Source organism: Passer domesticus, chromosome 8 (assembly GCF_036417665.1).
Source record: "Passer domesticus isolate bPasDom1 chromosome 8, bPasDom1.hap1, whole genome shotgun sequence".
NCBI lineage: Eukaryota > Metazoa > Chordata > Aves > Passeriformes > Passeridae > Passer > Passer domesticus.
In genome coordinates this window covers 7,265,930-7,829,877 of record NC_087481.1, presented here as the reverse complement: position 1 = coordinate 7,829,877, position 563,948 = coordinate 7,265,930, and the positions used below count along the sequence as shown (strand labels likewise).

At 52.8% G+C, this 563,948-nt stretch overlaps 16 protein-coding genes, 8 long non-coding RNA genes and 3 pseudogenes across 25 annotated transcripts; 11 read left to right on the top strand and 16 right to left on the bottom strand.

Moving 5' to 3' along the window:
- The first annotated feature begins 39,592 nt into the window (after window positions 1-39,592).
- LOC135305660 (olfactory receptor 14J1-like) lies at window positions 39,593-40,522 on the top strand. Its single transcript, XM_064429406.1, has one exon. The coding sequence runs from the start codon at window positions 39,758-39,760 to the stop codon at window positions 40,520-40,522; it is 765 nt and encodes a 254-aa protein (XP_064285476.1). The 5' UTR covers window positions 39,593-39,757.
- A 29,522-nt stretch (window positions 40,523-70,044) lies between these two features.
- Window positions 70,045-198,797, bottom strand: LOC135305566 (zinc finger protein OZF-like; annotated as a pseudogene).
- Window positions 86,015-87,377, top strand: LOC135305615 (olfactory receptor 14C36-like). Its single transcript, XM_064429351.1, has one exon. It carries the CDS (start codon window positions 86,015-86,017, stop codon window positions 87,107-87,109), a length of 1,095 nt encoding a protein of 364 aa, XP_064285421.1. The 3' UTR covers window positions 87,110-87,377.
- LOC135305989 (olfactory receptor 14J1-like) lies at window positions 103,590-104,522 on the top strand. The gene has a single exon (XM_064429562.1). The coding sequence runs from the start codon at window positions 103,590-103,592 to the stop codon at window positions 104,520-104,522; it is 933 nt and encodes a 310-aa protein (XP_064285632.1).
- LOC135305988 (zinc finger protein 397-like) lies at window positions 113,896-118,954 on the top strand. Its single transcript, XM_064429561.1, has 4 exons — window positions 113,896-114,135; window positions 114,249-114,327; window positions 114,507-115,139; window positions 118,920-118,954. The coding sequence occupies exons 2-4, from the start codon at window positions 114,276-114,278 to the stop codon at window positions 118,952-118,954; spliced, it is 720 nt and encodes a 239-aa protein (XP_064285631.1). The 5' UTR covers window positions 113,896-114,135; window positions 114,249-114,275.
- On the bottom strand, window positions 119,571-125,355 carry LOC135305744 (uncharacterized). Its single transcript, XR_010366728.1, has 3 exons — window positions 125,257-125,355; window positions 125,095-125,170; window positions 119,571-119,682 (listed from the first exon to the last, which is right to left on the bottom strand). It is a non-coding gene; the product is annotated as an uncharacterized LOC135305744 (long non-coding RNA).
- LOC135305634 (olfactory receptor 14J1-like) lies at window positions 130,694-131,901 on the top strand. Its single transcript, XM_064429372.1, has one exon. The coding sequence runs from the start codon at window positions 130,694-130,696 to the stop codon at window positions 131,624-131,626; it is 933 nt and encodes a 310-aa protein (XP_064285442.1). The 3' UTR covers window positions 131,627-131,901.
- A 38,795-nt stretch (window positions 198,798-237,592) lies between the features above and the next one.
- On the bottom strand, window positions 237,593-238,357 carry LOC135305565 (olfactory receptor 14J1-like; the record flags this gene model as incomplete). Its single annotated transcript, XM_064429300.1, has 1 exon — window positions 237,593-238,357. A coding segment is annotated over one exon (765 nt), but the record flags the coding sequence as incomplete, so codon positions are not given.
- Window positions 238,358-250,334: 11,977 nt separating this feature from the next.
- LOC135305564 (zinc finger protein 586-like) lies at window positions 250,335-263,405 on the bottom strand. The gene is given in 3 exon segments (XM_064429299.1): window positions 250,335-250,612; window positions 262,529-262,916; window positions 263,358-263,405. Coding segments are annotated over 3 exon segments (714 nt in total).
- Window positions 263,406-299,575: 36,170 nt separating this feature from the next.
- LOC135306086 (uncharacterized) lies at window positions 299,576-303,882 on the bottom strand. The gene is made up of 2 exons (XR_010366953.1): window positions 303,319-303,882; window positions 299,576-299,802 (listed from the first exon to the last, which is right to left on the bottom strand). It is a non-coding gene; the product is annotated as an uncharacterized LOC135306086 (long non-coding RNA).
- Window positions 303,883-305,984: 2,102 nt separating this feature from the next.
- Window positions 305,985-306,797, bottom strand: LOC135305563 (olfactory receptor 14J1-like). The gene has a single exon (XM_064429298.1). The coding sequence runs from the start codon at window positions 306,795-306,797 to the stop codon at window positions 305,985-305,987; it is 813 nt and encodes a 270-aa protein (XP_064285368.1).
- A 4,050-nt stretch (window positions 306,798-310,847) lies between these two features.
- On the top strand, window positions 310,848-318,501 carry LOC135305711 (uncharacterized). Of its 2 annotated transcripts, none has more exons than XR_010366693.1 (3): window positions 310,848-312,523; window positions 314,435-314,503; window positions 318,175-318,501. It is a non-coding gene; the product is annotated as an uncharacterized LOC135305711 (long non-coding RNA). The 2 variants fall into 2 exon arrangements; XR_010366692.1 differs by having other exon boundaries at window positions 318,122-318,501.
- A 44-nt stretch (window positions 318,502-318,545) lies between these two features.
- On the top strand, window positions 318,546-562,512 carry LOC135305562 (zinc finger protein 850-like). Its single transcript, XM_064429296.1, has 8 exons — window positions 318,546-318,608; window positions 319,047-319,551; window positions 378,253-378,260; window positions 431,493-432,052; window positions 438,223-438,229; window positions 508,267-508,924; window positions 559,340-559,963; window positions 562,034-562,512. Exons 1-8 carry the CDS (start codon window positions 318,546-318,548, stop codon window positions 562,510-562,512), a joined length of 2,904 nt encoding a protein of 967 aa, XP_064285366.1.
- On the top strand, window positions 328,998-336,065 carry LOC135305987 (olfactory receptor 14J1-like; annotated as a pseudogene).
- LOC135305760 (uncharacterized) lies at window positions 338,955-339,859 on the bottom strand. Its single transcript, XR_010366744.1, has 3 exons — window positions 339,719-339,859; window positions 339,429-339,606; window positions 338,955-339,111 (listed from the first exon to the last, which is right to left on the bottom strand). It is a non-coding gene; the product is annotated as an uncharacterized LOC135305760 (long non-coding RNA).
- Window positions 343,802-347,201, top strand: LOC135305780 (uncharacterized). Its single transcript, XR_010366765.1, has 2 exons — window positions 343,802-344,461; window positions 346,885-347,201. It is a non-coding gene; the product is annotated as an uncharacterized LOC135305780 (long non-coding RNA).
- On the bottom strand, window positions 345,258-346,216 carry LOC135305707 (uncharacterized). Its single transcript, XR_010366688.1, has 3 exons — window positions 346,066-346,216; window positions 345,809-345,953; window positions 345,258-345,491 (listed from the first exon to the last, which is right to left on the bottom strand). It is a non-coding gene; the product is annotated as an uncharacterized LOC135305707 (long non-coding RNA).
- Window positions 363,693-364,242, bottom strand: LOC135305986 (olfactory receptor 14J1-like; annotated as a pseudogene).
- On the bottom strand, window positions 380,054-382,160 carry LOC135305985 (serine/threonine-protein kinase pim-1-like). The gene is made up of 4 exons (XM_064429560.1): window positions 382,143-382,160; window positions 381,232-381,598; window positions 380,409-380,585; window positions 380,054-380,160 (listed from the first exon to the last, which is right to left on the bottom strand). The coding sequence occupies exons 1-4, from the start codon at window positions 382,158-382,160 to the stop codon at window positions 380,054-380,056; spliced, it is 669 nt and encodes a 222-aa protein (XP_064285630.1).
- LOC135305667 (probable inactive protein kinase DDB_G0270444) lies at window positions 402,235-402,783 on the bottom strand. The gene is made up of 2 exons (XM_064429414.1): window positions 402,637-402,783; window positions 402,235-402,524 (listed from the first exon to the last, which is right to left on the bottom strand). Exons 1-2 carry the CDS (start codon window positions 402,658-402,660, stop codon window positions 402,315-402,317), a joined length of 234 nt encoding a protein of 77 aa, XP_064285484.1. The 5' UTR covers window positions 402,661-402,783; the 3' UTR covers window positions 402,235-402,314.
- LOC135305639 (olfactory receptor 14J1-like) lies at window positions 416,917-417,902 on the bottom strand. Its single transcript, XM_064429378.1, has one exon. It carries the CDS (start codon window positions 417,900-417,902, stop codon window positions 416,970-416,972), a length of 933 nt encoding a protein of 310 aa, XP_064285448.1. The 3' UTR covers window positions 416,917-416,969.
- LOC135305792 (uncharacterized) lies at window positions 448,186-449,699 on the bottom strand. Its single transcript, XR_010366776.1, has 3 exons — window positions 448,942-449,699; window positions 448,754-448,832; window positions 448,186-448,569 (listed from the first exon to the last, which is right to left on the bottom strand). It is a non-coding gene; the product is annotated as an uncharacterized LOC135305792 (long non-coding RNA).
- Window positions 458,199-459,131, bottom strand: LOC135305984 (olfactory receptor 14A16-like). The gene has a single exon (XM_064429559.1). The coding sequence runs from the start codon at window positions 459,129-459,131 to the stop codon at window positions 458,199-458,201; it is 933 nt and encodes a 310-aa protein (XP_064285629.1).
- Window positions 477,289-477,903, top strand: LOC135305983 (olfactory receptor 14J1-like; the record flags this gene model as incomplete). Its single annotated transcript, XM_064429558.1, has 1 exon — window positions 477,289-477,903. A coding segment is annotated over one exon (615 nt), but the record flags the coding sequence as incomplete, so codon positions are not given.
- Window positions 489,811-494,838, bottom strand: LOC135305982 (serine/threonine-protein kinase pim-1-like). The gene is made up of 6 exons (XM_064429557.1): window positions 494,728-494,838; window positions 491,818-491,910; window positions 491,653-491,703; window positions 491,082-491,448; window positions 490,258-490,434; window positions 489,811-490,009 (listed from the first exon to the last, which is right to left on the bottom strand). Exons 1-6 carry the CDS (start codon window positions 494,836-494,838, stop codon window positions 489,903-489,905), a joined length of 906 nt encoding a protein of 301 aa, XP_064285627.1. The 3' UTR covers window positions 489,811-489,902.
- Window positions 548,705-551,055, bottom strand: LOC135305652 (zinc finger protein 239-like). The gene is made up of 2 exons (XM_064429395.1): window positions 550,846-551,055; window positions 548,705-550,738 (listed from the first exon to the last, which is right to left on the bottom strand). Exons 1-2 carry the CDS (start codon window positions 550,852-550,854, stop codon window positions 549,905-549,907), a joined length of 843 nt encoding a protein of 280 aa, XP_064285465.1. The 5' UTR covers window positions 550,855-551,055; the 3' UTR covers window positions 548,705-549,904.
- LOC135305751 (uncharacterized) lies at window positions 558,002-559,249 on the top strand. The gene is made up of 3 exons (XR_010366735.1): window positions 558,002-558,233; window positions 558,888-558,947; window positions 559,100-559,249. It is a non-coding gene; the product is annotated as an uncharacterized LOC135305751 (long non-coding RNA).
- Window positions 562,513-563,948: the final 1,436 nt, after the last annotated feature.

The following is a 563,948-nucleotide window of genomic DNA, read 5'->3' as shown; positions in this document are numbered from 1 at the left end:
ATGTCATACAGCCATGCCATGATGTCACAGCCTACTCTGTGATGTCACACAGCCTCCTCTATGATGCTGTAGCTGCTCAGTGACCTCACACAACAAACTCTGTGATGTCACAGCCCAACCTGTGACCTCACACAGCCCACTCTGTGCTGTCACACAGCCCCTTGGTGACATCACAGCTGCTCTGTGCCTCTAGGACACAGCCACAGAGGTGCCGCTGTGACACAGCCCCCTCTGGGACATCCCCCAGCCCCTGCCAGTGCTGAGCCCCTGTCAGCTCTGGCTGTGCCCTGCTGGTGTCCCTGAGCTGCCCTGGCAGTGCCCCAGCCCTGCTGGGCTGTGCCCAGGAGCTGCTCCTGGCCAGAGCTGTCTCTCTGCAGCGCGGCCCTTGCCAGGAGCTGCCTCTGGGCCAGGAGCCCGGCCCAGCTCAGCAGCACAGACACAGCACCAGGACTTTAATGACCCTCTGGGGCTTTGGTGCTCCTTGCATCAGACTCTATCCCTCAGAGTGTGCTCAAAAACCTTCTCAAGAACTTAAAATCAGATTCAAAGTCCCAACTTTATTTAACTTTAAATGGGTCCCAGTGAGGGACATAACTCATGTGAGTGTCTCCAGGTTCCAGATAGAGCCGAACACTGGAGGCAGTGATGACAGCTGGGGACAAACAAGGCAAAGGTGTCTCTGGTGCTGAGCAAACCTGGATGTGTTTCAGGAATGCAAAGGGCCAAGGCCTGAGCCCCAGCCCCTGGCCAGGCAGATCCTGTCCCTCCCTCCTTGCTCAGGACTCTTCCCGGGATGGGCACTGGCATGTGGGGATGTGCAATGCCAAGGGCAGCACCATGGGGCGGCCCCTGCCAGGCTGCTGAGCAGGGACAAGGAGGCAATGAGGCCCCAGGCCTGCAAGGGTCACTTGTCTCCTGCTCCTGGCTCAGGCCCAGGCCCAGCAGCCATGGCCAAAGTGCTGCCCAAGTTGGCTCTGTCAGGGCCTTGCAGCTGCTGCCCATCCCTGTGCCCTGTGCAGCCCAGGCTGTCCTACGGTGTCCCTGCCCTGCGCCTCTGTCCCTGCAGGCTGTCGTCATCCCCCGGCTGCCCCACTTGGCTGGCCCCTTCCTTTGCTGACAGCTCTGCCTCCTGCCTGCCTCTGCCTGCCCACACAAAGCCTTGGGCTGCTCCAGGCTCCTTCTGCACCACAGCCTTGCCCTGGGGGAGGAAATTCCTTTCTCTTCATGTCTGGTCCTCCCCAGCTGCCCTTGTGTTGTGTTCCACTGCAGTAAGCAGCAAAACCACTCCCCCAGACCCCAGAGTCTCAGACCTCAGGCAGGCATCGATGACCAACAGGGAAAGGAAAGCAACAGGATGGGTCCTGGTTTAGCAAAGCCCAGGATCCTTTATTGTGCCAGGTACCAAGACAAGAAACAAATCGGGAGAGGGGGTGGTGGTTTGTCATGGGTTTTATATGACAGGGTAGGGGTGAAGTTTAGGGTCAGGGTCCAATAGCAGAAGGAGCCGAGGACTGCAAAGGAGTGAATCGAGGAGGACAACCAATGGAAAAATCTATGGCAGGGACTTTGCAGTAGAATTTGAACCAATGAGAGTACAGAAAAGGAAAAATGTTCTGTGGCCACTCCTTATTTGACCAGATGTGGTGGAGTGTCTTTTCCTGGGCTTGCAGGGGCATGCCCCACAGGATGGAGGGGCGGAATCCTCTTTAAATCACGCTCCTCACCCGATGCTGTCTGTCTGGGTAGAATGCCTGCTTCCTGGGGCAAGGGAACTCCACACCCTTGGTGCCATTATTTCTTTCTCTGGGTGTTTTATACAATGAAGAAAAACTCCAGCCTCTCTGAAACCACCCTTCAATCCCTCTTGGGCTGCTCCTGTTCTGTCCTCAGTCTCCACACCACTGAGCCGAGAGCCACCACCTTCTACCTGCTGGTTATGTGGTGAGGCATCCAAACCCCATCTTGGGAGATTTTTGGTTACTTTCCAAGGTCTGTGAAAATGGAAAAATACTGGTCAACATTATTTTGTTCCACATCTTGCAGTAATAGAACAAGAGTCAATAACTCTCAACTGAATGAGGGCAGATTTACATTTGTTAGAAGGAGAAATATTTTACAGTGATGACAGTGGCACAAAACTGCAACTGTTTTTCCAGAGAACTGGATTCCCCATCACAGGAATCACAGGAATTGTCCAAGAGCAGGAGCTTTATACAACCTGACCTAGTGAAACAATCTCATCCCCAAGCACAGAATTCCTGTTGTGTGGGTTCTCTGATGTGCTGGGTGCCCTCAACGCTTCTGGCCAGAATGTCTGCTGAAGGCAGCCAGGCTGCTGCAGGGGCAGGGACCTCACAGCCATCACCATGGCAGCCCTGTCCCCTGGGCCTGCCTCTCCCCTTTCCTCTGCCCTTCCCTTGTCTCTGCTGGCATGAAGACTTTTGTCATTCATATCTTGTCCCCAAGGTGCTGGGGCCAATGGCTTCCCAGGCAGGCTCCTGGAGCAGAAGTGGCTTTTCAGAGCCCAGGCAGAAATGAGCCCTGAGGCAGCAGCTCTGCAGTGCTGGCCACCAGGCCGGGCTGCCAAGGGAGGATTCTGGCCATGGCCTGCAAGCAGCTGCTGCTGCCAAGGTGCCTTTGGTGCCTCAGGCTCTGCCTGGCACAGCTCCCAGCACGGCACTCTGCCCTTGTGCCCGAGCCCTTCCCTGTGCTGGGGCTGGCCTGGGGCTTTTCCTGCAGCGGGACCTGCCCTGCTCCTGGCACAGGAAAGGCAGTTCCTGCTGGAGCAGGAGGCTCTGCCTGCAATGGACTCCAACAACTCCAGCAAGGCCCTGTTTGCAAAGCCCCCAGTGGGAAATGAAGGAGGGGGTCATGCTGCTTTTGGGGTGAATAAAGTTGAAACCAGCCTGACTCCTCCATCTCAAAGTTCCACATTCTCAGAGGGAGCTGGAGCTGTGGCAGAGCTGGAAAAATCCCCAGAGAAAGGAACAACCAAGGGACAGCACTGAGAGCTTCTGCAGAGCTGCTGAGCTGGCCCATCCTGGGCACATCTGACTGACAGGGCAGCACTTCAGACTAGAAAAGCCCCGTCCCAAATTTTAACAGCAGCATCTCCTGACATTTCCCTTCTTGCGGAGTGTGGAGATTCCTCCCTGCAGTGGGGACACTGCTCAAGGTCACAGCTCCAGGCTGAGCCAAAGGACTCAGTCCCACCATCCTTGTTCTGCTTAATTACTAGTTTTGCTTTAATAAAATTGCTTTGAAATCACTGCCTAGTGCTCTATACAATATAATATGTTACAGCTCTTATACCTTACAATAAATATTTCTGATTATTTTGAAGATAATTGTTTCTAATCATTACCATTATAGAATATATATATATAAAAATATAAATACCTCCAGCTTGCCAGCCTTAATTCTGTGTGACAAATTCTATAAAGGTCTAATTCCACCTTTATAATTCTTTACATAAAAATTCTTGAAAGGTCTAGGGCTGGGGTTGGAACCAGCTGTTCTAAGGCTCCTCTCACACCAGGGATTTACAAATCCTGGAGGTCCTTGGGGGTATTTGGGAAACTGTGGGGCCTATTAGGGCTCCTTTCTGCACCTCGAGACCCAACAGGAGCCTCTGTAATAAACTTTGCCTGAAGCTCCCACTCTGCCAGGAACCTCTGTGAATGTGACATCCCAGCTCTTTGGCAGCCTGGGGAATCCTGGGATTTCACCATGGAATGGCTGTGACTGCCTCTGAGCACAGGGCTCCTTACCATCCCCAGAAATCCCTGAGAGGTGTCCATGGAGCCCCTGTCTCTGCCTATGACATTCCAGCTCTTGAACAGCCTGGAGATTTGGAAAGTCCCCATGGAACCCCTCTGAGGGCCTGTGACAAATCTGATCCTTAGCAGGCAACCATCACCAGGACCCTGTTGCTATGGGTCATGGGATCCCAGATCCACAGAACTGGCTGAGCTGGGAGGGACCCATCAGGATCCTGGAGTCCAACTGCTGGCCCTGCACAGGACACCCCAACAATGCCAGCCAGAGCCTGGCAGCGCTGTCCAAACGCTGCTGGAGCTCAGAGAGCCCTGGAGCTGGGAGCCTTCCCTGGGGAGCCTGGGCACTACCCCAGCAGCCTCTGGGGAAAAACCTTTTCCTGAGATCCAACCTGAGCCTGCCCCGACTCAGCTGCAGCCGTTCCCTCCAGTCCTGTCCCTGGGCACCAGAGGGAAGACCAGGGGTCACACCAGGGCTGAGAGGGACAGAGACCCCCACGGCCTCCCCAGGGATGAGAAGGTTGGAGAGTCCCCCCAACCCCGAGCACCCTCAGTGGTGAGAGGGACGCAGAGCCCCTGGTCCCCAGCCCTGCACAAGCATTCTCTGAGGCCAGTGGGATGGAGACCCCTGAGCATCCCCCAGGGCGAGGGGACAGAGAATGCCCTGAGCACCCCATTGGCATGGGGCTGAGAGGGACGGAGAGCCCCCAGGCATTCCCTAGGGTGAGAATGATGGAGACGCCCTGGGGAATGGCCTGGGGTGACAGGGACAGGGACACCCCCTGGGGGACAGGGACACCCCCTCAAGAACGGCCTGGGGTGAGAGGGACAACCCCCCCCAAGCCCTTCCCAAGCATCCCCCAGGGTGAGAGGCACAGAGACCCTTCCAGCATCCCCTGAGCACTGGACAAAATAAACTTGGCAGAAATCAAACTTCAATCTGCATAAATCACTTGGATGAAGATTTGATTTTCTCACAAGTCACATGTGAGGAAAATACAAATAAATCCCAAACATTAATAAACCAACAACAGAAGCAATTCTGTGTCAATTCCAAATTTCATCGGTTCCTGCACAGCTCCAGCTCAGCTGCTGGAAGATTCTGATTAAAAAAAAAAAAAAGAAAAAAAAAGAAAAAGAAAAAGTGAAAATTTGACCCAATACAGATTATTGAAAGGAAGGAAAAAATCTGTGTGGCTGTGACAAAGGTGACAGGAACACAGAAAATAATGATTCTCACATTTGGCAAAGTCCCCAAGCCTCAGAATTCTGGAGTTATTCGGGAATTTAGCTACTTGAGCTGGGCTTCTTCTGGGACGTTTAGTAGCCTTGTGTTCCTCAACCTGAATGAACCTTGTCAGCCTCAATGGTAACATTTGCTCACTTTCCTCCAGTGATTTAACAAACATTTCATGGAAAGACAACAAAATATTTTCTTTACACTGGCCACCCACAACAGCCATTCTCCTCATCAGTTCTCCCACAAGTCGCTCAGAGGAATTTGCATCCAAGTTTCCAAGAGGTTCTCTGGAAAGAAAGAGCCCTCCTCCCACAGAGGAGGGAACCATGCTGCTGACAAAGGCACTTGGGGTCAGACAACACTGCCTAAACGCACTGTGTCAAAATATTATACACAATCTGGTTAAGAAAATTGTTAGAGAGATGCCTCTGCCCCAATTAAGGTGCTAACGAGACCAAATGCAAAGTGGATTTTATTGAACAGTAAATGTGAGGTAGAGAGAGATGGAATACAAGATAAAAAAGGGGGGAGGGCAGGAGAGTGACAGGGACAGAGACCTCCCCTGGGGTGGGGCAAGTGTGACATTGTCCCCTGTGTGTGAGGCCTTCTCAGGGAGAGGGCTTTACACCTGAGCCAGTTTGGGTAAGGGGGGTGGTGTTCACCCCCCTAGCAGGGATTACCCCACTGTTTCAGGTTGCAGTGCAAGATGTAACCAAATGCATGTTTTCCATCACCACCTTTAGAAACTGTTGTAAACATGCGGGGCAGTGTTCTTTATCTCTTCCATGACTCAGCCCTGATAATCCCTCCAGGGGCTCTCTTCTGTGAATGGGCCATTGAGTGTCCCTGCAGGACTGGTAAAATGACATCATCCCATTGTGGGATGCTCCACCCAGGGGGAGGAGCCAACCATTCCTACCTGGATATAAGCTGAGGCTTACAGCACCAGGAGCACCTTGGTTACAGATTCCCAGAGGACAAGAGCTCCATCACCACCACTGGACCTTCAGAGGAAGACCAGACCCTTCTACAGATCTGCTTTGACAGAATTATGATCATCACTGCAACAGGACTGCAGCCACCATTTAATGGGACTCCTACCAGCACCCTGACCAACAGGGTGCCAGGTGATATCCTGACTCTGTCAGTTTAAGGCAGTGTTTCTGTATCATTGCCTTGATCTTAATTTTCTTGTTAAATTGTAATTCTGGCTTAAAATCTCCCCCTGGTTTGACCTCAAACCAGTACAAAACTTAATGCACTCATCTCTTGTTTTCCTCCCAAAACAGAATTTCACATCCCAAACCCAATGCCAGATGGAGGAGATGGCTGTGAGGAAGTGGAAGATGCCTCGAGACACTCAGGCAGGTGAGGAGGAAGTCAGGACCCTTTTCCCCCTCTCTCCTGCTCCATCTCCCTGCCCAGCACAGCCCAAGTCTGCAGGACAGCCCCACTGCCAATGCCATCCTGCCAGGGATGCACTGGGAGGATTTCCTTCCCCTCCCCTCTGGCATGGAGGCAAATCCCATCCTCTCCTTGCCCTGCCTTCCTCAGACAAGCTGAGAATAGAGACCAGGGAGGACAAATCCCCATGGCAGAACCTCATGGAAAAGGCAGATTTGAGCCGCTCCATGGCACAGGAATCTAACAAGGAGGAAAATTCCCTGAGATCCCGCAGGAGGAGGGGCTTCAATCCCAGCCCAGGGTGCTCTGAGGAGGAAAGACCCACCCTGTGCCAGGAAGGTGGACAGAGCTTCAGCCAGGGCTTGGAGCTGGTGGTCCATGAGCAGCTTCGTGATGGGGAGAAGCCCTACAAGTGCTTGGACTGTGGGAAGAGCTTCAGGCAGAGCAGCACCCTGATCCGCCACCAGATGATCCACACTGGGAAATGGGTCTGTGAGTGTGGGGAGTGTGGGAAGGGCTTCAGCTGCAGCTCAGAACTTGTCAGGCATCAACGCATCCACACTGGGGAGAGGCCCTACGAGTGTCCTGACTGTGGGAAGAGGTTTCACACCAGCTCCAACCTCCTCCAGCACCAGCGGATTCACACAGATGAGAGGCCCTTCCGCTGCTCTGACTGCGGGAAGGGCTTCAACCGCAACTCCCACCTTGTCACCCACCAGCGTATCCATACCAGGGAGAGGCCCTACGAGTGTCCCCAGGGTGGGAAGAGCTTCAGACAGAGCTCTCATTTGAGCAGACACCAACAGAGTCACCAGTAAGGGAAGACATGCAAATGCTGCAACTGCAGGAAGAGCTTTGTGCACTGCTCCAACTTCATCCCCCATGGGAGAACCATGTTTGGAAGAGCCCTGGTGATACGTGTTCACTGTGATCCATGCTGGGAAGACACCTGTTCGTTTTCCTGCCCCTGCCAATGACATGATGTGAGCCTGAAGAACATGAGGGTCTGGCCAGGGCTGTGTCATTACATTCACTCTGACCTCAGGTCATTGCCAGGGGCAGGAAAGGGACTCTCTCTCTCTCTATCTCCCCCTGAGGAGAAGGGTGTCCTTCCCAGGCAGGAGAAAATTAAGGCCAGGAAGATACTGTTGTGTTGTAGTTTTCCCTTTTTTAAAACCCTTCTGTTGTCAATATTGTTTCTGTTCCTGTTTGTTCTTTATCTCGTTGCTGTTCCAAATAAATTGTTCTTATCCCAGGCCAGGATCTTTGCCTTTTGTTATTTCCATGGGAGGTGGGAGGGCAGCGAGCGGCAGTGCGGTTTTAGCGGAGCAGGACATTGGGGAATCCCATTCCTAAACCCCAGCTTGTGGAAACCGAGCATCCCAGCTTGTCCCAGCTGTGGTGGCCATGGCAACAGCCTTGGGAGCAGGTCCCTGGCTGGGGCTGTGGGAACCTCTTCCCTCTGGTGCCCAGGGACAGGACTGGAGGGAACAGCTGCAGCTGAGTCGGGGCAGGCTCAGCTTGGATCTCAGGAAAAGGTTTTTCCCCAGAGGTTGCTGGGGCACTGCCCAGGCTCTCCAGGGAAGGCTCCCAGCTCCAGGGCTCTCTGAGCTCCAGCAGCGTTTGGACAGCGCTGCCAGGCCCAGGCTGGCATTGTTGGGGTGTCCTGTGCAGGGCCAGCAGTTGGACTCCAGGATCCTGATGGGTCCCTCCCAGCTCAGCCAGTTCTGTGGATCTGGGATCCCATGACCCATTCCAACAGGGTCCTGGTGATGGTTGCCTGCTAAGGATCAGATTTGTCACAGGCCCTCAGAAGGGTTCCATGGGGACTTTCCAAAAGTCTCAGAATCACAGAATCACAGAATAATGAGGTTGGAAGAGACCTTTAAGATCATCAAGTCCAACCTATGCCCTAACATCTCAACTAGACTATAGCACCAAGTGCCATGTCCAGTCTTTTTTTAAACACATCCAGAGATGGTGATTCCACCACCTCCCTGGGAAGACATTCCAGTGCTTTATTATTCTTTCAGTGAAATTTTTTTTCCTAATATCTAACCTATACCTTCCCTGACGTAGCTTGAGACTGTGTCCCCTTGTTCTGTCAGTTGCTGCCCGGTGGAAGAGACCGACCCCCACCTGTCTACAACCTCCCTTCAGGAAGTTGTAGAGAGCAATAAGGTCACCTCTAAGCCTCCTCTTGTCCAGGCTAAACAACCCCCGTTCCTTCAAACGTTCCTCGTAGGGCTTGTTTTCCAAGCCCCTCACCAGCCTCGTTGCTCTCCTCTGGACACGCTCAAGCATCTCAATATCCTTCCTAAATTGAGGGGCCCAGAACTGGACACAGTTCTCAAGATGTGGCCTCACCAGTGCCGAGTACAGGGGGAGAATGACCTCCCTGCTCCTGCTGGTCACACAATTCCTAATGCAGGCCAGGATGCTGTTGGCCTTCTTGGCCAACAAGGCACATTGCTGGCTCATATCCAGTCGGCTGTCAACCAGCACCCCCAGGTCCCTTTCTGCCTGAACACTGTCCAGCCACACCGTCCCCAGCCTGTAACGCTGTAGGGGATTTTTGTGGCCAAAATGCAGAACTCAGCACTTAGACTTATTAAACTTCATACTGTTGGACTCTGCCCATCCATCCAACCGATCTAAGTCTCCCTGCAGAGCCCTCCTTCCTTCCAATAGATCAACACAAGCTCCCAGCTTAGTGTCGTCTGCAAATTTACTAATGAAGGACTCGATGCCCTCATCCATGTTATCAATAAAAATATTAAATAGAACTGGTGCCAGTACAGACCCCTGAGGGACACCACTGGTAACTGGTCGCCATCTGGATGCAGCACCATTCACAACCACTCTCTGGGCCGGCCATCCAGCCAGTTCCTAACCCAGCCAAGAGTGCTCCTATCCAAGCCACGGGCTGCCAGCTTTTCCAGGAGTGTGCTGTGGGAGACAGTATCAAAGGCCTTGCTGAAGTCTAAATAGACAACATCCACAGCCTTTCCTGCATCCATCAGACGAGTTACCTGGTCATAGAAGGAGACCAGGTTGGTCAGACATGACCTACCCTTCATAAACCCATGCTGACTCGGTCTGATACCCCGGCCATCTTGTAAGTGCTGTGTGATAGCACTTAGTATGAACCGTTCCATTATCTTACCTGGTACTGAGGTCAGGCTAACTGGCCTGTAATTACCAGGATCCTCCTTCCCACCTTTTTTGTAAACAGGTGTCACATTGGCCAGTTTCCAATCATCTGGAACCTCACCAGTGAGCCACGACTCCTGGTAAATGATGGAGAGCGGCTTGGCAACCTCATCTGCCAGCTCCCTCATCATCCTAGGGTGGATCCCATATGGTCCCGTTGATTTATAAATATCCAAGTGTCCCAGCAGTTCTCTGACTGCCTCCTCTTGGATAATAAGAGGACCATTCTGATCCCTGGCACCACCTACCAACCCTTGAGGACAGTTGTCATGAGGATAAGCTGTCTTACCACTAAAGACTGAGGTGAAAAAAACATTAAGCACTTCCGCCTTTTCCGCATCTTTAGTAACTAGCTTGCCTGCTCCATCCAATAAGGAACCGAGGTTGGTTATACCCTTCCTTTTACCATTAATATATTTGTAAAAACTTTTTTTATTATTTTTAACAGAAGTTGCCAAGTTGAGTTCAAACTGAGCTTTGGCCTCCCTAATTTTTTTTCTACATGCCCTGGCAGCACCCTTAAATAATTCCTCAGAAATCACTCCCTCCTTAAAAAGATGATACATCTTTTTCCTATTTCTAAGTTCCTTCAAAACCTCATTCCTCATCCAGACTGGACGTTTGCCTCGTCTACTCATCTTTCAGCACACAGGGACAGTCTGTTCTTGTGCCCTCAAGATCTCTGCTTTGAAGCACACCCATCCCTCCTGGACTCCTTTGTTTTTAAAGGCTGTTTCCCAAGGAATTCTCTGGAGAAGTCTTTTAAATAGGCCAAAGTCTGCCCTCCGGAAGTCCAGTGTAGAGATCTTATTGATATTCCTCCTTATTTCACCAATTATTGAGAATTCTATAGAGCGGCTGGATCGAATCCCAGCCCCAGACTTTGTCAAAGGTGTAAAAGATTGGACAGGTAGAATTGAACCTTAATTCAATTTGTCCCACAGGATTAACAATGGAATACCAGATATATTTATATAAATACAGCTCTGACTGATTCTGATCATGATTTGATAACATGCCTTATTTACTCCACAGAGTAAATTTTAAAAAAACCCAGTTATTTACTCCACAATACAGGAACTATAACAATTATTTGAATATTCTGCTCTAGGAAGCAATTTTGAAGTCAACAATGCCTTGCTTGAGTTGATGGAGCCCATTGCAGGCAGAGCCTCCTGCTCCAGCAGGAGCTGCCTTTCCTGTGCCAGGAGCAGGGCAGGTCCCGCTGCAGGAAAAGCCCCAGGCCAGCCCCAGCACAGGGAAGGGCTCAGGCACAAGGGCAGAGTGCCGTGCTGGGAGCTGTGCCAGGCAGAGCCTGAGGCACCAAAGGCTCCTTGGCAGCAGCAGCTGCTTGCAGGCCATGGCCAGAAGCCTCCCTTGGCAGCCCGGCCTGGTGGCCAGCACTGCAGAGCTGCTGCCTCAGGGCTCATTTCTGCCTGGGCTCTGAAAAGCCACTTCTGCTCCAGGAGCCTGCCTGGGAAGCCATTGGCCCCAGCACCTTGGGGACAAGATGTGAATGAGAAAACTCTTCATGCCAGCAGAGACAAGGCAGGGGCAGAGGAAAGGAGAGAGCCAGGCCCAGGGGACAGGGCTGCCATGGTGATGGCTGTGAGGTCACTGCCCCTGCAGCAGCCTGGCTGCCCTCAGCAGACATTCTGGGCAGAAGCGTTGTGAGGGCACCCAGCACATCAGAGAACCCCCATGACAGCAATTCTGTCCTTGGCGATGAGAGGGTTTCACTGGGTCAGGTTGTACAAAGCTGCTGATCTTGGATAATTCCTGAGATGGGGAATCCACTTCTCTGGAAGAACAGTTGCAGTTTTGTGCCATTGTCATAAAGGTAAAATATTTTTGCCTTTAAACAATTGTAAATCTACCCTCATTCAGTTCAAAGATATTGAGCCTTGTTCTGTCAGTGCAAGATTTGGGAGAAAATAACTTTGACCGCTGTTCTCATTTTCACAGACCTTGGAGAGAATGCAAAAACCTCTCAAGATGAGGTTTGGAGGCCTCAAACCATAACCAGCAGTGAGAGGTGGCAGACTCTGGGCTCAGTGGTGTGGAGACTGAGGACAGAATAAGAGTAGCTGGGGAGGGATTGAAGGGTGGTTTCACACATCATGGAGTTTTTCTTTATTGTATAAAACAGCCAGAGAAAGAGATAATGGCACCAAGGGCAGCTTGGGAAGCCCAAGCTGGACATGAGGAGAAAGGAATTTTCCTCCCAGGGCAAGGCTGTGATGCAAAACATCCCCCAGAAGGAGTCTGGAGTAGCCCAAGGCTTTGTGTGGAAGGCAGAGGCAGGCAGGAGGCAGAGCTGTCAGCAAAGGAAGGGGCCAGCCAGGTGGGGCAGCCGGGGGATGACGACAGCCTGCAGGGACAGAGGCGCAGGGCAGGGACACCGTAGGACAGCCTGGGCTGCACAGGGCACAGGGATGGGCAGCAGCTGCAAGGCCCTGACAGAGCCAACTTGGGCAGCACTTTGGCCATGGCTGCTGGCCCTGGGCCTGAGCCAGGAGCAGGAGACAAGTGACCCTGGCAGGCCTGGGGCCTCATTGCCTCCTTGTCCCTGCTCAGCAGCCTGGCAGGGGCTTCCCCATGGTGCTGCCCTTGGCATTGCACATCCCCACATCCCAGTGCCCATCCCGGGAAGAGCCCTGAGCAAGGAGGGAGGGACAGGATGTGCCTTGCCAGAGGCTGGGGCTCAGGCCTTGGCGCTTTGCATTCCTGAAACACATCCAGGTTTACTCAGCACCAGAGACACCTTTGCCTTGCTTGTCACCAGCTGTCAGCAGTTCATCATTGCCTCCAGTGTTCTGCTCTGACTGGAACCTGGGGACACTTTGAAGTGAGTTGTGTCCTTAAGTGGGATCATTAGTAGTTAAAGGAAGTTTGGAGTTTGAATCTGATTTTGAGTTCCTGAGAAGTTTTTTGAGCACACCCTGAGGGACTGAGTCTGATGCAAAGAGCACCAAAGCCCCAGAAGGTCATTAAAGTCCTGCTGCTGTGTCTGTGCTGCTGAGCTGGGCCGGGCTCCTGGCCCAGAGGCAGCTCCTGGCAAGGGCAGCGCTGCAGAGAGACAGCTCTGGCCAGGAGCAGCTCCTGTGCACAGCCCAGCAGGGCTGGGGCACTGCCAGGGCAGCTCAGGGACACCAGCAGGGCACAGCCAGAGCTGACAGGGGCTCAGCACTGGCAGGGGCTGGGGGATGTCCCAGAGGGGGCTGTGTCACAGCGGCACCTCTGTGGCTGTGTCCTAGAGGCACAGAGCAGCTGTGATGTCAGCAAGGGGCTGTGTGACAGCACAGAGTGGGCTGGGTGAGGTCACAGGTTGGGTTATGACATCACAGAGTTTGTTGTGTGAGGTCACTGAGCAGCTACAGCACCATAGAGAAGACTGTGTGACAACACAGAACAGGCTGTGACATCATGGCATGGCTGTATGACATCATAGAGGAGACTGAGGTAAAAGTGTGTGCTGTGACATTACAGAGTGGCAGTATGACATAACAGAGAGGGTTTTGTGACATCACTGAGGGGGTTGTGACATCACAGAGCTGTCTGTGACATCATGGAGTAGGGTATGAGGCCTTAGAGCAGATCCGGACGTAACAGCTGGTGGCTCTGTGACATCAGCGAGTGGGTTGTGACATCACTAGGTGTCTGTGTAACATCATAGAGAAGACTGTGACATCACAGAACAGACTGTGACATCCCAAAGCAACTTTCTGACATCACAGAGTCTTCTGGGACATCACAATGCAGCTGCATGACATTCCAGGGTGACATCCCAGAATTGGCTCTGTGACAAAACAAGGGTGCTGTATGACATCCCAGAGTGGGCTGTGACATCACAGGTGGCTGTGTTACATCATAGGGTGCTCTGTGACATCACAGGACGCTGTATGAGATCACAGGTGGCTGTGTGACATCCGAGGGGCTGTGTGACATCACAGGGTGGCTGCTTGTCCCTGATCAGCAGCCTGGCAGGGGCCGCCCCATGGTTCTGCCTTTGGCATTGCACATCCCCACATGCCAGAGCCCATCCCGGGAAGAGCCCTGAGCAAGGAGGGAGGGACAGGATGTGCCTGGCCAGGGGCTGGGGCTCAGGCCTTGGCCCTTTGCATTCCTGAAACACATCCAGGTTTGCTCAGAACCAGAGACACCTTTGCCTTGTTTGTCCCCAGCTGTCATCACTGCCTCCAGTCTTCTGCTCTGACTGGAACCTGGGGAGACTTTCTCAGTTGTGTCTCTCAGTGGGACCCATTAAAACTTCAAGAAAGTTCAGTGCTTAAATTTAACTTCGAGTTTTAGAGAAGTTCTTTGAAGACTCTCTCAGGGACTAAGTCTGATGTAAACAACACCAAAGCCCTGAGAGAGTCATTAAAGTTTTCCAAGTCCAATTATGGAGAAATATTTCAAAGAGCTTGTAAGACATACACATGCCTATTTTAAAGGGTTTATTTTATTACATTTCTCTTTAGATCAGAGGTGATTGCAGCATTCTGTGATTGATATTGACCCAGGGTCTCTCCTCAGGCGCTCTGGCCTGCTCAGAGAAGCTGTGCCTTGAGCTCTGACCCAGTGTGGACAGCCTTGCTCCACATTCCCCAGCCCCATCCTGTCTGTCCTCACTCACCTGGGACCTGCTGGGCTTGCAGAGCTGGCTGCACTCAGCCTAAGAGGGGTTTTCCCTTTTTGTATTTTTTGAAGCAATCTAAAACTCCTGACTTTCCCCACTGAACACAGACACACTGCTCAGGTGTGTGCCAGCCCAAGGTGCCACCAAAACCACTGCAGAGCTGCCCTGGGCCAGCTGTGAGGGTGGATCATCAGCCCAAGCTGCACTGGGCCACTGCAAGGGGCTGCGGCCATGGACACTGCCCTGACCCCACTGCTGGGTTTGGCTGCCATGGCAACCCTGAGAAATTAAACTGTGCTTGGAAACACTGGGGAGGACTGGGACATACTGGGAAACACTGGGAACACTGTAGGAGACACTGGGATATACTGGGATTCACACTGCGGAGGACTGAGACAACCTGAGAACACAAGGAATGCTGAGGGAGAATCTGGATGGACTGGGATTGACTGTGGGGGTACACTGAGACACAGTGGGACATGCTGGAACATACTGGGATATACTGGGAGTGACACTGGGAGTGACACTGGGGCATGGGACATTGCAGGGAAGACTGGGAGACACTGGGGCATACTGTGGATGGCATTGGGAGGAACTGAGAGGGACTGGGAATGAACTTATGTGTATTGGGACAAATGGTCTCTACTGGGAGGGCCTGGAGGGGCATAGTGGATGTGCTTGGTTGTACTGGGGATGAACTGGGCAACACTGAGAGGGACTGGAGGGATTGAATGGGCTGTTCCCACCTCTGCCGTCTCCCATTTGCCAGAGCTCCCATCCATCACCGCTCACAACCAAACAGCCCAAGGGATCGGGGCCTCAAGGGCAGAGCCTGATGTCAGTGCCATCTTTTCGTTTTTTCCTACAACTCCTGTCATGCTCCAGTCGCAATTGAGCCCCACTGGAGCCGGGACTGCAACGCTCGTCATGCCCCGCGCTCCACAGAGCCCACCCCGGCATCCGCCCCCCATCTGTCCCATAAGTGTCCCCCTGACCCTCCAGGATCCCTCAGTGCCCCTCAGAGCCCATTCGGGACCCCGCAAAAGAGTCCCCGGATCCCCTGAGTGCTCCCAGCCCCACAGATGCCCGGTACAGCCACTTCTGGGAATTCATCTCCTCTCATCCCCCGCGGCCCCAGAGCCCCCATAGCACAGCCCCGCACCTAAAAATCGTGCCGTGCTCCATGCCTTAAAGAGCCCAGTTGGAGCTCCCCAAGCGCCCCCCAGGTATTCCCGAACCATTTACGTTCCCCCCGAGGACCTCAAGTCGCGGCTCGGGGCCTCAAGTGTCACCCCAAGTGCCTTCCTGAACCCCCAAACGCTGCGGTCCAGCCACTTCCGGGACTACAGCTCCCATCATGCTCCGCGGCGCAGGTACAGCGCTCTTCGAGCCGGGACTTCATCTCCCGTCATGCCCCGCCATCACCAAAAGCCATTGCAGCTGCGCCTACAACTCCCGTGATGCTCTGCGGCCCCGTTTAACCGTATTATACCCGTGCCTACAACTCCCATCACCCCCCGCGCCCCAGAGAGCCTCGTTCGAGCTCCCCAAGGGCTCGACCAGACCCCGAAGGGCCCCAAATTCCCCTCCCTGACCTCCAAGGGCCGCCCTGGACCCCCAAGTGCTCCCCCGGACCCAGAAATGTCCCTCAGAATCCCTGAGTGCCCCTCCAAGTGCCTACCTGGCTCCCCTAAGTGTCATCTATACCCTCAAGTTCTTTCTAAATTCCCTCCCCAGACCCACAACTGCCTCAAATGTGCCCCAGAAATGTCTCTCTGGACACCAAAAGGCTCTCCCATGCCCCTGTCTGAGAAAAAGATGATAAAAACGATGACAAAATGACTGGACATATTACTAATTACCATAAAGAGGAAGAAATAACTAGCCAATAGATCTTCATTAGTTAAGGAAGGGGAATGTGCTACATAGAACCAAAGAACATTAATGTTCTTGGCTACTAAAAATGTATAGATTTTTTATGCAAATATAAAAACTAGGTAAGAAAAACCACTCTTAATATTATAAATGAAAAGAAATATATACATAATTTAACAATCACACAAAATAATGTGTTACAGAATAAAACAAAAGAATAAATTACAGAAACATTTTTGGATATTTTGGGATGTCAGTCCCAGGTGGGTTATGACAGACATGGTGAGGTAGGGGGTGAAGAGCAGGTTGTCCAAAAAGGGTCAGCCCAAAAGGGCTCATTCGTCTCCATGCCCAGACCTCCTAAAAAGACATTCAGCATCAAGATCACTTGAGGAATGCTTCTATCACCTCTTCTCTGCAATGAAAAATAAAAACCAAACTCACATATGTGATTAAAAAACCAAAAATCATGAGGTGCACTTTGTAATCTCCCTCCTTAACTCAAATCACTGCAGAAGCCCTGGAGACTTGAAGACAATTGAAGGGAGACAAAGAGCTCCTGAGGGCTTTCTGTGTTTTAATCAGCCCCACGGTGGATTTGGGGCTGGGTCCAGGAGCCTCAGGCACTGAGAGAAGGATGAAGAAGCTGCTCAAGGAGTCAGCAGCAAAACTCCAAGTGCCTTGGAGCACGGCTGGGCCCCAGTGAGGGCAGGGAGTGCCAAAGGCTCCCCGGGACTGGTGAGAGCAGATCCTTGAGGCCAGGAGTGCAGGGAGCCCAAGGCTCTGGGCAGGGAACTGCAATGCTGAGCAAGGCCTGGGCTGGCTGGGGGAAGCAGAAAGGCCAAGCCCTGAGCCCAGCCTGGGCCAGCAGGGCCTGTCCCTCACGGGTGGCTCGGGGCTCTCTGTGGGGCAGGGTGATGTGCAGGGCAGCAAGGACAAATGCCATCAACCTGCAGCCCCTGCCAGCCTGGCCAGGGAGGCCGAGGGAGAGCCAAAGTGCAGCCCCTGCCAGGAAAGTTCCTGCTGTGGGGCCTCCAGAGGCGCTGCCCGAGCCCAGGGCACAAAGGCCTGGGTGCCTGTGGCCCTGCCAGCCCTGCCCAGCCCTTGGCCATCTGTCCTGCAGGCTGTGCCCCCTGTGCGTGCTGCTCCTGTGCCCTGGCCGGGGGCACTCGCCCCTCTCGCTGTGCCCCAGCATTTCTCAGCCAGCGTTTCTGTGCCCTCCCTGGGCTCCCTGCACCCAGCGCTGCCGGCTCCTGGCACACAGAGCCGGCCATGGCCCAGCCTCACGCTGCTACACCTCGAGCACCACAATTCCACCCTGGCAGGGACTTTGCTTTCTCCTCAGCTCCAGCCTGAACCTTCCAAGCTGCACTTTGGGGAGGTTTCCTGCAATTCCCACTCCCAAGGAAAGCTCTGTCTCCTGCTGCTGTTCATGAACAGAGAAGGGCAGGTGGGAGAAGTGCTGGTCAGAGGCTGTTTAGGGCACAGTCACAATGAAATTATTGACTTTTTAAATATTCTGTAAAAGAAGGAGAGGCATCAATAAATCTTCTACACTGGACTTTTAAGGGCAGCGTTTGGCCTGTTGAGGATGCAGATTTGGGGAGTACCAAATCAGGTATTGATTTTTTTAAAAAAACAGCCCTTAAAAACTAGTTCCAGGAAGGATGGAAACACTTCAAAAAAGAAATCTTGAAGGGGCAAGAGTAGGCTGCCCCCTTTGTGCAGAAAGATGACCCAGAGGGGGAAATGACTGGCCTGGCTGGGCATGGAGCTTTTCAAGGAAAAGGGGGATTAAAAAGGGATTAAAAAGGATATTTCTAGGGATTAAAAAGAGGGTGCAGCACCTTTGGACATAGAGGCAGGTAAATCAAGAAATGTTTAAGGATGTTGTTAGGTCATGCAGAAAGAAAATTAGAGAGGTGAAAGCTCAGTTAGGATTTAACTTGGATACTTCTGTGAAGGTTAATTATTATGTTTTTATAGGTACGTTAATGTCAAAAGGAGGGGTAAGGACAACCTGCATTTCTTACTGTGAGGGATATGATTACCAAAGATGAAGAATGGGCTGAGGTACTTCACCCCTTCTTTGCCTCAGTTTTCAACAATAAGACAGGCCATCCTCAGGACAAGTGTTCTCCTGAGCTGGTAGATGGGCACAGGGAGCAGAACAGCCCCCTGGAATCCAGGAGGAAGCAGCTGGAGACCTGCTGAGCCACTCAGGTGCTCACAGGTGTCTCTGGCATCAGAGGGGATCCATCCTAGAGGGCTGATGGAGCTGGTGGATGATCTCCCCAAGCTGCTCTCCATCATTTATTTACCATCAGTCCTGGCTCAGCAGGGAGGTCCCAGAGGACTGGAGGTGCCAGTGTGAGCCCATCCCCAAGAAGGGCTGGAAGGAGGATCTGGGGAACTCCAGGCCTGTCAGCCTGGCCTGGGTGCCCAGCAAGGTTATGGAACAGATCACCTTGAGTGCCATCACAGGGCACCCACAGGATGGCCAAGGGATCAGAGCCAGCCCGCGTGGATTTCAGTATCTGCACTGATGATCTGGATGAGAGGATTGAGTCCAGCAGCAGCAAATTTGCAGATGACACCATGCTGGGTGTGAGTGTGGATGTGCTGGAGGGTAGGAGGGCTCTGCACAGGGACCTGGACAGGCTGGATCCAGCGCCCAAATCCAGCAAGGTGAGGTTTAACAAGTCCCACTGCCGGGTCCTGCACTTTGGTCACAACAACCCCTGCAGTGCTACAGGCTGGGGACAGAGTGGCTGGACAGCAGCCAGGCAGAAAGGGACCTGCAGGGACTGATGGACAGCAGGCTGGACATGAGGCAGCAGTGTGCCCAGGTGGACAAGAAGGCCAATGGCTCCTGGCCTGGATCAGGAATGGTGTGGCCAGCAAGAGCAGGGCAGTGATTCTTCTCCAGTGCTGGGCACTGGTGAGGCCACACCTCGAGTGCTATGTCCAGTTCTGGGTCCCCAATTTAGGAAGGACATGGAGGGGCTGGAGCGTGTCCAGAGAAGGGCAACAAGGCTGGTGAGGGGTCTGGAAGAGAAGTTTGGTTGAAAGCACATGAGGGAGCGGTGGTTAACTGGACGATGCTCTGGGTAGACAAGGAAGTGTTAGGGTGCAGGTTGGACTTGGTGATCTCAAATGTTTGTCACAATAAACCCGAGTGGTTTCCCTGGTGTCCCCCAGCTCTTCCTGGCCCCAGGGGCTGATGGCATTTGTGCTCCCTCAGGTTCATGTCCCCACAGCAACAGCATGGGGGTGCTCCCACCTGCTCTGTGCAATGCAAACAGGGGCTCCTGAGCCAGTGCTGCCGTGGCTGTGCCTGCAAGGATGCGGCACCTGTGTGAGCTGGGGGAGAGGCCAGGGCTGCAGAGGGGGGATGTTGTTGGCAGCTCCATGAGGATGCTCTGGGACGCTGCCCTGGGCTGTGCAGCGCACTGGGGATGGATCAGCCCCTGCTCTGCTGCTCCTTCCCTTCTCCCCCAGGGCCCTTGCAGAGCACCAGCCATGCTGTTTGCCCCCAGCCTGCCCACGGCCAGCCTGGGGCTGCTCACCCTGGGGCTTTTCTGTGCTGAGCATTGGCCTGGCCGTGTTCTTGAGAGAGCCTGGGCAAGGAGCCTGGAGCCCCCAGGGCCTGGCCTGAGGCGTCAGCGCTGCCCCAGCAGTGCCCATGGCCTGTCCCTGCTGCAGCCCCGGCACTGCCACCCCCAGGACTGTGCCCGGCCCCGAGAGCACTCAGGCCCTGCAGCAACACCAGGGCCACCAGGGCAGCGGGGCAGGGCCACGGCAGCACCACTGGCAACACCAAGTGCTGCTGCTGCTGCTGGGCACAGCTGCTGGGCCAGCACTGATCTGCCCCAGCTCTGCACACAGACATTGCTGCTGCAGCTCCAGAGATGGCAAGAATAGAGGGATCTCTGGAGAAAACTCTGCTGGGAGATCCTTTAGTTCTTTTAAAGTCACTGAGAACACGGCTCCTCATTGTCACAGTCTGTGGCCACGGTGAATGTGTAGAGTGACAAAGTCAGAAATGGCAGAAACAATCATCTAGCTTTAGGGAGAATATTAAAAAAAAAAAGACAGGGAAATCAAAGAACCAAACCAACAGAACTATCAAAAATTAATTTTGTTACAAGTGATTTGCAGAAATTGGCAATCAGTTTAATGCTTCCTAAGATGTCCAGTCATCAGTCTCCACACTGCAGCCTTGAGCTCCTGGTTCCTCAGGCTGTAGATGAGGGGATTCAGGGCTGGAGGCACCACCGAATACAGAACTGACACCAACAGATCCAGGGATGGGGCGGAAATGGAGGAGGGTTTCAGGCAGGCAAATACTGCAGTGCTGAGAAATGCATTTCTCCTGCATTTTTCCTTTACAAATTCTTTCAGTCATCTCCTGAGAGGTCCAGTTTGTTCTGGTGCTTTTCATGAATTGATTATACTCTTGATTTAGATGCAGATTTTAGAATTGATTTCAGATGTAGAAGAATCTGAAGTGAGCTCAGAAACAAACTCCCTCTGTCAGCCCATTTTCATCTTCTAGATCACTTTCCAGATGTCCTTGGGGGTGTTGGAATGATGATCACACAGCTCTCCACTTCTGGCTGCAGGCTCTGCAGATTGTTTCTCTGCATTCAGTCAGGCTTGCATTCCCCAGGAGTTCTTGGTAGCCTGTCATGTTTTCTTAGGGTAGAACAGTAACAATGAAAACCCTACCAATGGCACAACTGCCCAGCCCACAAGGAAAAGAAAAGAACAAGCTGCAAAATTCTTCAAATATTTGTCCTGCTTTGCTGCAAGTGTTGTGCTGCACACACAGTGTGGAAAGCTGCAGTTGGTGGCACACCTTGTGACAGAAGCTGCACCTCGTTCACCAGGAAAGGGTCTTGGAAAAAGCAAACAGGACTGAGGAGAAGATTCTGGAAAAACTGAAAGTGCTTTTAAGAAATTAAATGAAAATTGAAACAATTCAAGACGTTTTTCTCGATTTATTTTTATGCTCCCCTTTTCCATCTTGCACTAGTTGTGCATCCCATTAATTCCAACCAGATCTCACCTCTAAGATCCATGAGTTTGCAAGTTTTAGACATTTTAAGATACCATGACCTACACACAGTTTGGCTTCCCCTTTTTTTCTTGGAAAGCAATGTTGGAGAGGTAAGTGCAGTGCTTGGGTCAGGTATAAATTCTGCATTCAGGGATTGCGCTCTGAGAGTGTTTGACCCTCAGCAGGGACAATGCACAGCAGGGACCGAGGGGATTCCTGAGCCACTGTGCAGGAGTCCAGACTCTGGCTCTTGGCTGAACTCGGCAAAGTTCCCGTGTTTGCAGAGGCTCAGGGGCTGCCCTCGGGGAACGTGGGGCTCGGGGCGGGCGCGAGCGGGCAACGGACAAACTGACACGGGGACAAACGGCCCCGGAGCTTCAGTTGCAGCAGCGGTGGCAGCAGCGGCAGCAGCAGCGGCAGCAGCGGCAGCGAGACAAGAAACTTCAGATTCCCTTCTCCTCTCCCTCTCCCGCTGTCCCGTACCTCTCCCGCTCTCCCTTTCCCGGTCTCCCCTCCTCTCCCCGCCTCCCTCTCCCCGTGCCCGGCCGGGCCATGCCCCCGGCCCGCCCCCGGCCCCGGGCGGGGCTGCCCCGTGCCCGCCCCCGGGCGTCCCACCGAGGTCTGGCCTCAGCCCGGCTCTGGCCGTGCTGGCGGTGGCGCTGCTGGGCGGGGATCAGTGCCTGGGGCTGGGGTGGCAACGCCGGCTTTTGGCTCCGCCTGGCCCGAGCCCGAGCCCGAGCCCGGGCCCGACCCCGGCCCCGGCCCCGGCCCCGGCTCCTCCCGGGGCCCGCGGAGGACACACGCGGCCCCGCCTCTCCCGCCGCCTCCGCTGCGGCTTGCCCGGCCCGAGCTCCGCCGCTCGGCAGCGCAGCCCCCGGCCCCGCGGCTCCCGGGTCGCGTTGCAAAGAGCGAACGCCGGGGGATGGCCGGGCCGGGGCGGGTGAGGGGCGCTCGGGGGCCGTTGCTGGCCCCGGGCCGAGCGCTGACAGCCGCGTCCCGCCCGCAGGGAAGGCGCGGCAGCGCCTGAAGGAGCGGTACCGGCTGGGCTCGCTGCTGGGCCGGGGCGGATTCGGCAGCGTCTTCGCAGCAACGCGGCTCTCGGACGGCGCCCCGGTGAGCGGCGGGGCCGGCGGCGGGCGCAGGAGGAGGGGGTGGAGGAGGAGGAGTAGGGGGGAGGAGGCGGGCAGAGGATGGCACTGGGCAGGGTGGACAGCGAGCTGAGCCCTGTTCTGCACTTGCCTTGCAGGTGGCCATCAAAAGGGTGCCACGGTACTGCGTCCATCACTGGGGTGAGCTGGTGAGTGAGCGAGGTGCTGTGCTGGGCAGGGATGAGCTGAGGCCCGGCAGGGTAGGGGCTGCCAGGACGCCTCGAGGGAGAGCGGGCATGGGGCCAGCGCAGGGTGCAGAGCATCCCGGGCTGGCTGAGGGCTTCCTGACCCCCAGTACGGCATCAGCCCCACTGACGGCATCGTGCTCCTCCCGCAGCCCGACGGCACCAGCGCACCCCTGGAGATTGTGCTGCTGGACAAGGTGTCCAGTGGCTTCTCCGGCGTGGTCCAACTGCTGGAGTGGGTTGAGCTCCCCAACGATATCTTGATGGTGCTGGAGCGCCCGGAGCACTGTCAGGACCTGCACCATTTCATTCGGGCACGGGGATTCCTGTCCGAGGGGGTGGCGCGGCAGCTGTTCCGGCAGGTGCTGGAGGCCGTGCGGCACTGCACCAGCTGCGGGGTCCTGCACAGGGATATCAAGCCAGCGAACATCCTTGTTGACCTGGCCACCGGGCAAGCCAAACTGATTGATTTCGGCTGTGGCACCTACCTGCAAGAGACAGCCTACATTCGCTTTGCAGGCGAGCCTACACAGGGCTGTGCTCCTGGTTCTGGTATCTCATGGCCCAGCATCTCAGGGCCCAAGCTGGGTGTGGCAGCGGGGATTCTCCCTTTTGCTGCCCTTCATGGCCCTGAGATTTCAGCTGAGTTGGGTTTGAGCAGGGCTGGGTGGGGAGCCAGCTTCCAGTCCTGCTGGCAGCCTTTGCCCACCACTCTGCCCAGGATTGGGGCTGGGGCAGCCAGCCCAACAAAAACACCCGTAGGTGAGGGTAGCAGAGATGGGGGGGCCTGGAACCTGTGCCCCAGCCAGTTTGGTGTGCAGGTGAGAAGGGCTTAGGCTCCTCCACTCACCTGGTTTGTTCTGGGTTTGTTTTTTGGGGCAATGCAGGCAGCGAGGTTGAAGGCATGGTTTTCCCTCAGCACTAAGTGTGTTTCTGTCATGGTTGGGCCTTGCCAGGGCTTCTGCTGCCCTCTTCCAACACCGATGGCTTCTTTTCCAACCCCATGTGTTGGAAAGAGGGGCAGTGGGTCAACCTGCGTACCACTGGGGCAGCCCCTGCACGCCCAGGGATGCTGGGGCCAGCCTCTGGGAGCAGCAGCATCCCCCTGATGAACTCCATCTGTATTCCATAGGAACACCATCATACAGCCCCCCGGAATGGACCCATTTTGGCTGGTACTATGGCAAGCCAGCTACCATCTGGTCCCTGGGTATCGTGCTGCACCAGATGGTCTGCGGGGAGCACCCTTTCAGGAGGGACCAGAACATCAGCTGGGACCATCAGCTCTCGCTGCCACAACGGCTTTCTTCAGGTGGATCCTCATCTCTGGGCATGGGTGCAATACCAGTGCTGGGAGACAGCAGCGGGCTCGAGAGCATCCTGCTCTGGCAGCTGCTGAGGAGGTGGCACATGTCCTGCTCTCCTGCTCGCCTTCAAAACAGGGAACTGATGGGAAAGTTTAGGCCCAGCTCTGAGCACATCCAGCATGGAGTGGGCAGGGAATGGTTGGGCAAAGCCAACAGGAGCCTTCTCCAACTGACCAGCGGTTTCTGGTTTCTCTGCCCAGAATGCCAAGATCTGATCAGGCGGTGTTTATCCATGCTGGACTGGGACAGACCCTCATTAGAAGAGGTGTTCTGTCATCCTTGGATGCAGGATATTCATCTGCCATAGAAGAAGGGAGAGAGCCACAGGCACACTGTGCTGCAGGGCCCCGGTAAGTTACATCTGCACACATGCCTTGGCAATGAGAAGCAAAGGAACCCCAGACATTTTTGTCCTGCCTGTGTCACTGCCCAGGGCTCATCAGATGGGAGCACACAGCCCTTGTGCTGGAGCTGAGCTGCTCTGCCCAGCACTGGTGGCCACCATCCAAGCTGGTTTTGCTTGTCCTGGTTCCCTGACAGCTGGGGCCCTGGACAGAACCCTGACAGCCTGGTCGGAGCCCAGGGAAGTAGAAGGAGCCCCCACAGAAGCTGTACCAGGTGGGGCTGCTGCTGCTGGGGACAGCAAGGATCACATCAAGGATGACAGCCTCTTCCTGGACCTGGCCACTGGTAAGCTTAAGATGATGGACTTCAATTCTGGCACCTTCTTCAAAGCCTGGCTGCACAGCAAATTTACAGATGAGTCCACATGCAGGGGGATGCTCCCAGATTTGGGCATTGCACAGCCTGGCCTCAACCCAAAAGTTCCCACCCCACTCATTGCTGGGATGGATGCAACTAATTCTTCAGTCAGCTGCCCAGCTGCTTTTGGCAGGGCTGGGGGCATGGGCTGGGGTGGGTACGAAATGGGAGTGGGCTCCTGGTCCTGCCAACAGCCCCCAGCACCCACCGTGCCCCGGGCTGGGGCTGGGGCAGCCAGCCCAACACAAACAAACCCCTGCGGTGGGAGCAGAGGTGGGACTCCAGAACCTGTGCAGGGGCTGCTTTGCTGTGCAGGCAAGGAAGGGCTTGGGCAGCTCCACTGCCCTTGTTTGCTTAGGGATCATGGTTATTGTGGGGAACAGTGCAGGAGGAAGGGAGAAAACCTGGGCTTTGCTCACACATGGCTGGGTTTTTCCCTGGCATGCCTTGGGCCTTCCTCAATCCCCTCACAGAGATATGATTTTTCCCTTTGTTCTTTTTTTCCCTTTTTGTCTGTAATCTATTTTCAACAATTTGTTGTTTGTTTTTCTAGAGGAAGCATTCTGGTTGGTCCAGTCTGGATCGGGAAGTTCTTGAGAGCAGCTGCGGCGTGGATGGGCCGTGCCCTTGGAGCAGGCTGAGGACATCGTTTGGGACCAGCTTTTCTTCCAGCCATGGATGGCATGAGGTGGGTCCCCGTCTGCTTGGCAGGGTGGGATCAGAGCTTTTGGGAGATGGCAGCGAGCACAGGAGCATCCTGCTCTGGGCAGCTGCTGAGCAGGTGGATGTGCCATGGCTGGCTGCAGGCTGGGCACATGTCCTGCCCTCCTGCCCTGCTCCCAAAGGCAGCACTGATGGGCAGCTCTGGGCACTGCTCTGGGCACAGCCAGCATGGCCTGGGCACCGCGGGCAGCTGGGACAAGGGGACAGGAGCCATCAGCTGACGGGCAGTTTCTGCTTTCTCTCCTTGCAGCCGGGCTCTGCGGATGCTGAGGCTGCTCTGGGCTCTGCCAGGGCTCTGCTGGAGCTCAGCCCCGGGCCGGAATCAGCCAAAGAAGAAATGGTGTCACCTGCAGCACAGACTTGCTTGAGCATTTTGGCAACACAGCTCAAGTTTGCAGAGTGACACCTCCCAAAAATTAAACTTGTTCAATACCTTCTGAAATCAAATCAATCTGGGATGACTCCAAATGACATTTTTCAGCTTGCTCAAGCTGTAGCTCAGCCCTTCTCTGAACAGTTCACTCCCCCATCTGCCTTTTAGTTTTCAACTGCTCCCTTTTTTCCCCCAGTGAATTCCCAGCCCGTTGCTGTCTCCATCACTTGCTGGCCTTCCTTGTTGCCCCTGACCACAAGGAGGGCTGAGCCCCAGGTTTAGGGACTCATGCTGTCACTGGCTGAGGAGCAGCAATGTCTCAGATGTCCAGTGGCATTTTAGTGTCATTCAGAGCCACTCTCCAGCCCTCAGCTCTCCTCACTGCTGAGTTCCCACTCCCTTCATCCTTGCAGCAGGATGAGCTTTGTGAATCCCCTTGAGCCTCCCCACTCTTCCCAGCCAATGCACCCACCTCAGTGAGGCTGAAGCTGAAGCTTCTCTGTCTCCTCTGGCACTCCAGTCCCCTGTGTGGGGAGCCCCAGCCCCAGAGCACAGCACACAGCAGTGCAGTCCGGGCTGGAGCAGCTGCCCTGCAGCCCTGGCTTGGCTGTTTGTGGCAGCTGAATGCTCCCTGTTTCCAGCTGTCCCTGCAGGATGACCCCAGGGCAGAGCCCAGCCGGGCTCCCACTGCAGCCCCTGGAGCTTGGGGCAGACAGTGCTCCCAGAGCTGAGGTTCATGGGGAGCACCCGGAGCTGTGCCTCGCACTCAGTGCTGGCAAGTGTTGTGTTCTCATCTCCTGCAGCCTGAGGGGAAAACAACCTGTGCTGCCAGGCCAGCACTGCCCCTCTGGGCAGAGACAAGGCTGAAAGGCTGTCCCATTCCAGAGGAGCTGGCACTGAGCCTTGGCAGGGCCTGGCAGGGCTGGAGCCGGGTCTGGCCTGCTGTCCGGGACTCACTGCCCACCAACTGCCCCCACCCACCACACTCCATCCTCCAGAGACAGAAGGGTCTGTGTGTGCCAGGGCTCTTGGATGTCTCTGTATCCAGGGACAGAAGGGTCTGTGTGTGCCAGGGGCTCTTGGATGTCTCTGTATCCAGGGACAGAAGGCTCTGTGTGTGCCAGGGGCTCTTGGATGTCTCTGTATCCAGGGACAGAAAGGTCTGTGTGTGCCAGGGGCTCTTGGATGTTTCTGTATCCATGGAGAGAATGCTCTGTGTGTGCCAGGGTTTCCATAATGTCTCTGTACCCATGGGTATGGGATGAACACGGACAGTGAAAGTGTCAATCACGTTGCTTGCACACTCCTTCCTTTGTGTACAAGACACATCCATGCACACCCCCACATATTGGTATATTAATAGGATAGGGATGGATAGAGACTTCGCACAGAGCTCTAACTTTGGCATAACCCACCCTTTAGCCAGAGACCAGGGGATTTTTTCCCCAGCTCTGTGTGAGATGTCCAAGAGCTGAAGGAGCAGCATTCAGAAGCAGTTTCGGGATTTTTACGCCAGAAATAGAGCTCACAACCATCCATATAACTTTCCATATTCATTGGGATGGGCTGCTGGTTCTTTAGGAATATGGCCCAATGCAGACATGAGACTTGGAAAAATCCCAGCTCTCTGTGGGTTTGTGCAAAAGGGGGAGCAGCACAAACACTTTGTGCCTGCCTGGGGGCACAAGGTCCAAGGAGCTTTGGTGGCAGAGGGTGACCTGGGCTGGTGGCAGGTGAAGTTCCATTCCATGACATCTCAGAGTGGCACAGGACAAAGATCCAAGTACACCCAACCCCACTGATGAAGTCCTTGGATTGCTGCACATCCTCTAGGAAAAGCTGCTGTCACACAATCCATTGGAATTTATAACTTTCATTTCCAACACTTTAAATCCAAATTTCAAACTGCAATATTTTTACACTCAAGACACAGTAATGCATAAATGCATAATAAATCTTTCAATTTCCTATTGATTCAATCACAATTTAAAATAACATAATATTGCAAACAAAACCAAGAATCTTTTAAAAAAGTGATGCTGAGGTCAGTAATATGGATCCATGCCATCAGAACATTTACAGAGTAACTGTGTTCTCTTTTTAAAAAGATCAGTTACCTCTTAATCCAAAGTTAGAGAAGATTTTCACTACACATTTGTTTTTTGTTTTTATCTTTCATGTTTTTTTATTTTCTTTTTTGTCCAGTGTTTTTAACAGAGAACTCATCCTACAAAAGGAATGTACAGCAAAAAGAGTAACATTTCTGATAAACAATGAAAATGTCGGCTCCTCCTCTGTTTACTTTTCTCTGGATACCCTGAAGAAAAAAATCTAGCAGATAGGAGCAGAGGTCTGAAGTGTTTCATTTGGACTGAGCTGGAGTTCAGCACTGCTGACATCCTGATCCAGTCAAGAGCTGCAGAATTCTTTTGCAGATCTCGAACTCTGTGTTAGCAGGCACAGCACCTGCAGTGCTGACGCACCAATGCACATGAATAACTCTGTTATTCCCTCTCAGAATTCGGGCTCTGCCCCAGCAGGAGGTGCTGCAGCCCTTTTCTCCTGGTTCCCATGTGGAGCAGCTCCCTTCCTGCTGGCTGAGCTGCTCAGGCAGAGCCCGGCAGCTCCTGGCCCTGCAGGGCTGAGGCTTTTCCCCATTGCTGGGCACAGACTGATGGAGCAGCACTGCTGAACACGGGGACACAGAGGGACCAGGAGCAGCTGCCTTTGGCCACCTGAGGCTCCAAGGCCAAACTCTGAGCAGCCAGGGCTGGCAGAGACTCGCAGGCTCCCTGATGGTTCTGCTGCCCCACTTGTGCCCGGCCCAGATTTGCCTGGGGCAGAGGGAGAACAAGGGGCAGCTCCCTCCCAGCCCAGCCCAGGGACCCCTCCAGCCCCGGGGCTTGGGGCACTGTCAGCACCTGCTGCTCCAGCCACCGCTCCTGCTGGCCCTGACAGCAACACCAAAACTGGGGCTGATCCCGAGGGAGCAGCAGCAGGGCCTGGATCTGATCCCTGATTCTGGGGCAGGCCTGGACAAATGACCCCACAGCAGCAGCAGCAGCAGCACATGGAGCTGACTTTCAGCACAGCCCCTGCCACTCTTCCCTCCCGTGTGCAGCGGTGTCACAGCAGCCTGAGTCACCTGGGAGCCCCAGTGCCAGCAGGGACTTGAGATGGCAGCCCTGGGCTCCTGGAGGTTGTGCAAGGAATGGAGCTGGGGACTCCCTGTCCATGGGGAGCTTCCAGATGGAAAAGGCTGCTGTGCCCAGGCAGCTCCAAGGCCACAGCAAGGAGGGTCTCGACCACTGGATCTGTGCCAGTTCCACAGTCCTGGGCAGCAGCCACTGAGCCCTGGGGGAACAGAGGGCACAGCAAGAGGGACAAAGCCAGGCAAGGTCAGAGACTGGAGAGAGCCAGACCTGGGAGAGGAACAGCTGCTCCATTGCACCCTTGGAGAAAGCTCCTGGCTGGTTCAAAGTGCTGAAAGGCGTGAAGGACAGAGAGGAGGCCACAGCAAACCATGCTCCTGTTTTCACAGCCTTCCCTCCCCGTATCCCAGATGGAATTGGATGGACTGTGTTCTTCTCTCCGAGTCGTCTCGTTCAGCATGAGCAGCTTAGCACCAGGAGCTGATGGTGCTGAAGCCTCAGGCCACAGGAGCTGAGCAAGAGATTTTCTGAGCAAATGTGTGCTGCTAACCTGGACCTAACTGAATTCAGCAGATGGAATCCTGGAATCACAGCATCCTTTCTGTTGGAAAAGACCTCTGAGCTCATCCAGTCCAGCTGGTCACCCAGCAGTGCCAAGCCCAGCACTAAATCCTGTCCCTGAAGTGCCAAGGCCTGGACAACAGCCCTGAGTGAGGCCTGAACAGCAGGCCCTGAGCCAAAGGTGGCCTCTGGATGAACCTTCCAAGCAAAGGTTATCTTTGTATCTGCTCACTGATGAAATATGCATGGTCATTAGCACTGTGATAGATGTAGCCACTCATTAGTGAAACATGTATTGATCTTTTTGTATTTGCAAGCCAGACAGGGCCATGAAATCTGACATCTGGCCTTGTTTGGGGCTGAAGGATCAAAGTCAGCTCCCTTGGTTCCTCCTGGGGCCCTGGCCAGGCTTTGGGAGGAACCCAAGAGGAGGATGAAACCAGATGTTCCCGCACTAGAAGTGCTGTCAGTTTGTTCATTCAGCACTGTCAGAGCTGGGCCCTCTCACAGCGAGGTTGGAGCCTCACCTGTGGCTGGAGGCACCTGCAGGAATTCCCAGTGTCCAGGAGTGGCTCTGCATCCCTTGGCTGGGACAGCTTCCCCCAGCTGCTGTGTGGATCTGGGGGATGGTGAAGTCTGAGGGTAAATGATGCTGGATCTTTCTTAATCACTGCAGGCAATCTTTGGTGGTGATGATTGGGTGCATTGCTGAGCTGCTCCTTTTGTGATTCTTTGCTGCTTTGAGCTGCAGTAAATGACACCGATTCCTTCAGTTGGGAGTCTGTGTCTTTGGTGCTGACCCTGCCCACTGGTAAAACAAAACTGGCACAGTCTGGCCAGATCACAGCAAAATGTCTCTTGTTAAATGTAAATGTGAGGAATCAGTGCCATCAGAAATTCCCAGATGGGAAGCCCTTCCCTGGAGTTGGCTGGCTCTGGAGTGGGCTGAGGTCGCAGCACTGTGTGAGCAGTGGGGCAGTTGGTTAAAAGAAGCTGAACCCCTGGATGTCTTAAAATGCATCCAAAAATTGCATACGGAAAAGGAAAAGAACTTGTGGGTTTGGGCAGACAAAGATTAATTTGTTAACAATACATTGAAAACAGCACTTTTAGAAGGAAGAATTATTGTTGGAATGCTCCCACATGGAGCAACAGAAGAAGGTTTTAATCTTGAGCTCCAATACATTTGTGCAAGTGAAATATTAATATCATAAATAACTATATATATTTATAGTACAGTAAGACCTTAATATAGATGTTGATATATATACTTTATATAAAGGTCTATACCTCTCTAGCTGCATCTATATCAATATCTATATCTACGTATAAAATAGTAATAATGTGAAATAGTACTGACAATACTAATTTGGCAGCTTTGACTGCTCAGGGATATAACACTAAATACTCTACAGAAAAGATTGGCCAGGACCCTAATGTCAGAGGTAAACTTTGTGAGATTGTATACAATGAAAAAAGAAGGAGGGGATGAAATTGGCTATTGTTACAGTGTTTGCTGATACTGTGATGCAGAGTGCTTTGTCTGTTACTGTGAAAAATACCATGATTAAGACTGCAGGGTTTTTCATGTACCAGACTATCCTCAAGCTGCAGGATTGGTGGAATGGGTGAAGGGGTTGTTAAAAGAGCAGTTGAACAAATGAGGAGATGGGAACCTATCCCCATGGAGAACCCATCTCCCAGATGTGCTCCATGCCCTTAACAATGGCCCACTGGGGAAATGGAAACCCTGTGGCTGTGCACAGCTGCACCCAATTTGCAACTACAACCATGGGCAGTTAGACTTGGACTGCCTGGGAGATTGTTGTGGGTGTGATGGCTCCTGGCAGGGCCAGCCCATAGGCTGCAGGGCTGGACCTTCATGCATTGGAATTAATTAGGATAAATCCAAAGCAAATGAAAGCTATCAATAGTGAGACAGGAATTCAGATTCCTCCAGGACACTTTGGTTTGGTAACTGCTCGCTTGGAGCTTGGCCTTGCCAAATGTTCATGTCATGGCAGGAGGAAAGGAGGAATTCATGCTGAATATAAAGGAGAAATTACAGTAATTCTGTTAAACAATTGTCAATAAGATTGGATTATTCAACCTCATGACAGGGTGGCACAATTATTGATATTGCAATTTTAAGCACAATTGTGAAAAAAGGAGATCCACCTCCAGTCATTACCATTTGTGGAGATAAAGGGTTGGGATCCAGCAGTCCTAATAATGGAGCCAGAGTGTGGCTCCAGAGGCCAAAAGGCCCTCCCGAGGCAGCTGAAGGAGCAGCTCTGGGGAAAGACAACACTGAATCCTGAAACCTGGGCAGGAACAATGGGAATATGTCCCTGCAGCCAAGTATTCTGTGTGAGAACAAGGAGATATTACAGGATACTGTTTTACACATCCTGCCAGACCAAATCTCCCTGTTTTCCCCAATGGCCCCTTTGGAAAATGCTCTGACCCACAGGGCTCCCTGTGAAGGCTGCTGTGGCACCGAGGGACTTGCACACAAATTCCGTCCAGGAGCCTGGGTGCCCTCAGGGACTGGGACCCGGCCCCCTTCCAGCCAAATGGGAAAGGGCCCACCAAGCCTTGTTAGCCACAGACAACATGGTAAAGCTGAACAGCAAAGTACCTTGGAGGCATTCTTCTGGAATTAAAAAGGCTCCATCTCCGTGGACAACAGAATTATTGTTCCTATCTCGAATGAGATTGAGAAAAAATTAAAACAGTGTCACTAAAGTACTGTTGATGTCTGTAAGTTGTACCTTGATAGTCAGCCAGAATCTTTGTTTGCCACAAACACCTCCAGTGTTTCACCAAGGGATTAATAATCAAAATGTAATGATCAGTTCTTGCAATTTCAAGATCAGGGTAGCTAAAGTACTCCATGTCACTAATTGCTGGGTATGTTCTCAGCTGAAGTTGGGAGGAATGGGGTTCCCTTGGAGGGCCCACCCTGTGGGGTGGCCGGAACTCTGTCCATGGGCTCTGACTTGTAACTGTCAGTGAAGGGACAGTTCAAGAAAACACAGGAATACAATGATCCCTTTGACAGGACTCACTAAGATTTCCCTTCAGGAGAACCGAAGCCTGTTCTAGTTACAGAGGCCACAGTGTGAGGGGATTTCTGTGTTTTACCATCACTCCCAACGTCAGTAGAGCTTGGGCTGCTGGAGCTGGTTCAGTGTAGGTGTTACACCACTCCTGCCTGCAGGGCCACCATTTAGCCTTCAGCTAAATGTCCTTCAGCAACAACCACAAGGAAGACCTGGAGCCCAGAGAACATTTTCCTCCCAAGGAGTGCCTTGGGTTTCAGAAAGCAAAAGATTCTGGTTCATCCTGTGCCCCATGTGTGCTGCCCCGTCCTGTGGAGTTGACATGAATAAGCTGAAAGGATTATTGGAAGTAGCAAATGATGTTGTTAAAACGTCCAGTAGCACATCCTATGGGCTCCAACAAACACAAATGGGGACTCCACAGAACCACATGGCCTTGGAGTATCTGCTTGCTGGCCAAGGAGGAGCCTGGGCTTTCATGGCACAGGAATGTTGCACTGCTGTCAGTGATGGGTTTGAAGGCCAACAGTCAGCAATCACCTTGAGAGAAGGAGCAGAAGAAGAGTGGCAGAAAGAAGAAAATTCTTCTTGGTGGGATTGGCTTCATGGCTGCCAAACTGGAGGCTGCTGTGAAATGCATTTGTGTTAGTGTCTGTCATCATTGCAGTGTGTGCACTTGGTGTGCACTCGAACATTCCATGTTCGAGTTGTTGTGACACTTTGTGCTGGAAAGTGGAATATTGAGACTTGTCTTAAAAGAGACAGTCTCAAGAAAAGAGAGGCATTTGATAAAGAAGAGAGAATAGTAGCAACTCTTTAGGCATGTTTGAAAAGGAATGTGAATAGCTTTGAGTAATGAAATTTAACAGCACTTAATTGAAGCACAAGGGGAGATGCCTTTATGCCTAATATGTAAATCTAAACAGTGTTATTGAAAGAATGGTTATGAAGCTTGTAGTTCATTGTAGGTCTCAGGGCCCATCCAAGTAGCAAGGCCTGAACAGGCCCTGAGGCAAAGTTCATCTCTAGATGAACCTTCCAACCAAATGTTATATTTGTATCCACTCACTAGCAAAGCATTATTAACAACATGATCAGTGGATGTGTTCCTTGATAAAACATGGATTTCTATTTCTGTATTCAGAAACCAGACAAGGCCCCATCTGGCCTTGTTTGGGGCTGAAGGATCAAAGTCAACTCCCTTGATTCCTCCTTGAGTCCTGGCCAGGCTTTGGGAGAAACCAAACAGGAGAATGAAACCAGATGTTCCCACCCTAGCAGTGCTGTCAGTTTGTTTATTTGACAGTGTAAAAGCTGTGTCCTTTCACAGAAGGCTTGGAGGCTCCTTGCCTGCAAAGGTGGAGGCACTTGCAGGAATTCCCAGTGTCTGGGAGTGGCTCTGTAGTCCTTGTCTGCCCCAGCTGATGTGTGGATCTGGGTGATGGTAAAGCCTGAGGATAACTGGTGATGGATCTTTCTTTAATCACTGCAGGCAATCTTTGTTAGTAATGACTGGATGGATTGTTGAGCTTCTTTTGTAATTCTTTGCTCACGATTATGTGCTTTGCTGAGCTTATCCTTTTGTAATTCTTTGCAGCTGTGCATTATATAAATTACAGGATTCCTTAAGTTGGTGTCTGTGTCTTTGGTATTGACCCTGCCCACTGCTGAAACAGTGCCCCTTGTTGCCTAAGAGTTATCTGGGAAGGCAAAAACCCTCACTCCAACATTCCCCCCTTCCTCCTTGTTCCCTGCACTTCATACACTGAGCATGATGTCCTGTGGTCTGGGGTATCCCCGGGGTCAGTTGGGGTCACCTGTCCTGGCTGTGTCCCCTGCCAAGCTCCCCACAGCCCCAGCCCCTGCCCAGGGTGGCTGGAGGAGGGGCAGGACAGGCCTTGGCTCTGTTGCAGCTCAGCAAGAACAAAACCATCTCTGCGTGCTCAGCCCTGTGCTCAGCACCCGGCCCAGCCGTGTCTCAGTGCCAGTGTCTGTGCCCTCAGTCCCTGCCAGGGCTTTCCATGGCAGCTGCCAGGACAGGTGACCCAGGTGTCACCCCCAGTGAGGGCTGCCATGGAAACAGTGCCAGCACTGCCCCTTTCTGTCTGGCTGACCTGGCCTTTGGCCCTGGCAGTGCCCTTTGCTGCTGGTTCCTGGTGCCTGAGCGGCCAGCGCGGCACAGGGCAGGTGGCCGTGGCACAAGCCCCCAGCAAGGGATCCCCTCTGGCTCTGGGCAGTGACAGCAGCCCTGAGCAAGGGGCCCAGGGCAGGATTCCATGGCCACCAACCATCCCAACGGGTCCAGGCCTTGGTTGCCTCAGCCCCAAACTAAGGAACAGGTCCCTGTGGCCGTTGCCATGGCACCTGGTGGCACCAACGATTGTCACTGCAATTGTCCCTGGAACAGCCCTTGCACTGCTTTGTCCTGAGGGTTGCCGTGGCAGCTGAAGACAGCAACAGCTCTGCAGGCAAGTGGCCATGGAACCTGGCTGCAGAAATGGCTCCTTGGGGTGGTTTCCAAGGAAACCTGAACTGATGAGGGTTGCCATGGCAGCCAAACCCAGCAGTGGGGTCAGTGCAGTGTCCATGGCAACAGCCCCTTGCCATGGCCCAGGGCAGGTTGGGATGATGATCCACCCTCACAGCTGGCCCAGGGCAGGTCTGCAGTGCCCTTGGTGGCAGGTTGGTCCTGGCACACATTTGAGGAGGGTGTCTGTTTTCAATAGGGAAACTCAGGAGTTTTAGATTGCCTCAAAAAACTAAAAAGGTAAAATCCCTCTATGCCTGAGTGCAGTTCTCAGAGCAAAGCAGGTCCCAGGTGAGTGAGGAGAGACAGGATGGGGTTGGGCAATGTGGAGCAAGGATGTCCACACAGGGTCAGACCTCAAGGCAAAGCTTCTGTGAGCAGGCCAGGCCTCCTTAGGAGAGACCCCGGATTGATATCAACCACAGAATACTGCAGTCACCCTACTTGAAAGAGAAGAGTAATAAAAGATACTCTTTAAAACAGGACTATGTATTTCCTAATAGCTCTTTTAAATATTTCTCCATAATGCAGCAGGAAACCTTTCTGAAGAACTACCCAAGAGCAGAGGGAAATCAAGGCAGAGCCATGGTTTGTCAGGACTACCTGGATCCTAATGAGCCCTGTGGTGCATTTGGAGCTCTTGAACGTCAGGGCCTGAGAGGAGATTGCACAAACCTTTCCAGGAGTCAAAGTCAGAGGAAACACCCAAAGTGTCTCAAGGCATGAATGGGTCCCACTGAGGTCCCTCTCCAACACAGGCTCCTCATGGACTCCTTGGAGGAGAGAATCGCAGACCAGGATGGCACAAAAACTTCTCAAAGACTCGGTGTGAAAAGGAAAATCCAAAGTACCTTAAACAACGTTGAGTAACTCGAAGTATTAATGAGCCGCACTGAGTGTCAGTACATAGTTCTCAAGGGACTCGTTAAAGCAGATAGTTGGGGCCATGATGGCACAGACCTCTCACAGAGTCTGTAATCAAAAGGGAAACACCAAGGACCTTAAAATAACTGAAGTACCCTGAAGCATTAATGAGCCCCACTGAATGTTGTTACTGACAAAGCCTCTCCAGGGACTAATTACAGCAGATAATTGGAGGCCATGATTGCACAAACCTCTCAGAGAGTCCAAGGCAAAAGCAAAACCCAAAGTCCTTTGAAAAACCTGCAGTCCCTGGGAGCATTCAGGAGCCGCCAGGGCCATTGCTGAGCAAGGCTCCCCAGGGACTCCTTCCAGCAGATCCTGGAGGCCACTGGGATGTGGGCTAGGGGGGGATGCTGAGGGCAGGACAAGGGGCTGACAGTGCCCAGCCTGGCTGGGGCTGTGCCAGGAGGCCCCAGAGCCTCAGGACAAGGTGTCTCCTCACAGCCCTTGGTGGCACAGACCCTGCTGCTGTGCCCCAGGCCACCAAGACTTGGCTTCTCTTTGTCCCCACCTGTCATCAGTGCCTCCAGTTCTCTGCTCTGCCTGGGGCCTGGGGACACTTTCTCAGTTGTGTCCCTCAGTGGGACCCATTAAAAGTCCAAGAAACTTTGGAGTTGGATTCTGACTTGGAGTTCTGGAGAGATTTCTTCAGCTGCCTCTCGGGGACTGATGTTCAGAGCCTGATCACAAAGCCCCAGAGGGTCATTAAAGTCTTTGTGCTGTGTCTGTGCTGCTGAGCTGGGCTGGGCTCCTGGCACAGAGGCAGCTCCTGGCAACCAAGAAGAGCTTCAAAAGCACATTTCTCTTGATGAGCAGCTCTTCTGCCAGCCCAGCAGGGCTGGGGCACTGCCTGCAGCCAGCCCGGGCACAGCCCAGAGGCACAGAGAGCTTCAATCAGTCAGGGCTGGGAAGGTGCTGAGAAGTGCCTGGGGCAGAATCCCTGCCAGCCCTTGGCACAGGAACCTCTGGCTGCAGGACAATGCAGCTGCAGCTCCTGGAGTGATCTCCTAAAGCTGGAACATCCCAATGCCTGCAGACTCTGTGAGTGCATTCTCTGATTCTCTCTTGTGCAGAGCAGCCAGGGGTGCCCAGGGCTGTCCTGCAGAGCAGGCTCCTGCCGCCCAGGGTGCTGTGCTGGGGCAGGGACTCTGCTGCCTGCCAGGGACAGCTCTCAGCCAGCCCGGGGAGCTGCTCCCAGCACTGGGGAGAAGCTGTGGGGGGAAGGAGCCACCCTGAGCAGGGCAGGTGCTGCTGCTGAGAGGGGCTGGGTGGGGCAGGGCTGCTCCCAGCTCCAGAGCAGCCTGGGCACAGCTCCGGGGGACACTGCCCAAGGAAGGTAAGCCTGGCATTGCTGGAAAGCTCAGGAGCTTTCCTTTTCCTGCTTGGAGAAGGATGGGAAAGTTGGGGTAAGGACAAAAAGATTTTTTATTTTGATACATTTTCATATATTCATAGCTCTGAAAATTACTATTATATAGTTTTAAAATTATAATCCTTACATCACTCTATTGAACTCTTTATTAAGTCAATTAAACAATTATTACATACTTCTTTAACTATAATCCATAATTATCTCTAGTACATTTCCTTACCTTTCTCCTTGAATTTAGAACAATTGGATGAATGTATAAATACATTCCTGATACTGTATAGTCTTATTATCAGGAAGAGGCCCTACTAGAAGAACATTTTGTTTTTTGACCAGAATGTGAGCAGTCACAACAAAAAGTGATGGCAATGAAGCCCTTGGACCTACTCCTATGAGTTGAGCAGCTATGTGTAACTGGGGAAACAGAATCTCCTATTGGATGTTTCTGTTAAATATCCTAATTAATCCACCTTAATGAATTGTTGAAATCAGTTGTGCCCAATTCCCACTTGGACACCTGGAATCTTCCAATAAATGTCTTTTCTTTTTACTTTACTGTTCTAACACCTTTGCAAGAGTTTTATTCTTTTTTTATTAGAGACAACAGAGGGATGAGAGAAGCAGAACAGGAACTGTAATCCCAGAATCACAAAACATTCTGAGTTGAAAGAGACACACAGAATCATGAAAGTAATGTTTGAACATTTACAGAGACTCCAGAACTGTAACTTTGGGTGGTCAGTCTCTCTGCTGGGAGCCTCCCAAAGGGCCCTCAGCCCTGGACAGCAGCAGCATCACCTCTGCAGGGCCCAGCAGGGCTCTCCTGAGCTGCCCTTGCCCACCTGCACACACAGCCTGCCCCAGCCAGGGCCCTGCACACAGGCAAGTTTCTGTAGGGCCGGGGCCAGGGCACACAGGGTGGGATGGGCTCTGTGAGCGCTGGCAGGGACAAGGCTCCTCTCAGGAGGGAATGTCCAGGCCCAGGGAGATGCTCAGGCAAGGAGAGGGGGCTGAAGAGAGCAGTGCTGGGGCAGGAGGGCACTGTTGGTGTGTGGGAAGTGCCGGGCACAGCTGGGCACAGGGAGCACTGTCCTGAGTGCCCGCCTGTCTCAGCCCTGCCCTCTCAGGCACAGCACCACAACATCTTCTCTTGTTTCTGCCTTGCCCTGATATTGTCACTGTTATCTGCTGCTCTCAGGGAGGCTCTGGCATTTGCAGCAGCTGAGTCAGGCACTGCCCTTGGCATTCCTGCCAGGCAGGGGTGTCCATGGGAATGGGGTGTCCAAGCTTCCCTGGGACATGTGGGGCTGTGGGCAGAGCAGTCCATGGGAAAGGGGAATGAGCTGAGCCCCCTCCCTGAGATCCCATCATGGGCACAACCGGGGATCTCCTTGCTGTGCCCTTCCAAGCTCTGAGCTGCCCTCCTGGGTGCAAATCTGTGCCAGAGCCTCTGGCAGTTCCCTGAATGTCCCATGGGGAAGGGCAGAGCTGCCACATCTGAGGAAATGCTGCTGGGTTTGCCAAGGGAGCCGTGAGTGTCCTTGGCACAAGGGAGTGCTGAGACCTTGCCCAGAGCCCTTTAGAGAGGGTGAGACATTCAGGGATCCCTCTGCTCTGGGCAGGCTTTGGTTTATGCCAGGGTGACCCAGGAGTGTGACTGTGCTCTCATTGCAGCCAAAGGTGCAAAGCCAGGGCAGTTGGGAACAAACCCATCCAGCTCCTCACCTTCCATCTGCCACAGGGAATCCTTTGCCTCTCCCATCTCTCAGTGGCAAACTCTGAGTGCAGAAGGAATGCTGGGGATTTCTGACCTCAGAGAGCCAGCAATGAAGTTCTAAAACAATTCCAAAAAACAACTCCTGACATTCTTTAGAAGTGTGAGTGCAGATGGTACCAATTCTTTCTCCATTAAGTGATTCCCCTGACAAATCCTGAATATCCAGCCTTGTCCCTCTGCCCCATTGCCACAAACCCAGGGCAGCAGGGCAGGGATGGCTCCTCAAGAGCCCCCATGCACAGGCCTGGCTGCTCCTGGCACACTCAGCCAGCACAACTGGAGCTCAGGCAGGGACCTGGGTGAAGGTTTTCCCAGAGCAGGAACAAGGGTGAGCGAGTACCACTGGAACAGTCTGCAGGGAATGGCCCAGGTTTGGCTCAAAGCAGCCTCTCCTGACTTGTCACTGTCCTTTCTCCATGAACAGGTTCCCATGTGCAGCCCCTGCAAATTTCCAACAGCAGCTCCATCAGCCACTTCCTCCTGCTGGCATTGGCAGACACGCGGCAGCTGCAGCTCCTGCACTTCTGCCTCTTGCTGGGCATCTCCCTGGCTGCCCTCCTGGGCAACGGCCTCATCATCAGCGCCGTAGCCTGCGGCCAGCACCTGCACACGCCCATGTTCTTCTTCCTGCTCAACCTGGCCCTCAGCAACCTGGGCTCCATCTGCACCACTGTCCCCAAAGCCATGCACAATTCCCTCTGGGACACCAGGAACATCTCCTACACAGGATGTGCTGCTCAGCTCTTTTTTTTGTATTTCTTCCTGTCAGCAGAGTATTCCCTCCTGACCATCATGTGCTACGACCGCTACGTGTCCATCTGCAAACCCCTGCACTACGGGACCCTCCTGGGCAGCAGAGCTTGTGCCCACATGGCAGCAGCTGCCTGGGCCAGTGCCTTTCTCTATTCACTGCTGCACACAGCCAATACATTTTCCCTGCCCCTGTGCCATGGCAATGCTCTGGGCCAGTTCTTCTGTGAAATCCCCCAGATCCTCAAGCTCTCCTGCTCCAAATCCTACTTCAGGGAACTTGGGCTCATTGCAATTAGTGCCTGTTTGGTATTTGGCTGTTTTGTGTTCATTGTTTTCTCCTATGTGCAGATCTTCAGGGCTGTGCTGAGGATCCCCTCTGAGCAGGGACGGCACAAAGCCTTTTCCACCTGCCTCCCTCACCTGGCTGTGGTCTCTCTGTTTGTCAGCACTGTTATCTTTGCTCACCTGAAGCCCCCCTCCATCTCGTCCCCATCCCTGGATCTCTCAGTCTCTGTTCTGTACTTGGTGGTGTCTCCAGCCCTCAACCCCCTCATTTACAGCCTGAGGAACCAGGAGATCAAGGATGCCCTGAGGAAAATGATGACTGTATCTTTTCAGAAACATTAAACTTTTCTTCTCCAGAACCTTCAGAATGTAATTCTTGACAATCTTGGCCTTTTTTTCCTATTTGTCCATTTTGTCACTGGGAATTTTTCCTATTATTTTTCTGGTGTTATAATGTTTTTATAAGATACTGCAGTACTACTCTGAGTATTTCTACATGATATTCTCTTTTTTAACACAAAGGCTTTTAGGTGGCTTGTTCCTTGTGCATGTGAATAAAAAGAAGTGGCTATCCTGAGCTGTGTGTCCAAGGCATTTCCTCAGCCCTTCTCTGGCTCTGCAGGCGCAGTGCCTGTGAGCAGAGGTGGAGGGAAGGGGCTCCCAGCACAGCAGCACGGCCAGGGACAATGGCCTTGCCTCTCCCCACATCTGCTCCTCCCAGCTCCACACTCCCCTTCCCAGCCCTGCTGTGGGGGCAAGGCCGGAGTGCTCTGGCAGCTTGGTCACTGTCCTGCTGCGTGTCTGTGCTGTGCCCTCAGGCAGGGACAGGCCATGGGCACTGCTGGGACACAGCTGGGCTCCAGCACAGCAGCTCCACCAGCAAAGGGCAACTCCTGAGGGCAGGGCAGGAAGGCTTTGCTCCCCTCCAGAGTCACTCTCAGGACTCTCAAGAGGCTCCTTGTGTTCCTTGTTCTCCCAGGGCTCAGTGGGATGAGATCAGGGTCTCACTGGGGCCTTCAGGGGACTCAGGTCTGGGTCAGGTTTGCTTGTTGATGGCCAGTGCCCATCAGATGCTGAATGGTCTGTACTGAACCTTCCTGGGGCCCTGCAGCTTGTGCCAGGGCTGATGGCAGGGCAAGGTTTGTCTGGAGGGCCTTGGGAGCTGCCAGGAGAACACAGGGGACCTGCAGGGACAGTGTGTGCCAGGGAGCAGCAGGGAGTGGAGCTCACTGGGCACAGGCCTGGCCAGGCTGGGCTCACCCCGAGATCAAGGACTGAATGTCTGCTGTGAGCCAGGAGAGCTCTGCAGCCCAGGGACACAGCAGGCCCAGGGAAAGGAGTCTGGGCACTGCCTCCTCTGATCCTCAGGGAACTCCCCCAGGAGGATCCAGGGCAGCCCCAAGCCCCTCTGGCAGTCCCGGCACAAGGCAGGCACCTCTGAGCCCCCTCCATGCCCCGCAGAGCCTGTGTGGGAGGGGGTGAGTGCAGGGAGCACCATCAGCTGCCTCTGTGTGCCAGGCTGAGCAGCAGAGCCCAGCAGATGCAGCCCAGGGCCCCGGGCAGCACAGCCCCCGTGCTCTGCAGAGCAGCAGCCCCAGCTCAGGGCTCTGGGCAGCAGGGCAGGGGCTGCAGCAATGGCTGCTGGGGCCAGCACAGACGTGTTCCCCTGGGAAAGGCTCTGGGGGCAGCTGGCATGGGCCAGGAGCAGAGCAGGGGCCCGTGCATGTGCAGAGGAGCCCTGGCAAGAGGCTGCCCTGTCCCTGGGGCTGCAGGAGCTGCCTGAGGAGCCCCGGGGCCAACTCTGCTGCTGGGCTGGGCAGCGGGGCTGGCCCTGGGGCTGCAGGAGCTGCCCGAGCTGAGCATCTGCTGAGCATTCCAGACCCAGAGTGGCTGTCCCTGACCTCCAGTGCCTGCAGTTCCTGCTGCAGGGCCAGACAGGGCTAGGCTGGGGAAGGGAGAGGAAAACAGTGGGCCCTGCAGTGTCAGAATGATCTCCATGGTTCCATGAGGCCCAAAGTGTCACTCTGCTCCCCTTGGTCACAGGAGGCCTGCAGTGTCACAAGGCACCTTTGGTTCTGTGGGCCTGCAGTGTCTGTTTTGCTGGTGGGCAGGGTCAGAACCAAAGACACAGACACCAAGTTCAGGAATTGTGTGATTTATTGTAATGCAAACTGCAAAGAATCACAAAAGGAGCAGCTCAGCAATGCACCCAACCATCAGCACCAAAGATTGCCTGCAGTGATTAAGAAAGATCCAGCACCAGTTCCCCTCACGCTTCACCATCCCCCAGATCCACACAGCAGCTGGGGGAAGCTGTCACAGCCAAGGGCTGCAGAGCCACTCCTGGACACTGGGAATTCCTGCAGCTGCCTCCAGCCACAGGTGAGGCTCCAACCTCGCTGTGAGAGGGCCCAGCTCTGACAGTGCTGAATGAACAAACTGACAGCACTTCTAGTGCAGGAACATCTGGTTTCATCCTCCTCTTGGGTCCCTCCAAAAGTTTGGCCAGGGCTCAAGGAGGAACCAAGGGAGGTGACTTTGATCCTTCAGCCCCAAACAAGGCCAGATGTCAGATTTCATGGCCCTGTCTGGCTTCTAAATACAGAAAGGTCAATACATGTTTCACTAATGAGTGGCTACATCTATCACAGTGCTAATGACCATGCATATTTTATTGATGAGCAAATACAAAGATAACCTTTGGTTGGAAGGTTCATCCAGAGGCCACCTTTGGCTCAGGGCCTGCTGTTCAGGCCTCACTCAGGGCTGTTGTCCAGGCCTTGGCACTTCAGGGACGTGGTTTAGTGCTGGGCTTGGCACTGCTGTGTGACCAGCTCGACTGGGTGAGCTCAGAGGTCTTTACCAACAGAAAGGATGCTGTGATTCCATTATTATATCCACTGCATTCAGCTAGGTCTATTTGAGCAGCATTACTTCGCTCCACAAGTTCCCTCTTGCTCAACTCCTATGGCCTATGGCTGCAGCTCCTTCAGCTCCTGGTGCTAAGCTGCTCATGCTGAACGAGGCGACTCAGAGAGATGAATACAGTCCATGCAATTCCTTCTGGGACAGAGAGAGGAGAGGGTGTGGAAACAGGAGCATTGTTGGCTGTGGCCTCCTCTTTGCCCTTCATGCCTTTCAGTGCTTTGAACCAGCCAGGAGCTTTCTCCAAGAGTGCAATGGAGCAGCTGTTCCTGGTCTCATGTCTTGACTCACTCCAGTCTCTGACCTTGCCTGGTTTTGTCCCTCTTGCTGTGCCCTCTGCTCCCCCAGGGCTCAGTGGCTGCTGCCCAGGACTGTGGGACTGGCACAGATCCAGTGGTCGAGACCCTCCTTGCTGTGGCCTTGGAGCTGCCTGGGCACAGCAGCCTCTTCCATCTGGAAGCTCCTCATGGACAGGGAGTCCCCAGCTCTGTTCCTTGCATAATCTCCAGGAGCCCAGGTCTGCCATCTCAAGTCCCTGCTGGCACTGGGGGCTCCCAGGTGCCTCAGGCTGCTGTGACACCGCTGCACACGGGAGGGAAGAGTGGCAGGGGCTGTGCTGAAAGTCAGCTCCATGTGCTGCTGCTGCTGCTGCTGCTGCTGTGGGGTCATTTGTCCAGCCCTGGCCCAGAGTCAGGGATCAGATCCAGGCCCCACTGCTGCTCCCTCGGGATCAGCCCCGGTTTGGGTGTTGCTGTCAGGGCCAGCAGGAGCGGTGGCTGGAGCAGCAGGTGCTGACAGTGCCCCAAGCCCCGGGGCTGGAGGGGTCCCTGGGCTGGGCTGGGAGGGAGCTGCCCCTTGTTCTCCCTCTGCCCCAAGCAAAGCTGGGCCGGGCACAAGTGGGGCAGCACAGCCACCAGGGAGCCTGCGAGTCTCTTCCAGCCCTGGCTGCTCAGAGTTTGGGCCTTGGAGCCTCAGGTGGCCAAAGGCAGCTGCTCCGGGTCCCTCTGTGTGCCCCCATGTTCAGCAGTGCTGCTCCATCAGTCTGTGCCCAGCAATGGGGAAAAGCCTCAGCCCTGCAGGGCCAGGAGCTGCCGGGCTCTGCCTGAGCAGCTCAGCCAGCAGGAATGGAGCTGCTCCACATGGGAACCAGGAGCAAAAGGCTGCAGCACCTCGTGCTGGGGCAGAGCCTGAATTCTGAGAGGGAATAACAGAGTTATTCATGTGCATTGCTGCATCAGCACTGCAGGTGCTGTGCCTACAAACACAGAGTTCAAAATGTGCAAAAGAATTCTGCAGCTCTTGACTGGATCAGGATGTCAGCAGTGCTGAACTCCAGCTTAGTCCAAAGGAAACACTTCACACCTCTGCTCATATCTGCTAGATTTTTTTCTTCAGGGTATCCAGAGAAAAGTAAACAGAGGAGGAGCCTACATTTTCATTGTTTATCAGAAATGTTACTCTTTTTGCTGTACATTCCTTTTTAGGGTGATTTTTCTGTTAAAAAAAAAGGAAAAAAGAAAAAAATATGAAATATAAAAACAAAAAACAAACGTGTAGTGAAAATCTTCTCTAACTTTGGATTAAGAGGTAACTGGTATTTTTAAAAAGAGAACTCAGTTACTTTGGCATGGATCTATCTTACTGACATCAACATCACTTTTTTAAAAGATTCTGGGTTTTGTTTGCAATATTAAGTTATTTTAAATTGTGGTTAAATCAATAAGAAATTGAAAGATGGATTGTGTATGACTGTGTCTTGAGTGTAAAAATATTGCAGTTTGGAATTTGGATTTAAAGTGTTGGAAATGAAAGTTATAAATCCCAATGGATTGTGTGACAGCAGCTTTTCCTAGAGGATGTGCAGCACTCCAAGGACTTCATCAGTGGGGTTGGGGGTACTTGGACCTTTGTCCTGTGCCACTCTGAGATGTCATGGAATGGAACTTCACCTGCCACCAGCCCAGGTCACCCTCTGCCACCAAAGCTCCTTGGACCTTGTGCCCCCAGGCAGGCACAAAGTGTTTGTGCTGCTCCCCCTTTTGCACAAACCCACAGAGAGCTGGGATTTTTCCAAGTCTCATGTCTGCATTGGGCCATATTCCTAGAGAAGCAGCAGCCCATCCCAATGAATATGGTGAGTTATATGGATGGTTGTGAGCTCCACTTCCTACCCAGAAATCCTGAAACTGCTTCTGAATGCTGCTCCTTCAGCTCTTGGACACCTTCTCACACAGAGCTGGGAAAAAAATCTCCTGGCCACCAGTTAAATGGCGAGTTATGCCAAAGTTAGAGCTCTGTGGGAAATCTCTATCCATCCCTATCCTATTAATATACCAATATGTGGGGGTGTGCATGGATTTGTCTTGTGTACAAAGGAAGGAGTGTGCAAGCAACGTGATTGACACTTTCACTGTCCGTGTTCATCCCATACCCATGGGTACAGAGACGTTATGGAAACCCTGGCACAAACAGAGTCTTCTGTCCCTGGATACAGAGACATCCAAGAGCCCTGGCACACACAGACCCTTCTGCCCATGGATACAGAGACATCCAAGAGCCCCTGGCACACACAGAGCCTTCTGTCCCTGGATACAGAGACATCCAAGAGCCCCTGGCACACACAGACCCTTCTGTCTCTGGAGGACGGAGCGTGGTGGGTGGGGGTGGTTGGTGGGCAGTGAGTCCCGGACAGCAGGCCAGACCCGGCTCCAGCCCTGCCAGGCCCTGCCAAGGCTCAGTGCAGGATCCTCTGGAATGGGAAAGCCATTCAGCCTTCTCCCTGCCCAGAGGGGCAGTGCTGGCCTGGCAGCACAGGTTGTTTTCCCCTCAGGCTGCAGGAGATGAGAACACAACACTTGCCAGCACTGAGTGCGAGGCACAGCTCCGGGTGCTCCCCATGAACCTCAGCTCTGGGAGCACTGTCTGCCCCAAGCTCCAGGGGCTGCAGTGGGAGCCCGGCTGGGCTCTGCCCTGGGGCCATCCTGCAGGGACAGCTGGAAACAGGGAGCATTCAGCTGCCACAAACAGCCAAGCCAGGGCTGCAGGGCAGCTGCTCCAGCCCGGACTGCACTGCTGTGTGTTGTGCTCTGGGGCTGGGGCTCCCCACACAGGGGACTGGACTGGAGTGCCAGAGGACACAGAGAAGCTTCAGCTTCAGCCTCACTGAGGTGGGTGCATTGGCTGGGAAGAGTGGGGAGGCTCAAGGGGATTCACAGAGCTCATCCTGCTGCAAGGATGAAGGGAGTGGGAACTCAGCAGTGAGGAGAGCTGAGGGCTGGAGAGTGGCTCTGAATGACACTAAAATGCCACTGGACCTCTGAGACATTACTGCTCCTCAGCCAGTGACAGCATGAGTCCCTAAACCTGGGGCTCGGCCTTCCTTGTGGTCAGGGGCATCAAGATAGGCAACAGAGTGATGGAGACAGCAATGGGCTGGGAATTCACTGGGGGGAAAAAAAGGGAGCAGTTGAGAAGTAAAAGGCAGGTGGGGGAGAGAACTGTTCAGAGAAGGGCTGAGCTACAGCTTGAGCAAGCTGAAAAATGTCATTTGGAGTCATCCCAGATTGATTTGATTTCAGAAGGTATTGAACAAGTTTAATTTTTGGGAGGTGTCATGTTTTCCCTTGGAGGTGTACACTCTGCAAACTCGAGCTGTGTTGCCAAAATGCTCAAGCAAGTCTGCTGCAGGTGACACCATTTCTTCTTTGGCTGATTCCAGCCCGGTGCTGAGCTCCAGCAGAGCCCTGGCAGAGCCCAGAGCAGCCTCAGCATCCGCAGAGCCCGGCTGCAAGGAGAGAAAGCAGAAACTGCCCGTCAGCTGAGGGCTCCTGTCCCCTTGTCCCAGCTGCCCATGGTGCCCAGGCCATGCTGGCTGTGCCCAGAGCTGTGCCCAGAGCTGCCCATCAGTGCTGCCTTTGGGAGCAGGGCAGGAGGGCAGGACATGTGCCCAGCCTGCAGCCAGCCATGGCACATCCACCTGCTCAGCAGCTGCCCAGAGCAGGATGCTCCTGTGCTCGCTGCCATCTCCCAAAAGCTCTGATCCCACCCTGCCAAGCAGACGGGGACCCACCTCATGCCATCCATGGCTGGAAGAAAAGCTGGTCCCAAACGATGTCCTCAGCCTGCTCCAAGGGCACGGCCCATCCACGCCGCAGCTGCTCTCAAGAACTTCCCGATCCAGACTGGACCAACCAGAATGCTTCCTCTAGAAAAACAAACAACAAATTGTTGAAAATAGATTACAGACAAAAAGGGAAAAAAAGAACAAAAGTAAAAATCATATCTCTGTGAGGGGATTGAGGAAGGCCCAAGGCATGCCAGGGAAAAACCCAGCCATGTGTGAGCAAAGCCCAGGTTTTCTCCCTTCCCCCTGCACTGTCCCCCACAATAACCGTGATCCCCAAGCAAACAAGGGCAGTGGAGCAGCCCAAGCCCTTCCTTGCCTGCACAGCAAAGCAGCCCCTGCACAGGTTCTGGAGTCCCACCTCTGCTCCCACCACAGGGGTTTGTTTGTGTTGGGCTGGCTGCCCCAGCCCCAGCCTGGGGCACGGTGGGTGCTGGGGGCTGTTGGCAGGGCCAGGAGCCCACTCCCATTTCGTACCCACCCCAGCCCATGCCCCCAGCCCTGCCAAAAGCAGCTGGGCAGCTGACTGAAGAATTAGTTGCATCCATCCCAGCAATGAGTGGGGTGGGAACTTTTGGGATGAGGCCAGGCTGTGCAATGCCCAAATCTGGGAGCATCCCCCTGCATGTGGACTCATCTGTAAATTTGCTGTGCAGCCAGGCTTTGAAGAAGGTGCCAGAATTGAAGTCCATCAACTTAAGCTTACCAGTGGCCAGGTCCAGGGAGAGGCTGTCATCCTTGATGTCATCCTCGCTGTCTCCTGCAGCAGCAGCCCCACCTGATACAGATTTTCCAGGGGCTCCTTCTCCTTCCCTGGGCTCAGACCAGGCTGTCAGGGCTCTGCCCAGGGCCCCAGCTGTCAGGGAACCAGGACAAGCAAAACCAGCTTGGATGGTGGTCACCAGTGCTAGGCAGAGCAGCTCAGCTCCAGCACAAGGGCTGTGTGCTCCCTATCTGATGAGCCCTGGGCAGTGACACAGGCAGGACAAAAAAGTCTGGGGCTCCTTTGCTTCTGATGGCCAAGGCAGGTGTGGAGCTGTAACTTACTGGGGCTCTGCAGCACAGTGTGCCTGTGGCTCTCTCCCTTCTTCTAGGGCAGATCAATATCCTGCATCCAAGGATGACAGAACACCTCTTCTAATGAGGGTCTGTCCCAGTCCAGCATGGATAAACACCGCCTGATCAGATCTTGGCATTCTGGGCAGAGAAACCAGAAACCACTGGTCAGTTGGAGAAAGCTCCTGTTGGCTTTGCCCAACCATTCCCTGCCCACTCCATGCTGGATGTGCTCAGAGCTGGGCCTAAACTTTCCCATCAGTTCCCTGTTTTGAAGGCGAGCAGGAGAGCAGGACATGTGCCAACTCCTCAGCAGCTGCCAGAGCGGGATGCTCCTGAGCCCGCTGCTGTCTCCCAGCACTGGTATTGCACCCATGCCCAGAGATGAGGATCCACCTGAAGAAAGCCGTTGTGGCAGCGAGAGCTGATGGTCCCAGCTGATGTTCTGGTCCCTCCTGAAAGGGTGCTCCCCGCAGACCATCTGGTGCAGCACGATACCCAGGGACCAGATGGTAGCTGGCTTGCCATAGTACCAGCCAAAATGGGTCCATTCCGGGGGGCTGTATGATGGTGTTCCTATGGAATACAGATGGAGTTCATCAGGGGGATGCTGCTGCTCCCAGAGGCTGGCCCCAGCATCCCTGGGCGTGCAGGGGCTGCCCCAGTGGTACGCAGGTTGACCCACTGCCCCTCTTTCCAACACATGGGGTTGGAAAAGAAGCCATCGGTGTTGGAAGAGGGCAGCAGAAGCCCTGGCAAGGCCCAACCATGACAGAAACACACTTAGTGCTGAGGGAAAACCATGCCTTCAACCTCGCTGCCTGCATTGCCCCAAAAAACAAACCCAGAACAAACCAGGTGAGTGGAGGAGCCTAAGCCCTTCTCACCTGCACACCAAACTGGCTGGGGCACAGGTTCCAGGCCCCCCCATCTCTGCTACCCTCACCTACGGGTGTTTTTGTTGGGCTGGCTGCCCCAGCCCCAATCCTGGGCAGAGTGGTGGGCAAAGGCTGCCATCAGGACTGGAAGCTGGCTCCCCACCCAGCCCTGCTCAAACCCAACTCAGCTGAAATCTCAGGGCCATGAAGGGCAGCAAAAGGGAGAATCCCCGCTGCCACACCCAGCTTGGGCCCTGAGATGCTGGGCCATGAGATACCAGAACCAGGAGCACAGCCCTGTGTAGGCTCACCTGCAAAGCGAATGTAGGCTGTCTCTTGCAGGTAGGTGCCACAGCCGAAATCAATCAGTTTGGCTTGCCCGGTGGCCAGGTCAACGAGGATGTTCGCTGGCTTGATATCCCTGTGCAGGACCCCGCAGCTGGTGCAGTGCCGCACGGCCTCCAGCACCTGCCGGAACAGCTGCCGCGCCACCCCCTCGGACAGGAAGCCCCGTGCTTGAATGAAATGGTGCAGGTCCTGACAGTGCTCCGGCCGCTCCAGCACCATCAAGATGTCGTTGGGGAGCTCAACCCACTCCAGCAGTTGGACCACGCCGGAGAAGCCGCTGGACACCTTGTCCAGCAGCACAATCTCCAGGGGAGCGCTGGTGCCGTCGGGCTGCGGGAGGAGCACGATGCTGTCAGTGGGGCTGATGCCGTGCTGGGGGTCAGGAAGCCCTCAGCCAGCCCGGGATGCTCTGCGCCCTGCGCTGGCCCCATGCCCGCTCTCCCTCGAGGCGTCCTGGCAGGCCCTACCCTGCCGGGCCTCGGCTCATCCCTGCCCAGCACAGCACCTCGCTCACTCACCAGCTCACCCCAGTGATGGACGCAGTACCGTGGCACCCTTTTGATGGCCACCTGCAAGGCAAGTGCAGAACAGGGCTCAGCTCGCTGTCCACCCTGCCCAGTGCCATCCTCTGCCCGCCTCCTCCCCCCTGCTCCTCCTCCTCCACCCCCTCCTCCTGCGCCCGCCGCCAGCCCCGCCGCTCACCGGGGCGCCGTCCGAGAGCCGCCTTGCTGCGAAGACGTTGCCGAATCCGCCCCGGCCCAGCAGCGAGCCCAGCCGGTACCGCTCCTTCAGGCGCTGCTGCGCCTTCCCTGCGGGCGGGACGCGGCTGTCAGCGCTCGGCCCGGGGCCAGCAACGGCCCCCGAGCGCCCCTCACCCGCCCCGGCCCGGCCATGCCCCGGCGTTCGCTCCCTGCAACGGGACAGCGGCGCCTCGGGGCCGGGGGCCGCGCTGCCGAGCGGCGGAGCTCGGGCCGGGCAAGCCGCAGCGGAGGCGGCGGGAGCGGCGGGGCCGCCTGTGTCCTCCGCGGGCCCCGGGAGGAGCCGGGGCCGGGGCCGGGGCCGGGGTCGGGGCCGGGGCCGGGGCCGGGGCCGGGGCCGGGGCCGGGGTCGGGGCCGGGCTCGGGCTCGGGCTCGGCCGAGGCGGAGCCAAAAGCCGGCGATGCCACCCCAGCCCCAGGCACTGATCCCCGCCCAGCAGCGCCACCGCCAGCACGGCCAGAGCCGGGCTGAGGCCAGGAGGCGGCGGGACGGCCGGGGGCGGGCACGGGGCAGCCCCGCCCGGGGCCGGGGGCGGGCCGGGGGCATGGCCCGGCCCGGCACGGGGAGAGGGAGGCGGGGAGAGGAGGGGAGACCGGGAAAGGGAGAGCGGGAGAGGTACGGGACAGCGGGAGAGGGAGAGGGAGAGGAGAAGGGAATCTGAAGTTTCTTGTCTCGCTGTCGCTGCTGCTGCCGCTGCCGCTGCTGCCGCTGCTGCTGCCGCTGCCGCTGTTGCAACTGAAGCTCCGGGGCCGTTTGTCCCCGTGTCCGTTTGTCCGTTGCCCGCTCGCGCCCGCCCCGAGCCCCACGTTCCCCGAGGGCAGCCCCTGAGCCTCTGCAAACACGGGAACTTTGCCGAGTTCAGCCAAGAGCCAGAGTCTGGACTCCTGCACAGTGCCTCAGGAATCCCCTCGGTCCCTGCTGTGCATTGTCCCTGCTGAGGGTCAAACACTCTCAGAGCGCAATCCCTGAATGCAGAATTTGTACCTGACCCAAGCACTGCACTTACCTCTCCAACATTGCTTTCCAAGAAAAACAGGGGAAGCCAAACTGTGTGTAGGTCATGGTATCTTAAAATGTCTAAAACTTGCCAACTCATGGATCTTAGAGGTGAGATCTGGTTGGAATTAATGGGATGGACAACTAGTGCAAGATGGAAAAGGGGAGCATAAAAATAAATTGAGAAAAACATCTTGAATTGTTTCAATTTTCATTTAATTTCTTAAAAGCACTTTCAGTTTTTCCAGAAACTTCTCCTCAGTCCTGTATGCTTTTTCCAAGAACCTTTCCTGAAGAATGAGGTGCAGCTTCTATCACAAGATGTGCCACCAACTGCAGCTTCTCTTGGCTTTCCACACTGTGTGTGCAGCACAACACTTGCAGCAAAGCAGGACAAATATTTGAAGAATTTGGCAGCTTGTTCTTTTCTTTTCCTTGTGGGCTGGGCAGTTGTGCCATTGGTAAGGTTTTCATTGTTACTGTTCTACCCTAAGAAAACATGACAGGCTACCAAGAACTCCTGGGGAATGCAAGCCTGACTGAATGCAGAGAAACAATCTGCAGAGCCTGCAGCCAGAAGTGGAGAGCTGTGTGATAATCATTCCAACACCCCCAAGGACATCTTGAAAGTGATCTAGAAGATGAAAATGGGCTGACAGAGGGAGTTTGTTTCTGTGCTCACTTCAGAGTCTTCTACATCTGAAATCAATTCTAAAATCTCCATCTAAATCACGAGTACAATCAGTTCATGAAAAGCACCAGAAAAAACTGTACCTCTCAGGAGATGACTGAAAGAATCTGTAAAGGAAAAATGCAGGAGAAATGCATTTCTCAGCACTGCAGTATTTGCCTGCCTGAAACCCTCCTCCATTTCCACCCCATCCCTGGATCTGTTGGTGTCAGTTCTGTATTTGCTGGTGCCTCCAGCCCTGAATCCCCTGATCTACAGCCTGAGGAACCAGGAGCTCAAGGCTGCAGTGTGGAGACTGATGACTGGACATCTTAGGAAGCATTAAACTGATTGCCAATTTCTGCAAATCACTTGTAATAAAATTAATTTTTGATAGTTCTTTTGGTTTGGTTCTTTGATTTCCCTTTTTTTTTTTTTTTTTTTTTTTTAATATTCTTCCTAAATCTAGATCATTGTTTCTGCTATTTCTGACTTTGTTTCTCTCCACATTCACCGTGGCCGCAGACTGTGACAATGAGGAGCTGTGCACTCAGTGGCTTTAGATGAATTAAGAATTTCCCATCAGAGTTGTCTTCAGGGATGCCCTTTTGTTGCCTTCTCTGGAGCTGCAGCAGCAATGTCTGTGTGCAGAGCTGGGGGCAGAGCAGTGCTGGCACAGCAGCTGTGCCCAGCAGCAGCAGCAGCACTTGGTGTTGGCAGTGCTGCTGCCGTGGCCCTGCCCCGCTGCCCTGGTGGCCCTGGTGTTGCTGCAGGGCCTGAGTGCTCTCGGGGCCGGGCACAGTCCTGGGGGTGGCAGTGCCGGGGCTGCAGCAGGGACAGGCCATGGGCACTGCTGGGGCAGCGCTGACGCCTCAGGCCAGGCCCTGGGGGCTGCAGGCTCCTTACCCAGGCTCTCTCAAGAACACGGCCAGGCCAATGCTCAGCACAGAAAAGCCCCAGGGTGAGCAGCCCCAGGCTGGCCGTGGGCAGGCTGGGGGCAAACAGCATGGCTGGGGCTCTGCAAGGGCCCTGGGGGAGACGGGAAGGAGCAGCAGAGCAGGTGCTGATCCCTCAAGTCCTTTTCTGCCTGGCTGCTCTCCAGCCACTCTGTCACCAGCCTGTAGTGCTGCAGGGGATGTTGTGGCCAAAGTGCAGGACCCGGCGCTTGGTCTTGTTTAACCTCACCTTGTTGGATTTGGGCCCTGGATCCAGCCTGCCCAGGGCCCTGTGCAGAGCCCTCCTCTCCTCCAGCACATCCACACTCACACCCAGCTTGGTGTTATCTGCAAATTTGCTGATGCTGGACTCAATCCCCTCAGCCAGACCAACAATGCAGATACTGAAATCCACGCTGGCTGGCTCTGATCCCTCGGCCATCCTGTGGGTGCCCTGTGATGGCTCTCAAGGTGATCTGTTCCATAACCTTGCCAGGCACCCAAATCAGGCTGACAGGCCTGGAGTTCCCCAGATCCTCCTTCCAGCCCTTCTTGGGGATGGGCTCACACTGGCACCTCCACTCCTCTGGGACCTCCCTGCTGATCCAGGACTGATGGTAAATGATGGAGAGCAACTTGGGGAGATCATCCACCAGCTCTCTCATCCCCCTACGATGGAACCCATCTGCTCCCAGAGACACCTGTGAGCACCTGCGTGGCTCAGCAGCTCCCCAGCTGCTTCCTCCTGGATTCCAGGGGCTGTTCTGCTCCCTGTGCCCATCTACCAGCTCAGGAGAACACTTGTCCTGAGGATGGCCTGTTTTATTGTTGAAAACTGAGGCAAAGAAGGGGTGAAGTACCTCACCCTTTTCCTCATCTTTTTTAACCATATCCCCCACAATAAGAAATACAGATTGTCCTTAGCCCTCTTTTTTCCATTAATGTACTTATAAAAACATTTTTATTATCCTTCACAGAAGTATCCAAGTCGTAACTGAGCTTTCACCTCTCTAATTTTCTATCTGCAGAACCTAACAACATCCTTAAAAATTTCTTGATTTACCTGCCTCTATGTCCAAAGGTGATGCACCCTCTTTTTAACCCCTAAATTCATGCAAAAGCTCCATGCCCCGCCAAGCCAGTCATTTCTTCCTCTGGGTCATCTTTCTGCAAAAAGGAACAGCCTACTCTTGCTCCATCAAGGTTTCTTTACTGAAGTGTGTCCATCCTTCCTGGAACCCTTTGTTTTTAAGGGCTGTTTCCCTTAAAAGAATCAGTACATGATTTAGTACTCCCCAAATCTGCATCCTCAATAGGCCAAAGTCTGCCCTTAAAAGTCCAGTGTAGAAGATTTATTGATGCCCTTCCTCCTTTCATGGAATATTTTAAAACTCAATATTTTCACGGTTCACTGTGCCCTAAACAGCCTCTGACCAGCACTTCTCCCACCAGCCCTTCTCTGTTCATGAACAGCAGGAGACAGAGCTTTCCTTGGGAGTGGGAATTGCAGGAAACATCCCCAAAGTGCAGCTTGGAAGGTTCAGCCTGCAGCTGAGGAGAAAGCAAAGTCCCAGCCAGGGTAGAATTGTGGTGCTCGAGGTGTGGCAGCGTGAGGCTGGGCCATGGCCGGCTCTGTGTGCCAGGAGCCGGCAGCGCTGGGTGCAGGGAGCCCAGGGAGGGCACAGAAACGCTGGCTGAGAAATGCTGGGGCACAGCGAGAGGGGCGAGTGCAGCCAGCCAGGGCACAGGAGCAGCACGCACAGGGGGCACAGCCTGCAGGACAGATGGCCAAGGGCTGGGCAGGGCTGGCAGGGCCACAGGCACCCAGGCCTTTGTGCCCTGGGCTCGGGCAGCGCCTCTGGAGGCCCCACAGCAGGAACTTTCCTGGCAGGGGCTGCACTTTGGCTCTCCCTCGGCCTCCCTGGCCAGGCTGGCAGGGGCTGCAGGTTGATGGCATTTGTCCTTGCTGCCCCTCACATCCCCCTGCCCCACAGAGAGCCCCGAGCCACCCGTGAGGGACAGGCCCTGCTGGCCCAGGCTGGGCTCAGGGCCTGGCCTTTCTGCTTCCCCCAGCCAGCCCAGGCCTTGCTCAGCATTGCAGTTCCCTGCCCAGAGCCTTGGGCTCCCTGCACTCCTGGCCTCAAGGATCTGCTCTCACCAGTCCCTGGGGAGCCTTTGGCACTCCCTGCCCTCACTGGGGCCCAGCCATGCTCCAAGGCACTTGGAGTTTTGCTGCTGACTCCTTGAGCAGCTTCTTCATCCTTCTTTCAGTGCCTGAGGCTCCTGGACCCAGCCCCAAATCCACCGTGGGGCTGATTAAAACACAGAAAGCCCTCAGGAGCTCTTTGTCTTCCTTCAATTGTCTTCAAGTCTCCAGGGCTTCTGCAGTGATTTGAGTTAAGGAGGGAGATTACAAAGTGCACCTCATGATTTTTGTTTTTTTAATCACATATGTGAGTTTGGTTTTTATTTTTCATTGCAGAGAAGAGGTGATAGAAGCATTCCTCAAGTGATCTTGATGCTGAATGTCTTTTTAGGAGGTCTGGGCATGGAGACGAATGAGCCCTTTTTGGGCTGACCCTTTTTGGACAACCTGCTCTTCACCCACTACCTCACCATGTCTGTCATAACCCACCTGGGACTGACATCCCAAAATATCCAAAAATGTTAATGTAATTTATTCTTTTGTTTTATTCTGTAACACATTATTTTGTGTGATTATTTAATTATGTATATATTTGTTTTCATTTATAATATTAAGAGTGGTTTTTCTTACCTAGTTTTTATATTTGCATAAAAAATCTATACATTTTTAGTAGCCAAGAACATTAATGTTCTTTGGTTCTATGTAGCACATTCCCCTTCCTTAATTAATGAAGATCTATTGACTATTTATTTCTTCCTCTTTATGGTAATTAGTAATATGTCCAGTCATTTTGTCATTGTCATTGTTTTTATCATCTTTTTCTCAGACAGGAGCATGGGACAGCCTTTTGGTGTCCAGAGAGACATTTCTGGGGCACATTTGAGGCAGTTGTGGGTCTGGGGAGGGAATTTAGAAAGAACTTGAGGATATGGACGACACTTAGGGGAGCCAGGTGGGCACTTGGAGGGGCACTCAGGAATTCTGAGAGACATTTCTGGGTCCGGGGGAGCACTTGGGGGTCCAGGGCGGCCCTTGGAGGTCAAGGAGGGGAATTTGGGGCCCTTCGGGGTCTGGTCGAGCCCTTCGGAAGCTCGAACGGGGCTCTCTGGGGCGCGGGGGGTGATGGGAGTTGTAGGCGCGGGTATAATAGGGTTTAATCGCGCCGCGGAGCATCACGGGAATTGTAGGCGCAGCTGCAATGGCTTTTGGTGATGGCGGGGCATGACGGGAGATGAAGTCCCGGCTCGAAGAGCGCTGTACCTGCGCCGCGGAGCATGATGGGAGCTGTAGACCCAGAAGTGGCTGGACCGCGGCGTTTGGGGCTTCAGGAAGGCACTTGGGGTGACACTTGAGGGCCCGAGCCGTGACTTGAGTCCTCGGGGGGAACGTAAATGGTTCGGGAATACCTGGGGGGCGCTTGGGGAGCTCCAACTGGGCTCTTTAGGGCGCGGGGCACGGCACGAGTTTTAGGTGCGGGGCTGTGCTATGAGGGGCTCTGGGGCCGCGGGGGATGAGAGGAGATGAATTCCCAGAAGCGGCTGTACCGGGCATCTGTGGGGCTGGGAGCACTCAGGGGATCCGGGGACTCTTTTTGCGGGGTCCCGAATGGGCTCTGAGGGGCACTGAGGGATCCTGGAGGGTCAGGGGGACACTTATGGGACAGATGGGGGCGGATGCCGGGGTGGGCTCTGTGGAGCGCGGGGCATGACGAGCGTTGCAGTCCCGGCTCCAGTGGGGCTCAATTGCGACTGGAGCATGACAGGACTTGTAGGAAAAACGAAAAGATGGCACTGACATCAGGCTCTGCCCTTGAGGCCCCGATCCCTTGGGCTGTTTGGTTGTGAGCGGTGATGGACGGGAGCTTTGGCAAATGGGAGACGGCAGAGGTGGGAACAGCCCATTCAATCCCTCCAGTCCCTCTCAGTATTGCCCAGTTCATCCCCAGTACAACCAAGCACATCCACTATGCCCCTCCAGGCCCTCTCAGTAGAGACCATTTGTCCCAATACACATAAGTTCATTCCCAGTCCCTCTCAGTTCCTCCCAATGCCATCCACAGTATGCCCCAGTGTCTCCCAGTCTTCCCTGCAATGTCCCATGCCCCAGTGTCACTCCCAGTGTCACTCCCAGTATATCCCAGTATGTTCCAGCATGTCCCACTGTGTCTCAGTGTACCCCCACAGTCCATCCCAGTCCATCCAGATTCTCCCTCAGCATTCCTTGTGTTCTCAGGTTGTCCCAGTCCTCCACAGTGTGAATCCCAGTATATCCCAGTGTCTCCTACAGTGTTCCCAGTGTTTCCCAGTATGTCCCAGTCCTCCCCAGTGTTTCCAAGCACAGTTTAATTTCTCAGGGTTGCTGTGGCAGCCAAACCCAGCAGTGGGGTCAGGGCAGTGTCCATGGCCACAGCCCCTTGCAGTGGCTCAGTGCAGCTTGGGCTGATGATCCACCCTCACAGCTGGCCCAGGGCAGCTCTGCAGTGGTTTTGGTGGCACCTCGGGCTGGCACACACCTGAGGAGTGTGTCTGTGTTCAGTGGGGAAACTCAGGAGTCTGAGATTACTTCAAAAAAGCCCAAAAAGGGAAAACCCCTCTTAGGCTGAGTGCAGCCAGCTCTACAAGCACAGCAGGTCCCAGGTGAGTGAGGACAGACAGGATGGGGCTGGGGAATGTGGAGCAAGGCTGTCCACACTGGGTCAGAGCTCAAGGCACAGCTTCTCTGAGCAGGCCAGAGCTCCTGAGGAGAGACCCTAGGTCAATATCAATCACAGAATGCTGCAAATGCCTCTGGTCTGAAGAGAAATGTAATAAAATAAACCCTTTAAAATAGGCATGTGTATGTCTTACAAGCTCTTTGAAATATTTCTCCATAATTGGACTTGGAAAACTTTAATGACTCTCTCAGGGCTTTGGTGTTGTTTACATCAGACTTAGTCCCTGAGAGAGTCTTCAAAGAACTTCTCTAAAACTCAAAGTTAAATTTAAACTCCGAAGTTTCTTGAAGTTTTAATGGGTCCCACTGAGGGACATGACTGAAAAAGTGTCCCCAGGTTGCAGCCAGAGCAGAACACTGGAGGCAGTGATGACAGCTGGGGACAAACAAGGCAAAGGTGTCTCTGGTGCTGAATAAACCTGGATGTGTTTCAGGAATGCAAAGGGCCAAGGCCTGAGCTCCAGCCCCTGACAAGGCAGATCCTGTCCCTCCGTCCTTGCTCAGGGCTCTTCCCGGGATGGGCACTGGGATGTGGGGATGTGCAATGCCAAGGGCAGCACCATGGGGCGGCCCCGGCCAGGCTGCTGAGCAGGGACAAGCAGCCACCCTGTGATGTCACACAGCCCCTAGGATGTCACACAGCCACCTGTGATCTCATACAGCATCCTGTGATGTCACAGAGCACCCTATGATGTCACACAGCCACCTGTGATGTCACAGCCCACTCTGCAATGTCAAACAGCACCCTTGTTTTGTCACAGAGCCAGTTCTGGGATGTCACCCTGGAATGTCATGCAGCTGCATTGTGATGTCCCAGAAGACTCTGTGATGTCAGAAAGTTGCTTTGGGATGTCACAGTCTGTTCTGTGATGTCACAGTCTTCTCTATGATGTTACTCCGTCACGCGGTAATGTCACAACCCACTCGCTGATGTCACAGAGCCACCAGCTGTTACGTCCGGATCTGCTCTATGGCCTCATGCCCTACTCCATGATGTCACAGACAGCTCTGTGATGTCACAACCCCCTCAGTGATGTCACAAAACCCTCTCTGTGATGTCATACTGCCACTCTGTAATGTCACAGCACACACTTTGACCTCAGTCTCCTCTATGATGTCATACAGCCATGCCATGATGTCACAGCCTGCTCTGTGATGTCACACAGTCTCCTCTATGATGCTGTAGCTGCTCAGTGACCTCACACAACAAACTCTGTGATGTCATAGCCCAACCTGTGACCTCACACAGCCCACTCTGTGCTGTCACACAGCCCCTTGCTGCTCTGTGCCTCTAGGACACAGCCACAGAGGTGCCGCTGTGACACAGCCCCCTCTGGGACATCCCCCAGCCCCTGCCAGTGCTGAGCCCCTGTCAGCTCTGGCTGTGCCCTGCTGGTGTTCCTGAGCTGCCCTGGCAGTGCCCCAGCCCTGCTGGGCTGTGCACAGGAGCTGCTCCTGGCCAGAGCTGTCTCTCTGCAGCGCTGCCCTTGCCAGGAGCTGCCTCTGGGCCAGGAGCCCGGCCCAGCTCAGCAGCACAGACACAGCACAAGGACTTTAATGACCCTCAGGGCCTTTGTGCTCTTTGCATCAGACTCAGTCCCTCAGAGTGTGCTCAAAAACCTGTCAACATCTCAAAGTCAGATTGAAAAACAGAAGTTTTCTTGAAGGGTTAATGGTGCCCATTGAAGGACACAACTGAGAAACTGTCCCCAGCTTGCAGCCAGAGCAGAACACTGGAGGCAGTGATGACAGCTGGGGACAAACAAGGCAAAGGTGCCTCTGGTGCTGAGCAAACCTGGATATGTTTCAGGAATGCAAAGGGCCAAGGCCTGAGCCCCAGCCCCTGGCAAGGCAGATCCTGTTCCTCCCTCCTTGCTCAGGGCTCTTCCCGGGATGGGCACTGGCATGTGGGGATGTGCGATGCCAAGGGCAGCACCATGGGGCAGCCCCTGCCAGGCTGCTGAGCAGGGACAAGGAGGCAATGAGGCCCCAGGCCTGCAAGGGTCACTTGTCTCCTGCTCCTGGCTCAGGCCCAGGGCCAGCAGCCATGGCCAAAGTGCTGCCCAAGTTGGCTCTGTCAGGGCCTTGCAGCTGCTGCCCATCCCTGTGCCCTGTGCAGCCCAGGCTGTCCTACGGTGTCCCTGCCCTGTGCCTCTGTCCCTGCAGGCTGTCGTCATCCCCCGGCTGCCCCACCTGGCTGGCCCCTTCCTTTGCTGACAGCTCTGCCTCCTGCCTGCCTCTGCCTGCCCACACAAAGCCTTGGGCTGCTCCAGGCTCCTTCTGCACCACAGCCCTGCCCTGGGGGAGGAAACTCCTTTCTCTTCATGTCCAGTCTGGGCCTCCCCAGCTGCCCTTGTGTTGTGTTCCACTGCAGTAAGCAGCAAAACAACTCCCCCAGACCCCAGAGTCTCAGACCTCAGGCAGGCATCGATGACCAACAGGGAAAGGAAGGCAACAGGATGGGTCTTGGTTTAGCAAAGCCCAGGATCCTTTTTTGTGCCAGGGACCAAGACAAGAAATGAAGGGGGAGAGGGAGTGGAGGCTTGTCATGGGTTTTATATGACAGGGTAGGGGTGGAGTTTAGGGTCGGGGTCCAATAGCAGAAGGAGCAGGGCACTGCAAAGGAGTGGATAGAGGAGGACAACCAATGGAAAAATCTATGGCGGGGACTTTGCAGTAGAATTTGAACCAATGAGAATACAGAAAAGGAAAAATGTTCTGTGGCCACTCCTTTTTTGACCAGGTGGGGTGGAGTGTCATTTCCTGGGCTTCCAGGGGCACATCCCACAGGGTGGAGGGGCAGAATCCTCTTTAAATCACGCTCCTCACTTGATGCTCTCTGGTTGGGGAGAATGCCTGCTTCCTGGGGCGGGGGACCTTCAAACCCTTGGTGCCATTATTTCTTTCTCTGGGTGTTTTATACAATGAAGAAAAACTCCAGCCTCTCTGAAACCACCCTTCAATCCCTCTCGGGCTGCTCCTGTTCTGTCCTCATTCTCCACACCACTGAGCCCAGAGCCACCACCTTCTACCTGCTGGTTATGTGATGAGGCATCCAAACCCCATCTTGGGGGATTTTTGGTTACTTTCCAAGGTCTGTGAAAATGGAAAAAATAGTGATCATCATTATTTTGTCCCACATCTTGCAGTAAAAGAACAAGAGTCAATATCTCTCAACTGAATGAGGGTGGATTTACATTTGTTAGAAGGAGAAATATTTTACAATGATGACAGTGGCACAAAACTGCAACTGTTTTTCCAGAGAACTGGATTCCCAATCACAGGAATCACAGGAATTGTCCAAGAGCAGGAGCTTTGTGCAGCCTGACCCAGTGAAACAACCTCATCCCCAAGGACAGAATTCCTGTTGTGTGGGTTCTCTGATGTGCTGGGTGCCCTCACAACGCTTCTGGCCAGAATGTCTGCTGAGGGCAGCCAGGCTGCTGCAGGGGCAGTGACCTCACAGCCATCACCATGGCAGCCCTGTGCCCTGGGCCTGGCTCTCCCCTTTCCTCTGCCCCTGCCTTGTCTCTGCTGGCATGAAGAGTTTTGTCATTCATATCTTGTGCCCAAGGTGCTGGGGCCAATGGCTTCCCAGGCAGGCTCCTGGAGCAGAAGTGGCTTTTCAGAGCCCAGGCAGAAATGAGCCCTGAGGCAGCAGCTCTGCAGTGCTGGCCACCAGGCCGGGCTGCCAAGGGAGGCTTCTGGCCATGGCCTGCAAGCAGCTGCTGCTGCCAAGGTGCCTTTGGTGCCTCAGGCTCTGCCTGGCACAGCTCCCAGCACGGCACTCTGCCCTTGTGCCCGAGCCCTTCCCTGTGCTGGGGCTGGCCTGGGGCTTTTCCTGCAGCGGGACCTGCCCTGCTCCTGGCACAGGAAAGGCAGTTCCTGCTGGAGCAGGAGGCTCTGCCTGCAATGGGCTCCAACAACTCCAGCAAGGCCCTGTTGACTTCAAAATTGCTTCCTAGAGCACTATATTCTAATAATTGTTATAGCTCCTATACTGTGGAGTAAATAACTCTTTTTTTTTTTTTTAATTTAATCTGTGGTGCAAACAAACCATTCTGTCAAATCATGATCAGAATCAATCAGAGCTATATTTATGTAAATTTATCTAGAATTCCATCGATAATCCTGGGGGACAAATTACATTAAGGTTCAATTTCACCTGTCCAATCTTTTACACCTTTGACAAAGTCTGGGGCTGGGATTGGATCCAGCTACCCCCACTCTCCTGTAATAAAATAAATTTTGGAAGTCTAGGGGCCCTGCAGGAGTTTGAGGATCCATGGTGGCTGTTGCGGGTCATTTCTCCATCTCATGACTCAGCAGCAGTTTCTCCAATAAAGAAATAAAGCTTTTGCCTGAAGCTCCCACTCTGCCCATGACAGGAACCCCTGTGAGTGTCTGGGACATCCCAGCTCTTTGGTCGCCTGGGGACTCCTGGGATGTCACCATGGAGCCCCCGTGACTGCCTGTGACAGATGGGTGCCTTTGCAGCCCAAGATGCCCTGGGATGTCACCATGGAATGGCTGTGACTGCCTCTGACCACAGGGCTCTTTATCATCCCCAGAAAACCCTGGGAGTGTCCATGGAGCCCCTGTCTCTGGCTGTGACATTCCAGCACTTGAACAGCCTGGAGACTCTTGGAATGTCCCCATGGAATCCTTCTGAGAGCCTGTGACAAATCTGATCCTTAGTGGGCAACCACCACCAGGACCCTGTTGCTATGGTCATGGGATCCCAGATCCACAGAACTGGCTGAGCTGGGAGGGACCCATCAGGATCCTGGAGTCCAACTGCTGGCCCTGCACACGACACCCCAACAATGCCAGCCTGGGCTTGGCAGTGCTGTCCAAACGCTGCTGGAGCTCAGAGCCTTCCCTGGGGAGCCTGGGCAGTGCCCCAGCAGCCTCTGGGCAAAAACCTTTTCCTGAGATCCAAGCTGAGCCTGCCCCGACTCAGCTGCAGCCGTTCCCTCCAGTCCTGTCCCTGGGCACCAGAGGGAAGAGGTTCCCACAGCCCCAGCCAGGGACCTGCTCCCAAGGCTGCTGCCATGGCCACCAGGGCTGGGACCAGCTGGGATGTTTGGTTTTCATGGGCCAGAGTTTAGGAATGGGATTCCCCAATTTCCTGCTCCTGCTACAACCACGCTGCCACTTGCTGCCCTCCCACCTCCCATGGAAATAACAAAAGGCAAAGATCCCAGGCTGCGATAAGAACAATTTATTGGAACAGCAATGAACTGGTTTAGGACAAATTAGGGAAAATATCTCCAAAGGAGCCCCTTATAGGAAACAAAACCCTCCGCACCTTCCCCCCTCCCCACCACTGGGTTCGGGAAGAATTTCTTCAGAGGGGAAGTGGAAAAAGCTTGTTTATTAAAGAACAACAAAAAAACACTCCCAGCACAAGAGAAATAGCCCGAGATGGCAACAGATGTTTCACCAGTCCAAGGGGTCGAGCCGTTTCTCTCTTCGCTGCGGAGGGTACGAAGCTTCTCTTGCAGACCCCGGACAGAGCCCCTTGCCCGGTGCCGGTCCGATATCTTCGGGGGGGAAAGGGGGGGGGGGGGGAAGGGGAAGGAAGGGAACAACAGAAACTGGGGAAAGGAGGGAAAAAAAAAAATGGCGAAAAAACAAGCGAGCTAAAAAAGCAAGAAAAAAAGAAAGAGAAGCAAAGCTAGAAGAGCAAGCAAGCAGCCAGCCGGCCAAGCAAGCATGCAAAAAGCCCAGCCCCAAGGCAGGGGGGGGGGGAAGGACAAAAACGATAGACACAACAAACGGAGCAGGGGACAGAAACCACGATTTGGGATAATAAGCATGAAAATGTCCTGTCCCCACGACATTCCACCCCTTATCCCACATCGTGAACATGTTATTGAACAACGTAAACTTTCTTCTCACTTGCTCCAACCTTCCACACTTACACGTTTTCTTTCATTCTTACTTGCTCAGACCTTCGACACTTTCATATTTCCTTCTGTTTCATGTCTGTATGATCTAATGTACAGACAATGGTGGTCACGCTTAACAAACAATGATATCATCCCACAATCAGATCTCCCTGAGGTACGCAATGGGTTGTCCCATCTTTCTGCATTATCCACCAGGTATAACCTGGTCCTTGAGCAAAGACAATCCCACGAATGGGTTTGCCTGTACTCGAGGCAGGATTAATCCATACTGTCTTCCCCAACAAATCTCTGACATGGGCCACTGGGACTTTATCTCCATCTACTATATTGAGGGACTCAGACTGGGCAGGACCTGCTCGGTTGGTGGAACCTCGAGTGTTAACTAACCAGGTGGCCCTGGCTAAATGCTGCTCCCAGTTCTTGAGAGACCCCCCACCCAATGCCTTCAAGGTGGTCTTTAACAATCCATTGCATCTCTCCACTTTACCTGCAGCTGGTGCATGGTAGGGGATGTGGTATACCCACTCAATGCCATGTTCCCTAGCCCAGGTGTTAATAAGATTATTTTTAAAATGAGTCCCATTGTCTGACTCAATCCTCTCAGGGGTACCATGCCTCCAAAGGACCTGCTTTTCAAGGCCCAGGATGGTGTTACGGGCGGTAGCATGAGACACAGGGTAGGTTTCCAACCATCCTGTGGTGGCTTCTACCATTGTGAGCACGTAGCGCTTGCCTTGGTGGGTTTGAGGCAGTGTGATGTAATCAATCTGCCAGGCCTCCCCATACTTGTATTTGGACCACCGCCCACCGTACCATAGGGGCTTCACTCGCTTGGCCTGTTTGATGGCAGCACACGTCTCACAGTCATGGATAACCTGAGAAACACTGTCCATGGTTAAATCCACCCCTCGGTCTCGTGCCCACTTGTAGGTGGCATCTCTACCCTGATGGCCTGAGGCATCATGGGCCCATCGAGCTAGGAATAACTCTCCCTTGTGTTCCCAATCTAGGTCTATCTTTGACACCCCTATCCTTGCAGCCTGATCTACCTGATGATTGTTTTGCTGCTCTTCATTAGCTCTGCTTCTGGGGACATGGGCATCTACGTGGCGAACCTTCACAGGTAGTTTCTCTAACCTGGTGGCAATATCTTTCCATTCTCCAGCAGCCCAAATTGGCTTTCCTCTACGCTGCCAGTTAGCCCCTTTCCATCTCTCCAGCCAGCCCCACAGTGCATTGGCTACCATCCACGAATCAGTGTAGAGGTAGAGCTTTGGCCACTTCTCTCTTTCAGCAATGTCCAGAGCCAGCTGAACGGCCTTAAGTTCAGCGAGTTGGCTTGATCCACCCTCTCCTTCAGTGGCTTCTGCGACCTGTCGTGTGGGGCTCCATACAGCTGCTTTCCACTTCCGTTTCATTCCCACAATGCGGCAAGAACCATCAGTAAAAAGAGCATACCGTGTTTCTTCTGCCGGCAGTTGGTTGTATGGTGGTGCTTCTTCCGCTCGTGTCACTTCTTGTTCTTCTTCATCAGCGAGACCAAAATTCTCACCTTCAGGCCAGTTTGTAATTACTTCCAGAATCGCAGGTTGATTCAGGTTTCCAATACGGGCGCGCTGTGTGATGAGAGCAATCCACTTGCTCCATGTTGCACTGGTGGCATGGTGGGTAGAGGGAGTCTTTCCTCTGAACATCCACCCCAGCACTGGTAGTCGGGGTGCCAGGAGGAGTTGTGCCTCCGTGCCAATCACCTCCGAGGCGGCTTGGACTCCTTCATAGGCTGCCAAAATTTCCTTCTCTGTAGGAGTGTAGCTGGCTTCAGACCCTCTATAGCTTTGACTCCAGAATCCTAATGGTCGGCCTCGAGTTTCACCAGGCACCTTCTGCCAAAGGCTCCAGGACAGGCCATGGTTCCCGGCTGCAGTGTAGAGCACGTTCTTCACATCTGGTCCTGTCCTGACTGGGCCAAGGGCTACAGCATGAGCAATCTCCTGCTTGATCTGGGCAAAGGCTTGCTGCTGTTCAGGGCCCCAGTGGAAATCGTTCTTCTTGCGGGTGACCAGGTAGAGAGGGCTCACAATCTGGCTATACTCCGGAATGTGCATTCTCCAAAACCCTATGGCGCCTAGGAAAGCTTGTGTTTCCTTTTTGCTGGTTGGTGGGACATAGCTGTGATCTTATTGATGACATCGGTGGGAATCTGACGCCGTCCATCTTGCCACTTCACTCCAAGGAACTGGATCTCTCGAGCAGGTCCCTTGACTTTGCTCTTCTTGATGGCAAAGCCGGCTTTCAGGAGAATCTGGATTATTTTCTCTCCTTTCTCAAACACTTCTGTTGCCGTTTTCCCCCACACAATGATATCATCGATGTATTGCAGATGTTCTGGAGCCTCACCCTCCTCTAATGCAGTTTGGATCAGTCCATGGCAGATAGTGGGACTGTGTTTCCACCCCTGGGGCAGTCGGTTCCAGGTGTACTGCACGCCCCTCCAGGTGAAAGCAAACTGAGGCCTGCATTCTGCTGCCAGAGGAATGGAGAAAAATGCATTAGCAATATCAATAGTGGCATACCACTTCGCTGCCTTGGACTCCAGCTCGTACTGGAGTTCCAGCATGTCCGGCACAGCAGCGCTCAGTGGTGGTGTCACTTCATTCAAGGCACGATAGTCCACCGTCAATCTCCATTCCCCTTCAGATTTACGCACAGGCCAGATGGGGCTGTTGAAGGGTGAGTGGGTTTTGCTAACCACCCCTTGGCTCTCCAGCTCACGAATCATTTTGTGGATGGGGATCACGGCATCTCGATTCGTTCTATACTGCCGGCGATGCACTGTCGAGGTCGCAATTGGCACGAGCTGCTCTTCTACCCTCAGGAGTCCTACTGCAGATGGGTTTTCTGTCAGTCCAGGCAAGGTGTTCAATTGCTTAACATTCTCTGCCTCTACAGCAGCTATGCCAAAAGCCCATCTGAGTCCCTTTGGGTCTTTGTAATAACCGTTCCGGAGGAAGTCTATGCCCAGAATACACGGAGCCCCTGGGCCAGTCACAATGGGATGTTTCTTCCACTCCTTCCCAGTCAGGCTCACCTCAGCTTCCACCAGGGTCAGTTGTTGTGATCCCCCTGTCACACCAGCAATGGAAACAGGTTCGGCCCCCACATGTCCCGATGGTATTAGAGTACACTGTGCACCAGTATCCACTAAAGCGTCATATTTTTGTGGTTCTGATGTGCCAGGCCATCGGATCCACACCGTCCAAAAGATACGGTTTTCCCATGCCTCTACCTGGCTAGAGGCAGGGCCCCTCTACGCCTGTTTATCCTTCTTTCCTGGGGCATATGTCTTGGAGGTTCCCTCAAGGGGATCAGACATGTCATCATCATCATCATACCTGGCTGTTCGGCTACGGGCAACTGGGGCTGCTTTCCTTTTCTTACCTTCCTTCAATTCACGCACTCGTTGTGCCAGAGCAGCAGTAGGCTTCCCATCCCATTTCCTCACGTTTTCTCCAGACTCACGTAAGAAGAACCACAACTCAGCTCGTGGGGTGTACCTTCTTTCCCCAACAAGGGAACGTCTGCGTTGGGTACCAGGGCCTCTAATTTGTACAGCTGAAATTTGGAGGAGGTCTTCCTTAATCTCTTCCCTGAGTTTCTTGCTGCTTTTCTCTATTTTGTCTTCTAGTTCCTGCAGTCGTGTTTCCACAGCTGCAATTCTGGCATGAGTCGGGCCATGTACAGCATCCGCATATGCCCGAAGTTTCTTCGCCATATCGAGTACAGTCTCATATACCTCCTCCCGCTTCATTATTGCTAGCGCAGAAGCATATTCAGGTGGCCCAAGTCGCACCAGTTTCCTCCACATTACAGGTGTGCATGGTACAAAGTCTGGATTCCTAGTTGTTACATCGTCTGAAAAAATGATCTCCACCACTGCCATCTCCCTCAGGCGTTGGATCCCCTGTTCTATGGTCTTCCATCGTGTCTGCTGAACATAGAGGTCATCGGCACACAGATATCTCTGTGCCACGCTGTCCAGGACCCGTTCCCAGAGGCTGTGAGGGCTAGCCCCCCTCATCATGCCTTGGTCGATGACGGGATCATGTGACAGGGATCCCAAATGCCTTGCTTCAGTGCCATCCAGAATGGTAGCCTCCCCTGCCGCATCCCAAAGGCGGACCAGCCAACTAATTATAGATTCGTCGGGCTGTCGCCGATAATCCTTCCTTAGGCCTCGAAGGTCCTTCAGGGAGAAGGAATCAATAGTGGCCTCTGATCTTGTGCCAGTTGCTCTGACTCCTGATTTTATGTCAGGAGGTGTTGAGGGTCCTTCTCCTGCATCGTAATCATCATCATCCTCCACTGGTCGGTCAGTCTTATCTGTACACTTTCCACTTCTTGTACTAGTAGCAACAGCCCTTGGCTGAGGCTCACTGTCTGATTTAACTGCTGGCTTCGAGCCTGGGGTGTTAGCTGCAGCCTGAGTAACTGGGATAGCTGCTGATTTATCTCCCTGCCCCCCTGCCTCTGTCTGCTGCCCTACAGTATCTAGCAGGGTACGATAAGCATATGCCAGGGCCCAGCTCACTGCAAGGATCCTTTTCTCCTTAGGGTTATCCTGGCATTTCCCTTTCAGGTACTTCGCCACCTCAGCCGGGTTCTGAATTTGTTCAGATGGAAAGTCCCAGTCTACCGGATCAGAAAACTCCTTTAAAATTTGGCCCATATCCTCCCATTTCCCACACCACTCAGGACTTTTTACCCTTGGTTGTACCCCTAAATCAGGGGTCTCACCAGCCCCTCTAGAAATTTCAGCCTTCATCTTATATAAACTGTAGACAGTATAGAGCAAGGTTGTTAAATTAAATAACAGAAAGATGGTGTCCTTGGCAGTCAGGGAGAAGTGATCATTTTCTAATAGAAATGTAAACAATTCGGAGGAGGAAAAGGAAAACAAAGGCTGAATAACCTCCTCCCCCATAACAAATTTAACACACAGCCGCAACCACGAATTATACATTCCTGGAACCGATAACAACATTTTTATAAGCCCCTTGCAAAATATCACACCCAAGCCCAGCCCGATGAATATTCTGGTTAGTGCCCCTCTGCTACAAAAGCTACGTATTAGGGACAATACCGGAGCTATTTCTGGATAAGAAAATAACCCCAGTGACCATAAAGCTATGAAAACTTCAAAGAACCCTAACGACCAGAGATAGAGGCAGGCTTTCACTCTAAATGACATTACAACTTTAAAAGGAGACATACCAATATTCCCACAAACAGTTAAAGCCAAAAAATATTATTAGAGTAAAGCTTTTTCCACTTTGTCCTTTTCCCCGTACGGGCCACCAAATTATTTGAACTGGTTTAGGACAAATTAGGGAAAATATCTCCAAAGGAGCCCCTTATAGGAAACAAAACCCTCCGCACCTTCCCCCCTCCCCACCACTGGGTTCGGGAAGAATTTCTTCAGAGGGGAAGTGGAAAAAGCTTGTTTATTAAAGAACAACAAAAAAACACTCCCAGCACAAGAGAAATAGCCCGAGATGGCAACAGATGTTTCACCAGTCCAAGGGGTCGAGCCGTTTCTCTCTTCGCTGCGGAGGGTACGAAGCTTCTCTTGCAGACCCCGGACAGAGCCCCTTGCCCGGTGCCGGTCCGATATCTTCGGGGGGGAAAGGGGGGGGGGGGGGAAGGGGAAGGAAGGGAACAACAGAAACCGGGGAAAGGAGGGGAAAAAAAAAATGGCGAAAAAACAAGCGAGCTAAAAAAGCAAGAAAAAAAGAAAGAGAAGCAAAGCTAGAAGAGCAAGCAAGCAGCCAGCCGGCCAAGCAAGCATGCAAAAAGCCCAGCCCCAAGGTGGGGGGGGGGGGGAAGGACAAAAAAGATAGACACAACAAACGGAGCAGGGGACAGAAACCACGATTTGGGATAATAAGCATGAAAATGTCCTGTCCCCACGACAAGCAACGAGATAAAGAACAAACAGGAACAGAAACAATATTGACAACAGAAGGGTTTTTAAAAAGGGAAAACTACAACACAACGGTATCTTCCTGGCCATAATTTTCTCCTGCCTGGTAAGGACACCCTTCTCCTCAGGGAGAGATAGAGAGAGAGAGTTCCTTTCCTGCCCCTGGCAATGACCTGAGGTCGGAGTGAATGTAATGACACAGCCCTGGCCAGACCCTCATGTTCTTCAGGCTCACATCATGTCATTGGCAGGGGCAGGAAAACAAACAGGTGTCTTCCCAGCATGGATCACAGTGAACACATATCACCAGGGCCCTTCCAAACATGGTTCTCCCATGGGGGATGAAGTTGGAGCAGTGCACAAAGCTCTTCCTGCAGTTGCAGCATTTGCATGTCTTCCCTTACTGGTGACTCTGTTGGTGTCTGCTCAAATGAGAGCTCTGTCTGAAGCTCTTCCCACCCTGGGGACACTCGTAGGGCCTCTCCCCAGTGTGGATGCGCCGGTGTCTGATGAGATTGGAGTTGCGGTTGAAGCCCTTCCCGCAGTCAGAGCAGCGGAAGGGCCTCTCATCTGTGTGAATCCGCTCATGCAGGAGGAGATTGGAGCTGGTCTGAAACCTCTTCTGACACTGGGGACACTCATAGGGCCTCTCCCCAGTGTGGATGCGTTGGTGCCTGACGAGTTCTGAGCTGTAGCTGAAGCCCTTCCCACACTCCCCACACTCATAGGGTCATTCCCCAGTGTGGATCATCTGGTGGCTGATCAGGGTGCTGCTCTGCCTGAAGCTCTTCCCACACTCCAAGCACTTGTGTGGTTTCTCCCCATCATGAAGCTGCTCCTGGACCACCAGCTCCGATCCCTGGCTGAAGCTCTGTCCACCTTCCTGGCACAGGGTGGGTCTTTCCTCCTCAGAGCACCCTGGGCTGGGTTTGGAGGCCCTCATCCTGTGGGATCTCTTGGGCTTTACCTCCCTGTTCAATTCCTGTGCCATGGAGTCCTTCAAAACTGCTTCTTCCACGAGGTTCTGCTGTGGAGATTTGTCCTCTCCGGTCTCCGTCCTCAGCTTCTTGTCTGGGGGATGAAGGAGAAGGAGTGGATGGGCTTTGCCTCCATGCCAGAGAGAAAGGGAACGAGATACCTCCAGTGCATCCGCAGCAGGATGGCCAAGGCAGAGGGGTTGTCCTGCAGCTACAGGCCATGCAGAGCTGGGAGATGGAGCCAGAGAGAGAGAGAAAGAGGCACTGACTTCCTCCTCACCTACCTGGTGGTCCTGGGACATCTTCCTCTTCCTCGCAGCCTTCTTCTCCATCTGGCAGTGGTTTGGGGATGTAAAATTCTGTTTTGGGAGGAAAACAAGAGATTAATGCATTGAGTTTTATACAGGTTTGAGGGCAAACCAGGAGGGGAGTCTAAGCCAGAATTACAATTTAAGAAGAAAATTAAGATCAAGGCAATGATACAGAAACACTGCCTTAAACTGACACAGTCAGGATATAACCTGCCACCCTGTTGGTCAGGGTGGTGGGAGTAGTCCCATTAAATGGTGGCTGCAGTCCTGTTGCAGTGATGATCGTGATTCTGTCAAAGCAGTGATCCTTAGAAGGGTCTGGTCTTCCTCTGAAGGTCCACTAGTGGTGATGGAGCTCTTGTCCTCTGGGAATCCAGTAGCCAAGGTGCTCCTGGTGCTGTAAGTCTCAGCTTATATCCAGGTAGGAATGCTCGGCTCCTCCCCCTGGGCGGAGCATCCCACAATGGGATTATGTCATTTTACCAGTCCTGCAGGGACACTCAATGGTCCATTCACAGAAGAGAGCCCCTGGAGGGCGTTATCAGGGCTGAGTCCTGGAAGAGATAAAGAACACTGCTTATAACAGTTTCTGAAGGTGGTGATTGAAAACATGCATTTGGTTACATCTTGCACTGCAACCTGAAACAGTGGGGTAATCCCTGCTGGGGGTGTGAACACCACCCCCCCTACCCAAACTGGCTCAGGTGTAAAACCCCCACCCCGGGAAGGCCTCACACACAGGGGACAATGTCACACTTGCCCCAGCCCAGGGGAGGTCTCTGTCCCTGTCACTCTCTTGCCCTCCCCCTTTTTTCTCTTTTATTCCATCTCTCCCTACCTCACATTGACTGTTCAATAAAATCTATTTTGCATTTGGTCTCCTTAGCACCTAAACTGGGGCAGAGGAATCGCTAACAATTTTCTTAACCAGATTGTGTACAATATTTTGGCACAGTGAGTTCAGGCACTGTTCTCTGACCTTGACAACAGCATGGTTCCCTCCTCTGTGGGAGGAGGGCTCTTTCTTTCCAGAGAACCTCTTGGAAACTTGGATGCAAATTCCTCTGAGCAACTTGTGGGAGAACTGATGAGGAAAATGGCTGTTGTGGGTGGCCAGTGTAAAGAAAATATATTGTTGTCCATCTTTGAAACGTTTGTTCAAATCACTGGAGGAATGTGAGCAAATGATACCAGTGAGGCTGACAAGGTTCATTCACCTCAAGATGTGGAACACGATGCTGCTAGAAGTGCCCAGCTCAAGGAGCTAAATTCCCAAATAACTCCCAAATTCAGAGGCTTGGGGACTTTGCCAAATGTGAGAATCATTATTCTCTTTGTCCCTGTCACACTCATGACAGCTCCACAGTGCTTTCCCTTCCTTTTAATAATCTGTATTGGGCCAGATTTCCACTTTTCTTTTTTGGGAAACTGCCAGCAGCTGAGCTGGGGTTGTACAGGAACTGATGAGACTTGGAATTGCCACAGAATTCCTTCTATTGTTGGTTTATTAATCTTTGGGATTTATTTGGTTTTTCCTCTCATGTGACTTGTGAGAAAATCAAATCTTCATCCAAGTGGTTTATGCAGCGTTAAATTTAATTGATGCCAAGTTTATTTTGTCCAGTGCCCAGGGGATGCTGAAGGGGTCTCTGCGCCTCTCGCCCTGGGCCATGCTTGGGAGGGGCATGGGAGGGTTGTCCCTGTCCCTGTCACCCCAGGCCATTCCCCAGTGGGTCTCCATTATTCTCACCCCAGGAAGTGGGGTGCTCACCCCCATGCCAAGGGGGTGCTTGGGGCAGTCTCTGTCCCTCTCAGCCCAGGGGATGCTCAGGTGTTTCTGTCCCCTTGCCCTGGGGGTTGCTCGGGGGTCTCTCCATCCTGCTGGCCTCAGGGAATGCTTGTGCAGGGTTAGGGACCAGGGGCTCTGTGTCCCACTCACCGCTGAGGGTGCTTAAGGCTGGGGGAACTCTGACCTTCTCATCCCTGGGGAGGCCGGGGATCCTCAGCAGCCATGACAGGAGGCACCACCAGAGACCCAGAGGGATGAGACTGGAAATGGGACACTCCTGGTGCCTTTTTTTTTTTATTCACTTCCTCTTTTTGAAGGTTTTTATGGACACCAGGCGACTTCTAGAGATGAACTTGGGCAGAGGACCTTCAGACTCACTGTGCTCATCCCTTGTTTTTCGCCAAAGCAGGATTTCCCATTACCAAACCTTGGCCCAGTGGAGGAGAAGGCTGCAGGGAAGAGAAAGATGCCCCGAGACACTCAGGCAGGTGAGGAGGAAGTCAGTGCCCCTTTCCCCCTCTCTCCTGCTCCATCTCCCAGCCCAGCATGGCCCCTGGCTGCAGGACAACCCCAGTGCCAATGCCGTCCTGCTGGGGATGCACTGGGGGATCTCCTGCCCCTTCCCTCTGGCACGGAGGCACATTCACAGGCTCTGGGGCAGGAGGAGGTACCATGGGTGGTTTGGGGTGCGTGGCTCGGCTGCTCCCGGCGCGGTTCCCCCGAGCCCCCGGCACGGCTCCGCCAGGCCCCCCCACCACGGCACTGGCTGGAGGTTCTTTAACAGAAATGCTGGTAAATTGACCATCTGGAATGACACTAAATACAATTTCAAGAAGCTGCTGGTTTGCTGGGCAGATTGCCGAATTCCACATTGTTGTTTCTTTCAGTAAAACTGCACTTTAAAAGGTCTTAGTAAATTTATGCTTGCATAAAATTTGTGGCTGCCATGGGCTTCTCTCAAAACTAAATTACATGAAATCATGACACACTCATTACATCCTTTTAATCCCTCCAGTAAATGCATCCTGCTGTTATTTCAATCCCAGATTGTTCAACTTTTTCAGTGCCTTATTTCCATTAAGAGCATCAGAATAAGTTAAATTTTGTTGTATGTATAACTTCTAATGATATTAATTTTTGATTCTGTGATGTTTAATTTAATGTAAATTCAGGGTTGATAAGATTAAGCAAAGTTGAACTTCATTATTGTTAGGTTTGAGCCATGTTAAGTTACATTCTATTAATTTGAAATCCTGTTGTTCTGGATTGAAAGACAATGCGTGTATTGTATTTGCCATCTGTCAGAGGTAGGGCAGTTATCTTCTGCTAATTGGGCAGTTTTCTTTATCTCTTCAACAAATCAATCCTCCCTCCAGGGAGATATCTTTTGTTAATGGGCCATTGAGTGTCACTGCAGGACTGATAAAAATTACATCATCCCACTGTGAGGTGCTCTGCCCAGAGGGAGGAGCCATGCATCCCAGACATGGTGAGGCTGGGGATGAGGAGCGGCTTGTGCAAACAGGGTCAGTCCTCAAGGGGCTCATTCTTCTACATGCCCAGACCTCCCAAGGAGACATTCAGGAGCTGGGCTGGGGGCTCCAGAGGTGGCTGTGGAGCATTGCCTGTGCTGTGCCAGGGACTGGCAGCCACTGCTGGGCTGGGATAGAGGCTCTCGGGGGATTGGGGTTGCAGAGCAGGGCAGTGCTGAGGTTCCAGGGCAGGGCAAGGCTGGACCTGCCCCTTCCTCTGCTTCAAATGAAATGTTTTGAGCCAATAATCTCCTTCAGTCTGTCACAGTAGGGAATGTTGGAGGTGAAATCCTGACTCTGGCCATGGGCACCTGGACAAGAAGGACAGTTCTTTTCCATAGGAAGGAAAGCACAGAGCCCCAGTGTTTAGAAGGCAGGTGAGAGCCTCACTAGTCCAAGGCCATCCAGACTTGTCAGGAATGGCAGATTTTGTCTGGGAGCAGTCTTTGAATTTTAGGAATTTTGGAGGTGGAAGCCTCTCAGCCATTGGGGCTGGAGAAGCAGGAGAGTTCTTTCCCATCGGAAGAAGAGCACAGATCCTTCCCCAGTGTTTTGTGGACAGATGAGAAATCACTGCCCGCAAGATTTGTCCTGGCAATATTCCAATAGGAACAATCCCTGGATATAAGGAAATTTGGAGGTGAAATCCCAATTCTGGGCATGGGTGCCTGGAGAAGAAGGACAGTTCTTTTCCATAGGAAGGAAAGCCCAGAGCCCCAGTATTTGAAAAGCACTTGAGAAGAGACCCTTAACCTGCCAAGATCAGCTGTCTGGCAGCCCCTGTGAGGCCAAACCAGCCAAACCTGTTCCATGTTCCCTTGGTTCCATGAGCCCTGCAATGTCATAATGGACCTCTGGATCCTGGGGGTTTGAAGTGTCACAATAGTCTCCATTAGCTCCACAGTGTGACAATGGACCTCTGATGACATGAGGCTCCAGTGTCACCCTGGAGCTTTGGTTCCATGCAGCCCTGCAGTGTCACAAAGGCCTCTTGGTTTCACAAAGCCTCACGGTATCACAATGGTCCTCTTGGTTCTGTGGGGACCCCCAGGGTCACAATGGTCTCACTGGTTCCATGAGGCCTAACAGTGTCACAATGCTTTGCTTATTCCATGGGACCTCACAGTGTCTCAATGGTCTCCATAATCCCATGAGTCCCCTCAATGTCACAATAGCCCCTTGGTTCCATGAGCCTGTGAAGTCTCTTAATGGTCTCTCCATTGTTCCATGAGGCCTTGCAATGTCACAATGGACCTTTGGCTATACAGGGTCTCACAGTGTCACAATGGTCCTTTGGTCTCACAGGGTCTCACAGTGTCACAATGGTCCCTTGGTCTCACAGGGCCCCACAGTGTCACCATGGTCCCTTGGTTCCATGGGCCCTGTGCTGCTGCATTCCCCCCTCCCCTTCTCAGGCCGCCCTGCCAGCTCAGAAATGCTCCTTGGGCCTTGGCCATGGCCAACAGCCCCTGGGCTCAGCTCCTCTGCAGCTCAGCACAAACACTGTCTGCTCCAGGCTCTGCTGTGCCCAACCAGCTCCTGGTTGCTGTAGGAGCAGCCCTGGGAACTGGTTTTGTTCCCTCAGTGGCACAACATCCCTGTTCTCACACTGCCAAAGAAAGCTGTTGATACCAAGTGCGGCCAGGATGAACCATTGCTGTGACTGCAGCCCCTCTCTTGGGGCCCTACAAACAGCGCTGCAAAAGGAGCCCCTTGGAGCTCTCCTGGGCCAGCGACTCCCTCTGAGTGGGGCCTCTCCCAGCTGGGAACTCTCCCGTTTGCTGCACTCGGGGATCCTGAACAATGAGGGAGCCTGGGCCAATCCCCCCACTCCTCCAGGCTCAACCCTTCACCCACTGGGGAGATGCCAAAGCATCCACAGGGAGCATTTCCTGGCCTCAGGGGAATTTCTCACAGGTGCCTTGCACTGACTCTTTGTGTCTGTGTGCACACAGGAGTGCCTGTGCTGGGGAAATGTGGCAGAAATGCTGCTGTCGGAGGGGTTGGAGTGCCTTGGATAGCTGAGTCAGTCAGGCCTGTAAGTGAGGTCAAGTCACAAGGTCTAAGCTAAATTAATTGCTTCTAAGAGTTGCTCTTTTGCTAATTTGTTAGGTTTAATTTAAGTTATTAGCTGAGTATTGTTAAGTGTTATTCCGCTATTAAATTATTTATTCATAGGCTATAAATGAGGTTAAATAGTGTTAAGTGCTGTTCTTTTGCTAAATTCTGAAGTTTATGGTAGAAGTTAAGGTTAAGGTATAAGTGAAGTCCTTAAGTTTGAGCTCTGTTCAGCTTTTAGATCATATTCCTTTTATCCTTGTCCTCACTGTCCTTGTGTCTCACACACACATACACAGGGATAGTTCTTGGTTCATTTCTGCTTTATTTGCCTGGATTTGGTTTGGTTTTGTTGTTGCTTTGTTCCCCCGGTGTGCTTGAAGTGTCCAGTCAGGAGCAGAGTGACTCTTGCCAAGGAACTTTGTGGTGCTGTCCCTTAATATTAAATCTGGTTTTTGCTGATCCCTTGCTGGGGATTTTTTCAACACTCTCAAGCCCTCATTCGTAGCAGGGTGAAGGAATCCTGGCCCAGGCTCTGGCATTCGGCGACATACGTACACTGTCAGGGAGTCTCTGTCCCCCTGTCCCACCCCCCAGGGCCCTGGCACCCCGTCCCCGTGTCAGGCTCTGGGGTCAATCTTGTGGAACATCCTCTGGGGGAGGCTGCGGCACCGGGGGCAGGGGGACCCAGGGGGACAGGGGACCCCACTGTGCACGAGCAGGGTTGGACTGCTCTGGGGGAACTGTGAGGGGGGCTGGGGCAAAGTGACCTCCCCAGTGCCCTCACACAGACCCTGTGATGTCACACAGCACTCTGTGATGTCACACAGCACCTTTGTGATGCCACAGCCCTCATTATGATGTCACAGTTAATCTTGTGATATTACACATCCTACCCTGGGATGTCACACAGCCATTCTATGATGTCACAACCCCTCTGTGATGTCACACAGATACCCTGTGATGGAAGAATCCATTCTATGATGTCCAGACTATGATGTCACAGAGCCTACTTTATGATGTCACAGGCAACTCAGTGATGACACACACAACTGCTCTGTGATACCACAGCCTGCTCTGGGATGTCACAAAGCCCCTTCATGATATCACAGGGCCAGTGCTGGAATATCAGTCTGTGATATCATAAAGCTGCACCGTGATGTCACAGAAGATTCTGTGATGTCACAATGTCACCATGTGATGTCACAGTCTGTTCTATGACATCACAGCTGGCTCTATGATGTTACTCAGCCACCCAGGGATGTCACAACCCACTCTCTGATGTCACAGAGACACCTTCCATGATGGCAGAGGATACTCCATGGCCTCACAGCCTACTCTATGACATTACAGACAGCTCTGTGATGTCACAACCCCCTCAGTGATGTCACAAAACCCTCTCTGTGATACCATACTGCCACTCTGTAATGCCACAGCACATACTTTGACCTCACAGCCTGCTCTATGATGTCATACAGCCATACCATGAAGTCACAGCCTGCTCTGTGATGTCACAGAACCCCCTCTATGATGCTGTAGCTGCTCAATGACCTCACACAACAAACTCTGTGATGTCATAGCCCAACCTGTGACCTCACACAGCCCACTCTGTGCTGTCACACAGCCTCTTTCTGACATCACAGCTGCTCTGTGCCTCTAGGACACAGCCACAGAGGTGCCACTGTCACACAGCCCCCTCTGGGACATCCTCCAGCACCTGCCAGTGCTGAGCCCCTGTCAGCTCTGTCTGTGCCCTGCTGGTGTCCCTGAGCTGCCCTGGCAGTGCCCCAGCCCTGCTGGGCTGTGCACAGGAGCTGCTCCTGGCCAGAGCTGTCTCTCTGCAGCGCTGCCCTTGCCAGGAGCTGCCTCTGGGCCAGGAGCCCGGCCCAGCTCAGCAGCACAGACACAGCACAGGGACTTTAATGACCCTCTGGGGCTTTGGTGCTCTTTGGATCACACTCAGTCCCTCAGAGTGCGCTCAAAAACCTGTCAACATCTCAAAGTCAGATTGAAACACAGATTTCTTGAAGAGTTAATGGTTCCCATTGAAGGACACAACTGAGAAACTGTCCCCAGCTTGCAGCCAGAGCAGAACACTGGAGGCAGTGATGACAGCTGGGGACAAACAAGGCAAAGGTGCCTCTGGTGCTGAGCAAACCTGGATGTGTTTCAGGAATGCAAAGGCCCAAGGCCTGAGCCCCAGCCCCTGGCCAGGCAGATCCTGTCCCTCCCTCCTTGCTCAGGGCTCTTCCCGGGATGGGCACTGGCATGTGGGGATGTGCAATGCCAAGGGCAGCACCATGGGGCGGCCCCTGCCAGGCTGCTGAGCAGGGACAAGGAGGCAATGAGGCCCCAGGCCTGCAAGGGTCACTTGTCTCCTGCTCCTGGCTCAGGCTCAGGGCCAGCAGCCATGGCCAAAGTGCTGCCCAAGTTGGCTCTGTCAGGGCCTTGCAGCTGCTGCCCATCCCTGTGCCCTGTGCAGCCCAGGCTGTCCTACGGTGTCCCTGCCCTGCGCCTCTGTCCCTGCAGGCTGTCATCGTCCCCTGGCTGCCCCACCTGGGTGGCCCCTTCCTTTGCTGACAGCTCTGCCTCCTGCCTACCTCTGCCTGCCCACACAAAGCCTTGGGCTGCTCCAGGCTCCTTCTGGGGGATGTGTTGCACCACAGCCCTGCCCTGGCAGGGAAATTCCTTTCTCCTGGTGTTCAGTCTGGGCCTCCCAAGCTGCCCTTGCTGCCATTATTGCCTTCTCATGCTTATATCTTCTTTGAAGAAAAGCTCCAGCCAGAGCTTCCTCTCTGAAACCACCCTAAAATCCCTCCCAGGCTACTCCTGTTCTGTCTTCAGTCTCCACACCGCTGGACCCAGAGCTATCAGACTCTACATCCTGGTTATGTGATGAGGCCTCCAAACCCCATCTTGGGAGATTTTTGGGTCCTCTTCAAGGTCTGCGAAAATAGAAGAATAGTGAGCAAAGTTATTCTCTCCCAAATCTTGCAGTGACAGAAAAAGGGTCAATGTCTTTAAACTGAATGAGAGTGGATTTACATTTGTTAAAATGAGGAAATATTTTACAATTATGAGAGCGGCACAAAACTGCAACTGTTTTCCCAGAAAAGTGGATTCCCAACCCCAGGACTTCTCCAAGAGCAGGAACTTTGTGCAGCCTGACCCAGTGAAACCCTCATCCCCAAGAACAGAATTCCTGTTGTGTGGGTTCTCTGATGTGCTGGGTGCCCTCACATTCTGGCCAGACATTCTGCCCAGACATTCTGGCCAGAATGTCTGCTGAGGGCAGCCAGGCTGCTGCAGGGGCAGGGACCTCACAGCCATCACCATGGCAGCCCTGTGCCCTGGGCCTGGCTCTCCCCTTTCCTCTGCCCCTGCCTTGTCCCTGCTGGCATGAAGAGTTCTGTCATCAATATCTTGTCCCCAAGGTGCTGGGGCCAATGGCTTCCCAGGCAGGCTCCTGGAGCAGAAGTGGCTTTTCAGAGCCCAGGCAGAAATGAGCCCTGAGGCAGCAGCTCTGCAGTGCTGGCCACCAGGCCGGGCTGCCAAGGGAGGCTTCTGGCCATGGCCTGCAAGCAGCTGCTGCTGCCAAGGTGCCTTTGGTGCCTCAGGCTCTGCCTGGCACAGCTCCCAGCATGGCACTCTGCCCTTGTGCCCGAGCCCTTCCCTGTGCTGGGGCTGGCCTGGGGCTTTTCCTGCAGCGGGACCTGCCCTGCTCCTGGCACAGGAAAGGCAGTTCCTGCTGGAGCAGGAGGCTCTGCCTGCAATGGGCTCCAACAACTCCTGCAAGGCCCTGTTGACTTCAAAATTGCTTCCTAGAACAGCATATTCTAATAATTGTTATAATTCCAGTACTGTGGTTAAGATCTTTCTGACTAATCATGATCACAATCCATCAGGGCTGTATTTATAGAAATTTATCTGGTATTCCATCATTAATCGTGTGGGACAAATTGCATTAAGGTTCAATTCCACCTCTCCAATCTTTTATACATAAACCTTTGACAAAGTCTGGGGCTGGGATTGGATCCAGCCTCTCCCAGTCTCCTCTCTTAGAAGGAATTTTACAAGTCTAGGGGGTCCTGCAGGGGTTTGAGGTTCCATGGTGGCTGTTGGAAGTAATTTCTCCACATCATGTCTCAACAGGAGTTTCTCCAATAAAGAAATGAAGCTTTTGCCTGAAGCTCCCACTGTGCCCATGACAGGACCCCCTGTGAGTGTCTGGGACATCCTGGCTCTGTGGCAGCCTGGGGACTCCTGGGATATCACCATGGAATGGCTGTGATTGCCTCTGAGCACAGGGCTCTTTACTATCCCCAGAAACCCCTGGGAGGTGTCCATGGCTCTGATTGATTCTGATCATGATTAGATAACATGCCTTATTTACACTACAGAGTAAATTTTTAAAAAAAGAGTTATTTACTCCACAATACAGGAACTATAACAATTATTTGAATATTCTGCTCCAGGAAGCAATTTTGAAGTCAACAGGGCTTGGCTGGAGTTGTTGGAGGCCATGGCAGGCAGACCCTCCTGCTCCAGCAGGAACTGCCTTTCCTGTGCCAGGAGCAGGGCAGGTCCCGCTGCAGGAAAAGCCCCAGGCCAGCCCCAGCACAGGGAAGGGCTCGGGCACAAGGGCAGAGTGCCATGCTGGGAGCTGTGCCAGGCAGAGCCTGAGGCACCAAAGGCACCTTGGCAGCAGCAGCTGCTTGCAGGCCATGGCCAGAAGCCTCCCTTGGCAGCCCGGCCTGGTGGCCAGCACTGCAGAGCTGCTGCCTCAGGGCTCATTTCTGCCTGGGCTCTGAAAAGCCACTTCTGCTCCAGGAGCCTGCCTGGGAAGCCATTGGCCCCAGCACCTTGGGGACAAGATATGAATGACAAAACTCTTCATGCCAGCAGGGACAAGGCAGGGGCAGAGGAAAGGGGAGAGCCAGGCCCAGGGCACAGGGCTGCCATGGTGATGGCTGTGAGGTCACTGCCCCTGCAGCAGCCTGGCTGCCCTCAGCAGACATTCTGGCCAGAAGCGTTGTGAGGGCACCCAGCACATCAGAGAACCCACACAACAGGAATTCTGTTCTTGGGGATAAGAGGGTTTCACTGGGTCGGGTTGCACAAAGCTCCTGCTCATGGGCAATTCCTGGGATGGGGCATTCACTTATCTGGAAAAGCAGTTGCAGTTTCCTGCCTCTCTCATAACTGTAAAATATTTCCTCTTTCTAACAAATGTAAATCCACCCTCATTCGGTTTAGAGATATTGAGCCTTGTTCTGTCACTTCAAGATTTGGGAGAACGTAACTTTGACCACTATTTTTCCATTTTCACACATCTTGGAGAGGACCCAAACATCTCCCAAGATGGGGTTTGGAGGCCTCATCACAAAACCAGCAGGGAGGGGCTTAGGGCTCTGGGCTCAGTGGTGTGGAGACTGAGGACAGAACAGGAATAGCCTGTGAGGGATTGAAGGGTGGTTTCAGAGAGGCTGGAGCTTCATATTTAAATGATCCTGAGAAAGATAATGGCAGCAAGGGCAGCTGAGGAGGCCCGAAGTGGACACCAGGAGAAAGGAATTTCCCTGCCAGGGCAGGGCTGTGGTGCAACACATCCCCCAGAAAAAGCCTGGAGCAGCCCAAGGCTTTGTGTGGGCAGGCAGAGGCAGGCAGGAGGCAGAGCTGTCAGCAAAGGAAGGGGCCAGCCAGGTGGGGCAGCCGGGGGATGACGACAGCCTGCAGGGACAGAGGCGCAGGGCAGGGACACCGTAGGACAGCCTGGGCTGCACAGGGCACAGGGATGGGCAGCAGCTGCAAGGCCCTGACAGAGCCAACTTGGGTAGCACTTGGGCCATGGCTGCTGGCCCTCGGCCTGAGCCAGGAGCAGGAGACAAGTGACCCTTGCAGGCCTGGAGCCTCATTGCCTCCTTGTCCCTGCCCAGCAGCCTGGCAGGGGCCGCCCCATGGTTCTGCCCTTGGCATTGCACATCCCTACATGCCACTGCCCATCCCAGGAAGAGCCCTGAGCAATGAGGGAGGGACAGGATCTGCCTTGCCAGGGGCTGGGGCTCAGGCCTTGGCCCTTTGCATTCCTGAAACATATCCAGGTTTGCTCAGCACCAGAGGCACCTTTGCCTTGTTTGTCCCCAGCTGTCATCACTGCCTCCAGTGTTCTGCTCTGGCTGCAAGCTGGGGACAGTTTCTCAGTTGTGTCCTTCAATGGGAACCATTAACCCTTCAAGAAATCTTCTGTGTTTCAATCTGACTTTGAGATGTTGACAGGTTTTTGAGCACACTCTGAGGGACTGAGTCTGATGCAAAGAGCACCAAAGCCCCAGAGGGTCATTAAAGTCCTTGTGCTGTGTCTGTGCTGCTGAGCTGGGCCGGGCTCCTGGCCCAGAGGCAGCTCCTGGCAAGGGCAGAGCTGCAGAGAGACAGCTCTGGCCAGGAGCAGCTCCTGTGCACAGCCCAGCAGGGCTGGGGCACTGCCAGGGCAGCTCAGGGACACCAGCAGGGCACAGCCAGAGCTGCCAGGGGCTCAGCACTGGCAGGGGCTGGGGGATGTCCCAGAGGGGGCTGTGTGACAGTGGCACCTCTGTGGCTGTGTCCTAGAGGCACAGAGCAGCTGTGATGTCAGCAAGGGGCTGTGTGACAGCACAGAGTGGGCTGTGTGAGGTCACAGGTTGCGCTATGACATCACAAAGTTTGTTGTGTGAGGTCATTGAATAGCTACAGCATCATAGAGGAGACTGTGTGACAACACAGATCAGGCTGTGACATCATGGCATGGCTGTATGACATCATAGAGGAGACTGAGGTCAAAGTGTGTGCTGTGACATTAGAGAGTGGCAGCATGACATAACAGAGAGGGTTTTGTGACATCACTGAGGGGGTTGTGACATCACAGAGCTGTCTGTGACATCATGGAGTAGGGTATGAGGCCATAGAGCAGATCCGGACGTAACAGCTGGTGGCTCTGTGACATCAGCGAGTGGATTGTGACATCACTAGGTGGCTGTGTAACATCATAGAGAAGACTGTGACATCACAGAACAGACTGTGACATCCCAAAGCAACTTTCTGACATCACAGAGTCTTCTGGGACATCACAATGCAGCTGCATGACATTCCAGGGTGACATCCCAGAACTGGCTCTGTGACAAAACAAGGGTGCTGTATGACATCCCAGAGGGGGCTGTGACATCACAGGTGGCTGTGTTACATCATAGGGTGCTCTGTGACATCACAGGATGCTGTATGAGATCACAGATGGCTGTGTGACATCCAAGGGGCTGTGTGACATCACAGGGTGGCTGCTTGTCCCTGCTCAGCAGCCTGGCAGGGGCCGCCCCATGGTCCTGCCCTTGGCATTGCACATCCCCACATCCCAGTGTCCATCCCGGGAAGAGCCCTGAGCAATGAGGGAGGGACAGGATCTGCCTGGCCAGGGGCCGGGGCTCCGGCCTTGGGCCTTTGCATTCCTGAAACACATCCAGGTTTGCTCAGCACCAGAGACACCTTTGCCTTGTTTGTCCCCAGCTGTCATCACTGCCTCCAGTGTTCTGCTCTGACTGGAACCTGGGGACACTTTCTCAGTCATGTCCCTCAGTGGGACCCATTAAAACTTCAAGAAACTTTGGAGTTTAAATTTAACTTTGAGTTCTGGAGAAGTCTTTGGAATGCTCTCTCAGGGACTGAGTCTGATGTAAACAACACCCAAGTCCCAAGAGGGTCATTAAAGTCCTTGTGCTGTGTCTGTGCTGCTGAGCTTTAAAAGAACAGCTCTTCCCAGGACCAGCTCCTCTCCCAGCCCAGCAGGGCTGAGGGCTCTGCCTGCAGGCACTGAGGGGACAGGAGCCTGGCAGAGACAGGCTGAGGAAGTCATTGAGCTGAAACTTCACTGGGGGAAAGATCTTCACAGCCCTCCACATGGTGAGTCAGTGGATGCAGGGCAATGTCCCCTGTGCTCCTGGAGGGATCTCCTGAAGCCAGCACACCCCACAGCCTGGGGGATGTGCCAGGAGGACTCTCCCAATTTCTCTGTGGCAGGGGAGCAGGAGGAGGAGGATGTGCTGCAGAGCAGGGCTTCCGTGGGCACCATCAGAGGGACAGGGCAGGACGGCTCCTGCTGCCAGGGACGGCTGCAGGGGGTGAAGCTGGGGCTGCAGCCAGGGCTGCCAGGGCTGTCCTGCAGAGCAGGTCCTGCAGTCCTGAGGGCTCTTGGCCAGCCCAGGGGATGTGCCACCTGCCAGGGGCAGCTCTCAGCCTGCCTGGCAGCTCCCCATGGACAGGTCAGGGGAGCTGTGGGGGCAAGGAGTGACTCCTGCCAGGGCAGGTCCTGCTGCTGTGGAGAGGGTGCTGTGTGGGCCAGGGCTGCTCAGAGCTCCAGCTCACGCCCAGCTCATTCCTGAGGGGACTTTTCATGAGCTCATTCAGGGCAGGGCTTTCCTGCTTAGGTCTCTGCTTTCCTGAATCTGTGCTCCCACTTTTCCCTGGCTCAGCTTGGTGGCAATGGAAACTCAGCTGTGCAGGGCAGAGCTGGGGCTGAGGCTCTTAAACCAGTACCCTGAGTTTTCCTGGGAACCTCAGCAAGTGCCACCCCCCCCTCCCCAGCCTCCAGGCCCCTCCAGCACCACCTTTCCATGGTGCCCAGGCTGGGGGAGCTGTTCTTTAATCCCTGCAGCCCTGAGCAGCTGCAGGGCAGAGCTGGCCCAGGGGCTGGGCTGGGCTCTGGCAGCTCTGGCAGGGAAGGAGCCCGGGGCCACAGGAGCAGCTCAGGCTGGCACAGCTCCAGCAGCAGAGCCGTGGGCAGGGAGGGAGGGAGGCAGTGCTGAGGGAAGCCCTGCTGCAGGGCAGATGTGGCACTGCCAGCCCTGCCCTGCAGGGCAGACACTGCCCTGAGCAGCACAGCTCTTGTGTCCCCTCCCAGCCAGCACAGCCCTCAGCCCAGGGGCTCGGGGCCCTCAGTCCCTCGTGGGCTGGCAGAGCAGCAGCAGAGATGAAGGGCATCTCTCCTGCCATGTGCCCATTCCTGCTGACAGGGCCTGAGGGCCACTGCCCTGCCCTGGTGCTGCCTGGCAGGGGCTGTGCAGCACAGGAGTGTCCTTGGCCAGAGTGGGCCTGAGACTGAAAAAGGCTGAGCCAGTTTGCTCTGCTGTGGGTCCCTCTGCTCTCAGCTGTGTCAGGCTGATTTCCAGGGGAACACAGGGACTGCCCTGGATCTCAAAAGGGCAGCTGGGGACATGTGGGGTGGCAGAGCAGCTCCCGTCACCCTTCACTGAGTTACAGCCACTGTTTGTGCATTGCTCAGTTCTCTCTGACCTCCCTGGGCACAGCAGGAAACCCTCTCAAACTGCCTTTGGCCGTCACCATTCCTTAGCCCTGGGACAGGAGATGCTGCCGAGCTCCTCTGCCTCAGGAGCAGTTTGGGCTGATGAAGTACAAGCCCAGGACTGGCCCCTGTCCCTGTTCCCATAACCCCACTGCTGCAGTGCAGAGCTGACCCCTCGGTGTCCATGGGCAGAGCCCCCACTCATCATAGGAACGGGGCCAGATCCCAGCAGAGCTCCAGGCACAGGGCTGAAGGAAGGGCTCTGAGAAAAGGAAAATTGGGTGGCACAGAGCAGCAGGGGCAGGGATGGAAGAAATGGCTTGGATACTGATCAGCAAAATCTCCCTTGACTTTTCACTGTCTCGTCCTTGAACAGGACAGCATGGCCAGAGTGAAGAAATGTCCAACAGCAGCTCCATCAGCCACTTCCTCCTGCTGGCATTGGCAGACATGCGGCAGCTGCAGCTCCTGCACTTCTGCCTCTTGCTGGGCATCTCCCTGGCTGCCCTCCTGGGCAACGGCCTCATCATCAGCGCCGTAGCCTGCAGCCACCACCTGCACAAGCCCATGTTCTTCTTCCTGCTCAACCTGGCCCTCACTGACCTGGGCCTCATCTATACCATTGTCCCCAAAGCCATGCACAATTCCCTCTGGGACACCAGCAACATCTCCTACTCAGGATGTGCTGCACAGGTATTTTTCTTTGCCTTTTTCATTGCATCAGAATTTGCATTTCTCACCATCATGTGCTACGACCGCTACGTGTCCATCTGCAAACCCCTGCACTACGGGAGCCTCCTGGGCAGCAGAGCTTGTGCCCACATGGCAGCAGCTGCCTGGGCCTGTGGCTTTCTCAATGCTCTGCTGCACACGGCCAATACATTTTCCCTGCCCCTTTGCCATGGCAATGCCCTGGGCCAGTTCTTCTGTGAAGTCTCACACATCCTCAAACTCTCCTGCACACACTCCAGCTACAGGGAAGTTGGGCTTCTTGTGGTCACTTTCTGTTTAGGCTTTGGTTGTTTTGTGTTCATTGTTTTCTCCTATGTGCAGATCTTCAGGGCCGTGCTGAGGATCCCCTCTGAGCAGGGCCGGCACAAAGCCTTTTCCACCTGCCTCCCTCACCTGGCCGTGCTCTCCCTGTTCCTCAGCACTGACACGTTTGTCTACCTGAAGCCCTCTTCCATCTCCTCCCCATCCCTGGATCTGGCCCTGTCAGTTCTGTACTCGGTGGTGCCTCCAGCCCTGAACCCCCTCATCTACAGCCTGAGGAACCAGGAGCTCAAGGAATCTCTCAGGAAAGCCATGTCTGTGTGCTCTTCAGCCTTTTCATTGTCCCATAACAACCCTCACAGCTTTGCACTGAGAGCCACACAACAGCTGGAAACACACCCCTGGTTTGGCTCCTGCTGCCTCTCAGCATTCTCCCTCCATCAAGGGGCTGCGAGTGGGTCAGACCCTGGGAAGGGACAGCAGGCCAGAGTCCCAAATTAACCAAAGGGATATTCCAGACTGTATGGGACTAGTTGTGGTATAAATGCTAAGGAAGGAGGAATAATAGAGGGCATTTCCTATGTACAGCGTTTGCCTTTCTGATCAATCACTCTGCCTGCTCAAGTTCTGCTTCCTGGGAAGTGGCTGAACATCACTCGCTGGTGGGAAGTAGAGAATAAAATTATTGGGATTTTTTTTTTCTGGTTGCTGCTGCATGTAAAAACTTCTTATTTTGCTATAGAAAACTACCTTATCTCAATCTATGATTTGTCTCCCATATTATTTTCTCTCCCCTGTCCAGCCATGGAGGGGAGTGCTAGAGCAGCTTGGTAGGCACATGGACTCCAGAAGAGGTAACCCACCAGAAGAAGACACAGAAGGCCAGCTTTCCTCTGTCAGCAACTCACAGTGCATGTCAGAAGAGGCCAAGTCTACCCTTAAGTAGATTTTAATGTTTTTCTGATTCTGTTACATTAAAAGAAATGCTAATATTCACCCTATTTATCTTAATTATCCCTCCTTCATGTGTGACCCAGAGACATTGTGTAATCAGGGAATCTCACATTTTATTTAGGTGAAATAAATGAATCTGCAACCACTTTTTAAAACTTTTTGTACTATCCTTATCAGAGCAGCAATGAACAGCAATGGGCACAGCTTTGTGGCTGCCCCAGCTTTGGGATGGGCCCTGGGCCTGGAGCAGGAGCAGCTCTTGAGGGCCCCAAGGCCGGGGCTCTTGTGCTGCCCTGGGCACATGGGATGGCAGCAGGGGCTGCAGAGCTCTCAGCACCTGAGCCAGAGGGGAGCAGGGCAGGCAGGGAGCCTCCTTTGGCCTTGCCCAGCACCTTCCCCCATAGCTGGGCTGAGTCCTGTGTGAGCTGCAGCTGCTGCTGTGCCCTTGGCAGGGGCTGAGGCCGTGGGGCCAGTGGCCAGAGCAGCCTGGGCTCAGCAGAGCTGTGGGGCCAGAGCCAGCTGGGCTGGGCTGGGGAGAGGCCCTTGGTGCTGCCCAGAGCTCAGGGCAGCTGGCAGAGCTTCCAGGGAGCTGGGCTGGGCTCAGAGAGCCTGCCCCAGCAACCATCAGTGTCCATCTCAGCCTGGCTGAGCGTGCAGGGGCAGGACTCAGGCCAGGCCTTGTGGGGCAGGGCCAGCGCCTGTGCAAGGCATTGAAAAGAGGCAAGTGCCCCAGAGAGGAGGCTGCTCAGTGCCCTTGGTGGCACGGACAGAGCAGGGAGGGGGCCCAGGACATTTGTCAGTGCCAGCCTCTGTGCCCAGCCCTTGGCAGCCCTGGCTGCTGAGCCCAGCTTTGGCCTGGGCTGAGTTTGGCTGTGGCCCAGCTCCATCCTCCTGCGGGGCTCAGGGCCTGTTCCCGGCCATGGCCAGCCCTGGCCAGCCTCTCTGCTGGCCCAGAGGCCGGCAGAGCCCGGGCCAGGGCTGTCTGTGCAGGCCCACAGGTGCCAGGGGCTGTGCAGGAGCTGGCAGAGGCTGCCCAGCAGGGAGGCCATGGGGCACAGAGCCCCAAGGCTGCCGTGGGCATCACGGCACAGGGGCCGTTCCCAGCCGCAATGCTCCTGGCCTGGGCTGGGCCTGCACAGGGGCTGGGCCACCATGGCTGGGCCAGCACAGGGCCACCAAGGGGCCACGCAGCCGCTGCTGGGGCTGACAGCAAGGCCAGGCACACACAAGCAATTGCTGAGCATGGCCTGCGCTGGCCAGGCCTGACTGTGCCACAGGCAGAGCTCAGCTGCCCTTGGGGGCTGCAGGAACAGTCAGGAGCCCAAAGAGCCTCCATGGCTGTGCTGGAGACCAAGGCTGGAGCAGGGAAATGCAGGGCTGCTGCGGGATGGGGAGGGCATGGAATTCCAGCACAGACCTCAGCTCTCTGATGATCCTGGCACCATGCTGGGCCCTGTTTCAGACTGGAGCAGAGCAGATGTTGATGGGACAGGAGCCCTGCGGGGCTGGCAGGGACCTGCAGCTTGCAAGGTGCTCTGCTGTTCCTCAGGTGCTCTCGGAGAGATCCAATCCCAGCTGGGCACCTCAGGGCACAAGTGGCACTGCCTGTTCATGGGCACACAGCTGATGGCTGCCTGGAAAGGGGCACAGGTTTCAGTATCTGTTAGTTTCATAATATTCAAGCTAATCTTTATCTGCGTCATTTGAGAACTTTTAAGGAATGGCAAAATTTTCCTAGAAGGAACAGTAATTTCCTGCATGTTCACTGATGCCAGGAGAAGAAATTCTGATCTTGCCTTCTACTGGTGTCACCAATATTCTTTTTGTTATTTTCTCTCCCTCTTCCTTCAGGTGTTTGCAACTCTCTTGTTGAAATGGCCATGTCTAAGAACATCTCTTCATTTAGAGCAGCTGGATCTATATACTTCCTAGTGCTCCCAGATTTTCTCCTCCAGGTGCTCTCTAGTCATTCAAGTGCCTCTCCACTGACTGGTTTCATTCTTTGAGCTCCAGGAAGTTGCCCGATATTTCTGATGTTCAAATAAATAAATAAGTAATCATAATCTTAATTGTGTTTCTATCACAGAATTACCTTTTCTTATATCTCTGTCTGAGGCGTTTCCTGTATGGGAACCCCTGGGGGTTGGTGGACATGCCAGATACTGCTGACACATCTCAGAGAGCAGAGGGAAGAGCTGTGAGGGTTATTAAACTGCTCAAATGTTCAACTTGTGTTTGTTGGCAAGAAACCTTTCTGTGCCTCTGAGTGTCACCAGTCCCTGAGCCCAAAGGATCAGTTGTGGTTCCCACTGCAGGAGCACTTGGACCTTGGCTCTGCGCAGGAGAGCTCTTCATCTCCTTTCTCTCTTTTCCTCCCTCTGGGCATGGAGGGACCTTCGGAATTCAGTGTGTGCCTCGTGTGTATAGAGCAAATCTGGGCAGGAAGGGTTTGGGGGGACCTTGGGATCTGTGCTGGGCACAGAAGGTATTTTCCATTGCTCTGAGAGTGTGTGCTGTGGAAAGCGAATTTAATACCCAGCAGAGGAATGACTTTTGCATTTGTTGAAGCTGTGGTTTTCCTTGGCTTTTTTGGCTGACAAGAAATGAACATCCCTCTGTGTCTCGGGCAGCTCCTTCTCCAAGGAAAGCAGGTGGGAGTTGGAGCCGAGGAGCTGAAAGCTGCAGGTGCAGCCTGGGCTGGAGGGAGCTGAGATTTTCACAAGGCTGCTCTGAGTGCCAGGGCTTGGATGGGGGAAATGGTGGGGAGGGGGTAGGGACAGAGTGTGATTGATTGTCAGCCATGAAGGGTCTTGATTTTCATATCTATTCAAACTGCATTAGGAGGTACGTAGATTCAATATCAAGTGGAGATTGCACATATCAATTTATTAGAAGTTAAAAAAAGCTAAACAAGATCTAAAAAATGTCTTCTCACTGTCTTTTAAAATAGAACGTATTCAGTTTGAATACACTCCTGAAATCAGTCTAATTAACCACAAATTATTTGAAAGATATATTTGAAAAAAGTGATTTGAAATCAAATTATTCCCAGAACCTTGGCTTGTTAAGGTGCTCTGAATGTCAATGAGCCCTGGGGCACTGAATTCCTGAACTGAAGAGCTGAAGGCTGAACAAGCCCCTGGAGCAGTGAAATCCAGCAGCAGCCTCCAAGTTGCTGAGGATGTCAGCAGCCCCCACTGAGGCCATCCCTGCCCAGAGACCGTGGGGGAATGGGCAGACAAGGAGAGCGTCCCTGGGGCTGGGCCAGCACAACTCAGAGGCAGCAGCGGCTCCAGCCAGGCAATGGAGTGTGGAATGTGGCTGGGAAAGCCCTGCCTGGACTGTGCCAAGCAGGACAGACAAGCCCTGACTCCCATCCACTAAAAACTCTCTCAAGGAGACATTTAAAAGGAATTACAGTTGTTTGTGTACTCTGAGTTGGATGCACGGGAAAAATACCAACAAGAGATTCTCAGGAGCTGAAAACAGCCAAACAGCCTTTACTGGCAACTTTAGAAAATCAGAGAAATTTTGTCACAATGTTTAATGCATCATTCAATCACCAAAAATCACTTCTGAAAGCAATACCTTGCCCTGTTCAACTTCACAAACTCTAAGCCTGTTCAATTTAAAGCTAGTCAGAATTTACAAGAGGACAAAAATAGAAGAAGTATACACAGAAAGAGAGAAAGAAAAATAAGATTTATAGATGCACAGACAGAGCTACCAACTCCTGGACTCCAGCAGTTCAGATGGAAATTCCAAGAGGAGGCAGGGTCAAGATGTGACCTTGCCTCATGGTCAGCCTTCAATACCCCTTGGTCTTCCTGGGCCCTTCCCCCAGGTGGGACTTGGGGTCATTTGGTCACTCAGGAGCTGGGTGGGGGCTGCAGAGGTGGCTGTGGAGCATTGCCTGTGCTGTGCCAGGGACTGGCAGCCACTGCTGGGCTGAGATAGAGGCTCTGGGAGGATTGGGGTTGCAGGGCAGGGCCAGTGCTGGGGTTCCAGGGCAGGGCAAGGTTGGACCTGCCTCTTCCTCTCTCACACATGAAATGTTTCCAGCCAACAACCTCCTCCAGTCAGTCATACTAAGGCAATGTTGGAGGTGAAATCCCAATTCTGGCTGTGGGCACCTGGATGTCAAGGACAGTTATTTTCCATAGGAAAGAAAGCACAGAGCCCCAGTGTTTAGAAGGCAGGTGAGAGCCTCACTAGGCCAAGGCCAGCCAGACTTGTCAGGAATGGCAGATTTTGTCTGGGAGCTATCTTTGCATGTATGGAATTTTGGAGTTGGAAAACCAGTCTTGGCCATGGGTGCCTGGAGAAGCAGGACATTTCGTTCCAACAGGAAGGAAAGCATGGAGCCTTCCCCAGGCTTTTTGGGATCAAATGAGAGCTGACCCTTGTGAAACCACTGCCAGCCAGAGTTGTCCTGGCAATATTCCTGTAGGAACAATCCCTGGATATATGGAAATTTGGAGGTGAAATCCCAATTCTGCCCATGGGTGCCTGGAGAAGAAGGACAGATCTTTTTCCACTGGGAAGGAAAGCACAGAGCACCAGTGTTTCAGCAGCACATGAGAAGAGATCCTCAACATGCCAAGGTCAGCTGGAGCAGTGAGGCAGCCCATAAGAGGCCAAACCAGCCAGACATGTTCTGTGTTCCCTTAGTTTTATGGTGCCTCATAGTGTCACAACGATGCCTGGGTTCCATGAAGCCTTTAATTTCCCCAATGTTCTCTGTGGTTCCACAGGCCCCACAATGACACGTGACTCCTCTGTTCCATGAGCACTGAAATGTCACAATGGACCTTTGGACCCTGGGGGTTTGCAGTGTCACAATGGTCTCCTTTGGCTCCATGGTGTCACAATGGACCATTGATGACAGGAGGCCCCTCTGTGTCGCCCTGGAGCTTTGGTTCCATGCAGCCCTGCGGTGTCACAAAGGCCTCTTGGTTTCACGAGGCCCCACAGTATCACAATGTTCCTCTTGGTTCTGTGGAGACCCCCAGGGTCACAATGGTCTCACTGGTTCCATGAGGCCTCAGAGTGTCACAATGCTTTGCTTATTCCATGGGACCTCACAGTGTCTCAATGGTCTCCATAATCCCATGAGTCCCCTCAATGTCACAATAGCCCCTTGGTTCCATGAGCCTGTGAAGTCTCTTAATGGTCTCTCCATTGTTCCATGAGGCCTTGCAATGTCACAATGGACCTTTGGCTATACAGGGTCTCACAGTGTCACAATGGTCCCTTGGTCTCACAGGACCCCACAGTGTCACAATGGTCCCTTGGTCTCACAGGGCCCCACAGTGTCACCATGGTCCCTTGGCTCCATGGGCCCTGTGCTGCTGCATTCCCCCCTCCCCTTCTCAGGCCGCCCTGCCAGCTCAGAAATGCTCCTTGGGCCTCGGCCTTGGCCAACAGCCCCTGGGCTCAGCTCCTCTGCAGCTCAGCACAAACACTGTCTGCTCCAGGCACTGCTGTGCCCAGCCAGCTCCTGGTTGCTGGAGGAGCAGCCCTGGGAACTGGTTTTGTTCCCTCAGTGGCACAACATCCCTGTTCTCACACTGCCAAAGAAAGCTGTTGATGCCAAGTGCGGCCAGGATGAACCATTGCTGTGACTGCAGCCCCTCTCTTGGGGCCCTAAAAACAGCGCTGCAAAAGGAGCCCCTTGGAGCTCTCCTGGGCCAGCGACTCCCTCTGAGTGGGGCCTCTCCCAGCTGGGAACTCTCCTGTTTGCTGCACTCGGGGATCCTGAACAATGAGGGAGCCTGGGCCAATCCCCCCACTCCTCCAGGCTCAACCCTTCACCCACTGGGGAGATGCCAAAGCATCCACAGGGAGCATTTCCTGCCCTCAGGGGAATTTCTCACAGGTGCCTTGCACTGACTCTTTGTGTCTGCGTGCCCACAGGAGTGCCTGTGCTGGGGAAATGTGGCAGAAATGCTGCTCTTGGAGGGGTTGGAGTGCCTTGGATAGCTGAGTCAGTCAGGCCTGTAAGTGAGGTCAAGTCACAAGGTCTAAGCTAAATTAATTGCATCTAAGAGTTGCTCTTTTGCTAATTTGTTAGGTTTAATTTAAGTTATTAGCTAAGATGAGTATTGTTAAGTGTTATTCCGCTATTAAATTATTTATTCATAGGCTATAAATGAGGTTAAATAGTGTTAAGTGCTGTTCTTTTGCTAAATTCTGAAGTTTACGGTAGAAGTTAAGGTTAAGGTATAAGTGAAGTCCTTAAGTTTGAGCTCTGTTCAGCTTTTAGATCATATTCCTTTTATCCTTGTCCTCACTGTCCTTGTGTCTCACACACACATACACAGGGATAGTTCTTGGTTCATTTCTGCTTTATTTGCCTGGATTTGGTTTGGTTTTGTTGTTGCTTTGTTTCCCCGGTGTGCTTGAAGTGTCCAGTCAGGAGCAGAGTGACCCTTCCCAAGGAATTTTGTGGTGCTGTCCCTTAATATTAAATCTGGTTTTTGCTGATCCCTTGCTGGGGATTTTTTCAACACTCTCAAGCCCTCATTCGTAGCAGGGTGAAGGAATCCTGGCCCAGGCTCTGGCATTCGGCGACATACGTACACTGTCAGGGAGTCTCTGTCCCCCTGTCCCACCCCCCAGGGCCCTGGCACCCCGTCCCCGTGTCAGGCTCTGGGGTCAATCTTGTGGAACATCCTCTGGGGGAGGCTGCGGCACCGGGGGCAGGGGGACCCGGGGGGACAGGGAACCCCGCTGTGCACGAGCAGGGTTGGACTGCTCTGGGGGAACTGTGAGGGGGGCTGGGGCAGAGTGACCTCCCCAGTGCCCTCACACAGCCCCTGTGATGTCACACAGCACCTTTGTGATGCCACAGCCCTCATTATGATGTCACAGTTAATCTTGTGATATTACACATCCTACCCTGGGATGTCACACAGCCATTCTATGATGTCACAACCCCTCTGTGATGTCACACAGATACCCTGTGATGGAAGAATCCATTCTATGATATCCAGACTATGATGTCACAGAGCCTACTTTATGATGTCACAGGCAACTCAGTGATGACACACACAACTGCTCTGTGATATCACAGCCTGCTCTGTGACGTCACAAAGCCCCTTCATGATATCACAGGGCCAGTGCTGGAATATCAGTCTGTGATATAATAAAGCTGCACCGTGATGTCACAGAAGATTCGGTGATGTCACAATGTCACCATGTGATGTCACAGTCTGTTCTATGACATCACAGTTGGCTCTATGATGTTACTCAGCCACCCAGGGATGTCACAACCCACTCTCTGATGTCACAGAGCCACCTTCCATGATGGCAGAGGCTACTCCATGGCCTCACAGCCTACTCTATGACATTACAGACAGCTCAGTGATGTCACAACCCCCTCAGTGATGTCACAAAACCCTCTCTGTGATACCATACTGCCACTCTGTAATGCCACAGCACATACTTTGACCTCACAGCCTGCTCTATGATGTCATACAGCCATACCATGAAGTCACAGCCTGCTCTGTGATGTCACAGAATCCCCTCTATGATGCTGTAGCTGCTCAATGACCTCACACAACAAACTCTGTGATGTCATAGCCCAACCTGTGACCTCACACAGCCCACTCTGTGCTGTCACACAGCCCCTTGCTGACATCACAGCTGCTCTGTGCCTCTAGGACACAGCCACAGAGGTGCCACTGTCACACAGCCCCCTCTGGGACATCCCCCAGCCCCTGCCAGTGCTGAGCCCCTGTCAGCTCTGGCTGTGCCCTGCTGGTGTCCCTGAGCTGCCCTGGCAGTGCCCCAGCCCTGCTGGGCTGTGCACAGGAGCTGCTCCTGGCCAGAGCTGTCTCTCTGCAGCGCTGCCCTTGCCAGGAGCTGCCTCTGGGCCAGGAGCCCGGCCCAGCTCAGCAGCACAGACACAGCACAAGGCCTTTAATGACCCTCTGGGGCTTTGTGCTCTTTGCATCAGACTCAGTCCCTCAGAGTGTGCTCAAAAACCTGTCAACATCTCAAAGTCAGATTGAAACACAGATTTCTTGAAGAGTTAATGGTTCCCATTGAAGGACACAACTGAGAAACTGTCCCCAGGTTCCAGTCAGAGCAGAACACTGGAGGCAGTGATGACAACTGGGGACAAACAAGGCAAAGGTGTCTCTGGTGCTGAGCAAACCTGGATGTGTTTCAGGAATGCAAAGGGCCAAGGCCTGAGCCCCAGCCCCTGGCCAGGCAGATCCTGTCCCTCCCTCCTTGCTCAGGGCTCTTCCTGGGATGGGCACTGGCATGTGGGGATGTGCAGTGCCAAGGGCAGCACCATGGGGCGGCCCCTGCCAGGCTGCTGGGCAGGGACGAGGAGGCAATGAGGCCCCAGGGCTGCAAGGGTCACTTGTCTCCTGCTCCTGGCTCAGGCCCAGGGCCAGCAGCCATGGCCAAAGTGCTGCCCAAGTTGGCTCTGTCAGGGCCTTGCAGCTGCTGCCCATCCCTGTGCCCTGTGCAGCCCAGGCTGTCCTACGGTGTCCCTGCCCTGCGCCTCTGTCCCTGCAGGCTGTCGTCATCCCCCGGCTGCCCCACCTGGCTGGCCCCTTCCTTTGCTGACAGCTCTGCCTCCTGCCTGCCTCTTCCTGCCCACACAAAGCCTTGGGCTGCTCCAGGCTCCTTCTGGGGGATGTGTTGAACCACAGCCCTGCCCTGGCAGGGAAATTCCTTTCTGCTGGTGTCCAGTCTGGGCCTCCCCAGCTGCCCTTGGTGCCATTATTGCCTTCTCATGCTTATAACTTCTTTGAAGAAAAGCTCCAGCCAGAGCTTCCTCTCTGAAACCTCCCTAAAATCCCTCCCAGGCTACTCCTGTTCTGTCTTCAGTCTCCACACCGCTGGACCCAGAGCTATCAGACTCTACATCCTGGTTATGTGATGAGGCCTCCAAACCCCATCTTGGGAGATGTTTGGGTCCTCTCCAAGGTCTGTGAAAATAGAAGAATAGTGAGCAAAGTTATTTTCTCCCAAATCTTGCAGTGACAGAAAAAGGGTCAATGTCTTTAAACTGAATGAGAGTGGATTTACATTTGTTAAAATGAGGAAATATTTTACAATTATGAGAGAGGCAGGAAACTGCAACTGTTTTCCCAGAAAAGTGGATTCCCAACCCCAGGACTTCTCCAAGAGCAGGAGCTTTGTGCAGCCTGACCCAGTGAAACCCTCCCATCCCCAAGCACAGAATTCCTGTTGTGTGGGTTCTCTGATGTGCTGGGTGCCCTCACAACGCTTCTGGCCAGAATGTCTGCTGAGGGCAGCCAGGCTGCTGCAGGGGCAGTGACCTCACAGCCATCACCATGGCAGCCCTGTGCCCTGGGCCTGGCTCTCCCCTTTCCTCTGCCCCTGCTGTGTCTCTGCTGGCATGAAGAGATTTGTCATTCATATCTTGTGCCCAGTGTGCAGGGGCCAATGGCTTCCCAGGCAGGCTCCTGGAGCAGAAGTGGCTTTTCAGAGCCCAGGCAGAAATGAGCCCTGAGGCAGCAGCTCTGCAGTGCTGGCCACCAGGCCGGGCTGCCAAGGGAGGCTTCTGGCCATGGCCTGCAAGCAGCTGCTGCTGCCAAGGTGCCTTTGGTGCCTCAGGCTCTGCCTGGCACAGCTCCCAGCATGGCACTCTGCCCTTGTGCCCGAGCCCTTCCCTGTGCTGGGGCTGGCCTGGGGCTTTTCCTGCAGCGGGACCTGCCCTGCTCCTGGCACAGGAAAGGCAGTTCCTGCTGGAGCAGGAGGCTCTGCCTGCAATGGGCTCCAACAACTCCAGCCAGGCCCTGTTGACTTCAAAATTGCTTCCTGGAGCACTATATTCAAATAATTGTTATAATTCCAGTACTGTGGTTAAGATCTTTCTGACTAATAATGATCACAATCCATCAGGGCTGTATTTATATAAATTTATCTGGTATTCCATCATTCATCGTGTGGGTCAAATTGCATTAAGGTTCAATTCCACCTCTCCAATCTTTTATACATAAACCTTTGACAAAGTCTGGGGCTGGGATTGGATCCAGCCTCTCCCAGTCTCCTCTCTTAGAAGGAATTTTACAAGTCTAGGGGGTCCTGCAGGGGTTTGAGCTTCTATGGTGGCTGTTGGAAGTAATTTCTCCACCTCATGTCTCAACAGGAGTTTCTGTAATAAAGAAATGAAGCTTTTGCCTGAAGCTCCCACTGTGCTCATGACAGGAACCCCTGTGAGTGTCTGGGACATCCTGGCTCTGTGGCAGCCTGGGGTCCCCTGGGATGTCACCATGGAATGGCTGTGACTGCCTCTGAGCACAGGGCTCTTTACCATCCCCAGAAAACCCTGGGAGGTGTCCATGGCTCTGATTGATTCTGATCGTGATTAGATAACATGCCTTATTTACACCACAGAGTAAATTTTTAAAAAAAGAGTTATTTACTCCACAATACAGGAACTATAACAATTATTTGAATATTCTGCTCCAGGAAGCAATTTTGAAGTCAACAGGGCTTGGCTGGAGTTGTTGGAGCCCATTGCAGGCAGAGCCTCCTGCTCCAGCAGGAACTGCCTTTCCTGTGCCATCAGCAGGGCAGGTCCCGCTGCAGGAAAAGCCCCAGGCCAGCCCCAGCACAGGGAAGGGCTCGGGCACAAGGGCAGAGTGCCGTGCTGGGAGCTGTGCCAGGCAGAGCCTGAGGCACCAAAGGCACCTTGGCAGCAGCAGCTGCTTGCAGGCCATGGCCAGAAGCCTCCCTTGGCAGCCCGGCCTGGTGGCCAGCACTGCAGAGCTGCTGCCTCAGGGCTCATTTCTGCCTGGGCTCTGAAAAGCCACTTCTGCTCCAGGAGCCTGCCTGGGAAGCCATTGGCCCCTGCACACTGGGGACAAGATATGAGTGACAAATCTCTTCATGCCAGCAGAGACAAGGCAGGGGCAGAGGAAAGGGGAGAGCCAGGCCCAGGGCACAGGGCTGCCATGGTGATGGCTGTGAGGTCACTGCCCCTGCAGCAGCCTGGCTGCCCTCAGCAGACATTCTGGCCAGAAGCGTTGTGAGGGCACCCAGCACATCAGAGAACCCACACAACAGGAATTCTGTGCTTGGGGATGAGAGGGTTTCACTGGGTCGGGTTGCACAGAGCTCCTGCTCATGGGCAGTTCCTGGGATGGGGCATTCACTTATCTGGAAAAGCAGTTGCAGTTTCCTGCCTCTCTCATAACTGTAAAATATTTCCTCTTTCTAACAAATGTAAATCCACCCTCATTCGGTTTAGAGATATTGAGCCTTGTTCTGTCACTGCAAGATTTGGGAGAACGTAACTTTGACCACTATTTTTCCATTTTCACACATCTTGGAGAGGACCCAAACATCTCCCAAGATGGGGTTTGGAGGCCTCATCACAAAACCAGCAGGGAGGGGCTTAGGGCTCTGGGCTCAGTGGTGTGGAGACTGAGGACAGAACAGGAATAGCCTGTGAGGGATTGAAGGGTGGTTTCAGAGAGGCTGGAGCTTCATATTTAAATGATCCTGAGAAAGATAATGGCACCAAGGGCAGCTGGGGAAGCCCAGACTGGATACCAGGAGAAAGGAATTTCCTTGCCAGGGCAGGGCTGTGGTGCAACACATCCCCCAGAAGGAGCCTGGAGCAGCCCAAGGCTTTGTGTGGGCAGGCAGAGGCAGGCAGGAGGCAGAGCTGTCAGCAAAGGAAGGGGCCAGCCAGGTGGGGCAGCCGGGGGATGACGACAGCCTGCAGGGACAGAGGCGCAGGGCAGGGACACCGTAGGACAGCCTGGGCTGCACAGGGCACAGGGATGGGCAGCAGCTGCAAGGCCCTGACAGAGCCAACTTGGGCAGCACTTGGGCCATGGCTGCTGGCCCTGGGCCTGAGCCAGGAGCAGGAGACAAGTGACCTTTGCAGGCCTGGGGCCTCATTGCCTCCTTGTCCCTGCTCAGCAGCCTGGCAGGGGCCGCCCCATGGTGCTGCCCTTGGCATTGCACATCCCCACATGCCAGTGCCCATCCTGGGAAGAGTCCTGAGCAATGAGGGAGGGACAGGATCTGCCTTGCCAGAGGCTGGGGCTCAGGCCTTGGCCCTTTGCATTCCTGAAACACATCCAGGTTTACTCAGCACCAGAGGCACCTTTCCCTTCCTTGTCTGAAGCTGTCAACACTGCCTGCAGTGTTCTGCTCTAACTGGAACCTGGGGACACTTTCACATGAGTTATGTCCCTCAGTGGACCCCATTTAAACTACAAGAAATGTCTATGTTTCAGCTTAACTTGGAGTTCTTGAGAAGCTTTTTGAGCACACTCCAAGGGACTGAGTCTGATGCAAAGAGCACCAAAGCCCCAGAGGGTCATTAAAGGCCCTGTGCTGTGTCTGTGCTGCTGAGCTGGGCCGGGCTCCTGGCCCAGAGGCAGATCCTGGCAAGGGCAGCGCTGCAGAGAGACAGCTCTGGCCAGGAGCAGCTCCTGTGCACAGCCCAGCAGGGCTGGGGCACTGCCAGGGCAGCTCAGGAACACCAGCAGGGCACAGCCAGAGCTGACAGGGGCTCAGCACTGGCAGGGGCTGGGGGATGTCCCAGAGGGGGCTGTGTCACAGCGGCACCTCTGTGGCTGTGTCCTAGAGGCACAGAGCAGCTGTGATGTCAGCAAGGGGCTGTGTGACAGCACAGAGTGGGCTGTGTGAGGTCACAGATTGGGCTATGACATCACAGAGTTTGTTGTGTGAGGTCACTGAGCAGCAACAGCATCATAGAGCGGACTGTGTGACATCACAGAGCAGGCTGTGACATCATGACATGGCTGTGTGACATCATAGAGCAGGCTGTGAGGTCAAAGTGTGTGCTGTGGCATTACAGAGTGGCAGCATGACATAACAGAGAGGGTTTTGTGACATCACTGAGGGGGTTGTGACATCACAGAGCTGTCTGTGACATCATGGAGTAGGGTATGAGGCCATAGAGCAGATCCGGACGTAACAGCTGGTGGCTCTGTGACATCAGCGAGTGGGTTGTGACATCACTAGGTGGCTGTGTAACATCATAGAGAACACAGTGACATCACAGAACAGACTGTGACATCACAAAGCAACTTTCTGACATCACAGAGTCTTCTGTGGCATCACAATGCAGCTGCATGACATTCCAGGGTGACATCCCAGAATTGGCTCTGTGACAAAACAAGGGTGCTGTATGACATCCCAGAGTGGGCTGTGACATCACAGGTGGCTGTGTTACATCATAGGGTGCTCTGTGATATCACAGGATGCTGTATGAGATCACAGGTGGCTGTGTGACATCCAAGGGGCTGTGTGACATCACAGGGTGGCTGCTTGTCCCTGCTCAGCAGCCTGGCAGGGGCCGCCCCATGGTGCTGCCCTTGGCATTGCACATCCCCACATGCCAGAGCCCATCCCGGGAAGAGCCCTGAGCAATGAGGGAGGGACAGGACGTGCCTGGCCAGGGGCTGGGGCTCAGGCCTTGGCGCTTTGCATTCCTGAAACACATCCAGGTTTATTCAGCACCAGAGACACCTTTGCCTTGTTTGTCCCCAGCTGTCACCACTGCCTCCAGTGTTCTGCTCTGACTGGAACCTGGGGACACTTTCTCAGTCATGTCCCTCGGTGGGACCCATTAAAACTTCAAGAAACTTTGGAGTTTCAATTTAACTTTGAGTTCTGGAGAAGTCTTTTGAAGTCTCTCTCAGGGACTGAGTCTGATGTAAACAACACCCAAGTCCCAAGAGGGTCATTAAAGTCTTTGTTCTGTGTCTGTGCTGCTGAGCTTTAAAGGAACAGCTCTTCCCAGGACCAGCTCCTCTCCCAGCCCAGCAGGGCTGAGGGCTCTGCCTGCAGGCACTGAGGGGACAGGAGCCTGGCAGAGACAGGCTGAGGAAGTCATTGAGCTGAAACGTCACTTGGGGAAAGATCTTCACAGCCCTCCACATGGTGAGTCAGTGGATGCAGGGCAATGTCCCCTGTGCTCCTGGAGGGATCTCCTGAAGCCAGCACACCCCACAGCCTGGGGGATGTGCCAGGAGGACTCTCCCAATTTCTCTGTGGCAGGGGAGCAGGAGGAGGAGGAGGATGTGCTGCAGAGCAGGGCTGCCCTGGGCACCATCAGAGGGACAGGGCAGGACGGCTCCTGCTGCCAGGGATGGCTGCAGGGGCTGAAGCTGGGGCTGCAGCCAGGGCTGCCCAGGGCTGTCCTGCAGAGCAGGTCCTGCAGCCCTCAGGGCTCTTGGCCAGCCCAGGGGATGTGCCACCTGCCAGGGGCAGCTCTCAGCCTGCCTGGCAGCTCCCCATGGACAGGTCAGGGGAGCTGTGGGGGCAAGGAGTGACTCCTGCCAGGGCAGGTCCTGCTGGTGTGGAGAGGGTGCTGTGTGGGCCAGGGCTGCTCAGAGCTCCAGCTCACGCCCAGCTCATTCCTGAGGGGACTTTTCATGAGCTCATTCAGGGCAGGGCTTTCCTGCTTGGGTCTCTGCTTTCCTGAATCTGTGCTCCCACTTTTCCCTGGCTCAGCTTGGTGGCAATGGAAACTCAGCTGTGCAGGGCAGAACAGGAGCTGAGGCTCTTAAACCATTACCCTGAGTTTTTCTGGGAACCTCAGCAAGTGCCCCTCACCCCTCCCCAGCCTCCAGGCCCATCCAGCATCACCTTTCCACAATGCCAAGTCTGGGGAACCTGTTCTTTAATCCCTGCAGCCCTGAGCAGCTGCAGGGCAGAGCTGGCCCAGGGGCTGGGCTGGGCTCTGGCAGCTCTGGCAGGGAAGGAGCCCGGGGCCACAGGAGCAGCTCGGGCTGGCACAGCTCCAGCAGCAGAGCCGTGGGCAGGGAGGGAGGGAGGCAGTGCTGAGGGAAGCCCTGCTGCAGGGCAGATGTGGCACTGCCAGCCCTGCCCTGCAGGGCAGACACTGCCCTGAGCAGCACAGCTCTCGTGTCCCCTCCCAGCCAGCACAGCCCTCAGCCTGGGGGCTCGGGGCCCTCAGTCCCTCGTGGGCTGGCAGAGCAGCAGCAGAGATGAAGGGCATCTCTCCTGCCATGTGCCCATTCCTGCTGACAGGGCCTGAGGGCCACTGCCCTGCCCTGGTGCTGCCTGGCAGGGGCTGTGCAGGGCTGGGCAGGGAAAGGCTTTTCCTCAGGCCTGGCTCTCTCTGTCCTTGCCTTGCCCAGGTTCTCCTGACATTGCTGAGGGGCTCTCTGGGATGGCAGTTCCAGCTGCAGGGTCAGGCCCAGCCCTTGGGTTCCTCCTGTGCAGGCTGAGCTCAGCAATGGGGTGTCCCAGCTCCCCGTGCCTGGGGAGCTCTGGGCAGGGCAGGCTGGCAATGAGCCAACTCTCTTCAAGCAATGCCATGGACAGGACCCTTGGTGTGTGCTTGGGATGCCATCCAAGCTGTGAGCTGCCTCCAGGGGACACTGGGGGACAGGAGTGTCCTTGGCCAGAGTGGGGCTGAGACTCTGAGAAAGGCTGAGCCAGTTTGCTCTGCTGTGGGTCCCTCTGCTCCCAGCTGTGTCAGGCTGATTTCCAGGGGAACACAGGGACTGCCCTGGATCTCAGAAATGGCAACTGGGGACAGATGGGGTGACAGAGCAGCTCCCCTCACTCTTCACTGAGTCACAGCCACTGCTCTTGCATTGCTCATTTCTCTCTGATCTCCCTGGGCACAGCAGGAAACCCTCTCAAACTGCCTTTGGCTGTCACCATTCCTTAGCCCTTGGACAGGAGATGCAGCAGAGCTCCTCTGCCTCAGGACCAGTTTGGGCTGATGAAATCCAAGCCCAGGACTGGCCCCTGTCCCTGTTCCCATGACCTCACTGCTGCAGAGCAGAGCTGACCCCTCGGTGTCCATGGGCAGAGCCCCCACTCATCATAGAAACAGGGCCAGATCCCAGCAGAGCTCCAGGCACAGGGCTGAAGGAAGGGCTCTGAGAAAAGGAAAATTGGATGGCACAGAGCAGCAGGGGGAGGGCTGGGAGAAAGGGCTTGGACATCACACATCGAAGTCTGCCCTGACTTACTACTGTCTCCTCCTTGGACAGGACTCCATGGGCAGAGTGAACAAATGTCCAACAGCAGCTCCATCAGCCACTTCCTCCTGCTGGCATTGGCAGACACGCGGCAGCTGCAGCTCCTGCACTTCTGCCTCTTGCTGGGCATCTCCCTGGCTGCCCTCCTGGCCAACGGCCTCATCATCAGCGCCGTAGCCTGTGGCCACCACCTGAACACACCCATGTTCTTCTTCCTGCTCAACCTGGCCCTCAGCGACCTGGGCTCCATCTGCACCACTGTCCCCAAAGCCATGCACAATTCCCTCTGGAACAACACCACCATCTCCTACACAGCATGTGCTGCACAGCTCTTTTTCTTTCTGTTCTTTATGTCAGCAGAGTATTTCCTCCTGACCATCATGTGCTACGACCGCTACGTGTCCATCTGCAAACCCCTGCACTACGGGACCCTCCTGGGCAGCAGAGCTTGTGCCCACATGGCAGCAGCTGCCTGGGCCAGTGCCTTTATCCATGCTCTCATGCACACAGCCAATACATTTTCCCTGCCCCTGTGCCGTGGTAATGCCCTGGGCCAGTTCTTCTGTGACATCCCACAAATCCTCAAGCTCTCTTGTTCCAAATCCTACCTCAGGGAACTGGGGTTTCTTGTGTTTTCCATCTGTTTAGGACTTGGTTGTTTTGTGTTCATTGTTTTCTCCTATGTGCAGATCTTCAGGGCTGTGTTGAGGATCCCCTCTGAGCAGGGACGGCACAAAGCCTTTTCCACCTGCCTCCCTCACCTGGCTGTGGTCTCTCTGTTCTTGAGCACTGTTATCTTTGCTCACCTGAAGCCATCCTCCATCTCCTCCCCATCCCTGGATCTGGTGGTGTCAGTTCTGTACTCGGTGGTGCCTCCATCCCTGAACCCTCTCATCTACAGCCTGAGGAACCAGGAGCTGAAGGCTGCAGTGGAGAGATGGATGAATGGCTGGTGTCAGCAACATTAAACTGCTGTCGAATATTTGAAAATCTCTTGTAATAAAAGTAATCTTTGTACTTCTTGTTGGTTTCATTTTTGAGTTTCTTTTCCTTGGTTTTAATTTTTCATATTGACCATAAAGAAAATCCTTTCTTTCTGCCATTTCTCGTTTTGTTTCTCTCCACCTTCCCTGTGGCCACAGACTGTGACAACGAGGGGCTTCACACTTGGTGGCTTTAAAGGAACTAAAGCATCTCCCAGCAGAGTTTTTTGCAGGAATGCCCTTTTGCTGCCTTCTCTGGAGCTGCAGCAGCAATGTCTGTGTGCAGAGCTGGGGGCAGATCAGTGCTGGCCCAGCAGCTGTGCCCAGCAGCAGCAGCAGCAGCACTTGGTGTTGGCAGTGCTGCTGCCGTGGCCCTGCCCCGCTGCCCTGGTGGCCCTGGTGTTGCTGCAGGGCCTGAGTGCTCTCCGGGCCGGGCACAGTCCTGGGGGTGGCAGTGCCGGGGCTGCAGCAGGGACAGGCCATGGGCACTGCTGGGGCAGTGCTGACACCTCAGGCCAGGCCCTGGGGGCTCCAGGCTCCTTGCCCAAGCTCTCTCAAGAACACGGCCAGGCCAATGCTCAGCACAGAAAAGCCCCAGGCTGAGCAGCCCCAGGCTGGCCGTGGGCAGGCTGGGGACAAACAGCATGGCTGGGGCTCTGCAAGGGCCCTGGGGAGACGGGAAGGAGCAGCAGAGCAGGGGCTGATCCATCCCCAGTGCGCTGCACAGCCCAGGGCAGCGTCCCAGAGCGTCCTCATGGAGCTGCCAACAACATCCCCCCTCTGCAGCCCTGGCCTCTCCCCCAGCTCACACAGGTGCTGCATCCTTGCAGGCACAGCCACGGCAGCACTGGCTCAGGAGCCCCTGTTTGCATTGCACAGAGCAGGCGGGAGCACCCCCATGCTGTTGCTGTGGGGACATGAACCTGAGGGAGCACAAATGCCATCAGCCCCTGGGGCCAGCAAGGGCTGGGGGACACCAGGGAAACCACTCAGCTTTGTCCTGGCCTCTGCAGTCAGCCAGAAAGTTTGTTCCCATCAGCTGGGAGTTTCCTGTGCCACTGCAGACACTGTTACTCAGAGCCAGATCTGCCTGGCAGCCACCCCCAAACTGCCCTCAGCATTTCCTTGGCTTCACCTCTGCTTTCTTTACTCTTCCTGTTACAAATTTCTTCATCTTGCCTACTCCTGTTCCCTCCCCTGCAAACAGCCCATCCCTGTTTGCCCTTTCCTCTCTGGCCCCACTCCCCATTCCAGTTCCTGACTTGGCACCATGGGAACGTCCCTTGGGCAGCAGGATCATCCTCCAAGTGCTGCAGGAATTGTCTGCAGGCTCCTGCAGTGCCTCAAGCTGCTCCCTTGCCAGAGGCACCCCAGGCCAGGGGGGCACATCTGGGCTGCTGTGTCTGCCTGTGGGGCTCCCTGTTCTGGGCAATGAGGAGGAGCTGCAGAGGCTCTGCAGGACTGACAGGATGGGCTTTGGGGCTGGCAGGAGAAGCTGAGGCACCTGGGCTGCTGGAGCTTCTGAAGAGGAGGCCCAGGGCTCATCGTGCACCTGCTGCAAGGGTGGTTTCAGAGAATCCCAGAATCATCAAGACTGGAAAAGACCTTGGAGATCATCAAGTCCAACCTGTGCCCTGACACCACCTTGTCTCCCCCGGGCCTCCTCTTCTCCTGGATAAAATATCTCAGCAGATCCCTCTGGCACTCCTCAGAGGACTTGTGTTCAAGACCCCTCCCCAGCCTTGTTGCCCTTCTCTGGACATGCTCCAGCCCCTCCATGTCCTTCCTAAATTGGGGGGCCCAGAACTGGACACAGCACTTGAGGTGCTGCCTCACCAGTGCTGAGCACAGGGGAAGAATCACTGCCCTGCTCCTGCTGGCCACACCATTCCTGATCCAGGGCAGGAGCCACTGGCCTTCTTGGCCACCTGGGCACACTGCTGGCTCATGTCCAGCCTGCTGTCCATCAGTGCCCCCAGGTCCCTTTCTGCCTGGCTGCTGTCCAGCCACTCTGTCCCCAGCCTGTAGTGCTGCAGGGGTTGTTGTGGCCAAAGTGCAGGACCCGGCACTTGGACTTGTTAAATCTCACCTTGTTGGATTTGTTCCCTGGATCCAGCCTGTCCAGGGCCCTGTGCAGAGCCCTCCTACCCTCCAGGTGATCAGCACTCCGAGCCAGCTTTGTGTCACCATGGTTCCATAAGGCCCCAGAGTGTCTCACTGGTCTCCATGATTAAATGCGTGTCACAATATCCCTTTGGTTCCAGGGAACCCCTTGGTTTCACAGAGTCCCTTGGCTCCTTGGGCCCCACAGTGTCACAATGGTGCCATGGTCCCCCAAGGCCCTGCAGTGTCACAATGAATCCTTGGTTCCATGAGATCTGGCAGTGCAGCAGTGCTCTCCTTGTTTCGCACAGTCTTTTATACCTCTTACTCTCAGACAATAGAAGGACACCTGGTAGATGAAGGGGAGTGGGAGTAGATATCTACTTGAGTAGGTAATAATAAAAATTCCTCCTGACCCCCACTCCCAAGCCAGGTGCCACTTCAGCACAGGTATGAGCCCCTGGATCTGGAGAGTCAGCCACATGATTTAGAAGAAAATTTTCTGCCCAGTGAGCCTCCCAATTATGATTCATGTCTGAGAAGGATTACCACCTGTAACATCAAAAGGAAGGATAATCATGGTGGGTGACTCCCTCCTGAGGGGAACAGAGGGCCCCATATGTCAACCAGACCCACCCCACAGAGAAGTCTGCTGCCTCCCTGGGGCCTGGGTACAGGATATCACTGAGAGACTGCCTGGGCTGATTCAGCTCTCTGATTATTGCCCACTGCTGATACTCCAGGCTGGCAGTGATGAGATTGAAATGAGGAGTGTCAGGGCAATTAAAAGCGACTTTAGGGCACTGGGACAAGGGGTTGATAGGACAGGGGCACAGGTAGTCTTTTCCTCAGTCCCTTTGGTGGCTGAGAAAATGGTGAAAGGAATAGGAAAGCTCACATTATCAATAAGTGGCTCAAGGGTTGGCGTCATTGGCAGAATTTTGGATTTTTGATCACGGGGCAACTTTTACTGCACCTGGCATGCTGGAACCTGATGGGCTCCATCTCTCTGTTAAGGGCAGAAGAATTTTAGCTCGTGAACTGGTAGAACTTGTGGAGAGAGCTTTAAACTAAGTCTGAAGGGGGAAGGGGATGCTGTTGGGCTCTCTGGAAGCAGGCCCAAGGGTGGTAAGCCTGAGTTAGGGGTGAAATCAGCAGCCCAGCTGAGGTGCATGGATGCCAGTGCACGCAGCATGGGTAACAAACAGGAAGAGCTGGAGGCCATGGTCCAGCAGCAGAGCTGTGGTGTAATTGCCATCACAGAAACGTGGTGGGATGATTCACATGGCTGGAGCGCTGCACTGGATGGCTACAAGCTCTTCAGGAGAGACGGGAAAGGGAGAAGAGGTGGAGGGGTGGCCCTTTATATTAGGGAGGGCTTTGGACACCATAGGTATTGAAACTAATGATGATGGAGTTGAATGCTATGGGTGAGAATTAGGGGGAAGGCCAACAAGGCTGACATGCTACTGGGAGTCTGTTATCATCCAACCAACCAGGAAAAAGTGGTGGAAAAATTATTCTATAAGCAGCTAGAGAATGTTTCTGGATCATCAGCCCTTGTTCTTGTAAGCAATTTCAACTTGCTGGACATTGATTTAGAACTAAATAGAGCTGACAAAAGGCAGTCCAGGAAATTTTTAGAGTGTGTGGAGGACAACTTTTTGTTTCCGCTGATGGGTAAGCCCACCAGGGGAGGTTCTATGTTAAATCTTGTTGTTTGCAAATAGAGATGGGCGAGGCCACTTGGGGCAGAGTGATCACGAGATCATGAAATTCATGATATTTGGTGAAGTCAGGAGGAACATTAATAAGACATTTGTACTAGACTTTCAGAGGGCAGACTTTGGCCTACTTAGGAGGCTTAGTCAAAGAGTTCCTTGGGAAGCAGCCCTTAAATGCAAGGGGGTTCAGGAAAAGTGGATGTGTTTCAAAACAGAGATCTTGAGGCCACAGGAACAGACTGTCCCTGTGGGCTGAAAGATGAGGCGACGAGGCAATCGCCCAGCCGGGATGGGGAGGGAGGTTTTGGAGGACCTTAAGAATAAAAAGAGGATGAATCATCTTTGGAAGGAGGGTCAGGTCTCTCAGGAAATATATAAGAGGGCTTCTAGAGCATATAGGAAAAAAATCAGGGAGGCCAAAGCTCATTTTGAATTTAAAATAGCGACTTCTGTAAAGGATAATAAAAAATGTTTTTACAAGTATATTAATGATAAAAGGAAGGGTAAGACCAACCTCTGTTCTATACTGGATGAGGAAGAGAACTTAGTAACTGCAGATGAGGAGAGGGCAGAAGTGCTTAACGCCTTCTTTGCCTCAGTCTTTGGTGGAAGACGGCTTGTCCCCAGGACAACTGTCCTCCTGTGTTGGTAGATGGTGCCAGGGAACAGAATGGTCCCCCCATTATCCGAGAGAAGGCAGTCAGAGAACTGCTGAGGTGCTTGGATGTTCATAATCCATGGAACCAGATGGGATCCACCCCTGGGTGATGAGGGAGCTGGCAGATGAGCTTGGCAAGCCACTCTCCATCATTTACCAGCAGTCCTGGCTCACTGGGGAGGTTCCAGATGACTGGAAGCTGCCCAGTGTGATCCCCATTCACAACAAGGGTGGGAAGGAGGATCCTGGTAATTACAGGCCAGTCAGCCTGACCTCAGTACCCAGTAAAGAAATGGAACAGTTTATACTGAGTGTCATCACCCAGCACTTACAGCATGGCCAGGGTATCAGACCCAGCCAGCAGTGGTTTAGGAGGGGTAGGTCATGTTTGACCAACCTGGTCTCCTTTTATGACCAGGTGACCCTCCTGGTGGATGCAGGAAAGGCTGTGGATGTGTCTGTTTGGACTCCAGCAAGGCCTTTGGCACTGTCTGCCACAGCACACTCCTGGAAAAGCTGCAGCCCAGGGCTGGGACAGGAGCACTCTGTGCTGGGTTCAGAACTGGCTGCATGGCCGGCCCAGAGAGTGCTGGTGAGCGCTGCTGCATCCAGCTGGCAGCCAGGCACCAGTGCTGTCCCTCAGGGCTCTGTGCTGGGGCCAGCTCTGTTTGATATTTTTACTGATGACATGGATGAGGGGATTGAGTCTTTCATTAGTAAATCTGCAGATGACACTGAGCTGGGAGCGTGTGTCCATCTGGTGGAAGGTAGGAGGGCTCTGCAGGGAGACCTGGAATGGTTAGAGGGATGGGCAGAGTCAAATCAGATGAAGTTTAATAACTTGACGTCCCAAGTCCTGCATTTTGGCCACAATAACCCCCTGCAATGCTAGAGGCTGGAGATGGTGTGGCTGGACAGTGGCCAGGCAGAAAGGGACCTGGGGGTCCTGCTCGACAGCCGGCTGCACATGAGCCAGCAGTGTGCCCAGGTGGGCAAGAAGGCCAATGGCTGCTGGCCTGGATCAGGAATGGTGTGGCCAGCAGCAGCAGGGAGGTCATTCTTCCCCTGTACTTGACATTGGTGTACTTGGCATTCTTCCCCTCTTCTGGCACCATACCTCGAGTGCTGTGTCCAGTTCTGGGCCCCCCAGTTTAGGAGGGACATGGAGGGCCTGGAGTGTGTCCAGAGAAGGGCAACAAGCCTGGTGAGGGGCTTGGAACACAAATCCTGTGAGGAGCGGCTGAGGGAGCTGGGGTTGTTTATCCTGGAGGAAAGGAGATGCAGAGGTGACCTTATCACTCTCCACAGCTTCCTCAAGTGGTAGTCAGGTGGGGGTCAGGTGGGGGTCAGTCTCCTTCTCTAGGCACCAACTGACAGAACCAGAGAACAGAGTCTTAAGCTGCACCAAGGGAAATAGAGTTTGGATATTAGGAAAAAGTTTTTTAGATAAAGGGTAATAAAGTATTGGATTGGTTTTCCCTGGGAGGTGGTGGAGTCACCACCCCTGAATGTTTCTTAAAAAAAAGATTGGATGTGGCACTTGGTGCCAGGGTTTACCTGAGGTGGGTGTTAGGGCATGGATTGGATTCAATGTTCCTGAAGGTCCCTTCCAACCCAGTAATTCTGTGATTCTGTGACTCAGTGATCCCAGTGGGCCCCTGCCAGCTCAGCCCCTTCTGCAATTGTCACTCTTTGGCTCAGCCTTTGTGTCCCCTCCAGGCGTTGGCAGAGCTGTTGGGGACAGGGCAGGAGGGGGGCAGCCCCAGCGTTCCCCTGTGTGTGACACCCCAGCGGTGACAGCCCCAGCGTTCCCCTGTGTGTGACACCCCAGCGGTGACAGCCCCAGCGTTCCCCTGTGTGTGACACCCCAGCGGTGACAGCCCCAGCGTTCCCCTGTGTGTGACACCCCAGCGGTGACAGCCCCAGCGTTCCCCTGTGTGTGACACCCCAGCGGTGACAGCCCCAGCGTTCCCCTGTGTGTGACACCCCAGCGGTGACAGCCCCAGCGTTCCCCTGTGTGTGACACCCCAGCGGTGACAGCCCCAGCGTTCCCTCCCTGCAGATGCTCCAAGGGAAGCGTCCAGAGCCGCGTCCAGTCCATGGAACTGAGCGGCCTCTGCCCAGCCCGGCCTGGGCTGATGTGGATTCCTCTGCACACAGCTCGGGGAGGGTCCCCCTGGCCACTTGCACAGTGCTACAGACAAGTGTCAGACACAGCTACAGAGCTCTGCCCAGAGCTAAAAGGGAGAGTTCATTGAAAAGAAGAGAAAAGAAGAAAAGAAAAGAAAAGAAAAGAAAAGAAAAGAAAAGAAAAGAAAAGAAAAGAAAAGAAAAGAAAAGAAAAGAAAAGAAAAGAAAAGAAAAGAAAAGAAAAGAAAAGACCAAAAAACCACCCTACCACCCAAACAAAAAAAACACAAAAACCCAAAAAAGAAAGTAATCCAAAACAAAACAAAACCAAAACCCCAGTAGAAACAAACAACCCCAAAAAACCCCAAAGAAGAAACCACACCAAATGTAACCAAAAAAAAAAAAAAAAAAAAAAAAAAAAAAAAAGAGTACTTTTCCAAGTAGAGGTCTTCCATCCTTCAGCAGTCACACCTGCCCACACACAAGACCTGAGGCTGCAAAAAAATGAGGCTTCCTTTGAACACATTTGCAGGAAAAGCAGGTTTAGGACAGGCTCTCAGCAGAACTGTTCTCAGCTGAGCCCCTCTGGCAGCTGCAGGGCCATTGGAAATGCAGAACCTCAGCCCACAGGGCAGAAAAGGGCTCTGAGCTCCCCTCCCCTGACACTAAACCCTGTTCCCAGGCTGCTTCACACACAGGATTCTTCTGGAGGGCTGCACAAAGCTGAGAGTGGGCTCTGGCTTCTCCATGGTGTGTGTCCTAAAGCTGCCTGGGAGAAGAAATTTCGGGTCAGCTAGGCTGGCACAATCCCTCCTGGCACAGGGCACAGCGCCGGGAAGGGCTTTGGGTGCCGAGGCTTTGCTGCAGCCAAGGAAAGCTCCTGGCTCAGGGTCACCTTTGCTGCTCAGCCAGAGCCCTGAGTGCCCCAGCAGCAGCAGCAGCAGCAGAGAATGGCAGCATTGCCACGGGATGGCACAGGAGAGGGAGATTTCCCCCTGGAGAGAGAGGCTCCTCTTCCAGTTTTTGCATTCAGGCAACTGCAGATGCCTCAGCTTTGGCTGCACAGCAGCTGGAAATGCAAGTCCAGGAGCTCTGTGCATGGCCAGCCCCAGCAGGTGACAGCAAGGACAGGGCCCTGGCACAGTGACATTTGCAGGGAGTGCCTTCAGCAAGCGCTGGGGGCTGGGACTGTGTGCAGAAAACGCCCTGGGGGTCTCTGCAGCCAGGCGAAAGGAACAAAGTTTCAGTTGTGGCCTGGCCAGGGAGCACCAAAATCGAATGTTTTGCACTGCTGGGTGTTGTAGGAGCCCCAGAGGAGAGCCCAGGGGGCCAAGGAATGGAGAGCGGGGACTGTGCAGGAGCCGGAGCAGCGAGAGAGGCCGGGCTGAAGGTGCGGGGCGGGCACGGGCTGGGAGGGGGCCCAGCCTGGGGGTCCCGCAGAGCCTCCCTGCTCCAGAGCCGCAGCTGCCACAGCGGGGCAGCTGCCGGGATCGCTGTGCCAGGGACGGGCCGCAGCTGGGGCTTCCGAGGGGCTGGGCTGGAGCAGCTTTTTGTCCCGATGCACCGGGGGCATTGCCGCGGGGTTGGGGTCCCTGGGAAGGCGCAGCAGGAGAGGGAGGCAGGGGCTGGTTTGTGGATTTGTTGCTGGGATGTTTTGTTGGCGGCCCCGGGCGGGCTGTGGGAGCCGGGAGCGGCCGGGCGGGCCCGGAGCCGCCCCTCGGGCCGGGAGCCCCGGGCAGAGCTCTGTGCTCGGGGGCCGGGCCGGGCAAAGGCTGAGGGAGAGCGGGGGAAACGCTGGCACAGAGGCCCCGGGCTCGCCGTGCCCCCCTGGCCACGCAGCCGGGCTCGGGGCCGCCTCGCTCAGAGCCGGCCCCGGCTGCGGGGGTCCCCGGGGCTCCCTGGGCAGGGGGCGGCGGGGGCTGCCCGAGCTCTGTGCCCGGCGCTGGGCGCGGCTGCCGAGGCAGCGGAGGATGCAGGGTCCCCCCGTGCTGGGGCTGGCTCTGCCCGGCCCAGGGGCTGCACTGTCAGCCCAGAGCCACCTGGGGATCGCCCGGGACCGGCAGGGCTGGCAGGGAAACCGGCCCTGGGGGGAGCAGAAACGGGCAATGCGAGAGCTGGGGGTGCTCCAGAAGCCTGGACATGTTGGCAGCAAGGACAGGGGGACCCATGGATACCCCAGGACTCTGAAACAGGGACCCCGGACAGTGCTGACCCCTGGGACGCCTGTGATGCCAAAGTGGTGAGCCCAGAGAAGGGGAACCTGTGGGATTGCCAGGAGGCCCAGCAGCCCGGAGAGGGGAACACCAATACAAACCTGACCCGTAGCAACCCAGACAGGGGAGTGGCCTCCAGGAGCCAAAAGTGGAGATACCAGAGAGGAGAAACCAAGGTTGGGTGTTTTTGCTGAATCTTGGTCATGTGTGCATTTTGGGGGACTGAATCTCGGTGTTTTGGGGTTTACTTGGGCACCAGATTCCAGTGACTTCTAGAGTGTGCAGGCAGAGGGGCCCAACACTGGGAACTGCAATACCTCAGGGCAAAGGTGACCAGGGTCAGAGAGAGACACCCCTCTGAGGACAATGCTCTCACCATCAGCATTTGCAGGCTCATGTGAATGCAGCAGCCTTCATTGGTATCACCCAATCCAGCTGCCCTTTTTTCCTTATATGTACTCTCCTAGAATGTTCTCCCCTCTCTTGTCCCCCATTGGTCCCGGTTTACTGCAATGCTCCGCCCCTGTTACCTCATTGGTTCCCCAGTTGGCTGCCCCTCCTCTGCACCACCTGTGCTCAGTTCCCATTGGCCCTTGGCCCTCAGACCCGCCCCTTTCCCCCCTTATCAAACCCTGTGTCCTCAGCCCCATTTTGTTTCTGTGCGTGGACCCTCTGCATTGCAATAAACTGTGTTTGGAGCTGTGCACACAGACCTGCCTCTGGCCTTGTCCATCAGCAGGTTAAGCAAGCGTGCTCCGGGCTCTGGGAGTGTAGGTTGCTCACAGGGGCTCGTTGTGGATGTGCCACAACAGTGGAGATGGACTTGGGCAGGAGGATCCCCCTAACCCAATGTGCTCATACATTATGTTTCTCCCCAAACCAGGATTTCCCATTCCCAAACCCTGGCCGAATGGAGGGGCTGGCTGTAAGGAAGAGGAAGAAGCCCCGTGACACCGAGACAGGTGAGGCAGAAGTCAATGCCCCTTTCCCTCTCTCTCCTGCTCCATCTCCCAGCCCAGCATGGCTGTAAGACAACCTCGCTGCTAACGCCATCCTGCTGGGGATGCACTGGGGAGATCTCCTTCCCCTTCCCTATTGCACAGAGTCAAATCCCATCCTCTCCTTGTCCTTCCTCCCCCAGAGAAGGAGCTGAGGATGGAGACCAGGGAGGACAAATCCCCACAGCAGAACCTCATGGCAGAGGCTGTTCTGAATGATGCCACAGGGCAGAAACCCAAGGGGGAGGAAAAGCCTCGGAGATCCCACAGGAGGAGGGCCTGCAAATCCAGCCCAGGGTGCTCTGAGGGGGAAAGACCCACCCTGTTCCAGGAAGGTGGACAGAGCTTCAGGCAGAGCTCAAAGCTGTTCTCCCGTGAGCAGCTTCATGATGGGGAGAAGCCCTATAAATGCTTGGAGTGTGGGAAGAGCTTCAGGCAGAGCTCCCACCTCCTCTGCCACCAGATGATCCACACTGGGGAATGGGCCTACGAGTGTGGGGAATGTGGGAAGGGCTTCAGGTGCAGCTCAGAACTCGTGAGGCACGAACGCATCCACACTGGGGAGAAGCCCCATGAGTGTCCCGAGTGCCAGAAGAGGTTTGCCACCAGCTCCAATCTCCTCCTGCATGAGCAGATTCACACCAAGGAGAAGCCCTTCCGCTGCCCTGACTGCAGGAAGGGCTTCAAGAACAGCTCCAACCTCATCAGACACCGGCGCATCCACACCAGGGAGAGGCCCTACAAGTGTCCCCAGTGTGGGAAGAAGTTTCAGACCAGCTCCAATCTCCTCCTGCATGAGCGGATTCACACCGAGGAGAGGCCCTTCTGCTGCCCTGATTGCGGGAAGGGCTTCAAGCACAACTCGACCCTCATCACCCACCGGCGCATCCACACTGGGGAGAGGCCCTACGAGTGTCCCCAGTGTGGGAAGAGCTTCACCCAGAGCTCTCACTTGACCCAACACCGACGGAGGCACCAGTAAGGGAAGCTCTGCAAATGCCGTAGTTGCAGGAAGAGCTTCATGCCCAGTTGCAGCTTCATCCCCCGTTGTAAGACCCATGTTGGGAAGAGCCCTGGTGATCGATGGTCCCTGTGATCCATGCTGGGAAGACACCTGTACCTTTTCCTACCCTTGCCAACGACATGATGTGGGATCAGATAACATGAGGGTCAGGCCATGGCCCTGTCATTACATTCACTCCCATCTCTAGTCAGTGCTAGGAGCACGAAAGAGACTCCCTGTCTCCCTGAAGAGAAGGGTGTCCTTTCCAGGAGCGAGGATAAACATGGTTGGGTAGAGGCAGTCAGTGGTAATGTAGCTTTTCCTGCAAATCCTTTCTCTTATTCCTTGCTGTTATCGATATTGTTTCTGTTGCTGTTCTTTGTCTTGTTGCTATTCCCGATAAATTATTCTTATCCCAGCCCGGGACCTTTGCCTTTTGTGCTTTCGATGGGAGGTGGGAGGGCAGTGAGGGCAGCGCGGTTTTAGCGGGAGCAGGAAATTGGGGACCAGAAGTCCTAAACCTCAGCCGGTGGAAACCAAGCCCTGGTGGCCATGGCAACAGCCTTGGGAGCGGGTCCCTGGCTGGGGCTGTGGGAACCTCTTCCCTCTGGTGCCCAGGGACAGCACTGGAGGGAACGGCTGCAGCTGAGTTGGGGCAGGATCAGGTTGGATCTCAGGAAAAGGTTTTTCCCCAGAGGCTGCTGGGGCAGTGCCCAGGCTCCCCAGGGAAGGCTCCCAGCTCCAGCAGCGTTTGGACAGCGCTGCCAAGCCCAGGCTGGCATTGTTGGGGTGTCCTGTGCAGGGCCAGCAGTTGGACTCCAGGATCCTGATGGGTCGGACTCCAGGATCCTGATGGGTCCCTCCCAGCTCAGCCAGTTCTGTGGATCTGGGATCCCATGACCCATAGCAACAGGGTCCTGGTGATGGTTGCCTGCTAAGGATCAGATTTGTCACAGAAGGCTCTCAGAAGGATTCCATGGGGACTTTCCAAGAGTCTTCAGGCTGTTCAAGAGCTGGAATGTCACAGGCAGAGACAGGGGCTCCATGGACACCTCCCAGGTGTTCCTGGGGATGGTAAAGAGCTGTGTGCTCAGAGGCAGTCACAGCCATTCCATGGTGACATCCCAGGGGACCTTGGGCTTCAAAGGCACCAATCTGTCACAGGCACTCACAGGGGGTCCACGGTGACATTCCAGGAGTCCCCAGGCTGCCAAAGAGCCGGGATGTCCCAGACACTGACAGGGGTTCCTGTCATGGGCAAAGTGGGAGCTTCAGGCAAAAGCTTTATTTCTTTTTTGGAGAAACTCCTGCTGCGTCATGAGGTGGAGAAATGCCACCCAAAATCGCACCATGGATCCTCAAACCCCTGCAGAGCCCCTAGACTTCCAAAATTCTTTCTACGAGAGGAGACTGGGAGCAGCTGGATCCAATCCCAGCCCCAGACTTTGTCAAGGGTGTAAAAGATTGGAGAGGTAGAATTGAACCTTAATGCAATTTGTCCCACAGGATTAACGATGGAATACCAGATAAATTTACATAAATACAGCTCTGATTGGTTGTGATCATGATTAGACAGAATGGCTTATTTACACCACAGAGTAAATTTTTTAAAAAAGAGTTATTTATTCCACAGTATGGAAGTAATAACAATTATTAGAATATAGTGCTCTAGGAAGCAGTTTTGATGTCCACAGAGCCTTGCTGGAGTTGTTGGAGCCCATTGCAGGCAGAGCCTCCTGCTCCAGCAGGAACTGCCTTTCCTGTGCCAGGAGCAGGGCAGGTCCCGCTGCAGGAAAAGCCCCAGGCCAGCCCCAGCACAGGGAAGGGCTCGGGCACAAGGGCAGAGTGCGGTGCTGGGAGCTGTGCCAGGCAGAGCCTGAGGCACCAAAGGCACCTTGGCAGCAGCAGCTGCTTGCAGGCCATGGCCAGAAGCCTCCCTTGGCAGCCCGGCCTGGTGGCCAGCACTGCAGAGCTGCTGCCTCAGGGCTCATTTCTGCCTGGGCTCTGAAAAGCCACATCTGCTCCAGGAGCCTGCCTGGGAAGCCATTGGCCCCAGCACCTTGGGGACAAGATATGAATGACAAAACTCTTCATGCCAGCAGAGACAAGGCAGGGGCAGAGGAAAGGGCAGAGCCAGGCCCAGGGGACAGGGCTGCCATGGTGATGGCTGTGAGGTCACTGCCCCTGCAGCAGCCTGGCTGCCCTCAGCAGACATTCTGGCCAGAAGCGTTGTGAGGGCACCCAGCACATCAGAGAACCCACACAACAGGAATTCTGTTCTTGGGGATGAGAGGGTTTCACTGGATCAGGTTGAACAAAGCTCTTGCTCTTGGATAATTCCTGAGATGGGGAATCCACTTCTCTGGAAGAACAGTTGCAGTTTTGTGCCATTCTCATAAATGTAAAATATTTTCGCCTTTAAACAATTGTAAATATACTCTCATTCAGTTCAAAGATATTGAGCCTTGTTCTGTCACTGCAAGATTTGGGAAAAAATAATTTTGACCACTGTTTTCGTTTTCACAGACCTTGGAGAGAATCCAAAAACCTCTCAAGATGAGGTTTGGAGGCTTCATCCCATAACCAGCAGTGAGAGGTGGCAGACTCTGGGCTCAGTGGTGTGGAGACTGAGGACAGAATAAGAGTAGCTGGGGAGGGATTAAAGGGTGGTTTCACACATCTCGGAGTTTTTCTTTATTGTATAAATCAGCCAGAGAAAGAGATAATGGTACTAAGGGCAGCTTGGGAAGCCCAGACTGGACACCAGGAGAAAGGAATTTCCCTCCCGTCCCGGGCGAAGGCTGTGGTGCAAAATATCCCCTAGAAGGAGCCTGGAGCAGCCCAAGGCTTTGTGTGGGCAGGCAGAGGCTGTCAAGAAGCAGAGCTGTCAGCAAAGGAAGGGGCCAGCCAGGTGGGGCAGCCGGGGGATGACGACAGCCTGCAGGGACAGAGGCGCAGGGCAGGGACACCGTAGGACAGCCTGGGCTGCACAGGGCACAGGGATGGGCAGCAGCTGCAAGGCCCTGACAGAGCCAACTTGGGCAGCACTTTGGCCATGGCAGACACAAAGAGCACCAAAGTGCCAGAGGGTCATTGAAGTCCTTGTCCTGTGTCTGTGCTGCTGAGCTGGGCCGGGCTCCTGGCCCAGAGGCAGCTCCTGGCAAGGGCAGCGCTGCAGAGAGACAGCTCTGGCCAGGAGCAGCTCCTGTGCACAGCCCAACAGGGCTGGGGCACTGCCAGGGCAGCTCAGGGACACGAGCAGGGCACAGCCAGAGCTGACAGGGGCTCAGCACTGGCAGGGGCTGGGGGATGTCCCAGAGGGGGCTGTGTCACAGTGGCACCTCTGTGGCTGTGTCCTAGAGGCACAGGGCAGCTGTGATGTCAGCAAGGGGCTGTGTGACAGCACAGAGTGGGCTGTGTGTGGTCACAGGTTGGACTATGACATCACAGAGTTTGTTGTGTGAGGTCATTGAATAGCAACAGCATCACAGGGGATTCTGTGTGAAATCATAGAGCAGGCTGTGATGTGAAAGTGTGTGCTGTGACATTACAGAGTGGCAGTCTGGCATCACAGAGAGGATTGTGTAACATCACGGAGGGGGTTGTGACATCACAGAGCTGTCTGTTACATCATAGAGTAGGGAGCTCCTGGCTGGACACTTCAGGCACACGGAGGGAACAAAGACACAACAAAACCAAACCAAATCCAGACAATCAAACCAGAAATGAACCAAGAAATATGTGTGTGTGTGACACAAGGACAGTGATGGCAAGGATAAAAGGAATATGGCCTAAAAGCTGAACAGAGCTCAAAGTTAACATTTCTTAACTTACACCTTAACCTTTACTTCTACTGTAAACGTACATTTTGGCAAAAGAACAGCACTTAACAGTGTTTAACCTAATTTATAACATATGATACAGCAATATAAGAGATTAATAACGCTTAACAATATTTAATTTAGCTAATAACTTATATTAAGCATAACAACTTAGGATTTCATTTATACCTTAACCCGAACTGATGCCTTCAATTTCATAATTTAGCAAAAGAACAGAGCTTAAGAGTATTTAACCTCACTTATAAGCTATGACTTTGCAATTTAAAAGAGAAGTAACACTTAACAATGTTTAACTTAGCTTATAACTTATATTAAGCTAAACGACTGAGCAAAAGAACAACTCTTACCAGCATTTAACTTAGCTTAGACCTTGTGACTTAACCTTACTTACAGGCCTGACTGAGTCAGCTATCCAAGGCACTCCAACCCCTCCAAGAGCAGCATTTCTGCCACATTTCCCCAGCACAGGCACTCCTGTGTGCACACAGACACAAAGAGGCAGTGCAAGGCACATGTTAATGTCTTACCACCAATGTCTTAAACCACTAAGATACTGAACACACCTCTGTGAAACATGTATGTTAAAGATGACAAAACCCAGGAACCTCCTCTTTCTTTTCCACTCAACAAAGAAGCAGCAGGCCCAGCCCTGGCCCCATCTGAACCAAACCAAACCAAGCAGCCCTGCCCCGGGCTGAGCCCCTTCCCCCCTCCCCAGGCCGCCCCCCATGGGCCCCATTCTGACCAAACCAAACCCAACAATGACCAAACAGGAAAACAAAAGAGGCTACAACACCCTAACCAGAACAAAGCCAGCCACAGCCGTTAAAATATTATCATCAAGTCCCCTCCCCCAAAACAACTAAAACCAAAACACCTACAACCTAGAACCCATACAAAATAACTCAACAACTGAAATTAAACACAAAAAACCCCAAAAACCAACCATAAAAACAATCCTAACACATCCCAACCACAACTCCCACCACAAGTTACTGGCAGGTCAGGTGTTAACCCTTTCAATACTTCAATCCTCCCTTGAGTAAAAGAAAAAAGCAAAATACAAGCATGTAAAAGAACGACGTGAAGCCATTAAACTCAGTAAAGAAGAAATTAAATCCCAATTTAAAAAGGAAAAAAAACCTTAATCTGAAAACTGAAATACTCTTATAAATTATAAAGAAAAACTTTTTTTTAAATTACATAAAACGATTTAAAAAAAATTAAAATTAATATCAAAAACTACCACACTAAAATAAAAAATTGAAATAACTGTAATTTCATCAAATGTTTAAACAGAAAAAGAAAGTAATCCATTACCCAAAAGAGAAGATCTTTATTCCCAGAGATAAAAATAATTTTAGAAGTAAGTAATAAAAACTTTTACCTTTAAAGAACTCAGCTTTAAAACAATACCCTATAAGTTGACATGGCCCATCAACAAACTGTAAAAAACTTGTAGTAATAAAAACAACTTCACAATAACAAAGTTCCCCAGACAACTGTTATCCACGACAAAATTAAGAGCCACAAAATAATTTTTCCTGTTGTAAAAAAAATCTCCATAACCATAACAGGAAAAACTTTATTCCCTTAGTGAACTAAAAAAAGACTTTTCTAAAAAGAGCAAACTAACTAGAAATTTTAAGTTTACTTTCTTTACATTGTCAGTAAAAAAAAAAAGTTGTAAAGAAAAAGTGTTCTAAAGAGTGTATTTTAATTCATACTACTCTTTTTCTTTTAGTTACTTATAATAACATTTTATTTATACCCTATAAAATTTTAAGCCTACTTTACCTTTCTCCAAATCCTATCTCACAATAAAACAAATACATAAATAATTAATGGACACTAAATCCACCACACTCATCAACATATTAATTAAGAAATATCAAAATGAGAAAAATCTTAAATTAACAAAACAAAATCACTACAATGTCATAATAAACATTTTGCCAAAGTTTCAATGATTTTCTAAAATTGCCAGCAAAGGCTGTCTTGTTGTTTTGAGCTCCAGAGGACCTCTTGTTTGTATTCCTCCAGTGCGTCCAAACAATTGTAATTTCTTTTAAATGTCTCCAGAGGCTTGTTCAGCCTTTTAGCTCTTCAGTGCAGGAATTCAGTGTCCCAGGGCTCATTAACATTCAGAACACCTTAACAAGCCAATCCTCTAGGAATAATTTGATTTCAGTTTTCAAATAATTTGTGGTTAATGAGGCAGATTTCAGAAGTGTATTCAAACTGAATATATTCTATTTAAAAATACAGTGAGAAAAGATATTTTAGGTCCTGTTTAGGTTTATTTTTCCTATTAATACATTGATATGTGCAATCTCCAACTGATATTGAATCCAAGTACCTCCTCATGCAGTTTGAATAGATATGAAAATCAAGATCCTTCATGGCTGTAAATCAATCACACTCTGTCCCTATCCCCACCCCACCATTTCCCCATCCAAGCCCTGGCACTCACAGCAGCCTTGTGCAAATCTCAGCTCCCTCCAGCCCAGGCTGCACCTGCAGCTTTCAGCTCCTTGGCTCCAACTCCCACCTGCTTTCCTTGGAGAAGGAGCTTCCCGAGACACAGAGAGATGTTCATTTCTTGTCAGCCAACAAAGCCAAGGGAAGGCACAGCTCCATCAAATGCAAAAGTCATTCTTCTCCCTGGCTCTGCCCTGGCCCTGATCCCCACAGCCTGTCCTGTTTCCTTCATCCCTCCTTTGCCAGGCACTTTCTGGGACAAGGGAGCTCTGCTCTGGCTATGGAGGGAGGTCCAAGTGCAGCCACTGCAGTGGGAACCACAACTCATCAGGTTTGTGTCCTTTGAGGGACCAGGAACTGGTGAGACTCAAGAGGCACAGAATGGTTTCCCTTCATGGCCAATATAATAAATGTGAACATGATAAAATTTAATAAATTTTATAAACATTAAAACCCTTCCCCGAGCTCCTTGTGACAGCAACATCTGACATGTCCACCATCCACAAGGCATTTCCATACTGGAAGGATTTTAGACAAAGACATAGGAAGAGGTGATAGAAAAGATAAAAACACAACTAAGATGCTGACTAAGAAGGTATTTAAAGTTTTGAAAATTTGGGCAACTCCCTGATGCTCAAATCATGAAACCAGTCAAAGGAGACACACTGGAATAACTAGAGAACAGCTGCAGGAGGAAATCTGGGAGCAAGGGGAAGGGCATAGATCCAGCTGCTCTAAATGGAGAGATGTCCTTAGACACGGCTGTTTAACCAGGAGAGCTGGAAACACCTAAAGGAAGATGGCCATGAAGTACTAGACTGAATGTTGCTGGCAAAGGTAGAGGGGAAGATCAGTATTTTTTCTCCTGCCATCAGTAGAAGAATCCATGAGATTCAGGAAACTCCTGTTCCTGCTGGGAAAACTTTGCCATTTCTTATAAGTACTCAAGTAATCCAGATTAGAAATATTTTCTGGTATATTATGAAACTAACAGGTATTAAAACCTGTGCCCCTTCCCAGGCAGACATCAGCTGTGTGCCCATGAACAGGCAGTGCCACTTGTGCCCTGAGGTGCCCAGCTGGGATTGGATCTCTCCGAGAGCACCCGAGGGAGAGCAGAGCACCTTGCAAGCTGCAGGTCCCTGACAGCCCTGCAGGGCTCCTGTCCCATCAACATCTGCTCTGCTACCAATCACAGCTGGGATAGCACTGCCCCTGCTGTGTGATTGACAGCTCTGCCAGGGCTGGGGGCGGGGCTCTGTCCCACCACAACCCAAGGCCTGACCCAGCCCTGGCCCCACACGGGCATTCCGAGCATCCCGAGGTGTCTCGGGACATCGATCTCATCCAGCCTCTGGCAGCGGCCACGGTGACACTCTGGAACCTCATGGAGCCATGGGTCACTTGTGACAATGCGGGTCCAAGGAAACTATGGTGGGACTGTGGAACTTCATGGAATCAAGGAAACCATTGTGCAGTTCAGGGGCCCTGCGGAAGCTCATAGAAACGAGGAACCATTGTGACACAGCAGGGCCGCATGGTGCCAAGGGACCACTGTGACTCTGTTGGGGCTCATGAAACCAAGAAGCCATTGCGACATTGCCAGACTTCATGGAATCAAGGAGACCATTGTGATGGTGTGGGGACCCATGATATCAGCGGAACATGGAACAGGTCTGCCTGGTTTGGCCTCCTGGGGCCTGTCTGACAGGTCCCCCTGAATTTGAGATGTCAAGGGCCACTTCCCATCTGACTGTGAAGCACTGGGCTCCATGCTTTCCTTCCTATGGAAAAGAACTATCTTTCTTGTCTAGGCTCCCATGGCTTAAATTAGGATTCCACCTCTAAAATTCCCTATATCCAAGGCTTTCTCCCAGACAAAATCTGCCAATACAGTAAAGTCTATCTAGCCTTGGCCTCTGGTGACTGCCTCTCATCTGCCCCTGGGGCTCGCTCTTGTTTAGACTGAGATCCCTGGTGCGAGGATACGAGGTTTGACTCCATTTTCATCAGAAGGCTGATTTATTATGTTATATATTATATTAAAATACTACATTACAACTACACTAAAAAGAACAGAGAGAAGAAGATCAGAAGGCTACAAAGACAAGAATAGAATAGGAATGAATAACAAAAATCCTGTGACTGCTCACAGCCTTGGCACAGGTGGCTGTGATTGGTCACTGATTGAAAACAATCCACATGGACTAACGGAAGATGCATCTGTGGCACTCCACAGCAGCAGATAGTTATTGTTTACATTTCTTTTCTGAGGCTCTCAGCTCCTCAGGACAGGAAAAATCCTAGCAGAGGCTTTTTCACTAAAATATCATAACAACAGCTCGCCTGTTTTCTTCCTGTGGAGACCACTGAGGCACTGTGGGGCATTGTGGAGCCAAAGGGCATTGTTACACTGTAGGAACTTGAGGAACCATGGGGTCATTGTGATACTGTGGGGTCTTGAGGAACCGTGGAGACCATTGTGACACTTTGCGGTTTTGTGAAATGCAGGGGCATTGTGACACTGCAGAGCACTATGGATCCAAGAGACCATTGTGGCACTGTTGAGCCTCACAGAACCAAGGACAACGCTGTGGTTCTGTTGAGCCACATGGTCCCAAGGGGCCAGTGTGAAGCAGCAGGGCTTTGTGGAACCAAGAGGCCATTGCTGCATTTCAGGGCCTCATGGAGCCAAAGGGCCGTTGTGATCCTGTGGGGCACCATGGATCCATGGAGACCACTGTGGCACTGCAAGGACCCATGGAATCATTGTGATACTCTGGGGCCCCAGGGAACCAAAGAGCCATTGTGACCCTGCAGGGCCTCATGGTGGGAAGGGGTCATTGTGACACTGTGGGAAGCTGTGGAACCATTGTTGCACTAGTGGGCCCCAATGGAACCAAGGGGCCATGGTGACACAGCAGGGCTTCATGGAACACAAAGACCATTATGACACTCTGGGGCCTTTTGGAACCATGGAGACCATTAAGATCCTTAAGCACTTGTGTAACCAAGGGGCCATTATGATGCCACAGGACATCATGGAAGCAAGAGAACCACTGTGATGTTGCAAGACTTCATGGAAGCATAGAGCCGTTGTGACACTGCAGGGCCCTATGGAACCAAGAGAACACAAAATAGGTCTGGCTGCCTTGGCCTCCCAGGAGTCACCTGACAGGTCTGGCTGACCTTGGAATGTGGAAGGCCACTCCCATCTGCCCCTGAAATACTGGGGCTCTGGGCTTTCCTTTGTATGGAGAAGAACTGTCCATCTTTTCCAGGTATCCATGGCCAAAATTAGGATTCCACCTCCAAGTTTATGTATATCCAAGGATTGCTGCCAGAGAAAAGCTGCCAGGACAGACAGGTCTGGATGGTCTTTAACTTCTGAGAGCCAGCACTGACCTGTTTTCCAAACACTGGAAAGGGCTCTATGCTTCTCTTTTTGTGGAAAAAATCCTCCTTCTCCAGGCACAAATGTCTGAAATTAGGATTCTGCATTCAAAATTTTGAATATCTAAGGGTTGTTCCCAGACAAACCTGCCAGGACAGGCAGGTCAGGCTTGCCTTGGCCTCTGGCGGCTGCTGTTCTTCAGCTCCTGAAACATGGGGGTTCTGTGGTTTCCTTCCTATGGAGACCAATGTGACACTTTGTGGCCTTGTGAAATGAAGGGGCTATTGTGACACTGCAGAGCACCATGGATCCAAGGGAACATTGTGACACTGTGGAGCCTCGTGGAACCAAGGACATCACTGTGGCTCTGTTGGGCCCCATGGTCCCAAGGGGCCAGTGCAAATCAGCAGTGTGGGAGTTAGCTCGGCTGTAACTTGGAGTGAGCCAGATTTTGTCCTGGATGAACCAGGCGTGAGTTTCAAGCCTTGGGAGTCATTTGTTTACCTTAGGATGAGCTTGGGAATTCCCTGATAAGCCTTTAGTGTTGTTATGCTAAGTTGTCCAAGTTCTGCTTCCCTACTGGTTACTTGTTTCCCCTATATGGGTATTGTTCTAGAGTGTTCTACCCACAAGTGTATATATTGTTGCTTTGTCTCAAGTCTTTGGATCCTGCCCCTCATACTGGGCTTGACTTCTCCATGTTTACTGTTTTTCACCCCGTTATTGAAGTTCTTTTTGGGCAACTCCATTGATCCCGCTCCTTTTCCTTTTTGCCAACTTCACTCTTAAGTCAGGGAACCAGAGAGGTTTGTCGCAGCCACCCTCACTGCGACATCTGGCCCCTTAGCAGGGACCCTGACATTCAGTTGCGTCAGCTGGGGTCAGCTGAGAGATAGGCCAGTGCTCCTCGGGACTGTGGATTGTGCTGGGCCCAGTGGATTTCCCATCACTTTGAGGGACCTGAGCCAGCAGTGGTGGGGACGATGACGGTGTCCTCACGTGGAGGATTGCAGATGGGTTTGGGAAAATGCAGGACATTCATTGCCCATTTTGCCACTGTGTTTTTAAAATATGGATCCACATCCCATAATTGATTTCGGGTGTGTTCCCAGTGGCTGTTCCCCCCAAGGTGGAGAAGGAGAAAAATGGGTGGCCAGTTGTCCAAAGTAGAAAGCAGCTTATATGGACACTTTAAGTTAATTCTCACTGATCATGAAAAAATATTTTCAAAGAACAAATTAAAATCAATCGTGAGGTGAATCATTAAAAATTTTCCAGACACTTATGCTGATGAAATCCATACCACTGAATTTTGTGACTCTGTGGGATTTAAATTGTGCAACCTTTTGATCAAAAGGGACCCCATTGCACCCCACATGCTCCCCTTCTTCTACACCATCCTTGAGACCCTTCACCAGCAAGCTCTGAGTCGAAAACTTGATCCATCAGTCACTCCTAATGTGGGACCTCCCCTGAAATCTGCCTTTCTTGGACTCTCCATGATGGTCCAAGATGGCAATGGCCACGCTGTCTTGGAGCATTGTGCCCTGGAGACCCAAGATGGAAGAAGCCCAAATGTGGCTCGGGAGCCTGGCCATCCTCCCTCCATCTTGGCTCCTCCACCTCCTGCTACCACAACCTTCTCTTCCACTTTGAATGAACCTCCAGACTCCACCCCCATGACTGCAGGTCACACCTCCACTGTCATTCATTCCACCTCCACCCTGGGCCACAGCTCCAGAAAATGACAACATGGCAGCGCCCTTTACTCGCCCTCTGGCAACAACATAAACCCCATGGTCAAGGATACTAAGCCTGGCTGTCACACTATTTCTAATCCAAGTGTTTCTGCTCCAAGTTATTCTTCCTCCCCAGAAGACACTTTGGATTCCCCAGAGCCACCTCTCCCCTCAAGCCTAGAAGATCCCTGGGAAAGGATCTGGAAGGAAGCAGTTAAGGAAGGAGACTGGCAAATAGTCTTGAAACTCTTCATTGCCCCAGGACATGATGAAAGAAGGGAGCAGAATCCCAGGTATCAGCCATTGGTTTACAGGGAAATCAAGGAGCTGTGTAGGGCAGCTAAAGACTAGAGGCAGGACTCACCTTGTTTCAATGGCATAATGAGGGCCATGTTCACAGCACATGTAACCCCCTCTGATATAAAATATATTATGACCTTGTTTTTATCACCTACAGAATACACTCTGTGGGAAAGGGGGATGGAAGTGATTACTAAATCAATTAATAGCAGATTATGCTAATAATGAGGCAAGGGCGCAATTGACAATCAGTCATCTAGCTGGAGAAGGGCAACACAGCCTGCCAGATGATCAAGCAGCAGGTATCCCCAGAGAAGTATTGGACGATATAAAAGAGATGGCTTTGAAAGCTTTAATCCAGGTACCGGATGGTAGCACCCCCCGTTTGGACTATGTAAACATAAGACAAGAACCCAGAGAGCCCTGCATGAAATTTATTGAACGCCTTAAACAGGCACTAGAGAAACAAGTCCGGGATGAAAAGACTCAAAATTAATTACTAAACTCATTGTGTGTAGCCAATGCCAACCTGGAATGTAAGAAAGGGCTGCGTGCCCTTCCACTAGAGATGGAACCCACACTCCTGCAGATGATTGAGGCTCTAATTGCCTCAGAACAGCAGAACATGTAGCGGCCGTACAAGCCCAGGCCATTGGGCAAGGAGTTGCAGAGGCCCTAGTGGCCATGCCATTCCCCTTTAAGGGTCCCCAGCAACAATTACAGGGCCCAAAAATATGTTTCTGGTGTGGTCAACAAGAACATTTTAGAAAATATTGTCTCTGGGGTAGGGGGGTATCCGGTCCCTAACAGAAATCAACATCAAACTAAGCAGAATTTCTCATTTTGCAATGGCCCAGTGCAGGTTGGGATGATGATCCACCCTCACAGCTGGCCTAGGGCAGGCCTGGAGTGGCCATGCTGGCACCTTGGTGGCACCTTGGGCTTGGCACAGCCTTGAGGATGGTCTATGTTTTCTACAGAGAAACTCAAGAGTTTAAGAGTGCTTCAAAACATTAAAAAGACAAAACCCCTCTTTGGCTGTGTGCAGCCAGATCTCCAAGCAAAGCAGATCCCAAGTGAGTGAGGAGAGACAGGATGGGGTTGGGGAATGTGGAGCAAGGTTGTTGACACTGGGTCAGAGCTCAAGGCACAGCTTCTCTGACCAGGCCAGACCTCCTTAGGAGAGTCCCTGGATCAATATCAATCACAGAATGCTGCAATCACCTCTTGTGTACTAAGAAAAATAATAAAAGACATCCTTTAAAATAGGAACACATGTTTATTAGAAAATCTTTGAAATATTTCTCCAAGAGGAAAACTTCCTGATGAACAGCACTAGAGCAGAGGGAAATCAAGGCAGAGCCATGGTTTGTCAGGACTTCCTTGATGCTAATAAGCCCCATGGTGCATTTGGAGCTGAGCCCTGGAACCTCAGGCCCTGAGAGGAGATTGTACAAACTTTTCCAGGAGTCAAAATCAGAAGAAACACCCAAAGTGTGTCAATGCATGAATGGGTCCCACTAAGGTCCATCCCCAACACAGGCTCCTCATGGACTCCTTGGAGGAGAGAATTGGAGGCCAGGATGGCACAATAAACATCTCAGAGATTCAATGTGGAAAGGAAAATCCAAAGTACCTTAAACATCTTGACTACCTCAAAGTATTAACTAGCCCAACAGAGTGTCAGTAGAAAGCTCTCAGGGGACTCATTAAAGCAGATAATTGAGGCCATGATTGCAGAAACCTCTCACAGAGTCTGTATCAAAAGGGAAACACCAAGTACCTGAAAATAACTGAAGTACCTTGAAGCATTAATGAGCCCCACTGAGTGTTGCTACTGACAAAGCCTCTCCAGGGACTAAATACAGCAGATAATTGGAGGCCATGATTGCACAAACTTCTCAGAAAGTCAAGGTAAAAGCCAAACCCAAAGTCCTTAGAAAAACCTGTAGTCCCTGGGAGCATGAAGGAACCACCAGGGCCATTCCTGAGCAAGGCTCCCCAGGGACTCCTTCCAGCAGATCCTGGAGGCCACTGGGATGTGGGCTAGGGGGGGATGCTGAGGGCAGGACAAGGGGCTGACAGTGCCCAGCCTGGCTGGGGCTGTGCCAGGAGGCCCCAGGGCCTCAGGACAAGGTGTCTCCTCCCAGCCCTTGGCGGCACAGACCCTGCTGTGCCCCAGGCCACCAAGACTTGGCTTCTCTTTGTCCCCACCTGTCATCACTGCCTCCAGTTCTCTGCTCTGCCTGGGGCCTGGGGACACTTTCTCAGTCGTGTCCCTCAGTGGGACCCATTAAAAGTCCAAGAAACTTTGAAGCTGGATTCTGACTTGGGGTTCTGGAGAGGTTTCTTCAGCTGCCTCTCAGGGACTGATGTTCAGGACCTGAGCACAAAGCCCCAGAGGGTCATTAAAGTCCTTGTGCTGTGTCTGTGCTGCTGAGCTGGGCTGGGCTCCTGGCACAGAGGCAGCTCCTGGCAACCAAGAAGAGCTTCAAAAGCACATTTCTCTTGATGAGCAGCTCTTCTGCCAGCCCAGCAGGGCTGGGGCACTGCCTGCAGCCAGCCTGGGCACAGCCCAGAGGCACAGAGAACTTCAATCAGTCAGGGCTGGGAAGGTGCTGAGAAGTGCCTGGGGCAGAATCCCTGCCAGCCCTTGGCACAGGAACCTCTGGCTGCAGGACAATGCAGCTGCAGCTCCTGGAGCCATCTCCTAAAGCTGGAACATCCCAATGCCTACAGACTCTGTGAGTACATTCTCTGATTGTCTCTGGTGCAGAGCAGCCAGGGGTGCCCAGGGCTGTCCTGCAGAGCAGGCTCCTGCAGCCCAGGGCGCTGTGCTGGGGCAGGGACTCTGCTGCCTGCCAGGGACAGCTCTCAGCCAGCCCGGGGAGCTGCTCCCAGCACTGGGGGACAAGATTTGGGAGGAAGGAGACAGCTGGTAAGGGTTGGAAGTGTTCTCCTTGTGTGGTGAGGATGCTGCATTGTTTAGAATTGTTCTCAGCATGGTGTTTAACTCCAGAACATTTCAAATGAGGTTACATAGGAAGCAGAACAAGTGATGGGCTGCATAAAAGGGAAAATCCTGCTTTTTAAATCTCTTTTTCTGGGTTGCCTAGATGGGAAATTGCACATAGATATTCATCTCTATGTTCAGTTGAGAAAAATAAAAACATTTTTTCTCAGTTGGTAATTAAACAGGCAGAGAAAAAAATCAGCACAGGGCCCCTTCCAGGCAGCATCAGTGTCACTTTTCCAGCATCCTCAGGGTTGTTCTGATGTTGCCATCAGAGCCTGCAGAGCCAGAGCTGCCCCTGGGCAGTGCCTGAGCTGGGAGGGGTCTGCAGGCCAGAGCTGAGCCTCCAGGGCTGGGCTGGGCTCTGGCAGCAGTGGCAGGGCTCAGCCCTGGGCACAGGGAAGAAGCTGCTGGCAGGGACAGCTCCAGGCAGCAGAGCCCTGGGCAGGCAGAGGGGGGAAAGTGCCCCCAGGCTGTGCTGGGATATTTAAAGTCCTCTCCTAATTCAACTATTCCATGATTACTTTTTTTACAGATCCCCTTGCCAAGGAACAACAAATGTCCAACAGCAGCTCCATCAGCCACTTCCTCCTGCTGGCATTGGCAGACATGCAGCAGCTGCAGCTCCTGCACTTCTGCCTCTTGCTGGGCATCTCCCTGGCTGCCCTCCTGGCCAACGGCCTCATCATAAGCGCCGTAGCCTGCGGCCAGCACCTGCACACGCCCATGTTCTTCTTCCTGCTCCACCTGGCCCTCAGCGACCTGGGCTCCATCTGCACCACTGTCCCCAAAGCCATGCACAATTCCCTCTGGAACACCACGACCATCTCCTACACAGGATGTGCTGTACAGCTATTTTTCTTTGTCTTTTTCATCTCAGCAGAGTTTTATCTCCTGACCATCATGTGTTACGACCGCTACGTGTCCATCTGCAAACCCCTGCACTACGGGACCCTCCTGGGCAGCAGAGCTTGTGCCCACATGGCAGTAGCTGCCTGGGCCAGTGCCTTTCTCACTGCTCTCATGCACACAGCCAATACATTTTCCCTGCCCCTGTGCCATGGCAATGTCCTGGGCCAGTTCTTCTGTGAAATCCCACAGATCCTCAAGCTCTCCTGCTCCAATTCTTACCTCAGGGAACTTGGACTTCTTGTGTTTTCCATATGTTTAGCACTTGGTTGTTTTGTGTTCATTGTTTTCTCCTATGTGCAGATCTTCAGAGCCGTGCTGAGGATCCCCTCTGAGCAGGGACGGCACAAAGCCTTTTCCACCTGCCTCCCTCACCTGGCCGTGGTCTCTCTGTTTATCAGCACTGCTCTATTTTCTGACCTGAAGCCCGCCTCCATCTCCTCCCCATCCCTGGATCTGTCCCTGTCAGTTCTATACTCAGTGGTGCCTCCAGCTCTGAATCCCCTCATCTACAGCCTGAGGAACCAGGAGCTCAAGGCTGCAGTGTGGAGACTGACGACTGGATGCTTTCAGGGACATTAAACTGCTGGCCAATTTCATCAAATCAATTGTCATAAAAGTAATTTTTAATACTTCTTTTTGGTTTTATTTTAGACGTTATTTTACTTTGTTTTACTTTTTTAATATTGCCCACAAAGTAATGTCATTATTTGTGCCATCTCTCATTTTCTTTTTCTCCACCTTCCCTGTGGCCACACACTGTATCAATGAGGGGCTGCAGTCTCAGTGGCTTTAACGGAACTAAAGGATCTCCCAACAGAGTTTTCCGCAGAGATGCCATTGTGTTGCTTCCTCTGGAGCTGCAGCAACAATGTCTGTGAGCAGAGCTGGGGCAGATCAGTGCTGGCACAGCAGCTGTGCCCAGCAGCAGCAGCAGCACTTGGTGTTGCCAGTGCTGCTGCCGTGGCCCTGCCCCGCTGCTCTGGTGGCCCTGGTGTTGCTGCAGGGCCTGAGTGCTCTCGGGGCCGGGCACAGTCCTGGGGGTGGCAGTGCCGGGGCTGCAGCAGAGACGAGTTGTATAATATAAATAATTTGTAATATAAATAATCTTTGATAATTCTTTTGGGTTTGGTTATGCATTTGTTCTTTTTTCCCCTGCATTTTAGGTTTTTAATATTGTCCACAATGTAAACCTATTGTTTGTGCCATTTTCCATTTTGTTTCTCTCCCTTCCCTGTGGCCACACACTGTGTCAATGAGGGTCAGTGCTCTTACTGGCTGTTATGGTTTGACTCTGGCACAGGGCCAGGGCCTCTATGAAAGGTGTATTTCTAAAATGGTTACCGGGAGATGTGACCCGGAAACAGAACAGAGCAGGCTCTTACTTGGGGATGGAGGGAAAAACACAACACTTTATTAATTACAATATCTAAAAAGGAACACACACACAAATCTAAGAATGAAAACCCTCCAAATACATTCCTCCTCCTCCCCTCCATTTTCTCCACAGAATGAAATAACATCATTGGTGACAGGGTGAAAATCTATCTCTCACATAATCAACTTTCAGTCCATCATCAACCCTCAAATAATCAACCTTCAAATCCATCATGAAGAGAGGAGTCCCCCCCTTGCACCACAGGCTTCCCCCGGAAACACAATTGAAACCTCTTGTGCTTCGGTGTCACTTGTGGCACCACCCAGAGAACATCGGCCCTGGCGACTTCTCCCCTCATGTCCAGTGCTCTCACCACTGGACACGGGCCAGGACTGCTTTTAGGGTTCCATGTTTAAGGATGCTCCACCCAGTTCCAAAAGCAGCAGTCTCTCAACTTTGGGACATCAATCCCCCCAGATTTCACCCCCTGGGGCTGAGGGGCCTCGTGAACAGAGATCTCAAACCCTCTCTGAGGACAGAGGGCATCTCACATCCTCCTCACCCATCTCTGTTCTCGCCACTGCTTCACTCTTGACTCCAAGGTGCTGCCTCTCCCTAAATACAGTCTCCGGGTCACAGGAAAAACATGGGTCCATCCATGGCCATACAAGAAAGAGTCCAGCTCAAGGCCACTCCATCATCTCTTCCCACCCAGGACTCTTCTCACCTCTTCCAACTTTCCTCGCACTTGCCCATTTTGTCATGCTTCATCTCTCTCTCTCTCTCCTCATTCTGATTCAGGACGATCAGTATTTGTAAGGTTTCCATTATTCTTCCAAGGGGTTAAAATCTTCGCCTCTGTCTGCCCAGGACTCCCACAGCTGCTGGCCATGATGCCAGTCCATGATACCAAATTTCAAGGCAGCACAGGCACTGGCTCTCTCTCTCTCTCTCTCTCTATCTCTCTCCAGCGGGGTAGGAGGGGGGCCCGATGCTTCTCAGGCTCCTCCACCCTTCCATCTTGCAAGGCCTTCACCCCCCTCCTCTGCCCGAGGCTCCGGCCTACCTCACCTGGCCGCATGGCTTCCCTCCCCCAGCCAGCCCCAGCTGGGCAGGGGAGCTCCGAGCTCCTCCACTGACCGGGACCAAGAGAGAGCTCTCCTGGGAGTTCTTGCTTTTAACCCCCTGTGTTCTCAGAGGCGGTCCACACCTTCAGTGGCCAAACCAGGTGCCAATATTCCAATCCAAGCACTGATTGGTTTGACCACAACCTCCCAAAAAACTCACTTCCTTCTTAACCTGTGAGAGGTTGGGAGAAAATTTGCCCTGGTATCATTTTGTCACAGTACGTATCATTTTTAAAGTAACCCCAAAACCACATAGTTAGCATGTGATAGCTCTGAATCCATGTGTCTGCCTTGCAGTGGAAGTTAAAGATCCATTAAATCCTTACCTTATTAACCCATAAAGCAAACTGGATAACAGCCACAGCAGCCTTAGCTATGGTTAGCCTGTGTTCCCAGGGATGTCGGGGTGCTGCTGATGGGGCAGAAGGAAGAGCTCCAGGCCCTCTGTGAGGGTGAGCGAGGGCAGCGGGCTGTCAGCGGGGCTGGCCGGGTGAGCTGCAATGCCTGGGCAGGGAGCTGCAATCCCTGCCCCGGCTGCGGTGGGCTTTGCTCCTTTTGTGGACAAGGGGTGGCGTGGGCAGAGCACACAGAGATTTTAGGGACATGGGTGAGGGGATTCATGGCTAGCACCTTGCAGCTGTTCCCCTTGGCTGCTCTTGTCTTGTGGGCATGGCAAGAGCTGGGTGGGATGGCCCTGGCAGGAAGGTCTCCTTGGATTCCTGAAGATCCAGGTTCTGACAGTGGCTCTGTTCCTCTCTCTTCCAGCCCCTCAAGCCCTGAGTGAAAACAACAGCCCCTCCCACATAAGCATATTTGTTCAGGTGATGTTCCAGGGAAGAGCTGCAGAACTACTTTCATTTGCTGGCTCAGAAGAGCCTGTGTCTCTTTAAGACCTTCAGATCCCTTGGAAGGTGAGACCACCTGGAGACCAGAGGAGACCAGCTGGAGCTCCAGGCATAGCTGATGACTGGCACAGCTGAGCCTGTGGGAAGCTCCCATAGCTCCTGCCTTCTCCCTCCCTGCTGACAGCTGCCTCCCTCCAGCCCTCAGACCCTGCCCATCCCCTTTCTTCCCTCCCAGCTCACCCCTTTGCTTCCCCTGCCATTACTAAACAGTTTGGCTTCCTCGCTTTGCCTGCATCTCTGTGGAACTGATGCGATGCAAATCCAGAGCCCTGGGACACACAGGCCCCTCCTGCTGTTCTCTTCCACGCCGTGTTTTGTGCACAGACACAGAGGAACAAGGGCAGATCAGGCTGGAAAGGTCCCTGTGGTGAAGGTCCAGTTCCACAACACTGTGCAGTTACAGATCTTGCTGAGCACCCTGGAGCCCCTGGACTTTGGAAGAGCCAACCTGAGGATGCTCTGAACCCAGCTGTGAGGGATTCCATGGCAAGCATCCACAGAGGGCAAAGGAGCTTGGAAATGCTGGATGGTTTCAAGAGCATCTTCCTGAAAGCACAGCAGTGCTCCATCCCTGCACAGGATCAGGAAGAGGGCAGAACCAGAGACCATCCGAGCTTAAGAGAGCTTTGGGTGTGCCTAAGGGCAAATGAAGCAGCAGCACGGTGCCCAAGACTCAGAAGTGCAACCGTGCCAGTGCCCGGAGCCCTGTCAGACAGTGCTGGGATCTTGGGTGTGGTTCTGGTCCCCACAGCTGAGGAATGGCAGCCCCAGCCTCAGACCCAGTCAGAAATCTAAGCAAGTGAGACCAGAGGGAGGGCACCCTTCCAGTTTCTCTGGGGCATGGCCGCCAAACAACCCCTGCTGCTTCTTCCTCCGCCTGTGTTTGGGGTGTGCTGCTGGCAGAGCCAGCTAGGTTGTGCTCTGTGTTCCAAAGCCTGTTGGGTGCAGGCATGAAAAGCACTGTGTGCACAGTGGAGAGTCCTGGAAGGTGCTGGCAAGAGCATCCTGCAGGGACAGGGCTCTGGTGTCTGGCTGGAAAAGCCTGGTTTTGCTGCTGTGACCACAGGCAGGAGTTGAGGCAGCTGAAGAGGCAGTGAGCAGCCTGTGTTTGTAGAGGGCCTGGGGCTGCACGCCTGAACCTCCACCTGGAAACTCACTTGGGGAATACGAGCTAGAGCTGGAGTGCCTGTCCTGAAAGATCCTGAAGTCATTCAGCCTTGCCAGCTTTTCTTAAGGTGTTCCCCAGGAAAGCTACACATTTGGGGAAATGCCTTTGGAGGAAAGGGGCTTGCTTCTCAAGGAAAATGCTTCCCAGGGAGCTCCCAGTGAGGTAGGTAAAAGTGTCCCTTTTGGCTCTCTGTGCTCCTTTCAGTCCTTGAGGCCTGTTGCACTTGGCAGAGGGGCAGGGCAGTGAATAGCGGGTTTGGCATCTGCCTGGACCTGTGGAGACCAACCCAAGCACCTGCAGCAGGGTGTCTTCCCCCACTTTGGACAGAGGTGTGAGCAGGAGAATCTCTGTCCAGCCACAAGCTCCAAAACTCTCTGAGATCTGTGAATTAAAAGTCTTTATGCACACACTTTTCACATCTTCCCTGTCTGCTGTGTTTCAACTCTTGGCAAGATGCAATTGCCTCTTGCTTGGTGGAAGCTGCTGTGGCCCAGGGCCAGCACAGAGCTGGGCTGGGTGGGTCAGGCAGCATGGCAAGTCTTGGTGTGTCCCTGGCCTCAGAAAAGGCTTGGAAGCTTTGCCTCCCCAGGTGTTCTGCTCATTGGCTCTCCCTGTGCATCTTGGAGAGAACAAGGTAGGCATTTCTGGCAGCTTGGCATCAGCAGGCTTTAAACTGGGGCCGTGTTGTGGAGCAAGCCCAGCTGAGATACCCTGAGAGGAGCCCAGTGCTCCTTGCTCCCCTCTGCTGACTCATGAGCGTTTGTCTGTTTTTGGGATGACCCTGGCTGTGTCAGAGGGTGCTACATGGACACGAGACAGCCGGTCCTGTCCCGCTGGGTCCCAGCAGTGCCTCGCAGCAGTCCTGCATCCACATCAGGATGCTGGCCAAGAGAGGTCTTGGAAGCTGAGGCAGCTGATTTTAAGCTTGTGCAGGTGCCTACATGTCAAGGCCAAAGGTGTTCCCTCAGGATACAGCAGTCCTGAGTGGTCTCCCTCATTCAAAGAAATTGGCCCTTTTACTGACCTGGCAGGAGGGCAGGAGTCTGCACCCCACTAAAATATTTCTCTGCCACGTATAAATTTCAGTGGGTTGATGTAGGAATTGCATCAAACATACCATCCATCTTTATGCTGCTGAGATGATTTGATTGGCAGGGGGTTCAAAATACACTGTGATTCCTATACTTGAAGCTGATGTCCAGATACTGGCCAGAAGCAGTCTCGATGGCCTAAAAAGCACAAAGTCTTCCTCATGCCTTCTCTGCACTGGGCTGATTCTGTATTTCCCCTTAGTTCTTCTGGTAGACTATGTCTAAAGCTTTTTCCCAAGTCACTTTCATGTCAAGTTAGGCCAGCCAGGTTTTTCTTATGCTAATTGGTGCTAAGTACCTATGTCTGTCTGTGCTAATTACTTGTTTACTAATGTGAATGGCTTGTGCTTCCTTATGTCAAACAAAGGCCTTGTTTCATTGCCAAAGGTGCCTGAGGCTGCCTGCTCCTTGTGGCACCTGTTGCTTTCCTGTGGAATGTTCTACCTGCCCTGAGAGTAAAGAGGGAGCTGGAGAAAGAGCTTGCCAGGCTGCTCTGGATCCCTGACCAACAGTCCTGGTTAAGTGGAGAAGTCCGAGCTGAGCAAAGGTGCCAAAGGAACAGCCGTGCGCAGGAAGGCTCGGTGGGAAGGGTGATCCAGGAACCACAGGCCTGGCAGCCTGAGCTGCCACCGGGGAAGGCCTTGGAGCAGATCCTCCTGAGGGCCATCCCACAGCACGTGCAGGGAACCAGGGCGTCTGCTGGAAGGTGGGAAAGCTCTGCGGAGGTACGGGGACAGCTGGGGGTCCTGGCGGGGTGTTAACAGCTTCTGTGGGGGAGTTTGGGGAGTTGGTGTTGGTGGGGTGTTGGAGAAGGCGTTGTCTGGAAGGTGAAAGGTCTTGGCTGGAATTTGAGTCAGTTTGAAGGCAGCATCTGTGGCTTGGCACAGCTTTGGTTACGGAGGGCAGAAAGACTATCTGTGACTTTTCCTCTTCATGGTCCTGATTCTCCTGTAGGGAACAAGAGGGGAGAGCTGTAATTTACTGGCCACTGAGATAACTGTACCAGGGGGAGGATTAGCCCTTTTGCCATCTACTCATTTGTTTGGGCTACTTTTGTAACACTGAGTGGGCTTTCATTTCTTGAGAGCTTTTATTTCTTAAGAGAATTTGGATAATATCATCCTTTCACAGAAAACTCTTTGCAAACCAAAGAATGGCCCCTTTTTTTGCCTCTGTGTAGTGTTATGTTCTGTAAAGTGACTCTCAGTGGACGAGGTTAATGCAAATGAGTTGCTGCTTTGAGATGGGAAGCAAAATTCCAATTCTTCACCTTCTCAGGTCATCCCAATCAATTTGGGAAGTTTGCAACTTTTTGGAACTACTTGAGTTGGGCAACGGGAAGTAAAGCTTTCCTGAAGTGAGGCTTGTTAAATGCCAGATCCTTCTGTGCCTACCCCACTAAGGTGTTTTTCTGCTGAAGGAAATTACTTCAATAAGAAAAATAATTTCAGGATGTAGGGCTTCTGATTGAGACCAAGTGTTGCCAGCAGTTGTTCCAGGTGCTCCTGCCAACAGCCCCTGCAGGAAGGAGCACAGCCCCCAGTGCACATGGGCTTTGGCTGCCCCAGGCACAGAAGCCCCCCGGGGGCACAGGTCTCTGGGGCAGGAGAGGGACAGCAGCACTGCCAGGGCTCAGGGGGTAGCAGGTGTGCTTGGGCAGGGACTCTGCCACACCTGCTGATGTCAGTGCTCCTCTGGCTTCAGGGGTCAGAGCAGCATTTGTGCCCTGGCCCACACATTGCTTGTCTGGGTCACACCTGCGGGTTTAGGATGGCCACCAGCCGGGACGTGTCCCAGGGAGGCTGCGCCAGCTTCTGTGGAAGGCCCCGTGCCCTTCCCAGCGCGGCTGTGTCAGCAGCCCTGGGGGCTCCTTCTGCTGCTCTGAGCCCGCAGAGCAGGGCAGTGTTTGCTGATGGTTTGAGCCATTCCTAAAGACTCTGTTGGGCTGCATTAGACACTTGGGACCAGGGATTCCTTCCAACCTGGACCACTTTGGGTGGGCTGGGGGTGGCCCCAGGGCAGGGGGCGGTGTGTACAGGGGCCCTTTGTGACACAGTGCAGCATGGTCACCGTGGCATGGAACGGGTGTCCAAGAGCTCTTTGTGACACGTGGTGACATAGGAGCTGGAGGTGGCAAGACCATGCCACAGTGCTCGGAGCACACAACAGGACAGGACGGGACAGAGCAGTGCTGTGAGGAGCCCCTGCACAGCACACTCGTTCGTGTCTGACCTGGAGGATTTCCGAGACGTTATTTCTGCAGCTGACCTCGAGGCCAAACCACAGGACTTGCTGAGCCCTGGCCTTCCCGAGGCTTCTCTTCTGCAGGTGCCCTCGAGGGCAGACCGTGGGACTTGGTGTCCTGGAGGCATCTCCCATCCCTGCCGCCCCGGTGCCCTCAAGGCCAGACCACAATCCTTGACAGGAGTCTCCTGCCCTTGTGGCAGGAGCCCTAGAGACCAGAGTGCAGGACTTGCTGTCCTGCAGCCTTCCTGAGGCTTCTCTCTTGAAGGTGCCTTCCAGGCACGACTGCAGGACTTGCTGACTCTGAGGTTTTCCGAGGCATCTCTCCTGCAAGCAGCCACAAATCCAGTCACTGACATGGAGCAGAGACCCCCAAAAGTACCCAAGCTGGCCTGGGTGGAGGAGGAGGAAGAAGGCCCTGGAGCTGCCCCAGCACAGGAGACTGAAGAGGTGGTGCCACTTGAGCTGCCACAGGAGGGTGAGTGGCAGAGCTGGGCCAGAGGACTGGTGCCTGCAGCCAGCTTGGCATCCTGTGGCATCCCATCCCATCCCGTGGCATCCCATCCCATCCCGTGGCATCCCATCCCATCCCATCCCGTGGCATCCCATCCCATCCCATCCCATCCCATCCCATCCCATCCCATCCCATCCCATCCCATCCCATCCCATCCCATCCCATCCCATCCCATCCCATCCCATCCCATCCCATCCCCTGGGGACATGCCCATGGACAGGACGGAAGAGGGGCCAGGCAGACACCCCACAGCAGCCATGCTCCATTCCCTGGGGCATCCCAGGGCTGTCCCTGCCTGGGGAGCGCAGGGCTGGGCTGTGTTCTTTGGCCTCTCCTGCAGCCCCTCAGCTCTGGCTGCACTCGGTCTTTGCCAGATGCAGCCGTGGGGCAGACACAAGAGCAGGACCCTGCCCGTGGCCGCTTCCGCAGAACAGCACAGGTACCTGCAGCCATCCCCACCTGGGCTGGGCCTGCTGTCACCATGCTTGGAGCATTCTGTGGAACATCCCTGGCTTCTTGCCCTTCTCCTACAGCTGGTTTGCAAATTCATCAAGCGAATTCGACAGGAAGAGACCAGCACCATGTGCGCTGGGCTCCGAGCATATTCAAACATCTTCAAAACCAAGACCAGTGCTGCCCTGCTGAGCATGCTCGTACAGGAGGGGTTTTGCAATCCAAAGCAAGTAAGCAGCCTGTGGCCAGGTTTTGATCCTCCCAGGAAGTGCTTGGCCTCCCAAGCCACACCCGCTGGTCGCTGGACGCCTTTGAGGCCATGGCAGTGTGGTGAGAAGGGAAGCACTTCCCTGGGGAAGCTGGCAACATTCCTCCCTCTGGCAGCTTTCCAAGTCTCCCTGTGCCTTCTCCAGGTTCCCGCCATGGTGAGGTACATCCACCAGTGGCTCATGGCCAATCAGTTTGTAGAGCACCGGCTGAACAGGACCCTGCTGTATCTCACCAAAGCACAGCCAGCTGATGTAGTCATGACGCTCCTGCGTGTGGCCCCATCCTGTGACAGGTATGGGCCCACCTGCCCAGAGGGCTCAGGGCTCCCCAGCCCATCAGCCTGTACAGCCTCTCCCAGGTGTCTGACCAACAGAGACTTCCAGGGCTCTCTGGCTGCTCCCTTTGCCACCCTGGCACGTCAGTCCCCGAGCCTGCTGCCATGCCCCCTCGCTGCCCCTCAGGGGCCTGTCCCCACAGGGCTGGGCTGCCTGGCTGCTGCTGGCCAGGGACAGAGGGCAGAGGCAGAGCTGGCAGCCAGTTCAGGTCCCCACTGCTGCCCAAGCCATGGTGCTGTGTCTGAGACCCCCCTGAGACAGAGCTCTAACCCCACAGAGCTGCGTTGACCATGTGGAACAGCATCATGTGCTCGTCCAGGACTGCGGAGCCTGCACTGCTGATACTCCTGGATGTGCTGGGGAGCTGGCCGGAGCACAGCACGTGCACCTCGGATGGGGACAAAACGGGTGTCTTTGTCCTGGCTGTGAGTTTTTGCAACTGGCCTTTGCTGGCCCCAAAGCCGCCTCTCCAGCAGCTCTCCATCCTCCTTCCCCCACTGCATCTTCCTGCCTCAGGCGCTGGGCTGAAACCTGGCCTTGGGGCACCTTCAGGGGCACCAGGCCCGGTGCTCCCCCTGCCTCTCTCCGGGCCTCTCCCTCCCCTGCTCAGGCCCTGCCACACGGACACCTCGGCACTGAGCGCTGTCTTGGGGGGCTTTGCAGGCAACTGTGGTGATGTGGAAGATCCTCCAGGTGCCCTGTATCCCACGTATTGTGATGGTGTATTTCCCCCGCCTCTTTGTGCATCTGCTCTTCCAAGTGCTCTTCAGCACTCTGGATATGCCAGAGGAGGTCCATACCTTCTGGAAGGGATGCCAGCAGCAATACGGCTTTGCCATCAGCCCCAACAGGTTCTCCATCCCACTCCTCCTGTCCCTGCCACATCCCTGGGCAGGAGCCAGTGCTCCAGCGTGACCTGGGCTTTGCTCTGCACACAGGTTTGCAGTGCGGACCCTGATGTCCCTGCTCTGCCGAATGCAGCACGAGGATGTGGTGGTGGCAATGGAACGCAAGTGTGGTTGGGACACGCTGCTGTGTGCTGACACCCACCACTATGCCGTGGGTCTGCTGGCCAGGTAAGACCCCCTTCTCCCTGCTGCCTCTGACATTCGTGCACTGCGCCCAGGGAGCCCCACACAGTCCCTGTGGTCATGAACCACAGGGCCTTGTCACTGAGGGACAGCCAAGCAGAGTGGAAAAGGCTGGGAGAGGAGGGTGCCCATAAGGAGCCGCCTCCCAAATAGCCCAGGGCTCTGTGCAGGATGCTGGGGAAAGACCAGACCTCTGTGAGTCAGTCCTGGAAGAGGTCTATCCCCCAGCCCACAGTCTTGGTTACTTTTTCTCCTGCCAGGGAGATGTCCTGTGTCTCCATCCCCTTGCGTTCCCAGATCATTCGCTACCTGCTCCGGCTGCTCAGCACCCAGGAGCCACGCTGGGAGCTGCCTGCCCTGGCGTTCCTTGCGGAGGTGAGCCTGATGGCCAGCGCTGCCTCGCTGAGCTGCCTCCCAGCTCTCTGCCCTCTCGTAGCCACAGCTGCCCGCGCCCTGTGCTGCTGCCTGGGCCCAACCCTGTGTGGTTCTGGGCTCCTGCCGGCCGGGTCCCCTGACACTGCCCTGTGCTTTTCAGGTCCTCGAGTTGCTGGACTTGAGTGAACATGGTGCTAACAGACTCCAGCAAATCTTGTCAAGGCAGCTGCGGAGCGAGTGCAGGGAGAGGCGTCGCCTGGCACTCAGGGTCCTTTTTGAGATCATTGACGATCCCTCAATGGTGAGAAAGGAGCAGCGCCTGAGGCTGAGCTAGAAAATACAGTCACTTGGGCTTGGCTGGGCTCTGGGAACTGGGGCAGATGCTCCCAGCTCTCTTGCCTCCCGGTTCAGCTGCCCGAGTGCTTCGGGACAGACCTTTAGCCTCTGAGCCCTGTGGCAGCAGGATGGATGGTGTTTCACAAACTTGTGTTCCGCACAGAGCAAAAAAATGTGGAGCCTGACTGAAAGTCTTGTGGAGCTCCTGTGGGACACAGATGGAGAGATAGTCAGCATGACAGTCATGCTACTCAGCTTTATCATCTTGGACAATGACATGCTGATACCCAGCCCCATGGCACTGCAGCTGGTTGAGGCGCTCCTGCCACTCTTTGACCATGTAAGGCTTGCTGCCCCCAGCCACGGGCACTGGGTGCTGCCCAGAAACTTTTTGCCCTGTGGATTTGCAGGCTGCGCCAAGCTGAGCCCTGTGCAGCTGATGCTGAGGTCTTTTCTTCTTCCTTTCATACAGGAGAATAGCCAGGTGCAGCTGCTCTCCATACTGCTCTTCCGAACATTGGTGACTCTTCCACAGGAAAAGGAAAAAAAGGCCCTGAAGACACACCTGCGCCAGAGCCTGCTGCCACTCTTCTTCCACTGCCACAATGAGAATCAGCGTGTGGCAGAGGTGAGGACTCGTGGGCTGCTGCTGTCCCCCTGGCAGGGGGCTCGGCTGCCTCCTGCCCTGGCGCCTGCCAGGCTGCAGCCTCCTCCAGGCCTTGGCACAGGGACGCGGGTCCTGCACCCTGGGCTGTGGGGCCATCTCCGCGTCTCTGCTGCTCCCCAGGCCTCTCTGGAAACACTGCTTTGTGTGGTGGAGTTCCTGAAGAGAAGCAATCTTGAAAAACTGGTGAAGGACAAGAAGCTGTGGAAGTTCACTGAGTGCCTGGTAAGGACGGGCTGGAAGCCCCAGCCTCAGCCTGGAGAAGGTCCCTGAGCACGGTGCTCAGTGTGCGGCGCTGGCAGCTGTGCCCCTGCCCGCTGCTGCACCCAGAGGCCGCACGGGCTCTTCTCCAGGCTCCTGTGGGCCCGAGCCGGGGGCCGATGGAGCCCTGGCCCGGTGGGGCTGCGGGATGGGATGGCAGTGCGGCTCCCCGGGCAGCAGCCGGCCCTCTGCCCCCTCCAGAGCCCGGCGCCAGCGGCTGCTGGCCGCGCCTCAGGGCTGTGCGGGCAGGGGAGGCCGGGGCTGGGCGCAGGGAGCGCCTGGCTGAGGGGCTGAGCCCGCGCCAAGCCTTCCCTGCTGCCGATCTCTGCAGCTGGCAGAGGACACGAGCCAAGCGGCCGAGCACCTGCGCCGGGCCCTGCCGTACCTGCGGAACCCACAGGAGTCCCTGCGAGAGGCAGCCATCAGGTTCATGGGTGAGCCACGAGCCCATGGCCATTTTATCTGCTCCCTCCCCGCCCCGCCACAGCTCGGGCCCAGCCCTGCCCGCTGCCCCGGCAGTGCCGTCCAGGCCCGGCCCCGTGGAGCCCCGCCTGGCCCAGGCACTGCTGCTGCCCTCTGGCAGCCGTGCCCTCGGCGGCAGCGTGCGGCGTGGCCCGGGCTGAGCCCTGCCGGGCCAGCAGGGCGTGTGGCCGCAGCGCCGGCAGCGCCGCTGGCAGGGAGCTGTGCCGCTGGCGCCGTGACAGGCTCTGTGTTCACAGGCATGGCCGGGCGGCACCTGAGGGGGAAGAGGGAAGAGCTCCAGCTCATCTGCAGCGGTGAGTGAGGGCAGCGGGCTGGCAGCGGGGGCTGGCGGGGGCAGCTGTGAGCCCTGCCCCGGCTGCCGAGGGCTCTGCTCCTTGTGTGGACGAGGGGCAGCGTGGGCAGAGCACACAGACATTTCAGGGCCATTGGGGCATTCGTGGCCTGCAGTTTCGGTCTGATTATGTTTCTCCCTGCTCCCTCCCGGCCATGGCTAGAGCGGGCTGGGATGGCCCTAGCAGGGGGCTCTCCTCAGGTCCCTGCAGATCCAAGATCTGACCATTGCTCTGTTCCTCTCTCTTTCAGCCCTTGAACACCTGACAGAGGACATCAGCAGTGCCGTATCAGATGCAGCACTTCAAACATTGTATGTCCTCCGGGCACTACAGAGTGGGCGATATTCCATCTTCCAGAGGCTGCAAAATCAATTCCGCAGGGCATGGAGGACACGGCCTCGTCTGTCAGGGCTCGGCTGGCTGTGCTGCTGGAGCTCTGCAGAGAGCTGATCCCAGAGGCTCTGTCTGCTGGGCTCACCTGAGCCAGCAGGAATTTTCCATTTCTTTAAGATTATTCTTTTCTTCTTCTTGTTTTTTCCTTTAGTATATGAATATAGGATGTGTTGTAATAAACAGACTCCCAGGAGCTTTCTTTTGCTGCCCAGGGTCTGCAGGGCATAGGGGAAGAGGGGGAAAAGGGTGTCTGGGCTCAACAAGCTGCCCAGGCGTGCAGTGTTGCAGATAAAATGGCCAGAAGCCCCTTGGCCTTTGGTGGGTCTGCTGAAGCCTTAGTGCTGCCAACAGAGCAGGTGGGCAGAGGCCGGAGCTGCAGGGATCCCTGTGAGACCGGTGCATGGAGATGGCCACAAGCCCTGTCCCAGGGAAGAACCGCCATCCGTGTCCTCCTGCCTGTGTGCTGCTGGCTGCATTGCTGAGGGCTCCCAGGTGCCTCTGGATGGGGCTCCTCTGGAGCTCCTGTGGGGCTGCGGCGCTGCTGCCGGGCAGCTTGGCCGGGCTGGGGGAGACCCTGAGGGGACGAGGCCATGAAGGGATGAGGGGCAGCAGAAGCCCTGACAGGACAAGGCAGTGGGAAGGCACAAGGCGGGTGGGTGAGGGACTGGGTGGCTCTAACGTTGGCCCGGGGGTGGCAGTGGGTTGGAGACAAAGAGACCACTCACCCTGATTTTCATCTCTGCAAACAGAGAGCGCTTATTCTCAAGCCCTTCATTACAAAGAGCCTTTGAAAAACCCAGTCTGGAAAATGTCATGGGTCTGATCTCTACGCCCCTTCAGATTCTGGGCAGTGAAATGCTGCAGCCTTGGGAGAGATGTGACTGGGCGAGGCCCTGTCAGTCACACCAGGGGCTGGTACCGTCACACAGTACAAGCCAGCCTGTGCTGTGACACACAGCAACAGAGTGCAAGGCTCAGCTCCAGGTGCTCCCCATGAACATCAGCTCTGGGAGCACTGTCTGCCCCAAGCTCAGGGGCTGCAGTGGGAGCCCGGCTGGGCTCTGCCCTGGGGCCATCCTGCAGGGACAGCTGGAAACAGGGAGCATTCAGCTGCCACAAACAGCCAAGCCAGGGCTGCAGGGCAGCTGCTCCAGCCCGGACTGCACTGCTGTGTGCTGTGCTCTGGGGCTGGGGCTCCCCACACAGGGGACTGGAGTGCCAGAGGAGACAGAGAAGCTTCAGCTTCAGCCTCACTAAGGTGGCTGCGTGGGCTGGGAAGAGTGGGGAGGCTCAAGGGGATTCACAGAGCTCATCCTGCTGCAAGGACAAGGAAAAGGGAGTGGGAACTCAGCAGTGAGGAGAGCTGAGGGCTGGAGAGTGGCTCTGAATGACACTAAAATGCCACTGGACCTCTGAGACATTGCTGCTCCTCAGCCAGTGACAGCATGAGTCCCTAAACCTGGGGCTCAGCCCTCCTTGTGGTCAGGGGCAACAAGGAAGGCCAGCAAGTGATGGAGACAGCAACGGGCTGGGAATTCACTGGGGGAAAAAAGGGAGCAGTTGAGAAGTAAAAGGCAGGTGGGGGAGTGAACTGTTCAGAGAAGGGCTGAGCTACATCTTGAGCAAGCTGAAAAATGTCATTTGGAGTCATCCCAGATTGATTTGATTTCAGAAGGTATTGACCAAGTTTAATTTTTGGGAGGTGTCACTCTGCAAACTTGAGCTGTGTTGCCAAAATGCTCAAGCAAGTCTGTGCTGCAGGTGACACCATTTCTTCTTTGGCTGATTCCGGCCCCGTGCTGAGCTCCAGCAGAGCCCTGGCAGAGCCCAGAGCAGCCTCAGCATCCACAGAGCCCGGCTGCAAGGAGAGAAAGCAGAAACTGCCCATCAGCTGAGGGCTCCTGTCCCCTTGTCCCAGCTGCCCGTGGTGCCCAGGCCATGCTGGCTGTGCTCAGAGCTGTGCCCAGAGCTGCCCATCAGTGCTGCCTTTAGGAGCAGGGCAGGAGGGCAGGACATGTGCCCAGCCTGCAGCCAGCCTTGGCACATCCACCTGCTCAGCAGCTGCCCAGAGCAGGATGCTCCTGTGCTCGCTGCCATCTCCCAAAAGCTCTGATCCCACCCTGCCAAGCAGGCGGGGACCCACCTCATGCCATCCATGGCTGGAAAAAAAGCTGGTCCCAAACGATGTCCTCAGCCTGCTCCAAGGGCACGACCCATCCACGCCGCAGTTGCTCTCAAGAACTTCCCGATCCAGACTGGACCAACCAGAATGCTTACTCTAGAAAAACAAACAACAAATTGTTGAAAAGAGATTACAGACAAAAAGGGAAAAAAGAACAAAGGTAAAAATCATATCTCTGTGAGGGCATTGAGGAAGGCCCAAGCCCTGCAAGCCAGGGAAAAACCCAGCCATGTGTGAGCAAAGCCCAGGTTTTCTCCCTTCCCCCTGCACTGTCCCCCACAATAACCGTGATCCCAAAGCAAACAAGGGCAGTGGAGCTGCCCAAGCCCTTCCTTGCCTGCACAGCAAAGCACCTGTGCACAGATTTGGGAGTCCCACCTCTGCTCCCACCACAGGGGTCTGTTTGTGTTGGGCTGGCTGCCCCAGCCCCAGCCCCAGCCCGGGGCACGGTGGGTGCTGGGGGCTGTTGGCAGGACCAGGAGCCCACTCCCATTTCGTACCCACCCCAGCCCATGCCCCCAGCCCTGCCAAAAGCAGCTGAGCAGCCGACTGAAGGATCAGCTGCATCTGCCTCAGCAAAGGGGGAACCTTTGCTTCCCAGCCAGGCTGGGCAATGCCCAAATCTGGGAGCATTTCCCCAGGTGTGGACTCATCTGCAAATTCCCTGTGGAGTTTGGCTTTGAAGAAGGTGCCACAATCAAAGTGCATCACCTTCAACTGCTGGTGGCCAGGTTGAGGAAGAGGTTGTCATCCTTCATGTCATCCTTCATGTCATCCTCGCTGTCTCCTGCAGCAGCAGCCCCACCCGGTACAGCTTCTCTGGGGGCTCCTTCTCCTTCCCTGGGGTGAGACCAGGCTGTCAGGGCTCTGCCCAGGGCCCCAGCTGTCAGGGAACCAGAACAAGCAAAACCTGCTTGGATGGCAGCCCCCCGGGCTGGGCAGAGCAGCTCAGCTCCAGCACAAGGGCTGCATGTTCCCATCCCATGACCCTGGTGCAGTGACACGGGCTGGCTTTCTTTGCTTCTCATTGCCAAGGCATGTGTGCAGCTGTAACTTACCAGGGCCCTGCAGCACAGTGTGCCTGTGGCTCTCTCCCTTCTTCTAGGGCAGATGAATATCCTGCATCCAAGGATGACAGAACACCTCTTCTAATGAGGGTCTGGCCAAGGGGTGCATGGATAAACACCACCCAATCAGATTTTGGCACTCTGGGGAGAGAAACCAGAAACTGCCCGTCAGCTGGAGAAGGCTCCTGTCTGCTTTGCCCCACTATTCCCATGTCCAGGCCATGCTGGATGCGCTCAGAGCTGGGCCTGAACTTTCCCATCAATTCTTGGTTTTGGGGGAGAGCAGGACATGCGCCACCTCCTCAGCAGCTGCCAGAACGGGATGCTCCCAAGCTCGCTGCTGTCTTCCAGCACTGGTATTCCCCCTGTGCCCAGAGAAGAGGATTCACCTGGAGAGAGCCGTTGTGGCAGTGAGAGCTGGCCCCAGCTGAAGTTCCAGCCCCTCCTGAAAGGCATCTTCCCACACACCATCTCGTGCAGCAGGATGCCCAGGGACCAGATGGTAGCTGGCTCGCCATGGTACCAGCCAAAGCGGGTCCATTCCGGGGGGCTGTATGATGGTGTTCCTGTGGAATACAGATGGAGTTCATCAGGGGGATGCTGCTGCTCCCAGAGCCTGGCCCCAGCATCCCTGGGTGTGTGGGGTCTGCATCAGTGGCACACAGGGTGACCACTGTCCTCTCACCAGCATCTGGGACTGGTGTACAAACTTGGGATTGCAAAAGAAGCCACTGGTGTGGGAAGGGGACAGTGGAAGCCCTGGCTAGGCCTGACCATGACATGCAAAGGAAATACCCACTGCGTGCTGGGGAAAAACCATGCCCTCATTCTCCCTGCCTGCATTGACCCAAACATATTATAAAGGCAAGACAAACAGGGCAAGTGGAGCAGTCCAAGCCCTTCCTCTTGCCTGCACACCAAACCAGCTGGGGCACAGGTTCCAACCTCCCTCTCTGCTACCCTGACCCACGACTGTTTTTGTCAGGCTGGCTGCCCCAGCCCAGCCCCAGTCCTGGGCACAGTGGTGGGCAAAGGCTGCCAGCAGGGCTGGAAGATGGCTCCCCACCCAGCCCTGCTCTAAAGCAACTCAGCTGCAGATTCAGTCCCCTGAGTGGCAGCAAAAGGGAGAATCCCTGCTGCCACACCCAGCTTGGGCTGTGAGATCTTGGGCCGTGAGATGCCAGGAGCGGGAGCACAGCCCTGTGTAGGCTCACCTGCAAAGTGAGTGTAGGCTGTCTCTTGCAGGTAGGTGCCACAGCCAAAGTCGATGAGCTTTGCCTGCCCGGTGGCCAGGTCAACCAGGATATTCTCTGGTTTTATATCGCGGTGCAGGACCCCGCAGCTGGTGCAGTGCCGCACGGCCTCCAGCACCTGCCGGAACAGCTGCCGCGCCACCTCCTCGCGCAGGAACCCCCGTGCTTGAATGAAATGCAGGAGGTCCTGAGACTGCTCTGGCCGCTCCAGCACCATCACAATGTCGCTGGGCAGCTCAAGCCACTCCAGCAGCTGGACGACACCGGGGAAGCCAGTGGACACCTTGTCATGCAGCACAACCTCCAGGGGAGCGCTGGTGCCGTCGGGCTGCGGGAGGAGCACGATGCCATCAGTAGGGCCAATGCCATGCCAGGGCTGGGCAACCCCTCAGCCAGCCCGGGATGCTCTGCGCCCTGCACTGGCCCCACGCCCGCTCCCCCTCGGGACGTCCTGGCGGCTCCCACCCTGCCGGGGCTCGGCTCATCCCCGCCCGGCACGGCCCGGCTTCTCCCGCTGTCCCGGCTCACTCACCAGCTCGCTCCAATGCCAGATGCGGTTCCGTGGCACCCTTTTGATGGCCACCTGCAAGCCAAGGGGAGCAGCAGACTGAGCTCAATGCCCGCCCTGCCCAGCCCCATCCTCCTCCCCCTCCTCCTGCGCCCCCTCGTCCTCCGCCCACCGCCGGCCCCGCCGCTCACCGGGGCGCCGTCCGAGAGCCGCGTTGCTGCGAAGACGCTGCCGAATCCTCCACGCCCCAGCAGCGACCCCAGCCGGTACCGCTCCTGCAGGGCCTCCTGCGCCTTCCCTGCGGGCGGGACGCGGCTGTCAGCGCTCGGCCCGGGGCCAGCAACGGCCCCCGAGCGCCCCTCACCCGCCCCGGCTCGGCCATCGCCCGGCGTTCGCTCTTTGCAACGCGACCCGGGAGCCGCGGGGCCGGGGGCCGCGCTGCCGAGCGGTGGAGCTGGGGCCGGGCAAGCCGCAGCGGAGGCGGCGGGAGCGGCGGGGCCGCGTGTGTCCTCCGCGGGCCCCGGGAGGAGCCGGGGTCGGGGTCGGGGCCGGGGTCGGGGCCGGGGCCGGGGCCGGGGCCGGGGTCGGGCCAGGCGGAGCCAGAAGCCGGCGATGCCGCCCCAGGCACTGAACCCCGCCCAGCAGCGCCAGCGCCAGCACGGCCAGAGCCGGGCTGAGACCAGACCTCGGTGGGACGGCCGGGGGCGGGCACGGGGCAGCCCCGCCTGGGGCCGGGGGCGGGCCGGGGGCATGGCCCGGCCGGGCACGGGGAGAGGGAGGCGGGGAGAGGAGGGGAGACCGGGAAAGGGAGAGAGGGAGAGGTGCGGAGAAGTGGCAGAGGGAGAGGAGAAGGGAATCTAAAGTTTTTTGTCTCGCTGCTGCCGCTGCCGCTGCTGCTGCTGCTGCTGCCGCCGCTGCTGCAACTGAAGCTCCGGGGCCGTTTGTCCCCGTGTCCGTTTGTCTGTTGCCCGCTCGCCCCCGCCCCGAGCCCCACGTTCCCCGAGGGCAGCCCCTGAGCCTGTCCAAACACGGGAACTTTGCCGAGTTCAGCCAAGAGCCAGAGTCTGGACTCCTGCACAGTGGCTCAGGAATCCCCTCGGTCCCTGCTGTGCATTGTCCCTGCTGAGGGTCAAACACTCTCAGAGCGTGTTCCCTGAATGCAGAATTTGTACCTGACACAAACACTGCACTTACCTCTCCAGCATTGCTTTCCAAGAAAAACAGGGGAAGCCAAACTGTGTGTAGGTCACGGTATCTTAAAATGTCTAAAACTTGCCAACTCATGGATCTTAGCGGTGAGATCTGTTTGGAATTAATGGGATGGACAACTAGTGCAAGATGGAAAAGGGGAGCATAAAAATAAATAGAGAAAAACGTCTTGAATTGTTTCAATTTTCATTTAATTTCTTAAAAGCTCTTTCAGTTTTTCCAGAATCTTCTCCTCAGTCCTGTTTGCTTTTTCCAAGAACCTTTCCCGGAGAACGAGGTGCAGCTTCTGTCACAAGGTGTGCCACCAACTGCAGCTTTCCACACTGTGTGTGCAGCACAACACTTGCAGCAAAGCAGGACAAATATTTGAAGAACTTGACAGCTTGTTCTTCTCTTTTCCTTGTGGGCTGGGCAGTTGTGCCATTGGTAAGGTTTTCATTGTTACTCTTCTACCCTAAGAAAACATGACAGGCTACCAAGAACTCTTGGAGAATGCAAGCCTGACTGAATGCAAAGAAAGAATCTCCAGAGCCTGCAGCCAGAAGTGGAGAGCTGTGTGATCATCATTCCAACACCCCCAAGGACATCTTGAAAGTGATCTAGAAGATGAAAATGGGCTGACAGAGGGAGTTTGTTTCTGTGCTCACTTCAGATTCTGCTACATCTGAAATCAATTCTACAGTCTTCATCTAAATCAAGAGTACAGTCAGTTCATGAAAAGCCCCAGAACAATCTGCACCTCTCAGGAGATGACTGAAAGAATCTGAAAAGGAAAAATGCAGGAGAAATGCATTTCTCAGCACTGCAGTATTTGCCTGCCTGAAACCCTCCTCCATTTCCGCCCCATCCCTGGATCTGTTGGTGTCAGTTCTGTATTCGGTGGTGCCTCCAGCCCTGAATCCCCTCATCTACAGCCTGAGGAACCAGGAGCTCAGGACTGCAGTGTGGAGACTGATGACTGAACATCTTAGGAAGCATTAAACTGATTGCCAATTTCTGCAAATCACTTGTAACAAAATTAATTTTTGATAGTTCTATTGGTTTGGTTCTTTGATTTCCCTGTCTTTTTTTTTTTTAATATTCTCCCTAAAGCTAGATGATTGTTTCTGCCATTTCTGACTTTGTTTCTCTCCACCTTCCCTGTGGCCACAGACTGTGACAATGAGGAGCAGTGTTCTCAGTGACTTTAAAAGAACTAAAGGGTCTCCCAGCAGAGTTTTCTCCAGAGATGCCCTTTTGTTGCCTTCTCTGGAGCTGCAGCAGCAATGTCTGTGTGCAGAGCTGGGGCAGATCAGTGCTGGCCCAGCAGCTGTGCCCAGCAGCAGCAGCAGCACTTGGTGTTGGCAGTGCTGCTGCCGTGGCCCTGCCCCGCTGCCCTGGTGGCCCTGGTGTTGCTGCAGGGCCTGAGTGCTCTCGGGGCCGGGCACAGTCCTGGGGGTGGCAGTGCTGGGGCTGCAGCAGGGACAGGCCATGGGCACTGCTGGGGCAGCGCTGACGCCTCAGGGCAGGCCCTGGGGGCTGCAGGCTCCTTGCCCAGGCTCTCTCAAGAACACGGCCAGGCCAATGCTCAGCACAGAAAAGCCCCAGGCTGAGCAGCCCCAGGCTGGCCGTGGGCAGGCTGGGGGCAAACAGCATGGCTGGGGCTCTGCAAGGGCCCTGGGGGAGACGGGAAGGAGCAGCAGAGCAGGGGCTGATCCATCCCCAGTGCGCTGCACAGCCCAGGGCAGCGTCCCAGAGCGTCCTCATGGAGCTGCCAACAACATCCCCCCTCTGCAGCCCTGGCCTCTACCCCAGCTCACACGGGTGCCGCATCCTTGCAGGCACAGCCACGGCAGCACTGGCTCAGGAGCCCCCGTTTGCATTGCACAGAGCAGGCAGGAGCACCCCCATGCTGCTGCTGTGGGGACATGAACCTCAGGGAGCACAAATGCCATCAGCCCCTGGGGCCAGCAAGGGCTGGGGGACACCAGGGAAACCACTCCGGTTTATTGTGACAAACATTTGAGATCATCAAGTCCAACCTGCACCCAAACACCATCTTGTCTAGCCAGGGTATCGTCCAGTTAACTTAACCACCGCTCCCTCATGTGCTTTCAACCAGACTTGTCTTCCAGACCCCTCACCAGCCTTGTCGCCCTTATCTGGACACGCTCCAGCCCCTCCATGTCCTTCCTAAATTGGGGGGCCCACAACTGGACACAGCACTTGAGGTGCTGCCCAACCAGTGCTGAGCACAGGAGAAGAATCACTGCCCTGTTCCTGCTGACCACACCATTCCTGATCCAGGCCAGGAGCCATTGGCCTTCTTGGCCACCTGGGCACACTGCTGCCTCATGTCCAGCCTGCTGTCCATCTGTCCCTGCAGGTCCCTTTGTGCCTGGCGGCTGTCCAGCCACTCTGTCCCCAGCCTGTAGTGCTGCAGGGGTTGTTGTGGCCAAAGATCAGGAGCTGGTACTTAGTCTTGTTCAACCTCACCTTGTTGGATTTGTTCCCTGGATCCAGCCTGTCCAGGGCCCTCTGCAGAGCCCTCCTGCCCTCCAGCAGATCCACACTCACACCCAGCTTGGTGTCATCTGCAAATTTGCTGATGCTGGACTCAATCCCCTCACACAGATCATCAGTGCAGATATTGAAATCCACGCAGGCTGGCTCTGATCCCTCAGCCATCCTGTGGGTGCCCTGTGATGGCATTCAAGGTCATCTGTTCCATAACCCTGCCAGGCACCCAGGTCAGGCTGACAGGCCTGGAGTTCCCCAGATCCTCCTTCCAGCCCTTCTTGAGGATGGGATCACATTGGCACCTCCACTCCTCTGGGACCTCCCTGCTGAGCCAGGACTGATGGTAAATGATGGAGAGCAGCTTGGGGAGATCATCCACCAGCTCCCTCATCCCCCTGGGAAGGATCCCATCTGCTCCCAGAGACACCTTTGAGCACCTGAGTGGCTCAGCAGGTCCCCAGCTGCTTCCTCCTGGATTGCAGGGGGCTGTTCTGCTCCCTGTGCCCATCTACCAGCTCAGGAGAACACTTGTCCTGAGGATGGCCTGTCTTATTGTTGAAAACTGAGGCAAAGAAAGGGTGAAGTACCTCAGCCCATTCTTCATCTTTGGTAACCATATCCCTCACAATAAGAAATGCAGGTTATCATTACCCCTCCTTTTGCCATTAATGTGCTTATAAATACATAATAATTATCCTTCACAGAAGTATCCAATTAAGTCCTAATTGATCTTTCAGCTCTCTAATTTTTCTATCTGCACAACCTAACAACGTCCGTAAACATTTCTTGATTTACCTCCCTCTATGTCCAAAGGTGATGCACCCTCTTTTTAACCCCTAAATTCCTGCAAAAGCTCCATGCCCAGCCAGGCCAGTCATTTCCCCCTACTCTGGGTCATCTTTCTGCACAAAGCGACAGCCTACTCTTGCTACATCAAGGTTTCTTTGCTGAAGTGTGTCCATCCTTCCTGGAACCCTGTGTTTTAAGGGCTGTTTCCCTTTGACACGATCCGTCCTAAGGACGTGATTCGTGGAGGTTCTTTTTCACTGATCTCAGGGTGCAAAAACTGACACGACAAGGGGATTTGCAGTAAAATCAAAATACATGTACTTTTATTAAATAGCCATAGCAAAGATGCGTTAGAGAAGGGGAATAAAGAAAGGGAAAAGAATAAGGAAAAGAAAAAGAAGAGAGGAAAGGCAAGGAGGTGTATAGCTACCAGACGTGCGGATGACAAAGTTCCTCGAAGTCCGGTCGACGAAGAGCCTGTGGTCTTCACGTCAGGGGAGATCTCCAAGGTATCAGTCAGCTCTAACCTTTATTATAATCCTTTTGAAATGGGGGAAGGGGACACATTTCAAAATAGTCTATGGATAAAGGGTACAAGGAGTCCATCAGTAGTCCATCAGGAACAGGCGTCGTTAGCAGCAGATGTCGTAGGCAGGAACCATTGTGTTCTCGGTCCAGTGGTCGCTTGCAAAACTTGCTTTGGTCCCCACGCACACCTTCCCTCACGCTACGGTGGGGATTTCAGTCTTAGTTCTTTTGGGAAGAAGAGGGGAGCTTTTCCATGTAGGGGTCGCATGTCTCAGTCCTTGAGGGAGAAACCTTCTCCCATCTCAGTCCATCTGTCACGGTGGTTGATGTACGGTGAATGGAGGGTCCTTTTGTGCTGACCTCCGGGAAGGTCATCTCAGAGAGAAAGTCCAGCCAAGTCAGAAGGGTGGAGAAATTCCAGCACTAGCGTTGCTAGGTGATGCAGGCGAAGGAGAGCACACTGCCCCTTCTTGGGTGCAGTGTTCCATGAGTTGAGCAAACACACCCGTAGGCAATAATCTGGCTTGATGGACCAGACAGACCTGGATTTTCAGAACAGGATCTTTCCCTTTCCCCGGTGGTCTTGGCTTTCATGACGATCCAGAGGCAAAAAATGAGGGAAGTTTTGGACAGATTCTCACAATTGGCAACATTCACATTATTACTTACTACTTGGTTTAGGAACAACATGGGGAAAAAAAAGCAAGGAACGAAATTCAGTCAATCAAATGAGAAACATTCTGAGAATTGTGTGTGTGTGTGTGTGTGTGTGTGTGTGTGTGTGTGTGTGTTTAGGTGCATTTGAGAAAGGGACAGAAAGGACAAGGATCAAAAGGAATACGGCCTAAAAGCTTAACAGCACTGGAGCTGAGCAGTGGTTAAACTGGAGCCTCCAGGAGTGGGCTCTTGGCCCAGGATCCATGGCTGCTCAGTCATGCTGCCAGTGCAGCAAGCTTGAGAGCGCGCTGGCTCTGCGAGGCCCCACTCAGAGGGAGGTTGCTGCTGGCACCTCTGGGCTCCAGGAGAGCCCCAAGGGCCTCCTTTGGGAGCGCTGTTCATGGGCCACAGGCGAGGGGCCTCAGCCATCAACGCTTCATCGTGGCCGCCCCGTGGGTCAGCAGCCTGGCTCTGAGAGTGGGAGAAGGAGGATGTCATGCCATTGAGGCAGGAAAAGCGGTTTCCAAGGCAGTTCACAGGACACCCCAGGAGCTGGTCAGACAGCACAAGTGCCTGGCAGCGCTCGGTGTCTCTGGGAAGCTCAAGAGGAGCTGGGCCCAGGGGCTGCTCAGCAAGGCCCAGGCCTGACAAGCGTTTCTCAGGTCACTGTGTGGCCGGACAAGGCCGGGGGCACTCACCACCACAATCTGAAGGACGAGGTTTTGATGTCGGGTAAAAAGCCATGGCCCAGTGGAAGTGGGCCGTGTCCTCAGGCCTGTGGGAGAATCACAATGCAGATCCTTGTGCTGCTGATTCCATCTCTCCCATTTTTCTGAGTTCTTGGTGGCAAGGTCATTTAGGTCACACAGCTCTCTGAAGCTTTCTGCAAATGAATTAAAGTGAGATTACACATCCCAGATTGTGTTCTGTTACAGTTTAACTGATTGATTTAGAAATTTCTGGAGTAGAAAACTTGCTTCCTCAGATATTTACTGTGTGTGGCACCAAGCACAGAGGAAAGATTTAATGTCAAAGGCATGGCCCAGGCAATGCTCTTTTGACAAGTTCTGCCCTGAGCTTTCCTGAGGAAGATCTGAAAGGTTTGATGTCACTAGCACAAGCTCCTGCAGTGGCTGCTGGCCAGCAGAGCAGGGCTGGCAGCTGTGCAACAAGTGTTGCCACAGGCAGCAGGTCAGCCAGGGCAGCAAATCAAGAGCTGGGAAGGAGCTGATCTGAAGGCCAAATTTAGCTCCTAAAAGAGCTGGAACAGTTCCTCATTCCAATGAGGTGGAGTGTTGGACACGGCTCTGTTGGACACAAGTTGCTCCCACTGAGTGCTGTGATGGTTTCTGCAGGAGCTCTGGGCTCCTGTGTGTGCTGGACACAATGAGGAGAGAAGGAGCCAAGTGCACTGACACACCTTTGCCTTGAGCATGACCCGGCCTGGACCAAACACACTGCAAGCTTTCCCCTTTGGCCCATGTCTCAAAATGTTAGGTCAGCTGTTGGATGACTCTGGTTGGTTTGGTGTCAAGGAATTCCCCTCAGAAATACTGGGTTTGTCTTCCTCTGTGCCTTCCCCTCAGCAGCCTTGTGGCTGCTCCTTTGTGAAGCCATGGGTCTCATTAAGTTCTCTCCAGTTTGGGAGAACTTGATACAGGACACTCTGCAATGAGTCGTCTCCTCTAAAGTGTTCCAACAATCCCCTTCCAGTAACAGGAAATTAATACTAATAGATGAAAGTGGAAAAAAATTGTAACAGTTTATTAAGAAGCGGAATGGCTGAAAAGCAAGCAAAAAGGCCAGTGACTTCCAGATATCAAACTGCCAGACCTCACCGTCCCCCTGCTGGGACAAAGACCCAGAATGCCGGAGGAGAATCCCCCCTGAACACGCGTTACAAGGTGGTGCTGGGTTCTCCCTCAGGAAGAACAGGAGCTGTCACGGAGCAGCTCCAGCAGCAGATGAAAGCTCCATGCTTGTCCAGCGTCGACTTTCTCCCAGAGGCAGAGCTCTGTGGAGCAGTCACGGCAGGTGAAGCAGCTGGGCTGGAGCCCCTCAGTGTCTTTTCTCCCCGGCGTGGCTCAGCTCACACTCTCGGGCTGGGAGCGGGGCTGCTCCACTCCTGTCAGCACCATGTCCCTGGGCTTGGACAGTTTTCTGCCAGGAGTGCCCAGCATGCTGTTACACAAATCTCTCATAAAGGCCCAAACCAACTCCAAACACTCTGCCTACAGCAGCGTTTCACAAAGGGCTGCAGAAATCCAGGACAGCTGCAAGTGAGTGTCAGATGGCTTTTGTCTTGTTCTTGCCAGCAGAATTCTTGATGATCTGATGCAATTTTATTCAGATGTAACACAGGAGCTGTGGTTTTTTTATTGAAATATTTCATGATGAGTAACAAGCCTTGGAGCATGAGGCACAGGTCTGACGTGTGAAAGCATGAGCATATCCTCCAAAGTCACCAGTTTAATTGTCCATTTTATTACCCTTGTATTTATTCCACACTAATAAGCAAACTCAAGCTTTGCTTGGATATAAAACAGGCATGGCATACTCTATGGTCTCTTGCAGGGTCCCCAGGGCTGGCAGTGACAAAGCAGGCAGTCTGCTTCATTGGGAATCACTACAGATCTGCATCACAATGTGTTTTTAAGTAGCATGGTATTATTAAGATCTCCTTTTCTGCACGAGATACAAAAAGGAGGTTCTGAAATTATTTCCATGCAAGCAGGCAGTAAATAACTGACCCTGCTATCCTAAGAAAGCTTTGGCTTTTGCAATTGCACTCTTCCCATTCATCTTTTGACGCAGACACTCCAGGTTTTCCCCACACCCCTGCAAGGCTGGCAATTGATGTTTCCCTTTTACTGTTCTTCCCTAGAGCAAGTACAGTGGCTGCTTTGAAACTAAAAGCCCTGAGATCTGGGCATCTTGAAGGAGCATGAAATGCTAATTAAGTGTTCCCATTGGTAATACCCAGTTCTGCACTTCCCAGAGCTCTGAAGCAGCAGCAGGAGGGCCATGCATCATTCCTGTTGGTGGATGTTCATGTTTCTGGTGTGCAAGAGCAATGCCTTTGAGGAGGGACAAAAATGCCCCTATTCAAACAGTGGCTGTGCAAGGAGATGTGAAGTTTCAGTGCCTTTTTTAGGATAGTTTAGAAAGATCTAAGGATCTAAGAGATCCATACTGTGGCATGGAGCAGGTCCCTAATTTTGTCTCCAGAGAAATCCCCAAAGGACACATCTGCTCTGCTGGTGATGGCAACCCCATAAGCTCGTGGACTTGTTTTCCCTGCAACATGCCACCCTGCCTGGGCTTTACTAGGCCAGGACTAGACCCATAGCTATGCCAACACATGCAGCCACGTGACACAGAATCAGACAGAGTTTTCCTTCAGAAAATTCAATTAACACATTCACATGCAGTTTCTTCTAGAACATCAGAAGCTGGCAGCCATGAGGACTTTGCTGTCACAAGGTTACAGTTTACACTGGGCCCAGAAGTATTTTTCCCTAAGGCAAAACAAATTGAAATGTGAAGTTTAAATCTTCAAATGACTATGAAAGGAAACTGTAGAATAATTTCTGGAAAGGCAGCATTGTCAATGATCATGCAGCCCACCAAGAGCTGGAGCGGAATCCAGAATTGCTTGTTCCAGCTATGCAGGAATTCATTACCCTGGCAAGCACCAGTCCATGGGAACAAATGATCCCATAGCCCTGGGCAGAATGGCACCCAGGCTGCAGTGGAAATAGATTTGAGGAATCCTTGTCACTTGCTATTGGCCTCACAGCCCACTCATCCCTTGGCAAGCAAGTTGCAAAAAACACTGTTGGACTGCTGTCCTGGGTAAATCTACATACAGATGACTATTCCAAAGCAGGGCATCTTTTCCCAGTGAAATACACATCCTCTTCTTACCTATGAAATTGTGCCTGAAGTCACCTGTGAGCCAGATCTGTATGAGATTGCAAAGGAGCAAAGCTTTGGCATTTGGGCACACTTCTCTTGGTTTCTTTGCTCAGGGCTTTGTTGAGCACAGAACACATCCAGGTAGAAAACTTTTGACTATACAGGATCTTTTGTTTCCATTGTCCCCCAAACATGTGAAGAGGTGGTGCTGTTGTAATGCCAATTTAAAAAGAGTAGCACAAATGACACAAAAAAAGACATGGCAAAAGAGGAAGAGGAGCAGCCCAGTGAGGAAAGGATGTGGTGAGACACTGGCACATGGAGTGAGCTGCACTCCCATAACCTCTGGGCTAGCAGGTCCTGGTCACACATTCTCCTCCTGGTTTATTTAAATTTTATTTATTTATTTATTTACCTTTTCAAAAAACATCAAAATAAAATATATACAATTAAAAATATGTCATCAAAATTTAAAGATACAATCAAAACACGTTTATTCAAAACTACATTTAAAGATCAGAACATATGTACATCTCTAACTATGTAGACTAATGCATAAATCCTATTCTTGAAATACTCTTCATGCAGGCGGCAGCTTCTTCCTGAGCTTGGAGGAAAGAGAGCTCTTCTGAATGTGAGGGTAGGAGATAATGGGAAGTCAGCCCAGAAAACCTGTTGGTAAGAGTGTAGGCAGTCAGATCTGCAAAGTGGAGACACAAAGTACAGCAGAGGCCACAGTGCAAACCTAACACTGCCAAAGCACCATATTTCATGGGACATATTTCCTGCCAAGATCTTTTATGGGACATTATTTCCAATAGCTGCACAGGGAAACATGCTCCTGCTGGCAGACACTTGAGGCAGGCCAGGGTGCAAAACCCTGCCCCACTTCCACAGAGCTGCCCCAGGAACAGCCTGGCCTCTGGGCTGCCCTGGGACAGCAGGGAGCCCAGAGCCCTGTGCTCTCCAGCAATGGCTCAGCTGCACATGCACCCTCCTGCTCCTCTGCCTGCCCCACAGCTGAGCAGCCCTCCAGCTGCACGGGGCACTGGCAGCAGCACAGCTCATTGCAGGGCCACATGCAGGGCACAGCTGTTCCCTGGCAATGTGCACAGCCTGGCTGGGCTGCCACAAGACCCTTCCTCCCAGCAGAGAGTGGCCCAGCTCCCCCCTCACCTCTGTGTGAGGCTGAGCCAAGCTGGGCCTTCATCTTGTCCTCAGTCTGGAGTTGCTTCAGGCCCCACACGCCATGACTAAGAAGAGCGATGGAGAGAGCAGGGGCAGATGCACGCCCTTCCTTAGTCTTTTGTCATTTTTGGCACAGCTAAGAAGTCACATCCGGAGGTGTCTAACTCAGCTCTTGGTCAGCTTTCTGGAGAACATGATGGCTTCACCAGCCCAAAAGGCTGTTGAGGTTTTCCCGCACGTGGGGAGGTTTGCTGGCAGCACACTTCCTCAGCTGGGTGCCCATCACCTCGCAGAGGGCACAGGCCAGCTTGGTGAGCACAGTGCGGACGCTGGCGCTTCGCACCGGCAGCGCCTTGTTCTCCAGGCAGGACCAGAGCACGGGCAGGGCGCAGCGCTGGACCACTGCAGGGCTCCTGGCATGAACCCACTCCACCAGCACTGCCGGGACAGAGACACAGCTCCTTACCCACCAGCCTCAATGCAAACAGGGATCTACCTCTGCTTGTGCTTCTTGGGAGCCTCTCTGGCTAAGGTCAGTGAAACAGCACACAGAGCCCCATGACCCAGAAACGGGCAATGCAGCTGATCATCCTGGAAACAGAACCACCAACCCCTCAGGAATAATTTCTCCAACCAGAGCCTTGTCCCTGTGGCAGACTGTGTACCTTTCCTAAAGCATTTCACAATCTGTTTCTGCAAGAACAATGACTGAAATGTCAAATTGCTTTTTATTTCCATTAAGAAGTTGTCTAAATCCACACTGAAGATTTGGAAATGCACCTTAGAGAGGCAATTGAGAGATTTCTAAGAAGAGGGATGATTCAATTTCTGTAACTTTGATGTCAAGGGCCAAAGGTCTAACCTGGCTCTCCCCTTTGCTCAGTGGTGCACAGCAAAGGGCAGCATTAGAACCCACTTCAAAACTCCAGCCCACAGAGATGGGTGCTGCCTGACAGCTGGATGAGAAACACCAGTGACTAGCTGCTGTCTTTGGCAGAATGCTTTTGAGGCTTCCAACAAAATGCTGTTTCAAACTTCAGGGTGTCTTAGAGAATTACCCAGACCCCATTGCTGTGGCATTAGAACTTCTCCACATTTTAATGGCATTTCCACTCCCAGTGTTAATGCCATTTTTTCTTATAATGTCCACTGAAATAGGGACATAGCGAGAGAAAAATGCTGCACAGCGGATGGAAATTTAACCAAAACACAAGTGTTTTCTCACATTGTCTCTGAAATTTGCACTCTGCTCATTTTCTGAACTGAACTATATCAAACACAGACAAAAATTTACTACCAACAGGCTTCTTGCATGGCAGATTGGGCTGGGAGATCAAAACCTGAAATGCTCTGGAGACCATTTTTATTTTCCGATTAGGCAAAATGCTATGTAGTAGCCATTTATTATCCTATGGTGGAAGAGACTTCATTTTCTCTATGCTGTTAATCCACTAGCACCTTGATGCAGCAAGTCAACATTGAAACAGCTTCTGAAAGACCCCCAAACCAATTCTGCTAAGCAGGGAAAGGGTTATGGTACCCCTTTCTAAATGGGAGTTCATTTGAGTTTAAATGTAATTAAAGGCATTGGTGACTACTGAAGGTGAGGAACAGCTGTCTGTTCCTACTAAATCTCAGAGAGAACATCTGCTCTTTCTAAAGTAGTCCTAAATTATGCTTAATTCCTTTATTTGAAAAAGAGATCAAAAGAACTGCAAAACTAATTTCCCTATTATTTAGGGATATTTAGCATTTAAAGATGCTGCCATAATTAGCAGTGGATTTAGCCCCAGCTAATGCAACGCTAACAATTGTCTTCTCTGCTATATATTGAGATTATAATTTTTCCATTCTTTGGCTACTGCTGACATAGCAAGCTCCTCTGAGCAATCCATTAACAGCTGCATTTGTAGCATTTGGGACAGCGCAGACACAGGCAGACACTGTTTGCACACCCAGAAATGCTCACTCCAATGCCACTTGGATTTCAGCACAGGCAGGGAGCCCAGCACTCTGCTTCTGCCCCTGTGCCCCCAAAGGCTGCCTTGCACTAAATCCGTGCCTCTAAGACGTGTGTTGAGTTTTGACCTAAGCTGTGACCCCCAGGCTCTGCATGGTTCAGCCTCAAAACCTCCCAAGAGAAAAACAAGAATTCTGTGAGAACAAAACAAACCGATTCCCTGAAACAGCGTTTGCCACCATTTTCCCTAAAGGATCACAGATGTGCCTGAGCTCCCAAGAGAGGAGCCAGCTGGGGTATTTGAGCCCCTCCCTTTCCTGCAGCTGGGTTCTGAGATGCCCCAGTGAGGGCTCAGCCCTGAGGCCGAGTGCTGCCCCATCTCAGGTGCTGCACAGCTCTGCAGCAGCCAGGGAAACCTGCCAAATACACCTGCCTTGGCTGCTGGGCAGGAGGGACAAGCTCAGCACCTCCTGATGTGGAGGAGCTACTCTGCTGTCTGCTCACAGGCATTCCCTGTAAATACTCCCTCGGAGACCTCTTGGCTTAGAAGGGGAGGCCATACCTGCGATACTCCCGGTGACATCCAGCAGAGCTTGGCCACTCAGATGACTCCATTGGTGGCTGAACTCTTTCAGCAGTGATACTTTATCTACAAGTGAAACACATGTTTCTGCTCACTTGTCTGAGGTCATAGGAGAAAGGAGAGTGGGGAGGGAAAGGGCAGGGGCAACCCCATTTTATCAAAGAAAGTAAATTTCTGCTGATTTCTGAATCGTTATTGACTTTCCTTCCTGCCTACTTGGCAGGGTTTAAAATTGCAAAAGAAAAGCTCTCCTTTCACATTTGCAAATCCCAACTCATCTCCTGTACCAGGAGCTATGTTAAAGCATTTCACATCAGGGACCTCAAGAGGAGTTCAGTCACATGTAAGAAGCAGTGGAAAGGTTTTGCATCCCAGAGCAAAAAGGAAGAAGCCCATCCTTGGCACACAGAAAGGCACTAAGTCAGGCAGTTCAGGACTTCACAGAGCATCTGAGGTGGAGAAAGTGGAAACTCCCCTTGAAGATCTGCCTCCTCAACACTCCATTTTTCAGGCATTTTCAGAGCTGACATAAGTCTATGTGGCAAAGGAATTTAGAGTAACCCTTGCCTATATAGTTCTTTGCTATTGTCATCTTGCTCCACACAAAACATGTAGAACAAGGCATCGTTGCAGCTGGATTTAGACTTGCTTGTTACAAAGAAATTAACTTGGTGAATCATAAGTTCCCCTTTGAAAAAAGAAGAGAAAGAAGAAAGGTAGAACATAGGCAGCTAATGCCTATAATGTAGAGCCTGCCAGGTGGCTGCTCTGCAGAAGCTCTGATGGGCCCGTGTCCCTGCATGCCAACAGCAAAGCTGTTCATTTGGGAATTCAAATGGGGACCAAGAAAACTGCAAAACCCCTTTCCCTCTGATTTGTAGCAAAGTTGTAGTCCAGGACTTGCTCTTCAGACCTGCAGCACAGAGCCAAGGGCTCCTGGGACTGTTGGGCAATGCTGCTGCACATTCCAGCCTGCTGGGGACTGGTGCATAAGGACTGCACCTGCACAATTTCTGGTGGCTGCCAGCTGGAGCCTTCCACAGACAACAGCAGCTACCAAGGCACTCAGCGTTCTCTTGTGTGGGAGAGACAGAGGCACAGGAGAGGAGAGTCCGTGCCAGGGCTCAGCCTTACCCAGATGAGCAATGGATTCTTCCAGTGCGTTCACAGCTGCGGCATGAACCCCGGGATCCTTTGAGTTCAGGTTCTTTGTTATTCCCTGCACCAAGGGGATCATCACTGGGTTCAGGGCATCTTCCAGGAGGCCGATGATTTCAGCCAGCACGTCCAGCGCCTTCTGCCTCACTTTCTTGTGGCTGTCAGATATTCTCAGGACAAAATAATCAAAAATCTGTGAAGAGAACAAGCAACATGAAAGCTGGATTAGAATGTCTGTTTGAAGAGTGGATATAGCACTCAGCAATGTAAGAGATGAAAGTGATCCTCTCTCTCAGGTCAGCACTTGCTTGCACAATTGCACTGTTTTCCTGTGGGCCACTCACTGGAATGGTAGCGCAACCTCATGCTGCTTGAAAGATTTTCTTCTGTTTTTAAGAGGTTTGGTTGGGGACAGATTAGTTCTATTGTATTTCTCTCCATCTAGAAATCATTAAATCAATTCCATTTGTTAATGCAAAAGGCTACCTTTGCTTTGCAAGTATGTAAGCAGATATTTACAATGCCCATTTTTCTATACAGTTCCCTCAAGTACTGAGGGCAGCTATGATTTTGGCAAAACTATGGCTGGAGAAGATCTAAGTTTGATTTTGTCTGTCTCAAAACCTGTGTCTGGAGAAGGGCAGGGATCTGATCAACTCTTCCAGGATCCAGATCATTTCTCTAACTAAGAGGGAGACTTCTGAAATGAAATGTGCTGTACAGCTCTCTTTAGAGCAGGTTCAGTCCCTTGACAGCCACAGCATCAGGCACCATATTCTGGACAAAGGGAAAAAGCAGCTACTGGGAGGAGAAAGGATGGATCTGTCCTTAGCTGTTTTCTTCCTTTCCAAAGAGAACAAAAGGCCCCCCAAGAAGGGTGAGCACTGTCTTTACCAAGAGGAATAGGGACAAGTGGAAATGAGTTGGAAAAAAGTGGAAAAAACTGGCTTTAAACCAACCCAGCCTAATACTTCTCTTCCCCGTGCAAATGCATCATTTCTCTAGAGAACAACAGTCATGCTTTCAGTGGCTGGATTCCCTTCACTTAACCCAACCAGCAGTAGGAGACAGCAGCAATTACAGCAGCAGAAAATGCTGCCATCATCTGATGAACATCATCAATGGGCACCTGCCAGACAAATAGAGCTGGACTAAAAAAACTTGTCCTGAAGCCTGAACCTGGTATAAATTTGTCTGGGTAAGAGGGACCAGACTGTCCCAAACAGCCAGGATGGAGTGCCAAGACTCACTGAATTAACTTTACTTCTGCAGCCTTAGGAAAGGAGCTAAAGGAAAGGGACAATGAAGACACCCTACATACTTGGACAATGTTAGTGGAGATGAGCTGGGGGCTGGTTTTGCACAGGTCTAGAAGGAGTGCCACTCCTTCCATGCGTGTCTGAAACCCCTTGGCTTCCAGGAGATGGTAAAGCTTCTGGAGCGGCTCCGTTTCTTCCACAGCTGCAGGCAGCGTGGCCTGGGCTTTGGCACGGTGTGCAAGGCGTCCATCAGAGGTAGGTTTCACCCTGGAAAATAAATCCAAATTAGGACCTGTTGGTGACAATGCCTTCAGTTAATTGTGAGCAAAACAGCTTGAGGAGCTTTCCTCATGACGTTATTTCCAGCTAGAAAATCATGAGGCTCGGAAGAACAACATGGACCTCGTGACTATCATTATGGGAGGCAATCTGCAAGGAACATTCTCCCAGTACTCACTCAGGAAAACCAAGGATGAGATGCATCTGATCTATCTTCAGATGGCTTCCAAGGCACACGGGTTACATTGCTTTGTGGGGAAAGAGAGACACTACTTCCAAGTTTAAATGCCTCTTCATATGGGACGTGTGTGCCTTATAATAAGGAAACTCATCACTCTGGAGAAGTGTCTCTACAACCAGGCATGACAATCTGCAAAAGCAGCTCAGATGCATCTGAACAGATGAACAGGGGCACATCTGAAGGATCCAGAAAATCAATAATAGAGATAAAACCAGAAGCCAGACATCCCAGAACTATGCTCACATTTTGTTTGCTTCCCTAGAGACTAGATGCATAGCTCAACAACCCCACAGGGAACAATTCTCCTGGATCAACCTGTCTCTTCCACGAGCATGGAAAGATGCTAGAGCCATGCTACTGAGGCATGTGGTCACGTTCCTGCCACTGCTGAGCACAACAGAGCTAAATAAATCCCCTCTGTTATCAGAGGAGCATAGGTAGCTCTGCCACTGGCATGAAGAGACAGCAAGGACCAAATTCCTGTCTTAAATGCTGATTGCAGCACAGGGGGAAATAAACCAAACACGCTTTCCATCAAGCAACATATACGAAGGACTGGAATATCAAGACAAAAAGTCCACCTTGAGACACCTGTTGACCAAAGCTGCAAAGGAATTGCCTTGCTACTTCCTACTCAAACTTGGTACTGTCTGAGGGTAAGAAAGCCATGATTCAGCCAGGCCAAATCACATGGATGAGACCTGCATCTTTGTGGAATGGCACCTTGCTTCTAGTCTGGGACTCCTCATCAAAACACCCATCTGAAAAAGACTCCACTCAGATTAAATAAAAAACCACTCTAGTTCAATTTACTTGTCCCAAGTCAGGCAGCAGCAAAGTGGACCTCTCCTAGCCTCCACAACCCTGCCCTTGCCACTGCACTGGATCATCTGAGCTGCAACCAATGGATGTCTTTTTGTCTCCCCATTTTTTGTGGAAAGCCCTCCAGAGAAGTTGTGTTCAGCGTAATGCAGAAGTAGACATTTTTTATCCTAGAGCATTTGTAGGGAAAGGAAACAATCTCTGGCACTGGTCATCTCTGCCAGAAAGATTTGCCTGAGGAAGAGGCATGTGAAGCTTGTCATGGGCTTTGTCACATCTGACAAAAGTGCTCAGTACCATTTGCTAGAAGGCAATGTGGCCTGAGGCTTCTTGGAGCCATCGTTCCTCTTCTCCACCGGCTCCTTGACAGATGGGCATTCACCCTTCTGGTTTTCCATCCCCTAGTGAGACATAAAAAAACCCCATCAATCTTTAGGATATAAAACAGGAAATTCCTGTTTAAAACACAATTAGAACCAGAATCACTGCTACCAAGGCCTAGGGAAACATTTCCTAACTTACAGAAATAAACAGACCAGAGATTCAGTGATGCCAACTCTTTGTTTTCAATAGCCCAAGGCAGGTTATGGGTGCTACCACACTGAGCAGCAGTCTAAAATCCCAAATTCATTAGTCCTGAGCACAAATGGGAATAATGCAAACTGGTAGGCAATGAGTGGTCTTAAAGGAAGCAGCAGAAAAAGTTGGGCTCTTTGGGGGTTGGCCCATTGTGGTGGAAGTTGATTTGGTTCAACACTCACTCTCCCTGTGCCTGCACAAAGGCATACTCCCTTCTATAATGTTGATTAAAAAAATTAAATCCCCCTCCTAACAAACAAAGGATTTTTTACTGGATGCTGCTGAATTCACCAAGCTTCTTCCAGCTCCACAGGGCTTGACAGCAGGGCAGTATTCCCAAAAGACAGACAGTAATTGTAGTAACTAGGATTGACTTGGACATCTTTTGTATATTTGGAAGTTTTCTTGGTACTACTGCTTCCATGTCTTTTGCGAAGACTGTTATCTTCAGACTCTGTTATGTTCAATTCTCAATTAATTGCTTTACTGGGGGCAGAGTAGGGAGAACGTGGTGGGGGCTTACTCTTAAATGTAAACCCATTTTCTCCTCTTTCCCTTTCCTCTTTGTGACCCATATTCAAAGTATTCCAAACCCCACTTATTCCCTAATAATGGCAGTTTCTTTGCGGCCTGCAGATGAACAGGCTGAGGATTAACAGCTCATTCCCAAGAGCAAAGTGATTCAGCAGAAGAGAAATGAGATAAAGACACATTGGGTATGCTTGACCTAATGTAAGCATACTAGCACAAAGGAGACATTTCTCGTGTCAAGCACTTACTTTCTTCTTAATTCTTGTCAGAATATCTTCCAGATCACGCGTGGAGAGAGATTGTTCCAGAAGCATTTTAAATTTTTGATGGCTCAGCAACATCTTCACCATCTCCTGTCCATAATGCCTGAGGAAGGATAGAAGGAAGGGCAGGAGAAAGGAAGACAGGAAGGGAGGGAGGCAGAAAGGAAGGCAGGCAGGAAGGAAACAACAGTGAAGAAAGGGAGAGTGTTAACAGAAGAGGCTGACACCTTAAACTCATCAGGTGCAACCCCTGCACGAGAAGGCATTACCTACTCAGCAAAGAGGGAGATTTACCTCCACTTGACACTGCACAGTGCTGTCAGCTGAACACAAGAGGTAAGAGGAGAATGTGGGGCCACAGAAAAATACCATTTCACTCTGACACTGTGGCTGTTCCCAGGGAATAAGCAAAACACATCTGCTTTGTTGTCAGAGCCTATTAGCAGTGTCTTGCTGCCATTGCACAAAACTTTGCCTTTCTTTAACTGGCAGGGAAGCCGAGACAAAACACCTCCTGCATCCTGTTGCTTATTCTATACTATATGTATGCACAGGGGTAGCTAGTTTCTCTGGTGATCTTGGCAGCTATTAATGGGAATTTCATCATCAAAGTAAGGGGATTTTGGTGGTTTGGGTTGATTTTGCCACCAGGAAACCACAGTTTTCTTCAAGAAGAAATTTGGAGGTTGTTGAACCACAGATAACAGCATTCTAGAAATCTGCAGAAGGGATTTTAGAAAGAGTCTAAAGACCCCTGAAATATTTCTAAGAATGTCTTAAGTTAATGAGAAACAGATGTTTGGGATCCTTCAGTGATGAATATTAGCCAACACTTTGGCTTTGTGCTTTGCACCTAAGGCAAATCAAAACTGTTGGACTGGCTAATCTGAGCTCTTTTGAACTCAGTAAAGAATCCTTCAAGTCACAGGAAGCTGGCAATGCTCCTTCTTGCTGGCCAGCCTCAGGTTACCCAGTACAGTTATTTCCCCAGGCATTCCAGAGCAGTGGTCACAGCACCAAGTCTGACTGAACTCGAGAAGCATTTGGACAATGCTCTCAGGCACACGGAGTGACTCTTGGGGTGCCCTGCTGTCCTGGGTTGACTATATGATGCTTTTATCCCCAGTCGTCTTGTTCTGTTTATACTGAATAATAAGTTTTACACCTTTAAGACTCTCTTCCAGACAGTGAAGAGGGGAGGGAAGAAGCGCGCAGTTTGTTTTCAGACTGCTCTCACTCCTCCACATTCCTGCTCCTGGACTGTGTTGTCTGTGGATGGACAGACAGCAGGACAGAGCTCCTTTTTCCGTTTTTTTTTTTTTTTTTTTTTTTGCTTTTAGTTAGTTTTAGCTAGCTGAGGCAAAGAAGTTCCCTGGACTGTGATTTTTTTTCCTTTTTCTTGGACCTGTTCAAGGCTGCTCTGGACTGAATACCCAGAAGAGCACCGGCAGCTCCACCTGTGGCCCCCCTGGCCGGGCCTGGGCCGCGGCGTTTCCAGCACCAGAGAGACTGATCAGAGACTGAGTGAGCTGCAACCCGGGGAGGGGACTGTTCTGAATTTGCCCTTTTTTTGGAGCAGTGAGAAGTTTTATTGTTTAATATTGTTTGGGTTCTATTGTTTAACAAACAGGTTTCTTTCCACTTTTTCTCCAAGGAGATATTTTCTCCTGAACTGGTTGGAGGGGGGAGGGGCAATTGAATCTGCTTTTGTAGAGAAGCCCCTCTGGGGGTTATCTCCCAAACTTGCCCTAAACCAGGACATGGCTGGGAGCTGGACTGGATGACCCTGATAGATCCCATCTAACTGGGCATATTCTGTGATTCTATGACCCTTATCCACACAGTGAGGTCACTTATTATTTTCTTGAGTTTCCACTCTTTTCTGGTTTTACCTTTAAAGCCAAACACAAAACGGTTTTCCTGTTTCAGGAAGTGAAATGAAGATCATTACCTTGTGTCTTGGTGACAGTCCTGAGCAAGCGTCCCTGCCACCTGTGCCAGCCTCTCAGCCCTGGCTGTGCCTGCCAGCTTCGTGACTCCCAATTTCTGCATCAGGGACAGGAGGAGTTGGGCCGCACACTTCCGCACCTGGGCGTAGCGGCTCCTGGGAAGGAGAGAGCAAACCCTGGGGCACGGGGAGAAGGAGCAGCAGCAGCACAGGCCTTGGCCAGAGCCTGCTCCCTGTCCTTGCTGGGGGAAGGGGGCCTGGCTTCTCCCTGCAGCTGCCGACACCTGCAGAAGGTTCTGTCCTCAGATAAACACAAAGTTAGCATTGGGCTGCTCTGTGCAATGATCCTGATGATCCTGAAGGGCCCCTTCCAACTGGCCATATTCTACAGTTCTGTGATTCTGAGAACTAATAGGCTGCAGGAGGGCAGAAATAGGTGACAAGAGGAAAGAAATGAGGTTGATCAGAGAATGAAGTCACTGAGTTCCCAGAAGATGCAGGATACAGGACCCTTCCCTCCCATCATTCCCATTCTTTCCCTCATCCCTTCCCCCACCCACACACTAGACGCTGAAGAACATCACTGGGAGAAGAAGAACCTACTTGACTCCCCTGTCCATGAGAGCAGCCATTGCTCGTGCAGGAGTCACATTCTCTACCATCATCCCCAGGCTCTGACAGGCTGCCTTCTGAACAAACTCTGGGGAGTTCCACACCATCTGGAGAAGGACTGCAGCAACCTCATCCGCCTCGCAGTCCATGTCCTTCTTCAAGGTCACAAAGAACTCTCCCAGAGTGACGACTGCAGAGTAGGACACCTTGGACCGGAGATTGGTCACCTGGGGAAGACATGATAGGAAACATAAGAATCACCTTGAACAGAAAACCAGTTGCCTTCAGCAGAAATCCCAAGAAATGACAACACATCCCACTGTGTCCAGAGGAACATAAAAGCACAGTAAGAGCAGGAAGATACAAACACTGAAAGGCACTTACTCTGGAACCAATTTCTGACCTCAGACCTGCTTACTGCAAACCAAAAAAAAAAAAAAAAAAAAAAAAAACCCCAAAAAAAAACAAAACAAAAAAAAAACCCAAACAAAACAAAAAAAAACACCAAAAACAAAAAAACCCCCAAAATTCACTAAAGCTTCCTACCTAACCCTTCTAAAATGTCCACTGCCATGATTTTAGGCCCTTTCACTAGAAAATTAAATCAAGGGCTGCTTTCAAATCATAAAGACACAAGTCATAAAAATAGAAGAGTCAATTGCTCCTGTTCAGAAAAGCTACACCAGCAGCTGAAGCACTCAGCCAGGAAACAGAAAACACAGGCTCAGATCTACAGACTCATTTGCAGTGTTGAATTACAGCTTGGGCAGAGATTAAGACTCTGGCAAATAACGTCATTAGTGTCTTGATTTTGCCATTTGCACATTGCATTGTAATGGCACCTCACTCACAGACAAGTGTCAGATACCCGACCTACCAGTAAATACAGCTACATGTGCACACAGATCCTACAGATAGCTGACAGACATGGGAAATAGAAGGTCTCAAACCAGAAATGGAGGCACACCCTGAGCACACATGGAGATGAACAAGCACATACCTACTCTGCACATCCTGTATGAAGTATGGGGAACAATTCAAAACAATGTTCTCACCTCGCTGGTAACTGCCAAGCAAATGTCATGAAGTCTGGACAGCAGGACTTCTGAATGGGACTCAGCCAGGTGCTTGATGTTGAAGAGTCCCTTCTCCTTCAGCTCCCTGAAAGGCATGTAACAAAAAGATTGATTTTTCTCTCTGCCCAAGAAGTAGGCAGCACCCTCCGAAATGACCAGGCTGGCAGCTCAAGCCATGGGAGGTGCTTTTCAAGGAGTACTTAATGAAATCGTGGAATGGGTTGCCACAGGATGCTGTAGCTGTCAAAAGCATGCACAAATCCAAGAGGCAAAGAGAGGGCTTTCAGAGACTTCATTCGTGGCTGTTTAAGAAGACAGCCTTCCTGAAATCTCTGGCACATGAAGTCCCTCTGTCGCTGCTTCCTAGAAGCTGTGAGGCTGGGCCATGCTGCTGTTTCTTCTCAGTTCCCTGTACCTGTCCCTGAGACACAGTCCCATTGGGCTGTTACTGGGGCATTTTCCTTCTTTGTCTGCCCCAGCAGGCAGTTCAGCACTGAGAGTCTGCACTGGCACTCTGGAGCTGAGTTTCCACTCTTCAGTCTAGGCCTGTGTGTCTCACCCACTCCACCCCACCTCATAAATTCCCAAAAAAATCAGCAGGATGCCCCAGAAGATTCCAGCCCTGGGCAAGAACTGTTGAAACTCTGGCTTACTCAAAACCCCCCTACCTAAAACAACTTGCACAACAGCCACATGTTATTTCAAAGCTGAAAACAACTCCATCTCTCAGCACTTGCTTTGTGCAGGCCCTCAGCTCCAGGAAGGAGTGTGAGGCATCAGAGCTGCAGCACAGGGCTGGCGACTGATCCCACGGGCACCCCTGAGCCTCATCAGGACACCCACAGCTGCAGAAGCTCTCTGCATCTCACAGGGCACCAAAGAGAAATGGGGAAGAGAAAGCAGAAGAGAAAGGGCAAATCAAAGGCCACTGCAGAAGGAGATGAACTGTTGGAGGTTTCTTATGGTTCTCCCGATATGAATGGAGGCCTTACCCCTGTGTGAATGAAGCATCCAACGGGGAGTGATCAAAAAGCCATCAGAAAGACAACCAATATTACCTCACATTTGTAGGCTTGTAATTTCTGGGCCTCCTGGTACCTGTGTATAATTTTGGGACACACTGGGAGTACTGACAAAATATCTCAGGCCCATAGGAAGCAGTGAGAAGGAAAAAGTTAACTTCCAAAAGTGCAAGATTCCTAGAGGATTTTATTTCTTTTTCCTTCTCTTCTGCCATGAGCCCCTCAGGAGTAATGACAGGCTGAGGGACTTGAAAGCACAACTCAGTCCATTGCTCAGAAAGAGGAACTCCCTGGAGCTGCTTCTGGGACTCACATGCAGGAGATGACAGGGAGAGCCTGTCACCTGCCCTTGCTGTCAGCAGTGGGAGCAGAGAGAAATCTTACTCAGTCCCACTGGGCCAGTGGCCCAAGGCACCCAAATCTATACACTCAAAACTGCTGCCATCCTGCTTCTGCCTTCAGCCAGCAAATCATCTCTTTGCACAGCTTTCTCTCTTCCCTCAACATTTCCTTTGCAGCTCCATGGAGCAGCTGCCAAAGCCAGGAAACAGCATGGACCTGCTGCAGCTGGAGCGGTGCTGCAGAGCAAGGCCAAGAAAAGGCTGCTCTCCAGTCTTTATCCTCTCACTGCTCTGCAGAGGTTTCAGCAGTGCCCTTTGGCCCTCTGGGCTCTCGGGGCTCAGAGGCACCAGCGAGACACGCTTCTGACCGACCCGAATGCTGTGAGGGACACAGAGTGATGGGGCCTTTCTTACCAGTCATCGCTGCCCAGCAAGGAGAGTGCCTCCTGCAAGGACTGCTGTGGCTCTGAAGAGGCTCTGTCCTTCTGCCCATGTCCACGGAGCGGCTCCTCTCGGCGCTGGGCACCAGTGCCTGTCTGCGAGGTCACTGCAAGGAGAGGGTCGGCCAATCGGCGCTGCGGCCCAGGCAAGGCACCCACCATGGAGCGGCCTGCAGCCCATCTCCCAGCCAGGGTTCCCTGTGGCACACACTGCCACTGGCTCAGAGACTTCCCTGCTGTCTGGCTCCTGGGGCTCCTTGCTTGCTCCCAGCCTTCCCCAGCTGGGCACAGCTCCAGGCTAAACCTGACAATTGCCCCGCAGCCCCAGCTCCCAAGGGCCACAGGTGCCACGGCCAGTGGCAGGTTCCTGCGGCCGCAGAGCTCCCGCTCCCTGCCAGACAGCGCTGACCAGCAGCACTCGCTGCCCAGGAGGGAACCCCTCAGTGCCCCTCTTGTCTCAGCACCCTGATTTCCCCAGCACTGAGGACAGGGGCACTCTGCAGCTCCCTCAGGAAAGACCTGCAGCTGCCTGGAGACAGCACCAAACCAAGCCTGAACAGGTCAGCCCTGCTGGGCCCAGCTCAATCCCCATGGAGCAACGACCAGGGAACAGCCATACCTGACCCTTCACACCTGACAGTGCCTCTGTTTCCATTAACTTCACATATTCTAGACAGAAGCAGCTGACTGCACATACATTTAGCCTACTGTTGGGAAGGCAGTGGTTTATGGATTTTTTTCTTTCCAAGCATTGTGAAACTTTGCTCTTTCAGAGGTACACACTGGCTGTATTTCAAAGATTCTATGGGGAAATGTATTTGTCATCTAATGGCTGTATTTGCAAAATCAGACATTTCTAAACTTTCTCTTGTGGAAAAATGCAATTTCCAGACTAGACAGTTGATAAAAAAAGCCTTCCAAATGCATCCTGGGGATAAAAATAGGCAAATACAGATGCACATTGTTGGCACATGCACTCTGTTGTTAATCAATTGGCCTGGGTTTGCCTTAATTGAATTTCTTGGTAAAGAAAGGAATTAACAAGGTATGAAAAAATCAGATGGTAAATGCATTTTTTATGAAACCCATCTGTCATCAAAAGTACTGTCAATCAAAAATTTCACATCATGTACTCAAAAGCTCATTTCCTCTTGTGTAGATGAAAACATTTGAGCTGTCTAAAAGGATGGAGTATAAATATTACACAGAATCTAGACAAACTGCTCTAGACTTTGTAGGGCTTTTGTGCTACCTTGCATGTTCTCACAAAGTATGGAGGAACCCAAACATCAGAACTATTCAGGCAGGAGCTAATCTGGGTGTCACTGATGTACCTCAGCCACTGACACCAGTGATGGCACTGCAGAAGTATGTAGACATACACACATCTAGATTCACTGTGAATGGAGAGCCACATCAGGCTAGTTCTGGTCAATTCTGAACATGGAAGTAGCATCACTAGCAAAGAGCATTGAAGTATCATTCCTAGCTGCCTTCTTCTTATCTCGCCCTGCTTGGCATCACAGCACAGGCAGGCTGCCCACAAAGGAGAGACAAGAGCCACTGGGGACTGTCTGCTGTGCATTTCCTGCAGGCAGCAAACAGCCTGGGAGCAGCAGGCAGCCCCTCCTGGCTGTCACCTGCTGCACACAGCCGCTGTCTTTGCTGGGTGACACAGGAGGCACTGCTTGTTCCCTCCTGGCACTGCAGGCCCTGGATGGCGGCAGCCAGGAGCCATCGGGCACTGCTGGGAGCAGAGGCACAACTGCACCAAGCCACTGACGGCCCTGCAGAGACAGCCCTTGCTGGACAGCAGAAAAGCTGGCTGCAGAGCCGGACTGCAGACAGGCAGAGAGCCCAGATGGTGAGTGGACAGCAGATCATGGTGGCACTTGTAGGTGCACGGTGAGCACAGCCTGGCATGCTGCCCCATAGCTCATCCCTGCAGTCACAGCTGCCTCCTGGCACCAGTGCTGTAGTTTGGAGTATTAGGATGGGCAAAAGCCAGAGCTTAGGCCTTCAGCACGGACTTTATTCAGCCCCACTTTCCAGTGGATCTCTAAGAACCAACTCTCTAGTGCTACCAAACTGGAGTAACTGAAAAGTAGATTTGCTGCTCATTCTCAGGACAGCCTATAGCCCCAAGATCTCAGCTGTGCTGGCTGAGGCAGGAGACACTTTGTGCTCCTTGTGCAGGGAAAAAGCCATGCAGGGAAAAGCTTCCATGGAGCAGGCTTACCTGAGGAGTTGCGTGGGAAGCTGCCATCTCCAAGGACGGTGGGCTTATTGGGCAGTAAGGGCACGTTGTCCTGCTTTCTCAAGACCTTCTTCTTCAAGGCAGTACCAGGGTCTTTTCTCTGCACCCTAGGAGCTGTGCCATCAACAGGTGGTAAGCTAAAGGCTGCAGGAAGCAAAGAAGAGCTTGTAAGTGGAGGGTGCTGGACAGGTTGACAACAAAAGTTGCTGGAGCTGGGCAACATCTCTTTGTTATCCCAAAGAACTTCAAGTATAACAATGGTATACCACTTTATACCAAGATAACACTAACAAGGGACAGTGATCACAGAATCCTAGAAGAGTTTGGGTTGGAAGGCACCTTTAACCACCGTCTAGTCCAAGCCCTGTGAGCAGGGATATCTTCGTCTAGATCAGGTTCCACAGAGCCCCATGTAAACTGGCCTTGAACACCTTCAAGGATGGAGCAACAACAGCTTCTCTGGGCAAACCTTCCAACTTTTCATCCCCTTCATTATAGAAAAAATTCTCCCTGATATCTAGTCAAAATCTACCCTCTTCTAGTATAAAACCAACCTGCAGTGATGCTTCCTCGAAGAAACAAGGAAAAGCCAGTATTGCCTTGCTTTTGTCCTCCTGTTCCAGACACTGGCAGGGGAAGTTACCCAAGAAAGTGCAGCTAACCTTGTGTGCTGCCCTGGGGCTGAGTGCTGCCGCCTGAGGGCCCTGCTGCCGCCGTCGGGCAGCGCTCACAGCCCTGCAGGCAGAGCCCGGCCGGGATTCAGTTGGGAACGCTGCTTGCTCCTGGGGCAGCAGCAGAAGCACTGCCTGGGGCTTCAGCACAGCTCTACAGCATCAGCTCCTCAGCAGGGAGCAGCAGGAGAAGGATCTCTGGTGTTTTCATGAGAAGGAATGGAGCTTTGTTTCTTCCAGGTGGAATCCCAGTTGAAAAGCAGTCTTTTGGCCTCACCTTCCCTGGAGGCTGCTCTCCAGGAGAGAGTCTGAAGCCCCAGTGTACTTTGCAAGACAGAATTTTCTACTCTGAAAGACTTTAGAGGTGAAGGTGGGAAGCTGATATTCTGTTACTGACTCAGGGAGGCCATGGGCAAGACTCTTCATGCCTCTGCATTTTATTTTGGGAAACAGAAACAAATAAGCAAGCTTCTACTCAGATGCAAGCAGAACAGCCCCCCAGTCTGACTGCAGCCATGTGCAAGGGGCAAGCAAGTGGTCAAAAAGGACCACAAGTGTAGCCACCACTTACTTGCTTCAGCTGCGTCCCTGGTCTCAACTGTCTCAGGAAGAAGCTGCAAGAATCTTTTCTTTTGTCTCCTTTTCTTCATCTCTTCCACAAAATGCTTTGTGTCCATTGGCTCCAAGTTCTCTTGAGCCAACTCCCACAGTGCAGCACGGATCTAGGTGCAATGGAAATACATCACAGACTGTAAGCAGAGACACACAAACCAGACACAACATCTCATCAGGAGCACAGAGTCCACAGGGTGCCATAGGCTTCAATGCAGCTCCACATCCATTCCAATAGTTTCAGAGGAATGTCTCCTGTCCTCACCTTGGCAATTACACACAGTGAGGTGGAACAGTTCAGTGCCATGACCTTCCACTGCTGCAACTGCAACCTATGTCAGGAAGCCCTGCTTGAAGCATGAATTCATAGGAGTGCTCCAAGACAGATGAAGAGCTCACATGACAGTGAGCAGGCAGTTCAGTTCCTACAGGCCATGGCAGCAGAATAAAAACCATGTGCAATGCCCAGCAAGGAGTGCTAATGAGCTGTTGCTTAACACTCATGGCCAGGAGTTGCAGCTATTTCTCACTTCCTGGCTTCTGAAGGACTCAGCTCTGAAGGACTCTGAAGGACTTGGTCTGTGAGAACACGAGACCAAAAGGAGGACTCGTGTGAAAACAAGTTGCAGAAACGCTGAAGTTAATGAGCAGAAACCTTGAGAATGAGAGGGCTGTGAGATACAGCCACAAAGGTAACCAGGAAAAATCAAACTCTCCCATTTTACTTTCCAGCCTTGCTTACACTCAACATTAGAGTCTTTGCTTCTCTGCTTCTGAGGGTGCACTTTGCCCACATTCACTGATGTGTAGCTTGCTCTGTCATTCAGAACTTCTCTAAAACAGCTTTTGCACATAAAGATTGCTTCTGGCGTGACCTTAGCACCATGTCCAAGCTAGTGACCTTGGCACCACTGGAAATAGCCAAGCAATTGCTCTGGAGCTGTCAAATATATTCCCAAGAGAATCCCCATCTCCCAGGGAGGGGGGAAGATCATGATTTTCAGTGACATTTTGGGCCAAGTACTAAACAGCCACTGGAAAGGAAGTCTGCTCATCCCTGTCCTTGTCCCTTACCTTTCCAAAGCCGTCCTTCAGCTCTCTGTCCCTCGTAAGACCAGGACTGGTGGGATGATCTGTCTCCTTGGCCTGGCTCAGGGGGAGGCCTGGGAATGGAAGCAAGTTTCCTGTAAATCTCTGGCAGAGTTCAAGCCCCCAGAAATGCCGTGCTGGGCAACAGGCAAGACAGGTTCCAGGTTGCAGAGCTCTCATAAAACACAGAGATTGGGACTGAGAGCAGCAAGGTCCACATGCCTAGACCCTCTCCCAAGGGATGGGCTACTGGCAGCAGACATGACATTACTCTGCTGGCCAGCAGACTGAAACCTGCTGCATGGTGGAGGCCAGAGCCCCTGGATGCTGGAGAGCCTCTGTGCCTGATAGAGAAGGGCAGAGATGGAGATTGCTCTTGACAGAGATTCTTATCTGCCCTTATTCATGCTGATTTTAGTAAACATCTTCTTTCCAGCTCCTGGAAGAAGTCACAGGTACTAATACATATATGCACTTGGATTTACATTTTCTTCTCTTTGTTGGACTGTTTTAGAGGACATTCAAAGAAAAGCTCAGCATTGCAGGAGTGTTACCCAAACGTGAACTGTGTCCTTGAGACTAGAAATTTCATTTTCCCCAAGGATGTTCATTCTAAACTGTATGAGATTGGGCCACTTTCAAGCTAGTCTGACCAAAGGCTGATTTTCTAATTTCAAGTAGAACAATGGAGCTCATTCTGAAATACTCTCCAACAGAGCTGTTAAAATTCAGAGAACTAATCATTCTATACAACAGCTTCATAGAGGACAAAATCAAGTGGCAGCACAGTAGGAAAAAAGGAATTCTTAAATCAGAAATTTTTGCTCCTGCAGAATGGTCAGCTTAACAATAAAAAAGGAGAGTTAGAAATGGGCTTTGAGGAAGGTAGGGAATTCAGGGTGGAAGGCAATGCCTTGGAAGGTAAAAGCATTTGGGAAGTTGGCAGGGAAACTCCTGATCCCAGGTAACCTCCTTGGAACCACTGCAGTCATTCAGGTCAGAAAAATGGACACACAAAAGGTAACAGAGGCCACAATGCAAACCTAAAACATCTGAAGCTCCATATTTCATGGGACACATTTCCTGGAAACTTCTAAAGAGCTGGACAGGGAAGCATGGTCCTACGGGCAGACACTGGAGACAGCCCAGGGGAAAACCCTGCCCCACTTCCACAGAGGCACCCCAGGAACAGCCTGGCCTCTGGGCTGCCCTGGGACAGCAGGGAGCCCCGAGCCCTGTGCTCTCCAGCAATGGCTCAGCTGCACATGCACCCTCCTGCTCCTCTCCCTGCCCCACAGCTGAGCAGCCCTCCAGCTGCACGGGGCACTGGCAGCAGCACAGCTCATTGCAGGGCCACATGCAGGGCACAGCTGTTCCCTGGCAATGTGCACAGCCTGGCTGGGCTGCCACAAGACCCTTCCTCCCAGCAGAGAGCGGCCCAGCTCCCCCCTCACCTCTGTGTGAGCCTGAGCCAGGCTCCTGGGGCTCCTGGGCCGAGGCCCCCTGAGCCGGCCGGGAGCCCAGACCTCCATTCCCAAGGTCGGGCTTCGGCACATAGGACTCCAAGCCAAACAGGTCAGCCAGTTTCCTTGGGAACAGAGGCATCCCAGGTCCTGTCTTGCACCAAGAGCTCTTTCCCTTCTTCCTCTGGGTGTTTGCAGCAGGCTCAGAAGAAGCTGTAATTCAGGTACAAGAGAAGAAGTGAGTTAATTGAACTCATGCCTTTACAATCAACCCATCTAATGGGTGAGGCATTCAAAGCACATTTTAGTTACTGAAAAGATTGGTTGGTTTCTTATTTTACATGAAACCAGCATCAGTTTAATTTCTCTGAACAATATGGAGCTGGCAAGCCAGGAGAGAAGGGTTCTACTATTTATGTGTTGCCTGTTGCCTCCCAACTACTACAGGATCCCTTTCCTTCCAAACAGCTGGAAATTCACAGTGGTCTCTAGAATCGGACACTGTCAAGGAAATCATTGTTTTCAAAAGTAGCTTTCTAGGCCTTTGTTTCTGTAGGTCCCACTCAATTTGAGGTCGGGTTTTGCACATTTGGGATTTTTATATTACTCTTTACAACAAAGGAAGTGCTGGGACACAAACAATGGCACCACGTGTTACACATAAAAGAAGCTTTGCTTTCTCCATTAGATGTGCCCAGTATTCTGCGAGCCTGTATTTGTAGGGAACAAAGTGGTCATCCAAAAGTGCCAATTCTGCTCTACTTGCCTCTTCCTGGGGTTCATTCCCTGCTTTTTTTTCAGCAGAGTCACCCAAACCCAACATAAACATGGCCTGCCTCAAAACATTTCTGATCTTGGCTGATATGGTCAATTCAAAATTTTCCTAATGGAAATAGCAGAGGGCAGATCATTCTAAAATACTCTCCATCAGACCTAGAGGATCATTCTAAAATACTTTCCATCAACATGTAATTCTTTACATGGCTTCACGGAGGATAAAATCATATGGCATCCAAGCAGAATGAGTGTCTTAAAACTGGATTCTTTCACCCTGTAGAATGCTGGGGTCAGTAATAAAACAGGCAGGGTTTAATAAGATAGGTACTTTCTAGTCCAGAACTGATCCAACAAAAATGTCACCTAACTTACTGAGCAGTACTACTCCTGAGCTGCATTTAGCACTCCAGCTGCATATCAGGAAATAAAGAGTCATTCCAAAGGGGTCACACCCAGGATTTGGCAGACCTAGCTCTGATCCCCAAATGGACCAGGGGATCTGATCCCTTTTTGTGCATCAGCAGAATTATTTCTCCAAGTCTCATCTCTCCTAGCATGACACGCCCAGAGATGGCAAAGGAACAACAACAGTGTCACTGGGGCTTTCAACTTGAAAGCATTGGCTGAGCCAGATGCACCAGAGACTGCATTTTGTCTGGCACATTCCACTTGTCAGGGATCAGGCAAGGCAGGGACAGGGACAAGGCAGAAGGCATCTCCTCCCCCAGCCTCAGCCTGCAGCACTGACACAGGCAGAGACAGCCAGGGAAGAGATTTGTCATTGTGAACCTGCCACGGGTGGCTTTGTTCTTGTGCTCTCAGAGGATGACAAACTCACACCCTGCCTAAGCTGCATCCACCTGGAAGCCTCCTTCTCCTTCACTGGAAAATTCAAAAGGACTTTCTGTCATAGGAGCTTTCCCTATTTCTGCCAGTGCAAAACCAGGCAGTGCCCATGAATCTCCTCCAGATCTCAAAGGGTTCAGCTCAGAAACTGCCCCAAGGAAAGGTATTCTCCTTCAAAAGCAGGAGAAAGGAGTGGTAATATTTCTCATTTCATGCTAAATGACTTCATTTACCCTACTAAGTGTGATACTAGGAAGGCTTCAGGAAGATAAAAGGCATGTGCAGGAAAAAGAGGAATGTTTCCTTTTCCTGCACTGCATTTCCAGGGCCCCAAGCCACCACTCCAGCACTTGCCACCCAACACTTCCCACTGGAGGAATTTTCACTGCACCACCAGAGCACACTCGCAGGGACTGGGCTCTGGGAGACTCCACTGAACCCATCAAGGAATTGAAATTAATTTAATGCGATTTTGAAAAGAATGGGTTTTAACCAAGCTCTCCAAATGTCACCTCTGAGGCAAGACTACAATGGTCATTTTAGGACAGGCATGCCCTCTACCTACCTGCATCTTCAGAGCTGTTCTCTTTGCTTCTGCTGCTGGGTCTTGGCCTGGAGAAAATAGAGGACAAAAGAACATATCAGGAGGTAGAAAGAGAAGGGAGGGAAAGGGCGTACCATGAAAGGAGGCAAAGTTATTAGCATGGTCACTGTGATGAAGGGGGAAATGCAACACATAAACCCAACAAGATGCCAAGCTGATTAATTGTCCTTGGGCTTTCTGTTTCTGGAGTCACACAGAGCTGGCCAAGCTCTGGCTGAAACACAGCAGTCATTCTTCAACTTGCATCAAAACTCCCCAAGTCTGCTGCCTCTCCTTTTGGAGCCAAGTGGTTCCTAGAGCCTCTCCGAAGCAGCAAGAGCTGCTGAGCTGAGACACGAGTCTGTATGGAGGGCAGCTACTTTTGTACTGCTGCCAAAGCTTGACTTTGCCTGCTCCTGCATTACCCTGGTGACAGCCTTGTTCTACATGTGGTCAGAGCACTGCTGGCTCCTTAGAATATTACAACTCCTTGTTTTTTCAAGAAGAAGGATCAGATCGAAAACCTTGGGTATGACATTGTGCTACGTCATTATAGGTGTGCAAAATGGTGAAAACACAGATGTTTGCATAAGCACTGGGGACAGCTGACTGTGCAAAATAATCACACGAGATGGGAGGAGTGAGGTGAACAGCACACTGGAGCAGCAGACACCTTGGCTTACCTCATCTCCCTGGAATCCTGGGAATCCAGCTGGGGAGAGCTTGGCAGGGACCCCGCAGCACTGCCCACAGGGGGACTTCCTGCCTTGCCTATTGGGGGGACCAAAGGCAGTCCCAGTGACCCCTTCTTCATATCCCCACCAATGGAATGCAGCAAGGCAGCCTGGAAAGAGTAGAACACAGGGCTCAGATCAAGCATCCAGCCTTGCCCCCCTTCATGCCTCAAGACATCTAGATATGCCCTCAGCTGGGACCTGGCAGGAATAGTCAAACTGATGGTGCGGTTGGCCGAGGATGGGGAATGGAAAGGGAGGTGGTGAGGGAGAGACCATGCCCCAGATTTGCCACCCCTTCCCTTCTGGTGACTTCTCTGCAAGTGTGGCTACATTCCCAGCTGGCATCCACAGGTGTGACATCAAGGTGTTCTGGGCTGCCACTGCCTCCACTGGCCTTGTGGATGGTATTGGAGTGTGTTTAGATCACGGTTCTCTCTCTGACCCTAAGGCACCTTACAGCCACTCTTGATATCCAGCACATCCCCACAAAGCCATTCTGCAGGATGGCAAAACCTGCTTTTCTCAAGCCCCTCTCTTCTGCTGCTGCTGCCCTTCCCTCCTACACTTCCCCAGCAGCCTTTGAGCCCAGATGCTGCTGCTGAGCTCTCGGGATGCTCGCTGCTCTCCAGCTCCCACACATCCATCATCTCAGGCTCACTGGCATTTAGGAAGTCCAGCAGAGCTCCTTGCCCTGCTGCTCTCTGCAAGGTCTCTGCCTGCCCAAGTTCTTCCTGAGCCCCCATGCCATGGCCAGGAAGGGGGGTGGAGGCAGCAGGTGCATAGGCACCTTTCCTTCATATCCCATCATTTCTGGCCCAGCTAAGGATCCAAATCGGGACCTTTTCAAACTTCAGTGAGAGGGTCACTTCCTGTCAGCAAAAACATCTCAGAGTTCTACCTACAGCAAAGAAATTGAAAATTTACCACACAGGATTAGCTTGGTCTCTTTACCTTATGGCCTTTTCTCTCTGAGCTCAGCTCCTGTATTTTTGCCCGGTGCTCGTCACAGCCACTGCCATTTTTCCCATTCTCCTGCTCTCCACTGCGTGTCTGACTTGGTGTGGTAGAAGGAGAGCTCTTCTGGATGGGAGGCAATGGCTTGGAGGGAAGGAGCATAGAGGGATTTGCCAGAGAAAACCGCTTGGTGAGAGGGTAGCCAGTCAGGCCTGCAAAGTGGAGACACAAAATGTAACAGAAGCCACAATGCAAACCTAAAACATCTGAAGCTCCATATTTCATGGGACACATTTCCTGGAAACTTCTAAAGAGCTGGACAGGGAAGCATGGTCCTACGGGCAGACACTGGAGACAGCCCAGGGGAAAACCCTGCCCCACTTCCACAGAGGCACCCCAGGAACAGCCTGGCCTCTGGGCTGCCCTGGGACAGCAGGGAGCCCCGAGCCCTGTGCTCTCCAGCAATGGCTCAGCTGCACATGCACCCTCCTGCTCCTCTCCCTGCCCCACAGCTGAGCAGCCCTCCAGCTGCACGGGGCACTGGCAGCAGCACAGCTCATTGCAGGGCCACATGCAGGGCACAGCTGTTCCCTGGCAATGTGCACAGCCTGGCTGGGCTGCCACAAGACCCTTCCTCCCAGCAGAGCGCGGCCCAGCTCCCACCTCACCTCTGTGTGAGCCTGAGCCACGCTCTCAAGGGAAGAAGTGAGTTATGCGAAGGCCCACTTTTATCATCAACACATCTAATAGGTATGGCACTCGATGGGAATAATTTTTAATTATTGGGAAAATTTCTTTGGTTTTCTTTTTCATGAAACTAGTCTGCGTTACATTCCTCTCAACAGTATTGAGTTAGCAAGTGTGAAGGGAAAGGTGGAAGGCTCCAAAGATAAGAGGGGAAAAAAATTCCTTCTTGAGGCTGGCCTTCTGGGAATCCCTAGGAAAGACCCACACAGCTGTGACTGCTATTTCTGAAAACCACAAAGACCTCTCAGCAAGCAGGCAGGCCTTATTGGTGTTTCTGTACCACCGTAATACCATCCCCTGGGTGGGACCCCATCAGCAAGCAGAGGAAGAACAGGAAATTTTTCTGTACTGAGACCCAACATTGATGGTAAAGAAAGCAACAGGACTTGAATCTCATGGCCATGTCAAGTTTGTGGGCAGCTGTGGCCACAGTCCCTGTCCTGGCTGACAGTATGACTGATTTGGCTACTGTCAAACAGGAGAAAGCAGAGTAAACTAATGACAGAATGTTGTGATTCCATGGGCGCCCTTGCAGGATCCTCTGTAGCTGTCAGCCACCTACTCTGACACAGAGCCAGCACTGACCACCACGGAACAGTTTTCCCTGAAATATGGTGGGATTTGTTTTCCATTTGGCTTCAGCCTTTCAGCTCCTTCCTATCCTCACCTTTCCCTTCAGAGGTTTTTCCTTTTCCACTAAAGTCCATCTTCAAACCTGTGCTTCTGCCTGGCAGAAGGATCTGGGTTTGAATTTGGGAACATTCCCAGTGTAGCCAGCGACAGGAGCTTGGTGCCCAGCCTCAGAACAAGGCCGGGTGACTCCGATCGCCAGCGCTCGGCACAGAGAGGCAGAGCCAGACGCGTCTGCTGCCGCTGCGGCCGTGCCAACCACAACCTGCACAGCCTTCACAGCCTCAGCGTGGGGCTGCCCCTTTGTGACACAATAGCCCATGGGGCTGCCCCTTTGTGATGCAATAGCCCGTGGCTCTCTCATTTCCATGGCTGCAAGACCCCACCCCAACTCCATCCCCTTCCCTTCCCAAGGGCAGCCAGCCCTGAGCCCAGCCTGGCCAGGCCTGAGGCTTTCACACTGTCTAGGAAGTAAACCCTCTCCAAAGCTACTTTTCAAGTCCTTTATTTCTGTAAATTCATTTCTGTAATTTATTTCTGTAATTCCCACTCAGATCTGGGTTGCAGCTGGTTGGTGTGGGAATTGGTTAATTTCTCTTCACATCAAACAAAGTGCTGGGACACAAAGAATGGCACCGGGCCGTGGAAGTAAAAGCAGCTTTGCACTCCCCAGTAGATGACCCCAGAATTCAGCTGGCCGATAGCTTTAGAGAACAAATTGACCATCCAAATATTCCACTTTTGCTCTGCTTCATTGTTCTAGGGGTTTATTCCCTGCTTGCTTTTTTGCATAAACACCCAAACCCAACATAAACATGATCTGCCTCAAAACATTTCTGATCTTGGCAGTTCCTGACAATTCAAACTTTTCATGATGGAAATAGCACAGGGCAGGTTATTCTGAAAAAAGTGGATAAAACTAATCCTGCTTGATTTGGCAAAACTAAGCCTGAGCCATGGGACCAGTGGGTCTGATCCCTTTTTCTGCATATGCAATATTATTTCTTCAAGTCTCATGTCTCCTGTCTATTCAAAGAAGCTTTGCACTCTGCATCAGATGCCCCCAGTGTTCAGTGGGCCCATATCATCAGTGTATCTCTAGGGTGTAAACTGGCCATGCAAAGTTCTCCCTCATTGTGGCAGGGGTTTATTCCTGCTTGCTTTCCTGCAGACACACCCAAACCCAACATTGCAACACCTGCCTCAAAACAATTCTCATTTGGACTGTCTCTGAAAATTCAAACCTATACTCAGAGCGTTTCCCTGTCCCCAGGGCCAGGCTCCAAGGCTGGCCTCTCTCCTGCACAGAATGAAGAAGAGCTGCTGCCCTTGCCAGCAGCTCCGGGGTCTGGTGATCAGCGCTCTGAAGGCAGCTTTGTACACACCCTGCCCCTGAGCCGAGCAGCATTCCTGGGCATTGGCACCAGCTCTGCAGGCCAACATCCTCCAGGACAGCTGCAGTAAGGAGATTGGAACAAGTGCTGGCTGAAGGAGTCTCCAGGCTGTGGCAGCCCTTCACCTGCTGGAATCATCTTGTGCTGCCATGGGAGAGCAAAGGGGGTGATGGGCTCTTTGAAAATGAGGATGTCCTCCATGTGCTGCTGCTCGCTGGGCTGATACAGCTGCTGCTGCCTTCCCCCACAGCTGTGTCAGGAGCCTGCCTGGGAAAATAACACTGCCAGTGCCAGCCACTGATCCCTGCCATGGCCCTGCCCACAGGGCATCCTGCCCACCAAACCGCTCCAGTCAGGTGATGTCAGACAACATCAAAATACATTCAAACGATGCATTTCCCACTTTCTGGCAAAATCATGGCCATACAGTCCACGTGTTGGAGGCAGACTGCTGTTGGCAGAAGGGGGAAGCCCCAGCAGCTGCTCTCCCCATGGCTGGATGGCCATGGCAGCAGAGGCAAGCCTCCCACCATGCCCACTGCTGTAGAACCCAGTGCTTTGGAGTTGCTCCCACTCAACTCAGGCTGCTGCTACAGCAGCAGCATCACTTCACACATTTCATAACAGACTTGGAATGGCACACAGGACTTGCCCCAAGAAGTACAAAACATTTTTTTTAAAGTGGAGTGGGCAGGAGAGTTAGAATAGTTTGCTCCTTTTTAATACAAGCATACCTGATTTAAGCAGGGACACTGGGCTAATCATACTGGGGACCGGTTTGTAATTCTTGTCTCTAGCAATTCCCACCAGTTTGCAAGCATTTTTCACTAAGGGGTAGATAAGATTTTACAGCACATCCATGAGCAAGTCTGAGCCTGAAGTCAATGCACAAGAAAATACTCCCAAATCTGCCACCCATGGGAAAAGGAAGCAGAAAAGCAGATGAAACAAGTGCCATTGCAGCTAAATTGCCTGTATTTATCCCATGGTCCAACCTTCCTGTACAAAAGCACCTCAATTCAAACACACAGCTTAAGATCAAGGAATAAAAGTGCTTTGAGAACATTTAAAGCCTGATTCCTATTACTTTCAAGGAGAGGTCAATGCTAAATTCCTTAAAAATACAAATGCAGGTCTATTTGGGACTGCATCCTTCAAAAGCACCAATGGAGGTTTAGAATTGCAGAACTTTTTCCATTGGAAAAGACCTTTAAGATCATAGAGTCCTTCCCATAATCTGAGACTGCTGACACTGCCAAGGCCACCCCTAAAGCCTATCCCAGGACGGGATGCTATTGGCATTCTTGGCCACCTGGGCACCCTGGCTCTCAGCCACTGCCAACCAGCACCCCCAGGTGCTCTTCTGCTGGGCGGCTTCCCAGCCACTCTGCCCCCAGCCTGTAGCCATCCATAGGGGTGCTGTGGCCCCAGTGGAGGACGGGCACTTCACCTTGTTGAACCTCACGCAAGTGGCCTCAGCCCATGATCCAGCCTGTCCAGATCCCTCTGGCAGATCAGCACTCCCACCCAGCTTGGCATCATCTGTAAACTGCCTGAGGTGCCCTTGATCCTCTCTTTCCCATCGCTGGCAAAGATAAGAAACACAACTGGTCCCAGTGCTGAGCCCTGGGGAACACCACCTGTGACCAGGCACCAGCTGGATTTAATTCCATTGAATTCCACCCCTCCCTGGGCCTGGCCATCCTGACAGTTTGTACCCAGGGAAGAGTGCACTAAGGTCTTCAGTCTTTTCCTCATCGTTTGTTCTGTGTTTCCACCCACATCCAGGAAAAGACAGAGATTCTCCTTAGCCCTCCTTTTGTTGCTGATGGATTTACAGAAGCATTTTTATCCTCTTTGCAATTTTCTAAGAAGAAATTCTCTACAGTGAGGCTGTTGAGGCACTGGGAACAAGTTGCCCAGAAGAGCTGTGAGTGCCTAAGGAAGGGTTTGCATCTGCCCCTGCTCTCTCCACTTCCCTTCTTAGTCATGACATGGGGGGCCTGAAGCAACTCCAGACTGAGGACAAGGTGAACATGGCTCAGCCTCACACAGAGGTGATGGGGGGAGCTGGGCCGCTCTCTGCTGGGAGGAAGGGTCTTGTGGCAGCCCAGCCAGGCTGTGCACATTGCCAGGGAACAGCTGTGCCCTGCATGTGGCCCTGCAATGAGCTGTGCTGCTGCCAGTGCCCCGTGCAGCTGGAGGGCTGCTCAGCTGTGGGGCAGGCAGAGGAGCAGGAGGGTGCATGTGCAGCTGAGCCATTGCTGGAGAGCACAGGGCTCGGGGCTCCCTGCTGTCCCAGGGCAGCCCAGAGGCCAGGCTGTTCCTGGGGTAGCTCTGTGGAAGTGGGGCAGGGTTTTTCCTATGGCCTACTCCAAGTGTCTGCCAGCAAGAGCATGTTTCCCTGTGCAGCTATTTAGAAGATTCCAGGAAGTCTGTCCCATAAAATATGGAGCTTCAGATGATTTTCTTTTGTATTGCTGGCTCTGTTGCATTTTGTGTCTCCCCTTTGCAGATCTGACTGCCTACAGCCTTACCAAGCAGTTTTCTCTGGACACTTGCAATGTTCTCTTACCCACAAAGTCTTTGTCTCCCATCCAGAAGAGCTCTAATTCCTCCAAGCTCAGGAAGAAGCTGCTGCCTGTCTGAAGAGTGTCACAAGAATAGGATTTATGTGTTAGGCTTCATAGTTAGATATGGATATATATTCTGATATTTAGATGTCATTTTGAATAAAGGTTTTGAATGTATCTTTCAATTTTGATGACATATTTTTAATTCTATATATTTTATTTTCGTTATTAAAAAAAATAAATTAAATAAACCAAAAGGAGAATGTGAGACCAGGATCTGCCAGCCTAGAGATTATGGGAGTGCAGCTTGCTTGATGTGCCAGTGTCTCACCACATCTTTTCCTCACTGTGCATCTCCTCTTCCTCTTTTGCCACGTTTTCTTTCTGTCATTAGTGCTGCTCTTTGTTACTTGGCATTACAACAGGGCCACACATTTACATGTTTGGGGGACAATGGAACCAAAAGATCCTGTATAGTCAAAAGATTTCTACCTGGATATGTTGTGTGCTCTCGGAAGGCCTGAGCAAAGAAACCAAGAGAAGTGTGCCCAAATGCCAAAGCTTTGCTCCTTTGCAATCTCACACAGATCTGGCTCACAGGTGACTTCAGGCACAATTTCATAGGTAAGAAGAGGATGTGTATTTCACTGGGAAAAGATGCCCTGCTTTGGAATAGTTGTCTGTATGTAGATTTACCCAGGACAGCAGTCCAACAGTGTCTTTTGCAACTTGCTTGCCAAGGGATGAGTGGGCTGTGAGGCCTATAACAAGTGACAAGGGCTCTTCAAATCTATTGCCACTGCAGCCTGGGTGCCCTTCTGCCCAGGGCTATGGGATCATTTGTTCCCATGGACCGCTGCTTGCCAGGGTAATGAATTCCTGCATAGCTGGAACAAGCAATTCACGTGGCTGCATGTGTTGGCATAGCTATGGGTCTAGTCCTGGCCTAGTAAAGCCCAGGCAGGGTGGCATGTTGCAGGGAAAACAAGTCCACGAGCTTATGGGGTTGCCATTACCAGCAGAGCAGATGTGTCCTTTGGGGATTTCTCTGGAGACAAAATTAGGGACCTGCTCCATGCCACAGTACTCTCTTAGATCTTTCTAAAATATCCTAAAAAAGGCAGTGAAACTTCACATCTCCTTGCACAGCCACTGTTTGGATAGGGGCATTTTTGTCCCTCCTCAAAGACATTGCTCTTGCACACCAGAAACATGAACATCCACCAACAGGAATGATGCATGGCCCTCCTGCTGCTGCTTCAGAGCTCTGGGAAGAGCAGACCTGGGTATTACCAATGGGAACACTTAATTAGCATTTCATGCTCCTTCAAGATGCCCAGATCTCAGGGCTTTTAGTTTCAAAGCAGCCACTGTACTTGCTCTAGGGAAGAACAGTAAATGGGAAACAGGGATTGCCAGCCTTGCAGGGGTGTGGGGAAAACCTGGAGTGTCTGCGTCAAAAGATGAATGGGAAGAGTGCAATTGCAAAAGCCAAAGCTTTCTTAGGATAGCAGGGTCAGTTATTTACTGCCTGCTTGCATGGAAATAATTTCAGAACCTCCTTTTTGTATCTCGTGCAGAAAAGGAGATCTTAATAATACCATGCTACTTAAAAACACATTGTGATGCAGATCTGTAGTGATTCCCAATGAAGCAGACTGCCTGCTTTGTCACTGACAGCCCTGGTGACCCTGCAAGAGACCGTAGGTTATGCCGTGCCTGTTTTATATCCAAGCAAAGCTTGAGTTTGCTTATTAGTGTGGAATAAATACAAGGGTAATAAAATGGACAATTAAACTGGTCACTTTGGAGGATATGCTCATGCTTTCACACATCAGTCCTGTGCCTCATGCTCCCAAGGCTTGTTACTCATCATGAAATATTTCAATAAAAAAACACAGCTCCTGTGTTACATCAGTTCATCAAGAATTCTGCTGGCAAGAACAAGACAAAAGCCGTCTGACACTCACTTGCAGCTGTCCTGGATTTCTGCAGCCCTTTGTGAAACGCTGCTGTAGGCAGAGTGTTTGGAGTTGGTTTGGGCCTTTATGAGAGATCTGTGTAACAGCATGCTGGCAGAAAACTGTCCAAGCCCAGGGACATGGTGCCAGCAGAAGTGGAGCAGCCCCGCTCCCAGCCCGAGAGCGTGAGCTGAGCCACGCCGGGGAGAAAAGACACCGAGGGGCTCCAGCCCAGCTGCTTCACCTGCCGTGACCGCTCCACAGAGCTCTGCCTCTGGGAGAAAGTCGACGCTGGACAAGCATGGAGCTTTCATCTGCTGCTGGAGCTGCTCCGTGACAGCTCCTGTTCTTCCTGAGGGAGAACCCAGCACCACCTTGTAACGCGTGTCCTGGGGGGATTTTCCTCCGGCATTCTGGGTCTTTGTCCCAGCAGGGGGACGGTGAGGTCTGGCAGTTTGATATCTAGAACTCACTGGCCTTTTTGCTTGCTTTTCAGCTATTCCGCTTGTTAATAAACTGTTGCAATTTTTTTCCACTTTCATCTATTAGTATTCATTTCCTGTTACTGGGAGGGGATTGTTGGAACACTTTAGAGGAGACGACTCATTGCAGAGTGTCCTGTATTAAGTTCTCCCAAACTGTGTGAGACACATGGCTTCACACAGGAGCAGCCCCAAGGCTGCTGAGGGGACGGCACAGAGGAAGACAAACCCAGCATTTCTGAGGGAAATTCTTTGACACCAAACCAACCTGAGTCGTCCAACAGCTGACCTGACATTTTGAGACATGGGCCAAAGGGGAAAGCTTGCAGTGTGTTTGGTCCAGGCCGGGTCATGCTCAAGGCAAAGGTGTGTCAGTGCACTTGGCTCCTTCTCTCCTCATTGTGTCCAGCACACACAGGAGCCCAGAGCTCCTGCAGAAACCATCACAGCACTCAGTGGGAGCAATTTGTGTCCAGTGCTCACACAGAGCTGTGTCCAACACTGCACCTCATTGGAATGAGGAACTGTTCCAGCTCTTTTAGGAGCTAAGGAGGTTTGGCCTTCAGATCAGCTCCTTCCCAGCTCTTGATTTGCTGCCCTGGCTGAGCTGCTGCTTGTGGCAACACTTGTTGCACAGCTGCCAGCCCTGCTCTGCTGGCCAGCAGCCACTGCAGGAGCTTGTGCTAGTGACATTGAACCTTTCAGATCTTCCTCAGGAAAGCTCAGGGCAGAACTTGTCAAAAGAGCATTGCCTGGGTCATGCCTTTGACATTAAATCTCTCCTCTGTGCTTGGTGCCACACACAGTAAATATCTGAGGAAGCAAGTTTTCTGCTCCAGAAATTTCTTAAATCAATCAGTTAAACTGTGACAGAACACGATTTGGTACGTGTAATCTCACTTTAATTCATCTGCAGAAAGCTTCAGAGAGCTGTGTGACCTAAATGACCTTGCCACCAAGAACTCAGAAAAGTGGGAGAGATGGAATCAGTAGCACAAGGATCTGCATTGTGATTCTCCCACAGGCCTGAGGACACGGCCCACTTCCACTGGGCCATGGCTTTTTACCCTACATCAAAACCTCGTGCTTCAGATTGTGGTGGTGAGTAGCCCCGGCCTTGTCCGGCCACACGGTGACCTGAGAAAAGCTTGTCAGGCCTGGGCCTTGCTGAGCAGCCCCTGGGCCCAGCTCCTCTTGAGCTTCCCAGAGACACCGAGCGCTGCCAGGCACTTGTGCTGTCTGACGAGCTCCTGGGGTGTCCTGTGAACTGCCTTGGAAACCGCTTTTCCTGCCTCAAAGGCATGACATCCTCCTTCTCCCACTCTCAGAGCCAGGCTGCTGACCCACGGTGCGGCCACGATGAAGCCTTGATGGCTGAGGCCCCTCGCCTGTGGCCCATGAACAGCGCTCCCAAAGGAGGCCCTTGGGGCTCTCCTGGAGCCCAGAGGTGCCAGCAGCAACCTCCCTCTGAGTGGGGCCTCGCAGAGCCAGCGCGCTCTCAAGCTTGCTGCACTGGCAGCATGACTGAGCAGCCATGGATCCTGGGCCAAGAGCCCCACTCCTGGAGGCTCCAGTTTAACCACTGCTCAGCTCCAGTGCTGTTAAGCTTTTAGGCCGTATTCCTTTTGATCCTTGTCCTTTCTGTCCCTTTCTCAAACACACCTAAACACACACACACACACACACACACACACAATTCTCAGAATGTTTCTCATTTGATTGACTGAATTTTGTTCCTTGCTTTTTTCCCCATGTTGTTCCTTAACCAAGCAGTAAGTAATAATGTGAATGTTGCCAATGAATTTTCTTGAGCTGTTGCTTAATATTCAATCTGGTTTTTACTGAACCTTGCCTGGGAATTTTTAAGCAATCTCAGACACTTGTTCATACCAAGCCTTGGGAGCATGAGGTGCAGGATTGACACTGGAAAGCAAGAGAGTCATTCCAGAGGGATCAGTTTAACTGTCCATTTTATTACGCTTCTATTTATTTCACTCTAAGAAGCCAAGCCAAACTTTTCTTGGAGGCAGAATGTGTGTGGGAGGCACTACAATATTATCCCATAGCTCTGGGCTGAATAGCACCCAGACGTGGCCTGCACAAGCTGAGGAAAAAGATGCTCCTGCCCTTGAACTTCCTTCCTATCCTCTCAACAACTGATAACAAAATTATAAATCAATAAACTATAATTACAATGAAATCAATTATAATAAAAATGAAATATTTTTCCTTCCGATACTCCAATGATTCAAGCGAAAACAACAATAACTATTACTATCATATTACCAATAAATATAAACAAATTATATACTAAGAAATATCTTCTGAAAATTTTAATGCAATAACTAATATACCTTAGATTAAAAATATCTAAAAAAACTATCATACAATCTAACACGCCTAAACTATCATACAATCTAACACGCCTGTAATTCATATTACAAATATTCTAAACACAAAACCAAGCACCACTAGAATTTCTCATACATTTTAACCAAACAATTAAACTTTAATAACACCCTTAAGTACTCTAAAACAATTCCAATTATTTTTTAAAATTTAATTGTAGGTGAGTGCTTTTATTTGGATATTGGTTTTTGGATTGTTTGGGTTAGATGATTTAAAAAATGGGATTTTTAAAGCAAATTAATCAGCTGAGGAGGAGGCACTCTGCAAACAGAACTGACTGAAAATGAATGGGACAGAAATCAGTAACTCTGAAAGTTTTATTTGCTGTCAAATACATCCCACCCAGCCAGCCCCACACAATCCCCATCCCACCGCTCCCAATTGGGATCCCACTTCTCCCAATCCCTTTCCAACCCCATCTCACCCTGGTGGCTGTGGAATGGAGTGAGTTTGGCCTGGGATTGAGTTTTTTTGAGGAGGGAACAAGCAATTTGAGGAGGGATTGAGCCTTCATGGGTTAAAATTCAGTTGTTTTCGGTTGGATTTGAGTTGTTTTGTGGTGACAGATCCATCCATCTTGCCTTTTGGAGGGCAAAGAGAGGAAGAAAAGAAAAAAATTAAAGCCAAACCAAAAGGACAATCAGGCAGGTGTGTTCCCAACACGGATCACAGGGAATGTGGGTCACCAGGGCTGTGCCCAGCGTGGGTCCTGCAGTGGGGGATGGAGCTGGAGCAGCGCACGAAGCTCTTCCCGCACTCAGGGCACTCGCAGGGCTTCCCTCATCGGTGCCTCCGTTGGTGTCGGGTCAAGTGAGAGCTGCAGGAGAAGCTCTTCCCACACTGGGGACACTCGTAGGGCCTCTCCCCAGTGTGGATGCGTCGGTGGGTGACGAGGTGTCAGTTCTGCCTGAATCCCTTCCCGCAGTCGGGGCAGAGAAAGGCCCTCTCCTCTGTGTGACTCTGATAGTGCTGGAATAGATGGGAGCGGATCGGAAACCCCTTCCCACACTCGGAACACTCATAGGGCCTCTCCCCAGAGTGGATCTTTTGGTGGACAATGAGGCTGGAACGCTGGCTGAAGCTTTTCCCACACTCCCCACACTCATAGGGCCGTTCCCCAGTGTGGGTCCTCTGGTGCCTGATCAGGGTGGAGCTCTGCCTGAAGCTCTTCCCACATTCCTCACACTCGTGGGGCCTCTCCCCAGTGTGGATGAGCCGGTGGGTGACAAGATGGGAGCTCTGCCTGAAGCCCTGCCCGCAGTCGGGGCAGCGGAAGGGCCTCTCCTCTGTGTGCGTGCGCTGGTGCACGAGGAGATGGGAGCTGCTCTGAAACCTCTTCCTGCACTGATCACACTCGTAGGGCCGTTCGCCAGTGTGGCTCCTCTGGTGCCTGATCAGCTGGGAGCTCCACCTGAAGCTCTTCCCACACTCCTCGCACTTGTGGGGCTTCTCCTCATCAGGAACTTCCTCATGGACCACCAGCTCTGAGCTCTGGCTCCATCTCCGGCCGCCTTCCCGGCCCAGGCTGGCTCTTTCCCCCTCAGATCCCCGCCATCTGTGTTTGCAGCCCCTCCTCGTGCGGCATCTCCGGGGCTTTTCCTCCCCGTTGGGTTCCTACGCCATGGAGCCGCTCAAAACGGCCTCTGCCACGAGGTTCTGCCGCAGGGATTTGTCCTCCCTGCTCTCCATCCTCAGCTCCTGCTCTGGGGGAGGAAGGACAAGGACAGGATGGCATTTGCCTCCGGGCCACAGGCAAGGGCAAGGAGATGCCCCCAGGCTGTCCTGCAGCTGGGGCGGTGCTGGGCTGGGAGATGGAGCAGGAGAGAGGGGGAAAGGGGCACTGACTTCCTCATCCCCTGCCTCAGTGTCCAGGGACATATTCCTTTCTCTCACTGCCTCACAAGAAGTGGCAATGGGAAATCCTGGTTTGGGGAAAACAAGGGATGAGCACATTGACTTTGAAAGTCTTTCCACCCAAGTCCCTCTCTACAAGTTACCGGGCATCTGGGCTCCAGAAAAACCTCCCAAACACCAAGATTCAGCCTTGAAAAAGCCTCCCAGGAATTCCCCGGCCCTGCTCCCTCCTCTCTGCTCTTTGGGAGTTCCCCCTGTCCCAGCTGCTGGGGTCACACTTGCATTGCGGGTCCCCCTTCTCCTCGGTACCCGCCCTCCCCAGCCTGCTGGCAGTCCCAGCAATCCCAAAAGCTGCCCCCTCTTCGCTCTGCCCATTCAGGGATGCCGGGGCTTTTCGGGCTCCCTTTTGGGCTCCCTTCTCCCCTCATTCTCTGCTCTGGGCTGCAGGGGCTCCAAGGAGTCCCCCCTGCCCCTCTCCAGCCTCTTCAGGCTCCCGCCAATGGCGGCGCTCCCCCCTCTCTGGGCTCCCCACTTTGGGCTCCTGGGGGACACAGGGCTCTGCTCCTCCAGGCTGACTCTGCCGCCAGCCGCCACCGCCACCCCCCGATGTCCCCCCAAGGGGCTTTTTCTGCCCTGCCTTGGAGTTCTTCATTCTCCAAACATCCCCCCAAAAAATCCCAACCCAGGCACTCCCCAGAATATTTGGGCTGAGCTCCACCTCCCTGGGCACCTCCAGACTTCCTATGTGCCTGACCCTGGGACGATCTGGAACACCTTGGACCCCCATTCCAGCCTTTCCCTGCCCCCAGCCCCACCCTTCTGCAAAACCAGACACGCCCTGAACTCCCCCTTCCTGAACATCCTGGGTGTCCCTATGCCATGTCCCACCTTTTTTGGGAAACCCTGGACTCCCCTTTCCTGGGCTCCAGGCCCCCTGGAACTCCCTTCTGCCTCTCCATGTCCCTGCCCCCCATTTCCGTGACCCTGAGCCCCTCCTGCAACCCATTCCTGAGACCTGAGACCCCCTTTTACCTCATTGCCCAGAACTGAGACCCCCCTGCACCCCCTTATCTGGCACCAACTCAACTTCCCCTGGCCTCCGCCTCTCCCAGCACCCAGCCCCACCCTTTTGCCTGACCTGGGATTCCTGGGCCCCCATTCCTGCATTTTCCAGCCCCCAGACCCTCCTTTTTTCACTCCCAGGACATCCCGGTACCCCCTTTCCTGGGCACAGGATTCCCTGCACACCCCATCCCAGCTCTCCCAGTCCCTGCACCCCCTTTCCTTGACTCTGAGCCCCTGAACCTCCTTCCCAGCTCTGCCAGCCCTTCAAGTCCCCCTTTCCTTGGCCTCTTGACCCCCCTGGATCCCCAGTCTCTCACGTTCAGCCCCCCAGCTGCCCCGATCTCGCTGTCCCCCCAGTTCTGCACTCCCTGCAGTACCTGGCAGTGGTGCTGTCGCAGCCCGGCCCTGTCGCCACGTCCTCTCAGTGCCCATTCGGGCCCTGCCCGCCCAGCCCGACACGGTCGACTGCGGGGGACACTCCCCTGTGCCCGGGCTACAGGAGAGCGGCCGGGGCTGCCAGCCCTAAACCACAGGAGCAGCTGGCAGACGCTGCTGCAGGAAGAAAGGGCCCACTCTGGGCAGGGTAAAGCCAAGGTTTATTTCAGGGCTCAGGGCAGCTCTGACCCTCAGGACAACCTGCTGCACACAGCACACACTCAGCCCCTGCACCAGCTTGGAAAGGGGGGCGCAAACAAGGCAAAGATACATCCAACAACCAATGGGGGAAACGGGGGCTGTGCAAACCGGGCAGATGGACATGAAGGATCACAAATGAGGAAGCACCTTAAGGGAGGGCCCTGACCTCTGCCCAATCACTCCACGCCCCTGTGGGAAGATTCTGGAAAGAGGGGAAGGGAGGCCGAGGGATTGACAGGGGCCCAGGGAGGAGACTGGGGAATGGCTCTGCAGCCACAGGGAGGATTGACATGGGGGAGGAGGGAAGTCACTTGGGGCAAAGCATTTTCAGGAAAGAAGCGGGGCTACATCAGGGAACCATTGCAAACTGAGAACAAGGAGAATAAAACACAATACAACACGGCCTGGGGTCCCCCAGTCCTTGATTGTGGGGGACGTGGACGGGACCCCTGCGAGCGCTGGGGCAGCGAGCGGGGCCGGATGGAGCCGCAGAGAGCGGGGATGGTGGGGGGAGCTGAGCTGGGATATTGGGATAGCCAGGGCTGGGATATTGGGATGGCCAGGGCTGGGATATTGGGATAGCCAGGGTTGGGATATTGGGATAGCCAGGGTTGGGATATTGGGAATGGAGGACTCTGAGGGGCTGGGATGGGATCTCTATGGCTACGAGGGGTGGGATTTCATCTCCTTCCAGCTGGGACCCAGGAGCTTTGCAGTGTCCGACGGTGCCACCTGGATCACCTGGAGGTGCTGGGAATGCAAAGGGATCATGGTGGAGCAGATGAAGCATTATCTGGGACACAGCTGTGTGGAAGAGCTCCCAAAATCCATCAGACATGGTCAGGAGGCTCTGGAGCACAAAGGTGGGTGTGGGAAGAGGAGGGGAGTTCCTGTGGGAATGTGGGATTCAGGAATGAGGGCCTTGGGAATGCAGAAATTGCCATGGAATTTCCATGGCCGGATCTCTCTCATCCCAGCCAGGTGAGAATTCCATGGATGGATCTCCCCCTAACCCATTGCCCTGGGAATTCCATGGGGAAATTATTTGAATGGATGACCAATGCAATGCCAGCAGTGCAATTGGGAAATACAAAGCTGTGTTTCGTGTCAGGTTCCTAGAGGCAACGTGTGTATTTGTGATTGTGATATGTGTGGAAACTGACCATGGGACAGTTATGAAGACAAATTCTAATAAATAACTGAGGAGGTAAAGCATGGAAGAAGGCCTTTGAACCTATCCTTTGTTCGCAATTACCCTTTGTAATTCTTCAGTTGATTTAGGATCATTTGAATTAAAGCTTTAAGGATGTTTCTCTTTGACTGGAACTTTCTGCTTGTAGCTAAGCCTTAAAGAGTTTTGCAATAATAACCTTTTGAAGTATAATTTTAGAATATTGCTCGTAGTAAGGATCTTTGAAACCATAGCTTTAGAATATATAAAAAGGAAACGTGCTTATCTCGATACATTAAAAAAAAACAGTGAAAAGCAGCTTAAGAAAGGAAGATGAACATCTACTCAAGGATTGATGGTTTTGACCAAGAGAAGCTGGACATCACTGTAATGAGATTTGGAATTAAAAGGTGGACCCATCTGGAATCTGGACCTCACCAGCTGGGAGACTTCTTTCTTCTTTCGGAAGCCGGACCCCACCATCTGGGGATACTCCTTTCTGGGATACATCCTGAGAAAAACTAAATCATAATAGTGTATAGAATTGTGACGTAAAAATTGGGAATGGAAACTGCTGAGAAAGTTTATGAGTACCCCTATCAATGCCTGTAAGCCTCAACTATCAGTGTGCAGCTGGAGGGAAAACTTCCCCCCCTGTACCCAGCCTGTATTGCTCATACTTTACCATATGAATTAATAAATTGATTGCTGCTTGAATATTGGCCTAGTCAAGCTTCTCATTTGTAACACAATGAGCCCTAATCCCTGCTGGGATTGCATGGGACATGGATGCCAATGCTGTGCCCAGGCCGGCTCTGCTGTGCCCGTGGCAGCGCCAGGAGAGTGCCCTGTGCCTGCCCTGAGCCCAGCAGGAGCCTTTCCTTGGCTGTTGTGTGCCCTGCCCGGGGCAGGAGGGCACTGCCGGAGCGGCTTTGGTGGCCCCGGGCACCCGGCTGGGCTGCAGCCGCTGCAGGGGCTCCTGGGGAATGTTGCAGAGCAAAGCTGAAAGCAAACAACAGTTTCTGGAGGGGATTCTGCCCCTGGGCCTGTGCTGGGAGCCCAAGGGTAACAGCCCCAAGTGCTGGAGCTCAGTGTCCCTCGGCCAGGCCGTGTTCCCTGGCTCTGCCCTGTCCCCTGTCCCTCACCTGTCCCTGTCCCTGCCTCCTGTCCTTGCCCCTCAGCTCTCCTCTGTCCCTGTCCCCTCTCCCCTGGCTCTGTGAGGTCCGAAGTGGCAGCAGGACCTGGGGCAGCCCTGGGGGAGAACAACCCTGAGCCCCCCAGCTGGGCCAGTTGCCCCAGTTCCCCCCAGGGGTGCCCAGGTCACTCCCAGCTTGGGCCCTGTGGCTCCCAGTCACTCCCAGTATGATCCCACTATGATCCCAGCATGGTCCCAGGTGTTACCATTCACCCCTAGGATGGTTCCAGCCTCTCCCAGTATGTTTCCAGTTGCCCCCTCTTGCAGGTAAACCAGGACTCCTGAACAACTGACCGGTGTGACCAAGCAGAAGCTGTTTATTGTTTACATTACACACACTTTTCTGGATTCTACAAACTGCTAAGATCACACTTCTTGCTTCCTGCCTTTGTCTCGTTCCCTCGTTCTCTGCCTCCATTTCTCAGTCTCTGTGATTGGTCACCGTGCAGGTGTTTCACAGTCCCCTGTTATCCACTTCCTGCCATCCTGGTGTGCCGTTTCTCAGCTTCTTTGTGCTTATTTTAGCACAGTTTATATCTCAGTCACCTTGATGAATTCCACAGAGCCCTGAGACAATTCTGATAAGAACAGTTGCAGAGGGTATGGCTGGTGCACACTGAGGCCTGAGTTGTTCAAATACATTGCTACAATTCCCCCTTCTTGCACCAGCCAGACCCTCTTTACTGTGTTCCCTACTAAGGGGGTCACCAACTTAATTATGCATGGAATAACACAAAGCAATAAAGTAATGACTACTAATACTAACAAAATTCCCTTTACAATATCTTTCAACCATCCAGTTATTGCCAACCCCTTAAAACATTCATCCAACCCTCAGTCATTCACAGTCAATCTCTTCATGTTGTCCTGTAGTTGTTTGAGTTTCCTGTGAATGGATGCAGAATGCTCAGAGAGGTTCATACAACACATTCCTTCCAACTCCTCACAGCTGTGCCATGTGCTAACAACAACAAATCTACAGCAGCTCTATTTTGCAGTGTGCCATGGCTAATACTATCTACACCAGTGAGCATTTGATTTAGAACAGCTGAAGCTGTGTTCAGTTGTTTAGCTGCCCAGCATCCCAACTTCTTCAGTGTAGTCAAAGCCTGAGCAGCCACAACACCTGGAGCAAGGAATGATACTGAGATTCGTGCTGGAGCACCCCAAAGCTCTACATGATCATGACAATTAGATCCTAAGCCTGTGATTGCTCTTTTAGTTCTTCTGCTGTGTCCTGCTCTCCAGATAGTCTGATTCAGCATTTGTCACATGCTAGGGGCAAACATGGTTAGTTTTCCTAGGTAACAAGTTCCACCAAAGGGATTACTTGGAATTGCAGGCCAGGCTCTGTCCCCACAGATTAAAAAGACACCAAGTGGAAGCTTTCTTACAGTCTCATTTGCACCAGCACTGCCAGGATAAGTCCAATGTGGCAATATTTGGCCTTGTTCTGATATAATGGAGAATTGGGATTAAGGATGACACTATTATTCTTGGAATGTGGGACTAGAACATTGCTCAAATTGGTTATTTTTGCTTCCAGAAAGTAGTTAAAAAACAAGCAGTAATTTCCAGGAGCTGATCCTAACAGGTCTGGTTCTTGGGGTTCTAGTCCGGTTTCATTCAGGGATTGTGTGTGTTATCATACCTGCTTGGAAGCCTTCACCCTTTGGCTTAATTCCCAGCCTTTTGCATCTGTCCAATTTTGTACCACCTCTGCTGATGTTACACCAATGATTCTCCATGCTTGATCTATTTGCTTCCACGTATGGCTTTCCTCTAGCTCCTACCCACCTTGCAAAACCAGTAAAATCACTCACTGGGATACCAATTAGACCTGTGCGGAAGGGATCTCCGGGCATGGCCAAGGATAAACGAGAGGAATCCACCCCAGCAGCCTTGGCCCAAGTAAGCCACATATTCTGTCAGTGCCATCCTGGTGGGTTAATTTCCTCTGCACTACAGATGTTACCACATACTACAGCCAATAGAAAAAAATCTCCCAAAACCCCACCTCTCTAATTTAAAGCTGTTCTTCATCTTGCTCATTGGTAAAGAACCCTTCCCCTCTGAGATCAGGGACAAAATCTGAACTAACTGTGCCTCTTGCTCTTTGAGCCCTTCCTCTGTTCCTTCTTTCCTGGTTCCTTTCTTTCCAGCTTCTCTTTCTTTGTTCCCTCTGATCAGGTCTAACTCCCCAGGTCCTAGGGATAAATATTTCCTTACCACACTCAATAGCCTTGATTTTATTCTCTCTCTTTCTGCTCAAGCTTCTGGAGTTCACTACGATACCACTGAATAGCCTGCCCCAACTGCTCTTGATTTTCAAACAAGCTCAGTGCTTCTTGAGCAGCTTCAGGGGAATTTCCTGTTCTTCCTGTCACTTGGGATAACACCACCCAGGTATTGAATTCTTGGCTGTGCCAACAGCTGCACACCCCACACCTTGCAAAGCTTCCTCCCTCAAACTCACACCACCTGTGTGCTCCACACCCACTCATTCTAATCTCACCCAAGGATAACAAAAGCATTTCCAGCTCTGAGGGCAATGGATGTTTTCAGGTGTTGCTGGTTGTAGGTTCATTAGTGGTATTAGGGATCAGAGTGTCCTTTTCTAGCCAGAGATGAACCCACTTTGCTGGTATCCATCAGGGTTCTTTGTCTGTAATGCCACAAACATAACCCCTTCCCCACATCAGTAAATCTGCAGGTCCTTCCCATAACCCTGTCCTAGGATTTTTAAAATAAACTTCTGGCTGATGCTGTACCAATTCAGAATCTTGCTGCAAACCTGAGTAATGTGTTAATGCTGGTGGTTCACTGTGATTGCCTACTAACCATAGAGTATTCATAGCATGGACGGCTTTCAGCACTCTGTCCTGTGGGCTCAGCCCATCCTGCCCCATTTTTTGTTTATCAAGCAGTCCTTTCAGGACCTGATGTGTCCTTTTGATGACAGCTGACGTGTGGAGTTCCCTGGAATGCTTGTGCTATGCTTCACTCCCCAAGGAGCTGAGAAATCCTGGGTTTGCCAGGCTGTGTATCCTGCCCCGTTGTGTATTCTGATTTCCTGAGGCAAGCCCATAACAGCAAAGCAGCCCGGCCAGTGTGGAATGCCAAAGCCAGAGCCTTCACTTGTCACAGGAGTGGCCCAAGCCATGGCAGAAAAGGTGTCTGTGGTCACATGAATGCGTTTAAAGCAACCCAAAGAGGCGCAGATGGTCACATCAGTTTGCCACAGCTGCAGGGGCCCTGAACCACTGGGGTTGGCTCCAGGACCCAATCCAGCAATCATAGCCTGGCCCTGTGGACAGCTTGTGACAATTCCCTCAGCATCCTGCAGCCATATTCCAAATTGTTTGGGTAAAACTTTCACACTTTGATGAAAAGCTCGTCAGCCCTTCTGGCTTGGCCAAATTTATTGATGCTGTGAGAAGCAGAGGCCCAGAGTGGTGCCACCAATTGGCCAGCCTTCTCCTTACCTAAGGCCAGGCCTCCCTCCAATCCAGAGTAATTCCAAATATGGGTAATGAAATAATCCTGTTTGTGAAAATTGAGACACTGGCACAGTTGCAAAAAGAGTTGCCACAACCCCTGGTCCTGGATTTCTCTGGAATTCTTCCAGCAGTGCTCGCTTCATGCGCTGGACAACACCACTACATAAAGAGAATCAGAAACAATGTTAAGGGGATCATTTGGCCACTTTTCAAACACTCTGATGAGAGCACGTAGCTCAAGAATCTGTAAGGAATCTCCTGGTGCCTCCAGGATTTCACTGAGTCATTTGCCTTTGTTCTGCCAAGTGAGGCCTGCTCTGGAAGTTTTTCCATTGGCATCAGGCAAGACACCTATTTCTTCATGCACAACAGCCCATCTTTATTCTTCACAGCTCATATTTCTATGGTTTTCTAAAGGCTTTCTGTTTAATTTTAATTGCTTAGTAGCTTACTGCCACTCAGTTCATTGGTTAGTAGTTGCTCATGCAGGTGTCAGTCAAAACCTTTCCTCTCTAACGATGTTTCCATTCTTGTCTCCTGCATAGAAGATATGGGTAGAAGTCTTTCTTCTCCCAGGTGCAAATTCCTTTCTCACAGGAACTTGTCAGGCTAGCTGTTAGCTGTACTTAGCCAAAGTAGCAGGCCTGAGCCATCATTTTACAAGGATAACAAGGCTCTTCTTTTATAGGGCTTTACCTGTATGCAACATTGACATGTGATTCTTTCAATCTTAAAGAATCATCTTAAATTTCTGTCATGTGAACTTTGACCTTTGTAATATTTGTGTATGATAGATTTGAGTTCAACTCTGTTTTGAATCATGCCTTCATGGAATCATAGACTCATGGAATCATGAAGGCTGGGAAAGCTCTGTGAGACCATGGACTCCCAGCAGTGCTTGATGCCCACCTTGTCCCCAGCCCAGAGCCCTGAGTGCCACCTGCAGGCCTTCCTGGGACAGCTGCAGGGATGAGCACTGCAAAGCTCCCTGGGCAGCCCCTGCCAAGGCCTGAGCAGCCTTTCCCTGGGGAAATTCCTCCTGGTGTCCACGCTGAGCCTGCCCTGGCCCAGCCTGAGGCCATTCCCTCTGCTGCTGTGCCTGTTCCTGGGAGCACAGCCCAACCCCCCCGGCTGTCCCTCCTGTCAGGGAGTTGTGGAGAGGCAGAAGGGCCCCCTGAGCCTCCTTTTCTCCAGGCTGAGCCCCTTTTTCAGCTGCCTCAGCCCCTCCTGGGGCTGCAGCCAGGATGGAATCCTGGTGCTGTACAAAGAGCAGTGTACAGACCTGCCACAGGTGCCTTTGTCAGCACATTTTAAACTTTCCTGGCTACAGAAAGGCTCTGCAGCAAGCACACGAGTCAAGTCAGTAGGGACAGTGCCAATGTCCTTTGGCAATGCGTGTGGCCCAGCCCGGCCCGGCCCCGCGCTCGGTGCCGCGGTTGCCTGGTAACCGTGCCCGGGCCCTCAGCGTCTGTGCCGGCGCCGCGGCCTCAGCGCCAGAGCTCGGCCCTGGCTGCTCGTTCGCAGCCTCGGCGCCTTCAGGCGGCTGCACTCGGCCATTGCCACGGCAATTGTTGGCACAGCATTGTCAGCCAGTGCTGTCAATTGGCGGAGAATTGGTCTCTGTGAGCGACTCCTGAACTCGCAAAGCATTGGTCTTTGCAAGGGACTCCTGAACTCGCAGAACATTGGTTTCTGCCAGGGACTCCGGAACTGACAAAGCATTGGTCTTTGCGAGGGACTCTTGAATTTCTTTTGAAGGTAAAGATTGCCTCAAGTTCTACTGTCTGTTTTTGTCCCATCTGTGCTCTGAAAGAGAATGCCAGAGGGAAATAGAGGATGGGATAATGCCAGTCTTCAGTTTGGTGGCATGTGTAATAAGTAGTAATACATTTGTTCATTAATTAAATCAATAGCTAAATAACTATACAATATAAAACAATAGTTAAATAGCTAAGAAAACTTCTTGTGCAGATACATATGGTTGCTGGTTTACTATAGTGCCTTGGGAATTCCATTGTAAAGGTATGCCCTGTGAAAGGAAAGTAATGAGAAGCAGCTGTAACAACAATCCTTAAACTCGCTAGAATTGCTTAGCTTGCAGAAAGTGTATAGTACTAGTAAGAATTGCTTAGCTTGCAGAAAAGTGTATAGTGTTCTGTATAGATATGCCTTATAAGGCTTAAGTTCACTCAGTGTTCACAAAGAGGAAGACTAAGGGGGACTAAGCCTTCATCCCACGACCACCAGAAGGCAGAAAAAGACCCCCTAGCAACTGAATGAGCAAGCGCAGAAGACAGATCACGTCATCCCTAAACCCGGAGAAGAAGACAATAAAAGGTGGACTCAGGGGATAGGAATTTTGTGAGCCAAAGTGGAGCGGAGACTCCGGGCTGCCCAGCGCTGTCCTTGCTTATTCTTGCTTGCAAAAATAATAAAGATAATTATTTGATCCTTAAATTCAGTGGACTTGTTTATCACACTGCCCAGACCCTAAACTGCCCCAAATGTGCCCCAGAAATGTCTCCAGGGACCCCAAAGTGGCCCCTTTTACCCTGTCCGTGAAAATAATAAAAAAATATGTCAAAAGATCTAAAAATAGCACTAATTAGCATTAAGAAGGAGAAATAAATGGACAGTAGTGGTCAATGATTTAATGAAAGGAATTGTTTTATGTAAAGCCAATGACAAATAATTTTTTGATTGCTAAAAATGTATTCAATTTTTCACATAAATATCAAAGGTAATAGAAATAAACAGTAATACTAATATAAATTAAAAAATATAATTATAATTTTATAAATTAATCAATTTTATTTATTTTAAAAATGCATGCTTTTTTATGTTTTGGGATGTCAGTCCCAGGTGGGCCATGTCAGACATGGTGAGGCTGGGGTGAGGAGCAGGTTGTCCAAAATGGGTCAGCCTGCAAGGGGCTTGTTCCTCTCCATGCCCAGATCTCCTAGGGAGACATTCAGCATCAAGATCACCTGGGGAATCGTTCTTTCACCTCTTTTCTGAACTGAAAAATAAAAACCCACACACGTTATTAAAACCAAACATCATGCTGTCGGTGCACTTTGAAATCCCCCTCCTTAACAGAACTCCAGACTGACTCCAAGCAGCTTCACAAGCCCTGGAGACTTGGAGGAAAATTGAAGGAAGAGAAAGAGCTCCTGAGGGCTTTCTGTATCTTAATCAGCCCCACGGTAGATTTGTGGCTGGGTCCAGGAGCCTCAGGCACTGAGAGAAGGATGAAGAAGCTGCTCAAGGAGTCAGCAGCAAAACTCCAAGTGCCTTGGAGCATGGCTGGGCCCCAGTGAGGGCAGGGAGTGCCAAAGGCTCCCCGGGACTGGTGAGAGCAGATCCTTGAGGCCAGGAGTGCAGGGAGCCCAAGGCTCTGGACAGGGAAGTGCAATGCTGAGCAAGGCCTGGGCTGGCTGGGGGAAGCAGAAAGGCCAAGCCCTGAGCCCAGCCTGGGCCGGCAGGGCCTGTCCCTTACGGGTGGCTCGGGGCTCTCTGTGGGGCAGGGGGATGTGAGGGGCAGCAAGGACAAATGCCATCAACCTGCAGCCCCTGCCAGCCTGGCCAGGGAGGCCGAGGCAGAGCCAAAGTGCAGCCCCTGCCAGGAAAGTTCCTGCTGTGGGGCCTCCAGAGGCGCTGCCCGAGCCCAGGGCACAAAGGCCTGGGTGCCTGTGGCCCTGCCAGCCCTGCCCAGCCCTTGGCCATCTGTCCTGCAGGCTGTGCCCCCTGTGCGTGCTGCTCCTGTGCCCTGGCCGGCTGCACTCGCCCCTCTCGCTGTGCCCCAGCATTTCTCAGCCAGCGTTTCTGTGCCCTCTCTGGGCTCCCTGCACCCAGCGCTGCCGGCTCCTGGCACACAGAGCCGGCCATGGCCCAGCCTCACGCTGCCACACCTCGAGCACCACAATTCCACCCTGGCTGGGACTTTGCTTTCTCCTCAGCTGCAGGCTGAACCTTCCAAGCTGCGCTTTGGGGAGGTTTCCTGCAATTCCCACTCCCAAGGAAAGCTCTGTCTCCTGCTGCTCATGAACAGAGAAGGGCTGGTGGGAGAAGTGCTGGTCAGAGGCTGTTTGGGGCACAGTGACCATGAAATTATTGAGTTTTTATATATTCCATGAAAGAAGGAAGGGCATCAATAAATCTTCTACACTGGACTTTTAAGGGTAGACTTTGGCCGAGTTGAGGATGCAGATTTGGGGAGTACCAAATCAGGAACTGATTCTTTTAAGGGAAACAGCCCTTAAAACACAGGGTTCCAGGAAGGATGTACACACTTCAGCAAAGAAACCTTGATGGAGCAAGAGTAGGCTGTTCCTTTGTGCAGAAAGATGACCCAGAGAAAGAAATGACTGGCTTGGCTGGGCATGGAGCTTTTGCAGGAATTTAGGGGTTAAAAGGGGATGCATCACCTTGGACACAGGGGCAGGTAAATCAAGAAATGTTTAAGGATGTTGTTAGGTTCTGCAGAAAGAAAATTAGAGAGGTGAAAGCCCAGTTAGGACTTAACTTGGATACTTCTGTGAAGGATAATAAAAATGTTTTTATAAGTACATTAATGGTAAAAAGAGGGCTAAGGACAACCTGCATTTCTTATTGTGGGGGATATGGGTACAAAAGAGGAGGAAAAGGCTGAGGTACTTCATCCCTTCTTTGCCTCAGTTTTCAACAATAAGACAGGCCATCCTCAGGACAAGTGTTCTCCTGAGCTGGTAGATGGGCACAGGGAGCAGAACAGCCCCTGGAATCCAGGAGGAAGCAGCTGGGGACCTGCTGAGCCACTCAGGTGCTCACAGGTGTCTCTGGGAGCAGATGGGATCCATCCTAGAGGGATGATGGAGCTGGTGGATGAGCTCCCCAGGCTGCTGTCCATCATTTACCATCAGTCCTGGATCAGCAGGGAGGTCCCAGAGGAGTGGAGGTGCCAATGTGAGCCCATCCCCAAGAAGGGCTGGAAGGAGGATCTGGGGAACTCCAGGCCTGTCAGCCTGACCTGGGTGCCTGGCAAGGTTATGGAACAGATCACCTTGAGTGCCATCACAGGGCACCCACAGGATGGCCGAGGGATCAGAGCCAGCCAGGGTGGATTTCAATATCTTCACTGATGATCTGCGTGAGGGGATTGAGTCCAGCATCAGCAAATTTGCAGATGACATGAAGCTGGGTGTGAGTGTGGAGGTGCTAGAGGAGAGGAGGGCTCTGCAGAGGGCCCTGGACAGGCTGGATCCAGGGCCCAAATCCAACAAGGTGAGGTTGAACAAGACCACGTGCCGGGTCCTGCACTTTGGCCACAACAACCCGTGCAGCACTACAGGCTGGGGACAGAGTGGCTGGAGAGCAGCCAGGCAGAAAAGGACCTGAGGAATCAGCTCCTGCCCTGCTGCTCCTTCCTGTCTCCCCCAGGGCCCTTGCAGAGCCCCAGCCATGCTGTTTGCCCCCAGCCTGCCCACAGCCAGCCTGGGGCTGCTCACCCTGGGGCTTTTCTGTGCTGAGCATTGGCCTGGCCGTGTTCTTGGGAGAGCCTGGGCAAGGAGCCTGCAGCCCCCAGGGCCTGGCCTGAGGCGTCAGCGCTGCCCCAGCAGTGCCCATGGCCTGTCCCTGCTGCAGCCCCGGCACTGCCACCCCCAGGACTGTGCCCGGCCCCGAGAGCACTCAGGCCCTGCAGCAACACCAGGGCCACCAGGGCAGCGGGGCAGGGCCATGGCCGCAGCACTGGCAACACCAAGTGCTGCTGCTGCTGCTGCTGGGCACAGCTGCTGTGCCAGCACTGATCTGCCCCCAGCTCTGCACACAGACATTGCTGCTGCAGCTCCAGAGATGGCAAGAATAGAGGGATCTCTGGAGAAAACTCTGCTGGGAGATCCTTTAGTTCTTCTAAAGTCACTGAGAACACTGCTCCTCATTGTCACAGTCTGTGGCCACAGGGAAGGTGGAGAGAAACAAAGTCAGAAATGGCAGAAACAATCATCTAGCTTGAGGAAGAATATTAAATAAGCAAAACTACAGGGAAATCAAAGAACCAAAGCAAGAGAGCTATAAAAGATAATTTTATTACAAGTGATTTGCCAAAATTGGCAATCAGTTTAATGCTTCCTAAGATGTCCAGTCATCAGTCTCCACACTGCAGCCCTGAGCTCCTGGTTCCTCAGGCTGTAGATGAGGGGATTCAGGGCTGGAAGCACCATTGAATACAGAACTGACACCAACAGATTCAGGGATGGGGAGGAGATGGAGGAGGGTTTCAGGCAGACAAATACTGCAGTGCTGAGAAATGCATTTCTCCTGCATTTTTCCTTTTCACATTCTTTCAGTCATCTCCTGAGAGGTGCAGATTGTTCTGGTGCTTTTCATGAACTGATTGTACTCTTGATTTAGATGGAGACTGTAGAATTGTTTTCAGATGTAGAAGAATCTGAACTGAGCACAGAAACAAACTCCCTGTCAGCCCATTTTCATCTTCTAGATAATTTTCAAGATGTCCTTGGGGGTGTTGGAATGATTATCACACAGCTCTCCACTTCTGGCTGCAGGCTCTGCAGATTGTTTCTCTGCATTCAGTCAGGCTTGCATTCCCCAGGAGTTCTTGGTAGCCTGTCATGTTTTCTTAGGGTAGAACAGTAACAATTAAAACCTTACCAATGGCACAACTGCCCAGCCCACAAGGAAAAGAGAAGAACAAGCTGCCAAATTCTTCAAATATTTGTCCTGCTTTGCTGCAAGTGTTGTGCTGCACACACAGTGTGGAAAGCTGCAGTTGGTGGCACACCTTGTGACAGAAGCTGCACCTCGTTCACCGGGAAGGGTTCTTGGAAAAAGCAAACAGGACTGAGGAGAAGATTCTGGAAAAACTGAAAGAGCTTTTAAGAAATTAAATGAAAATTGAAACAATTCAAGACGTTTTTCTCGATTTATTTTTATGCTCCCCTTTTCCATCTTGCACTAGTTGTCCATCCCATTAATTCCAAACAGATCTCACTTCTAAGATCCATGAGTTGGCAAGTTTTAGACATTTTAAGATACCATGACCTACACACAGTTTGGCTTCCCCTGTTTTTCTTGGAAATCAATGCTGGAGAGGTAAGTGCAGTGTTTGTGTCAGGTACAAATTCTGCATTCAGGGAATGCGCTCTGAGAGTGTTTGACCCTCAGCAGGGACAATGCACAGCAGGGACCGAGGGGATTCCTGAGCCACTGTGCAGGAGTCCAGACTCTGGCTCTTGGCTGAACTTGGCAAAGTTCCCGTGTTTGGACAGGCTCAGGGGCTGCCCTCGGGGAACGTGGGGCTCGAGGCGGGGGCGAGCGGGCAACGGACAAACGGACACGGGGACAAACGGCCCCGGAGCTTCAGTTGCAGCAGTGGCAGCAGCAGCGGCAGCAGCGACAGTGGCAGCAGCAGCGACACCGACAGAAGAAACTTTAGATTCCCTTCTCCTCTCCCTCTCCCGCTTCCCCGCACCTCTCCCGCTCTCCCTTTCCTGGCGTCCCTCTCCTCTCCCCGCCTCCCTCTCCCCGTGCCCGGCCGGGCCATGCCCCCGGCCCGCCCCCGGCCCCGGGCGGGGCTGCCCCGTGCCCGCCCCCGGCCGTCCCGCCGCCTCCTGGCCTCAGCCCGGCTCTGGCCGTGCTGGCGGTGGCGCTGCTGGGCGGGCGTCAATGCCTGGGGCTGGGGCGGCATCGCCGGCTTTTGGCTCCGCCTGGCCCGACCCCGGCCCCGGCCCCGGCCCCGACGCAGGGTCCAGTCCTGGCCCCGGCCCCGGCCCCGACCCCGGCCCCGACCCCGACCCCTGCCCCGGCCCCGGCCCCGGCCCCGGCCCCGGCCCCGGCCCCGGCCCCGGCCCTGGCCCCGGCCCCGAGCCCGGCCCCGGCCCCGGCCCCGGCCCCGGCTCCTCCCGGGGCCCGCGGAGGACACACGCGGCGCAGCCGCTCCCGCCGCCTCCGCTGCGGCTTGCCCGGCCCGAGCTCCGCCGCTCGGCAGCGCGGCCCCCGGCCCCGCGGCTCCCGGGTCGCGTTCCAAAGAGCGAACGCCGGGGGATGGCCGGGCCGGGGCGGGTGAGGGGCGCTCGGGGGCCGTTGCTGGCCCCGGGCCGAGCGCTGACAGCCGCGTCCCGCCCGCAGGGAAGGCGCAGGAGGCCCTGCAGGAGCGGTACCGGCTGGGCTCGCTGCTGGGGCGTGGAGGATTCGGCAGCGTGTGCTCGGGAACGCGGCTCTCGGACGGTGCCCCGGTGAGCGGCGGGGCCGGCGTTGGGTGGAGGAGGAGGGGGCACAGGAGGAGGAGGAGGAGGATGGGGCTGGGCAGGGCGGGCGTTGAGCTGAGCCCGCTGCTCCCCTTGGCTTGCAGGTGGCCATCAAAAGGGTGCCTCGGAACCGCATCTGGCATTGGAGCGAGCTGGTGAGTGAGCCGGGACAGCGGGAGAAGCCGGGCCGTGCCGGGCGGGGATGAGCCGAGCCCCGGCAGGGTGGGAGCCGCCAGGACGTCCCGAGGGGGAGCGGGCGTGGGGCCAGCGCAGGGCGCAGAGCATCCCGGACTGGCTGAGGGGTTGCCCAGCCCTGGCCCAGCATCGGCCCCACTGACGGCATCGTGCTCCTCCCGCAGCCTGACGGCACCAGCGCTCCCCTGGAGGTTGTGCTGCAGGACAAGGTGTCCACAGGCTTTCCCGGTGTCGTCCAGCTGCTGGAGTGGCTTGAGCTGCCCAGCGACATTGTGATGGTGCTGGAGCGGCCAGAGCAGTCTCAGGACCTCCTGCATTTCATTCGGGCACGGGGGTTCCTGCGCGAGGAGGTGGCGCGGCAGCTGTTCCGCCAGGTGCTGGAGGCCGTGTGGCACTGCACCAGCTGCAGGGTCCTGCACCGCGATATCAAACCAGAGAACATCCTGGTTGACCTGGCCACCGGGCAGGCCAAATTGATTGACTTTGGCTGTGGCACCTACCTGCAAGAGACAGCCTACACTCACTTTGCAGGTGAGCCTACACAGGACTGTGCTCCTGCTCCTGGCATCTCACGCCCAAGATCTCACAGCCCAAGCTGGGTGTGGCAGCGGGGATTCTCCCTTTTGCTGCCACTCATGGGACTGAATCTGCAGCTGAGTTGCTTTAGAGCAGGGCTGGGTGGGGAGCCATCTTCCAGCCCTGCTGGCAGCCTTTGCCCACCACTGTGCCCAGGACTGGGGCTGGGCTGGTGCAGCCAGCCTGACAAAAACAGCTGTGGGTCAGGGTAGCAGAGAGGGAGGTCAGAACCTGTGCCCCAGCTGGTTTGGTGTGCAGGCAAGAGGAAGGGCTTGGACTGCTCCACTTGCCCTGTTTGTCTTGCCTTTATAATATGTTTGGGTCAATGCAGACAGGGAGAATGAGGGCATGGTTTTTCCCCAGCACGCAGTGGGTATTTCCTTTGCATGTCATGGTCAGGCCTAGCCAGGGCTTCCACTGTCCCCTTCCCACACCAGTGGCTTCTTTTGCAATCCCAAGTTTGTACACCAGTCCCAGATGCTGGTGAGAGGACAGTGGTCACCCTGAGTGCCACTGCTGCAGCCCTGGCACGCCCAGGGATGCTGGGGCCAGGCTCTGGAGCAGCAGTATCCCCCTGATGAACTCCATCTGTATTCCACAGGAACACCATCATACAGCCCCCCGGAATGGACCCGCTTTGGCTGGTACCATGGCGAGCCAGCTACCATCTGGTCCCTGGGCATCCTGCTGCACGAGATGGTCTGTGGGAAGATGCCTTTCAGGAGGGGCTGGAACTTCAGCTGGGGCCAGCTCTCCCTGCCACAACGGCTCTCTCCAGGTGAATCCTCTTCTCTGGGCACGGGAGGAATACCAGTGCTGGGAGACAGCAGCGGGCTCGGGAGCATCCCGCTCTGGCAGCTGCTGAGGAGGTGGCACATGTCCTGCTCTCCCCCAAAACCAAGAATTGATGGGAAAGTTCAGGCCCAGCTCTGAGCGCATCCAGCATGGCCTGGGCATGGGAATAGTGGGGCAAAGCAGACAGGAGCCTTCTCCAGCTGACGGGCAGTTTCTGGTTTCTCTCCCCAGAGTGCCAAAATCTGATTGGGTGGTGTTTATCCATGCACCCCTTGGCCAGACCCTCATTAGAAGAGGTGTTCTGTCATCCTTGGATGCAGGATGTTCATCTGCCCTAGAAGAAGGGAGAGAGCCACAGGCACACTGTGCTGCAGGGCCCTGGTAAGTTACAGCTGCACACATGCCTTGGCAATGAGAAGCAAAGAAAGCCAGCCCGTGTCACTGCACCAGGGTCATGGGATGGGAACATGCAGCCCTTGTGCTGGAGCTGAGCTGCTCTGCCCAGCCCTGGTGGCTGCCATCCAAGCAGGTTTTGCTTGTCCTGGTTCCCTGACAGCTGGGGCCCTGGGCAGAGCCCTGACAGCCTGGTCTCACCCCAGGGAAGGAGAAGTAGCCCCCAGAGAAGCTGTACCGGGTGGGGCTGCTGCTGCAGGAGACAGCGAGGATGACATCAAGGATGACATGAAGGATGACAACCTCTTCCTCAACCTGGCCACCAGCAGTTGAAGGTGATGCACTTTGATTGTGGCACCTTCTTCAAAGCCAAACTCCACAGGGAATTTGCAGATGAGTCCACACGTGGGGAAATGCTCCCAGATTTGGGCATTGCCCAGCCTGGCTGGGAAGCAAAGGTTCCCCTTTTGCTGAGGCAGATGCAGCTGATCCTTCAGTCGGCTGCCCAGCTGCTTTTGGCAGGGCAGGGGGCATGGGCTGGGGTGGGTATGAAATGGGAGTGGGCTCCTGGTCCTGCCAACAGCCCCCAGCACCCACCGTGCTCCAGGCTGGGGCTGGGGCTGGGGCAGCCAGACCAACACAAACAAACCCCCATGGTGGGAGCAGAGGTGGGACTCCCAAATCTGTGCACAGGTGCTTTGCTGTGCAGGCAAGGAAGGGCTTGGGCAGCTCCACTGCCCTTGTTTGCTTTGGGATCACGGTTATTGTGGGGGACAGTGCAGGGGGAAGGGAGAAAACCTGGGCTTTGCTCACACATGGCTGGGTTTTTCCCTGGCTTGCAGGGCTTGGGCCTTCCTCAATCCGCTCACAGAGATATGATTTTTACCTTTGTTCTTTTTTTCCCTTTTTGTCTGTAATCTATTTTCAACAAATTGTTGTTTGTTTTTCTAGAGGAAGCATTCTGGTTGGTCCAGTCTGGATCGGGAAGTTCTTGAGAGCAGCTGTGGCGTGGATGGGCCATGCCCTTGGAGCAGGCTGAGGACATCGTTTGGGACCAGCTTTTCTTCCAGCCATGGATGGCATGAGGTGGGTCCCCGTGTGCTTGGCAGGGTGGGATCAGAGCTTTTGGGAGATGGCAGCGAGCACAGGAGCATCCTGCTCTGGGCAGCTGCTGAGCAGGTGGATGTGCCAAGGCTGGCTGCAGGCTGGGCACATGTCCTGCCCTCCTGCCCTGCTCCCCAAGGCAGCACTGATGGGCAGCTCTGGGCACAGCTCTGGGCACAGCTCTGGGCACAGCCAGCATGGCCTGGGCGCCACGGGCAGCTGGGACAAGGGGACAGGAGCCTTCAGCTGACGGGCAGTTTCTGCTTTCTCTCCTTGCAGCCGGACTCTGTGGATGCTGAGGCTGCTCTGGGCTCTGCCAGGGCTCTGCTGGAGCTCAGCACTGGGCCGGAATCAGCCAAAGAAGAAATGGTGTCACCTGCAGCACAGACTTGCTTGAGCATTTTGGCAACACAGCTCAAGTTTGCAGAGTGTACACCTCCCAAAAATTAAACTTGTTCAATATCTTCTGAAATCAAATCAATCTGGGATGACTCCAAATGACATTTTTCAGCTTGCTCAAGCTGTAGCTCAGCCCTTCTCTGAACAGTTCTCTCCCCCACCTGCCTTTTACTTCTCAAATGCTCCCTTTTTTCCCCCACAGAATTCCCAGCCCATCGCTGTCTCCATCACTTGCTGGCCTTCCTTGTTGCCCCTGACCACAAGGAAGGCCAAGCCCCAGGTTTAGGTACTCATGCTGTCACTGGCTGAGGAGCAGCAATGTTTCAGAGGTCCAGTGACATTTTAGTGTCATTCAGAGCCACTCTCCAGCCCTCAGCTCTCCTCACTGCTGAGTTCCCACTCCCTTCATCCTTGCAGCAGGATGAGCTCTGTGAATCCCCTTGAGCCTCCCCACTCTTCCCAGCCCACACACCCACCTCAGTGAGGCTGAAGCTGAAGCTTCTCTGTCTCCTCTGGCACTCCAGTCCAGTCCCCTGTGTGGGGAGCCCCAGCCCCAGAGCACAGCACACGGCAGTGCAGTCCGGGCTGGAGCAGCTGCCCTGCAGCCCTGGCTTGGCTGTTTGTGGCAGCTGAATGCTCCCTGTTTCCAGCTGTCCCTGCAGGATGGCCCCAGGGCAGAGCCCAGCCGGGCTCCCACTGCAGCCCCTGGAGCTTGGGGCAGACAGTGCTCCCAGAGCTGAGGTTGATGGGGAGCACCCGGAGATGTGCCTTGCACTCTGTTGCTGTGTGTCACAGCACAGGCTGGCTTGTACTGTGTGACGGTACCAGCCCCTGGTGTGACTGACAGGGCCTCGCCCAGTCACATCTCTCCCAAGGCTGCAGCATTTCACTGCCCAGAATCCGAAGGGGCGTAGAGATCAGACCAATGACATTTTCCAGACTGGGTTTTTCAAAGGCTCTTTATAATGAAGGGCTTGAGAATAAGTGCTCTCTGTTTGCAGAGATGAAAATCAGGGTGAGTGGTCTCTTTGTCTCCAACCCACTGCCACCCCCGGGCCAACGTTAGCGCCACCCAGTCCCTCACCCACCCGCCTTGTGCCTTCCCACTGCCTTGTCCTGTCAGGGCTTCTGCTGCCCCTCATCCCTTCATGGCCTCGTCCCTTCAGGGTCTCCCCCAGCCCGGCCAAGCTGCCCGGCAGCAGCGCCGCAGCCCTCCAGGAGCTCCAGAGGAGCCCCATCCAGAGGCACCTGGGAGCCCTCAGCAATGCAGCCAGCAGCACACAGGCAGGAGGACACAGATGGCGGTTCCTGCCTGGGACAGGGCTTGTGGCCATCTCCAGGTACCGGTCTCACAGGGATCCCTGCAGCTCTGGCCTCTGCCCACCTGCTCTGTTGGCAGCACTAAGGCTTCAGCAGACCCACCAAAGGCCAAGGGGCTTCTGGCCATTTTATCTGCAACACTGCACGCCTGGGCAGCTTGTTGAGCCCAGACACCCTTTTCCCCCTCTTCCCCTATGCCCTGCAGACCCTGGGCAGCAAAAGAAAGCTCCTGGGAGTCTGTTTATTACAACACATCCTAGATTCATATACTAAAGGAAAAAACAACAGGAAGAAAAGAATAATCTCAAAGAAATGGAAAATTCCTGCTGGCTCAGGTGAGCCCAGCAGACAGAGCCTCTGGGATCAGCTCTCTGCAGAGCTCCAGCAGCACAGCCAGCCGAGCCCTGACAGACGAGGCCGTGTCCTCCATGCCCTGCGGAATTGATTTTGCAGCCTCTGGAAGATGGAATATCGCCCACTCTGTAGTGCCCGGAGGACATACAATGTTTGAAGTGCTGCGTCTGACACGGCACTGCTGATGTCCTCTGTCAGGTGTTCAAGGGCTGAAAGAGAGAGGAACAGAGCAATGGTCAGATCCTAGATCTGCAGGGACCTGAGGAGAGCCCCCTGCTAAGGCCATCCCAGCCCGCTCTAGCCATGGCCGGGAGGGAGCAGGGAGCAATGGGATCAGACCGAAACTGCTGGCCACAAATGCCCCAATGGCCCTGAAATCTCTGTGTGCTCTGCCCATGATGCCCCTCGTCCGCACGAGGAGCAGAGCCCTTGGCAGCCGGGGCAGGGCTCACAGCTGCCCCCGCCAGCCCCCACTGCCAGCCCGCTGCCCTCACTCACCGCTGCAGATGAGCTGGAGCTCTTCCCTCTTCCCCCTCAGGTGCCGCCCGGCCATTCCTGTGAACACAGAGCCTGTCACGGCGCCAGCGGCACAGCTCCCTGCCAGCGGCGCTGCCGGCGCTGCGGCCACACGCCCTGCTGGCCCGGCAGGGCTCAGCCCGGGCCACGCCGCACGCTGCCGCCCGAGGGCACGGCTGCCAGAGGGCAGCAGCAGTGCCTGGGCCAGGCGGGGCTCCACGGTGCCAGGCCCGGACGGCACTGCCGGGGCAGCGGGCAGGGCTGGGCCCGAGCTGCGGCGGGCCGGGGAGGGAGCCCGGGCTCGTGGCTCACCCATGAACCTGATGGCCGCCTCTCGCAGGGACTCCTGTGGGTTCCGCAGGTATGGCAGGGCCCGGCGCAGGTGCTCGGCCGCTCGGCTCGTGTCCTCTGCCAGCTGCAGAGAGCGGCAGCAGGGAAGGCTTGGCGCGGGCTCAGCCCCTCGGCCAGGCACTCCCTGCACCCAGCCCCGGCCTCCCCTGCCCGCACAGCCCTGAGGCACGGCCAGCAGCCGCTGGCGCCGGGCTCTGGAGGGGGCAGAGGGCCAGCTGCTGCCCGGGGAGCCGCACTGCCATCCCATCCCGCAGCCCCGCCGGGCCGGGGCTCCATCGGCCCCCGGCTCGGGCCCACAGGAGCCTGGAGAAGAGCCCGCCCGGCCTCTGGGTGCAGCAGCGGGCAGGGGCACAGCTGCCAGCGCCGCACACTGAGCACCGTGCTCAGGGGCCTTCTCCAGGCTGAGGCTGGGGCTTCCAGCCCGTCCTTACCAGGCACTCAGTGAACTTCCACAGCTTCTTGTCCTTCACCAGTTTTTCAAGATCGCTTCTCTTCAGGAACTCCACCACACAAAGCAGCGTTTCCAGAGAGGCCTGGAGAGCAGCAGAGACGCGGAGATGGCCCCACAACCCAGGGTGCAGGACCCGCGTCCCTGTGCCAAGGCCTGGAGGAGGCTGCAGCCTGGCAGGCTCCAGGGCAGGAGGCAGCCGAGCCCCCTGCCAGGGGGACAGCAGCAGCCCACGAGTCCTCACCTCTGCCACACGCTGATTCTCATTGTGGCAGTGGAAGAAGAGTGGCAGCAGGCTCTGGTGCAGGTGTGTCTTCAGGGCCTTTTTTTCCTTTTCCTGTGGAAGAGGCACCAATGTTCGGAAGAGCAGTATGGAGAGCATCTGCACCTGGCTATTCTCCTGTATGAAAGGAAGAAAAAAAGACCTCAGCATCAGCTGCACAGGGCTCAGCTTGGCGCAGTCTGCAAATCCACAGGGCAAAAAGTTTCTGGGCAGCACCCAGTGCCCGTGGCTGGGGGCAGCAAGCCTTACATGGTCAAAGAGTGGCAGGAGCGCCTCAACCAGCTGCAGTGCCATGGGGCTGGGTATCAGCATGTCATTGTCCAAGATGATAAAGCTGAGTAGCATGACTGTCATGCTGACTATCTCTCCATCTGCGTCCCACAGGAGCTCCACAAGACTTTCAGTCAGGCTCCACATTTTTTTGCTCTATGTGGAACACAAGTTTGTGAAACACCATCCATCCTGCTGCCACAGGGCTCAGAGGCTAAAGGTCTGTCCCGAAGCACTCGGGCAGCTGAACCGGGAGGCAAGAGTGCTGGGAGCATCTGCCCCAGTTCCCAGAGCCCAGCCAAGCCCAAGAGACTGTATTTTCTAGCTCAGCCTCAGTCGCTGCTCCTTTCTCACCATTGAGGGATCGTCAATGATCTCGAAAAGGACCCTGAGTGCCAGGCGACGCCTCTCCCTGCACTTGCTCCGCAGCTGCCTTGACAAGATTTGCTGGAGTCTGTTAGCACCATGTTCACTCAAGTCCAGCAACTCGAGGACCTGAAAGGCACAGGGTAGTGTCAGGGGACCCGGCCGGCAGGAGCCCAGAACCGTACAGGGCTGGGCCCAGGCAGCAGCACAGGGCGCGGGCAGCTGTGGCTACGAGAGGGCAGAGAGCTGGGAGGCAGCTCAGCGAAGCAGCGCTGGCCATCAGGCTCACCTCCGCAAGGAACGCCAGGGCAGGCAGCTCCCAGCGTGGCTCCTGGGTGCTGAGCAGCCGGAGCAGGTAGCGAATGATCTGGGAACGCAAGGGTATGGAGACACAGGACATCTCCCTGGCAGGAGAAAAAGTAACCAAGACTGTGGGCTGGGGGATAGACCTCTGCCAGGACTGACTCACAGAGATCTGGTCTTTCCCCAGCATCCTGCACGGGGCCCTGGGCTATTTGGGAGGCGGCTCCTTATGGGCACCCTCCTCTCCAGCCTTTTCCACTCTGCTTGGCTGTCCCTCAGTGACAAGGCCCTGTGGTTCATGACCACAGGGACTGTGTGGGGCTCCCTGGGCGCAGTGCACGAATGTCAGAGGCAGTGGGGAGAAGGGAGTCTCACCTGGCCAGCAGACCCACGGCATAGTGGTGGGTGTCAGCACACAGCAGTGTGTCCCAGCCACACTTGCGTTCCATTGCCACCACCACATCCTCGTGCTGCATTCGGCAGAGCAGGGACATCAGGGTCCGCACTGCAAACCTGCGTGCAGAGCAAAGCCCAGGTCACGCTGGAGCACTGGCTCCTGCCCAGGGATGTGGCAGGGACAGGAGGAGTGGGATGGAGAACCTGTTGGGGCTGATGGCAAGGCCGTATTGCTGCTGGCATCCCTTCCAGAAGGTATTGACCTTCTCTGGCATATCCAGAGTGCTGAAGAGCACTTGGAAGAGCAGATGTACAAAGAGGCGGGGGAAATACACCATCACAATACGTGGGATACAGGGCACCTGGAGGATCTTCCACATCACCACAGTTGCCTGCAAAGCCCCCCGAGACAGCGCTCAGTGCCGAGGTGTCCATGTGGCAGGGCCTGAGCAGGGGAGGGAGAGGCCCGGAGAGAGGCAGGGGGAGCACCGGGCCTGGCGCCCCTGAAGCTGCCCCAAGGCCAGGTTTCAGCCCAGCGCCTGAGGCAGGGAGATGCAGTGGGGGAAGGAGGATGGAGAGCTGCTGGAGAGGCGGCTTTGGGGCCAGCAAAGGCCACTTGCAGAAACTCACAGCCAGGACAAAGACACCCGTTTTGTCCCCATCTGAGGTGCACGTGCTGTGCTCGGGCCATCTCCTCAGCACATCCAGGAGTATCAGCAGCGCAGGCTCCGCAGTCCTGGACGAGTGCATGATGCTGTTCCACATGGTCAACGCAGCTCTGTGGGGTTAGAGCTCTGTCTCAGGGGGGGCTCAGACACAGCACCATGGCTTGGGCAGCAGTGGGGACCTGAGCTGGCTGCCAGCTCTGCCTCTGCCCTCTGTCCCTGGCCAGCAGCAGCCAGGCAGCCCAGCCCTGTGGGGACAGGCCCCTGAGGGGCAGCGAGGGGGCATGGCAGCAGGCTCGGGGACTGACGTGCCAGGGTGGCAAAGGGAGCAGCCAGAGAGCCCTGGAAGTTTCTGTTGGTCAGACACCTGGGAGAGGCTGTACAGGCTGATGGGCTGGGGAGCCCTGAGCCCTCTGGGCAGGTGGGCCCATACCTGTCACAGGATGGGGCCACACGCAGGAGTGTCATGACTACATCAGCTGGCTGTGCTTTGGTGAGATACAGCAGGGTCCTGTTCAGCCGGTGCTCTACAAACTGATTGGCCATGAGCCACTGGTGGATGTACCTCACCATGGCGGGCACCTGGAGAAGGCACAGGGAGACTTGGAAAGCTGCCAGAGGGAGGAATGTTGCCAGCTTCCCCAGGGAAGTGGTTCCCTTCCCAGCACACTGCCATGGCCTCAAAGGCGTCCAGCGACCAGCGGGTGTGGCTTGGGAGGCCAAGCACTTCCTGGGAGCATCAAAACCTGGCCACAGGCTGCTTACTTGCTTTGGATTGCAAAACCCCTCCTGTACGAGCATGCTCAGCAGGGCAGCACTGGTCTTGGTTTTGAAGATGTGCGAATATGCTCTGAGCCCAGTACCCATGGTGCTGGTCTCTTCCTGCCGAATTCGCTTGATGAATTTGCAAACCAGCTGTAGGAGAAGGGCAAGAAGCCAGGGATGTTCCACAGAATGCTCCAAGCATGGTGACAGCAGGCCCAGCCCAGGCGGGGATGGCTGCAGGTACCTGTGCTGTTCTGCGGAAGCGGCCACGGGCAGGGTCCTGCTCTTGTGTGCGCTCCACAGCTGCATCTGGCAAAGAGCGAGCGCAGCCAGAGCTGAGGGGCTGCAGGAGAGGCCAGAGAACACAGCCCAGCCCTGCGCTTTCCAGGCAGGGACAGCCCTCGGATGCCCCAGGGGATGGAGCATGGCTGCTGTGGGGTGTCTGCCTGGCCCCTCTTCCGTCCTGTCCATGGGCATGTCCCCAGGGGATGGGATGGGATGGGATGGGATGGGATGGGATGGGATGGGATGGGATGGGATGGGATGGGATGGGATGGGATGGGATGGGATGGGATGGGATGGCATGGGATGGCATGGCATGGCATGGCATGGGATGCCACGGGATGCCACGGGATGCCACGGGATGCCACGGGATGCCAGGCTGGCTGCAGGCACCAGTCCTCTGGCCCAGCTCTGCCACTCACCCTCCTGTGCCAGCTCGAGTGGCACCACCTCTTCAGTCTCCTGTGCTGGGGCAGCTCCAGGGCCTTCTTCCTCCTCCTCCACCCAGGCCAGCTTGGGCAATTTTGGGGGTCTCTGCTCCATGTCAGTGACTGGATTTGTGGCTGCTTGCAGGAGAGATGCCTCGGAAAACCTCAGAGTCAGCAAGTCCTGCAGTCGTGCCTGGAAGGCACCTTCAAGAGAGAAGCCTCAGGAAAGCTGCAGGACAGCAAGTCCTGCACTCTGGTCTCTAGGGCTCCTGCCACAAGGGCAGGAGAGTCCTGTCAAGGATTGTGGTCTGGCCTCGAGGGCACCGGCGGCAGGGATGGGAGATGCCTCCAGGACACCAAGTCCCACGGTCTGCCCTCGAGGGCACCTGCAGAAGAGAAGCCTCGGGAAGGCCAGGGCTCAGCAAGTCCTGTGGTCTGGCCTCAAGGTCAGCTGCAGAAATAACGTCTCGGAAAGGCTCTGGGTCAGACACGAACGAGTGTGCTGTGCAGGGGCTCCTCACAGCACCGCTCTGTCCCGTCCTGTCCCGTTGTGTGCTCCGAGCACTGTGGCGTGGTCTTGTCACCTCCAGCTCCTATGTCACCACGTGTCACAAAGAGCTCTTGGACACCCGTTCCATGCCACGGTGACCATGCTGCACTGTGTCACAAAGGACCCCTGCGCACACCGCCCCCTGCCCTGGGGCCACCCCCAGCCCACCCAAAGTGGCCCAGGTTGGAAGGAATCCCTGGTCCCAAGTGTCTAATGCAGCCCGACAGAGTCTTTCGGAACGGCTCAAACTATCAGCAAACACTGCCCTGCTCTGCAGGCTCAGAGCAGCAGAAGGAGCCCCCAGGGCTGCCAACACAGCCGCGCTGGGAAGGGCACGGGGCCTTCCACAGAACCTGGCACGGCCTCCCTGGGACACGTCCTGGCTGGTGGCCATCCTAAACCTGCAGGTGTGACCCAGACAAGGAAAGTGTGGGCCAGGGCACAAATGCTGCTCTGAGCCCTGGGGCCAGGGGAGCACTGACATCAGCAGGTGTGGCAGAGTCCCTGCCCAAGCATACCTGCTACCCCCTGAGCCCTGGCAGTGCTGCTGTCCCTCTCCTGTCCCAGAGACCTGTGCCCCCGGGGGGCTTCTGTGCCTGGGGCAGCCAAAGCCCATGTGCACTGGGGGCTGTGCTCCTTCCTGCAGGGGCTGTTGGCAGGAGCACCTGGAGCAACTGCTGGCAACACTTGGTCTCAATCAGAAGCCCTGCATCCTGAAATTATTTTCTCATTGAAGTAATTTCCTTCAGCACAAAAACACCTTAGTGGGGTAGGCACAGAAGAATCTGGCATTTAACAAGCCTCACTTCAGGAAAGCTTTACTTCCCGTTGCTCAACTCAAGTAGTTCCAAAAAGTTGCAAACTTCCCAAATTGATTGGGATGACCTGAGAAGGTGAAGAGTTGGAATTTTGCTTCCCATCTCAAAGCAGCAACTCATTTGCATTAACCTCATCCACTGAGAGTCACTTTATAGAACATAACACTACACAGAGGCAAAAAAGGGGCCATTCTTTGGTTTGCAAACAGTTTTCTGTGAAAGGATGATATTATCCAAATTCTCTTAAGGAATAAAAGGTCTCAAGAAATGAAAGCCCACTCAGTGTTACAAAAGTAGCCCAAACAAATGAGTAGATGGCAAAAGGGCTAATCCTCCCCCTGTTAGGATTAGCCTCCTCCCACTGAGTTATCTCAGTGGCCAGTAAAGTACAGCTCTCCCCTCTTGTTCCCTGCAGGAGAATCAGGACTATGAAGAGGAAAAGTCACACATAGTCTTTCTGCCCTCCGTAACCAAAGCTGTGCCAAGCCACAGATGCTGCCTTCAAACTGACTCAAATTCCAGCCAAGACCTCTCACCTTCCAGACGACGCCTTCTCCAACACCCCACCAACACCAACTCCCCAAACTCCCCCACAGAAGCTGTTAACACCCTGCCAGGACCCCCAGCTGTCCCCGTCCCTCCGCAGAGCTTTCCCACCCTCCAGCAGACGCCCTGGTTCCCTGCACGTGCTGTGGGATGGCCCTCAGGAGGATCTGCTCCAAGGCCTTCCCCGGTGGCAGCTCAGCTGCCAGGCCTGTGGTTCCTGGATCACCCTTCCCACCGAGCCTTCCTGCGCACGGCTGTTCCATTGGCACCTTTGCTCAGCTCGGACTTCTCCACTTAACCAGGACTGCTGGTCAAGGATCCAGAGCAGCCTGGCCAGCTCTTTCTCCAGCTCCCTCTTTACTCTCAGGGCAGGTAGAACATTCCACAGGAAAGCTACAGGTGCCACAAGGAGCAGGCAGCCTCAGGCACCTTTGGCAATGAAACAAGGCCTTTGTTTGACATAAGTAAGCACAAGCCATTCACATTAGTAAACAAGTAATTAGCACAGACAGACATAAGTACTTAGCACTAATTAGCATAAGAAAAACCTGGCTGGCCTAACTTGACATGAGAGTGACTTGACAAAAAGCTTTAGACATAGTCTACCAGAAGAACTAAGGGGAAATACAGAATCAGCCCAGTGCAGAGAAGGCATGAGGAAGACTTTGTGCTTTTTAGGGCATCGAGACTGCTTCTGGCCAGTATCTGGACATCAGCTTCAAGTATAGGAATCTGACACAGTGTATTTTGAACCCCCTGCCAATCAAATCATCTCAGCAGCATAAAGATGGATGGTATGTTTGATACAATTCCTACATCAACCCACTGAAATTTATACGTGGCAGAGAAATATTTTAGTGGGGGGCAGACTCCTGCCCTCCTGCCAGGTCAGTAAAAGGGCCAATTTCTTTGAATGAGGGAGACCCCTCAGGACTGCTGTATCCTGAGGGAACACCGTTGGCCTTGACGTGTAGGCACCTGCACAAGCTTAAAATTAGCTGTCTCAGCTTCCAAGACCTCTCTTGGCCAGCATCCTGATGTGGATGCAGGACTGCTGCGAGGCACTGCTGGGACCCAGCGGGACAGGACCGGCTGTCTCGTGTCCACGTAGCACCCTCTGACACAGCCAGGGTCATCCCAAAACCAGACAAACGCTCATGAGTCAGCAGAGGGGAGCAAGGAGCACTGGGCTCCTCTCAGGGTATCTCAGCAGGGCTCACTCCACAACACGGCCCCAGTTTAAGGCCTGCTGATGCCCAGCTGCCAGAAATGCCTACCTTGTTCTCTCCAACGTGCACAGGGAGAGCCAATGAGCAGGACACCTGGGGAGGCAAACCTTGCAAGCCTTTTCTGAGGCCAGGGACACACCAAGACTTGCCATGCTGCCTGACCCAGCCAGCCCAGCTCTGTGCTGGCCCTGGGCCACAGCAGCTTCCACCAAGCTAGAGGCAAATGCATCTTGCCAAGAGTTGAAACACAGCAGACAGGGAAGATGTGAAAAGTGTGTGCGTAAAGGCCTTTTAATTCACAGCTCTCAAAGAGAGCTTTGGGGCTCGTGGCTGGACAGAGATGCTCCTGCTCACACCTCTGTCCAAAGTGGGGGAAGACACCTTGCTGCAGGTCTCCACAGGTCCAGGCAGATGCCAAACCTGTTCTTCACAGCCTTTTCCCTTTCCCTGCCCCTCTGCAAAGTGCAACAGTCCTCAAGGACTGAAAGGACCACAGAGAGCCAAAGGGGCACACTTTTACCTACCTCACTGGGAGCTCCCTGGGAAGCACTTTCCTTGAGAAGCAAGTCCCTTTCCTCCAAAGGCATTTCCCCAAATGTGTAGCTTTCCTGGGGAAAAGCAACACACTCTTAAGAAAAGCTGGCAAGGCTGAATGACTTCAGGTCCTTTCAGGACAGGCACTCCAGCTCTAGCTCATATTCCCCAAGTCAGTTTCCAGGTGAAGGTTGAGGCGTGCAGCCCCAGGCCCTCTACAAACACAGGCTGCTCGCTGCCTTTTCAGCTGCCTCAACTCCTGCCTGTGGTCACAGCAGCAAAACCAGACTTTTCCAGCCAGACACCAGAGCCCTGTCCCCGCAGGATGCTCTTGCCAGCATGTTCCGGGACTCTCTGCTGTGCACACAGTGCTTTCCACGCCTGCTCCTAACAGGCTTTGGAACGCAGAGCACAACCTGGCTGGCTCTGCCAGCAGCACACCCCAAACACAGGCGGAGGAAGAAGCAGCAGGGGTTGTTTGGTGGCCATGCCCCAGAGAAACTGGAAGGGTGCCCTCCCTCTGGTCTCACTTGCTTGGATTTCTGACTGAGTCTGAGGCTGGGGCTGCCATTCCTCAGCTGTGGGGACCAGAACCACACCCAAGATCCCAGCACTGTCTGACAGGGCTCCGGGCACTGGCACGGTCGCGCTTCTGAGTCTCGGGCACAGTGCTGCTGCTTCATTTGCTCTTAGGCACACCCAAAGCTCTCTGTTAAGCCCGGATGGTCTCTGGTTCTGCCCTCTTCTTGATCCTGTGCAGGGATGGAGCACTGCTGTGCTTTCAGGAAGCTGTTCTTGAAACCGTCCAGAATTTCCAAGCTCCTTTGCCCTCTGTGGATGCTTGCTATGGAATCCCTCACAGCTGGGTTCAGAGCATCCTCAGGTTGGCTCTTCCAAAGTCCAGGGGCTCCAGGGTGCTCAGCAAGATCTGTAACTGCACAGTGTTGTGGAACTGGACCTTCAGCAGAGGGATCTTTCCAGCCTGATCTGCCCTCGTTCCTCTGTGTCTGTGCACAAAACACGGCGTGGAAGAGAACAGCAGGAGGGGCCTGTGTGTCCCAGGGCTCTGGATTTGTATTGCATCAGTTCCACAGAGATGCAGGCAAAGCGAGGAAGCCAAACTGTTTATTAATGGAAGGTGAAGCAAAGGGGTGAGCTGAGAGGGAAGAAAGGGGATGGGCAGGGTCTGAGGGCTGGAGGGAGGCAGCTGTCAGCAGGGAGGGAGAAGGAAGGAGCTATGGGAGCTTCCCACAGGCTCAGCTGTGCCAGTCGTCAGCTGTGCCTGGAGCTCCAGCTGGTCTCCTCTGGTCTCCAGGTGGTCTCACCTTCCAAGGGATCTGGAGGTCTTAAAGAGACACAGGCTCTTCTGGGCCAGCAAATGAAAGTAGTTCTGCAGCTCTTCCCTCGAACATCACCTGGACAAATATGCTTATGTGGGAGGGGCTGTTGTTTTCACTCAGGGCTTGAGGGGCTGGAAGAGAGAGGAACAGAGCCACTGTCAGAACCTGGATCATCAGGAATCCAAGGAGACCTTCCTGCCAGGGCCATCCCACCCAGCTCTTGCCATGCCCACAAGACAAGAGCAGCCAAGGGGATCAGCTGCAAGGTGCTGGCCATGAATCCCCTCACCCATGTCCCTAAAATCTCTGTGTGCTCTGCCCACACCACCCCTTGTCCACAAAAGGAGCAAAGCCCACCGCAGCCGGGGCAGGGATTGCAGCTCCCTGCCCAGGCATTGCAGCTCACCCAGCCAGCCCCGCTGACAGCCTGCTGCCCTCACTCACCCTCACAGAGGGTCTGGAGCTCTTCCTTCTGCCCCATCAGGAACACCCCGACATCCCTGGGAACACAGGCTAACCATAGCTAAGGCTGCTGTGGCTGTTACCCAGTTTGCTTTATGGGTTAATAAGGTGAGGATTTAATGCATCTTTAACTTCCACTGCAAGGCAGACACATGGATTCAGAGCTATCACATGCTAACTATGTGTTTTTGGGGTTACTTTACAAATGGTACATACTGTGACAAAATGATACCAGGGCAAATTTTCTCCCAACCTCTCACAGGTTAAGAAGGAAGTGAATTTTTTGGGAGGTTGTGGTCAAACCAATCAGTGCTTGGATTGGAATATTGGCACCTGGTTTGGCCACTGAAGGTGTGGACCGCCTCTGAGAACACAGCGGGTTAAAAGCAAGAACTCCCAGGAGAGCTCTCTCTTGGTCCCGGTCAGTGGAGGAGCTCAGAGCTCCCCTGCCCAGCTGGGGCTGGCTGGGGGAGGGAAGCCATGCGGCCAGGTGAGGTAGGCCAGAGCCTTGGGCAGAGGAGGGGGGTGAAGGCCTTGCAAGATGGAAGGGTGGAGGAGCCTGAGAAGCATCGGGCCCCCCTCCTACCCCCCTGGAGAGAGATAGAGAGAGAGAGCCAGTGCCTGTGCTGCCTTGAAATTCGGTATCATGGACTGGCAGCACAGCCGGCCAGAAGCAGGGAATGGGGCGAGAGAAGGTTCCCGGCCACTGTGGGAGTCCTGGGCAGACAGACGCAAAGATTTTAACCCCTTCCTTGAATAGTGGAAACCTTACAAATACTGATCCTCCTGAATCTGAATGAGGTGAGAGAGAGATGAAGCCAGAGGAAATGGGCAAGTGTGATGAAAGCTGGTGCAAGTGAGAGATGTTAGAAGAGGTGAGAAGAGTCCTAGGTGGGAGGAGATGATGGAGTGGCTTTGAGCTGGACTCTTTCTTGTTTGGTCATGGACAGACCTATGTTTTTCCTGTGACACAGAGACTGCATTTAGGGGGAGGCAATGCCTTGGAGCCAAGAGTGAAGCAGTGGAGTGAACAGAGATGGCTGAGGAGGGTGTGGGATGCCCAGTGTCTTCTGTGGAGGGGAAGATCTCTGTTCACGAGGCCCCTTGGTCCCAGGGGGTAAATCTGGGGGGGACTGGTGTCCCGAAGCTGAGAGACTGCTGCTTTTGGAACTGGGTGGAGCATCCTTAAATGGGGAACCCTAAAAGCAGTCCTGGTCCATGTGCAGTGGTGAGAGCAGTGGACATGGAGGGAAGAAGTCAAAAGGGCAAATGTTCTCCAGGCAGTGCCACAAGTGACATGGAATCACAAGAGGTTTCAGTTGTGTTTCCGAGGGAAGCCTATGGTGCAAGGCGGGACTCCTGTCTCCTTCATGGACTTCAGAATTGATTATTTGAGGGGTGATGATGAACTGAAAATTGCTTATCTGAGAGATGGTGATGGTGTGGAAATTTATGGTGTTATTTCATGCTGTGGAGGAAAAGGAGGGAGAGGAGGAGAAATGTATTTGGAGGGTTTTCATTCTTAGTTTTGTGTCTGTTCCTTTTTAGATGTTGTAGTTAATAAAGTTTGTTTCCTTTATTCCTAAGTTGGAGCCTGCTTTGCTCTGTTCCTGATTACATCTCACAGAAGCCACTAGGGAAAGTATATTTTCATGGGGGGCACAGGCATTGTGCCAGCCTCAAACCATGACACGAGTACAGCCAGATTGTGAGCCCTCTCTACCTGGTCACCTGCAAAAAGAACGATTTCCAGTGGGGCCCTGAACAGCAACAAGCCTCTGCCCAGATCAAGCAGGAGACCACTCATGCAGTAGCCCTTGGCCCTGTCACGATAGAACCGGAGGTAAAGAATGTGCTCTACTCTGTAGCCAGGAGCAATGGCTTGTCCTGGAGCCTTTGGCAGAAGGTGCCTGGGGAGACTCGAGGCAGACCACTGGGATTCTGGAGCCAAAGTCACGGAGGGTCCAAAGCCAACTACATTCCCACAGAGAAGGAAATCTTGGCCACTTATGAAGGAGTTCAAGCGGCCTTAGAGGTGATTGGCACAGAAACACAACTCCTCTTGGCACCCTGACTACCGGTGCTGGGGTGGATGTTTAAAGGAAAAGTTCCCTCTACCCACCATACCACCAATGCCACATGGAGCAAATGGATTGCCCTCATCATACAGCGCGCCCCTATTAGAAACCTGAATCACCCTGGGATTTTGGAGGTAATAACAAACTGGCTGGAAGGTAAGAACTTTGGTCTCACTGACGAAGAGGAGTAGGAACATGTGACATGGGCTAAAGAAGCTCCACCATACAACCAACTACCAGCAGAGTAAACACACTATGCTCTTTTCACTGATGGTTCTTGTCACATCATAGGGATGAACTGGAAGTGGAAAGCAGTCGTGTGGAGCTCCATATGACAGGATGCACAAGCTACCAAAGGAGAATGTGGATCAAGTCAATTTACTGAACTCAAGGCCATTCAGCTGGCCCTGGACATTGCTGAAAGAGAGGTTGCCAAAGCTCTACCTTTACACTGATTCGTGGATGGTAGCCAATGCTCTGTGGGGTTGGTTAGAAAGGCAGAAAAGGCCAACTGGCAGCATAGAGGAAATCCAATCTGGGCTGCTGATGAGTGGAAAGACATTGCCACTGAGGTAGAGAAGCTACTTGTGAAAGCCTGTCATGTAGATGCCCATGTCCCCAAGAGTGAGGCTAGTGAGGAACACCAAAACAACAAGCAGGTAGATCAGGCTGCAAAGATAGAGGTGTCGTAAATAGGCTTAGATTGGCAACATAAGGGGGAGTTGTTCCTAGCTCAATGGGTCCATGATTCAGGTCATCGGGGCAGAGATGCCACCTCTAAGTGGGCACAAAACTGAGGGATGGATCTAACCATAGACAGTATTTCTCAGGTTATCCATAACTGTGAGACGTGTGCTGCCATCAAACAAGCCAAGAGGGTGAAGCCCCTATGGTATGGTTGTTGGTGGTCCAAGTAGAAGTATGGGGAGGCCTGGCAGACTGGCTACATCACACTGCCCCAGACACGCCAAGGCAAGCACTACGTGCTCACAATGGTAGAAGCCACCACGGGATGGTTGGAAACCTACCCTGTGCCTCATGCTACGGCCCGTAACACCATCCTGGGCCTTGAAAGTCCTGTGGAGGCATGGTACCCCTGAGAGGATTGAGTCAGACAATGGGACTCATTTCAAGAACAGCCTTATCAACACCTGGGCTGGGGAACATGGCATTGAATGGGTGTACCATATCCCCTACCATGCACCAGCTGCGGGCAAAGTGGAGAGGTACAATGGACTACTAAAAACCCAGGTGAAAGCCTTGGGTGGGGGACCTTTCAAAAATTGGGAGCAGCATTTAGCAAACGCCACCTGGTTAGTTAACACTAGAGGTTCCACCAGCCGAGCAGGTCCTGCCCAGTCTGAGTCCCTGAATATAACAGATGGAGATAAAGTCGCAGTGGTACATGTCAGAGGTTTGTTAGGGAAGACCGTGTGGATCAATTCTGCCTCGAGTACAGACAAACCCATTTGTGGGGTTGTCTTTGCTCAGGGACCAGGTTGCACATGGTGGATAATGCAAAGAGATGGAAAAACACAATGTGTACCTCAGGGAGATCTGATTGTGGGGTGAGGATGAGTATAGCTTGTAATTTTTGGGGGGAACAGATGGAAGTTTTATGTTAGTATGTTGACGATATGGGGATAAGGGGTGGAATGTCCTAGGGTGAGGTTATGATGCTTGTATCCCCAATCGTGTGTTCTGTTAATGCTGGATATTATGTACTGTGCCTTCAAGACTGGCTCTGAAGAGCAAGGTTTGTTTTGGTTTGTTATCAGCCTGCTCCCCCACGGCTGGCAGGACAGAGAGATGGGGAAGTACGTAGTGTAGCTTTTGCTTTTTGGCTTTGGTTTTTGCTTTTGCTTTGCTCTTGCTTCTTGCTGTGCTCCTGCTTTGCTTTTGCTTTTTGCTTCTGCTTGTTAGTTAGTTCACCTAAGCAGTCCACATTTTTCCCTGGACTGTTTTTTCCTTTCCCTTTTTGGAACCACTCAAACCTGCTCCGGACTGGGATCTGGGAAACACCAAGAGTTTGTATCCTGTGGCTGCAGCAGCTATCCCCAGAGCCAGAGGGAGTGACAACAGAGCGATCACTCCCAGGAAAGACTTTCTGAATTTGTCATCCTTTTCAGATCAGTGAAAGAGTGTTGTCATCTGGTATTTATAATAAAGAGGACAGGAGATCTTTCTCCTTTTTAATGCCTTTGTTAAATAGAATCAGCTCAGGTGGGGAGAAATCGACGGGTTGCACCCACGCTGCCTCTGCTCCCAGGAGTGGCACGGAGGAGGAGGAGGAGGAGGATGCAGCTTTGTCCGCTGGTCTCCAGGCAGAGCTGGGGCCTCCGGCCTCACAGGAGATTAGGAGATTCCACTTTTTCAGTCTAACATTCCAGGTCCTCTTTCTAGTTAAGACCTTTTCAGGTTAGGGTGAGAAGTAAAAGGATCTTAGCAGATATTTAGCAGTTCCTCATCTTCAGACATCACTTAGGTCTCTTAATTCCACATTGGCTAGTTGTTTTTAGGGTTTTTTTCCTGGAACATTTCAAAATCTGGTGAAATGCATTCTCCTACTCAGCTGCCCCGGAGCCGTGTCCCTCTGTGGCTTCACAGTAGGGACCTCGGCACAGTGTTCAGCTCCTGCCTTGGCAAACTGCTCCAACACTTTATCACTCTTTCTGTAAAAAACTTTTCCCTAAAATCCAACCTATATTTCCATTGGTGCAGCTGAAGACTGTGTCCTCTGGTTCTGTCAGTCGTTGCTGGAGAAAGAGACCAACCCACACCTGACTACAACCACCTTTCAGGAAACTGTAGAGAGGGATAAGGTCACCTCTGAGTCTTCTTTTCTGAAGACTAAACAACCCCAGCTTCCTCGGTTGGTCCTCACAGGACTTATGTTCCAAGCCCCTCACCAGCCTTGTTGCCCTTCTCTGGACACACTCCAGGCCCTCCATGTCCTGCCTAAATTGGGGGGCCCAGAACTGGACATAGCACTCGAGGTACAGTGCCAGTCCAGGGGAATAATGCCAAGTACACCAGTGCCAAGTGCAGGGGAAGAATGAGCTCCCTGCTCCTGCTGGCCACACCATTCCTGATCCAGGCCAGGAGCCATTGGCCTTCTTGGTCACCAGGGCACACTGCTGCCTCATGTGCAGCCGGCTGTCGAACAGGACCCCCAGGTCCCTTTCTGCCTGGGCACTGTCCAGCCACACCATCCCCAGCCTCTAGCATTGCAGGGGGTTATTGTGGCCAAAGTGCAGGACTTGGGACATGGAGTTATTAAACTTCATCTTATTGGACTCTGCCCATCCCTCCAACCATTCCAGGTTGGCCTGCAGAGCCCTCCTACCTTCCAACAGATGGACACACGCTCCCAGCTCAGTGTCATCTGCAGATTTACTAATGTAAGACTCAATCCCCTCATCCATATCATCAATAAAAATATTGAACAGCCCTGGCCCCAGCACAGAGCCCTGAGGGACAGCACTGGTGCCTGGCTGCCAGCTGGATGCAGCAGCGCTCACCAGCACTCTCTGGGCCGGCCATGCAGCCAGTTCTGAACCCAGCACAGAGTGCTCCTCTCCCAGCCCTGGGCTGCAGCTTTTCCAGGAGTGAGCTGTGGGACACAGTGACAAAGGCCTTGCTGGAGTCCAAATAGACACATCCACAGCCTTTCCTGCATCCACCAGGAGGGGCACCTGGTCATAAAAGGAGACCAGGTTGGTCAAACTCGACCTACCCCTCCTGAACCCCTGCTGGCTGGCTCTGATACCCTGGCCATGCTGTAAGTGCTGGGTGATGACACTCAGTATAAACTGTTCCATTTCCTTACTGGGTACTGAGGTCAGGCTGACTGGCCTGTAATTACCAGAATCCTCCTTCCCACCCTTGCTGTGAATGGGCGTCACATTGGGCAGCTTCCAGTCATCTGCTGGTAAATGATGGAGAGCAGATTGACAAGCTCATCTGCCAGCTCCCTCATCACCCTGGGGTGGATCCCATCTGGTTCCATGGATTATGAACATCCAAGCAGCTCAGAAGTTCTCTGACAGCCTTCTCTTGGATAATGGGGGGACCATTCTGTTCCCTGACACCATCAACCAATTCAAGAAGATATTTGTCCTGGGGTCAAGCCGTCTTCCCACCAAAGACTGAGGCAAAGAAGGTGTTAAACACTTCTGCCTTCTTCTTATCTGCCGTTACTAAGTCTCTGCCTCATCCAGTATAGAACAGAGGTTGGTCTTACCCTTCCTTTTACCATTAATGTACTTGTAAAAACATTTTTTATTATCCTTTACAGAAGTCACAATTTTAAATTCAAAATGAGCTTTGGCCTCCCTGATTTTTTTCCTATATGCTCTAGAAGCCCTCTTAAATACTTACTGAGAGACCTGACCCTCCTTTCAAAGATGATTCAACCTCTTTTTATTCTTAAGGTCCTCCAAAACCTCCCCTCCCCCTCTAGGCTGGGTGATTGCCTCGTTGCCTCATCTTTCAGCACAGAGGGACAGTCTGTTCCTGTGCCCTCAAGATCTCTGTTTGGAAGCACATCCACTTTTTCTGAACCCCCTTGCATTTAAGGGCTGCTTCCAAAGGAACTCTTGGAATAAGCCACCTAAATAGGTCAAAGTCTGCTCTCCAAAAGTCTAGTATAAAAGTCTTATTAATGTTCCTCCTGACCTCACCAAATATCAAGAATTTTATAATCTTGTGATCACTCTTCCCCAAGTGCCCTCCAACCACCACATCTCCCACCTGCCCATCTCTATTTGCAAACAACAAGATCTAACACAGTACTTCCCCTGGTAGGCTTTCCCATCAGCTGTGACAAAAAGTTGTCCTCCACAAACTCTAAAAATTTCCTGGACTGCCTCTTTTCAGTTTTATTAAGTTCCCAGCAAATGTTTACCAAGTTGAAGTCACCTACAAGAACAAAGGCTGATGATCCAGAAACATTCTCTAGCTGCTTAAAGAATGAGTTGGTCCACCACTTCTTCCTGGCTGGGTGGACGATAACAGGCTCCCAGTAGGATGTCAGCCTTGTTGGCCTTCCCCCTAATTCTCACCCACAGGCATTCAACTCCATCCTCATTAGTTTCATTACCTGTGGTGTCCAAAGCCTCCCTAATATAAAGGGCCACCTCTCCACCTCTTCTCCCTTTTGTATCTCTCCTGAAGAGCTTGTAGCCATCCAGTGCAGTGCTCCAGCCCTGTGAATCATCCCACCACGTTTCTGTGATGGCAATTACACCACAGCTCTGCTGCTGGACCATGGCCTCCAGCTCTTCTTGTTTGTTACCCATGGTGTGTGCACTGGTATCCATGCGCCTCAGCTGGGCTGCTGATTTCACCCCTAACTCAGGCTTACCACCCTTGGGCCTACTTCCGGAGAGCCCAGCTGCATCCCTTTCCCCCTTCAGACCTAGTTTAAAGCCCTCTCAACAAGTTCTGCTAGTTCATGAGCTAAAAACTTTCTGCCCTTAACAGAGAGATGGATCCCATCTGGTTCCAGCAGGCCAAGTACAGTAAAAGTTGTCCCATAATCAAGGAATTCAAAATTCTGCAGGTAACATCAACCCTTAAGCCACTTGTTAATAATTTGAGCTCTTCTATTCCTTTCACTGTTCTTCTTAGCCACCAGCGGGACTGAGGAAAAAACTACCCGTGCCCCTGTCCTATCAATCATCTGACCCAGTGCCCTAAAGTCCCTTTTAATTGTCCTGACACTCCTCTTTTCAATCTCTTCACTGCCAGCCTGGAGTATCAGCAGTGGGCAATAATCAGAGGGCTAAATCAGCCCAGGCAGTCTCTCAGTGATATCCTGTACCCAGGCCCCAGGGAGGCAGCAGACCTCTCTGTGGGGTGGGTCTGGTCGATATATGGGGCTCACTGTTCCCCTCAGAAGGGAGTCACCCACCATGATTACCCTTTTTTTCCTTTTGGATGTTACAGGTGGCAATACCTCTCACAGATGAATCATAATTGGGAGACTCACTGGACAGATAATTTTCTTCTAAATCATGTGGCTGACTCCAGATCCAGGGGCTCATACCTGTTCCGAAGTGTCACCTGGCTGGGGAGTAGGGGTCAGGAGGAATTTTTATTATTACCTCCTTGAGTGGATATCTACTCCCACTCCCCTTCATCTATCAGGTGTCCTTCTGTTGTCTGAGAGTAAGAGGTATAAAAGACTGTGGGAACCAAGGAGAGCATTGCTTCACTGCCAGATCTCATGGAACCAAGGATCCACCGTGACATTGCAGGGCCTTGGAGGACCACGGCACCATTGTGACACTGTGGGGCCCAAGGAGCCAAGGGACTCTGTGAAACCAAGGGGTTCCCTGGAACCAAAAGGATATTGTGACACTCATTTAATCATGGAGACCAGTGAGACACTCTGGGGCCTTATGGAAGCATGGTGACACCAAGCTGGCTGGGAGTGCTGATCACCTGGAGGGCAGGAGGGCTCTGCACAGGGCCCTGGACAGGCTGGATCCAGGGGCCAAATGCAACAAGGTGAGATTTAACAAGTCCAAGTGCCGGGTCCTGCACTTTGGCCACAACAACCCCTGCAGCACTACAGGCTGGGGACAGAGTGGCTGGAGAGCAGCCAGGCAGAAAGGGACCTGCAGGGACAGATGGACAGCAGGCTGGACATGAGGCAGCAGTGTGCCCAGGTGGGCAAGAAGGCCAATGGCTCCTGGCCTGGATCAGGAATGGTGTGGCCAGCAGGAGCAGGGCAGTGATTCTTCCCCTGTGCTCAGCACTGGTTGGGCAGTTGTGGGCCCCCCAATTTAGGAAGGACATGGAGGGGCTGGAGTGTGTCCAGAGAAGGGCAACAAGGCTGGGGAGGGGTCTTGAACACATGTCCTGTGAGAAGGGGCTGAGGGATCTGCTGGGATATTTTATCCAGGAGTGAGGAGGCTCAGGGAAGACAAGGCAGTGTCAGGGCACAGGTTGGACTTGATGATGTCCAAGGTGTTTTCCAGCCCTGCTGATTCTGGGATTCTCTGAAACCACCCTTAGAGCAGTTGCAGGATGAGCCCTGGGCCTCCTCTTCAGAAGCTCCAGCAGCCCAGGTGCCTCACCTTCTCCTGGCAGCCCCAAAGCCCATCCTGTCAGTCCTGCAGAGCCTCTGCAGCTCCTCCTCATTGCCCAGAACAGGGAGCCCCACAGGCAGACACAGCAGCCCAGATGTGCCCCCCTGGCCTGGGGTGCCTCTGGCAAGGGAGCAGCACCAGGCACTGCAGGAGCCTGCAGACAATTCCTGCAGCACTTGGAGGATGATCCTGCTCCCCAAGGGACATTCCCATGGTGCCAAGTCAGGAACTGCAATGGGGAGTGGGGCCAGAGAGGAAAGGGCAAACAGGGATGGGCTGTTTGCAGGGCAGGGAACAGGGCGTGGCAAGAGGAAGAATTTGGTACAAAAACAAAGGGGAAAAAAAACCAACGGTGAAGCCAAGGAAATGCTGAGGGCAGTTTGGGAGTGGCTGTCAGACAGCCCTGGCTCTGAGTAATAGCATCTGCAGTGGAAGAGGAATCTCCCAGCTAATGGGAACAAACTTTCTGGCTGACTGCAGAGGCCACGACAAAGCTGAGTGGTTTCCCTGGTGTCCCCCAGCCCTTGCTGGCCCCAGGGGCTGATGGCATTTGTGCTCCCTCAGGTTCATGTCCCCACAGCAACAGCATGGGGCTGCTCCTGCCTGCTCTGTGCAATGCAAACAGGGGCTCCTGAGCCAGTGCTGCCGTGGCTGTGCCTGCAAGGATGCGGCACCTGTGTGAGCTGGGGGAGAGGCCAGGGCTGCAGAGGGGGGATGTTGTTGGCAGCTCCATGAGGACGCTCTGGGACGCTGCCCTGGGCTGTGCAGCGCACTGGGGATGGATCAGCCCCTGCTCTGCTGCTCCTTCCCGTCTCCCCCAGGGCCCTTGCAGAGCTCCAGCCATGCTGTTTGCCCCCAGCCTGCCCACGGCCAGCCTGGGGCTGCTCAGCCTGGGGCTTTTCTGTGCTGAGCATTGGCCTGGCCGTGTTCTTGAGAGAGCCTGGGCAAGGAGCCTGGAGCCCCCAGGGCCTGGCCTGAGGCGTCAGCGCTGCCCCAGCAGTGCCCATGGCCTGTCCCTGCTGCAGCCCCGGCACTGCCACCCCCAGGACTGTGCCCGGCCCCGAGAGCACTCAGGCCCTGCAGCAACACCAGGGCCACCAGGGCAGCGGGGCAGGGCCACGGCAGCAGCACTGGCAACACCAAGTGCTGCTGCTGATGCTGGGCACAGCTGCTGGGCCAGCACTGATCTGCCCCAGCTCTGCACACAGACATTGCTGCTGCAGCTCCAGAGAAGGCAACAAAAGAGGGATCTCTGCAGAAATCTCTGCTGGGAGATCCTTTAGTTCCTTTAAAGCCACTGAGAGCACAGCCCCTCATTGACACCGTCAGTGGCCACAGGGGATGTGGAGAGAAACAAAATGAGAAGTGGCACAAACAATGACATTTCTTTGTGGACAAGATTAAAAATCTAAACAAAGGGAAAAGAACTTCCAAAATGAAACCAACAGGACATATTAAAGATGATTTTATTACAAATGATTTTCAGAAATTGGCCACCAGTTTAATGTTTCTGAAACCATCCATTCATCAATCTCCTCACTGCTGCCTTGAGCTCCTGGTTCCTCAGGCTGTAGATGAGGGGATTCAGGGTTGGAGGCACCACCGAGTATAGAAGTGACAGGGCCAGATCCAGGGATGGGGAGGAGATGGAGGGCGACTTCAGGTAGGAAAATGTTACAGTGCTGAGGAACAGGGAGAGCACGGCCAGGTGAGGGAGGCAGGTGGAAAAGGCTTTGTGCCGTCCCTGCTCAGAGGGGATCCTCAGCACGGCCCTGAAAATCTGCACATAGGAGAAAACCATGAACACAAAACAGCAAAATGCTAAGAAGGTAGTGAAAACAGAAATCCCGATTTCCCTGAGGTGGGATTTGGAGCAGGAGAGCTTGAGGATCTGGGGGATTTCACAGAAGAACTGGCCCAAGGCATTGCCATGGCACAGGGGTAGGGAAAATGTATTGGTTGTGTGCATGAGAGCAGTGAGAAAGGCACTGGCCCAGGCAGCTGCTGCCATGTGGGCACAAGCTCTGCTGCCCAGGAGGGTCCCGTAGTGCAGGGGTTTGCAGATGGACACATAGCGGTCGTAGCACATGATGGTCAGGAGGAAGAATTCTGCTGAAATGAAAAAGACAAAGAGAAAGATCTGTGCAGCACATTCTGTGTAGGAGATGGTCGTGGTGTTCCAGAGGGAATTGTGCATGGCTTTGGGGACAGTGGTGCAGATGGAGCCCAGGTCACTGAGGGCCAGGTTGAGCAGGAAGAAGAACATGGGCGTGTGCAGGTGGTGGCCGCAGGCTACGGCGCTGATGATGAGGCCGTTGCCCAGGAGGGCAGCCAGGGAGATGCCCAGCAAGAGGCAGAAGTGCAGGAGCTGCAGCTGCCGCGTGTCTGCCAATGCCAGCAGGAGGAAGTGGCTGATGGAGCTGCTGTTGGACATTTGTTGTTCCTTGGCAAGGGGATCTGTAAAAAAAGTAATCATGGAATAGTTGAATTAGGAGAGGACTTTAAATATCCCAGCACAGCCTGGGGGCACTTTCCCCCCTCTGCCTGCCCAGGGCTCTGCTGCCTGGAGCTGTCCCTGCCAGCAGCTGCTTCCCTGTGCCCAGGGCTGAGCCCTGCCACTGCTGCCAGAGCCCAGCCCAGCCCTGGAGGCTCAGCTCTGCCCTGCAGACCCCTCCCAGCTCAGGCACTGCCCAGGGGCAGCTCTGGCTCTGCAGGCTCTGATGGCAACATCAGAACAACCCTGAGGATGCTGGAAAAGTGACACTGATGCTGCCTGGAAGGGGCCCTGTGCTGATTTTTTTCTCTGCCTGTTTAATTACCAACTGAGAAAAAATGTTTTTATTTTTCGCAACTGAACATAGAGATGAATATCTATGTGCAATTTCCCATCTAGGCAACCCAGAAAAAGAGATTTAAAAAGCAGGATTTTCCCTTTTATGCAGCCCATCACTTGTTCTGCTTCCTATGTAACCTCATTTGAAATGTTCTGGAGTTAAACGCCATGCTGAGAACAATTCTAAACAATGCAGCATCCTCACCACACAAGGAGAACACTTCCAACCCTTACCAGCTGTCTCCTTCCTCCCAGATCTTGTCCCCCAGTGCTGGGAGCAGCTCCCCGGGCTGGCTGAGAGCTGTCCCTGGCAGGCAGCAGAGTCCCTGCCCCAGCACAGCGCCCTGGGCTGCAGGAGCCTGCTCTGCAGGACAGCCCTGGGCACCCCTGGCTGCTCTGCACAAGAGAGAATCACAGAATGTACTCACAGGGTCCGTAGGCATTGGGATGTTCCAGCTTGAGGAGATCACTCCAGGAGCTGCAGCTGCATTGTCCTGGAGCCAGAGGTTCCTGTGCCAAGGGCTGGCAGTGATTCTGCCCCAGGCACTTCTCAGCACCTTCCCAGCCCTGACTGACTGAAGTTCTCTGTGCCTCTGGGCTGTGCCGGGGCTGGCTGCAGGCAGTGCCCCAGCCCTGCTGGGCTGGCAGAAGAGCTGCTCATCAAGAGAAATGTGCTTTTGAAGCTCTTCTTGGTTGCCAGGAGCTGCCTCTGTGCCAGGAGCCCAGCCCAGCTCAGCAGCACAGACACAGCACAAGGACTTTAATGACCCTCTGGGGCTTTGTGATCAGGCCCTGAACATCAGTCCCTGAGAGGCAGCTGAAGAAACCTCTCCAGAACTCCAAGTCAGAATCCAACTCCAAAGTTTCTTGGACTTTTAATGGGCCCCACTGAGGGACACGACCCAGAAAGTGTCCCCAGGCCCCAGGCAGAGCAGAGAACTGGAGGCACTGATGCCAGGTGGGGACAAAGAGAAGCCAAGTCTTGGTGGCCTGGGGCACAGCAGCAGGGTCTGTGCCAGCAAGGGCTGGGAGGAGACACCTTGTCCTGAGGCCCTGGGGCCTCCTGGCACAGCCCCAGCCAGGCTGGGCACTGTCAGCCCCTTGTCCTGCCCTCAGCATCCCCCCCTAGCCCACATCCCAGTGGCCTCAAGGATCTGCTGGAAGGAGTCCCTGGGGAGCCTTGCTCAGCAATGGCCCTGGGGGCTCCTGAATGCTCCCAGGGACTGCAGGTTTTTCAAAGGACTTTGGGTTTTGGTTTATCTTGACTTTCTGAGAAGTTTGTGCAATCATGGCCTCCAATTATCTGCTGTAATTAGTCCCTGGAGAGGCTTTGTCAGTAACAACACTCAGTGGGGGTCATTAATACTTCAAGGTACTTCAGTTATTTTAAGGCACTCGATGTTTCCCTTTTGATACAGACTCTGTGAGAGGTTTGTGCAATCATGGCCCCAATTATCTGCTTTAACGAGTCCCTTGAGATCTTTGTACTGACACTCAGTGGGGCTCATTAATACTTTGAGGTACTCAAGGTTTTTAAGGTACTTTGGATTTTCCTTTTCACACCGAGTCTTTGAGAAGTTTTTGTGCCATCTGGCTCCCAATTCTCTCCTCCAACGAGTCCATGAGGAGCCTGTGTTGGGATGGAACTCAGTGGGACCCATTCATGCCTTGAGACACACTTTGGGGTTTTCTTCTGACTTTGACTCCTGGACAGGTTTGTACAATCTCCTCTCAGGTCCTGAGGTTCCAGGACTCAGCTCCAAATGCACCATGGGGCTTGTTAGCATCAAGCAAGTCCTGACAAACCATGGCTCTGCCTTGATTTACCTCCACTCTAGTGCAGTTCATTAGGAGGGTTTCCTTTTTCAGTTATGGAGAAATATTTCAAAGAGCTTCTAGCAAGTATGTATTCCTATTTTAAAGGGTGTCTTTTATTGCTGTTCTTATTACACAAGAGGTGATTGCAGCATCAGTGACTGATACTGATCCAGCAGGGACTCTCCTAAGGAGCTCTGGCCTGCTCAGAGAAGCTGTGCCTTGAGGTCTGATGCAGCGTGGACAACCTTGCTCCACATTCCCCATGCCCATTTTGTCTCTCCTCACTCACCTGGGACCTGCTTTGCTCAGAGAACTGGCTGTACACAGCCAAAGAGGGTACAGTTTCTTTTATATTTTGAAGCAATCTAAAACTCCTGAGTTTCCCCATTGAAAACAGACATCCTCCTCAAGTGTGTGCCAAGCCCAAGCTGCCACCAAGGAGGTTCCCCTTCCCTAAGGCAGAACCCTGAAAGGAATATTTTAGACACACAGGAAGTTCTGCAATAAACACAAATCCAGAGTTTGTTCAGGGCAGAGTTAGACCAACTCCTGAAGGACAGACCAGCTTTGAACTCCTTGCAGCTGAAAGCTCTGAGTTGGGCGGTGTGGGAGAGACCCAAGAGTGAGGGAAGGGAAATGCAGAGCACCCAGCAAGTGCTTCTGTGCAGACAGGCTGTGGGGAAGGGCACTGCAGAGCTGCCCTGGGCCAGCTGTGAGGGTGGATCATCATCCCAGTCTGCACTGGGCCATTACAAGACACTGTTGGATGGACACTGCACCGACCCCAGTGCGCCAGCCCCTTGCTCAGGGCTGGTGTCACTGCCCAGAGCCAGAGGGGATCCCTGGCTGGGGGCTTGTGCCATGGCCACCTGCCCTGTGCCGCGCTGGCCGCTCAGGCACCAGGAACCAGCAGCAAAGGGCACTGCCAGGGCCAAAGGCCAGGTCAGCCAGACAGAAAGGGGCAGTGCTGGCACTGTTTCCATGGCAGCCCTCACTGGGGGTGACACCTGGGTCACCTGTCCTGGCAGCTGCCATGGAAAGCCCTGGCAGGGACCGAGGGCACAGACACTGGCACTGAGACACTGCTGGGCCGCGTGCTGAGCACAGGGCTGAGCACGCAGAGATGGTTTTGTTCTTGCTGAGCTGCAACAGAGCCAAGGCCTGTCCTGCCCCTCCTCCAGCCACGCTGGGCAGGGGCTGGGGCTGTGGGGAGCTTGGCAGGGGACACAGCCAGGACAGGTGACCCCAACTGACCCCAGGGATACCCCAGACCACAGGACATCATGTTCAGTGTATGAAGTGGGGGGAACAAGGAACACAGGGGGAATGTTGGAGTGAGGGTTTTTGCCTTCCCAGGTAACTCTTAGGCAAGAGGGGGCCCTGTTTCACCAGTGGGCCGGGTCAGTACCAAAGACACAGACACCAACTTAAGGAATCCTGTAATTTATATAATGCACAGCTGCAAAGAATTACAAAAGGATAAGCTTAGCAAAGCACATAATCATTAGCAAAGAATTACAAAAGAAGCTCAGCAATCCATCCAGTCATTACTAACAAAGATTGCCTGCAGTGATTAAAGAAAGGTCCATCACCAGTTACCCTCAGACTTTACCATCACCCAGATCCACACTTCAGCTGGGGAAGACAAAGACTGCAGAGCCAATCCCAGACACTGGGAATTCCTGCAGGTGCCTCCACCTTTGCAGGCAAGGAGCCTCCAAGCCTTCTGTGAAAGGACACACCTTTTACACTGTCAAACAAACAAGCTGACATCACTGCTAGTGTGGGAACATCTGGTTTCATTCTCCTGTTTGGTTTCTCCCAAAGCCTGGCCAGGACTCAAGGAGGAATCAAGGGAGTTGACTTTGATCCTTCACCCCCAAACAAGGACAGATGGGGCCTTGTCTGGTTTCTGAATACAGAAAGAGAAATCCATGTTTTATCAAGGAACCCATCCACTGATCATGTTGTTAATAATGCTTTGTTAGGGAGTGGATACAAATATAACATTTGGTTGGAAGGTTCATCTAGAGATGAACTTTGCCTCCAGGCCTGTTCAGGCCTTGATCCCAGCCTGTTCAGGTCTTGCTACTTGGATGGGCCCTGGGACCTACAATGAAGTACAACCTTCATAACCATTCTTTCAATAGCACAGTTTAGATTTAGGTATTAGGCATAAAGGCATCTCCCCTTGTGCTTCAATTAAGTGCTGTTAAATTTCATTACTCAGAGCTATTCACATTCCTTTTCAAACATGCCTAAAGAGTTGCTGTTCTTCTCTGTTATTTATCAAATGCCTCTCTTTTCTTGAGACTATCTCTTTTAAGACAAGTCTCAATACTCCACTTGCCAGCACAAAGTGTCACAACAACTCGAACATGGAATGTCAGAGTGCACACCAAGTGCTCACACTGCAGTGATGACAGACACTGCCACAAATGCATTTCACAGCAGCCTCCAGTTTGGCAGCCATGAAGCCAATCCCACCAAGAAGAATTTTCTTCTTTCTGCCACTCTTCTCCTGCTCTTTCTGTCAAGGTGATTGCTGACTGTTGGCCTTCAAACCCATCACTGACAGCAGTGCAACATTCCTGTCCCATGACAGCCCAGGCTCCTCCTTGGCCAGCAAGCAGATAATCCAAGGCCATGCGGTTCTGTGGAGTCCCCATTTGTGTTTGTTGGAGCCCATAGGATGTGCTACTGGACATTTTAACAGCATCATTTGCTACTTCTTCTAATAATCCATCCAGTCAACTCCACAGGATGGGGCAGCACACATGGGGCACAGGACGAACCAGAATCTTTTGCTTTCTGAAACCCAAGGCACTCCTTGGGAGGAAAATGTTCTCTGGGCCCCAACTCTTCCTTGTGGTTGTTGCTGAAGGACCCAAAATGGTGGCCCTGCAGCCAGGAGTGGTGTAACACTGACACTGACCAGCTCCAGCAGCCCAAGCTCTACTGACGTTGGGAGTGATGGTAAAACACAGAAATCCTCTCACACTGTGGCCTCTGTAACTAGAACAGGCTTCGGTTTCTCCTGAAGGGAAATCTTAGTGAGTCCTGTCAAACGGATCATTGTATTCCTGTGTTTTCTTGAACTGTCCCTTCACTGACAGTTACGAGTCAGAGCCCATGGACTGAGTTCTGGCCAGCCCACAGGATGGGCCCTCCAAGGGAGCCCCATTCCTCCCAACTTCAGCTGAGAACAAACCCAGCAATTAGTGACATGGAGTACTTTGGCTACTCTGATCTTGAAATTTTCAGAACTAATCATCAAATTTTGATGACTAATCCCTTGGTGAAACACTGGTGGTGTTTGTGGCAAACAAAGATTCTGGCTGATTATCAAGGTACAACCTCCAGACATGAGTAGTACTTTAGTGACACTGTTCTTCATTCTTTTCGCTCAATCTCATTTGAGTTAGGAACAATAATTCTGTTGTCCATGGAGCTGGAGCCTTTTTTATTCCAGAACAATGCCTCCAAGGTCCTTTGCTGTTCAGCTTTACCATGTTGTCTGTGGCTAACAAGGCTTGGTGGGGCCCTTTCCCCTTTGGCTGGAAGGGGGCCGGGTCCCAGTCCCTGAGGGCACCCAGGCTCCTGGATGGAATTTGTGTGCAAGTCCCTCAGTGTCACAGCAGCCTTCACAGGGAGCCCTGTGGATCAGAGCATTTTCCAAAGGGGCCACTGGGGCAAACAAGGAGATTTGGTCTGGCAGGATGTGCAAAACAGTATCCTGTAATACCTACTTGTTCTCAGACAGAACACTTGGATGCAGGGACACATTCCCATTGTTCCTGCCCAGGTTTCAGGATTCAAACAATGCTGTCTTTCCTAGAAGCTGTTCCTTCAGCTGCCTCAGGAGGGCCTTTTGGCCTCTGGGCCCACACTCTGGTTCCTTTATTAGGACTGGTGGATCCAAACCCTTTATCTCTACCAACAGCAGTGATTTGAGGTGGATGTCCTTTTTTCGCAATTGTTTTAAAAACTGACAATATCAATAATTCTGCTACTCTGCCATGGGATTGAATAATCCAATCTTGTTCACTGTTGTTCAACACAATTCCTTTAATTTCTCCTTGATAATCTGCATCAGTTCCTCCTCCCAGGACATGAACACTTTGCAAAGCCAAGCCCTAAGTGAGCAGTTTCCAAACTAAAGTGTCCTGGAGGAATCTGAATTCCTGTTCCTGTATGGAAAACTCTAATTTGCTTCTGATTTATCCTAATTAATTCCAGTGCATGAAGGTCCAACCCTGCAGCCTATGGGCTGGCCCTGCCAGGGGCCATCACACCCACAACAATTTCCCAGGCAGTCCAAGTCTCACTGCCCATGGTTGTAGGTGCAAATTGGGTGCAGCTGTGCACAGCCAGGGGTTTCCATTTCCCCAGTGGGCCATTGTTAAGGGCATGGAGCACATCTGGGAGATGGGTTCTCCATGGGGACAGGTTCCCATCTCCTCATTTTGTCAACTGCTCTTTTAACAAACCCTTCACCCATTCAACCAATCCTGCAGCTTGTGGATTGTCTGGCACATGAAAAACCCAGAAGTCTTAATCACTGCATTTCTCACAGTAATAGATAAAGCATTCCACATCACAGTATCAGCAAATCCTATAAAAATTGCGAATTTCATCCCTTCCTTTTTTATTTGTTGTATACAATCTCACAAAGTTTACCACTGACACCGGGGTCTTGGCCAGTTCTTTTCTGTAGGCCATTTAGTATCACAGTGAGCAGCCAAGGCTGACATATTACCATTGCCACCCTTATTTCACATTATCAATTTTTAATTACATAGATAAAAAATTTGATTATTTTATTATATTATATATAGGTTCTGGCTTGAAAGCAAAACCAGTGAGACACTCCAAGTCAGAAATACAATTTATTATGAAAAGGGAAAAAAAACCCAAATACACGCAATAATGCAAGAAAAAAAAAAACAAACCACTGACAGAGTCAGAATACAAGCTGACACCCTGCGAGTTAGGGTGGTGAAAGCAGTCCAGATGAAACGGTCTTGTTGAAGTGGTGATGCTGTAGAAAATATGTAGTAGCTCTTGGCCTCTGGAAACCAGTGGGTAAGGACAGCTTGTTCCGTCCCAAAACTCAGATTGTATCCAGGTGGGGATGCTTAGCTCCTCTCCTACTTGGACAGAGCATCTCACAATGGGCTGATATCATTCTATGAGTCATGGGATGGATCCTTAATTACCCATTAAACAGAAATGGCTGTTGGAGGGAGTTATCTCTGAGTCATGTGGCAAGGCATTGATGGGCCCATTAACAGGAGATAAGGAGCAAACAGTGCCCCTCCTGGTTTCAACAGCTCTTGAGGATGGGAATAGAATACATCTTTGTATTGTAACCTAGGACACCACTTTATTCCTCTTAACTCCCTCTAGCCTCTGTTCCAGCTCCTTAGGGCATCACAACAGTCCAGGAGCCGGAATGTAGAGGAGTGAGTGCAGTTTCTGAAAACAAACTGCACAATTCTTCTTCTCCCCCTTCACTCTCAGAACCAGCCTTAGAAGTGCAGAACTCATTTCTGGGCTAAACTGTTGAGAGCTTTGTAACAAGCTAGCTCCGAGCTAAAGCTCACAGTGAGATTAATTTGACGAAGATAGAAAATGAGGGAGTTGCCATTCCAATTAATAATAAGCGCAGTGCCAATGGTAGCTGCGGCGGACGCGCACCAGTAATGCGAAACCCAAAAGCTGGAGCTAGGAGGGCTTTTTCACTTTTTGCAAGCGCACAAAAGCACCAGCGGTGTGGGACGTGCTCCCGCTGGCTGCGGGTGTTGGCGCAGAGCCAGGGGGAACCAGCCCAAGTGGAAATCCAAGCAGAGCGGAGCCCAAAGGAGATCGGGGCTGCGCGGGTGCGGGCGAGAGCGTTCCTTTCCTCACCCCCGGGATAGCGCAGACTAAAGCGGTGCTGGAGCAGGCAGGAGACAGGTGCGGGCAGACATTCCTCAAAGCACCGCCCTGTCACAGCTGCCTGGCAACCACAGCAGCCAGCCCATCGCAGCAATTCAAACAAGTGTCTGAGAAAAAACAGGTCAGGAATTTCCTTCAAGATCACGATAGAAAACTTCTGAAAATTCACACAGTGCTTCATCCAGATGTTATACGGGGCATTTCACCCAACTGTTCCACAGACTTTACAGTTTGTTTACCAGTTTTTTTTTTGTAAATGTGTTTGCCTTTTTAAAAGTGATTGAGTATTTGGGTTTGATGGCTTTAAGTGTGATGACTTTATTACCTTTCCCTTGCCTGAAGCGAGAACAACCTTTTAGTGGGGCAGAGTCTAAGTAAACTTCCTAGTTTCTGTTTGGACTACATATGAGAAGATTTAAACTGTAATATTTCTGTATACTATGGGCTTTATAGTCTTTGCTCTCTTCTATTCATTAAGAGATGGCATTAGATAAATGGATGTAAATGTGCTAATTATTTTGTACTATCCTTATTTTAAGTGAAATTATTTGTGTTTAAGATTATCTGTCATCTTTTTCAGTTTTGTTTTAAAATATCTATCCAAGATTCAAAGTTTTAAGAATTATTGATATTAAGTTTATAGTCTTTGTTATTTCCAGTTTTTGTAAGTAATGCTGATAGATAGTGATTGTTGTTAATACTAGATGAATACTTTGGGAAAGTTGTTTTAACCCCTTCAAGCACCTTTTGTTAAGAAGTTTTCAGATTTTTGTGATAAGAATTATTATTAAGGTATTGTTGTAGTATTTGCAGCTAGCTTTCATGTGTTTTCCTTTTATGTGTTTTTCTATTTTTTTTTTTTTTTTTTTTTGTGTGTGATCACCTGCAAGACACGTGTCTCTTCAGGATCCTGTCTTTTTATTTCCTAACTATATAGATGTTTCTGAGGGTTTTTATCCAAATTGCCAGTTTTCTGGTTCTTTTAATTATTATTACAGGAATACTCCAGCAGAGAATTCAAGAAGTTTGCTATGTTTGGAAAATCTCTGTTTTGACAGAAACTTCAGAAGGATTCAAATATTTGCTGGTTTGAACTGGTTTGTAACCCTAAGGTTTCTTGTTTATAACCGTTGTTTTTAAAAGTCCTGTTTAAAAAATGTGTTAAGTGACACTCACCAATTAGAGTTTGGGCTCTGGCCAAGCTCTAGCTCTATTTGGATGGAGTGACTGACAATCAACCCAGATGTTTTCTGCGTCAAATAGTATTCAAGTCCTTTTGACTTGGCGATTTGACCATCTATGATAGCTGAGCTATTTTCAGAAGGAGTTGGGGGAAACATGAATCCGGACATGATTTCTCCAATTCTCTGTCATTTTAAGGTTTGTCAGCTGTCGCAGACTCTGGGATAAGAGTTCAGTGTGGTAGTGTTTAGTAATTTTCTGATCTTGTATGTGTTGTTGATTGTGTGTATTATCTAAATTGATTCCTAATTACTCTTATCTTAACATTTCTCTATGTAACATTGCAAAATGAAACCAGGACCCATTCTTCACCTCCAGGATTTTAAGAAAATTCTTCAGTCCTGCAGGGACGTGGGATTTGTTTGTGTTTTAACAGGTGCAAAGTCCAGATGGATTTCAATGAAGAATGTGTAACTCTATCAAGAGCAAGAGAAACGTTGACCATTCAACAAGCAAAGAAGATAGACAGATATTGGACATGCTGTCTCAAGATGTACAAAGTGTAAATCATGCAGTATTGCAGAATAGAGCAGCAATGTATGCTATAGGGATATTAGGTGTGATAGTATTGCTAATGCTTGTATTACCATACTTGCTTAACTGCGCACAAAAAATAGTGAGTCAGATGATGGAAAGGGCTTGGAAAACAACACTTCTGGCCCAACAAGAAAACGGGGGAAATGTTGGAAGCTTTGTAACAAGCTGGCTCCAAGCTAAAGGTCACAGTGAGATTAATTTGACTGAGATAGAGAATGAGGGGAGTTGCCATTCCAATTAAACTGTGTCCTTGGCCCACGGATGAAGGTGGTGGAGCGAGACACAGGCAGGTGGTGGAGCAAAACAGCCCGGGAAAGTAGTAAGTAGTTATACCAAAACAACAGATAGCTGATAACTAATTAGCCAATGGTGAGCTGGGATTTTGCACTATGCATGAGCTAATTAAAAGGTGTATAATAATTGGCGATTCGGGAATAAAGACGAGACTTGTCGATCATGATCCGGTGAGCAAGTCTTCCTTCTCCATCAGGTGTTGGGTGTCATTTCTCCACCTCATGACACAGCAGGAGTTTCTCCAATAAAGAAATGAAGCTTTTGCCTGAAGCTCCTACTCTGCCCATGACAGGAACCCCTCTGAGTGTCTGGGACATCCCGGCTCTTTGGCAGCCTGGGGACTCCTGGGATGTCACCGTGGAGCCCCCGTGAGTGCCTGTGACAGATGGGTGCCTTTGCAGCCCAAGGTGCCCTGGGATGTCACCATGGAATGGCTGTGACTGCCTCTGAGCACAGGGCTCTTTACCATCCCCAGAAACCCCTGGGAGGTGTCCATGGAGCCCCTGTCTCTGCCTGTGACATTCTAGCTCTTGAACAGCCTGGAGACTCTTGGAAAGTCCCCATGGAACCCCTCTGAGTGCCTGTGACAAATCTGATCTTTAGTGGGCAACCATCACCAGCCCCATTCCTCTGGTCAGTTTCCATGGAAACCATCACCAGGCCCCTGTTCCCCCAGATCCACAGAATTGGCTGAGCTGGGAGGGACCCATCAGGATCCTGGAGTCCAACTGCTGGCCCTGCACAGGACACCCCAACAATGCCAGCCTGGGCCTGGCAGTGCTGTCCAAACGCTGCTGGAGCTCAGAGAGCCCTGGAGCTGGGAGCCTTCCCTGGGGAGCCTGGGCAGTGCCCCAGCAGCCTCTGGGGAAAAACCTTTTTCTGAGATCCAACCTCAGCCTGCCCCGACTCAGCTGCAGCTGTTCCCTCCAGTCCTGTCCCTGGGCACCAGAGGGAAGAGGTTCCCACAGCCCCAGCCAGGGATCCGCTCCCAAGGCTGTTGCCATGGCCACCAGGGCTGGGACCAGCTGGGATGCTCGGTTTCCAAGGGCTGGGGTTTAGGAATGGGATTTCTCAGATTCCTGCTCCGGCTAAAACAATGCTGCTGCTCGCTGCCCTTCTGCCTCCCATGGAAAGCACAAAAGGAATAGATCCTGGGCTGGGATAAGAACAATTTATTGGGAACAGCAACAAGATAAAGAACAAACAAGAACAGAATCAATACTGCTAACAAAAGGGAAAAGAAATACTATTTACAGGGAAAACCAAAACACAACTCACTGGGTCATCCTGGCCACATATTTCCTCCTGCCTGGGAAGGACACCCTTCTCTTCAGGGAGAGACAGACCCTTTCCTGCCCCGGCAATGACCTGAGGAGGGATTGGATATAATGACACGGCCCTGGACCGAACCTCATGTTCATCGATCCCATATCATGTCATTGGCAGGGGCAGGAGAAGGGACAGGAGTCTTCCCAGCATGGATCACAGGTCTCTTCACAATGTGGGTCCTCCAGCTGGGTATGAAGCTGGAGCCAGGCACGAAGGTCTCCTTGCAGTTGGGGCATTTGCAGGGCTTCTCTTAACGATGCCTCTGTTGGTGTCTCGTCAAGTCAGAGTTCTGGATGAAGCTCTTCCCACACTGGGCACACTCGTAGGGCCTCTCCCCAGTGTGGATGCGCCGGTGCCTGATGAGGTGGGAGTTGTACTTGAAGCCCTTCCCGCAGTCAGGGCTGCGGAAGGGCCTCTCATCCGTGTGAATCTGCTCATGCAGGAGGAGATTGGAGCTGGTGTGAAACCTCTTCTGACACTGGGGACACTCATAGGGCCTCTCCCCAGTGTGGATGCGTTGGTGGCTGACGAGTTCTGAGCTGTAGCTGAAGCCCTTCCCACACTCCCCACACTCATAGGCCCATTCCCCAGTGTGGATCATCTGGTGGCGGACAAGATTGCTGCTCTGCCTGAAGCTCTTCCCACACTCCAAGCACTTGTGGGGCTTCTCCCCATCATGAAGCTGCTCCTGGACCACCAGCTCTGATCCCTGGCTGAAGCTCTGTCCACCTTCCTGGCACAGGGTGGGTCTTTCCTCCTCAGAGCACCCTGCGCTGGGTTTGCAGGCCTTCATCCTGCGGGATCTCTTGGGCTTTACCTCCCTGTTCAATTCCTGTGCCATGGAGTCCTTCAAAACTGCTTCTTCCATGAGGTTCTGCTGTGGAGATTTGTCCTCTCCGGTCTCTGTCCTCAGCTTCTTGTCTGGGGGATGAAGGACAAGGAGTGGATGGGCTTTGCCTCCGTGCCAGAGAGAAAGGGAACGAGATACCTCCAGTGCATCCGCAGCAGGATGACCAAGGCAGAGGGGTTGTCCTGCAGCTACGGGCCATGCTGAGCTGGGAGATGAAGCAGGCGAGAGAGAAAAAGAGGCACTGACTTCCTCCTCACCTACCTGGTGGTCCTGGGACATCTTTCTCTTCCTCGCAGCCTTCTCCTCCATCTGGCAGTGGTTTTGAGATGGGAAATTCTGTTTTGGGAGGAAAACAAGAGATGAGTGCATTGAGTTTTGCACTGGTTTGAGGGCAAACCAGGAGGAGAGTCTAAGCCAGAATTACAATTTAAGAAGAAAATTAAGATCAAGGCAATGATACAAAAACACTGCCTTAAACTGACACAGTCAGGATATAACCTGCCACCCGGTTGGTCAGGGTGGAGGTAGCAGTCCCATTAAATGGTGGCTGCAGTCCTGTTGCAGTGATGATCGTGATTCTGTCAAAGCAGTGATCCTGTAGAAGGGTCTGTTCCTCCTCTGAAGGTTCAGTGGTGGTGATGGAGGTCTTGTCCTCTGGAAATGCAGTAGCCAAGGTGCTCCTGGTGTCAGAAGCCTCAGCTTATATCCAGGTAGGAATGCTTGGCTCCTCCCCCTGGGCGGAGCATCCCACAATGGGATGATGTCATTTTACCAGTCCTGCAGGGACACTCAATGGCCCATTCACAGAAGAGAGCCCCTGGAGGGCGTTATCAGGGCTGAGTCCTGGAAAAGATAAAGAACACTGCCCTGCCTGTTTATAACAATTTGTGAAGATGGGGATTGAAAACATGCATTTGGTTACATCTTGCACTGCAACCTGAAACAGTGGGGTAATCCCTGCTGGGGGTGTGAACACCACCCCCCCTACCCAAACTGGCTCAGGTGTAAAACCCCCACCCTGAGAAGGTCACACACACAGGGGACAATGTCACACTTGCCCCACCCCAGGGGAAGTCTCTGTCCCTGTCACTTTCTTGCCCTCTCCCTTTTTTCTCTTTTATTCCATCTCTCCCTACCTCACATTGACTGTTCAATAAAATCCACTTTGCATTTGGTCTCGTTAGCACCTTAATTGGGGCAGAGGCATCTCTAACAATTTTCTTAACCAGATTGTGTACAATATTTTGGCACAGTGAGTTCAGGCACTGTTCTCTGACCTTGACAACAGCATGGTTCCCTCCTCTGTGGGAGGAGAGCTCTTTCTTTCCAGAGAACCTCTTGGAAACTTGGATGCAAATTCCTCTGAGCAACTTGTGGGAGAACTGATGAGGAAAATGGCTGTTGTGGGTGGCCAGTGTAAAGAAAATATATTGTTGTCCATCTTTGAAACATTTGATCAAATCACTGGAGGAATGTGAGCAAATGACACCAGTGAGGCTGACAAGGTTCATTCATCCCAAGGTGAGGAACACGAGGCTGCTAGAAGTGCCCAGCTCAAGGAGCTAAATTCCCAAATAACTCCCAAATTCAGAGGCTTGGGGACTTTGCCAAATGTGAGAATCATTATTCCCTTCGTCCCTGTCACACTCATGACAGCTCCACAGTGCTTTCCCTTCCTTTTAATAATCTGTATTGGGCCACATTTCCACTTTTCTTTTTTGGGAACCTGCCAGCAGCTGAGCTGGAGCTGTACAGGAACCGATGAAACTTGGAATTGCCACAGAATTGCTTCTATTGTTGGTTTATTAATCTTTGGGATTTATTTGTTTTCTCCTCTAATGTTACTTGTGAAAAAATCAAATCTTCATCCAAGTGATTTATGCAGCATTAAATTTAATTCCTGCCAAGTTTATTTTGTCCAGTGCCCAGGGGATGCTGAAGGGGTCTCTGCGCTTCTCGCCCTGGGCCATGCTTGGGAGGGGCATGGGAGGGTTGTCCCTGTCCCTGTCACCCCAGGCCATTCCCCAGTGGGTCTCCATTATTCTCAGCCCAGGAAGTGGGGTGCTCACCCCCATGCCAAGGGGGTGCTTGGGGCAGTCTCTGTCCCTCTCAGCCCAGGGGATGCTCAGGGGTTTCTGTCCCCTCGCCCTGGTGGTTGCTCTGGTGTCTCTCCATCCCGCTGGCCTCAGGGAATGCTTGTGCAGGGTTAGGGACCAGGGGCTCCGTGTCCCTCTCACCGCTGAGGGTGCTTAGGGCTGGGGGGGCGCTCTGACCTTCTCATCCCTGGGGAGGCCGGGGATCCTCAGCAGCCATGACAGGAGGCACCACCAGAGACCCAGAGGGATGAGACTCGAAATGGGACACTCCTGGTGCCTTTTTTTTTTTAATTCACTTCCGCATTTTGAAGGTTTTTATGGACAGCAGGTGATTTCTAGAGATGGACTTGAGCAGAGGACCTTCAGACTCACTGTGCTCATCCCTTGTTTTTCCCCAAAGCAGGATTTCTCATTACCAAACCTTGGCCCATGTAGGAGAAGGCTGCAGGGAAGAGAAAGATGCTCTGAGAAACTCAGGCAGGTGAGGAGGAAGTCAGTGCCCCTTTCCCCCTCTCTCCTGCTCCATCTCCCAGCCCAGCATGGCCCTTGGCTGCAGGACAACCCCACTGCCAACGCCATCCTGCTGGGGATGCACTGGGGGATCTCCTGCCCCTTCCCTCTGGCACGGAGGCACATTCACAGGCTCTGGGGCAGGAGGGGGAACCGCAGGCGCTTTGGGGTGCGTGGCTCCGGCACGGCTCCACCAGGCCCCCCCACCACGGCACTGGCCGGAGGTTCTTTAACAGAAATGCTGGTAAATTGACCATCTGGAATGACACTAAATACAATTTCAAAAACTGCTGGTTTGCCGGGCAATTTGCTGAATTCCACATTGTTTCTTTCAGGAAAACTGCACTTTAAAAGGTCTTAGTAAATTTATGCTTGCATAAAATTTTTGGCTGCCATGGGCTTCTCTCAAAACTAAATTACATAAAAACATGACATACTTATTACATCCTTTTAATCCCTCCAGTAAATCCATCACACTGTTATTTCAATTGCGGATTGTTCAACTTTTTCAGTGCCTTATTTCCATTAATAGCATCAGAATAAGTTAAATTTTGTTGTATGTATAACTTTTAAGGATATAAATTTTTGATTCTGTAATGTTTAATTTAATCCAAATTCCGGGTTGATAACACTAAGCAAAGTTAAGCTTCATTATTGTCAGATTTGAGCAATGTTAAGTTAAATTCCATTAATTTGAACTCCTGTTGTACTGGATTGAAAGACAATGCATGTATTGTATTTGCCATCTGTCACAGGTAGGGCAGTTATTTTCTGCTAATTGGGCAGTTTTCTTTATCTCTTCAACAAATCAATCCTCCCTCCAGGGAGATATCTTTTGTTAATGGGCCATTGAGTGTAACTGCAGGACTGATAAAAATTACATCATCCCACTGTGAGGTGCTCTGCCCAGAGGGAGGAGCCACGCATCCCAGACATGGTGAGGCTGGGGGTGAGGAGCAGCTTGTCCAAACAGGGTCAGCCCTCAAGGGGCTCATTCTTCTACATGCCCACACCTCCCAAGGAGACATTCAGGAGCTGGGCTGGGGGCTGCAGAGGTGGCTGTGGAGCATTGCCTGGGCTGTGCCAGGGACTGGCAGACACTGCTGGGCTGGGATAGAGGCTCTGGGGGGATTGGGGTTCCAGGGCAGGGCAAGGCTGGACCTGCCCCTTCCTCTGCTTCAAATGAAATTTGAAGCCAACAATCTCCTTCAGTCTGTCACAGTAGGGAATGTTGGAGGTGAAATCCGAACTCTGGCCATGGGCACCTGGACATGAAGGACAGTTCTTTTCCATAGGAAGGAAAGCACAGAGCCCCAGTGTTTAGAACACAGGTGAGAGCCTCACTAGTCCAAGGCCATCCAGACTTGTCAGGAATGGCAGATTTTGTCTGGGAGCAGTCTTTGTATTTTAGGAATTTTGGAGGTGGAATCCCAGTCTCAGCCATGGGTGCCTGGAGAAGCAGGACAGTTCTTTCCTATAGGAAGAAAGCACAGATCCTTCCCCAGTGTTTTGGGGACATATGAGAAATCACTGCCAGCAAGACTTGTCCTGGCAATATTCCAATGGGAACATTCCCTGGATATAAGGAAATTTGGAGGTGAAATCCCAATTCTGGGCATGGGTGCCTGGAGAAGAAGGACAGTTCTTTTCCATAGGAAGGAAAGCACAGAGCCCCAGTATTTGAAAAGCAGTTCAGAAGAGACCCTTAACCTGCCAAGATCAGCTGTCTGGCAGCCCCTGTGAGGCCAAACCAGCCAAACCTGTCCCATGTTCCCTTGGTTACATGAGCCCTGCAATGTCACATGGACCTCTGGATCCTGGGAGTTTGAAGCGTCACAATAATCTCCATTATCTCCACAGTGTGACAATGGACCTCTGATGACATAAGGCTCCAGTGTCACCCTGGAGCTTTGGTTCCATGCAGCCCTGCAGTGTCACAAAGGCCTCTTGGTTTCACGAGGCCCCACAATACCACAATGGTCCTCTTGGTTCTGTGGGGACCCCCAGGGTCACAATGGTATCACTGGTTCCATAAGGCCTTACAGTGTCTCCATGCTTTGAATATTTCCTGGGCCCTCATAGTGTCACAATGGTCTCCATGATCCCATGAGTCCCCTCAATGTCACAATGTCTCCACGATTCTATGGTGTGCCTCAATGTCACAATGGCCCCTTCGTTCCACGAGGCTGTGAAGTCTCTTAATTGTCTCTCCATGATGCCATAATGCCTTGCAATGTCTCGATGGACTTTTGTCTCCATGGAGTCTCACAAAGTCACAATGGCCTCCAATGGTTCCATGACACCCCAAAGTGTCATAATGGTCTCCACAGTTCCAGGAGGCCCTGTGGTGTCACAATGGCCCCTTGCTTTGATGGGGCCTCACAGTATCACAATGATCCCTACATTCCATGGAGCCACAGAGCGACAGTACGGTCCCCTTGGTGCCATGAGGCCCAGCAATGTCACAGTGCTCTCCATGATTCCATGAGACCCCACAGTGTCACAATGGTGCCTTGGTGTCACAGGGCCCCACAGTGTCACAATGGTCCCTTGGTCTCAGAGGGCCCCACAGTGTCACCATGGTCCCTTGCTTCCATGGGCCCTGTGCTGCTGCATTCCCCCCTCCCCTTCTCAGGCCGTCCTGCCAGCTCAGAAATGCTCCTTGGGCCTCGGCCTTGGCCAACAGCCCCTGGGCTCAGCTCCTCTGCCACTCAGCTCAAACACTGTCTGCTCCAGCCACTGCTGTGCCCAGCCAGCTCCTGGTTGCTGTAGGAGCAGCCCTGGGAACGGGTTTTGTTCCCTCAGTGGCACAACATTCCTGTTCTCACAGTGCCAAAGAAAGCTGTTGATGCCAAGTGCGGCCAGGATGAACCATTGCTGTGACTGCAGCCCCTATCTTGGGGCCCTACAAACAGCGCTGCAAAAGGAGCCCCTTGGAGCTCTCCTGGGCCAGCGACTCCCTCTGAGTGGGGCCTCTCCCAGCCGGGAACTCTCCTGTTTGCTGCACTCGGGGATCCTGGACAACGAGGGAGCCTGGGCCGATCCCCCCACTCCTCCAGGCTCAAACCTTCACCCTCTGGGGAGATGCCAAAGCATCCACAGGGAGCATTTCCTGCCCTCAGGGGAATTTCTCACAGGTGTCTTGCACTGACTCTTTGTGTCTGTGTGCACACAGGAGTGCCTGTGCTGGGGAAATGTGGCAGAAATGCTGCTCTCTGCGGGGCTTGAGTGCCTTGGATAGCTGAGTCAGTCAGGCCTGTAAGTCAGGTTAAGTCACGAGGTCTAAGCTAAGTTAAATGCTGCTAAGTGTTGTTCTTTTGCTAAGTTGTTAAGTTTAAGTTATAAGCTAAGTTAAATATTATTAAGTGTTATTCCTCTGTTAAATTACTAAGTCATATTTAAACTAACTTATAATGACCTATAAGCCATTGTAAGTTAGGTTAAATACTGTTATGTGTTGTTCTTTTGCTAAACTCTGATGTGTAAGGTATCAGTTAAGGTTAAGGTATAAGTTAAGTCCTGTTAACTTTGAGCTCTGTTCAGCTTTTAGGCTGTATTCCTTTTATCCTTGCCCTCACTGTCCTTATGTCGCGCACACACACACGCGCACACACACAGGGACTGTTCATGGTTCATTTCTGCTTTGACTGCCTGAATTTGATTTGGTTTTGTTGTTGCTTTGTTTCCTTGATGTGCCTGAAGTGTCCAGTCAGGGGCAAAGTCACTCTTTCCAAGGAACTTTGTGGTGCTGTCCCTTAATATTAAATCTGGTTTTTGCTGATCCCTTGCTGAGGATTTTTTCAGCGCTCTCAAGCCCTCGTTTGTAACAGGGTGAAGGAGCCCTGGCCCAGGCTCTGGCCCTGGGGGACACGGGGACACTGCCGGGGGGTCCCTGTCCCCCTGTCCCACCCCCAGGGCCCCGGCTCCCCGTCCCCGTGTCAGGCTCTGGGGTCGATCTCGTGGAACATCCTCTGGGGGAGGCTGTGGCGCCGGGGGCGGGGGGACCCGGGGGGACAGGGGACCCCGCTGTGCACGAGCAGCGTTGGACTGCTCTGGGGGAACTGTGAGGGGGGCTGGGGCAGAGTGACCTCCCCAGTGACATCACACAGCCCCTGTGATGTCACACAGCTTCCTGTGATGTCACACAGCATCCTGTGATGTCAAACAGCCCCTGTGATGACACACAGCCCCTTTGTGATGACACAGCGCTCATTATGATATTACACATCCTACCCTGGGATGTCACACAGCCATTCTGTGATGTCACACCCCCTCTGTGATGTCACACAGATACCCTGTGATGGCAGAACCTATTCTATGATGTCACAGCGCCTACTCGATGATATCACAGGCAACTCACTGATGACACACTACTTCTCTGTGATGTCACAGCCTGCTCTGTGATGTCGCAAAGCCCCTTCATGATATCACAGGGCCAATGATGGGATATCACTCTGTGATACTGTAAAGCTGCTCTGTGATGTCACAGAAGATTCAGTGATGTCATAAAGTCACCATGTGATATCACAGTCTGTTCTGTGATGTCACATCTGGCTCTATGATGTTACTCACTCACTCTGTGATTTCACATCCCATTCTCTGATATCACAGAGCCACCTTGCGTGATGGCAGAGGCTACTCCATGGCCTCACACCCTACTCTATGACATTGCAGACAGCTCTGTGATGTCACAACACCCTCAGTAATGTCACAAAACCCTCTCTGTGATACCATATTGCCACTCTGTAGTGTCACAGCACACACTGTGACCATACAGCCTGCTCTATGATGTCATACAGTGATGTCATGATGTCACAGCCTGCTCTGTGATGTCACACAGTTACCCCTCTTTGATGCTGTAGTCGCTCAACGACCTGACACAACAAACTCTGTGATGTCATAGCCCAACCTGTGACCTCACACAGCCCACTCTGTGCTGTCACACAGCCCCTTGCTGACATCACAGCTGCTCTGTGCCTCTAGGACACAGCCACAGAGGTGTCGCCGTGACACAGCCCCCTCTGGGACATCCCCCAGCCCCTGCCCGTGCTGAGCCCCTGTCAGCTCTGTCTGTGCCCTGCTGGTGTCCCTGAGCTGCCCTGGCAGTGCCCCAGCCCTGCTGGGCTGTGCACAGGAGCTGCTCCTGGCCAGAGCTGTCTCTCTGCAGCGCTGCCCTTGCCAGGAGCTGCCCCTGGGCCAGGAGCCCAGCCCAGCTCAGAAGCACAGACACAGCACAAGGACTTTAATGACCCTCTGGGGCTTTGGTGCTCTTTGCATCAGACTCAGTCCCTCAGAGTATCCTCAAAGAACTTCTGAAGAACTCCAAATCAGATTCAAACTTCGAACTTTTATTAACTTCTAATGGGTCCCAAGGAGGGACATAACTCATGTGAATGTGTCCCCAGGTTCCAGGTAGAGCAGAACAATGGAGGCAGTGATGACAGCTGGAGACAAACAAGGCAAAGGTGTCTCTGGTGCTGAGCAAACCTGGATGTGTTTCAGGAATGCAAAGGGCCAAGGCCTGAGCCCCAGCCCCTGGCAAGGCAGATCCCGTTCCTCCCTCCTTGCTCAGGGCTCTTCCCGGGATGGGCGCTGGCATGTGGGGATGTGCAATGCCAAGGGCAGGACCATGGGGCGGCCCCTGCCAGGCTGCTGAGCAGGGACAAGGAGGCAATGAGGCCCCAGGCCTGCAAGGGTCACTTGTCTCCTGCTCCTGGCTCAGGCTCAGGGCCAGCAGCCATGGCCAAAGTGCTGCCCAAGTTGGCTCTGTCAGGGCCTTGCAGCTGCTGCCCATCCCTGTGCCCTGTGCAGCCCAGGCTGTCCTACGGTGTCCCTGCCCTGCGCCTCTGTCCCTGCAGGCTGTCGTCATCCCCCAGCTGCCCCACCTGGCTGGCCCCTTCCTTTGCTGACAGCTCTGCCTCCTGCCTGCCTCTGCCTGCACACAAAAAGCCTTGGGCGGCTCCAGGCTCCTTCTGCACCCTGCCTTGGGGGAGGAAATTCCTTTCTCTTCATGTCTGGTCCTCCCCAGCTGCCATTGTGTTGTGTTCAACTGCAGTAAGCAGCAAAACAACTCCCCCAGGCCCCAGAGTCTCAGACCTCAGGCAGGCATCAATGACCAACAGGGAAAGGAAGGCAACAGGATGGGTCTTGGTTTAGCAAAGCCCAGGATCCTTTATTGTGCCAGGGACCAAGACAAGAAATTAAGGGGGAGAGGGGGTGGTGGCTTGTCATGGGTTTTATATGACAGGGTAGAGGTGGAGTTTAGGGTTGGATCCAATAGCAGAAGGAGCAGGGCACTGCAAAGGAGTGGATAGAGGAGGACAACCAATGGAAAAATCTATGGCGGGGACTTTGCAGTAGAATTTGGACCAATGAGGTTACAGAAAAGGAAAAATGTTCTGTGGCCACTCCTTATTTGACCAGATGGGGTGGAGTGTCTTTTCCTGGGCTTGCAGGGTCGTGCCCCACAGGGTGGAGGGGCCGAATCCTCTTTAAATCACGCCCCTCACCCGATGCTGTCTGTCTGGCTAGAATCCCTACTTCCTGGGGCCGGGGAACTCCACACCCTTGGTGCCATTATTTCTTTCTCTGTGTGTTTTATACAATGAAGAAAAACTCCAGCCTCTCTGAAACCACCCTTCAATCCCTCTCAGGCTGCTCCTGTTCTGTCCTCATTCTCCACACCACTGAGGCAAGAGCCACCACTTTCTACCTGCTGGTTATGTGATGAGGCGTCCAAACCCCATCTTGGGAGACTTTTGGTTACTTTTCAAGGTCTGTGAAAATGGAAAAATACTGCTCAACATTATTTTTTCCCACATCTTGCAGTAAAAGAACAGGAGTCAATATCGCTCAACTGAATGAGGGTGGATTTACATTTCTTAGAAGGAAAAATATTTTACAATGATGACAGTGGCACAAAACTGCAACTGTTTTTCCAGAGAACTGGATTCCCCATCACAGGAATCACAGGAATTGTCCAAGAGCAGGAGCTTTGTGCAACCTGACCCAGCGAAACTCTCTCTTCCCCAAGGATGGAATACCTGTTGTGTGGGTTCTCTGATATGCTGGGTGCCCTCACAACGCTTGTGGCCAGAATGTCTGCTGAGGGCAGCCAGGCTGCTGCAGGGGCAGGGACCTCACAGCCATCACCATGGCAGCCCTGTCCCCTGGTCCTGGCTCTCCCCTCTCCTCTGCCCCTGCCTTGTCTCTGCTGGCATGAAGACCTTTGTCATTCATATCTTGTCCCCAAGGTGCTGGGGCCAATGGCTTCCCAGGCAGGCTCCTGGAGCAGAAGTGGCTTTTCAGAGCCCAGGCAGAAATGAGCCCTGAGGCAGCAGCTCTGCAGTGCTGGCCACCAGGCCGGGCTGCCAAGGGAGGCTTCTGGCCATGGCCTGCAAGCAGCTGCTGCTGCCAAGGTGCCTTTGGTGCCTCAGGCTCTGCCTGGCACAGCTCCCAGCACGGCACTCTGCCCTTGTGCCCGAGCCCTTCCCTGTGCTGGGGCTGGCCTGGGGCTTTTCCTGCAGCGGGACCTGCCCTGCTCCTGGCACAGGAAAGGCAGTTCCTGCTGGAGCAAGAGGCTCTGCCTGCAATGGGCTCCAACAACTCCAGCCAGGCCCTGTTGACTTCAAAATTGCTTCCTGGAGCACTATATTCTAATAATTGTTATAGTTCCTGTATTGTGGAGTAAATAACTGGTTTTTTAAAAATTTACTCTGTGGTGTAAATAAGGCATGTTATCTAATCATGATCAGAATCAATCAGAGCCATATTTATATAAATATATCTGGTATTCCATTGTTAATCCTGTGGGACAAATTGAATTAAGGTTCAATACTACCTGTCCAATCTTTTACACCTTTGACAAAGTCTGGGGCTGGGATTGGATCCAGCCGCTCCCAGTCTCCTCTTTCAGAAGGAATTTTAGAAGTCTAGGGGTCCTGCAGGGGTTTGAGGATCCATGGTGGGTGTTGGGTGCCATTTCTCCACCTCCTGACTCAGGAGGAGTTTCTCCAATAAAGAAATGAAGCTTTTGCCTGAAGCTCCCACTGTGCCCATGACAGGAACCCCTCTGAGTGTCTGGGACATCCCGGCTCTTTGGCAGCCTGGGGACTCCTGGAATGTCACCATGGAGCCCCTGTGAGTGCCTGTGACAGATCGGTGCCTTTGCAGCCCAAGGTGCCCTGGGATGTCACCATGGAATGGCTGTGACTGCCTCTGAGCACAGGGCTCTTTACCATCCCCAGAAACCCCTGGGAGGTGTCCATGGAGCCCCTGTCTCTGCCTGTGACATTCCAGCTCTTGAACAGCCTGGAGACTCTTGGAAAGTCCCCATGGAACCCCTCTGAGGGCCTGTGACAAATCTGATCCTTAGCATGGCAACCAGGGCTGGGACCACCTGGGATGCTTGGTTTCCACAGGGTGGGGTTCAGGAATGGGATTCCCCAATTTTCTGGTCCCGCTAAAACCATGCTGCCGATTGTTAGCCTCCTGCCTCCCATGGAAAGCACAAAAGGCAAAGATCCTGGGCTAGGATAGGAACAATTTATTGGGAACAGCAACAAGATCAGGAACAAACAGGAACAGCAACAATATTGATAACAAAAGGGATAAGAAAAATGGAAAACTACAACTCAGCTGACTCTTCCCAGACACAATTTCCTCCTGCCAAGAAAGGACACTCTTCTCCTCGTAGGAAGATAGAGATATTCCCTTTCTTGCCCATGGCAATGATCTGAGGGGGGAGTGAATGTAACGACACAGCCATGGCCAAACCCTCATGTTCATCAATCCCACATCATGCCATCGGCAGGGGCAGGAGAAGGGACAGGTGTCTTCCCAGTATGGATCACTGGGAACATGGATCACCAGGACTCTGACCAGCATGGGTCATCCAAAGGGGGATGACACTGCAGCAGTGCATGAAGCTCTTCCTGCAGTTGGGGCATTTGCAGGGCTTCCCTTACTGGTGCCTCTGTTGGTGTCTGGTTAAATTAGAACTGTGGGTGAAGCTCTTCCCACACTTGGGACACTCGTAGGGCCTCTCCCCAGTGTGGATGCGCTAGTGGGTGATGAGGGTGGAGTTTTGCTTGAAGCCCTTCCCACAGTCAGGGCAGAGGAAGGGCCTCTCATCAGTGTGAATCCTTTGGTGCCTGAGGAGATTGTAGCGGGTCTGAAATCTCTTCTGACACTCAGGACATTCATAGAGCCTCTCCCCGGTGTGGATGCGCTGGTGGGTCACAAGGGTGGATCTGTAGCTGAAGCCCTTCCCACACTCCCCACACTCGTAGGGCCATTCCCCAGTGTGGATCATCTGGTGGCTGATCAGGTGGCTGCTCCACCTGAAGCTCTTCCCACACTCCAAGCACTTGTAGGGCTTCTCCCCATCAGGAAGCTGCTCATGGATCACCAGCTCTGATCCCTGGCTGAAGCTCTGTCCACTTTCCTGGCACAGGGTGGGTCTTTCCTCCTCACCTGGGCTGGATTTGGAGCCCCTCCTCCTGCAGTATCTCAGGGAATTTTCTTCCCCACTGGATTCCTGTGCCATGGAGCCACTCAAAACAGCCTCTTCCACAAGGTTCTGCTGTGGAGATTTGTCGTCGCTGGTCTCCATCCTCAGCTCCTTGTCTGGGGAAGGCAGGGCAAGGAGAGGATGGGATTTGCCTCCGTGCCAGAGGGAAGGGGAAGGAGATCCTCCCCGTGCATCCCTGGCAGGACGGCATTGAAAGCAGAGTTGTCCTGCAGCCTTGGGCTGTGCTGTGCAGGGAGATGGAGCAGGAAAGAGAGGGAAATGAGCTGTGACTTCCTCCTCACCTACCTGGTGGTCCCAGGACATCTTCCTCTTCCTCGCAGCCTTCTCCTCCATCTGGCAGTGGTTTGGGGATGGGAAATTCTGTTTTGGGAGGAAAACAAGAGATTAATGCATTGAGTTTTGCACTGGTTTGAGGGCAAACTAGGGGGAGAGTCTAAGCCAGAATTACAATTTAAGAAGAAAATTAAGATCACGGCAATGATACAGAAACACTGCCTTAAATGGAAAGAGTCAGGATATAACCTGACACCCTGCTGGTCGGGGTGGTGGTAGCAGTCCCATTAAATGGTGGCTGCAGTCCTGTTGCAGTGATGATCATGATTCTGTCAAAGCAGTGATCCTGTAGAAGGGTCTGGTCCTCGTCTGAAGTCCAGTGGTGGTGATGGAGCTCTTGTCCTCTGGGAATCCAGTAGGTAAGGTGCTCCTGGTGCCAGAAGCCTCAGCTTATATCCGGGTAGGAATGGTTGGCTCCTCCCCCTGGGCGGAGCATCCCACAATGGCATGATGTCATTTTACCAGTCCTGCAGGGACACTCAATGGCCCATTCACAGAAGAGAGCCCCTGGAGGGCGTTATCAGGGCTGAGTCATGGAAGAGATAAAGAACACTACCCCGCCTGTTTACAACAGTTTCTAAAGGTGAAGATGGAAAACATGCATTTGGTTACATCTTGCACTGCAACCTGAAACAGTGGGGTAATCCCTGCTGCGGGGGTGAACACCACCCCCCCTACCCTAACTGGCTCAGGAGTAAAACCCCCACCCTGGGAAGGCCCACACACAGGGGGACAATGTCACACTTGCCCCACCCCAGGGGAGGTCTCTGTCCCTGTCACTCTCTTGCCCTCCCCCTTTTTTCTCTTTTATTCCATCTCTCTCTACCTCACATTGACTGTTCAATAAAATCCACTTTGCATTTGGTCTCCTTACCACCTTAATTGGGGCAGAGGCATCTCTAACAATTTTCTTAACCAGATTGTGTACAATATTTTGGCACAGTGAGTTCAGGCACTGTTCTCTGACCAAGACAACAGCATGGTTCCCTCCTCTGTGGGAGGAGGGCTCTTTCTTTCCAGAGGAACTCTTAGAAACTTGAATGCAGATTCCTCTGAGTGGCTTGGGGGAGAACTGATGAGGAAAATGGCTGATGTGGGTGGCCAGTGTAAAGAAAATACTTTGTTATCCTTCCATTAAATGTTTGTTAAATCACCGGAGGAAAGGTTGCAAATGTTACCAGGGAGACTGATAAGGTTCATTCACCCCAAGGTTAGGAGCACAAGGCTGCTAAAAGTCCTAGAAGAAGCCCAGCTCAAGTAGCTAAATTCCCTAATAACTCCACCATTCTGAGGCTTGGGGACTTTTCCATATGTGAGAACAATTATTGTCCCTGTCACCTTTGTCACAGCTATACAGATTTTTCCTTCCTTTCTATAATCTCTATTGGGTGAAATTTTCACTTCCATTTCTTTTATTTTTTTTTTAATTAGAACCTTCCAGCAGCTGAGCTGGAGCTGTGCAGGAACCGTGAAACTTGGAATTGCCACAGAATTGCTTCTATTGTTCATTTATTAATGTTTGGGATTTATTTGTGTTTTCCTCACATGTGACTTCTGACAAAATCAAATCTTCATAAAACTGATTTATACAGTATGAAATTTAATTTCTGCCAAGTTTATTTTGTCCAGTGCCCAGGGGATGCTGGAGGGGTCTTTGGGCCTCTCACCCTGGGGGATGCTTGGGAAGGGCTTGGAGGGCGTTGTCCCTCCCACCCCAGGCTATTCTTGAGGGGGTGTCCCTGTCCCCCAGGGGGGCGTCCCTGTCCCTGTCACCCCAGGCCATTCCCCAGGGCGTCTCCATCATTCTCACCCCAGGGAATGCCTGGGGGGTTTCCCTCCCTCTCACCCTCATGTCAAGGGGATGCTCAGGGCAGTCTCCTCCCCTCGTCCTGCAGGATGCTCGAGGGAGTCTCCATCCCTCTGGCCTCGGGAAATGCTTGTGCAGGGCTGGGAACCAGGGGCTCTGTGTCCCTCTCACCGCTGAAGGTGCTCAGGCCTGGGGGGGCTCTCCAACCTTCTCATCCTTGGGGAGGCCAGGGATTATCAGCAGCCATGAAAGGGGCCATCACCAGAGACCCAGAGGGATGAGACTGGAAATGGGACACTCCTGGTGGCTTTTTTCATTCACTTTTGCTTTTTGAAGGTTTTTATGGACACCAGGTGACTTCTGGAGATGGACTTGGGCAGAGGACCTTCAGACTCACTGTGCTCATCCCTTGTTTTTCCCCAAACCAGGATTTCCCATTCCCAAACCTTGGCCCAGTGGAGGAGAAGGCTGCAGGGAAGAGAAAGATGCCCTGAGAAATGCAGGCAGGTGAGGAGTAAGTCAGTGTCCCTTTCCCCTTCTCTCCTGCTCCATCTCCCAGCTCAGCATGGCCCGTAGCTGCAGGATAGCCCCTCTGCCTTGGCCATCCTGCTGGGGATGCACTGGGGTTATCTCGTTCCCTTTCCCTTTGGCATGGAGGCAAATTACATCCTCTCCTTGTCCTACCTTCCCCAGAGAAGAAGATGAGGACGGAGACCAGAGAGGACAAATCTTCACAACAGAACCTCATGGAAGAAGTTTTTTGAAGGACTCCATGGCACAGGAATCGAACGGGGAGGTAAAGCCCAAGAGATCCCACAGGATGAGGGCCTGCAAACCCAGCCGAGGGTGCTCTGAGGAGGAAAGACCCACCCTGTGCCAGGAAGGTGGACAGAGCTTCAGCCAGGGATCAGAGCTGGTGATCCATGAGCAGCTTCGTGATGGGGAGACGCCCTACAAGTGCTTGGAGTGTGGGAAGAGCTTCAGGCAGAGCAGCACCCTGATCCGCCACCAGATGATCCACACTGGGGAATGGGCCTACGAGTGTGGGAAATGTGGGAAGGGCTTCAGCTGCAGATCCACCCTTGTGACCCACCAACGCATCCACACTGGGGAGAGGCCCTATGAGTGTCCCCAGTGTCAGAAGAGGTTTCACACCAGCTCCAATCTCCTCCTGCATGAGCGGATTCACTCAGAGGAGAGGCCCTTCCTCTGCCCCGACTGCGGGAAGGGCTTCAAGTACAACTCCCACCTCGTCACCCACCGGCGCATCCACACTGGGGAGAGGCCCTACGAGTGTGCCCAGTGTGGGAAGAGCTTCACCCAGAGCTTGCACGTGACCAGACACCAACAGAGGCACCAGAAAGGGAAGCTCTGAAAATGCCCCAACTGCAGGGAGAGCTTTGTGCCTGGCTCCAGCTTCATACCCAATTGGAGGACCCACGTTGGGAAGAGACCTGTGATCCATGTTCAATGTAATCCATGCTGGGAAGACACCTGTCCCTTTTCCTGCCCCTGGAAATGACCTGATGTGGGATGGAAGAACATGAGGTTCTGGCCAGGGCCATGTCATTATATCCAATCCCTCCTCAGGTCATTGCCAGAGGCAGGAAAGGGTCTCTCTCTCCCTGAAGAGAAGGGTGTCCTTCCCAGGCAGGAGGAAATATGTGGCCAGGATGACCCAGTGAGTTGTGTTTTGGTTTTCCCTGTAAATAGATTTTCTTTTCCCTTCTGTTAGCAGTATTGTTTCTGTTCCTGTTTGTCCTTTATCTCGTTGCGGTTCCCAATAAATTGTTCTTATCCCAGCCCAGGATCTTTGCCTTTTGTGCATTCCATGGGAGGCAGGAGGGCAGCGAGCAGCAGCGCGGTTTTAGCGGGAGCAAGAAATTGGGGAATCCCATTCCCAAACTCCAGACTGTGGAAACCGAGCATCCCAGCTGGTACCAGCCCTGGTGGCCATGGCAACAGCCTTGGGAGCGGGTCCCTGGCTGGGGCTGTGGGAACCTCTTCCCTCTGGTGCCCAGGGACAGGACTGGAGGGAACGGCTGCAGCTGAGTTGGGGCAGGCTCAGGTTGGATCTCAGGAAAAGGTTTTTGCCCAGAGGCTGCTGGGGCACTGCTCAGGCTCCCCAGGGAAGGCTCCCAGCTCCAGGGCTCTCTGAGCTCCAGCAGCGCTTGGACAGCGCTGCCAGGCCCAGGCTGGCATTGTTGGGGTGTCCTGTGCAGGGCCAGCAGTTGGACTCCAGGATCCTGATGGGTCCCTCCCAGCTCAGCCAATTCTGTGCATCTGGGATCCCATGACCCATAGCAACAGGGTCCTGGTGATGGTTGCCTGCTAAGGATCAGATTTGTCACAGGTCCTCAGAGGGGTTCCATGGGGACATTCCAAGAGTCTCCAGGCTGTTCAAGAGCTGGAATGTCACAGGCAGAGACAGGGGCTCCATGGACACCTCCCAGGTGTTTCTGGGGATGGTAAAGAGCCCTGTGCTCAGAAGCAGTCACAGCCATTCCATGGTGATATTCCAGGAGTCCCCAGGCTGCCACAGAGCCAGGATGTCCCAGACACTCACAGGGGTTCCTGTCATGGGCACAGTGGGAGCTTCAGGCAAAAGCTTAATTTCTTTATTACAGAAACTCCTGTTGAGACATGAGGTGGAGAAATTACTTCCAACAGCCACCACGGAACCTCAAACCCCTGCAGGACCCCCTAGACTTGTAAAATTCCTTCTAAGAGAGGAGACTGGGAGAGGCTGGATCCAATCCCAGCCCCAGACTTTGTCAAAGGTTTATGTATAAAAGATTGGACAGGTAGAATTGAACCTTAATGCAATTTGTCCCACAGGATTAATGATGGAATACCAGATAAATTTCTATAAATACAGCCCTGATGGATTGTGATCATGATTAGTCAGAAAGATCTTAACCACAGTACTGGAATTATAACAATTATTAGAATATGCTGTTCTAGGAAGCAATTTTGAAGTCAACGGGGCCTTGCTGGAGTTGTTGGAGCCCATTGCAGGCAGAGCCTCCTGCTCCAGCAGGAACTGCCTTTCCTGTGCCATCAGCAGGGCAGGTCCCGCTGCAGGAAAAACCCCAGGCCAGCCCCAGCACAGGGAAGGGCTCGGGCACAAGGGCAGAGTGCCGTGCTGGGAGCTGTGCCAGGCAGAGCCTGAGGCACCAAAGGCACCTTGGCAGCAGCAGCTGCTTGCAGGCCATGGCCAGAAGCCTCCCTTGGCAGCCCGGCCTGGTGGCCAGCACTGCAGAGCTGCTGCCTCAGGGCTCATTTCTGCCTGGGCTCTGAAAAGCCACTTCTGCTCCAGGAGCCTGCCTGGGAAGCCATTGGCCCCAGCACCTTGGGGACAAGATATGAATGACAAAACTCTTCATGCCAGCAGAGACAAGGCAGGGGCAGAGGAAAGGGGAGAGCCAGGCCCAGGGGACAGGGCTGCCATGGTGATGGCTGTGAGGTCCCTGCCCCTGCAGCAGCCTGGCTGCCCTCAGCAGACATTCTGGCCAGAAGCATTGTGAGGGCACCCAGCACAGCAGAGAACCCACACAACAGGAATTCTGTTCTTGGGGATGAGAGGGTTTCACTGGGTCAGGTTGTACAAAGCTCTTGCTCTTGGATAATTCCTGAGATGGGGAATCCACTTCTCTGGAAGAACAGTTGCAGTTTTGTGCCATTCTCATAAATGTAAAATATTTTCGCCTTTAAACAATTGTAAATCTACCCTCATTCAGTTCAAAGATATTGAGCCTTGTTCTGTCACTGCAAGATTTGGGAGAAAATAACTTTGACCACTGTTTTCATTTTCACAGACCTTGGAGAGAAACCAAAAACCTCTCAAGATGAGGTTTGGAGGCTTCATCCCATAACCAGCAGTGAGAGGCGGCAGACTCTGGGCTCAGTGGTGTGGAGACTGAGGACAGAATACGAGTAGCTGGGGAGGGATTGAAGGGTGGTTTCACACATCTCGGAGTTTTTCTTTATTGTATAAATCAGCCAGAGAAAGAGATAATGGCACCAAGGGCAGCTTGGGAAGCCCAGACTGGACACCAGGAGAAAGGAATTTCCCTCCCGTCCTGGGCCAAGGCTGTGGTGCAAAATATCCCCCAGAAAGAGCCTGGAGCAGCCCAAAGCTTTGTGTGGGCAGGCAGAGGCAGGCAGGAGGCAGAGCTGTCAGCAAAGGAAGGGGCCAGCCAGGTGGGGCAGCCGGGGGATGACGACAGCCTGCAGGGACAGAGGCACAGGGCAGGGACACCGTAGGACAGCCTGGGCTGCACAGGGCACAGGGATGGGCAGCAGCTGCAAGGCCCTGACAGAGCCAACTTGGGCAGCACTTTGTCCATGGTAGACACAAAGAGCACCAAAGCCCCAGAGGGTGATTAAAGTCCTTGTGCTGTGTCTGTGCTGCTGAGCTGGGCCGGGCTCCTGGCCCAGAGGCAGCTCCTGGCAAGGGCAGCGCTGCAGAGAGACAGCTCTGGCCAGGAGCAGCTCCTGTGCACAGCCCAGCAGGGCTGGGGCACTGCCAGGGCAGCTCAGGGACACCAGCAGGGCACAGCCAGAGCTGACAGGGGCTCAGCACGGGCAGGGGCTGGGGGATCTCCCAGAGGGGGCTGTGTCACAGCGGCACCTCTGTGGCTGTGTCCTAGAGGCACAGAGCAGCTGTGATGTCAGCAAGGGGCTGTGTGACAGCACAGAGTGGGCTGTGTGAGGTCACAGGTTGGGTTATGACATCACAGAGTTTGTTGTGTGAGGTCATTGAGTAGCAACAGCATCATAGAGGGGATTCTGTGTGATATCATAGAGCAGGCTGTGATGTGAAAGTGTGTGCTGTGACATTACGGAGTGGCAGTATGGCATCACAGAGAGGATTGTGTAACATCACGGAAGGGGTTGTGACATCACAGAGCTGTCTGTTACATCATAGAGTAGGGAGCTCCTGGCTGGACACTTCAGGCACATGGAGGGAACAAAGACACAACAAAACCAAACCAAATCCAGACAATCAAACCAGAAATGAACCAAGAAATATGTGTGTGTGTGACACAAGGACAGTGATGGCAAGGATAAAAGGAATATGGCCTAAAAGCTGAACAGAGCTCAAAGTTAACATTTCTTAACTTACACCTTAACCTTTACTTCTACTGTAAACGTACATTTTAGCAAAAGAACAGCACTTAACAGTGTTTAACCTAATTTATAACATATGATACAGCAATATAAGAGATTAATAACGCTTAACAATATTTAATTTAGCTAATAACTTATATTAAGCATAACAACTTAGGATTTCATTTATACCTTAACCCGAACTGATGCCTTCAATTTCATAATTTAGCAAAAGAACAGAGCTTAAGAGTGTTTAACCTCACTTATAAGCTATGACTTTGCAATTTAAAAGAGAAGTAACACTTAACAATGTTTAACTTAGCTTATAACTTATATTAAGCTAAACGACTGAGCAAAAGAACAACTCTTACCAGCATTTAACTTAGCTTAGACCTTGTGACTTAACCTTACTTACAGGCCTGACTGAGTCAGCTATCCAAGGCACTCCAACCCCTCCAAGAGCAGCATTTCTGCCACATTTCCCCAGCACAGGCACTCCTGTGTGCACACAGACACAAAGAGGCAGTGCAAGGCACATGTTAATGTCTTACCACCAATGTCTTAAACCACTAAGATACTGAACACACCTCTGTGAAACATGTATGTTAAAGATGACAAAACCCAGGAACCTCCTCTTTCTTTTCCACTCAACAAAGAAGCAGCAGGCCCAGCCCTGGCCCCATCTGAACCAAACCAAACCAAGCAGCCCTGCCCCGGGCTGAGCCCCTTCCCCCCTCCCCAGGCCGCCCCCCATGGGCCCCATTCTGACCAAACCAAACCCAACAATGACCAAACAGGAAAACAAAAGAGGCTGCAACACCCTAACCACAACAAAGCCAGCAACAGTTGTGAAAATATTACCATCAAGTCCCCTCCCCCAACACAACTAAAACAAAACCCCTACAACCTACAACCCATACAAAATAACTCAACAACTAAAATTAAACACAAAAAACCCCAAAAACCAACCATAAAAACAATCCTAACACATCCCAACCACAACTCCCACCACAAGTTACTGGCAGGTCAGGTGTTAACCCTTTCAATACTTCAATCCTCCCTTGAGTAAAAGAAAAAAGCAAAATACAAGCATATAAAAGAACAACATGAAGCCATTAAACTCAGTAAAGAAGAAATTAAATCCCAATTTAAAAAGGAAAAAAAAAACTTAATCTGAAAACTAAAATACTCTTATAAATTATAAAGAAAAAACTTTTTCTTTAAATTACATAAAATTATTTAAAAAAAATTAAAATTAATATCAAAAACTACCACACTAAAATAAAAAATTAAAATAACTGTAATTTCACCAAAAGTTTAAACAGAAAAAGAAAGTAATCCATTACCCACAAGAGAACATCTTTATTCCCAGAGATAAAAATAATTTTAGAAGTAAGTAATAAAAATTTTTACCTTTAAAGAACTCAGCTTTAAAACAATACCCTATAAGTTGACATGGCCCATCAACAAGCTGTAAAAAACTTGTAGTAATAAAAACAACTTCACAATAACAAAGTTCCCCAGACAACTGTTATCCACGACAAAATTAAGAGCCACAAAAAAATTTTTCCTGTTGTAAAAAAAATCTCCATAACCAATCAGGAAAAACTTTATTCCCTTAGTGAACTAAAAAAAGACTTTTCTAGAAAGAGCAAACTAACTAGAAATTTTAAGTTTACTTTCTTTACATTGTCAGTAAAAAAAAAAAGTTGTAAAGAAAAAGTGTTCTAAAGAGTGTATTTTAATTCATACTACCCTTTTTCTTTTAGTTACTTATAATAACATTTTATTTATACCCTATAAAATTTTAAGCCTATTTTACCTTTCTCCAAATCCTATCTCACAACAAAACAAATACATAAATAATTAACAGACACTAAAATCCACCACACTCATCAACATATTAATTAAGAAATATCAAAATTAGAAAAATCTTAAATTAACAAACCAAAATCACTACAATGTCATAATAAACATTTTGCCAAAGTTTCAATGATTTTCTAAAATTGCCAGCAAAGGCTGTTTTGCTGTTTTGAGCTCCAGAGGACCTCTTGTTTGTATTCCTCCAGTGCGTCCAAACAATTGTAATTTCTTTTAAATGTCTCCAGAGGCTTGTTCAGCCTTCAGCTCTTCAGTGCAGGAATGAAGTGTCCCAGGGCTCATTAACATTCAGAAAACCCTAAGAAGCCAATCCTCTAGGAATAATTTGATTTCAGTTTTCAAATAATTTGTGGTTAACTAGGCAGATTTCAGAAGTGTATTCAAACTGAATATATTCTATTTAAAAATACAGTGAGAAAAGATATTTTAGGTCCTGTTTAGGTTTATTTTTCCTATTAATACATTGATATGTGCAATCTCCAACTGATATTGAATCCAAGTACATCCTCATGCAGTTTAAATAGATATGAAAATCAAGACCCTTCACGGCTGACAATCAATCAGACACTGTCCTTACCCCCACCCCACCATTTCCCCATCCAAGCCCTGGCATTCAGAGCAGCCTTGTGCAAATCTCAGCTCCCTCCAGCCCAGGCTGCACCTGCAGCTTTCAGCTCCTTGGCTCCAACTCCCACCTGCTTTCCTTGGAGAAGGAGATGCCCGAGACACAGAGGGATGTTCATTTCTTGTCAGCCAACAAAGCCAAGGGAAGGCACAGCTCCATCAAATGCAAAAGTCATTCTTCTCCCTGGCCCTGCCCTGCCCCGTTCCCCACAGCCTGTCCTGTTTCCTTCATCCCTGCATTGCCAGGCACTTTCTGGGACAAGGGAGCTCTGCTCTGGCTATGGAGGGAGATCCAAGTGCAGCCCCTGGAGTGGGAACCACAACTCATCAGGTTTGTGTCCTTGGAGGGACCAGGAACTGGTGAGACTAGAGGCACAGGAAGGTTTCTCTTCATGGAAAACAAAAAATGTGAACATGATAAAATTTAATAAACATCAAAAGCCTTCATTCAGTTTCTTGTGACATCCCAGCAACATCTGACATGTCCACCATCCACAATGGATTGACATACAGGAAGGATTTTAGACAAAGACATAAAAAGAGGTGATAGAAAAGATAAAACTACAACTAAGATGCTGACTAAGGAGGTATTTAAACTTCTGAAAGATTGGGCAATTCCCTGATGCTCAAATCATGAAGCCAATCAAGGACGATACATTGGAATCAGCAGAGAGCATCTGGAGGAAGACTTCTGGGAGCAATGCGAAGGACAAGGATCCAGCTGCTCTAAATGAAGAGATGTCCTTAGACATGGCCATTTCAAAAGGAGAGCTGGAAACACGTAAAGGAGGGAGTCATGAAATATTAGAGTGAATGATGTTCGTGGCAAAGATAGAGGGGAAGATCCGTATTTCTCCTCTTGCCATAAGCAGAAGAATCCAGTAGAATTAGGAAATTTCTTTTCCTGGAGGGAAAACTTGGCCATTTCTTAAAAGTACTCAAATGACCCAGATAATAAAGATTTCCTTGTATATTATGAAATGTACAAGTATTAAAACCTGTGCCCCTTTCCAGGCAGACATCAGCTGTGTGCCCATGAACAGGCAGTGCCGCTTGTGCCCTGAGGTGCCCAGCTGGGATTGGATCTCTCCAAGAGCACCTGAGGAACAGCAGAGCACCTTGCAAGCTGCAGATTGTCCCTGACAGCCCCACAGGGCTCCTGTGCCATCAACATCTGCTCTGCTCCAGTCTGAAACAGGGCCCAGCATGGTGCCGGGATCATCAGAGAGCTGAGGTGTGTGCTGGAATTCAATGCTCTCCCCATCCCGCAGCAGCCCTGCATTTCCCTGCTCCAGCCTTGGTCTCCAGCACAGCCATGGCGGCTCTTTGGGCTCCTGACTGTTCCTGCAGCCCCCAAGGGCAGCTGAGCTCTGCCTTTGGCACAGTCAGCCCTGGCCAGCGCAGGCCATGCTCAGCAATTGCTTGTGTGTGCCTGGCCTTGCTGTCAGCCCTGGCAGTGGGTGCGTGGCCCCTTGGTGGCCCTGTGCTGGCCCAGCCATGGTGGCCCAGCCCCTGTGCAGGCCCGGCCCAGGCCAGGAGCATTGTGGCTGGGAACGGCCCCTCTGCCGTGGTGCCCACGGCAGCCTTGGGGCTCTGTGCCCCATGGCCTCCCTGCTGGGCAGCCTCTGCCAGCTCCTGCAGAGCCCCTGGCCCCTGTGGGCCTGCACAGACAGCCCTGGCCCGGGCTCTGCCGGCCTCTGGGCCAGCAGAGAGGCCGGCCAGGGCTGGCCATGGCCGGGAACAGGCCCTGAGCCCCGCAGGAGGATGGAGCTGGGCCACAGCCAAACTCAGCCCAGGCCAAAGCTGGGCTCAGCAGCCAGGGCTGCCAAGGGCTGGGCACAGAGGCTGGCACTGACAAATGTCCTGGGCCCCCTCCCTGCTCTGTCCATGCCCCCAAGGGCACAGAGCAGCCTCCTCTCTGGGGCACGTGTCTGTTTTCAATGCCTTGCACAGACGCTGGCGCTGCCCCACACGGCCTGGGCTGAGTCCTGCCCCTGCACGCCCAGCCAGGCTGAGATGGACACTGATGGTTTCTGGGGCAGGCTCTCTGAGCCCAGCCCAGCTCCCTGCAAGCTCTGCCAGCTACCCTGAGCTCTGGGCAGCACCAAGGGCCTCTCCCCAGCCCAGCCCAGCCGGCTCTGGCCCCACAGCTCTGCTCAGGCCAGGCTGCTCTGGCCACTGGCCCCACGGCCTCAGCCCCTGCCAAGGGCACAGCAGCAGCTGCAGCTCACACAGGACTCAGCCCCAGCCATGGGGGAAGGTGCTGGGCCAAGGCCAAAGGAGGCTCCCTGCCTGCCCTGCTCCCCTCTGGCTCAGGTGCTGAGAGCTCTGCAGCCCCTGCTGCCATCCCATGTGCCCAGGGCAGCTCAAGAGCCCCGGCCTTGGGGCCCTCAAGAGCTGCTCCTGCTCCAGGCCCAGGGCCCATCCCAAAGCTGGGGCAGCCACAAAGCTGTGCCCATTGCTGTTCATTGCTGCTCTGATGGGGATGGATCCTCAGCCACTTGGAGGTTGATGATGAATTTTCCTACTCCAGAGTCCACTTCTTTCTTGAGCTCTTCAGTTCAGGAATTCAGTGAGAAAAGCTCATAAACATTTGTTCAACATGCCCAAAGAAGAAAAGCCATTTGGAATAACAGAAGTTTTCAAGTTTTCTGTAATTAATTAGACAGATATCTGAAGTGTATTCAAAGTGTATATACTGTCTTGAAAACAATGCAGAGAGAACAGTTTGTTCTGTTTAATTTTTTCTCCTGTTTATAGATTGATATAAGCAATGTCCAGTTGATATTGACCCCCAGCACCTTCTAATGCAGACTGAATAGGTATGAAAATCAAGACCCTTCATGGCTGAGAGTCAATCAGACTGTGTCTCCTGCCCCCTCCCAACCATTTCCCTCATCCAACCCCTGGCACTCCTATGGACCAGGAATGGTGTCACCAGCAGGACCAGGAGAGCAATTCTTCCCCTGTGCTGGGCGCTGGTTGGGCAGCACCTCGGGTGCTGTGTCAAGTTCTGGGACCCCAACTTTAGCAAGAACGTGGAGGGGCTGGAGTGTGTCCAGAGAAGGGCAACAAGGCTGGTGAAGGGTCTGGAGCACAAGTCCTGTGAAGAGAGGCTGAGGGAGCTGGAGTTGTTTATCCTGGAGAAGAGGAGGCCCGGGGGAGACAAGGTGGTGTCAGGGCACAGGTTGGACTTGATGATCTCCAAGGTGTTTTCCAACCTTCCTGATTCTGGGATTCTCTGAAACCACCCTTGCAGCAGGTGCAGGATGAGCCCTGGGCCTCCTCTTCAGAAGCTCCAGGAGCCCAGGTGCCTCAGCTTCTCCTGCCAGCCCCAAAGCCCATCCTGTCAGTCCTGCAGAGCCTCTGCAGCTCCTCCTCATTGCCCAGAACAGGGAGCCCCACAGGCAGACACAGCAGCCCAGATGTGCCCCCCTGGCCTGGGGTGCCTCTGGCAAGGGAGCAGCTTGAGGCACTGCAGGAGCCTGCAGACAATTCCTGCAGCACTTGGAGGATGATCCTGCTGCCCAAGGGACGTTCCCATGGTGCCAAGTCAGGAACTGGAATGGGGAGTGGGGCCAGAGAGGAAAGGGCAAACAGGGATGGGCTGTTTACTGGGGAGGGAACAGGGCGTGGCAAGAGGAAGAATTTGGTACAAAAACAAAGGGGAAAAAAAATCAAAGGTGAAGCCAAGGAAATGCTGAGGGCAGTTTGGGGGTGGCTGTCAGGCAGCCCTGGCTCTGAGTAATAGCATCTGCAGTGGAAGAGGAATCTCCCAGCTAATGGGAACAAACTTTCTGGCTGACTGCAGGGGCCAGGACAAAGCTGAGTGGATTCCCTGGTGTCCCCCAGCCCTTGCTGGCCCCAGGGGCTGATGGCATTTGTGCTCCCTCAGGTTCATGTCCCCACAGCAGCAGCATGGGGGTGCTCCTGCCTGCTCTGTGCAATGCAAACAGGGGCTCCTGAGCCAGTGCTGCCGTGGCTGTGCCTGCAAGGATGCGGCACCTGTGTGAGCTGGGGGAGAGGCCAGGGCTGCAGAGGGGGGATGTTGTTGACAGCTCCATGAGGACCCTCTGGGACGCTGCCCTGGGCTGTGCAGCACACTGGGGATGGATCAGCCCCTGCTCTGCTGCTCCTTCCCGTCTCCCCCAGGGCCCTTGCAGAGCCCCAGCCATGCTGTTTGCCCCCAGCCTGCCCACGGCCAGCCTGGGGTTGCTCAACCTGGGGCTTTTCTGTGCTGAGCATTGGCCTGGCTGTGTTCTTGAGAGAGCCTGGGCAAGGAGCCTGGAGGCCCCAGGGCCTGGCCTGAGGCGTCAGCACTGCCCCAGCAGTGCCCATGGCCTGTCCCTGCTGCAGCCCCGGCACTGCCACCCCCAGGACTGTGCCCGGCCCCGAGAGCACTCAGGCCCTGCAGCAACACCAGGGCCACCAGGGCAGTGGGGCAGGGCCACGGCAGCAGCACTGCCAACACCAAGTGCTGCTGCTGCTGCTGGGCACAGCTGCTGGGCCAGCACTGCTCTGGCCCCACCTCTGCACACAGACATTGCTGCTGCTGCAGCTCCAGAGATGGCAAGAATAGTGGGATCTCTGCAGAAAACTTTGCTGGGTGATCCTTTAGTTCCTTTAAAACCTTTGAGACTGCAGCCCATCATTGTCACAGTCTGTGGCCACAGGGATGGTGGAGAGAAACAAGTCAGAGATGGCAGAAACAATCGTCTAGCTTTAGGAAGAATATTTAAAAAGGCAAACGACAGGGAAATCAAAGAACCAAAGCAAAAGAGCTATAAATGATGACTTTTATTACAAGTGATTTGCCGAAATTGGCAATCAGTTTAATGCTTCCTAAGATGTCCAGTCATCAGTCTCCTCACTGCAGCCTTGAGCTCCTGGTTCCTCAGGCTGTAGATGAGGGGATTCAGGGCTGGAGGCACCACTGAATACAGAACTGACAATGCCAGATCCAGGCATGGGGAGGAAATGGAGGAGGGTTTCAGGTAGGCAAGTACTGCAGTGCTGAGAAATGCATTTCTCCTGCATTTTCCCTTTTCAGATTCTTTCAGTCATCTCCTGAGAGGTACAGTTTATTCTGGTGCTTTTAATGAACTGATTGTACTCTTGATTTAGATGGAGACTGTGGAATTGTTTTCAGATGTAGAAGTATCTGAACTGAAGACAGAAACAAACTCCCTGTCAGCCCATTTTCATCTTCTAGATAATTTTCAAGATGTCCTTGGGGGTGTTGGAATGATTATCACACAGCTCTCCACTTCTGGCTGCAGGCTCTGCAGATTGTTTCTCTGCATTCAGTCAGGCTTGCATTCCCTAAGAGTTCTTGGTAGCCTGTCATGTTTTCTTAGGGTAGAACAGTAACAATGAAAACCTTACCAATGGCACAACTGCCCAGCCCACAAGGAAAAGAAAAGAACAAGCTCTCAAATTCTTCAAATATTTCTCCTGCTTTGCTGCAAGAGTTGTGCTGCACACACAGTGTGGAAAGCTGCAGTTGGTGGCACACCTTGTGACAGAAGCTGCACCTCGTTCACCAGGAAAGGTTCTTGGAAAAAGCAAACAGGACTGAGGAGAAGATTCTGGAAAAACTGAAAGAGCTTTTAAGAAATTAAATGAAAATTGAAACAATTCAAGACATTTTTCTCAATTTATTTTTATGCTCCCCTTTTCCATCTTGCACTAGTTGTCCATCCCATTAATTCCAAACAGATCTCACCGCTAAGATCCACGAGTTGGCAAGTTTTAGACATTTTAAAATACCATGACCTGCACACAGTTTGACTTCCCCTGTTTTTCTTGGAAAGCAATGTTGGAGAGGTAAGTGCAGTGTTTGTGTCAGGTACAAATTCTGCAATCAGGGAACACGCTCTGAGAGTGTTTGACCCTCAGCAGGGACAATGCACAGCAGGGACCGAGGGGATTCCTGAGCCACTGTGCAGGAGTCCAGACTCTGGCTGAACTCGGCAAAGTTCCCGTGTTTGGACAGGCTCAGGGGCTGCCCTCGGGGAACGTGGGGCTCGGGGCGGGGGCGAGCGGGCAACGGACAAACGGACACGGGGACAAACGGCCCCGGAGCTTCAGTTGCAGCAGCGGCAGCAGCGGCAGCAGCAGCAGCAGCAGCAGCAGCGGCAGCGGCAGCAGCAGCAGCGGCAGCAGCAGCAGCAAGAGAAAAAACTTTAGATTCCGTTCTCCTCTCCCTCTCTCTCTCCCTCTCCCGCTGTCCCGTACCTCTCCCGCTCTCCCTTTCCCGGTCTCCCCTCCTCTCCCCGCCTCCCTCTCCCCGTGCCGGGCCGGGCCATGCCCCCGGCCCGCCCCCGGCCCCGGGCGGGGCTGCCCCGTGCCCGCCCCCGGCCGTCCCACCGAGGTCTGGTCCCCGCCCGGCTCTGGCCGTGCTGGCGCTGGCGCTGCTGGGCGGGGTTCAGTGCCTGGGGCGGCATCGCCGGCTTTTGGCTCCGCCTGGCCCGACCCCGGCCCCGGCCCCGGAACCGGCCCCGGCCCCGAGCCCGACCCCGGCCCCGGCCCCGGCTCCTCCCGGGTCCCGCGGAGGACACACGCGGCGCGGCCGCTCCCGCCGCCTCCGCTGCAGCTTGCCCGGCCCGAGCTCCGCCGCTCGGCAGCGCGGCCCCCGGCCCCGCGGCTCCCAGGTCGCGTTGCAAAGAGCGAACGCCGGGGGATGGCCGGGCCGGGGCGGGTGAGGGGCGCTCGGGGGCCGTTGCTGGCCCCGGGCCGAGCGCTGACAGCTGCGTCCCGCCCGCAGGGAAGGCGCAGGAGGCCCTGCAGGAGCGGTACCGGCTGGGTTCCCTGCTGGGGTGCGGCGGATTCGGCAGCGTCTTCGCAGCAACGCGGCTCTCGGACGGCGCCCCGGTGAGCGGCGGGGCCGGCGGCGGGCGGAGGAGGAGCGGGCGCAGGAGGAGGAGGATGGGGCTGGGCAGGGGCGGGCGTTGAGCTGAGCCCGCTGCTCCCCTTGGCTTGCAGGTGGCCATCAAAAGGGTGCCTCGGAACCGCATCTGGCATTGGAGCGAGCTGGTGAGTGAGCCAGGACAGCGGGAGAAGCCGGGCTGTGCCGGTCGGGGATGAGCCGAGCCCCGGCAGGGTGGGAGCCGCCAGGACGTCTCGAGGGGGAGCGGGCATGGGGCCATCGCAGGGCGCAGAGCATCCCGGGCTGGCTGAGGGGTTGCCCAGCCCTGGCCCAGCATCGGCCCACACTGACGGCATCGTGCTCCTCCCGCAGCCCGACGGCACCAGCGCTCCCCTGGAGGTTGTGCTGCAGGACAAGGTGTCCACAGGCTTTCCCGGTGTCGTCCAGCTGCTGGAGTGGCTTGAGCTGCCCAGCGACATTGTGATGGTGCTGGAGCGGCCAGAGCAGTCTCAGGACCTCCTGCATTTCATTCGGGCACGGGGGTTCCTGCGCGAGGAGGTGGCGCGGCAGCTGTTCCGCCAGGTGCTGGAGGCTGTGCGGCACTGCACCAGCTGCGGGGTCCTGCACCGCGACATCAAACCAGAGAACATCCTGGTTGACCTGGCCACCGGGCAGGCCAAATTGATTGACTTTGGCTGTGGCACCTACCTGCAAGAGACAGCCTACACTCACTTTGCAGGTGAGCCTACACAGGACTGTGCTCCTGCTCCTGGCATCTCACGGCCCAAGATCTCACAGCCCAAGCTGGGTGTGGCAGCGGGGATTCTCCCTTTTGCTGCCACTCATGGGACTGAATCTGCAGCTGAGTTGCTTTAGAGCAGGGCTGGGTGGGGAGCCATCTTCCAGCCCTGCTGGCAGCCTTTGCCCACCACTGTGCCCAGGACTGGGGCTGGGCTGGGGCAGCCAGCCTGACAAAAACAGTCGTGGGTCAGGGTAGCAGAGAGGGAGGTCAGAACCTGTGCCCCAGCCGGTTTGGTGTGCAGGCAAGAGGAAAGGCTTGGACTGCTCCACTTGCCCTGTTTGTCTTGCCTTTATAATATGTTTGGGGCAATGCAGACAGGGAGAATGAGGGCATGGTTTTTCCCCAGCACGCAGTGGGTATTTCCTTTGCATGTCATGGTCAGGCCTAGCCAGGGCTTCCACTGTCCCCTTCCCACACCAGTGGCTTCTTTTGCAATCCCAAGTTTGTACACCAGTCCCAGATGCTGGTGAGAGGACAGTGGTCACCCTGTGTGCCACTGATGCAGCCCCCACCCGCCCAGGGATGCTGGGGCCAGGCTCTGGGAGCAGCAGCATCCCCCTGATGAACTCCATCTGTATTCCACAGGAACACCATCATACAGCCCCCCGGAATGGACCCGCTTTGGCTGGTACCATGGCGAGCCAGCTACCATCTGGACCCTGGGCATCCTGCTGCATGAGATGGTCTGCGGGAAGATGCCTTTCAGGAGGGGCTGGAACTTCAGCTGGGGCCAGCTCTCACTGCCACAACGGCTCTCTCCAGGTGAATCCTCATCTCTGGGCACGGGGGGAATACCAGTGCTGGGAGACAGCAGCGGGCTCGGGAGCATCCCGCTCTGGCAGCTGCTGAGGAGGTGGCACATGTCCTGCTCTCCCCCAAAACCAAGAATTGATGGGAAAGTTCAGGCCCATCTCTGAGCGCATCCAGCATGGCCTGGGCATGGGAATAGTGGGGCAAAGCAGACAGGAGCCTTCTCCAGCTGACGGGCAGTTTCTGGTTTCTCTCCCCAGAGTGCCAAAATCTGATTGGGTGGTGTTTATCCATGCACCCCTTGGCCAGACCCTCATTAGAAGAGGTGTTCTGTCATCCTTGGATGCAGGATATTCATCTGCCCTAGAAGAAGGGAGAGAGCCACAGGCACACTTTGATCCAGGGCCCTGGTAAGTTACATCTGCACACATGCCTTGGCAATGAGAAGCAAAGGAACCCAGCCTGTGTCACTGCACCAGGGTCATGGGATGGGAACACGCAGCCCTTGTGCTGGAGCTGAGCTGCTCTGCCCAGCCCTGGTGGCCACCATCCAAGCTGATTTTGCTTGTCCTGGTTCCCTGACAGCTGGGGCCCTGGACAGAACCCTGACAGCCTGGTCTGAGCCCAGGGAAGGAGAAGGAGCCCCCAGAGAAGCTGTACCGGGTGGGGCTGCTGCTGCAGGAGACAGCGAGGATCACATCAAGGATGACAGCCTCTTCCTGGACCTGGCCACTGGTAAGCTGATGGACTTCAATTCTGGCACCTTCTTCAAAGCCTGGCTGCACAGCAAATTTACAGATGAGTCCACATGCAGGGGGATGCTCCCAGATTTGGGCATTGCACAGCCTGGCCTCAAAATAAAAGTTCCCACCCCACTCATTGCTGGGATGGATGCAACTGATCCTTCAGTCAGCTGCCCAGCTGCTTTTGGCAGGGCTGGGGGCATGGGCTGGGGTGGGTATGAAATGGGAGTGGGCTCCTGGCCCTGCCAACAGCCCCCAGCACCCACCGTGTCCCAGGCTGGGGCTGGGGCAGCCAGCCCGACACAAACAAACCCCCATGGTGGGAGCAGAGGTGGGACTCCCAAATCTGTGCAGGGGCTGCTTTGCTGTGCAGGCAAGGAAGGGCTTGGGCAGCTCCACTGCCCTTGTTTGCTTGGGGATCATGGTTATTGTGGGGGACAGTGCAGGGGGAAGGGAGGAAGCCTGGGCTTTGCTCACACATGGCTGGGTTTTTCCCTGGCATGCAGGGCTTGGGCCTTCCTCAATCCCCTCACAGAGATATGATTTTTACCTTTGTTCTTTTTTTCCCTTTTTGTCTGTAATCTATTTTCAACAATTTGTTGTTTGTTTTTCTAGAGGAAGCATTCTGGTTGGTCCAGTCTGGATCAGGAAGTTCTTGGGAGCAGCTGTGGCATGGATGGGCCGTGCCCTTGGAGCAGGCTGAGGACATCGTTTGGGACCAGCTTTTTTTCCAGCCATGGATGGCATGAGGTGGGTCCCCATCTGCTTGGCAGGGTGGGATCAGAGCTTTTGGGAGATGGCAGCGAGCACAGGAGCATCCTGCTCTGGGCAGCTGCTGAGCAGGTGGATGTGCCATGGCTGGCTGCAGGCTGGGCACATGTCCTGCCCTCCTGCCCTGCTCCCAAAGGCAGCACTGATGGGCAGCTCTGGGCACAGCTCTGGGCACAGCCAGCAAGGCCTGGGCACCACGGGCAGCTGGGACAAGGGGACAGGAGCCCTCAGCTGACGGGCATTTTCTGCTTTCTCTCCTTGCAGCCGGACTCTGTGGATGCTGAGGCTGCTCTGGGCTCTGCCAGGGCTCTGCTGGAGCTCAGCACCGGGCCGGAATCAGCCAAAGAAGAAATGGTGTCACCTGCAGCACAGACTTGCTTGAGCATTTTGGCAACACAGCTCAAGTTTGCAGAGTGACACCTCCCAAAAATTAAACTTGTTCAATATCTTCTGAAATCAAATCAATCTGGGATGACTCCAAATTACATTTTTCAGCTTGCTCAAGCAGTAGCTCAACCCTTCTCTGAACAGTTCTCTCCCCCACCTGCCTTTTACTTCTCAACTGCTCCCTTTTTTCCCCAGTGAATTCCCAGCCCATCGCTGTCTCCATCACGTGCTGGCCTTCCTTGTTGCCCCTGACCACAAGGAGGTCTGAGCCCCAGGTTTAGGGACTCATGCTGTCACTGGCTGAGGAGCAGCAATGTTTCAGAGGTCCAGTGGCATTTTAGTGTCATTCAGAACCACTCTCCAGCCCTCAGCTCTCCTCACTGCTGAGTTCCCACTCCCTTCATCCTTGCAGCAGGATGAGCTCTGTGAATCCCCTTGAGCCTCCCCACTCTTCCCAGCCCACGCAGCCACCTCAGTGAGGCTGAAGCTGAAGCTTCTCTGTCTCCTCTGGCACTCCAGTCCAGTCCCCTGTGTGGGGAGCCCCAGCCCCAGAGCACAGCACACAGCAGTGCAGTCCGGGCTGGAGCAGCTGCCCTGCAGCCCTGGCTTGGCTGTTTGTGGCAGCTGAATGCTCCCTGTTTCCAGCTGTCCCTGCAGGATGGCCCCAGGGCAGAGCCCAGCCGGGCTCCCACTGCAGCCCCTGGTGCTTGGGGCAGACAGTGCTCCCAGAGCTGAGGTTCATGGGGAGCACCCAGAGCTGTGCCTTGCACTCTGTTGCCGTGTGTCACAGCGCAGGCTGGCTTGTACTGTGTGACGGTACCAGCCCCTGGTGTGACTGACAGGGCCTCGCCCAGTCACATCTCTCCCAAGGCTGCAGCATTTCACTGCCCAGAATCTGAAGGGGCGTAGAGATCAGACCAATGACATTTTCCAGACTGGGTTTTTCAAAGGCTCTTTATAATGAAGGGCTTGAGAATAAGCGCTCTCTGTTTGCAGAGATGAAAATCAGGGTGAGTGGTCTCTTTGTCTCCAACCCACTGCCACCCCCGGGCCAACGTTAGAGCCACCCAGTCCCTCACCCACCCGCCTTGTGCCTTCCCACTGCCTTGTCCTGTCAGGGCTTCTGCTGCCCCTCATCCCTTCATGGCCTCGTCCCCTCAGGGTCTCCCCCAGCCCGGCCAAGCTGCCCGGCAGCAGCGCCGCAGCCCTCCAGGAGCTCCAGAGGAGCCCCATCAAGAGGCACCTGGGAGCCCTCAGCAATGCAGCCAGCAGCACACAGGCAGGAGGACACAGATGGCGGTTCCTGCCTGGGACAGGGCTTGTGGCCATCTCCAGGTACCGGTCTCACAGGGATCCCTGCAGCTCCGGCCTCTGCCCACCTGCTCTGTTGGCAGCACTAAGGCTTCAGCAGACCCACCAAAGGCCAAGGGGCTTCTGGCCATTTTATCTGCAACACTGCACGCCTGGGCAGCTTGTTGAGCCCAGACACCCTTTTCCCCCTCTTCCCCTATGCCCTGCAGACCCTGGGCAGCAAAAGAAAGCTCCTGGGAGTCTGTTTATTACAACACATCCTATATTCATATACTAAAGGAAAAAACAAGAAGAAGAAAAGAATAATCTGAAAGAAATGGAAAATTCCTGCTGGCTCAGGTGAGCCCAGCAGACAGAGCCTCTGGGATCAGCTCTCTCCAGAGCTCCAGCAGCACAGCCAGCCGAGCCCTGACAGACGAGGCCGTGTCCTCCATGCCCTGCGGAATTGATTTTGCAGCCTCTGGAAGATGGAATATCGCCCACTCTGTAGTGCCCGGAGGACATACAATGTTTGAAGTGCTGCGTCTGACACGGCACTACTGATGTCCTCTGTCAGGTGTTCAAGGGCTGAAAGAGAGAGGAACAGAGCAATGGTCAGATCCTGGATCTGCAGGGACCTGAGGAGAGCCCCCTGCTAGGGCAATCCCAGCCCGCTCTAGCCATGGCCGGGAGGGAGCAGGGAGAAACGGGATCAGACCGAAACTGCTGGCCACGAATGCCCCAATGGCCCTGAAATGTCTGTGTGCTCTGCCCACGCTGCCCCTCGTCTGCACAAGGAGCAGAGCCCTCGGCAGCCGGGGCAGGGCTCACAGCTGCCCCCGCCAGCCCCCGCTGCCAGCCCGCTGCCCTCACTCACCGCTGCAGATGAGCTGGAGCTCTTCCCTCTTCCCCCTCAGGTGCCGCCCGGCCATGCCTGGGAACACAGAGCCTGTCACGGCGCCAGCGGCACAGCTCCCTGCCAGCGGCGCTGCCGGCGCTGTGGCCACATGCTCTGCTGGCCCGGCAGGGCTCAGCCCGGGCCACACCGCACGCTGCCGCCCGAGGGCACGGCTGCCAGAGGCTGGCAGCAGCGCCGAGCCCAGGCGGGGCTCCACGGCGCCGGGCCCGGACAGCGCTGCCGGGGCAGCGGGCGGGGCTGGGGCCGAGCTGCAGCGGGGCGGGGAGGGAGCCCGGGCTCGTGGCTCACCCATGAACCTGATGGCTGCCTCTCGCAGGGACTCCTGTGGGTTCCGCAGGTACGGCAGGGCCCGGCGCAGGTGCTCGGCCGCTCGGCTCGTGTCCTCTGCCAGCTGCAGAGAGCGGCAGCAGGGAAGGCTTGGCGCAGGCTCAGCCCCTCGGCCAGGCGCTCCCTGCGCCCAGTCCCGGCCTCCCCTGCCCGCACAGCCCTGAGGCACGGCCAGCAGCCGCTGGCGCTGGGCTCTGGAGGGGGCAGAGGGCCGGCTGCTGCCTGGGGAGCCGCACTGCCATCCCATCCTGCAGCCCCGCCTGGCCGGGGCTCCATCGGCCCCCGGCTCGGGCCCACAGGAGCCTGGAGAAGAGCCCGCCCGGCCTCTGGGTGCAGCAGCGGGCAGGGGCACAGCTGCCAGCGCCGCACACTGAGCACCGCGCTCAGGGGCCTTCTCCAGGCTGAGGCTGGGGCTTCTAGCCCGTCCTTACCAGGCACTCAGTGAACTTCCACAGCTTCTTGTCCTTCACCAGTTTTTCAAGATCGCTTCTCTTCAGGAACTCCACCACACAAAGCAGTGTTTCCAGAGAGGCCTGGGGAGCAGCAGAGACGCGGAGATGGCCCCACAGTCCAGGGTGCAGGACCCACGTCCCTGTGCCAAGGCCTGGAGGAGGCTGCAGCCTAGCAGGCGCCAGGGCAGGAGGCAGCCGAGCCCCCTGCCAGGGGGACAGCAGCAGCCCACGAGTCCTCACCTCTGCCACACGCTGATTCTCATTGTGGCAGTGGAAGAAGAGTGGCAGCAGGCTCTGGCGCAGGTGTGTCTTCAGGGCCTTTTTTTCCTTTTCCTGTGGAAGAGTCACCAATGTTCGGAAGAGCAGTATGGAAAGCAGCTGCACCTGGCTATTCTCCTGTATGAAAGGAAGAAAAAAAGACCTCAGCATCAGCTGCACAGGGCTCAGCTTGGCGCAGCCTGCAAATCCACAAGGCACAAAGTGTCTGGGCAGCACCCAGTGGTCGTGGCTGGGGGCAGCAAGCCTTACGTGGTCAAAGAGTGGCAGGAGCGCCTCAACCAGCTGCAGTGCCATGGGGCTGGGTATCAGTATGTCATTGTCCAAGATGATAAAGCTGAGTAGCATGACTGTCATGCTGACTATCTCTCCATCTGCGTCCCACAGGAGCTCCACAAGACATTCAGTCAGGCTCCACATTTTTTTGCTCTATGCGGAACACAAGTTTGTGAAACACCATCCATCCTGCTGCCACAGGGCTCAGAGGCTAAAGGTCTGTCCCGAAGCACTCAGGCAGCTGAACCGGGAGGCAAGAGAGCTGGGAGCATCTGCCCCAGTTCCCAGAGCCCAGCCAAGCCCAAGAGACTGTATTTTCTAGCTCAGCCTCAGGCGCTGCCCCTTTCTCACCATTGAGGGATCATCAATGATCTCAAAAAGGACCCTGAGTGCCAGGCGACGCCTCTCCCTGCACTCGCTCCGCAGCTGCCTTGACAAGATTTGCTGGAGTCTGTTAGCACCATGTTCACTCAAGTCCAGCAACTCGAGGACCTGAAAGGCACAGGGCAGTGTCAGGGGACCCGGCCGGCAGGAGCCCAGAACCGCACAGGGCTGGGTCCAGGCAGCAGCACAGGGCGCGGGCAGCTGTGGCTACGAGAGGGCAGAGAGCTGGGAGGCAGCTCAGCGAGGCAGCGCTGGCCATCAGGCTCACCTCCGCAAGGAACGCCAGGGCAGGCAGCTCCCAGCGTGGCTCCTGGGTGCTGAGCAGCCGGAGCAGGTAGCGAATGATCTGGGAACGCAAGGGGATGGAGACACAGGACATCTCCCTGGCAGGAGAAAAAGTAACCAAGACTGTGGGCTGGGGGATAGACCTCTGCCAGGACTGACTCACAGAGGTCTGGTCTTTCCACAGCATCCTGCACGGAGCCCTGGGCTATTTGGGTGGTGGCTCCTTATGGGCACCCTCCTCTCCCAGCCTTTTCCACTCTGCTTGGCTGTCCCTCAGTGACAAGACCCTGTGGTTCATGACCACAGGGACTGTGTGGGGCTCCCTGGGCACAGAGCACGAATGTCAGAGGCAGCGGAGAGAAGGGGGTCTCACCTGGCCAGCAGACCCACGGCATAGTGGTGGGTGTCAGCACACAGCAGCGTGTCCCAGCCACACTTGCGTTCCATTGCCACCACCACATCCTCGTGCTGCATTCGGCAGAGCAGGGACATCAGGGTCCGCACTGCAAACCTGCGTGCAGAGCAAAGCCCAGGTCACGCTGGAGCACTGGCTCCTGCCCAGGGATGTGGCAGGGACAGGAGGAGTGGGATGGACCACCTGTTGGGGCTGATGGCAAGGCCGTATTGCTGCTGGCATCCCTTCCAGAAGGTATCGACCTTCTCTGGCATATCCAGAGTGCTGAAGAGCACTTGGAAGAGCAGATGCACAAAGAGGCGGGGGAAATACACCATCACAATACGTGGGATACAGGGCACCTGGAGGATCTTCCACATCACCACAGTTGCCTGCAAAGCCCCCCAAGACAGCGCTCAGTGCCGAGGTGTCCATGTGGCAGGGCCTGAGCAGGGGAGGGAGAGGCCCGGAGAGAGGCAGGGGGAGCACCGGGCCTGGTGCCCCTGAAGCTGCCCCAAGGCCAGGTTTCAGCCCAGCGCCTGAGGCAGGGAGATGCAGTGGGGGAAGGAGGATGGAGAGCTGCTGGAGAGGCGGCTTTGGGGCCAGCAAAGGCCAGTTGCAGAAACTCACAGCCAGGACAAAGACACCCGTTTTGTCCCCATCCGAGGTGCACGTGCTGTGCTCGGGCCATCTCCTCAGCACATCCAGGAGTATCAGCAGCGCAGGCTCCGCAGTCCTGGATGAGCACATGATGCTGTTCCACATGGTCAAAGCAGCTCTGTGGGGTTAGAGCTCTGTCTCAGGGGGGGCTCAGACACAGCACCATGGCTTGGGCAGCAGTGGGGACCTGAACTGGCTGCCAGCTCTGCCTCTGCCCACTGTCCCTGGCCAGCAGCAGCCAGGCAGCCCAGCCCTGTGGGGACAGGCCCCTGAGGGGCAGCGAGGGGGCATGGCAGCAGGCTCGGGGACTGACGTGCCAGGGTGGCAAAGGGAGCAGCCAGAGGGCCCTGGAAGTCTCTGTTGGTCAGACACCTGGGAGAGGCTGTACAGGCTGATGCGCTGGGGAGCCCTGAGCCCTCTGGGCAGGTGGGCCCATACCTGTCACAGGATGGGGCCACACGCAGGAGCGTCATGACTACATCAGCTGGCTGTGCTTTGGTGAGATACAGCAGGGTCCTGTTCAGCCTGTGCTCTACAAACTGATTGGCCATGAGCCACTGGTGGATGTACCTCACCATGGCGGGCACCTGGAGAAGGCACAGGGAGACTTGGAAAGCTGCCAGAGGGAGGAATGTTGCCAGCTTCCCCAGGGAAGTGCTTCCCTTCCCAGCACACTGCCATGGCCTCAAAGGCGTCCAGCGACCAGCGGGTGTGGCTTGGGAGGCCAAGCACTTCCTGGGAGGATCAAAACCTGGCCACAGGCTGCTTACTTGCTTTGGATTGCAAAACCCCTCCTGTACGAGCATGCTCAGCAGGGCAGCACTGGTCTTGGTTTTGAAGATGTGCGAATATGCTCTGAGCCCAGTGCCCATGGTGCTGGTCTCTTCCTGTCGAATTCGCTTGATGAATTTGCAAACCAGCTGTAGGAGAAAGGCAAGAAGCCAGGGATGTTCCACAGAATGCTCCAAGCGTGGTGACAGCAGGCCCAGCCCAGGTGGGGATGGCTGCAGGTACCTGCGCTGTTCTGTGGAAGCGGCCACGGGCAGGGTCCTGCTCTTGTGTGCGCTCCACGGCTGCATCTGGCAAAGAGCGAGCGCAGCCAGAGCTGAGGGGCTGCGGGAGAGGCCAGAGAACACAGCCCAGCCCTGTGCTCCCCAGGCAGGGACAGCCCCGGGATGCCCCAGGGGATGGAGCATGGCTGCCGTGGGGTGTCTGCCTGGCCCCTCTTCCGTCCTGTCCATGGGCATGTCCCCAGGGGATGGGATGGGATGGGATGGGATGGGATGGGATGGGATGGGATGGGATGGGATGGGATGGGATGGGATGGGATGGGATGGGATGGGATGCCACGGGATGCCAAGCTGGTTGCAGGCACCAGTCCTGTGGCCCAGCTCTGCCACTCACCCTCCTGTGGCAGCTCAAGTGGCACCACCTCTTCAGTCTCCTGTGCTGGGGCAGCTCCAGGGCCTTCTTCCTCCTCCTCCACCCAGGCCAGCTTGGGCAATTTTGGGGGTCTCTGCTCCATGTCAGTGACTGGATTTGTGGCTGCTTGCAGGAGAGATGCCTTGGAAAACCTCAGAGTCAGCAAGTCCTGCAGTCGTGCCTGGAAGGCACCTTCAAGAGAGAAGCCTCAGGAAGGCTGCAGGACAGCAAGTCCTGCACTCTGGTCTCTAGGGCTCCTGCCACAAGGACAGGAGACTCCTGTCAAGGATTGTGGTCTGGCCTCGAGGGCACCGGCGGCAGGGATGGGAGATGCCTCCAGGACACCAAGTCCCACGGTCTGCCCTCGAGGGCACCTGCAGAAGAGAAGCCTCGGGAAGGCCAGGGGTCAGTAAGTCCTGTGGTTTGGCCTCGAGGTCAGCTGCAGAAATAACGTCTCGGAAAGGCTCCGGGTCAGACACGAACGAGTGTGCTGTGCAGGGGCTCCTCACAGCACCGCTCTGTCCCGTCCTGTCCCGTTGTGTGCTCCGAGCACTGTGGCGTGGTCTTGTCACCTCCAGCTCCTATGTCACCACGTGTCACAAAGAGCTCTTGGACACCCGTTCCATGCCACGGTGACCATGCTGCACTGTGTCACAAAGGGCCCCTGCGCACACCGCCCCCTGCCCTGGGGCCACCCCCAGCCCACCCAAAGTGGTCCAGGTTGGAAGGAATCCCTGGTCCCAAGTGTCTGAGACAGCCCGACAGAGTCTTTAGGAATGGCTCAAACCATCAGCAAACACTGCCCTGCTCTGCGGGCTCAGAGCAGCAGAAGGAGCCCCCAGGGCTGCCGACACAGCCGCGCTGGGAAGGGCACGGGGCCTTCCACAGAAGCTGGCACGGCTTCCTTGGCACACGTCCTGGCTGGTGGCCATCCTAAACCCACAGGTGTGACCCAGACAAGGGAAGTGTGGGCCAGGGCACAAATGCTGCTCTGACCCCTGGGGCCAGGGGAGCACTGACATCAGCAGGTGTGGCAGAGTCCCTGCCCAAGCATACCTGCTACCCCCTGAGCCCTGGCAGTGCTGCTGTCCCTCTCCTGCCCCAGAGACCTGTGCCCCCAGGGGGCTTCTGTGCCTGGGGCAGCCAAAGCCCATGTGCTCTGGGGGCTGTGCTCCTTCCTGCAGGGGCTGTTGGCAGCAGCACCTGGAGCAACTGCTGGCAACACTTGGTCTCAATCAGAAGCCCTACATCCTGAAATTATTTTTCTTATTGAAGTAATTTCCTTCAGCACAAAAACACCTTAGTGGGGTAGGCACAGAAGAATCTGGCATTTAACAAGCCTCACTTCAGGAAAGCTTTACTTCCCGTTGCTCAACTCAAGTAGTTCCAAAAAGTTGCAAACTTCCCAAATTGATTGGGATGACCTGAGAAGGTGAAGAATTGGAATTTTGCTTCCCATCTCAAAGCATCAACTCATTTGCATTAACCTCATCCACTGAGAGTCACTTTACAGAACATAACACTACACAGAGGCAAAAAAAAGGGCCATTCTTTGGTTTGCAAACATCCTTTTCTGTGAAAGGATGATATTATCCAAATTCTCTTAAGGAATAAAAGCTCTCAAGAAATGAAAGCCCACTCAGTGTTACAAAAGTAGCCCAAACAAATGAGTAGATGGCAAAAGGGCTAATCCTCCCCCTGGTAGGATTAGCCTCCTCCCACTGAGTTATCTCAGTGGCCAGTAAAGTACAGCTCTCCCCTCTTGTTCCCTGCAGGAGAATCAGGACCATGAAGAGGAAAAGTCACAAATAGTCTTTCTGCCCTCCGTAACCAAAGCTGTGCCAAGCCACAGATGCTGCCTTCAAACTGACTCAAATTCCAGCCAAGACCTTTCACCTTCCAGACAATGCCTTCTCCAACACCCCACCAACACCAACTCCCCAAACTCCCCCACAGAAGCTGTTAACACCCCGCCAGGACCCCCAGCTGTCCCCGTCCCTCTGCAGAGCTTTCCCACCCTCCAGCAGACGCCCTGGTTCCCTGCATGTGCTGTGGGATGGCCCTCAGGAGGATCTGCTCCAAGGCCTTCCCCAGTGGCAGCTCAGGCTGCCAGGTCTGTGGTTCCTGGATCACCCTTCCCACCGAGCCTTCCTGTGCACGGCTGGTCCTTTGGCACCTTTGCTCAGCTCGGACTTCTCCACTTAACCAGGACTGCTGGTCAGGGATCCAGAGCAGCCTGGCCAGCTCTTTCTCCAGCTCCCTCTTTACTCTCAGGGCAGGTAGAACATTCCACAGGAAAGCAACAGGTGCCACAGGGAGCAGGCAGCCTCAGGCACCTTTGGCAATGAAACAAGGCCTTTGTTTGACATAAGTAAGCACAAGCCATTCACATTAGTAAACAAGTAATTAGCACAGACAGACATAAGTACTTAGCACCAATTAGCATAAGAAAAACCTGGCTGGCCTAACTTGACATGAGAGTGACTTGGGAAAAAGCTTTAGACATAGTCTACCAGAAGAACAAAGGGGAAATACAGAATCAGCCCAGTGCAGAGAAGGCATGAGGAAGACTTTGTGCTTTTTAGGGCATCGAGACTGCTTCTGGCCAGTATCTGGACATCAGCTTCAAGTATAGGAATCTGACACAGTGTATTTTGAACCCCCTGCCAATCAAATAATCTCAGCAGCATAAAGATGGATGGTATGTTTGATACAATTCCTACATCAACCCACTGAAATTTATACGTGGCAGAGAAATATTTTAGTAGGGGGCAGACTCCTGCCCTCCTGCCAGGTCAGTAAAAGGGCCAATTTCTTTGAATGAGGGAGACCACTCAGGACTGCTGTATCCTGAGGGAACACCGTTGGCCTTGACGTGTAGGCACCTGCACAAGCTTAAAATTAGCTGCCTCAGCTTCCAAGACCTCTCTTGGCCAGCATCCTGATGTGGATGCAGGACTGCTGCGAGGCACTGCTGGGACCCAGCGGGACAGGACCGGCTGTCTCGTGTCCACGTAGCACCCTCTGACACAGCCAGGGTCATCCCAAAACCAGACAAACGCTCATGAGTCAGCAGAGGGGAGCAAGGAGCACTGGGCTCCTCTCAGGGTATCTCAGCAGGGCTCGCTCCACAACACGGCCCCAGTTTAAGGCCTGCTGATGCCCAGGTGCCAGAAATGCCTACCTTGTTCTCTCCAAGATGCACAGAGAGAGCCAACGAGCAGGACACCTCGGGAGGCAAAGCTTCCAAGCCTTTTCTGAGGCCAGGGACACACCAAGACTTGCCATGCTGCCTGACTCACCCAGCCCAGCTCTGTGCTGGCCCTGGGCCACAGCAGCTTCCACCAAGCAAGAGGCAAATGCATCTTGCCAAGAGTTGAAACACAGCAGACAGGGAAGATGTGAAAAGTGTGTGCATAAAGACCTTTTAATTCACAGCTCTCAAAGAGAGTTTTGGAGCTTGTGGCTGGACAGAGATTCTCCTGCTCACACCTCTGTCCAAAGTGGGGGAAGACACCCTGCTGCAGGTGCTTGGGTTGGTCTCCACAGGTCCAGGCAGATGCCAAACCCGCTATTCACTGCCTTCTCCCTTGCCCTGCCCCTCTGCCAAGTGCAACAGTCCTCAAGGACTGAAAAGAGCACAGAGAGCCAAAGGGGACACTTTTACCTACCTCACTGAGAGCTCCCTGAGAAGCATTTTCCTTGAGAAGCAAGCCCCTTTCCTCCAAAGGCATTTCCCCAAATGCGTAGCTTTCCTGGGGAACAGCAACACATCCTTAAGAAAAGCTGGCAAGGCTGAATGACTTCAGGTCCTTTCAGGACAGGCACTCCAGCTCTAGCTCATATTCCCCAAGTCAGTTTCCAGGTGGAGGTTCAGGCATACAGCCCCAGGCCCTCTACAAACACAGACTGCTCACTGCCTTTTCAGCTGCCTCAACTCTTGCCTGTGGTTACAGCAGCAAAACCAGACTTGTCCAGCCAGACACCAGAGCCCTGTCCCCGCAGGATGCTCTTGCCAGCATGTTCCGGGACTCTCTGCTGTGCACACAGTGCTTTCCACGCCTGCTCCTAACAGGCTTTGGAATGCAGAGCACAACCTGGCTGGCTCTGCCAGCAGCACACCCCAAACACAGGCGGAGGAAGAAGCAGCAGGGGTTGTTTGGTGGCCATGCCCCAGAGAAACTAGAAGGGTGCCCTCCCTCTGGTCTCACTTGCTTGGATTTCTGACTGAGTCTGAGGCTGGGGCTGCCATTCCTCAGCTGTGGGGACCAGAACCACACCCAAGATCCCAGCACTGTCTGACAGGGCTCTGTGCACTGGCACAGTCGCACTTCTGAGTCTCAGGCACCGTGCTGCTGCTTCATTTGCTCTTAGGCACACCCAAAGCTCTCTGTTAAGCCCGGATGGTCTCTGGTTCTGCCCTCTTCCTGATCCTGTGCAGGGATGGAGCACTGCTGTGCTTTCAGCAAGCTGTTCTTGAAACCGTCCAGCATTTCCAAGCTCCTTTGCCCTCTGTGGATGCTTGCCATGGAATCCCTCACAGCTGGGTTCAGAGCATCCTCAGGTTGGCTCTTCCAAAGTCCAGAGGCTCCAGGGTGCTCAGCAAGATCTGTAACTGCACAGTGTTGTGGAACTGGACCTTCAGCACAGGGATCTTTCCAGCCTGATCTGCCCTCATTCCTCTGTGTCTGTGCACAAAACACGGCGTGGAAGAGAACAGCAGGAGGGGCCTGTGTGTCCCAGGGCTCTGGATTTGTATTGCATCAGTTCTACAGAGATGCAGGCAAAGCGAGGAAGCCAAACTGTTTATTAATGGAAGGTGAAGCAAAGGGGTGAGCTGGGAGGGAAGAAAGGGGATGGGCAGGGTCTGAGAGCTGGAGGGAGGCAGCTGTCAGCAGGGAGGGAGAAGGCAGGAGCTATGGGAGCTTCCCACAGGCTCAGCTGTGCCAGTCGTCAGCTGTGCCTGGAGCTCCAGCTGGTCTCCTCTGGTCTCCAGGTGGTCTCACCTTCCAAGGGATCTGGAGGTCTTAAAGAGACACAGGCTCTTCTGGGCCAGCAAATGAAAGTAGTTCTGCAGCTCTTCCCTCGAACATCACCTGGACAAATATGCTTATGTGGGAGGGGCTGTTGTTTTCACTCAGGGCTTGAGGGGCTGGAAGAGAGAGGAACAGAGCCACTGTCAGAACCTGGATCTTCAGGAATCCAAGGAGACCTTCCTGCCAGGGCCATCCCACCCAGCTCTTGCCATGCCCACAAGACAAGAGCAGCCAAGGGGATCAGCTGCAAGGTGCTGGCCATGAATCCCCTCACCCATGTCCCTAAAATCTCTGTGTGCTCTGCCCACACCACCCCTTGTCCACAAAAGGAGCAAAGCCCACCGCAGCTGGGGCAGGGATTGCAGCTCCCTGCCCAGGCATTGCAGCTCACCCGGCCAGCCCCCACTGACAGCCCACTGCCCTCACTCACCCTCACAGAGGGCCTGGAGCTCTTCCTTCTGCCCCATCAGGAACACCCCGACATCCCTGGGAACACAGGCTAACCATAGCTAAGGCTGCTGTGGCTGTTATCCAGTTTGCTTTATGGGTTAATAAGGTGAGGATTTAATGGATCTTTAACTTCCACTGCAAGGCAGACACATGGATTCAGAGCTATCACATGCTAACTATGTGTTTTTGGGGTTACTTTACAAATGGTACATACTGTGACAAAATGATACCAGGGCAAATTTTCTCCCAACCTCTCACAGGTTAAGAAGGAAGTGAGTTTTTTGGGAGGTTTTGGTCAAACCAATCAGTGCTTGGATTGGAATATTGGCACCTGGTTTGGCCACTGAAGGTGTGGACCGCCTCTGAGAACACAGGGGGTTAAAAGCAAGAACTCCCAGGAGAGCTCTCTCTTGGTCCCGGTCAGTGGAGGAGCTCAGAGCTCCCCTGCCTAGCTGGGGCTGGCTGGGGGAGGGAAGCCATGCGGCCAGGTGAGGTAGGCCGGAGCCTCGGGCAGAGGAGGGGGGTGAAGGCCTTGCAAGATGGAAGGGTGGAGGAGCCTGAGAAGCATCGGGCCCCCCTCCTACCCCCCTGGAGAGAGATAGAGAGAGAGAGAGCCAGTGCCTGTGCTGCCTTGAAATTCGGTATCATGGACTGGCAGCACAGCCGGCCAGAAGCAGGGAATGGGGCGAGAGAAGGTTCCCGGCCACTGTGGGAGTCCTGGGCAGACAGACGCAAAGATTTTAACCCCTTCCTTGAATAGTGGAAACCTTACAAATACTGATCCTCCTGAATCTGAATGAGGCGAGAGAGAGATGAAGCCAGAGGAAATGGGCAAGTGTGATGAAAGCTGGTGCAAGTGAGAGATGTTAGAAGAGGTGAGAAGAGTCCTAGGTGGGAGGAGATGATGGAGTGGCTTTGAGCTGGACTCTTTCTTGTTTGGTCATGGACAGACCTATGTTTTTCCTGTGACACAGATACTGCATTTAGGGGGAGGCAATGCCTTGGAGCCAAGAGTGAAGCAGTGGAGTGAACAGAGATGGCTGAGGAGGGTGTGGGATGCCCTGTGTCTTCTGTGGAGGGGAAGATCTCTGTTCACGAGGCCCCTCGGTCCCAGGGGGTAAATCTGGGGGGGACTGGTGTCCCGAAGTTGAGAGACTGCTGCTTTTGGAACTGGGTGGAGCATCCTTAAATGGGGAACCCTAAAAGCAGTCCTGGTCCATGTGCAGTGGTGAGAGCACTGGACATGGAGGGAAGAAGTCAAAAGGGCAAATGTTCTCCAGGCAGTGCCACAAGTGACATGGAATCACAAGAGGTTTCAGTTGTGTTTCTGAGGGAAGCCTATGGTGCAAGGCGGGACTCCTGTCTCCTTCATGGACTTCAGAATTGATTATTTGAGGGGTGATGATGAACTGAAAATTGCTTATCTGAGAGATGGTGATGGTGTGGAAATTTATGGTGTTATTTCATGCTGTGGAGGAAAAGGAGGGAGAGGAGGAGAAATGTATTTGGAGGGTTTTCATTCTTAGTTTTGTGTCTGTTCCTTTTTAGATGTTGTAGTTAATAAAGTTTGTTTCCTTTATTCCTAAGTTGGAGCCTGCTTTGCTCTGTTCCTGATTACATCTCACAGAAGCCACTAGGGAAAGTATATTTTCATGGGGGGCACAGGCATTGTGCCAGCCTCAAACCATGACACGAGTACAGCCAGATTGTGAGCCCTCTCTACCTGGTCACCTGCAAAAAGAACGATTTCCAGTGGGGCCCTGAACAGCAACAAGCTTCTGCCCAGATCAAGCAGGAGACCACTCATGCAGTAGCCCTTGGCCCCGTCACGATAGAACCGGAGGTAAAGAATGTGCTCTACTCTGTAGCCAGGAGCAGTGGCTTGTCCTGGAGCCTTTGGCAGAAGGTGCCTGGGGAGACTCGAGGCAGACCACTGGGATTCTGGAGCCAAAGTCACGGAGGGTCCAAAGCCAACTACATTCCCACAGAGAAGGAAATCTTGGCCACTTATGAAGGAGTTCAAGCGGCCTTGGAGGTGATTGGCACAGAAACACAACTCCTCTTGGCACCCCGACTACCGGTGCTGGGGTGGATGTTTAAAGGAAAAGTTCCCTCTACCCACCATACCACCAATGCCACATGGAGCAAATGGATTGCCCTCATCATACAGCGCGCCCCTATTAGAAACCTGAATCACCCTGGCATTTTGGAGGTAATTACAAACTGGCTGGAAGGTGAGAACTTTGGTCTCACTGACGAAGAGGAGCAGGAACAAGTGACACAGGCTAAAGAAGCTCCACCATACAACCAACTACCAGCAGAGTAAACACACTATGCTCTTTTCACTGATGGTTCTTGTCACATCATAGGGATGAACTGGAAGTGGGAAGCAGTCGTGTGGAGCTCCGCATGACAGGATGCACAAGCTACCAAAGGAGAAGGTGGATCAAGTCAATTTACTGAACTCAAGGCCATTCAGCTGGCCCTGGACATTGCTGAAAGAGAGGTTGCCAAAGCTCTACCTTTACACTGATTCGTGGATGGTAGCCAATGCTCTGTGGGGTTGGTTAGAAAGGCAGAAAAGGCCAACTGGCAGCATAGAGGAAATCCAATCTGGGCTGCTGATGAGTGGAAAGACATTGCCACTGAGGTAGAGAAGCTACTTGTGAAAGCCTGTCATGTAGATGCCCATGTCCCCAAGAGTGAGGCTAGTGAGGAACACCAAAACAACAAGCAGGTAGATCAGGCTGCAAAGATAGAGGTGTCGTAAATAGGCTTAGATTGGCAACATAAGGGGGAGTTGTTCCTAGCTCAATGGGCCTATGATGCTTCAGGTCATCGGGGCAGAGATGCCACCTCTAAGTGGGCACAAAACTGAGGGGTGGATCTAACCATGGACAGTATTTCTCAGGTTATCCATAACTGTGAGACGTGTGCTGCCATCAAACAAGCCAAGAGGGTGAAGCCCCTATGGTATGGTTGTTGGTGGTCCAAGTACAAGTATGGGGAGGCCTGGCAGATTGGCTACATCACACTGCCCCAGACACGCCAAGGCATGTGCTCACAATGGTAGAAGCCACCACGGGATGGTTGGAAACCTACCCTGTGCCTCATGCTACGGCCCGTAACACCATCCTGGGCCTTGAAAGTCCTGTGGAGGCATGGTACCCCTGAGAGGATTGAGTCAGACAATGGGACTCATTTCAAGAACAGCCTTATCAACACCTGGACTGGGGAACATGGCATTGAATGGGTGTACCATATCCCCTACCATGCACCAGCTGCAGGCAAAGTGGAGAGGTACAATGGACTACTAAAAACCCAGGTGAAAGCCTTGGGTGGGGGACCTTTCAAAAATTGGGAACAGCATTTAGCAAAGGCCACCTGGTTAGTTAACCCTAGAGGTTCCACCAGCCGAGCAGGTCCTGCCCAGTCTGAGTCCCTGAATATAACAGATGGAGATAAAGTCGCAGTGGTACATGTCAGAGGTTTGTTAGGGAAGACCGTGTGGATCAATTCTGCCTCGAGTACAGACAAACCCATTTGTGGGGTTGTCTTTGCTCAGGGACCAGGTTGCACATGGTGGATAATGCAAAGAGATGGAAAAACACAATGTGTACCTCAGGGAGATCTGATTGTGGGGTGAGGATGAGTATAGCTTGTAATTTTTGGGGGGAACAGATGGAAGTTTTATGTTAGTATGTTGACGATATGGGGATAAGGGGTGGAATGTCCTAGGGTGAGGTTATGATGCTTGTATCCCCAATCGTATGTTCTGTTAATGCTGGATATTATGTACTGTGCCTTCAAGACTGGCTCTGAAGAGCAAGGTTTGTTTTGGTTTGTTATCAGCCTGCTCCCCCACGGCTGGCGGGACAGAGAGACGGGGAAGTACATAATGTAGCTTTTGCTTTTTGGCTTTGGTTTTTGCTTTTGCTTTGCTCTTGCTTCTTGCTGTGCTCCTGCTTTGCTTTTGCTTTTTGCTTCTGCTTGTTAGTTAGTTCACCTAAGCAGTCCACATTTTTCCCTGGACTGTTTTTTCCTTTCCCTTTTTGGAACCACTCAAACCTGCTCCGGACTGGGATCTGGGAAACACCAAGAGTTTGTATCCTGTGGCTGCAGCAGCTATCCCCAGAGCCAGAGGGAGTGACAACAGAGCGATCACTCCCAGGAAAGACTTTCTGAATTTGTCATCCTTTTCAGATCAGTGAAAGAGTGTTGTCATCTGGTATTTGTAATAAAGAGGACAGGAGATCTTTCTCCTTTTTAATGCCTTTGTTAAAAAGAATCAGCTCAGGTGGGGAGAAATCGACGGGTTGCACCCACGCTGCCGCTGCTCCCAGGAGTGGCACGGAGGAGGAGGAGGAGGATGCAGCTTTGTCCGCTGGTCTCCAGGCAGAGCTGGGGCCTCCGTCCTCATAGGAGATTAGGAGATTCCACTTTTTCGGTCTAACATTCCAGGTCCTCTTTCTAGTTAAGACCTTTTCAGGTTAGGGTGAGAAGTAAAAGGATCTTAGCAGATATTTAGCAGTTCCTCATCTTCAGACATCACTTAGGTCTCTTAATTCCACATTGGCTAGTTGTTTTTAGGGTTTTTTTCCTGGAACATTTCAAAATCTGGTGAAATGCATTCTCCTACTCAGCTGCCCCGGAGCCATGTCCCTCTGTGGCTTCACAGTAGGGACCTCGGCACAGTGTTCAGCTCCTGCCTTGGCAAACCGCTCCAATACTTTATCACTCTTTCTGTAAAAAACTTTTCCCTAAAATCCAACCTATATTTCCATTGGTGCAGCTGAAGACTGTGTCCTCTGGTTCTGTCAGTCGTTGCTGGAGAAAGAGACCAACCCACACCTGACTACAACCACCTTTCAGGAAACTGTAGAGAGGGATAAGGTCACCTCTGAGTCTTCTTTTCTGAAGACTAAACAACCCCAGCTTCCTCAGTTGTTCCTCACAGGACTTATGTTCCAAGCCCCTCACCAGCCTTGTTGCCCTTCTCTGGACACACTCCAGGCCCTCAATGTCCTGCCTAAATTGGGGGGCCCAGAACTGGACATAGCACTCGAGGTACAGTGCCAGTCCAGGGGAATAATGCCAAGTACACCAGTGCCAAGTGCAGGGGAAGAATGACCTCCCTGCTCCTGCTGGCCACACCATTCCTGATCCAGGCCAGGAGCCATTGGCCTTCTTGGCCACCAGGGCACACTGCTGGCTCATGTGCAGCCGGCTGTCGAGCAGGACCCCCAGGTCCCTTTCTGCCTGGGCACTGTCCAGCCACACCATCCCCAGCCTCTAGCATTGCAGGGGGTTATTGTGGCCAAACTGCAGGACTTGGGACATGGAGTTATTAAACTTCATCTTATTGGACTCTGCCCAATCACCCAACCATTCCAGATCTGCCTGCAGAGCCCGCCTACCTTCCACCAGATGGACACATGCTCCCAGCCCAGTGTCATCTGCAGATTTACTAATGAAAGACTCAATCCCCTCATCCATGTCTTCAGTGAAGATATTGAACAGAGCTGGCCCCAGCACAGAGCCCTGAGGGACAGCACTGGTGCCTGGCTGCCAGCTGGATGCAGCAGCGCTCACCAGCACTCTCTGGGCCGGCCATGCAGCCAGTTCTGAACCCAGCACAGAGTGCTCCTGTCCCAGCCCTGGGCTGCAGCTTTTCCAGGAGTGTGCTGTGGGACACAGTGCCAAAGGCCTGGCTGGAGTCCAAATAGACACATCCACAGCCTTTCCTGCATCCACCAGGAGGGTCACCTGGTCATAAAAGGAGACCAGGTTGGTCAAACATGACCTACCCCTCCTGAACCCCTGCTGGCTGGGTCTGATACCCTGGCCATGCTGGAAGTGCTGGGTGATGACACTCAGTACAAACTGTTCCATCACCTCACCAGGTGCTGAGGTCAGGCTGACTGGCCTATAATTACCAGGATCCTCCTTCCCACTCTTCTTGTGAATGGGTGTCACATTGGGCAGCTTCCAGTCATCTGGAACCTCCCCAGTGAGCCAGGACTGCTGGTAAATGATGGAGGGTGGCTTGGCAAGCTCATCTGCCAGCTTCCTCATCACCCTGGGGTGGATCCCATCTGGTTCCATGGATTATGAACATCCAAGCAGCTCAGCAGTTCTCTGACTGCCTTCTCTTGGATAATGGGGGGACCATTCTGTTCCCTGGCACCATCTACCAACACAGGAGGACAGTTGTCCTGGGGACAAGCTGTCTTCCACCAAAGACTGAGGCAAAGACTGTGTTAAGCACTTCTGCCCTCTCCTCATCTGCAGTTGCTAAGTTCTCTCCCTCATCCAGTATAGAACAGAGGTTGGTCTTACCATTCCTTTTACCATTAATATACTTGTAAAAACATTTTTTATTATCCTTTACAGAAGTCGCCATTTTAAATTCATAATGAGCTTTGGCCTCCCTGATTTTTTTCCTATATGCTCTAGAAGCCCTCTTATATATTTCCTGAGAGACCTGACCCTCCTTCCAAAGATGATTCATCCTCTTTTTATTCTTAAGGTCCTCCAAAACCTCCCTCCCCATCCCGGCTGGGCGATTGCCTCGTCGCCTCATCTTTCAGCACACAGTGACAGTCTGTTCCTGTGCCCTCAAGGTCTCTGTTTTGAAGCATATCCACCTTTTCTGAACCCCCTTGCATTTAAGGGCTGCTTCCCAAGGAACTCTTTGAATAAGCCTCCTAAATAGGCCAAAGTCTGCTCTCTGAAAGTCTAGTATAAAAGTCTTGTTAATGTTCCTCCTGACTTCACCAAATATCAAGAATTTTATAATCTCGTGATCACCCTGCCCCAAGTGTCTTCCAACCACCACATCTCCCATCTCTATTTGCAAACAACAAGATCTAACACAGTACCTCCCCTGGTGGGCTCACTCACCAGATGTGACAAAAAGTTGTCCTCCACACACTCTAAAAATTTCCTGGACTGCCTTTTTTCTTCTGTATTAAGTTCCCAGCAAATGTCGGGCAAATTGAAGTCAGCTACAAGAACAAGGGCTGATGATCCAGACACATTCTCTAGCTGCTTACAGAATGAGTTGTCCACCTCTTCTTCCAGGCTGGGTGGACAATAACAGGCTCCCAGTAGGATGTCAGCCTTGTTGGCCTTCCCCCTAATTCTCACCCACGGGCATTCAACTTCATCATTACTTTCAACATCCATAGCATCAAAGCCCTCCCTAATATAAAGGGCCACTCCTCCACCTCTTGTATTTTTTTTTATCTCTTCTGAACAGTTTCTAGCCATCCAGTGCAGCACTCCAGCCATGTGAGTCATCCCACCACATTTCCATTATGGCAATTACACCACAGCTCTGCTGCTGCACCGTGGCCTCCAGCTCTTCCTGTTTGTTACCCATGCTGCGTGCACTGGTATCCATGCGCCTCAGCTGGGCTGCTGATTTCACCCCTAATTCAGGCTCACTCAGCCATTGGGCCTGCTTCCAGACAGCCCAGCTGCATCCCCTTCCCCCTTCAGACCTAGTTTAAAGCTCTCTCAACAAGTTCTGCCAGTTCATAGCTAAAAACCTGCTGCTTCTTAACAGAGAGATGGAGCCCATCTGGTTGCAGCAGGCCAGGTACAGTAAAAGTTGCCCCATAATCAAAATTCTGCATTCAAAATTCAACATCAACTCTTAAGCCACTTGTTAATAATTTGAGCTCTTCTATTCCTTTCACTGCTCTTCTTAGCCTCCAAAGGGACTGAGGAAAAGACTACTTGTGCCTCTGTCCTATTAATCATCTGACCCAATGCCCCAAAGTCCCTTTTAATTGCCCTGACACTCCTCTTTTCAGTCTCATCACTGCCAGCCTGGAGTATCAGCAGTGGGCAATAATCAGAGAGCTGAATCAGCCCAGGCAGTCTCTCAGTGATATCCTGTACCCAGGCCCCAGGGAGGCAGCAGACCTCTCTGTGGGGTGGGTCCAGTTCATATATGGGCCCTCTGTTCCCCTCAGAAGGGAGTCACTCACCACGATTATACTTCTTTCCTTTTTGATGTTACAGGTGGTAATCCTTCTCAGACATGAATCATAATTTGGGAGGCTCACTGGGCAGATAATTTTCTTCTAAATCATGCGGTTGACTCTCTAGATCCAGGGGCTCATAGCTGTTCTGAAGTGGCACCTGGCTGGGGAGTGGGGGCCAGAAGGAATTTTTATTATTCCCTCCTCGAGTAGATATCCACTCCTACTCCCCTTCATCTGCCAGGTGTCCTTCTATTATCTGACAGTGAGAGGCATAAAAGAGAGTGGGAACCAAGGAGAGCATTGCTGTGCTGCCAGACCTCATGGAACCAAGGATCCACTGGGACACTGCAGGGCCTTGGGGGACCACGGCGCCATTGTGACACTGCGGGACCCAAGGATCCAAGGGACTTTGTGACACCAAGGGGTTCCATGGAAGCAAAGGGACATTGTGATTCCGGGAGGCCTCATGGAATCATGGAGACCATTGGCACACTCTGGGGCCTCAAGGAACTGTGGTAACACCAAGCTGGGTGTGAGTGTGGATCTGCTGGAGGGTAGGAGGGCTCTGCACAGGGCCCTGGACAGGCTGGATCCAGGGGCCAAATCCAACAAGGTGAGGTTTAACAAGTCCCAGTGCCGGGTCCTGCACTTTGGCCACAACAACCCCTGCAGCACTACAGGCTGTGGACAGAGTGGCTGGACAGCAGCCAGGCAGAAAGGGACCTGGGGGCACTGATGGACAGCAGGCTGGACATGAGGCAGCAGTGTGCCCAGGTGGCCAAGAAGGCCAATGGCTCCTGGCCTGGATCAGGAATACTGTGTCCAGTGGGAGCAGGGCAGTAATTCTTCTCCTGTGCTGGGCGCTGGTTGGGCAGCACCTCGAGTGCTGTGTCCAGTTCTGGGCCCCCCAATTTAGGAAGGACATGGAGCATGTCCAGAGAAGGGCAAGGAGGCTGATGAGGGGTCTGCAGCACAAGTCCTGTGAGAAGCAGGTGAGGGAACTCAGTTCGTTTATTGTGGAGAAGAGGAGGCTCCGGGGAGACAAGGCAGTGTCAGGGCACAGGTTGGACTTGATGATGTCCAAGGTCTTTTCCAACCTTGCTGATTCTGGGATTCTCTGAAACCACCCTTGCAGCAGGTGCAGGATGAGCCCTGGGCCTCCTCTTCAGAAGCTGCAGCAGCCCAGCTCCCTCAGCTTCTCCTGCCAGCCCCAAAGCCCATCCTGTCAGTCCTGCAGAGCCTCTGCAGCTCCTCCTCATTGCCCAGAACAGGGAGCCCCACAGGCAGACACAGCAGCCCAGATGTGCCCCCCTGGCCTGGGGTGCCTCTGACAAGGGAGCAGCTTGAGGCACTGCAGGAGCCTGCAGACAATTCCTGCAGCACTTGGAGGATGATCCTGCTCCCCAAGGGACATTCCCATGGTGCCAAGTCAGGAACTACACTGGGGAGTGGGGCCAGAGAGGAAAGGGCAAACAGGGATGGGCAGTTTACAGAGGAGGGAAGAGGGGTGGGCAAGAGGAAGAAATTTGTAAGAGGAAGAGTAAAGAAAGCAAAGTTGAAGCAAAGGAAATGCTCAGAGCAGTTTGGGGATGGCTGCCAGGCAGCCCTGGCTCTGAGCAACAGCGTCTGCAGCGGGACAGGAAACTCCCAGCTGATGGGAACAAACTTTCTGGCTGACTGCAGAGGCCACGACAAAGCTGAGTGGTTTCCCTGGTGTCCCCCAGCCCTTGCTGGCCCCAGGGGCTGATGGCATTTGTGCTCCCTCAGGTTCATGTCCCCACAGCAGCAGCATGGGGGTGCTCCTGCCTGCTCTGTGCAATGCAAACAGGGGCTCCTGAGCCAGTGCTGCCGTGGCTGTGCCTGCAAGGATGCGGCACCTGTGTGAGCTGGGGGAGAGGCCAGGGCTGCAGAGGGGGGATGTTGTTGGCAGATCCATGAGGATGCTCTGGGACGCTGCCCTGGGCTGTGCAGCGCACTGGGGATGGATCAGCCCCTGCTCTGCTGCTCCTTCCCGTCTCCCCCAGGGCCCCTGCAGAGCCCCAGCCATGCTGTTTGCCCCCAGCCTGCCCGCGGCCAGCCTGGGGCTGCTCACCCTGGGGCTGCTCACCCTGGGGCTTTTCTGTGCTGAGCATTGGCCTGGCCGTGTTCTTGAGAGAGCCTGGGCAAGGAGCCTGCAGCCCCCAGGGCCTGGCCTGAGGCGTCAGCACTGCCCCAGCAGTGCCCATGGCCTGTCCCTGCTGCAGCCCCGGCACTGCCACCCCCAGGACTCTGCCCGGCCCCGAGAGCACTCAGGCCCTGCAGCAACACCAGGGCCACCAGGGCAGCGGGGCAGGGCCACGGCAGCAGCACTGCCAACACCAAGTGCTGCTGCTGCTGCTGGGCACAGCTGCTGTGCCAGCACTGATCAGCCCCAGCTCTGCACACAGACATTGCTGCTGCAGCTCCAGAGAAGCCAACAAAAGGGCATCTCTGCAGAAAACTCTGCTGGTTGATCAATTAGTTTGTTTAAAGTCATTGAGAGAACAATTCCTTGTTGACACAATCTGGGGCTGCTCTAAATGAGGAGAGAAACAAAATGAGAAATGGCATGAAAAAGTACATTTCTTTGTGGTCAGTATTAATAAAAGTAATACAAAAGAACAAACCCACAACAAAACTAACAGGAATTATCAAAGATTATTTTTATTAGGAGTGGTTTGCAGAAATTCTCCAGCAGTTTCATGTTCCTGAAAGCATCCATTAATCAGTCTCCACACTGCAGCCTTCAGCTCCTGATTCCTCAGGCTGTAGATGAGGGGGTTCAGGGCTGGAGGCACCACTGAGTACAGAACTGACAGGGCCAGATCCAGGGATGGGGAGGAGATGGAGGGGGGCTTCAGGTAGGCAAATATGCCAGTGCTGAGGAACACAGAGACCACAGCCAGGTGTGGGAGGCAGGTGGAAAAGGCTTTGTGCCGGCCCTGCTCAGAGGGGATCCTCAGCACGGCCCTGAAGATCTGCACATAGGAGAAAACAATGAACACAAAACAACACAGTGATAAACAGGCACTACCCGCGAGAAGCAACAGACTCCTGAGGTGCGGTTTGGAGCAAGAGAGCTTGAGGATGTGTGGGATTTCACAGAAGAATTGGCCCAGGACATTGCCATGACATAGGGGCAGGGAAAATGTATTGGCTGTGAGCAGCAGAGCATTGAGAAAGGCACTGGCCCAGGCAGCTGCTGCCATGTGGGCACAAGCTCTGCTGCCCAGGATGGTCCCGTAGTGCAGGGGTTTGCAGATGGACACGTAGCGGTCGTAGCACATGATGGTCAGCATATAAAATTCTGATCCAATGAAAAACAGAAAGAAAAAGACCTGTGTGGCACATCCTGTGTAGGAGATGGTCGTGGTGTGCCAGAGGGAATTGTGCATGGCTTTGGGGACAGTGGTGCAGATGGAGCCCAGGTCGCTGAGGGCCAGGTTGAGCAGGAAGAAGAACATGGGTGTGTGCAGGTGCTGGCCGCAGGCTACGGCACTGATGATGAGGCCGTTGCCCAGGAGGGCAGCCAGGGAGATGCCCAGCAAGAGGCAGAAGTGCAGGAGCTGCAGCTGCCGCGTGTCTGCCAATGCCAGCAGGAGGAAGTGGCTGATGGAGCTGCTGTTGGACATTTGTGCTGTCTTGGCATGGGGATCTGTAAAAAAAGTAATCATGAAATAGTTAGGTTTTGGAGAGGGCTTTAAATATCCCAGTACAGCTTGGGGGACACTTTCCCCTCACTGCCTGAACAGGGCTCTGCTGCCTGGAGCTGTCCCTGCCAGTAGCTGCTTCCCTGTGCCCAGGGCTGGGTCCTGCCAGTGCTGCCAGAGCCCAGCCCAGCCCTGGGGGCTCAGCTCTGCCCTGCAGACCCTCCCAGCTCTGGCACTGCCCAGGGGCAGCTCTGGCTCTGCAGGCACTGATGGCAATGTCAGAGGAACCCTGAGGATGGTGGAAAAGCAACACTGATGTTGGCTGTGAGGTGCCCTGTGCTGATTCCTGTCACTGAATGTTTTAGTAAAATCTGGGAAAAAAAAAAATTATTTTTTCCCAAACTTAACTGAGAGATTAATATCTATGGGAAATTTCCTATCCAGACAACCCCGACCACTAGATTAAAAAAGTAGGATTTTTTGTTCTATGCAACCCCTTCCTTGCTGTGCTCCCTTTATCATCTAACTGGAAATGCTCTGGAGTTAAATCTTATGCTGGGAGCAGTCCTGAACCATGCCATATCATCACCATACATGGAGAACTATTCCAAGCCTTAGCAGCTGTCTCCTTCCACCCAGATCTTGTCCCCCAGTGCTGGGAGCAGCTCCCCGGGCTGGCTGGGAGCTGTCCCTGGCAGGCAGCAGAGTCCCTGCCCCAGCACAGCGCCCTGGGCTGCAGGAGCCTGCTCTGCAGGACAGCCCTGGGCACCCCTGGCTGCTCTGCACAAGAGAGAATCAGAGAATGTACTCACAGGGTCTGTAGGCATTGGGATGTTCCAGCCTTAGGAGATGGCTCCAGGAGCTGCAGCTGCATTGTCCTGCAGCCAGAGGTTCCTGTGCCAAGGGCTGGCAGTGATTCTGCCCCAGGCACTTCTCAGCACCTTCCCAGCCCTGACGGATTGAAGCTCTCTGTGCCTCTGGGCTGTGCCCGGGCTGGCTGCAGGCAGTGCCCCAGCCCTGCTGGGCTGGCAGAAGAGCTGCTCATCAAGAGAAATGTGCTTTTGAAGCTCTTCTTGGTTGCCAGGAGCTGCCTCTGTGCCAGGAGCCCAGCCCAGCTCAGCAGCACAGACACAGCAGCAGGACTTTAATGACCCTCTGGGGCTTTGTGCTCAGGCCCTGAACATCAGTCCCTGAGAGGCACCTGAAGAAACCTCTCCACAACTCCAAGTCAGAATCCAACTCCAAAGTTTCTTGGACTTTTAATGGGTCCCACTGAGGGACACGACTCAGAAAGTGTCCCCAGGTCCCAGGCAGAGCAGAGAACTGGAGGCAGTGATGCCAGGTGGGGACCAAGAGAAGCCAAGTCTTGGTGGCCTGGGGCACAGCAGCAGGGTCTGTGCCAGCAAGGGCTGGGAGGAGACACCTTGTCCTGAGGCCCTGGGGCCTCCTGGCACAGCCCCAGCCAGGCTGGGCACTGTCAGCCCCTTGTCCTGCCCTCAGCATCCCCCCCTAGCCCACATCCCAGTGGCCTCAGGGATCTGCTGGAAGGAGTCCCTGGGGAGCCTTGCTCAGCAATGGCCCTGGGGGCTCCTGAATGCTCCCAGGGACTGCAGGTTTTTCAAAGGACTTTGGGTTTGGCTTTTGCCTTGGAGTCTCTGAGAGCTTTGTGCAATCATGGCCTCCAATTATCTGCTGTAATTAGTCCCTGGAGAGGCTTTGTCAGTAACAACATTCAGTGCGGCTCATTAATGCTTCAGGATACTTCAGTTATTTTAAGGTACTTGGTGTTTCCCTTTTGATACAGACTCTGTGAGAAGTTTTTGCTGTCATGGCCCTAATTATCTGCTTTAATGAGTCCCTTGAGAGCTCTGTACTGACATTCATTGCGGCTCATTAGTGGTTTGAAATGCTCAAGCTCTTTAAGGTATTTTGGATTTTCTGTTCCACACTGAGTCTCTGAGAAGCTTTTTGTGCCATCCTGGCCTCCAGTTCTCTCCTCCATGGAGTCCATGAAGAGCCTGTGTTGGGGATGGACCTCAGTGGGACCCATTCATGCTTTTAGACACTTAGTGTGTTTCCTCTGACTTTGACTCCTGGAAAGGTTTGTGCACTCTCCTCTCAGACCCTGAGGTTCCAGGGCTCATCTCCTAATTCATCATGGGGCTCATTACAATCAGGCAAGTTCTGACAAACCATGGCTCTGCCTTGATTTCCCTTTGTTCCCATGCAGTTCATCGGGAATGTTTCTGTAGTGTTTTTTCTCTCCAATTTGAGATTTCTTGGCCAATGCATCAATTAGCGCGGTGGGTTCAGTGTTGGCTAATTACCAGTGCACTCATAGAATATTCTTACTCATTTTGTGCTGTGAGACAGGATTAGGAGAAAGGCAAAGTAGGCTCAAAACTTTAAAAGGGTATAAAGGAAAGTTTATTAATACTAACTAAAAGGAAGTGTAATAAGAGTCAGAACAAAACTTTCAGAACACTTTTCTTTCCCTACAACCTTTTCTTTTTTACTGACAATGTAAAGAGACAAAACCTAATATTTTCAGTTTACCTCTTCTAGAGTAGTCTTCCTTCAGTTCCTGTAGGGAGGGGAGTCTCTCTTTCTTGCTATGAAGACTTCTCCGTAAGAAAAGAGTTCTCTTGTGGCTCTCAATTTCCATTAATAGCAGCCACCTGGAAAATCTGCAATCATGAAGTCCCTCCCATTTTTTGATAGCTTTTCCCACAGTTGTGTTTATGGATCATGTCAATTTATGGGGTATTAATTTAAAGATGAGCTGTTTAAGAGCAAATGTTCTCTTCATCTATTTCTGAAATCATCTTCATCTCTGAGAACAGTGGTTTTCTTCTTCTCCCTATGAGGGCACAGGGTCTCATCACTCTGCTCTGTGTGTTCAAACTTCACATGGGATCACAGGGACGTCAACATTTGCTTACTTTACCATGGAGGTGTTTCCCAAACAAGTCATCTTCCCATACTTTTCAATGTGTTATAGGGAAAAAGAGAGTCTGATGTATCAATTACATCCTTCTCCATAGCTTTTCAAGAGGATTTCAGTCCCAAGATTATGGCATTTCCTCATCCCTCCCATCTGGGACTCAACTTCCCCTTCACTGACCTCGGTGTCTTTATGTTGCTCCTCTGTGTGCCTGCACTTTGTCCTTTTCTCTCCCTCGAGGGAGGATGGAAGCACTGAAAGAGTTAATATCTCTCCCGGGGCCTGTAGATGGTTCCGCGACCCTGGCCGGGCTGGGTCCTTGCGGCCGGAGCTGTTTTACCATGGAGGTTTCTGCAGCGGCTGCGCTGGGGCTGTGTCAGGATGGGCTGCGCTGGGGCAGGGCCAGGATCTCAGCAGCCAGGCCAGAACACAGCAGCAGCACGGCCGGGGCCCATGGCTTCTCCTCCCCCTGCCCAGGGCTTGCGGGTGAACCCCAAGGGTGGCAGAATCTTGGCCGAGCCGGCCCGGCCCGGGGCTGCTCCTGGGGCCCGGCGGATCCTGGCTGGGCCCGGGCTGGCGGCGGGGCAGGGCTCGGCAGCGCCCAGGTGTTGGCAACCGCAGCCATGGCCCGGCCCGGCCTCGGCCCCGCGGCCTCCCCTGCCCTGCCCGGCAGCCGATGGGGCCTGGGGGGCTCCCTGGGAAGGGGCCCGGCCCCACGGCAGGAACCGCCCGGCCCGGCCCGGCTGAGACGGGGGCTGGGCCAGCCTTGTTACCTCTTTGCTGGCCAGAAGGGAAAGAGACCCTCACAGGCTTTCTCGTCTTTAACATGTGTCTTCACAGAGGCATGTACAGTTTCCTTAGAGGTTTAACAGATTGTCAATTCTCAAAGCTAATTTCTGATTGTTTTCGTGTCCGACACATTGGAAACTGCTAGCAGCTTCTCTTAGATCATCATTTCCATGATGCAAAACCACCGGAACAGCACACAGCACAGAGCTCCTTTGTCCATATGTAGTGCTCATGTGCCCAAGGTTTCAGAACCCCTTCCTGGGAGATTTCTGGGGTCTCTCCAAGGTGTTTTCAAATGAAAACATTCAGCTCAGAGTCTAAGAAAATCACTAGAGGGCAGGGCCACCCTGCCCTGTCTGTCCTGATTACTTTTGTCTAGGGGCTATCTTTGGATATACAGAATTTGGGGGGCCAAATTCTAATTTTGGTCATGAAAATGGGTTCTTCTCCAAAGGAATGAAGGAACAGTGCCCCAGTGCTTCCCAGGCAGATGAGAGGTGACCACCATAGGCCAAGGCCAGCCAGAGCTGGCAGGTTTTGTTCTGAGAGATGCCCTTGCATAGAGGAAATATTTTAGGGAGAGTACCTATTTTGACAATGGGTACCTGATAAGAGGGATGGTTCTTTTCCATAGCAAGGAAAGCATGGAGCTCCAGCACACCAGGAGCTGATGAGAGGCAGCCCTTGACATTCCAACATCAGCCAGACCTGTCAGGTGGCCCTGGGAGGCCAAGCCAACCAGACCTGTTCCATGTTCCCTCGCTTCCATGGGGCCCCACGGTGTCCCAAAGGTCCCTTGGTTCCATGAGGCCCTGAGGTGTCATAATGTCCCCTTGGTGACATGAGGCCCTGAAAGGCCCTAATGGTTTCCATGGCTCCATCAGGCCCCACAGAGTCATAATGGTCTCTGGGCTCCATGAAGCCCTGCTGTGGCACCATGGCCCCTTGGTTCCATGGGCTCCAGTGGTGCCACAAGGATCCCCTTGGTTCCATGAGGTCCCCACAGTGTCCCAGGGATCTCCATGGGAAGGAAAGAGCCAAGCCCCAGTGTCGCAGGGGCAGTCACCAGAGGTCAAGGCCAGCCAGACTTGATGGTACTGGCAGATTTTGCCTGGGAGTAGCACTTGGATATAGAGAATGTTAGAGGTGGAATCCCAGTTTCAGACATGGGCACCCAGACGATAAGGACTGTTCTTTTCCATAGGAAGGAAAGCACAGAACACTGGTGTTTGAGGGGCAGATGAAAGGTGGTCATCAGAGGCCTAGGCCAGCCAGACCTCTCTGTACTGGTAGCTTTTGTCTGACAGCAACCCTTGGATATATGGAATTTGGGAGGAGGAATCCCAGTTTTGGCCATTTTTGCACAAATAAGAAGGATGGTTCTTTTCCATTGGAAGAAAAGCACCAAGCCCAAGGGTTTCAAAAGCAGGTGAGAGGCAGGTCCAAGAGGCCAAGGGCAGCCATACCTATCTGTCCTGGCAGCTTTCACTGGGAGCAATCCTTAGATTTACGGAGTTTTAGAGGTGGAATCCCAGTTTTGGCCATGTGCACCTGGTCAAAGTGGATGCTTTTTTCCTGTTGGAAAGAAAAGAGCCAAGTCCAAGTGTTCTGGATGAAGACAAGAGGTGGCGACCCTTAGGCCAAGCCAGCCAGACCTCTCTCTCCTGGCACTGTTTGTCTAGGGGCTATCTTTGGACATACGGAATTTTGGACATGGAATCACCATTTTGGACATGGGCTTCTGGACCGGAAGAAAAGTTCTTTTCATTAGGAAGGAAAGCACAAAGCCCCCGTGTTTCAGAGGCAGGTGAGTGCCAGCCCTCAGGAAGCCAAGGCCAGCCAGACTTGTCAGTCCTGGCAGCTTTTGTCTGGGAGCTATCCTTGGATACAGGGAATGCTGGAGGCAGATGCCCAGTTTTGGCCATGGGTGCCTGGTCGAGATGGATGGTTTTATCTCATAGGAAATAAAAGCACATGGTCCCAGTGTTTCAAAGGCAGATGAGAGGTGGGCCCCAGGTGGCCAAGGCAGCCAGATCTGTCTGTCCTGGCAGATTTCATCTAGAAACAATCTTTGCATGTAAGGAAATTTGGAGGAGAAATCCCAGTTTTCGCCATAGGTCCCTGGAGGGGAAGGAGAGTTCTCTCCCCTAGGAAGGAAAGCCCAGAGCCCCAGTGCTTCAGGGGCTGATGAGAAGCAGCCCTCGACATGCCAGGGTCAGCTGGACCTGTCAGGTGGTAGTGTCACCGTGGTCGCTGTCAGAGGCTGGATGAGATCGATGTCCCGAGACACCTCGGGATGCTCGGAATGCCCGTGTGGGGCCAGGGCCGGGTCAGGCCTTGGTTTGTAGTGGGACAGAGCCCTGTCCTCATTCCTGGCACTGATTGGCCAAGCTATCAATCAATCAAACAAGAGGCAGCACTAACACAGCTCTGATTGGTTGAATTGTCAATCAATCAATCACATACTAACAGCTGGTGCTACCCTGACTCTGATTGGGCCATCAACTACCAGTCCCTCAGCAGGGGCGGGCCCATGAAGGCCCAGGGGGTTAAAAGCCGGAGCAGGAGGCTATCCCATGGTCTGGATCCTGCCTTCTGCTGGGGTTCCTCCGTTAGTGGCTCTGGAACTTGAGCAGTTGGTACCCCGTGTGTGTGTATTTCTATAGATCTTCTGTCTTTCTGTTGTTCTCTATTTCTTCTCTTTCTGATCCTACTTACCTGGAACATTTTTGGCTAACTTAACATCCTAAGGGTTAAAGGTTTTTAGGTAAATGGGCTAAGTTAATGCTATGATAAGAGTTTCATGTTGAAGTGGATGTTGTATTAAACCCTTTGCCAAAGTTCCTTGATTGTCTCTATTTTGCCAGTAAAATTTTATGTCATTTTTACGTCTTAGCTCAGTTTGTCAGAGTATGGTGCTGGAATCATCAAGGGAGTGGGTTCAATCCCTGTGTGGGCCATTCACTTCAGAGCTGGACTTGATGATCCTTGTGGGTCCCTTTCTACCAAGAATATTCTTTGCATCTGGCCATGTTGAGAATATCTGGTTGGTGTTTCTCCTGTGCACCAAACTCAAGGAAAGGAGCCTTTGGTTCCCCCCAGCATTTCAGTGTTCTGGGGTGTTCCAGCCCTGCAGGCTCACAGTGGCCTCTTGTTTCCATGAGGACCTGGAATGTCACACAGGTTTATGGCATTTGTCCTTGCTGCCCCTCACATCCCCCTGCCCCACAGAGAGCCCCGAGCCACCCGTGAGGGACAGGCCCGGCTGGCCCAGGCTGGGCTCAGGGCTTGGCCTTTCTGCTTCCCCCAGCCAGCCCAGGCCTTGCTCAGCATTGCAGTTCCCTGCCCAGAGCCTTGGGCTCCCTGCACTCCTGGCCTCAAGGATCTGCTCCCACCAGTCCCGGGGAGCCTTTGGCACTCCCTGCCCTCACTGGGGCCCAGCCATGCTCCAAGGCACTTGGAGTTTTGCTGCTGACTCCTTGAGCAGCTTCTTCATCCTTCTCTCAGTGCCTGAGGCTCCTGGACTCAGCCCCAAATCCAACATGGGGATTGTCAAAACACAGAAAGCTCTTGCGGGCTCTTTCTTCAGTGCTCTTCATGTGTCCATGGCTTGTGCAGCTGATTGGAGTCAGTGTAGAGTTCCTTTAAGGATGGAAGATTTCAAAGTGCACCTAATTAATTTTTTTTTTCTTTAATCAAGTATTTTTTTATGTTCCAGTTCAGAGAAGAGCTGATAGAAGCATTCCCCAGCAGATCTTGATGCTGAATGTCTCCTTAGGAGGTCTGGGTATGTAGAAGAATGAGCCCCTTGAGGGCTGACCCTGTTTGGACAAGCTGCTCCTCATCCCCAGCCTCACCATGTCTGGGATGCGTGGCTCCTCCCTCTGGGCAGAGCACCTCACAGTGGGATGATGTAATTTTTATCAGTCCTGCAGTGACACTCAATGGCCCATTAACAAAAGATATCTCCCTGGAGGGAGGATTGATTTGTTGAAGAGATAAAGAAAACTGCCCAATTAACATAAAATAACTGCCCTACCTCTGACAGATGGCAAATACAATACACACATCTTTCAATCCAGAACAACAGGATATCAAATTTTGGAATTTAACTTAACATTGCTCAAATCTGACAATAATGAAGCTTAACTTTGCTTCATGTTATCAACCCGGAATTTGGATTAAATTAAACATTACAGAATAAAAAACTAATATCCTTAAAAGTTATACATATAACAAAATTTAACTTATTCTGATGCTATTCATGGAAATAAGGCACTGAAAAGTTGAACAATCCGCAATTGAAATAACAGTGTGATGGATTTACTGGGGAGATTCAAAGGATGTAATAAGTGTGTGATTTTTTTACGTAATTTAGTTTTGAGATAAGCCCATGGTAGCCAAAATTTTATGCAAGCATGAATTTAATAAGACCTTTTAAAGTGCAGTTTTACTGAAAGAAACAGCAATGTGGAATTCAGCAAATTGCCCGGCAAACCAGCAGCTTCTTGAAATTGTATTTAGTGTAATTCCCGATGGTCAATTTACCAGCATTTCTGTTAAAAAACCTCCGGCAGGTGCCGTGGTGGGGGGGCTGGCAGAGCCACGCCGGGGGCTCGGGGGAACCGCGCCGGGAGCAGCCGAGCCATGCACCCCAAACCGCCCGCGGTTCCCCCTCCTGCCCCAGAGCCTGTGAATGTGCCTCTGTGCCAGAGGGAAGGGGCAGGAGATCCACCCAGTACATTCCCAGGAGGACAGTATCAGCAGCAGTGGGGTTGTCCTGCAGCCAGGGGCCATGCTGGGCTGGGAGATGGAGCAGGAGAGAGGGGGAAAGGGGCACTGACTTCCTCCTCACCTGCCTGGGTGTCTCGGGCATCTTTCTCTTCCCTGCTGCTTTCTCCTCCATTGGGCCAAGGTTTGGGAATGGGAAATCCTGGTTTGGGGAAAAACAAGGGATGAGCACAGTGAGTCTGAAGGTCCTCTGCCCAAGTCCCTCTCTAGAAGTCACCTGGTAAAAACCTTCAAAAACCAAAAGTGAATAAAAAAAGCCACCAGGAGCATCTCATTTCCAGTCTCATCCCTCTGGGGTTCTGGTGGTCCCTCTCTTATGGCTGCCGAGGATCCCATAGCTCCTGGGGATCCCCCCTCTCCAGGGTCCTGCTTAGGGATGCTGGGGGGTTTGGGGGTCCCAGGGTCCCTCTCTCCAGCCTCCCCCCAATCCAGTCACTTGGAGCTCTCTCCTCTCCCCACCGCTCTGTCCTGGTTTAGGGCAAATTTGGGAGAAATCCTCCAAAAGGGGTTTCCTCTAGAAAGCAAATTCAAGCAGCCTGTCCCCCAATCAGTTTGGGAAAAGATTTCCTTGGAGAAAAGTGGAAAAATTTGTTTATTTAACAGACAAAGCATTCATGAGCACAGCAAATGACGACTATTAAACAATAAAACCTCTTGCTGCTCCAAAAGAGATGACAAACTCAGAAAGTCCCTCTGTGGGCTGTAGCTCTGCTCACTCAGTCTCTTATCAGTCTCTTATCAGTTTCTCCAGCACTGGCAATGCCGTGGACCAGGCTCGGGCCAATGGGCCACAGGTGGAGCTGCCAGGGCTCTTCTGGATGTTGAGAGCAGGTTTAAACAGCTCTAAAGTAAAAGAAAAACCACAGTCCAGGGCACTTATCTGCCTCAGAGAGCTAAAAACTAACTAAAACCAAAGGAGAGCCCTGTCCTGCAATCTGTCTGTCCAGGAGCTGGAATATGGAGGAGTGCAGTTTCTAAAAAAACCTGCTCACTTCCTGCCTTCCTTCGCTCTCAGAAGCTGCCTTAAAGGTGCAGAACTCATTTCTGGGCTAAACAGATGAAGAGGGTATGAGCATGATCCCAGGTCCAGCCCTTCTGGGGGTTTGGGGGTGTCTCTTTCCCTCTGACCCCAATGATGTTTGGACAGGGTCACATCAGGGCTGAGAGGGACAGAGACCCCCGAGCATCCCCTGGGCTGAGAGGGACAGAGACTGCCCTGAGCACCCCCGGCACAGGGTGAGGGGGAGGGAGACCCCCCAGGCATTCCCTGGAGTGAGAATGATGGAAACCACCTGGGGAATGGCCTGGGGTGACAGGGACAGGAACAGCCCCCACAAGCCCCTCCCAAGCATCACCCAGGGTAAGAGGCAAGAACAGAGCCCCCTCGAGCATCCTCTGGGCACTGGACAAAATAAACTTGGCAGAAATCAAACTTAACTCTGCATAAACCACTTTGATGAATATTTGATTTTCCCACAAGTCACATGTGATGAAAATGCAGACAAATCCCAAACATTAATAAATCGAAAATAGAAGCAACTGTGTGGCAATTCCAAGTTCCATCGGTTCCTGCACAGCTCCAGCTCAGCTGCTGGCAGGTTCCCATAAAAAAAAGTGGTAATTTGGCCCAATATAGATTATTAAAAGGAAGAGAAAGCACTGTGGGGCTTTGTCAAGGGTGACAGGGATGAAGAGAATAATGATTCTCACATTTGGCAAAGCCTCTAAGCCTGTGAATTTGGCATTTATTCAGGAATTTAGCTACTTGAGCTGGGCTTCTTTTGGGACTTTTAGCAGCCTTGTGTTCCTCACCTTGGGGTCAATGAACCTTGTCAGCCTCTCTGGTATCATTTGCTCCCTTTCCTCCAGTGTTTTTAAGAAACTTTTCAAGGAAGGACAACAAAAGATTTTCTTTCCACTGGCCACCCAGCCACCAACAGCCTTTTTCCTCATCAGTTCTCCCAAATGTCACTCAGATGAAGCTGCGTCCGAGTTTCCAAGGGTTCCTCCAGAAAGAACCACAACCTCTTCAGAGGAGGGAACCATGCTGTTGTCAAAGGCACTTGGGGAAAGACAACAGTGCCTAAACGCACTGTGCCAAAATAATGTTGCAATCTGGTTAAGAAATTTGTTAGAGAGATGCTTCTGCCCCAATAATGAGACGAAATCCAAAGTGGATTTTATTGAACAGTAAATGTGAGGTAAAGAGAAATGGAAAAAAGAGAAAAAGAAAGAAGAGCGGGTACGGCAAGGGAGTGACAGGGACAGAGACCTCCCCTGGCAGGGCAAGAGTGACATTGTCCCCTGTGTGTGAGGCCTTCCCAGGGTGGGTGGGGGTTTTACACCTGAGCCAGTTTGGGTAAGGGGGGTGGTGTTCACCCCCCCAGCAGGGATTACCCCACTGTTTCAGGCTGCAGTGTAAGATGTAACCAAATGTATGTTTTCCATCACCATCTTCATAAATTGTTATAAACAGGGGGGGCAGTGTTCTTTATCTCTTCCATCACTCAGCCCTGATAACGCCCTCCAGGGGCTATCTTCTGTGAATGGGCCATTGAGTGTCCCTGCAAGACTGGTAAAATGACATCATCCCATTGTGGGATGCTCCACCCAGGGGGAGGAGCCAAGCATTCCAAGCTGGATATAAGCGGAGGCTTCTGACACCAGGAGCACCTTGGCTACTGGATTCCCAGAGGACCAGAGCTCCATCACCACCACTGGACCTTCAGAGGAAGACCAGACACTTCTCCAGGATCACTGCCTTGACAGAATCACGATCATCACTGCAACAGGACTGCAGCCACCATTTAATGGGACTGCTATCAGCACCCTGACCAACAGGGTGCCAGGTTATATCCTGACTGTGTCAGTTTAAGGCAGTGTTTCTGTATCATTGTCTTGATCTTAATTTTCTTGTTAAATTGTAATTCTGGCTTAAAATCTCCCCCTAGTTTGCCCTCAAACCTGTACGAAACTCAATGCACTCATCTCTTGTTTTCCTCCCAAAACAGAATTTTACATCCCAAACCCACTGCCAGATGGAGGAGAAGGCTTCAAGGAAGAGGAAGATGCCCCGAGACACTCAGGCAGGTGAGGAGGAAGTCAGGGCGTCTTTCCTTATCTCTCCTGCTCCATCTCCCTGCCCAGCACAGTACAAGTCTGCAGGACAGCCCCACTGCCAATGCCATCCTGCCAGGGATGCACTGGGAGGATTTCCTTCCCCTTCCCTCTGGCACAGAGGCAAATCCCATCCTCTCCTTGCCCTGTCTTCCTCAAACAAGCTGAGAATAGGGACCAGGGAGGACAAATCCCCATGGCAGAACCTCATGGAAGAGGCAGATTTGAGCGGCTCCATGGCACAGGAATCTAACAAGAAAGAAAATTCCCTGAGATCCCGCAGGAGGAGGGGCTTCAAACCCAGCCCAGTGTGCTCTGAGGAGGAAAGATCCACCCTGTGCCAGGAAGGTGGACAGAGCTTCAGCCAGGGCTTGGAGATGGTGGTCCATGAGCAGCTTCCTGATGGGGAGAAGCCCTACAAGTGCTTGGAGTGTGGGAAGAGCTTCAGGCAGAGCAGCACCCTGATCAGCCACCAGATGATCCACACAGGGGAATGGGCCTACGAGTGTGGGGAATGTGGGAAGGGCTTCAGCTGCAGCTCAAAACTTGTCAGGCATCAACGCATCCACACTGGGGAGAGGCCCTACGAGTGTCCTGAGTGCCAGAAGAGGTTTCACACCAGCTCAAATCTCCTCTGCCACCAGCGGATTCACACAGATGAGAGGCCCTTCCACTGTTCTGACTGTGGGAAGAGCTTCAAGTACAACTCCTACCTCATGAAGCACCAGCACATCCACACTGGGGAGAGGCCCTACCAGTGTCCCCAGTGTGGGAAGAGGTTTCACATGAGCTCCAATCTCCTCCAGCACCAGCGGATTCACACAGATGAGAGGCCCTTCCGCTGCTCTGACTGCGGGAAGGGCTTCAACCGCAATTCCCACCTTGTCACCCACCGGCGTATCCACACTGGGGAGAGGCCCTACGAGTGTCCCCAGTGTGGGAAGAGCTTCAGACAGAGCTCTCATTTGAGCAGACACCAACACAGTCACCAGTAAGGGAAGACATGCAAATGCTGCAACTGCAGGAAGAGCTTTGGGCACTGCTCCAACTTCATCCCCCACGGGAGAACCACGTTTGGAAGAGCCCTGGTGATACGTGTTCACTGTGATCCATGCTGGGAAGACACCTGTTTGTTTTCCTTCCCCTGCCAATGACATGATGTGACACTGAAGAACATGAGGGTCTGGCCAGGGCTGTGTCATTACATCTACTCCGACTCAGGTCATTGCCAGGGGCAGGAAAGGGACTCTCTCTCTCTATCTCCTCCTGAGGAGAAGGGTGTCCTTTCCAGGCAGGAGGAAATTATGGCCAGGAAGATGCAGTCAGTTGTGTTGTAGTTTTCCCTTTTTTATAACCCTTCTGTTGTCAATATTGTTTCTCTTACTGTTTGTTCTTTATCTCGTTGCTGTTCCAAATAAATTGTTCTTATCCCAGCCCAAGATCTTTGGCCTTTGTGCTTTCCATGGGAGGTGGGAGGGCAGCGAGCGGCAGTGCGGTTTTACTGGGAGCAGGACATTGGGGAATCCCATTCCTAAACCCCAGCCTGTGGAAACCGAGCATCCCAGCTGGTCCCAGCCCTGCTGGCCATGGCAACAGCCTTGGGAGCAGGTCCCTGGCTGGGGCTGTGGGAACCTCTTCCCTCTGGTGCCCAGGGACAGGACTGGAGGGAACGGCTGCAGCTGAGTCGGGGCAGGCTCAGGTTGGATCTCAGGGAAAGGTTTTTCCCCAGAGGCTGCTGGGGCACTGCCCAGGCTCCCCAGGGAAGGCTCCCAGCTCCAGGGCTCTCTGAGCTCCAGCAGCGTTTGGACAGCGCTGCCAGGCCCAGGCTGGCATTGTTGGGGTGTCCTGTGCAGGGCCAGCAGTTGGACTCCAGGATCCTGATGGGTCTCTCCCAGCTCAGCCAATTCTGTGGATCTGGGATCCCATGACCCTGGGGATGGGGCTGCCAATGATTGCCATGGCAATGGGCTCTGGCTGCAGGCCTGAGCTGGTGTTCATGGCAACCACCCCTGGCATGGGGTCAGCATGGAGCTGCCAAGGGACTGAGCATGGCAACAGGGTCCTGGTGATGGTTGCCATGGAAACTGACCATAGCAACAGGGGGCTGGGGGTGGTTGCCTACTAAGGATCAGATTTGTCACAGGCCCTCAGAGGGGTTCCATGGGGACTTTCCAAGAGTCTCCAGGCTGTTCAAGAGCTGGAATGTCACAGGCAGAGACAGGGGCTCCATGGACACCTCCCAGGGGTTTCTGGGGATGGTAAAGAGCCCTGTGCTCAGAGACAGTCACAGCCATTCCATGGTGACATCCCAGGGCACCTTGGGCTGCAAAGGCACCGATCTGTCACAGGCGCTCACGGGGGCTCCACGGTGACATCGCAGGAGTCCCCAGGCTGCCAAAGAGCCGGGATGTCCCAGACACTCCCAGGGTTTCCTGTCATGGGCACAGCAGGAGCTTCAGGCAAAGTTTATTGGAGAAGCTCCTGTTAGGTCACGAGTTGCAGAAAGGATCCCAAATAGCCCCCAGAGATCCCCAAATGTCACTGTGGAGTCAGAGATGACACAGACTCAGGTCAGAAGGCTGAGAGCTAAAAGCCCCCGGTTTATTCAATCCTCTTCTTTTATACCTTGGTTTGCTACAAGTGGACCTCATTGGTCATTTAATCAACACATTTTACATGATTGGCTAATGAAGAAAACACCTTCCATTAAACAACTTTTTGGAAAAAAACCAACTTATTCCAAACACCACCTGTGGATAGTTTCCAATTCTTTCTCTCCAGCTCCCTAAAAGTTTCCAGACCAATTCATGGGAAAGCTTATCTTACTTTCTCTGTCTCTGACCACACTGTCATATCCACATCCAAATACTCCCAAGAACCTCCAGGCTTTCTAAACTTCTTCCATGAGAGGAACTGTGGAGCAGCTGGTTCCAATTGCACCCCAGAATTTTCAAGCATTCCTGTGTAAAGAATTATAAAGGTGGAATTAACCTTTATAGAATTTGGTCCACAGGATTAAAGATGGGATACCATATATAAATATTTATATAAAATCTATTATGGTAATGATTAGACAAAATTTTCTTAATGAGAAATATTTACACCAAGATATAAGAGCTGTAACATATTATATAAAGCTCTAGGAAGTGATTTCAAAGCAACTGTGCTAAAGCAAAACCAGTTTTTAAGCAGAGATTTGTGTCACTCCCCCAGACCAATGACCGTGGGCAAATCCCTTTGGCTCAGCCTGGAGCAGTGACCTTGAGGGGCGTCCCCACTGCAGGGAGGAATCTCAACAACTCCCAAGAAGGGAAATGTCAGGAGACGCTGCTGTTAAAATTTGGGACAGGGCTTTTCTAGTCAGAAGTGCTTCCCTGACAGTCAGATGTGCCCAGGATGGGCCAGCTCAGCAGCTCTGCAGAAGCTCTCAGTGCTGTCCCTTGGTTCTTGCTTTCTCTGTGAAATATTCCATCCCTGCCACAGTTTCCTCTCCCTCTCAGGATGTCAGATTTGGGATGGAGAAATCTGGTTTCACCCGAAAAGCAGCTTGACCCCCTCATTCATTTCCCACTGGGGCTTTGCAAAATGGGCCTTGCTGGAGTTGTTGGAGCCCATTGCAGGCAGAGCCTCCTGCTCCAGCAGGAACTGCCTTTCCTGTGCCAGGAGCAGGGCAGGTCCCGCTGCAGGAAAAGCCCCAGGCCAGCCCCAGCACAGGGAAGGGCTCGGGCACAAGGGCAGAGTGCCGTGCTGGGAGCTGTGCCAGGCAGAGCCTGAGGCACCAAAGGCACCTTGGCAGCAGCAGCTGCTTGCAGGGCATGGCCAGAAGCCTCCCTTGGCAGCCCGGCCTGGTGGCCAGCACTGCAGAGCTGCTGCCTCAGGGCTCATTTCTGCCTGGGCTCTGAAAAGCCACTTCTGCTCCAGGAGCCTGCCTGGGAAGCCATTGGCCCCAGCACCTTGGGGACAAGATATGAATGGGAAAACTCTTCATGCCAGCAGAGACAAGGCAGGGGCAGAGGAAAGGGGAGAGCCGGGCCCAGGGGACAGGGCTGCCATGGTGATGGCTGTGAGGTCACTGCCCCTGCAGCAGCCTGGCTGCCCTCAGCAGACATTCTGGCCAGAAGCGTTGTGATGGCACCCAGCACATCAGAGAACCCACACAACAGGAATTCTGTGCTTGGGGATGAATGGGTTTCACTGGGTCAGGCTGCACAAAGGTCCTGCTCTTGGACAATTACTGTGATGGGGAATCCAACTGTGGAAGAACACAGTTGCAGTTTTGTGCACTTTCCTCATTGTAAAGTATTTCCTCCTTCTAACAAATGTAAATCCACCCTCATTCAGTTCACAGATTGTCATGGTTTGACCCTAGCACAATGCCAGGGCCTCCATGAAGAGTATATTTCCAAAATGGTTGCTGTGAGATGTTACCCGGGAACAGAACAAAACAGGCTCCCATTCGGGGATGGAGGGAAAAAACACAACATTTTATTAATAACAATATCCATAAAGGAACACACACACACAGAGCTAAGAATAAAAACTTTCCAAATACATTCCTCCTCCCCCCTCCCTTTTCTCCACAGAATGAGATAACACCATAGATTCCCACCTTTCAGGTAATCAGCTTTCAGTCCATCATCATCTTTTCAAATAATCCACCCTCAAATCCACCGGGGAGAGAGAGAAGTCCTCCCTTGCACCATAGGCTTCCCCCCCATGTCCAGTGCTCTCACCACTGGACACAGGCCAGGACTGCTTTTAAGGGTATCTTGTTTAAGGATGCTCTACCCAGTTCCAAAAGCAGCAGTCTCTCAACTTTGGGACACCAGTCCCCCCCCAAATTTACCCCCTGGGGCCGAGGGGCTTGTGAGCAGAGATCTTCCCCTCCACGGAGACAGAGGGCATCCCACACCCTCCTCAGCCGTCTCTGTTCACTCCACTGCTTCACTCTTGGCTCCAAAGTATTGTCTCCCCCTAAATACAGTCTCCAGGTATGGGTCTGTCCATGGCCATACAAGAAAGAGTCCCGCTCAAGGCCACTCCATCATCTCTTCCCACCTAGGATTCTTCTCATCTCTTCCAGTTTTCCTCACACGCAGTCCATCATCTCTCTCTCCTCATTCTGATTCAGGAGGAGCAGTATTTGCAAGGTTTCTATTACTCTACCAAGGGGTTAAAAACTTCGCCTCTGCCTGTCCAGGACTCCCACAGCTGCCGGGCACCTTCTCTCGCCACCTCCCCCGCTTCTGGCCGGCTGAGCCGCCAGCACAATCTCTGTCCCTCTCTCCGGGGGGGGGGGGGGGGGGGGGGGGGGCTGCCCAGACATCTCAAATTTCGTCAACCCCTGCATGTTCTCCTCCACCTCTGCAGCTTTTGGGGCTCCTGGCCTCCTCCCTGTCATGGCCTCCCCCTCCCCCACCCAGACACAGCTGGGCAGGGGAGAGGTCGGACCTTACTCACCCACGCCGGATTCCCAAAGAGGAAGTTCTCTGGGAATCTCCTGCTTTTAACCCCCGTGTGTTCTCAGAGGCGTATCCAGACCCTTAGTGGCCACATCAAATGCCAATTTTGAATTTGGCCACTGATTGGCCGGACTTAGACTTTTCTAGAAACACATTTCCGGCCAAACCATGACACAGATATTGAGCCTTGTTCTGTCACTGCAAGATTTGGGAGAAAATAATTTTGACCACTGTTTTCATTGTAACAGACTTTGGAGAGGACCCAAAAACCTCTCAAGATGAGGTTTGGAGGCCTCATCCCATAACCAGCAGTGAGAGGCGGCAGACTCGGGGCTCATTGGTGTGGAGACTGAGGACAGAATACGAGTAGCCGGGGAGGGATTAAAGGGTGGTTTCACACATCTCGGAGTTTTTCTTTATTGTATAAAACAGCCAGAGAAAGAGATAATGGCACCAAGGGCAGCTTGGGAAGCCCAGACTGGACACCAGGAGAAAGGAATTTTCCTCCCGGGCAGGGCTGTGGTGCAATACATCCCCCAGAAGGAGCCTGGAGCAGCCCAAGGCTTTGTGTGGGCAGGCAGAGGCAGGCAGGAGGCAGAGCTGTCAGCAAAGGAAGGGGCCAGCCAGGTGGGGCAGCCGGGGGATGACGACAGCCTGCAGGGACAGAGGCACAGGGCAGGGACTCCGTAGGACAGCCTGGGCTGCACAGGGCACAGGGATGGGCAGCAGCTGCAAGGCCCTGACAGAGCCACCTTGGGCAGCACTTTGGCCATGGCTGCTGGCCCTGGGCCTGAGCCAGGAGCAGGAGACAAGTGACCCTTGCAGGCCTGGGGCCTCATTGCCTCCTTGTCCCTGCTCAGCAGCCTGGCACAGGCCGCCCCATGGTGCTGCCCTTGGCATTGCACATCCCCACATGCCAGAGCCCATCCCGGGAAGAGCCCTGAGCAAGGAGGGAGGGACAGGATCTGCCTGGCCAGGGGCTGGGGCTCAGGCCTTGGCCCTTTGCGTTCCTGAAACACATCCAGGTTTACTCAGGACCAGAGGCACCTTTCCCTTCCTTGTCTGAAGCTGTCATCACTGCCTCCAGTGTTCGGCTCTAACTGGAACCTGGGGACACTTTCACATGAGTTGTGTCCCCCAGTGGACCCCATTTAAACTACAAGAAATGTCTATGTTTCAGCTTAACTTGGAGTTCTTGAGAAGCTTTTTGAGCACACTCCAAGGGACTGAGTCTGATGCAAAGAGCACAAAGCCCCAGAGGGTCATTAAAGTCCTTGTGCTGTGTCTGTGCTGCTGAGCTGGGCCGGGCTCCTGGCCCAGAGGCAGCTCCTGGCAAGGGCAGCGCTGCAGAGAGACAGCTCTGGCCAGGAGCAGCTCCTGTGCACAGCCCAGCAGGGCTGGGGCACTGCCAGGGCAGCTCAGGAACACCAGCAGGGCACAGCCAGAGCTGACAGGGGCTCAGCACTGGCAGGGGCTGGGGGATGTCCCAGAGGGGGCTGTGTCACAGCAGCACCTCTGTGGCTGTGTCCTAGAGGCACAGAGCAGCTGTGATGTCAGCAAGGGGCTGTGTGACAGCACAGAGTGGGCTGTGTGAGGTCACAGGTTGGGCTATGACATCACAAAGTTTGTTGTGTGAGGTCACTGAGCAGCTGCAGCATCATAGAGGAGACTGTGTGACAACACAGAGCAGGCTGTGACATCATGGCATGGCTGTATGACATCATAGAGGAGACTGAGGTCAAAGTGTGTGCTGTGACATTAGAGAGTGGCAGCATGACATAACAGAGAGGGTTTTGTGACATCACTGAGGGGGTTGTGACATCACAGAGCTGTCTGTGACATCATGGAGTAGGGTATGAGGCAATAGAGCAGATCCGGACGTAACAGCTGGTGGCTCTGTGACATCAGCGAGTGGGTTGTGACATCACTAGGGGCTGTGTAACATCATAGAGAAGACTGTGACATCACAGAACAGACTGTGACATCCCAAAGCAACTTTCTGACATCACAGAGTCTTCTGGGACATCACAATGCAGCTGCATGACATTCCAGGGTGACATCCCAGAATTGGCTCTGTGACAAAACAAGGGTGCTGTATGACATCCCAGAGTGGGCTGTGACATCACAGGTGACTGTGTTAAATCATAGGGTGCTCTGTGACATCACAAGATGCTGTATGAGATCACAGGTGGCTGTGTGACATCACAGGGTGGCTGCTTGTCCCTGCTCAGCAGCCTGGCAGGGGCCGCCCCATGGTCCTGCCCTTGGCATTGCACATCCCCACATGCCAGTGTCCATCCCGGGAAGAGCCCTGAGCAATGAGGGAGGGACAGGATCTGCCTGGCCAGGGGCTGGGGCTCAGGCCTTGGCCCTTTGCATTCCTGAAACACATCCAGGTTTGCTCAGCACCAGAGACACCTTTGCCTTTTTTGTCCCCAGCTGTCATCACTGCCTGCAGTGTTCTGCTGTGACTGGAACCTGGGGACACTTTCTCAGTCATGTCCCTCAGTGGGACCCATTAAAACTTCAAGAAACGTTGGAGTTTAAATTTAACTTTGAGTTCTGGAGAAGTCTTTTGAAGGCTCTCTCAGGGACTGAGTCTGATGTAAACAACACCCAAGTCCCAAGAGGGTCATTAAAGTCTTTGTTCTGTGTCTGTGCTGCTGAGCTTTAAAGGAACAGCTCTTCCCAGGACCACCTCCTCTCCCAGCCCAGCAGGGCTGAGGGCTCTGCCTGCAGGCACTGAGGGGACAGGAGCCTGGCAGAGACAGGCTGAGGAAGTCATTGAGCTGAAACTTCACTGGGGGAAAGATCTTCACAGCCCTCCACATGGTGAGTCAGTGGATGCAGGGCAATGTCCCCTGGAGGGATCTCCTGAAGCCAGCACACCCCACAGCCTGGGGGATGTGCCAGGAGGACTCTCCCAATTTCTCTGGGGCAGGGGAGCAGGAGGAGGAGGAGGATGTGCTGCAGAGCAGGGCTGCCCTGGGCACCCTCAGAGGTACAAGACAGGATGGCTCCTGCTGCCAGGGACGGCTGCAGGGGGTGAAGCTGGGGCTGCAGCCAGGGCTGCCAGGGCTGTCCTGCAGAGCAGGTCCTGCAGCCCTCATGGCTCTTGGCCAGCCCAGGGGATGTGCCACCTGCCAGGGGCAGCTCTCAGCCTGCCTGGCAGCTCCCCATGGACACTGTAGGGGAGAAGTTGGAGGTGGCAGGAGCAACCCCCATCAGGGCAGATTCCTCCTGCTGTGGAGATGGTGCTGCATGGCCAGGGCTGCTCTCAGCTTTCTCCTAAAGGGAAGGGGCTGTCAGCTTTGGCTGTGTCACTGAGACTCCTGCACTGTCAGCCTGGGCATCAGCAGATGTGCCTCAGATCTCCCTCAGAAATTGCCTCCTCAGCCTGCTCTCCCTACAGACAGCAGCAGCAGCACCTTGGCTTGCAGCATCTCTGTTTGTCTGCCCTGCCCTTAAGGCCCTGCAGCCAGGGAGATGCCCCTGGGCAGTGCCCTGTGTTGGGAGGGGTCTGCAGGGCAGAGCTGAGCCCCCAGGGCTGGGCTGGGCTCTGGCAGCACTGGCAGGGACAAGGCTTGGGTAGAGAGAAACAGCTCCAAATAGGCACAACTGCAGGCAGCAGACAGCCAGACCAACCTTTGGCATCCCTCCCTGTCCAGCTGCACAGGGAAAGAGAGAAGGGTTTGGAGAGATTGATTTTGAAACTGGAGTGTTCAAAAAGGCCACGTTATTTTTAAGTACACTTTGAAATTTGTCCATCCTGTACTAGAGGCAGGTGAAATGAACAAAGGACACCTGTGTGGGACCAGCAGGTTTGACTGCTCTGGGGCACAGGGAGCCCTGTTTTCCCTCTGGGCTCCCCAGTGTTCAGGCTGAGAGCAGTGCTAAGAACAAGACATCAGCCCCTTCCAGAAAACACGTAGTTACTTAGCAGCCAAACCTAAATTAAAAAAAAAAAAGTAAATGAAATTTCCCCAAAGAAAGAGAAGCAATTTTGAGTGATTGTGTAAGAAATTAGCAGAGGATTGACTCAAGGTACTTTGTCCAGATTATAATTGTTGTCTTTGAATAGCTCATAATACCCAGAGTGAAGAAATGTCCAACAGCAGCTCCATCAGCCACTTCCTCCTGCTGGCATTGGCAGACACGCGGCAGCTGCAGCTCCTGCACTTCTGCCTCTTGCTGGGCATCTCCCTGGCTGCCCTCCTGGGCAACGGCCTCATCATCAGCGCCGTAGCCTGCGGCCAGCACCTGCTGCCCCTGGGCAGTGCCGGAGCTGGGAGGGGTCTGCAGGGCAGAGCTGAGCCCCCAGGGCTGGGCTGGGCTCTGGCAGCACTGGCAGGGCCCAGCCCTGGGCACAGGGAAGCAGCTACTGGCAGGGACACCTCCAGGCAGCAGAGCCCTGGGCAGGCAGTGAGGGGAAAGTGCCCCCAAGCTGGGATGGGATATTTAAAGTCCTCTCCTAATTCAACTATTCCATTATTACTTTTCTTACAGATCCCCGTGCCAAGGAACAACAAATGTCCAACAGCAGCTCCATCAGCCACTTCCTCCTGCTGGCATTGGCAGACACGCAGCAGCTGCAGCTCCTGCACTTCTGCCTCTTGCTGGGCATCTCCCTGGCTGCCCTCCTGGGCAACGGCCTCATCATCAGTGCCGTAGCCTGCGGCCACCACCTGCACATGCCCATGTTCTTCTTCCTGCTCAACCTGGCCCTCAGCGACCTGGGCTCCATCTGCACCACTGTCCCCAAAGCCATGCACAATTCCCTCTGGGACACCAGCACCATCTCCTACACAGGATGTGCTGCACAGGGTTTTTTTTTTTGTGTTCTTCATCTCAGCAGAGTATTTCCTCCTGACCATCATGTGCTATGACTGCTACGTGTCCATCTGCAAACCCCTGCACTACGGGACCCTCCTGGGCAGCAGAGCTTGTGCCCACATGGCAGCAGCTGCCTGGGCCAGTGCCTTTCTCTATTCATTGCTGCACACAGCCAATACATTTTCTCTGCCCCTGTGCCATGGCAATGCCCTGGGCCAGTTCTTCTGTGAAATCCCCTAGATTCTCAAACTCTCCTGCTCACACTCCTACTTCAGGGAACTTGGGCTCATTGTGTTCAGTGCCTCCTTATTATTTGGCTGTTTTGTGTTCATTGTTTTCTCCTATGTGCAGATCTTCAGGGCTGTGCTGAGGATCCCCTCTGAGCAGGGACAGCACAAAGCCTTTTCCACCTGCCTCCCTCACCTGGCCGTGCTCTCCCTATTCATCAGCACAGTCATGTTTGCCTACCTGAAACCCCCCTCCGTGTCCTCTCCGTCCCTGGATCTGGCCCTGTCAGTTCTGTACTCAGTTGTGACTCCAGCCCTGAACCCCCTCATCTACAGCCTGAGGAACCAAGAGCTCAAGGCTGCAGTGTGGAGACTGATGACTGGATGCTTTCAGGAACATTAAACTGCTCATCAATTTTGGCAAATCTTTTGTAATAAAGGTTGTCTTTGATACTTCGTGTTGGTTTGGTTGTGTTTCATTTTTTTCCCCCTTTGTTTTAGTTTTTTCATATTGTCTACAAAGTAGGGTCATTGTTTGTGCCATTTCTCATTTTGTTTCTCTACACATTCACCGTGGCCGCAGACTGTGTCACTGAGGGGGTGTTTTCTCAGTGGCTTTAAAGGAATGAAAGGATCTCCCAGCAAAGTTTTCTGCAGAGATGCCCTTTTGTTGGCTTCTCTGGAGCTGCAGCAGCAATGTCTGTGTGCAGAGCTGGGGCAGATCAGTGCTGGCCCAGCAGCTGTGCCCAGCAGCAGCAGCACTTGGTGTTGGCAGTGCTGCTGCCGTGGCCCTGCCCCGCTGCCCTGGTGGCCCTGGTGTTGCTGCAGGGCCTGAGTGCTCTCGGGGCCGGGCAGAGTCCTGGGGGTGGCAGTGCCGGGGCTGCAGCAGGGACAGGCCATGAGCACTGCTGGGGCAGCGCTGACGCCTCAGGCCAGGCCCTGGGGGCTCCAGGCTCCTTGCCCAGGCTCTCTCAAGAACATGGCCAGGCCAATGCTCAGCACAGAAAAGCCCCAGGGTGAGCAGCCCCAGGCTGGCCGTGGGCAGGCTGGGGGCAAACAGCATGGCTGGGGCTCTGCAAGGGCCCTGGGGGAGACGGGAAGGAGCAGCAGAGCAGGGGCTGATCCATCCCCAGTGCGCTGCACAGCCCAGGGCAGCGTCCCAGAGCGTCCTCATGGAGCTGCCAACAACATCCCCCCTCTGCAGCCCTGGCCTCTCCCCCAGCTCACAGAGGTGCTGCATCCTTGCAGGCACAGCCACAGCAGCACTGGCTCAGGAGCCCCTGTTCGCATTGCACAGAGCAGGCAGGAGCACCCCCATGCTGTTGCTGTGGGGACATGAACCTGAGGGAGCACAAATGCCATCAGCCCCTGGGGCCAGCAAGGGCTGGGGGACACCAGGGAAACCACTCAGCTTTGTCCTGGCCTCTGCAGTCAGCCAGAAAGTTTGTTCCCATCAGCTGGGAGTTTCCTATGCCACTGCAGACGCTGTTGCTCAGAGCCAGGGCTGCCTGGCAGCCATCCCCAAACTGCTCTGAGCATTTCCTTTGCTTCACCTTTGCGTTCTTTACTCTTCCTTGGTCTAGATTTCTTCCTATTGTCCACTGCTGTTCCCTGCCCGGCAAACAGCCCATCCCTGTTTGCCCTTTCCTCTCTGGCCCCACTCCCCATTCCAGTTCCTGACTTGGCACCATCCCCTGGGGAGCAGGATCATCCTCCAAGTGCTGCAGGAATTGTCTGCAGGCTCCTGCAGTGCCTCAAGCTGCTCCCTTGCCAGAGGCACCCCAGGCCAGGGGGGCACATCTGGGCTGCTGTGTCTGCCTGTGGGGCTCCCTGTTCTGGGCAATGAGGAGGAGCTGCAGAGGCTCTGCAGGACTGACAGGATGGGCTTTGGGGCTGGGAGGAGAAGCTAAGGCACCTGGGCTGCTGGAGCTTCTGAAGAGGAGGCCCAGGGCTCATCCTGCAACTGCTCCAAGGGTAGTTTCAGAGAATCACAGAATTAGCAAGGCTAGAAAAGACATTGGAGGTTATCAAGTCTAACCTGTGCCCTGGCACCGCCTTGTCTCTCCTGGGCCTCCTCTTCTCCAGGATAAACAGCCCCAGCTCCCTCAGGCGCTCCTCACAGGACTTGTGTTCCAGACCCCTCACCAGCTTTTTTGGCCTTCTCTGGACACACTCCAGCCCCTCCATGTCCTTCCTAAATTGGGGTCCCAGAACTGGACACAGCCCTCGAGGTGCTGCCCAACGAGTGCTGAGCACAGGGGAAGAATCACTACCCTGCTCCTGCTGGCCACACCATTCCTGATCCAGACCAGGAGCCATTGGCCTTCTTGGCCACCTGGGCACACTGCTGCCTCATGTCCAGCCTGCTGTCCATCAGTGCCCCCAGGTCCCTTTCTGCCTGGCTGCTGTCCAGCCACTCTGTCCCCAGCCTGTAGTACTGCAGGGGTTGTTGTAGCCAAAGTGCAGGACCCGGCACTGGGACTTGTTCAACCTCACCTTGTTGGATTTGGGCCCTGGATCCAGCCTGTCCAGGGCCCTGTGCAGAGCCCTCCTACCCTCCAGCAGATCTGCACTTGAACCCAGCTTGGTGTCATCTGAAAATTTGCTGGTGCTGGACTCAATCCCCTCATCCAGATCATCTATGCAGATATTCAAATCCACTCTGGCCAGCTCTGATCCCTCTGCCATCCTGTGATGGCACTCAAGGTGATCTCTTCCATAGCCTTGCCTGGCACTGAGGTCAGGCTGACAGGCCTGGAGTTCCTCAGATCCTCCTTCCTGCCCTTCTTGGGGATGGGCTCACATTGGCACCTCCACTCCTCTGGGGCTGCCCTGCTGATCCAGGACTGATGGTAAATGATGGAGAGCAGTTTGGGGAGCTCATCCACCAGCTCCCTCATCCCCCTAGGATGGATCCTATCCGATCCCATCCACCTGTGAGCACCTGAGTGGTTCAGCAGCTCCCCAGCTGCTTCCTCCTGGATTGCAGGGGGATGTTCTGCTCCCTGTGCCCATCTACCAGCTCAGGAGAACACTTGTCCTGAGGACAACCTGTCCTAATATTGAACATTGAGACAAACAAGGTATTAAGGAGCTCAGCCTTTTCCTTATCTTTAGTTATTTTATTCTCTGCTGCATCCAATAAAACATAGAGGTTCTCCTTATCCCTCCTTTTGCCATTAATTTTTTTTTTTTTTTTTAATACAAGCCGCCACATGAAATTCTAACTGAGTTATCACCTCTCCCCTTTTCTTTCTGTGTAACCTAACATCATCTTTGGAGACCTCCTGAGTTTTAAATAATGTTTTCCCCTGAGTCCCCACAAAAGCTCCATGGGCATCCTGGACAGTAATTTTCCTCACTAGCTCATCTTTTTCCACACTGGGACAGGGTGCTTCTCCCTCTTTAAGATTATTTTCTTGAAATGTCTCTCTCCTTCCTGGACCTCTTTGTTTTTAAGGGCTGTTTCCCTTTAAAAGATCAGTAACTGATTTGATACTCCCCAAATATGTATTCTAAATAGGCCAAAGTCTGCCCTACCTAATTCCAGTGTAGATGTTTTGTTGCTGCCCCTCCTGCTTACCCAGAATATTGAAAACTTGATTATTTCATGGTCACAGTGCCCCAGGCAGCCTCTGACCACCACATCTGCCACCAGCCCTCCTCTGTTTGTGAACAGCAGCAGACAGAGCTTTCCTTGGCAGTGGGAGTGTTACCAAAAATCCGTAAAACAGAAAACTCCTTAAGCCCAATGTAGCATGAAGAAGCAGCATTCTTTATTCAGCTGGATGCATGGGGGAGAGCTCCTCCCAAAGCCCTGCATGCTGAGTACAGGAAAGTTTCTGTTTCTTTTCTGTATTTTGCACACATATTCATTGATTGTCCCAGACTAAACACACATATGATAATCATTTCCCCAGAATCATTGACATATTTCCCCTTCTCTTTACCCATGAGTTCTTCTTCCCTGGGGGTCTCTCTGGTGGTCCCTGGTGGTCTGGACCCCAATGTTCCTGTGGGCCTGGCTGAGCTGGCAGGACACTGAGGCTGGTGAGCTTCCAGTTCCCCTTCTCACACAACGGGCACTGTGTGCTTTCCACAGGCCTGGGGTTTTGGAGAACAAGCTCTGTTGCCAGGATTTTTAGTGAAAAAGCCTCTGCTAGGATTTTTCCTGTCCTGAGGAGCTGAGAGCCTCAGGAAAGAAATGTAAACAATAACTATCTGCTGCTGTGGAGTGCCACAGGTGAATCTTCCATTGGTCCATGTGGATTGTTTTCAATCAGTGACCAATCACAGCCACCTCTGCCAAGGCTGTGAGCAGTCACAGGATTTTTGTTATTCATTTCTGTTCTATTCTTGTCTTTGTAGCCTTCTGATCTTCTTCTCTCTGTTCTTTTTAGTATAGTTGTAATGTAGTATCTTAGTATAATATATATCATAATAAATCAGCCTTCTGATCAACATGGAGTCAAGCCTCGTGCCCTCGTCCAAGGGGTCCAAGTCAAAGCAACAATTGGTGACCCCTGGACGTGTGAAACTGATGGTCACCCCAAGAGTGACCATGGAATCTAGCCTGGAGCTGAAGAAACGAGACCCTGAAGATGGGCAGAGTTCTCAGCCAAGGCAAACAGGAGAACCTGTTGGACTTTCCTGGAGATTGTGTCCAGAGACCGCAGAGCAGCAGAGCTGCACAGCTGGATCCACAAGGACACTGTCTAAAGGTACTGTTATTTTTTCCCTTCCTGAAGATCCTGCCATTCGCAGAAGGTGGGAGGAAAGTTGGAAAAATGTACCTTCGGAAGCTCAGGTTCCGTTTACTGCGTCAGAGGAGAAAGTTATTAAACTCTGGCACAGATGGGGACGCGAGGACGGAGTTAATAGTCTGTGGGAGAGACTGTGTGTTGAGTTTTTCAGATGGGCAAAATTTCATGGATTTTTTACAAATGTAGCATACTCCCTCGATTTATATCTTTGGGAGTTCATGGACGCTGCTTTTGACTGGACAATGGACCAGGGTGTTACACTCCCAACAATATATGGAGTGCACCTATGGCTTTTTTTCTGTATTTTGGAAAAAAGGAAAGCTGCGGGGGACGTCGTGGCCTGGTTTGGTCACGCTCCGTACCCGCCAGGTTCGGCACGAGAGAAGCCTCTCCAAAAAGACGAACCGCGGGTTCCCAGCCCCCCCGCACTGCCCACAGCTGAGCAAAAGTTTTTCTCCGCTCCCTTGGAGCATGAGCAGACAGAGCTGCCTTTCCCCCCCCGTTCTTTCTCTTAGGGGGGATGGGGAGCCGGCCCTGCCCGCTTTGCTGCGGAATTCTCCGCTCCCCCCACTCCGGGGGGACGCGGTTCCACCTCAGCCGGCCCCGCAGGAGGCGCTGGACCCCGCGGCTCCACCCGTGATCCTGCGGTTCGGGCTGGCTCCGCCGGGTCTGATGGCTACGCCTGCGCTGCAGTGTCCGGACCCCAAAGGAGACTTGGCTGCTGCGCCCAGCCCGGCGGGGGATGCGCCCCCGCGGCCCGTGCCAGTCCCGCTGCTCCCTGCCAACCCAATTGCAGTGAAAGAGCATGCCAAGAATGGTGCTGAGCCCACGGGACCGTCTCAAGAGCCGACACCAGCGCCCGTGCTGCCCGCACCACCCATGCCAGTTGTCCCGCTGCCTTCCAGAGCTCCGACCTTCGCATCAGACCCTGTGAACAGTCTGTCCCTCCATGGAGAGGGCACGGCCCGCCAGCTCACCGCAGGAGCAGTTTGGCTGGCTGTGTTCAAAATCAGTGTGGTTTCTGGGCCATTTCGCGTGTGGTCGGGGGCTTCTCCCTGGGGGTTGGGGTGCCTACCTTCCCCCAAGCGCCCCAGCGGCGTGGGGGAGTTGGCTCCTGTGGTATCTGCCTCTGGTTCCCAGCCCAGAGGGGATGGGGGTGCCGAGGGGCAGAAAGCAGGAGCAGTGGCATTTGCCTTGCAGGAGCAAGAGAGACAGAGCAAAGCAAGCATTGCTCGCTTGCTCTGGGGACAAGAAACCCTCAGATCTGGGATGACAATTCCTGAGAAAGCTTCTCTTTCCGAGCTGCCGTTGTGCACCGGTGCTGCTGGGGGTAGGAAGCATTTGGTCACTTCTGCTCTCAAGACGCTGGCAGCATGGTCCTGCCAGGTTCTGAGCACACAGAGCCCGCCTCACAGGCTGGTTCTGGGCCGTTTGGCTCATTTCCCTGGGCCGGGGCCTCCGCCCCGTCCAGTGCTGGGTTTGGGGACTTTGCTTTCCCCGCAGGGACCTGGGCCACCATTCTGTGAGCCAGGTCTGGGTTCTCTGGTCTGCCCACCAGGACCAGGGCCACCGAAAGGTCCTAGAGACCCTCTGCTGCTGCTGTTCTTCTTCTTTCGGGAAAAAAAAAAAAAAAAAAAAGAAAAAAAAAAGTGGAAAGATCTAGCAGCTCAAAAGCATTGAAAAGCCAAAAATTAGCCTCAGCCCAAGTGGTTCAATGAAGGGCTGTGGCCAGGGCATTCCAGAATTTTCTCTCTGAATTGTTTGATGACTGTCAATGGATTTTTGATGATTCTTGTTGATTGATTCTCTTTAGCAGTTCTTTGTTTCAGAATTCTGCAAGCCTGTTTCAGGACCAAAGGGGACTTCCAGAGATGTCAAAGAAGAACATCTTCAGTCCATGGACTCTGTCCTGAAATTCAGCTGTTTGGACTTGAAACAATGAACTTTGTTTGCATGAGTTTTTGCATTTTCTTATATTTTAAGATTGTTTTAGTGATATGATAGAATGTGATGTTTGCTAAGTGAAGAATTTCCCTGAATGTTCTACAGGTGAAGAATTTCCCTGACCATTCCACATCAGCAGTTGATTGAGATTTTGATTGGCAACAGATGAACCTCAAGAGATGTTTGTTCTCTCGTCTGCAAGGGCCCAGTAGAAGAGATTGCAAACATTTCTTTTTCTATTTAATTTAATAAATTTTAAAGGGTGAGATGTAGCCATGATATTTTAGGGAAAAAGCCTCTGCTGGGATTTTTCCTGTCCTGAGGAGCTGAGAGCCTCAGGAAAGAAATGTAAACAATAACTGTCTGCTGCTGTGGAATGCCACAGATGCATCTTCCATTGGTCCATGTGGATTGTTTTCAATCAGTGACCAATCACAGCCACCTCTGCCAAGGCTGTGAGCAGTCACAGGATTTTTGTTATTGATTCCTATTCTATTCTTGTCTTTGTAGCCTTCTGATCTTCTTCTCTCTGTTCTTTTAGTGTAGTTGTAATGTAGTATTTTAGTATAATATATAACATAATAAATCAGCCTTCTGATGAAAATGGAGTCAAGCCTCGTGTCCTCACACAAGGGGCTCTTGCCGAAGCAAGAGTGCAGGCCCTGGTGTTCTGCTCTTGGCTTGGTGCTGTCAAAGGGGTGGCTTTTGATGGTTTTAGAGGCACTAACCTGGGCTGTGAAATGCACCTCAGGCACCAACTGCATCTCTGGTGTCTGCAAGTGCCTTTATCTCCCTTCATGCTCCTCAGAACCAAAATCCTGCAAGGACCAAGTGAATCTGAGACTTTGGAAAGGCCCAATCGTGACAGATTTTGGGGAGATTTGAGTCAGGAGATGGAAGCAGCAGCAGCAGGTGCTGTAATCTTCATCCTTGCGCTCTTCTGCATGCTGATGCATGTGTGAAGGAGGCAGGGATTCCATAAAGCACCTTCTGTAGCTCCTGAGGGAAAACCAGTGGCAAGTTCTTTAATTTCTTAGAGTTTGAGGCATGTGTTGTGTGGCTGTGCTGCCCCCCAGGGCCAGGCTCTGCCACTCTCTGCTCCAGCTGGTGCTTCCAAACTGCCCTCTGTGATTTTTATTTGCAAACCACCTCTCTGACCAGCTTCCACTTTGCTTTAAAAATTCAGCACCACGTTTGTGGCTGAACAGGTCCCAGAGCTGGGGAGGAGGATTTGAGATGCAATTTGCATGACAGAGTTGTTACAGCGGGGAAAATGTCACATCCCTCCTGTGCCTGGAGCTGCTAATCTTGTTCTGAACACTGAAAACCTCTTCAGCTGCTCTCATTATACCTCAATTTGATTACTGCTTTGATTTCACACCTCTTTCATGCAGGCTTTTCCTCTCTCCTTAGCTGGAATTGTCAGGCCTGAGGAGAGAAATTTTGTTGAGCCTTGGGACAGTTCCCAACATCTATCCCTGCTCCTAAAGCTGCTTTGAATTATCTTGGGAACCTGAGCATGAGATAAACTGTCAGGACTTTAGTGAGAGGAAAAGTAAGGCACAGAGGCCAAAGTGTAAATGCAGAGTCTGGGGACTCTGTTGTGGGGATCTGGGCCCTGCAAACATTTGTTTTTCCTTGTGAATGGCTGATTCCTTCTGTATCTCCTCGTGAAATTCTGAGCACCAGGGCTGGTGCTGGAACTGCAGCCACACAAACTCCCCACGGAGCTTTGTGGGACCCAGTGGGAATCATTGATTTGCTGCTTTTGATGAAAAGTTGTGACATGAACCTCAGTGTCAGGGAAGTGACAGGTTAATGCTGCTGCTGTCAGACAGTGCCCACACACCATGTTACGAGGCAGCTCTGGAGAAGATGAAGAAAAACCAGGATTAAATCCCATGTGCTACTGAGTTCTATCAGAAACTGCTTAGAGTGAAGTCTGTGAAGTGACTGGGGAGAGCTGGGTGAAAGGGACAGCTCTGAGAAGTGTGTGGTACATCAGGGATGTCCTAATACTGATCTTTGCACAGAGATGAGAAAGTATCAGTTAGCATGGCCTGAATGTCTGGTTCTGGAAATTCTGCATTGCACAAGATGTGCTGAGCTCATCTGGCTCTGAAATATCATCTCTGCACCTTAGCCAGGAACAGCATCAGAGTTCTGAACAGATTCATCAAAATCAGTCATAACCCAGAAGCAAAACCTTGACAATACACATCTGTGGCAGGTGAGGAGACTAAAAGCTCCCATTATTATTCTTCCAGAATGAATTCAGCAATAAAAATTTCTCTCTCTTGGCATTAAAATACTTTAGTTTCAGCTCTGCCCCAGACTATCAGTGTCAAGTATTTCTCTGGGTGCTTGGGGGTAGGTTCTCCCCCTGGAGCTCTCTGCAGGTTGGTGCTAATGCCAGATGTTCCCTCAGGTTCAGATGTTTTGCTGCCTGAGCAGAGTGTGCAGAACAGGGATTACAAGCACTGACATTTGCTGTGGTAGAAAGTGCAAGGGACACATTTGTGCCAATTAATGCCACACCTTTAACTGGGAGGATCAATTATTCTTGTGCTCAGCAGAGTCTGGGGACAGAGAGGGTTTCCAAAGGAAATCTTGGTCCCTGTAGGGCTGAGGCTCCCTCCAGGCTGGCTCCAGCCCCTCAGGGTGCCCAGGAGCAGGGCTTGCCCACAGCCCAGTGCTCCCTCCTTAGCCCTGGGGCTGCCCAGGGAAGAGCCATGGCTGAGGCTCTGCAGGAGCACACAGGCTCAGCCCTGCTCCAACATGGGATCCATGGGCCAGGGCACGCTGGGCTTTGCCCCTACAGCTCCCAAGTGTGTCCAGAGAAACTGCAAGCAGAGGCTCACCTCTGTCAGGGGAACCCCTCTGTGCACAGGGACCCCCATTCCTGGGGTGGCTGTGCCAGGGACCTCCAGCCCTAGGAACCTGGAGCAAGTGGAAACTACAACTTGGCAAAATGCTGCCTGTGACTGAAGCAAATGCAAGGAGAACTGGGGCATGAAAAATAAAATTTGTTTATTAGAGAAGAACAGCAGCAAAAATAGAGAACATATTTACATTGTAAGAATATTTGTAACAACAACAATCGATAGAACATATATACATAAAAACCTATCTAACAAAAAATATATGAAACGTATTTACAGAAGACAAACAACATAAAACCTATATCCTAAAGACAACATCAAAGTGTAAAACGTATGTAGAAAAAGGTGGCATCTCCCTCCATGATGTCCATCGCACCTGGAAGAAAAGCAAATGCCACGGTCAGTCCAGTCAGGCACAGAGGGCTCTTGCATGTGCCCCCAGGCTGGCACATGCTGGCCCAGCAGCAGGACTCTGCTACCAGAACTGAGCCTGGCTGGGTCTGGCATGGAGCTTGTGTGGAGCAAAGCAGGCACAGGACAGGCTGTGGATGGCCACCAGAATCCAGTGCCCTGGGTACAATGTCCCTGAGCAGGGAGCACCCAGCCCAGCCCCAGCCTGGCAGCAGGAGACCCACTCTGCCTGTCCTGCTGCTGGCATTGCTCTTCATGCCAAGATCATGGCCTCTTCCTCACCTTTTTAATCAATGTCCATGTCCTCAATGGACTCTTCCATATCCAATTCCATCTCCTCTTCCACAACCACTTCCACCTCCATCTCCTCTTCTCCAGTGTCTGCTCCCTCCGTCTCCATGTCCTCCACTCTATCAATCTCTATATCCACCTCCATCTCCTCTTCTCCATCTGGGACAGCCTGCAGAGGTAGCAAAACCTCAGAGTGGGCTCCCTGTCCCACTCCATGCCCACAGAGCTCCAGCCCACCCGGGCAGGTGGGGGGTGTCCACCTCCATGGAATGGCACCATACCTTCCTCAGAACAAAGGGGAGCATCCTGCAGGGCTGGAAGATGAAATCCAGGCACTCAGGAGCTGTCAGGAATGATGGGGGTATTGGGGGGATAAGAAGAGTGAAAGGCAAAGGCAGGAGCAAGGTGCAGAGCGTGTCAACACAGCAGCCAAGGGTTGTGTTGTGCCCTTTGCTGGGCGCTGGACGTTCCAGCTGGAGCGTGGGCTGTGACATCACAGTTCCCAGGCTCCATCTGAAGTGGACAGTGGGGACCATGGAATGATGGAGTCCCTGAACAGTTTGGCTTGGAAGGGGCCTGAAGAACAACATCTTGTTCCAAGCTGAGCAGTCTTCCCCCAGAGCAGGCTGCTCAGAGCCCTGTTGCCAAGGATGGGGCATGCACAGCCTCTGTGCACAGCCTGGGCCAGTGCCCCACCACCCCCAGTGGAAAAGAGCAGCTTCCTTAGATGCAGCTTCATTCAACCTGCTGCAGTTGAAAGCCAATCCCCCCTTGTCCTGTCAGCACAGGCCCTGTTGAACACTCTGTCCCCTTCTTTCCTGCAGGACCCTTCCAGTCCTGCACAGCCACAGGGAGGCCTCCCAGTGTCTCCTCTGTCCAGGCTGAGCATCCCCAGCCCCACTTGCCCAGCAGTCAGTCACATCAGGGCGAGTCAAGGCTGCAGGGTAGCAAATAGCATCAGGAACTGAGAGATGCAAGCTTTAGACCCAGGTTTGCCTCTAAATGTACAAAATTAATAACAGTGGAGGGGAAGATGGTGGGACACTGGTTCTGTTCTAACTGGTGATTTATTTTTCTTCTTTTCTGTCATGCTGCCCCAGGTTTTTCTGTTTGAAAGGAAGCTTGGCACAATGTCCATTGTCTTCTCCATTTGTGAAACACCAAGCGGAGTCTGGGCAGGCTGATATGCAGAGCAAAACCTGAAAATATTCTAGTGATCCTGAGCCTGGGGGATGCAGCAAAACCCAGCCAAAAGCAATTTCTGGAAAGCTGATCCTGGTTTACATTGTCTTGAGTTTGGCTTTGCCAACTTCACCAGTCATTTATGAAAAACCAAAAAAAAACTTAAACCAAATCAGACAAAAACCCAATCTATCAATCAATCAATCAAACAAACAAACAAATCCATGAAGCAAACCAATCAAACAAATAGATAAAAAACGCCAAATAAAACCAAGGGAAATGAAGATTTAGTATTAGTTGTGAGGAGAGCACAGCAGGAAAATGGCTGCTTCCCACAGGATCACCATCAAAAGCCACATAGAACAGCTGCTCCAAAATATACCCAAGAGGAGAAAAAGAAAAAGTGATCCATGGCAACTTTGGGGGCAGCTCCACATTCAGGTGAAGGATGAGCACGCAGTGGTACAGATCCAGCATTGCCCACCCTCCAGGCTGCTCTTTGCTGCTGATGAAAGCCCCTTGCAGGACTGCGGCCCCTCTCAGTGCAGCGTCAGTCACTGCCAGAGCTCTCAGCTGAGCCATTGGCATTTGCAGAGTGACATCCAGGCACAAACCTGCTGCCTTCTGAGCACCTGTGGAAGATCCTGAGCATCTTCATGCCTAGCAGCACAAAACAGCTCAGGCTTTCTCTGAACTGGTTTTCAGGGGAGGTTTCCATATCCCTGTGAGATCTGTTCATCCCTCAAAACATCTGACTTGGTGTACAACAATGCATTTGGGTTTTTTCCTTCCTCCTGTGTGCCAGTGAGAAACCATCCATGGGAATGGAGGATGTTGTGTGCAGGGCAATGTATTCCTGGCTTGCCATTTTGTTTCACTGTCACTCAGCTGAACATGGTCCTTACCTAACAAGGACTTCAAAGAAATGGGTAGGAATTTTGGCTCCGAGAGGAGCAGAAAGCACATTTTCTACACCACATTCCAGCAGATTCCCTTTCCCTGGCAGAAAAGTGATTGCCACTCATCTTCCTGGGAAGAATGTGAAGACACATTCAGAGATCCCAGGTTCAGCTGGCCTTTGGCTTTGTCTGCCTCATTTCACACATCCACTTTCAAGGGCCATTAGAAGAGCCACGTCTGCCTTGCTACCCAGAAGTTCTTCCCAGGAAAACAACCAAAAATTTGCTGTCCTGTGCTGTGGTAGAAATCTCATCACAATTGTGACTCTGTGAGCAATGACAGCCAGTGATTTTGGGGCTGTAACAGCCGAGAGTGTGGCAGAGCAGGTTTGATATTCTTTTTAGAGTCCTGAAAGCATTGTTCCTAAAACAATCTTTCTCTCCTGTCTTCTGTCATCAACTGTGGAACAGAGAAAATGGAAAGGAGTAGAGGTTTGTTTAAATTTACTTTATTTTTAAGTCTTCAAATAGTGTCAGCTCGATGCATGATACTTTAGAAATTGGATTAGTAGCACCTATTTCATCCCATCAGAGAGGTGGGATTGAAGACTTCCAACAACAGAAACACTGGATGTGCAAGAGCTCAGTTTTCCACCCCTCACACAAATAACTTGCTGTACTATTTGAAGCAGCCTCAGCCAGATCGATTAAAATACTGCTACAAACAACAACAGAATGAAAATGTTCCAACAAATGGGGAAAAAGAAGAAAAGTGGGCAGCAGCCCTTTCTTCAGAGCTTGTGTTGATTTTGCAAAGTTAGATGCAAACAAGGTTTGCCATATTTCTTTGCTAGAAAAATGCAGCTATTGAATAGAAATCAATCTATGAGGCTGCTAAGTTGGGTATGATTTTAGACCTGGGAGGAGCAAAACAGGTTCCAGAGAAGCTGTGGCTGTGTCACCCTTGGAAGTGTTCAAGGCCAGGTTGGATGGGGCTTGGAGCAACCTGATCGAGGGGAAGGTGTGCTGAGTCTGGTGAGTCCATGAAAAGAAACTTTTGGTTTTCCTGACATGCTGCCTTTGCAAGGGGAGGTCACAACTACCCCACATAGTTTGAAATGCCCTGAGCAGAACCCAGCTGTGCTTTCTCACAGGTGGGGAGGGATTGTCACTTGTGTTTTATGGGGGATTTTGACAGGGCAGAGCAAGAGCAGCTGAATGTGTTTGACAGGCAAAGAGGGCCAGTGTGGCAGCAGCTGAATTCAATGGAGCTTTTCCTTCTGTGATCCTGTACAACCTGAGGCACTCTGGGGCTCTTGAACCTGGCAGCTGGGCAAGTCAGTCATTGGAACAAGTGATGAATTAACCTGCTCCACTCTCTTGAGCATGGGTGTGATGAGCCTTAAGTAAAGCCAGGAGCACTTGCCAGGATGGGAGCTTGTTCTTTGCCAGGGAGGAGGGAGAAAATCTTGCTTGGAGTAAATAAAGCAACTCTGCTTCCCCAGGAAGATGAAAAGAAGGAATTAAACATGTGAATGCTGCATGGAATAATTTGCACAAGGCTATATCTCGGCTGCTATGCAGGAATGTTCCAATTCAACCATGATTCTCCCGACCTTTATTTTTCTGGGTTTCCACCACATGATACAAGAGACTCTCACTTGAAAAAACCAAAACACCTTGTAGGGAGGCATTATTTCCTTTCTTCAGGCTGCCTCTTTCTTTTGTTCCCTCCAGAGCTCTCACTTCATTTCTGCTGTGGTTTGGAGCACGTGCTTCCCTCTTTCCTGATGCCCTGCGCTTCTTTTGGCTCTGGGTGTCACGGACACTATTAATGGTGGGATTTTCCCCTCCATCTTCTTCTGTTTCTTCATGTGGTTTACCTTCATTTACCTGTTGGAGTGATGGATTTTTCTCACCTTTTATTACTCAGTGCTTTTTCTTCATTCTCTAATACCAACTTCTCACTTGCCCTGTGGCTGTTAGGTGCCAGTTATGGAAGCATGAATTCTTTCTCTAGTGCTTGTCTGAGCTTTCACAGGCAGCTGAGAGCTCTTTGGGGTTCACCTTGACTCACTTCAGCGCCTTCCTTGGTGCTGCCTGTGTACTTGAACACTTGAAGGGAATAAAGTCTCAGTGTGGAGATGACAGTTGTGAAACGATGGCCCTTTTGGAGAAGACAAGAATGCTATTGTCAATCTTTTCAAGGATAAATGGAGCACCTGGTTTTGGGAGAAACCGGATCAGCTCAGCGCAGAGGTGGCTGCTGCAGGTGCCCAGGTTTGGAGGGAAGGCTGCAGCTCCTGGGGGTGTGTTGGTGTGGGGCTATAAGGTTTGTGCTGGGTCCCTGGAGCAGTGGGAACACCCCACAGGGAGATGCACATCAGGAAATGGGTGCATAAAAGGCCTGAAGTGTGACCAGCTTTGGTGAAGGGTTCCATAGGAAATAATATTTTTACTGAGATTTTGGACAATTTGAGGCTCCTTCTCGTGTCCTTTGCCCGATGAACATTCCCCTTTTCAAGAGCTTGGGGAATGCAGAGCTCACACAATGAAAATCCCTGATTATTATATCTCTTTTCTGTTCTTTGATGTTGTCATCCCTGCAGGAGTCAGAGGAAGAGAATATGTGTGACCTGCCTGGCTTTAACGTTGTGCCAGGAGCAATGCCATGGGGAAGCTGGTCAGAGGAGCATCTGAGAAGTGTGTGGTACATCAGGGATGTCCTACTACTGATCTTTGCACAGAGATGAAAAAGTATCAGTTTGCATGGCCTGAATGTCTGGCTCGGGACATTCTGCATTGCACGAGATGTGCTGAGTTCATCTGGCTCTGAAATATCATCTCTGCACCTTAGCCAGGAACAGCATCAGAGTTCTGAACAGATTCATCAAAATCAGTCATAACCCAGAGGCAAACCTTGGCAATACACATCGGTGGCAGGTGAGGAGACCAAAAGCTTCCATTCTTGTTCTTGCAGAATGAATTCAGCAATAAAATAACCCTCTCTCTTGGCACGAAAATATTTTAGTTTCAGCTCTGCCCCAGACTGTCAGTGTCAAGTATTTCTCTGGGTGCTTGCGGGTAGGTTCTCCCCCTGGAGCTCTCTGCAGGTTGATGCTAATTCCAGATGTTCCCTCAGGTTCAGATGTTTTGCTGCCTGAGCAGAGTGTGCAGAACAGGGATTACAAGCACTGACATTTGCTGTGCTAGAAAGTGCAAGGGACAAATTTGTGCCAATGAAGGTCACACCTTGAGCTAGGAGGATCAAGTCTTGTTGTGCTCAGCAGAGTCTGGGGAGAGAGGGGGTTTCCAAAGGAAATCTTGGTCCATGTAGGGCTGAGGCTCCCTCCAGGCTGGCTCCAGCCCCTCAGGGTGCCCAGGAGCAGGGCTTGCCCACAGCCCAGTGCTCCCTCCTTAGCCCTGGGGCTGCCCAGGGAAGAGCCATGGCTGAGGCTCTGCAGGAGCACACAGGCTCAGCCCTGCTCCAACATGGGATCCATGAGCCAGGGCACGCTGGGCTTTGCCCCTACAGCTCCCAAGTGTGTCCAGAGAAACTGCAAGGAGAGGCTCACCTCTGTCAGGGGAACCCCTCTGTGCACAGGGACCCCCACTCCTGGGGTGGCTGTGCCAGGGACCCACTGCCCTGGGAACATGGAGCAAGTGGGAAGCACAACTTGGCAAAATGCTGCCTGTGCCTGAAGTAAATGCAAAGAGAACTGGGGTGTGAAAAATAAAATTTGTTTATTAGAGAAGAACAGCAGCAAAAATAGAGAACATATTTACATTGTAAGAATATTTGTAACAACAACAATCGATAGAACATATATACAGAAAAACCTATCTAACAAAAAAATATGAAACATATTTACAGAAGACAAAAAGCCCTAAAACCTATATCCTAATGACAACACCAAAGTGTAAAACATATGTACAAAAAGGTTGGCATCTCTGTCCATGATGTCCTTTGCACCTGGAAGAAAAGCAAATGCCACGGTCACTCCAGTCAGGCACAGAGGGCTCTTGCATGTGCCCCCAGGCTGGCAGACACTGGCCCAGCAGCAGGACTCTGCTACTAGAACTGAGCCTGGCTGGGTCTGGGATGGAGCTTGTGTGGAGCAAAGCAGGCACAGGACAGGCTGCGGATGGCCACCAGAATCCAGTGCCCTGGGTACAATGTCCCTGAGCAGGGAGCACCCAGCCCAGCCCCAGCCTGGCAGCAGGAGACCCACTCTGCCTGTCCTGCTGCTGGCATTGCTCTTCATGCCAAGATCATGGCCTCTTCCTCACCTTTTTAATCAATGTCCATGTCCTCAACGGACTCTTCCATATCCACATCCATCTCTTCCTCTCCAGGGTCTTCTCCGTCTATTTCCATCTCCTCCGTATCAATCTTGGTATCTACCTCCATCTCCTCCTCTCTGTCTGGGACAGCCTGCAGAGGTAGTAAAACCTCAGAGTGGGCTCCCTGTCCCACTCCATCCCCACAGAGCTCCAGCCCACCCGGGCAGGTGGGGGGTGTCCACCTCCATGGAATGGCACCATACCTTCCTCAGAAGAAAGGGAAGCATCCTGCAGGGCTGGATGATGAAATCCAGGCACTCAGGAGCTGTCAGGAATGATGGGGGTATTGGGGGGATAAGAAGAGTGAAAGGCAAAGGCAGGAGCAAGGTGCAGAGCGTGTCAACACAGCAGCCAAGGGTTGTGTTGTGCCCTTTGCTGGGCGCTGGACGTTCCAGCTGGAGCGTGGGCTGTGACATCACAGTTCCCAGGCTCCATCTGAAGTGGACAGTGGAGACCATGGAATGATGGAGTCCCTGCACGGTTGGGCTTGCAAGGGAGCCTGAAGAACAACATCTTGTTCCCAGCTGAGCAGTCTTCCCCCAGAGCAGGCTGCTCAGGGCCCTGTTGCCAAGGATGGGGCATGCACAGCCTCTATGCACAGCCTGGGCCAGTGCCCCACCACCCCCAGTGGAAAAGAGCAGCTTCCTTAGATGCAGCTTCAATCAACCTGCTGCAGTTGAAAGCCATCCCCCCTTGTCCTGTCAGCACAGGCCCTGCTGAACACTCCGTCCCCTTCTTTCCTGCGGGACCCTTCCAGTCCTGCACAGCCACAGGGAGGCCTCCCAGTGTCTCCTCTCTCCAGGCTGAGCATCCCCAGCCCCACTTGCCCAGCAGTCAGTCACATCAGGGCCAGTCAAGGCTGCAGGGTAGCAAATAGCATCAGGAACTGAGAGATGCAAGCTTTAGACCCAGGTTTGCCTCTAAATGTACAAAATTAATAACAGTGGAGAGGAAGATGGTGGGACACTGGTTCTGTTCTAACTGGTGATTTATTTTTCTTCTTTTCTGTCATGCTGACCCAGGTTTTTCTGTTTGAAAGGAAGCTTGGCACAATGTCCATTGTCTTCTCCATTTGTGAAAGACCAAGCGGAGTCTGGGCAGGCTGATATGCAGAGCAAAACCTGAAAATATACTAGTGATCCTGACCCTGGGGGATGCAGATAAACCCTACCAGAAGGAATTTCTGGAAAGCTGATCCTGGTTTACATTATCTTGAGTTTGGCTTTGGCAACTTCACCAGTCTTTTATGAAAAAGCAAACAAAAAACTCAAACAAAATCAGACAAAAACCCAATCAATCAATCAAACAAACACACCCAGCAGCAAACCAATCAAACAAATAGATAAAAAACACCAAATAAAACCAAAGGAAATGAAGAGTTAGTATTAGTTGTGAGGATAGCACAGCAGGAAAATGGCTGCTTCCCACAGGATCACCATCAAAAGCCACATAGAACAGCTGCTCCAAAATATACCCAAGAGGAGAAAAAGAAAAAGTGATCCATGGCAACTTTGGGGGCAGCTCCACATTCAGGTGAAGGATGAGCACGCAGTGGTACAGATCCAGCATTGCCCACCCTCCAGGCTGCTGTTTGCTCCTGATGAAAGACCCTTGCAGGACTGCAGCCCCTCTCAGTGCAGTGTCAGTCACTCCCAGAGCTCTCAGCTGAGCCACTGGCATTTGCAGAGTGACATCCAGTGGGATACCATTTTCGGTTTGTCTCCTAATGCCACAGGGGTCCTAAACAGTGTATGCCATCCCATTTTTGTTCTGTTGATATTGACTGCTTGGTTTTATTTTGTCAGCAGTTCTATTCATTATGAATTGGAATATGATGAAGATACTAAGGAAGTTAGCACCTATAATTAGTGCACATAGCTTAACTGATGTGGCAGCTCATTTAATGCTTGCTAGGAAAGAACTAGAAAGATTTAATGAACAAAATTGGTAAAAAAAGAAATGGGGGATTTGTAATAAGTAGTAATACATTTGTTCATTAATTAAATCAATAGCTAAATAACTATATGTTATAAAACAATAGTTAAATAGCCAAAAAAACTTCTTGTGCAGATACATATGGTTGCTGGTTTACTATAGTGCTTTGGGAATTCCATTGTAAAGTTATGCCTTGTGAAAGGAAAGTAATGAGAAGCAGCTGTAATAACAATCCTTAAACTCATTAGAATTGCTTAGCTTGCAGAAAGTGTATAGTACTAGTAAGAATTGCTTAGCTTGCAGAAAAGTGTATAGTGTTCTGTATAGATATGCCTTATAAGGCATAAGTTCACTCAGCGTTTACAAAGAGGAAGACTAAGGGGGACTAAGCCTTCATCCCACGACCACCAGAAGGCAGAAAAAGACCCCCTAGCAACTGAATGAGCAAGCGCAGAAGACAGATCACATCATCCCTAAACCCGGAGAAGAAGGCAATAGAAGGTGGACTCAGGGGATAGGAATTTTGTGAGCCAAAGTGGAGCGGAGACTCCGGGCCGCCCAGCGCTGTCCTTGCTTATTCTTGCTTGCAAAAATAATAAAGATAATTATTTGATCCTTAAATTCAGTGGACTTGTTTATCACACTGCCCAGACCCTAAACAGCCCCAAATGTGCCCCAGAAATGTCTCCAGGGACCCCAGAGTGGCCCCTTTTACCCTGTGCGTGAAAATAATAAAAAAATATGTCAAAAGATCTAAAAATAGCACTAATTAGCATTAAGAAGGAGAAATAAATGGCCAATAGTGGTCAATGATTCAATGAAAGGAATTGTTTTATTTAAAACCAATGACAAATAATTTTTTGATTGCTAAAAATGTATTCAATTTTTCACATAAATATCAAAGGTAATAGAAATATACAGTAATACTAATATAAATTTAAAAACTATAATTATAATTTTATAAATTAATCAATCTTATTTATTTTAAAAATGCATACTTTTTTATGTTTTGGGATGTCAGTCCCAGGTGGGCCATGTCAGACATGGTGAGGCTGGGGTGAGGAGCAGGTTGTCCAAAATTGGTCAGCCTGGAAGGGGCTTGTTCCTCTCCATGCCCAGATCTCCTAGGGAGACATTCAGCATCAAGATCACCTGGGGAATCGTTCTTTCACCTCTTTCCTGAACTGAAAAATAAAACCCCACACACGTGATTAAAACCAAACATCATGCTGTCGGTGCACTTTGAAATCTCCCTCCTTAACAGAATTCCAGACTGACTCCAAGCTGCTTCACAAGCCCTGGAGGCTTGGAGGAAAATTGAAGGGAGAGAAGGGCTCCTGAGGGCTTTCTGTATTTTAATCAGCCCTACGGTGGATTTGGGGCTGGGTCCAGGAGCCTCAGGCACTGAGAGAAGGATGAAGAAGCTGCTCAAGGAGTCAGCAGCAAAACTCCAAGTGCCTTGGAGCATGGCTGGGCCCCAGTGAGGGCAGGGAGTGCCAATGGCTCCCCAGGGACTGCTGAGAGCAGATCCTTGAGGCCAGGAGTGCAGGGAGCCCAAGGCTCTGGGCAGGGAACTGCAATGCTGAGCAAGGCCTGGGCTGGCTGGGGGAAGCAGAAAGGCCAAGCCCTGAGCCCAGCCTGGGCCAGCAGGGCCTGTCCCTCACGGGTGGCTCGGGGCTCTCTGTGGGGCAGGGGGATGTCAGGGGCAGCAAGGACAAATGCCATCAACCTGCAGCCCCTGCCAGCCTGGCCAGGGAGGCCGAGGGAGAGCCAAAGTGCAGCCCCTGCCAGGAAAGTTCCTGCTGTGGGGCCTCCAGAGGCGCTGCCTGAGCCCAGGGCACAAAGGCCTGGGTGCCTGTGGCCCTGCCAGCCCTGCCCAGCCCTCGGCCATCTGTCCTGCAGGCTGTGCCCCCTGTGCGTGCTGCTCCTGTGCCCTGGCCGGCTGCACTCGCCCCTCTCGCTGTGCCCCAGCATTTCTCAGCCAGCGTTTCTGTGCCCTCCCTGGGCTCCCTGCACCCAGCGCTGCCGGCTCCTGGCACACAGAGCCGGCCATGGCCCAGCCTCACGCTGCCACACCTCGAGCACCACAATTCCACCCTGGCAGGGACTTTGCTTTCTCCTCAGCTCCAGCCTGAACCTTCCAAGCTGCACTTTGGGGATGTTTCCTGCAATTCCCACTCCCAAGGAAAGCTCTGTCTCCTGCTGTTCATGAACAGAGGAGGGCTGGTGGGAGAAGTGCTGGTCAGAGGCTGTTTGGGGCACAGTGACCGTGAAAATATTGACTTTTAAAATATTCCATGAAAGGAGGAGGGGCATCAATAAATCTTCTACACTGGACTTTTAAGGGCAGACTTTGGCCTATTGAGGATGCAGATTTGGGGAGTACTAAATCATGTACTGATTCTTTTAAGGGAAACAGCCCTTAAAAACAAAGGGTTCCAGGAAGGATGGACACACTTCAGTAAAGAAACCTTGATGGAGCAAGAGTAGGCTGTTCCTTTTTGCAGAAAGATGACCCAGAGGAAGAAATGACTGGCTTGGCTGGGCATGGAGCTTTTGCATGAATTTAGGGGTAAAAAAGAGGGTGCATCACCTTTGGACATAGAGGCAGGTAAATCAAGAAATTTTTAAGGGTGTTGTTAGGTTCTGCAGATAGAAAATTAGAGAGGTGAAAGCTCAGTTACGACTTAACTTGGATACTTCTGTGAAGGATAATAAAAATGTTTTTATAAGTACATTAATGGAAAAAAGAGAGCTAAGGACAATCTGTATTTCTTATTGTGGGGGATATGGTTAAAAAAGATGAGGAAAAGGGTGAGGTACTTCACCCCTTCTTTGCCTCAGTTTTCAACAATAAGACAGGCCATCCTCAGGACAAGTGTTCTCCTGAGCTGGTAGATGGGCACAGGGAGCAGAACAGCCCCTGGAATCCAGGAGGAAGCAGCTGGGGAGCTGCTGAGCCACGCAGGTGCTCACAGGTGTCTCTGGGAGCAGATGGGTTCCATCGTAGGGGGATGAGAGAGCTGGTGGATGATCTCCCCAAGTTGCTCTCCATCATTTACCATCAGTCCTGGATCAGCAGGGAGGTCCCAGAGGAGTGGAGGTGCCAATGTGAGCCCATCCCCAAGAAGAGCTGGAAGGAGGATCTGGGGAGCTCCAGGCCTGTCAGCCTGATTTGGGTGCCTGGCAAGGTTATGGAGCAGATCACCTTGAGAGCCATCACAGGGCACCCACAGGATGGCCGAGGCATCAGAGCCAGCCAGCGTGGATTTCAGTATCTGCATTGTTGGTCTGGCTGAGGGGATTGAGTCCAGCATCAGCAAATTTGCAGATAACACCAAGCTGGGTGTGAGTGTGGATGTGCTGGAGGAGAGGAGGGCTCCGCACAGGGCCCTGGGCAGGCTGGATCCAGGGCCCAAATCCAACAAGGTGAGGTTAAACAAGTCCAAGTGCCGGGCCCTGCACTTTGGCCACAACATCCCCTGCAGCACTACAGGCTGGTGACAGAGTGGCTGGAGAGCAGCCAGGCAGAAAAGGACTTGAGGGATCAGCACCTGCTCTGCTGCTCCTTCCCGTCTCCCCCAGGGCCCTTGCAGAGCCCCAGCCATGCTGTTTGCCCCCAGCCTGCCCACGGCCAGCCTGGGGCTGCTCACCCTGGGGCTTTTCTGTGCTGGGCATTGGCCTGGCCGTGTTCTTGAGAGAGCCTGGGTAAGGAGCCTGGAGCCCCCAGGGCCTGGCCTGAGGCGTCAGCGCTGCCCCAGCAGTGCCCATGGCCTGTCCCTGCTGCAGCCCTGGCACTGCCACCCCCAGGACTGTGCCCGGCCCCGAGAGCACTCAGGCCCTGCAGCAACACCAGGGCCACCAGGGCAGCGGGGCAGGGCCACGGCAGCAGCACTGGCAACACCAAGTGCTGCTGCTGCTGCTGCTGGGCACAGCTGCTGTGCCAGCACTGATCTGCCCCCAGCTCTGCACACAGACATTGCTGCTGCAGCTCCAGAGAAGGCAACAAAAGGGCATCCCTGAAGAAAACTCTGCTGGGAAATTCTTAATTCATCTAAAGCCACCGAGTGCACAGCTCCTCATTGTCACAGTCTGTGGCCACGGTGAATGTGGAGAGAAACAAAGTCAGAAATGGCAGAAACAATCATCTAGCTTTAGGGAGAATATTAAAAAAAAAAAAGACAGGGAAATCAAAGAACCAAACCAACAGAACTATCAAAAATTAATTTTATTACAAGTGATTTGCAGAAATTGGCAATCAGTTTAATGCTTCCTAAGATGTCCAGTCATCAGTCTCCACACTGCAGCCTTGAGCTCCTGGTTCCTCAGGCTGTAGATCAGGGGATTCAGGGCTGGAGGCACCAGCAAATACAGAACTGACACCAACAGATCCAGGGATGGGGCGGAAATGGAGGAGGGTTTCAGGCAGGCAAATACCGCAGTACTGAGAAATGCATTTCTCCTGCATTTTTCCTTTACAGATTCTTTCAGTCATCTCCTGAGAGGTACAGTTTTTTCTGGTGCTTTTCATGAAATGATTGTACTCTTGATTTAGATGGAGATTTTAGAATTGATTTCAGATGTAGAAGACTCTGAAGTGAGCACAGAAACAAACTCCCTCTGTCAGCCCATTTTCATCTTCTAGATCACTTTCAAGATGTCCTTGGGGGTGTTGGAATGATGATCACACAGCTCTCCACTTCTGGCTGCAGGCTCTGCAGATTGTTTCTCTGCATTCAGTCAGGCTTGCATTCCCCAGGAGTTCTTGGTAGCCTGTCATGTTTTCTTAGGGTAGAACAGTAACAATGAAAACCTTACCAATGGCACAACTGCCCAGCCCACAAGGAAATAAAAAGAACAAGCTGCCAAATTCTTCAAATATTTGTCCTGCTTTGCTGCAAGTGTGCTGCACACACAGTGTGGAAAGCCAAGAGAAGCTGCAGTTGGTGGCACATCTTGTGATAGAAGCTGCACCTCATTCTTCAGGAAAGGTTCTTGGAAAAAGCAAACAGGACTGAGGAGAAGTTTCTGGAAAAACTGAAAGTGCTTTTAAGAAATTAAATGAAAATTGAAACAATTCAAGACGTTTTTCTCAATTTATTTTTATGCTCCCCTTTTCCATCTTGCACTAGTTGTCCATCCCATTAATTCCAACCAGATCTCACCTCTAAGATCCATGAGTTGGCAAGTTTTAGACATTTTAAGATACCATGACCTACACACAGTTTGGCTTCCCCTGTTTTTCTTGGAAAGCAATGTTGGAGAGGTAAGTGCAGTGCTTGGGTCAGGTACAAATTCTGCATTCAGGGATTGCGCTCTGAGAGTGTTTGACCCTCAGCAGGGACAATGCACAGCAGGGACCGAGGGGATTCCTGAGCCACTGTGCAGGAGTCCAGACTCTGGCTCTTGGCTGAACTCGGCAAAGTTCCCGTGTTTGGACAGGCTCAGGGGCTGCCCTCGGGGAACGTGGGGCTCGGGGCGGGCGCGAGCGGGCAACGGACAAACGGACACGGGGACAAACGGCCCCGGAGCTTCAGTTGCAGCAGCGGCAGCGGCAGCAGCGGCAGCAGCAGCGGAAGCAGCGGCAGCGGCAGCAGCAGCGACAGCGAGAGAAGAAACTTCAGATTCCCTTCTCCTCTCCCTCTCCCGCTGTCCCCTACCTCTCCCGCTCTCCCTTTCCCGGTCTCCCCTCCTCTCCCCGCCTCCCTCTCCCCGTGCCGGGCCGGGCCATGCCCCCGGCCCGCCCCCAGCCCCGGGCGGGGCTGCCCCGTGCCCGCCCCCGGCCGTCCCGCCGAGGTCTGGTCCCAGCCCGGCTCTGGCCGTGCTGGCGGTGGCGCTGCCGGGCGGGGATCAGTGCCTGGGGCTGGGGTGGTATTGCCGGCTTTTGGCTCCGCCTGGCCCGAGCCCGAGCCCGACCCCGGCCCCGGTCCCGGCCCCGGCCCCGGCCCCGGCCCCGGCTCCTCCCGGGGCCCGCGGAGGACACACGCGGCCCCGCCGCTCCCGCCGCCTCCGCTGCGCCTTGCCCGGCCCGAGCTCCGCCGCTCGGCAGCGCGGCCCCCGGCCCCGAGCCGCCGCTCTCTTGTTCCAGAGAGCGAACGCCGGGGGATGGCCGGGCCGGGGCGGGTGAGGTGCGCTCGGGGGCCGTTGCTGGCCCCGGGCCGAGCGCTGACAGCCGCGTCCCGCCCGCAGGGAAGGCACAGCAGCGCCTGAAGGAGCGGTACCGGCTGGGCTCGCTGCTGGGCCGGGGCGGATTCGGCAACGTCTTCGCAGCAACGCGGCTCTCGGACGGCGCCCCGGTGAGCGGCGGGGCCGGCGGCGGGCGCAGGAGGAGGGGGTGGAGGAGGAGGAGCAGGGGGCAGGAGGCGGGAGGAGGATGGCACTGGGCAGGGTGGACAGCGAGCTGAGCCCTGTTCTGCACTTGCCTTGCAGGTGGCCATCAAAAGGGTGCCACGGTACTGTGTCCATCACTGGGGTGAGCTGGTGAGTGAGCGAGGTGCTGTGCTGGGCAGGGATGAGCTGAGGCCCGGCAGGGTAGGGGCTGCCAGGACGCCTCGAGGGAGAGCGGGCATGGGGTCAGAGCAGGGCGCAGAGCATCCCGGGCTGGCTGAGGGCTTCCTGACCCCCGGCACGGCATCAGGCCCACTGACGGCATCGTGCTCCTCCCGCAGCCCAACGGCACCAGCGCTCCCCTGGAGATTGTGCTGCTGGACAAGGTGTCCAGTGGCTTCTCCGGCGTGGTCCAACTGCTGGAGTGGGTTGAGCTCCCCAACGACATCTTGATGGTGCTGGAGCGCCCGGAGCACTGTCAGGACCTGCACCATTTCATTCGGGCACGGGGATTCCTGTCCGAGGGGGTGGCGCGGCAGCTGTTCCGGCAGGTGCTGGAGGCCGTGCGGCACTGCACCAGCTGCGGGGTCCTGCACAGGGATATCAAGCCAGCGAACATCCTCGTTGACCTGGCCACCGGGCAAGCCAAACTGATTGATTTCGGCTGTGGCACCTACCTGCAAGAGACAGCCTACATTCGCTTTGCAGGTGAGCCTACACAGGGGTGTGCTCCTGGTTCTGGTATCTCATGGCCCAGCATCTCAGGGCCCAAGCTGGGTGTGGCAGCGGGGATTCTCCCTTTTGCTGCCCTTCATGGCCCTGAGATTTCAGCTGAGTTGGGTTTGAGCAGGGCTGGGTGGGGAGCCAGCTTCCAGTCCTGCTGGCAGCCTTTGCCCACCACTCTGCCCAGGATTGGGGCTGGGGCAGCCAGCCCAACAAAAACACCCGTAGGTGAGGGTAGCAGAGGTGGGGGGGCCTGGAACCTGTGCCCTAGCCAGTTTGGTGTACAGGTGAGAAGGGCTTGGGCTCCTCCACTCACCTGGTTTGTTCTGGGTTTGTTTTTTGGGGCAATGTAGGCAGGGAGGATGAAGGCATGGTTTTCCCTCAGCACTAAGTGTGTTTCTGTCATGGTTGGGCCTTGCCAGGGCTTCTGCTGCCCTCTTCCAACACCGATGGCTTCTTTTCCAACCCCATGTGTTGGAAAGATGGGCAGTGGGTCAACCTGCGTACCACTGGGGCAGCCCCTGCACGCCCAGGGATGCTGGGGCCAGCCTCTGGGAGCAGCAGCATCCCCCTGATGAGCTCCATCTGTATTCCATAGGAACACCATCATACAGTCCCCCGGAATGGACCCATTTTGGCTGGTACTATGGCAAGCCAGCTACCATCTGGTCCCTGGGTATCGTGCTGCACCAGATGGTCTGCGGGGAGCACCCTTTCAGGAGGGACCAGAACATCAGCTGGGACCATCAGCTCTCGCTGCCACAACGGCTCTCTCCAGGTGGATCCTCATCTCTGGGCATGGGTGCAATACCAGTGCTGGGAGACAGCAGCGGGCTCAGGAGCATCCCGCTCTGGCAGCTGCTGAGGAGGTGGCACATGTCCTGCTCTCCTGCTCGCCTCCAAAACAGGGAACTGATGGGAAAGTTTAGGCCCAGCTCTGAGCACATCCAGCATGGAGTGGGCAGGGAATGGTTGGGCAAAGCCAACAGGAGCCTTCTCCAACTGACCAGTGGTTTCTGGTTTCTCTGCCCAGAATGCCAAGATCTGATCAGGCGGTGTTTATCCATGCTGGACTGGGACAGACCCTCATTAGAAGAGGTGTTCTGTCATCCTTGGATGCAGGATATTCATCTGCCATAGAAGAAGGGAGAGAGCCACAGGCACACTGTGCTGCAGGGCCCCGGTAAGTTACAGCTCCACACCTGCCTTGGCCATCAGAAGCAAAGGAACCCCAGACTTTTTTGTCCTGCCTGTGTCACTGCCCAGGGCTCATCAGATGGGAGCACACAGCCCTTGTGCTGGAGCTGAGCTGCTCTGCCCAGCACTGGTGGCCACCATCCAAGCTGGTTTTGCTTGTCCTGGTTCCCTGACAGCTGGGGCCCTGGACAGAACCCTGACAGCCTGGTCGGAGCCCAGGGAAGTAGAAGGAGCCCCCAGAGAAGCTGTACCAGGTGGGGCTGCTGCTGCAGGAGACAGCGAGGATCACATCAAGGATGACAGCCTCTTCCTGGACCTGGCCACTGGTAAGCTTAAGATGATGGACTTCAATTCTGGCACCTTCTTCAAAGCCTGGCTGCACAGCAAATTTACAGATGAGTCCACATGCAGGGGGATGCTCCCAGATTTGGGCATTGCACAGCCTGGCCTCAACCCAAAAGTTCCCACCCCACTCATTGCTGGGATGGATGCAACTAATTCTTCAGTCAGCTGCCCAGCTGCTTTTGGCAGGGCTGGGGGCATGGGCTGGGGTGGGTATGAAATGGGAGTGGGCTCCTGGCCCTGCCAACAGCCCCCAGCACCCACTGTGCCCCGGGCTGGGGCTGGGGCAGCCAGCCCAACACAAACAAACCCCTGTGGTGGGAGCAGAGGTGGGACTCCAGAACCTGTGCAGGGGCTGCTTTGCTGTGCAGGCAAGGAAGGGCTTGGGCAGCTCCACTGCCCTTGTTTGCTTTGGGATCACGGTTATTGTGGGGGACAGTGCAGGGGGAAGGGAGAAAACCTGGGCTTTGCTCACACATGGCTGGGTTTTTCCCTGGCTTGCAGGGCTTGGGCCTTCCTCAATCCCCTCACAGAGCTATGATTTTTCCCTTTGTTCTTTTTTTCCCTTTTTGTCTGTAATCTATTTTCAACAATTTGTTGTTTGTTTTTCTAGAGGAAGCATTCTGGTTGGTCCAGTCTGGATCGGGAAGTTCTTGGGAGCAGCTGCGGCGTGGATGGGCCGTGCCCTTGGAGCAGGCTGAGGACATCGTTTGGGACCAGCTTTTTTTCCAGCCATGGATGGCATGAGGTGGGTCCCCGTCTGCTTGGCAGGGTGGGCTCAGAGCTTTTGGGAGATGGCAGCGAGCACAGGAGCATCCTGCTCTGGGCAGCTGCTGAGCAGGTGGATGTGCCATGGCTGGCTGCAGGCTGGGCACATGTCCTGCCCTCCTGCCCTGCTCCCAAAGGCAGCACTGATGGGCAGCTCTGGGCACTGCTCTGGGCACAGCCAGCATGGCCTGGGCACCACGGGCAGCTGGGACAAGGGGACAGGAGCCATCAGCTGACGGGCAGTTTCTGCTTTCTCTCCTTGCAGCCGGGCTCTGCGGATGCTGAGGCTGCTCTGGGCTCTGCCAGGGCTCTGCTGGAGCTCAGCACGGGGCCGGAATCAGCCAAAGAAGAAATGGTGTCACCTGCAGCACAGACTTGCTTGAGCATTTTGGCAACACAGCTCAAGTTTGCAGAGTGTACATCTCCAAGGGAAAACATGACACCTCCCAAAAATTAAACTTGTTCAATACCTTCTGAAATGAAATCAATCTGGGAGGACTCCAAATGACATTTTTCAGCTTGCTCAAGCTGTAGCTCAGCCCTTCTCTGAACAGTTCTCTCCCCCACCTGCCTTTTACTTCTCAACTGCTCCCTTTTTTTCCCCCCAGTGAATTCCCAGCCCATTGCTGTCTCCATCACTCTGTTGCCTATCTTGATGCCTCTGACCACAAGGAAGGCCGAGCCCCAGGTTTAGGGACTCATGCTGTCACTGGCTGAGGAGCAGCAATGTCTCAGAGGTCTAGTGTCATTTTAGTATCGTTCAGAGCCACTCTCCAGCCCTCAGCTCTCCTCACTGCTGAGTTCCCACTCCCTTTTCCTTGTCCTTGCAGCTGGATGAGCTCTGTGAATCCCCTTGAGCCTCCCCACTCTTCCCAGCCAATGCACCCACCTCAGTGAGGCTGAAGCTGAAGCTTCTCTGTCTCCTCTGGCACACCAGTCCAGTCCCCTGTGTGGGGAGCCCCAGCCCCAGAGCACAGCACACAGCAGTGCAGTACGGGCTGGAGCAGCTGCCCTGTAGCCCTGGCTTGGCTGTTTGTGGCAGCTGAATGCTCTCTGTTTCCAGCTGTCCCTGCAGGATGGCCCCAGGGCAGAGCCCAGCCGGGCTCCCACTGCAGCCCCTGGAGCTTGGGGCAGACAGTGCTCCCAGAGCTGAGGTTGATGGGGAGCAGCCGGAGCTGTGCCTCACACTCAGTGCTGGCAAGTGTTGTGTTCTCATCTCCTGCAGCCTGAGGGGAAAACAACCTGTGCTGCCAGGCCAGCACTGCCCCTCTGGGCAGGGAGAAGGCTGAATGGCTTTCCCATTCCAGAGGATCCTGCACTGAGCCTTGGCAGGGCCTGGCAGGGCTGGAGCCGGGTCTGGCCTGCTGTCCAGGACTCGCTGCCCACCAACCGCCCCCACCCACCATACTCCATCCTCCAGAGACAGAAGGGTCTGTGTGTGCCAGGGGCTCTTGGATGTCTCTGTATCCATGGACAGAAGGGTCTGTGTGTGCCAGGGGCTCTTGGGTGTCTCTGTATCCATGGGTATGGGATGAACACGGACAGTGAAAGTGTCAATCACGTTGCTTGCACACTCCTTCCTTTGTACACAAGACAAATCCATGCACACCCCCACATATTGGTATATTAATAGGATAGGGATGGATAGAGATTTCCCACAGAGCTCTAACTTTGGCATAACTCGCCATTTAACTGGTGGCCAGGAGATTTTTTCCCCAGCTCTGTGTGAGAAGGTGTCCCAGAGCTGAAGGAGCAGCATTCAGAAGCAGTTTCAGGATTTCTAGGCAGGAAGTGGAGCTCACAACCATCCATATAACTCACCATATTCATCAGGTTGGGCTGCTGCTTCTCTAGGAATATGGCCCAACGCAGACATGAGACTTGGAAAAATCCCAGCTCTCTGTGGGCTTGTGCAAAAGGGGGAGCAGCACAAACACTTTGTGCCTGCCTGGGGGCACAAGGTCCAAGGAGCTTTGGTGGCAGAGGGTGACCTGGGCTGGTGGCAGGCGAAGTTCCATTCCATGACATCTCAGAGTGGCACAGGACAAAGGTCCAAGTACCCCCAACCCCACTGATGAAGTCCTTGGAGTGCTGCACATCCTCTAGGAAAAGCTGCTGTCACACAATCCATTGGGATTTATAACTTTCATTTCTAACACTTTAAATCCAAATTCCAAACTGCAATATTTTTACACTCAAGACACAGTCATACACAATCCATCTTTCAATTTCTTATTGATTCAACCACAATTTAAAATTACTTAATATTGCAAACAAAACCCAGAATCTTTTAAAAAAGTGATGTTGATGTCAGTAAGATAGATCCATGCCAAAGTAACTGAGTTCTCTTTTTAAAAATACCAGTTCCCTCTTAATCCAAAGTTAGAGAAGATTTTCACTACACGTTTGTTTTTTGTTTTTATATTTCATATTTTTTTATTTTTTCCTTTTTTAACAGAAAAATCATCCTAAAAAGGAATGTACAGCAAAAAGAGAAACATTTCTGATAAACAATGAAAATGTAGGCTCCTCCTCTGTTTACTTTTCTCAGGATACCCTGAAGAAAAAAAGCTAGCAGATATGAGCAGAGGTGTGAAGTGTTTCCTTTGGACTAAGCTGGAGTTCAGCACTGCTGACATCCTGATCCAGTCAAGAGCTGCAGAATTCTTTTGCACATTTTGAACTCTGTGTTTGTAGGCACAGCACCTGCAGTGCCAATGCAGCAATGCACATGAATAACTCTGTTATTCCATCTCAGAATTTGGGCTCTACCCCAGCACGAGGTGCTGCAGCCCTTTGCTCCTGGTTCCCGTGTGGAGCAGCTCCCTTCCTGCTGGCTGAGCTGCTCAGGCAGAGCCCGGCAGCTCCTGGCCCTGCAGGGCTGAGGCTTTTCCCCACTGCTGGGCACAGACTGACAGAGCAGCACTGCTGAACACGGGCACACAGAGGGACCAGGAGCAGCTGCCTTTGACCACCTGAAGCTCCAAGGCCCAAACTCTGAGCAGCCAGGGCTGGAAGAGACTCGCAGGCTCCCTGGTGGCTGTGCTGCCCCACTTGTGCCCGGCCCAGCTTTGCTTGGGGCAGAGGGAGAACAAGGGGCAGCTCCCTCCCAGCCCAGCCCAGGGACCCCTCCAGCCCCAGGGCTTGGGGCACTGTCAGCACCTGCTGCTCCAGCCACCGCTCCTGCTGGCCCTGACAGCAACACCCAAACCGGGGCTGATCCCGAGGGAGCAGCAGCAGGGCCTGGATCTGATCCCTGACTCTGGGCCAGGGCTGGACAAATGACCCCACAGCAGCAGCAGCAGCAGCAGCAGCAGCAGCACATGGAGCTGACTTTCAGCACAGCCCCTGCCACTCTTCCCTCCCGTGTGCAGCGGTGTCACAGCAGCCTGAGGCACCTGGGAGCCCCCAGTGCCAGCAGGACTTGAGATGGCAGCTCTGGGCTCCTGGAGATTGTGCAAAGAACAGAGCTGGGGACTCCCTGTCCATGGGGAGCTTCCAGATGGAAAAGGCTGCTGTGCCCAGCCAGCTCCAAGGCCACAGCAAGGAGGGTCTCGACCACTGGATCTGTGCCAGTCCCACATTCCTGGGCAGCAGCCACTGAGCCCTGGGGGAACAGAGGGCACAGCAAGAGGGACAAAACCAGGCAAGGTCAGAGACTGGAGTGAGTCAAGACATGAGAGCAGGAACAGCTGCTCCATTGCACTCTTGGAGAAAGCTCCTGGCTGGTTCAAAGCACTGAAAGGCATGAAGGGCAAAGAGGAGGCCACAGCCAACAATGCTCCTGTTTCCACACCCTCTCCTCTCTCTGTCCCAGAAGGAATTGCATGGACTGTATTCATCTCTCTGAGTCGCCTCGTTCAGCATGAGCAGCTTAGCACCAGGAGCTGAAGGAGCTGCAGCCATAGGCCATACGAGTTGAGCACGAGGGAACTTTTGGAGTAAAGTAATGCTGCTCAAATAGACCTAGCTGAATGCAGTGGATATAATAATGGAATCACAGCATCCTTTCTGTTGGTAAAGACCTCTGAGCTCACCCAGTCGAGCTGGTCACACAGCAGTGCCAAGCCCAGCACTAAACCACGTCCCTGAAGTGCCAAGGCCTGGATAACAGCCCTGAGTGAGGCCTGAACAGCAGGCCCTGAGCCAAAGGTGGCCTCTGGATGAACCTTCCAACCAAAGGTTATCTTTGTATTTGCTCATCAATAAAATATGCATGGTCATTAGCACTGTGATAGATGTAGCCACTCATTAGTGAAACATGTATTGACCTTTCTGTATTTAGAAGCCAGACAAGGCCATGAAATCTGACATCTGGCCTTGTTTGGGGCTGAAGGATCAAAGTCACCTCCCTTGGTTCCTCCTTAGGCCCTGGTCAAACTTTGGGAGGGACCCAAGAGGAGGATGAAACCAGATGTTCCCGCACTAGAAGTGCTGTCAGTTTGTTCATTCAGCACTGTCAGAGCTGGGCCCTCTCACAGCGAGGTTGGAGCCTCACCTGTGGCTGGAGGCACCTGCAGGAATTCCCAGTGTCCAGGAGTGGCTCTGCAGCCCTTGGCTGTGACAGCTTCCCCCAGCTGCTGTGTGGATCTGGGGGATGGTGAAGCGTGAGGGGAACTGGTGCTGGATCTTTCTTAATCACTGCAGGCAATCTTTGGTGCTGATGGTTGGGTGCATTGCTGAGCTGCTCCTTTTGTGATTCTTTGCAGTTTGCATTACAATAAATCACACAATTCCTGAACTTGGTGTCTGTGTCTTTGGTTCTGACCCTGCCCACCAGCAAAACAGACACTGCAGGCCCACAGAACCAAAGGTGCCTTGTGACACTGCAGGCCTCCTGTGACCAAGGGGAGCAGAGTGACACTTTGGGCCTCATGGAACCATGGAGATCATTCTGACACTGCAGGGCCCACTGTTTTCCTCTCCCTTCCCCAGCCTAGCCCTGTCTGGCCCTGCAGCAGGAACTGCAAGCACTGGAGGTCAGGGACAGCCACTCTGGGTCTGGAATGCTCAGCAGATGCTCAGCTCGGGCAGCTCCTGCAGCCCCAGGGCCAGCCCCGCTGCCCAGCCCAGCAGCAGAGTTGGCCCCGGGGCTCCTCAGGCAGCTCCTGCTGGCCCAGGGACAGGCCAGCCTCTTGCCAGGGCTCCTCTGCACATCCACGGGCCCCTGCTCTGCTCCTGGCCCATGCCAGCTGCCCCCAGAGCCTTTCCCAGGGGAACACGTCTGTGCTGGCCCCAGCAGCCATTGCTGCAGCCCCTGCCCTGCTGCCCAGAGCCCCGAGCTGGGGCTGCTGCTCTGCAGAGCACGGGGGCTGTGCTGCCCGGGGCCCTGGGCTGCCTCTGCTGGGCTCTGCTGCTCAGCCTGGCACACAGAGGCAGCTGATGGTGCTCCCTGCACTCACCCCCTCCCACACAGGCTCTGCGGGGCATGGAGGGGGCTCAGAGGTTCCTGCCTTGTGCCGGGGCTGCCAGAGGGGCTTGGGGCTGCCCTGGATCCTCCTGGGGGAGTTCCCTGAGGATCAGAGGAGGCAGTGCCCAGACTCCTTTCCCTGGGCCTGCTGTGTCCCTGGGCTGCAGAGCTCTCCTGGCTCACAGCAGACATTCAGTCCTTGATCTCGGGGTGACCCCAGCCTGGCCAGGCCTGTGCCCAGTGAGCTCCACTCCCTGCTGCTCCCTGGCACACACTGTCCCTGCAGGTCCCCTGTGTTCTCCTGGCAGCTCCCAAGGCCCTCCAGACAAACCTTGCCCTGCCATCAGCCCGGGCACAAGCTGCAGGGCCCCAGGAAGGTTCAGCACAGACCATTCAGCATCTGATGGGCACTGGCCATCAACAAGCAAACCTGACCCAGACCTGAGTCCCCTGAAGGCCCCAGTGAGACCCTGATCTCATCCCACTGAGCCCTGGGAGAACAAGGAACACAAGGAGCCTCTTGAGAGTCCTGAGAGTGACTCTGGAGGGGAGCAAAGCCTTCCTGCCCTGCCCTCAGGAGATGCCCTTTGCTGGTGGAGCTGCTGTGCTGGAGCCCAGCTGTGTCCCAGCAGTGCCCATGGCCTGTCCCTGCCTGAGGGCACAGCACGGACACGCAGCAGGACAGTGACCAAGCTGCCAGAGCACTCCGGCCTTGCCCCCACAGCAGGGCTGGGAAGGGGAGTGTGGAGCTGGGAGGAGCAGATGTGGGGAGAGGCAAGGCCATTGTCCCTGGCCGTGCTGCTGTGCTGGGAGCCCCTTCCCTCCACCTCTGCTCACAGGCACTGCCCCTGCAGAGCCAGAGAAGGGCTGAGGAAATGCCTTGAGCACACAGCTCAGGATAGCCACTTCTTTTTATTCACATGCACAAGGAACAAGCCACCTAAAAGCCTTTGTGTTAAAAAAGAGAATATCATGTAGAAATACTCAGAGTAGTACTGCAGTATCTTATAAAAACATTATAACACCAGAAAAATAATAGGAAAAATTCCCAGTGACAAAATGGACAAATAGGAAAAAAAGGCCAAGATTGTCAAGAATTACATTCTGAAGGTTCTGAAGAAGAAAAGTTTAATGTTTCTGAAAAGATACAGTCATCATTTTCCTCAGGGCATCCTTGATCTCCTGGTTCCTCAGGCTGTAGATTAGGGGGTTGAGGGCTGGAGACACCACCAAGTACAGAACAGAGACTGAGAGATCCAGGGATGGGGACGAGATGGAGGGGGGCTTCAGGTGAGCAAAGATAACAGTGCTGATAAAGAGAGACCACAGCCAGGTGAGGGAGGCAGGTGGAAAAGGCTTTGTGCCGTCCCTGCTCAGAGGGGATCCTCAGCACAGCCCTGAAGATCTGCACATAGGAGAAAACAATGAACACAAAACAGCCAAATACCAAACAGGCACTAATTGCAATGAGCCCAAGTTCCCTGAGGTAGGATTTGGAGCAGGAGAGCTTGAGGATCTGGGGGATTTCACAGAAGAACTGGCCCAGAGCATTGCCATGGCACAGGGGCAGGGAAAATGTATTGGCTGTGTGCAGCAGTGAATAGAGAAAGGCACTGGCCCAGGCAGCTGCTGCCATGTGGGCACAAGCTCTGCTGCCCAGGAGGGTCCCGTAGTGCAGGGGTTTGCAGATGGACACATAGCGGTCGTAGCACATGATGGTCAGGAGGGAATACTCTGCTGACAGGAAGAAATACAAAAAAAAGAGCTGAGCAGCACATCCTGTGTAGGAGATGGTTGTGGTGTCCCAGAGAGAATTGTGCATGGCTTTGGGGACAGTGGTGCAGATGGAGCCCAGGTCGCTGAGGGCCAGGTTGAGCAGGAAGAAGAACATGGGCGTGTGCAGGTGGTGGCCGCAGGCTACGGCGCTGATGATGAGGCCGTTGCCCAGGAGGGCAGCCAGGGAGATGCCCAGCAAGAGGCAGAAGTGCAGGAGCTGCAGCTGCCGCGTGTCTGCCAGTGCCAGCAGGAGGAAGTGGCTGATGGAGCTGCTGTTGGAAATTTGCAGGGGCTGCACATGGGAACCTGTTCATGGAGAAAGGACAGTGACAAGTCAGGAGGGGCTGCTTTGAGCCAAACCTGGGCCATTCCCTGCAGACTGTTCCAGTGGTACTCGCTCACCCTTGTTCCTGCTCTGGGAAAACCTTCACCCAGGTCCCTGCCTGAGCTCCAGTTGTGCTGGCTGAGTGTGCCAGGAGCAGCCAGGCCTGTGCATGGGGGCTCTTGAGGAGCCATCCCTGCCCTGCTGCCCTGGGTTTGTGGCAATGGGGCAGAGGGACAAGGCTGGATATTCAGGATTTGTCAGGGGAATCACTCTTAATGGAGAAAGAATTGGTACCATCTGCACTCACACTTCTAAAGAATGTCAGGAGTTGTTTTTTGGAATTGTTTTAGAACTTCATTGCTGGCTCTCTGAGGTCAGAAATCCCCAGCATTCCTTCTGCACTCAGAGTTTGCCACTGAGAGATGGGAGAGGCAAAGGATTCCCTGTGGCAGATGGAAGGTGAGGAGCTGGATGGGTTTGTTCCCAACTGCCCTGGCTTTGCACCTTTGGCTGCAATGAGAGCACAGTCACACTCCTGAGTCACCCTGGCATAAACCAAAGCCTGCCCAGAGCAGAGGGATCCCTGAATGTCTCACCCTCTCTAAAGGGCTCTGGGCAAGGTCTCAGCACTCCCTTGTGCCAAGGACACTCACGGCTCCCTTGGCAAACCCAGCAGCATTTCCTCAGCTGTGGCAGCTCTGCCCTTCCCCATGGGACATTCAGGGAACTGCCAGAGGCTCTGGCACAGATTTGCACCCAGGAGGGCAGCTCAGAGCTTGGAAGGGCACAACAAGGAGATCCCCGGCTGTGCCCATGATGGGATCTCAGGGAGGGGGCTCAGCTCATTCCCCTTTTCCATGGACTGCTTTGCCCACAGCCCCACAGGTCCCAGGGAAGCTTGGACACCCCATTCCCATGGACAGCCCTGCCTGGCAGGAATGCCAAGGGCAGTGCCTGACTCAGCTGCTGCAAATGCCAGAGCCTCCCTGAGAGCAGCAGATAACAGTGACAATATCAGGGCATTGCAGAAACAATAGAAGATGTTGTGGTGCTGTGTCTGAGAGGGCAGGGCTGAGACAGGCGGGCACTCAGGACAGTGCTCCCTGTGCCCAGCTGTGCCCGGCACTTCCCACACACCAACAGTGCCCTCCTGCCCCAGCACTGCTCTCTTCAGCCCCCTCTCCTTGCCTGAGCATCTCCCTGGGCCTGGACATTCCCTCCTGAGAGGAGCCTTGTCCCTGCCAGCGCTCACAGAGCCCATCCCACCCTGTGTGCCCTGGCCCCGGCCCTACAGAAACCTGCCTCTGTGCCGGGCCCTGGCTGGGGCACGCTGTGTGTGCAGGTGGGCAAGGGCAGCTCAGGAGAGCCCTGCTGGGCCCTGCAGAGGTGATGCTGCTGCTGTCCAGGGCTGAGGGCCCTTTGGGAGGCTCCCAGCAGAGAGACTGACCACCCAAAGTTACAGTTCTGGAGTCTCTGTAAATGTTCAAACATTACTTTCATGATTCTGTGTGTCTCTTTCAACTCAGAATGTTTTGTGATTCTGGGATTACAGTTCCTGTTCTGCTTCTCTCATCCGTCTGTTGTCTCTAATAAAAAAAGAATAAAACTCTTGCAAAGGTGTTAGAACAGTAAAGTAAAAAGAAAAGACATTTATTGGAAGATTCCAGGTGTCCAAGTGGGAATTGGGCACAACTGATTTCAACAATTCATTAAGGTGGATTAATTAGGATATTTAACAGAAACATCCAATAGGAGATTCTGTTTCCCCAGTTACACATAGCTGCTCAACTCATAGGAGTAGGTCCAAGGGCTTCTTTGCCATCACTTTTTGTTGTGACTGCTCACATTCTGGTCAAAAAACAAAATGTTCTTCTAGTAGGGCTGCTTCCTGATAATAAGACTATACAGTATCAGGAATGTATTTATACATTCATCCTATTGTTCTAAATTCAAGGAGAAAGGTAAGGAAATGTACTAGAGATAATTATGGATTATAGTTAAAGAAGTATGTAATAATTGTTTAATTGACTTAATAAAGAGTTCAATAGAGTGATGTAAGGATTATAATTTTAAAACTATATAATAGTAATTTTCAGAGCTATTAATATATGAAAATGTATCAAAATAAAAAATCTTTTTGTCCTTACCCCAACTTTCCCATCCTTCTCCAAGCAGGAAAAGGAAAGCTCCTGATCTTTCCAGCAATGCCAGGCTTACCTTCCTTGGGCAGTGTCCCCCGGAGCTGTGCCCAGGCTGCTCTGGAGCTGGGAGCAGCCCTGCCCCACCCAGCCCCTCTCAGCAGCAGCACCTGCCCTGCTCAGGGTGGCTCCTTCCCTCCACAGCTTCTCCCCAGCGCTGGGATCAGCTCCCCCGGCCAGCTGAGAGCTGTCCCTGGCAGGCAGCAGAGTCCCTGCCCCAGCACAGTGCCCTGGGCTGCAGGAGCTTGCTCTGCAGGACAGCCCTGGGCACCCCTGGCTGCTCTGCACAAGAGACAATCAGAGAATGTACTCACAGGGTCCGTAGGCATTGGGATGTTCCAGCTTGAGGAGATCACTCCAGGAGCTGCAGCTGCATTGTCCTGGAGCCAGAGGTTCCTGTGCCAAGGGCTGGCAGTGATTCTGCCCCAGGCACTTCCCAGCACCTTCCCAGCCCTGACTGATTGAAGCTCTCTGTGCCTCTGGGCTGTGCCCGGGCTGGCTGCAGGCAGTGCCCCAGCCCTGCTGGGCTGGCAGAAGAGCTGCTCATCAAGAGAAATGTGCTTTTGAAGCTCTGCTTGCTTACCAGGAGCTGCCTCTGTGCCAGGAGCCCAGCCCAGCTCAGCAGCACAGACACAGCACAAGGACTTTAATGACCCTCTGGGGCTTTGTGCTCAGGCCCTGAACATCAGTCCCTCAGAGGCAGCTGAAGAAACCTCTCCAGAACTCCAAGTCAGAATCCAACTCCAAACTTTCTTGGACTTTTAATGGGTCCCACTGAGGTACACGACTCAGAAAGTGTCCACAGGTCCCAGGCAGAGCAGAGAACTGGAGGCACTGATGACAGGTGGGGACAAAGAGAAGCCAAGTCTTGGTGGCCTGGGGCACAGCAGCAGGGTCTGTGCCAGCAAGGGCTGGGAGGAGACACCTTGTCCTGAGGCCCTGGGGCCTCCTGGCACAGCCCCAGCCAGGCTGGGCAGTGTCAGCCCCTTGTCCTGCCCTCAGCATCCCCCCCTAGCCCACATCCCAGTGGCCTCAGGGATCTGCTGGAAGGAGTCCCTGGGGAGCCTTGCTCAGCAATGGCCCTGGGGGCTCCTGAATGTCCCAGGGACTGCAGGTTTTTCAAAGGACTTTGGGTTTGGCTTTTGCCTTGGACTCTCTGAGAGTTTTGTGCAATCATGGCCTCCAATTATCTGCTGTAATTAGTCCCTGGAGAGGCTTTGTCAGTAACAACACTCAGTGGGGGTCATTAATACTTCAAGGTACTTCAGTTATTTTAAGGCACTCGATGTTTCCCTTTTGATACAGACTCTGTGAGAGGTTTGTGCAATCATGGCCCCAATTATCTGCTTTAACGAGTCCCTTGAGAGCTTTGTACATTCAGTGGGGCTCATTAATACTTTGAGGTACTCAAGGTTTTTAAAGTACTTTGGATTTTCCTTTTCACACTGAGTCTTTGAGAAGTTTTTGTGCCATCCTGGCTCCCAATTCTCTCCTCCAAGGAGTCCATGAGGAGCCTGTGTTGGGATGGAACTCAGTGGGACCCATTCATGCCTTGAGACACACTTTGGGGTTTTCTTCTGACTTTGACTCCTGGACAGGTTTGTACAATCTCCTCTCAGGTCCTGAGGTTCCAGGGCTCAGCTCCAAATGCACCATGGGGCTTGTTAGCATCAAGCAAGTCCTGAGAAACCATGGCTCTGCCTTGATGTACCTCTGCTCTAGTGCAGTTCATTAGGAGGGTTTACTTTTTCAGTTATGGAGAAATATTTCAAAGAGCTTCTAGCAAGTATGTATTCCTATTTTAAAGGGTGTCTTTTATGGCTGTTCTTATTACACAAGAGGTGATTGCAGCATTCAGTGACTGATATTGATCCAGCAGGGACTCTCCTAAGGAGCTCTGGCCTGCTCAGAGAAGCTGTGCCTTGAGCTCTGACCCAGTGTGGACAACCTTGCTCCACATTCCCCAAGCCCATTTTGTCTCTCTTCAGTCACCAGGGACCTGCTTTGCTCAGAGAACTGGCTGTACACAGCCAAAGAGGGGTCATCTTCTTTTGTATTTTGAACCAATCTAAAACTCCTGAGTTTCCCCATTGAAAACAGACATCCTCCTCAAGTGTGTGCCAAGCCCAAGCTGCCACCAAGGAGGTTCCCCTTCCCTAAGGCAGAACCCTGCAAGGAATGTTTTAGACACACAGGAAGTTCTGCAATAAACACAAATCCAGAGTTTGCTCAGGGCAGAATTAGACCAATTCCTGACGGACAGGCCAGCTTTGAACTCCTTGCAGCTGAAAGCTCCGAGTTGGGAGGTGTGGGAGGGACCCAGGAGTGAGGGAAGGGAAATGCAGAGCACCCAGCAAGTGCTTCTGTGCAGACAGGCTGTGGGGAAGGGCACTGCAGAGCTGCCCTGGGCCAGCTGTGAGGGTGGATCATCATCCCAGTCTGCACTGGGCCATTACAAGACACTGTTGGATGGACACTGCACCGACCCCAGCGCGCCAGCCCCTTGCTCAGGGCTGGTGTCACTGCCCAGAGCCAGAGGGGATCCCTGGCTGGGGGCTTGTGCCATGGCCACCTGCCCTGTGCCGCGCTGGCCGCTCAGGCACCAGGAACCAGCAGCAAAGGGCACTGCCAGGGCCAAAGGCCAGCTCAGCCAGACAGAAAGGGGCAGTGCTGGCACTGTTTCCATGGCAGCCCTCACTGGGGGTGACACCTGGGTCACCTGTCCTGGCAGCGTCCATGGAAAGCCCTGTCAGGGACTGAGGGCACAGACACTGGCACTGAGACACTGCTGGGCCGGGTGCTGAGCACAGGGCTGAGCACGCAGAGATGGTTTTGTTCTTGCTGAGCTGCAACAGAGCCAAGGCCTGTCCTGCCCCTCCTCCAGCCACCCTGGGCAGGGGCTGGGGCTGTGGGGAGCTTGGCAGGGGACACAGCCAGGACAGGTGACCCCAACTGACCCCGGGGATACCCCAGACCACAGGACATCATTCTCAGTGTATGAAGTGCGGGGAACAAGGAGGAAGGGGGGAATGTTGAAGTGAGGGGTTTTGCCTTCCCAGGTAACTCTTAGGCAAGAGGGGGCCCTATTTCACCACTGGGCAGGGTCAGTACCAAAGACACAGACACCAACTTAAGGAATCCTGTAATTTATATAATTCACAGCTGCAAAGAATTACAAAAGGATAATCTCAGCAAAGGACATAATCGTGAGCAAAGAATTACAAAAGAAGTTCAGCAATCCAGTGCACAACAGTCATTACCAACATTGATTGCCTGTAGTGATTAAATAAAGATCCATCACCAGTTACCCTCAGACTTTACCATCACCCAGATCCACACATCAGCTGGGGCAGACAAGGACTGCAGAGCCACTCCCAGACACTGGGAATTCCTGCAGGTGCCTCCACCTTTGCAGGCAAGGAGCCTCCAAGCCCGCTGTGAAAGGACACAGCTTTTACACTGTCAAACAAACAAGCTGACATCACTGCTAGTGTGAGAACATCTGGTTTCCTTCTCCTGATTGGTTTCTCCCAAAGCCTGGCCAGGGCTCAAGGAGGAATCAAGGGAGTTGACTTTGATCCTTCACTCCCAAACAAGGCCAGATGGGGCCTTGTCTGGTTTCTGAATACAGAAATAGAAATCCATGTCTTATCAAGGAACACATCCACTGATCATGTTGTTAATAATGCTTTGTTAGGGAGTGGATACAAATATAACATTTGGTTGGAAGGTTCATCTAGAGATGAACTCTGCCTCCGGGCCTATTTAGGCCTTGATCCCAGCCTGTTCAGGCCTTGCTACTTGGATGGGCCCTGAGAGCTACAATGAACTACAACCTTCATAACCATTCTTTCAATAACACAGTTTAGATTTAGGTATTAGGCATAAACGCATCTCCCCTTGTGCTTCAATTAAGTGCTGTTACATTTCATTACTCAGAGCTATTCACATTCCTTTTCAAACATGCCTAAAGAGTTGCTACTATTCTCTCTTCTGTATCAAATGCCTCTCTTTTCTTGAGACTGTCTCTTTTAAGACAAGTCTCAATATTCCACTTCCCATCACAAAGTGTCACAACAACTCGAACATGGAATGTCAGAGTGCACACCAAGTGCACACACTGCAATGATGACAGACACTGCCACAAATGCATTTCACAGCAGCCTCCTTTGGTAGCCATGAAGCCAATCCCACCAAGAAGAATTTTCTTCTTTCTGCCACTCTTCTCCTGCTCTGTCTGTCAAGGTGATTGCTGACTGTTGGCCTTCAAACCCATCACTGACAGCAGTGCAACATTCCTGTCCCATGACAGCCCAGGCTCCTCCTTGGCCAGCAAGCAGATAATCCAAGGCCATGCGGTTCTGTGGAGTCCCCATTTGTATTTGTTGGAGCCCATAGGATGTGCTTATTGGACATTTTAACAGCATTATGTGCTACTTCTTCTAATAATCCATCCAGTGTACTCCACAGGACGGGGCAGCACACATGGAGCACAGGACGAACCAGAATCTTTTGCTTTCTGAAACCCAAGGCACTCCTTGGGAGGAAAATGTTCTCTAGGCTCCAGGTCTTCCTTGTGGTTGTTGCTGAAGGACCCTAAATGGTGGCGCTGCAGCCAGGAGTGGGGTAACACTGACACCGACCAGCTCCAGCAGCCCAAGCTCTACTGACATTGGGAGTGATGGTAAAGCACAGAAATCCCCTCACACTGTGGCCTCTGTAACTAGAACAGGCTTCGGTTCTCCTGAAGGGAAATCTTAGTGAGTCCTGTCAAACGGACCATTGTATTCCTGTGTTTTCTTGAACTGTCCCTTCACTGACAGTTATGAGTCAGAGCCCATGGACTGAGTTCTGGCCAGCCCACAGGGTGGGCCCTCCAAGGGAACCCCATTCCTCCCAGCTTCAGCTGAGAACAAACACAGAAATTAGTGACATGGAGTAATTTGGCTACCCTGATCTTGAAATTTTCAGAACTAATCATTAAATTTTGATGACTAATCCCTTGGTGAAACACTGGTGGTGTTTGTGGCAAACAAAGATTCTGGCTGATTATCAGGGTACAACCTCCAGACATCAATAGTACTTTAGTGACACTGTTCTTCATTCTTTTTTCTCAATCTCATTTGCTCATTTGAGTTAGGAACAATAATTCTGTTGTCCATGGAGCTGGAGCCTTTTTAACTCCAGAATAACGCTCCCAAGTCCTTTGCTGTTCAGCTTTACCATGTTGTCTGTGGCTAACAAGGCTTGGTGGGCCCTTTCCCCTTTGGCTGGAAGGGGGCCGGGTCCCAGTCCCTGAGGGCACCCAGGCTCCTGGATGGAATTTGTGTGCAAGTCCCTCGGTGTCACAGCAGCCTTCACAGGGAGCCCCTTGGATCAGAGCATTTTCCAAAGGGGCCATTGGGGCAAACAGGGAGATTTGGTCTGGCAGGATGGGTAAAACAGTATCCTGTAATACCTACTTGTTCTCACACAGAATACTTGGCTGCAGGGACATATTCCCATTGTTCCTGCCCAGGTTTCAGGATTCAGTATTATCTTTCTTAGAGCTGTTCCTTCAGCTGCCTCGGGAGGGCCTTTTGGCCTCTGGGCACACAATCTGGCTCCTTTATTAGGACTGCTGGATCCAAACCCTTTATCTCCACAAATGGTAATGACTGGAGGTGGATCTCCTTTTTTCACAATTGTGCTTAAAATTCCAATATCAATAATTGTGCCACCCTGTCATGAGGTTGAATAATCCAATCTTATTGACAATTGTTTAACAGAATTACTATAATTTTTCCTTTATATTCTGCATCAATTCCTCCTTTCCTCCTGCCATGACATGAACACTTTTCAAGGCCAAGCTCCAAGCGAGCAGTTACCAAACCAAAGTGTCCTGGAGGAATCTGAATTCCTGTCTCAGTATTGATAGCTTTCATTTGCTTTGGATTTATCCTAATTAATTCCAATGCATGAAGGTCCAGCCCTGCAGCCTCTGGGCTGGCCCTGCCAGGGGCCATCACACTCACAACAATTTCCCAGGCAGTCCAAGTCTCACTGCCCATGATTGTAGGTGCAAATTGGGTGCAGCTGTGCACAGCCAGAGGTTTGCATTTCCCCAGTGGGCCATTGTTAAGGGCATGGAGCACATCTGGGAGATGGGTTCTCCATGGGGACAGGTTCCCATCTCCTCATTTGCTCAACTGCTCTTTTAACAACCCCTTCACCTGTTCAACAAATCCTGCAGCTTGAGGATAGTCTGGTACATGAAAAACCCTGCAGTCTTAATCACGGTATTTTTCACAGTAACAGACAAAGCACTCTGCATCACAGTATCAGAAAACCCTGTAAAAATAGACAATTTTATCCCCTCCTCCTTTTTTCATTGTATACAATCTCACAAAGTTTACCTCTGACATTAGGGTCCTGGCCAATCCTTTTCTGTAGAGTGTTTAATGTTACATCCCTGAGCAGCCAAAGCTACCAAATTAGTATTGTCAGCACTATTTCACATTATTACTATTTTATACATAGATATAGATATTGATATAGAAATATAGATATAGCTAGATAGGTATAGACATACATATAAAATAGATATATATCTATATATATATATTAAGGTCTTATTATACTATAAATATGTACATGGTTATTTATCATATTAATATTTCACTTGCACAAATGCATCGGAGCTCAAGATTAAAACCTTCTGTTGCTCCATGTGGGAGCATTCCAACAATAACTGTTCCTTCTGAAGGTGCTGTTTCCAATGTACTGTTAACAAATTCATCTTTGTCTGCCCAAACCCACAAGTTCTTTTCCTTTTCAGTATGCAATTTTTGGATACATTTTAAGACATCCAGGGGTTCAGCTTATTTTAACCAACTGCCCCACTGCTCACATGGTGCTGCGACCTCAGCCCGCTCCGGAGCCAGAGAACTCCAGGGAAGGGCTTCCCATCTGGGAATTTCCGATGGCACTGACTCCTCACATTTACATTTAACAAGAGACATTTTGCTGTGATCTGGCCAGACTGTGCCAGTTTTGTTTTACCAGTGGGCAGGGTCAGCACCAAAGACACAGACACCAACTGAAGGAATCAGTGTCATTTACTGCAGCTCAAAGCAGCAAAGAATCACAAAAGGAGCAGCTCAGCAATGCACCCAACCATCACCACCAAAGATTGCAGCAGTAATTAAGAAAGATCCAGCACCATTTACCCTCAGACTTCACCATCCCCCAGATCCACACAGCAGCTGGGGGAAGCTGTCACAGCCAAGGGCTGCAGAGCCACTCCTGGACACTGGGAATTCCTGCAGGTGCCTCCAGCCACAGGTGAGGCTCCAACCTCGCTGTGAGAGGGCCCAGCTCTGACAGTGCTGAATGAACAAACTGACAGCACTTCTAGTGTGGGAACATCTGCTTTCATCCTCCTCTTGGGTTCCTCCCAAAGCCTGTCCAGGGCCTAAGGAGGAACCAAGGGAGGTGACTTTGATCCTTCAGCCCCAAACAAGGCCAGATGTCAGATTTCATGGCCTTGTCTGGCTTCTAAATACAGAAAGGTCAATACATGTTTCACTAATGAGTGGCTACATCTATAACAGTGCTAATGACCATGCATATTTCATTAATGATCAGATACAAAGCTAAGCTTTGGTTGGAAGGTTCATCCAGAGGCCACCTTTGGCTCAGGGTCTGCTGTTCAGGCCTCACTCAGGGCTCTTGTCCAGGCCTTGGCACTTCAGGACATGGTTTAGTGCTGGGCTTGGCACTGCTGGGTGACCAGCTCGACTGGGTGAGCTCAGAGGTCTTTTCCAACAGAAAGGATTCTGTGATTCAGTGATTCTATCTGCTGAATTCAGCTAGGTCCATGTTAGCAGCACTCATTTGCTCAGAAAGTCTCCTCTTGCTCAGCTCTTGTGGCCTGAGGCTTCAGCTCCTTCAGCTCCTGGTGCTAAGCTGCTCATGCTGAACGAGACGACTTGGAGAGAAGAACACAGTCCATGCAATTGCTTCTGGGACACAGAGAGGGGAGGATGTGGAAACAGAAGCATTGTTTGTTGTGGCCTCCTCTCTGTCCTTCACACCTTTCAGCACTCTGAACCAGCCAAGAGCTTTTCCAAGAGTGCAATGGAGCAGCTATTCCTGGTCCCAGGTCTGGTTCTCTCCAGTCTCTGACCTTGCCTGGTTTTGTCCCCCTTGCTGTGCCCTCTGTTCCCCCTGGGGCTCGGTGGCTGCTGCCCAGGACTGTGGGACTGGCACAGATCCAGTGGTCGAGACTCTCCTTGCTGTGGCCTTGGAGCTGCCCGGGCACAGCAGCCTTTTCCTTCTGGAAGGTCCTCATGGACAGGGAGTCCCCAGCTCCATTCCTTGCACAACCTCCAGGAGCCCAGGGCTGCCATCTCAAGTCCCTGCTGGCACTGGGGGCTCCCAGGTGCCTCAGGCTGCTGTGACACTGCTGCACACAGGAGGGAAGAGTGGCAGGGGCTGTGCTGAAAGTCAGCTCCATGTGCTGCTGCTGCTGTGGGGTCATTTGTCCAGCCTTGGCCCAGAGTCAGGGATCAGATCCAGGCCCTGCTGCTGCTCCCTCGGGATCAGCCCCAGTTTGGGTGCTGCTGTCAGGGCCAGCAGGAGCGGTGGCTGGAGCAGCAGGTGCTGACAGTGCCCCAAGCCCTGGGGCTGGAGGGGTCCCTGGGCTGGGCTGGGAGGGAGCTGCCCCTTGTTCTCCCTCTGCCCCAAGCAAAGCTGGGCCGGGCACAAGTGGGGTAGCACAGCCACCAGGGAGCCTGCGAGTCTCTTCCAGCTCTGGCTGCTCAGAGTTTGGGCCTTGGAGCCAGGGGTGGCCAAAGGCAGCTGCTCCTGGTCCCTCTGTGTGCCCCCGTGTTCAGCAGTGCTGCTCCATCAGTCTGTGCCCAGCAGTGGGGAAAAGCCTCAGCCCTGCAGGGCCAGGAGCTGCCAGGCTCTGCCTGAGCAGCTCAGCCAGCAGGAAGGGAGCTGCTCCACACGGGAACCAGGAGCAAAGGGCTGCAGCACCTCGTGCTAGGGCAGAGCCCAGATTCTGAGAGGGAATAACAGAGTTATTCATGTGCATTGGTGCATCAGCACTGCAGGTGCTGTGCCTGCAAACACAGGGTTCGAGATCTGCAAAAGAATTCTGCAGCTCTTGACTGGATCAGGATGTCAGCAGTGCTGAACTCCAGCACAGTCCAAATGAAACACTTCACACCTCTGCTCATATCTGCTAGATTTTTTTCTTCAGGGTATCCAGAGAAAAGTAAACAGAGGAGGAGCCGACATTTTCATTGTTTGTCAGAAATGTATCTCATTTTGCTGTACATTCCTTTTGTAGGACGAGTTCTCTGTTAAAAACATTGGACAAAAAAGAAAATAAAAAAACATGAAAGATAAAAACAAAAAACAAATGTGTAGTGAAAATCATCTCTAACTTTGGATTAAGAAGTAACTGATCTTTTTAAAAAGAGAACTCAGTTACTTTGTAAAGGTTCTGATGGCATGGATCCATATTACTGACCTCAGCATCACTTTTTAAAAAGATTCTTGGTTTTGTTTGTAATATTATGTTATTTTAAATTGTGATTGAATCAATAGGAAATTGAAAGATTTATTATGCATTTATGCATTACTGTGTCTTGAATGTAAAAATATTGCAGTTTGAAATTTGGATTTCAAGTGTTGCAAATGAAAGTTATAAATCCCAATGGATTGTGTGACAGCAGCTTTTCCTAGAGGATGTGCAGCACTCCAAGGACTTCATCAGTGGGGTTGGGGGTACTTGGATCTTTGTCCTGTGCCACTCTGAGATGTCATGGAATGGAACTTCACCTGCCTCCAGCCCAGGTCACCCTCTGCCACCAAAGCTCCTTGGACCTTGTACCCCCAGGCAGGCACAAAGTGTTTGTGCTGTTCCCCCTTTTGCACAAACCCACAGAGAGCTGGGATTTTTCCAAGTCTCATGTCTGCGTTGGGCCATATTCCTAAAGAAGCAGCAGCCCATCCCAATGAATATAGCAAGTTATATGGATGGTTGTGAGCTCTACTTCCGGCGTAAAAATCCTGAAACTGCTTCTGAATGCTGCTCCTTCAGCTCTTGGACATCTTCTCACACAGAGCTGGGGAAAAAATCCCCTGGTCTCTGGCTAAAGGGTGAGTTATGCCAAAGTTAGAGCTCTGTGCGAAGTCTCTATCCATCCCTATCCTATTAATATACCAATATGTGGGGGTGTGCATGGATGTGTCTTGTACACAAAGGAAGGAGTGAGCAAGCAACGGTAGTGACACATTCACTGTCCATGTTCATCCCATACCCATGTGTACAGAGACATTATGGAAACTTGGGCACAGACAGAGCCTTCTGTCCATGGATACAGAGAAATCCAAGAGCCCCTGGCAAACACAGACCCTTCTGTCCATGGATACAGAGACATCCAAGAGCCCCTGGCACACACAGACCCTTCTGTCCCTGGATACAGAGACATCCAAGAGCCCCTGGCACACACAGACCCTTCTGTCCATGGATGCACAGACATCCAAGAGCCCCTGGCACACACAGAGCCTTCTGTCCCTGGATACAGAGACATCCAAGAGCCCCTGGCACACACAGACCCTTCTGTCTCTGGAGGATGGAGCGTGGTGGGTGGGGGTGGTTGGTGGGCAGTGAGTCCCGGACAGCAGGACAGACCCGGCTCCAGCCCTGCCAGGCCCTGCCAAGGCTCAGTGCAGGATCCTCTGGAATGGGAAAGCCATTCAGCCTTCTCCCTGCCCAGAGGGGCAGTGCTGGTCTGGCAGCACAGGTTGTTTTCCCCTCAGGCTGCAGGAGATGAGAACACAACACTTGCCAGCACTGAGTGTGAGGCACAGCTCCGGCTGCTCCCCATGAACCTCAGCTCTGGGAGCACTGTCTGCCCCAAGCTCCAGGGGCTGCAGTGGGAGCCCGGCTGGGCTCTGCCCTGGGGCCATCCTGCAGGGACAGCTGGAAACAGGCAGCATTCAGCTGCCACAAACAGCCAAGCCAGGGCTGCAGGGCAGCTGCTCCAGCCCGGACTGCACTGCTGTGTGCTGTGCTCTGGGGCTGGGGCTCCCCACACAGGGGACTGGACTGGTGTGCCAGAGGAGACAGAGAAGCTTCAGCTTCAGCCTCACTGAAGTGGGTGCATTGGCTGGGAAGAGTGGGGAGGCTCAAGGGGATTCACAGAGCTCATCCTGCTGCAAGGATGAAGGGAGTGGGAACTCAGCAGTGAGGAGAGCTGAGGGCTGGAGAGTGGCTCTGAATGACACTAAAATCCCACTGGACCTCTGAAACATTGCTGCTCCTCAGCCAGTGACAGCATGAGTCCCTAAACCTGGGGCTCGGCCTTCCTTGTGGTCAGAGGCATCAAGATAGGCAACAGAGTGATGGAGACAGCAATGGGCTGGGAATTCACTGGGGGGACAAAAAGGGAGCATTTGGGAAGTAAAAGGCAGGTGGGGGAGAGAACTGTTCAGAGAAGGGCTGAGCTACAGCTTGAGCAAGCTGAAAAATGTCATTTGGAGTCATCCCAGATTGATTTGATTTCGGAAGGTATTGAACAAGTTTAATTTTTGGGAGGTGTCATGTTTTCCCTTGGAGGTGTCCATGCTGCAAACTTGAGCTGCGTTGCCAAAATGCTCAAGCAAGTCTGTGCTGCAGGTGACACCATTTCTTCTTTGGCTGATTCCGGCCCGGTGCTGAGCTCCAGCAGAGCCCTGGCAGAGCCCAGAGCAGCCTCAGCATCTGCAGAGCCCGGCTGCAAGGAGAGAAAGCAGAAACTGCCCATCAGCTGAGGGCTCCTGTCCCCTTGTCCCAGCTGCCCGTGGCGCCCAGGCCATGCTGGCTGTGCCCAGAGCTGTGCCCAGAGCTGCCCATCAGTGCTGCCTTTGGGAGCAGGGCAGGAGGGCAGGACATGTGCCTAGCCTGCAGCCAGCCATGGCACATCCTCCTGCTCAGCAGCTGCCCAGAGCAGGATGCTCCTGTGCTCGCTGCCATCTCCCAAAAGCTCTGAGCCCACCCTGCCAAGCAGACGGGGACCCACCTCATGCCATCCATGGCTGGAAGAAAAGCTGGTCCCAAACGATGTCCTCAGCCTGCTCCAAGGGCATGACCCATCCATGCCACAACTGCTCCCAAGAACTTCCTGATCCAGACTGGACCAACCAGAATGCTTCCTCTAGAAAAACAAACAACAAATTGTTGAAAATAGATTACAGACAAAAAAGGGAAAAAAAGAACAAAGGGAAAAATCATATCTCTGTGAGGGGATTGAGGAAGGGCCAAGCCTTGCATGCCAGGGAAAAACCCAGCCATGTGTGAGCAAAGGCCAGGTTTTCTCCCTTCCCCCTGCACTGTCCCCCACAATAACCGTGATCCCAAAGCAAACAAGGGCAGTGGAGCAGCCCAAGCCCTTCCTTGCCTGCACAGCAAAGCAGCCCCTGCACAGGTTCTGGAGTCCCACCTCTGCTCCCACCATGGGGGTTTGTTTGTGTTGGGCTGGCTGCCCCAGCCCCATCCCCAGCCTGGGGCACGGTGGGTGCTGGGGGCTGTTGGCAGGGCCAGGAGCCCACTCCCATTTCGTAACCACCCCAGCCCATGCCCCCAGCCCTGCCAAAAAGCAGCTGGGCAGCCGACTGAAGGATCAGCTGCATCCATCCCAGCAATGAGTGGGGTGGGAACTTTTGGGTTGAGGCCAGGCTGTGCAATGCCCAAATCTGGGAGCATCCCCCTGCATGTGGACTCATCTGTAAATTTGCTGTGCAGCCAGGCTTTGAAGAAGGTGCCAGAATTGAAGTCCATCAGCTTACCAGTGGCCAGGTCCAGGAAGAGGCTGTCATCCTTGATGTGATCCTTGCTGTCCCCAGCAGCAGCAGCCCCACCTGGTACAGCTTCTCTGGGGGCTCCTTCTACTTCCCTGGGCTCCGACCAGGCTGTCAGGGTTCTGTCCAGGGCCCCAGCTGTCAGGGAACCAGGACAAGCAAAACCAGCTTGGATGGTGGCCACCAGGGCTGGGCAGAGCAGCTCAGCTCCAGCACAAGGGCTGTGTGCTCCCATCTGATGAGCCCTGGCCAGTGACACAGGCTGGGTTCCTTTGCTTCTCATTGCCAAGGCATGTGTGCAGATGTAACTTACCAGGGCCCTGGATCAAAGTGTGCCTGTGACTCTCTCCCTTCTTCTAGGGCAGCTGAATATCCTGCATCCAAGGATGACAGAACACCTCTTCTAATGAGGGTCTGTCCAAGGGGTGCATGGATAAACACCACCCAATCAGATTTTGGCACTCTGGGGAGAGAAACCAGAAACTGCCCGTCAGCTGGAGAAGGCTCCTGTCTGCTTTGCCCCACTATTCCCATGCCCAGGCCATGCTGGATGCGCTCAGAGCTGGGCCTAAACTTTCCCATCAATTCTTGGTTTTGGGGGAGAGCAGGACATGTGCCACCTCCTCAGCAGCTGCCAGAGTGGGATGCTCCCGAGCCCACTGCTGTCTCCCAGCACTGGTATTGCACCCATGCCCAGAGAAGAGGATTCACCTGGAGAGAGCCGTTGTGGCAGCGAGAGCTGGCCCCAGCTGAAGTTCCAGCCCCTCCTGAAAGGCATCTTCCCACAGACCATATCATGCAGCAGGATGCCCAGGGACCAGATGGTAGCTGGCTCGCCATGGTACCAGCCAAAGCGGGTCCATTCCGGGGGGCTGTATGATGGTGTTCCTGTGGAATACAGATGGAGTTCATCAGGGGGATGCTGCTGCTCCAGAGCATGGCCCCAGCATCCCTGGGCGGGCGGGGGCTGCATCAGTGGCACACAGGGTGACCACTGTCCTCTCACCAGCATCTGGGACTGGTGTACAAACTTGGGATTGCAAAAGAAGCCACTGGTGTGGGAAGGGGACAGTGGAAGCCCTGGCTAGGCCAGACCATGACATGCAAAGGAAATACCCACTGCGTGCTGGGGAAAAACCATGCCCTCATTCTCCCTGTCTGCATTGCCCCAAACATATTATAAAGGCAAGACAAACAGGGCAAGTGGAGCAGTCCAAGCCCTTCCTCTTGCCTGCACACAAACCGGCTGGGACACAGGTTCTGAACTCCCTCTCTGCTACCCCCACCCACGGCTGTTTTTGTCAGGCTGGCTGCCCCAGCCCAGCCTCAGTCCTGGGCAGAGTGGTGGGCAAAGGCTGCCAGCAGGGCTGGAAGATGGCTCCCCACCCAGCCCTGCTCTAAAGCAACTCAGCTGCAGATTCAGTCCCCTTAGTGGCAGCAAAAGGGAGAATCCCCACTGCCACACCCAGCTTGGGCTGTGAGATGCTGGGCCTTGAGATGCCAGGAGCGGGACCACAGCCCTGTGTAGGCTCACCTGCAAAGTGAGTGTAGGCTGTCTCTTGCAGGTAGGTGCCACAGCCAAAGTCAATCAATTTGGCCTGCCCGGTGGCCAGGTCAACCAGGATGTTCTCTGGTTTGATGTCGCGGTGCAGGACCCCGCAGCTGGTGCAGTGCCGCACGGCCTCCAGCACCTGGCAGAACAGCTGCCGCGCCTCCTCCTCGCGCAGGAACCCCCGTGCTTGAATGAAATGCAGGAGGTCCTGAGAGTGCTCTGGCCGCTCCAGCACCATCACAATGTCGCTGGGGAGCTCAAGCCATTCCAGCAGTTGGACCACACCGGAGAAGCCACTGGACACCTTGTCCAGCAGCACAACCTCCAGGGGAGCGCTGGTGCCGTCGGGCTGCGGGAGGAGCACGATGCCGTCAGTGGGGCCGATGCCGTGCCAGGGCTGGGCAACCCCTCAGCCAGTCCGGGATGCTCTGCGCCCTGCGCTGGCCCCACGCCCGCTCTCCCTCGGGATGTCCTGGCGGCTCCCACCCTGCCGGGGCTCGGCTCATCCCCGCCCGGCACAGCCCGGCTTCTCCCGCTGTCCCGGCTCACTCACCAGCTCGCTCCAGTGTCAGATGTGGTTCCATGGCACCTTTTTGATGGCCACCTGCAAGCCAAGGGGAGCAGCTGGCTGAGCTCAACGCCCGCCCTGCCCAGCCCCATCCTCCTCCTCCTCCTCCTGCGCCCCCTCCTCCTCCGCCCACCGCCGGCCCCGCCGCTCACCGGGGCACCGTCCGAGAGCTGCGTTGCTGCAAAGACGCTGCCGAATCCTCCACGCCCCAGCAGCGAGCCCAGCCGGTACCGCTCCTGCAGGGACTCCTGCGCCTTCCCTGCGGGCGGGACGCGGCTGTCAGCGCTCGGCCCGGGGCCAGCAACGGCCCCCGAGCGCCCCTCACCCGCCCCGGCCCGGCCATCCCCCGGCGTTCGCTCTTTGCAACGCGACCCGGGAGCCGCGGGGCCGGGGGCCGCGCTGCCGAGCGGCGGAGCTCGGGCCGGGCAAGCCGCAGCGGAGGCGGCGGGAGCAGCAGGGCCGCCTGTGTCCTCCGCGGGCCCCGAGAGGAGCCGGGGCCGGGCTCGGGGTCGGGGTCGGGACTGGACCCTGCGTCGGGGCCGGGGTCGGGGTCGGGGTCGGGACCGGGCCAGGCGGAGCCAAAAGCCGGCGATGCCGCCCCAGCCCCAGGCACTGAACCCCGCCCAGCAGCGCCAGCGCCAGCACGGCCAGAGCCGGGCTGGGACCAGACCTCGGTGGGACGGCCGGGGGCGGGCACGGGGCAGCCCCGCCCGGGGCCGGGGGCGGGCCGGGGGCATGGCCCGGCCGGGCACGGGGAGAGGGAGGCGGGGAGAGGAGGGGAGACCGGGAAAGGAAGAGCGGGAGAGGTACGGGGCCGCGGGAGAGGGAGAGGAGAAGAGAATCTAAAGTTTCTTCTCTCGCTGTCGCTGCTGCTGCTGCCGCTGCCGCTGCTGCAACTGAAGCTCCGGGGCCGTTTGTCCCCGTGTCCGTTTGTCCGTTGCCCGCTCGCCCCCGCCTCGAGCCCCACGTTCCCCGAGGGCAGCCCCTGAGCCTGTCCAAACACGGGAACTTTGCCGAGTTCAGCCAAGAGCCAGAGTCTGGACTCCTGCACAGTGGCTCAGGAATCCCCTCAGTCCCTGCTGTGCATTGTCCCTGCTGAGGGTCAAACACTCTCAGAGCGTGTTCCCTGACTGCAGAATTTGTACCTGACACAAACACTGCACTTACCTCTCCAGCATTGCTTTCCAAGAAAAACAGGGGAAGCCAAACTGTGTGTAGGTCATGGTATCTTAAAATGTCTAAAACTTGCCAACTCATGGATCTTAGAGGTGAGATCTCTTTGGATTTAATGGGATGGACAACTAGTGCAAGATGGAAAAGGGGAGCATAAAAATAAATTGAGAAAAACATCTTGAATTGTTTCAATTTTCATTTAATTTCTTAAAAGCTCTTTCATTTTTTCCAGAATCTTCTCCTCAGTCCTGTTTGCTTTTTCCAAGAACCTTTCCTGAAGGACGAGGTGCAGCTTCAGTCACAAGGTTGCCACCAACTGCAGCTTTCCACACTGTGTGTGCAGCACAACTCTTGCAGCAAAGCAGGACAAATATTTGAAGAATTTTGCAGCTTGTTCTTTTCTTTTCCTTGTGGGCTGGGCAGTTGTGCCATTGGTAAGGTTTTCATTGTTACTGTTCTACCCTAAGAAAACATGACGGGCTACCATGAACTCCTGGGGAATGCAAGCCTGACTGAATGCAAAGAACGAATCTGCAGAGCCTGCAGCCAGAAGTGGAGAGCTGTGTGATCATCATTCCAACACCCCCAAGGACATCTTGAAAGTGATCTAGAAGATGAAAATGGGCTGACAGAGGGAGTTTGTTTCTGTGCTCAGTTCAGATTCTGCTACATCTGAAATCAGTCCTACAGTCTCCATCTAAATCAAGAGTACAATCAGTTCATGAAAAGCCCCAGAACAATCTGCACCTCTCAGGAGATGACTGAAAGAATCTGAAAAGGAAAAATGCAGGAGAAATGCATTTCTCAGCACTGCGGTATTTGCCTGCCTGAAACCCTCCTCCATTTCCGCCCCATCCCTGGATCTGTTGGTGTCAGTTCTGTATTCGGTGGTGCCTCCAGCCCTGAATCCCCTCATCTACAGCCTGAGGAACCAGGAGCTCAAGGCTGCAGTGTGGAGACTGATGACTGGACATATTAGGAAGCATTAAGCTGATTGCCAATTTCTGCAAATCACCTGTAACAAAATTAATTTTTGATAGTTCTGTTGGTTTGGTTCTTTGATTTCCCTGTCTTTTTTTTTTTTTTTTAAATATTCTTCCTAAATCTAGATCGTTTCTGCTATTTCTGACTTTGTCACTCTACACATTCACCGTGGCCACAGACTGTGACAATGAGGAGCAGTGTTCTCAGTGACTTTAAAAGAACTAACTGATCTCCCAGCAGAGTTTTCTGCAGAGATCCCTCTGTTCTTGCCATCTCTGGAGCTGCAGCAGCAATGTCTGTGTGCAGAGCTGGAGGCAGATCAGTGCTGGCACAGCAGCTGTGCCCAGCAGCAGCAGCAGCAGCACTTGGTGTTGCCAGTGCTGCTGCCGTGGCCCTGCCCCGCTGCCCTGGTGGCCCTGGTGTTGCTGCAGGGCCTGAGTGCTCTCAGGGCCAGGCACAGTCCTGGGGGTGGCAGTGCCGGGGCTGCAGCAGGGACAGGCCATGGGCACTGCTGGGGCAGCGCTGACGCCTCAGGCCAGGCTCTGGGGGCTCCAGGCTCCTTGCCCAGGCTCTCTCAAGAACACGGCCAGGCCAATGCTCAGCACAGAAAAGCCCCAGGCTGAGCAGCCCCAGGCTGGCCGTGGGCAGGCTGGGGGCAAACAGCATGGCTGGGGCTCTGCAAGGGCCCTGGGGGAGACGGGAAGGAGCAGCAGAGCAGGGGCTGATCCATCCCCAGTGTGCTGCACAGCCCAGGGCAGCGTCCCAGAGCGTCCTGATGGAGCTGCCAACAACATCCCCCCTCTGCAGCCCTGGCCTCTCCTCCAGCTCACACAGGTGCTACATCCTTGCAGGCACAGCCACAGCAGCACTGGCTCAGGAGCCCCTGTTTGCATTGCACAGAGCAGGCAGGAGCACCCCCATGCTGCTGCTGTTAGGACATGAACCTGAGGGAGCACAAATGCCATCAGCCCCTGGGGCCAGCAAGGGCTGGGGGACACCAGGGAAACCACTCAGCTTTGTCGTGGCCTCTGCAGTCAGCCAGAAAGTTTGTTCCCATCAGCTGGGAGTTTCCTGTCCCACTGCAGACGCTGTTGCTCAGAGCCAGATCTGCCTGGCAGCCACCCCCACACTGCCACAAGCATTTCATTTACTTCACCTTTGCTTTTACTCTTCCCTTGTACAAATATCTTCCTATTGCCCACCCCTGTCCCCTCCCCTGCACACAGCCCATCCCTGTTTGCCCTTTCCTCTCTGGCCCCACTCCCCACTGCAGTTCCTGACTTGGCACCATGGGAACATCCCTTGGGGAGCAGGATCATCCTCCAAGTGCTGCAGGAATTGTCTGCAGACTCCTGCAGTGCCTGGTGCTGCTCCCTTGCCAGAGGCACCCCAGGCCAGTGGGGCACATCTGGGCTGCTGTGTCTGCCTGTGGGGCTCCCTGTTCTGAGCAATGAGGCCAAGATGCAGGGGCTCTGCAGGACTGACAGGATGGGCTTTGGGGGTGGCAGGAGAAGCTGAGGCACCTGGGCTGCTGGAGCTTCTGAAGAGGAGGCCCAGGGCTCATCCTGCACCTGCTCCAAGGGTGGTTTCAGAGAATCACAGAATCAGCAAGGTTGAAAAAGACCTCGGACATCATCAAGTCCAACCTGTGCCCTGACACTGCCTTGTCTCCCCTGAGCCTCCTCTTCTCCTGGATAAAATATCCCAGCAGATCCCTCTGGCGCTCCTCAGAGGACTTGTGTTCAAGACCCCTCCCCAGCCTTGTTGCCCTTCTCTGGACATGCTCCAGCCCCTCCATGTCCTTCCTAAATTGGGGGTCCCAGAACTGGACACAGCACTCAAGGTGCTGCCCAACCAGTGCTGAGCACAGGGGAAGAATCACTGCCCTGCTCCGCTGGCCACACCATTCCTGATCCAGGCCAGGAGCCATTGGCCTTCTTGGCCACCTGGGCACACTGCTGCCTCATGTCCAGCCTGCTGTCCCTCAGTCCCTGCAGGTCCCTTTCTGCCTGGCTGCTGTCCAGCCACTCTGTCCACAGCCTGTAGTGCTGCAGGGGTTGTTGTGGCCAAAGTGCAGGACCTGGCACTTGGACTTGTTAAATCTCACCTTGTTGGATTTGTTTCCTGGATCCAGCCTGTCCAGGGCCCTGTGCAGAGCCCTCCTGCCCTCCAGCAGATCCACACAGTCACACCCAGCTTGGTGTCAGCACATTTCCTTGAGGCCCCAGAGTGTCACAATGGTCTTCATGATTCCATGAGGCCTCCCGGAGTCACAATGTCCCTTTGCTTCCATGGAACCTTTTGGTGTCACAAAGTCCCTTGGATCCTTGGGCCCCACAGTGTCACAATGGTGCCATGGTCCCCCAAGGCCCTGCAGGGTCCCAATGGATCCTTGGTTCCATGAGATCTGGCAGTGCAGCAATGCTCTCCTTGGTACCCACAGTCTTTTATACCTCTTACTCTCAGACAATAGAAGGACACCTGGTAGATGAAGGGGAGTGGGAGTAGATATCTACTCGAGGAGGTAATAATAAAAATTCCTCCTGACCCCCACTCCCAAGCCAGGTGTCACTTCAGAACAGGTATGAGCCCCTGGATCTGGAGAGTCAGCCACATGATTTAGAAGAAAATGATCTGTCCATTGAGCCTCCCAATTATGATTCATGTCTGAGAAGGATTCCCACCTGTAACATCAAAAGAAAAGGATAATCGTGGTGAGTGACTCCCTCCTGAGGGGAACAGAGGGCCCCAAATGTGGACTGGACCCACCCCACAGAGAGGTCTGCTGCCTCCCTGGGGCCTGGGTACAGGATATCACTGAGAGACTGCCTGGGCTGATTTAGCCCTCTGATTATTGCCCACTGCTGATACTCCAGGCTGGCAGTGATGAGATTGAAAAGAGGAGTGTCAGGACAATTAAAAGGGACTTTACGGCACTGGGACAAGTGGTTGATAGGACAGGGGCACAGGTAGTCTTTTCCTCAGTCCTGCTGGTGGCTAAGAAGAACAGTGAAAGGAATAGGAGAGCTCAAATTATGAACAAGTAGCTCAAGGGTTGGTGTTACCTGCAGAATTTTGGATTCTTTAATCAGGGGGCAACTTTTATGGCAGCTGGTCTGCTTGAACCAGACAGGCTCCATCCTTCTGTTAAGGGCAGAAGAATTTTAGCTAGTGAACTGGCAGAACTTGTTGAGAGAGCTTTAAACTAGGATTGAAGGAGGAAGGGGATGCAGCTGGGCTGTCTAGAAGCAGGCCCAAGGGGATTAAGCCTGAGTTAGGTGTGAAATCAGCAGCCCAGCTGAGGTGCATGGATACCAGTGCATGCAGCATGGGTAACAAACAAGAAGACTGGAGGCCATGGTCCAGCAGCAGAGCTGTGACATAATTGCCATCACAGAAACATGGCTGGAGTGCTGCACTGGATGGCTACAAGATCTTCTGGAGAGACAGGAAAGGGAGAAGAGGTGGAGGGGTGGCCCTTTATATTAGGAAGGCTTTGGACACCAGAGGTATTGAAACTAATGAGGATGAAGTTGAATGCCTGTGGGTGAGAATTAGAGGGAAGGCCAACAAGGCTGACATCCTACTGGGAGTCTGTTACCATCCACCCAGGCAGGAAGAAATGGTGGACAACTCATTCTGTAAGCAGCTAGAGAATGTTTCTGGATCATCAACCCTTGTTCTTGTAGGTGACTTCAAACTCCCAGACAACTGTTGGGAACGTAATACAGAAGAAAAAAGGCAGTCCAGGAAAGTTTTGTGTGTGTAGAGGACAACTTTTTGTCGCAGCTGGTGGGTGGGCTGACCAGGGGATGGACTATGTTAGATCTGTTTTTTGCAGAGGTGGGCTGGTGGGAGATGTGGTGGTTGGAGGCCACTTGGGACAGAGTGATCATGATATTATGGAGTTCCTGATATTTGGTGAAGTCGGGAGGAACATCAACAAGGCTTTTATACTGGACTTTCAGAGGGCAGGCTTTGGCCTATTTAGGAGGCTTATTCAAAGAGTTTCTTGGGAAGCACTCCTTAAAAGCAAAGGAGTTCAGGAAAGGTGGGCGTGCTTCAAAACACAGATCTTGAGGGCACAGGAACACTGTCCCTGTGTGCCAAAAGATGAGGTGAGGAGGCAATCGCCCAGCCTAGAGGGGAGGAAGGTTTTGGAAAACTTTAAGGATAAAAAGAGAATGAATCATCTTTCGAAGGAGGGTCAGGTCTCTCACGAAATATTTAAGAGGGTTTCTAGAGCATGTAGTAAAAAATTCAGGGAGGCCAAAGCTCATTTTGAAATTAAGATGGCGACTTCTGTAAAGGATAATAAAAAATGTTTTTACAAATATATCAATGGTAAAAGGAAGGGTAAAACCAACTTCTGTTCTATATTGGATGAGGGAGAGAACTTAGTAACTGCAGATGAGGAGAAGGCAGAAATGCTTAACGTCTTCTTTGCCTCAGTCTTTGGTGGGAAGACAGCTTGTCCCCAGGAGAACTGTCCTCTTGGGTTGGTTGATGGTATCAGGGAGGAGAATGGGCTCCCACTATTCAGGAGGAGGCAGTCATAGAACTTCTGAGCTGCTTGGATGTTCATAAATCCACAGGACCAGAAGGGATCCACCCCAGGGTGATGAGGGAGCTGGCAGATGAGCTTGCCAAGCCGCTCTCCATCATTTACCAGCAGTCCTGGCTCACTGGGGAGGTTCCAGATGACTGGAAGCTGCCCAATGTGACACCCATTCACAGCAAGGGTGGGAAGGAGGATCCTGGTAATTACAGGCCAGTCAGCCTGACCTCAGCACCTGGTGAGGTGATGGAACAGTTTATACTGAGTGTCATCACCCAGCACTTACAGCATGGCCAGGGTATCAGAGCCAGCCAGCAGGGGTTCAGGAGGGGTAGGTCGAGTTTGACCAACCTGGTCTCCTTTTATGACCAGGTGACCCTCCTGGTGGATGCAGGAAAGGCTGTGGATGTGTCTATTTGGACTCCAGCAAGGCCTTTGGCACTGTGTCCCACAGCACACTCCTGGAAAAGCTGCAGCCCAGGGCTGGGACAGGAGCACTCTGTGCTGGGTTCAGAACTGGCTGCATGGCCGGCCCAGAGAGTGCTGGTGAGCGCTGCTGCATCCAGCTGGCAGCCAGGCACCAGTGCTGTCCCTCAGGGCTCTGTGCTGGGGCCAGGGATGTTCAATATTTTTATTGATGACATGGATGAGGGGATTGAGTCTTTCATTAGTAAATCTGCAGATGACACTGGGCTGGGAGCATGTGTCCATCTGGTGGAAGGTAGGCGGGCTCTGCAGGCAGATCTGGAATGGTTGGGTGATTGGGCAGAGTCCAATAAGATGAAGTTTAATAACTTCATGTCCCAAGTCCTGTATTTTGGTCACATAACCTCCTGCAATATTATAGGCTGGGGACAGAGTGGCTGGACAGCAGGCAGGCAGAAAGGGACCTGTGGGTACTGCTCGACAGCCAGCTGAACATGAGCCAGTAGTGTGCCCTGGTGGCCAAGAAGGCCAATGGCTCCTGGACTGGATCAGGAATGGTGTGGCCAGCAGCAGCAGGGAGGTCATTCTTCCCCTGTACTCATTCACTGGTGATGCTGCATCTTGAATGCTGTGTCCAGTTCTGGGCTCCTCAGTTTAGGAAGGACATTGAGATGCTTGAGCACTTCCACAGGAGGGCAACAAGGCTGGTGAGGGGCTGGGAACACAAACCCTGTGAGGAACAACTGAGGGAGCTGGGGGTGTTTAGCCTGCAGAAAAGGAGACTCAGAGATATCCTATCAATCTCAACAACTTCCTGAAAGGTGGTTGTAGTCATGTGGGGGTTGGTCTCTTTCTGCAGGCAACAAGTGACAGAACCAGTGCACACGGTCTACAGCTATGCCAAGGAAAATATAGGCTAGATAGTAGGAAAAAGTTTTTCATGCAAAGAGTGATAAAGTACAGGAATGGTCTGCCCGGGGAGGTGGTAGAGTCACCATCCCAGGATGTGTTTAAGAAAAGATTGGATGTGGCACTCGCTGCCATGGTTTATTTGAGGCATCAAGGAATGAGTAGGACTCAATGATCTTAAAGGTCTCTTCCAACCCTGTGATTCTGTGATTTGGTGATTCTGTAACCAGGGGGGCATTATGACACCTCAGGGCCCCATGGAACCAAGGGAACATGGAACAGGTCTGGTTGGCTTGGCCTCCCAGGGGCCACCTGACAGGTCCAGCTGATCTTGGGATATCAAGGGCTGCCTCTCATCAGCTCCTGCAGCACTGGGACTCCATGATTTCATTGCTATGGAAAAGAACCATCCGTCTTTTCAGGTGACCATAGCCAAAATTGGTACTCTCCCTAAAAAATTTCCTGTAGGCAAGGATATCTCCCAGAACAAAACCTGCCAGCTCTGGCTGGCCTTGGCCTCTGGTGATCACCTCTCATCTTCCCCTGAAACACTGTGGCTGTTCCTTCCTTCTGATGGAAAAGAATGAGCTTTCATGCCAAGGGCCATGGCCAAAATTAGAATTTGGCCTCCCAAATTCCGTATATCTAGGGATTGCTCCCAGACAAAAGCAGCCAGGACAGACAGGCCAGGCAGGCCCTGTCCTCTGGTGATTTTCTTAGACTCCAAACTGAATGTTTTCATTTTAAAACACCTTGGGCGGAGCCCCCAGAGATCTCCCAAAAAAGGGGTTTTGAGGCCTCAGGCCCATGACCACTCCATATGGAGAAAGGAGCTCAGTGCTCTGTGCTGATGTGGGGGTTTTGCATCATGGAAGTGATGTTCTAAGAGAAGCTGCTAGCAGATTCCTCTGTGTCTAATAAAAAAAAATCAGTAATAGCTTTGAGAATTGACAATCTGTTTAACCACTAAGGAAACTGTACATGACTCTGTGAAGACACATGTTGAAGATGAAAAAGCCTGGGAGGGTCTCTTTCCCTTCTGGCCAGCAAAGAGGTAACAAGGCTGGCCCAGCCCCCGTCTCAGCCGGGCCGGGCCGGGCGGCTCCTGCCGTGGGGCCGGGCCCCTTCCCAGGGAGCCCCCCAGGCCCCATCGGCTGCCGGGCAGGGCAGGGGAGGCCGCGGGGCCGAGGCCGGGCCGGGCCATGGCTGCGGTTGCCAACACCTGGGCGCTGCCGAGCCCTGCCCCGCCGCCAGCCCGGGCCCAGCCAGGATCCGCCGGGCTCCAGGAGCAGCCCCGGGCCGGGCCGGCTCGGCCAAGATTCTGCCACCCTTGGGGTTCACCCGCAAGCCCCGGGCAGGGGGAGGAGAAGCCATGGGCCCCGGCCGTGCTGCTGCTGTGTTCTGGCCTGGCTGCTGAGATCCTGGCCCTGCCCCAGCGTGGCCCATCCTGACACTGCCCCAGCGCAGCTGCTGCAGAAACCTCCATCGTAAAACAGCTCCGGCCGCAAGGACCCAGCCCGGCTGGGGTCACGGAACCATCTGCAGGCCTCGGGAGAGATATGAACTCTTAAAAAGTGCAGGCACATAGAGGAGCAACATGAGGACACCAAGGTCAGTGAAGGGGAAGTTGAGTCCCAGATGGGAGGGATGAGTAGATGCCTTATCTCGGAGCTGAAATCCTCTTGTAAAGCTATGGAGAAGAATATAACTGCTACAACAGACTCTCGTTTTCACTATAATGCATTGAAAAGGATGAGGAAATGATTTGTTCAGCAAAGGCCTCCATGCTAAAGTAAGCATATGTTGAAGTAGCTGTGATATCCCATGAGAAATTTGAAAAGAGAGAAAGAAGAGTGATAGGACCCTGTGCCTAAGGGAGAGAAGAAGAAGATCTCTGTTCCCAGAGATAAAGATGATTTCAGAAATAGATGAAGAAAACCTTTGGTCTTAAACAGCTCATCTTGAAAGTAATACCCCATCAGGTGACATGACCCATAAACACAGCTGTGGGAAAGGCTGTGAAAAAATGGGAGGGAATTCACGATTGCAGATTTTCCAAGCAGCTGCTATTTGTGGAAATTGAGAGCCATGAGAGAACTGTTTTCTTATGGAGAAGTCTCCATCGCATGAAAGAGAGACTCCTCTCCCCAAGAGAACTGAAGAAAGACTATTCTAGAGGTGATAAACTGAACATTTTAGGTTTTGTCTCTTTACATTGGCAGTGGGAAAGTAAAGGTTGTAGGGAGAGAAGTGTTCTGAAAGTTTTGTTCTGATTCTTATTACTCTTTCTTGTAGTTACTGTTAATAAATTTTGCTTTGCACCCTTTTGAAGTTTTGATACTGTTTGCTCTTTCTCCTAATCCAATCTCATATCAGGAAACGAGTAACAATATTCATGTGAGGGCACTCGTAATTAGCCAACATTGAACACACCACAATAATTGATGCATTCGCCAAGAAATCTGAAATTGTGAAACCAAAACTACTAGAGAAAACTTCCTGAAGAACAGCTGAAGAACAGGGGGAAATCAAAGCAGAGCCATGGTTTGTCAGGACTTCCTGGATCCTAATGAGCCCTGTGATGCATTTGGAGCTGAGCCCTTGAACCTAAGGAACAGTTAAGAGATTGCACAAACCTTTCCAGGAGTCAAAGTCAGAGGAAACACCCAAAATGTTTAGGGCCATGAATGGGTCCCACTCAGGTCCATCCCAAACACAGGCTACTCATGGACTCCTTGGAGGAGAGAATTGGAGGCCAGGATGGCACAAAAACTTCTCAGAGACTCAGTGTGGAAAGGAAAAATCCTAAATACCTTAACAAACCTGGAGTATCTCAAAGTATTAATGAGCCCCACTGAGTGTCAGTACAAAGATCTCAAGGGACTTGTTAAAGAAGATAATTGGGACCATGATTGCACAAACCTCTCACAGAGTCTGTATCAAAAGGGAAACTCCAAGTACCTGAAAATAACTGAAGTACCTTGAAGCATTAATGAGCCCCACTGAGTGTTGTTACTGACAAAGCCTCTCCAGGGACTAATTACAGTAGATAATTGGAGGCCATGATTGCACAAAACTCTCAGAGACTCCAAGGCAAAAGCCAAAGCCAAAGTCCTTTGAAAAACCTGCAGTCCCTGGGAGCATTCAGGAGCCCCCAGGGCCATTGCTGAGCAAGGCTCCCCAGGGACTCCTTCCAGCAGATCCTTGAGGCCACTGGGATGTGGGCTAGGGGGGGATGCTGAGGGCAGGACAAGGGGCTGACAGTGCCCAGCCTGGCTGGGGCTGTGCCAGGAGGCCCCAGGGCCTCAGGACAAGGTGTCTCCTCCCAGCCCTTGGTGGCACAGACCCTGCTGCTGTGTCCCAGGGCACCAAGACTTGGCTTCTCTTTGTCCCCACCTGTCATCAGTGCCTCCAGTTCTCTGCTCTGCCTGGGACCTGTGGACACTTTCTGAGTCGTGTACCTCAGTGGGACCCATTAAAAGTCCAAGAAAGTTTGGAGTTGGATTCTGACTTGGAGTTCTGGAGAGGTTTCTTCAGCTGCCTCTGAGGGACTGATGTTCAGGGCCTGAGCACAAAGCCCCAGAGGGTCATTAAAGTCCTTGTGCTGTGTCTGTGCTGCTGAGCTGGGCTGGGCTCCTGGCACAGAGTCAGCTCCTGGTAAGCAAGAAGAGCTTCAAAAGCACATTTCTCTTGATGAGCAGCTCTTCTGCCAGCCCAGCAGGGCTGGGGCACTGCCTGCAGCCAGCCCGGGCACAGCCCAGAGGCACAGAGAGCTTAAACTCAGGCTGGGCTGGGAGCACACAGCAGAGCTCACTCAGGACTCACTAAAGCAGAAATCATCCCAGGTTTGAAATAGTCATTCCCTGGCTGTGGGAAAAGAAGCTGCAGTTCCTGCAGGGATCTCCTGGAGCTGCCACATCCCACAGCTTTTAGGAGCTTTCAGGAGGACCCTCAGAGCTGCTCCAGGGCAGGGATGTGGCCCCAGGGCAGGGCTGGCTTTCCCTGCTGCCCCAGCCGAGGCACAGCCCCAGGCCGCTCCTGTTGCCAGGCTCTGCTGCAGGGCTGAGCAGCCGCGGGTGCAGCCAGGGGTGCCCAGGGCTGTCCTGCAGAGCAGGCTCCTGCAGCTCAGGGCACTGTGCTGGGGCAGGGACTCTGCTGCCTGCCAGGGACAGCTCTCAGCCGGCCCAGGGAACTGCTCCCAGCACTGGAGAGAAGCTGTGGGGGGAAGGAGCCATCCTGAGCAGGGCAGGTGCTGCTGCTGAGAGGGGCTGGGTGGGGCAGGGCTGCTCCCAGCTCCATACCAGCCTGGGCACAGCTCCGGAGGACACTGCCCAAAGAAGGTAAGCCTCGGATTGCTGGGAAGATCAGTAGCTTTCCTGTGAGTGCTTTCAATTTCGTGCTTGGAGAAGGATGGGAAAGTTGGGATTGTGACAAAAAGATTTTTCATTTTATACATTTTTTTCATATATTTGTAGCTCTTTAAATTACTATTATATAGTTATAAATCTATAATTCTTACTTTACTAAACTCTTAATTAACTTGATTAAAGTACTATTATATATTTATATAACTGTAATCCTTCCTAAATTTAGGAAAGTTTCTATAGTACATTTGCTAATCTTAGTCTTAGATTTTAGAACAATAAGCTGACTGTCTAAATACATTCCTGAAATAGTGTATACTCTTATTACCAGCAAGAGGACCTACAAGAAGTACATTTTGTTTTTTGACCAGAATGTGAGCAGCCATAACAAAAAGTGAAGGCAAAGAAGCCCTTGGACCTATTCCAATGGGTTGAGCTAGGGGTGTGTAACTGGGGCAACTAAACCTGCTATTGGATGTTCTGGTTAAATAACCTAATTAATCAATCTTAATAAATTGTTGAAATCAGGGTCCTGGTGTGCCCCATCCCCACTGGGACACCTGGAAGCTTCCAATAAATATCTGATTATTATTTTACTGTTCTAACACTGATGCAAGGGGTTTTTTCTCTTTTGATTACAGACAACAGGGGGATGAGAGAGGCAGAACAGGAATTGTAATCCCAGAATCACAGAACATTGTGAGCCAAAAGGGACACACAGGATCATCAAAAGAATGTTTGATCATTTACAGGGACTCCAGAACTGTAACTTTGGCTGGTCAGTGTCTCTGCTGGGTGCCTCCCAAAGGGCCCTCAGCCACTCCTGAGCCCTGGACAGCAGCAGCATCACCTCTGCAGGGCCCAGCAGGGCTCTCCTGAGCTGCCCTTGCCCACCTGCACACACAGCCTGCCCCAGCCAGGGCCCTGCACACAGGCAGGTTTCTGTAGGGCTGAGGCCAGGGCACACAGGGTGGGATGGGCTCTGTGAGCGCTGGCAGGGACAAGGCTCCTCTCAGGACAGAATGTCCAGGCTAAGGGAGATGCTCAGGCAAGGAGAGGGGGCTGAAGAGAGCAGTGCTGGGGCAGGAGGGCACTGTTGGTGTGTGGGAGGTGCCGGGCACAGCTGGGCACAGGGAGCACTGTCCTGAGTGCCCGGCTGTCTCTGCCCTGCCCTCTCAGGCACAGCACCACAACATCTTCTCTTGTTTCTGCCCTGCCCTGATATTGTCACTGTTATCTGCTGTTCTCAGGGAGGCTCTGGCATTTGCAGCAGCTGAGTCAGGCACTGCCCTTGGCATTCCTGCCAGGCAGGGGTGTCCCATGGGAATGGGGTGTCCAAGCTTCCATGGGACCTGTGGGGCTGTGGGCAAAGCAGTCCATGGGAAAGGGGAATGAGCTGAGCCCCCTCCCTGAGATCCCATCATGGGCACAGCCAGGGATCTCCTTGCTGTGCCCTTCCAAGCTCTGAGCTGCTCTCCTGGGTGTCCCCACACACAGCCCTGGCTACTCCTGGCACACTCAGCCAGCACAACTGGAGCTCAGGCAGGGACCTGGGGGAAGGATTTCTCAGAGCAGGAACAAGGCTGGGTGAGTCCCAGTGGGACAGTCTGCATGGAACTGCCCAGGTTTGGATCAAAGCAGCCTCTCCTGACTTGCCACTGTCCTTTCTCCATAAACAGGTCCCCATGTGCAGCCCCAGCAAATGTCCAACAGCAGCTCCATCAGCCACTTCCTCCTGCTGGCATTTGCAGACATGCAGCAGCTGCAGCTCCTGCACTTCTGCCTCTTGCTGGGTATCTCCCTGGCTGCCCTCCTGGGCAACGGCCTCATCATCAGCGCCGTAGCCTGCGGCCACCACCTGCACACGCCCATGTTCTTCTTCCTGCTCAACCTGGCCCTCAGCGACCTGGGCTCCATCTGCACCACTGTCCCCAAAGCCATGCACAATTCCCTCTGGAACACCACGACCATCTCCTACACAGGATGTGCTGCACAGCTCTTCTTCTTTATGCTCTTCATCTCAGCAGAGTTTTGCCTCCTGACCATCATGTGCTACGACCGCTACGTGTCCATCTGCAAACCACTGCACTACGGGACCCTCCTGGGCAGCAGAGCTTGTGCCCACATGGCAGCAGCTGCCTGGGCCAGTGCCTTTCTCAATGCTCTCATGCACACGGCCAATACATTTTCCCTGCCCCTGTGCCATGGCAATGCCCTGGGCCAGTTCTTCTGTGAAATACCCCCCATCCTCAAGCTCTCCTGCTCACACTCCAACATCCTCAGGGAACTTGGGCTTCTTGTGTTTTCCATCTGTTTAGCATCTGGCTGTTTTGTGTTCATTGTTTTCTCCTATGTGCGGATCTTCAGGGCTGTGCTGAGGATCCCCTCTGAGCAGGGACGGCACAAAGCCTTTTCCACCTGCCTCCCTCACCTGGCTGTGGTCTCTCTGTTTATCAGCACTGGTGCATTTTCCTACCTGAAGCCCCCCTCCATTTCCTCTCCGTCCCTGAATCTGGCCCTGTCAGTTCTGTACTCGGTGGTGCCTCCAGCCCTGAACCCCCTCATCTACAGCCTGAGGAACCAGGAGCTCCAGGCTGCCCTGAGGAAAATGATGACTGTATATTTTTAGAAACAACAACCTCTCTTTTTTCTGCTCAGAACCTTCTGAATGTAACTCTTTACAATCTTGGCCTTTTTTTCCTATTTGTCCATTTTGTTCTTCGGAGCTTTTCTTATAATATTTCTGGTGTCATAATGTATTTAAAAATTACTTGAGTACTAATCTCAGCATTTCTACATGCACATTTGCTTTTCTTTTGCAGCACAAAGCCTTTCAGGAGGCTTGTTACTTGTACATTTCAATAAAAACAAGTGGCTGTCCTGACCTGTGTGTCCAAGGCATTTCCTCAGCCCTTCTCTGGCTCTGCAGGGGCAGTGCCTGTGAGCAGAGGTGGAGGGAAGAGTCTCCCAGCACGGCCAGGGACAGTGGCCCTGCCTCTTCCCACATCTGCTCTGCCCAGCTCCACACTCCCCTTCCCAGCCCTGCTGTGGTTGCGAGGCCGGAGTGCTCTGGCAGCTTGGTCACTGTCCTGCTGCGTGTCCGTGCTGTGCCCTCAGGCAGGGACAGGCCATGGGCACTGCTGGGACACAGCTGGGCTCCAGCACAGCAGCTCCACCAGCAAAGGGCATCTCCTGAGTGCAGGGCAGGGAGGCTTTGCTCCTATCCAGAGTCACTCTCAGGACACTCAAGAGGATCCTTGTGTTCCTTGTTCTCCCAGGGCTCAGTGGGATGAGATCAGAGTCTCACTGGGGCCTTCAGGGGACTCAGGTCTGGATGAGGTTTTCCTTGTGGGTGGCCAGTGCCCATCAGATGCTGAATGGTCTGTGCTGAACCTTCCTGGGGCTCTGCAGCTTGTGCCAGGGCTGATGGCAGGGGAAGGTTTGTCTGGAGGGCCTTGGGAGCTGCCAGGAGAACACAGGGGACCTGCAGGGACAGTGTGTGCCAGGGACCAGCAGGGAGTGGAGCTCACTGGGCACAGGCCTGGCCAGGCGGGGGTCACCCCAAGATCAAGGACTGAATGTCTGCTGTGAGCCAGGAGAGCTCTGCAGCCCAGGGACACAGCAGGCCCAGGGAAAGGAGTCTGGGCACTGCCTGCTCTGACCCTCAGGGAACTCCCCCAGGAGGATCCAGGGCAGCCCCAAGCCCCTCTGGCAGCCCTGGCACAAGGCAGGCACCTCTGAGCCCCCTCCATGGCCCCGCAGAGCCTGTGTGGGAGGGGGTCAGTGCAGGGAGCACCATCAGCTGCCTCTGTGTGCCAGGCTGAGCAGCAGAGCCCAGCAGAGGCAGCCCAGGGCCCCGGGCAGCACAGCCCCTGTGCTCTGCAGAGCAGCAGCCCCAGCTCGGGGCTCTGGGCAGCAGGGCAGGGGCTGCAGCAATGGCTGCTGGGGCCAGCACAGACATGTTCCCCTGGGACAGGCTCTGGGGGCAGCTGGCATGGGCCAGGAGCAGAGCAGGGGCCCGTGGATGTGCAGAGGAGCCCTGGCAAGAGGCTGGCCTGTCCCTGGGCCAGCAGGAGCTGCCTGAGGAGCCCTGGGGCCAACTCTGCTGCTGGGCTGGGCAGCGGGGCTGGCCCTGGGGCTGCAGGAGCTGCCCGAGCTGAGCATCTGCTGAGCATTCCAGACCCAGAGTGGCTGTCCCTGACCTCCAGTGCCGCCAGTTCCTGCTGCAGGGCCAGACCTGAGTCTGCTGCTCTGCTGGGCTGGGGCAGGGGCAGGGAATGGCTGAACTGGGCAGTGCCAGGGAGAGGAAAATGATGGACCCTTGTCCCCACGAGTCCCCACAGTGTCACAAGGGCCTCTTGGTTCCATTAAGCCCCACAGGGTCACCATGGTCCCCTGGTTACAGGAGGCCCTGCAGTGTCACAAGGGCCCCTTGGTTCTGTGGAGCCCACAGGGTCAGTTTTGGCAGTGGGCAGGGTCAGCACCAAAGACACAGACACCAACTGAAGGAATTGTCTAATTTATATGATGTAAATTCCGAAATTACAAAAGGAGCAGCTCAGCAATGCACCCAACCATCAGCACCAAAGATTGCCTGCAGTGAGTAAGAAAGATCCAGCACCTGTTCCCCTCAGGCTTCACCATCCCCCAGATCCACACAGCAGCTGGGGGAAGCTGCCCCAGCCAAGGGCTGCAGAGCCACTCCTGGACACTGGGAATTCCTGCAGGTGCCTCCAGCCACAGGTGAGGCTCCAACCTCGCTGGGAGAGGGCCAAGCTCTGACAGTGCTGAATGAACAAACTGACAGCACTTCTAGTGCAGGAACATCTGGTTTCGTCCTCCTCTTGAGTTCCTCCCAAACCCTGGCCAGGGCCCAAGGAGGAACCAAGGGAGGTGACTTTGACCATTCAGCCTCAAACAAGGCCAGATGGGGCCTTTTCTGATTTCTAAATACAGAAAGGTAAATCCATATTTCACCAATGATCACATACAGAGATCATACTCCTAATAATTATTCATTAATGAGCAGATACAAAGATAACCTTTGTTTGGAAGGTTCATCTAGAGGTCAGCTTGGCCCAGGGCCTGCTGTTCAGGCCTCACTCAGGGCCTGGTGTTGAGGACGCAGGACTTCAATCATTACTTTAACCTGCAGATGAACTACAACCTTCTTAACAATTCTTTCAACAACACAGTTTAGATTTAGGAATTAGGCATAAAGGCATTGCCTCTTGTTTTTCAATTAAGTGCTGTTCAAATTCATTACTCAGAGATATAATTCGTATTTCTTATAAAACAACCTTAAATAGTTGTTATTCTCTGTTATTTTATCAAATGTCCCTTTTTTTTTGAGACTGTGTCTCTTTCTAGACAAGTCTCAGTACCCCATTTCCAGCACAAGGTGTCACAACAACTCTAACATGGAATCATAACACACCAAGTGCTCACACTGCAATGATGACACACTGCCACAAATTCATTTCAGAGCAGCCTCCAATTTGGCAGCCATGAAGCCTATACCAGCAAGAAAAATTTTCTTCTTGCTGCCACTCTTCTACTGCCTTTTCTGTCAAGGTGATTCCTGATTGTTGGCCTTCAAACGCAGCACTGATAGCAGTGCAACATTCATGTCCCATAAGAGCCCAGGTTCCTCCCTTGTTGAGATGAACTCTCTGTGTGTAGAGACACAAGGCTTGGCTCCATGTTTCTCAGAAAGCTGATTTATTATCTTATGATATATTAAAATACTACATTAAAACTATACTAAAAGAAGAGAGAGAAAAGATCATCGGAAGGCTACAAAGAAAAAGAATAGAATAGAATGCATAACAAAATCTTGTGACTGCTCACAGCCTCGACACAGGTGGCTGTGAATGGTCATCAAGTGAAAACAATCCACATGGACCAATGGAAGATGCACCTGTTGCATTCCACAGCAGCAGATAGTTATTGTTTACATTTCTTTCCTGAGGCACTCAGCTCTCAGGAGGGGAAAAATCCTAGCAAAGGATTTTTCATGAAATATCATAGCTACAAACAGGCTCAGCACAGAGGTGACTGTTGCAGGTGCCCAGGTTTGGAGGGAAGGCTGCAGCTCCTGGGGGTGTGTTGGTGTGGGGCCATAAGGTTTGTGCTGGGTCCCTGGAGCAGTGGGAACACCCCACTGGGAGATGCACATCAGGAAATGGGTGCAGAAAGGGCCTGAAGTGTGACCAGCTTTGGTGAAGGGTTCCATAGGAAATAATATTTGTACTGAAATTTCGGACAATTTGAGGCTCCTTCTCATATCCTGTCCTCGACGAACATTCCCCCTTTGCAAGAGCTTGGGGAATCCTGAGCTCACACAATGAAAATCCCTGATCATTATATCTTTTTTCTCTTTTCTGATGTTGTCATCCCAGCAGGAGTCAGAGGAAGAGAATATGTGTGACCTGCCTGGCTTTAACGTTGTGCCAGGAGCAATGCCACGGGGAAGCTGGTCAGAGGAGTATCTGAGAAGTGTGTGGTACATCAGTGATGTCCTACTACTGATCTTTGCACAGAGATGAAAAAGTATCAGTTTGCATGGCCTGAATGTCTGGCTCTGGACATTCTGCATTGCACAAGATGTGCTGAGCTCATCTGGCTCTGAAATATCATCTCTGCACCTTAGCCAGGAACAGCATCAGAGTTCTGAACAGATTCATCAAAATCAGTCAAAAGCCAGAAGCAAACCTTGGAAATACACATCAGTGGCAGGTGAGGAGACCAAAAGCTTCCATTCTTGTTCTTGCAGAATGCATTCAGCAATAAAAAAAATCCTCTATCTTGGCATTAAAATACTTTAGTTTCAGCTCTGCCCCAGACTATCAGTGTCAAGTATTTCTCTGGGTGGTTGGGGGTAGGTTCTCCCCCTGTAGCTCTCTGCAGGTTGGTGCTAATTCAAGATGTTCCCTCAGGTTCAGATGTTTTGCTGCCTAAGCAGAGTGTGCAGAACAGGGATTACAAGCACTGATATTTGCTGTGCTAGAAAGTGCAAGGGACACATTTGTGCCAGTGAAGATCATACCTTGAACTAGGAGGAGCAATTCTTGTGCTCACCAGAGTCCGGGGACAGAGAGGGCTTCCAAAGGAAATCTTGGTCCATGTGGGGCTGAGGCTCCCTCCAGGCTGGCTCCAGCCCCTCAGGGTGCCCAGGAGCAGGGCTTGCCCACAGCCCAGTGCTCCCTCCTTAGCCCTGGGGCTGCCCAGGGAAGAGCCATGGCTGAGGCTCTGCAGGAGCACACAGGCTCAGCCCTGCTCCAACATGGGATCCATGGGCCAGGGCACGCTGGGCTTTGCCCCTACAGCTCCCAAGTGTGCCCAGAGAAACTGCAAGGAGAGGCTCACCTCTGTCAGTGGGACCCCTCTGTGCACAGGGACCCCCACTCCTGGGGTGGCTGTGCCAGGGACCTCCAGCCCTGGGAACCTGGAGCAAGTGGAAAGCACAACTTTGCAAAATGCTGCCTGTGCCTGAAGGAAATGCAAGGAGAACTGGGGTGTGAAAAGTAAAATTTGTTTATTACAGAAGAACAGCAGCAAAAATACAGAAGATATTTACGTTGTAAGGACATTTGTAACAACAATCAATAGAACATATATACATAAGAACCTATCTAACAAAAAATATATGAAACATATTTACAGAAGACAAAAAGCCCTAAAACCTATATCCTAATGACAACATCAAAGTGTAAAACGTATGTACAAAAAGGTGGCATAGCTCTCCATGATGTCCATAGGTCCTGGAAGAAAAGCAAATGCCACGGTCACTCCAGTCAGGCACAGAGGGCTCCTGCATGTGCCTCCAGGCTGGCACAGCTGGCCCAGCAGCAGGACTCTGCCACCAGAACTGAGCCTGGCTGTCTCTGGCATGGAGCTTGTGTGGAGCAAAGCAGGCACAGGACCGGCTGTGGGTGGCCACCAGAATCCAGTGCCCTGGGTACAATGTCCCTGAGCAGGGAGCACCCAGCCCAGCCCCAGCCTGGCAGCAGGAGACCCACTCTGCCTGTCCTGCTGCTGGCATTGCTCTTCATGCCAAGATCATGGCCTCTTCCTCACCTTTTTAATCAATATCCATGTCCTCAGTGGACTCTTCCATATCCACGTCCATCTCTTCTTCCTCAGTCACATCCACCTCCATCTCTTCCTCTCCAGGGTTTTCTCCGTCTATTTCCATCTCCTCCTCCATATCAATCTTTGTATCCACCTCCATCTCCTCCTCCATATCAATCTTTATATCTACCTCCATCTCCTCCTCTCTGTCTGGGACAGCCTGCAGAGGTAGCAAAACCTCAGAGTAGGGTACCTGTCCCACTCTATCCCCACAGAGCTCCAGCCCACCCGGGCAGGTGGGGGATGTCCACCTCCATGGAATGGCACCATACCTTCCTCAGAACAAAGGGGAGCATCCTGCAGGGGTGGATGATGAAATCCAGGAACTCAGGAGCTGTCAGGAATGATGGGGGTATCGGGGGGATAAGAAGAGTGAAAGGCGAGGGCAGGAGCAAGGTGCAGAGCGTGCGAACACAGCGGCCAAGGCTTGTGTTGTGCCCTTTGCTGGGCGCTGGACGTTCCAGCTGGAGCGTGGGCTGTGACATCACAGTTCCCAGGCTCCATCTGGAGTGGACAGTGGAGACCATGAAATGATGGAGTCCATGAACGGTTGGGCTTGCAAGGGAGCCTGAAGAACAACATCTTGTTCCCAGCTGAGCAGTCTTCCCCCAGAGCAGGCTGCTCAGAGCCATGTTCCCAAGGATGGGGCATGCACAGCCTCTGTGCACAGCCTGGGCCAGTGGCCCACCACCCCCAGTGGAAAAGAGCAGCTTCCTTAGATGCAGCTTCAATCAACCTGCTGCAGTTGAAAGCCAATCCCCCCTTGTCCTGTCAGCACAGGCCCTGTTGAACACTCTGTCCCCTTCTTTCCTGCAGGACCCTTCCAGTCCTGCACAGCCACAGGGAGGCCTCCCAGTGTCTCCTCTCTCCAGGCTGAGCATCCCCAGCCCCACTTGCCCAGCAGTCAGTCACATCAGGGTGAGTCAAGGCTGCAGGGTAGCAAATAGCATCAGGAACTGAGAGATGCAAGCTTTAGACCCAGGTTTGCCTCTAAATGTACAAAATTAATAACAGTGGAAAGGAAGATGGTGGGACACTGGTTCTGTTCTAACTGGTGATTTATTTTTCTTCTTTTCTGTCATGCTGACCCAGATTTTTCTGTTTGAAAGGAAGCTTGGCACAATGTCCATTGTCTTCTCCATTTGTGAAACACCAAGCGGAGTCTGGGCAGGCTGATATGCAGAGCAAAGCCTGAAAATATTCTAGTGATCCTGAGCCTGGGGGATGCAGCTAAACCCAGCCAAAAGGAATTTCTGGAAAGCTGATCCTGGTTTACATTATCTTGAGTTTGGCTTTGCCAACTTCACCAGTCATTTATGAAAAAGCGAACGAAAAACTCAAGCCAAATCAGACATAAACCCAAACAAACAAACAAACAAACCCATGCAGCAAACCAATCAAACAAATAGATAAAAGAACCCCAAATAAAACCAAAGGAAATGAAGAGTTAGTACTAGTTGTGAGGATAGCACAGCAAGCAAATGGCTGCTTCCCACAGGATCATCATCAAAAGCCACATAGAACAGCTGCTCCAAAATATAACCAACAGGAGAAAAAGAAAAAGTGATGCATGGCAACTTTGGGGGCAGCTCCACATTCAGGTGAAGGATGAGCACGCAGTGGTACAGATCCAGCATTGCCCATCCTCCAGGCTGCTGTTTGCTCCTGATGAAAGACCCTTGCAGGACTGTGGCCCCTCTCAGTGCGGTGTCAGTCACTGCCAGAGCTCTCAGCTGAGCCACTGGCATTTGCAGAGTGACATCCAGGCACAAACCTGCTGCCTGCTGAGCACCTGTGGAAGACCCTGAGCATCTTCATGCCTAGCAGCACAAAACAGCTCAGGATTTCTCTGAACTGGTTTTCAGGAGAGGTTTCCATATCCCTGTGAGATCTGTTCATCCCTCAACATGTATGACTTGATATACAATGATGCATTTGGGTTCCTTCCTTCCTCCTGTGTGCCAGTGAGAAACCATCCATGGGAATGGAGGATGTTGTGTGCAGGGCAATGTATTCCTGGCTTGCCATTTTGCTTCACTGTCACTCAGCTGAACATGGTCCTTATCTAAGAAGGACTTTGAAGAAATGGGTAGGAATTTTGGCTCTGAGAGGAGCAGAAAGCATATTTTCTAGACCACATTGCCAGCAGATGCCCTTTCCCTGGCAGAACAGTGATTGCCACTCATCTTCCTGGGAAGAATGTCAAGACCCATTCAGAGATCACAGGTTCAGCTGGCCTTTGGCTTTGTCTGCCTCATTTCACACATCCACTTTCAAGGGCCATTAGAAGAGGCACATGTTTGCCTTGCTACCCAGAAGTGCTCTAGTTATTCCCAGGAAAAAAAAAAAAAAACCCAAAAATTGGCTGTCCTGTGGTGTGGTAGAAATCCCATCACAATTGTGACTCTGTGAGCAAAGACAACCGGTGCTTTTTGGGGCTGTAACAGCTGAGAGTGTGGCAGAGCAGGTTTGATATTCTTTTTAGAGTCCTGAAAACATTGTTCCCAAAACAATCTTTCTCTCCTGTCTTCTGTCATCAACTGTGGAACAGAGGAAATGGAAGGGATCAGAGGTTTGTTTAAATTTGCGCTTATTTTTAAGTCTTCAAATAGTGTCAGCTCGATGCATGATACTTTAGAAATTGGATTAGTAGCACCTATTTCATCCCAGCGAGAGGTGGGATTGAAGACTTTCAACAACAGAAACACTGGATGTGCAAGAGCTCAGTTTTACACCTCTCACACAGGTAACTTGCTGTACTATTTTCAGCAGCCTCAGCCAGATCGATTAAAATACTGCTCCAAACAACAACAGAATGAAAATATTCCACCAAATGGGGAAAAGGAAGAAAAGTGGGCCGCAGCCCTTTCTTCAGAGCTTGTGTTGATTTTGCCAAGTCAGATGCAAACAAGGTTTGCCATGTTTCTTTCCTAGAAAAATGCAGCTATTGAATAGAAATCTATCTCTGAGGCTGCTAAGTTGGGTGCAATTTTAGAGCTGAGAGGAGCAAAACAGGTTCCAGAGAAGCTGTGGTTGTGTTACCCTTGGAAGTGTTCAAGGCCAGGTTGGATGGGGCTTGGAGCAACCTGATCTAGCGGAAGGTGTCCTGAGTCTGGTGAGTCCCTGAAAAGAAACTTTTGGTTTTCCTGAAATGCTGCCTTTGCAAGGGGAGGTCACAACTACCCCACATAGTTTGAAATGCCCTGAGCAGAACCCAACTGTGTTTTCTCACAGGTGGGGAGGGATTTTCACTTGTATTTTATGGGGGATTTTGACAGGGCAGAGCAAGAGCAGCTGAATGTGTTTGACAGGCAAAGAGGGCCAGTGTGGCAGCAGCTGAATTCAATGGAGCTTTTCCTTCTGTGATCCTGTACAACCTGAGGCACTCTGGGGCTCTTGAACCTGGCAGCTGGGCAAGTCAGTCATTGGAACAAGTGATAAATTAACCTGCTCCACTCTCCTTAGTGTGGGTGTGATAAGCCTTAAGTAAACCCCTGAGCACTGCCAGGATGGGAGCTTGTTCTTTGCCAGGGAGGAGGGAGAAAATATTGCTTGGAGTAAATAAAGCAACTCTGCTTCCCCAGGAAGATGAAAAGAATATATTAGACATGTGAATGCTGCATGGAATCATTTGCACAAGGCTATATCTTGTCTGCTATGCAGGAATGTTCCCAATAAACCAGGCTTTTCCTGACCATTATTTTTCTGGGTTTCCACCACATGATACAAGAGACTCTCAAGAGACTCCCGTCCCCCGGGGACCACAGCCTGCCCCAGAGGATGTTCCACGAGATCGACCCCAGAGCCTGACACAGGGACAGGGGGCCGAGGCCCTGGGGGGTGGGACAGGGGGACAGGGACCCCCCAGCAGCATCCCCGTGTCCCCCAGGGCCAGAGCCTGGGCCAGGGCTCCTTCACGCTGCTATGAACGAGGGCTTGAGAGCGCTGAAAAATCCCCAGCAAGGGATCAGCAAAAACCAGATTTAATATTAAGCAACTGCACCGCAAAGTTCCTTGGCAAGAGTCACTCTGCTCCTGACTGGACACTGCAGGCACAGCAAGGAAAAAAAGCAACAACAAAATCAAACCAAACCCAGGCAACCAAACCAGAAATGAAACAAGAACTGTGGCTTTCAATTCTGTGGAAAAGAATTGTCCTTCTCAGCCAGGTGATCATTGCCAAAATTGATGTTTCACCTCCAACATTCCCTACTGTGACAGACTGGAGGAGATTGTTGGCTGGAAACATCTTGTGTGTGGGGGAGGAAGGGGCAGGTCCAGCCTTGCCCTGCCCTGGAACCCCAGCACTGCCCTGCCCTGCAACCCCAATCGCCCCAGAGCCTCTATCCCAGCCCAGCAGTGTCTGCCAGTCCCTGGCACAGCACAGGCAATGCTCCACAGCCACCTCTGGAGCCCCAGCCCAGCTCCTGAGTGACCAAATGAGCCCAAGTCCCACCTGGGGGAAGGGCCCAGGAAGACCAAGGGGTATTGAAGGCTGACCACAAGGTGAGCACACATCCTGACCCTACCTCCTCTTGGAATTTCCATCTGAACGCTGCTGGAATTCAGGAGTTGATAGCTCTGTGTTTGTGCCTCTCTGTATCTTTTTCGTCTTTCTCACTCTGTGTCTTCTTTGAATTCCCTCCTCTTTCAAATTTTGAGCAACGTTAAATTGAACAGTCTTAGAGTTTGTATAATTGAATGGGAAAAGTTAATGCTTTGAGAAGTGTTTTTTTTGTTGATTGAATGTCATATTAAACCTTTTGCCATAGTTTGTCTGATTTTATAAAGTTCCCAGTAAAGGCTATTTTATTAATTTAAGCTCCCGAGAATCTCTTGTACTGGTATTTCTCCAGTGCCTCCAACTCAGAGGACACAAACAATTGTAATTCCTATTAAAAGTCTCCTTGAGAGAGTTTTTTAGTGGATGGGAGTCAGGGCTTGTCTGTCCTGCTTGGCACAGCCCAGGCAGGGCTTTCCCAGCCACATTCCACACTCCATTGCCCAGCTGGAGCTGCTGGTGCCTCTGAGTTCTGCTGGCCCAGCCCCAGGGACGCTCTCCTTGTCTGCCCATTCCCCCACGGTCTCTGGGCAGGGGTGGCCTCAGTGGGGGCTGCTGACATCCTCAGCAACTTGGAGGCTGCTGCTGGATTTCACTGCTCCAGAGGCTTGTTCAGCCTTCAGCTCTTCAGTGCAGGAATTCAGTGTTCCAGGGCTCATTAACATTCAGAACACCTTAACAAGCCAAGCCTTTGGGAATAATTTGATTTTAGCTTTCAAATCTTGTGTGGTTAATTCAACACATTTCATAAGTGTATTCAAAGTGAATGTATAATTGAATGAATATTTACAAAGAGAGTGAGAAAACATTTTTTAGGTCCTATTTTTTTTTTCCTGATCATAAATTGATATGTGCAATCTCCAATTGGCACTGAATCCAAGTACCTCCTCATGCAGTTTGAATAGATATGAATAGATATAGCCAACACCCTTCATAGCTGACAATCAATCAGACTCTGTCCCTACCCCCACCCCACCATTTCCCCCATCCAAGCCCTGGCACTCAGAGCAGCCTTGTGCAAATCTCAGCTCCCTCCAGCCCAGGCTGCACCTGCAGATATCAGCTCCTTGGCTCCAACTCCCACCTGCTTTCCTTGGAGAAGGAGCTGCCTGAGACACAGAGGGATGTTCATTTATTGTCAGCCAACAAAGCCAAGAGAAGGCACAGCTCCATCAAATGCAGAATTCATTATTCTCCCTGGCTCTGCCCTGGCCCTGATCCCCACAGCCTGTCCTGTTTCCTTCATCCCTCCTTTGCCAGGCACTTTCTGGGACAAGGGAGCTCTGCTCTGGCTATGGAGGGAGGTCCAAGTGCAGCCACTGGAGTGGGAACCACAACTCATCAGGTTTGTGCCCTTTGAGAGACCAGGAACTAGTGAGACTCAGAGGCACAGAAGGGTTTCTCTTCATGGCCAATATAAAAAATGTGAACATGATAAAATTTAAGAAATATCAAACCCCTTCCCTCAGCTCATTGTGACATCCCAGCAACATCTGACATGTCCACCATCCACAAGGGATTGCCATACAGGAAGGATTTTAGACAGAGACTTAAGAAGAGGTGATAGAAAAGATAAAACTACAACTAAGATGCTGACTAGAGAGGTATTTAAACTTCAGAGAAATTGGGCAAGTCCCTGAAGCTCAAAGCATGAAGCCTGGGATACACATTGGAATGACCTGAGAACAGCTGCAGGAAATAACCTGGGAGCAAGGGGAAGGACATAGATCCAGCTGCCCTAATGAAGAGATGTCCTTAGACACGGCCATTTTAACAGGAGAGCTGCAAACACCTGAAGGACAGGGTCATGAAATATTAGACTGAATATTGGTGGCTCATGTAGAGGGGAAGATCAGAATTTCTTCTCCTGCCATCAGTTGAAGAATCCAGAAGGTCCAGGAAATATCTGCTCCTGGTGGGAAAACTTGGCCATTTCTTAAAAGCACTCAAGTGACCCAGATAATAAAGATTCACTTGTTTATTATGAAAGTAACAAGTGTTAAAACCTGTGCCCCTTTCCAGGCAGACATCAGCTGTGTGCCCATGAACAGGCAGTGCCACTTGTGCCCTGAGGTGCCCAGCTGGGATTGGATCTCTCTGAGAGCACCTGAGGGAGAGCAGAGCACCTTGCAAGCTGCAGGTCCCTTAGAGCCCCGCAGGGCTCCTGTGCCATCAACATCTGCTCTGCCCCAGTGTGAAACAGAGCCCAGCATGGTGCTGGGATCATCAGAGAGCTGAGGTGTGTGCTGGAATTCCATGCCCTCCCCATCCCGCAGCAGCCCTGCATTTCCCTGCTCCAGCCTTGGTCTCCAGTACAGCCATGGAGGCTCTTTGGGCTCCTGACTGCTCCTGCAGCCCCCAAGGGCAGCTGAGCTCTGCCTGTGGCACAGTCAGCCCTGGCCAGCACAGGCCATGCTCAGCAATTGCTTGTGTGTGCCTGGCCTTGCTGTCAGCCCCAGCAGCGGCTGCGTGGCCCCTTGGTGGCCCTGTGCTGGCCCAGCCATGGTGGCCCAGCCCCTGTGCAGGCCCAGCCCAGGCCAGGAGCATTGCGGCTGGGAATGGCCCCTGTGCCGTGGTGCCCACGGCAGCCTTGGGGCTCTGTGCCCCATGGCCTCCCTGCTGGGCAGCCTCTGCCAGCTCCTGCACGCCCCTGGCACCTGTGGGCCTGCACAGACAGCCCTGCCCCGGGCTCTGCCAGCCTCTGGGCCAGCAGAGAGGCCGGCCAGGGCTCGACATGGCCGGCAACAGGCCCTGAGCCCCGCAGGAGGATGGAGCTGGGCCACAGCCAAACTCAGCCCAGGGCAAAGCTGGGCTCAGCAGCCAGGGCTGCCAAGGGCTGGGCATAGAGGCTGGCACTGACAAATGTCCTGGGCCCCCTCCCTGCTCTGTCCATGCCCCCAAGGGCACAGAGCAGCCTCATCTCTGGGGCACTTGCCTCTTTTCAATGCCTTGCACAGGCGCTGGCCCTGCCCCACAAGGCCTGGCCTGAGTCCTGCCCCTGCACGCTCAGCCAGGCTGAGATAGACACGGATGGTTTCTGGGGCAGGCTCTCTGAGCCCAGCCCAGCTCCCTGCAAGCTCTGCCAGCTGCCCTGAGCTCTGGGCAGCACCAAGGGCCTCTCCCCAGCCCAGCCCAGCCGGCTCTGGCCCCACAGCTCTGCTCAGGCCAGGCTGCTCTGGCCACTGGCCCCACGGCCTCAGCCCCTGCCAAGGGCACAGCAGCAGCTGCAGCTCACACAGGACTCTGCCCCAGCCATGGGGGAAGGTGCTGGGCCAAGGCCAAAGGAGGCTCCCTGGCTGCCCTGCTCCCCTCTGGCTCAGGTGCTGAGAGCTCTGCAGCCCCTGCTGTCATCCCATGTGCCCAGGCCAGCACAAGAGCCCCGGCCTTGGGGCCCTCAAGAGCTGCTCCTGCTCCAGGCCCAGGGCCCATCCCAAAGCTGGGGCAGCCACAAAGCTGTGCCCATTTCTGTTCATTGCTGCTCTGAATGGGATGGATCCTCAGCCACTTGGGGGTTCCTGATGAATTTTACTGCACCTGAGGCCTCTTCTTTCTTCAGTTCTTCAGTGCAGGAATTCAGTGGCAAAACTCATAAATATTTGTTCAAAACACCCAACCAAGAAAAGACTCTGAGAATCATCTAAGTTTCAATTCTTCTGTGGTTGATTATGCAGATTTCAGGGCTATATTCAAAGCGAATAAACTAAATTGAAAACAATGAAGGGGGAAATGTTTTGTCCTGTTTTCTTTTCCTGTTTATAGATTGATATCAGCACTCCCCAGGTTATAATGACCCCCAGCACATCCTAATGCAATCTGAACAGATATGAAAATCGAGACCCTTCATGGCTGACAATAAATCAGACTTTGTCCCTACCCCCTCCCCACCATTTCCCTCATCCAACCCCTGGCACTCAGCGCAGCTGAGGAACGGAGTCCCATCCAGGGGTGTTCCCAGGGCTCAGAATTGGGGCCAGGTCAGTTCAATCTCTTTATTGCTGATCTGGACAAGGCCATCGAGGGCACCCTCAGTCAGTTCCCAGGTGAGCCCAAGCTGGGTGGGAGTGTGGCTGTGCTGGAGGGCGAGAAGCTCTACAGAGGGATCTGGACAGGCTGGAGCCATGGGCCCAGGACAATTGGATGAGCTTCACCAAGGCCAAGGGCCGGGTCCTGCCCTGAGCTCACACCACCCCAAATCCCTGGCCATGCTGTGCCCCTGATCCCCACAGCCTGTCCTGTTTCCTTCATCCCTGCATTGCCAGGAACTTCCTGGGACAAGGGAACTCTGCTCTGGCTATGGAGGGAGGTTCAAGTGGCACCACTGGAGTGGGAACCAGAACTCATCAGGTTTGTGTCCTTTGGGGGTCAGGAACTGGTGAGACTCAGAGGCACAGAAAGTTTCTCTTCATGGACAACAGACCATAGTTGAACAGGACACGATTTAATGACAATCACACTCTTCCCTGAGCTATGTGCAACGTCCCAGCAGAGTCTGATGAGTCCACCATCCACAAGTGATTTCCATATTAAAAATAATTTTAGAGAAACGTGGTTCTGTGATAGATATAAACACAATTAATTCTTGTATCAGGATGCTTGTCCTGGAGTGGGGACAAAACAGCTCCAACAATTCCTGATTTGCAAAGCTGTCAGTGGTGGATGGAGAAGGAAGGTCAGGCTGCTTTTGGGGTTGAGGAAATGCTGAAACCAGCCTGATTCATTTCATCTCCTCCTGTCCTGGCTGATCTCCCCTCTTTCCCCTTCCACCCACTGGCTTTTGTCTCCCACCAGGCCCCCCGGTGAAGAGCCTGGCTCTGTGTTCTCCATTAGCTCCTGGCTGGCACTGCCAGGCTGGGATGAAGAGCCCCTCAGCCTTCCCTGCTCCAGGCTGGACAAGCCCAGCTCCCTCAGCCTCTGCTCACAGCCCAAGGGCTCCAGCCCCACCTTGGAGGCCCTTCCCTAACCCTGCTCCAGCTGCCAGATATCTTTCCTGCCCTGGGGAACCCAACCCAGGCCACAGTGACCTGGATAATCCATGTCCTTGATGTCCTGGTCACACAGCCCTGGCCCCTTGTCCCCATGTCAGGCTCTGGGGTGGATCCTGTGGAACATCCTTCGGTGGAGGCTGTGGCTCCAGGTGGGATGGGGGGATACCGGGGGACAGGGACCTCGCTGGGCATGAACAGCATTGGAGTTGTTGGGAGAAACTGTGAGGGGGAGCTGGGGCAGAGTGAGCAACCCAGTGACCTCACACAGCCCTCCTGGGATGTCACACAGCCCCTCTGGGATGTCACAGCCTGCTCTGTGAGGTCACAGCTCATTCTCTAATGTCACACAGCTGGTCTCTGATGTCACAGCCAACTCTGTGATGTCATAGTCTGCTCTGTGATGTCAGACCTCTGTCCTGTGATGTCACAGCTAGTTCTGTGATGTCACAGGCAGTCTATGATGTCATAGCTGCTCGATGACCTCACATACCCTACTCTGTGATGTCACAGCCCACTCTGTGACCTCATGTTCCCAGATGATCAATTGTCTCCACCAGGTGAGCTCACACCTGGAGCTTGTTCTCCAAAACCCCAGGCCTATGGAAACCACACAATGCCCATTGTGTGAGAAGGGGAACTGGAAGTTCACCAGCCTCAGTGTCCTGCCAGCTCAGCCAGGCCCACTGGAACATTGGGGTCCATGAGCACCTGGAACCACCAGAGAGACCCCCAGGACAGAAGAATGAGTGGGTAAAGGGGAGGGGAAATCTGTTAATGATTTTGGGGAAATTATTATCATGTGTGTGTTTAGTCCAGGACAATCAATGAATATGTGTGCAAAATACAGAAAAGAAACAGAAACTTTCCTGTACTCAGCATGCACGGCTTTGGGAAGAGCTCTCCCCTGTGCATGCAGCTGAATAAAGAATGCTGCTCTCTAATGTTGCATTGGGGTTAAGGATATTTTGTATTTTACTGAATTTTGGTAACACTCCCACTCCCAAGGAATGCTCTGTCTCCTGCTGTTCACAAACAGAGAAGGGCTGGTGGCAGATGTGGTGGTCAGAGGCTGCCTGGGGCACAGTGACCATGAAATAATCAAGTTTTCAATGTTCTGTGAAAGAAAGAGGGCCAGCAATAAAATTACTACACTGGAATTAGGTAGGACAGACTTTGGCCTGTTTAGGATGCTGATTTGGGGAATACCAAATCAAGTACTGATTTTTTTAAGGGAAACAGCCTTGAAAACAACAGCGGTCCAGGAAGGATGGACATGCTTCAAGAAAGTAATCCTAAGGTGGAAGGAGCAGCCTGTCCCAGATTCCAAAAATGGGCTAGTGATGAAAATGACTGGCCCTGCTACCCATGGAGCTTTGGTGGGAACTCAGTGGGAAAATGGACTGGAAAATCAGGAAGTGTTTAAGGATGTTGTTAGGTTATACAGACAGGAAATTGAGAGGTGAAAGCTCAATTAGAACTTAACCTGGCAGCTTCTGAAAAAAAAAAAAAAAGTTAAAAAAAATTAATAACAAGACATGGGATAAGGAGAATCTCTACTCTTTTTTAGGTACAGTGGAGAATATAGTAAGAAAAGATGAGGAAAAGGCTAAACTACTTAACACCTTGTTTGTCTCAATTTTCAATATTAGGACAGGCTGTTCTCTGGACAAGTGTTCTCCTGAGGTGCTGGATGGGCACAGGGAGCAGAACATCCCCCTGCAATCCAGGAGGAAGCAGCTGGGGACCTGCTGAGACACTCAGGTGCTCACAGGTGTCTCTGGGAGCAGATGGGATCCATCCTAGAGGGATGATGGAGCTGGTGGATGAGCTCCCCAAGCTGCTCTCCATCATTTACCATCAGTCCTGGCTCAGCAGGGAGGTCCCAGAGGAGTGGAGGTGCCAATGTGAGCCCATCCCCAAGAAGGGCTGGAAGGAGGATCTGGGGAACTCCAGGCCTGTCAGCCTGACCTGGGTGCCTGGCAAGGTTATGGAACAGATCACCTTGAGAGCCATCACAAGGCACCCACAGGATGGCCGAGGGATCAGAGCCAGCCAGCGTGGATTTAGGGGTGGCAGGTCCTGCCTGAACAACCTGGTCTTTCCCTTTATGACCAGGTGACCCACCTGTGGATGAAGGAAAGGCTGTGGATGTTGTTTATCTGGACTTCAGAAAAGCCTTTGACACTGTCTCTGACAGCATTCCCTGGAAAAGCTGCAGCCCATGGCTTGGGCAGGTTCTCTCCTCGCTGGGAGATTTAAGAGCTGGCTGGAGGCTGGGCCCAGAGAGTGGTGGGGATGGTGCTGCACCCAGCTGGAGTCCAGTCACTGGTGGTGTCCCCCAGGGATCTGTGTTGGGCCCAGTCCTGTTTAACATCTTCACTGATGATCTGGGTGAGGGGATCGAGTCCACCATTCACAAACTGCAGATGGCACCAAGCTGGGTGTGAGCGTGGATCTGCTGGAGGGCAGGACAGGAAGACACAGCCTTAAGCTGCACCAGGGGAGGTTTAGGCTGGACAATAGGAGGAAGTTCTTCACAGAAAGGGTGATTGGGCATTGGAATGGGCAGGCCAAGGGGAAGGTGGCGGAGTCACTGTCCCTCTCCAGTGGCACTCAGTGGCATGGTCTGAGTGACAAGGCAGTATCAGGGTGTTGGTGGGACTTGCGGATCCCAAAGGTCTTTTTCAGTCAATTTGATTCTGTCATTCTCTGATGATTGGGACACTCTGGGGTCATTGTGACCCTGCAGTGCCTCATGGAACTAAGAGGACCATGATGACACTGCAGCCCCATGGAACCAGGGAGTGCACTGTGACACTCTGGGTCCTTGTGGAACCACAGAGGCCATTGTGACACTGCAGCACCTTGGGGAACCAAGGGGTTTCACCATTTTGACAGTGAGAAACCAAGGAGACCATTGGGAGACTCCAGGGCCCAGTGGAACCAAGGGGCCGTTCTGACACTGCGGGGCCTCATGGAACCAAGGGGTGATTGTGGCACTGCAGGATCCTGTGTAACCAAGGAGCCAGTGTGCCACAATTGGACCTCAAGGGATCTGGAAGACAGTTGTGACACTGTGTGGCCTTGTGGAAACAAGGAGTCCATTGTGACACTGAGGGAACTTGTGGAATCACAGACACCATTGTGACAGTGTGGGACCTCATGTAACCATGGGGCCACTGTGACACCCTGGGGCCCCATGGAACCAAGGGGCCACTGTGAAACTGCGGCACCAACGAGAACATTGAGACACTGTGAAGCCCCATGGAACCAAGAAGAGCATTGTCACATTTTGGGGCCCCGTGGAACCAAGGAGAGCATTGTTGCTCTGCATGGTCTCATTGAAACAAGGAGAGCAGTGTGACAGTGCAGGGCCTGGTGTAAGCAAAGGGCCATTGTGACACTGAGGGGCCACATGGAGCCAAGGACATCTTTGCAGATGACATGAAGCTGGGTGTGAGTGTTGATCTCCTGGAGGGTAGGAGGGCTGTGCACAGGGCCCTGGACAGGCTGGATCCAGGGCCCAAATCCAAGAAAGGAAGGTTTAACAAGTCCAAGTGCCGGGTCCTGCACTTTGGCCACAACAACCCCTGCAGTGCTACAGGCTGGGGACAGAGTGGCTGGACAGCAGCCAGGCAGAAAGGGACCTGCAGGGACTGATGGACAGCAGGCTGGACATGAGGCAGCAGTGTGGCCAGGTGGCCAAGAAGGCCAATGGCTCCTGGCCTGGATCAGGAATGGTGTGGCCAGCAGGAGCAGAGCAGTGATTCTACCATGGTGCCAAGTCAGGAAATGAAATGGGGAGTGGGGCCAGAGAGGAAAGCAAAAAATGGGATGGGCTTTTTGCAGGGGAGGGGACAGGGATGGGTAATAGGAAGAAATTTGTACTGCTAGGAGTAAAGAAGAAAAAGTGAAGCAAAGGAAATGCTGAGGGCAGTTTGGGGGTGGCTGCCAGGCAGCCCTGGCTCTGAGCAACAGCATCTGCAGAGGCACAGGAAACTCCCAGCTGATGGGAACAAACTTTCTGGCTGACTGCAGAGGCCAGGACAAAGCTGAGTGGTTTCCCTGGTGTCCCCCAGCCCTTGCTGGCCCCAGGGGCTGATGGCATTTGTGCTCCCTCAGGTTCATGTCCTAACAGCAGCAGCATGGGAGTGCTCCTGCCTGCTCTGTGCAATGCAAACAGGGGCTCCTGAGCCAGTGCTGCTGTGGCTGTGCCTGCAAGGATGTAGCACCTGTGTGAGCTGGGGGAGAGGCCAGGGCTGCAGAGGGGGGATGTTGTTGGCAGCTCCATGAGGACGCTCTGGGACGCTGCCCTGGGCTGTGCAGTGCACTGGGGATGGATCAGCCCCTGCTCTGCTGCTTCTTCCCATCTCCCCCAGGGCCCTTGCAGAGCCCCAGCCATGCTGTTTGCCCCCAGCCTGCCCACGGCCAGCCTGGGGCTGCTCACCCTGGGGCTTTTCTGTGCTGAGCATTGGCCTGGCCGTGTTCTTGAGAGAGCCTGGGAAAGGAGCCTGCAGCCCCCAGGGCCTGGCCTGAGGCGTCAGCGCTGCCCCAGCAGTGCCCATGGCCTGTCCCTGCTGCAGCCCCGGCACTGCCACCCCCAGGACTGTGCCCGGCCCCGAGAGCACTCAGGCCCTGCAGCAACACCAGGGCCACCAGGGCAGCGGGGCAGGGCCACGGCAGCAGCACTGCCAACACCAAGTGCTGCTGCTGCTGCTGGGCACAGCTGCTGTGCCAGCACTGATCTGCCCCAGCTCTGCACACAGACATTGCTGCTGCAGCTCCAGAGTAGGCAACAAAAGGGCATCTCTGCAGAAAACTTTGCTGGGAGATCCTTTCATTCCTTTAAAGCCACTGAGAAAACACCCCCTCAGTGACACAGTCTGCGGCCATGGTGAATGTGTAGAGAAACAAAATGAGAAATGGCACAAACAATGACCCTACTTTGTAGACAATATGAAAAAACTAAAACAAAGAAAAAAAAATGAAACAACCAAACCAACAAGAAGTATCAAAGACAACCTTTATTACAAAAGATTTGCCAAAATTGATGAGCAGTTTAATGTTTCTGAAAGCATCCAGTCATCAGTCTCCACACTGCAGCCTTGAGCTCTTGGTTCCTCAGGCTGTAGATGAGGGGGTTCAGGGCTGGAGTCACAACTGAGTACAGAACTGACAGGGCCAGATCCAGGGATGGGGAGGAGATGGAAGAGGGCTTCAGGTAGGCAAACAGGACTGTGCTGATGAAGAGGGAGACCACAGCCAGGTGAGGGAGGCAGGTGGAAAAGACTTTGTGCCGTCCCTGCTCAGAGAGGATCCTCAGCACAGCCCTGAAGATCTGCACATAGGAGAAAACAATGAACACAAAACAGCCGAATAATAAGGAGGCACTGAACACAATGAGCCCAAGTTCCCTGAAGTAGGAGTGTGAGCAGGAGAGTTTGAGAATCTGGGGGATTTCACAGAAGAACTGGCCCAGGGCATTGCCATGGCACAGGGGCAGAGAAAATGTATTGGCTGTGTGCAGCAGAGCATTAAGGAAGCCACTGGCCCAGGCAGCTGCTGCCATGTGGGCACAAGCTCTGCTGCCCAGGAGGGTCCCGTAGTGCAGGGGTTTGCAGATGGACACGTAGCGGTCGTAGCACATGATGGTCAGCAGGAAATACTCTGCTGAGATGAAGAACAGAAAGGAAAATAGCTGTGCAGCACATCCTGTGTAGGAGATGTTCCTGGTGTCCCAGAGGGAGTTGTGCATGGCTTTGGGGACAGTGGTGCAGATGGAGCCCAGGTCGCTGAGGGCCAGGTTGAGCAGGAAGAAGAACATGGGTGTGTGCAGGTGGTGGCCGCAGGCTACGGCGCTGATGATGAGGCCGTTGCCCAGGAGGGCAGCCAGGGAGATGCCCAGCAAGAGGCAGAAGTGCAGGAGCTGCAGCTGCCGCGTGTCTGCCAATGCCAGCAGGAGGAAGTGGCTGATGGAGCTGCTGTTGGACATTTGCTGTGCCTTGACATGGGGATCTGTAGAAAAAGTAATCATGCAATAGTTGGGTTTGGAGAGGACTTGAAATATCCCAGCAGAGCATGGGTACACTTTCCCCTCACTGCCTGAACAGGGCTCTGCTGCCTGGAGCTGTCCCTGCCAGCAGCTGCTTCCCTGTGCCCAGGGCTGGGCCCTGCCAGTGCTGCCAGAGCCCAGCCCAGCCCTGGGGGCTCAGATCTGCCCTGCAGACCCCTCCCAGCTCTGGCACTGCCCAGGGGCAGCTCTGGCTCTGCAGGCTCTGATGGCAACGTCAGAGCAACTCTGAGGAGGATGGAAAAGCAACACTGATGCTGCCTGTGAGGTGCCCTGTGCTGATTTTATTCTCTGCCTGGTTAATTACCATCTGAGAAAAAATGTTTTTATTTTTCTCACTTGAACTGAGAGATGAATATCTCTGTGCAATTTCCCATCCAGGCAAGCCAGAACTGTAGATTAAAAAAGCAGTATTTTCCTTTAGATGCCACCCCTGACTTGCTGTGCTCCCTGTATAAATCTACTTGGAAATATTCTGGAGTTCAGTGCCATGCTGGTAGCAGCCCTGAACAATGCAGCATCCTCACCACACAAGGAGAAACTTCCAAACCTTACCAGATATCTCCTTCCACCCCGATCTTGTCCCCCAGTGCTGGCAGCAGCTCCCCGGGCCGGCTGGGAGCTGTCCCTGGCAGGCAGCAGAGTCCCTGCCCCAGCACAGCGCCCTGGGCTGCAGGAGCCTGCTCTGCAGGACAGCCCTGGGCACCCCGGGCTGCTCTGCACAAGAGAGAATCTGAGAATGTACTCACAGGGTCTGCAGGCATTGGGATGTTCCAGCTTTAGGAGATGGTTCCAGGAGCTGCAGCTGCATTGTCCTGCAGCCAGAGGTTCCTGTGCCAAGGGCTGGCAGGGATTCTGCCCCAGGCACTTCCCAGCACCTTCCCAGCCCTGACTGATTGAAGCTCTCTGTGCCTCTGGGCTGTGCCCGGGCTGGCTGCAGGCAGTGCCCCAGCCCTGCTGGGCTGGCAGAAGAGCTGCTCATCAAGAGAAATGTGCTTTTGAAGCTCTTCTTGCTTACCAGGAGCTGCCTCTGTGCCAGGAGCCCAGCCCAGCTCAGCAGCACAGACACAGCAGCAGGACTTTAATGACCCTCTGGGGCTTTGTGCTCAGGCCCTGAACATCAGTCCCTCAGAGGCAGCTGAAGAAACCTCTCCAGAACTCCAAGTCAGAATCACACTCCAAACTTTCTTGGACTTTTAATGGGTCCCACTGAGGTACACGACTCAGAAAGTGTCCCCAGGCCCCAGGCAGAGCAGAGAACTGGAGGCAGTGATGCCAGGTGGGGACAAAGAGAAGCCAAGTCTTGGTGGCCTGGGGCACAGCAGCAGGGTCTGTGCCGCCAAGGGCTGTGAGGAGACACCTTGTCCTGAGGCCCTGGGGCCTCCTGGCACAGCCCCAGCCAGGCTGGGCACTGTCAGCCCCTTGTCCTGCCCTCAGCATCCCCCCCTAGCCCACATCCCAGTGGCCTCAAGGATCTGCTGGAAGGAGTCCCTGGGGAGCCTTGCTCAGCAATGGCCCTGGGGGCTCCTGAATGCTCCCAGGGACTGCAGGTTTTTCAAAGGACTTTGGGTTTGGCTTTTGCCTTGGACTCTCTGAGAGGTTTGTGCAATCATGGCCTCCAATTATCTGCTGCAATTAGTCCCTGGAGAGGCTTTGTCAGTAACAACACTCAGTGGGGCTCATTAATGCTTCAAGGTACTTCAGTTATTTTAAGGTCCTTGGTGTTTCCCCTTTGATACAGACTCTGTGAGAGGTGTGTGCAATCATGGCCCCAGTTATCTGCTTTAATGAGTCCCTTGAGAGCTTTGTACTGACACTCAGTGTGGCTCATTAATACTTTGAGATACTCAAGGTTTTTAAAGTACTTTGAATTTTCCTTTTCACACTGAGTCTTTGAGAAGTTTGTGTGCCATCCTGGCTTCCAGTTCTCTTCTCCAATAAGTCCATGATCAGCCTGTGTTGGGGATTAGTAGGACCCATTCATGACTTGACATACCTGGGGTTTTCTTCTGACTTTGACTCCTGGACAGGTTTGTACAATCTCCTCTCAGGTCCTGACGTTCCAGGGCTCAGCTCCAAATGCACCACGGGGCTTATTAGCATCAAGCAAGTCCTGACAAACCATGGCTCTGTCTTGATTTCCCTCTGCTCTAGTGCTGTTCATCAGGAAGGTTTCCTCCTGCAGAAATATTTCAAAAATTTTCTAGTAAATATGTATTCCTATTTTAAATTATGTCTTTTATTATTTTTCTTATTACACAAGAGGTGATTGAAGCATTCTGTGATTGATATTGATCCAGGGACTCTCCTAAGGAGCTCTGGTCTGGTCAGAGAAGCTGTGCCTTGAGCTCTGACCCAGTGTCAACAGCCTTGCTCCACATTCCCCATCCCCATCCTGTCTCTCCTCACTCACTTGGGATCTGCTTTGCTTGGAGATCTGACTGCACACAGCCAAAGAGGGATTTTGTCTTTTTAATTCTTTGAAGCAATCTAAAACTCTTGAGTTTCTCTGTAGAAAACATAGACCCTCTTCAAGTCTGTGCCAAGCCCAAGGTGCCACCAAGGTGCCAGCATGGCCACTCCAGACCTGCCCTGGGCCAGCTGTGAGGGTGGATCATCATCCCAGCCTGCATTGGGCCATTGCAAAAAACAAAATTCTGCTTAATTTGATGTTGATTTCTGTTAGGGACCGGACACCGTCGTACCACAGATACAATATTTTCTAAAATGTCCTTGTTGACCACACCAGAAACAGATTTTTGGGCCCTGTAATTGTTGCTGGGGACCCTTAAAGGGGAATGGCATGGCCACTAGGGCCTCTGCAACTCCTTGCCCAATGGCCTGGGCTTGTATGGCCGCTACGTGTTCTGCTGTCCTGAGGCAATTACAGCCTCAATCATCTGCAGGAGTGTGGGTTCCATCTCTAGTGGAAGGGCACGCAGCCCTTTCTTACATTCCAGGTTGGCATTGGCTACCCCCAATGATTTTAGTAATTCATTTTGAGTCTTTTCATCCCAGACTTGTTTCTCTAGTGCCTGTTTAAGGCAATCAATAAATTTCATGCAGGGCTCTCCGGGTTCTTGTCTTATGTTTACATAGTCCAAACGGGGGGTGCTACCATCCGGTACCTGGATTAAAGCTTTCAAAGCCATCTCTTTTATATCATCCAATACTTCTCTGGGGATACCTGCTGCTTGATCATCTGGCAGGCTGTGTTGTCCTTTTCCAGCTAGATAGCTGATTGTCAATTGCGCCCTTGCCTCATTATTAGCATAGTCTGCTATTAATTGATTTAGTAAACACTTCCATCCCCCTTTCCCACAGGGTGTATTCTGTAGGTGACAAAAATATGGTCATATATATTTTAAATCATAGGGGGTTACATGTGCTGTAAACATGGCCCTCATTAGGCCATTGAAACAAGGTGAGTCCTGCCTCTAGTCTTTAGCTGCCCTACAGAGCTCCTTGATTTCCCCATAAACCTGTGGCTGATACCTGGGATTCTGCTCCCTTCTTTCATCATGTCCTGGGGCAATGAGGAGTTTCAAGACTATTTGCCAGTCTCCTTCCTTAACTGCTTCCTTCCAGATCCTTTCCCAGGGATCTTCTAGGCTTGAGGGGAGAGGTGGCACTGGGGAATCCAAACTGTCTTCTGGGGAGGAAGAATAACTTGGAGCAGAAACACTTGGATTAAAAATAGTGTGACAGCCAGGCTTAGTATCCTTGACCATAGGGTTTATTTTGTTGCCAGAGGGTGAGTAAAGGGTGCTGCCATTTTGTCATTTTCGGGAGCTGTGGCCCAGGGTGGAGGTGGAATGAATGACAGTGGAGGTGTGACCTGCAGTTACAGGGGTGGAGTCTGGAGGTTCGTTCAGAGTGGAAGAGAAGGTTGTGGTAGCAGGAGGTGGAGGAGCCAAGATGGAGGGAGGATGGCCAGGCTCCCGAGCCACATTGGGGCTTCTTCCATCTTGGGTCTCCAGGGCACAATGCTCCAAGACAGCGTGGCCATTGCCATCTTGGACCATCATGGAAAGTCCAAGAAAGGCAGGTTTCGGGGGAGGTCCCGGGTTAGGAGTGACTGATGGATCAAGTTTTCGACTCAGAGCTTGCTGGTGAAGGGTCTCAAGGATGGTGTAGAAGAAGGGGCGCATGCGGGTGCAACGGGGTCCCTTTTGATCGAAAGGTTCTACAATTTAAATCCCACAGAGTCACAAAATTCAGTAGTATGGATATCGTCAGCATAAGTGTCTGGAAAATTTTGAATGATCCACCTCACGATTGATTTTAATTTGTTCTTTGAAAATATTTTGTCATGATCAGTGAGAATTAACTTAAAGTGTCCATACAAGCTCCTTTCTACTTTGGACAACTGACCACCCATTTTTCTCCTTCTCCACTTTGGGGGGAACAGCCACCGGAACACCCCAAATCAATTATGGGATGTGGATCCGTATTTGAAAAACACGGTGACAAAATAGGCGATAAATGTCCTGCATTTTCCCAAACCCACCTGAAATCCTCCACAGGAAGAAACCATCATCGTCCCCACCAATGCTGGCTCAGGTCCCTCGAAGTGATGGGAAATCCACTGGGCCCGGCACAATCCACAGTCCCGAGGAGCACTGGCCTATCTCTCAGCTAACCCCAGCTGATGTAACTGAATGTCAGGGTCCCTGCTCAGGGGCCAGATGTCACAGTGAGGGTGGCTGCAACAAACCTCTTTGGTTCCCTGACTTAAGAGTGAAGTTGGCAAAAATGAAAAGGAGTGGGTTCAATGGAATTGCCCAAAAAGAACTTCAATAATGGGGTGAAAATCAATAAACATGGAGAAGTTGAGCACAGCATGAAGGGCAGGATCCAAAGACCTGAGATAAAGGGAAAGCAACAACATATACACTTGGGGCTAGAGAACTAGAACAATACTCATATAGGGGAAACAAGTAACCAGTAGGGAAGCAGAACTTGGACAACTTAACTTAACAACACTAAAGGCTTATGGGAGAACTCCCAAGCTCATCCTAAGGTAAGCAAATGATTCCCAGGGCTTGAACCTCACGCTGGGTTCTTTTGGGGTAAAATCTGGCTGACTCCGAGTTACAGCCGGGCTAACTCCCACACTGCTGCTTTGCACTGGCCCCTTGGGACCGTGGGGCCCAACAGAGCCACAGTGATGTCCTTGGTTCCACAAGGCTCCACAGTGTCACAATGGTCCCTTGGATCCATGGTGCTCTGCAGTGTCACAATGCCCCTGCATTTCACAAGGCCACCAAGTGTCACACTGGTCTTCATAAGAAGGAAACCACAGAACCCCCATGTTTCAGGAGCTGATGAATGGCAGCTACCAGAGGCTAAGGCAAGCCTGACCTGTTTGTCCTGGCAGGTTTGTCTGGGAGCAACCCTTGGATATTCAAAATTATGAATGTGGAATCCTAATTTCAGACATTTGTGCCTGGAGAAGGATGATTTTTTCCATGAAAAGAAAAGCATAGCGCCCTTTCCAGTGTTTGGAAAACAGGTCAGTGCTGGCACTCAGGAATTAAAGACCAGCCAGACCTGTCTGTCCTGGCAGCTTTTGTCTGGCAGCAATCCTTGGATACACAGAAATTTGGAGGTGGAATCCTAATTTTGGCCATGGATACCTGGAAACGATAGACAGTTCTTTTCCATACAAAGGAAAGCCCAGAGCCCCAGTGTTTCAGGACTAGATGGGAGAGGCCTTCCACATTCCAAGGTCAGCCAGACCTGTCAGGTGACTCCTGGGAGGCCAAGACAGCCAGACCTATTTTGTGTTCTCTTGGTTCCATAGGGCCATGCAGGGTCACAATGGCTCTATGCTTCCATGAAGTCTTGCAACATCACAGTGGTTCTCTTGCTTCCATGATGTCCTGTGGCATCATAATGGCCCCTTGGTTACACAAGTGCTTAAGGATCTTAATGGTCTCCATGGTTCCAAAAGGCCCCACAGTGTCATAATGGTCTTTGTGTTCCATGAAGCCCTGATGTGTCACCATGGCCCCTTGGTTCTGTTGGGGCCCAGTAGTGCAACAATGGTTCCACAGCTTCCCACAGTGTCACAATGACCCCTTCCCTCCATGAGGCCCTGCAGGGTCACAATGGCTCTTTGGTTCTGTGGCGCCCCAGAGTGTCACAATGATTCCATGGGTCCTTGCAGTGCCACAATGGTCTCCATGGATCCATGGTGCCCCACAGGATCACAACGGACCTTTGGCTCCATGAGGCCCTGAAATGCAACAATGGCCTCTTGGTTCCACAAAGCCCTGCTGCTTCACACTGGCCCCTTGAGACCATGCGGTTCAACAGAACCACAATGATGTCCTTGGTTCTGTGAGGGTCCACACTGTCGCAATGGTCCCTTGGATCCATGGTACTCTGCAGTGTCACAATGCCCCTGCATTTCACAAGACCCCACAGTGTCACAATGATCCCATGGTTCCTCAAGACCCCACATTGTCACAATGATCCCTTTGGTTCCACAAGTTCCTGCAGTGTAACAATGCCCTTTGGCTCCACAACGCCCCGCAGTGTCTCAGTGGTCTCCACAGGAAGAAAACAGCCGAGCCCCAGGGGCAGATGAGAGGCAGTCACCAGAGGCCAAGGCTAGCCAGACTTGACTGCATTGGCAGATTTTGTCTGGGAGAAAGCCTTGGATATAGGGAATTTTAGAGGTGGAATCCTGATTTAAACCATGGGAGCCTAGACAAGAAAGATAGTTCTTTTCCATAGGAAGGAAAGCACGGAGCCCCAGTGCTTCACAGTCAGATGGGAAGTGGCCCTTGACATGTCAAATTCAGCAGGACCTGTCAGACAGGCCCCAGGAGGCCAAACCAGGCAGACCTGTTCCATGTTCCACTGATATCATGGGTCCCCACACCATCACAATGGTCTCCTTGATTCCATGAAATCTGGCAATGTCACAATGGCTTCTTGGTTTCATGAGCCCCAACAGACTCACAAGGGTCCACTGGCCCCATGCAGCCCTGCTGTGTCACAATGGCTCCTTGTTTCTATGGGCCCCACAGTTTGATCATTGACCCTTGCTTCCATAGGGCCCCTGAGCTGCATAGTGGTCTCCTTGATTCCATGAAGTTCCACAGTCCCACCATAGTTTCCTTGGATCTCCATTGTTACAACTCACCCATGGTTCCATGAGTTTCTGTAGTATCACTGTGGCGTCCTTGGACCTGCATTGTCACAGTGACCCTTGGTTCCATGAGGTTCCGCAGTGTCACCGCGGTCGCTGTCAGAGGCTGGATGAGATCGATGTCCCGAGACACCTGAGGATGCTCAGAATGCCAGTGTGGGGCCAGGGCCGGGTCAGGCCTTGGTTTGTGGGGGAACAGAGCCCCGTCCCCAGCCCTGGCCTGGCAGAGCTGTCAATCACACAGCAGGGGCGGTGCTATTCCAGCTCTAATTGGGGGCCCGAGGGGCCGCGCACACCGCCACTGCTCCCGGTAGCGACGCAGAGGAGGAGGTGACGCAGTTTTTGCTGCACAGCAGAACTGGGGCTTCCGTCCTCACGAACGTGCCCAGGAAGTCTACTGTTTGGCTTGAAGTCTAGGGTCCTCACTTCAACTCTGTTCTGTTGAAATTACAGTGAGTTCTAAAACCTCACTAATTGAATAGGAGTACCTTTTGCCAGCAGAACCATTGACTTAGTTTCTTAAATTTTGGTTTTGTTTGTCGGCTTCAGGGTCTTTAGTTAGATTCCCTTGACTTCCTCTTGATTTGCATATTTCCCAGGGAGGTTTCCTCGGCGCCATTTTAGAGAGCAGTGGAGGCAGCACTTGACGGAGGTAACAAGGGTGGGTGTGAACTGCAGGGACTAACAGTGAAGGTAACTAACAGGTTCAACCTTGTAACAACAACTCTGCTTATTACAACTTCAAATCAACAGTAACATTAGAGGTTTTACATCTTAACAACAACATAATTAACACACTTGACTTATTGAAACTTCACATTTAACAGTAACACTTTCAATGGCCTTAACTTACAGGATTGTCCATCACACCAGCATTTGAGTGTTCTGGGGTGTTCCAGCCCTGCAGGCTCACAATGGCCTCCTGTTTCCATGAGGCCCCGGTGTGTCACACTGGCTCCTTGGTTCCTTGAGGATCTGGAGTGTCACACAGGTTGATGGCATTTGTCCTTGCTGCCCCTCACATCCCCCTGCCCCACAGAGAGCCCCGAGCCACCCGTGAGGGACAGGCCCTGCTGGCCCAGGCTGGGCTCAGGGCTTGGCCTTTCTGCTTCCCCCAGCCAGCCCAGGCCTTGCTCAGCATTGCAGTTCCCTGCCCAGAGCCTTGGGCTCCCTGCACTCCTGGCCTCAAGGATCTGCTCTCAGCAGTCCCTGGGGAGCCTTTGGCACTCCCTGCCCTCACCGGGGCCCAGCCATGCTCCAAGGCACTTGGAATTTTGCTTATGACTCCTTGAGCAGCTTCTTCATCCTTCTCTTAGTGCCTTAGGCTCCTGGACCCAGCCCCAAATCCAACATGAGGATCGTCAAAACACAGAAAGCTCTTGCGGGCTCTTTCTTCAATGGTCTTCATGTGTCCAGATCTTATGCAGCTGATTGGAGTCAGTGTGGTGTTCCTTTAAGGATGAAAGATTTCAAAGTGCACCTCATTATTATTTTTTTTCTTTAATCAAGTATTTTTTTTAGGTTCCAGTTCAGAGAAGAGCTGATAGAAGCATTCCCCAGTAGATCTTGATGCTGAATGTCTCCTTGGGAGGTCTGGGCATGTAGAAGAATGAGCCCCTTGAGGGCTGACCCTGTTTGGACAAGCTGCTCCTCACCCCCAGCCTCACCATGTCTGCAATGCATGGCTCCTCCCTCTGGGAAGAGCACCTCACAGTGGGATTATGCAATTTTATCAGTCCTGCAGTTACACTCAATGGCCCATTAACAAAAGATATCTCCCTGGAGGGAGGATTGATTTGTTGAAGAGATAAAGAAAACTGCCCAATTAACAGAAAATAACTGCCCTACCTCTGACAGATGGTAAATACAATACACACATTATCTCTCAATCCAGAACAACAGGATTTCAAATTAATAGAATGTATCTTAACATTGCTCAAATCTAACAATAATGAAGTTCAATTTTGCTTAATCTTATCAACCCTGAATTTGCATTAAATTAAACATCACAGAATCAAAAATTAGTATCATTAGGAGTTATACATACAACAAAATTTAACTTATTCTGATGCTATTCATGGAAATAAGGTACTGAAAAGTTGAACAATCTGGGATTGAAATAACAGCATGATGGATTTACTGGAGGGATTAAAAGGATATAAGGTGTGTGTCATGATTTTATGTAAATTAGTTTTGAGAGAAGCCCATGGTAGCCACAAATTTTATGCAAGCATAAATTTACTAAAACCATTTAAACTGCAGTTTTACTGAAAGAAACAATAATGTGGAATGTGGCAAACTGCCCAGCAAACCAGCAGCTTCTTGAAATTGTATTTAGTGTCATTCCAGATGGTCAATTTACCAGCATTTCTGTTAAAAAACCTCCAGCAAGCGCCGTGGTGGGGGGGCCTGGCGGAGCCGTGCCGGGGGCTCGGGGGAACCGCGCCGGGAGCAGCCGAGCCACGCACCCCAAAGCGCCCGCGGTTCCCCCTCCTGTCCCAGAGCCTGTGAATGTGCCTCCGTGCCAGAGGGAAGGGGCAGGAGATCCCCCAGTGCATCCCCAGCAGGACAGCATTGGCAGTGGGGTTGTCCTGCAGCCAGGGGCCATGCTGGGCTGGGAGATGGAGCAAGAGAGAGGGGGAAGGGGGCACTGACTTCCTCCTCACCTGCCTGAGTGTCTCTGGGCATCTTTCTCTTCCTTGCAGCATTCTCCTCCATTGGGCCAAGGTTTGGGAATGGGAAATCCTGCTTTGGGGAAAAACCAGGGATGAGCACAGTGTGTCTGAAAGGCCCCTGCCCAAGTTCATCTCTAGAAGTCACCTGGTAAAAACCTTCAAAATCCAAAAGTGAATCAAAAAAAGCCACCAGGAGCATCTCATTTGCATTCTCATCCCTCTGGAGTTCTGGTGGTCCCCTCTCTCATGGCTGCCAAGGATCCCATGGGTCCTGGGGATCCCCCCTCTCCAGGGTCCTGTTTAGGGATGCTGGGTGGTTTTGGGGTTCCAGGGTCCCTCTCTCCAGCCTCCCCCCAGTCCAGCCACTTGGGGCTCTCTCCTCTCCCCACCACCCTGTCCTGGTTTAGGGCAAATTTGGGAGAAAACCTCCAAAAGGGGTTTCCCCTAGAAAGCAAATTCAAGCAGCCTCTCCCCCAAACAGTTTGGGAAAAGATTTCCTTGGAGAAAAGTGGAAAAAACCTGGTTATTTAACAGACAAAGCATTCATGAGCACAGCAAATGACCAATATTAAACAATAAAACTTCTTGCCGCTCCAAAAGAGATGACAAACTCAGAAAGTCCCTCCGTGGGCTGTAGCTCTGCTCACTCAGTCTCTTATCAGTTTCTCCAGCACTGGAAATGCTGTGGACTAGGCCCAGGCCTATGGGCCACAGGTGGAGCTGCCAGTGCTCTCCTGGATGTTCAGAGCAGGTTTAAACAGCTCTAAAGTAAAAGAAAAACCACAGTCCAGGGCACTTATCTGCCTTAGAGAGCTAAAAACTAACTAAAACCAAAGGAGAACCCTGTCCTGCAATCTGTCTGTCCAGGAGCCGGAATATGGAGGAGTGCAGTTTCTTAAAAAACCTGCTCACTTCCTGCCTCCCTTCGGTCTCAGAACCAGCCTTAAAGGTGCAGAACTCATTTCTGGGTTAAACAGATGAAGAGGATATGAGCATGATCCCAGGTTCAGCCCTTCTGGGGGTTTGGGGATGTCTCTGTCCCTCTGACCCCGATGATGTTTGGTTGGGGTCACACCAGGGCTGAGAGGGACAGAGACCACCCTCGTCTCCACAGGGATGAGAAGGTCGGGGAGCCCCACAAGCCCCGAGCACCCTCAGTGGTGAGCGGGACACAGAGCCCCTGGTCCCCAGCCCTGCACAAGCATTCCCTGAGGCCAGCGGGATGGAGAGACCCCTGAGCATCGCCCAGAGCAAGGGGACAGAGACCCCTGAGCATCCCCTGGGCTGAGAGGGACAGAGACTGCCCCGAGCATCTCCTGGCATGGAGGTGAGAGGGAGGGAGACCCCCAGGCATTCCCTGGGATGAGTTCCCTGGGATGAGAATGATGGAGACCACCTCAGGAATGGTCTGGGGTGACAGGGACAGGGACAGCCCCTGAGTAATGGCCTGGGGTGACAGGGACAGCCCCCAAAAGCCCCTCCCAAGCATCCCCCAGGATGAGAGGCAAGAACAGAGACCCCTCGAGCATCCCCTGGGCACTGGACAAAATAAACTTGGCAGAAATCAAATTCAACTCTGCATAAACCACTTTGATGAATATTTGATTTTCCCACAAGTGGCATGTGATGAAAACGCAAACCAATCCCAAGCATTAATAAAACAACAATAGAAGCAATTCTGTGGCAATTCCAATTTCCATCGGTTCCTGCACAGTTCCAGCTCAGCTGCTGGCAGGTTCTCGTAAAAGAAAAGTGGAAATTCAGCCCAGTACAGATTATTAAAAGCAAGAGAAATTTTTGTGTAACTATCACAAATGTGACAGGGATGAAGAGAATAACGATTCTCACATTTGGCAAAGCCCCTAAGCCTGCGAATTTGGGAGTTATTCAGGAACTTGGCTACCTTAGCTGGGCTTCCTGTGGCACTTTAGCAGCCTTGTGTTCCTCACCTTGGGGTCAATGAACCTTGTCAGCCTCACTGATAATATTTGTTCCGTTTTCTCCAGTGATTTGAACAAACTTTTCAAGGAAGAACAAGAAAATATTTTCTTTACACTGGCTACCCACAACAGCCATTTTGTCACATAACTCGCTTAGGGGAAGATGTGTCCAAGTTTCCAAGATTTCCTCCCAAATGAACTACAACCTCCTCAGAGGAGGGAACCATGCTGTTATCAAAGGCTCTTGGGGTCAGACAACAGTGCCTAAACACACTGTGCCAAAATAATGTTGCAATCCGGTTAAGAAAAAGGTTAGAGAGATGCTTCTGCACCAATTAAGGTGCTACCAAGACCAAATCCAAAGTGGATTTTATTGAATAATAAGTGTGAGGTAGAGAGAGATGGAAAAAGAGAAAAAGAGAAAAAAGGGGGTAGGGCAATGTAGTGACAGGAAAAGAGATTTTCCCTGGGCCAGGGCAAGATTGACATTGTCCCCTGTGTGTGTGGCTGTCCCAGGGTGGGGGTTTTACACCTGAGCCAGTTTGGGTAAGGGGGGTGGTGTTCACCCCCCCAGCAGGGATTACCCCACTGTTTCAGGTTGCAGTGCAAGATGTAACCAAATGCATGTTTTCCATCACCATCTTCATAAACTGTTATAAACAGGCGGGGCAGTGTTCTTTATCTCTTCCATTACTCAGCCCTGATAATGCCCTCCAGGGGCTCTCTTCTGTGAATGGGCCATTGAGTGTCCCTGCAGGACTGGTAAAATGACATCATCCCATTGTGGGATGCTCTGCCCAGGGGGAGGAGCCAAGCATTCCTACCTGGATATAAGCTGAGCCTTGCAACACCAGGAGCACCTTGGCTACTGGATTCCCAGAGGACAAAAGCTCCATCACCAGCACTCGATCATCAGAGGAAGACCAGACCCTTCTACAGGATCGCTGCTTCGACAGAATCGCATTCATCACTGCCACAGGACTGCAGCCACCATTTAATGGGACTGCTCCCACCACCCTGACCAAGAGGGTGCCAGGTTATATCCTTACTCTGTCGGTTTAAGGCAGTGTTTCTGTATCATTATCTTGATCTAAATTTCCTTTTTAAATTGTAATTCTGACTTAGACTCTCCCTGTGGTTTGCCTTGAAAGCAGTACTAAACGCCATGTACTCATCCATTGTTTTCCTCCCAAACCAGAATTTCCCATGCCAAAACCTTTTCCAGATGGAGGAGGAGGTTGTGAGGAAGACGAAGATGCCCTGGGACATGCAGGCAGGTGAGGAGGAAATCAGTGCCCCTTTCCCCTTTTTCTTTGCTCCATCTCCTAGCCCAGCATGGCCCCTGGCTGCAGGACAACAACATTGGCAATGCCATCCTGCCAGGGATGCACTGGGAGGATTTCCTTCCCCTCCCCTCTGGCATGGAGGCAAATCTCATCCTCTCCTTGCCCTGCCTTCCTCAGACAAGCTGAGAATAGAGACCAGGGAGGACAAATCCCCATGGCAGAACCTCATGGAAGAGGCAGATTTGAGCGGCTCCATGGCACAGGAATCTAACAAGGAGGAAAATTCCCTGAGATCCCGCAGGAGGAGGGGCTTCAAACCCAGCCCAGGGTGCTCTGAGGAGGAAAGACCCACCCTGTGCCAGGAAGGTGGACAGAGCTTCAGCCAGGGATCAGAGCTGGTGGTCCGTGAGCAGCTTCCTGATGGGGAGAAGCCCTACAAGTGCTTGGAGTGTGGGAAGAGCTTCAGGCAGAGCAGCACCCTGATCAGCCACCAGATGATCCACACTGGGGAATGGCCCTACGAGTGTGGGGAATGTGGGAAGGGCTTCAGCTGCAGCTCAAAACTTGTCAGGCATCAACGCATCCACACTGGGGAGAGGCCCTACGAGTGTCCTGAGTGCCAGAAGAGGTTTCACACCAGCTCAAATCTCCTCTGCCACCAGCAGATTCACACAGATGAGAGGCCCTTCCACTGTTCTGACTTTGGGAAGAGCTTCAAGTACAACTCCTACCTCATGAAGCACCAGCGCATCCACACTGGGGAGAGGCCCTACGAGTGTCCCCAGTGTGGGAAGAGGTTTCACATGAGCTCCAATCTCCTCCAGCACCAGTGGATTCACACAGATGAGAGGCCCTTCTGCTGCCCTGACTGCGGGAAGGCCTTCAACCGCAACTCCCACCTTGTCACCCACCGGCGTATCCACACTGGGGAGAGGCCCTACGAGTGTCCCCAGTGTGGGAAGAGCTTCAGACAGAGCTCTCATTTGAACAGACACCAACAAAGTCACCAGTAAGGGAAGACATGCAAATGCTGCAACTGCAGGAAGAGCTTTGGGCACTGCTCCAACTTCATCCCCCACGGGAGAACCACGTTTGGAAGAGCCCTGGTGATACGTGTTCACTGTGATCCATGCTGGGAAGACACCTGTTCGTATTCCTGCCCCTGCCAATGACATGATGTGAGCCTGAAGAACATGAGGGTCTGGCCAGGGCTGTGTCATTACATTCACTCTGACCTCAGGTCATTGCCAGGGGCAGGAAAGGGACTCTCTCTCTCTATCTCCTCCTGAGGAGAACGGTGTCCTTTCCAGGCAGGAGGAAATTATGGCTGGGAAGATACAGTCAGTTGTGTTGTAGTTTTCCCTTTTTTATAACCCTTCTGTTGTCAATATTGTTTCTCTTACTGTTTGTTCTTTATCTCGTTGCTGTTCCAAATAAATTGTTCTTATCCCAGCCCAGGATCTTTGGCTTTTGTGCTTTCCATGGGAGGTGGGAGGGCAGCGAGCGGCAGCGTGGTTGTAGCAGGAGCAGGACATTGGGGAATCCCATTACTAAACCCCAGCCTGTGGAAACCGAGCATCCCAGCTGGTCCCAGCCCTGCTGGCCATGGCAACAGCCTTGGGAGCAGGTCCCTGGCTGGGGCTGTGGGAACCTCTTCCCTCTGGTGCCCAGGGCCAGCACTGGAGGGAACGGCTGCAGCTGAGTCGGGGCAGGCTGAGGATGGATCTCAGGAAAAGGTTTTTGCCCAGAGGCTGCTGGGGCACTGCCCAGGCTCCCCAGGGAAGGCTCCCAGCTCCAGGGCTCTCCGAGCTCCAGCAGCATTTGGACAGCGCTGCCAGGCCCAGGCTGGCATTGTTGGGGTGTCCTGTGCAGGGCCAGCAGTTGGACTCGAGGATCCTGATGGGTCCCTCCCAGCTCAGCCAGTTCTGTGCATCTGGGATCCCATGACTCTGGGGATGGGGCTGCCAATGGTGTCCATGGCAACCACCCCTGGCCTGGGGTCTGCATGGAGCTGTCAAGGGACTGAGCATGGCAACAGGGGTCTGGGGATGGTTGCCATGGAAACTGACCATAGCAACAGGGGGCTGGGGATGGTTGCCATGGAAACTGACCATAGCAACAGGGGCTGGGGGTGGTTGCCTACTAAGGATCAGATTTGTCACAGGCCCTCAGAGGGGTTCCATGGGGACTTTCCAAGAGTCTCCAGGCTGTTCAAGAGCTGGAATGTCACAGGCAGAGACAGGGGCTCCATGGACACCTCCCAGGGGTTTCTGGGGATGGTAAAGAGCCCTGTGCTCAGAGACAGTCACAGCCATTCCATGGTGACATCCCAGGGCACCTTGGGCTGCAAAGGCACCGATCTGTCACAGGCACTCACAGGGGCTCCACGGTGACATCGCAGGAGTCCCCAGGCTGCCAAAGAGCCGGGATGTCCCAGACACTCCCAGGGTTTCCTGTCATGGGCACAGCAGGAGCTTCAGGCAAAGTTTATTGGAGAAGCTCCTGTTAGGTCACGAGGTGCAGAAAGGATCCTCAATAGCCCCCACAGATCCCCAAATGTGACTGTGGAGTCAGAGATGACACAGACTCAGGTCAGAAGGCTGAGAGCTAAAAGCCCCCGGTTTATTCAATCCTCTTCTTTTATACCTTGGTTTGCTACAAGTGGACCTCATTGGTCATTTAATCAACACATTTTACATGATTGGCTAATGAAGAAAACACCTTCCATTAAACAACTTTTTGGAAAAAAACCAACTTATTCCAAACACCACCTGTGGATAGTTTCCAATTCTTTCTCTCCAGCTCCCTAAAAGTTTCCAGACCAATTCATGGGAAAGCTTATCTTACTTTCTCTGTCTCTGACCACACTGTCATATCCACATCCAAATACTCCCAAGAACCTCCAGGCTTTCTAAACTTCTTCCGTGAAAGGAACTGTGGAGCAGCTGGTTCCAATTGCACCCCAGAATTTTCAAGCGTTCCTGTGTAAAGAATTATAAAGGTGGAATTAACCTTTATAGAATTTGGTCCACAGGATTAAAGATGGGATACCATATATAAATATTTATATAAAATCTATTATGGTAATGATTAGGCAAAATTTTCCTGATGAGAAATATTTACACCAAGATATAAGAGCTCTAACATATTATATAAAGCTCTAGGAAGTGATTTCAAAGCAACTGTGCTAAAGGAAAACCAGTTTTTAAGCAGAGATTTGTGTCACTCCCCCAGACCAATGACCGTGGGCAAATCCCTTTGGCTCAGCCTGGAGCAGTGACCTTGAGGGGCGTCCCCACTGCAGGGAGGAATCTCAACAACTCCCAAGAAGGAAATGTCAGGAGACGCTGCTGTTAAAATTTGGGACAGGGCTTTTCTAGTCAGAAGTGCTTCCCTGACAGTCAGATGTGCCCAGGCTGGGCCAGCTCAGCAGCTCTGCAGAAGCTCTCAGTGCTGTCCCTTGGTTGTTCCTTTCTCTGGGGATTTTTCCAGCCCTGCCACAGTTTCCTCTCCCTCTCAGGATGTCAGATTTGGGATGGAGAAATCTGGTTTCACCCCCTCATTCATTTCCCACTGGGGCTTTGCAAACAGGGCCTGGCTGGAGTTGTTGGAGCCCATTGCAGGCAGAGCCTCCTGCTCCAGCAGGAACTGCCTTTCCTGTGCCAGGAGCAGGGCAGGTCCCGCTGCAGGAAAAGCCCCAGGCCAGCCCCAGCACAGGGAAGGGCTTGGGCACAAGGGCAGAGTGCCGTGCTGGGAGCTGTGCCAGGCAGAGCCTGAGGCACCAAAGGCACCTTGGCAGCAGCAGCTGCTTGCAGGCCATGGCCAGAAGCCTCCCTTGGTAGCCCGGCCTGGTGGCCAGCACTGCAGAGCTGCTGCCTCAGGGCTCATTTCTGCCTGGGCTCTGAAAAGCCACTTCTGCTCCAGGAGCCTGCCTGGGAAGCCATTGGCCCCAGCACCTTGGGGACAAGATATGAATGACAAAACTCTTCATGCCAGCAGAGACAAGGCAGGGGCAGAGGAAAGGGGAGAGCCAGGCCCAGGGGACAGGGCTGCCATGGTGATGGCTGTGAGGTCACTGCCCCTGCAGCAGCCTGGCTGCCCTCAGCAGACATTCTGGCCAGAAGCGTTGTGATGGCACCCAGCACATCAGAGAACCCACACAACAGGAATTCTGTCCTTGGGGATGAATGGGTTTCACTGGGTCAGGCTGCACAAAGGTCCTGCTCTTGGACAATTACTGTGATGGGGAATCCAACTGTGGAAGAACACAGTTGCAGTTTCGTGCACTCTCCTCATTGTAAAATATTTCCTCCTTCTAACAAATGTAAATCCACCCTCATTCAGTTCACAGATATTGAGCCTTGTTCTGTCACTGCAAGATTTGGAAGAAAATAATTTTGACCACTGTTTTCATTTTCACAGACCATGGAGAGGACCCAAAAACCTGTCAAGATGAGGTTTGGAGGCCTCATCCCATAACCAGTAGTGAGAGGCGGCAGACTCTGGGCTCAGTGGTTTGGAGACTGAGGACAGAATACGAGTAGCCGGGGCGGGATTAAAGGGTGGTTTCACACATCTCGGAGTTTTTCTTTATTGTATAAAACAGCCAGAGAAAGAGATAATGGCACCAAGGGCAGCTTGGGAAGCCCAGACTGGACACCAGGAGAAAGGAATTTTCCTCCCGGGCAGGGCTGTGGTGCAATACATCCCCCAGAAGGAGCCTGGAGCAGCCCAAGGCTTTGTGTGGGCAGGCAGAGGCAGGCAGGAGGCAGAGCTGTCAGCAAAGGAAGGGGCCAGCCAGGTGGGGCAGCCGGGGGATGACGACAGCCTGCAGGGACAGAGGTGCAGGGCAGGGACACCGTAGGACAGCCTGGGCTGCACAGGGCACAGGGATGGGCAGCAGCTGCAAGGCCCTGACAGAGCCAACTTGGGCAGCACTTTGGCCATGGCTGCTGGCCCTGGGCCTGAGCCAGGAGCAGGAGATAAGTGACCCTTGCAGGCCTGGGGCCTCATTGCCTCCTTGTCCCTGCTCAGCAGCCTGGCAGGGGCTGCCCCATGGTGCTGCCTTTGGCATTGCACATCCTCACATGCCAGAGCCCATCCCGGGAAGAGCCCTGAGCAAGGAGGGAGGGACAGGATGTGCCTGGCCAGGGGCTGGGGCTCAGGCCTTGGCCCTTTGCATTCCTGAAACACATCCAGGATTACTCAGCACCACAGACACCTTTCCCTTCCTTGTCTGAAGCTGTCATCACCGCCTCCAGTGTTCTGCTCTACCTGGAACCTGGGGACACTTTCACATGAGTTATGTCCCTCAGTGGACCCCATTTAAACTACAAGAAATGTCTATGTTTCAGCTTAACTTGGAGTTCTTGAGAAGCTTTTTGAGCACACTCCAAGGGACTGAGTTTGATGCAAAGAGCACCAAAGCCCCAGAGGGTCATTAAAGTCCTGGTGCTGTGTCTGTGCTGCTGAGGTGGGCCAGGCTCCTGGCCCAGAGGCAGCTCCTGGCAAGGGCAGCGCTGCAGAGAGACAGCTCTGGCCAGGAGCAGCTCCTGTGCACAGCCCAGCAGGGCTGGGGCACTGCCAGGGCAGCTCAGGGACACCAGCAGGGCACAGCCAGAGCTGACAGGGGCTCAGCACTGGCAGGGGCTGGGGGATGTCCCAGAGGGGACTGTGTCACAGCAGCACCTCTGTGGCTGTGTCCTAGAGGCACAGAGCAGCTGTGATGTCAGCAAGGGGCTGTGTGACAGCACAGAGTGGGCTGTGTGAGGTCACAGGTTGGGCTATGACATCACAAAGTTTGTTGTGTGAGGTCACTGAGCAGCTGCAGCATCATAGAGGAGACTGTGTGACATCACAGAGCAGGCTCTGACATCATGGTATGGTTGTATGACATCATAGAGGAGACTGAGGTCAAAGTGTGTGCTGTGACATTAGAGAGTGGCAGCATGACATCACAGAGAGGGTTTTGTGACATCACTGAGGGTGTTGTGACATCACAGAACAGACTGTGACATCACAAAGCAACTTTCTGACATCACAGAGTTTTCTGGGACATCACAATGCAGCTGCATGACATTCCAGGGTGACATCCCAGAATTGGCCCTGTGACAAAACAAGGGTGCTGTATGACATCCCAGAGTGGGCTGTGACATCACAGGTGGCTGTGTTACATCCAAGGGGTTGTGTGACATCACAGGGTGGCTGCTTGTCCCTGCTCAGCAGCCTGGCAGGGGCCGCCCCATGGTGCTGCCCTTGGCATTGCACATCCCCACATCCCAGTGCCCATCCCGGGAAGAGCCCTGAGCAATGAGGGAGAGACAGGATGTGCCTGGCCAGGGGCTGGGGCTCAGGCCTTGGCCCTTTGCATTCCTGAAACACATCCAGGTTTATTCAGCACCAGAGACACCTTTCCCTTGTTTGTCCCCAGCTGTCATCACTGCCTCCAGTGTTCTGCTCTGACTGGAACCTGGGGACACTTTCTCAGTCATGTCCCTCAGTGGGACCCATTAAAACTTCAAGAAACTTTGGAGTTTCAATTTAACTTTGAGTTCTGGAGAAGTCTTTTGAAGGCTCTCTCAGGGACTGAGTCTGATGTAAACAACACCCAAGTCCCAAGAGGGTCATTAAAGTCCTTGTGCTGTGTCTGTGCTGCTGAGCTTTAAAGGAACAGCTCTTCCCAGGACCAGCTCCTCTCCCAGCCCGGCAGGGCTGAGGGCTCTGCCTGCAGGCACTGAGGGGACAGGAGCCAGGCAGAGACAGGCTGAGGAAGTCATTGAGCTGAAACTTCACTTGGGGAAAGATCTTCACAGCCCTCCACATGGTGAGTCAGTGGATGCAGGGCAATGTCCCCTGGAGGGATCTCCTGAAGCCAGCACACCCCACAGCCTGGGGGATGTGCCAGGAGAACTTTCCCAATTTCTCTGTGGCAGGGGAGCAGGAGGAGGAGGATGTGCTGCAGAGCAGGGCTGCCCTGGGCACCCTCAGAGGGACAGGGCAGGACGGCTCCTGCTGCCAGGGATGGCTGCAGGGGGTGAAGCTGGGGCTGCAGCCAGGGCTGCCAGGGCTGTCCTGCAGAGCAGGGCCTGCAGCCCTCAGGGCTCTTGGCCAGCCCAGGGGATGTGCCACCTGCCAGGGGCAGCTCTCAGCCTGCCTGGAAGCTCCCCATGGACACTGCAGGGGAGAAGTTGGAGGTGGCAGGAGCAACCCCCATCAGGGCAGATTCCTCCTGCTGTGGAGATGGTGCTGCATGGCCAGGGCTGCTCTCAGCTTTCTCCTAAAGGGAAGGGGCTGTCAGCTTTGGCTGTGTCACTGAAACTCCTGCACTGTCAGCCTGGGCATGAGCAGATGTGCCTCAGATTTCCCTCAGAAAGTGCCTCCTCAGCCTCCTCTCCCTCCAGACAGCGGCAGCAGCACCTTGGCTTGCAGCATCTCTGTTTGTCTGCCCTGCCCTTAAGGCCCTGCTGCCAGGGAGATGCCCCAGGGCAGTGCCCTGTGTTGGGAGGGGGCTGCAGGGCAGAGCTGAGTTCCCAGGGGTGGGCTGGGCTCTGGCAGCACTGGCAGGGACAAGGCTTGGGTAGAGAGAAACAGCTCCAAATAGGCACAACTGCAGGCAGCAGACAGCCAGACCAGCCCTTGGTATACCTTCCTGTCCAGCTGCACAGGGAAAGGGAGAAGTGTTTAGAGAAATTTACTTTGAAACTGAAACTTTCAAAAAGTCCACTCTATTTTTTAAGCATGATTTACATTTGATCAACCTGAAATAGTTGGAGATGAAATTATCAAAGGGCACCTGTGTGGTTCTACCTGGTCTGACTGTCCTGACTACACAGGGAGCCCTGTTTTCCCCGTGGGCACCCAGCGGTCAGTCTGACAGCAGTGCTGAAGATGAGGCAGTAACTCAGCAGCACACACCCAAACAAAAAAAAATATTTAGGAAAATTCCCTCATAGGAACAGAAGTAATTTTGAGGGGATTCCAAGTAAAATACATAGGATTGACTCCGAGAAGTTGGTCCCAATTTGTCAATGTCTTCTTTCAACAGTCCATGATTACCAGAATGAAGAAATGTCCAATCTGGCAGTGCCATTTCCTTGCCAGACAGGTGCCAATCCTCTATAAATACCCATACTCCAAGACAGCAAATGTCCAAAAGCAGCTCCATCAGGCACTTCCTCCTGCTGGCATTGGCAGACATGCGGCAGCTGCAGCTCCTGCGCTTCTGCCTCTTGCTGGGCATCTCCCTGGCTGCCCTCCTGGGCAACGGCCTCATCATCAGCGCCGTAGCCTGCGGCCACCACCTGCACACGCCCATGTTCTTCTTCCTGCTCAACCTGGCCCTCAGCGACCTGGGCTCCATCTGCACCACTGTCCCCAAAGCCATGCACAATTCCCTCTGGGACACCAGCAATGTCTCCTACACAGGATGTGCTGCACAGGTTTTTCTGATTATCTTCTTCCCTGGAGCAGAGTTTTCCCTCCTGACCATCATGTGCTACAACCGCTACGTGTCCATCTGCAAACCGCTGCACTATGGGACCCTCCTGGGCAGCAGAGCTTGTGCCCACATGGCAGCAGCTGCCTGGGCCAGTGCCTTTCTCAATGCTCTCATGCACACAGCCCATACATTTTCCCTGCCCCTGTGCCATGGCAATGCCCTGGGCCAGTTCTTCTGTGAAATCCCACACATCCTCAAGCTCTCCTGCTCACACTCTTACTTCAGGGAATTTGGGGTTTCTGTTTTCACTACCTTGTTAGCATTTGGTTGTTTTGTGTTCATTGTTTTCTCCTATATGCAGATCTTCAGGGTAGTGCTTAGGATCCCCTCTGAGCAGGGACGGCACAAAGCCTTTTCCACCTGCATCCCTCACCTGGCTGTGGTCTCCCTATTTGTCAGCACCTCATTTTTTGCCTACATGAAGCCCCCCTCCATTTCGTCCTTATCCCTGGATTTGACAGTGTCAGTTCTGTACTCAGTTGTGACTCCAGCTCTGAACCCCCTCATCTACAGCCTGAGGAACCAGGAGCTAAAGGCTACAATGTGGAGACTGATGACTGGATGGTTTCAGAGACATTAAAATGCTTGGCAGTTTCTGTAAGTCACTTGTAATAAAAGTAATCTTTAATGGGTCTTATTCAGTTTGGTGGTTTGTTTGTTCTTTTAATTCCATTGTTTTAGTTTTTAATATTGTACACAAAAAAAATGCCATTTCTTGGTGCCATTTTTGATATTGTTTCTCGCCAACTTTGCTGTGACTCACACACAGTGTCAATGAAGGGTTGTGCTCTTGATCGCATTAAGTGTACTAATGGATCTCCCAGCAGAGTTTTCTCCAGAGATGCCCTTTTGTTGCATTTTCTGGAGCTGCAGCAGCACTGTCTGTGTGCAGAGCTGGGGCAGAGCAGTGCTGGCACAGCAGCTGTGCCCAGCAGCAGCAGCAGCAGCACTTGGTGTTGCCAGTGCTGCTGCCGTGGCCCTGCCCCGCTGCCCTGGTGGCCCTGGTGTTGCTGCAGGGCCTGAGTGCTCTCGGGGCCGGGCACAGTCCTGGGGGTGGCAGTGCCGGGGCTGAAGCAGGGACAGGCCATGGGCACTGCTGGGGCAGCGCTGACGCCTCAGGCCAGGCCCTGGGGGCTGCAGGCTCCTTGCCCAGGCTCTCTCAAGAACACGGCCAGGCCAATGCTCAGCACAGAAAAGCCCCAGGGTGAGCAGCCCCAGGCTGGCCGTGGGCAGGCTGGGGGCAAACAGCATGGCTGGTGCTCTGCAAGGGCCCTGGGCGAGACGGGAAGGAGCAGCAGAGCAGGGGCTGATTCCTCAGGTCCCTTTCTGCCTGGCTGCTCTCCAGCCACTCTGTCCCCAGCCTGTAGTGCTGCAGGGGTTGTTGTGGCCAAAGTGCAGGACCCGGCACTTGGACTTGTTCAACCTCACCTTGTTGGATTTGGGCCCTGGATCCAGCCTGTCCAGGTCCCTCTGCAGAGACCTCCTACCCTCCAGCAGATCCACACTCACACCCAGCTTGGTGTCATCTGCAAATTTGCTGATGCTGGACTCAGTCCCCTCATGCAGATCATCAGTGCAGATACTGGAATCCACACTGGCTGGCTCTGATCCTTCAGCCATCCTGTGGGTGCCCTGTGATGGCTCCCAAGGTGATCTGAAGACGAGGCCCAGGGCTCATCCTGCAACTGCTCCAAGGGTGGTTTCAGAGTATAACAGAATCAGCAAGGTTGGAAACCTTGCCAGGCACCCAGGTCAGGCTGACAGGCCTGGAGTTCCCCAGATCCTCCTTCCAGCCCTTCTTGGGGATGGGCTCACATTGGCACCTCCACTCCTCTGGCACCTCCCTGCTGAGCCAAATCTTATAGTATATGATGGAGAGCAGTTTGGGGAGCTCATCCACCAGCTCCCTCATCCCCCTAGGATGGATCCCATCTGCTCCCAGAGACACCTGTGAGCACCTGAGGGACAGCCTACTCTTGCTCCTTCAAGATTTCTTTATTGAAGTGTTTCCATCCTTCCTGGGACTCGTTGTTTTTATGGGCTGTTTCCCTTAAAAGAATCAGTATCTGATTTGCTACTCCCCAAATCTGCATCCTCAATAGGCCAAAGTCTGCTCTTATAAGTCCAGGGCAGAAAAATTTCTGATGCCCCACCTTCTTTCATGGAATATTGAAACAACTCATAATTTCATGGTCACTGTGCCCCAAACAGCCTCTGACCAGCACTTCTCCCACCAGCCCTTCTCTGTTTGTGACCAGCAGGAGACAGAGCTTTCCTTGGGAGTGGGAATTGCAGGAAACCTCCCCAAAGCACACCTTGGAAGGTTCTTGGAGTTTTGCTGCTGACTCCTTGAGCAGCTTCTTCATCCTTCTCTCAGTGCCTGAGGCTCCTGGACCCAGCCCCAAATCCACCGTGGGGCTGATTAAAACACAGAAAGCCCTCAGGAGCTCTTTGTCTCCCTTCAATTGTCTTCAAGGCTCCAGGGCTTCTGCAGTGATTGGAGTTAAGGAGGGAGATTACAAAGTGCACCTCATGATTTTTGGTTTTTTAATCACATATGTGAGTTTGGTTTTTATTTTTCATTGCAGAGAAGAGGTGATAGAAGCATTCCCAAAGTGATCTTGATGCTGAATGTCTTTTTAGGAAGTCTGGGCATGGAGACAAATGAGCCCTTTTTGGGCTGACCCTTTTTGGACAACCTGCTCTTCCCCCCCTACCTCACCATGTCCGTCATAACCCACCTGGGACTGACATCCCAAAATATCCAAAAATGTTAATGTAATTTATTCTTTTGTTTTATTCTGTAACACATTATTTTGTGTGATTATTTAATTATGTATATATTTATGTTCATTTATAATATTAACAGTGGTTTTTCTTACCTAGTTTTTATATTTGCATAAAAAATCTATACATTTTTAGTAGCCAAGAACATTAATGTTCTTTGGTTCTATGTAGCACATTCCCCTTCCTTAACTAATGAAGATCTATTGGCTAGTTATTTCTTCCTCTTTATGGTAATTAGTAATATGTCCAGTCATTTTGTCATCGTTTTTATCATCTTTTTCTCAGACAGGGGCATGGGAGAGCCTTTTGGTGTCCAGAGAGACATTTCTGGGGCACATTTGAGGCAGTTGTGGGTCTGGGGAGGGAATTTAGAAAGAACTTGAGGGTATGGACGACACTTAGGGGAGCCAGGTGGGCACTTGGAGGGGCACTCAGGGATTCTGAGAGACATTTCTGGGTCCGGGGGAGCACTTGGGGGTCCAGGGCGGCCCTTGGAGGCCAGGGAGGGGAATTTGGGGCCCTTCGGGGTCTGGTCGAACCCTTGGGGAGCTCGAACGGGGCTCTCTGGGGCGCGGGGGGTGATGGGAGTTGTAGGCGCAGGTATAATACGGTTTAATCGCGCCGCGGAGCATCACGGGAGTTGTAGGCGCAGCTGCAATGGCTTTTGGTGATGGCGGGGCATGACGGGAGATGAAGTCCCAGAAGTGGTGGGAACGTGGCGTTTGGGGGTCGGGAAGGCACTTGGTGGACATTTTTGCGTCCGAGCCACAAACTGAGGTCCTCGGGGGGAACGCAAACTGTTCGGGAGCATTTAGGGGGCGCTGGGAGAGGTCCAACCAGGCTGTTTAGATTGCATGGCACGGCATCAGTTTTAGGTGCGGGGCTGTGGTATGAGGAGCTCTGGGGCTGCGGGGGATGAGAGGAGATGAATTCCCAGAAGCGGCTGTACCGGGCATCTGTGGGGCTGGGAGCACTCAGGGGATCCGGGGACTCTTTTTGCGGGGTCCCGAATGGGCTCTGAGGGGCACTGAGGGATCCTGGAGGGTCAGGGGGACACTTATGGGACAGATGGGGGGCGGATGCCGGGGTGGGCTCTGTGGAGTGCGGGGCATGACGAGCGTTGCAGTCCCGGCTCCAATGGGGCTCAATTGCGACTGGAGCATGACAGGAGTTGTAGGAAAAAAAGAAAAGATGGCACTGACATCAGGCTCTGCCCTTGAGGCCCCAATCCCTTGGGCTGTTTGGTTGTGAGCGGTGATGGACGGGAGCTTTGGCAAATGGGAGACGGCAGAGGTGGGAACAGCCCATTCAATCCCTCCAGTCCCTCTCAGTATTGCCCAGTTCATCCCCAGTACAACCAAGCACATCCACTATGCCCCTCCAGGCCCTCCCAGTAGAGACCATTTGTCCCAATACACATAAGTTCATTCCCAGTCCCTCTCAGTTCCTCCCAATGCCATCCACAGTATGCCCCAGTGTCTCCCAGTCTTTCCTGCAATGTCCCATGCCCCAGTGTCACTCCCAGTGTCACTCCCAGTATATCCCAGTATGTTCCAGCATGTCCCACTGTGTCTCAGTGTACCCCCACAGTCCATCCCAGTCCATCCAGATTCTCCCTCAGCATTCCTTGTGTTCTCAGGTTGTCCCAGTCCTCCGCAGTGTGAATCCCAGTATATCCCAGTGTCTCCTACAGTGTTCCCAGTGTTTCCCAGTATGTTCCAGTCCTCCCCAGTGTTTCCAAGCACAGTTTAATTTCTCAGGGTTGCCGTGGCAGCCAAACCCAGCAGTGGGGTCAGGGCAGTGTCCATGGCCACAGCCCCTTGCAGTGGCCCAGTGCAGCTTGGGCTGTTGATCCACCCTCACAGCTGGCCCAGGGCAGCTCTGCAGTGGTTTTGGTGGCACCTTGGGCTGGCACACACCTGAGGAGTGTGTCTGTGTTCAGTGGGGAAACTCAGGAGTTTGAGATTGCTTCAAAAAAGCCCAAAAAGGGAAAACCTCTCTTAGGCTGAGTGCAGCCAGCTCTGCAAGCACAGCAGGTCCCAGGTGAGTGAGGTAAGACAGGATGGGGCTGGGGAATGTGGAGCAAGGCTGTCCACACTGGGTCAGAGCTCAAGGCACAGCTTCTCTGAGCAGGCCAGAGCTCCTGAGGAGAGACCCTGGGTCAATATCAATCACAGAATGCTGCAAATGCCTCTGCTCTGAAGAGAAATGTAATAAAATAAACCCTTTAAAATAGGCACGTGTATGTCTTACAAGCTCTTTGCAATCTTTCTCCATCACTAACTAGGAAAACTTTAATGACTCTCTCAGGGCTTTGGTGTTGTTTACCTCAGACTCAGTCCCTCAGAGAGTGTTCAAAGAACTTCTCAAAAACTCAAACGTAATTTTAAACTCCAAAGTTTCTTGAAGTTTTAATGGGTCTCACTGAGGGACATGACTGAGAAAGTGTCCCCGGGTCCCAGTTAGAGCAGAACACTGGAGGCAGTGATGACAGCTGGGGACAAGCAAGAGAAAGATGTCTCTGGTGCTGAGCAAACCTGGATGTGTTTCAGGAATGCAAAGGGCCAAGGCCTGAGCCCCAGCCCCTGGCCAGGCAGATCCTGTCCCTCCCTCCTTGCTCAGGGCTCTTCCCGGGATGGGCACTGGCATGTGGGGATGTGCAATGCCAAGGGCAGGACCATGGGGCAGCTCCTGCCAGGCTGCTGAGCAGGGACAAGGAGGCAATGAGGCCCCAGGCCTGCAAGGGTCACTTGTCTCCTGCTCCTGGCTCAGGCCCAGGGCCAGCAGCCATGGCCAAAGTGCTGCCCAAGTTGGCTCTGTCAGGGCCTTGCAGCTGCTGCCCATCCCTGTGCCCTGTTCAGCCCAGGCTGTCCTACGGTGTCCCTGCCCTGCGTCTCTGTCCCTGCAGGCTGTCGTCATCCCCTGGCTGCCCCACCTGGCTGGCCTCTTCCTTTGCTGACAGCTCTGCCTCCTGCCTGCCTCTGCCTGCCCACACAAAGCCTTGGGCTACTCCAGGCTTCTCCTGGGGTATGTGCTGCACCACAGCCCTGCCCTGGCAGGGAAATGCTTTTCTCCTGGTGTCCAGTCTGGGCCTCCCCAGCTGCCCTTGGTGCCTCTCTCTGTTTTATACAATGAAGAAAAACTCCAGCCTCCCTGAAACCACCCTTCAATCCCTCCCAGGCTACTCCTGTTCTGTCCTCAGTCTCCACAACACTGAGCTCAGAACCATCAGACTCTACCTGCCGGTTATGTGATGAGGCCTCCAAACCCCATCTTGGGAGATTTCTGGGTCCTCTCCAAGGTCTGTGAAAATGGAAAATAGTGATCAAAAGTATTTTCTCCCAAATCATGCAGTGGCAGAAGAAGGGTCAGTATCTCTGCACTGAATGTGGGTGGATTTACATTTGTTAAAGAGAGGAAATATTTTACAATGATGAGAGTGGCACAAAACTGCAACTGTTTTCCAGAGAATTTGATGCCCCACCACAGGAATTGTCCAAGAGCAGGAACTTTGTGCAGACTGACATAGTGAAACCCTGTCCCCTCCCCAAGGACAGAATTCCTGTTGTGTGGGTTCTCTGATGTGCTGGGTGCCCTCACAACGCTTCTGGCCAGAATGTCTGCTGAGGACAGCCAGGCTGCTGCAGGGGCAGTGACCTCACAGCCATCACCATGGCAGCCCTGTCCCCTGGGCCTGGCTCTCCCTTTTCCTCTGCCCCTGCCTTGTCTCTGCTGGCATGAAGAGTTTTGTCATTCATATCTTGTCCCCAAGGTGCGGGGGCCAATGGCTTCCCAGGCAGGCTCAGGCTGGCATTGTTGGGGTGTCCTGTGCAGGGCCAGCAGTTGGACTCCAGGATCCTGATGGGTCCCTCCCAGCTCATCCAATTCTGTGGATCTGGGGCAACAGGGGGCTGGTGATGGTTGCCATGGAAACTGACCATAGGAAGGGGGCTGGTGATGGTTGCCCACTAAGGATTAGATTTGTCACAGGCCCTCAGAGGGGTTCCATGGGGACGTTCCAAGTCTCTCCAAACTGTTCAAGAGCTGGAATGTCACTGGCAGAGACAGGGTCTCCATGGACACCTCCCAGGGGTTTCTGGGGATGGTAAAGAGGTTTTAAAAGGGGATGGGGTCTCCTTCTGATGAAGGCAAAGTCTTCCTCAATTTGACCTCTTTACATATGACTTGTTGGCAGGCATTCCAACCCCATGGTCATAGCTCAAATTTCAGGTTCGAGGTGCAGGCCATAGTCGTCTCCTTTTCAACAATTCAATCCACATCCCATCCTGCTGCTTTAAACACAGTAAAGACAAGCAGGTGATTTCTGACAGGCAGATATATTGCCCTCGTCTTAACTACTTTATCTGCTAATAACTGACTATCCCTTATTATTTCTACTTCTCTTGCAATACTCTCCCCCCTAAATCTAAATCTAGGTAACTTTAGATTTTAACTCTTGCGACTTCTTTTAAACCCTTAATTCACCATCCCCAGCCCCCTGTTGCTATGCTCAGTCCCTTGGCAGCTCCATGCAGACCCCAGGCCAGGGGTGGTTGCCATGGACATCAGCTCAGGCCTGCAGCCAGAGCCCGTTGCCATGGCAACCATTGGCAGTCCCATCCCCAGGGTCATGGGATCCCAGATCCACAGAACTGGCTGAGCTGGGAGGGACCCATCAGGATCCTCGAGTCCAACTGCTGGCCCTGCACAGGACACCCCAACAATGCCAGCCTGGGCCTGGCAGCGCTGGCCAAATACTGCTGGAGCTCAGAGAGCCCTGGAGCTGGGAGCCTTCCCTGGGGAGCCTGGGCAGTGCCCCAGCAGCCTCTGGGGAAAAACCTTTTCCTGAGATCCAACCTCAGCCTGCCCCGACTCAGCTGCAGCCGTTCCCTCCAGTGCTGTCCCTGGGCACCAGAGGGAAGAGGTTCCCACAGCCCCAGCCAGGGACCCGCTCCCAAAGCTGTTGCCATGGCCAGCAGGGCTGGGACCAGCTGGGATGCTCGGTTTCCACGGGCCGGGGTTCAGAAATGGGATTCCCCAATTTCCTGCTCCTGCTAAAACCGCGCTGCTGCTTGCTGTCATCCTGCCTTCCATGGAAATCACAAAAATCAAGGATCCCTGGCAGGGATAAGAACAATTTACTGGGAACAGCAACAAGATAAAGAACAAACAAGAACAGAAACAATACTGGTAACAGAAGGGAAAAGAAAAACTATTTACAGGGAAAACCAAAACACAACTCACTGGATCATCCTGGCCACATATTTCCTCTGGCCTGGGAAGGACACCCTTCTCCTCGGGGAGAGAGAGAGACCCTTTCCTGCTGCTGGCAATGACCTGAGGAGAGCATAAATGCAATGATACGGCCCTAGCCAGACTCCCATGTTCTTCAATCCTGCATCAGGTTGAAGGTAGGAAAAGGCAGGGGTAGGAAAAGGGACAGGTGTCTTCCCAGCATGGATTACAATGAACATGGATCACAGGTCTCTTCCCAACATGGGTCCTCCAATTGGGTATGAAGCTGGAGCCAGGCACGAAGCTCTCCCCTCAGGGACATTTGCAGGGCTTGCCTTACCGGTGCTTCCGTAGGTGTCTGTTCAAGTCAGAGCTCTGGGTGAAACTCTTCGCACACTGGGGACACTCGTAGGGCCTCTCCCCAGTGTGGATGCGCCGGTGCCTGACGAGATGGGAGATGTACTTGAAGCCCTTCCCGCAGTCGGGGCAGCAGAAGGGCCTCTCATCTGTGTGAATCCGCTCATGTATGAGGAGACTGGAGCTGGTGTGAAACCTCTTCCAACACTGGGCACACTCGTAGGGCCTCTCCCCAGTGTGGATGCGTTGGTGGGTGATGAGTTCTGAGCCGCACCTCAAGCCCTTCCCACACTCCCCACACTCGTAGGCCCATTCCCCAGTGTGGATCATCTGGTGGCGGATCAGGGTGCTGCTCTGCCTGAAGCTCTTCCCACACTCCAAACACTTGTATTGCTTCTCCCCATCATGAGGCTGCTCCTGCATCACCAGCTCTGAGCTCTGGCTGAAGCTCTGTCCACCTTCTTGGCACAGGGTGGGGCTTTCCTCCGCAGAGCACCCTGAGCTGGGTTTGGAGCCCCTTCTCCTGTGGGATCTCTGGAGCTTTCCCTCTCTGTTGGATTCCTGGGCCGTCGAGCTGCTCAGAACAGCCTCTTCCATAAGGTTCTTCTGTGGGGATTTGTCCTCCCTGCTCTCCATCCTCAGCTCCTTGTCTGGGGGAGGAAGGACAAGGAGAGGATGGGATTTGCCTCCCTGCCAGAGGGAAGGGCAGGAGATCCCCCAGTCCATTCCTGGCAGGACTATGTCAGAAGTGGGGTTGTCCTGCAGCCAGGGGAATTGCTGGGCTGGGAGATGGAGCAGATGAGAAAGGGAAAGGGGCACTGACTTCCTCCTCACCTGCCTGCGTGTCCCGGGGCTTCTTCCTCCTCCTCACAGCCTCCTCCTCCATCCGGCCAGGGTTTGGGAATGAGAAATCCTGGTTTGGGGAGAAACATAATGTATGAGCACATTGGGTTAGGGGCTTCCTCCTGCCCAAGTCCATCCCTAGTGTTGCGGAACATCCACAACGAGCCCCTGTGAGCAACCTGCACTCCCAGGGCCCGGAGCACGCTTGCTTAACCTGCTGATGGACAAGGCCAGAGGCAGGTCTGTGTGCACAGCTCCAAACTCAGCTCATTGCAATGCAGAGGGTCCAGGCACAGAGACAAAATGGGGCTGAGGACACAGGGTTTGATAAGGGGGGAAAGGGGCGGGTCTGAGGGCCAAGGGCCAATGGGAACTGAGCACAGGTGGTGCAGAGGAGGGGCAGCCAACTGGGGAACCAATGAGGTAACAGGGGCGGAGCACTGCAGTAAACCAGGACCAATGGGGTACAAGAGAGGGGAGAACATTCTAGGGGAGTACATATAAGGAAAAAAGGGCAGCTGGACTGGGTGATACCAATGAAGCTTGCTGCATTCATGTGAGCCTGAAAATGCTGATGGTGAGAGCATTGTCCTCAGAGGGGTGTCTCTCTCTGACCCTGGTCACCTTTGCCCTGAGGTATTGCAGTTCCAGTGTTGGGCCCCTCTGCCTCCACACTCTAGAAGTCACTGGGAATCTGGTGCCCATGTAAACCTCCAAAACACCAAGATTTGGTCTCCCAAAATACACAAATGACCAAGATTCAGCAAAAACACCCAACCCTGGATTTCCCCTCTCTGGTCTCTCTACTTTGGGCTCCTGGAGGCCCCCCTGTCTGGGTTGCTGTGGGTCAGGTTTGTATTGGTGTTCCCCTCTCTGGGCTGCTGGGGCTCCTGGCAATCCCGCAGGTTCCCCTTCTCTGGGCTCACCACTTTGGCATCACAGGCATCCCAGGGCTCAGCACTGTCCGGGGTCCCTGTTTCAGGGTCCTGGGGTATCCATGGGTCCCCCTGCCCATGCTGCCAACGTGTCCAGGCTTCTGGAGCACCCCCAGCTCTCACATTGCCCGTTTCTGCTCCCCCCAGGGCCGGTTTCCCTGCCAGCCCTGCCGGTCCCGGGCGATCCCCAGGTGGCTCTGGGCTGACAGTGCAGCCCCTGGGCCGGGCAGAGCCAGCCCCAGCACGGGGGGACCCTGCATCCTCCGCTGCCTCGGCAGCCGCGCCCAGCGCCGGGCACAGAGCTCGGGCAGCCCCCGCCGCCCCCTGCCCAGGGAGCCCCGGGGACCCCCGCAGCCGGGGCCGGCTCTGAGCGAGGCGGCCCCGAGCCCGGCTGCGTGGCCAGGGGAGCACGGCGAGCCCGGGGCCTCTGTGCCAGCGCTTCCCCCGCTCTCCCTCAGCCTTTGCCCGGCCCGGCCCCCGAGCACAGAGCTCTGCCCGGGGCTCCCGGCCCGAGGGGCGGCTCCGGGCCCGCCCGGCCGCTCCCGGCTCCCACAGCCCGCCCGGGGCCGCCAACAAAACATCCCAGCAACAAATCCACAAACCAACCACTGCCACCCTGTCCTGCTGCGCCTTCCCAGGGACCCCAGCCCCGCGGCAATGCCCCCGGTGCCTCGGGACAAAAAGCTGCTCCAGCCCAGCCCCTCGGCAGCCCCAGCTGCGGCCCGTCCCTGGCACAGCGATCCCGGCAGCTGCCCCGCTGTGGCAGCTGCGGCTCTGGAGCAGGGAGGCTCTGCGGGACCCCCGGGCTGGGCCCCCTCCCAGCCCGTGCCTGCCCCGCGCCTTCAGCCCGGCCTCTCTCGCTGCTCCGGCTCCTGCACAGTCCCCGCTCTCCATTCCTTGGCCCCCTGGGCTCTCCTCTGGGGCTCCTAGAACACCCGGCAATGGAAAACAATCCATTCTGGTGCTCCCTGGCCAGGCCACAACTGAAACTTTGTTCCTTTGGCCTGGCTGCAGAGACCCCCAGGGCGTTTTCTGCACACAGTCCCAGCCCCCAGCGCTTGCTGAAGGCGCTCCCTGCAAATGTCACTGTGCCAGGGCCCTGTCCTTGCTGTCACCTGCTGGGGCTGGCCATGCACAGAGCTCCTGGACTTGCATTTCCAGCTGCTGTGCAGCCAAAGATGAGGCATCTGCAGCTGCCTGAGTGCAAAAACTGCAATAGGAGCCTCTCTCCAGGGGGAAATCTCCCCCTCCTGTGCCAGCCCCTGGCAATGCTGCCATTCTCTGCTGCTGCTGCTGCTGCTGGGGCAGTCGGGGCTCTGGCTGAGCAGCAAAGGTGACCCTGAGCCAGGAGCTTTCCTTGGCTGCAGCAAAGCCTCGGCACCCAAAGCCCTTCTCGGCGCTGTGCCCCGAGCCAGGAGGGATTGTGCCAGCCGAGGTGACCTGAAATTTCTTCTCCCAGGCAGCTTTAGGACACGCAGCATGGAGAAGCCAGAGCCCACTCTCAGCTTTGTGCAGCCCTCCAGAAGAATCCTGTGTGTGAAGCAGCCTGGGAACAGGGTTTGGTGTCAGGGGAGGGGAGCTCAGAGCCCTTTTCTGCCCTGTGGGCTGAGGCTCTGCATTTCCAATGGCCCTGCAGCTGCCAAAGGGGCTCAGCTGAGAACAGTTCTGCTGAGAGCCTGTCCTAAACCTGCTTTTCCTGCAAATGTGTTCAAAGGAATCCTCATTTTTTGCAGCCCCAGGTCTTGTGTGTGGGCAGGTGTGACTGCTGAAGGATGGAAGACCTCTACTTGGAAAAGTAGGTTTTTTTTTTTGGTTTTTTTTTTGTTAGATTTGGTGTGGTTTCTTCTTTGGGATTTTTTTGGGTTGTTTGTTCTTACTGGGGTTTTGGTTTTGTTTTGTTTTGGATTTCTTTCTTTCTTTGGGTTTTTGTGGGGTTTTTTTTTTTGTTTGGGTGGTCGGGTGTTTTTTTTGGTATGGCTTTTCTTTTCTTTTCTTTTCTTTTCTTTTCTTTTCTTTTCTTTTCTTTTCTTTTCTTTTCTTTTCTTTTCTTTTCTTTTCTTTTCTTTTCTTTTCTTTGTGGGGGGTGTTTTTTCAGGTTTTTTAAAATTAATTCCCATGTCAGCTCTGGGCAGAGCTCTGTAACTGTGTCTGACACTTGTCTGTGGCACTGTGCAGGTGGCCAGGGGGACCCTCCCCGAGCTGTGTGCAGAGGAATCCACATCAGCCCAGGCTGGGCTGGGCAGTGGCCGCTCAGTTCCATGGACTGGAAACGGCTCTGGACGCTTCCCTTGGAGCGTCTGCAGGGAGGGAACACTGGGGCTGTCACCACTGGGGTGTCACACACAGGGGAACGCTGGGGCTGTCACCGCTGGGGTGTCACACACATGGGAACGCTGGGGCTGTCACCGCTGGGGTGTCACACACACAGGGGAACGCTGGGGCTGTCACCGCTGGGGTGTCACAGACAGAGGAACGCTGGGGCTGTCACCGCTGGGGTGTCACACACAGGGGAACGCTGGTGCTGTCACCACTGGGGTGTCACAGACAGAGGAACGCTGGGGCTGTCACCGCTGGGGTGTCACACACAGGGGAACGCTGGTGCTGTCACCGCTGGGGTGTCACAGACAGAGGAACGCTGGGGCTGTCACCGCTGGGGTGTCACACACACAGGGGAACGCTGGGGCTGTCACCGCTGGGGTGTCACAGACAGGGGAACGCTGGGGCTGTCACCGCTGGGGTGTCACACACATGGGAACGCTGGGGCTGTCACCGCTGGGGTGTCACACACAGGGGAACGCTGGGGCTGTCATCGCTGGGGTGTCACAGACAGGGGAACGCCGGGGCTGTCACTGCTGGGGTGTCACACACAGGGGAACGCTGGTGCTGCCCCGCTCCTGCCCTGTCCCCAACAGCTCTGCCAGCGCCTCGAGGGGACAAAAAGGCTGAGTCAAAGGGTGAGAATTGCAGAAGGGGCTGAGCTGGGAGGGACCCATTGGGATCATCAAGTCACAGAATCACAGAATTGCTCTGTTGGAAGAGACCTTCAGGATCATCGAGTCCAACACAGCCCTAACACCTCAACTAGACCATGGCACCGAGTGCCCCGTTCTGTCTTTTTTTAAACACATCCTATCCTTTTTTAAACACATCCGGGGGTGGTGACTCTACCACCTCGCTGGGCAAACCAATCCTATACTTTATTACCCTTTATATAAAAAACTTCTTCTTAATATCCAACCTATATTGGATAAGCTCAGCTGGTCCTTGGCACAACTTAAGACTGTGTCCTCTGGTTCTGTCAGTTGCTGCCTGGAGAAAGAGACCAACCCCCACCTGACTACAACCACCTTTCAAGAAGTTGTAGAGAGTGATAAGGTCACCTCTGAGTCTTCTCTTCCCTGGGTCCCTCAGTCGTTCCTCACAGGATTTGTGCTCCACACCCCTCACCAGCCTTGTTGCCCTTCTCTGGACACGCTCCAGCCCCTCCATGCCCTGCCTAAATTGGAAAGCCCAGAACTGGACACAGCACTCAAGGTACGGTGCCAGAACATGGGAATAATGCCAAGTACACCAGTGCCAAGTGCAGGGGAAGAGTGACCTGCCTGCTCCTGCTGGCCACACCATTCCTGATCCAGGCCAGGAGCCATTGGCCTTCTTGGCCACCAGAGCACACTGCTGGCTCATGTTCAGCCGGCTGTCGAGCAGGACCCCCAGGTCCCTTTCTGCCTGGGCACTGTCCAGCCACACCATCCCCAGCCTGTAGCATTGCAGGGGGTTATTGTGGCCAAACTGCAGGACTTGGGACATGGAGTTATTAAACTCCATCTTATTGGACTCTGCCAATCCATCCAACCATTCCACGTCTCCCTGCAGAACCCTCCTACTTTCCACCAGATGGACACACGCTCCCAGCTCAATGTCATCTGCAGTTTTACTAATTAAAGACTCAATCCCCTCATCCATGTCATCAATAAAAATATTGAACAGAGCTGGCCCCAGCACAGAGCCCTGAGGGACAGCACTGGTGCCTGGATGCCAGCTGGATGCAGCAGCGCTCACCAGCACTCTCTGGGCCGGCCATGCAGCCAGTTCTGAACCCAGCACAGAGTGCTCCTCTCCCAGCCCTGGGCTGCAGCTTTTCCAGGAGTGTGCTGTGGGAGACAGTGCCAAAGGCCTTGCTGGAGTCCAAATAGACACATCCACAGCCTTTCCTGCATCCACCAGGAGGGTCACCTGGTCATAAAAGGAGATCAGGTTGGTCAAACATGACCTACCCCTCCTGAACCCCTGCTGGTTGGGTCTGATACCCTGGCCATGCTCTAAGTGCTGGGTGATGACACTCAGTATAAACTGTTCCATTTCCTCACCGGGTGCTGAGGTCAGATTGACTGGCCTATAACTACCAGGATCCTCCTTCCCACTCTTCTTGTGAATGGGTGTCACATTGGGCAGCTTCCAGTCATCTGGAACCTCCCCAGTGAGCCAGGACTGCTGGTAAATGATGGAGAGCAACTTGGCAAGCTCATCTGCCAGCTCCCTCATCACCCTGGGGTGGATCCCATCTGGTCCCATAGATTATGAACATCCAAGCATCTCAGAAATTCTCTGACTGCCTTCTCTTGGATAATGGGGGGACCATTCTGTTCCCTGACACCATCTACCAACACAGGAGGACAGTTGTCCTGGGGACAAGCCGTCTTCCACCAAAGACTGAGGCAAAGAAGGTGTTAAGCACTTCTTCCTTCTCCTCATCTGCAGTTACTAAGTTCTCTCCCTCATCCAGTATAGAACAGAGGTTGGTCTTTCCTTTCCTTTTACCATTAATATACTTGTAAAAACATTTTTTTATTATCCTTTACAGAAGTTGACATTTTAATTTCAAAATGAACTTTGGCCTATCTGATTTTTTCCTATATTCTCTAGAACCCCTCTTAAATATTTCCTGAGATACCTGACCCTCCTTCCAAAGAGGATTCATCCTCTTTTTATTCTTAAGGTCCTCCAAAACCTCCCCTCCCCCTCTAGGCTGGGCAATTGCCTCATCACCTCATCTTTCAGCACACAGGGACAGTCTGTTCCTGTGCCCTCAAGGTCTCTGTTTTGAAGCACATCCACTTTTCCTGAACCCCCTTGCATTTAAGGGCTGCTTCCCAAGGAACTCTTTGAATAAGCCTCCTAAATAGGCCAAAGTCTGCCCTCTGAAAGTCTAGTACAAAAGTCTTATTAATGTTCCTCCTGACTTCACCAAATATCAAGAATCTTATAATCTCATGATCACTCTGCCCCAAGTGGCCTCCAACCACCACATCTCCCACCTGCCCATCTCTATTTGCAAACAACAAGATCTAACACAGTACCTCCCCTGGTAGGCTTTCCCACCAGCTGTGACAAAAAGTTGTCCTCCACACACTCTAAAAATTTCCTGGACTGCCTCTTTTCAGTTTTATTAAGTTCCCAGCAAATGTCTAGCAAGTTGAAGTCACCTACAAGAAAAAAGGCTGATGATGCAGAAACATTCTCTAGCTGCTTAAAGAATGAGTTGTCCACCACTTCTTCCTGGCTGGGTGGACGATAACAGACTCTCAATAGGATGTCAGCCTTGTTGGCCTTTCCCCTAATTCTCACCCACAGGCATTCAACTCCATCCTCATTAGTTTCATTACCTGTGGTGTCCAAAGCCTCCCTAATATAAAGGACCACCCCTATCCACCTCTTCTCCCTTTTGTATCTTTCCTGAAGAGCTTGTAGCCATCCCGTGCAGTGCTTCAGCCATGTGAGTCATCCAACCACATTAGCATTGTGGCAATTACACCACAGCTCTGCTGCTGCACCGTGGCCTCCAGCTCTTCCTGTTTGTTACCCATGCTGTGTGCACTGGTATCCATGCACCTCAGCTGGGCTGCTGATTTCACCCCTAACTCAGGCTTACCACCCTGGGGCCTGCTTCCAGACAGCCCAGCTGCATCCCCTTCCTCCTTCAATCCTAGTTTAAAGCTCTCTCAACAAGTTCTGCCAGTTCACTAGCTAAAATTCTTCTGCCCTTAACAGAAGGATGGAGCCTGTCTGGTTCAAGCAGACCAGCTGCCATAAAAGTTGCCCCGTGATTAAAGAATCCAAAATTCTGCAGGTAACACCAACCCTTGAGCTACTTGTTAATAATTTGAGCTCTCCTATTCCTTTCACTGTTCTTCTTAGCCACCAGAGGGACTGAGGAAAAGGCTACCTGTGCCCCTGTCCTATTAACCACTTGTCCCAGTGCCGTAAAGTCCCTTTTAATTGTCCTGACACTCCTGTTTTCAATCTCATCACTGCCAGCCTGGAGTATCAGCAGTGGCTAATAATGAGAGGGCTAAATCAGCCCAGGCACTCTCTCAGTGATATCCCGTACCCAGGCCCCAGGGAGGCAGCAGACCTCTCTGTGGGGTGGGTCTGGGCGACATATGGGGCCTCTGTTCCCCTCAGAAAGGAGTCACCCACCATGATTACCCTTTTTTCCTTTTTGATGTTAGAGGTGGTAATCCTCACGGATGAATCAGAATTGGGAGGCTCACTGGGTGGATAATTTTCTTCTAAATCATGTGGCTGACTCTCCAGATCCAGGGGCTCATACCTGTTCTAAGTGGCGCCTGACTTGGGAGTAGGGATCAGAAGGAATTTTTATTATTACCTCCTCGAGTAGATATCCACTCCCACTCCCCTTCATCTACCAGGTATTCTTCTATTGTCTGAGAGTAAGAGGTATAGAAGACAGTGGGAACCAAGGAGAGCATTGCTGCACTGCCAGATCTCATGGAACCAAGGATCCACTGGGACACTGTAGGGCCTTGGGGTACCAGGTCACCATTGTGACACAGTGGGGCCCAAGGATCCAAAAGACTTTGTGACACCAAGGAACCAAAGGGACATTGTGACACTGGGAAGCTTAATGGAAACATGGTGGCCATTGGGACACTCTGAAGCCTCAAAGAACTGTGGTGACACCAAGCTGGGTGTGAGTGTGGATCTGCTGGAGGGTAGGAGAGCTCTGCACAGGGCCCTGGACAGGCTGGATCCAGGGGCCAAATCCAACAAGGTGAGGTTGAAAAAGACCAAGTGCCGGGTCCTGCACTTTGGCCACAACCCCTGCAGCACTACAGGCTGGGGACAGAGTGGCTGGAGAGCAGCCAGGCAGAAAGGGACCTGCAGGGACAGATGGACAGCAGGCTGGACACGAGGCAGCAGTGTGCCCAGGTGGCCAAGAAGGCCAATGGCTCCTGGCCTGGATGAGGAATGGTGTGGCCAGCGGGAGCAGGGCAGTGATTCTTCCCCTGTGCTGGGCACTGGTTGGGCAGCACCTCAAGTGCTGTGTCCAGTTCTGGGCACCCTGTGGTGGGCAAGAGGAAGAAGTTTGTAGCAGGAACAGTAAAGAAAGCCAAAGTGAATCAAAGGAAAAGCTCAGGGCAGTTTGGGACTGGCTGCCAGGCAGCCCTGGCTCTGAGCAACAGCATCTGCAGTGGCACAGGAAACTCCCAGCTGATGGGAACAAAGTTTCTGGCTGACTGCAGAGGCCAGGACAAAGCTGAGTGGTTTCCCTGGTGTCCCCCAGCCCTTGCTGGCCCCAGGGGCTGATGGCATTTGTGCTCCCTCAGGTTCATGTCCTAACAGCAACAGCATGGGGGTGCTCCTGCCTGCTCTGTGCAATGCAAACAGGGGCTCCTGAGCCAGTGCTGCCGTGGCTATGCCTGCAAGGATGCGGCACCTGTGTGAGCTGGGGGAGAGGCCAGGGCTGCAGAGGGGGGATGTTGTTGGCAGCTCCATCAGGACGCTCTGGGACGCTGCCCTGGGCTGTGCAGCGCACTGGGGATGGATCAGCCCCTGCTCTGCTGCTCCTTCCCGTCTCCCCAGGGCCCTTGCAGAGCCCCAGCCATGCTGTTTGCCCCCAGCCTGCCCACGGCCAGCCTGGGGCTGCTCACCCTGGGGCTTTTCTGTGCTGAGCATTGGCCTGGCCGTGTTCTTGAGAGAGCCTGGGAAAGGAGCCTGCAGCCCCCAGGGCCTGGCCTGAGGCGTCAGCGCTGCCCCAGCAGTGCCCATGGCCTGTCCCTGCTGCAGCCCCGGCACTGCCACCCCCAGGACTGTGCCCGGCCCCGAGAGCACTCAGGCCTTGCAGCAACACCAGGGCCACCAGGGCAGCGGGGCAGGGCCACGGCAGCAGCACTGGCAACACCAAGTGCTGCTGCTGCTGCTGCTGGGCACAGCTGCTGGGCCAGCACTGATCTGCCCCCAGCTCTGCTGGGAGATTCTTTAGTTTGTTTATAGCCACGGAGAGCACAGCCCCTCATTGACTCAGTCTGTAGTCTCAGGGAAGGTGGAGAGAAAAAAAAAAAGAGAGACTGGCACAAACACTGACATTTTTTTCTGGATAATATTAAAAACTTAAAGAAAAGGAACCTCCAAATTGAAACCAACAAGAAGTATCAAAGACGATTTTTATTACAAGTGATTTGCAGAAATCGGCAATCACTTTAATGTTCCTGAATGCATCCAGTGATCAGTCTCCACACTGCAGCCTTGAGCTCCTGGTTCCTCAGGCTGTAGATGAGGGGGTTGAGGGCTGGAGGCACCACTGAGTACAGAACTGACACTGACAGATCCACACATGGAGAGGAGATGGACAGGGGCTTCAGGTGAGCAAATGTACCAGTGCTGATAAACAAGGACACCACAGCCAGGTGAGGGAGGCAGGTGGAAAAGGCTTTGTGCCGTCCCTGCTCAGAGGGGATCCTCAGCACAGCCCTGAAGATCTGCACATAGGAGAAAACTATGAACACAAAACAACCAAATGATAAACAGACACTAATAGCAATGGGCCCAAGTTCCCTGAGATAGGATTTGGAGCAGGAGAGCTTGAGGATCTGGGGGATTTCACAGAAGAACTGGCCCAGGGTATTGCCATGACACAGGGGCAGGGAAAATGTATTGGCCGTGTGCATAACAGCATTAAGAAAGCCACTGGCCCAGGCAGCTGCTGCCATGTGGGCACAAGCTCTGCTGCCCAGGAGGGTCCCGTAGTGCAGGGGTTTGCAGATGGACACGTAGCGGTCGTAGCACATGATGGTCAGGAGGGAAAGCTCTGCTGATATGAAAAACATAAAGAAGAAGAGCTGTGCAGCACATCCTGTGCAGGAGATGGTGGTGGTGTCCCAGAGGGAATTGTGCATGGCTTTGGGGACAGTGGTGCAGATGGAGCCCAGGTCGCTGAGGGCCAGGTTGAGCAGGAAGAAGAACATGGGCGTGTGCAGGTGCTGGCCGCAGGCTACGGCGCTGATGATGAGGCCGTTGCCCAGGAGGGCAGCCAGGGAGATGCCCAGCAAGAGGCAGAAGTGCAGGAGCTGCAGCTGCCGCGTGTCTGCCAATGCCAGCAGGAGGAAGTGGCTGATGGAGCTGCTGTTGGACATTTCCTGTGGCTGCCCATGCAGTCCTGTTCAAGGAGGACACAGTGACGAGTCAGGGCTGACTTTGCTAAACAATGTTCAAGCCCTTTCTCCCAGCTCTGCCCCTGCTGCTCTGTGCCATCCAATTTTCCTTTTCTCAGAGCCCTTCCTTCAGCCCTGTGCCTGGAGCTCTGCTGGGATCTGGCCCTGTTGCTGTGACGAGCAGGGGCTCTGCCCATGGACACGGAGGGGTCAGCTCTGCTCTGCAGCTGTGGGGTTATGGGAACAGGGACAGGGGCCAGTCCTGGGCTTGGATTTCATCAGCCCAAACTGCTCCTGAGGCAGAGGAGCTCTGCTGCATCTCCTGTCCAAGGGCTAAGGAATGGTGACAGCCAAAGGCAGTTTGAGAGGGTTTCCTGCTGTGCCCAGGGAGATCAGAGAGAAATGAGCAATGCAAGAGCAGTGGCTGTGACTCAGTGAAGGGTGAGGGGAGTTGCTCTGTCACCCCATCTGTCCCCAGCTGCCCTTTTGAGATCCAGGGCAGTCCCTGTGCTCCCCTGGAAATCAGCCTGGCACAGCTGGGAGCAGAGGGACTCACAGCAGAGCAAACTGGCTCAGCCTTTCTCAGAGTCTCAGCCCCACTCTGGCCAAGGACACTCCTGTCCCCCAGTGTCCCCTGGAGGCAGCTCACAGCTTGGATGGCATCTCAAGGACACACCAAGGGTCATGTCCATGGCATTGCTTGAGGAGAGTTGGCTCATTGCCAGCCTGCCCTGCCCAGAGCTCCCCGGGCATGGGGAGCTGGGACACCCCATTGCTGAGCTCAGCCTGCACAGGAGGAGCCCAAGGGCTGGGCCTGACCCTGCAGCTGGAACTGCCATCCCAGAGAGCCCCTCAACAATGCCAGGAGCACCTGGGCAAGGCAAGGAGAGAGAGAGCCAGGCCTGAGGAAAAGCCTTTCCCTGCCCAGCCCTGCACAGCCCCTGCCAGGCAGCACCAGGGCAGGGCAGTGGCCCTCAGGCCCTGTCAGCAGGAATGGGCACATGGCAGGAGAGATGCCCTTCATCTCTGGGGCTGCTCTGCCAGCCCAGGAGGGACTGAGGGCCCCGAGCCCTGGGCTGAGGGCTGTGCTGGCTGGGAGGGGACACGAGGGCTGTGCTGCTCAGGGCAGTGTCTGCCCTGCATGGCAGGGCTGGCAGTGCCACATCTGCCCTGCAGCAGGGCTTCCCTCAGCACTGCCTCCCTCCCTCCCTGCCCACGGCTCTGCTGCTGGAGCTGTGCCAGCCCGAGCTGCTCCTGTGGCCCCGGGCTCCTTCCCTGCCAGAGCCGCCAGAGCCCAGCCCAGCCCCTGGGCCAGCTCTGCCCTGCAGCTGCTCAGGGCTGCAGGGATTAAAGAACAGCTCCCCCAGCCTGGGCACCATGGAAAGGTGATGCTGGATGGGCCTGGAGGCTGGGGAGTGGGGGGACATTTGCTGAGGTTCCCAGAAAAACTCAGGGTAATGGTTTAAGAGCCTCAGCCCCTGCTCTGCCCTGCACAGCTGAGTTTCCTTTGCCACCAAGCTGAGCCAGGGAAAAGTGGGAGCACAGATTCAGGAAAGCAGAGACCCAAGCAGGAAAGCCCTGCCCTGAATGAGCTCATGAAAAGTCCCCTCAGGAATGAATTGAGTGTGAGCTGGAGCTCTGAGCAGCCCTGGCCCACACAGCAGCCTCTCCACTGCAGCAGGACCTGCCCTGGCAGGAGTCACTCCTTGCCCCCACAGCTCCCCTGACCTGTCCATGGGGAGCTGCCAGGCAGGCTGAGAGCTGCCCCTGGCAGGTGGCACATCCCCTGCGCTGGCCAAGAGCTCTGAGGGCTGCAGGACCTGCTCTGCAGGACAGCCCTGGGCAGCCCTGGCTGCAGCCCCAGCTTCAGCCCCTGCAGCCGTCCCTGGCAGCAGGAGCCGTCCTGCCCTGTCCCTCTGATGGTGCCCAGGGCAGCCCTGCTCTGCAGCACATCCTCCTCCTCCTGCTCCCCTGCCACAGAGAAATTGGGAGAGTCCTTCTGGCACATCCCCCAGGCTGTGGGGTGTGCTGGCTTCAGGAGATCCCTCCAGGAGCACAGGGGACATTGCCCTGCATCCACTGACTCACCATGTGGAGGGCTGTGAAGATCTTTCCCCAAGTGAAGTTTCAGCTCAATGACTTCCTCAGCCTGTCTCTGCCTGCCTCCTGTCCCCTCAGTGCCTGCAGGCAGAGCCCTCAGCCCTGCTGGGCTAGGAGAGGAGCTGGTCCTGGGAAGAGCTGTTCCTTTAAAGCTCAGCAGCACAGACACAGAACAAAGACTTTAATGACCCTCTTGGGACTTGGGTGTTGTTTACATCAGACTCAGTCCCTGAGAGAGCCTTCAAAAACTTCTCCAGAACTCAAAGTTAAATTGAAACTCCAAAGTTTCTTGAAGTTTTAATGGGTCCCACTGAGGGACACGACTGAGAAAGTGTCCCCAGGTTCCAGTCAGAGCAGAAGACTGCAGGCAGTGATGACAGCTGGGGACAAACAAGGCAAAGGTGTCTCTGGTGCTGAATAAACCTGGATGTGTTTCAGGAATGCAAAGGGCCAAGGCCTGAGCCCCAGCCCCTGGCCAGGCAGATCCTGTCCCTCCCTCATTGCTCAGGGCTCTTCCCGGGATGGGCTCTGGCATGTGGGGATGTGCAATGCCAAGGGCAGCACCATGGGGCGGCCCCTGCCAGGCTGCTGAGCGGGGACAAGCAGCCACCCTGTGATGTCACACAGCCCCTTGGATGTCACACAGCCACCTGTGATCTCATACAGCATCTTGTGATGTCACAGAGCACCCTATGATGTAACACAGCCACCTGTGATGTCACAGCCCACTCTGGGATGTCATACAGCACCCTTGTTTTGTCACAGAGCCAATTCTGGGACGTCACCCTGGAATGTCATGCAGCTGCATTGTGATGTCCCAGAAGACTCTGTGATGTCAGAAAGTTGCTTTGGCATGTCACAGTCTGTTCTGTGATGTCACAGTCTTCTCTATGATGTTACACAGCCCCTAGTGATGTCACAACCCACTTGCTGATGTCACAGAGCCACCAGCTGTTACGTCCAGATCTGCTCTATGGCCTCATACCCTACTCCATGATGTCACAGACAGCTCTGTGATGTCACAACCCCCTCAGTGATGTCACAAAACCCTCTCTATTATGTCATGCTGCCACTCTCTAATGTCACAGCGCACACTTTGACCTCAATCTCCTCTATAATGTCATACAGCCATGCCATGATGTCACAGCCTACTCTGTGATGTCACAGCACACACTTTGACCTCACAGCCTGCTCTATGATGCCATACAGCCATGCCATGATGTCACAGACTGCTCTGTGATGTCACACAGTCTCCTCTATGATGCTGTAGCTGCTCAGTGACCTCACACAACAAACTCTGTGATGTCATAGCCCAACCTGTGACCTCACACAGCCCACTCTGTGCTGTCACACAGCCCCTTGCTGACATCACAGCTGCCCTGTGCCTCTAGGACACAGCCACAGAGGTGCCGCTGTGACACAGCCCCCTCTGGGACATCCCCCAGCCCCTGCCAGTGCTGAGCCCCTGTCAGCTCTGGCTGTGCCCTGCTGGTGTCCCTGAGCTGCCCTGGCAGTGCCCCAGCCCTGCTGGGCTGTGCCCAGGAGCTGCTCCTGGCCAGAGCTGTCTCTCTGCAGCGCTGCCCTTGCCAGGAGCTGCCTCTGGGCCAGGAGCCTGGCCCAGCTCAGCAGCACAGACACAGCAGCAGGACTTTAATGACCCTCTGGGGCTTTGGTGCTCTTTGCATCAGACTCGGTCCCTTGGAGTGTGCTCAAAAAGCTTCTCAAGAACTCCAAGTTAAGCTGAAACATAGACATTTCTTGTAGTTTAAATGGGGTCCACTGAGGGACATAACTCATGTGAATGTGTCCCCAGGTTCCAGTTAGAGCAGAACACTGGAGGCAGTGATGACAGCTTCAGACAAGCAAGGGAAAGGTGTCTCTGGTGTTGAGCAAACCTGGATGTGTTTCAGGAATGCCAAGGCCCAAGGCCTGAGCCGCAGTGTCTGGCAAGGCAGATCCTATCCCTCCCTCATTGCTCAGGGCTCTTCCCGGGATGGGCACTGGCATGTGGGGATGTGCAATGCCAAGGGCAGGACCATGGGGCGGCCCCTGCCAGGCTGCTGAGCAGGGACAAGGAGGCAATAAGACCCCAGGGGCAGCCCAGGGTGGGGAGACAAGTGCAAGGGTCACTTGTCTCCTGCTCCTGGCTCAGGCCCAGGGCCAGCAGCCATGGCCAAAGTGCTGCCCAAGTTGGCTCTGTCAGGGCCTTGCAGCTGCTGCCCATCCCTGTGCCCTGTGCAGCCCAGGCTGTCCTACGGTGTCCCTGCCCTGTGCCTCTGTCCCTGCAGGCTGTCGTCATCCCCCGGCTTCCCCACCTGGCTGGCCCCTTCCTTTGCTGACAGCTCTGCCTCCTGCCTGTCTCTGCCTGCCCACACAAAGCCTTGGGCTGCTCCAGGCTTTTTCTGGGTGACGTGTTGCTCCACAGCCCTGCCCTGGCAGGGAAATGCTTTTCTCCTGGTGTCCAATCTGGGCCCTCCCCTGCTGCCCTTAGCACAATTATTTCTTCTTCAGGCTCATTCCCACTATGAAGAAAAGCTCCAGCCTCTCTCAAACCACCCTTCAATCCCTCTCGGGCTGCTCCTGTTCTGTCCTCAGTCTCCACACCAGTGAGTCCAGAGCCTGCAGCCTCCTCCCCCTGGTTATGTGATGAGGCCTCCAAACCACATCTTGGGAGATTTTTGGGTCCTCTCCAAGGTCTGTGAAAATAGAAGAATAGTGATCGAAATTATTTTCTCCCAAATCTTGCAGTGACAGAACAAGGCTCAATATCGGTGAAATGAATGAGGGTGGATTTACATTTGTTAGAACGAGGAAATATTTCACAATGATGAGAGTGGCACAAAACTGCAACTGTTTTTCCAGAGAAGTGGATTCCTCATCCCAGGAATTATCCAGGAGCAGGAACTTTGTGCAACCTGATCCAGTGAAACCCTCTCATCCCCAAGGACAGAATTCCTGTTGTGTGGGTTCTCTGCTGTGCTGGGTGCCCTCACAACGCTTCTGGCCAGAATGTCTGCTGAGGGCAGCCAGGCTGCTGCAGGGGCAGTGACCTGACAGCCATCACCATGGCAGCCCTGTCCCCTGGGCCTGGCTCTCCCCTTTCCTCTGCCCCTGCCTTGTCTCTGCTGGCATGAAGAGTTTTGTCATTCACATCTTGTCCCCAAGGTGCCGAGGACAATGGCTTCCCAGGCAGGCTCCTGGAGCAGAAGTGGCTTTTCAGAGCCCAGGCAGAAATGAGCCCTGAGGCAGCAGCTCTGCAGTGCTGGCCACCAGGCCGGGCTGCCAAGGGAGGCTTCTGGTCATGCCCTGCAAGCAGCTGCTGCTGCCAAGGTGCCTTTGGTGCCTCAGGCTCTGCCTGGCACAGCTGCCAGCACGGCACTCTGCCCTTGTGCCCGAGCCCTTCCCTGTGCTGGGGCTGGCCTGGGGCTTTTCCTGCAGCGGGACCTGCCCTGCTGATGGCACAGGAAAGGCAGTTCCTGCTGGAGCAGGAGGCTCTGCCTGCAATGGGCTCCAACAACTCCAGCAAGGCCCTGTTTGCAAAGCCCCCAGTGGGAAATGAAGGAGGGGCGTCATGCTGCTTTTGGGGTGAATAATGCTGAAAGCAGACTTCTCCATCCCAAAATCCTGAGAGGGAGAGGAAGCTGTGGCAGGGATGGAATAATTCCCAGAGAAAGGAACAACCAAGGGACAGCACTGAGAGCTTCTGCAGAGCTGCTGAGCTGGCCCAGCCTGGGCACATCTGACTGACAGGGCAGCACTTCAGACCAGAGAAGCCCTGTCCCAGATTTTAACAGCAGCGTCTCCTGACATTTCCCTACTTGGGGGTGTGGTGATTCCTCCCTACCATGGGGACACCCCTCAAGGTCACTGTTCCAGGCTGAGCCAAAGGAATTTGCCCACGGTCATTAGTCTTGGGGAGTGACATTAATCTCTCTTAAATAACTGGTTTTGCTTTAACACAGTTGCTTTGAAATCACTTACAAGTGCTCTATACAATATAATATGTTATAGCTCTTATATATTGGTGTAAATATTTCTGATTAAGATGATTTTGTCTCATCACTGCTATAATAGATATTTATATAAATATCACTGGTTTGCCATCCTTAATCCTGTGAAACAAATTCTATAAAGGTGTCATGGTTTGACCCCGGCACAATGTCAGTGCCCCCATGAAAGATGTATTTGCAAAATGGTTACTGTGAGATGTGACCTGGAAACAGAGCAAAGCAGGCTCCAACTTGGGAATGGAGGGAAAACACAACACTTTATTAATCTACAACATAAGAGACAAAAGGGAAAGGAAAAAAAGAGGGGAAAAAAAAACAAAACAACAACAACAACAACAAAAAAAAACCCACACACAGCAATCCACAATGGAATATCTCCAAAGCACTCCTCCTCCCTCCACCCCTCTAACACTGAATCTCCTCTAACACTCACTTCTCAGTCCAATATCATCTCTCACACAACCTCCCCCAGTTCATCAGGAGAGAGGAGTCTCCCTCTTGCACCATGGGCCTCCCCAGGAAACACAGTTGGAACCTCCTGTGCTTCCATGTCACACGTGGCAGCCGCCCGGAGAGAATCGGCCGTGGTGACCATCATCCTTCCATGTCCAGTGCTCTCACCACCGGCCATGGATCCAAACTGCTTCTTAGGCCTTTTTAAGAATGCTTTGCTCAGTTTCAAGAAGTGGCAGCCTCTCACTATTTGGGACACCTGTCCCCCCCTTATTTCACCCCTTGGGGCCGAAGGGCCTTGTGAACAGAGATCTTTCTCCTCTGAAGGCAGAGGGCTCCACCACACCCTCCTCATCAGTCTCTGTTCCCTCTATTTCTTCTTACAACAGCTTTGTCACTTTTGGTTTTTGGCCAACCACCTCCCCCAAGGTACAGTCTCTACATTACAGGAAGAAATTGGTTCTGTCCCGTGGCCATGTAAGAGAAAAGTCTAGCCCAACAGTCCACTCCATCATCTCCTCCATCTACGGCGCTTCTCACCTGCTGGCATTTCTTTATTCACTCAAACCTTCTTCTCATTTGCTCATCCTTCGTTCCCTCTCAATTCGCAGCTGGGGAGGATCAGTGTTTTTACAGCTTCCCTTGTTTCAGTACCAAAGGGGTTAAAACCTCAGCCATGGTCTGCCTGCGGCTGGGCACCTTGCCCCCCCCTTTTCTCCTGGCCATGGTGCCAGCACAAGATATCAAATTTCAAGCCAGCACAGTCTCTATCACTCTCTCCTGGGGGGGGGGGGGCGGGGGGGGCTGCCCAGACATCCCAGGTCTCCTCCACCCTGCACCTTGCAGGGCTCTGGCCTCCCTCCCCACAGGCCGCATGGCCTCCCCTGCCCCACCCAGACACAGCTGGGCAGGGGAGAGGTCAGATCAACTCATCGCTAGAGTCAAAAGAGAGAGTCCCTCTGGGAATCCTCTGCTTTTAACCCCTGTGTGTTCTCAGAGGTGTATCCAGGTCCCCAGTGGCCACACCTGGTGGCAATTTTCAAATCTGGCCACTGATTGGTTTGACCACAACTTTCCCAGAAACTCACTTCTTGGTCAAAACACAACAAAATGTTAATTCCACCTCATTAATTCTTTACACAGAAACGCTTGAAAAGTCCAGGGCTGGGAATGGAACCAGCTGCTCCATGGCTGTTCTCACAAAAAGAGTTTAGAAAGCCTGGAGATTCTTGGGGGTGTTTGAGTGTGGATATGACAGACCGGTCAGAGACAGAGAAAGCAAGATAAGTTTTCCCATGAATTGGTCTGGGAACTGGGAGCTGGAGAGAAAGAATTGTAACTATCCACAGGTGGTGTTTGGAATAGGTTGTTTTTTTCCATAAAGTTGTTTAATGGAAGGTGTTTTCTTCATTAGCCAGTCATGTGAAATGTGTTGATTAAATGACCAATGAGGTCCACTAGTAGCAAACCAAAGTATAAAAGAAGAGGATTGAATAAATGGGTGGCTTTTAGCTCTCAGCCTTCTGACCTGAGTCTGTGTCATCTCTGACTCCACAGAGACATTTGGGGATCTGTGGGGGCTATTTGGGATCCTTTCTGCACCCCGAGACCAAACAGGAGCTTCTCCAATAAACTTTGCCTGAAGCTCCTGCTGTACCTATGACAGGAAACCTGGGAGTGTCTGGGACATCCCGGCTCTTTGGCAGCCTGGGGACTCCTGAGATGTCACCATGGAGCCCCTGTGAGTGCCTGTAACAGATCGGTGCCTTGGCAGCCCAAGGTGCCCTGGGATGTCACCATGGAATGGCTGTGACTGCCTCTGAGCACAGGGCTCTTTACCATCCCCAGAAACCCGTGGGAGGTGTCCATGGAGCCCCTGTCTCTGCCTGTGACATTCCAGCTCTTGAACAGCCTGGAAACTTTTGGAAAGTCCCCATGGAACCCTTCTGAGAGCCTGTGACAAATCTGATCCTTAGCAGGCAACCATCACCAGGACCCTGTTGCTATGGGTCATGGGATCCCAGATCCACAGAACTGGCTGAGCTGGGAGGGACCCATCAGGATCCTGGAGTCCAACTGCTGGCCCTGCACAGAACACCCCAACAATGCCAGCCTGGGCCTGGCACTGCTGCCCAAACACTGCTGGAGCTCAGAGAGCCCTGGAGCTGGGAGCCTTCCCTGGGGAGCCTGGGCAGTGCCCCAGCAGCCTCTGGGCAAAAACCTTTTCCTGAGATCCAACCTGAGCCTGCCCCGACTCAGCTGCAGCCGTTCCCTCCAGTGCTGTCCCTGGGCACCAGAGGGAAGAGGTTCCCACAGCCCCAGCCAGGGACCCGCTCCCAAGGCTGTTGCCATGGCCAGCAGGGCTGGGACCAGCTGGGATGCTCAGTTTCCAAGGACTGGGGTTTAGGAATGGGATTCCTCAGATTCCTTCTCCGGCTAAAACAATGCTGCTGCTCGCTGTCCTTCTGCCTCCCATGGAAAGCACAAAAGGAATAGATCCTGGCCTGGGATAAGAACAATTTATTGGGAACAGCAACAAGATAAAGAACAAACAAGAACAGAAAAAATACTGCTAACAAAAGGGAAAAGAAAAACTATTTACAGGGAAAACCAAAACACAACTCACTGGGTCATCCTGGCCACATATTTCCTCCTGCCTGCAAAGGACACCCTTCTCCTCAGGGAGAGAGAAAGAGACCCTTTCCTGCCCCAGCAATGACCTGAGGAGGGAGTGGATATAATGACACGGCCCTGGCCAGAACCTCATGTTCATCGATCCCATATCATGTCATTGGCAGGGGCAGGAGAAGGGACAGGTGTCTTCCCAGCATGGATCACAGGTCTCTTCCCAACATGGGTCCTCCAGTTGGGTATGAAGCTGGAGCCAGGCACTAAGCTTTCCTTGTAGTTGGGGCATTTGCAGGGCTTCTCTTAACGATGCCTCCGTTGGTGTCTCGTCAAGTGCGAGCTCTGGGTGAAGCTCTTCCCACACTGGGGCACTCATAAGGCCTCTCCACAGTGTGGATACGCTGGTGCCTGACGAGGTGGCAGTTGCGGTTGAAGCCCTTCCCGCAGTCGGGGCAGCGGAAGGGTCTCTCATCCGTGTGAATCCGCTCATGCAGGAGGAGATTGGAGCTGGTGTGAAACCTCTTCTGACACTGGGGACAGTCATAGGGCCTCTCCCCACTGTGGATGCGCCGGTGCCTGACGAGGTGGGAGTTGTACTTGAAGCTCTTCCCGCAATCAGGACAGCGGAAGGGCCTCTCATCCGTGTGAATCCGCTCATGCAGGAGGAGATTGGAGCTGGTGTGAAACCTCTTCCGACACTGGGGACACTCATAGGGCCTCTCCCCAGTGTGGATGCGTTCGTGCCTGACGAGTTCTGAGCTGTAGCTGAAGCCCTTCCCACACTCCCCACACTCATAGGCCCATTCCCCGGTGTGGATCATCTGGTGGCGGACAAGATTGCTGCTCTGCCTGAAGCTCTTCCCACACTCCAAGCACTTGTGGGGCTTCTCCCCATCATGAAGCTGCTCATGGGCCACCAGCTCTGATCCCTGGCTGAAGCTCTGTCCACCTTCCTGGCACAGGGTGGGTCTTTCCTCCTCAGAGCACCTTGGGCTGAGTTTGCAGACCCTCATCCTGTGGGATCTCTTGGGCTTTACCTCCCTGTTCGATTCCTGTGCCATGGAGTCCTTCAAAACAGCTTCTTCCACGAGGTTCTGCTGTGGAGATTTGTCCTCTCTGGTCTCCGTCCTCAGCTTCTTGTCTGGGGGACGCAGGACAAGGAGTGGATGGGCTTTGCCTCCGTGCCAGAGAGAAAGGGAACGAGATACCTCCAGTGCATCCGCAGCAGGATGGCCAAGGCAGAGGGGTTGTCCTGCAGCTATGGGCCATGCTGAGCTGGGAGATGGAGCAGGAGAGAGAGAGAAAGAGGCACTGACTTCCTCCTCACCTACCTTGTGGTCCTGGGACATCTTCCTCTTCCTCGCAGCGTTCTCCTCCATCTGGCAGTGGTTTTGAGATGGGAAATTCTGTTTTGGGAGCAAAACAAGAGATGAGTGCATTAAGTTTTGCACAGGTTTGAGGGCAAACCAGGAGGAGAGTCTAAGCCAGAATTACAATTGAATAAGAAAATTAAGATCAAGGCAATGATACAAAAACACTGCCTTAAACTGACAGAGTCAGGATATAACCTGGCACCCTGTTGGTCAGGGTGGTGGGAGCAGTCCCATTAAATGGTGGCTGCAGTCCTGTTGCAGTGATGAAAGTGATTCTGTCAAAGCAGTGATCCTGTAGAAGGGTCTGGTCTTCCTCTCAAGGTCCAGTGGTTGTGATGGAGCTCTTGTCCTCTGGCAACCCAGTAGCCAATGTGCTACTGGTGTTGCAAGTCTCAGCTTATATGCAGGTAGGAATGCTTGGCTCCTCCCCCTGGGCGGAGCATCCCACAATGGGATGATGTCATTTTACCAGTCCTGCAGGGACACTCAATGGCCCATTCACAGAAGATAGCCCCTGGAGGGCGTTATCAGGGCTGAGTCATGGAAGAGGTAAAGAACACTGCCCTGTCTGTTTATAACAGTTTGTGAACATGGTGATGGAAAACATGCATTTGGTTACATCTTGCACTGCAACCTGAAACAGTGGGGTAATCCCTGCTGGGGAGGTGAACACCACCCCCCTTACCCAAACTGGCTCAGGTGTAAAACCGCCACCCCGGGAAGGCCATGCACACAGGGGACAATGTCACACTTGCTGCACCCCAGGGGAGGTCTCTGTCCCTGTCACTCTCTTGCCCTCCCCCATTTTTTCTCTTTTATTCCATCTCTCTCTACCTCACATTTACTGTTCAATAAAATCCACTTTGCATTTGGTCTCGTTAGCACCTTAACTGGGGCAGAAGAATCTCTAACAATTTTCTTAACCAGATTGTGTACAATATTTTGGCACAGTGAGTTCAGGCACTGTTCTCTGACCTTGACAACAGCATGGTTCCCTCCTCTGTTGGAGGAGGGCTCTTTCTTTCCAGAGGACCTCTTGGAAACTTGGATGCAAATTCCTCTGAGCGACTTGTGGGAGAACTGATGAGGAAAATGGCTGTTGTGGGTGGCCAATGTAAAGAAAATATTTTGTTGTCTTTCCATGAAATGTTTATTAATCACTGGAGGAAAGTGAGCAAATGTTACCATTGAGGCTGACAAGGTTCATTCAGGTTGAGGAACACAAGGATACTAAACGTCCCAGAAGAAGCCCAGCTCAAGGAGCTAAATTCCCAAATAACTCCAGAATTCTGAGGCTTGGGGACTTTGCCAAATGTGAGAATCATTATATTCTGTGTCCCTGTCACCTTTGTCACAGCCACACAGATTTTTTCCTTCCTTTCAATAATCTCTATTGGGTCAAATTTTCACTTTTTTTTTTTTTTTTTTTTTTATCAGAATCTTCCAGCAGCTGAGCTGGAGCTGTGCAGGAACCAATGAAATTTGGAATTGACACAGAATTGCTTCTGTTGTTGGTTTATTAATGTTTGGGATTTATTTGTATTTTCCTCACATGTGACTTGTGAGAAAATCAAATCTTCATCCAAGTGATTTATGCAGATTGAAGTTTGATTTCTGCCAAGTTTATTTTGTCCAGTGCTCAGGGGATGCTGGAAGGGTCTCTGTGCCTCTCACCCTGGGGGATGCTTGGGAAGGGCTTGGGGGGTGTTGTCCCTCTCACCCCAGGCCGTTCTTGAGGGGGTGTCCCTGTCCCCCAGGGGGTGTCCCTGTCCCTGTCACCCCAGGCCATTCCCCAGGGCGTCTCCATCATTCTCACCCCACGGAATGCCTGGGGGCTCTCCGTCCCTCTCAGCCCCATGCCAATGGGGTGCTCAGGGCATTCTCTGTCCCCTCGCCTCAGGGGTCTCCATCCCGCTGGCCTCAGGGAATGCTTGTGCAGGGCTGGGGACCAGGGGCTCTGCATCCCTCTCACCACTGAGGGTGCTCGGGGTTGGGGGGACTCTCCGACCTTCTCATCTCTGGGGAGGCCGTGGGGGTGTCTGTCCCTCTCAGCCCTGGTGTGACCCCTGGTCTTCCCTCTGGTGCCCAGGGACAGCACTGGAGGGAACGGCTGCAGCTGAGTCGGGGCAGGCTCAGGTTGGATCTCAGGAAAAGGTTTTTGCCCAGAGGCTGCTGGGGCAGTGCCCATGCTCCCCAGGGAAGGGTCCCAGCTCCAGGGCTCTCTGAGCTCCAGCAGTGTTTGGACAGCGCTGCCAGGCCCAGGCTGGCATTGTTGGGGTGTCCTGTGCAGGGCCAGCAGTTGGACTCCAGGATCCTGATGGGTCCCTCCCAGCTCAGCCAGTTCTGTGCATCTGGGATCCCATGACCCATTCCAACAGGGTCCTGGTGGAGATGGTTGCCTGCTAAGGATCAGATTTGTCACAGGCCCTCAGAAGGGTTCCATGGGGACTTTCCAAGTCTCCAGGCTGTTCAAGAGCTGGAATGTCACAGGCAGAGACAGGGGCTCTATGGACACCTCCCAGGGGTTTCTGGGGTTGGTAAAGAGCCCTGTGGTCAGAGGCAGTCACAGCCATTCCATGGTGAAATCCCAGGAGTCCCCAGGCTGCCAAAGAGCTGGGATGTCCCATTCACAGAGGTTCCTGGCAGAGTGGGAGCTGCAGGCAAAGTTTATTACAGAGGCTCCTGTTGGGTCTCGAGGTGCAGAAAGGAGCCCCAATAGGCGCCACAGTTTCCCAAATACCCTCAAGGACCTCCAGGATTTGTAAATCGCTGGTGTGAGAGGAGCCTTAGAACAACTGGTTCCAACCCCAGCCCTAGACTTTTCAAGAATTTTTATGTAAAGAATTATAAAGGGGGAATTAGACCTTTATAGAATTTGTCACACAGAATTAAGGCTGGCAAGCTGGAGGTATTTATATATATATTCTATAATGGTAATGATTAGAAACAATTATCTTCAAAATAATCAGAAATATTTATTCTAAGGTATAAGAGCTGTAACATATTATATTGTATAGAGCACTAGGCAGTGATTTCAAAGCAATTTTATTAAAGCAAAACTAGTAATTAAGCAGAACAAGGATGGTGGGACTGAGTCCTTTGGCTCAGCCTGGAGCTGTGACCTTGAGCAGTGTCCCCACTGCAGGGAGGAATCTCCACACTCCGCAAGAAGGGAAATGTCAGGAGATGCTGCTGTTAAAATCTGGGACGGGGCTTTTCTAGTCTGAAGTGCTGCCTTGTCAGTCAGATGTGCCCAGGCTTGTCCATCTTGTCAGCTCTGCAGAAGCTCTCAGTGCTGTCCCTTGGTTATTCCTTTCTCTGGGGATTTTTCCAGCTCTGCCACAGCTCCAGCTCCCTCTGAGAATGTGGAACTTTGAGATGGAGGAGTCAGGCTGGTTTCAGCTTTATTCACCCCAAAAGCAGCATGACCCCCTCCTTCATTTCCCACTGGGGGCTTTGCAAACAGGGCCTGGCTGGAGTTGTTGGAGCCCATTGCAGGCAGAGCCTCCTGCTCCAGCAGGAACTGCCTTTCCTGTGCCATCAGCAGGGCAGGTCCCGCTGCAGGAAAAGCCCCAGGCCAGCCCCAGCACAGGGAAGGGCTCGGGCACAAGGGCAGAGTGCCGTGCTGGCAGCTGTGCCAGGCAGAGCCTGAGGCACCAAAGGCACCTTGGCAGCAGCAGCTGCTTGCAGGGCATGACCAGAAGCCTCCCTTGGCAGCCCGGCCTGGTGGCCAGCACTGCAGAGCTGCTGCCTCAGGGCTCATTTCTGCCTGGGCTCTGAAAAGCCACTTCTGCTCCAGGAGCCTGCCTGGGAAGCCATTGGCCCCAGCACCTTGGCGACAAGATATGAATGACAAAACCCTTCATGCCAGCAGAGACACGGCAGGGGCAGAGGAAAGGGCAGAGCCAGGCCCAGGGGACAGGGCTGCCATGGTGATGGCTGTCAGGTCACTGCCCCTGCAGCAGCCTGGCTGCCCTCAGCAGACATTCTGGCCAGAAGCGTTGTGAGGGCACCCAGCACAGCAGAGAACCCACACAACAGGAATTCTGTGCTTGGGGATGAGGTTGTTTCACTGGGTCCGGTTGCACAAAGGTCCTGCTCTTGGACAATTCCGAGGATGAGGCATCTACTTCTCTGGAAAAACAGTTGCAGTTTTGTGCCACTCTCATCATTGTAAAATATTTCCTCCTTTTAAGAAATGTAAATCCACCCTCATTTAGTTCAGAGATATTGAGCCTTGTTCTGTCACTGCAAGATTTGGGAGAAAATAACTTTGACCACTATTTTTCCTTTTCACAGACCTGGAGAAGACTGAAAAACCCCTCAAGATGGGGTTTGGAGGCCTCATCACATAAGCAGCAGGGAGAGGCTGATGGCTCTGGGCTCGGTGGTGTGGTGTCTGAAGACAGAACAGGAGTAGTCCAGTAGGGAGTGAAGGGTGGTATCAGAGAGGAGTTTTTCTTGTAAAAAGCAGCTAGAGAAAGAAATAATGGCACCAAGGGTGTGGAGTGCCCCTGCCCCATGAGGTAGGGATTCTACCCAGACAGACACCATCGGGCGAGGGGTGTAATTGAAAGCAGATTCCACCCCTCTACCCTGTGAGGTGTGCCTCTGCAATCGCAGGAAAAGACACTCCACCCCATCCGGTCAAATAAGGAATGGCCCCAGAATGTTCTTCCTTTTATGTACCCTTATTGGTTTAAATTCTACTGCAATGTCTCCAGCTTAGATTTTTTTTGGTTGTCCTCCTCGATCCACCCATTTCCAGTCCCCTGCTCCTTCTGCTATTGGACCCCGACCCTAAACTTCACCTCTAAACCCATGACCCCAGCCCCTTCATTTCTTGTCTTGGTTCCCTGGCACAATAAAGGATCCTGGGTTTTCCTAAACAAGATCCATCCTGTTGCCATCCTTTCCCTGTTGGTCATCGGTGTCTGCCTGAGGTCTGAGACTCCGGGCCCTGAGGAAATTGTTGCGCCCCTCACTGTGGTGGAACACAACACAGGGGCAGCTGGGGAGCCCAAGAGTGGACATGAGGAGAAAAGAATTCTCCTCCCAGGGCAGGGCTGTGGTGCAACACATCCCCCAGAAGGAGCCTGGAGCAGCCCAAGGCTTTGTGTGGGTAGGCAGAGGCAGGCAGGAGGCAGAGCTGTCAGCAAAGGAAGGGGCCAGCCAGGTGGGGCAGCCGGGGGATGACGACAGCCTGCAGGGACAGAAGCGCAGGGCAGGGACACCGTAGGACAGCCTGGGCTGCACAGGGCACAGGGATGGGCAGCAGCTGCAAGGCCCTGACAGAGCCAACTTGGGCAGCACTTTGGCCATGGCTGCTGGCCCTGGGCCTGAGCCAGGAGCAGGAGACAAGTGACCCTTGCAGGCCTGGAGCCTCATTGCCTCCTTGTCCCTGCTCAGCAGCCTGGCAGGGGCCGCCCCATGGTCCTGCCCTTGGCATTGCACATCCCCACATGCCAGTGCCCATCCCGGGAAGAGCCCTGAGCAAGGAGGGAGGGACAGGATCTGCCTGGCCAGGGGCTGGGGCTCAGGCCTTGGCCCTTTGCATTCCTGAAACATATCCAGGTTTGCTCAACACCAGAGACACCTTTCCCTTGCTTGTCCCCAGCTGTCATCACTGCCTCCAGTGTTCTGCTCTACCTGGAACCTGGGGACAGTTTCTCAGTTGTGTCCTTCAATGGGCACCATTAACCCTTCAAGAAATCTTCTGTGTTTCAATCTGACTTTGAGATGTTGACAGGTTTTTGAGCACACTCTGAGGGACTGAGTCGAATGCAAAGAGCACCAAAGCGCCAGAGGGTTATTGAAGTCCTGGTGCTGTGTCTGTGCTGCTGAGCTGGGCCGGGCTCCTGGCCCAGAGGCAGCTCCTGGCAAGGGCAGCGCTGCAGAGAGACAGCTCTGGCCAGGAGCAGCTCCTGTGCACAACCCAGCAGGGCTGGGGCACTGCCAGGGCAGCTCAGGGACACCAGCAGGGCACAGCCAGAGCTGACAGGGGCTGAGCACTGGCAGGGGCTGGGGGATGTCCCAGAGGGGGCTGTGTCACAGCGGCACCTCTGTGGCTGTGTCCTAGAGGCACAGAGCAGCTATGATGTCAGCAAGGGGCTGTGTGACAGCACAGAGTGGGCTGTGTGAGGTCACAGATTGGGCTATGACATCACAGAGTTTGTTGTGTGAGGTCACTGAGCAGCAACAGCATCATAGAGGAGACTGTGTGACAACACAGAGCAGGCTGTGACATCATGGTATGGCTGTATGACATCATAGATCAGGCTGTGAGGACAAAGTGTGTGTTGTGACATTAGAGAGTGGCAGCATGATATAACAGAGAGGGTTTTGTGACATCACTGAGGGGGTTGTGACATCACAGAGATGTCTGTGACATCATGGAGTAGGATATAAGGCCATAGAGCAGATCCGGACATAACAGCTGGTGGCTCTGTGACATCAGCGAGTGGGTTGTGACATCACTAGGTGGCTGTGTAACATCATAGAGAAGACTGTGACATCACAGAACAGACTGTGACATGCCAAAGCAACTTTCTGACATCACAGAGTCTTCTGGGACATCACAATGCAGCTGCATGACATTCCAGGGTGACATCCCAGAATTGGCTCTGTGACAAAACAAGGGTGCTGTATGACATCCCAGAGTGGGCTGTGACATCACAGGTGGCTGTGTTACATCATAGGGTGCTCTGTGACATCACAGGATGCTGTATGAGATCACAGATGGCTGTGTGACATCCAAGGGGCTGTGTGACATCACAGGGTGGCTGCTTGTCCCTGCTCAGCAGCCTGGCAGGGGCCGCCCCATGGTGCTGCCCTTGGCATTGCACATCCCCACATGCCACTGCCCATCCCAGGAAGAGCTCTGAGCAATGAGCGAGGGACAGGATCTGCCTGGCCAGGGGCTGGAGCTCAGGCCTTGGCCCTTTGCATTCCTGAAACACATCCAGGTTTATTCAGCACCAGAGACACCTTTGCCTTGTTTGTCCCCAGTTGTCATCACTGCCTGCAGTGTTCTGCTCTGACTGGAACCTGGGGACACTTTCTCAGTCGTGTCCCTCAGTGGGACCCATTAAAACTTCAAGAAACTTTGGAGTTTCAATTTAACTTTGAGTTCTGGAGAAGTCTTTTGAAGGCTCTCTCAGGGACTGAGTCTGATGTAAACAACACCCAAGTCCCAAGAGGGTCATTGACGTCCTTGTGCTGTGTCTGTGCTGCTGAGCTTTAAAGGAACAGCTCTTCCCAGGACCAGCTCCTCTCCCAGCCCAGCAGGGCTGAGGGCTCTGCCTGCAGGCACTGAGGGGACAGGAGCCAGGCAGAGACAGGCTGAGGAAGTCATTGAGCTGAAACTTCACTTGGGGAAAGATCTTCACAGCCCTCCACATGGTGAGTCAGTGGATGCAGGGCAATGTCCCCTGGAGGGATCTCCTGAAGCCAGCACACCCCACAGCCTGGGGGATGTGCCAGGAGGACTCTCCCAATTTCTCTGTGGCAGGGGACACCAGGAACATCTCCTACACAGGATGTGCTGCACAGCTATTTATTTTAGTGTTTTTCATTTCAGCAGAGTTTTCTCTCCTGACCATCATGTGCTACGACCGCTACGTGTCCATCTGCAAACCCCGGCACTACGGGACCCTCCTGGGCAGCAGAGCTTGTGCCCACATGGCAGCAGCTGCCTGGGCCAGTGGTTTTCTCAATGCTCTGCTGCACACAGCCAACACATTTTCCCTGCCCCTGTGCCATGGCAATGCTCTGGGCCAGTTCTTCTGTGAAATCCCTCAGATCCTCAAGCTCTCCTGCTCCAAATCTTACCTCAGGGAAGTTGGGCTTCTTGTGCTCGGTGGTCTTCTATATTTTGGTCGGTTTGTGTTCATAGTTTTCTCCTATGTGCAGATCTTCAGGGCTGTGCTGAGGATCCCCTCTGAGCAGGGACAGCACAAAGCCTTTTCCATCTGCCTCCCTCATCTGGCTGTGGTGTCCTTGTTTATCAGCTCTGGCACATTTGCCTACCTGAAACCGCCCTCCATCTCTTCCCCATCCGTGGATCTGTCACTGTCAGTTCTGTATTCGGTGGTGCCTCCAGCCCTGAACCCCCTCATCTACAGCCTGAGGAACCAGGAGCTCAAGGGTAGCCTGAGGAAAATAATGACTGTATCTTTTCAGAATCAATAAACTATCTTTTTTTCTGCTCAGAACCTTCAGAATGTAATCTCAACAATGTTGACCATTTTTTTCCCGATTTGTCCATTTCTTCATTGGAACTTTTCCTTACTATTTTTCTGGTGCTATAATATTTTTATAAATTACTGGGGTACTACTCTGCATTTTTAGATTAACATCTGCTTTTCTTTTGCAATACAAAGACTTTCAGGAGGTTTGTTTCTTATGCATTTCAATAAAAATAAGTGATTTCCCTGGCTTGTGTGTCCAAGGCATTTCCTCAGCCCTTCTCTGGCTCTGCAGGGGCAGTGCCTATGAGCAGAGGTGGAGGGAAGGGGCTCCCAGCACAGCAGCACGGCCAGGGACAATGGCCCTGCCTCTTTCCACATCTGCTCTGCCCAACTCCACACTCCTCTTCCCAGCCCTGCTGTGGGTGGAAGGCCGGAGTGCTCTTGCAGCTTGGTCACTGTCCTGCTGCGTGTCCGTGCTGTGCCCTCAGGCAGGGACAGGCCATGGGCAATGCTGGGACACAGCTGGGCTACAGCACAGCAGCTCCATCAGCAAAGGGCATCTCCTGACCACAGGGCAGGAAGGCTCTGCTCCCCTCCAGAGTCACTCTCAGGACTCTCAAGAGGATCCTTGTGTTCCTTGTTCTCCCAGGGCTCAGAGGGATGAGATCAGGGTCTCACTGGGGCCTTCAGGGGACTCAGGTCTGGGTCAGGTTTTGCTTGTTGGTGGCCAGTGCCCATCAGATGCTGAATGGTCTGTGCTGAACCTTCCTGGGGCTCTGCAGCTTGTGCCAGGGCTGATGGCAGGGGAAGGTTTGTCTGGAGGGCCTTGGGAGCTGCCAGGAGAACACAGGGGACCTGCAGGGACAGTGTGTGCCAGGGAGCAGCAGGGAGTGGAGCTCACTGGGCACAGGCCTGGCCAGGCTGGGCTCACCCCGAGATCAAGGACTGAATGTCTGCTGTGAGCCAGGAGAGCTCTGCAGCCCAGGGACACAGCAGGCCCAGGGAAAGGAGTCTGGGCACTGCCTGCTCTGACCCTCAGGGAACTCCCCCAGGAGGATCCAGGGCAGCCCCAAGCCCCTCTGGCAGCCCTGGCACAAGGCAGGCACCTCTGAGCCCCCTCCATGGCCCCGCAGAGCCTGTGTGGGAGGGGGTGAGTGCAGGGAGCACCATCAGCTGCCTCTGTGTGCCAGGCTGAGCAGCAGAGCCCAGCAGAGGCAGCCCAGGGCCCCGGGCAGCACAGCCCCCGTGCTCTGCAGAGCAGCAGCCCCAGCTCGGGGCTCTGGGCAGCAGGGCAGGGGCTGCAGCAATGGCTGCTGGGGCCAGCCCAGACGTGTTCCCCTGGCAAAGGCTCTGGGAGCAGCTAGCATGGGCCAGGAGCAGAGCAGGAGCCCGTGGGTGTGCAGAGGAGCCCTGGCAAGAGGCTGGCCTGTCCCTGGGCCAGCAGGAGCTGCCTGAGGAGCCCCGGGGCCAACTCTGCTGCTGGGCTGGGCAGCGGGGCTGGGCCTGGGGCTGCAGGAGCTGTCCGAGCTGAGCATCTGCTGAGCATTCCAGACCCAGAGTGGCTGTCCCTGACCTCCAGTGCCTGCAGTTCCTGCTGCAGGGCCAGACCTGACTCTGCTGCTCTGCTGGGCTGGGGCAGGGGCAGGGAGAGGAAAATGATGGACCCTTGTCTATACGAGTCCCCACAGTGTCAGAATGGGCTATGTGGTTCCATGACGTCCCACAATGTCACAATGGCTCCTTGGTTCCATGAAGCCCCACAGCGTCACCATGGTCCCCTGGTCACAGGAGGCCCTGCAGTGTCACAAGGGCCCCTTGGTTCTGTAGAGCCCACAGGGTCAGTTGTGCCAGTGGGCAGGGTCAGCACCAAAGACACAGACTCCAACTGAAGGAATTGTGTCATTTATATAAGGTAAATCTGCAAAAATTACAAAAGTAAATAAAATAATGATTAGAAAATAATTACAAAAGGAGCAGCTCAGCAATGCACCCAACCATCACCACCAAAGATTGCAGCAGTGATTAAGAAAGATGCAGAACCTGTTCCCCTCAGACTTCACCATCCCCCAGATCCACACAGCAGCTGGGGGAAGCTGTCCCAGCCAAGGGATGCAGAGCCACTCCTGGACACTGGGAACTCCTGCAGGTGCCTCCAGCCACAGGTGAGGCTCCAACCTCGCTGTGAGAGGGCCCAGCTCTGACAGTGCTGAATGAACAAACTGACAGCACTTCTAGTGCGGGAACATCTGGTTTCATCCTCCTCTTGGGTCCCTCCCAAAGCCTGTCCAGGGCCCAAGGAGGAACCAAGGGAGGTGACTTTGATCCTTCAGCCCCCGAACAAGGCCAGATGGGCCTTGTCTCTTTTATAAATGCAGAAAGGTAAATCCATGTTTCACCAATGAACACATACAGAGATCATATTCCTCATAGTGATACATTAATGAGTAGATACAAATATAAGATTTGGTGGCAAAGTTTATCTAGAGCTGAACTTTGGCTCAGGGCCTGGTGTTCAGGCCTCAATCAGGGCCTGGTGCTGAGGCCTCAGGACTTCAATTTGTCCTTTAACCTGTAGAGGAACTACAATTCATAACAATTCTTTCAATAACACAGTTTAGATTTAGGTATTAGTCATAAAGGCATTGCGTCTTGTTCTTTATTTAAGTGCTGTTCAGTACTCAGAGCTATAATTCCTATTTCTTTTAAAACAACCCTAATTAATTGCTATTCCCTGTTATTTTATCAAATGTCCCTTTTTTCTTGAGACTGTGTCTCTTTCTAGACAAGTCTCAATACTCCATTTCCAGCACAGTGTCACAACAACTCTAACATGAAATCATAACACACCAAGTGCTCACACTACAATGACAACAGACACTGCCACAAATTCATTTCACAGCAGCCTCCAATTTGGCAGCCATAAAGCCAATGCCACCAAGAAAAATTTTCTTCTTGCTGCCACTCTTCAACTGCTTTTTCTGTTAAGGTGATTCCTGACTGTTTGTCTTCAAGCCCATCAGATAGCAATGCAACATTCCTGTCCCATGAGAGCCCAGGTTCCTCCCTGGCCAGCAAGCAGATAATCCCAGGCTGTGCGGTTCTGTAGAACCCCATTTGCGTTTGTTGGAGCTCCTGGGATGTACTATTGGATATTTTAACAGGATCATTTGCTATTTTTTCTAATAATCAATTTATATCTTTACTGTAATATCCGCAGGACAGGGCAGTGCACATGGGGCACAGTGTGAACCAGAATCTTTGGTTTTCTGAGAACAAAGGCACTCCTTGGGTGAAAAATGTTCTCTTGGCCCCAGCTCTTCCATGTGGTTGTTGCCGAAGGACCCTCAAGGGAGGCATCAGCATTGCCCGGAAACAGGACCCAAACCATCCTTTAGGAAGCTGTTTATGGGCAGTGTCCACACACCCAGACGCTCCCATTCCCAGTACCAAAGGTCTGATTTCCCATTTCCCACTGTGGGCTGCTGATGGATCCAGGGCTCCTCCCTGGGCCCTCCAAGGGAACCCCATTCCTCCAGCATCGGTTGAGAACATTTCCAGCAATTAGATATTTTGAGTATTTTGGTTACTTTGATCTTTACATTCTCATAAGAATTTAATGACAAATCCTTGGTGAAACTGTAGAGGTGTTTGTGGCAAACAAAGTTTCTGGCTGACACTCAAGATACAACTTACAGACATCAGCAGTACTTCAGTGACAAGGTTACTCATTCTTTTTCCTCAGTCTCATTTGGGTTAGGAACAATAATTCTGTTGTCCATGGAGCTGGTGCCATTCCAGAACAATGCCTCCAAGGTCCTTTGCTGTTCAGCTTTACCATGTTGTCTGTGGCTAACAAGGCTTGGTGGGGCCTTTTCCCCTTTGGCTGGAAGGGGGCCGGGTCCCAGTCCCTGAGGGCACCCAGGCTCCTGGATGGAATTTGTGTGCAAGTCCCTCAGTGTCACAGCAGCCTCCACATGGAGCCCTGTGGATCAGAGCATTTTCCAAAGGGGCCATTGGGGCAAACAAGGAGATTTGGTCTGGCAGGATGTGTAAAACAGTATCCTGTAATATCTCCTTGTTCTCACACAGAATACTTGGCTGCAGGGACATATTCCCATTGCTCCTGCTCAGGTTTCAGGATTCAGTGTTGTCTTTCCCCAGAGCTGTTCCTTCACGTGCCGTGGGAGAGCTTTTTGGCCTCTGGGCCCACACTCTGGCTCCATTATTAGGACTGCTGGATCCAAACCCTTTATCTCCACAAACGGTGGTGATTGGAGGCGTATCTCCTTTATTCACAATTGTTCTTAAAATTGCAACATCAAATATTGTGCTACCCTGTCATGGAGTTGAATAATCCAATCTTGTTCAGTGTTGTTTAACAAAATTATTGTAGTTTCTCCTTGATATTCTGCATCAATTCCTCCTGCCATGACATGAACCCTTTGCAAGGCCAAGCTCCAAGCGAGCAGTTACCAAACCAAAGTGTCCGGGAGGAATCTGAATTCCTGTCTCACTATTGACAGCTCTCATTTGCTTTGGATTTATCCTAATTAATTCCAATGCATGAAGGTCCAGCCCTGCAGCCTCTGGGCTGGCCCTGCCAGGGGCCATCACACCCAGAACAGTTTCCCAGGCAGTCCAAGTCTCACTGCCCATGGTTGTAGGTGCAAATTGGGTGCAGCTGTGCACAGCCACAGGGTTTCCATTTCCCCAGTGGGCCATTTTTAAGGGCATGGAGCACATCTGGGAAATGGGTTCTCCATGGGGACAGGTTCCATCTCCTCATTTTTTCAACTGTTCTTTTAACAACCCCTTCACCCGTTCAACAAATCCTGCAGTTTGAAGATAGTCTGGTTCATGAAAAACCCTGCAGTCTGAATCACGGTATTTTTCACAGTAACAGACAAAGCACTCTGCATCACAGTATCAGCAAACCCTGTAAAAATAGACAATTTTATCCCTTCCTCCTTTTTTCATTGTATACAATCTCACAAAGTTTACCTCTAACATTAGGGTCCTGGCCAATTCTTTTCTGTAGAGTGTTTAATGTTACATCCCTGAGCAGCCAAAGCTGCCAAATTCGTATTGTCAGCACTATTTCACATTATTACTATTTTATACGTAGATATAGATATTGATATAGAAATATAGATATAGCTAGATAGGTATAGACATACATATAAAATAGATATATATCAATATATATATATAAGAAGGCCTTATTATACTATAAATATGTACATAGTTATTTATCATATTAATATTTCACTTGCACAAATGCATCAGAGCTCAAGATTAAAACCTTCTGTTGCTCCATGTGGGAGCATTCCAACAATAACTGTTCCTTCTGAAGGTGCTGTTTCCAAGGTACTGTTAACAAATTCATCTTTGTCTGCCCAAACCCACAAGTTCTTTTCCTTTTCCGTATGCAATTTTTGGATGCATTTTAAGACATCCAGGGGTTCAGCTTCTTTTAACCAACTGCCCCACTCCTCACACGGTGCTGCGACCTCAGCCCACTCCAGAGCCAGCCAACTCCAGGGAAGGGCTTCCCATCTGGGAATTTCTGATGGCACTGACTCCTCACATTTACATTTAACAAGAGACATTTTGCTGTGATCTGGCCCGACTGTGCCAGTTTTGTTTTACCAGTGGGCAGGAACAGCACCAAAGACACAGACTCCAACTGAAGGAATCAGTGTCATTTACTGCACCTCAAAGCAGCAAAGGATCACAAAAGGAGCAGCTCAGTAATGCACCCAACCATCACCACCAAAGATTGCAGCAGTGATTAAGAAAGATCCAGCATCATTTACCCTCAGACTTCACCATCCCCCAGATCCACACAGCAGCTGGGGGAAGCTGTCCCAGCCAAGGGCTGCAGAGCCACTCCTGGACACTGGGAATTCCTGCAGGTGCCTCCAGCCACAGCTGAGGCTCCAAGCCCGCTGTGAGAGTGCCCAGCTCTGACAGTGCTGAATGAACAAACTGACAGCACTTCTAGTGCGGGAACATCTGGTTTCATCCTCCTCTTGGGTCCCTCCCAAAGCCTGGCCAGGGCCCCAGGAGGAACCAAGGGAGCTGACTTTAATCCTTCAGCCCCAAACAAAGCCAGATGTCAGATTTCATGGCCTTGTCTGGCTTGCAAATACAGAAAGATCAATACATGTGTCACTAATGAGTGGCTACATCTATCACAGTGCTAATGACCATGCATATTTCATCAGTGAGCAGATAAAAAGATAACCTTTGGTTGGAAGGCTCATCCAGAGGCCACCTTTGGCTCAGGGCCTGCTGTTCAGGCCTCACTCAGGGCTGTTGTCCAGGCCTTGGCACTTCAGGGACGTGGTTTAGTGCTGGGCTTGGCACTGCTGGGTGACCAGCTGGGCTGGATGAGCTCAGAGGTCTATTCCAACAGAAAGGATTCTGTGATTCCGTGATTCTATCTGCTGAATTCAGCTAGGTCCATGTTAGCAGCACTCATTTGCTCAGAAAGTCTCCTCTTGCTCAGCTCCTGTGGCCTGAGGCTTCAGCTCCTTCAGCTCCTGGTGCTAAGCTGCTCATGCTGAACGAGACAACTCGGAGAGAAGAACACAGTCCATCCAATTCCTTCTGGGACATGCAGAGGGGAGGGTGTGGAAACAGGAGCAGTGTTTGCTGTGGCCTCCTCTCTGCCCTTCAAGCCTTTCAGCACTTTGAACCAGCCAGGAGCTTTCTCCAAGAGTGCAATGGAGCAGCTGTTCCTCCTCTCATGTCTTGACTCTCTCCAGTCTCTGACCTTGCCTGGTTTTGTCCCTCTTGCTGTGCCCTCTGCTCCCCCAGGGCTCAGTGGCTGCTGCCCAGGACTGTAGGACTGGCACAGATCCAGTGGTTGAGACCCTCCTTGCTGTGGCCTTGGAGCTGCCTGGGCACAGCAGCCTCTTCCATCTGGAAGCTCCCCATGGACTGGGAGTCCCCAGCTCCGTTCCTTGCACAACCTCCAGGAGCCCAGGGCTGTCATCTCAAGTCCCTGCTGGCACTGGGGCCTCCCAGGTGCCTCAGGCTGCTGTGACACTGCTGCACACAGGAGGGAAGAGTGGCAGGGGCTGTGCTGAAATGTCACTATAGGACACAAGACGACACGACGCAGAGACGCTGTTGCTCTCAAGGCAGGAAAGAGGGCAAGTTTATTTTTTCACTCCAACATTTATAGATTTCCAAATATGACAGTGGATTGGAGGGTGAAAGTGCCACCTTTCCAAGGACAAACGAACAGTCCATCAAGTTTCTCCTCCTCCATAAAAGAATGCAAAACAATAAGTTGTTTACAGAAAGTGTGTGAGAAAGTTTGGTACAAGAATGCAAACATCAGAACACTTAGAAAATCTTAAAAAGTCAAGGCGACATTGAAAGTCTCCATGTGCTGCTGCTGCTGTGGGGTCATTTGTCCAGCCCTGCCCCAGAGTCAGGGATCAGATCCAGGCCCTGCTGCTGCTCCCTCGGGATCAGCCCCGGTTTGGGTGTTGCTGTCAGGGCCAGCAGGAGCGGTGGCTGGAGCAGCAGGTGCAGACAGTGCCCCAAGCCCCGGGGCTGGAGGGGTCCCTGGGCTGGGCTGGGCTGGGAGGGAGCTGCCCCTTGTTCTCCCTCTGCCCCAAGCAAAGCTGAGCCAGGCACAAGTGGGGCAGCACAGCCAACAGGGAGCCTGCGAGTCTCTTCCAGCCCTGGCTGCTCAGAGTTTGGGCCTTGGAGCCTCAGGTGGCCAAAGGCAGCTGCTCCCGGTCCCTCTGGGTGTGCCCCCATGTTCAGCAGTGCTGCTCCATCAGTCTGTGCCCAGCAGTGGGGAAAAGCCTCAGCCCTGCAGGGCCAGGAGCTGCCGGGCTCTGCCTGAGCAGCTCAGCCAGCAGGAAGGGAGCTGCTCCACATGGGAACCAGGAGCAAAGGGCTGCAGCACCTCGTGCTGGGGCAGAGCCCGAATTCTGAGAGGGAATAACAGAGTTATTCATGTGCATTGGTGCGTCAGCACTGCAGGTGCTATGCCTGCAAACACAGGGTTCAAGATGTGCAAAAGAATTCTGCAGCTCTTGACTGGATCAGGATGTCAGCAGTGCTGAACTCCAGCACAGTCCAAATGAAACACTTCACACCTCTGCTCATATCTGCTAGATTTTTTTCTTCAGGGTATCCAGAGAAAAGAAAACAGAGGAGGAGCTTACATTTTCTTTGTTTATCAGAAATGTTTCTCATTTTGCTGTACATTCCTTTTGTAGGACGAGTTCTCTGTTAAAAACACTGGACAAAAAAGAAAAGAAAAAATATGAAAGATAAAAAAAAAAACAAATGTGTAGTAAAAATCTTCGGTAATTTTGGATTAAGAGGTAACTCATCTGTCTAAGAAGAGAAATCAGTTACTCTGTAAATGTTCTGATGGCATGGATTCATCTTACTGACCTCAGCATCCCTTTTTTAAAACATTCAGGGTTTTGTTTGCAATATTATGTTGTTTTAAATTGTGATTGAATCAATAGGAAATTGAAAGAGCTACCATGCATTTATGCATTACTGTGTCTTGTATGTAAAAATATTGCAGTTTGAAATTTGGATTTAAAATATTGCAAATGAAAGTTATAAATCCCAATAGATTGTGTGACAGCAGCTTTTCCTAGAGGATGTGCAGCACTCCAAGGACTTCATCAGTGGGGTTGGGGGTACTTGGATCTTTGTCCTGTGCCACTCTGAGATGTCATGGAATGGAACTTCACCTGCCACCAGCCCAGGTCACCCTCTGCCACCAAAGCTCCTTGGACCTTGTGCCCCCAGGCAGGCACAAAGTGTTTGTGCTGCTCCCCCTTTTGCACAAACCCACAGAGAGCTGGGATTTTTCCAAGTCTCATGTCTGCATTGGGCCATATTCCTAGAGAAGCAGCAGCCCATCCCAATGAATATGGCGAGTTATATGGATGGTTGTGAGCTCCACTTCCTGCCTAGAAATCCTGAAACAGCTTCTGAATGCTGCTCCTTCAGGTCTTGGACACCTTCTCACACAGAGCTGGGGAAAAAAATACCCTGGTCTCTGGCTAAAGAGTGAGTTATGCCAAAGTTAGAGCTCTGTGCAAAGTTTCTATCCACTCCTATCCTATTAATATACCAATATGTGGGGGTGTGCATGGATGTGTCTTGTACACAAAGGAAGGAGTGTGCAAGCAACGTGACTGACACTTTCACTGTCCATGTTCATCCCATACCCATGGGTACAGAGATATTATGGAAACTCCAGCAAACACAGAGCCTTCTGTCCCTGGGTACAGAGACATCCAAGAGCCCCTGGCACACACAAACTCTTCTGTCCATGGATACAGAGACACCCAAGAGCCCCTGGCACACACAGACCCTTCTGTCCCTGGATACAGAGACACCCAAGAGCCCCTGGCACACACAGACCCTTCTGTCTCTGGAGGATGGAGTGTGGTGGGTGGGAGTGGTTGGTGGGCAGTGAGTCCCAGACAGCAGGCCAGACCCGGCTCCAGCCCTGCCAGGCCCTGCCAAGGCTCAGTGCAGGATCCTCTGGAATGGGAAAGCTCTTCAGCCTTGTCCCTGCCCAGAGGGGCAGTGCTGGCCTGGCAGCACAGGTTGTTTTCCCCTCAGGCTGCAGGTGATGAGAACACAACACTTGCCAGCACTGAGTGCGAGGCACAGCTCCGGGTGCTTCCCATGAACCTCAGCTCTGGGAGCACTGTCTGCCCCAAGCTCCAGGGGCTGCAGTGGGAGCCCGGCTGGGCTCTGCCCTGGGGCCATCCTGCAGGGACAGCTGGAAACAGGGAGCATTCAGCTGCCACAAACAGCCAAGCCAGGTCTGCAGGGCAGCTGCTCCAGCCCGGACTGCACTGCTGTGTGCTGTGCTCTGGGGCTGGGGCTCCCCACACAGGGGACTGGACTGGTGTGCCAGAGGAGACAGAGAAGCTTCAGCTTCAGCCTCACTGAGGTGGCTGCGTGGGCTGGGAAGAGTTGGGAGGCTCAAGGGGATTCACAGAGCTCATCCTGCTGCAAGGATGAAGGGAGTGGGAACTCAGCAGTGAGGAGAGCTGAGGGCTGGAGAGTGGCTCTGAATGACACTAAAATGCCACTGGACGTCTGAGACATTGCTGCTCCTCAGCCAGAGACAGCATGAGTCCCTAAACCTGGGGCTCAGCCCTCCTTGTGGTCATGGGCATCAAGGAAGGCAACAGAGTGATGGAGACAGCAACGGGCTGGGAATTCACTGGGGAAAAAAGGGAGCAGTTGAGAAGTAAAAGGCAGGTGGGGGAGAGAACTGTTCAGAGAAGGGCTGAGCTACATCTTGACCAAGCGAAAAATGTGATTTGGAGTCCTCCCAGACTGATTTCATTTCAGAAGGTATTGAACAAGTTTAATTTTTGGGAGGTGTCATGTTTTCCCTTGGAGGTGAACACTCTGCAAACTTGAGCTGTGTTGCCAAAATGCTCAAGCAAGTCTGTGCTGCAGGTGACACCATTTCTTCTTTGGCTGATTCCGGCCCGGTGCTGAGCTCCAGCAGAGCCCTGGCAGAGCCCAGAGCAGCCTCAGCATCCGCAGAGCCCGGCTGCAAGGAGAGAAAGCAGAAACTGCCCGTCAGCTGATGGCTCCTGTCCCCTTGTCCCAGCTGCCCGTGGTGCCCAGGCCATGCTGGCTGTGCCCAGAGCTGTGCCCAGAGCTGCCCATCAGTGCTGCCTTTGGGAGCAGGGCAGGAGGGCAGGACATGTGCCCAGCCTGCAGCCAGCCATGGCACATCCACCTGCTCAGCAGCTGCCCAGAGCAGGATGCTCCTGTGCTCGCTGCCATCTCCCAAAAGCTCTGATCCCACCCTGCCAAGCAGACGGGGACCCACCTCATGCCATCCATGGCTGGAAGAAAAGCTGGTCCCAAACGATGTCCTCAGCCTGCTCCAAGGGCACGGCCCATCCACGCCACAGCTGCTCCCAAGCACTTCCTGATCCAGACTGGACCAACCAGAATGCTTCCTCTAGAAAAACAAACAACAAATTGTTGAAAATAGATTACAGACAAAAAGGGAAAAAAAGAACAAAGGTAAAAATCATATCTCTGTGAGGGGACTGAGGAAGGCCCAAGCCCTGCATGCCAGGGAAAAACCCAGCCATGTGTGAGCAACGCCCAGGTTTTCTCCCTTCCCCCTGCACTGTCCCCCACAATAACCATGATCCCCAAGCAAACAAGGGCAGTGGAGCTGCCCAAGCCCATCCTTGCCTGCACAGCAAAGCACCTGTGCACAGGTTCTGGAGTCCCACCTCTGCTCTCACCATGGGGGTTTGTTTGTGTTGGGCTGGCTGCCCCAGCCCCAGCCCCAGCCTGGGGCACGGTGGGTGCTGGGGGCTGTTGGCAGGACCAGGAGCCCACTCCCATTTCGTACCCACCTCAGCCCATGCCCCCAGCCCTGCCAAAAGCAGCTGGGCAGCCGACTGAAGGATCAGCTGCATCTGCCCCCGCAAAGGGGGGAACCTTTGCTTCCCAGCCAAGCTGGGCAATGCCCAAATCTGGGAGCATTTCCCCAGGTGTGGACTCATCTGCAAACTCCCTGTGGAGTTTGGCTTTGAAGAAGGTGCCACAATCAAAGTGCATCACCTTCAACTGCTGGTGGCCAGGTTGAGGAAGAGGTTGTCATCCTTCAGGTCATCCTTGATGTCATCCTCGCTGTCTCCTGCAGCAGCAGCCCCACCCGGTACAGCTTCTCTGGGGGCTCCTTCTCCTTCCCTGGGGTGAGACCAGGCTGTCAGGGCTCTGCCCAGGGCCCCAGCTGTCAGGGAACCAGGACAAGCAAAACCTGCTTGGATGGCAGCCACCAGGGCTGGGCAGAGCAGCTCAGCTCCAGCACAAGGGCTGCATGTTCCCATCCCATGACCCTGGTGCAGTGACACGGGCTGGCTTTCTTTGCTTCTCATTGCCAAGGCATGTGTGCAGCTGTAACTTACCAGGGCCCTGCAGCACAGTGTGCCTGTGGCTCTCTCCCTTCTTCTAGGGCAGATCAATATCCTGCATCCAAGGATGACAGAACACCTCTTCTAATGAGGGTCTGGCCAAGGGGTGCATGGATAAACACCACCCAATCAGATTTTGGCACTCTGGGGAGAGAAACCAGAAACTGCCCATCAGTTGGAGAAGGCTCCTGTCTGCTTTGCCCCACTATTCCCATGCCCAGGCCATGCTGGATGCGCTCAGAGCTGGGCCTGAACTTTCCCATCAATTCTTGGTTTTGGGGGAGAGCAGGACATGTGCCACCTCCTCAGCAGCTGCCAGAGTGGGATGCTCCCGAGCCCGCTGCTGTCTCCCAGCACTGGTATTGCACCCATGCCCAGAGAAGAGGATTCACCTGGAGAGAGCTGTTGTGGCAGCGAGAGCTGGCCCCAGCTGAAGTTCCAGCCCCTCCTGAAAGGCATCTTCCCGCAGACCATCTCGTGTAGCAGGATGCCCAGGGACCAGATGGTAGCTGGCTCGCCATGGTACCAGCCAAAGCGGGTCCATTCCGGGGGGCTGTATGATGGTGTTCCTGTGGAATACAGATGGAGTTCATCAGGGGGATGCTGCTGCTCCCAGAGCCTGGCCCCAGCATCCCTGGGCGTGTGGGGGCTGCATCAGTGGCACACAGGGTGACCACTGTCCTCTCACCAGCATCTGGGACTAGTGTACAAACTTTGGGTTGGAGAAGAAGCCACTGGTGTGGGAAGGGGACAGCAGAAGCCCTGGCTAGGCCGGACCATGACATGCAAAGGAAATACCCACTGCGTGCTGGGGAAAAACCATGCCCTCATTTTCCCTGTCTGCATTGCCCCAAACATATTATAAAGGCAAGACAAACAGGGTGAGTGGAGCAGTCCAAGCCCTTCCTCTTGCCTGCACACAAACCGGCTGGGACACAGGTTCTGACCTCCCTCTCTGCTACCCCCACCCACGGCTGTTTTTGTCAGGCTGGCTGCCCCAGCCCAGCCCCAGTCCTGGGCACAGTGGTGGGCAAAGGCTGCCAGCAGGGCTGGAAGATGGCTCCCCACCCAGCCCTGCTCTAAAGCAACTCAGCTGCAGATTCAGTTTCCTGAGTGGCAGCAAAAGGGAGAATGCCCGCTGCCACACCCAGCTTGGGCTGTGAGATCTTGGGCTGTGAGATGCCAGGAGCGGGAGCACAGCCCTGTGTAGGCTCACCTGCAAAGTGAGTGTAGGCTGTCTCTTGCAGGTAGGTGCCACAGCCAAAGTCAATCAATTTGGCCTGCCCGGTGGCCAGGTCAACCAGGATGTTCTCTGGTTTGATGTCGCGGTGCAGGACCCCGCAGCTGGTGCAGTGCCGCACGGCCTCCAGCACCTGGCGGAACAGCTGCCGCGCCACCTCCTCGCACAGGAACCCCCGTGCTTGAATGAAATGCAGGAGGTCCTGAGACTGCTCTGGCCGCTCCAGCACCATCACAATGTCGCTGGGGAGCTCAAGCCACTCCAGCAGCTGGATGACACCGGGGAAGCCACTGGACACCTTGTCCAGCAGGACAACCTCCAGGGGAGCGCTGGTGCCGTCGGGCTGCGGGAGGAGCACGATGCCGTCAGTGGGGCTGATGCCGTGCCAGGGCTGGGCAACCCCTCAGCCAACCCGGGATGCTCTGCGCCCTGCGCTGGCCCCACGCCCGCTCCCCCTCGGGATGTCCTGGCGGCTTCCACCATGCCGGGGCTTGGCTCATCCCCGCCCGGCACGGCCCGGCTTCTCCCGCTGTCCCGGCTCACTCACCAGCTTGCTCCAGTGCCAGATGCGGTTCCGTGGCACCCTTTTGATGGCCACCTGCAAGCCAAGGGGAGCAGCGGGCTGAGCTCAATGCCCGCCCCTGCCCAGCCCCATCCTCCTCCTCCTCCTGCGCCCCCTCCTCCTCCGCCCGCCGCCGGCCCCGCCGCTCACCGGGGCGCCGTCCGAGAGCCGCGTTGCTGCGAAGACGCTGCCGAATCCTCCACGCCCCAGCAGCGAGCCCAGCCGGTACCGCTCCTGCAGGGACTCCTGCGCCTTCCCTGCGGGCGGGACGTGGCTGTCAGCGCTCGGCCCGGGGCCAGCAACGGCCCCCGAGCGCCCCTCACTCGCCCCGGCCCGGCCATCCCCCGGCGTTCGCTCCCTGCAACGCGACCCGGGAGCCGCGGGGCCGGGGGCCGCGCTGCCGAGCGGCGGAGCTCGGGCCGGGCAAGCCACAGCGGAGGCGGCGGGAGCGGCGGGGCCGCGTGTGTCCTCCGCGGGCCCCGGGAGGAGCCGGGGTCGGGGCCGGGGCCGGGGCCGGGGTCGGGCCAGGCGGAGCCAAAAGCCGGCGATGCCGCCCCGGCCCCAGGCACTGATCCCCGCCCAGCAGCGCCACCGCCAGCACGGCCAGAGCCGGGCTGGGACCAGACCTCGGTGGGACGGCCGGGGGCGGGCACGGGGCAGCCCCGCCCGGGGCCGGGGGCGGGCCGGGGGCATGGCCCGGCCGGGCACGGGGAGAGGGAGGCGGGGAGAGGAGGGGAGACCGGGAAAGGGAGAGCGGGAGAGGTACGGGACAGCGGGAGAGGGAGAGGGAGAGGAGAAGGAAATCTGAAGTTTCTTCTCTCGCTGTCGCTGCTGCTGCCGCTGCTGCTGCTGCTGCTGCCGCTGCTGCTGCAACTGAAGCTCCGGGGCCGTTTGTCCCCGTGTCCGTTTGTCCGTTGCCCGCTCGCCCCCGCCTCGAGCCCCACGTTCCCCGAGGGCAGCCCCTGAGACTGTCCAAACACGGGAACTTTGCCGAGTTCAGCCCAGACCCAGAGTCTGGACTCCTGCACAGTGGCTCAGGAATCCCCTCGGTCCCTGCTGTTCATTGTCCCTGCTGAGGGTCAAACACTCTCAGAGCGCATTCCCTGAATGAAGAATTTGTACCTGACACAAACACTGCACTTACCTCTCCAGCATTGCTTTCCAAGAAAAACAGGGGAAGCCAAACTGTGTGTAGGTCATGGTATCTTAAAATGTCTAAAACTTGCCAACTCATGGATCTTAGAGGTGAGATCTGTTTGGAATTAATGGGATGGACAACTAGTGCAAGATGGAAAAGGGGAGCATAAAAATAAATTGAGAAAAACGTCTTGAATTATTTCAATTTTCATTTAATTTCTTAAAAGCTCTTTCAGTTTTTCCAGAAACTTCTCCTCAGTCCTGTTTGCTTTTTCCATTAACCTTTCCTGAAGAACGAGGTGCAGCTTCTGTCACAAGGTGTGCCACCAACTGCAGCTTTCCACACTGTGTGTGCAGCACAACTCTTGCAGCAAAGCAGGACAAATATTTGAAGAATTTTGCAGCTTGTTCTTTTCTTTTCCTTGTGGGCTGGGCAGTTGTGCCGTTGGTAAGGTTTTCATTGTTACTGTTCTACCCTAAGAAAACATGACAGGCTACCAAGAACTCCTGGGGAATGCAAGCCTGACTGAATGCAGAGAAACAATCTGGAGAGCCTGCAGCCAGAAGTGGAGAGCTGTGTGATCATCATTCCAACACCCCCAAGGACATCTTGAAAGTGATCTAGAAGATGAAAATGGGCTGACAGAGGGAGTTTGTTTCTGTCTTCAGTTCAGATTCTGCTACATCTGAAATCAATTCTACAGTCTCCATCTAAATCAAGAGTACAATCAGTTCATGAAAAGCTCCAGAACAATCTGCACCTCTCAGGAGATGACTGAAAGAATCTGAAAAGGAAAATGCAGGAGAAATGCATTTCTCAGCACTGCAGTATTTGCCTGCCTGAAACCCTCCTCCATTTCCTCCCCATCCCTGGATCTGTCGGTGTCAGTTCTGTACTCGGTGGTGCCTCCAGCCCTGAATCCCCTCATCTACAGCCTGAGGAACCAGGAGCTCAAGGCTGCAGTGTGGAGACTGATGACTGGACATCTTAGGAAGCATTAAACTGTTTGCCAATTTCTGCAAATCACTTGTAATAAAATTAATTTTTGATAGTTCTGTTGGTTTGGTTCTTTGATTTCCCTGTCTTTTTTTTTTTTTTTTTTTTTTAATATTCTCCCTAAAGCTAGATGATTGTTTCTGCCATTTCTGACTTTGTTTCTCTCCACATTCACCGTGGCCGCAGACTGTGACAATGAAGAGCTGTGCACTCAGTGGCTTTAGATGAATTAAGAATTTCCCAGCAGAGTTTTCTTCAGGGATGCCCTTTTGTTGCCTTCTCTGGAGCTGCAGCATCAATGTCTGTGTGCAGAGCTGGGGCAGATCAGTGCTGGCCCAGCAGCTGTGCCCAGCAGCAGCAGCAGCACTTGGTGTTGCCAGTGCTGCTGCCGTGGCCCTGCCCCACTGCCCTGGTGGCCCTGGTGTTGCTGCAGGGCCTGAGTGCTCTCGGGGCCGGGCACAGTCCTGGGGGTGGCAGTGCCGGGGCTGCAGCAGGGACAGGCCATGGGCACTGCTGGGGCAGCGCTGACACCTCAGGCCAGGCCCTGGGGGCTCCAGGCTCCTTACCCAGGCTCTCTCAAGAACACGGCCAGGCCAATGCCCAGCACAGAAAAGCCCCAAGGTGAGCAGCCCCAGGCTGGCCGTGGGCAGGCTGGGGGCAAACAGCATGGCTGGGGCTCTGCAAGGGCCCTGGGGGAGACGGGAAGGAGCAGCAGAGCAGGTGCTGATCCCTCAAGTCCTTTTCTGCCTGGCTGCTCTCCAGCCACTCTGTCACCAGCCTGTAGTGCTGCAGGGGATGTTGTGGCCAAAGTGCAGGAGCCGGCACTTGGTCTTGTTTAACCTCACCTTGTTGGATTTGGGCCCTGGATCCAGCCTGCCCAGGGCCCTGTGCAGAGCCCTCCTCTCCTCCAGCACATCCACACTCACACCCAGCTTGGTGTTATCTGCAAATTTGCTGATGCTGGACTCAATCCCCTCAGCCAGACCAACAATGCAGATACTGAAATCCACGCTGGCTGGCTCTGATGCCTCGGCCATCCTGTGGGTGCCCTGTGATGGCTCTCAAGGTGATCTGTTCCATAACCTTGCCAGGCACCCAAATCAGGCTGACAGGCCTGGAGCTCCCCAGATCCTCCTTCCAGCCCTTCTTGGGGATGGGCTCACATTGGCACCTCCACTCCTCTGGTACCTCCCTGCTGATCCAGGACTGATGGTAAATGATGGAGAGCAACTTGGGGAGATCATCCACCAGCTCTCTCATCCCCCTACGATGGAACCCATCTGCTCCCAGAGACACCTGTGAGCACCTGCGTGGCTCAGCAGCTCCCCAGCTGCTTCCTCCTGGATTCCAGGGGCTGTTCTGCTCCCTGTGCCCATCTACCAGCTCAGGAGAACACTTGTCCTGAGGATGGCCTGTCTTATTGTTGAAAACTGAGGCAAAGAAGGGGTGAAGTACCTCACCCTTTTCCTCATCTTTTTTAACCATATCCCCCACAATAAGAAATGCAGATTGTCCTTACCCCTCTTTTTTCCATTAATGTACTTATAAAAACATTTTTATTATCCTTCACAGAAGTATCCAAGTTAAGTCGTAACTGAGCTTTCACCTCTCTAATTTTCTATCTGCACAACCTAACAACATCCTTAAAAATTTCTTGATTTACCTGCCTCTATGTCCAAAGGTGATGCACCCTCTTTTTAACCCCTAAATTCATGCAAAAGCTCCATGCCCCGCCAAGCCAGTCATTTCTTCCTCTGGGTCATCTTTCTGCAAAAAGGAACAGCCTACTCTTGCTCCATCAAGGTTTCTTTACTGAAGTGTGTCCATCCTTCCTGGAACCCTTTGTTTTTAAGGGCTGTTTCCCTTAAAAGAATCAGTACATGATTTAGTACTCCCCAAATCTGCATCCTCAATAGGCCAAAGTCTGCCCTTAAAGGTCCAGTGTAGAAGATTTATTGATGCCCCTCCTCCTTTCATGGAATATTTTAAAACTCAATATTTTCACGGTTCACTGTGCCCTAAACAGCCTCTGACCAGCACTTCTCCCACCAGCCCTTCTCTGTTCATGAACAGCAGGAGACAGAGCTTTCCTTGAGAGTGGGAATTGCAGGAAACCTCCCCAAAGCGCAGCTTGGAAGGTTCAGGCTGGAGCTGAGGAGAAAGCAAAGTCCCTGCCAGGGTAGAATTGTAGTGCTCGAGGTGTGGCAGCGTGAGGCTGGGCCATGGCCGGCTCTGTGTGCCAGGAGCCGGCAGCGCTGGGTGCAGGGAGCCCAGGGAGGGCACAGAAACGCTGGCTGAGAAATGCTGGGGCACAGCGAGAGGGGCGAGTGCAGCCGGCCAGGGCACAGGAGCAGCACGCACAGGGGGCACAGCCTGCAGGACAGATGGCCGAGGGCTGGGCAGGGCTGGCAGGGCCACAGGCACCCAGGCCTTTGTGCCCTGGGCTCGGGAAGCGCCTCTGGAGGCCCCACAGCAGGAACTTTCCTGGCAGGGGCTGCACTTTGGCTCTCCCTCGGCCTCCCTGGCCAGGCTGGCAGGGGCTGCAGGTTGATGGCATTTGTCCTTGCTGCCCCTCACATCCCCCTGCCCCACAGAGAGCCCCGAGCCACCCGTGAGGGACAGGCCCTGCTGGCCCAGGCTGGGCTCAGGGCTTGGCCTTTCTGCTTCCCCCAGCCAGCCCAGGCCTTGCTCAGCATTGCAGTTCCCTGCCCAGAGCCTTGGGCTCCCTGCACTCCTGGCCTCAAGGATCTGCTCTCACCAGTCCTGGGGAGCCTTTGGGACTCCCTGCCCTCACTGGGGCCCAGCCATGCTCCAAGGCACTTGGAGTTTTGCTGCTGACTCCTTGAGCAGCTTCTTCATCCTTCTCTCAGTGCCTGAGGCTCCTGGACCCAGCCCCAAATCTACCGTGGGGCTGATTAAAATACAGAAAGCCCTCAGGAGCTCTTTCTCTTCCTTCAATTTTCCTCCAAGCCTCCAGGGCTTGTGAAGCTGCTTGGAGTCAGTCTGGAGTTCTGTTAAGGAGGGGGATTTCAAAGTGCACCGACAGCATGATGTTTGGTTTTAATCACGTGTGTGGGTTTTTATTTTTCAGTTCAGAAAAGAGGTGAAAGAACGATTCCCCAGGTGATCTTGATGCTGAATGTCTCCCTAGGAGATCTGGGCATGGAGAGGAACAAGCCCCTTGCACGCTGACCCATTTTGGACAACCTGCTCCTCACCCCAGCCTCACCATGTCTGACATGGCCCACCTGGGACTGACATCCCAAAACATAAAAAAGTATGCATTTTTAAAATAAATAAAATTGATTAATTTATAAAATTATAATTATATTTTTTAATTTATATTAGTATTACTGTATATTTCTATTACCTTTGATATTTATGTGAAAAATTGAATACATTTTTAGCAATCAAAAAATTATTTGCCATTGGCTTTAAATAAAACAATTCCTTTCATTAAATCATTGACCACTACTGGCCATTTATTTCTCCTTCTTAATGCTAATTAGTGCTATTTTTAGATCTTTTGACATATTTTTTTATTATTTTCACGGACAGGGTAAAAGGGGCCACTTTGGGGTCCCTGGAGACATTTCTGGGGCACATTTGGGGCAGTTTAGGGTCTGGGCAGTGTGATAAACAAGTCCACTGAATTTAAGGATCAAATAATTATCTTTATTATTTTTGCAAGCAAGAATAAGCAAGGACAGCGCTGGGCGGCCCGGAGTCTCCGCTCCACTTTGGCTCACAAAATTCCTATCCCCTGAGTCCACCTTTTATTGCCTTCTTCTCCGGGTTTAGGGATGACGTGATCTGTCTTCTGCGCTTGCTCATTCAGTTGCTAGGGGGTCTTTTTCTGCCTTCTGGTGGTCGTGGGATGAAGGCTTAGTCCCCCTTAGTCTTCCTCTTTGTGAACACTGAGTGAACTTAAGCCTTATAAGGCATATCTATACAGAACACTATACACTTTTCTGCAAGCTAAGCAATTCTTACTAGTACTATACACTTTCTGCAAGCTAAGCAATTCTAGCGAGTTTAAGGATTGTTGTTACAGCTGCTTCTCATTACTTTCCTTTCACAGGGCATACCTTTACAATGGAATTCCCAAGGCACTATAGTAAACCAGCAACCATATGTATCTGCACAAGAAGTTTTCTTAGCTATTTAACTATTGTTTTATATTGTATAGTTATTTAGCTATTGATTTAATTAATGAACAAATGTATTACTACTTATTACACATGCCACCAAACTGAAGACTGGCATTATCCCATCCTCTATTTCCCTCTGGCATTCTCTTTCAGAGCACAGATGGGACAAAAACAGACAGTAGAACTTGAGGCAATCTTTACCTTCAAAAGAAATTCAAGAGTCCCTCGCAAAGACCAATGCTTTGTCAGTTCAGGAGTCCCTGGCAGAAACCAATGTTCTGCGACTTCAGGAGTCCCTCGCAAAGACCAATGCTTTGCGAGTTCTGGAGTCGCTCACAGAGACCAATTCTCCGCCAATTGACATCACTGGCTGACAGAAACCAATGCTGTGCCAACCACTGCCGTGGCAATGGCCGAGTGCAGCCGCCTGAAGGCGCCGAGGCTGTGAACGAGCAGCCAGGGCCGAGCTCTGGCGCTGAGGCCGCGGCGCCGGCACAGACGCTGAGGGCCCGGGCGTGGTTACCAGGCAACCGCGGCACCGAGCGCGGGCCGGGCTGGGCCGCATGCATTGCCAAAGGACATTGGCACTGTCCCTACTGACTGGACTCGTGTGCTTGCTGCAGAGCCTTTCTGTAGCCAGGAAAGTTTAAAATGTGCTGGGAAAGGCACCTGTGGCAGGTCTGTACATTGCTCTTTGGACAGCACCAGGATTCCATCCTGGCTGCAGCCCCAGGAGGGGCTGAGGCAGCTGGAAAGGGGCTCAGCCTGGAGAAAAGGAGGCTCAGGGGGCCCTTCTGCCTCTGCACAACTCCCTGACAGGAGGGACAGCCGGGGGGTTGGGCTGTGCTCCCAGGAACAGGCACAGCAGCAGAGGGAACGGCCTCAGGCTGGGCCAGGGCAGGCTCAGCATGGACACCAGGAGGAATTTCCCCAGGGAAAGGCTGCTCAGGCCTTGGCAGGGGCTGCCCAGGGAGCTTTGCAGTGCCCATCCCTGCAGCTGTCCCAGGAAGGCCTGCAGGTGGCACTCAGGGCTCTGGGCTGGGGACAAGGTGGGCATCGAGCACTGCTGGGACTCCATGGTCTCACAGAGCTTTCCCAGCCTTCATGATTCCATGAGTCTATGATTCCATGAAGGCATGATTCAAAACAGAGTTGAACTCAAATCTATCATACACAAATATTACAAAGGTCAAAGTTCACATGACAGAAATTTAAGATGATTCTTTAAGATTGAAAGAATCATATGTCAATGTTGCATACAGGTAAAGCCATATAAAAGAAGAGCCTTGTTATCCTTGTAAAATGATGGCTCAGGCCTGCTACTTTGGCTAAGTACAGCTAACAGCTAGCCTGACAAGTTCCTGTGAGCAAGGAATTTGCACCTGGGAGAAGAAAGACTTCTACCCATATCTTCTATGCAGGAGACAAGAATGGAAACATCGTTAGAGAGGAAAGGTTTTGACTGACACCTGCATGAGCAACTACTAACCAATGAACTGAGTGGCAGTAAGCTACTAAGCAATTAAAATTAAACAGAAAGCCTTTAGAAAACCATAGAAATATGAGCTGTGAAGAATAAAGATGGGCTGTTGTGCATGAACAAATAGATGTCTTGCCTGATGCCAATGGAAAAACTTCCAGAGCAGGCCTCACTTGGCAGAACAAAGGCAAATGACTCAGTGAAATCCTGGAGGCACCAGGAGATTCCTTACAGATTCTTGAGCTACGTGCTCTCATCAGAGTGTTTGAAAAGTGGCCAAATGATCCCCTTAACATTGTTTCTGATTCTCTTTATGTAGTGGTGTTGTCCAGCGCATGAAGCGAGCACTGCTGGAAGAATTCCAGAGAAATCCAGGACCAGGGGTTGTGGCAACTCTTTTTGCAACTGTGCCAGTGTCTCAATTCTCACAAACAGGATTATTTCATTACCCATATTTGGAATTACTCTGGATTGGAGGGAGGCCTGGCCTTAGGTAAGGAGAAGGCTGGCCAATTGGTGGCAACACTCTGGGCCTCTGCTTCTCACAGCATCAATAAATTTGGCCAAGCCAGAAGGGCTGACGAGTTTTTCATCAAAGTGTGAAAGTTTTACCCAAACAATTTGGAATATGGCTGCAGGATGCTGAGGAAATTGTCACAAGCTGTCCACAGGGCCAGGCTATGATTGCTGGATTGGGTCCTGGAGCCAACCCCAGTGGTTCAGGGCCCCTGCAGCTGTGGTAAACTGATGTGACCATCTGCGCCTCTTTGGGTTGCTTTAAACGCATTCATGTGACCACAGACACCTTTTCTGCCATGGCTTGGGCCACTCCTGTGACAAGTGAAGGCTCTGGCTTTGGCATTCCACACTGGCCAGGCTGCTTTGCTGTTATGGGCTTGCCTCAGGAAATCAGAACACACAACGGGGCAGGATACACAGCCTGGCAAACCCAGAATTTCTCAGCTCCTTGGGGAGTGAAGCATAGCACAGGCATTCCAGGGTACTCCACACGTCAGCTGTCATCAAAAGGACACATCAGGTCCTGAAAGGACTGCTTGATAAACAAAAAATGGGGCAGGATGGGCTGAGCCCACAGGACAGAGTGCTGAAAGCCGTCCACACTATGAATCCTCTGTGGTTAGTAGGCAATCACAGTGAACCACCAGCATTAACACATTACTCAGGTTTGCAGCAAGATTCTGAATTGGTACAGCATCGGCCAGAAGTTTATTTTAAAAATCCTAGGACAGGGTTATGGGAAGGACCTGCAGATTTACTGATGTGAGGAAGGGGTTATGTTTGTGGCATTACAGACAAAGAACCCTGATGGATACCAGCAAAGTGGGTTCATCTCTGGCTAGAAAAGGACACTCTGATCCCTAATACCACTAATGAACCTACAACCAGCAACACCTGAAAACATCCATTGCCCTCAGAGCTGGAAATGCTTTTGTTATCCTTGGGTGAGATTAGAATGAGTGGGTGTGGAGCACACAGGTGGTGTGAGTTTGAGGGAGGAAGCTTTGCAAGGTGTGGGGTGTGCAGCTGTTGGCACAGCCAAGAATTCAATACCTGGGTGGTGTTATCCCAAGTGACAGGAAGAACAGGAAATTCCCCTGAAGCTGCTCAAGAAGCACTGAGCTTGTTTGAAAATCAAGAGCAATTGGGGCAGGCTATTCAGTGGTATCGTAGTGAACTCCAGAAGCTTGAGCAGAAAGAGAGAGAATAAAATCAAGGATATTGAGTGTGGTAAGGAAATATTTATCCCTAGGACCTGGGGAGTTAGACCTGATCAGAGGGAACAAAGAAAGAGAAGCTGGAAAGAAAGGAACCAGGAAAGAAGGAACAGAGGAAGGGCTCAAAGAGCAAGAGGCACAGTTAGTTCAGATTTTGTCCCTGATCTCAGAGGGGAAGGGTTCTTTACCAATGAGCAAGATGAAGAACAGCTTTAAATTAGAGAGGTGGGGTTTTGGGAGATTTTTTTCTATTGGCTGTAGTATGTGGTAACATCTGTAGTGCAGAGGAAATTAACCCACCAGGATGGCACTGACAGAATATGTGGCTTACTTGGGCCAAGGCTGCTGGGGTGGATTCCTCTCGTTTATCCTTGGCCATGCCTGGAGATCCCTTCCGCACAGGTCTAATTGGTATCCCAGTGAGTGATTTTACTGGTTTTGCAAGGTGGGTAGGAGCTAGAGGAAAGCCATACCTGGAAGCAAATAGATCAAGCATGGAGAATCATTGGTGTAACATCAGCAGAGGTGGTACAAAATTGGACAGATGCAAAAGGCTGGGAATTAAGCCAAAGGGCGAAGGCTTCCAAGCAGGTATGATAACACACACAATCCCTGAATGAAACCGGACTAGAACCCCAAGAACCAGACCTGTTAGGATCAGCTCCTGGAAATTACTGCTTGTTTTTTAACTACTTTCTGGAAGCAAAAATAACCAATTTGAGCAATGTTCTAGTCCCACATTCCAAGAATAATAGTGTCATCCTTAATCCCAATTCTCCATTATATCAGAACAAGGCCAAATATTGCCACATTGGACTTATCCTGGCAGTGCTGGTGCAAATGAGACTGTAAGAAAGCTTCCACTTGGTGTCTTTTTAATCTGTGGGGACAGAGCCTGGCCTGCAATTCCAAGTAATCCCTTTGGTGGAACTTGTTACCTAGGAAAACTAAGCATGTTTGCCCCTAGCATGTGACAAATGCTAAATCAGACTATCTGGAGAGCAGAACACAGCAGAAGAACTAAAAGAGCAATCACAGGCTTAGGATCTAATTGTCATGATCATGTAGAGCTTTGGGGTGCTCCAGCACGAATCTCAGCATCATTCCTTGCTCCAGGTGTTGTGGCTGCTCAGGCTTTGACTACACTGAAGAAGTTGGGATGCTGGGCAGCTAAACAACTGAACACAGCTTCAGCTGTTCTAAATCAAATGCTCACTGGTGGAGATAGTATTAGCCATGGCACACTGCAAAATAGAGCTGCTGTAGATTTGTTGTTGTTAGCACATGGGCACGGGTATGAGGAGTTGGAAGGAATGTGTTGTATGAACCTCTCTGAGCATTCTGCATCCATTCACAGGAAACTCAACTACAGGACAACATGAAGAGATTGACTGTGAATGACTGAGGGTTGGATGAATGTTTTAAGGGGTGGGCAATAACTGGATGGTTGAAAGATATTGTAAAGGGAATTATGTTAGTATTAGTAGTCATTACTTTATTGCTTTGTGTTATTCCATGCATAATTAAGTTGGTGACCCCCTTAGTAGGGAACACAGTAAAGAGGGTCTGGCTGGTGCAAGAAGGGGGAATTGTAGCAATGTATTTGAACAACTCAGGCCTCAGTGTGCACCAGCCATACCCTCTGCAACTGTTCTTATCAGAATTGTCTCAGGGCTCTGTGGAATTCATCAAGGTGACTGAGATATAAACTGTGCTAAAATAAGCACAAAGAAGCTGAGAAACGGCACACCAGGATGGCAGGAACTGGATAACAGGGGACTGTGAAACACCTGCACGGTGACCAATCACAGAGACTGAGAAATGGAGGCAGAGAACGAGGGAACGAGACAAAGGCAGGAAGCAAGAAGTGTGATCTTAGCAGTTTGTAGAATCCAGAAAAGTGTGTGTAATGTAAACAATAAACAGCTTCTGCTTGGTCACACCGGTCAGTTGTTCAGGAGTCCTGGTTTACCTGCAAGAGGGGGTGACTGGAAACATACTGGGAGAGGCTGGAACCATCCTAGGGGTGAATGGTAACACCTGGGACCATGCTGGGATCATAGTGGGATCATACTGGGAGTGACTGGGAGCCACAGGGCCCATGCTGGGAGTGACCTGGGCACCCCTGGGGGAACTGGGGCAACTGGCCCAGCTAGGGCTCAGGGTTGTTCTCCCCCAGGGCTGCCCCAGGTCCTGCTGCCACTTCGGACCTCACAGAGCCAGGGGAGAGGGGACAGGGACAGAGGAGAGCTGAGGGGCAAGGACAGGAGGCAGGGACAGGGGACAGGTGAGGGACAGGGGACAGGGAGAGGGGACAGGGCAGAGCCAGGGAACACGGCCTGGCTGAGGGACACTGAGCTCCAGCACTTGGGGCTGTTGGCCTTGGGCTCCCAGCACAGGCCCAGGGGCAGAATCCCCTCCAGAAACTGTTGTTTGCTTTCAGCTTTGCTCTGCAACATTCCCCAGGAGCCCCTGCAGCGGCTGCAGCCTGGCCAGGTGCCCGGGGCCACCAAAGCCGCTCCGGCAGTGCTCTCCTGCCCCGGGCAAGGCACACAACAGCCAAGGAAAGGCTCCTGCTGGGCTCAGGGCAGGCACAGGGCACTCTCCTGGCGCTGCCACGGGCACAGCAGAGCCGGCCTGGGCACAGCATTGGCATCCATGTCCCATGCAATCCCAGCAGGGATGAGGGCTCATTGTGTTACAAATGAGAAGCTTGACTAGGCCAATATTCAAGCAGCAATCAATTTATTAATTCATATGGTAAAGTATGAGCAATACAGGCTGGGTACAGGGGGGGAAGTTTTCCCTCCAGCTGCACACCGATAGTTGAGGCTTACAGGCATTGATAGGGGTACTCATAAGCTTTCTCAGCAGTTTCCGTTCCCAATTTTTACGTCACAATTCTATACACTATTATGATTTAGTTTTTCTCAGGATGTATCCCAGAAAGGAGTATCCCCAGATGGTGGGGTCCGGCTTCCGAAAGAAGAAAGAAGTCTCCCAGCTGGTGAGGTCCAGATTCCAGATGGGTCCACCTTTTAATTCCAAATCTCATTACAGTGATGTCCAGCTTCTCTTGGTCGAAACCATCAATCCTTGAGTAGATGTTCATCTTCCTTTCTTAAGCTGCTTTTCACTGTTTTTTTAATGTATCGAGATAAGCACGTTTCCTTTTTATATATTCTAAAGCTATGGTTTCAAAGATCCTTACTACGAGCAATATTCTAAAATTATACTTCAAAAGGTTATTATTGCAAAACTCTTTAAGGCTTAGCTACAAGCAGAAAGTTCCAGTCAAAGAGAAACATCCTTAAAGCTTTAATTCAAATGATCCTAAATCAACTGAAGACTTACAAAGGGTAATTGCGAACAAAGGATAGGTTCAAAGGCCTTCTTCCATGCTTTACCTCCTCAGTTATTTATTAGAATTTGTCTTCATAACTGTCCCATGGTCAGTTTCCACACAATCACAAATACACACGTTGCCTCTAGGAACCTGACACGAAACACAGCTTTGTATTTCCCAATTGCACTGCTGGCATTGCATTGGTCATCCGTTCAAATCATTTCCCTATGGAATTCCCAGGGCAATGGGTTAGGGGGAGATCCATCCATGGAATTCTCACCTGGCTGGGATGAGAGAGATCCGGCCATGGAAATTCCATGGCAATTTCTGCATTTCCAAGGCCCTCATTCCTGAATCCCACATTCCCACAGGAACTCCCTTCCTCTTCCCACACCCACCTTTGTGCTCCAGAGCCTCCTGACCATGTCTGATGGATTTTGGGAGCTCTTCCACACAGCTGTGTCCCAGATAATGCTTCATCTGCTCCACCATGATCCCTTTGCATTCCCAGCACCTCCAGGTGATCCAGGTGGCACCGTCGGACACTGCAAAGCTCCTGGGTCCCAGCTGGAAGGAGATGAAATCCCACCCCTCCTAGCCATAGAGATCCCATCCCAGCCCCTCAGAGTCCTCCATTCCCACAGATCCCAGCCCAGCCCCCGGCTCCCCCCAGTCCCCCCCACTCTGGTTGTACCGGCCCCGTCTCCAGGGCACTGTCGGCCACGTGCCCATTCCTGTCCTTGAGCCGGGGCTGGCTATCCCAATATCCCAGCACTGGCTATCCCAATATCCCAACCCTGCCTATCCCAATATCCCAACCCTGGCTATCCCAATATCCCAGCCCTGGCTATCCCAATATCCCAACCCTGGCTATCTCAATATCCCAGTTCTGGCTAGCCCAATATCCCAGCTCTGGCTATCCTAATATCCCAGCACTGGCTATCCCAATATCCCAGCCCTGGCTGTCCCAGTATCCCAGCACTGGCTATCCCAATAACCCAGCCCTGGCTGTCCCAGTATCCCAGCCCTGGCTATCCCAATATCCCTGCCCTGGCTATCCCAATGTCCCAGCCCTGGCTATCCCAATATCCCAGTCCTGGCTATCCTAATATCCCAGCCCTGGCTATGCCAATATCCCAGCTCAGCTCCCCCCACCATCCCCGCTCTCTGCGGCTCCATCCGGCCCCGCTCGCTGCCCCAGCGCTCGCAGGGGTCCCGTCCACGTCCCCCACAATCAAGGACTGGGGGACCCCGGGCCGTGTTGTATTGTGTTTTATTCTCCTTGTTCTCAGTTTGCAATGGTTCCCTGATGTAGCCCCGCTTCTTTCCTGAAAATGCTTTGCCCCAAGTGCCTTCCCTCCTCCCCCATGTCAATCCTCCCTGTGGCTGCAGAGCCATTCCCCAGTCTCCTCCCTGGGCCCCTGTCAATCCCTCGGCCTCCCTTCCCCTCTTTCCAGAATCTTCCCACAGGGGCGTGGAGTGATTGGGCAGAGGTCAGGGCCCTCCCTTAAGGTGCTTCCTCATTTGTGATCCTTCATGTCCATCTGCCCGGTTTGCACACCCCCCGTTTCCCCCATTGGTTGTTGGATGTATCTTTGCCTTGTTTGCGCCCCCCTTTCCAAGCTGGTGCAGGGGCTGAGTGTGTGCTGTGTGCAGCAGGTTGTCCTGAGGGTCAGATCTGCCCTGAGCCCTGAAATAAACCTTGGCTTTACCCTGCCCAGAGTGGGCCCTTTCTTCCTGCAGCAGCGTCTGCCAGCTGCTCCTGTGGTTTAGGGCTGGCAGCCCCGGCCGCTCTCCTGTAGCCCGGGCACAGGGGAGTGTCCCCCGCAGTCGACCGTGTCGGGCTGGGCGGGCAGGGCCCGAACGGGCACTGAGAGGACGCGGCGACAGGGCCGGGCTGCGACAGCGCCACTGCCAGGTACTGCAGGGAGTGCAGAACTGGGGGGACAGTGAGATCGGGGCAGCTAGGGGGGCTGAACGTGAGAGACTGGGGATCCAGGGGGGTCAAGAGGCCAAGGAAAGGGGGACTTGAAGGGCTGGCCGAGCTGGGAAGGAGGTTCAGGGGCTCAGAGTCAAGGAAAGGGGGTGCAGAGACTGGGAGAGCTGGGATGGGGTGTGCCCAGGAAACGGGGTACCAGGATGTCCTGGGAGTGAAAAAAGGAGGGTCTGGGGGCTGGAAAATGCAGGAATGGGGGCCCAGGGATCCCAGGTCAGGGAGAAGGGTGGGGCTGGGTGCGGGGAGAGGCGGGGGCCGGGGAAAGTTGAGTTGGTGCCAGATAAGGGGGTGCAGGGGGGTCTCAGTTCTGGGCAATGAGGTAAAAGGGGGTCTCGGGTCTCAGGAATGGGTTGCAGGAGGGGCTCAGGGTCACGGAAATGGGGGGCAGGGACATGGAGAGGCAGAAGGGAGTTCCAGGGGGCCTGGAGCCCAGGAAAGGGGAGTCCAGGGTTTCCCAAAAAAGGTGGGACATGGCATAGGGACACCCAGGATGTTCAGGAAGGGGGAGTTCAGGGCGTGTCTGGTTTTGCAGAAGGGTGGGGCTGGGGGCAGGGAAAGGCTGGAATGGGGGTCCAAGGTGTTCCAGGTTGTCCCAGGGTCAGGCACATAGGAAGTCTGGAGGTGCCTGGGGAGGTGGAGCTCAGCCCAAATATTCTGGGGAGTGCCTGGGTTGGGATTTTTTGGGGGGATGTTTGGAGAATGAAGAACTCCAAGGCAGGGCAGAAAAAGCCCCTTGGGGGGACATCGGGGGGTGGCGGTGGCGTCTGGCGGCAGAGTCAGCCTGGAGGAGCAGAGCCCTGTGTCCCCCAGGAGCCCAAAGTGGGGAGCCCAGAGAGGGGGGAGCGCCGCCATTGGCGGGAGCCTGCAGAGGCTGGAGAGGGGCAGGGGGGACTCCTTGGAGCCCCTGCAGCCCAGAGCAGAGAATGAGGGGAGAAGGGAGCCCAAAAGGGAGCCCAAAAAGCCCCGGCACCCCTGAATGGACAGAGCGAAGAGGGGGCAGCTTTTGGGATTGCTGGGACTGCCAGCAGGCTGGGGAGGGTGGGCACCGAGGAGAAGGGGGACCCGCAATGCAAGCGTGACCCCAGCAGCTGGGACAGGGGGAATTCCCAAAGAGCAGAGAGGAGGGAGCAGGGCCGGGGAATTCCTGGGAGGCTTTTTCAAGGCTGAATCTTGGTGTTTGGGAGGTTTTTCTGGAGCCCAGATGCCCGGTAACTTGTAGAGAGGGACTTGGGTGGAAAGACTTTCAAAGTCAACGTGCTCATCCCTTGTTTTCCCTAAACCAGGATTTCCCATTGCCACTTCTTGTGAGGCAGTGAGAGAGAGGAATATGTCCCTGGACACTGAGGCAGGTGAGGAGGAAGTCAGTGCCCCTTTCCCCCTCTCTACTGCTCCATCTCCCAGCCCAGCACGGCCCCGGCTGCAGGACAGCCTGGGGGCATCTCCTTGCCCTTGCCTGTGGCCCGGAGGCAAATGCCATCCTCTCCTTGTCCTTCCTCCCCCAGAGCAGGAGCTGAGCATGGAGAGCAGGGAGGACAAATCCCCGCGGCAGAACCTCGTGGCAGAGGCCGTTTTGAGCGGCTCCATGGCGCAGGAACCCAACGGGGAGGAAAAGCCCTGAAGATGCCGCACGAGGAGGGGCTGCAAACGCAGATGGCGGGGATCTGAGGGGGAAAGAGCCAGCCTGGGCCGGGAAGGCGGCCGGAGATGGAGCCAGAGCTCGGAGCTGGTGGTCCATGAGCAGGTTCCTGATGGGGAGAAGCCCCACAAGTGCTTGGAGTGTGGGAAGAGCTTCAGGTGGAGCTCCCACCTGATCGTGCACCGGAGGAGCCACACTGAGGAGAGGCCCTACGAGTGTGATCAGTGCAGGAAGAGGTTTCAGACCAGCTCCCATCTCCTCGTGCACCAGCGCACGCACACAGAGGAGAGGCCCTTCCGCTGCCCCGACTGCGGGCAGGGCTTCAGGCACAACTCCACCCTCATCAGGCACCGGCTCATCCACACTGGGGAGAGGCCCCACGAGTGTGAGGAATGTGGGAAAAGCTTCAGGCAGAGCTCCCACCTGATCAGCCACCGGAGGACCCACACTGGGGAACGGCCCTATGAGTGTGGGGAGTGTGGGAAAAGCTTCAGCCAGCATTCCAGCCTGATCATGCACCAAAAGATCCACTCTGGGGAGAGGCCCTCTGAGTGTTCCAAGTGTGGGAAGGGATTTCGGATCCGCTTCCATCTTTTCCGGCACTATCAGAGTCACACAGAGGAGAGGCCCTTTCTCTGCCCCGACTGCGGGAAGGGAATCAGGCACAACTCCCACCTTGTCAGGCACCGGCGCATCCACACTGGGGAGAGGCCCTACGAGTGTCCCCAGTGTGGGAAGAGCTTCTCATGCAAATCCCACTTGACCCGACACCAACGGAGGCACCGGTGAGGGAAGCCCTGTGAGTTCCCCGAGTGCGGGAAGAGCTTTGTGCGCTGCTCCAGCTCCATCCCCCACTGCAGGACCCACGCTGGGCACAGCCCTGGTGACCCACATTCCCTGTGATCCGTGTTGGGAACACACCTGCCTGCTTTTCCTTTTGGTTTGGCTTTAATTTTTTTCTCTTCTTCCTCTCTTTGATCTCCAAAAGCCAAGAGGGATGGATCTGTCACCTCAAAACCACTCAAATCCCACTGAAAACAACTAAATTTTAACCCCTAAAGGCTCAATCCCTCCTCAAATTGCTTGTTCCCTCCTCAAAAAAACTCAATCCCAGGCTAAACTCACTCAATTCCACAGCCACCAGGGTGAGATGGGGTTGGAAGGGGATTGGGAGAAGTGGGATCCCAATTGGGAGCGGTGGGATGGGGATTGTGTGGGGCTGGCTGGGTGGGATGTATTTGACAGCAAATAAAACTTTCAGAGTTACTGATTTCTGTCCCATTCATTTTCAGTCAGTTCTGTTTGCAGAGTGCCGCCTTCTCAGCTGATTAATTTGCTATAAAAATCCCATTTTTTAAATCATCTAACCCAAACAATCCAAAACCCAATATCCAAATAAAAGCACTCACCTACAATTAAATTTTAAAAAATAATTGGAATTGTTTTAGAGTACTTAAGGATGTTATTAAAGTTTAATTGTTTGGTTAAGATGTAGGAGAAATTCTAGTGGTGCTTGGTTTTGTGTTTAGTATGTTTGTAATATGAATTGTTTTACTAAGGTGTGTTAGATTGTATGTTAGTTTTTTTAGATATTTTTAGTCTAAAGTATATTAGTTACTACGATAAAGCTTTCAGAAGGTATTTCTTAGTATATAATTTGTTTATAGTTATTGTTAATATTATAGTAATAGTTATTGTTGTTTTGCTTGGATCATTGGAGGAACGTAAGAAAAAATATTTCATTTTTATTATAATTGATTTCATTGTAATTTTAGTTTATTGATTTATAATTTTGTTATCAGTTGTTGAGAGGATAGGAAGGAAGTTCAAGGGCAGGAACATTTTTTCCCCAGCTCGTGCAGCCCAAGTCTGGGTGCCATTCAGCCCAGAGCTATGGGATAATATTGTAGTGCCTCCCACACACATTCTGCCTCTAAGAAAAGCTTGGCTTGGCTTCTTAGAGTGAAATAAATAGAAGCGTAATAAAATGGACAGTTAAACTCATCCCTCTTGAATGACTCTCTTGCTTTCCATTGTCAATCCTGCAACTCATGCTCCCAAGGCTTGGTATGAACAAGTGTCTGAGATTGCTTAAAAATTCCCAGGCAAGGTTCGGTAAAAGCCAGATAGAATATTAAGCAACAGCTCAAGAAAATTCATTGGCAACATTCACATTATTACTTACTACTTGGTTAAGGAACAACATGAGGAAAAAAGCAAGGAACAAAATTCAGTCAATCAAATGAGAAACATTATGAGAATTATGTGTGTGTGTGTGTGTGTGTGTGTGTGTGTGGTGTGTGTGTGTGTGGTGTGTGTGTGTGTGTATTCAGGTGTGTTTGAGAAAGGGACAGAAAGGACAAGGATCAGAAGGAATACGGCCTAAAAGCTTAACAGCACTGGAGCTGAGCAGTGGTTAAACTGGAGCCTCCAGGAGTGGGGCTCTTGGCCCAGGATCCATGGCTGCTCAGTCATGCTGCCAGTGCAGCAAGCTTGAGAGCGCGCTGGCTCTGCGAGGCCCCACTCAGAGGGAGGTTGCTGCTGGCACCTCTGGGCTCCAGGAGAGCCCCAAGGGCCTCCTTTGGGAGCGCTGTTCATGGGCCACAGGCGAGGGGCCTCAGCCATCAACGCTTCATCGTGGCCGCCCCGTGGGTCAGCAGCCTGGCTCTGAGAGTGGGAGAAGGAGGATGTCATGCCATTGAGGCAGGAAAAGCGGTTTCCAAGGCAGTTCACAGGACACCCCAGGAGCTCGTCAGACAGCACAAGTGCCTGGCAGCGCTCGGTGTCTCTGGGAAGCTCAAGAGGAGTTGGGCCCAGGGGCTGCTCAGCAAGGCCCAGGCCTGACAAGCGTTTCTCAGGTCACCGTGTGGCCGGACAAGGCTGGGGCCATTCACCACCACAATCTGAAGCACGAGGTTTTGATGTAGGGTAAAAAGGCATGGCCCAGTGGAAGTGGGCCGTGTCCTCTGGCCTGTGGGAGAATCACAATGCAGATCCTTGTGCTGCTGATTCCATCTCTCCCATTTTTCTGAGTTCTTGGTGGCAAGGTCATTTAGGTCACACAGCTCTCTGAAGCTTTCTGCAAATGAATTAAAGTGAGATTACACATCCCAAATCGTCTTCTGTTACAGTTTAACTGATTGATTTAAGAAATTTCTGGAGTAGAAAACTTGCTTCCTCAGATATTTACTGTGTGTGGCACCAAGCACAGAGGAGAGATTTAATGTCAAAGGCATGGCCCAGGCAATGCTCTTTTGACAAGTTCTGCCCTGAGCTTTCCTGAGGAAGATGTGAAAGGTTCGATGTCACTGGCACAAGCTCCTGCAGTGGCTGCTGGCCAGCAGAGCAGGGCTGTCAGCTGGGCAACAAGTGCTGCCACAAGCAGCAGCTCAGCCAGGGCAGCAAATCAAGAGCTGGGAAGGAGCTGATCTGAAGGCCAAACCTCCTTAGCTCCTAAAAGAGCTGGAACAGTTCCTCATTCCAATGAGGGGCAGTGTTGGACACGGCTCTGTGTGAGCACTGGACACAAGTTGCTCCCACTGAGTGCTGTGATGGTTTCTGCAGGAGCTCTGGGCTCCTGTGTGTGCTGGACACAATGAGGAGAGAAGGAGCCAAGTGCACTGACACACCTTTGCCTTGAGCATGACCCGGCCTGGACCAAACACACTGCAAGGTTTCCCCTTTGGCCCATGTCTCAAAATGTCAGGTCAGCTGTTGGACGACTCAGGTTGGTTTGGTGTCAAAGAATTCCCCTCAGAAATCCTGGGTTTGTCTTCCTCTGTGCCTTCCCCTCAGCAGCCTTGGGGCTGCTCCTGTGTGAAGCCATGGGTCTCACACAGTTTGGGAGAACTTAATACAGGACACTCTGCAATGAGTCGTCTCCTCTAAAGTGTTCCAACAATCCCCTTCCAGTAACAGGAAATGAATACTAATAGATGAAAGTGGAAAAAAATTGCAACAGTTTATTAACAAGCAGAATGGCTGAAAAGCAAGCAAAAAGGCCAGTGAGCTCTAGATATCAAACTGCCAGACCTCACCGTTCCCCTGCTGGGACAAAGACCCAGAATGCCGGAGGAAAATCCCCCCAGAACACGCGTTACAAGGTGGTGCTGGGTTCTCCCTCAGGAAGAACAGGAGCTGTCATGGAGCAGCTCCAGCAGCAGATGAAAGCTCCATGCTTGTCCAGCGTCGACTTTCTCCCAGAGGCAGAGCTCTGTGGAGCGGTCACGGCAGGTGAAGCAGCTGGGCTGGAGCCCCTCGGTGTCTTTTCTCCCTGGCGTGGCTCAGCTCACGCTCTCGGGCTGGGAGCAGGGCTGCTCCACTCCTGCTGGCACCATGTCCCTGGGCTTGGACAGTTTTCTGCCAGGAGAGCCCAGCATGCTGTTACACAGATCTCTCATAAAGGCCCAAACCAACTCCAAACACTGCCTACAGCAGCGTTTCACAAAGGGCTGCAGAAATCCAGGACAGCTGCAAGTGACTGTCAGACGGCTTTTGTCTTGTTCTTGCCAGCAGAATTCTTGATGATCTGATCCAATTGTATTCAGATGTAACACAGGAGCTGTGATTTTTTATTGAAATATTTCATGAGGAGTAACAAGCCTTGGGAGCATGAGGCACAGGACTGACGTGTGAAAGCATGAGCATATCCTCCAAAGTCACCAGTTTAATTGTCCATTTTATTACCCTTGTATTTATTCCACACTAATAAGCAAACTCAAGCTTTGCTTGGATATAAAACAGGCACGGCATACTCTATGGTCTCCTGCAGGGTCCCCAGGGCTGGCAGTGACAAAGCAGGCAGTCTGCTTCATTGTGAATCACTACAGATCTGCATCACAATGTGTTTTTAAATAGCATGGTATTATTAAGATCTCCTTTTCTGCACGAGATACAAAAAGGAGGTTCTGAAATGACTTCCATGCAAGCAGGCAGTAAAGAACTGACCCTCCTATCCTAACAAAGCTTTGGCTTTGGCAATTGCACTCTTCCCATTCATCTTTTGACACAGACACTCCAGGTTTTCCCCACACCCCTGCAAGGCTGGCAATCACTGTTTCCCTTTTACTGTTCTTCCCTGGAGCAACTACAGTGGCTGCTTTGAAACTAAAAGCCCTGAGATCTGGGCATCTTGAAGGAGCATGAAATGCTAATTAAGTGTTCCCATTGGTAATACCCAGGTCTGCACTTCCCAGAGCTCTGAAGCAGCAGCAGGAGGGCCATGCATCATTCCTGTTGGTGGATGTTCATGTTTCTGGTGTGCAAGAGCAATGTCTTTGAGGAGGGACAAAAATGCCCCTATCCAAACAGTGGCTGTGCAAAGAGACGTGAAGTTTCACTGCCTTTTTTAGGATATTTTAGAAAGATCTAAGAGAGTACTGTGGCATGGAGCAGGCCCCTAATTTTGTCTCCAGAGAAATCCCCAAAGGACACATCGGCTCTGCTGGTGATGGCAACCCCATAAGCTCGTGGACTTGTTTTCCCTGCAACATGCCAGCCTGCCTGGGCTTTACTAGGCCAGGACTAGACCCATAGCTATGCCAACACATGCAGCCACGTGACACAGAGTCAGACAGAGTTCTCCTTCAGAAAACTCAATTAACACATTCACATGCAGTTTCTTCTAGAACATCAGAAGCTGGCAACCATGAGGACTTTGCTGTCACAAGGTTACAGTTTGCACTGGGTCCAGAAGTATTTTTCCCTAAGGCAAAACAAATTGAAATGTGAAGTTTAAATCTTCAAATGACTATGAAAGGAAACTGTAGAATAATTTCTGGAAAGGCAGCATTGTCAATGATCATGCAGCCCACCAAGAGCTGGAGCGGAATCCAGAATTGCTTGTTCCAGCTATGCAGGAATTCATTACCCTGGCAAGCACCAGTCCATGGGAACAAATGATCCCATAGCCCTGGGCAGAAGGGCACCCAGGCTGCAGTGGCAATAGATTTGAGGAATCCTTGTCACTTGCTATTGGCCTCACAGCCCACTCATCCCTTGGCAAGCAAGTTGCAAAAAACACTGTTGGACTGCTGTCCTGGGTAAATCTACATACAGACAACTATTCCAAAGCAGGGCATCTTTTCCCAGTGAAATACACATCCTCTTCTTACCTATGAAATTGTGCCTGAAGTCACCTGTGAGCCAGATCTGTGTGAGATTGCAAAGGAGCAAAGCTTTGGCATTTGGGCACACTTCTCTTGGTTTCTTTGCTCAGGGCTTTGTTGAGCACAGAACACATCCAGGTAGAAAACTTTTGACCATACAGGATCTTTTGTTTCCATTGTCCCCCAAACATGTGAAGAGGTGGTGCTGTTGTAATGCCAATTTAAAAAGAGTAGCACAAATGACACAAAAAAGACATGGCAAAAGAGGAAGAGGAGCAGCCCAGTGAGGAAAGGATGTGGTGAGACACTGGCACATGGAGTGAGCTGCACTCCCATAACCTCTGGGCTAGCAGGTCCTGGTCACACATTCTCCTCCTGGTTTATTTAATTTTTTTTTATTTATTTATATACCTTTTCAAAAAACATCAAAATAAAATATATACAATTAAAAATATGTCATCAAAATTTAAAGATACAATCAAAACACATTTATTCAAAACTATATTTAAAGATCAGAACATATGTACATCTGTAACTATGTAGACTAATGCATAAATCCTATTCTTGAAATACTCTTCATGCAGGCGGCAGCTTCTTCCTGAGCTTGGAGGAAAGAGAGCTCTTCTGAATGTGAGGGTAGGAGATAATGGGAAGTCAGCCCAGAAAACCTGTTGGTAAGAGTGTAGGCAGTCAGATCTGCAAAGTGGAGACACAAAGTACAGCAGAGGCCACAGTGCAAACCTAACACTGCCAAAGCACCATATTTCATGGGACATATTTCCTGCCAAGATATTTTATGGGACATTATTTCCAATAGCTGCACAGGGAAACATGGTCCTGCTGGCAGACACTTCAGGCAGGCCAGGGGGCAAAATGTTGATCCACTTCCAGAGAGCTGCCACAGGAACAGCCTGGCCTCTGGGCTGCCCTGGGACAGCAGGGAGCCCAGAGCCCTGTGCTCTCCAGCAATAGCTCAGCTGCACATGCACCCTCCTGCTCCTCTGCCTGCCCCACAGCTGAGCAGCCCTCCAGCTGCACGGGGCACTGGCAGCAGCACAGCTCATTGCAGGGCCACATGCAGGGCACAGCTGTTCCCTGGCAATGTGCACAGCCTGGCTGGGCTGCCACAAGACCCTTCCTCCCAGCAGAGAGCGGCCCAGCTCCCCCCTCACCTCTGTGTGAGCCTGAGCCAAGCTTGGCCTTAACCTTGTCCTCAGTCTGGAGCTGCTTCAGGCCCCACACGCCATGACTAAGAAGAGCGATGGAGAGAGCAGGGGCAGATGCACGCCCTTCCTTAGTCTTTTGTCATTTTTGGCACAGCTAAGAAGTCACATCCGGAGGTGTCCAAATCAGCTCTTGGTCAGCTTTCTGGAGAACATGATGGCTTCACCAGCCCAAAAGGCTGTTGAGGTTTTCCCGCACGTGGGGAGGCTTGCTGGCAGCACACTTCCTCAGCTGGCTGCCCATCACCTCGCAGAGGGCACAGGCCAGCTTGGTGAGCACAGTGCGGACGCTGGCGCTTCGCACAGGCAGCGCCTTGTTCTCCAGGCAGGACCAGAGCACGGGCAGGGCGCAGCGCTGGACCACTGCAGGGCTCCTGGCATGAACCCACTCCACGAGCACTGCCGGGAGAGAGACACAGCTCCTTACCCACCAGCCTCAATGCAAACAGGGATCTGCCTCTGCTTGTGCTTCTTGGGAGCCTCTCTGGCTAAGGTCAGTGAAACAGCACACAGAGCCCCATGACCCAGAAACAGGCAATGCAGCTGATCATCCTGGAAACAGAACCACCAACCCCTCAGGACTTTCTCCAACCAGAGCCTTGTCGCTGTGGCAGACTTTGTACCTTTCCTAAAACATTTCACAATCTGTTCCTGCAAGAACAATGACTGAAATGTCAAATTGCTTTTTATTTCCATTAAGAAGTTGTCTAAACCCACACTGAAGATTTGGAAATGCACCCTAGAGAGGCAATTGAGAGATTTCTAATAAGAGGGATGATTCAATTTCTGTAACTTTGATGACAAGGGCCAGAAGTCTAACCTGGCTCTCCCCTTTGCTCAGTGGTGCACAGCAAAGGGCAGCATTAGAACCCACTTCAAAACTCCAGCCCACCAGAGATGGGTGCTGCCTGACAGCTGGATGAGAAACACCAGTGACTAGCTGGTGTCTTTGGCAGAATGCTTTTGAGGATTCCAACAAAATGCTGTTTCAAACCTCAGGGTGTCTTAGAGAATTACCCAGACCCCATTGCCGTGGCATTTGGACATCTCCACATTTTAATGGCATTTCCACTCCCAGTGTTAATGCCATTTTTTCTTATAATGTCCACTGAAATAGGGCATAGCGGGAGAAAAATGCTGCACAGCAGATGGAAATTTAACCAAAACACAAGTGTTTTCTCACATTGTTTCTGAAATTTGCACTCTGCTCATTTTCTGAACTGAACCATATCAAACACAGACAAAAATTTACTACCAACAGGCTTCCTGCATGGCAAATTTGGCTGGGACATCAAAACCTGAAGTGGTCTGGAGACCATTCTTATTTTCTGATCAGGCAAAATGTTATGTAGTAGCCATTTATTATCCTGTGCTGGAAGAGACTTCATTTTCTCTATGCTGTTAATCCACCAGCACCCTAATGCAACAATTCAACATTGAAACAGCTCCTGAAAGACCCCAAACCAATTCTGCTAAGCAGGGAAAGGGTTATGGTACCCCTTTCTAAATGGGAGTTCATTTGAGTTTAAATGTAATTAAAGACATTGGTGACTATTGAAGGTGAGGAACAGCTGTCTGTTCCTACTAAATCTCAGAGAGAACATCTGCTCTTTCTAAAGTAGTCCTAATTTATGCTTAATTCCTTTATTTGAAAAAGAGATCAAAAGAACTGCAAAACTAAATTCCCTGTTGCTGGAGATCTACTTTATTCAAATGCTCTATAATGGGCCTTTGACATTCCTAATCACTGAACACGCCCTTTTGAGATTCCTAATGAAGACACAAAGTTATGACACCTAGCATTTAAAGATGCTGGCATAATTAGCAGTGGATTTAGCCGCAGCTTAAGCAAGGCTAACAATTGTTTTCTCTGCTATATATAGAGATTATAATTTTTCCATTCTTTGGCTACTGCTGACATAGCAAGCTCCTCTGAGGAATCCATTAACAGCTGCATTTGTAGCATTTGGGACAGCGCTGACACAGGCAGACACTGTTTGCACACCCTGAAATGCTCACTCCAATGCCACTTGGATTTCAGCACAGGCAGGGAGCCCAGCACTCTGCTTCTGCCCCTGTGCCCCCAAAGGCTGCCTTGCACTAAATCCGTGCCTCTAAGACGTGTGTTGAGTTTTGACCTAAGCTGTGACCCCCAGGCTCTGCACGGTTCAGCCTCAAAACTTCCCAAGAGAAAAACAAGAATTCTGTGAGAACAAAACAAACCGATTCCCTGAAACAGCGTTTGCCACCATTTTCCCTAAAGGATCACAGATGTCCCTGAGCTCCCAAGAGAGGAGCCAGCTGGGGTATTTGAGCCCCTCCCTTTCCTGCAGCTGGGTTCTGAGATGCCCCAGTGAGGGCTCAGCCCCGAGGCCGAGCGCTGCCCCATCTCAGGTGCTGCACAGCTCTGCAGCAGCCAGGGAAACCTGCCAAATACACCTGCCTTGGCTGCTGGGCAGGAGGGACAAGCTCAGCACCTCCTGATGTGGAGGAGCTACTCTGCTGTCTGCTCACAGGCATTCCCTGTAAATACTCCCTCGGGGACCTCTTGGCTTAGAAGGGGAGGCCATACCTGCGATACTCCCGGTGACATCCAGCAGAGCTTGGCCACTCAGATGACTCCATTGGTGGCTGAACTCTTTCAGCAGTGATACTTTATCTACAAGTGAAACACATGTTTCTGCTCACTTGTCTGAGGTCATAGGAGAAAGGAGAGTGGGGAGGGAAAGGGCAGGGGCAACCCCATTTTATCAAAGAAAGTAAATTTCTGCTGATTTCTGAATCGTTATTGACTTTCCTTCCTGCCTACTTGGCAGGGTTTAAAATTCCAAAAGAAAAGCTCTCCTTTCACATTTGCAAATCCCAACTCATCTCCTGTACCAGAAGCTATGTTAAAGCATTTCACATCAGGGACCTCAAGAGGAGTTCAGTCACATGTAAGAAGCAGTGGAAAGGTTTTGCATCCCAGAGCAAAAAGGAAGAAGCCCATCCTTGGCACACAGAAAGGCACTGAGTCAGGCACTTCAGGACTTCACAGAGCAGCTGAGGTGGAGAAAGTGGAAACTCCCCTTGAAGATCTGCCTCCTCAACACTCCATTTTTCAGGCATTTTCAGAGCTGACATAAGTCTATGTGGCAAAGGAATTTAGAGTAACCCTTGCCTATGTAGTTCTTTGCTATTGTCATCTTGCTCCACACAAAACATGTAGAACAAGGCATCGTTGCAGCTGGATTTAGACTTGCTTGTTACAAAGAAATTAACTTGGTGAATCATAAGTTCCCCTTTGAAAAAAGAAAAGAAAGAAGAAAGGTAGAACATAGGCAGCTAATGCCTATAATGTAGAGCCTGCCAGGTGGCTGCTCTGCAGAAGCTCTGATGGGCCAGTGTCCCTGCATGCCAACAGCAAAGCTGTTCATTTGGGAATTCAAATGGGGACCAAGAAAACTGCAAAACCCCTTTCCCTCTGATTTGTAGCAAAGTTGTAGTCCAGGACTTGCTCTTCAGACCTGCAGCACAGAGCCAAGGGCTGCTGGGACTGTTGGGCAATGCTGCTGCACATTCCAGCCTGCTGGGGACTGGTGCATAAGGACTGCACCTGCACAGTTTCTGGTGGCTGCCAGCTGGAGCCTTCCACAGGCAACAGCAGCTACCAAGGCACTCAGCGTTCTCTTGTGTGGGAGAGACAGAGGCACAGGAGAGGAGAGTCCGTGCCAGGGCTCAGCCTTACCCAGATGAGCAATGGATTCTTCCAGTGCATTCACAGCTGCGGCATGAACCCCGGGATCCTTTGAGTTCAGGTTCTTTGTTATTCCCTGCACCAAGGGGATCATCACTGGGTTCAGGGCATCTTCCAGGAGGCCGATGATTTCAGCCAGCACATCCAGCGCCTTCTGCCTCACTTTCTTGTGGCTGTCAGATATTCTCAGGACAAAATAATCAAAAATCTGTGAAGAGAAGAAGCAACATGAAAGCTGGATTAGAATGTCTGTTTGAAGAGTGGATATAGCACTCAGCAATGTAAGAGATGAAAGTGATCCTCTCTCTCAGGTCAGCACTTGCTTGCACAATTGCACTGTTTTCCTGTGGGCCACTCACTGGAATGGTAGCGCAACCTCACGCTGCTTGAAAGATTTTCTTCTGTTTTTAAGAGGTTTGGTTGGGGACAGATTAGTTCTAATGTATTTCTCTCCATCTAGAAATCATTAAATCAATTCCATCTGTTAATGCAAAAGGCTACCTTTGCTTTGCAAGTATGTAAGCAGATATTTACAATGCCCATTTTTCTATACAGTTCCCTCAAGTACTGAGGGCAGCTATGATTTTGGCAAAACTATGGCTGGAGAAGATCTAAGTTTGATTTTGTCTGTCTCAAAACCTGTGTCTGGAGAAGGGCAGGGCTCTGATCAACTCTTCCAGGATCCAGATCATTTCTCTAACTAAGAGGGAGACTTCTGAAATGAAATGTGCTGTACAGCTCTCTTTAGAGCAGGTTCAGTCCCTTGACAGCCACAGCATCAGGCACCATATTCTGGAAAAAGGGAAAAAGCAGCTACTGGGAGGAGAAAGGATGGATCTGTCCTTAGCTGTTTTCTTCCTTTCCAAAGAGAACAAAAGGCTCCCCAAGAAGGGTGAGCACTGTCTTTACCAAGAGGAATAGGGACAAGTGGAAATGAGTTGGAAAAAAGTCGAAAAAACTGGCTTTAAACCAACCCAGCCTAATACTTCTCTTCCCCGTGCAAATGTATCATTTCTCTAGAGAACAACAGCCATGCTTTCAGTGGCTGGATTCCCTTCACTTAACCCAACTAGCAGTAGGAGTCAGCAGCAATTACAGCAGCAGAAAATGCTGCCATCATCTGATGAACAGCATCAATGGGCACCTGCCAGACAAATACAGCTGGACTAAAAAAACTTGTCCTGAAGCCTGAACCTGGTATAAATTTGTCTGGGTAAGAAGGACCAGACTGTCCCAAACAGCCAGGATGGAGTGCCAAGACTCACTGAATTAACTTTACTTCTGCAGCCTTAGGAAAGGAGCTAAAGGAAAGGGACAATGAAGACACCCTACATACTTGGACAATGTTAGTGGAGATGAGCTGGGGGCTGGTTTTGCACAGGTCTAGGAGGAGTGCCACTCCTTCCATGCGTGTCTGAAACCCCTTGGCTTCCAGGAGATGGTAAAGCTTCTGGAGCGGCTCCGTTTCTCCCAGAGCTGCAGGCAGCGTGACCTGGGCTTTGGCACGGTGTGCAAGGCGTCCATCAGAGGTAGGTTTCACCCTGGAAAATAAATCCAAATTAGGACCTGTTGGTGACAATGCCTTCAGTTAATTGTGAGCAAAACAGCTTGAGGAGCTTTCCTCATGACGTTATTTCAAGCTAGAAAATCATGAGGCTCGGAAGAACAACATGGACCTCGTGACTATCATTATGGGAGACAATCTGCAAGGAACATTCTCCCAGTGCTCACTCAGGAAAACCAAGGATGAGATGCATCTGATCTATCTTCAGATGGCTTCCAAGGCACACAGGTTACATTGCTTTGTGGGGAAAGAGAGACACTACTTCCAAGTTTAAATTCCTCTTCATATGGGACGTGTGTGCCTTATAATAAGGAAACTCATCACTCTGGAGAAGTGTCTCTACAACCAGGCATGACAATCTGCAAAAGCAGCTCAGATGCATCTGAACAGATGAACAGGGACATATCTGAAGGATCCAGAAAATCAGTAACAGAGATAAAACCAGAAGCCAGACATCCCAGAACTATGCTCACATTTTGTTTGCTTCCCTAGAGACTAGATGCATAGCTCAACAACCCCACAGGGAACAATTCTCCTGGATCAACCTGTCTCTGCCACGAGCATGGAAAGATGCTAGAGCCATGCTACTGAGGCATGTGGTCACGTTCCTGCCACTGCTGAGCATGACAGAGCTAAATAAATCCCCTCTGTTATCAGAGGAGCATAGGTAGCTCTGCCACTGGCATGAAGAGAAAGCAAGGACCAAATTCCTGTCTTAAATGCTGATTGCAGCACAGGGGGAAATAAACCAAACATGCTTTCCATCGAGCAACATATATGAAGGACAGGAATATCAAGACAAAACATCCACCTTGAGACACCTGTTGACCAAAGTTGCAAAGGAATTGCCTTGCTACTTCCTACTCAAACTTGGTACTGTCTGAGGGTAAGAAAGCCATGATTCAGCCAGGCCAAATCACATGGATGAGACCTGCATCTTTGTGGAATGGCACCTTGCTTCTAGTCTGGGACTTCTCATCAAAACACCCATCTGGAAAAGACTCCACTCAGATTAAAAAAAAAAACCGAAACACCCTAGTTCAATTTACTTGTCCCAAGTCAGGCAGCAGAAAAGTGGACCTCTCCTAGCCTCCACAACCCTGCCCTTGCCACTGCACTGGATCATCTGAGCTGCCACCAATGGATGTCTTTTTGTCTCCCCATTTTTTGTGGAAAGCTCTCCAGAGAAGTTGTGTTCAGCATAATGCAGAAGTAGACATTTTTTATCCTAGAGCATTTGTAGGGAAAGGAAACAATCTCTGGCACTGGTCATCTCTGCCAGAAAGATTTGCCTGAAGAAGAGGCATGTGAAGCTTGTCATGGGCTTTGTCACATCTGACAAAAGTGCTCAGTACCGTTTGCTAGAAGGCAATGTGGCCTGGGGCTTCTTGGAGCCATCGTTCCTCTTCTCCAGCGGCTCCTTGACAGATGGGCATTCAGCCTTCTGGTTTTCCATCCCCTAGTGAGACATAAAGAAACCCCATCAATCTTTAGGATATAAAACAGGAAATTCCTGTTTAAAACACAACTTAGAACCAGAATCACTGCTACCAAGGCCTAGGGAAACATTTCCTAACTTACAGAAATAAACAGACCAGAGATTCAGTGATGCCAACTCTTTGTTTTCAATAGCCCAAGGCAGGTTATGGGTGCTACCACACTGAGCAGCAGTCTAAAATCCCAAATTCATTAGTCCTGAGCACAAATGGGAATACTGCAAACTGGTAGGCAATGAGTGGTCTTAAAGGAAGCAGCAGAAAAAGTTGGACTCTTTGGGGGTTGGCCCATTGTGTTGGAAGTTGATTTGGTTCAACACTCACTCTCCCTGTGCCTGCACAAAGGCACACTCTATAATGTTGATTAAAAAAATAAAATCCCCCTCCTAACAAACAAAGGATTTTTCACTGGATGCTGCTGAATTCACCAAGCTTCTTCCAGCTCCACAGGGCTTGACAGCAGGGCAGTATTCCCAAAAGACAGACAGTAATTGTAGTAACTAGGATTGACTTGGACATCTTTTGTATATTTGGAAGTTTTCTTGGTACTACTGCTTCCATGTCTTTTGCAAAGACTGTTATCTTCAGACTCTGTTATGTTCAATTCTCACTTAATTGCTTTACTGGGGGCAGAGCAGGGAGAATGTGGTGGGGGCTTACTCTTAAAGGTAAACCCATTTTCTCCTCTTTCCCTTTCCTCTTTGTGACCCATATTCAAAGTATTCAAAACCCCACTTATTCCCTAATAATGGCAGTTTCTTTGCGGCCTGCAGATGAACAGGCTGAGGATTAACAGCTCATTCCCAAGAGCAAAGTGATTCAGCAGAAGAGAAATGAGATAAAGACACATTGGGTATGCTTGACCTAATGTAAGCATACTAGCACAAAGGAGACATTTCTCGTGTCAAGCACTTACTTTCTTCTTAATTCTTGTCAGAATATCTTCCAGATCACGCGTGGAGAGAGATTGTTCCAGAAGCATTTTAAATTTTTGATGCCTCAGCAACATCTTCACCATCTCCTGTCCATAATGCCTAAGGAAGGATAGAAGGAAGGGCAGGAGAAAGGAAGACAGGAAGGGAGGGAGGCAGAAAGGAAGGCAGGCAGGAAGGAAACAACAGTGAAGAAAGGGAGAGTGTTAACAGAAGAGGCTGACACCTTAAACTCATCAGGTGCAACCCCTGCATGAGAAGGCATTACCTACTCAGCAAAGAGGGAGATTTACCTCCACTTGACACTGCACAGTGCTGTCAGCTGAACACAAGAGGCAAGAGGAAAATGTGGGGCCACAGAAAAATACCATTTCACTCTGACACTGTGGGTGTTCCCAGGGAATAAGCAAAACACACCTGCTTTGTTGTCAGAGCCTATTAGCAGTGTCTTGCTGCCATTGCACAAAACTTTGCCTTTCTTTAACTGGCAGGGAAGCCGAGACAAAACACCTCCTGCATCCTGTTGCTTATTCTATACTATATGTATGCACAGGGGTAGCTAGTTGCTCTGGTGATCTTGGCAGCTATTAATGGGAATTTCATCATCAAAGTAAGGGGATTTTGGTGGTTTGGGTTGATTTTGCCACCAGGAAACCACAGTTTTCTTCAAGAAGAAATTTGGAGGTTGTAGAACTACAGATAACAGCATTCTAGAAATCTGCAGAAGGGGTTTTAGAAAGAGTGAATACATTGTCTAAAGACCCCTGAAATATTTCTAGGAATGTCTTAAGTTAATGAGAAACAGATGTTTGGGATCCTTCAGTGATGAATATTAGCCAACACTTTGGCTTTGTGCTTTGCACCTAAGGCAAATCAAAACTGTTGGACTGGCTAATCTGAGCTCTTTTGAACTCAGTAAAGAATCCTTCAAGTCACAGGAAGCTGGCAATGCTCCTTCTTGCTGGCCAGCCTCAGGTTACCCAGTACAGTAATTTCCCCAGGCATTCCAGAGCAGTGGTCACAGCACCAAGTCTGACTGAACTCGAGAAGCATTTGGACAATGCTCTCAGGCACACGGAGTGACTCTTGGGGTGCCCTGCTGTCCTGGGTTGACTATATGATGCTTTTATCCCCAGTCGTCTTGTTCTGTTTATACTGAATAATAAGTTTTACACCTTTAAGACTCTCTTCCAGACAGTGAAGAGGGGAGGGAAGAAGCGCGCAGTTTGTTTTCAGACTGCTCTCACTCCTCCACATTCCTGCTCCTGGACTGTGTTGTCTGTGGATGGACAGACAGCAGGACAGAGCTCCTTTTTCCGTTTTTTTTTTTTTTTTTTTTTTTTTTTTTTTTTTTTTTTTTTTTTGTTGTTGTTTTTTTTTTTTTGCTTTTAGTTAGTTTTAGCTAGCTGAGGCAAAGAAGTTCCCTGGACTGTGATTTTTTTTCCTTTTTCTTGGACCTGTTCAAGGCTGCTCTGGACTGAACACCCAGAAGAGCACCGGCAGCTCCACCTGTGGCCCCCCTGGCCGGGCCTGGGCCGCGGCGTTTCCAGCACCAGAGACTGATCAGAGACTGAGTGAGCCGAGCTGCAACCCGGGGAGGGGACTGTTCTGAATTTGCCCTTTTTTTGGAGCAGTGAGAAGTTTTATTGTTTAATATTGTTTGGGTTCTATTGTTTAACAAACAGGTTTCTTTCCACTTTTTCTCCAAGGAGATATTTTCTCCTGAACCGGTTGGAGGGGGGAGGGGCAATTGAATCTGCTTTTGTAGAGAAGCCCCTCTGGGGGTTATCTCCCAAACTTGCCCTAAACCAGGACATGGCTGGGAGCTGGACTGGATGACCCTGATAGGTGCCTTCTAACTGGGCATATTCTGTGATTCTATGACCCTTATCCACACAGTGAGGTCACTTATTTCCTTGAGTTTCCACTCTTTTCTGGTTTTACCTTTAAAGCCAAACACAAAACGGTTTTCCTGTTTCAGGAAGTGAAATGAAGATCATTACCTTGTGTCCTGGTGACAGTCCTGAGCAAGCGTCCCTGCCACCTGTGCCAGCCTCTCAGCCCTGGCTGTGCCTGCCAGCTTTGTGACTCCCAATTTCTGCATCAGGGACAGGAGGAGTTGGGCCGCACACTTCCGCACCTGGGCGTGGCAGCTCCTGGGAAGGAGAGAGCAAACCCTGGGGCACAGGGAGAAGGAGCAGCAGCAGCACAGGCCTTGGCCAGAGCCTGCTCCCTGTCCTTGCTGGGGGAAGGGGGCCTGGCTTCTCCCTGCAGCTGCAGACACCTGCAGAAGGTTCTGTCCTCAGATAAACACAAAGTTAGCATTGGGCTGCTCTGTGCAATGATCCTGATGATCCTGAAGGGCCCCTTCCAACTGGCCATATTCTACAGTTCTGTGATTCTGAGAACTAATAGGCTGCAGGAGGGCAGAAATAGGTGACAAGAGGAAAGAAATGAGGTTGATCGGAGAATGAAGTCACTGAGTTCCCAGAAGATGCAGGATACAGGACCCTTCCCTCCCATCATTCCCATTCTTTCCCTCATCCCTTCCCCCACCCACACACTAGACGCTGAAGAACATCACTGGAAGAAGAAGAACCTACTTGACTCCCCTGTCCATGAGAGCAGCCATTGCTCGTGCAGGAGTCACATTCTCTACCATCATCCCCAGGCTCTGACAGGCTGCCTTCTGAACAAACTCTGGGGAGTTCCACACCATCTGGAGAAGGACTGCAGCAACCTCATCCGCCTTGCAGTCCATGTCCTTCTTCAAGGTCACAAAGAACTCTCCCAGAGTGACGACTGCAGAGTAGGACACCTTGGACCGGAGATTGGTCACCTGGGGAAGACATGATAGGAAACATAAGAATCACCTTGAACAGAAAACCAGTTGCCTTCAGCAGAAATCCCAAGAAATGACAACACATCCCACTGTGTCCAGAGGAACATAAAAGCACAGTAAGAGCAGGAAGATACAAACACTGAAAGGCACTTACTCTGGAACCAATTTCTGACCTCAGACCTGCTTACTGCAAACCAAAAAAAAAAAACCAAAAAAAAACCAAAAAAAAAAAAAAAAAAAAAATTCACTAAAGCTTCCTACCTAACCCTTCTAAAATGTCCACTGCCATGATTTTAGGCCCTTTCACTAGAAAATTAAATCAAGGGCTGCTTTCAAATCATAAAGACACAAGTCATAAAAATAGAAGAGTCAATTGCTCCTGTTCAGAAAAGCTACACCAGCAGCTGAAGCACTCAGCCAGGAAACAGAAAACACAGGCTCGGATCTACAGACTCATTTGCAGTGTTGAATTACAGCTTGGGCAGAGATTAGGACTCTGGCAAATAACGTCATTAGTGTCTTGATTTTGCCATTTGCACATTGCATTGTAATGGCACCTCACTCACAGACAAGTGTCAGATATTAGACCTACCAGTAAATACAGCTACATGTGCACACAGATCCTACAGATAGCTGACAGACATGGGAAATAGAAGGTCTCAAACCAGAAATGGAGGCACACCCTGAGCACACATGGAGATGAACAAGCACATACCTACTCTGCACATCCTGTATGAAGTATGGGGAACAATTCAAAACAATGTTCTCACCTCGCTGGTAACTGCCAAGCAAATGTCATGAAGTCTGGACAGCAGGACTTCTGAATGGGACTCAGCCAGGTGCTTGATGTTGAAGAGTCCCTTCTCCTTCAGCTCCCTGAAAGGCATGTAACAAAAAGATTGATTTTTCTCTCTGCCCAAGAAGTAGGCAGCACCCTCCGAAATGACCAGGCTGGCAGCTCAAGCCATGGGAGGTGCTTTTCAAGGAGTACTTAATGAAATCGTGGAATGCGTTGCCACAGGATGCTGTAGCTGTCAAAAGCATGCACAAATCCAAGAGGCAAAGAGAGGGCTTTCAGAGGCTTCATTCGTGGCTGTTTAAGAAGACAGCCTTCCTGAAATCTCTGGCACATGAAGTCCCTCTGCCGCTGCTTCCTAGAAGCTGTGAGGCCAGGCCATGCTGCTGTTTCTTCTCAGTTCCCTGTACCTGTCCCTGAGACACAGTCCCATTGGGCTGTTACTGGGGCATTTTCCTTCTTTGTCTGCCCCAGCAGGCAGTTCAGCACTGAGAGTCTGCACTGGCACTCTGGAGCTGAGTTTCCACTCTTCAGTCTAGGCCTGTGTGTCTCACCCACTCCACCCCACCTCACAAATTCCCAAAAAAATCAGCAGGATGCCCCAGAAGATTCCAGCCCTGGGCAAGAACTGTTGAAACTCTGGCTTACTCAAAACCCCCCTACCTAAAACAACTTGCACAACAGCCACGTGTTATTTCAAAGCTGAAAACAACTCCATCTCTCAGCACTTGCTTTGTGCAGGCCCTCAGCTCCAGGAAGGAGTGTGAGGCATCAGGGCTGCAGCACAGGGCTGGCGACTGATCCCACGGGCACCCCTGAGCCTCATCAGGACACTCACAGCTGCAGAAGCTCTCTGCACCTCACAGGGCACCAAAGAGAAATGGGGAAGAGAAAGCAGAAGAGAAAGGGCAAAGCAAAGGCCACTGCAGAAGGAGATGAACCGTTGGAGGTTTCTTATGGTTCTCCCAATATGAATGGAGGCCTTACCCCTGTGTGAATGAAGCATCCAACAGGGAGTGATCAAAAAGCCATCAGAAAGACAACTAATATTACCTCACATTTGTAGGCTTGTAACTTCTGGGCCTCCTTGTACCTGTGTATAATTTTGGGACACACTGGGAGTACTGACAAAATATCTCAGGCCCATAGGAAGCAGTGAGAAGGAAAAAGTTAACTTCCAAAAGTGCAAGACTCCTAGAGGATTTTATTTCTTTTTCCTTCTCTTCTGCCATGAGCCCCTCAGGAGTAATGACAGGCTGAGGGACTTGAAAGCACAACTCAGTCCATTGCTCAGAAAGAGGAACTCCCTGGAGCTGCTTCTGGGACTCACATGCAGGAGATGACAGGGAGAGCCTGTCACCTGCCCTTGCTGTCAGCAGTGGGAGCAGAGAGAAATCTTACTCAGTCCCACTGGGCCAGTGGCCCAAGGCACCCAAATCTGTACACTCAAAACTGCTGCCATCCTGCTTCTGCCTTCAGCCAGCAAATCATCTCTTTGCACAGCTTTCTCTCTTCCCTCAACATTTCCTTTGCAGCTCCATGGAGCAGCTGCCAAAGCCAGGAAACAGCACGGAGCTGCTGCAGCTGGAGCGGTGCTGCAGAGCAAGGCCAAGAAAAGGCTGCTCTCCAGTCTTTATCCTCTCACTGCTCTGCAGAGGTTTCAGCAGTGCCCTTTGGCCCTCTGAGCTCTCAGGGCTCAGAGGCACCAGCGAGACACGCTTCTGACCGACCCGAATGCTGTGAGGGACACAGAGTGATGGGGCCTTTCTTACCAGTCATCGCTGCCCAGCAAGGAGAGTGCCTCCTGCAAGGCCTGCTGTGGGTCTGGAGAGGCTCTGTCCTTCTGCCCATGCCCACGGAGCGGCTCCTCTCGGCGCTGGGCACCAGTGGCTGTCTGTGAGGTCACTGCAAGGAGAGGGTCAGCCATGGGCGCTGCGGCCTGGGCAAGGCACCCGCCATGGAGCGGCCTGCAGCCCCATCTCCCAGCCAGGGTTCCCTGTGGCACACACTGCCACTGGCTCAGAGACTTCCCTGCTGTCTGGCTCCTGGGGCTCCTTGCTTGCTCCCAGCCTTCCCCAGCTGGGCACAGCTCCAGGCTAAACCTGACAATTGCCCCGCAGCCCCAGCTCCCAGGGCCACAGGTGCCACGGCCAGCGGCAGGTTCCTGCGGCCGCAGAGCTCCCGCTCCCTGCCAGACAGCGCTGACCAGCAGCACTCGCTACCCAGGAGGGAACCCCTCAGTGCCCCTCTTGTCTCAGCACCCTGATTTCCCCAGCGCTGAGGACAGGGGCACTCTGCAGCTCCCTCAGGAAAGACCTGCAGCTGCCTGGAGACAGCACCAAACCAAGCCTGAACAGGTCAGCCCTGCTGGGCCCGGCTCAATCCCCACGGAGCAACGACCAGGGAACAGCCATACCTGACCCTTCACACCTGACAGTGCCTCTGTTTCCATTAACTTCACATATTCTAGACAGAGGCAGCTGACTGCACATACATTTAGCCTACTATTGGGAAGGCAGTGATTTATGGATTTTGTTCTTTCCAAGCATTGTGAAACTTTGCTCTTTCAGAGGTACACACTGGCTGTATTTCAAAGATGCTATGGGGAAATGTATTTGTCATCTAATGGCTGTATTTGCAAACTCAGACATTTCTAAACTTTCTCCTGTGGAAAAATGCAATTTTCAGACTAGACAGTTGATAAAAAAAGCCTTCCAAATGCATCCTGGGGATAAAAATAGGCAAATACAGATGCACATTGTTGGCACATGCACTCTGTTGTTAATCAATTGGCCTGGGTTTGCCTTAATTGAATTTCTTGGTAAAGAAAGGAATTAACAAGGTATGAAAAAATCAGATGGTAAATGCATTTCTTATGAAACCCATCTGTCATCAAAAGTACTGTCAATCAAAAATTTCACATCATGTACTCAAAAGCTCATTTCCTCTTGTGTAGATGAAAACATTTGAGCTGTCAAAAAGGATGGAGTATAAATATTACACAGAATCTAGACAAACTGCTCTAGACTTTGTAGGGCTTTTGTGCTACCTTGCATGTTCTCACAAAGTATGGAGGAACCCAAACATCAGAACTATTCAGGCAGGAGCTAATCTGGGTGTCACTGATATACCTCAGCCACTGACACCAGTGATGGCACTGCAGAAGTATGTAGACATACACACATCTAGATTCACTGTGGATGGAGAGCCACATCAGGCTAGTTCTGGTCAATTCTGAACATGGAAGTAGCAAAGAGCATTGAAGTATCATTCCTAGCTGCCTTCTTCTTATCTCGCCCTGCTTGGCATCACAGCACAGGCAGGCTGCCCACAAAGGAGAGACAAGAGCCACTGGGGACTGTCTGCTGTGCATTTCCTGCAGGCAGCAAACAGCCTGGGAGCAGCAGGCAGCCCCTCCTGGCTGTCACCTGCTGCACACAGCCGCTGTCTTTGCTGGGTGACACAGGAGGCACTGCTTGTTCCCTCCTGGCACTGCAGGCCCTGGATGGCGGCAGCCAGGAGCCTTCGGGCACTGCTGGGAGCAGAGGCACAGCTGCACCAAGCCACTGACGGCCCTGCAGAGACAGCCCTTGCTGGACAGCAGAAAAGCTGGCTGCAGAGCCGGACTGCAGACAGGTAGAGGGCCCAGATGGTGAGTGGACAGCAGATCATGGTGGCACTCCTAGGTGCACGGTGAGCACACCCTGGCATGCTGCCCCATAGCTCATCCCTGCAGTCACAGCTGCCTCCTGGCACCAGTGCTGTAGTTTGGAGTATTAGGATGGGCAAAAGCCAGAGCTTAGGCCTTCAGCACGGACTTTATTCAGCCCCACTTTCCAGTGGATCTCTAAGAACCAACTCTCTAGTGCTACCAAACTGGAGTAACTGAAAAGTAGATTTGCTGCTCATTCTCAGGACAGCCTATAGCCCCAAGATCTCAGCTGTGCTGGCTGAGGCAGGAGACACTTTGTGCTCCTTGTGCAGGGAAAAAGCCATGCAGGGAAAAGCTTCCATGGAGCAGGCTTACCTGAGGAGTTGCGTGGGAAGCTGCCATCTCCAAGGATGGTGGGCTTATTGGGCAGTAAGGGCACGTTGTCCTGCTTTCTCAAGACCTTCTTCTTCAAGGCAGTACCAGGGTCTTTTCTCTGCACCCTAGGAGCTGTGCCATCAACAGGTGGTAAGCTAAAGGCTGCAGGAAGCAAAGAAGAGCTTGTAAGTGGAGGGTGCTGGACAGGTTGACAACAAAAGTTGCTGGAGCTGGGCAACATCTCTTTGTTATCCCAAAGAACTTCAAGTATAACAATGGTATACCACTTTATACCAAGATAACACTAACAAGGGACAGTGATCACAGAATCCTAGAAGAGTTTGGGTTGGAAGGCACCTTTAACCACCATCTAGTCCAAGCCCTGTGAGCAGGGATATCTTCGTCTAGATCAGGTTCCACAGAGCCCCATGTAAACTGGCCTTGAACACCTTCAAGGATGGAGCAACAACAGCTTCTCTGGGCAAACCTTCCAACTTTTCATCCCCTTCATTATAGAAAAAATTCTCCCTGATATCTAGTCAAAATCTACCCTCTTCTAGTATAAAACCAACCTGCAGTGATGCTTCCTCGAAGAAACAAGGAAAAGCCAGTATTGCCTTGCTTTTGTTCTCCTGTTCCAGACACTGGCAGGGGAAGTTACCCAAGAAAGTGCAGCTAACCTTGCGTGCTGCCCTGGGGCTGAGTGCTGCCTCCTGAGGGCCCCGCTGCCGCCCTCGGGCAGCACTCACAGCCCTGCAGGCAGAGCCCAGCCGGGATTCAGTCGGGAACGCTGCTTGCTCCTGGGGCAGCAGCAGAAGCACTGCCTGGGGCTTCAGCACAGCTCTACAGCATCAGCTCCTCAGCAGGGAGCAGCAGGAGAAGGATCTCTGGTGCTTTCATTAGAAGGAATGGAGCTTTGTTTCTTCCAGGTGGAATCCCAGTTGAAAAGCAGTCTTTTGGCCTCACCTTCCCTGGAGGCTGCTCTCCAAGAGAGAGTCTGAAGCCCCAGTGTACTTTGCAAGACAGAATTTTCTACTCTGAAAGACTTTAGAGGTGAAGGTGGGAAGCTGATATTCTGTTACTGACTCAGGGAGGCCATGGGCAAGACTCTTCATGCCTCTGCATTTTATTTTGGGAAACAGAAACAAATAAGCAAGCTTTTACTCAGATGCAAGCAGAACAGCCCCTCAGTCTGACTGCAGCCATGTGCAAGGGGCAAGCAAGTGGTCAAAAAGGACCACAAGTGTAGCCACCACTTACTTGCTTCAGCTGCGTCCCTGGTCTCAACTGTCTCAGGAAGAAGCTGCAAGAATCTTTTCTTTTGTCTCCTTTTCTTCATCTCTTCCACAAAATACTTTGTGTCCATTGGCTCCAAGTTCTCTTGAGCCAACTCCCACAGTGCAGCACGGATCTAGGTGCAATGGAAATACATCACAGACTGTAAGCAGAGACACACAAACCAGACACAACATCTCATCAGGAGCACAGAGTCCACAGGGTGCCATAGGCTTCAATGCAGCTCCATATCCATTCCAATAGTTTCAGAGGAATGTCTCCTGTCCTCACCTTGGCAATTACACACAGTGAGGCGGAACAGTTCAGTGCCATGACCTTCCACTGCTGCAACTGCAACCTATGTCAGGAAGCCCTGCTTGAAGCATGAATTCATAGGAGTGCTCCAAGACAGACGAAGAGCTCACATGACAGTGAGCAGGCAGTTCAGTTCCTACAGGCCATGGCAGCAGAATAAAAACCATGTGCAATGCCCAGCAAGGAGTGGTAATGAGCTGTTGCTTAACACTCATGGCCAGGAGTTGCAGCTATTTCTCACTTCCTGGCTTCTGAAGGACTCAGCTCTGAAGGACTCTGAAGGACTTGGTCTGTGAGAACACGAGACCAAAAGGAGGAGTCTGTGAAAACAAGTTGCAGAAACGCTGAAGTTAATGAGCAGAAAACTTGAGAATGAGAGGGCTGTGAGATACAGCCACAAAGGTAACCAGGAAAAATCAAACTCTCCCATTTTCTTTTGCAGACTTGCTTACACTCAACATTAGAGTCTTTGCTTCTCTGCTTCTGAGGGTGCACTTTGCCCACATTCACTGATGTGTAGCTTGCTCTGTCATTCAGAACTTCTCTAAAACAGCTTTTGCACATAAAGATTGCTTCTGGCGTGACCTTAGCACCATGTCCAAGCTAGTGACCTTGGCACCACTGGAAATAGCCAAGCAATTGCTCTGGAGCTGTCAAATATATTCCCAAGAGAATCCCCATCTCCCAGGGCGGGGGGAAGATCATGATTTTCAGTGACATTTTGGGCCAAGTACTAAACAGCCACTGGAAAGGAAGTCTGCTCATCCCTGTCCTTGTCCCTTACCTTTCCAAAGCCGTCCTTCAGCTCTCTGTCCCTCGTAAGACCAGGACTGCTGGGATGATCTGTCTCCTTGGCCTGGCTCAGGGGGAGGCCTGGGAATGGAAGCAAAGGTTCCTGTAAATCTCTGGCAGAGTTCAAGCCCCCAAAAATGCCGTGCCGTGCAACAGGCAAGACAGGTTCCAGGTTGCAGAGCTCTCATAAAACACAGAGATTGGGACTGAGAGCAGCAAGGTACAATGCCTAGACCCTCTCCCAAGGGATGGGCTACTGGCAGCAGACATGACATTACTCTGCTGGCCAGCAGACTGAAACCTGCTGCATGGTGAAGGCCAGAGCCCCTGGATGCTGGAGAGCCTCTGTGCCTGATAGAGAAGGGCAGAGATGGAGATTGCTCTTGACAGAGATTCTTATCTGCCCTTATTCATGCTGATTTTAGTAAACATCTTCTTTCCAGCTCCTGGAAGAAGTCACAGGTACTAATACATATATGCACTTGGATTTACATTTTCTTCTCTTTGTTGGACTGTTTTGGAGGACATTCAAAGAAAAGCTCAGCATTGCAGGAGTGTTACCCAAACGTGAACTGTGTCCTTGAGACTAGATATTTCATTTTCCCCAAGGATGTTCATTCTAAACTGTATGAGATTGGGCCACTTTCAAGCTAGTCTGACCAAAGGCTGATTTTCTAATTTCAAGTAGAACAATGGAGCTCATTCTGAAATACTCTCCAACAGAGCTGTTAAAATTCAGAGAACTAATCATTCTATACAACAGCTTCATAGAGGACAAAATCAACTGGCAGCACAGTAGGAAAAAAGGAATTCTTAAATCAGAATTTTTTGCTCCTGCAGAATGGTCAGCTTAACAATAAAAAAGGAGAGTTAGAAATGGGCTTTGAGGAAGGTAGGGAATTCACGGTGGAAGGCAATGCCGTGGAAGGTAAAAGCATTTGGGAAGTTGGCAGGGAAACTCCTGATCCCAGGGTAACCTCCTTGGAACCACTGCAGTCATTCAGGTCAGAAAAATGGACACACAAAAGGTAACAGAGGCCACAATGCAAACCTAAAACATCTGAAGCTCCATATTTCATGGGACACATTTCCTGGAAACTTCTAAAGAGCTGGACAGGGAAGCATGGTCCTACGGGCAGACACTGGAGACAGCCCAGGGGAAAACCCTGCCCCACTTCCACAGAGGCACCCCAGGAACAGCCTGGCCTCTGGGCTGCCCTGGGACAGCAGGGAGCCCCGAGCCCTGTGCTCTCCAGCAATGGCTCAGCTGCACATGCACCCTCCTGCTCCTCTGCCTGCCCCACAGCTGAGCAGCCCTCCAGCTGCACGGGGCACTGGCAGCAGCACAGCTCATTGCAGGGCCACATGCAGGGTACAGCTGTTCCCTGGCAATGTGCACAGCCTGGCTGGGCTGCTACAAGACCCTTCCTCCCAGCAGAGAGCGGCCCAGCTCCCCCCTCACCTCTGTGTGAGGCTGAGCCAGGCTCCTGGGGCTCCTGGGCCAAGGCCCCCTGAGCTGGCCGGGAGCCCAGACCTCCATTCCCAAGGTCGGGCTTCGGCACATAGGTCTCCAAGCCAAACAGGTCAGCCAGTTTCCTTGGGAACAGAGGCATCCCAGGTCCTATCTTGCACCAAGAGCTCTTTCCCTTCTTCCTCTGGGTGTTTGCAGCAGGCTCAGAAGAAGCTGTAATTCAGGTACAAGAGAAGAAGTGAGTTAATTGAACTCATGCCTTTACAATCAACCCATCTAATGGGTGAGGCATTCAAAGCACATTTTAGTTACTGTAAAGATTGGTTGGTTTCTTATTTTACATGAAACCACCATCAGTTTAATTTCTCTGAACAATATGGAGCTGGCAAGCCAGGAGAGAAGGGTTCTACTATTTATGTGTTGCCTGTTGCCTCCCCACTACTACAGGATCCCTTTCCTTCCAAACAGTTGGAAATTCACAGTGGTCTCTAGAATCGGACACTGTCAAGGAAATCATTGTTTTCAAAAGTAGTTTTCTAGGCCTTTGTTTCTGTAGGTCCCACTCAATTTGAGGTCGGGTTTTGCACATTTGGGATTTTTATATTGCTCTTTACAACAAAGGAAGTGCTGGGACACAAACAATGGCACCACGTGTTACACATAAAAGAAGCTTTGCTTTCTCCATTAGATATGCCCAGTATTCTGCGAGCCTGTATTTGCAGGGAACAAAGTGGTCATCCAAAAGTGCCAATTCTGCTCTACTTGCCTCTTCCTGGGGTTCATTCCCCGCTTTTTTTTCAGCAGAGTCACCCAAACCCAACATAAACATGGCCTGCTTCAAAACATTTCTGATCTTGGCTGATATGGTCAATTCAAAATTTTCCTAATGGAAATAGCAGAGGGCAGATCATTCTAAAATACTCTCCATCAGACCTGGAGGATCATTCTAAAATACTTTCCATCAACATGTAATTCTTTACATGGCTTCACGGAGGATAAAATCATATGGCATCCAAGCAGAATGAGTGTCTTAAAACTGGATTCTTTCACCCTGTAGAATGCTGGGGTCAGTAATAAAACAGGCAGGGTTTAATAAGATAGGTAGTTTCTAGTCCAGAACTGATCCAGCAAAAATGTCACCTAACTTACTGAGCAGTACTACTCCTGAGCTGCATTTAGCACTCCAGCTGCATATCAGGAAATAAAGAGTCATTCCAAAGGGGCCACACCCAGGATTCGGCAGACCTAGCTCTGATCCCCAAATGGACCAGGGGATCTGATCCCTTTTTCTGCATCAGCAGAATTATTTCTCCAAGTCTCATCTCTCCTAGCATGACACGCCCAGAGATGGCAAAGGAACAACAACAGTGTCACTGGGGCTTTCAACTTGAAAGCATTGGCTGAGCCAGATGCACCAGAGACTGCATTTTGTCTGGCACATTCCACTTGTCAGGGATCAGGCAAGGCAGGGACAGGAACAAGGCAGAAGGCATCTCCTCCCCCAGCCTCAGCCTGCAGCACTGACACAGGCAGAGACAGCCAGGGAAGAGATTTGTCATTGTGAACCTGCCACGGGTGGCTTTGTTCTTGTGCTCTCAGAGGATGACAAACTCACACCCTGCCTAAGCTGCATCCACCTGGAAGCCTCCTTCTCCTTCACTGGAAAATTCAAAAGGACTTTCTGTCATAGGAGCTTTCCCTATTTCTGCCAGTGCAAAACCAGGCAGTGCCCATGAATCTCCTCCAGATCTCAAAGGGTTCAGCTCAGAAACTGCCCCAAGGAAAGGTATTCTCCTTCAAAAGCAGGAGAAAGGAGTGGTAACATTTCTCATTTCATGGTAAATGACTTCATTTTCCCCACTAAGTGTGATACTAGGAAGGCTTCAGGAAGATAAAAGGCATGTGCAGGAAAAAGAGGAATGTTTCCTTTTCCTGCACTGCATTTCCAGGGCCCCAAGCCACCACTCCAGCTCTTGCCACCCAACACTTCCCACTGGAGGAATTTTCACGGCACCACCAGAGCACACCCGCAGGGACTGGACTCTGGGAGACTCCACTGAACCCATCAAGGAATTGAAATTAATTTAATGAGATTTTCAAAAGAATGGGTTTTAACCAAGCTCTCCAAATGTCACCTCTGAGGCAAGACTACAATGGTCATTTTAGGACAGGCATGCCCTCTACCTACCTGCATCCTCAGAGCTGTTCTCTTTGATTCTGCTGCTGGGTCTTGGCCTGGAGAAAATAGAGGACAAAAGAACATATGAGGAGGTAGAAAGAGAAGGGAGGGAAAGGGCGTACCATGAAATGAGGCAAAGTTATTAGTATGGTCACTGTGATGAAGGGGGAAATGCAACACATAAACCCAACAAGATGCCAAGCTGATTAACTGTCCTTGGGCTTTCTGTTTCTGGAGTCACACAGAGCTGGCCAAGCTCTGGCTGAAACACAGCAGTCATTCTTCAACTGGCATCAAAACTCCCCAAGTCTGCTGCCTCTCCTTTTGGAGCCAAGTGGTTCCTAGAGCCTCTTTGAAGCAGCAAGAGCTGCTGAGCTGAGACACGAGTCTGTATGGAGGGCAGCTACTTTTGTACTGCTGCCAAAGCTTGACTTTGCCTGCTCCTGCATTACCCTGGTGACAGCCTTGTTCTACATGTGGTCAGAGCACTGCTGTCTCCTTAGAATATTACAACTCCTTGTTCTTTCAAGAAGAAGGATCAGATCGAAAACCTTGGGTATGACATTGTGCTACGTCATTATAGGTGTGCAAAATGGTGAAAACACAGATGTTTGCATAAACACTGGGGACAGCTGACTGTACAAAGTAATCATATGAGATGGGAGGAGTGAGGTGAACAGCACACTGGAGCAGCAGACACCTTGGCTTACCTCATCTCCCTGGAATCCTGGGAATCCAGCTGAGGGGAGCTTGGCAGGGACCCCGCAGCACTGCCCACAGGGGGACTTCCTGCCTTGCATATTGGGGGGACCAAAGGCAGTCCCAGTGACCCCTTCTTCATATCCCCACCAATGGAATGCAGCAAGGCAGCCTGGAAAGAGTAGAACACAGGGCTCAGATCAAGCATCCAGCCTTGCCCGCCTTCATGCCTCAAGACATCTAGATATGCCCTCAGCTGGGACCTGGCAGGAATAGTCAAACTGATGGTGCGGTTGGCCGAGGATGGGGAATGGAAAGGGAGGTGGTGAGGGAGAGACCATGCCCCAGATTTGCCACCCCTTCCCTTGTGGTGACTTCTCTGCAAGTGTGGCTACATTCCCAGCTGGCATCCACAAGTTTGACATCAAGGTGTTCTGGGCTGCCACTGCCTCCACTGGCCTTGTGAATGGTATTGGAGTGTGTTTAGATCACGGTTCTCTCTCTGACCCTAAGGCACCTTACAGTCGCTCTTGATCTCCAGCACATCCCCACAAAGCCATTCTGCAGGATGGCAAAACCTGCTTTTCTCAAGCCCCTCTCTTCTGCTGCTGCTGCCCTTCCCTCCTACACTTCCCCAGCAGCCTTTGAGCCCAGATGCTGCTGCTGAGCTCTCGGGATGCTCGCTGCTCTCCAGCTCCCACACATCCATCATCTCAGGCTCACTGGCATTTAGGAAGTCCAGCAGAGCTCCTTGCCCTGCTGCTCTCTGCAAGGTCTCTGCCTGCCCAAGTTCCTCCAGAGCCCCCATGCCATGGCCAGGAAGGGGGGTGGAGGCAGCAGGTGCATAGGCACCTTTCCTTCATATCCCATCATGTCTGGCCCAGCTAAGGATCCAAATCGGGACCTGTTCAAACTTCAGTGAAAGGGTCACTTCCTGTCAGCAAAAACATCTCAGAGTTCTACCTACAGCAAAGAAATTGAAAATTTATCACACAGGATTAGCTTGGTCTCTTTACCTTATGGCCTTTTCTCTCTGAGCTCAGTTCCTGTATTTTTGCCCGGTGCTCGTCACAGCCACTGCCATTTTTCCCATTCTCCTGCTCTCCACTGCGTGTCTGACTTGGTGTGGTAGAACGAGAGCTCTTCTGGATGGGAGGCAATGGCTTGGAGGGAAGGAGCATAGAAGGATTTGCCAGAGAAAACCTCTTGGCAAGAGGGTAGACAGTCAGGCCTGCAAAGTGGAGACACAAAATGTAACAGAAGCCACAATGCAAACCTAAAACATCTGAAGCTCCATATTTCATGGGACACATTTCCTGGAAACTTCTAAAGAGCTGGACAGGGAAGCATGGTCCTACGGGCAGACACTGGAGACAGCCCAGGGGAAAACACTGCCCCACTTCCAGAGAGCTGCCACAGGAACAGCCTGGCCTCTGGGCTGCCCTGGGACAGCAGGGAGCCCAGAGCCCTGTGCTGTCCAGCAATGGCTCAGCTGCACATGCACCCTCCTGCTCCTCTCCCTGCCCCACAGCTGAGCAGCCCTCCAGCTGCACGGGGCACTGGCAGCAGCACAGCTCATTGCAGGGCCACATGCAGGGCACAGCTGTTCCCTGGCAATGTGCACAGCCTGGCTGGGCTGCCACAAGACCCTTCTTCCCAGCAGAGAGCGGCCCAGCTCCCCCCTCACCTCTGTGTGAGGCTGAGCCATGCTCTCAAGGGAAGAAGTGAGTTATGTGAAGTTAATCACTTTTAACATCAACACATCTAATAGGTATGGCACTCGATGGGAATAATTTTTAATTATTGGGAAAATTTCTTTGGTTTTCTTTTTCATGAAACTAGTCTGCGTTACATTCCTCTCAACAGTATTGAGTTAGCAAGTGTGAAGGGAAGGGTGGAAGGCTCCAAACATAAGAGGGGAAAAAAAATTCCTTCTTGAGGCTGGCCTTCTGGGAATCCCTAGGAAAGACCCACACAGCTGTGACTGCTATTTCTGAAAACCACAAAGACCTCTCAGCAAGCAGGCAGGCCTTATTGGTGTTTCTGTAGCACCGTAATACCATCCCCTGGGTGGGACCCCATCAGCAAGCAGAGGAAGAACAGGAAATTTTTCTGTACTGAGACCCAACATTGATGGTAAAGAAAGCAACAGGACTTGCATCTCATGGCCAGTTTGTGGGCAGCTGTGGCCACAGTCCCTGTCCTGGCTGACAGTATGACTGATTTGGCTACTGTCAAACAGGAGAAAGCAGAGTAAACTAATGACAGAATGTTGTGATTCCATGGGCGCCCTTGCAGGATCCTCTGTAGCTGTCAGCCACCTACTCTGACACAGAGCCAGCACTGACCACCACGGAACAGTTTTCCCTGAAATATGGTGGGATTTGTTTTCCATTTGGCTTCAGCCTTTCAGCTCCTTCCTATCCTCACCTTTTCCTTCAGAGGTTTTTCCTTTTCCACTAAAGTCCATCTTCAAATCCGTGCTTCTGCCTGGCAGAAGGATCTGGGTTTGACTCTGGGAACACTCTCAGAGCTGACAGCGACAGGAGCTTGGTGCCCAGCCTCAGAACAAGGCCGGGTGACTCCGATCGCCAGCGCTCGGCACAGAGAGGCAGAGCCAGACGCGTCTGCTGCCGCTGCGGCCGTGCCAACCACAACCTGCACAGCCTTCACAGCCCCAGCGTGGGGCTGCCCCTTTGTGACACAATAGCCCATGGGGCTGCCCCTTTGTGATGCAATAGCCCGTGGCTCTCTCATTTCCATGGCTGCAAAACCCCACCCCAACTCCATCCCCTTCCCTTCCCAAGGGCAGCCAGCCCTGAGCCCAGCCTGGCCAGGCCTGAGGCTTTCACACTGTCTAGGAAGTAAACCCTCTCCAAAGCTACTTTTCAAGTCCTTTATTTCTGTAAATTCATTTCTGTAATTTATTTCTGTAATTCCCACTCAGATCTGGGTTGCAGCTGGTTGGTGTGGGAATTGGTTAATTTCTCTTCACATCAAACAAAGTGCTGGGACACAAAGAATGGCACTGGGCCGTGGAAGTAAAAGCAGCTTTGCACTCCCCAGTAGATGACCCCAGAATTCAGCTGGCCGATAGCTTTAGAGAACAAATTGACCATCCAAATATTCCACTTTTGCTCTGCTTCATTGTTCTAGGGGTTTATTCCCTGCTTGCTTTTTTGCATAAAAACCCAACATAAACATGATCTGCCTCAAAACATTTCTGATCTTGGCAGTTCCTGACAATTCAAACTTTTCATGATGGAAATAGCACAGGGCAGGTTATTCTCAAAAAAGTGGATAAAACTAATCCTGCTTGATTTGGCAAAACTAAGCCTGAGCCATGGGACCAGTGGGTCTGATCCCTTTTTCTGCATCTGCAATATTATTTCTTCAAGTCTCATGTCTCCTGTCTATTCAAAGAAGCTTTGCACTCTGCATCAGATGCCCCCAGTGTCCAGTGGGCCCATATCATCAGTGTATCTCTAGGGTGTAAACTGGCCATGCAAAGTTCTCCCTCATTGTGGCAGGGATTTATTCCTGCTTGCTTTCCTGCAGACACACCCAAACCCAACATTGCAACACCTGCCTCAAAACAATTCTCATTTGGACTGTCTCTGAAAATTCAAACCTATACTCAGAGCGTTTCCCTGTCCCCAGGGCCAGGCTCCAAGGCTGGCCTCTCTCCTGCACAGAATGAAGAAGAGCTGCTGCCCTTGCCAGCGGCTCCGGGGTCTGGTGATCAGCGCTCTGAAGGCAGCTTTGTACACACCCTGCCCCTGAGCCGAGCAGCATTCCTGGGCATTGGCACCACCTCTGCAGCCAACATCCTCCAGGACAGCTGCAGCAAGGAGATTGCAACAAGTGCTGGCTGAAGGAGTCTCCAGGCTGCGGCAGCCCTTCACCTGCTGGAATCATCTTGTGCTGCCATGGGAGAGCAAAGGGGGTGATGGGCTCTTTGAAAATGAGGGTGTCCTCCATGTGCTGCTGCTCGCTGGGCTGATACAGCTGCTGCTGCCTTCCCCCACAGCTGTGTCAGGAGCCTGCCTGGGAAAATAACACTGCCAGTGCCAGTGCCAGCCACTGATCCCTGCCATGGCCCTGCCCACAGGGCGTCCTGCCCACCAAACCGCGCCAGTCAGGTGATGTCAGACAACATCAAAATACATTCAAACGATGCATTTCCCACTTTCTGGCAAAATCGTGGCCATACAGTCCACGTGTTGGAGGCAGACTGCTGTTGGCAGAAGGGGGAAGCCCCAGCAGCTGCTCTCCCCATGGCTGGATGGCCATGGCAGCAGAGGCAAGCCTCCCACCATGCCCACTGCTGTAGAACCCAGTGCTTTGGAGTTGCTCCCACTCAACTCAGGCTGCTGCTACAGCAGCAGCATCACTTCACACATTTCATAACAGACTTGGAATGGCACACAGGACTTGCCCCAAGAAGTACAAACCATTTTTTTTTTAAAGTGGAGTGGGCAGGAGAGTTAGAATAGTTTGCTCCTTTTCAATACAAGCATACCTGATTTAAGCAGGGACACTGGGCTAATCATACTGGGGACCGGTTTGTAATTCTTGTCTCTAGCAATTCCCACCAGTTTGCAAGCATTTTTCACTAAGGGGTAGATAAGATTTTACAGCACATCCATGAGCAAGTCTGAGCCTGAAGTCAATGCACAAGAAAATACTCCCAAATCTGCCACCCATGGGAAAAGGAAGCAGAAAAGCAGATGAAACAAGTGCCATTGCAGCTAAATTGCCTGTATTTATCCCATGGTCCAACCTTCCTGTACAAAAGCACCTCAATTCAAACACACAGCTTAAGATCAAGGAATAAAAGTGCTTTGAGAACATTTAAAGCCTGATTCCTATTACTTTCAAGGAGAGGTCAATGCTAAATTCCTTAAAAGCACGAATGCAGGTCTATTTGGGACTGCATCCTTCAAAAGCACAAATGGAGGTTTAGAATTGCAGAACTTTTTCCATTGGAAAAGACCTTTAAGATCATAGAGTCCTTCCCATAATCTGAGACTGCTGACACTGCCAAGGCCACCCCTAAAGCCTATCCCAGGACGGGATGCTATTGGCATTCTTGGCCACCTGGGCACCCTGGCTCTCAGCCACTGCCAACCAGCACCCCCAGGTGCTCTTCTGCTGGGCGGCTTCCCAGCCACTCTGCCCCCAGCCTGTAGCCATCCATGGGGGTGCTGTGGCTCCAGTGGAGGACGGGCTCTTCACCTTGTTGAACCTCACGCAAGTGGCCTCAGCCCATGATCCAGCCTGTCCAGATCCCTCTGGCAGATCAGCACTCCCACCCAGCTTGGCATCGTCTGTAAACTGCCCGAGGTGCCCTTGATCCTCTCTTTCCCATCGTTGGCAAAGATGAGAAACACAACTGGTCCCAGTGCTGAGCCCTGGGGAACACCACCTGTGACCAGGCACCAGCTGGATTTAATTCCATTGAATTCCACCCCTCCCTGGGCCTGGCCATCCTGACAGTTTTTACCCAGGGAAGAGTGCACTAAGGTCTTCAGTCTTTTCCTCATCGTTTGTTCTGTGTTTCCACCCACATCCAGGAAAAGACAGAGATTCTCCTTAGCCCTCCTTTTGTTGCTGATGGATTTACAGAAGCATTTTTATCCTCTTTGCAATTTTCTAAGAAGAAATTCTCTACAGTGAGGCTGTTGAGGCACTGGGAACAAGTTGCCCAGAAGAGCTGTGGGTGCCTAAGGAAGGGTTTGCATCTGCCCCTGCTCTCTCCACTCCCTTCTTAGTCATGACATGGGGGGCCTGAAGCAACTCCAGACTGAGGACAAGGTGAACATGGCTCAGCCTCACACAGAGGTGAGGGGGGAGCTGGGCCGCTCTCTGCTGGGAGGAAGGGTCTTGTGGCAGCCCAGCCAGGCTGTGCACATTGCCAGGGAACAGCTGTGCCCTGCATGTGGCCCTGCAATGAGCTGTGCTGCTGCCAGTGCCCCGTGCAGCTGGAGGGCTGCTCAGCTGTGGGGCAGGGAGAGGAGCAGGAGGGTGCATGTGCAGCTGAGCCATTGCTGGACAGCACAGGGCTCTGGGCTCCCTGCTGTCCCAGAGCAGCCCAGAGGCCAGGCTGTTCCTGGGGTAGCTCTGTGGAAGTGGGGCAGGGTTTTTCCTATGGCCTACTCCAAGTGTCTGCCAGCAAGAGCATGTTTCCCTGTGCAGCTATTTAGAAGATTCCAGGAAGTCTGTCCCATAAAATATGGAGCTTCAGATGATTTTCTTTTGTATTGCTGGCTCTGTTGCATTTTGTGTCTCCCCTTTGCAGATCTGACTGCCTACAGCCTTACCAAGCAGTTTTCTCTGGACACTTCCAATGTTCTTTTACCCACAAAGTCTTTGTATTCCCATCCAGAAGAGCTCTAATTCCTCCAAGCTCAGGAAGAAGCTGCTACCTGTCTGAAGAGTGTACAAGAATAGGATTTATGTGTTAGGCTTCATAGTTAGATATGGATATATATTCTGATATTTAGATGTCGTTTTGAATAAAGGTTTTGATTGTATCTTTCAATTTTGATGACATATTTTTAATTCTATATATTTTATTTTCATTATTAAAAAAAAAATAAATTAAATAAACCAAAAGGAGAATGTGAGACCAGGATCTGCCAGCCTAGAGATTATGGGAGTGCAGCTTGCTTGATGTGCCAGTGTCTCACCACATCCTTTCCTCACTGCACATCTCCTCTTCCTCTTTTGCCACATTTTCTTTCTGTCATTAGTCCTGCTCTTTGTTACTTGGCATTACAACAGGGCCACACATTGACATGTTTGGGGGACAATGGAACCAAACGATCCTGTATAGTCAAAAGATTTCTGCCTGGATATGTTGTGTGCTCTCAGAAGGCCTGAGCAAAGAAACCAAGAGAAGTGTGCCCAAATGCCAAAGCTTTGCTCCTTTGCAATCTCACAGAGGTCTGGCTCACAGGTGACTTCAGTCACATTTTCATAGGTAAGAAGAGGATGTGTATTTCACTGGGAAAAGATGCCCTGCTTTGGAATAGTTGTCTGTATGTAGATTTACCCAGGACAGCAGTCCAACAGTGTCTTTTGCAACTTGCTTGCCAAGGGATGAGTGGGCTGTGAGGCCAATAACAAGTGACAAGGGTTCCTCAAATCTATTGCCACTGCAGCCTGGGTGCCCTTCTGCCCAGGGCTATGGGATCATTTGTTCCCATGGACTGGTGCTTGCCAGGGTAATGAATTCCTGCATAGCTGAAAAAAGCAATTCTGGATTCCGCTCCAGCTCTTGGTGGGCTGCATGATCATTGACAATGCTGCCTTTCCAGAAATTATTCTACAGTTTCCTTTCATAGTCATTTGAAGATTTAAACTTCACATTTCAATTTGTTTTGCCTTAGGGAAAAATACTTGTGGGCCCAGTGCAAACTGTAACCTTTTGACAGCAAAGTCCTCATGGCTGCCAGCTTCTGATGTTCTAGAAGAAACTGCATGTGAATGTGTTAATTGAGTTTTCTGAAGGAAAACTTTGTCTGACTCTGTGTCACGTGGCTGCATGTGTTGGCATAGCTATGGGTCTAGTCCTGGCCTAGTAAAGCCCAGGCAGGGTGGCATGTTGCAGGGAAAACAAGCCCACGAGCTTATGGGGTTGCCATCACCAGCAGAGCAGATGTGTCCTTTGGGGATTTCTCTGGAGACAAAATTAGGGGCCTGCTCCATGCCACAGTATGGATCTCTTAGATCCTTAGATCTTTCTAAACTATCCTAAAAAAGGCAGTGAAACTTCACATCTCCTTGCACAGTCACTGTTTGAATAGGGGCATTTTTGTCCCTCCTCAAAGCCATTGCTCTTGCACACCAGAAACATGAACATCCACCAACAGGAATGATGCATGGCCCTCCTGCTGCTGCTTCAGAGCTCTGGGAAGTGCAGACCTGGGTATTGCCAATGGGAACACTTAATTAGCATTTCATGCTCCTTCAAGATGCCCAGATCTCAGGGCTTTTAGTACAGCCACTGTACTTGCTCTAGGGATGAACACTAAACGGGAAACAGGGATTGCCAGCCTTGCAGGGGTGTGGGGAAAACCTGGAGTGTCTGTGTCAAAAGATGAATGGGAAGAGTGCAATTGCCAAAGCCAAAGCTTTGTTAGGGTAGCAGGGCCAGTTCTTTACTGCCTGATTGCATGGAAATAATTTGGGAACCTCCTTTTTGTATCTCATGCAGAAAAGGAGATCTTAATAATACCATGCTACTTAAAAACACATTGTGATGCAGATCTGTAGTGATTCCTAATGAAGCAGACTGCCTGCTTTGTCACTGCCAGCCCTGGGGACCCTGAAAGAGACCGTAGGGTATGCTGTGCCTGTTTTATATCCAAGCAAAGCTTGAGTTTGCTTATTAGTGTGGAATAAATACAAGAGTAATAAAATGGACAATTAAACTGGTGACTTTGGAGGATATGTTCATGCTTTCACACATCAGTCCTGTACCTCATGCTCCCAAGGCTTGTTACTCATCATGAAATATTTCAATAAAAAATCACAGCTCCTCTGTTACATCTGAATAAAATTGCATCAGATCATCAAGAATTCTGCTGGCAAGAACAAGACAAAAGCCGTCTGACACTCACTTGCAGCTGTCCTGGGTTTCTGCAGCCCTTTGTGAAACGCTGCTGTAGGCAGAGTGTTTGAGTTGGTTTGGGCCTTTATGAGAGATCTGTGTAACAGCATGCTGGGCTCTCCTGGCAGAAAACTGTCCAAGCCCAGGGACATGGTGCCGGCAGGAGTGGAGCAGCCCCGCTCCCAGCCCGAGAGCGTGAGCTGAGCCACGCCGGGGAGAAAAGACACCGAGGGGCTCCAGCCCAGCTGCTTCACCTGCCGTGACCGCTCCACAGAGCTCTGCCTCTGGGAGAAAGTCGATGCTGGACAAGCATGGAGCTTTCATCTGCTGCTGGAGCTGCTCCGTGACAGCTCCTGTTCTTCCTGAGGGAGAACCCAGCACCACCTTGTAACGCGTGTCCTGGGGGGATTTTCCTCCAGCATTCTGGGTCTTTGTCCCAGCAGGGGGACGGTGAGGTCTGGCAGTTTGATATCTAGAAGTCACTGGCAGTTTTGCTTGCTTTTCAGCCATTCCGCTTCTTAATAAACTATTGCAATTTTTTTCCACTTTCATCTATTAGTATTAATTTCCTGTTACTGGAAGGGGATTGTTGGAACACTTTAGAGGAGACGACTCATTGCAGAGTGTCCTGTATTAAGTTCTCCCAAACTGTGTGAGACACATGGCTTCACACAGGAGCAGCCCCAAGGCTGCTGAGGGGAAGGCACAGAGGAAGACAAACCCAGTATTTCTGAGGGGAATTCCTTGACACCAAACCAACCTGAGTTGTCCAACAGCTGACCTGACATTTTGAGACATGGGCCAAAGGGGAAAGCTTGCAGTGTGTTTGGTCCAGGCCGGGTCATGCTCAATGCAAAGGTGTGTCAGTGCACTTGGCTCTTTCTCTCCTCACTGTGTCCAGCACACACAGGAGCCCAGAGCTCCTGCAGAAACCATCACAGCACTCAGTGGGAGCAACTTGTGTCCAGTGCTCACATAGAGCCGTGTCCAACACTGCACCTCATTGGAATGAGGAACTGTTCCAGCTCTTTTAGGAGCTAAGGAGGTTTGGCCTTCAGATCAGCTCCTTCCCAGCTCTTGATTTGCTGCCCTGGCTGAGTTGCTGCTTGTGGCAACACTTGTTGCCCAGCTGCCAGCCCTGCTCTGCTGGCCAGCAGCCACTGCAGGAGCTTGTGCTAGTGACATCGAACCTTTCAGATCTTCCTCAGGAAAGCTCAGGGCAGAACATGTCAAAAGAGCATTGCCGGGGCCATGCCTTTGACTGTGACTCTTTTCTCTGCTCTCCTTGCCCCTGCGCAGTAAATATTTTAGTAACCAGGTTTGCGGCTCCAAAAATTCTTGAAACAGTCACTTACACTGTAACAACACAATTTGGGATGTGTGATCTCACTTTAATTCATTGTGCAGAAAACTACAGGAGCACTGCTTCTGAGCTGTGTGTCTAACCTAAGTGACCTTGCCACCAAGAACTCAGAAAAATGGGAGAGATGGAATCAGTAGCACAAGGATCTGCATTGTGATTCTCCCACAGGCCTGAGGACACGGCCCACTTCCACTGGGCCATGGCTTTTTACCCTACATCAAAACCTCGTGCTTCAGATTGTGGTGGTGAGTAGCCCCGGCCTTGTCCGGCCACACGGTGACCTGAGAAACGCTTGTCAGGCCTGGGCCTTGCTGAGCAGCCCCTGGGCCCAGCTCCTCTTGAGCTTCCCAGAGACACCGAGCGCTGCCAGGCACTTGTGCTGTCTGACGAGCTCCTGGGGTGTCCTGTGAACTGCCTTGGAAACCGCTTTTCCTGCCTCAATGGCATGACATCCTCCTTCTCCCACTCTCAGAGCCAGGCTGCTGACCCACGGTGCGGCCACGATGAAGCGTTGATGGCTGAGGCCCCTCGCCTGTGGCCCATGAACAGCGCTCCCAAAGGAGGCCCTTGGGGCTCTCCTGGAGCCCAGAGGTGCCAGCAGCAACCTCCCTCTGAGTGGGGCCTCGCAGAGCCAGCGCGCTCTCAAGCTTGCTGCACTGGCAGCATGCCTGAGCAGCCATGGATCCTGGGCCAAGAGCCCACTCCTGGAGGCTCCAGTTTAACCACTGCTCAGCTCCAGTGCTGTTAAGCTTTTAGGCCGTATTCCTTTTGATCCTTGTCCTTTCTGTCCCTTTCTCAAACACACCTAAACACACACACACACACACCACACACACACACACACACACACACACACAATTCTCAGAATGTTTCTCATTTGATTGACTGAATTTTGTTCTTTGCTTTTTTCCCCATGTTGTTCCTTAACCAAGTAGTAAGTAATAATGTGAATGTTGCCAATGAATTTTCTTGAGCTGTTGCTTAATATTCTATCTGGCTTTTACTGAACCTTGCCTGGGAATTTTTAAGCAATCTCAGACACTTGTTCATACCAAGCCTTGGGAGCATGAGGTGCAGGATTGACACTGGAAAGCAAGAGAGTCATTCAAGAGGGATCAGTTTAACTGTCCATTTTATTACTCTTCTATTTATTTCACTCTTATAAGCCAAGCCAAGCTTTTCTTGGAGGCAGAATGTGTGTGGGAGGCACTACAATATTATCCCATAGCTCTGGACTGAATGGCACCCAGACTTGAGCTGCACAAGCTGGGGAAAAAATGTTACTGGCTTGAACTTCCTTCCTCTCCTCTCAACAACTGAAAACAAAATTATAAAACAATAAACTATAATTACAATGAAATAAATTATAATAAAAATGAAATATTTTTTCTTACGATACTCCAATGATTCAAGCCAAAACAACAATAACTATTACTATAATATTACCAATAAATATAAACAAAGTATATACTAAGAAATACCTTCTGAAAGTTTTAATGCAATAACTAATATACTTTAGATTAAAAATATCTAAAAAAACTATCATACAATCTAACACACCTTAGTAAAACAATTCATATTACAAACATACTAAACACAAAACCAAGCACCACTAGAATTTCTCCTACATTTTAACCAAACAATTAAACTTGAATAACACCCTTAAGTACTCTAAAACACTTCCAATTATTTTTTAAAATGTAATTGTAGGTGAGTGCTTTTATTTGGATATTGGTTTTTGGATTGTTTGGGGATTTTTACATGGGATTTTTACAGCAAATTTAATCAGCTGAGAAGGCGGCACTCTGCAAACAGAACTGACTGAAAAGGAATGGGACAGAAATCAGTAACTCTGAAAGTTTTATTTGCTGTCAAATACATCCCACCCAGCCAGCCCCACACAATCCCCGTCCCACCGCTCCCAATTGGGATCCCACTGCTCCCAATTCCCTTCCAACCCCATCTCATCCTGCCGGCTGTGGAATGGAGTGAGTTTGGCCTGGGATTGAGTTTTTTTGAGGAGGGAACAAGCAATTTGAGGAGGGATTGAGCCTTTAGGGGTTAAAATTCAGTTGTTTTCAGTGGGATTTGAGTGGTTTTGAGGTGACAGATCCATCCCTCTTGGCTTTTGAAGCGCAAAGAGAGGAAGAACAGAAAAAAATCAAGGCCAAACCAAAAGGAGAAGCAACCAGGTGTATTCCCAGCATGGATCACAGGGAATGTGGGTCACCAGGGCTGTGCCCAGCATGGGTCCTGCAGTGGGGGAGGGAGCTGGAGCAGCACACGAAGCTCTTCCTGCACTCGGGGCACTCGCAGGGCTTCCCTCACTGGTGCCTCCGTTGGTGTTGGGTCAATGTAGAGCTCCTGGAGAAGCTCTTCCCACACTGGGGACACTCGTAGGGCCTCTCCCCAGTGTGGATGCGCCGGTGGGTGACGAGGTTGGAGTTGCGCCTGAATCCCTTCCCGCAGTCGGGGCAGCAGAAGGGCCTCTCCTCTGTGTGACTCTGATAGTGCTGGAGGAGATCAGAGCTAATCCTAAACCCCTTCCCACACTCGGAACACTCGTAGGGCCTCTCCCCAGTGTGGATCTTCTGGTGCACGATCAGGTTGGCGCGATGTCCGAATCTCTTCCCACACTCCCCACACTCGTAGGGCCGTTCCCCAGTGTGGGTCCTCTGGTGCTGGATCAGGGTGGAGCTCTGCCTGAAGCTCTTCCCACATTCCTCACACTCGTGGGGCCTCTCCCCAGTGTGGATGAGCCGGTGCCTGACAAGATGGGCGTTCCGCCTGAAGCCCTGCCCGCAGTCAGGGCAGCGGAAGGGCCTCTCCTCTGTGTGCGTGCGCTGGTGCAGGAGGAGACTGGAGCTGGTCTGAAACCTCTTCCTGCACTGATCACACTCGTAGGGCCGTTCCCCAGTGTGGCTCCTCTGGTGCACAATCAGGCTGGAGCTCCTCGTGAAGCTCTTCCCACACTCCAAGCACTTGTGGGGCTTCTCCCCATCATGGAGCTGCTCATGGACCACCAGCTCCGAGCTCTGGCTCCATCTCCGGCCGCCTTCCCAGCCCAGGCTGGCTCTTTCCCCCTCAGATCCCCGTGATCTGCGTTTGCAGCCCCTCCTCGTGTGGCATCTCTGGGGCTTTTCCTCCCCGTTGGGGTCCTGCACCGTGGAGCCGCTCAAAATGGCCTCTGCCACGAGGTTCTGCTGTGCTGGGCTGGGACATGGAGCAGGAGAGAGGGGGAAAGGTGCACTGACTTCCTCCTCACCTGCCTCATTGTCCCAGGGCATCTTGCTCTTCCTCACAGCCTCCCTGGGGCTGGAAATGGGAAATCCTGGTTTGGGGAAAAGAAGGGATGAGCACGTTGAGTTTGAAGGTCCCTCTGCCCAAGTCCATCTCTACAAGTCACCAGCAACCAAGGCTGCAGAAAAACCTCCCAAACACCAAGATTCAGTGCTGAAAAACCCTCCCCAGGAGTTCCCCACCCCAGTCCCTCCCCTCTGGTGTTCAGGGGCTCCCCTGTCCCAGCTGCTGGGGCACGCTTGCATTGGGGGTCCCCCTTCTCCTCGGTGCCCGCCCTCCCCAGCCTGCTGGCAGTCCCAGCAATCCCAAAAGCTGCCCCCTCTTCGCTCCCCATTCAGGGGTGCCGGGGCTTTTCGGGCTCCCTTTTGGGCTCCCTTCTCCCCTCATGCTCTGCTCTGGGCTGCAGGGGCTCCAAGGAGTCCCCCCTGCCCCTCTCCAGCCTCTGCAGGCTCCCGCCCATGGCGGCGCTCCCCCCTCTCTGGGCTCCCCACTTTGGGCTCCTGGGGGACACAGGGCTCTGCTCCTCCACGCTGCCTCTGCCGCCACCGCCACCCCCCGATGTCCTCCCGAGGGGCCTTTTCCGCTCAGCCTTGCACTTCTTCATTCTCCAAACATCCCCCCAAAAAAATCCCAGTCCAGGGACCCCCCGGGATATCTGGGCCGAGCTCCCCCTCCCCGCTCACCTGCGCGATGGGGGCGATGATCCCACAGGTGGGGGCTGCGAATGCACGGAGGGCTCCACCGCGTGATTCCTGCTGCTCAGCCTTGATCTGCCTCTGTCCCTCCGCTTCCTCTTCCTGCCCCTTCTCCTATTCCATCCCCCCGCCTCCTCCTAATCCTTCTTCTCCATCACCACACCTCCTTCTCCTTCTGTGGCTGCTCTCTCTCCGCCTTCCCCCTCCTCTTCCATCTCCCCTCCCACCCTCCTCCCCCTCCCTAATCCCGCCTCCTCCTCCTCCTTCATCCCTACGGTTCCCTCGCTCCTCCTCCTCCCGCAGCAGCAGCGACGCCCTCGCTGCCCCGTTCCCGGAGCCCTCGCAGCCCGCGGCAGGAGTGGGGCTGGAGCCGGCACAGCTCGGCACGGGCAGCGCGGGGCTCTCGGCTGCTCCCGGCCGCTGCGGATCAGGGGGGAAGCCGGCCCGGGCAAAAGGAGAGGCAAACTGCGACAACTGGGGGCCCCACATCCAAACTGGGCCCTGCTGGGGAGCCTGCCTGGGCACTGCCAGCCCTTGGGGCTCCTCTCGGCACATCCGGGAGGGGGGAACGCACAGAGGGCTGCGGGATCCCAGCGCTGGCAGCACTGCCAGGGACTGGGCTCTGCTGGCATCATACTGGGATCATACTGGGAGTGACTGGGACTGTACTGGGTTTGTTCTGGGATCATACTGGAATCACACTTGGACTGTACTGGCTTTGTACTGATATCATTCTGGGATCATACTGGGAGGGAGCAGGAGCCTGCAGAGGCAATTGAGACCATGTTAGGGGCAAATGGGATCTACTGGGAGTGACTGGGATTATGCTGAGGGTGACTGGGAGCAGCTGGGAGCAACTGGGATCATGACAGGAGCAACTGGGAGTGGCTGGCTGCATGCTGGGAGTGACTGGAAACAACTGAGCTTCCACTGGGATCAACTGGGATCACGCTGGAGGTGACTGGGATCATCCTGGCAGTGAGGGCCACTGCACTGAGGCTGACTGGGAGTGCTTGGCAGCATATGGGATCATACTGGAGAATAATGGGAGGGACTGGGAACATGCTGGAGGGAACTGGGATACACTGGGAGATACTGGGAGTGACTGGAACAAAAGGGAGGGTGAAAGAGAGCCACTGGAACCATGTGGAGCACAACTGGTTCATACTGGCAGGGACTGGGAGCACACTGGGCTCATCTCTGGATCATACTGGGAGGGACTGGACTGATACTGGGAGAATCTGAGAGCGACTGGGAACACACCCTGCACATCATCCCCCATACTGGGCCTGACTGGGAGCAACTGGGATTATACTGGGACCACACTGGGAGGGCTGGCATGTGACTGGGATCCAACTGGAGCTTACTGGGATCATATTGGGATTGAAAGGGAGCGACTGGGATCACACTTTGGGCTACTGGGAGCACCTGAGAGAAACTGGGATCATGCTGCAAGCAAACTGGAGGAACTGGGCAGGACTGGATGCATGCTGGAGGCAGCTGGGATATTCTGGGCATGACTGGGGGATCACACTGGGAGAGCTGACACCTTCCTGGGGCCACTGGCAGCGCCTGGAAATGACTGCAGACATGCTGGGACAAGGTGGGAAATGTTGGGGGGTTTTGTGGATTTTGGGGGGTTTGGATTTTGGGGGTTTTATTGGCACTTTGGGGGGGGTCTTTTTCTGGGGGTGTTTGGGGGTTTATTGAATTTTTTTTTGTATTTTGGAAGGTTTTACTGGGATTTTCCTTTTTTGTGGGGAGTTCTCATAAATTCTGGGGGTTTTATTGGGATTTCTAGGAGATTTTGAGGCATTTTATTGGAATTGTGGGGGCTTTTAGTGGGATTTGGTTTTTTTCAGAATTTTCTTGGGATTTTTGGGGTTTTGTGGGTTTTTTTGGGTGTTGCCATGATTTCTTTGGGTGTTGGGGGGATTTTATGGGATTTTTATTATTTAGGGGACATTTTTGGCGTGATTTGCGAGGTTTCATCGGGATTTTGGGGGTTCTTGAGATTTCAAAAGATTTTGTGGGCTTTTATTGGGATTCTAGGGTGTTCTAATGGGATTTTGTGAGATTTATTTCAGATTTCATGAGTTTTATTGGGACTTTTGGGGCTTTTAAGGAGATCGTGATGCCTCTCAGCCCTTCCGCAAACCCTGGGACAACCCCAAAGGCCCCAGATGCCCAAATGCCACACAAATTCCACTAAAAATCCCAACTTCCTCAGCAAATTACAATAAGATCCTCCAAAACCCCAGAGAACCCCACAAAATCCCAGTGAATCCCACCCAAACTCAAAAACCCTCCCCAAAATCTCACTAAACCCCCTCAAAAATCAACCCCCCAAAACCCAAAACTCCCCAAATCCACAAAACCCCCAAAATCCCATAACCCCCCAAAACGCAATAATTCTCTCCAAAACCCCAATAATACCCCTCCATCAAATCCCTCCAAAGTTCTAAAAAAAGGCCTCCCAAAATCCCCAAAAACCCTCCCAAAAATGCCCCCCAAAATCCCCCCAGACTCACTGGGGCCGTCCTGGATCAGGGGCACCGGCCGGTGGAACAGGAGCCACCTCAGGGGCCCTCGGAGCTCTGTGGGGAGGGGGCACCATGGGAGACCCCCAGAAACGGGAGGGGGGGGGCTGGGAACCCCCTGGATCCCCAAATCTCCCCCGGGAACCCCAAATCCCCCTGAAAAGCCCCCAAGGTTGGCCCAGGACCACCCTGGAACCCCAAAGTCCCCCCAGCACCCCCAGGACCCCCCCTCGAGACCCCTCTCGGGACCCCTCCCCACCCCCAGATCCCCCCACAGTGCCCCAGGACCCCTCCCCAGACCCTCCCTGACACCTCACGATCCCCCAGCCAAGACCCCTCCCCAGACCCCGCCCCACACCCCGGAACCCTCCCCAAAGCCCCCCCAGACCCCCCGGACCCTCCCACGCCCCCCCGATCCCCTCTCAGCCCCTCCCGGCCCTGTCCCGGCCGCCTCAGGAGCTCCCGGAGCGCTCCGGCCGCTCCCAGCGCCGCCCCCGCTCTCTGCAGCGCCCGGCACCGGCACCGCCGCTGCGGCTCGCCTCTGATTGGCTGCAGCGGCACGGGGAGGCGGGCGCTGCTGAGGGGAGCCGCGCTCTCATTGGCTGGTTCGGGGCGGGGCGCGCCGCTATTGGCTGGAGAGCCCGTGCACGCGGCGGAGGCGGGAGATCAGAGGCGAGCGCGGCTGAGGAGGGCGCTGAGGGGAAACTGGGGGGGTTTGGGGCGGTCTGAGGAGAAATTGGGGATTTGGGGGAGATTGACGGGAAATAGGGGGGTGTGCGGCGGGTTTGGGGGGCGTGAGGGGCTCTGAGGGGGCTTTGGTGGGTCTGAGGGGGCTTTAGGGATCTTTGGGGGCAGCTTGAGAGGGTCTGGAGTGTTCTCAGGTGGGTTTAGGGGGATCTGAGGGGAATTGGGAGGGTCTGAGGGGATTTTGGGGGGTTGTGAGAGGAGCTGGGGGGATCTGGGAGGTTCTGAGGTGCATCTGGGGGGCTTTAGCAGAGTGTGAGGGGATTTCCCAGGGTTTGGGGGGGATTGAGGGGGCTGAGGGGGATTTGGGGCAGTCTGATGGATTTGAGGGGGGTCTCAGGTGGGTGTGGGGTCAATTTTGTGGGGAACTGGGGGGTCTGAGGCTCCCGGGAAGGTTTTGGGGGTCCAGAGTGATCCTGGGCCAACCTTGGGGGGGTTTGGGGGTCCCGGGGGAGATTTGGGGGTCCCGGGGGGTCCCAGGCCCCCCCTGAACCGGGGTCTGGGGGTTTCGGGGCGAGGGGGCACAACAGGGGTTCCACCCCCCCCTCCCGTTTCTGGGGGTCTCCCATGGTGCCCCCTCCCCACAGAGCTCCGAGGGCCCCTGAGGTGGCTCCTGTTCCACCGGCCGGTGCCCCTGACCCAGGACGGCCCCAGAGAGTCTGGGGGGATTTTGGGGGGCATTTTTGGGATTTGGGGCAAGTTTGATGCAATTTTTTGAGGGTTTTTGGGGATTATCTTGGGGCTTTCTTAAGGCTTTATTGGGTATTTGATGGAAGTGTAGGGGGAATGATAGAGGTTTTGGAGACAATTATTGGGTTTTGGGGGGTTATGGGGTTTTGGGGGTTTTGTGGATTTTGGGGAGTTTTGGATTTTGAGAGATTTTACTTGGGTTGGGGGGGGTTGATTTTTGAGGGGGGTTAGTGAAATTTTGGGGAGTTTTTTTGAGTTTTGGTGTGTTTCACTGGGATTTTGTGGGATTCTCTGGGGTTTTGGAGGATCTTATTGTAATTTCTTGAGAAATTTGGGATTTTTAGTGGAATTTGTGGGGGATTTGGGGGTCTGGGGCCTTTGGGATTGTCCCAGGGTTTGCGGAAGGGCTGAGAGGCATCAAAATCTCCTTAAAAGCCCCAAAGGTCCCAATAAAACTCATGAAATCTGAAATAAATCTCACAAAATCCCATTAGAATACCCTAGAATCCCAATAAAAGCCCACAAAATCTTTTGAAATCTCAAGAACCCACAAAATCCCGATGAAACCCTGCAAATCCCCACAAAAATGTCCCCTAAATAATAAATATCCCATAAAATCCCCCCCAACTCCCAAAGAAATCATGGCAACACACAAAAACCCCACAAAACCCAAAAAATCCCACAAAAATTCTGAAAAAAACAAATCCCCAATGAATCCCACTAAAAGCCCCCACAATTCCAATAAAATGCCTCAAAATCTCCTAGAAATCCCAATAAAACCTCCAGAATTTATGAGAATCCCAAAAAAACCCCAACAAAATCTCAGTAAAACCACCCAAAATGCAAAAAAAACTAAAAAAAAATTCAATAAACACCCAAACACCCCCAGAACAACACTCCCCCCCCCCCAGCACCAGTAAAACCCCCAAAATCCAAACCCCCCAAAATCCACAAAACCCCCCAACATTTCCCACCTTGTCCCAGCATGTCTGCAGTCATTTCCAGGCGCTGCCAGTGGCCCCAGGAAGGTGTCAGCTCTCCCAGTGTGATCCCCCCGTCATGCCCAGAATATCCCAGCTGCCTCCAGCATGCATCCAGTCCTGCCCAGTTCCTCCAGTTCACTTGCAGCATGATCCCAGTTTCTCTCAGGTGCTCCCAGTAGCCCAAAGTGTGATCCCAGTCGCTCCCTTTCGACCCCAATATGATCCCAGTAAGCTCCAGTTGGATCCCAGTCACATGCCAGCCCTCCCAGTGTGGCCCCAGTATAATCCCAGTTGCTCCCAGTCAGGCCATTATGGGGGATGATGTGCAGGGTGTGTTCCCAGTCGCTCTCAGATTCTCCCAGTATCAGTCCAGTCCCTCCCAGTATGATCCAGAGATGAGCCCAGTGTGCTCCCAGTCCCTGCCAGTATGAACCAGTTGTGCTCCACATGGTTCCAGTGGCTCTCTTTCACCCTGCCTTTTGTTCCAGTCACTCCCAGTATCTCCCAGTGTATCCCAGGTCCCTCCAGCATGTTCCCAGTCCCTCCCATTATTCCCCAGTATGATCCCATTTGCTGCCAAGCACTCCCAGTCAGCCTCAGTGCAGTGGCCCTCACTGCCAGTTTGATCCCAGTCACCTCCAGCGTGATCCCAGTTGATCCCAGTAGAAGCCCAGTTGTTTCCAGTCACTCCCAGCATGCAGCCAGCCACTCCCAGTTGCTCCTGTCATGATCCCAGTTGCTCCCAGCTGCTCCCAGTCACCCTCAGCATAATCCCAGTCACTCCCAGTAGATCCCATTTGCCCCTAACATGGTCTCAATTGCCTCTGCAGGCTCCTGCTCCCTCCCAGTATGATCCCAGAATGGTATCAGTACAAAGCCAGTACAGTCCAAGTGTGATGCCAGTATGATCCCAGAACAAACCCAGTACAGTCCCAGTCACTCCCAGTATGATCCCAGAATGGTATCAGTACAAAGCCAGTACAGTCCAAGTGTGATCCCAGTATGATCCCAGTACAAACCCAGTACAGTCCCAGTCACTCCCAGTATGATGCCAGTATGATGCCAGCAGAGCCCAGTCCCTGGCAGTGCTGCCAGCGCTGGGATCCCGCAGCCCTCTGTGCGTTCCCCCCTCCCGGCTGTGCCGAGAGGAGCCCCAGGGGCTGGCAGTGCCCAGGCAGGCTCCCCAGCAGGGCCCAGTTTGGATGGGGGGCCCCCAGTTGTCGCAGTTTGCCTCTCCTTTTGCCCGGGCCGGCTTCCCCCCTTCTCCGCAGCGGCCGGGAGCAGCCGAGAGCCGGGCGCTGCCCGTGCCGAGCTGTGCCGGCTCCAGCCCCGCTCCTGCCGCGGGCTGCGAGGGCTCCGGGAACGGGGCAGCGAGGGCGTCCCTGCTGCTGGGGGAGGAGGAGGAGGGAGGGAAGGGGAGGGATGAAGGAGGAGGAGGAAGCGGGATTAGAGAGGAGGAGAGTGGGAGGGGAGATGGAAGAGGAGGGGGAAGGCGGAGAGTGAGCAGCCACAGAAGGAGAAGGAGGTGTGGTGAGGGAGGAGAAGGATTAGGAGGAGGCAGGGGGATGGAATAGGAGAAGGGGCAGGAAGAGGAAGAGGAGGGACAGAGGCAGATCAAGGCTGAGCAGCAGGAAGCACGCGGTCGAGCCCTCCGTGCATTCGCAGCCCCCACCTGTGGGATCATCGCCCCCCATGGCGCAGGTGAGCGGGGAGGGGGAGCTCGGCCCAGATATCCCAGGGGGTCCCTGGGCTGGGATTTTTGGGGGGATGTTTGGAGAATGAAGAAGTGCAAGGCTGAGCGGAAAAGGCCCCTCGGGGGGACATCGGGGGGTGGTGGTGGCGGCAGAGGCAGCGTGGAGGAGCAGAGCCCTGTGTCCCCCAGGAGCCCAAAGTGGGGAGCCCAGAGAGGGGGGAGCGCCGCCATTGGCGGGAGCCTGCAGAGGCTGGAGAGGGGCAGGGGGGACTCCTTGGAGCCCCTGCAGCCCAGAGCAGAGCATGAGGGGAGAAGGGAGCCCAAAAGGGAGCCTGAAAAGACCCGGCACCCCTGAATGGGCAGAGTGAAGAGGGGGCAGCTTTTGGGATTGCTGGGACTGCCAGCAGGCTGGGGAGGGTGGCACCGAGGAGAAGGGGGACCTCCAATGCAAGCGTGACCCCAGCAGCAGGGACAGGGGGAACTCCCAAAGACCAGAGGGGAGGGAGCAGGGGTGGGGAACTCCTGGGGAGGGTTTTTCAGCACTGAATCTTGGTGTTTGGGATGTTTTTCTGGAGCCTAGGTCGCTGGTGACTTGTAGAGATGGACTTGGGCAGAGGGACATTCAAACTCAACGTGCTCATCCCTTGTTTTCCTCAAACCAGGATTTCCCATTGCCACTTCTTGTGAGGCTGTGAGGAAGATGTCCCTGGACACTGAGGCAGGTGAGGAGGTACTCAGTGCCCCTTTCCTCTCTCTCCTGCTCCATCTCCCAGCCCAGCACAGCCCCGGCTGCAGGGCAGCCTGGGGGAATCTCCTTGCCCTGGCCTGTGGCCCGGAGGCAAATTCCATCCTCTCCTTGTCCTTCCTCCCCCAGAGCAGGAGCTGAGCATGGAGAGCAGGGAGGACAAATCCCCGCGGCAGAACCTCGTGGCAGAGGCCGTTTTGAGCGGCTCCGCGGCGCAGGAACCCAACGGGGAGGAAAAGCCCCGGAGATGCCGCACGAGGAGGGGCTGCAAACGCAGATCACGGGGATCTGAGGGGGAAAGAGCCAGCCTGGGCCGGGAAGGCGGCCAGAGATGGAGCCAGAGCTCAGAGCTGGTGGTCCATGAGCAGCTCCATGATGGGGAGAAGCCCCACAAGTGCTTGGAGTGTGGGAAGAGCTTCAGGTGCAGCTCCAGCCTGATCAGGCTCCAGGTGATCCACACTGGGGAGAGGCCCTACGAGTGTGATCAGTGCAGGAAGAGGTTTCAGAGCAGCTCCAGTCTCCTCCTGCACCAGCGCACGCACACAGAGGAGAGGCCCTTCCACTGCCCCGACTGCGGGCAGGGCTTCAGGCAGAGCTCCCATCTTGTCCGGCACCGGCGCATCCACACTGGGGAGAGGCCCCATAAGTGTGAAGAATGTGGGAGGAGCTTCAGGGAGAGCTCCACCCTGATCCAGCACCAGAGGACCCACACTGGGGAACGGCCCTACAAGTGTGGGGAGTGTGGGAAGAGATTCGGACATCGCGCCAACCTCCTTGTCCACCAAAAGATCCACACTGGGGAGAGGCCCTACGAGTGTTCCGAGTGTGGGAAGGGGTTTAGGATTAGCTCTGATCTCCTCCAGCACTATCGGATTCACACAGAGGAGAGGCCCTTCTGCTGCCCCGACTGTGGGCAGGGATTCAAGCGCAACTCCAACCTCGTCACCCACCGGCGCATCCACACTGGGGAGAGGCCCTACGAGTGTCCCCAGTGTGGGAAGAGCTTCTCACAGCGCTCTCACTTGACCAGACACCAACGGAGGCACCAGTGAGGGAAGCCCTGCGAGTGCCCCGAGTGCAGGAAGAGCTTCGTGCACTGCTCCAGCTCCATCCCCCACTGCAGGACCCACGCTGGGCACAGCCCTGGTGACCCACATTTCCTGTGATCCATGGTGGGAACACATCTGGCTGCTCCTCCTTTTGGTTTGGCCTTAATGGTTTTTTTCTCTTCTCAATCTTTGCAGTCCAAAAGCCAAGTGGGATGGGTCTGTTACTTCAGAACAACTCAGCCCCACTGAAAACAACTCAATTGTTGAATGAAAGCTCAATAGCACCAGGGATTTGCTTCTTCCCACCTCAAAAAACTCAATCCCACAACAAAGTCACTCGACTCCAAGGCCACCAGGCTGACATGGGGTTAGAATGACACTGGGAGAAGTGGGATCCCAGTTTAGTGCGGAGGTACGGGGATTGCGTAGGGCTGGGTGTGTGAGATGTATTTGATAGCAAATAAAACTTTCAGACTTACTGCTTTCTTCCCGTCCATGCTCAGTCCCTTGCAGTTCTGTTTGCAGAGTGCCGCCTCCCAGAGTGTCCCCTCACAGTTGCCGCCCTTGGCCTGAGCCCGCCCCTTTCCCCTCACGGTTCCGTCCTTTCCTTGCCCCCTTTCCCCTCACAGTTCCGTCCTTTCCTTGCCCCCTTTCCCCTCACAGTTCCGTCCTTTCCTTGCCCCCTTTCCCCTCACAGTTCCGTCCTTTCCTTGCCCCCTTTCCCCTCACGGTTCCGTCCTTTCCTTGCCCCCTTTCCCCTCACGGTTCCGTCCTTTCCTTGCTCCCTTTCCCCTCACGGTTCCCGCCCTTTCCTTGCCCCCTTTCCCCTCACAGTTCCGTCCTTTCCTTGCCCCCTTTCCTCTCACAGTTCCGTCCTTTCCTTGCCCCCTTTCCCCTCACGGTTCCATCCTTTCCTTGCCCCCTTTCCCCTCACGGTTCCCGCCCTTTCCTTGCCCCCTTTCCCCTCACGGTTCCGCCCTTTCCTTGCCCCCTTTCCCCTCACGGTTCCCGCCCTTTCCTTGCCCCCTTTCCCCTCACAGTTCCGTCCTTTCCTTGCCCCCTTTCCCCTCATGGTTCCGCCCTTTCCTTGCCCATTTTCCCCTCATAGTTCAGCCTTCAGGAGAACCTTCAGGAACGGGAAAGGAGGAGGAGGAGGAGGAGGGAGGGAGGAAGAGGCCGAGCAGCAGCAGAAGAGGAGAGGGAGAATCTCGTGGCCCTGGCGGTCCCTGAAGCCGCGCAGCCCCAGGAGCATCGCCCTCCATCCCGCAGGTGCCCGGGGAGGGGGAGCACAGCCCGAATATCCCGGGGGTGCCTGGCTTTGGGGTTTTTTGGGGGGGATGTTTGCAGCTGGCAGGGCTCCAAAGCAGCCCAGAACAGAGAATGAAGGGAGAAGGGAGCCCAAAAGGGAGCCCAAAAAGCCCCGGCACCCCTGAATGGGCAGAGCGAAGAGGGGGCAGCTTTTGGGATTGCTGGGACTGCCAGCAGGCTGGGGAGGGCGGGCACCGAGGAGAAGGGGGACCCCCAATGCAAGTGTAACCCCAGCAGCTGTGACAGGGGGAACTCCAAAGAGCAGAGGGGAGGGACAAGGGACAGGGAGCTCTTGGTAGGATTTTTAGGGCTGAAACTTGGTGTTTGGGAGGTTTTTCTGGAGCCCAGATGGCCGGTGACTTCTCGAGGTGGGCTCGGGCAGATGGACCTTCAAATTCAACGTGCTCATCCCTTATTTTCCTCAAACCGTGATTTCTCATTGCCAAACCCTGGGAGGCTGTGAGGAAGAGCAAGATGCCCTGGGACAATGAGGCAGGTGAGGAGGAAGTCAGTGCCCCTTTCCCCCTCTCTCCTGCTCCATCTCCCAGCTCAGCACAGCAGAACCTCTTGGCAGAGGCCGTTTTGAGCGGCTCCACGGCACAGGAACCCAACGGGGAGGAAAAGCCCCGGAGATGCCACACGAGGAGGGGCTGCAAATGCAGATCACGGGGATCTGAGGAGGAAAGACCCACCCTGGGCCGGGAAGGCGGCCGGAGATGGAGCCAGAGCTCAGAGCTGGTGGTCCATGAGCAGCTCCATGATGGGGAGAAGCCCCACAAGTGCTTGGAGTGTGGGAAGAGCTTCAGGAGGAGCTCCAGCCTGATCAGGCTCCAGGTGATCCACAGTGGGGAACGGCCCTACGAGTGTGGGGAATGCGGGAAGAGCTTCAGACTTCTGATCTACCTGATCTACCACCAAAATATCCACTCTGGGGAGAGGCCCTACGAGTGTTCCGAGTGTGGGAAGGGGTTTTGGATCCGCTCCCATCTTTTCTGGCACTATCGGATTCACACAGAGGAGAGGCCCTTCTGCTGCCCCGACTGCAAGAAGGGATTCAGGCACAACTCCAACCTTGTCACCCACCGGCACATCCACACTGGGGAGAGGCCCTACGAGTGTCCCCAGTATGGGAAGAGCTCCTCCAGCAGCTCTAACTTGACCAGACACCAACGGAGGCACTGGTGAGGGAAGCCCTGTGAGTGCCCCGAGTGCGGGAAGAGCTTCGTGTGCTGCTCCAGCTCCATCCCCCACTGCAGGACCCACGCTGGGCACAGCCCTGGTGACCCACATTTCCTGTGATCCATGGTGGGAACATGTAGCCATGATATTTTAGTGAAAAAGCCTCTGCTGGGATTTTTCCTGTCCTGAGGAGCTGAGAGCCTCAGGAAAGAAATGTAAACAATAATTATCTGCTGCTGTGGAAGGCCACAGGTGCATCTTCCATTGGTCCATGTGGATTGTTTTCAATCAGTGAACAATCACAGCCACCTGTGCCAAGGCTGTGAGCAGTCACAGGATTTTTGTTATTCATTCCTATTCTATTCTTGTCTTTGTAGCCTTCTGATCTTCTTCTCTCTGTTCTTTTTAGTATAGTTGTAATGTCGTATTTTAGTATAATATATAACATAATAAATCAGCCTTCTGATGAAAATGGAGTCAAACCTTGTGTCCTCACACAAAGGGCAGCCTAAACAACAATTGGTGACCCCTGGACGTGTGAAATTGATGGCAACACCAGGAGTAACCACAGAGTCCAGCCTGGAGCTGAAGAAACGAGACCCTGAAGATGGGCAGAGTTCACAGCCAAGGCAAACAGGAGAACCTGTTGGACTTTCCTGGACATTGTGTCCAGAGACCGCAGAGCAGCAGAGCTGCACAGCTGGATCCACAAGGACACTGTCTAAAGGTACTGTTATTTTTTCCCTTCCTGAAGATCCTGCCATTCGCAGAAGGTGGGAGGAAAGTTGGAAAAACATACCTTCGGGAGCTCAGGTTCCGTTTACTGCGTCAGAGAAGAAAGTTATTAAATTCTGGCACAGATGGGGACACGAGAATGGAGTTAATAGTGTGTGGGAGAGACTGTGTTATGAGTTTTTCAGATGGGCAAAATTTCATAGATTTTTTACAAATGTCGTATACTCCCTTGATTTAGATCTTTGGGAGTTCATGGACGCTGCTTTTGAGTGGACAAAGGACCAGGGTGTTACTCTCCCAACAATGTATGGAGTGCACCTATGGCTCTTATTCTGTATTTTGGAAAAAAGGGAGGCTGCAGGGGACATCGTGGCTCGGTGGCGCGGTCGCGCTCCGTTTCCACCAGGTTCGCCATGAGAGGAGCCTCTCAAAGAAGACAAACCGCGGGTTCGCAGCCCCCCTGCATTGCCCACAGCTGAGCAAAAGTTTTTCTCCACTCCCTTGGAGCATGAGCAGGCAGAGCTGCCTTCCCCCCCGCTCTTTCTCTTGGGGGAGATGGGGAGCCGGCCCCGCCGCCCGTGCCGAGCCTGCTGCTCCCTGCCAACCCAATTGCAGTGAAAGAGCATGCCAAGAATGGTGCTGAGCCCACGGGACCGTCTCAAGAGCTGACACCAGCGCCCGTGCTGCCCGCACCACCCACCCCAGTT

Coding starts and splice junctions, on each gene's coding strand:
- LOC135305639 (XM_064429378.1), bottom strand. CDS start 417,902: ATGTCCAACAGCAGCTCCATCAGCCACTTCCTCCTGCTGGCATTGGCA.
- LOC135305984 (XM_064429559.1), bottom strand. CDS start 459,131: ATGTCCAACAGCAGCTCCATCAGCCACTTCCTCCTGCTGGCATTGGCA.
- LOC135305989 (XM_064429562.1), top strand. CDS start 103,590: ATGTCCAACAGCAGCTCCATCAGCCACTTCCTCCTGCTGGCATTGGCA.
- LOC135305563 (XM_064429298.1), bottom strand. CDS start 306,797: ATGTTCTTCTTCCTGCTCAACCTGGCCCTCAGCGACCTGGGCTCCATC.
- LOC135305615 (XM_064429351.1), top strand. CDS start 86,015: ATGTCCAACAGCAGCTCCATCAGCCACTTCCTCCTGCTGGCATTGGCA.
- LOC135305562 (XM_064429296.1), top strand. CDS start 318,546: ATGGAGGAGAAGGCTTCAAGGAAGAGGAAGATGCCCCGAGACACTCAG. Junction 318,609..319,046: donor CTCAGGCAGGTGAGGAGGAA/GTCAGGGCGTCT, acceptor AAGCCCTACAAG/TGCTTGGAGTGTGGGAAGAG. Junction 559,964..562,033: donor GCCCTACGAGTGTCCCCAGT/GTGGGAAGAGCT, acceptor TGGGCCGGGAAG/GCGGCCGGAGATGGAGCCAG.
- LOC135305988 (XM_064429561.1), top strand. CDS start 114,276: ATGGAGGGGCTGGCTGTAAGGAAGAGGAAGAAGCCCCGTGACACCGAG. Junction 114,328..114,506: donor GCCCCGTGACACCGAGACAG/GTGAGGCAGAAG, acceptor TTCCTCCCCCAG/AGAAGGAGCTGAGGATGGAG. Junction 115,140..118,919: donor TGGGAAGAAGTTTCAGACCA/GCTCCAATCTCC, acceptor GTGACATTACAG/AGTGGCAGTCTGGCATCACA.
- LOC135305985 (XM_064429560.1), bottom strand. Junction 380,586..381,231: donor AGCCTACACTCACTTTGCAG/GTGAGCCTACAC, acceptor TGTATTCCACAG/GAACACCATCATACAGCCCC. Junction 380,161..380,408: donor GCCACAACGGCTCTCTCCAG/GTGAATCCTCTT, acceptor TTCTCTCCCCAG/AGTGCCAAAATCTGATTGGG.
- LOC135305660 (XM_064429406.1), top strand. CDS start 39,758: ATGTTCTTCTTCCTGCTCAACCTGGCCCTCAGCAACCTGGGCTCCATC.
- LOC135305667 (XM_064429414.1), bottom strand. CDS start 402,660: ATGCTCCCCTTTGTTCTGAGGAAG. Junction 402,525..402,636: donor TCCCCTTTGTTCTGAGGAAG/GTATGGTGCCAT, acceptor CTACCTCTGCAG/GCTGTCCCAGACAGAGAGGA.
- LOC135305982 (XM_064429557.1), bottom strand. CDS start 494,838: ATGGCCGAGGCATCAGAGCCAGCCAGCGTGGATTTCAGTATCTGCATT. Junction 491,449..491,652: donor TCTGGCACTGGAGCAAGCTG/GTGAGTGAGCCG, acceptor CTCCTCCCGCAG/CCCGACGGCACCAGCGCTCC. Junction 490,435..491,081: donor AGCCTACACTCACTTTGCAG/GTGAGCCTACAC, acceptor TGTATTCCACAG/GAACACCATCATACAGCCCC.
- LOC135305634 (XM_064429372.1), top strand. CDS start 130,694: ATGTCCAACAGCAGCTCCATCAGCCACTTCCTCCTGCTGGCATTGGCA.